The following is a 412375-nucleotide window of genomic DNA, read 5'->3' on the forward strand; positions in this document are numbered from 1 at the left end:
TGGAAGTTGTCTTCTTGTCAATGTGTGTATATTTATCATTTTGAACATGATATATTTGCTATAGATATAGGTCAGCAAAGAAAAGAATAAAGTGACATTATCAAAATATTTTCTGAGTATTATTTATTTTTCAGGAGATATGGGACACCATGGAATAACTTTTCTTAATGTTTGACATATACAAGTGTAATGTTCAGTCCATATCAGGAAATGTCTTGTTCATATAACACATATTTCCCAGAAGGCATTATAAAAAGCTTTTCTAGCATAATTATCATAATTGAATAAAAAGAATAAGGATCAGGTTTCACATACATAGTCTTCTGGTTAAAAGCGGAAGCTGGAATGTGTTTTTTTGGAGTGCATGGAATTATTTCCCAAGGAGGATACTCCACAGCAGAAAGTACCAGAAAAAAGACATGAAAAAACCCCACACTGGGAAACTCAAATTCTTTCACATAAAAGAATTTCTTTCATGTACTTTTTGCTTAACTGGGTGACTACTAAAATTCTTTTTAATCACTGTTCAATTGAGATAATTATTGGAAAAGGTACTTAACCTAAACCAACCTAACTAATGTTACTGCAAAGAGACCAAAGTACAAGACTGAGAAAAATGGAACATATCTGCTTCTGCTGGACTGTTATATTTTAATCTTTTTTGGTTTATTTAGTTGAAATTGAATCTGAATCACAACATGATTCTCTATGTAAAGAACTTCTCTATACTTCAAGGGGAGACACAGCTGCATCAAAAGCTCAGGCACCACTATCAGCATGCTGTGCAAAATGCCAGCTGAACCCTGGGCTTCACGATGCACTGATTCACCAGATGTCATCGTATTGGAGGTTAGGTATCATCACAGGGCAGGGTCAAGAAAATCGGAGCTACCATTGGCTGTTACACATGCCAAAACTAAACAACTCACAACAGTGCAAGAACAAAAAGGTTATAAAATAAAAACACCCTACATAAGCAAAACTGTTTGAAGTTGATTCCTGGCATGAAAAACAGTATCCTCAGAGGGTATAATGCCTTCCTTTCCTGTCAGACATCTGTGATGAGGTTACAAGTCAGTCAGAATAGGGAGGTAGGTTTGCCTTGATCTTCTCTCTCAGTGACTTCCCCAAAGAAAACTAAGAAATTTAGACTTTTAAATGTAAAAAGCAACTAAAGAATTGGGGGGGGGGGGGGGGGCAACGACGACAGGGACATGGACAACCCAAGAAATGCCAAAACACAACTTTTCCCCAGCCATTGTACATTTTCAGTCCTGTCTTGGCTCCCAGGCTTAGAATCAGCAATTATCTTAGTTGCAGCAACCTCCACTCAGTTGTCTTTCGTCACTAAGAAATTTTATGACCTCCAAGATGTGGCTGTCTACTCCCTGCTCCTCTCAGGAGTCCTCTCTGGTCTTCTCTGCCTGACACTGCTGTTGAAGAGTCTTGAGAATTTTCTCTTCCCTGAAAAGACAATTCTTCCTACCCTCTATGTGATCCAATTAGTTTAAAAGGAATACAATAGGATTGTCAATAAGAGTGAACAGTCCAATACTGTTCACCCAACAGCTTCAGTGTTTCTTCTCTTGGCATATGGGCCAAGCTTTGCAATACTTCTTCCAGGGCCAAATCCTCTGCTTCTGCATTATGAAGCATGGAAAACAAGAAGAGAGAGAGATTTGCTGGATCACAGCAACATCTGCCACATCTGCTCTGACTGCAGAGACATGGTTTGCAAACACCTGCCCAGACCAGAAGCCAGAAGGACAAATATACCAAGTTCTATGTGCAGTTTCTGTGGTTTAAGACACATACCTTTTCCACAGTTACACTACTGGCTATATTTTGGCTCCATTGTGCTTTCCAGGAACTGCTGTTATGTATGTGCTAGACTGCATTAAACTGCAAGGTTGGGGTTTTAATAATTTCTTCATGTTCCTTTTTGTTATAGAAACCTTTAGAAGTTAATGAATTAATTTGCAATTAACTTTGACCAAAGTCCTCAACTGTTATTTAGGTGTTGAAATATCTCAGTAATGAAAGCAAAGCAAAAGGTAACATAGCTCTGTTAAGTATCTTACTTTTAAGCACATCTTTCTCTACTACAGCTGTGTCCACATATGTCTGACTGTGTTTTGGCATAAGCTAATCTCCGTGTTCCCACACAGCTCAGTGCTCTTTTAGAACAGCTGCATGGCATCTAGGGTGGGGAAACTGCATGATGCAAAGTATTCCAGTGAACAGTATGCACTCTGCAATTATTTTGCCCACTGTACAATGTCTAATTAGATTCTAGGACTTAAAAAGGGGTAAAGGAAACAATTCTCTCACTTGAATCTTCCAGTATCCCATAAATCATCTGCTTCAACAATGCAGTCCAGTTTTTAGATAGCAGTAAAGCAACATGTGGAAGATGCTATTGGATGTTAGAATCTTGTCATTCATTACCATCAGCAGTTTTATAGGTCTTAGGAACCATGAGTCCAGCTGACTGCATATGAGTTGGGAGACTTTAAAAGGGAGATAGCAGAGGAAGATAAGACCAGGCAAAATCCACATAACTTTTTTTCAGAGCAGCATTGTTCAGTGGAACACCACATCTGGTTTCAGCTTGGACACAATAGTAATGGACACCTGGCATGACCTGCAGGGAGTGCTGTGATGACAAAGTCATTTTTCTATGAACCAATGCAAATTCACTCTGAGCAACAGAAGCTGAAGACAAACATCAACAGTTTCCTTAGCAGGGTGAAGAAAGTGGCCATTACAATTTGGAAGTTCACTATCCCAGCCTCCACTAATTGACAGCTAGCCAGTCTAGTGTACTAGAACAACCTTCAAGCAATTGTCCTGGAGGCAGACAATACTTAGTGATATTAAGCTGTATTAGAAGTGCTATTCAGACTGTCCGCTTCAAGTACAGAGTAAAGGAGTTCAGAACTGCTTCTCTTCTTTTTTTCAGAGACTTACCTCTCCCTGTGAACTGTGTCGGGAACTCAGTCTCTGAACTTTGATTATCTGAATTACATTTAAACAAGATATCTGATGTATCTATCACCTAATCTTTCCTTGCACCAAGTCACAAATACTCCAGGGTGTCTCTGGTTGTTTTAAGGACCATTTGACAGCTGTGGAAACTTCCTGAATAGTAAGCATAATGAATAGTTCCTAAATAGTAAGTGTAATGAATAATGACAAAACTCCTTAATGGCAATGGAAGAGCGTTTTGCTCCCACATCCACAGTGTTCAGTAAGGATGGTGGAGGTACTTTTGGCATTCCAAGAGGCTTAGCATACTCCGTGTTTTCTTAGGTGACAGATAAGAAAGAGAAGTTTATCCAAAACCTAAATAAACTAGCTGAAAATTGATCTGTGGATTCAAAAGGGAATGTGGGTGTCCCACTAGAAAAAGCCAGTATCTGATTCTTGAAGCATAGGTTCCACTTTGCATAAACTCTTTATGAGCAAGTGAAAAAGCTTCTAAAACAACTAGGCAAGAAAGAAGCTTTACAGACATACCAGTCATATGAAAATGATGCATCTAAAAATCTCCCAAACTGATGAGAATTTGTTCTCACACCTTAAATGCTGGCTGTAAGAAGACCAAAAGCATTCTGCAAAGAAGGAAATTAACTGCATTTGTGTAAACATTTATTAGTCATTGCTCTTTGGGGCTGTGTGTGTGGATGAGCTCAATCTCAGATTCCACACAACAGGACGGACTTAAAACACATGAAACTAAAGCAGTCAAAGAAGCTGAGCACACATATGTACTTAGTACCTGACAGTAGCATACCCAAGTAACTCTGTTCACAAACAACACATTGAGAAAGCCTTAGGAGACTCTTCCTGTTCCAAAGGAGGCATTTCACAGCAGGATCAGCTAACCATCCGGGAGAGGGAAAAAAAAAAAAGGATGGCTGGCATTATATCTCCTCCTATACTGTGGAGAATACTTAAATAGTGTCTCAAGGTTCACAAGCAGAGTTCCTGCATTCCATGTCAGTTCAAATTACCATCCCTAAATGTGAATACTCTCCTGAAAGCTCTCTGCCTTTTCCAGGAGCCCTTCTTCTATCCTTTCTCCTACTTTCTGACACTAAGAGATAGCTGCAACTAATCAGAGAAAGTATATAATGTATATGGTCTACATAAAATATATGGAAAAGCGTAGCACCTTAGTAAGGAATGATTCTTGCAAGTTAGTCACTTAATCTAGCTCCTAAATAATAAGCATATTTAAAATACTTCCCATGACTCATTCTTAAAGTGCATTCCAAAGCTTTTAGACATTTCAGAAACCTCATTGGGAAGTTTAGACATTAAGTAGCAAAATGTGGAAGTCTCCAGAGCTGCAGAGCCTGAAGTATCAGGTTTTTCCCTAACAAATAAAAGTATGTTGTAGGAATGGCCCTAAGGTAAGCAAAATGATGATACTTTGCCTTTTTAGTCAAGTTCTGAGTGTCAAGTTTGAATGAAGTTAGTGAGCTTATTAGTCTTATTATTATTATCATTGTTGACTTTCTCTAAAAAATAGCAGAATAGTAAAGGCGTGGTCAACTTTAAGCTGATTCCTCCCAAATCAAGATAATCCTAACACTTGAGAATAAAAAAATCTGTGCATAGAACACCAAAGACACTAGAATGAGCAAGTCTGAACATGTTCCAAGAAATGCTTTGGCTTCAATACACGGAAACACCAGCACCAGTGTTTAGGGATAAAAGGATAGATCTCTCTACTATAAATCTGATCCCTTTTTATTTCTAGCAAAAAAAGTCTTACAAAACCAAGAAAAGTAGTTTTCCTTTCAATCTTCCAACACAGAAATAGAAAATCGGAGCAGATAAACTTCTATCATCAAATCCTTCTCAGAGAAAGCCTTTGGACTACTATCAAGTTCTTACCTAGACCACAGTAGCAGGACAGAAAATGTATGTACCTGTTTTATCTTCCTTTTCTTTGCTTAAATGGGTTTTGATTAGTTATCATAAGGAGTAAGTGCTAGCTCTCATTTCCTGGGGAAAAGTATGCCCTTTGTCCCATGTGGGCAGAGACTAACTGCTGCAATCTAGCTATTCATTTCTGCAAGTGACATCATTCTAAAAGGATTGGTTCTCCCAATACAGAATGCCACAAGTGACTGATAGCTTGGGGCAATAGTCTACTCATCTCATAGCCAGATACACCTCTGATCAAAGGCTTATTTTGTATGAAAAAGAAAATAGAGGATTCTGAAAATGAGTAATTTTCCCTCTAATTTCCTTGTATATGCATTGGCATTTTTAAAGCTTCTTTGCTGTGGTTTCATGACTACTATTTGCCTGCATCATTGTCTTGTATTTACTACCAAGTGAAAACAGTTTACTTCATAAACCATGAAAGCCTCTTGATATCCCTTTCAGTGTAGCATTAATAATGTAATCTGATGTCCTGATCATTATCCTAGATAGTTTATCAACAGCACATTAACCACTTAGTCTAGTACTTTCTGCACAGTGTTGCTATCTTATATACCATCAGTTCCTGTCCGTTTCATATCTATTTTGACTGAGAAACACAAGCACCACCATCTTGCCACTAACCGGTGGCTGTTAACTGTGGTCTCATCTTGGAGACATGTGGATATGATTTTTGAGACATCATAGATAGTTCTTCCGATACAGCATCTGAAAATGCAATTTTGTACACAGGTAGGCTGTAATTCTTCTATAGACTCACATTCAGAGTTCTTACTGCAACATCTTATTTTCTGACCTTGCAAAATCCATTGTTCACAGAATCACAGAATAGGTTAGGCTGGAAGGGACCTCTGGAGGCTGTCTTGTCCACCCCCCACCTCTGCTCAAGCAGGACCACTTACCTCACTTGTATTCATCAAGAAGTGTATGAATAACAAACAAGAAAACCCCACCCTTTGCAATAACTCACCAGTTTTTGAACCAGTCTGACAAAGAAGGGAGATAGGCAGCTGGCAGCACATATTCTGGATTTTGTCACTGCATGTTACAGCAGCAGTTTATTGTCTCCCTGCCTACCATACTCCATCATAAATCAACAAACCTCCAACTGCCTAGACCATGACTTCAGCATCCTTCATATTCTTCTTACTTGAATAGGTCCTTATGTTTTCTTCCAGCTTGTTCCTCATAGTTTTCATCCCAGTAATGTAGTTACTTTACTGTTATCCTCAAATTCATCTATACCATTCTTCTTTGCTGTAGCAAGCCCAGAAGATTTGACAAAAACAGATCATCCAGACTATAGCTTTGGCTTAAACTTCAGGTTTGAATACCCCACGATTCACCACTTTGTTTCAGCATTTCATGTCTTGAATGTACCTTACTTGCACAGGATATCTCAGGAAGAACCTAAATTTATTTTATTTGATTATAAGCTGACCATTAGCAGAGCTTGACCAGCCTGACCACTATGCACGCAACTTGTGTTTGACAGAAAGGTTTGTGAATATTTGCTTATGTTCAAAGGTGATTCAAGCACTTGAAACTACAGCTCCTTTAAAATAGATATTAGAGCAGGTTCAAAGCTTAATAACTAAAACTCTGTGCTTAAGAGAAATCTCACTTACCATAATTTAGAGTTTTCACAGTATCAACCATTTTTAAGATATTCATATCACTGCACTCAGAAAACTACTTGATGAATTTTCTGAAGTTTCATGCTAGATGATACCAGAAGTTCTAATAAAACCTCCAGATAAATACCCACAATAAAAAAGTAATATATAATTGTTCTTCTTAAAAAAATAAAACCAGAACAAAGGAAATTGGTTTTCTGGAGCCAACTGTGACATCTGAAAAAATGAGCAGTCCAAATGACCTTGTCTAGTGGTTAGAAAACCCCAGAAATCTTTGTTCTTTCTGGACACCCTGACAGTCAATAAATAACATGAACCTACTGCAGTTTCTCCCTCAGTAGGAACATTAATAGAATCTGTGCTCTGCATCTAGATATCCACTTTTAGTGAAATTTGTAAAAAAAATTATTGATTTGAAACCCTTAAACCTCTGTCAGATTGGTTTGGAACTGATCTGGAGAGGGTTCGATTTGGTAGTAGAGAATGACAGCGGGTAGAAGGATATTTTTTTTTAGCTTGGTTGTTTATGGAAATTAAAAAAATATCAAAAGATAACTCTAAGGGATATGAGAAAACTGAAATCATTAAGAGTTATGCTAATATTGTTTATGTTTGATTCAAGACACAGAACTGCAACCCATAGCTGTCCTTCATACAGAATGATGAGTAAAAAAAATAAAATTGGCCAAAGTAAGTGGAAAGTGACCAGCATGTTCAGATTTTAATGGTAGTTGAGAGACAGAGAAGTAATTTTGCAAACCATGGACATGTAAAGCATGGGGCCTGAGGTTGGGAGATTTTATTGCTGTTGAGGTTTACTTTAAATGTTGTGACACCCACCATAGATACTTCTTCCAAAGAGACTGGGTGCCTGACAACAGGTGTACTGCATACAGCTTGTTTCTGAGGACTACAATGCAAAACCTTAAGATTCCTGAAAAATTACAACTGTCAAACTGAGAACAACATTACTAAAGAATCATCAAAAAACAGAGCTATTAACCTGTCTAATCTACCTGCCACTGCTTTTAAAACCATGCAAAATTCAGTCTCTGCTGCAGTTTTAGAATCACAAAATTTGATTCACTGTATCAACACAGCAATGTGCTTCTGGCTCCAGGAATTTCTCTCTACAGAAACGTGAATTATTACCACTTATTTAATCTACCACACAGAGGATGCATGCATCACTGTATCCCTTTCTTGTTGGTCAACTAGGCCAATATCTCCCTCTGAAATTGTTGCATCATTTGTGAGAGTAGAAACGACTGGCATACCTAAGTAACTTTCTACCTGACTCCTTCTGTCTACTGCTGATGATGCAGTCAAACAACTAATTTAAATTTGTAGAAATTGTATTTAGCTTTTCAATTAATTCCTTTTCCATAAGGATCAAAGGTACTGCAGTTAATCATGATAACTCCCACAGCATGGAAAGAACTAATGAAAAAATACTGCTTTGTGATCTTTAATGCAAAAGAAGGAGAGCGTTGTTGTCCATTTCTATTGTTTCTGTTACCTCACTAGCAACATTGGTGGTCCTATTAATATAGACATTAATTTCTTCTCAAGCCTTAAGCACTTTGATTAAATTTTATTAAGTTTCATCAGTGATTTCAGTCAGTTCTGACTGAACTAAGACTACTATTCTCATACAGTATCAAACTCTATACTGGCTGTATAAACATCTATTTACACATAATATACGCATTGTGTATAAATCCTCAGGGATATTTTTAATTAAACTTTGCTCTTTCAGAAACAACTTGTTATCCCTGCTCACATCAACCAGCCATGTAACCTCATCCTAGTGAAATAAAACGCAACGTCACATGAATTTCTTCATGCTTTTTACATAAATAAAAATTGATCTTCAAAAGGGATAATATTGTAGAGACTATTAAGGTATAAAAAGACCAATTTGCTCTTTCCAGAAAACAATCTCCTTTTCTGCTGCTTGACACTTAGACACTAGCTGTTAGCTTCACCTTTTAAATTGACCTTTTTGAAGGACTGCAAGATACTTCCTAATGATTAAAGCATTAGGAGGCTAAGTCCACAGCTTAGGAACTGGAACACAATAAAGTTTAATCAAAAAGCTGCTGAAAGACCACTAATTTTAAATATTTCTGCTTGCTATCAAATCAGAGATCTTCAGACCTAGTTTAAAGGCATGTTCATCACAAACGATGTTATCTGAAGTTGTAGATGCTTAACACTCCCAAAAGTGTTGTTTGTTTATAAGTTTTAATTTACATACAATAGGCTTAAAACCTTATATGAGAACTAAAAATAGAACTCTAGTGCATTCTCTTTTAATTATTTAACTGCCCAGGTGGGGGAGGCAGGGTTGGTAAGGGAAAATAGCAGTCATTTAAAGTTATAAACATGTCTTGTTGAGGCTGGGCAGCAACTGAGTTTCTTAAATAGATTCCCATGATGCAGTCTTGTTGAAAGAACCAGGTATCAGAAATATCATAGATATCATGGATGGACACGTGAATTTTTATTTATGCATGAAAAGATCACAGCTGCTGAGCATTAATACCACAGATGGGTATTTTCATGACATCACTCTTCTCACAAAGAAGGGTCAAGATGGTCAGTGTTTATGTAACTGCACAGAAAGAAACAGATGATTGGTTTTGCATGTTGCCAGAGCACCACAAGCATCTACAGTGAATAGTTATAATCACATAAATAGCTGTCCCCTATATCATGTCCTCATTTGTGTAATGCCATTAAAGACAATACTGATCAGCACCAGCAAGAATCTGGTCTTAGAGGCAGAGTCAAACTCTACCACTTCACGTTTTAACACAAGTGAATAACCTATCTTGGAAACTGCATACAAAAACTGTGTCTTTTTAAAATCTGAGTGATTATGTTTGAAATGGCTGACTTGAGTTCAAGGCAAGCAGGCAGATAAACAACATGTAACCAGAGCAGCTAGACTAATTTTCATACTTCCCCACTTATCAAGACCACTCTTGATTATCTTTGAAAGGTCATGGCAACTGGGGGAGGTTCCTGAGGACTGGCAGAAAGCAACCATCACTGCTATTTCCAAGAAAGGCAAGCAGCAGGATGTGAGGAGCTATAGGCTGGCCAGACTCACCTCAGTGCCCAGAAAGGTGATGGAACAAGTAATCCTGGAAACAACTTCAAAATATGCTAGGGACAAGGTGGCAATTTACACTAGTCAGCATGGATTTATGAAAGGTAAATTGTGCTTGAGCAAACTGATAGCCTTCTACAACGTGATGAGTAATTTCATGAATGAGGGGAGAGCAGTGGATGTTTCTCACCTTAACTTTAGGAAGGCTTTTGTCACTGTCTACCATAACATTTTCACAGACAAACTGGTAAAATACAGACTAGATAAGTGGACAGTGACATGGACTGAAAACTGGCTGAACTGCCAGACTTGCACGGTTGTAACTGGCAACACGAAGTCCAGCAGGAGGCCAGTCACAAGTGGTGCACCCCAGGGATCAGTACTGGGGCCAGTACTGTTTAACCTCTTCATTCATGTCTTGGACAATGGGACAGAGTGCATCCTCAGCAAATTTGCACATGATACAAAAGTAGGAGGAGTGGCTGATACACTAGGAAGGTTGTGCTGCCATTCAGAGGGCCCTTGACAGGCTGAACAAATAGGCCAATAGGAATCTCATGAAGTTCAACAAAGGAAAGTACGAAGTCCTGCACATTTGGAGATATAACCCCATGCACCAGTACAAGCTGGTGGCTGACTAGCTAGAGACCAGCTTTGTAGAAAAGGACCTGTGAATCCTGGTGGCCAACAAGCCTGCGAAGTGCTCTGTTGCAGCAAAGAAGGCCCATGGCATCCTGGGCTGCAGTAGGAAGAGCATTGCCACAAGGTTGAGGGAGGTGATCCTTTCCCTCTACTCAGCCCTTGGTGAAACCACATCTGGAGTGCTGCATCCAGTTCTGGGCTCCCCAGTACAAGAGAGAGATGGGCATACTGGAGTCAGTCCAGCACAGCGTTGTGAAGATGTAAGGGACTTGGAGGATCGGACACCTGAGACTGCTTAGCCTGGAGAGCAGGGGGGCGTGTCTTATCAATGTGTATAAATACCTGATAGGAGACAGTAAAGAAGGCAGAGCTAGACTCTTCTCAGCAGGGCCCAGTGACATGACAAGAGGCAATGGGCACAAATTGAAATCCAGGAAATTACACTTAAACATGACAGAACCTTTTTTACTGTAAGGGTGGTTGATGACTGGAATGGGTTACCTACAGAGGTTGTGGAGTCTCCATCCTTGGAGATAATCAAAACCCAACTGGAGAAGGCCCTGAGCAACCTACTCTAATTGGAGCAGGGCTGTTGGATGAGATGTGTTTCTTCCGACCCCAATAATTCTTCTTTACAAGGACAAAGTTGGAAGAAAGGAAAATTTTTTTATCTCTAGGTACAGGTACTTACCATTTCTGGTCATAGTAGAGAACCACTAAAATTGTGTGTATATCTGTCAACTCTGCATCCTTTATGTATCTTAAATGATAAGGTCTGCTTTGGATATTGCTTTAGTAACAGAGAGCTGCACAGATCATTACTTGGCTCAGGAAGTTAAACTCCTGAGTAGAAAACAAGAGAACTCATAGAAAAGGAAAAATAGGAAGACCAATGACCAAATTTCTCTCCCAAATAGCATCAATGCATGACCATGGTTCCCACTCAGCTGAAATAAAAGGTCACAGAGGGAAAGATGTGTCTAAATTTTACCAGAAAGGATAGGCCTCAACCAGAACACCTGATCCCTAAAAACAAGGATCCAAATGTGCCCCTTTTTATGGAAAACAATCTATTCCAGATCTGCAAAGGCACAAAAGTGAAGCTCTGAAGCTTCATATCCTGGGGGTGTCTCTAACCACTTTATTCTTCTTCTGCACATAGCAGCTGCTTTCCAGAAACCATTAAAACCTCATATGTCATTTCACCTTCTCTCCAATACATATCACTCAAAGGAAGCAAATTCTTCATTATTTCTCTCCCAACATTACAGAAGCATGGAACAAAAATAAAACAGATTCCCACTACCCATGTGCAATGGCCATCTAACTGTTTCCTTCATTAATTTCTCCATACCCCATCTGTGGCAGAGGATAGAAGGGGTATTATATCCGCCCCCCCCCCCCCCCCAGAAGTCATGGCATAATGTAAAACAAACAGAATTAAATAAAAAGACAAAACAACCTTCACCCTCAATATTAGTTGTGGCTGCTTCTGGTACCATTCATTGACTGCAGCCAAATGAGTTCACCATGCATCATGTTATGCAGCTGCTTGAATCTAAGCAAAAGAATTTACTGCCAGGACAGTTTCTCTGAAATTCTCTGAGACTTTTCTCAACTCCAGTCATCACAGCCTGGATCTATTAACTTGCAAGAGATTCTTTAAAACTGAGCTCTTCTCCTCATGCTTAAGAAGGGGGAGGCTGTGTAGGATAAGAACAATAGGACTCTCATTTATGTGATTTAATTAAACTCACTGTATGTTCCTTATTAGAAGATGTGTGGGGAGTGGTTTTTTCCCCTATTTAAAATGTTATTAGTGGGACTCTAATAAGTGTTTCATTATTGTTAAGTGCAATCAGAGAAATTGTTTTCTACCAGTTAAATGCTGCTAAATAAATAGTTAAAAGCAGTGGTGGCTATAATGCTTTGCAGCTGGTGGATATCTCCTCAAAAACTTCAGATGTGTGTGCCTGTCTGCACACATACAAAACAACGGAAATCTGAGGAAACACCTTAAAAGCCAGAATGGTATAGGTTATTCATTATCAGGATAATACTAATGACACAAGAATACTAGCTATTTATGTAGTGGAAAACAGGAGAAATGGCCATTACCTTGCATCTTTCTCTTGCATGTCCCCTTTCACACATAGCCTGAATTGCTGCATGATAGCTTGCCTATAGCCCATGAAAGCCCCACTGAAGTCTTCTGTGCTGATACACAAACACAGGAGGACTCTGTAAAGCAAGAACATATTTGTTCATCATCAGTTTAAAATGGAAGGCTGAAACACAGGACTATACAATAAATTACCACCACTTGTCTCACGAAAAAAATTCAGGACAGCTGGGAATATGTAACCTTCTCCCATGTGTCACTTCTCACACTTAGCCTTGTGCAGCTCCACAGCTTTGGGAACAGATAGATAGGAAAATACTGAATGAGGGCTACTACACAGGTACAGCATACTGCCTTTTCCTGTGTGTCAAGGTGCTGGGCTTTGTGCAGCACAAGAGGGAAATGAGTCTCAGTAACGTTTTACCGAGGGTTATAAACCCCTGGTGTGAATGTATCCCACCCACTATTCCCAGGACAAGGGCTGCCCCTGGTTAGAAGGACCTTAATTGCAGAGGTGAACATGTAGGATGACAAAACCTAGTGTATGCTACAAAAAGGGAAAGTTACAACTTCTAAGTACACAGCAGAGGGAAGAGGTAGAGAGATCTTCTTAAAGTACCCCATAGCTAGCTAAATATTTGTGATGGGCTGTACATGCTATAGTGAAACCAACAGATTTAGGGCACTTCCATTGCTAATCAAGCATCACTGTGCTGACACAGACATTTTAAAAAGAACTCAACTTGGAGTTGAGTCTTGTTGCTGTCTTAAGGCCCACAGAAAGCCCTTAAGGCAGACAGCAGTCACAGCATAAACAGGAAGTGGACTTTGCTCTTGACACATGCCCATCCCATTCCACCAGCAGAACATCTGTGAGGCATTTCAGACATGAATGTTACATTGTTCTACACCTACAATGAGAGGTGAGGAAAACAAGAGCATAGATTCCCCGTTTCAGCTTTGCCTTTTTTCCCTTTCCAAAATCCCTTTTGTTTTATTACCCATGTATGCTTTGGCTGGCAACCCCAAAGCACATTTGTTTCCCACTAATACTTGTGATTTTTTTTTCTCCTTGTTTCCCTCATAGTTTGGTGTGGTTTCTTGCATAAGCACAGCATTCCAAGCACTGAGTTATATTTAACACTCCTCCCATTTCATTGTTTGTATGTCGAGTCTAACAATGCAAAACCACATTAAATGCAGACATATTTGCTATTTAAAGGTATTTTCAGTCATGACTTACACTATGGAGTCACATGACTGTCTCCTCAATAATATAAGAATGTGTAACCCTTGCCAGGCAGAGTGATACTTTGATAGTCCTCAACTTATCTGACTTACTGAAAATAAGTGATCTCACGGTATCCAAAATGCTCTCAGATCCCCTTTTCTTCATCTGCAAATAAAGTGGGGCCCTTTCTGCCACTCCGTGCTTTCATGAACTAAACTTAATTGTCTGGAAATGAGCAGTCTTAAAGATTACTCTCGGCTGATATAACCTCATGTTCTGCATTCACTTAACAAGTAAAGTTACTCCTCCATGGTTACCCTGCCAGGTACACAGTCAGAACTCCCAGTTTGACCCATATTTCTCCCTGCTTATTTTTAGTAAACAAGTTAAGTGGTAACCATTAGGCAGAAGTGCCACCATCAGAACTGAGGCATAGGGCAGCAGGAGAGACAGATACATGTGAGGTATCTGTGCACTATCTCTCAGCCCATGATGTACTCTTGGCAGGTACAGGGAATATCAGATTCCCAGTATGACAAGCCTGTTGCCATGATGTTCCAAGAATATATATGGCCATGATTTTCTTGGTCTGTTGAGAAAAGTCTTGGTTCCTTGAAACATGGAGCAAGACACTGAAACAAAGAGCTTCCCCTGCAGTAGTTTTCTACAGAAATTTTAAGACTGAGGTAAAGGTAAGAATCTGCTCAGAGCCTCCTGAAGAACCAGGAAAGGAAATACAGAGAAAACCAAAAGGGGGGTGAGGTGGACAAATCCCCTTGCATAGTTATCAGAAGACAGAAGTATGGGATACTCAGAAATTGTGGAGATGACATGCCATCATGTCATCTTTTCCTGGAGACAGGAAAGCCAGCTGAGGCTCTAGGTCTGTGAAAGACTGGGCATCAGTGCTCTCACCTACCAGTTTCAGCACACAAGCTGGCACTTATAATTTACTGATGCAGGAGCTGTCACAGAGAAGTGATGTGCTCAGCATTGAGCAACTGAGCAATCAAAAAACAGAATTCATGATGTAACATCTCTTTCTTTGATTCTCACTCTAGATCTTTGTATTGATCTTGACTGAGAAACTGTTGCACATTTAGGAGTTAGCAATCCACAGAACAGTTAACCTGAGTAGGTGTAGGCCTGTGTTGTGCTGCACAAATTCCTTGGCTGCAGGATAAACCCAGCTAATTGTAACAGAGGAGCCTGCAGGCACCTCCCTCCCGACAGCAGCAATTACACTACCTTGGTGGCCTTGCCTTATCTGAAAGCATGGCAAGAAGTTCTCATGATAACATCCTTTAGGAATAGAGTTGTTTTCTTGCAAAGAAATTACATATTAGCTCAAAGGACCAAAAGGGAGAGATTCTCTCCATAGACAGGGTCAGATCTGCTCTGTGCAGCATACCAGGGGAAAATCCATCTGGGCACCATTTGATGCTGCACAAAAGCGGAGTGGCCAGTATCTGAAGGGATGTACAATTTACTTGCTATCTATATTAATTTTCTTATTCTGTCTCATTAAAGCAGTTATTAAGACATTTGTTGTTGGGCCTTTCTTACTGAGATCCAGAAAGAAACCTGCACTGCCTCTCACTTCTCTCTCTCACCTCAACCCCTCCTCAACTTCCCAGCCCCAGGCAGAACAGACTTGGAGGCCTTTAGGCCCAACCAACAGGTGACTACTAGAACTTCCAGCTACAAAAGGGTGATATTCACTACCCTAAATACCTTTTCAGAAATGGAATATGCTCCTTAATCCCTAATTTGCAATTCCCACAAGACTTCCATGCCATTTCCTGGGTTTTGATGTAACAGCTAAGACTGGAAGAAAACTGGAGCCAGAATAGAGCACAAATGCATGGGGTTAGATGAGAACCAATGTGCAGGCAGCAACAGGGACAACAGGAAAATGGGCCATCAGTAGAAGAGGGATGGCTGCATAGCTATCAACAAAATGTTGTATCACTTGAAGAGAAAAATCTGTTTCAGGAAGTGAGAAAGGTATTACAGTAGAAACAGTGCTAATTATGCTGCAGTACTGAAGAATTCCTATCAGTACACAGAATTTCCTTTCTGGACAGTTAGTTTTCAGGAGCACAGAGAATGAATACATGCCATAAATTCAATCAATACAGTTTAAGAATTTAAGAATCTATCTGAACTCCCTAATGTATGACACAGTCTGTTCATAATGCTGTTGAGCCCCTGTGTATTTTTAATTGGGCTTCATTTGAACAGTGGTACTAGAAAGATCAGTGTTTAAGTGCAATGGATAATGTCATGAAGTTAGGAATAATCTAAAAACTACATTACAGTAAGTTGCTCATAGTGCATCAGCTTATTCTCAGTAGGACTACAGAACCACTAAACTGGATCAGATCAATAGCCTGCTCCAGTACTGCCCTCCAGCTATGACCAGTACCAGACGTTTGAGAGGAAGGAGTAATAAACTCCGCAGGACACAATATTGGAAGACCATCCCCCAAAATAAGTTTCTTCCTAGCTCTATACCATTATTTACAGCCCAGCTTATACTCTTGACTCATTACTATTGTTATATATACCATTAGTCTACAGTGGCTGGAGATGCAACACAAAGCACACCCGTAACAGCTGCCTCAGTGGTAAAGTTCCTTGGGTTAATAGCAGGACAACAGAAGGTTGACATCAACGAGTGCTGCTGCCAGCTTCAGCCCAGCTCTTCTGCAAGCCAGTACCCCGAGCACAACTCATTTAGCACTTCCCACTTTACAGCGAGAATCGTTCACCAGAGGCCAAACCACACAGTCTAAAACACTATGATGCTAAGCATTGTTTGTCAGTGTGATACCTGAACCTCACTTCCAAGATGTTTCTTCTTTCAGTGTTCCATGACCAAGGATTTCTCCATAGGAGCCTTCTCCATGCCGTCAGAAAACCAGGAAAATTCAACGTGAATTTTTTGTAGACATGACTTTGCTTTCATGTTTCCATTTCTTTCTTGTAACAGAGTAAAAAGAAGTCCTGGCTGTAATCCTATAAGACCTAGGTTGCTGACCTACACATGCTTTTTCTAGTCACACTTCTAGCTCAGCTGAGCTCTTCCAGCAGGTGGGTCTGTTAAACTAGTTGCCTTCCTCCAAATACAGAGCAACTATGTTGGCTGAGTTCACCAGCTGTCACGAATCGTTCCTTTTCTGGGGTGGATTCCCAGATTCCTGTAAAGCTGTTGCTCTCAACACAGTTTTGTAACAGCATTAGCCAATGTATAATAGCTACCAGTTTCCAGTTATATGCACAAAATGTCTGCATATTGCAAATGTTAATAAGTGGAACAGGTTCGGTAGGATAGAAAAAGGGAAAGGGGATGGGATAGAAAATGACTGATTTTTTCTTTCATAATTTTAAACAGAGGCATATCCAAGGCAGAGTAATTATTGTCTGCTTATCACACAATCTGTGCTACAAAAATGTGTGCACTGATAAAATATAATTTATTCTAATCCTATTCAAAATCACACCATGCTATGAACAATTAAGATTTGGATAAAACATGATCTAAATAGCCTACATTCAAAATACCAAATAGAACAGGAATAACATTGCAAAAGCAAAATGACTCCATTGTATGAACACAATATTTGCATGTTTTCAAGTGAAGGATTTACTGTGGCTGGAGTAAAGACAATATTCAGACTGGAGAGCAATATAACTGTATTCTGTTTCTAGATCTGCTGCTGATTTCTAGCATGTCTTTGGGTAAGTCACTTAAAGAACAGAGCCTTTCAGCTAAAATAACAGCCCCTCTCCCCTTTCTTCCTACCCTGCTTCCTACTTATCTGGAGCTATGTTCATGTTTGGAGCACTCTGAATCTTCCACTGCCTGGCATCCCTAAAACTCAAGAGATCTGAAAAACTGATAACACATTTTGATGAAAAAGTAAGAATCAGAATTACACCTCATTTCCGTAATACAGATTTAAAACAACTATCAAACTTCTCTCTTTCAAGAAGTCATGACATGCCTTTATGTGCCCAATAGGATGGAATGAACAATGAGAATAATGGGTTTTGGTAAGCTGTGTTGCAAGGAGAAATGCACACTAGTTAACACTGCAAGCACAGTCTTAGGAAATAGTGTTCAAAAATAGTCTTTAGGTATAAAAATACTTTAAAGTTCCGGAGTTGTAAAGCTATATGAAACTCTGCTGTAATGCACCTTGTCCAGTCTCTGTATAAAAACACAGGGAAAGCTCCTTCATTTATAGTCTTCCTCCAGCCACCCCTCCCCCCCTTTACTTTCCACTTGATGGAAAGAGGACAGAAAGGACACTCACAACAATAGGTAAATTTCTGTATCTACAGGCCACTGCCACTGCCATCAGCATCCCTTCAGCTCTGCATGCAGTGCAGTTTTGAGTCCCATGAGCAATTCTTGCATCTTTAGCTCAGATATATGTTCACTTATGTCAAACTGAGGACCAGCTACTCACTGTTTATATGCAGAGGTAACTGTCTTAACAATCATAATACCTTCCCACCCAAAAAACATCTGTCAAAACAAATATGAAAATTCAACGGGTGATTTTTTCAATATCTTTTCTCTTTCATCATGTTTATTATTAAATGTGAGGTGTCATTAAGTGCCAGCTTTAGCTTTATGATACATGACAGTCCTGTATGAAGCTACTTTTGGTATCTAAGAAATAATATATTGGTGGTTGGTGCTACCTAAAGACAAAGCGGTTGAAATTTATCAGCACGTCATTTAGTCTATTACAAAAAAAGGACCTAGTTCAAATGGTTTGATGGCTTCCAGGTACTCTAAAATCTGTGGTGTTCATTTGCCATACAATGCTTTTAGATCTGAATGCTGCATACAGCACATAAGAAGCAGCATAGTTATGCCATTGCAAAAAGAGCTTGGGGTGAGGTTGTACACACTTGTGTCAAGCTGTCTGATGGACTAGGATGCTTTCCACCATCCCCTGAGAAGTTCCTAAGTGCTTGCTTCCATAGACCTAGCCAACCTATGCAGCCTTCATCCAGTGCCAATGCATTTTGCACCCCTGGGGACCCACAGCATTATACATTCCTCTGTTTCCTCAGGTGGAGAGACTGAAAAAGCACAGGAAAACGAGTGGTTAGACCTTTCAACTTTTCCAGCCTGCACAAGAACCAAGAACATAAGACCTACTCTTGCTCTTACTGAGCACTGTAAAGGAGAACAGCATCTCAACAATTATACTATATTTCTCTGTCCATCATGCTGAAACTCATTTTCTCTGTCACCTTGAGGATCAGAGAGTGATAAACATGCACAGGTTTTGCGTGTCCTGCAAATTCAAACTAGAAAGGATACAAAATGTCTTCATTTGGAGTGGCTTTACAACTAGCATTGGTCGCACTGAAAGACTTTTGGTCAATGACTCGATGTCCGGGTGGAGACCAGTGAAAAGTGGTGTCCCTCAGAGGTCCGTATTGGGATCAGTATTATTTAACATCTTCATCAGAGACATGGACAGTGGGATTGAGTGCAGCCTCAGCAAGTTTGCCAATGACACCAAGCTGTGTGGTGTGGGCAACACGCTGGAACAAGGGACCTTGACAGGCTTGAGAGGTGGGCCTGTGCAAACCTCATGAAGTTCAACAAAGCCAAGTGCAAGGTCCTGCACATGGTTCAGGGCAATCCCAAGCACAAATACAGGCTGGGCAATGAGTGGGTTGAGAGCAGCCCTGCGGAGAGGGACTTGGGTGTACTGGTGGATGAAAAAGTGAATCTGAGCCGGCAATGCGCACTCGCGGCCCAGAAAGCCAATCGCATCCTGGGTCACACCAAAAGAAGCGTGGCCAGCAGGTCGAGGGAGGTGATTCTGCCCCTCTGCTCTGCTCTGGCGAGACCCCACCTGCAGTACTGTGTTCAGCTCTGGGGTCTCCAACGTAAGAAGGACATGGACCTGTTGGAGAGAGTCCAGGAGAGCCACAAAGATGATCAGAGGGCTGGAACACCTCTTCTATGAGGACAGGCTGAGACAGTTGGGGTTGTTGAGCCCAGAGAAGAGAAGGCTCTGGGGAGATCTTATAGCAGCCTTCCAGTACCTAAAGGGGGCCTACAGGAAAGATGGGGAGGGACTCCGCATCAGGAAGTGTACTGATAGGATGAGGGGTAACAGTTGTGAACTTAAAGAAGATAGATTTAGATTAGATGTAAGAAAGAAATCCTTCACTGTGAGGATGGTGAGGCACTGGAACATGTTGCCCAGAGAGGCTGTGGATGCCCCATCCCTGGAAGTGTTCAAGGCCAGGCTGGATGGGGCTTTGAGCAACCTGGACTAGTGGAAGGTGCACCTGCCTATGGCAGGGGGGTTGGAACTAGATGATCTTTAAGGTCCCTTCCAGCCCAAACCATTCTATGATTCTCTGTTTGCATACAAGCTGAAAAGACTGATCTTTCTGCAACATTTCCTATATTTCCAGCTAAGAAATCTGTCCTAATGTATCCAAGAAGATTTTTTTTTCCTGAGCATCACACAATGGGCCAGATATTCAGGAATGAAAATGGATATGTCACTGATTTAAATCAGTCATAGATCTTGCCCACTGAGCATGAAAAAAGGTGTGGCTAATCTGTTCCTTCCCAGACTGTGGGCCACAGAAAAACATAACCAAAGAAGAAAAAATATGTTGTCTGTAAAGCCAGGAAATGCCAATTGCTAATGGGAAGGAGAGAGACTTTTTTTTTCATTTTGGTGCAAGTATAAGGCAAAATGCTGTTCTAAACCCAAGTATTTTGGCTCAGTTGACATCACTTGTAACTGGAACATAAATGTGAACAGTAAAATGAGAGTTAATAGATTTCTTCTTTGCTATTGAAACCACCAGACTACATTTTGAGTACACAGCTGAAATTAACAGAAACAGGGCACAATAAAGTAACCTGAGGTGGCAGCTTTCCTGCCAACTACCTGTTTGCCGGAACTTCCTGAGGTAGCAAGCCCAAGAGAGATGCAAGTACACAAAAAAAACAAATTTTGTTTCTAAATCAACATATACAGAACAATTTGTACTGCTATAGGTATCCCTGATGGGAAAAGAGGGAAATAAACTTAAAAAAACCCCAAACCAATCAGATCGTGCTCTAATAATTAATTTCAGACCTAGTCAACAATGGTTTCTAGAGATTTTAATATGAACATATTCTCACTTGGTTTATATTAGACATTCTGCTCAAAATCTATTCTTAGAGACCCTCAAATACTATGGTAATATGGCATCATAAGTACAGAAAAAAATAGATTGGCAGATGTGATTTTAATTACTGAGTAACTTCAGAACTCCATTAGCACAGACTATTGCTCACAGGCAGCAGCACAACACAGGGGCTTCTCAAGAAAGTCTCTACCTTAACATGACAGCAATAAGTAAATGAATATTAGAAAGGCCTTTTACATTTTTTCTACAGATGTTTATAAGCTGGTCTCTAAGAGTCTGGCCAGCCTAAAAACCTAGGGATCATCATCTCAGCAGCCTGCGAACTACTTCTCTAAAAGAGAAGACTGAGAAGCTAAAGTGCTTTGCTCTGACAAGTACAGCAAGGAAGTATTCTTATTCCAGTCACATAAAGAAGTTTGGACCAGAAAAAAATGAGGTTGGATAAGTCAGAGACACTCCCTAACGGATGGAGGAATTTCCTTCTCTATGGACTGTGGAATACCAGTTTAGTCATCTAGTAATTGCAATAAATACAGATTTGGAACATCTGATTTTTTATTTTCTTTTTTTTTTTTTTCAATTAGCTTGATCCACTAAACAGGTTGCTCACTGGTTCTGTATGCTCAGCTGCAGAACCTCCTCCCTTTCAACTCAGGCTTAATGGCTCATAAGGTACCTGAGTGCTTCCAGTAAGTCCCAGAGAGCTAATACTAGCTTTATGGGAGCACGGCCTGTCCAAGAGAAAACATTATGTTCTTCAAAGCCAAAAACTCCACCTAACTTCTTTCTGTGAATGGTCTCTCTCCTTAGTTCAGAAGTTTCAGTTCTTTCAGGCGTTCTATCTCCACTCCTCTTTCTATCACACAGATGTACACATATGTCCCATTTCTTTTAATGTGGGAAAGGAACAGCTCCTGAGCAAAAGAGTCAAGCTACCAAGATCATATACATATTTTTAAATAAAATTAATGCAAACTTGATTCCAAAATATTTTTCTCCCAGTTCGCTTCCCTCCTTCAGATTAAACAGGCCACCTCAGAGCAAACGTCTTATGTCGCTACCTAGAAACATCAGTTCTGGACTGGATTTTTTCAGATCCTTGCAGTTCAGTTATAAACAAATTCTGAATCCTTATACCAAAGTATATGTTTATCTGTCCACTGTGGACTACAGTTACCATACCTGTATTACTTTGGCCTTTCATCTGCTAGGCCTGAGCAGAGTACCACTGCTAGTGTTGGGCAGCATCCTGCATTTCCGTTTTCCCATAACTTTTTCTCCAGAGCAGCCTTAAGATGGATTCCTTCTGCTAACATGACACCTATATCTGTAATTTTCTAGTGAGGCTGAAAGCAAGTGAACGTGTGCAAGAATTAGATGCTCTTCAAGTTATTGTCTGACCTCAATATCTGACTGAATTATCTCAAAGAAAATGAGTCAGTCTAGGTATGGCTAGGCTTCACCACTTCCTAACTACAATAAATATGTAGCATCAGTAGTAGCTGTATCCTCTGACTACCTGGGCCTGTGAGAGCTGACTGCCTGCAGACTTGCATAAAGTGCCAGTGCTAATAAGCTTCCTGGATCTGCAATGAGGTGTCTGAGGCTGCTTTGGACGGGCAATACTAAAGGCACATGGTATGTCTTTTGGCGAGCCTTTTGGACAGTCTGAAGCAAGAGTAACTTAAAAATTATCTGTGGAATAGCAGAGTCTCTGAGAAAGGTAGCTCTCCTCTCTTTCAGGAGGGAGGTTTGCTCTAGTGTAGCAGAGGCTGTGGAACAGTATCTGAGGGGCTGCCTAGGAGCAAGCGAAACAAGGGAGGGCTGGCACATACAATGGGTTTTCCCAATGTTGTGAGAAAATAGCACCAGTGGAGTGGAAAGCTGGGAAACGTTGCTGGGTTGTCTCAGAGATCAGTTATTTTCTGCCCTCTCACGGAAGGCTGGTTTACCTGGGCACGGACAGGCTTTTTTCAGTCACCTGCCTGCATATGGGCTGTTACATTGTAGATGAATTGTCCAAGAAAGGAAAGAAAGCAGTCTTGGAAAAAAAGTATAGTTCCCATTATATCCACTGCACAAGACATTGACACTTCTGTTCTAATGCACGTGTGTCTGTCTTCAGGCAGAACACAGCGCTGGGTTTTGTACAGGAAATGTTAATCTATTTAAAGGATGATGTTGATTTATTTGTCTTTCATTGTGGATCCACAGACACATTTAGGAAATGTCATGATTCAGGCTGCTTGTCTCCTGGAAAATAGATGTGTAGATTGGGTTCTCTGGTGTCTTTGCTTTGCATTCCCTCTTCATGTGTCTTTTAACAGGAACTACTTCTTCTTGTTAAGTAGTTCTTGACAGAACTACTGTCACCAGCTGCTTCCTCTGCAGTGACAGCAAACCCACATCTGCACTCTGTCCCTGTGGGGCTACTCATCCTGTCTCCATGATTCTGTCTGGGAGGAAAGAGGGGCACGTGTCCTTTGCCTTCCTGGCTGACGTCAGAACAAAGAATTCTGAGATGAAGGAAGTGCAGATAAAACTCATCCACAGCATCTAATACTCACTCCTAATGCTGAACAAATCCTGCCACTGCACTGTTCTTTCAAAGTAACAGTAAACAGATAAATGCTTATACTTGGAAATATAGCTGTAAGATGAGTAAGGGGGGCATAGAGGCAGGTGTAATATCTGCAACTGAGTTCTAATCATATCAGATCAAAATTTGTATCACACTGAATTGACAAAATTTCATTTATTTAAATTTAGATCCCAAGTTGATCTTTACCATTGTAATATTTTCCCTCACATACACAGCAGTGGCTAAACCTATGAATAAGTGCCATTAGTCTCTAGGATCTTATAGACTGCTATTCACTGTGGCCTAGAACAATTCTTTGGAGAGGTATATAGCTAAATTACCTGGATTTTGATTGTTTAAATTCTGAACTTGAAATCAGAGGACAAGTTTTGAAGTAATTCTCATGCAATTAAATAAAAAAGACAAAAAAGAGAGAAAGTTCACGACAGTGATACACTGCCAAATCAAATTTTGTACTCTAGTGTGTTTGAGTGTGCAATACAAGATTTATTCTCCTGTGTATATAAATCTGTTTCACACATTCAGATAAATGCAGCTGTATTTATTCCAGAGAGCAGAGTTCCAGATGTATACATGCAGAACTCCAGATATACATATGAGCACCTTATTACATTACAATTTTCCATTACATTTTTCTAACACTTAGAATTTTATGCCACAGAGCCTTCTGGAATATGCCCCAGTACATGCAGCACTTGCCCAAACAATACAATCTGAAATCTTAAGGGCCACCCAAGTTTGAACGGCTGTGATACCACCTCCATGTTTTGCCTGGAATGAGAGGAGGCTTTCAAGGCTGTAAGCATTTAAGCTACAGGTTCAGCACTTGAATCATACCATTCTTTCAGCAGTATGATATAACTGTGAAGTCTTAGACCTTACAATAACTTCAAACTGTACTAAAAAAATAGCAACTACAGAAGAAATTAATATTTTTTCAAACAGGCAATGTCTGCTTGGAGGCATAATAATGATGGTAAGCCAAAAAAGCTGCCAGTGATACAGAAAGGCACTGGACTGAATATACCTGCTGATTTTTAAACAAAAAAAAATTAATTTATTCTGTAATTCCAATCACAGTAGGATAGATTTCACAGCCCCCCAGCATTAAGTAGCAGCTCTTGTTAATAAAAATGCAAAAGCCATTGAAAGCATAAAGAAATAAACTTGAAAACATAAATCACACCATTCACTTCATAACCTGCTTTTCAGACACCATCAGCATTACTGTACTCTCTGAGACATAGCATTAATAACCACAATACAAACTGCAAATACAGAACTGCTTAATAAAACTGGGAAAAAAAAGGTATGCTGTGTTCTATAAAGTGTAGACAAGAACCCTACATGATTTAGATTACAGTTCTAGAGATTATTTCACATATTTATTTGCTTAGCAGGTTATTTTCCCAATATGAAAAATGCAAAGGCAATATACTTAGTGTCATGGAACACACCCTGAAAATGAAAGCCAAAAAATGAGTGTAAAATAAACAGAATACAAGGAAGTTATATATACAAAAGAGCTTATTTGTATCAGGAAAAGATTATTTTCTACCAAACAGTACAGAAATGCAGCAGAAAAAAACAGTGGAAATAACATTACCAAAGACAAAATTTTAAGATCCATTTAGACATTTGTTTTTTTAGTCTACCACCTTATTGTGAAGATGTCAAACAACTAGAAAGATAGTAGAGACATTTACTTTTCTGAAACCATTGGTGAAACCTTTGTGCAAATCACGCTGACACACTGTAAATAAGTATTTTTCCAAGAATAAAAATATATGTTCTTTTCACAATTCTTTTCTGATTCAGTTCATAATTTAGAAAGCCTGTTCTCTGTAAAGGATCACATGCTATATTGTAATTGATTTTTAAACTACATCAATTTGTCAAGTCAAAAGACACTTATCTTTATTGACAAATAAGTCAGAGACAACCTGGAAATCCTTAAAACATCATTGTTAAGTGATCTGATCACAAAAAGAAGGATTTTACTTTCTATAAATGTCTTCATAATATTTCAACACTTTCATAGTGCAGACAATCTAGAAGAACAGTATCAAGAACCTTCCACAGCATTTCACTTCTAGCCTGAAAAATTCTATATAAGGAATGTACACAAAGGGTACTTTTTAGGAGGTTACTGGCACCTGAAAGTGGCCCCTGAGGTACAGATGCAGTGTTGCTACCATGAGAGCTTATAGTTAACAGTTTAAAAATGAGGTGTGGAGGGAGAGAGTCCAGCATTGAATCTTTTCCGGTGCATACACTGAGGCACTGTACTGCATATGTATCCAGCAGAACCCTCATTCAGCTTGTAAAGTCTGATCCCATACCAGGCATACTTCATGGAAACAGTTTAAAAATAATTTTTCCCAGTGAATAGCAGGTGGGACTACTCTACAAAATCTTTTTTGGCGTGGGGCACAAACCTGCTGAAATACTTCACCCAAAAGAATGATAAAAGAAGTATTGCTTAAAACTTTGGTCATAGTCTGGCTGGTGTCTGGGCTGAGCCTGATAACTCTTATGTTTTATGAAGGAATCTGCCTTACTCTGTCTGTTTACATTGCATAATGTGACAACCAGCTGACACAGCCATTTTCTATTCTAGGTGGTCTCACAAATTCAAGAATTTTTTCATCCAGAGACAGACTGAAGGGAATCCACTGTATACATTGAGTTGTAATGTGATTTGTGAGTACCTAATAAACAAAAATACCTTATGTTTGTTGCAACTGAAACGCTAGATCCTTAATTAGCAGATGACTGGATTGCTGACAGAGTTCAAAGGGTCAGTGATAATGAAACCAGGCATAAGCAACCTGCACACCCTGGTGGAGTCACTGAAGGAGAGTGAGAGGGAATTTGGCAATTAGATTGCTTTAGAAAGCACAATGCAAACAAACAAAAAAGATTACTGGCAGGTCAGCAGTGAGGGTATTTGAAATAGTCTAGATTTACACTAACCCATTTAAGCCCACTTCTCCTGCACGTTGACTCAAAATAATACTGACCTCATCATATTTACCCTGGCAGGACTGTTAGGTCTCCAACTAAGGTATACTCAAACCCTGATTTAGCATTTCTACAAAATGAATGAAAAGTAGATAAATGCTCAAACCAGGAATTCTGTTAGTTAAACATCCTCTATATTAGCACACAGAATAAGACAAGGGAATTAGCAAGTGTGATAAATACCAAAATACCTTTTCTAATGCCCTTCTGGGACATGACACAATATTAGATTTTGATCCTAAGTCCAGGGTCTTTGTTGCTCGAGTGGGAGGAAAATGGCAACATTATTCTCTGCATTTAAATTAATCCTTCAGGAAAAAGTAAAATAAAATAATGACATGTCCTACAGGAAATATAAATACTAAATGTAAAGTAAATTAGTGTCAGGTGCTACACTACAACTTACAATGTAATGGCACAGGGTGCTCCTTTCTATGGATTTCTCCTGTAATCTATTGGCAAAGAGAAGCTCTTCCAAAGGCTGACTTAAATCATCCACATTGGGCTTCTCCTCTTAACCAACCTCTGGAGGTGACTCTAGAGTGGGGTCACTCTTGTGAGAATAGGAAACTTGTGAACTTTCTCTGCTTCCTATTTATAAACAGCATTTCCTATTCCCCCTTGAGTTTAGTTTTTGACCACTACTCACTGCCTGCTTCACAAACGGCCTAATCTGTGCCCCAAAGTCCATACAGAGTACATTTTAATGACCTATTCAGAGAGAACTGAAAAGGATCATTTTCATGAATATGACAATGAATGTTAATACACCAACAATTATGAAGAAAGTTTGCTGCTTGCCATCCCTACTGTCCCCTTCCACAAAGGATAACTGATCCTTTGAACTCAGCCAGCTATCTGTGCACAAAGCAATTAGTGGAAGCACAGAAGCCAGATAACATCAATGACTTTGTAAGAGTGTGCTAACTCTTTAAGTATTTTTAAATAACTAACATATCCACAGTGTCCTGCTCAGTGCCTGCAATGTCTGTTTAAATCTAGGCAAAAACTATGCCAGCAAAAAATACAAATTCAGACACAAAATATCCATGTCACCTAACTCAGCAGATCTTGTACTTTCCAGTTCAGGGGAGAAGCCAAACACTCCTTGACCCTGTGACAGTCTCAGAGGTCATAATAATTCACAACAGGCACAGGACAAGTGGAGGGTCCTGTGGTGTAAGGTATTACCATGTTAGGAGTAAAGGTAAATGTACGTTACCATGGCAAAGCTAATACAAGAGGGATCCAAATTCCAGTGTTACATCTAATTTACACAATAATGAACTGAATATCTCAATGCCCTTCTGTGCTAAATTTTGGTCTCTCAATCATTTCTTCTCTTGAAAGAGAAGTTACTCTCCACCAAGATATATGAAAAGCTGAGAAGGTTTCCAAACAAGAAAATGTATTCAGAAATAGATACATAAAACCAGTGTGGATATCTTCTCTAAAAGACAAATAAACTAGTATTTGCTCTATGTGATTAAATAATTCTTTACTTCTCAGAAGAGGTTATGCTTTGCAATAAGGATGCATCAATATACCTTACCAGGACTATATGTACCATATACATACGGTAGACTGTGCTGCTGCCATTAGCTATGTATTCCTTATCATAGGACCACAGAATGGTTGAGGTTGGACGGGACCTGTGGAGGTCATCTGCTCCAATCTCCCTGCTCAAGCAGGGCCACCCACACAGCTGGTGACCCAGGGCCATGTCCAGATGGCTTTTGAATGTCTCCAAGGAGGAAGATTCCACAGCCTCCCTGGGCAACCTATGCCAGTGTTTGGTCACCCTCACAGTGTAAAACTGTTTCCTGATGTTCAGAGGGAACCTCCTGTGTTTCACGTTGTGCCCATTGCCTCCTGTCCTGTCAAATGAATGCTTTGCTATGCTATGAATGCCTTGTTATGCTATGAATGCTTTGTTTTTATTGCCAAAATATAGCACGCATTTTATGTCCTATTTAATTTGTATGACAAAAATAGATATTCTAATATAGTTGTATGTACCCTAAATCTTGGCAGAGTCATCAGACTGTTATTATCGCAAGGAGCAAACTATGACTTCACCATATGACATCTAAAATTTAGTTGAGTTGATTGATCATCAAGGTTTTGCTTGGTCCCCAAGCCTGTACAACCCTATATCACAATGGCATTTAATTACTACTAATTAATGAATTGTACTTTTAAGGAAAATATCTTTAGTCAAGCAGTTAGCAAGATCATGCCTCCTTCTTCTCTAATTTTAAGGCAAAATGGTTTATAAGCTTATACTGTAAGTTATGTCTTCTTCCACATAAAGCTGCATACAAATTGGTATTTACTGTGAATTAGGTAATGCAGTAGGCCCTTGCATTTATTTTTCTTTGTTGTTTTCAGCAAATCTTTAGAGCATTTATGGCAGACAGCACTTTTAAGTCAACTTTTTATTTGAAGTATAAGTTGGCTGGCATCCAGGCTGCAGACTACCATGGAAAAGGCAAAGAAAAAAAATACAACCGGGAAAGGGCAAAGTCAGAGGGTTCTAGTCGCTTCTAGCTGAACAGATCCACTCCCATTAATCTCTACAGGCCCTTGGTGCCAACAGGACCACACTGAAGGGAGATGAGATGCCTGAGATTAGAGGGGGGGCTACCTGCTTTCTAAGAAGGGAGGGGCCGGGGTGTGCAAGTGCCCTGGCACTGGAGTGCTGAGACAAACACTGATGATTTGCCAAGTGCTAAGCTTTCCCAGTTGCTAAACTGATTTAAACAAGTTTGCTTCCTGTTAATGCTTATTCACAATGCTACTTAAGGGGAACTTGGACTTTTATAATGTCATGCTTGGCTAGAGCCATCTTCTTATAGCCTGACTGCCATTAACCTCAGCATTTCTCCAGCACTTTCAGTCATGCAATCCCCATTGCAATTAATGGCAGATGGGCTAAGTCCCATACAAATGTGAGGAAAAAGAGAGGAAGACATATCTCTGTTTAAATGTTCAAGAACCTCAAGGAAGGGTGGGAGTAGAAGGGAAAATAGCTTAATGCTACAAAAACATAAAAAATGAAGACCTGGTGGTGAACATCAAGAACTGTGCACAGTGACTTTGATAGGTGCAACAGGCAAGGGTACAGAAAGAAGAAAATACTGAAGATACCTCCCTTTTCATGACTTGTTTAAGAAAAGAAGCAATGTAATACCAAGGAAACACAGTAGTGCATCTATTAAGCAGACACAAAGCAACAATGAGAAGGTATGATTAAAAAGTGTGGTTGAACAGGGACAAACTAAACGAAGAGTCAGTCTCCTCCCTTCAGATGAGAAAAGTAGGTTAGCTAAAACTCTCGCAGTACTGTAGGAGGCTTATGAGCTGATGGAAGAATTGACATGAAAATGTTGAGAATATTCCCAGTAAATTACCTTAATGATTAATTGCAATTTGCATTCTTTGAAGTCTTATTTAAAAATACTTGAAATTAAAGAAACTTAAAGGTTTCTTTTAAAAACCTATAAAGTTTCTTTATACATTGTGAATACAATCATATAGGAAGATGGGGGCTCCCTACATACACACAATCAATGAAACAATTAATGTCCTGTCTATTCACCTAATGAAAGAGAACAGTTAAGGGAACTTAAAAGTCTGGGCTTAAACTTTCAGTATACCTATCATTTCTTATATTTTTTGCTTACTCTTGACATTTCCCAAAACTTGGATAATGGAAACGCTCCCCTTCGTATGCACTTGTTTTTACTTTCTGGTTGTCCTTGCTGCCCAGGAAAGCTCTCAGCACTGCAATGCTTACTTAGCAAAACTCTTTGTATTGGAATTCTTCTATCAAGGAATGTAAGTACTTCTGTCAGTCTTATGATTTCACCATAGGTTTTTTTATTCAATTTTGTGGGTTTTTTAAAAACAAAATCTAAATTTAAACCTAATGTGGAATCAACAAAAATCTTTCAAATCTATCTCTATCTCTCTGAAATGTACCTGTGCAGATGCACAAAATCAATTTTTTAAAATCAGATTCCTTGTTCATTTTATGTTACAATGCAATAAAGATAAAATATGGATAACTGGAAAACTTCTAAATTACACATTGGCATTGGAAAATAAGATAATGAAAGTGCTCATTAAAATGAACGGAAGGTAAAGCATACATACATTAAAATGTCCAGTACAACAAACTAAATGTTAAAGACAATGATATTGAAATTAAGCAGTAATGCTGACACATAATTTGACATATCATAACCAAACATACAAGACTACAGCTTGCAATATCTTAATTAAAAAAGAGATTAAGCAAAAATATTTTGCAGGGTTTTGAAGGGGTCCTTGTTTGGGGGGGGGGGTTGTCGAGTGAATTCTATTGACTGTTTAAGAATGAAATATCATATACAAATGAATACTGGACTATAAAGAACAGGAACCCATCATTCCAAAGCTGTCTTAGGATATATTTCAGTATCCCATTTTGGGATATTCGTTACTATTTTGTAACAAGAGAAGTTGTATATTGAACAAGAAGTCAGAAGGTGGAGCATTTGGAAATGCAGAATTACAGTTTCCAGCAAGATATGTTTTTCAGAATTCTCTGGTATCAAGTATAAAGAATACAATTACACTGGGAAATTCAGGTAACAGTCTCCTCCATTTTTATCAAAATAAAGAGAAAACACTGGGAAAGCTGTAAAGAAAATTAACAGCTTTTCTTTTTTTTCTTAAAACCTATCATCCACCTTCCCTGTGGCACATAACCACTAGTATATAGACATCCTGCCTTGATTAATGGTATGTTCACTATGGGAACTCATTATTAAACATTGATTGCACATGGCTGCCTGAGAGAGATCTCTTAACCCTTATTAACAATGCAAAGTATGTTAGACATTATAATATGGTGAATCTTTTTACTTCAGTAGCAGCATAGCACTTTTCTGAAAAAAAAATCAGGAAATAAGCAAGAAGTTTGTAATCCTCATGCAATTTTACACAGGGGCAGTAAAGGTTAGAAATGCTATTAAAAGGGCAGTAGCCTGATATGGCCCCATACTCCATGCTTCTCAGTTAAATAGCAAAGGAAACATTTATAGATCTGATGATAGACATGTGCAAAACAACTGTCCTGGGTCTTGCTGGGATGGAGTTCATTTTCTTCATAGCAGCACATATGGTGCCGTGGTTTGGCTTTTGTGATCAAACCAGTGTTGATAACACAACAGTGTTTTGCCTATTTCTGAACAGCGTCAAGGCCTTCTCTGTTTCTCACACCGCCCCACCAGCAAGTAGTCTGGGGATGCCCAAGAAGCTGCGGGGGGAGAGGGACACAGGCAGGACAGCTGACCCCAACTGTTGACATCATGCTCAGCAATAAAGTTGAGAGGAGTGTGATTTAGGTAGGTTAGCCATCTTTTGTTCAGGAACAGGCTGAGAAACAGTCTACACGTGGGAGTTGGTGGGTGATTGCCTTTGTATCTCTTGTTTTGTTTTCTTTCTCTCTCCTTTCACTTCTCCTTTACTTACTGAACAATTTTTATCTTGACCCATTGGTTTTCTTGCATTTACTCTTCCTTTTCTCTTCCTGCATCCCACTGCAGGGGTGGGGAGAGTGAGCGAGTGGTTTTGTGGTGCTTCGCTGCCTATCCGGATTAACCCACAACAGTGGTATAGTTTTGTAATGGAGAAGAGTCCTTTTAAAAAGTCATTTTGTAACATGAGTCAATCTGGTTTGCTGCCAGGATGACTTTACCTTTGAAAGAGTTTATACCAAAAAGTGCCCATGTACCATGTCTCAGATGACAAGACCTGGCTGACTGCCTATTCACATCTGTTCCCCATATGCACCCCTGGAAAGTAATGAAAATCCTATAACCACAGCCTCAATGTTGGGTGGGTTTGTTGTTTTTTTTTCCGCAGCAAACAACAAGCTTTTTCATGAACGGAGCAATGACTTTAGATGAAACGTGAGGCCTGTAGAATGGGAACAAGGATAACAATTGACAGATGACCTCATATAAAGATTTGTAAACTTCAGTACAGTAGATGGAGGCAGAGGGAACAGATGAAAGGAAAAGAACACATAAACAAGTATTAAGACAGTCTGCATTTTGGCTTTCACCTTCAGTTGGATATTTAGTTTCAGAGGGACTAGAAAGCATAAACAGAAGCGTCCAGATATAATGAGTTCTTAGTTATGAAAGAAGATTCAGGAAAAAAAAGTAGAAAGTAATCATAACCATTCCCACCTCTAGGATACCAGACTTTCTTGTGAGGACAGGGTAAAAAAATAAGGATGGAATTTGGACCCAAGTTAGACCTGTTCAGAATTACTTTTTTTAATACATGCTGAGCATCTACATCTTCCATTTACATTCTTTCCAAAAGGACTGATTTTTGCAAGTGATGAGTACTTCCAACTTCAGTTTAAATCTGTTACTTATTCATGCATTTAGATGCTTAATTTTAGACATGTATGGTTAGAAAATACCAGCCTTGGACCATAGGATAAATAGCATCAGGATTTCTCAGTTCTGCTTTGTATATTCAATGGAAACACCAGAATGCTTTTTGGTTTTTAAGCCTCTGACTTTTAAAAAGCACTCTTTTCTGCCCTGAGGTATACTGAAGACAAGGGTGCTTTTCTGCAGTACATTCTTCATCTTCTCCATTTTTGCCTCTCCCATTCATCACTCCACATGGAGACACACTCTGCTCCCAGCTCCTACCCTGTTCTCTGGAGAACTGAGGTGTGATGATTCATGATCCTGCACTGCTATAGAGCAGCAATAGCTACTAGTATTTTAATTACAGAGCTGAGGACCATCACAAACCTTTCACCCCCACACAAGGTATGCTTTTTATAAACATGTGCCTTCTTTAGCAAAGCAACTCATACATCTCAGGACAAACAGAAGTTCTAACAAAACAAACAAGCCTAGAGACAAGAATGAGAGAAATAACAACAAGAGTTGCCCAGACCTTTTGTTATACCCAGCCTAGTTGATTAATAGCAGTATCACACACAAAATTGGGCTTGCAAAGACGCATAGCTTTACCAGAAGATCTAGAGACTTCCTACTGAGCAAACCCCCCAAAACTTTCACAGTCCTGAAGACAACAGTAAAGTAACTCATTGGATTTAAGATCAATTCTGTCCTTAAACAAAAGTTCAGTCGTACAACCTTTTACTAGCACAGTGGAAAACTATGTCTATTAAAAAAAAAGAAAAGAAAAAAAAGGAAAAAAAGCAGCAACAAAGCACTACCTGATGTCCCAAGAGCACCACAGCTGTGATAAATAAGTTCATCGTTTGCTCTTTACGATCATATAAAATTTTATTGAGCAGTTGATGTTCTCCTTATTTTCATGTAAGTATTTATACAGAGATAGAGATACAAATACATAGATGACTTGTGATAAAGTACTCAGTTATGAATAGTGTTTATTCTAACTTACTTATTCTAAATCCAGGATTAAGCAAGGTACTTCAGTGGTGTTCTGCTTTTTAACCTATAAAATAAACTATTCTTCTCTTTGTTGCAAAGCTAATTTATTAACTTGTTTTATCAGGAATTATTGGACAACAATCTCTAAGTCATCTTGGTATGTTCTATCAGTGGTCCAGCTCCCAGAAACAGCTAAGAAAATGCTTGAATTTTCCATCATGTGTCTTTAATAAAAAGTGATTCATTTGAAGAATGAGGTATAATTGTCTCGATACATCAAGTGTTTGCCTCTGACATAGACATATTTGCATTCTGAGTGATAACTTCCATTCTCTCTAGTTTTCAATTCTGAATTTCTGTAATAGTCAATATCACACCTATTACTTTAAAGCACACATTTTGCTATTTGAGATTTCGGGAATAGTTTCTAAGTAAAGCCCCATGTCTAAGTCCCAACAGTTGCACACTATAGAAAAAACAGGCACAGCCATAAAACAAGGTGTGCATTGTGGATTGTACTGATGCATTACCTATGACCATGGCTCATCTGGCTGCTAGGTTAACAGGTCACTGGCATGGAGCCACCAACTTTCAGAGAACAGCCTCTCTCATGGTATTTTGATATTTCCCCTTCTGGATTTGTCCCAACAGGGAAGTCCTGGAGCATATGAAAACTGGGAGTGGAGCTGGGAAGCTAACCAAACAATTTCAAACCTCAAATATTTAGGTTAGATGCGTATGTGGTCTTAACCAGCTCAGCCATCTGTAAATATTACAGCATCAGGAATGATGATTTAAAATTACAGGAAAGATACAACAGTGCCAGCCACTGTTGAGTGCATTCCACATTTCTCGCAATTGCTTCTGCACCAATGAGCACACTATGTGAATATTTTGGGCATAGTTATAGTAATAACATTTTGCCTCTTCCTAGTTCTTTTTAAGCTTATCATTGTAGACTACTTCGACATGCTGTCCGTTTGCTGTCCTTGTTCCTGAGCTGCTGGAGGAACAAGCTAAATGGGATCTGCTAAACAGTCAGATACCAATGTTGGCAAAAAAACCCACCCTATATTTCAGCAGAGAACATGGCACTATCCCATGTACCAGTACGGTTCAGGTCTCGCTCCAGACAAAAGTAAACATAGTTCTGTGCAAGATCCCAGTTTTGGATGTACAAGATCCATCAATATATAAAAAGAGTATTCATACCTGTATGGGAAGGGGAAATCTTGCAGTGTTTTAAAGGGCCTTTATCATTGTAAAGCATATTTACTGTAGAGCTTTTACTGCCAAAACTATATACTTTAGTTTCAGGGGTTTTTTTAGTCATGACGGTGAACAAAACAATGCCAAAAACCCCAAGGGTCTGTTAGCTCAAATGGAGCAAACTGATTGTTTCTTTCTCACTGAAGCTGACAAAACTGTTGGTTCATTAATATCAGTGGTACCCAGCGGTCCCCCCTATCAGTGAGACCACAAAAGATGACTGAGGTCAGTCCTTCCAGACTGCTCAGGTTGTCAGGACAGCTCAGCAACACAATTTTTCTGTCACATTACTTACAGGTCACAATGACGGCATCTTCATTCACCAGTTTGTTGTCCTTTTTTGTAGTGGGCACAGGTGCCCCGGCGCAGGCAGCGGGGGCTGCAGGGCAGTCTCTGTGAGGAGAGGCCGGGGCTGCCCCACACCAGACACAGCTGGTTCCAGCTGGCTCCAGCCGGTTCCAGCTGGTTCCAGCCGGTTCCAGCTGGTTCCAAAGGACCCACTGCAGGACACAGCTGAGCCCCTCAGCCAAGATGGTGGCCTCTGGAAAACATATATAAAGAAAGGGCAAAACACTGCCTGGAAGTGATGAATAAGGGAAAAAAGTGTGAGAAACAGCCCTGCAGACAGCAAGGGTGGAGGAGGAGGCGGGAGAGGAGGTGCTCCTGGCACTTGAGCAGAGAATCCCCTGCAGCCTGGGAGGGACAGTCAGAGCCCACCCCTTCATTTACTGCACTCTCCCTACAGTTCTTTGAAATGCTGAGTGGATATTTTACACACCACACCTTGTACATGCAGATCTAATTGCACAATTATAAAACAAGAAAGCAAGAAAAGAGCTGAAAAAGCCTTGAGTGTCAGCTGTGGGTGAAAGCTCTGGGCTAGGGAGAGTGACCCTGTGGAAGGACACCCGCTGCAGAGCACAGCTACATGGCTGCCACTGCCAGTGTGCCTGCACAGCCCAACTGTAGGCCCTGGGGCCCAAAAGGGTTTAAAGATACAATTCCTTTCACTGTATTTTACCATGGACATTTTAAACTGCATTAAGAGGCATATACAAATGTTTTGAATCATTACGCTATCAGACTTTCGATTTGCCGGGCCACTGAGGGGAAACCTGAAAGCATTCAATAATGCCTCGATATTTAAGTGCATAATGGTAATGTAGACAAAACAAATGTTTGTTTTATCAATACAATATAAAGTGTGACCATGAGTTGTGCAAAGCAAATCATAAATCACAAAGCTCAAGCTATCTCATCAGCTCAGCAGCATGCTATGTAAGATTCATTAATGTATTTGGTCTAATATCTGATACACTGCAAAAATAATGTAAAATCCTTCACTGTTCAATGTTGAAAAATCTGAAATGGGGAGTGATAGCAAAGCATGGTTTTTCACAGCAAGACTGCCAAATGCTACAGAAATGAACATCCTGCACAAGCCTGTTTGGGGGGCTGTAACTCGGCACGCAATTTGGAGATGGGGTTTAGGCTTGTTTTACCTTCTTCAGTCTCAACAGCTTGAACATTTACTACTCATATTAGTTATTTTACAGTTAGGCCTGTAGGGTAAGTTTGGAAGACAATGATTTTAGAAAAGACAACTCTGAAGAAACATTCGAATGAAGTTAGAAGAAAATACCGTAACTATGAATAATGAACACACACTACATCACAAGCTTTCAGCCTAGGAGCATGTATCATTTAATTTTTTAGCCAACATTGGTAAAAACAGAAAAAGAGACTGTATTCAGTTAAGATGACACTTTCTGTCCAAGGCAATGACAGATGTCAAATAAATACTTAGTGGGAATGAGACTGACATCCACCAAAGACACATATGGCTCCCATACAGTGAAAGGGCTACTGACTTGTAAATGTTTAACAGTTTTAAAAAATCCTCCTCCTGCAAACTGCTCTGTTTCCATTAAAATTAAAGAATGCTTTGACCAGACAGCCTCTCATAGCACTGCAGTTAGTCCTAGAACTTAAAGGACAGCTCCTCAAGTTAAAGGACAACAGTGATTGGTATAAAGGAGGTGTAAAGGTAAATGAGGGGAAAAGGATTTTTGTCTCTTGATTCTTCATGCACTTGAAAGTGCAGATTTACTAGAGTGTCTTTGCTTACGAGGGTAGATTGATTGCAGCAACTATTTTACCAAGAAAATTGGGGTCATGAGGTATTTGCAGAAAGATTTAAAAGCTTCCAAGTTCTTTTTTGAAACCTTTTCTTTAAACTATTGTATTTCCACTGTTCACTCTAGGAACTGCCAGAATTTCCTTTGAGCATTTTCAGCATTCCCAAGCAAAATTTTCATGTCAAGTGAAATCTTAAAACTGGAGAAAATATTTTATTTATTTATTTTCTCCAAGAAGATCTGAAATAAAATCTTATTCAGACATCCAAACCAGAAAGCATTAACAAAAATTAATTTCACCTTGTAACTGAAAACTTTCCCCTCCACAATAAGTCTATTACCTATACAGTTGTAGACATAAGGCTTAAGAACTGCAAGATGGGTAATTAATGGGGACAAGAGAAGAGCAAAGATATCTAACGTGTCAGCCATGGTGTAAAAGCATTGCGGCTTCAAGGCAACAGTTTTGATACAGCTCTATGGGTGATTTGCCTTCGTGGAAGTTGTTGAGAGTACAGGAATATGAATGATAGGTTGCAGAATTTAACCTTCTGTAAATAATAACAAAAACCTTCAGATATTTATCACAGCTATTCGATCTGTGAACCACCCAATCTTGCTGTTATTTCCTATTAATTTCATATTCTACTTCTTGAATACTACTTCTTGAGTAGTACTACTCAATACTTCAATAATTCATACTTGAATACTACTTCTCGCCACAAAAATTAATGATACTAGAAATTCCTATGACAGTAGGAGTTTGAGTATCTTGGAAAGGAAACATAGAGACAGGATAATTAGCTATGAAAATATACTTTAAATATTGTCTCTCTACAGTAACCCTTATGACTCCAAATAATCCAATAATCTCTTCTCTATTTATTTTAATGGAATTTGTTGTGCCTTCCACAATCAGGAGTGAGTGAACATGCTCCATTCTTCCTGCACTGTTTATTCTGCATTAAATATCTTATTCATGCAGCATGTCTTATCTGAAAGGGTACCCTGCTGTACAGCATTAACTTCCTTATTGTAGAAAATTAGCTGTCTCTAGAATGGAATATATTTTGTGTTGTGTTTCCTGTCTTAATTCCTGTTTTTACACACATTTTCTGCCTAAAATACATACAGGTGAAACTGAGGGACTGGTGAGGAAAGAGAAGGTAATTCTTCCCAACTTTGATTCTAAAAAAAGATTTTGCTTACAGCAAATATCTATAATGCAACCATCCACTTTTATGTGTGTCATTTGATCCAACAGGAAATAATGTGTGAGTCTACAAAACAGAATTGTATATCAGCAATACTACATAGTTTTTAGATGGTAACCAAGAATAATGCCTACACATACTGTGCAGGAATGATGAGGGAGTTTGGTCAATCCCAGCCGAAACTGTAGCAGAAACAACCATTATCATTGTTGTCCAAAACACTAGCAGGTTTTAAGGAAATTTTTAGATGGATGAGGTTTGGTCTTATTCCAAAAAGAAAATTGCTTTTAAAGTTGGAAACAAAGGATTTACTTAAACAAAGATTGCATAAAACTATTTGCATATGTACATCACTAAATTTTCCCAGCACAGGAATAAGCATAATCTCTTTGGTCCTGCTGAATACCTGTCCATCACTGGAGAAACTAGGAAGGCAAAGAGCTGAGAAGAAATAGGAGATATACTCTGAAAAATTTTCCCATGTGCTAAGAGGAAAATATTAACCACTGAGTTTTTTATTAACAAACAAAACCCTTTAAACTGTCCTAACACTTTTATGTGGATGTTGATGTATCTTTGCTATAGGGATTATATTCATTTTACTGCTTCATATAAAACATTATTAAGGCTAAAATGTATTCATGATGGATGTCATCTTTCTTTTAGGAAACAATGGGATGAAGTAGACAACAGTAGATGCTATTGTGTTTCAGAGGGATGGTTCCTTCATAAAGCAGAAGTGTGAGCAGTGGAATAGAGTTAATTCTCTATGTCTTAAAAGGTTGGCTAAGAAAAACCAAAAAACTTCACAGATGCCTGACTATGCCTCTGCTAAACCACAAGAATTTGACAGTAGAAAGTACACATCTGAGCAAAAAACATTTAAAGCTTTATGGCAGGTAAGCTACCGTCAGAGTTTCACAATTCTTTTGGGACTCTGCTTTGAAAACAAAACTCATAATGTCAGTACTGAAAAGCAGTTTTAAAACTTATTTGAAAACACTGTAAGTGAAAGAGCTCTTTGTTTTGTTTTCATATGTAACAGTGGGATTTTTCAAGTATCTGTTTATGACTTTTACGGTCAACACTGTCTGAGCATGGCTGAAAACAGAAGTAAACACAAAATAATCAATGCACAGTATTCTTTGCTTTACTCCCTTCTTTTATTTCTACCTATCTCTTTGGGAAAACTGGACATATTTCACACTCTAGAGGATAAGATAAATAGAGATTTGTCCTATACAGAAAACTAAGCATCCTCTGAGAATACAGTTTCTTCCTGGCTAGCCCCGCAACATTTTTATGCTTTCATATCATTAAAAAATCTATTTGAAACTTCTGATTTAATACTAGAAAAGCACAAGCCACTTCAGAATATACAAAGTGAGTTATCACAGCCAAGTTCTTTTACCATGGCCATATTCTCAGTCACTGGTATTATATGCGAGTTATAACAAACTACAATTTTACTAGATATAAGATACTCTTATTTCAGAGATCCTACCTACTATGGTCTTCCGGCAGTAAAGCTTAGCCTTGTTATAACATGATTAACTGACGTAAAAAAAAACACCAGAAAACAGAGTTAAGTTGTTGAATAGCACTTTGCAATTAGCATGTTGTGATGTTTGTGTGTCAGATTACAGAACTTAAATATACTTTTAACATAACCCTGTTTGTTATGAAATGCCATAGGTGTTCTCTCCCACTTAATTTATGCAAGCAAAGCTCCATGCTCTGAGTCTGCCTAGCTGGACATCACAAATGAAGTATTATCATCTCACAGTTTCAATTCCATCCCATACAGAGATTTTTAGTTCAGGCTGCCATTTTTCCACAGTCCCAGTAGCCACCAAGTATTTTTCTGAACCTGTTAAAACACAGAAGAGGTAGGTACACAATTGCAAGAGGTGTCTGTACCCTCACACAAAAGAAAATGATGAGTGTGCTGTGAGAAGATTTTGATATAGTGATGATTTATCTTCCATAAAACTTTGTTTCCCTTTAGGACATGACGGATAAATGCCCCCTACTTACAGATGCTCACCTTTTGTGGCATTTATTTATCAGAACATACAGTTTGCCTTCCCAGCAGCAGGAGAGGCAGCCCTTTTGCTGGAAACCTCTGCCAAAGGATGAACGTATGTTGAGTGTTGCCAGCCCTTGAGATCTCTTCTGGAATGTGATCCAAGTTTGGTTAGATCTGGAGCCAGCTTTGCAAAAGCCTCTTAGAAAATCTACCCCCACAACTGCCTGCCATGCTCACTCATATCTGAGATAGGTAGACCAAAAAGCCGGGGCCACCAGAAGAATTCATCAGAGCTCCCCCACCTTCACATTTGAGCATCCCCACACTTCTTCAGTAAATGAAGCACAGAAAGACACGAGCAGTTATAGGCAGCTTCCCTCCCTCCTTTGCCTCTCCTTTTAGGGATTAGATAGGTGTTGAGTTCTTCCTTTAACATCCAGCCTGCCTCCAAAGTAGGAGCTTCTGGCTAGGTTTATCACAGCCTAGAATAAGAGGCAGGATCCCACAGGGCTGCTTCATTCCTCTAAAGCCTTGCAGAGCATATTCCAAAAATACAATAAATTGGACTGCGGTATGATCTGAGAGCTCACATATCAGGTCAGGGCTGGCTAACCGGAAGGTTGACAGGTAAAATGTAAATCGAGGAAACTACGTTTATTAAGGCAACTAGGAGACAATCCTAAGACACATATAGGGCACAGTTTGCCAGAGACATTAAAAAAAAGACAGAAACAATGAGGAGGGGGACATCCACTGCAAGACTCCCTCTTGTTATGCTCTAACATATGTTCTTGGATTTATCAGCCCAAGATGTGGTCCCCCTTTGGAGAACTGAGTCCCTTCTAGCAGCCACCAATGCCTTGCAAGATGTCCCAGGCTGACAGAGGGCACACCTGGAAAATGAGGCTTTTCATTTTCAATATGTCGGAACAAATACAGCAACCCCAGTAGGCAACAGGGCAATCCCAGCAATAAAATACAGCTCTGTGCTCAGACATATCATGTTTGAGAGACAGAAATCACTGAAAAGACAACAGAGTACAGTATAATCTTTCTTTTAAAATATCTGGGCCAGCCTCAGAGCTTCTAGGATCTGTTTTATGGTTTTGAGACTTCAGATTGCTGAAGCATACGCTGTTGAGTGATTCATTGTTGTACTATTCACTGCACATCAAGGGAAGCTGTTGCATAAATGCTTGTGTAACTCATTCTAGAGGACAAAAGAAGTCCCAAAACATCTATTGTAGGAGGCAGATACACATCCATAAAATGTTCCAAAAAAGCTATGAAAGAAGTGTAGAGTTAGAACTCTTCAAATATGTGTAGGTCTAAATACATGAAATATTTTCAACTAAATAAGTAACTTTTATGTTTCCATTTAAGAATTTTTTTCTTTAAAAAAGTTCTTAGTTCTACAGACTAAAAAAAAAATTCATTTTCTTCATAGGAGTATTTAACTGAACATGAAAATATGAGTCTTAACAAACACAATGATCAATTTGGAATCTTATTAGTAAATATCTTGCTTATTTGCAACATACCTTGTTAATGCCAAGGGACTAAGTGGGACTTAATAGGTGTTAAAAATAGGTGTGAAAAATAAAATTAAGTTACTAAATAAACATTGAGAGAGGCCTTATACATTAAATACAGGGAAGTATTGGTTTTGTTTCTGCATCTCATTTGAGAGGGAAGGAGTTGTTTTTATTCAATTCTCAATCTCCACAGACTTTTCTTTTGACACAGTGTCCTGGTAGACCAGGGTAGGTACCCCAATAAGGGTACTAAGTTATCTGTTTGAAATTGCTTTACACGCAATCTTGCCCTTTTCCTGTCTCTTTTCTATTGGTTACACAGAACTTCCCACAAAAACAGCTTATGGTGTTTACTTGCTTTTATTTTACACAAAGACAATCTACAGTTTCTTTTGGACTGTTGAAAGGAGGCAAGCCAGCCTACATACTGGTGTCAGCCCTAAACCAGTCTGAATGCAGATTTAAAACTGCCAATCTGACAGGAGACACAATAGCACTTCATGATTTCTCTGATGGCAAAACCAGCTCAAGATCTATGCAGTTTGCTGCACTTCCAGTTTTGCTGATTCAGCTGTCCGCAAAGTAGACTCTAATCAGATCAATGAGCCCAATAAAAAGCAAGACTAGGAAAAGTCTGTACCTGTGTAGTTTAAAGTAAGTGAAGCATTCAGAAAAAAAACTTGGATGCAAAGTGAGGACCTCAGCTTGAAAATCCAGTTCTTAAGGCATTATGTAATGATCTCTAGTCCTGAAATTCATTGATCAGTCAAGGACAGTGTCAGATGTGTCGGATATGTCATTTCATAAAAGAAATGCAGGCAGACAGCAGAGACAACATAAACTTATTAAAGCAATATCCACATAGAATGAAGTAGTGCAAGATAGAAAAGGCCATCTGACAAACAATTAAACAAGATAAACATATAAACAATATTTTACATTATTTGAATTAGGGTAAGCTACACTATTAAAAACAGAAAACATAGCTGTTTAATATTAGTAAAGGAGAAATGGATAGAAAAAGAAAATCTGCTAGTGGAGAGGTAGAAGATCAGTGAAATAACCAAGCCAGGGACTCTACATCCGAGAGCTTCACAGTAAATTAACTAAATTTATCTTCATGACACCTTTATAAAGTAACATTCTCATTTCACAGATGAACAACCAAATCACAGAGGAAACATGTGGTGGAGCCAACTACCAAACTTGCATCTCACAGTCCTTCCAAGCTAAATTGGAAAATATGTTTTGAATGTATTTTAAAAAGTAAATAATAAGAAAGGGGGGGGGGGGGGGGGGGGGGGAGGCAGGGCAGAGGAAAGAGATACAATACAGAGTGTTACTGACCAGAGATGTGATTTTCACTGACCTTCCGTGATATTTCAAACTTAACTCATTGACATTTTGAATAGTAGCTACAGTATCCTTATCTACTCTGAAGAGGGAGTTTAGTGCATATCTATAGCAAGTATCTAGAAGTGGTCCCTTTCGTTGAGAAAGCAGGCTATGCAGATTGATTCATTTGTGTTAAAGTCAGACCTAACTTCTCTCTGTTCTCTTCACAACTACTCCAAAACCCAGAAAGGGACTTGTACAATAGACCAGTTTCATAACAGCTCCTTTAAACTTTTGAGCAGTGGAAGTATGCTTACTACTATGAACAAGTAGTGCAGCGTAACAGAAGCAGATCTGTAAGGTGAAACAGCTGGTACTGAGTACCCAATACTTACTCTATACATATTTCAGGGATTTTTACATCAGACTAGCTCTGAACAACTAAACAATTATTAATAGCTGAAACACATTCTAATCACTCCTGAAACATACCTTCTAGTTTAGCTCCATTCAAAAGCAATCCAGCTGGTTGCTTTGAGATCACTCCACAGTGCAAACAATAACATAGTAAAGGGGCCAGTCTTGCTCTTTGCCTCAAAAGCACACTTGTCCTACAAAAGCCCCAAGCAGACCTCCTTTCTGTCTCACAAATTCGTCACTGTGTCATACACAAAACCTTGAGTTCCTGATCTTCTTGTACAATTTGATGACTGGCTGAACAACACAAGCACACGACTAACAGCAGGGAACTTGGGAGTTCTGATCTCTGAGGTATCATTTACCCTCACCGTCCATGGGATGGATTGAAATGAGGACATGTTTACCTACAGCATACATGATTATGCAGATTGGCTTGAATACACCATCAGACTTGGGCTTGCTTTGCATGCAAATTATCCCTTACGGAAAGAAGAGACTTGCTGGCAAGATTAAAAAAAAAAACAAAAAAAAACAAAAAAACACTTGCCTGGAATCAGGATGCTGTGGGAACAAAAAATCCCGATCTCAGAACAGACACCTCTGTGACCTTCCTCAGCTATGAAACATATTCAGTCTATTCCAATCACAGCCACAAATCATTATTATCTGGGTCGAGGGGCTGCTGCAAAGACTGCTTTGGTCCACAGTTTGAAGGTAAAATTGGCTAAGTATTCACTAAAGCTTCCAGGAATGCAGTGAGTTACCTTAGCAATTTCCTTCTCACTGTGATGCAGACAATATCCCATGCAATGCCTCTAAGGAGAAATCGCAGCTGTCATTTCAAAGTTAACATCTTAGACTATTAAATCTCTAATTTGGTTTATTGTTTTAAAGACTTACCTTCTAGTCATTTAGACAGGCCTTGCAGAGCACTGGGAGCCATTCCAAATTAGAAATGAAATTAGAATCTAAGTCTGTAAGAGAAATCTCAGTGCATTTCCCGATCAGCAGACTTACTCTGTTCCAGTTCTGCTCCCATAGTCCAAAAGATCCAGGAAGGGAAAGGATATGAGAATACTCTGTGATACTTACTGTATCTCTGTATTCAAAAACGGCTGACTTCCAATAAGTTGTAGATTCAACAATAAATGCTCTTGACCAAAAATAGTTTGGTGTTCAATTACCAAGCACGTTTTCCTATATTGAGGATTCAGTTTTGCTGAATGCCCTGAACAAGAAGATGAACAGAAAAGTGACACAGTTTCCTGGTGACTAATACAAACTTATTCAGGATAGTCAAAAACTGACTGCGAGGAGTTGCAGAGGCTCTCATTGTACTGAGTGGCTAGGAGATAAAAAGGCAGGTGGAATTCAGTGTTAAGTGCAAAGTATTGCACATGAGAAAAGTATTTCTAAATAGATAAAGATGATGGGTTCTAAATTAGTACTATGACTCAGGAATAGAAATTTTGGAGTAAACTGAAAACTGCATCTCCCTGCTCAGCAGTGGTCAAGAACAGATTAGAAAAGGAAACAGAAAACCTCTTTATGCCACTAAGAAAACAAGTGTACCTACTTCTTGAATACCAGTCACAATTGCTCTAAGGAAGCACATCACGGATAATAGAAATAGAGAGGAAGTTTGGTGAGGAATGATGTGAATAGGACAGCTTTCATACAAAATGAGATGAGGACTCTTCAGCTTTGAAAAAAGTTGATTAAGGATTATATGAAACATTTCTGTAAAATTTCTGCTGTCCCAGAAAATGCTTCCAGCCCCTGATAGGTGGGCAATGCTGAATCCTTAAAATTCTTCAAAGCTTGTTAAGCATGACTGGATAGCATGATTATGAGGCACAATTATTATAGGAAAGCCATTTCACTAAACTGACATTAAGAGATGTTGCAATGTAATATGGGCTGATATAAAATATGACAGGGTGAACAGACTTGCAAGTTCTTCTTCCCAGTGCATATTTACACAAGTATATAAACTGTCTCAGACCTCTTTAGGTGCTTCCAAATTTTGTTTCCTGTAACTCAGTTGTCTTGATTGGCATCTCCTGTTACACCATCAGCTGCACAGAGAGCTAGTTTTTTCACCCTAACACCTACCACTGTCCTTATCATTTCCAAGTTAATGAAATTCTACCTGCTGGGGTTCCATATTTTAGCAAAGTAACAAGCATATTCACAAAGGTTAGTATGGATTCAAATGTTAAATAATGTACAGTTTTAAAGGATGTTAAAGAAAGTTCTTTTGAAGGAGAACTGGACATTAAATTTGCTAAAAATGAGATGACTGAAAGCCTAATGTTAAAATAAAAGTAACAAATTTTTGTATGATTCAGGAGTTGTTTACAATATTGGTGCATATTTTATACATGCAGACATTCACTATAATTACCTTCATCTATTTTGATTAACATGGCCTTTATTTCTTCCTAACAAAGAGTATTTATATTTAAGTTTTCAAACTATTCAGAATAAGAAACGGGCTTTTGTCACAAAGTAAAGAATCACAGGCTCAAGAGGAAACTGGATGTTATTGAATGTTGTCAGAGTAACACATCTTGTTTCTGGGGCTCTACATGAGTAGAAGAAATCAATTTCAGCCATGCTGTTGAAAGGACTGGGGCAACATGTTGAGCAACTCAGTTTTTCCCACAGACAGTAGCCATTTCAGAGGCAGACATCATAAAGAATATGTTAATAAAACACTACTTTTTATTTTGTATTACATTGAAGAACATTAAATTTGAAGACCAAAAGCATAAGCTTGAGAGTTTATGGTGGAACATGGAACTGGTTGGAATAGTTCTTGGCCAAACACTTAACTGACGGTTCCTAGGTATAATACAGAATAAGGCAAGGCGTTTCATTGTCTGGTAACCTTCAGATGTAAGTGGAAAAGAAAATCTCACTGAAGAACATTCAAAAGCATAAGATTTGTTTTGGGACAGGATTGACAATTTGATGCGGACAATGTACAAAGAGAAAGCACTACAGTGAAAGTTTGTTTCTAGCCTGTTGCATGAGGGACCGTTAGATACATTGATCAAGGCTAGCCCTGACAGCTCCTCTGGGAGGAGCAGGGTGTGATAGGAGAAGGCATAGCTGCACATCAGCCACTGTTTCTCACAGAGGATGAGGTTCTGTCAGTCAGCATGCGGCTTTCTATCCAAAATCACACTGAAAGTTGGAAAATTAGAATTTGAAGCTCAGACCTGAGTTCACTTCTGGTTTTGAGGTTGTAGTTGTCTTGCTGTTACATACCATATCAAGGGGTGAATGAGGAACTCGGGCATCCTGGGCACTCTGCTGGCATGCTGAATTATATTTGCACTTTGCAAATATGAAATAATACTTATGTTCCCAGAATGCATCAAACATTGGACAACAAATTATTACTTTATGTTTATTATTATCATGTTTCTTTTCCCTTCCATACAAAATCCATACCCAAGCAATTCTTTTCAAGGATTATGTTCTTAATGCCAGAAGCAAGGCTGTTGTTACACAGTATCTGGAAAACTCTTGTATTGATAAAATAATCTACAAAAAGCTTGTGAGCAGAACTGAGTTAACAGATAAAGGTAAGTACTCTGGTGACAGGCATGGAGCAGAATGTAAGTTAATATGCTTTCCAGAATTGGAACCTGGTGACAAAATGCAATTTGAATAAGGTTTTTGTTTGATTTTCTGATTTTAAGAGACAGCAAGCTCACCATGGCTGGGTCAAAATGTGGTAGTGAAAAGGTTATTAGAAAACTTATTATTTCTAGTATTCACAGGACATAGTAATTTAAACGTAAAAAACTTTGGTGCCTGTGTGGGTTTTTTTTAAAGACCCAGATTATTACATATGGAACATGCAGGCACCATGTAATATTTCTGTTTCTTTATAACATATAAACTGTTTCATGACTTTTTCCATAAAAGTAGTTCACTTTTTTAATGACTCTGTTAAAAATATTTTTTTTTTAAAAAACAGTGGTGTAATGAGGATTGCCTGTATAGTTCGCAATAGAACAGAATCAGAAGCCCCAGGTTCAGTGGTTCAAAAAGTGACAGAACTGTGATTCAATGGGATGTTAAAGACATAAAGAAATCAAATCTAATGCTTAGAAATTAACCATAAAATATTAACGAATTCAGGGTTAAAATTGTCATGACAGGTAACTCTGCATTAAAAAAAAATTGGATTTAACTGGCTTTAGTTTGAAAGTAATCCAGCAGAACAGAATCTTAACAGGTTGCATACAATTTTTATAATAATTCATATAACATTGCCTTCCCTGATATATTTGAGATAGGATTTCATACAGCTAATTGTCTTAGGCAATTGGACAAACTGAATGATATACTGAGTGTACCTGAACCAAGTACAGAGCTGGGCATGACCTATATCCTGAAGTATGTTGACATTTTACGCATGGCAAAACAAAGCACTGTGCTGCACCCAATTCTGGCCTGTGGGAAACTGAGACCACTAAAAACACATGATGAGCATGCAGTAATCCACCCTGGGAATCTGTGCTGATATTCCACAAAGAAGGTTCCAGAGCCTCTATAAATGCAATATGTCTTGAATACAGTTGGACATGTTTAAATTTGCAAATGAGAGCTAGCAAGGCAGTAGGGAAACTACCTCTTAAAACTCATTTCTGTAAGGAAGACATACAACCTACCCGCACCTGCAAGGTCTTCCTCAATTCAGTAACTGACAGTTCAGGATATATGATGCCCCTGACAAATTTCATCCTTTGCATAAAGACAAAAATGCTACAAGGGGTCGTGTTGTCTCCTGGAAGGTTCCTTTTTGCACTCAGGACATTTAAGATCATAGAGGTAGCACAGCTGCTTTTAGGCAATAGTTCAGTCACCCAGCAGGCTGGGGGAGAGAAGAGCAACAGCAAAAGCAAGGAAACTCAGGGGATGAGATAAGGACAGTTTAATAAGTCAAGGAGGGATAAAGGGGGGGAAAAATGATGCAAACGCAGCCACTCACCACCTCCCACAAGTAGACCAATGCTCACCCAGTCTCAAAGCAATGGCTACCTCCCCCAGAGCCTCCTTCCCTGAGTTGTTATTGCTGAGCGTGATGTTATAAGGCATGGAGTAGCCCTTCAGTCAGTCGGGGTCAGCTGTCCCAGCTGTGTCCCTTCCCAACTTCTTTCCCACCCCCAGCCTACTCCCTAGAGGAGCAGAGTGGGAAAAAGAGAAGGCCTTGATGCTGTGTAATGCTGAGCAATAGCCAAAATACTGGTGTGTTATCAACACTGCTTTGATCACAAATCCAAACCACAGCGCCACATGTGCTGCTATGAAGAAAATGAACTCCATCCCAGTCAGACCCAGAACAAGTACCTTTCTAGCTGTTAACCTCACCCACTTCTGGAAATCCATTCTCTTCTACCTGAGAAAGTTAACTGTTGCTTTTATGGGTCAGTGCCTTGGTCCCACATTTCTTGCCACAAGCATTGAGATATATCACAAATGTGGACACTTCAGGTTTTGATACTGATGAGAGCACTTGCTCTCCACATTTTTTCTGGCAAGTTTAAAGTAGAAAGTTTTTATTTTTATTATAAGAAAGTGATGAAAGTTTGCAAGTGCTTTGTTTCAAAGCATACTCACAGGTATAATGGGAAAACCACTAGTATCTCATTCTTCACTTGTCCTGACCCTCTCCCCCAGTGGGCATAATGGGTTTTCAAAATGAAGATGTAATGTACTGTACATATCATTACAAGATCAGCATATATTAAAGCTGTGCCAGCAACATGCTATTGGAAGTTACTACTGCTCCTTCACAGCAGTGATTCATAATCACGGGAAATGTTCTCTGTGGATATCACTGAAATGCTTTTTGGATAACTCTTGAGTTGTTGCTGTTTTCTTAATTTGGATTGATTGTCATCCTTTTGGGTTCATACACATTTATACAGTGTGAGAGCAATTGCGCCACAGCTTGGCCGTTCCAATAAAGTTACCACACTTTTTTGCAACATGAATAGTGTAATATTTCATGGGGCTCATCTAAAAAGGGTATTGCTCAGGAATACCTATTACTTTCAAAGCTCACAGTCTATCTGTCTCCAGCTTACGTTGCAATAAGATGAGCCTTTGGTTCTGATGCAGGGAGGTATGTTTGATAGTACTGCTGTCCTCCTGGAGGCAACTTTAAGGAGCTCATACTTTGGTAGACACTTACAGGTAAACTAAAGTTAGCCTGTTAAAGTCTTACAGAGAGTTCTGGCTGTAAATGTTGTAATCAATACAGATTCCCTTTACTACAACTACAGATCCCCAGAAGGGGGCCGAGTCTATCCCACAGGTAAAGGTCACTGCTCTAGTCAAATTTTCTTCCTTGCTCTCAAAGAAGCAAAGCCAGTTTAGATTTAGTCCACTGAGCCATTCTAAAAAATCCACGCCAAGAGATCATAATGGTGAAGGAGAAGATATGTTTCTCCTGCAGTCAGTTGCATGGTCTCACAATATGTCCTCCAGTTTGTGACTGGCTTTCCCTCACTCCTGTCTCTATTTTTTTCTTCTCTATATGATTCTGCATATCTCTTATCAGCATGCCTGACATCTAACTTTAACTGCAGAATAGCTACCTCATCTTCAAATAAATGAGAGGGAGTGCTAAGCAGGTTAGAAAACATGAGAGAATGATAACAATATGGAGATAATGTTGTCATGTAAGGCGTGAATTCAGAATTGTACTGTCAACAGTGTAAAAGTAAATGCTTCTACATAATGAATTATGCTTGATTATACAAACATGATCCAAAACATTTGAGAACAAATAATTTTTATACCATGGAAACAGAGTGAACAAGACTATTTAGTAAACCTGAATAATAACCCACCCACCCCTGCAAAAAGTAGAGTTGATCTTTTTGCTTCCCAATAACACAACATTTTGGATGAATATGAAATGTTGCTAGAGTATAACTTTAGAAACATCAAGATTTGGATAAAAAAATTATATACCCTAAGTCTAACAACGTAAGCTGAATGGAATAATTTTAATTGTCTTATGGAACTTCAGTAATCAGATGTGTAATTTAAGCAAGATTAACAATCTGTTTCATATAGAAACCATTAAGGTCTTATTTTGCAAAGATTTACATCTGCAAATTCAAGTAGAGATTTAACTGTACTTGACTCCCAGACCCCTTCTTCAGCTCTGTCTTTCCTGACCAAATGAAAAACCTCATGTGATGGCTGTTCAGACATCTGCAATGATCACTTTCTTAGCTTTAACTATTTCAGCTCTCCCTTTGCTTCTCTCCACTGACACACTCCTTTTCTGCTGCTTCGGCTGTCGGTGATTTTACTAGACAGATTTACAGCCTGTTCCTTCTTCATCTCTCATTCAGTACCAAAAGTAGATACATGTCCATGGAGCTGATTTTCAGAGCTTTCACCTTCATGTTAGGGAAACACCCTATAACCATTCACTAATTGCCTTTCAGGTCTCTCCCTAAAGGTGTTCCTCCCAAAAGCTGTCTCTCCCCACAATTCTGCCAAAACTTTGTAAAGGGGCAGACAACATGTGTGTTGCTACCACTGCCGTTTGGAGTGATTAGTAGTACCTCACGACTGGCTTATTGTGAGGTCCCTCTTTCCACCTTCCCATTTTTCTAAACATCAGGTGACTCTTCTCTTAGTCTAAGCTCATAAATATTTCAGGCCAGGCTTCTATTTTTGTTCTATATTGCACAGTACATACATGAAGAACATCTTCCTGCCCTATATGTGGCCTGGTCTTCTGTGTTCACTGATGGTGTGAATAAGTCTAAGCTTGCCCTGTATATTCTGAAGATCTAGCAAACTTGTGTGCTGATTTCCTTGTGTAACAAGGGTAGAAGGCACATGGGGTTTTTGAGTGTCAGATGAAATCAGCGTCAAAGGGAAGAAAGCTGGGAATGGAGCTGACAGAACAGCATGGACTTATGTTCCTTCTTGAAGCAATGGGTGTCAAGAGAGAAATCGAGACGGTATTCATGACAGGATGCAGGGGATACTTGATACTCCTAGATTTCTCCCAGAAGATGCCGAAACAAGAGGTGAGAAACAAGTTCCTGGGAAACAGAGACAGATCCAAAGGATGACATGCCTTGGCAGAATATGAGCACTCTAAGTTTTAACATGCAGAGAAACTTGGTGCTTTAAAAAATATCCAGCAGTGTTTGTGTCATTCAGAAATTAAGATCATGGTCCGCCTGAAAAAGCATTGGTTAGGTTATTACCTGAGGAGAAACTGAGTCTAAATATCTGTAGAGCAACAGGTGATAACCCAATTTATATACAATCACAGGCCTATGAGCCTGACATTCCATATGGTCGAACAGCTCACACTTCAACAGGGTGCCCGATGCTTGTCCTAGCTTGAGGAAACATTATGTGGATTTCCCTTGCTCTGGAGTACACTACACTACCATTCAGCTTCATGGGATGATTACACCAACTAACTAGATATACTGCCTGCAACTGTCTTATCACCAATGCCCTACTAAACTGCAGCCGACTCAGCACAGAACCTTCTTCTGTGTTAGCTTTGGAGTGTAAAGAAACTTGTAACAAGTTAATCCCATGCCTTAGTGCTTATCTATCCTTGAAAGTTATTGGCATTTAAAGAAAGGCTTGAGACTAAAGTATGTTTATTCCAGCCAATGTTGTCAAGCCCCCAAAAGCTACAGGCTCAAAAATTTAGCCTATAGCATACAGAACAGGAGGAACAGAAAATCAGAAAGAACACCCAAGCTGGCCTTGCCTGTAAAACTGTCTCAGCTTTTTGCATATGTGGACATAACAATCACAGTTCAAGTCACAGCATTTAAACAAGATACAAGATATGCATCCTATGGACAACAAAAACACCTAAAATATTTTCCATTTCAGAGCAAACAAATGATGCTCAGGTATTGTTTTATTTTTCCTGTTACTTCAAATGCAGGAGAAAAATATCTTTTATAAGTTCAAGAAAACTGCTTGAGTAAGGGCTATTCCTTTTGTAATGTGAATCACATGTAGGATAACCAGCTATAGGTATAGTGCCTATGACAGAAACTGCTTTCTGGAGAAAGGTGCACCCTTTTAAAGTTTACTGGCATTAGAAGGTTTGCTCTGTGTGTTGCATTGTTTTTTCTCTTGGTTTTGTTTTTTTAAAAACTTCTGGTAATTGCTTTAAAAGAACAAAGCTCTTTGTTTAAGGCAGCTCAGGGAGATCATAATTGCTATAAGGTACAAGACTGTTTCCAAGTATTTCTGAATTGCTTCTCTTCTGCATTAAATATTTAATGTCTAATGTTTGGCCAAACTGTAGAAATTCCCTCTGGAACATGGGTGATGACTTCAGGAAGAGAATGAAGACCTGTCAATTCAATTTTCAAAATGACTCTCTTTAGAAAACCACAGCTATTAAAGAGTGGGGGTTTTTAATGAAAAATAATAATAATAATTCCAGGAGTACATGAACATGTGCTCAGTGAAAAATATCAAGCAGTTAATTCCATGCCTTTGAATATTATAGAATCACAGACCATGAATCTAAGAAAGTGATAATCATGCTTCCCTCCATAAAGATCTTTTTTTTTTTTTTTTTTTTTTTTTTTTTAAAAAGGATTGTTGTTAATGTAACCTGGCTGGTCATATCTTCCCCTCCCCGTCATGCACCCAGCTCCTCCTGGATTTTATCAGACAGACTTCTTACTCTTATCTCCAGCTAGAGCCAAGAGTGATGTTATCTGGTGGTATCCGGCAGCAAGGCTATAACCCAACAGCCCAGGAGGGAAGTGTGTCAAGGCTTCTATTGACTAGTAAAATCCTGCTGCATCAGCTAAATAGCACCTGCCCCTTCCTCAGATATTCTCCCTCCAGATGTCCTGTTTTCACCTAAGAGATCAACGTGTCCCAGGAGAGCTGACTACTACTTTTTCATTGTATTAAAACCTGACAGCATGCTGGGAATAAACCATTTCAAAGCCTAATGAAAACAAGCATGTGCTTCCTCCTAGCCAACGGTACACTCTGATGTGGATGCAGCTGATCATAGAACATGTGCTAAACATTACAAAAGTATTGTACAAAATTGTACAATGTACATTGTGCAAAATACGAAAAACATTACATCATTTTGAAACTCTCAAAATTGCTACTATTTCTCGGGCTATTTTGGCTTCTGCCGTGACATACAGACACCATTGTGCTACCCACCCATGATCGCTAACTTATCTTTGCTAGACAGCTAAATATACTAGGGACTGATGACAGCATGCAAAGAGCTATCACACCACCTTACTGCAACTGTTCAGGAAAGCCTCAGACAGGGCATATAGCCCAGTATATTGAAATGACTACTAAAAGGCTAGGAGAGGAAGAGATTAAAAGGAAAGTCAGCAGAAGAAGAATAGAGCTTATGCCAGTTAGGATTGTATTAAAATTTCAATATTTAATAGTAATATGAATTCAGATATGTTGCCTTTTACCTGGCTTTAAAGCTAAATACATTTACAATATCATACATATTATTTTTTATAGCATTAAGTTTATATAAAGAAATGGGCAGGAGGTTTAGTACTGCTGGTTTAGTGTTACTTGAAAACATTTAACTAATAAATATCTTGCCTTTTTGTGATCATTATTGTGTGTCCTTTAATACCTTATTGACATAGCCTTCATATTTAGTTTTAGAGTCCCTTTTCCACATCACTTTTCCTAATACAGCAGCTGCTCACAATAAAGAAGGTTGGTTAGTTGATGTATGAAGGTTCAGTCGTTTCCGAACTAGCTAAAAGGCAGTTTTCAACCTTTTTCCTCCCTCCCCTTTCTTTTGCATATTCAATCCAAGTTACCCAAGAGCAAGCTACATATTCAATGTGCTATTAAGAAGAAAACTGACCACAGGTGAGGATTAGCACACTCTGGAAATGCATCGCTTACTTCAGGGGAGAAAGGTTCTCCCTAGAGAACCCACTCTCTGGGGCTGTCCCCAGACCCCAGGGTTGTGGGGGTTCTGCAATCAAGAAAAGAGCAAGCTGGGGATCCTAAATTAGAACCCAAGTTCAGTTCTTAAACTGAATTCTGGGGATGCAGTAAATTTTAGCCTTTCTGAAATTTGATTTCCTCACACTGAAGCATGCTACATACAACTGCCAAGCCACAGGCTAGACCCAAAACAAATATTTTAAAAATGGTGAATGAAATAAGTAGTTTCTAAATTTAGATTTTAAAGTCCCCAATGTTGGCACATTCCTTACTTCTACTGGCAATGAATTTTAAAAGCAAGTGACTGTTCCATAAACTAAGTAACAGCTAATAGTCCAGTGTCTACTGATCTCTGATAGATATGCATGCAGGTGTGAGTATGTGCACACATGAAAAAAAAAAAAAAAAGGATGAGGAACAAACCAGTGAGTCTTCTGTATCTGCTGAGATGATCTACTGACGTACAACCAAACCCTTGGGACCTGCATAAGTAGTCAAATATTATCATGATTTTGGAATCAATGTCACACAGTCAGGAGCAAGATTTGAAGTAGGTTAGAGTTTAGCAACACATTAAAGGAACCCCTCTGACATCCAGAGTGAGCTGACACACTTGCGTCTAACACACTTCCTTAATACTTGGTTTAAATAGCAGCTAAGGGTCCTAAATGTTTCTGAGAACAAAGTATCTCAGATAGGTCACCCAAAAATTGTGTCACATGAAACTATTGAACACTGCTGGAAACTTGGCCTGGCTGCTGGAAACCAACGTTCTTAATAGTATGCAAGCTAAAATAAATACTGAGAAACTAAAATGTAAAATTATTATAAAACAAGCCCACCTAAAAGTTCGAGCACAAAGTAAAAACATCTTTAAACAACCTAATTAAAATATAGTAAAAACTATTTTAAAATAAAATCTTAAAATCAGAGGACTGAGCCAGCAACAGCGGGAAAGTAGAAGCCAAACCACAATCTTGCTAGAAGACACCCTAGTATATAATGCCACACACTTTTTCCATCCTTGAACATAAGAAATTTGGACTGCACTTCTCCAATTTTGGTACCTAGGTATTGAACATGATTGTTTTACCACATTGCTTAAGCTCTCTGCCAACAAGCCACATAGCATGAGAATGCTTGAATGAAATTCAAAACAATTAGGTACAAAGTGTATTATATATGACACAAATGTCATGTTAACTTCTTAAAGCAAAAAATAATCTTCATTATTTACACATGCCTTTCATTAGCAGCCAAGAAACTAACTCTGGAAGCTAAACATGATTTCTTTATGTAGTGTTATCACCTACATAAAGGTTTTCCAGCAGGAATGGAACAATAGACTCCCTTTTGAACTGAGACATTATAGAACTAGAAGATCTACATAAATAGGTTTTTCGTCTAATCTTGAATGGTGGAGCACTCAGTTGTGCCCTTATAATCACAACACCAAGACTGCTACGAATGAGGATTACTCATCTGTCTGATCCAAATCTTATCCAGAGAGGAGCCTAGGAGGTAAAGTCTTTGTTTCTAATAAAATAATAGAACCTGGTACTGACAAAAAGATGTGCAATAACTTTGAAGTTCCTCTTGGCTTTTTTTTTTAAATATGAACAGAAATGATCACTGTTAGCACATAGGACATTATTGGAAAGCAAATCCTTTGTCCAATTTACAAAGTTTTATAACCGTGAACTGAAACTATTAATAAACTTATCCTTCCTGCTCTTTAGACTTCTACCACAACTGCTATTCAGATTTATTCATGACTTCCTTTTATTAGAGACATGCCAAATCTGCTATATTGTCCACCTGGAAAAATGCCCACTGTTCACAGCCACTGAAGTAGTCAGATATTAATCTTAATTATTTGCAGCCATCCAAAGTGTTTCCACTCTTATGAAAGTTTTAGAACAATGTATTATCTTTAATTTAATTTATTTGAAAACACTTTCTTATGAAACTGATTTCTCAAACTTGAAGGTTTTGTCTCATTTGTACAAATGACTTCTTTTCAGATCTCATTTTGCATAAAAGCTTGTGGTTCCAAAACAGTCTGGTGTCTCAGAACACAGAATTCCTCTTAGGGGAATCAGAGATACTTTTCCTATGTAAGCATTGTTTTTAATTAACTGCTGGGTCATGGCACAAGTAAAACAAAACAGAAGAAAAATAATCAAGCAAAAATGAGCAATGATACTTCACAGCATTAAAAAATGAATCAAAAATATTAGTGAGTAGTATGCCCAGAAAAAACAGGTCAAATTATTTTCAATTTGGGTTCCAAATGTTCATATGCGGACATCTAAATTACTCTAATATAATGTATAAGTAGGTCCTGCATTGATCTACACAAAGTGTCAAAAGGGATTGAAGACAAAAGAAGAAAACCCAAGCATCCCTACTGTAAATTAGACAAGCTTTGATTAAATACACTTCATAGTATTGTCTTTCTTGTCAATGCCAGTATTTTTCAGATGCCTAACCAAATGAATGTTCAGGGTGAAGCTTGCAGAGCTGATGGCATGGATAGGATGAGTTAGAACCAACCTCTTAGGATTCCCACTTTCATAATGGCAAAGACACACCCTCGGGGGTTATTAAAACAAAAGGAATAGTACTATACACAGACTACCACCGTTGTGATTTCCCTTCTACAGAGGTGCCGTTCAGTCCCAAACCATAGTTAATAGTAACTAGCAAAATGAAGTTTATATGCAGTAATGCTCTATTGAGGGATCAGAGCATTACCAAGCAGAATCTGTGGAAAAACCCACACATGCAGATGTACCATCATGCAGTATGCAGTCCCAAATGATTAGCTGGCAGGTCAAAATGGGCCTTGAAGAGTCAGGGTTCTTGGGGTGGGCAGGCAGGCAGAAGGAGACCCAGGGTCCTAGCAGCAGGCAGAGAGAGTAGGCAGCCCACCCCACCAAGCAGCTCTAGACAGTCTAAGCAGAATCATTTCCCACACCTCCCACCCACATTTGATGTTTCGTCCCTTCATAAAATGTTTAAGCTTCTAGGCACTTCCATCCCCTCATCTATGTGCGGCCTGATGCTTAAAGGTATTGCTTTCCCAGGCTGTATCAGGTGCCTTGTCCTATTGCTCAGTTATGTTTTCTTTCTTCAACTGCTGCTTTGCTTCTTTGTTATCTACTAGCTCTTAAAGATATTCTTCAGTGTCCAGTACTTGACTACCAGTGAGTTGCTTATATTCTTGAGACCCGTTTCCATCCTCAGGTCATATTTTCAAGACCTTTACTACTATCCCACATTTAAACATCACATCATAATGAGAGACACTAAGTCTCAAGCTCTGGCTCACAGAACAAGTCCCTAGAAGGAGTTGATAATGAATGCAACAGTCAGGATGGGGGCTTTGCACAATTAATATTAAGCTGGTAGTCTGTTACTAGCAGTGACAATATTGTTTTTACTGGACAACTGGGCAACATGTGTAGTCTCTTGAAACCCAGCTCAGTGTTACTCATGCGCTTTTCAGTTTTGGTTCAGGGTTCACGTTTGAACTGTGCTATGCTTTCCCTACTGGCAGTGTAGAGAAAATGCTTCCAGCCTCTTAGCATCCTAGGATACGCTTCGTTTCTTTGCAGGCTTTTATATGGGGAAACTTCTAAAAACTTAGCTGATCTTTCCAGTTCTGCAATAAAGCATCATACCCATTTCCACCCCACTGTTGCTACTTGAAAGCTTCCACAGTGCTCAACATCTTGGCCTTGTAGCCTTTAAATTAATGCTGAGAACAGTCTCCTGGTGCCTGAACTTCAGGCTGAGTGGTTTCCAGGAACCCCACCAGTATGATGCTGTTGCCCCGATTCTGCCTTTCGTCCCACTGTTGCCCATCCTGTATGTGTCTTAGAAGAGTTTTCATTGCTCTGATGAGTTTTGGCTGCTTTTTTGGAAAAAGCAAGGGTCCATAAAATTGAATATAAACTTTGGAATTAAAGGAAGGCTTTTTTTTGTTCACCACACACATAGGTTTTTTTATTTCAAAGCAGCAAAGAAGAATCCTATAATTCATTGTAGTTCACAAGCTTTAAGCAAGCTTTAATTTTGGAAGTTTTAATTTCAGCTGAGGGAGGACCTGCCCGGGAAGAGAAAAGTCTGGTTACTTCCCTCACTTCAGCAAGAGGGATGCGAAAGTTTACAAAAGATCCATCCATGACAGCACTAGCTCTATCATGAGTTTTTCCTCAGAAGTTTGAGTGTATTCCTACGCAACTCCAATACATAAATATTAAGCAGGAATTTCATAACTGAATATAAATGTCCATTTTGAAATTCATTTGCATTGAAGATTTCTCCCACTCAAGTATCATAGAACATTACATAAAATGGTATACAATAGTTCAAGCCTATGGGAAATGGTCTCTCTATACTGTTGTAGAAAGCAAATAGTTTGCTTTGAGTTCCAGGATGGATATGTGTGGTGGGGGAGGAGGTATTAGATTATTGCTGGAATCATTTCTAGGTCATAGTGAAATAAAAAGAGCTGCAGCAGCAGCCAGCAACAGTAACCAGGAATCTACAGTATGTTGTATGGGGATTTGCTTATATTTGACATTTATCCAGAATATAGAAATTCTCCCTGCCAGGTTCCCAAGCCTGGGCCAATAATCCCTTATACACTCACAAGAAAAACAAAGACTTCTCTCGATGTGTAGCCAAAATACTTTGGCACTGTGCTGCATCAGATGAGTTTTTTTGGTAGCAACACCAGGATACTTCAGCCTGACAAGGTCATCTTTAAGTTCTCTCACCTGTAGAAGGGAGTCAGGGGAGACTTTCAACAACTGTTTTGAAAATTATTAAATTTTTTTCCAGATGGAAAGCTAGACAGAGACAGGAAAGCAGTAAGATATCAAGCCACTTTTATGACTATGTTGCATTACTATCAAAGGTTTGAACTAAGGAGCAGAGATTGGATAAGATATAGAAGAACATGGATATTGTTGTTTTACATTTATATCCACTACTTTTAAACAGGCCCCAGCAAACTAAAGCTAATTCAAAAAGGGACTGGGAATTAGAAGCTATTCACCAAATTGTCATTAAAAAACCACACAGTATATTCTCATTACCTCCATTGCCCCCCAAAATGGCATCAAAGAGCAAGAAGTCATCACAGTACAATATTAGCTCTTAGAACAACTGGGTCATAAATGAAAAAAATTAGTTTGTGCCCTACTTCAGATAAAAATTTCATCCATGTACTCTGAACAAAAGTACTTCACAGTTTGGGACAGAAGAGGTAGAGCGTAGTATGCTGCTGATGCTGAGGTATTACAGAGGATGGAATATTGACAGACAGCACCTAACTGACTGACGAAAACAATGTTAAAGCCAGTTTGATTTCACCCTCGCTCCACCAGCATATTTGCACAAGTCAAATATACGTTGACAGGACCAGAACTTTCACCTGCATCATCCTGTCACCTCTGGCTACCCATTCACTATTGAATTACACCAAAATTTGCAAAGTGTCCCAGTCCAAACAACAAAGAGAAGAGAAGAGAAGGGAAGGGAAGGGAAGGGAAGGGAAGGGAAGGGAAGGGAAGGGAAGGGAAGGGAAGGGAAGAGAAGAGAAGAGAAGAGAAGAGAAGAGAAGAGAAGAGAAGAGAAGAGAAGAGAAGAGAAGAGAAGAGAAGAGAAGAGAAGAGAAGAGAAGAGAAGAGAAGAGAAGAGAAGAGAAGAGAAGAGAAGAGAAGAGAAGAGAAGAGAAGAGAAGAGAAGAAGAAAAGAAAAGAAAAAAGAAAACAGGAAAGAAAAAAGAAAATAAGAAAAAAGAAGAGAAGAGAAGAGAAGAGAAGAGAAGAGAAGAGAAGAAAAGAAAAGAAAAGAAAAGAAAAGAAAAGAAAAAAGAAAAGAAAAGAGAAAAGAAAAGAAAAGAAAAGAAAAGAAAAGAAAAGAAAAGAAAAGAAAAGAAAAGAAAAGAAAAGAAAAGGAAAAGAAAAGAAAAGAAAAGAAAAGAGAAAAGAAAAGAGAAAAGAAAAGAAAAGAGAAAAGAAAAGAAAAGAAAAGAAAAGAAAAGAAAAGAAAAGAAAAGAAAAGAAAAGAAAAGAAAAGAAAAGAAAAGAAAAGAAAAGAAAAGTAAATAGGAAAAAGAAAAGAAAAAAAAAGAAAAGAAAAGAGCAGCAATGTATTTCACCATGGAATATCATACAAATACAGCCACTGGTGGTGTTAGCATGAGAGCTGAGGAAAAAGAAATTCTGACACACCACACATGGTCCTGGGTCCTGTACTCACATCTAGGGAGAAGATTTTGAAGCTCTTATTTGGACTGCCCTAATTCTAGCTAGTGAAAATGAGGGAAGTGTTGCAGCAGTTTGGGATACCTCTTTCTTTGCATGAGCACACTGTAGAGCATTTTCTTTTCTGTTCCATAATACCACTTTGACTTCTTTCAATCTGTGTTTCACAAACGCGGCCCCTAAGGGCCCATGAAAAAGTTCAAAGGGGGTCACAGACTGCCGTGGGGTGAGAACAGACTGTATTAATTGTCTGCAATGGGGAAACTGAGTTGCTACCAGCAATTAAAGGAGGCTAATAGTTCTTCGGCTGATGTAAACACTTGTAGCCAGTAATTACAGCTATTGCGTATTCCCCAGACCTGAAGAAATTGAACTGCTGCCATTTTGTCTGAGAAGTGGTAACTGACAGCTTAATTGACTTTTTTAAATGGAGAATGGGAATTCAAGCTGCATGCTAACAGTAAAGTTACTAATTGTAAATCAACATTTTTTTAAATTGCAGAGAAGTTTTAAAAAAGAAACATGTGCAGTGTGGATTTAAGTCCAGGGATTTCATAGTCAAGAGACTGGCAGCAAGACTCAAGGAAAAGAACTTATTTTCAAACATTTGAGAGACACTGCTCTGCCATATAACCTACCACACAAAAAAAGAATTACCAGGGCAGGGAAGTGAGTGAAGGATAAAAATTTTTGAAAATATCAAGCAGATATAGGTGAGATACATTAAAGGAATGGAGGAAGGAGGAAAAAATTATTACCTTTCATTTCTATTTCCTTCCCTCCTCAATTCTCTTTGCTAGCTATGCATAAATATTTGTGAATATATCTAAAAATCCAACAAACAAATACCAATTATTTTGTCGTTCCCCATTACCTAGGCAATTCAGTAATTCTTCCTTACACAAACCCCTGCCAGTCCAGCTTCACAAGCAGCTTTCCTCTGTGTGGCACTGGTTGCTGTTCTTGTGCCATGAGTTTCAGCTTAGTCCTCACTTTCTCTGCTCCTTGTTTCTTTGCTATTGTTGGCTGAGGGGATGGGATGAGAGGAGGCATTAGCAGAGGAGCATGAGGATGCTGGGCACAGACAGCTCTGGGGGTTTCTTGAATCCCTAGAAAGAAGGTGAAGTAAGCTGAAAAAACAGTTGAGGAAGGTTGAGCTCCTCAAGCCCTTTAAGAGTTCAGCTCTGTTCTTGTGCAGAAGGGACATGTCAACACTCCACAAAGGGGATGCAGAAAGAAAACAGCTAAAGAGAACTTAGGAAGGCATTCATTGCTCCTGGTTTCTACTTTCCAAACATGCCCATCTACATCTTTGCTCTCCATAAAAGCCCAAAAGCTTTCCTCTGGATAGGCAGTCCCACTCCCAGAGGCAGGAACACTCAGTGCTGAGAAGGTGAAGGAAACAAGAAGTATAAGAGCAAGCAGGATTTTGCATTGCTATTCACAGAAAAGGACATTCTGTCTTTGCCTCTCACCTGTTCTTGTGTTCATGCAGGATTTGTCCTTAGACTTCCTCTAACCCATTCATTCCAATTATACAGAAAATTAGAGTGGAAGCTGATGGACACCTGCCTTGATCATAGAATCATAGAATGGGTTGGGCTGGAAGGGACCTTTAAAGATCATCTAGTTCCAACCCCCCTGCCATGGGCAGGGGCACCTTCCACTAGACCAGGTTGCTCAGAGCCCTGTACAACCTGGCCTTGAACACGACCAGGGAGGGGGCATCCACAGCCTCTCTGGGCAACCTGATCACCACCCTCATCATAAAAAAAATTCTTCCTTATGTCCAATCTAAATCTACCCTCTTTCGGTTTAAAATTGTTGCCCCTTGCCCTGTCACTACAGGCTCTGGTAAAGAGTCTTTGTCTTTATTATAAGCCCCCATTATATTTTGAAAGGCTGCAATAAGGTCTCCCCCTTCTCTTCTCCAGACTCAACAACCCCAACTCTCTCAGCCTGTCCTCATAGAAGAGGTGTTCCAGCCCTCTGATCATCTTTGTGGCCCTCTTCCGGACTCCCTTGAGCAGGTCCATGTCCTTCTTATGTTGGGGGCCCCAGAGTTGAACACAGTACTGCAGGTGGGGGTCTCACCAGAGCACAGGGGCAGAATAGCCTCCCTCAACCTGCTGGCCACGCTTCTTTTGATGCAGCCCAGGATACGGTTGGCTTTCTGGGCTGCAAGCACACATTGCCGGGTCATGTCCAGCTTTCGATCCACCAGTACCCCCAAGTCCTTCTCTGCAAGGCTGCTCTCAATCCACTTATTGCCCAGCCTGCATTTGTGCTTGGGATTGCCCCAACCCAGGTGCAGGACCTTGCACTTGGCCTTGTTGAACTTCATGAAGTTCACATGGGCCCACCTCTCAAGCCTATCAAGGTCCCTCTGGATGGCATCCATTCCCTCCAACGTGTTGACCACACCACACAGCTTGGTGTCATTGGCAAAGTTGCTGAGGGTGCACTCGATCCCACTGTCCGTGTCCCCGACAAAGATGTTAAACAGTGCCGGTCCCAATACTGACCCCTGAGGAACACCACTCGTCCATGTCATTAATGAAGATATTAATAGTATTGTTCCCTGTAACAATGAAGTGATGAAGGGATCTTGCTTAAAGGGAAAAGTCTCCAGCTCCTTCAGGACAATAAAATATGAAATTCTAATGAACATGTCCCTTCTCTGACAAGCCTTTTCCTGCCAGAGCCCAGAGACCCTGCAGCAGGATATTAAGGAACAGAAAATTCCACTTCAGGTGACCCCTAGAGGTTTTTTCAATAATACATATAACATCTAATAAAACTAACAAGAAAATATACCTTATATTAATTCCCCCTTCAGTGAACATATTTCTTTCTTTCCTATTTCTGCCTAGAAAAGCCATGTAATAGGGAATTTCTTGAAATAATAGATCAGGTTTGGTCAGACAGCACAGCACTAATACAGCTGCAATATTAGCCATGGAGCTATTTTTAGGAGCCAGTTTCCTTCGCTTTAGCTTCTAATATCACGCATGTGAAATCTGAAAATCATGTTCTGCTGACTGTGCCATTGGAACAGCTAAGCTCATTTTGTTGTCCAAAGACCCCTGGTTTCATAGGAGCTGTACTAATTAATGCTGTTAATCACTATGAAGCCTTGAGTTCAGGTACTATTAGGCATCTGATGAAGCTGGAAGTTAAGTTGCACAACAGGAACAAAAAAGGTGATAGATAAAAATGTGTTAGAGATGTAGCTGGGTATTTTCCAATTCTTTAATACACAATATACAGTCAAGGTAGTAGTAGTCATTCTGACATCATGAAAGGTTACTAAATTGCATGCTATCTACTCTAGGAAGAAACCTGATTTTCTGTCATGATCTAACCAGAGGTCTTTGATTACCATGGCATGTTTTCTTAGTCTAAGAAATATACTTAGTTGGGACAACACAGTATAGCCAAAGACTCAGAGCTGCCTTCCATATATCATGCAGAACTCGGCAACCATCCTGGGAATGGAGGAAATCCCACAAGTTAAAAGCATAATCAGAAAAGTACCTTGATATTAACAGTTAATTAAGAAGCAAATTATTAGTGGATATGTGGGATTGGTAACCAGCCTTATGTTTTAAGCTTTCCTTCCTCTGCTACATTTGAAGTTTACTATATAAACTGTTTCCTGGCTTGTTTTGATAGCAATAAAGTGCCTTGTAAAGTGCAAGATCATCAATAGACCATCATTTCCATACCTCTAATGATAATACTATGTGAGCTAAAAATGCCAACATGATCTAGTCAAGGTATGCAATATAATAGATCAGAAAAGGTGATAACAGTAACAAAATACTGAACACATTTCCCATCTTATTGAATACTGTAATGGTAGCTCCATCTTGCTCTGCAGTATTAGAGATCGAGTGCTCTGATCTATTCCACTTTGTTGTGGCAAGAAGGCAATATGGCTGGTGAACAGAGTGACTTTCAAGACAAGTTATTTTTATCACTAGCATTTATGTTCATTTAAACAAGTTTTGGCATGATGAATCTTTATTCCTTAATGGCAGCTGTGCCTAATGGAATCACTGAGACAGTAAATTTTATGGCTTCAAAATTAGACCATGTAATTCTGGGACTGGTATTGGAATGTGCATTATTTCCTAGGTAATCTGATAACACACATAAAAATAACAGGAGAAAATTAAAAAGGTTAAAAATATAGGATGACTGGAAGTCCAAACTTACATCTTGTACAAGAAACTTCAACTCACAGTGACTTCAGCAATGCAATACTTGGAACAACAGCTGCAAAATGAGTTTCACATAGTACCTGAAATCTGGGAGTCCAAAAATCGATTAAATATCCATTGAAAGTTTCTTGTCACCAACAAAGAGTAACCTCACACAATGATGTTTAAATTTTCCTTTAAATATTTATGAAGTTCCATTGTGAGAGCAGAACATTATGTGCAGCACTTTTGTGAACGATGGTTGAACAGGGACCTGATGTGAGAAACCCAGTGGAGGCCCCTAGCCAGGCAATTGTCAATGTTCATCAGTAGTCTCCTCAGCCCTGACAGGCCCTTCAAGGGCTGTATCACCCAAGCACTCAGGGTCTCATGAAGCTTTTGTACTCCATATATTCAAACTATATACTTTTTTCTGATGTATTGTACTACCATTTTTGAATAATCAATCTGAATTTCATGGCGTGAAAGCCAATGACATTCACCAGAAAATGGTGATGTTCCTTGCAAAGCTATGCAAGATTGTTAAAATTTCTATATTAAAACCATTTGCAAAAGGATGTTTTGTTGCTGAAGACTTTTCCTTTGTGCATACAGAAGAATAAAAGACTTAGAAACACTCTTCTTCATTTCTAATATCCATGTCTATTTTTTCCCATTACTGTAACACTTGTTCTTTCTTTCCTTCTCCCAGCTTCAGTTCCTAGCAATGGAATGACAGTAAGTCTTGCTATGCAAAGGACTGTGAAGAAATTCTGACCTATCTGTTTCCCACTCCAGCTGTGATGCCATCCTGTATGTAACCTCTTGAATTTGCAGAGGATTTGGCAGAATTAGAAACTACCATTAAAATTGCAAGGTGGACCAGACAAATAGGTGTATTGCCCTATGGCACCACAGGCCCTCCTATGTCTTCTTCCTACAAAACTTCAGTTCCCACCCATTCAGCTCTTTCTGCAGGTGAGAATTTAGTGACAATGGGTCAGATTTCCAAATGCATCTAGACACCTAAAAACTGCCTAAGCAGCATAGTACTAGGACCCATTGGAACAAAGCAGCTAAGCTGGAGCCTAGTTATGTACCAAAATCTGAATATCCCCCAATTGTGTTCCAGATGTCCATGACATCATTTAGGGACATTTTAAAACGTTTTTTCACACTCCATCCCTTGAAGGACATTGTGCCACTTCTAAAAGCTACTGGCTGAGTAGCCAGTACCTACCAGGCTAAAATGTGTCACCCACTGAAATACTCTGCTTCAAACCAGTTAGGTTTGGTTCCATTTAGTACCATTACACGGAAAAGGTCACTACCACTCCTTCCTAAGTTCTACTTTCTAATGTTTGTTAGCCTACCTGGTAGAATATTAAAGGCTCTATATTCTTAGAAGTAACATGTAAGACTTCTCATTAGCTGGTATTGGAGAATCTTACATGAGCAAGAAGTCAGTGGAAAACCAAAAAGAATAAATGTGCATATGTCCTGGTTTCAGCTGGGATAGAGTTAATTTTCTTTCTAGTAGCTGGTATAGTGTTATGTTTTGGGTTCAGTATGAGAAGAATGTTGATAACACACTGATGTTTTTGTTGTTGCTAAGTTATGTTTATCCTAAGTCAAGGATTTTTCAGCTTCTCATGCCCAGCCAGCAAGAAGGCTGGAGGGGCACAAGAAGTTGGGAGGGGACACAGCCAGGGCAGCTGACCCAAAGAGGCCAAAGGGGTATTATATACGAAGTGCCGTCATGCCCAGTATAGAAACTGGGGGGAGTTGGCCTGGGAGGGATCACTGCTCAGGAACTAACTGGGCATCAGTCAGCGAGTGGTGAGCAATTGCATTGTGCATCACTTGTTTTGTGTATTCCAATCCTTCTATTATTACTGTCATTTTATTATTGTTATTATTATCATTATTATTTTCTTTCTTTCTGTCCTACTAAACTGTGTTTATCTCAACCCACAAATTTTCCTCTTTTTTGCCCAATTCTCTCCCCCATTCCACTGAGGGGGGGAAATGAGTGAGCAGCTGTGTGGTGCTTAGTTGCTGGCTGGGGTTAAACCACGACAGTATAGAAACCAAGAACTAAGACAATGAGAAGAGTGAAATACAGCTAAGGCTACTGCTGCAGCTAGAACTCTCTAGGTAAGTACCAGAGAAATGCAAAATGTTCCAAAACCAATCATCTCATTTATTTGCAGAGCAAGCAGAGTTCTTCTGAACAAAACAACAAAAGTGGGCCTTTTTAACATGGCACTACCATAGCTGTTTACTAATGTGCTGCTAAGTGAAAAAGAAAAGCCGGTTACATTAATGTGCCAAAAAGTATCAGGAATATTGCACAGTTAGAAAGAGTGAAACTTCTGAGCCATCCCGATTTTATATGGGCATCCAGCAATAAGATACTTTTGAGATGATTATAGCAGATCTGTGACTGCTGAGTGTGACATGCAGTTTTGGAGGAACTATACAATCTGTCATTCAAGACAGGATTTTAATGGAGATCAGAAAACCCTTCCTGAAGAAATTCACATCTGAGAAACATGACTAAAACTTGCCAGACTTTAGAACATAACTAGATCAGTCTGAAGTACTTTTGAGGCAAAATAAAACAATTTCTTATGTACCTAGGACAAAAAAGCACAGATGCCCAGCAATATGTGGGAGCAGATAAAACTGAAAGTTCCACTGACTATTCTGGAAACAAAACCTAGGAGGAACCAGCAGTGGCCAATTTTACACTCATGAAGGTATAAGCAGTGTCCTGACTTGGGACACAGCTATTATAGTTTAAGAGTGCAAAATCATTCTGCAAAAACCTGCAGAAAAGCAACAGGTTGTACTTAAAAGGGGGAAAAAAACATACGCATTCTATACAATGAAAATTACTATACAGCACTTTGCACAGAGATGATCAAACACAAGATTTTGTTATTCACAAGCACTACACAGTGACAGCTACATCCGGTGACTGGAATATTAGCTTAAACAAAAATAACCCAGAATTTGGTCACTTAATGCATTATCTATGTGACACTTGAAGATAAAATAGCAAGTCTGAAGAAATATCTAGTAGAACTAGATCTAGGTAAAACTCAAAGCATATGTATTGGGTTTGCGTGGCAAGGTTTTGGTAGCAGGGGGCTACAGGGGTGGCTTCTGTGAGAAGCTGCTGGAAACTTCTCCTATGACCGACAGAGCCAATGCCAGCTGGCTCCAAGATGGACCTGTCACTGGCCAAGGCCAAGCCCATCAGCGACGGTGGTAGTGCCTCTGGGATAACGTATTTAAGAAGGGGAAAAAGAAAACAGTGCAACAGCAACTGCAGCCAGAGAGAGGAGTGAGAACATGTAAGAGAAACAGGCCTGCAGACCCCAAGGTGAGAGAAGGAGGAGGGGGAGGAGGTGCTCTAGGTGCCAGAGCAGAGATTCCCCTGCAGCCCCTGGGGAAGACCATGGTGAGGCAGGCTGTCCCCCTGCAGCCCAGGGAGGTCCACGGTGGAGCAGGTGGATGGCCAAAGGAGGCTGTGACCCCATGGGAAGCCCGTGCTGGAGCAGGGTCCTCGGTGGCCCTGTGGAGAGAGGAGCCCACTCTGGAGCAGGTTTTCTGGCAGGACTTGTGACCCTGCGGGGGACCCGCGCTGGAGCAGTCTGTGCCTGAAGGACTGCAGCCTGGGGAAGGGACCCACACTGGAGCAGTTCGTGAAGAAGTGCAGCCCATGGGAAGGACTCACGTTGGAGAAGTTCATGGAGGACTGTCGCCCACGGGAGGGACCCCATGCTGGAGCAGGGGAAGAGTGAGGAGTCCTGCCCCTGAGGAGGAAGGAGCAGCAGAGACAACGTCTGATGAACTGACTCCAACCCCCATTCCCCATCTCCCTCCAGGGGAGGAGGTGGAGAAAATCAGGAGTAAAGTTAAGCCTGGGAATGAGGGAGGGGTGGGTGGAAGGTGTTTTAAGATTTTGTTTTATTTCTCATTACCCTACTCTGATTTGATTGGCAATAAATTAAATTAATTTTGCCCAAATTGAGTCTGTTTTGCCCATGACAGTAACTGCTGAGTGATCTCTCCCTGTCCTTATCTCAATCCATGAGCCTTTCATTGTATTTTCTCTCCCCTGTCCAGCTGAGGGGGGGAGTGATAGAGTGGCTTTGGTGAGCACCTGGTCTCCAGCCAGCGTCAGCCCACCACAGCATATAGCAAAGAAATTTTTCCTCCTCACAAATTGAATGTAAAGAAAAAAAATCCCCCAAAAGATAAGGTATGTAGTTGTCGTGGTTTAACCCCAGCCAGCAACTAAGCACCACGCAGCCACTCACTCACTCCCCCCCCACACGCAGTGGGATGGGGGAGAAAATTGGGAAAAGAAGTAAAACTCGTGGGTTGAGATAAGAACCGTTTAATAGAACAGAAAAGAAGAAACTAATAATGATAATGATAACACTAATAAAATGACAACAGTAGTAATAAAAGGATTGGAATGTACAAATGATGCGCAGGGCAATCGCTCACCACCCGCCGACCAACACCCAGCCAGTCCCCAAGCAGTGATTCCCCACCCCCATTTCCCAGTTCCTATACTAGATGGGACGTCCCATGGTATGGAATACCCCTTCAGCCACTTTGGGTGGGGTGCCCTGGCTGTGTCCTGTGCCAACTTCTTGTGCCCCTCCAGCTTTCTCGCTGGCTGGGCATGAGAAGCTGAAAAATCCTTGACTTTAGACTAAACACTACTGAGCAACAACTGAAAACATCAGTGTTATCAACATTCTTCTCAAAGTGAACTCAAAACATAGCACTGTACCAGCTACTAGGAAGACAATTGACTCTATCCCAGCTGAAACCAGGACAGTAGTTGTTTCACAAAATATCTTTTCGGCTGCTGAAAATGGCAGACATTCAGTGTGAGATTAATCTGCTCAAAAGTAGGCATTTCAAAAGACAGGTAATTCTAGACATACTGCCTTGTCTTAAAGTAGATATTTTAAATGGTTACATCAATTAAGACAGTTTCTTCCATTTCATCTTGGAAATCTAGAGGACAGTCTCAGAACTAGGCATGTACAGCATAATGATAGCAGAACTGGATCCCACCTTAAAGGTCACTGAGTGTATTTTGTAGAAGGGCAGATACCTACACAAGTAGAACAAAGATCAGAGCAAGATATTGTACACAGAGATATGAACAAAAAAGCAGAAAATGACAAATAGAAAAATTTATGTTACCTATCTATGTCAGATCTTTGGTCCAACCATGGCATAAATTCCATGTCTATATGCTGGGAAAATTATAAACAGGTTCTGTATTATTCTTAATAACTAGCAACAGAATCATTAGAGAACACAATTGTTTAATATGGAACCTCAGGTTGGTGCTAAGCTGTTGAATGGACAGTTAAACAGCTAAGAAATCAGGATCTGTGTTTGTCACTGCATCATTTTTTTCTGAAATGTTTAGTATAAGTCTTAGAATGAGACTGTTTGATTATATGGTCACTGGTGATGAAAACAGCAGTATCGAAAATTTTCCCCCAATCCCTTTTTATAAGAAATGATAGAAAAGAACATACATTTTAAGAAGTAATCACTTTAGCTAAAGTTTTTGCATATAAACTACATGTATACCAATGCAGATTGGCACCCAAAACTGATAATTTCTTATGTTCTTGTTCCTTGCTCCTTAAATTAAAGAAAGGCAGTTTAGTACCCAGAATGGGAGGCACAGAAACCTCTCGCACAAAGAATAAAAAAGACACCTGTCTTTTTTCTTTGCCTAAAACATCAGAAAAAAAGCAGGCCACAGATGAGCCAGTGGATTAGACAGCAGGAGAGAGAAAAGACCAAGAAGAACAGAGAGTAAACCCTGAAAGGATCCAAATGATAAAGGAGACCGACTGAGAAATATTCAATATTGCAGTTTTCAAAAAGAAAATGTAAAGCAACAGCAATTAGCCTTTTGAAAGTGGAAATCTTAGACCCACTGAACACAAGCTCAGACTAGTGCATGCATTTAAATACAGAGGACTTTCCCCTCTTGTAGAAACTCTTTTGTCTGATGCTCGCTCAATATGTTAATATAATAAAGGTCTGTAAAAGCTCTAAGCTCAAATCTAGATTTTTCACTAGTCACTGCCTGAGAACACTCTGTTTATAGCAGAGACGCAGGAGAAATTAAGCATGTCTCATGACTGTCTTTTGAACCCCCTTTAACAGCAGAACACAGTTCAATCAACATTTTTTCACCCTGCAACATCTTTTGAAACTCTCCAAGAATTACATACATCTTTACAAAAAGCAAATTGAACAGGTTTGTATCAGATTCTGTTTTATGCTCCCAGGGAAGACAGCAGCTAAGGATAAAGGGTAGTAACAAGCTAAAATATTCCCTCCTACTAAAGCCCCTAAGTTAAAACAGCTCCCTGCATCTCCCCATAAGCTGTAAGTTGGCCCAGACTGATAGCATGTAACGTAAAGCTCAAGATCTGCCTAGGGCTGCAACATCACAAATGAGTAAGAGCACTGCGTAATTCCATAACCAAGGCCTGAGGGGATGAAACTGTGGCCATAACTCAGATGGCAAGGGCCTTACAAGTGTATTGGATACACATCTGGGGTAGGACTGAGAGCCCTACTTCAGTCATGCTGATCTCAGACTGACAGCCAAACTACCAATGGAAATGGTGGACAAATACATCAAGATTGACGATGACAAGGCTGCAGCACAGAGGTATGCCCAAAGATTTTCCACAAAGAGATGGTAGTTGAATTTGTGGTCACAGATGGGACTAGATTTTGTGTCAGGGAAAGAACCAAGGACAGAACTTTGCACCATCCCCTGCAAAGCAGATAATGGGGATCCACAAAACCAGCATGGGAATCCTTTTGTTCACACATACGTTAGTACAAAACTGGTGATTGTTTCTCTCTACTTGTTTTCATTTATCTTTGATTCATATCTTGCAACAGCAATTTTCTGTTCAGCAAGCGAACGCTTTTCTGAGACATGCTGCTTTCTGACCTCACTCTGTGTGTACTCTGTTTCCTTCCTCTTCATCTGCCTAAATTTACTCACTGAGAACAAAGACATCATTGTACTAGACCAGTGGTCCATCTGTTCTAGAAAGCTGTTTCGAGTTGTACTTAGCACCAGATGTTTCCTAAGGAAGCATCCTCACGGTCAAAATACTGAACATCCTCAGTGAATGTTCAAATCTACTAAATGCAAGGAATACCACCAAGTGTATGTATAATATAGGTCTTTTTTGCATGCTTTGTTACTCCTTAAAGGTAGGACAATAGTAATTCACAGTAAGTTGTAAAACATTCTCTCATACTGAACTTTTCTGTGAAAATTTTGAAAGATTTAAGAAGATGGTGGAGGTTTTCACTACACACAAAAATACCCCTTTGTATTTCTTGCTGTGTAAAGCAAGATATGTGTAGTGATTTGTCTAATGCTGAGAACCTACAACAAATTGATGAGTGCTCTAAGTTCTTATAAACCTCAATGGAGACAGGAGTCTTTTGAGAACAATTCCTAAATTCATAGAATCATAAATCAAATAATTGTTTAGGTTGGAAAAGACCTTTAAGATTGAGTCGAACCATCACCCATGCCCACTAAACCATGTCCTGAAGTGCCTTGCCTACACACTTTTTTAATACCTCCAGGGATGGTGACTCAACCCCTTCCCTGGGCAGCCTGTTCCGATACCTGACAACCCTTTCAGTAAAGAAATTTTTCCTAATATCCAACCTAAATCTCCCTTACCTCAACTTGAGGCCATTTCCTCTCATTTCCTTGAGGCCATCTGACAGAAGAGACCAGCGCCCACCTTGCTACAGCCCCCTTTCAGGTAGTTGTAAAGAGCGATAAGGTCTCCCCTCAGCCTCCTCTTCTCCAGACTAAACTGCCCGAGCTCCGTCAGCTGCTCCTCATCAGACTCACCAGCTTGGTTGCCCTTCCCTGGACACGCTCCAGCACCTCAATGTCTTTCCTGTAGTGAGGGGTCCAAAACTGAACACAGCACTCGAGGTGCGGCCTCACCAGTGCCGATACAGGGGAACAGTCACCTCCCTGGTCCTGCTGGCCACACGATTTCTGATACAGGCCAGGATGCTGTTGGCCTGCTTGGTCTCCTGGGCACACCGCTGGCTCATATTCAGCTGCCTGCCAACCAGCACCCCCAGGTCTTTTTCTGCCAGGCAGCTTTCCAGCTGAAGCTTTCCAGAACCCAAATTATTTGCCTTGCACCTCTGAAACTGCCACTGCTTTCATCAACAGTTTTGTCATAACTTACTGCATGTTGCCATTTCATTGTGCAAAATCACATAAAATGGTGACTGTCATCCATAGCCATTTAAATACTGGGTGAAGTCATGCCCATACAGATCAGACTGCAAGGTAAAGATTTTAGGGGTTTTTTTAACATAGGAAATCAGAAAGTAAAACTTCTTCATGATGCATTTCTTCATTTTCTATTTGCTTGTTTCTGAATTCTATTTTCACTTGTTTAATCAGCCTGTTTCTGCCTTTTGAGACTCCCAAAAGCTTATTCCCTCAATCATAACACATACACAAACTGTCTCCTGAGCTGTATCTATGTGCCAAATAACTGTTGAGGAGCTAGTATAAAGTCCTTGTTTCATTCAAAGCAGGTTTTAAATTTTAGCAAATGGTCTGAATTACATGGAAAATGTATCTGAGTTTACTTCCTTTTCCAAAAGAATAATTTTTTTGTGTAAAGTATTTTTACTTTCCAGAAAGTCTGAGAAATTACAAAGCTAGTAAATTAAGTCCAAAGAAGCAGAGATAGAGCACATGCTAATTTTAAAACAGGAGGCAGGTCTTTCTTGATAGTTTTATCAAGCTGTCATCTCAGAGTGGCCACCTCTGAGAAGCTGTCAACTTCACTGATATAAATGAAGTTGGAATAAGGGAAGATTGCCAAGCACAGGCTGCTCCAAAGGACCATAAGCAACTGTAGCCACCACCAGTTCAAGGGGCAATGGAGCGTTCTGGGCATGCCGCAGTGCTCTTCAAAACTCTGCAGCCCTGTAGAAAATTATAGTACTGTTGAATATGTTGGTGGTACACTGACTATAAAAAGCAACCAAAGTGTGGGCCACTTCGAGTAGTTTTAACTGTTCTGTATGTATATTTATTTCTACACTGAATTCACGTTTTTCAATTCTTTAATAATTCTTATGGTTTTCCTTAGTTACCAATGGCCACCTTTGAACTTGAATATCAAAGCCGGAGACAGAATGCCAGTTATGCTAAGGTAAAAGCCAAATATAAGCCAAAAAGCTTCCCAATTGCTACATTATTCACCTGCCTATGCATCTAAAGATGACATTAATCCTTTCTCCACTGCAGTGCTCCAGGAGCTGATTACTCACCACAAGCTCCAATGTTTTGGCCACAGTCTTACTACCACTTCTATCTTCCTTCCATTTCTGTCTGTACATAAGACAGAATTCCTTGTTTCCCGATGCCTGACTTCTCTAAATTCAGTGATCCAAATCACTTGGATCATTTTCTCTTCCACTCTCAGCCTTTCTGTTATTTTTTTCAAGTCCGCCAGTAAGAAATCACATGCCTGGTTGCCAGAGTATTTTCTCCCAGTATACAAATCCCCATCGGGATGAGGATGCTACAGAATTAAAAAATAATCCACCAGGATTCCTGGTATGTATAACAGGAATGTGTCCATTCATGCACGTTTTGAAGCGTTAACAGAAAACTGTTGTGGTTTAACCTGGCAGGCAGCTAAATACCACACAACCGTTCGCCCACTCCCCCACAGTGGGATGGAGGAGAATCAGAAAAAAGGAAAAACTCGTGGGTTGAGATAAAGACAGTTTGATAGGGTGGAAAAGGAAAGGAAAATAATAATAATGATATAAGAATACACAAAACAAGCCAGAGCACATTTGCTTACCAGCAGCTGACCGATGCCCAGCCTGTCCCTGAGCAGCAGATGCCACCCCCCCCCCCGGCCGCCTCCCCCCAGTTGTTTGTTCAGCATGACGTCACATGTCTGGAATATACCCTGGGTCAGCTGGGGTCAGCTGTCCCAGCTGTGTCCCCTCCCAGCTTCTTGTGCCCCTCCAACTGACTTACTGGCAGGGCAGCATGAGAAGCTGAAAAGTCCTTGACTTAGTGTAGGCACCGCTCAGCAACAACTAAAACACCAGTGTGCTATCAACATTATTCTCGTCCTAAATCCAAAACACAGCACTGTACCAGCTACTAGGAAGAAAACCAACTCTATCCCAGCCAAAACCAGGACACTGATTTATAAACACACTTATAATGTATCTTCTTTTTCACAAAGTGACAGCTGTTTTTACGTTTCCACTGTTTCAACAGCTTTAAAAAAGCATTATTGGAAATTGAGGCTATAAATGATAGGGGTGGAGAGTGGTAGAGACCTAACAAAAATAAAACAAAAGCACTGAGTCACCTGAAGGAAGGAAGCAAAAAAGCCAGAAGATTTTAAGAAGAACAGAAGCATATCTTAAAACAATTGGAGAAATTACCTCAAAGTAACAGACAAGCTGAGTTACAAGGAGGAAGAACATGTTACAAGGAGGAAGAACATGTGTTAGGAAGTTACATCCTCAGATAAATGGAAATGAAGGATATAACTACCACATTTCTACAGATGTTAAAAATCCTACATACAAACGGGTGGTTTGTTGCTAGTGTACACAAATAGCCAGGATACACAAAAGGATTGAATATTGATCCAACTACATGTTACAAGTCTAATCACAGGTTTGCTATGCATCTGCATAGGTGCTTAGCTTTTCCAAATGTATCCCAATATAGCCTTATCCTTCTGTTGATAGTGTAACGACAAGATGAAGCAGTAAAATACATGCATGTTCAATACCTTTGTGTGCATATACACAGCCACACACTCATCCAAGACTGGACTACATGAGGGGTCTGGCTGACTTCAACTAAATAAAACCTCTGTGGTGAATATAATTATTTCTTTAGAGAATTCTGAATAAGCACTCATTATGTCATAAAATTCTTTTTGTCTTTTAATGGGCAGTAAAATTATGCCATATACCTAAAATGTGTTTGTAAAGGGAACTGTATCATCATCGTCTTTATTTCCACACATAAGATGGCGTATTTTTTGTGGTTATACGTGTAGTCTTACCCCAGACTTCTTCAACCAGTAAATATTTTCCAGATGTCTAATATTATGAGTAATTTAATGGAAAGCATATAGTGAGGTCCACATTTGTCAATATGGAGAATCTCATCACTTTGCAAGCCCTGAGGGTTTTTTACAGTATCACAAAGGGTCTATTAATCAAAGTCATCCAAGCAAAGTATCATATAAAAAATTAACAGCTAGTGCTGGTAGATATGCACTAAAAGTGATGCAAATGCAATTTTTGTGTCAAAAGATGCCTGAAATTTTTAAAACTACATTTACAGTTATTTATAAACCCTCCAAATTCTGAAAAACCGATTACTCAGCCATTTACCCACAGGCCTTGGCTTTAGGTAATATTTTGTTTTGTGGGACCTTCTTAGCCCCCCAAAAAGAAAAACTGATAATACTACATTCACATGAAAATGCCCATAGAAGGTACATAATGGCATTATGATGATCAGGATGGAATTTTGCCAGAAAATAGTTGTAATGGTTCTATTTTTGTGGCTAGTCAAGTGACCTTGATCAAGTCTTTAATGGATTCAATATTTGTTTAATGTAGAAACTTCAACTTTGAAATGAACTGTTCAGTTTGTTCAAAAGGAAATACTACCAGTTTCTGAATCTGCATTATACAGTTTCTTCATTTTTCCAACTTTTTCTTGCAGCGACACAGAAAATCCTTCCTTTTGTGTACTTACTGAGCAAACTAAGCAGCAGCATTTCTCATCAGATAAGATGTCAGCTGCAAGTAGGACAGCTTTAGCCATCTTCAGACGCTTCCCAAAGCTCTAGCAATTATTAACTTCTCTTTTTGTTTTCTTAAGAAATGCTTTAATCACTCCACTATAACTAAAATCAGAGCACATAAATACTTGGTTTTCTGCCTGGATTAAAATTTGTCCCTCCCAAGCATGCCACGTTAAGTATTTCCACTTACTATGGGTTTTAGATTCACAGACTAACAATATTTCATTAGAGCTAAATTTCCTACTTACTGATTTATCAGTACTTCAGAGGACTTTCGTATCCATTTTGGTTTTACTCTTCACTCATCATCATGTTTTATGAGTTACACTTCAAATGAAATTCTTATAGAAAATAATTTACATAATCAGATTCCAGTATTGAATTGCTAAATTCCAGAAACTTTCACAAAAAATTGTCCTGAGGTGTTTAAGAATGGATAGAGAAAAACCCTTTCCACAGACCAGGTATGAACCTACTTCTCTGTGAAATCTGTATAAATGTGTAAGTACATACCATGTATTAAAAACTAGGCAGGAATATTGGCTCTGCTTTTGGGGAGAAGAGGGTTTGAAAGTGTGGCACTTGAGAGCTATTGCCTAGCTTAGATATTGTTCCTTAGGTAATGGTTTATCCCTACCTATCCCTGGGACTTCCAGCTTGACCTATTCCTGCCTTTATCAACTCTAAAACCAGCAGAAACAAGCTTTGAAATTTGCCTCATAAAAAAAATCAGAACTGAAAGATGGCATGAGTAAGCAAAGTGCTTATAAAGTAGAAAAACTATCCTTAATTTAAAAAAGAAAAACACCCCACACAAACACCCCCCCCCCCCCAAAAAAAAATACCCAACCCAAAACCAAAACCACCCAACCAAGTACTTAAAAAGATGAGGAGTGTAGAAAATTTATTTCTGTGTTAGTTTTCTGTAGCATCAGAAAAGCAGATCTGAATTACCCACTGTGTCGTATGTACTGCCGTAGCCCCTAAAGGCGGCTGCCGTGAAGAGCAAGCAGCTGAAGAAGAGCACACAGTATGTTTAAATAATGCATCTCAGCTTGGATGCCACTTCTAACTACTGCTGTGAAATAATCAAGAAACTGAGAAACAACTGGGAAATAACTGAGAGGATGTTGAACTCTTGAGTAGGAAACATTTTTCCCATCAGTGTTACCCTTTGCTGTTTGGCCCTAGGATAGCTCTCCTTTACTACTGCAGGTCAAAATTTACTACCTAGACATGTTTGCACACCTGCTAGGTACTTCCTCCAGTATGAGAAAGTCCTAGAAAGGGATTCAGTTCAAGCCATTTTTCCTATTCCCAGTGCCTCACTAAGCTTCAGAGGTTTTCCCGCTGCCTTCTTATAATGGGCTGGGTTACAAAATCCAGAAATAAACCTTATCCCCTGAGGACCCATTCACCCATACAGGAACAGCCTGCCACTGGTGCTGACCGACTTTGCCTCATCAACAACGGGGGAACAAGCTGAGGCTTTGACCCTCTAATTTGATTCATCTCCTTGGACCTCAGTCATCTCTCTCCTCAATACTACAAATACAGACAAAGTCTGTCTCTGCTAATGTCATTCACAAAACCAAATGCTCCTGGCGGTGGGGTGGCCGCGCAGGGCACGCAGTCCCACCCTCTTGTGCTCAGCAGGGACCCCTTGTCTGGCCATCCCGCTCCCCCGAGCAACCCACTCCCCCAGGTGATGCCCTGCCCAGCTCCTCGGCTGTCCGGGTCTTTGGACCCCAGCCCAGCTAACAGGGGTCTGGGAGAAGCAATGAAGGTGTCTGCTGATGAGCTCAAGCAACTTTGAAATAGCTGCTGCTGGTTACGTCTGCTAAGAGACAAGGTGTTTCCATAAAATGATGGAGGCGCATCTTCTTGAAAGATTTAATCTGAGCCAGTAATCTTTCTCACTCGCTATGAAAATCCAGTTTCATAATCGCAAACACAGGCAAACAACATTTCAGTGAAAAGCTCAACTGTTACTGAATAGATTTGTCTGATCCTCGTCCTTATCTTTAAGTGTCATACACTGACTGGCTAGACAGAAAAACAACAAATTTTAAGGAAATGGATCAATAAATGAAATTTAATATATGCCTTTCTAATACATCTCTATTTCAAACCACTTTTATTTAAAGTGTGCTTTTATTTTAAAGTCAAAAGGGAACAAAATATCGGACGTCTAATGCGGAAATAATAACATCTGATTTCAAAGATAGGGAAAAAGAATATTTCAAAAACAGTTTCTAACATTGTTATTTGTGTTTTAATAAATAATATATTTTTAGATGTTGCCATTAATCTATTTTACCATAAGGATTTTATTTTAATTTTATTGCTTCCAGTTAACTTAGTATACTGTCAGTCATTTCAATTCATAGATAAAATGAAAATTAACTTCTAATGAAAAGCTAAGTGGTACAATTATGTTGCTTCAGTTAGGGTTTATGTTTTATCAGTTAGGGTAGTTTTAATCATTCAGTTGTCATAACTAGGGATTCAACTTTAAAAAAAAAAGCCACAGAGAAAGTAGGAGAAAGACACAGGGATAATGTCTCCGAAAATTCTCCCTACTCCAAGTGAAACATTTCTGTTATGGATCATAAACTACAGTAGTAAGGCCTATATAAAAAGATGCCCTCAAGAATTTCCTGCACAATTTCTGAGACAAATCTTAAACCAGCTGGAAAAAAAAATAATAATCAGTGGGTCAAAAGCACCCGCCTCATCTTTTTGTTTAACAGAGATGTCTGAGTTCTTCTTGGGGTGTTGGTACATTGCTGTAACCCAGAGACAAATTCGGTAGAAGTAGAGTCTTTCTGTAAATGGCAGCTCACATAGATTGCCAATCACTTTTAATTGGATTTATAAGTAAATATTTTACATCCAAGAACATCCCAAGTATTGCACGATAAAAATCACTGCGTGTGATTCAGAAATAGCTTTCCTTTAAAAGAAAAGATTTAGAAGTAAAGCTCAGTTGCTTTTATATATACTCATTGCTACATATATACATATATACACACACCTATATACATATATATAGTGCATTTATATGTAAATAGAATGCCATTTTGGAAACTTGAAGTAAGAGGAAAACAGAAAATGGAAAGAAAAAGCAAAAATGTTCTGGGCCCACAATTTAATCTTTTAATTAAAGTTGTATGAATAACTAATTTATTCAGTGTGATGGAGAAACTGAAAGGTCACTTCAGATTAACCTCAAAGTTTAGTGAAATGAAGACTCTTGTCCTCCAAGACTTGTTCTCATTTTGGGAGAAAAAAATAAGATTTCTTTCCTCGGTTTACCTGAATTTGGGGTTAGAGAAAAGCTTGTTTAAATTTAATTTCGAAGTTCATCATCCCAAAGAGAAGACAAAATCCCAAAAGCCAGTCAGAGAGCAATGCCATCTGACAGTTTTGGCTGGTCGGTTGCCTCCCAGGGCCCATCCTTCTCACTTAACACAGAGCAGCTCTTGAGCTGCACTAAATCCATGGACAGGAGGAAATTCACCTGCCATCTGTTCCCCAGATCAGATAGTGGGATGGTTGCAAAACATCAGTTTAGTCTCTTCTGCTTAGGTTTGTACTGTGTGACCTCTTCAGACAGAGAATCATAGAGTTCCCCCAACACATAAATAAGATTTCCTGTTGTGGTGGTGCAGACCCCCCGGGCCACACTGTGTTCTTGTTTTTGCTACAAGTGCAGTGAGTTCGGACAATGTGGTACCTTCTTGTCCTGGTTATGGTGCAGTGAGTTAGGACAATTAGACACTCCCTAACCGTACCTGAAACTCCTGCTGCCTGGATCGTGGCCTGCCCTGGAAGGTGCCAGAATTACCTGACAAGAATTTTGGCAGAATGGAAATATACTAACCAAAGTCAATCATCTTGTGATCCTATAAATAGCGATCGTAAATGAGACCCTTTGAGCTCTCTGGGATCGCAGCAGGCTGTGACCCAGTATCTCCCCTTGAGTTGGGACGCTTCTCAGGGTAGATTTCACAAGGATTTAAGAGTAGATTTCATGAGGATTTCCAAGATCATCCACTGATAGATGCTGATGAGGAAGAAGGGGTCAAAGATCATCTGCTGACAGATGCTGACAAAGGAGAATAGTGAGTAACTCACTACAGTTAGGTTTCACAGTTTCAAAGATCATTTGGTCCTAAAAATTTACTACAATTGGCAAAGAGAGAAAAATCTTGATCATAGGTTAATCTCTGTATCTGTGTGTGTGTTTGTGTGTGTGCGATTTGACTTAGGAAACTCTGTAGTGTTGATTATAGCAGATTTTATTAAATCACTCTGATAACTGGCTGATGATTAAGTATTGTTAAAAATCATATGACCTAATCCTGTGATTTACTGTAATAGGGATAATAAACCTTAACTTGCTGCTACCTCAAAGTGGTGTAGGATCTATAACCACTCATTCCCTGACAAATTGGCCTAGTAATTCAATGGGAAGTTTTCCTTGCCCTTTGTATTCTTACCATTAGACATAAACTGTTGACCAAGTCTGGGACTAAGATTGGATCTAGCCGCACCTAAGTTCCACCAGGAGTTTAGAAAGCAAGGTGGTCCATTCTGAACCTCATGACTCAATGGAAGGGTCTCCCTTACCCAGTCTCTGTGTAAATCGTTCTAAATTGATTCTAACTATATTTTCCTTTGTATGTTTCTTCCATATAGTAATAGAGTGAACGTTGCCATCAAACTTTGTTAAGTTGCACTTTTACAAATTCACATTAAAAATCACTTTTGCTAATACCTTTAACAGTGATTCTTTAAGTGATCTAAATCGCTCATTCACAACAAATTGGCATAGCTGGCAAGATCCTAAATCCGGATTCGCGACACAGGGAATTCTCTGGTCAACAAATGCAAGAATAAGAACGTATTTTGGTTAAAGCTTCCACTTCAGAATGCACATTGATTCACACTCAGTCTGATCTCTTGTTACAATAACTGTATGCAGGTAAGAGTTTAATATTTTTATCAGCTGAAAAGTAGTTATATAGATGTTGCTATTAAAGCAGACAGTTGCACTGGTGGATATACATGTCACCATGGACTTTCCTGTGGGACCACAGAGCCAGTTTTAAGTACAAAATTTCTAGGCAAACCTCCATGAAGTGTCTGATTCCACCAGAAGCCTTGAAAAATTACGTCAAGGTCATTACATGTCCTTATATTTCCTTTATTGTGAACAGGTGCCTCTTTCAGCTTGCCTTTGATGCAAAAGAGTCAGAAAAAAGTTTGGTTTTTTGCAATATATTGCATTAGCACCAGTCTTGCCAACAAGATGTCGATAGTCCAGAGACTGCTACTGAACCAACAGAGTTATAAAGAGGTAATACTAATGCACCCCTCTCTGTGTCATCAAAGCATTTGTGTTTATGATCTAAATCACTTAAATAATTACAGCGGAATCAGAATATCTACTATACTGTAGAACAGAAAAGTATTAATCTTTTGGGAAATCCTATTTTCCACTACTCCAAATCTGGGAATCTGTTGTGTTTTTCAAAGTTCTGTAGAAAATTCAGGCTTTGTATTTTTACTTTCTATTCTACTTAGCAGTATTCCCAAGCTCAATGTGAAAAAAAAAAAAGGATATTTATCCAATATTTGCATATTTTATTAAAGAGTAACCATCTCTACTGATGCTTGAAAAAATATTTCTCAGCCCCAGTTTTCAAAAGCAAAGGAAATCAGACAGACACCTGATAAAAAATTTTGTGTATATAAATCTGTAGTAATTTAAAAATCAAAACTAACCACTATATTTAAAAAGTATTGAAAAGGTTAACCATTAAATTGTATTATGCCAGTAGGCAACTCTGCCAACAACCAAATTTTAATTTTTTCTAGATACAAATGCAAATATTTTTTAAGTCCCCATCCATAGTCACCTGCATTTTCTAGTGAAAATGAAAATTATCATGAAAAATAAGCAATAGGTGTCAAAAGCAGATAATAATGACTGTTTCATTTTAAATTGTAGACATTTGAGAAGTACTTGGTTGTAGCAGATGTCAAACCACATCAAGCATTAAAGAACAGACTTGGGGAACAACATCTCTGTAACACTGAAAATTAGTTTTAACTTTTGTCACAGTTATGGAGATCAGCAGTTTCCAAACTGCAGAGGGCAGGGGTACTACACTAACACTCATAATTTCTAGCACACCTTTGCAGTAGCCACACTTAATTGACCAACCATCTTGTTAACTGTACTTCTCAATATGATTCTCTGGGTCATAAAACTGTCCAAAAGCACTATCAAGGCAAATGAAGCATCCTCATATGCCCTTTAGTTCCAGAGGGTGCCTGTTTCCTCTGTGACCTCCTGACTCTTGGTTTGAGAACACACCAAGACCTGCAGCATTGGCCACTGTCCAAAGCTGTGAGAGTTCATATGGATAAGGGCTATAGACTAGAGCTAAGACTATCAAAGCCAATGACTTCTTATTCTCCTGAAGCCCTCAGGAAATACAAACAGAAGATGCAAAACATCTGCACTCAGAAATAGGAGTCCAGTTAATGCATTGCACAGTGGCTGCTGCAAGAGACAGTCGACCTAAACAGATGTTTGGCCTCAGTTTGGTCTTGAACACAGAGAAATTAAATCCATCGCAAGGACAGAAGAAACAGTTCAACCTGGACAAAAGCATCAATAGGGTGGCAATATGCCTATCTGCTGCTAGAATGAGGTTATGAATATTGAAGTGATAATGCAGAATGTCAAAGGTAGTAGAAGACAGAAGGAAAGTTTTCAAATATCTGTGTGATTTAATATGCAGTGCAGAAAATTCCAGCTCTTTTAATTTCTTTTATGGAGATGTAAACATTTCTGCAGCTCTCATTTTGTTTATTTTTCTGAATAAGACCATCTCTCTGTAGTGTTGAGTAAATAGGAGCTCTATTACAAAACATAATGCTGGGTCAGCAGTTTCTTGGCTCTATCAAAGTAGAAGATCAGTGACAAAAAGGCATGATGGGGAAAGAAGTTTTCAAAAGAAGACAAATGCTCGGATCATGTTACAGAGCTGTCCTGGAGCACACAAAATGGTCTCTTTTAGGCTAAAACTAAGCAGGAAGATGCATTCAGAAACACAGAAAATGCACTCCAGCTGCTAAGTGAAGGGCAGACTGCAGGACATAGTCTTAGTTTAGTTAAGCTGTATCTTTTCCACGCTTTGTTTGCTGCTCTTTCTGACCCTCAGCATTATCTCTCTTAAGCAGGGCACATCTCTGAGCTCAGAGACCTTCTAAGTTTCAAAGCCCTTTGAACGTGGATATCTGAACATGTTCCTGACCAATTTTGGTTAAAATGCATCAGGGCTTTGGCTTTTGATTATTGATAGGTGAGCAACAACCACTAAGAACAAATACTCAGGGACACACAATGTTTACTGAAGTAATTCAGGTGTCTTCCACATGCATTCAGAGTTCAAAGAGTTGTCAGTAATTGCAGCAAGACTGGAAGTAAGAGGGTGACCCTGAGAAAGGCAAAGTTTGGACGTAGTTTCTCAGAAAGAAGCCAGGTGCTGGGTTTATTTGGCCATTTGCAGATAAAGTGGGTTGTCATGTTCTTATCCCATCCAAATACAATCATTATAGTAGATTTTAAATAACATAATGGTTTATTTGGACACAGAAGCGTATGAATTACAAAGTTGCTATTCTTGAAAGTGCCCTTTATCGTCCCATCTCAGTCCTGTATATGAAACAGTAGTGGTCTGTTTCTAAGTTGGCTTCAAATCACTAGTGTGTTTCTCATTTATAAAATATTTTTTACAGCCTAATTGGGAACAGTTTAATTCTCAGATTCTCAAATCCTTACTACACCAGTTAAGAGTCCAATTGACTGTAACGATTCAGAAGGAGGTTCTTTTGGAGCCTTTACAATATGTCATTTAAATTGGTGTTCAGGGACTTTAAAAAAATGATTTATATTATATTTAACTAGAATATTATTCACATGACAAGAGTCCCATACACATTATGACATAATGTATTGTGGACACTTAGAAGAAGCAGTCATAGTTTATGGCCTCAAGGCCAATGAACATTTTACCCCAGAAAATGGTCCACAGCCTAGTGCATAAGTCCAGTATCATATCACCAGAGGAACTCAGAGATCTGAGATGCTCATTACTTGTTCAGTCATCTAATTGTCCCTTATGCATTTATCAGTGTTCATGAGTTTCCCACCTAATCTTGTTATAATTATTAAATCATACTAATTCATCACTTCCCTTTGAAGACTGGACAAACTAACTGACTTCTACATAGGACATATCTTCAGGATTTCATTCTAATTCCCTGTTAAAGCCAGGAAACCTGTTTTTCTATTAGTTCTAAATAAAAATATTAAAGAATTGTGGAGCTTTTACTATAAATGTAATTACTACACATTTTTCAGCTGTGGCTCTCCAGCAACACAGCATGAGTTATAAATGGAAGAAAAATATAAAAGGGTTTGTCTGGGATTTTAAAAAAATTATTTCTGAAATGATTCTTTCATTATCCCCTGCATTTTGGCACTTGGATGATTCTTACAAGATGTGCTACAGATAGAACTTTTGTCGCATGGGTGAACTTCCCAGTAGGAGAGGCAGAACTTGTTCTACAGAAATAATCAATACAGATAGCCTTTCTCTTGAAGGTCTTTTAGTACAGAAACAAAAATGGTGCCTGTAGAGTTCAGGTATTTGAACTGAATGAATCAAGACGCCGAGAGGGACCAGTGGCAGGATTTGGTGTGGTTCTGCTGCTCCAAGATGGCAGGACTGGACTTTTGGGTTTCATTCCCACCATTATTAATCAACTGGAAGGTTACAGTGAAAAACACCTTCATCTTTCATTCCTCTGATTCTCCACATCCACCATCTGTGTTGTATCATTAGATATTTAATTCTGTGGAGCAGGTACTGTTAATACGTGTTTGTGGCTCCAGATCTTTAAAGAGGCTTCCAGCAGAACTTATAATACAAATCATAAAGAATAAAATCAGAACATTCTGCTGCAAAATCATCTTGGCATTGCTAGTCCTATAAACAAAAGCTTTCTTTATATAACACACCAAAAATGCACATCTTGAGTACCTATCAGAAATACAATGGAGATCTTATATATTTTTGCTGTTGTGCAAATTTCAACCCAGTCCTCCTCCCCCACATGTTGATAGCAAGTCAGTCATTTACTAACTTCTCTGACAGCAGATCTAGGTCCTACATTTCTTTTATAGACAAAATACTAACAACACAACATGCTGCATGTGATCAGTACAGTCACATAAGGGATTCCTTGTTCCCATTTTTCTTGTATCAGCTTAAAAATAATAGATAGTTTTAAAAATGTCTGAAATGCAAAGAAACATAATTTTGTAGTCCTTAGTCATAGTTCAAACATGCAAGCATATAAATAAGGTTAGATTTCCTTTCTGTTTCAGCTGCAGGTAAAGTATGTTTACATGGCTCTGAGACACTCAGTGTGCTAGTCTTTTCTAAAGAAAACAAGGACATGAATGGGCAGGGATATATAGAAGCCAAGGAACTTTATGAACTGTTCTGTGCCAGTCTTTCTAACCTGGCAAGTTCCCTTTATTACAGGTCAATGACCCAGCAAAACCTAAAACACCTGATGCGTTCTTGGAAAATTTTGTTCATGTAGTATTTTCTGTTTCTTCTGTCCTACACCCCAAAATAAGAAAAGAGGAGTCAAGCGGGTGATGTGACATCCACTTTGCATTTAGTATAAGGGCTCTAGGAGACACGGCATCAGTGCAGCAAGAACAGTCATTCCAGTCTTAGTGTTGTAGTAGTTGTAGTTCTTAGTATTGTAGGCAGTCAGTCAAGACATGAGGCCCTGGCAATGTCCCTGATCATCACCTACTGCAGCTCAGCAACCTTCAGTTCACAGCAGTCACACCCAAAGGTGAGATCTACATTCTTCTGTGGGTTGCATTACATTAAAGATGTGGCAGCTGTGTTTATTTGCTGTTCTTACAGAAGGCACATTACTACACTTACTGCTAAATGTTACATTAAAGACTAGAACCAGAAAGTTAATGCAAAGCACACCCTGATCTCCTTCTGCTCCAGCAGGTGCTGTTGGTGGAGCATGCAACAGATATGCAGATCGATCCAATAAAAACTGATGAGTTGTACCAAAGCAGCACAATCTGATTTCTGTAGGCAAAGCCTTTTCAGAAAGCCCAAAGGGGCTACCACGCACAGCAAAGGAAACATTTGAGAAACAAAGTAACATTGTTTAATCCATTCTTTCAGAACAGACAACCTTGAAATGAGAGTAGTATATTTTACAACAGAAAGGGCAGAATTCAGAGTATACATGTAGGTTAAATGCTAAAACTAACCTCCTACTTCATGAAAGGTAGCTTTTTCTCACAAGTTTGTGACTACCTTCTGTATGGACAATTACCTTAAAGTGTATCATATTGATCTGCAATATACTTTGCAAATGTCAATATATACCTATTCTTGCTGCCTACAGCACATGAGGAAGTAAAATGAAAACGAGTCTGGGCTTAATGACATGTAACCATCTTGGATGAATAATGTATATATGGTCAATCCCCAATACTCAGGAGACCATCAGCCTAACTTTAATGTTTGAGATAAGCAACTATATGTTTTAGATTTATCACTTGAGTCCTAATGCACTTGCCAAAGGACATTAATATTTAAATATCAAAAAATATACTATCAGCAGAAAAATAGGCAGATTTACAGTTAGCAAGGTTCTCTTTAGTTAGTGTTAACACATACCTGTGATTCTAGAGAGTTTAGGAAAACTACTAGTCTTTTCACGTGATTCCATGGTATGGAAGATATTTAACTTCCTATCTTTAGCCAAGAAATGTATGCCGAAGACAGTTGTGAGGTAGCTGTGATACAACTGAGGGTCCTCTGTAATCTCCCCACTGAAGTCTGGTATATGTATATAAGAACTGTTTTAGAAAAGACAAGAATATGACTTCTTTTGAAGTCATGAGACCTCAAAACACAGAAAAAGGGAATAATCCAAATCAAGCAATAACTAGATGTGAGGCTGTTATAACACATCTGTTATCAAATAAGCAATGATTTTTATCATTCTTCTTGAATCATCCTGGGAATAGTTAAAACCATAACATAGCTCCTACAGATTGGATTTGTCTCAATCTTTGTCTTTATTTGCTGACTAGTTAATGTCGTACTAGCTGATATATTTGGGAAGTGAATTCCCATGTTATTGCTAGAACAGGTACAGAATGAGCAACACCACAGTATTTGTCTCCAGGTTCCCTGGCAGGCATTGATTCAGCTTTGTTTAGGAGACACAGCCACCGTTGATGAAAATATTCAAATTGCAAACCTATTTTACATTTGGCCATACATTAAGATTCTGGGTAGAGACACTGGTTTCTTCTGCTCCATTACTCTCCAAAGACAGTAGAGAGAAGGATTTCACATTTATAATATGAGTGCAAATAGCTATAAGTTATTTCTTCAGATTAGAGCTGCATGGTAGAATAATGTGCTCCACTATGTCATAAAGTACAAAAAGGTGGGATATTTTGGTTTAGTTTCCCAATGTGTTGAGTTTAATTAATAAATAATATACTTTCTGATAGCTGACTGTTCCATTCATTAGAAGCTTAGTGTAAAGAAATACTGAGCAAGAACAAACAACTTTGATCATCTTTGTCTGCTGGCTCTAACAAATCAAGGTCTCAGAAAGTTTATAGATGGATTCTGTTCTCATGAGCTCAGTAAAAAAATAAGTTTAACACTAAAAGATGGCAAACTCACTTGCCCCACTATTTTCCCAAAGGTGCTGTGAAAGGACCCATGAGAAACAAACCTCATAGCAGATGTTGTTGTTTAATAGCAGCAGGGAGAGCGTGACTCCAGGCAATTGGCTAATCCCCCTTGAAATTTCTCAGAGATCGTTAAGGTGCATGTTTATCTAAATAATGCCTGTGAAACTATACAGTAGTAAAATACTATTCAAATTATATTAAAAATGTATATACATGAAATATGAATAATATATAGTTTTATGGAGCACAGCGTATTTTTTACAGCTGTCTTTGTCCAAAAGAGAAAGATTGAAGTCATCCTTCAGAGGTCTTCCCAAAGCACTGAACCAGACCTGTAGCATAACAGGGAAGTATTTAATTTCTCCATGGACATGAGTAGGTTATTACTGCATAGGACCTGGTACTTCATGGCATTTGCATCCACTTAGAAATCATTTGTGAACCATAGTTTACAACAGAACATTAAACTCCCTGCTGGAAGAAGCCCCATCAGTGATTGCTTTTGCCTTAGATACAGGGTCTGAAGAGAATAAGCATGGGCCCAGGAAGTCTTCTTATATAAAAATGCCATTTAATTTATATTTTAATGCCTTGAATTTGTTTGGAGGGAAAAAAGAAAAATAATATTTTTGTTCAAATCTTTATGTATTTTATATCAAATTATGGGAAAAAATAATCTTAACTGAAAAAAACTACCAGGAAATCTCTGATTTGGTGAGTCCATTAGAGATCTTGGTTATGGAAGAGGAGGTCATTTACTTAACAATAAAAACATTTTCACTGCTTTAAAAGTTTTTATTTATATTCCGTGATTAAACTTTTAAGTTGATTTTTTAAATTTCATTTTAGCATTCTACTCTGTTTTGGTTTGTATTGTGCATTTGAACAAGGTATACAGATATGTGTAAACATTCATAACTGGTTTTCGTGCTTTCACACAGAACACCTGATAAAAGCCTTTAGTTGCAGATTGTTAAACTACTAAATGACTAATAAGGGATAAACTACACATGTATGTGACCAAATCCACTCAGTCAAAAGAGGAAAAAACAACAAATCATGATGTCAAAGAGGAAAGATACTTAAGTTTGCATGAGACAAGGATTTTTTTCACAAGGAAAAAACATAAGATACTTGTTTTACAGTTTAGAAAGAGATCAATTTATGCAAAATAATGCAAAGATATTGTTTATTAATCAGACTATGTATTACAATGCAGTGATGTTAAGATTTTAGCATTCACAAAGATTCCAGGACATTCACCAAGTTATAAGTGATCTCTGTCACTTACCTTTTCAAGGGAAAATCTTTCATTTTACAGGCCATAACTTATTCTCAGGCAGCCCTTTTTAAAAATTGTCTACTTTATAAAGACTCTAAATCAGTTCTCCAGGATGTAACAAGAACATCTTCACTACTGAGCACTTCCACTAAAATGGCTGAAGCCTCCTTTCAAGTTGTTGATATATTGAAGTGCAAGGCTATATAAATTTATTCCATAATAATTTTGCACTGTAAGAGTATTTAAAGCAATCTAAAATTTATTGGGGGAACTGCTTATCCGTGAATGTTTAACTTACACCATATTTCTGGGAAGAGATTTATATCCACAGCAAGAAAGATGAGGCAATAATTTATTTTACAGCCATACAAGTTTAAAGACTTTTAAAGATGCATTCTAAGACCAAAACATTTAGTTATAGGAAAGAAGAGCCACCTGGAAGCAAATTTTTGGTGGAACTAGAGAGTTATTTTGTAAAATAAGCTGAATAAAGGACAACTGAAAATCTGTATAAAATACTGTTCTACAAAAGCATAAAAATATCCATTTAGTAACAAAATTGAAGAATCAATGAAAATTGAACTTGAAAGGGAACATGAAGGTTATCCCGTGAGTTCATAGAATCATAGAATGGTTTGGGTTGGAAAGGACCTTAAAGATCACCTAGTTCCAACCTTCCTGCCATGGGCAGGGACACCTTCCGCTAGACCAGGTTGCTCAAAGCCCCATCCAACCTGGCCTTGAAAGCTTCCAGGGATGGGGCATCCACAACCTCTCTGGGCAACCTCTCCCAGTGCCTCACCACCCTCACAGTGAAGAACTTCCTTACATCTAATTTAAATCCACCCTCTTTCAGTTTGAAGCCATCACCCCTTGTCCTATCACTACATGCCCTTGTAAAAAGTCCCTCCCCATCTTTCCTGTAGGCCCCCTTTAGGTACTGGAAGGCTGCTACAAGGTCTCCCCAGAGCCTTCTCTTCTCCAGGCTCAACAACCCCAACTCTCTCAGCCTGTCCTCATAGAAGAGGTGTTCCAGCCCTCTGATCATCTTTGTAGCCCTCCTCTGAACCGGCTCCAACAGGTCCATGTCTTCCCTGTGCTGAGGACCCCAGAGCTGAACACAGTACTGCAGGTGGGGTCCTGCCAGAGCAGAGCAAAGGGGTGGAATCACCTCCCTCAACCTGCTGGCCATGCTTCTTTTGGTGTGACCCAGGATACGGTTGGCTTTCTGGGCTGTGAGCGCACATTGCTGGCTCGGATTCAGTTTTTCATCCACCAGTACCCCCAAGTCCTTCTCTGCAGGGCTGCTCTCAACCCACTCATATCACCCAGCCTGCATTTGTGCTTGGGATTGCCCCGACCCAGGTGCAGGACCTTGCACTTGGCCTTGTTGAACTTCATGAAGTTCACATGGGCCCACCTCTCCAGCCTGTCAAGGTCCCTCTGGATGGCATCCCTTCTCTCCAGTGTGTTGCCCACACCACACAGCTTGGTGTCATTGGCAAACTTGCTGAGGGTGCACTCGATCCCACTGTCCGTGTCCCCGACAAAGATGTTAAACAGTGCCGGTCCCAATACTGACCCCTGAGAAACACCACTCGTCACTGGTCTCCACTCGGACATCGAGTCGTTGACTGCAAGTCTTTGAGTGTGACCATCCAGCCCATTCCTTATACACCGAGTGGTCCATCCATCAAATCCATATCTCTCCAATTTAGAGACAAGGGTGTTGCGCATAACAGTATCAAATGCTTTGCAGAAGTCCAGGTAGGTGATGTCAGTCACTCTTCCCTTATCCATTTGTCCCTTATCCAGTTGCTCTGCCCAAGATAAGATCACACAGCCTTTGCAATCTATTCCAACACGCAACTGTCCATAAAAGGGTTTATGTGAGTTTAATTTAAAATCCCCTTGAAGCAGTCTAAAGACATTATTTGTTCTCCACACAGATATAAATAACAATATCTTTCTTTCCACTTTACAGATACTTTTTATGTACTGGGAGACTTTTATCGCATCTTGTCTTGGTCTTTTCTAAACTGTACAAACCTAAAGCCTTTAAACTTTCCTCTTAGATTTAAGACTGTTTCAGGACTGTTGATCTTTCCTGTTGGTATTCTCTTTCCAGCAACGACATATCTACTCTGCAGAGTAGTAACCAAAATTGCATTTGTCCTAGGGCTGGATTTGCCACCACAGAGCACATCAGAAAGACTATTATTTCATATATTTATTATACAGGGCTTCTGTTTCTGTTAAGATTTTGCTGTTTTCAAAACAGTATGGTACTGCTGACTCTGATTCAGAGAATAAATCACCAAAACTTTCAGAACTTTTACTAAAAAAGTGTTCCATAAACAGTGTTTTCATCATGAATTGAAGATTCATATTTAGCTCATGATGCATTTATAGTAGCAAGATGACCTATCAACACTGAATCAATGAATATTGAGATCATCTCATATTGTAATCCTCCCTGATTAAGTGATGGAAAGAAAAATGTGTGCATTGTCTGAACACTTGTGCATTTCTAGCACTTTTGGATCTCTTATGCTCTCAGTATTTAGCTCAATCTGTCCATGTTATTTCTCAAACTAGAAAATAGCAGCAATACAAGAGATAAGCAAAGTTATGATATTGCACCAAGAAGCTACCACCTTCACTCTCAGAATCTTAAAAGCATTGTTAAACAGAGATAATTTCTAATCATCAATGAAATTCGATGTAGGGGGGGTTTAAATATTTTTTATAAAATGTTGATATTTTCCTGTTAAAAACTTGCTTGTTTAGACTACATACTTTTAGATAAGAGATGAAAAACGGTACAATCAAATCTGAGCGTAGCATTCTTCAAATTCAATTCCCTATTGAAAGGCTTTTCCTTGTATAGGTTTTAGAAACCAATAGAAATTTCAGATCTTTTAAGTCTTTCACTTCCAACCTTTTGTAAACTGTTTGGGTTCTCTCCATAAAATAAAGTTCCCTTACCTTGTATTCCTGTAGCCCTAATTCCTGCACCCCTAAGTTATGCAGAGATAAGGTCATCCAGCATTAACTTTTGGGAAAATATTTTTTAATTAAATTGACCACACAGTGCTTGAGTTTATTTCATGTATAATTTCTACTGCAAGATCCCCATAGAGAGTTATAGGAAAAAATTGTTACTGATGTAGCCATTATTTAGAATCACAGAATCATTTAGGTAGGAAAAGACCTTTAAGATCATCAAGTGCAAGCATAAACCTAACACTGCCAAGTCCACCACTAAACCACGTCCCTAAGCACCACATCTACATGTCTTTTAAACATCTCCAGGGATGGTGACTCAACCCTTTCCCTGGGCAGCCTGTTCCAATGCTTGATAACCCTTTCAGTGAAGAAATTTTTCCTAATATCCAATCTAAACCTCCCCTGCCACAACTTGAGGCCATTTCCTCTCATCCTATCACTTGTTACTCAGGAGAAGAGACCAACTCCCACCTCACTACAACCTCCTTTCAGGTAGCTGTAGAGAGCGATAAGGTCTCCTCCCCTCAGCCTCCTTTTCTCCAGGCTAAACAACCCCAGTTCCCTCAGCTGCTCCTCATAAGACTTGCTCTCTAGACCCTTCACCAGCTTCGTGGCTCTTGTTTGGACGTGCTCCGGCACATCAATATCTTTCTTGTAGTGAGGGGCCCAAAACTGAACACAGCATTCAAGGTGCAGCCTCACCAGTGCCGATTACAGGTGGACGATCACTGCCCTAGTCCTGCTGGCCACACGATTTCTGATACAAGCCATTTATTGCTCACACTCTATGTTTATCTTTCCTTTATTCTAACTTGTTGTAAATAACAGAACAAACATTGTTAACCACTGTTATTGGATTTACTTATCTTCAGTGTAGAGCCCATGCCCATATACTAAGAACCTTATCTGGATAAAATACTAGGACTTATGCCCCTAAATAGGCTTTAAGGCAAACATTTCAAGCATTTAGAAATTTTGGAGGTGAAATGGATCTCACCACTATGGAACAAACCCTTTACTCCATGTAAATCTCACTAGCAGAAGAGATAATAACTTTCTTCATTGGTCAAAGCCTGGAAGAGGGAGGAAAGGAAATTAGCCAGGTTTATCGATGCCTAAAGAAAGCTAACTTTTCACTCATACTTAATGTTATTTTTAGACTTAAAAGGATAGAAAACTCTTGTCATACAGTCCAGATCTCAATACTGTAGTTAAACAAGCATAGTTATACAGGCAACGAACTTTTAAATAAGTTAGCTATGTTCCTAACTTGTGAAGTCTCCTGGGTGTTCTTTTTCAAGAGTCAGGAACGTAATGGATGTGTTAATGATGCTCTCATGTAGCTTGGCTGTATTTCCCTTTATTAAAGTTATATCATCTAATTGAGGCACAGTTCACCCTAAATCCCAAGCCCAAAGCTCTACAATCAGTTAAAAAATATATTCAGAATTAATGGGATCCAAATTACATAGTTTCTCAAAGCCAATACACATGTAAAATGAACCCTCTCATTGCTGCAGGGATAAGTCAAGCTTAAAATTACATTAGAAAGAAAATGCATTTTTGCCCTGTATTGATCAACTATTTTGTGAAATATGCCCTCTCTTCTGAAGAGGGAACAAAACCTGCTGTTTCTGTGCAAAACATGAGTGACTTCACCTAGGACAGTACAAGATCGGGGCCAATGAGGGAAAGACTATATGAACCTTCAAGTCCAGTACGGCACCATCTGAGTAGTTTCCAACTCACAGAAGAGCAAACTGCAAAGGAAGGACCTGAAATGAGACACAATAATTTGAGGACTTAATCCTGTTCAAATTCAAATCAATGGAAAAATGCCTTAAATTTCCTTTTTTATTTCCTACTATAAGTTTGTGCTACTTATGTCTTATGAAACCCTCTTTTGTGTTTAAGTTGGCCAGTAACCAGACTTTCATTCTGGAGACCCTCTGACTGGAGACTGTTCCCGTTTGAGATCCAGATCACCTCTGCCTCATTTTAAACAGAACCAGAGGCCTGTCTGTCTTCTCATGTGTGTTTTAAGCAGTTACCATTGACTTAGAACTTTCTGGTCTTTGTTTCCTTAAAGTGCATAAGAGATGTGCGGTCTATATAAATTTTGCAGGGGTGAGGGTGGAAGAAGCAAAGAAAAATTTTAACGTGGAAACAAGTATATGTATATATGTATGTAACATTATTGGGGAAAAATAATCTTACCTGAAACAAAGGTATTCAATAAAAAAAAGAAATTTTAAAAAATCTACAAAACAATTCGAGTGGGGTCAAGAATTTAGTAAATTAGACATGAATTTGTAATGAAATAAGGTAACAAAACCAGTTCGGTCTGCTCGGTATAGAGGCTTCTTGTGATCTATGCATTTACTGTTTGTCCTCTCCCGCTCTCCCTCTGACTCTGGTAAATCATTTTCAGACTTAAATGGCTCTTAACTAGAAAAACACCAGAAATTTGGGCAGAACTATAGAAATTTTGAAAAGGTGATGGAAGGATAGAGTTGTTTAACATATGAAAACAAAACCAAGTAGAAAAATTAATGTAGTATGACTAAAAATGAACAGGGGAAAGAAAAAAAAATGCAATTGGGTTACCTAATTGAAATTACTAAGATGTAAAAAGACTGTCTTCAAGGAAAGTAATTTCTTCTGTGAGGTATAAGTAAGAATAATTAGAAATCAGGATGGAGGAAAAACAGGAGCAATGCTCTTGACAAGAAGCTGTCCAAAGGTGTGAAACAGACTCCCAAAGGCAACACTGGCATCCTATCCACTGAGCTTCTAAATTTGTCCTGAACAAAGCAATTGAAATGAAGAGCACAACCTTGCAGCATCAGTAACTACTGAGGAGAGGGCTGAGACATCAACTTCTTATCCTGTCTCAGTAGTCCCAGCATAGATAGACTGTCTGCAGACTAGGAAAGCCATACCGAGGGTAGCAGAAGGTGGCGTGCATGGAAGAGAAGAGATTCAGGATGTAGATCTAACACTTTCCTTGCCTGATATTCTAGAACTGTGAGACTGAAGCACCCCTTACTAGACGAAGGACTGTGGGTAGACTGTCCCTTCCATTCTGGGACATGCACATTGTTCTTATTGGTCTAGATAGAAATTTAAATTAGCATGAAACATCTATTTCAGTAAGATTTTGAAAACACTGTGCTAAGGAGTGTATCAACAGTTAAACAGCACCCTCAGCTAACACTTTCAGCAGCATAACATCATTTGTTTAACATTGTTTAATTAGAATGAAAAGAAAAGATTCTATATTTGTATTTTTATCAGGTACATACTTCTTGGAAGTTTTAAAGTAAGCCCTTATGGCTACGGCTAATGGACTTTTAAATAACTTTCAATGCTACAATGAAGCCAAGCATCCTTCCTAAAAAATACATATATTATTTTTGAAATTACTAACAGTGAACTGACTTTTCAAATAAAAATCTAATAGTCAGTATGAAATAATAGCAGCGAAAACAGTGTTAGCTAAAATTCATCACAGCAGCTCAGCAAGGCTCCAATGTTGACTAAGAAAAGTCAGTACACAATCAATTACATCCTGACTAGTAAGTCAAGTTACAGTGAACTTGTTTTTACATTTTTTTTCATAGTTAGTTGCCCTCCATTCAAAAAAAAAAAAAAAAGTGATCAGATCATAGGTGATACAGTACTCCAGAACAGAATTAATAAGTAATGGCGCTACAAGCAAATTTCATCTAAATTACATAAAGTATCAAAGTGAGTTAGGTAGAGCTACTTCATTCATCTGTTTGTATCTCCATATGCTTACAAGTTAATGGAGGAGTTATGTGCACTATATCCTTTGGTTTAGTGTATCTTCCAAATAGCTTTAATTGTGACGGCACCAGTCCTTGAAAGCAATTTGAAAATTTATTCCATTCCAATCTACTTTATTTCATTATATTTTAAGTACATATGTAATTTTCATGAATGGTCTTATCGCATGCATTAGGTTAAATAAAGACTACCACATTAATGATTAGGTCAAGCATTATTACTGGCAGGTATTTTTATCTTTTTCTAATTGGTTTTAACTGATGAATGACAAGTCTACTCGAAGAGCTTTTATATTTTATTGCTATGATTTTTATCCAACTCTGCTGTCTTTCCAAGTGTCATTGACTATTAACAATCGTCTCTACACAGAAAACTGTAAAGGGCAGCTAGTGATTCACTTTAAAATATTTTCTTTTCCTTTACCAAGAAGAGATGTAATCATCCAAATAATTGTATTTATATTGCCTCTAAATCTGCTATTTATGAAATAATTTTATGCTAGGGGACTTTCATTGCAATTTCATCCATTTTAAAAGAGGCAAAAGCTGAATTAATTCATAGATCTGGCTTTAGTTCAGTAGTAAAAGAAGCCAAGAGAGTCCAGTTACAGAGTACTCATCCAACTCATTGGAGAAAGTGACTGAAGGTGGAAAGAAAAAAGTCTAGCTCTTTCCGACATTTGATGCAATTTCATTTTTGAGAAATGGAAGCAAAAGCCAGGCTGCAGTGATACATATTTTTATACTGTATAAATATAATTGTCCTGCAATAAAATTCTGTGAAGAATAATTTGGCTTGTTCGTAAATATGACACCATGTCATAAAGCTGCATTTAACAGTCTCATGCCACTTTACACCACACCAGGTGCTTTCACTGATAGTAAAAAGGATATTTTTACATATTAGATAATGGCGCAGCCTCCGAGATGGATGAAGAACGGCTTAAACTAGATAGTAAATCCAAACAATCATACTTGTTATAACAACAACAACAAAATCCCTCCAGATATTCATAGTATGAACCTGTCTCAGAGAGCATTCTGACAAAATAATTGAAAGAAATTGGAATACAAACACACTAACAGAAGAGTTTCATTTCACACAAATGGGGGTTTAAGGAGCTGATTCATTGACCCTGTACAACTGGCAGCTTCACAAGTAATCTTTTGCTTCTCTCCCTTAATTTCACGTTTTTTGCGGGTTAGTTACCTTATGATAATGTTACAAGATACTATCTTCCTAAGAACCATGAAGGTCTCAAGAAGGAATTAAAATATTCAAGTAAATGTACTGTCTCTACTGAGAAAAAAGAAAAGATGGTTTCATTTCAACTGCGGGCTTGCTAGTGGGATAGAATACCTATGCAGAAGAGAAATGCAATAAAAATATGGAAAAAAGGAAAATAAAGTGAACTATAACTGTAAAACTAGTGTGATAACTGTACTTGATAAGGCAGACAAAATTTGGTTCTACATGGACAGCTAACAATAGAAAAGGTAAGAGTTATTAGCACTTGGGATGTGTTTGAAACTAAAGGGGAAAGAGCAATGAACTGTGCTGAAAGCAAAACCTATTAAAACGGGAGGACATTACAAATGGCCTTCTTGAGCTGGCTATTTCATATTTGCAGTAATCATTCTGGCCCACAAATATGAAATAGCTAGTTAAATTCACTCATAAGACAGTTAAGATTCAGTGCAAACATAAGGCAGGACTGCAAAATGATAGAAAAATATAGGTTTGAGAAATCAAGTTACAGAAAACCAACAAAATTCAGTAAATAATGACAACAATTTCTGTTATGAAAAAAGATCCAATCACCTGGAAAAAACAGAGTAAAGGAAGATCCACTGGATCCACTCAGTATCCAACCTCTAAGTAGCTGTCTGAATACAGAAAGGCTCATTAGGGAGCTCGCTAGGTCGTACCAGAACACAACTACAAAAAGAGTCTAGTTCATTTAGTCCAGAAAAATGAAGGCTGACAGTAAACACAGAAAGACAAAGGTGGTGGGAAGGATGTTAAATACAAGAGAGAAGGTATTATGATAAAAAACAATTTTGTCCAAGAGAAAGTGGATAATAAACCATCCATGAAAATATTTAACATAAAGACTAGTAGGTTCTTTTCATCAAAATAATTACTGTTTTAGAAATATTCTGGTAGGAGAAATGAGAAAAAGCAAAAACCAAAATGTTACCACCAAAACTTACGTCTAAATTATAGCTTTTCAGTCCCTGCCCTAATAATGTTCACATGTTTACTAGGGAAGGTCAGTGCTAGCATATTAATTCCTATAATCCTATTGCAATTCCTAGGAGATTTCATTGCACCTAATTTTAAACCTCTGTACTATACACGTTTCCTTCTCAGCTAGTTGTCTAGTTTCATCATCAAAGAAGAGAAATATGAAATTCTAGAACAAGATTTATCTGATCAGTTTCAGTGTTTTTGTAAGATGGTTTTCCCCCTCAAAACTATTGTTCCTTTCTTTTGTCTGCAAAGAGTCCATGCAAGTAGATCAGATGTTGCCTAGAGCATAGAAATGTATGTTTGATACATAGCCGGCACTGCAAGGATCTAAGGACTGAAATGGGAGGACTTTCTGCCTGTCTCACCATTCTCAGGACACCACGCCAAAATTCAGGGAAGCTAAACAGAGACAAAAGTACTTCCTTGTACAGAGTCCGGTTCCCTCTTTATCAGTGTATCTGCTTTTACGGCTGGAAAAGAGCACGTTGTTGACATTTTACCGATTAAGATAATATTGAACTTGGAAGTACATTGCACCACTTCTATGACGGGGTGTCATAGAAGGCTGTGAACAAGTGACTGAAGGCTGGTTTCCACAAATCTCACAAACTGGCTTTTCTTGCCGCATTTCCAGATGTGCTGTCTTTGTCACTAGAGCAAAGACTTTATCACGACTTTTATAGCAAACTTCATCACTAACTTTAAGAAAACTTGAAACCAAACATTTCCATACCAGAAACTGCTCAACTGATTTAATTTAGTAGAACTCAGGACAAACACAACATAACGTGCTCAACATGCAAGGCACTGTCGGGAAGTAGTACTTGTTCACTACTTAAGTGAGAAAAATATTATTTTAAATGTACACAGTCTCTTCAGTTTGATAGTTCTTATTTCTTGGGATGATTCTAGGGGCTAGAATCCCCATATGGAAAATTCATTTGACCCTAAAGATTTTCCTAGGTAACATGATCTCCCAAGTGTATGTGTGAAGATTCCAAAAGCACATTTGCAAATGTTAGCCTAAAAAGTCAAAGTAAAAGAAATTAAAGCAATGTGGTTAAAGCTTCCTCTTCAACTAGTTTGAGACAACCTCAGTAGACTGCAAAAGATTCCATGGGTAATGTTAAAGCAATCATGGTTAAAGCAAACCCAGAAACTATTTAGTTTGACAATATTTCCTAACCAACTTAATGGTTTTGTGTCTAGTGGATATTGGCTTTTGACATGCAGGCAGAGCACTTGCATTTGCTGAGCCAGTTTGTCATCCTCCTATATCACGCTGGCAAATTTTAATTGGCACTGCACGCTTCCACACTGCCAAGTCCCACTTCTCTGGTGGCAGCAATGGACTTAAGGATAATAAGCTCAAAAAGGCTTGAAAGAAGACCAGTGACCAGGATGTGTTTGAAACTATTTCAACACAGTGCTACAAAACACTGTCCCACTGGGTATAGAGAGAGGAGAAAAAATGCTCACACAAAAGAGCTGCATTAAGTTATGCATTAAGCATCCATAATGCACGTGCGCTCCAAGAATCCAACTAAGTCAATTTGCTAAAACAAAGGGTTAGCAAGCTGCCTCAGGAACAACCTGGTATTTTTTTAGTGCACATACATGCTTTTTGTGGACATAACTATCTTTCATTGCATCTTTGTACTACACTAGAGAGCCTTGATCTGGTCAATGACTCTTGGTACAACTGCAATATAAATGCCAAATAAATCATCACAATCTGTACATTTTACGTCTGACATATCAGTGGCAAAGAAAGAGGAAGTCACGTTCAAAATCTGCCTGTGGGACACCCTTTTGAGTCTCTGCATAAAAGACCATCACCGTACAGATTCACACATCCCTTGGTAGTAAACAAAGGGCCTCCTTTGGTACTTTTCAAATTGTGAGTTAATCTGAAGCTTATTTCAAGACAGCTGCGCCTGAGGAAGGAAGTGCAGAAACAGATAAAGAGTGCTAGTGGAAGAAATACATACTAAAATGGAATTTGAAGGAAAGGACCTTCTTCCTTCTCTCAGCTGCTGGGAAGGAGCTTTGTTTAGAACTAAGTGCACGCGAACCGTAATGGCTTTGCAGAGATTCAGAGCTCCCAAAAAGGCAAGCAAAGCTATGATGGAGGTACAAATCCATCAGAAACAAAAATAAGATCTTCCGCATATCCTCTCTGCCTGTTTCATATTACAACTTTCAAGGTTATTTTACATCCTCATTAATGCATACACACACATAAATGCAATGTTTCAATGGTTTGCTAAGTAGACTTGTGTTCTACTCCATGTCACATCCTACACCTGTGACAGTTATAGCACAGCTCCTTCCAAAAGCACAACACATAACATGACAAGGAAGTTCATGTTTTTTTTTCTTTTCTTATTCCAAAACAAATAACTAGGGTGGATATCTTTTCATCAGTATATTATACCTTAGGTTTTGCTAATTGCAAAACATTTTGAGCACGAAACAGAAAGTACTAAGAGATCCATGATGATTCTCAGCACAGTCTCTGCAGGGGATTTTCTTGGATTATTTTCTTGGATAGAACCTCGTAAATTTTATTGAGGAGGTTCTTAATGTTTTCTGCATTTGTCAAGGACTTCCTTACATGTCATAGCCTAATCGGATCAGTAGGTAAGCCCAGTAACTCCTACCTGTTACCGTACATTCTGGCATGCCTGGGGTTATATTGCACCGACTCCGTAAATGCAATTTGTTCAGGAAACCTCAGAGTTACAACATAAGTGCACCCCGCGCACTCTCTTGGAAGCACTGGACTTACTGTACTCATGCCGCCTGAGCATGAACACTAAGTCTAACATGTCGCTGGAGGATCAGATTTACTACACATCTGCAGGCCACCTGTGCTGTGCATGTACAATGAGCTAAAAAGAAATAATGTAAAGCTTATTTCTTAGCCCTTTAACCCATGGTTGTGATACTGTTGCCCACAAAGTCTTGCTTGGCAAATGTTGTTTTCAACAGGCTGGGAAAGGGGGGGGAAGCTTTGGCTGATATTACACCTTCTCCTGAGTGGAGCATAATGTATGGACAGAGGGCAAAAAAGAAATAAGGACTCATTAATGTTCCTCAAATGGAGGGTCTTTGCTTTTCACAAAAACTCACAATCTTGGAGTATGTTACACAGGTGAAGTTACAGAGTGAGAAAAATAAAAGGCTTAAAAGATTTTGAAGACAAGTTCATAAGCATAGGATACCTATGCTTAGGAATTAAGTTGCAAACAACAGTTACATCCCTAGCACCTATCCAGTTTCAAATGAGAGCAGAAATGCCAGGTGTTACCCACCTTGTCCTGTGTGACTCCTGCCCACAGCTCACGGGGACTGGTACGCCTCAGGCTGCTTCTCAGAGATTGCAGTGAGGAGACTAGCCCATCCTCCTCCATCCATCAGGGAGGACTGCTGCCTCCAAAATTGGGGCTGCAGTGGTCCAAAACATGCCTTGGCTAACCCAGCTGTAAACCCAATACACATTCACCCACCTAAATATGCCATCTCACATACCTGCTAGTGTACTTTCTTCCCTATCAACTCTATCCCTATTTCTTTTTGCCACAGCATGACAGCTACCAAGAATTATATGACTAGTTTTATGCACTACTGATTGGGAAGACTGTACTGACCATCAGCTGAAGCCTCAAATCAGTTGCCATTTATACACTGGCACATAATAAAAGAACAGTCCCTGGCAGGAAGGCATAGCAGACCTGAATATCAGTTTGAAACCTTCCTGCTAAAGGGAATGCCTGTATTTAAATATGCTAATTAATGGCCTAAATTTAGAAAATATTTTTATTACTGTCCCCTGTTTCTGAAAAATCATGCCAATTACTTACACTTCACATTTAAATGCATTTCTTAAAATTCTTCTTAATTGAATATCCTTCTCCTTTTTGTTCTTTGTTAAGCATTAATGCCATGATGCAATTTTGTCCCATGCATGTTTTCGGGAAAAAAAAATATTTTTTTTTAAGTAAAATTTCAGCTCTGCTATTTTACTAATTACTTTTGGTTGAGGAAGCCAATCCTTTTAGAAGAGAGCATGTATGTATTGCCAAAACGTAGTTCAGGAGTTCATTAGCAGATATGTACAGGTGTGGACCATACAATGGCTAAAATTACATTTTTAAAGGGCAACATAAAGTGATTTTTTTATTAGACTTTCTGAGGCTCACCCAGCTTCTAAAAGTTCAAGTTTAAGGGACTGAGGAAGTGGTCTAGTCATTTTTGGGGGAAGATTACAAAAACAACTATGACTAAATTCCCAGAAGCTGTAACATGTAAAAAGCTAGACTAGACAATGCCTTCTGAGTTCACTGCAACTGTTTATTTATTTGAAAGTCAAACCACCACTGCACCAACAAGCAAATGCTGTACATTTCTCAATGCTTAAGAGAATGACAACTGGAAATAGAAAACAGGGTTAAATGCATTACTTCCCAAGAGGCTTCCACGGCGCAGTAAGAAAAATCTTCAAAGTGTGGGCAAAAATCCTAGCTCTTGTGAAAGCTGCATTATAACTTCCCAGACTACATCTATACTGTACTTGCTCTGGTAGCTGCCAGGAGGGACCTAAAAAGCAGCACTCTCAAAGCCCTGCTTCCAAGTTCGTATTTGCCCTGTAGCCAGCCTGGTTCAATCTGCTTGCAGGGTGTCTGTTTTCCCTTCCTGAAGACAACACTACAGTCCTTCAAGAAACAGTGCTGGATCACTTGTCTACCTGACGTCAGTCTTCTAGCATTGTCAGACACCAGCACAAAGCCACACAAGAAAACAGCTCACCAGGCATGGAAAGCCAGAGCCCATCCAGACTGCAAGTAATCCAGCCTGAGCAAAGTGCAGATGGGCTGGAGGCTTTTCCCCTAAGCGAACTAGCCAGCTTGCTAAGAGATACCCCAACAGATAAGCAGTACAGATAGTCTGCAGGTTAGTTTGTTATAAGCCTTGTCCTCAGCCTAAATACACTATCAAAAGACACTGCAGACTTAACCTTACTCTATTACACACATCTTTTTTAAAGGTTATCTCCATTCAAAGAACATGTGGGTGCAATTTGCAAATTGTTTTAAAACTAGAAAACCGTGAGAGACTTATGGTATAGGTGGTATTTTGTTTCCAGAAATTACTATAACTTATTTCAGGCATATCCTGAGACATAACAGTGGTCATGTTAAAATAAAATTGTTTTAGCTCCAAGAGACGAAGACGTATTTTTTGTATGAAAAGTGCAAGACATTTTGACAATGCTGTTGAAAATAATAAAAAGAGGTCGAGTCCTGAAGCCTCTGCTCAAACAAAGTTTCCACTGGATTCCTTTATGTGTTGTGGTACAGTGATTTTATAACATATATATTGACTTATTCCTAGTTTTCTTGAATATTATATATTTGAATACATTTTTAATGTTAATTGCATTTTCTAGTTTTGATTTTGACCAATTCCATATCGCCCATAAACTATAATGTAGGAATTTCTGATATGACATATTTGAGAAACATAAGGAAAACTAGTATTAAACACCATTTCATCAAAAGCATTTCAATAATGGCATAAAAGAGAGCTGAGACTGGTCATTTACCCATCACTGAAATGTGAATGGAACTCAGCTAGAACAGATTTCTTACCATCATTTTTACAAGGCTGTTTTAGCAACCACAATTTAATAAAACAAAACAGAAAAATATTTTCCAATTCAAACTACCTGGAACATGTTCTGCAGAAGGCAGAGTATAATTATTCAAAAATGTATTATTTGGCCAGTTTACAGAGTTAGCACCCAGTGCCATGAAGAGAGCCATGGAATTGTTCATCAGAAGTTGAGACCTTGGTTTGAATAGATCTTCTGACACCCAGCACGTCCCACGGCACCATGCTGCTCAGTGCAGAGCTGTGGCGGGCTTAAAGGGAAGAGAGCCGCCCGCCGCGTGAGTCACCCTCCCAGCCCTCCCAAAAAGCTGAGGTGGCAGCCCTTTCTTCAAGGGAAAGGAGCAGGCAGCAACCTCAAGGACTGAAAACTAAAGGAGATCATAGTTTTCTAGGGAAGAGGACCACCATGCCTCATGGGGATTTGTCTTCGCCTTGGTATATTCTGGGTTCTTTTTACAGTAATAACATAAAACAGAAGCTTCAAAACATACCAGGCTAACGTTCAGGTTTTCTGCTCACAGAAAACAACAAAAATCACAGATGGTTCATTCCCTGTCCTCATAATATTATACCACATGAGGATCTCAACAGGATATGACATTGAGAGAACATCCAGATCCCACTGTCAACATTGCAGCTTAACAATAAAAAAATCAGTCAGATAAGCTCAGTTTTCCATTTCCTGTGATTCTGCTTATTCCTTTCTTTTTTCTTGCTTCCCTACCAGCCCTTCCTAACGCTGACCCCTCTGAGATCCCTCATTCCAGACCTCCTTTCTTCTGCAGGTGAAGTGACGACCTCCTTCACCCTCTCTACATACCACTGGGGGTTTCTCTTGGAATTAGTTCCCTTTGGATTCCTCACACACATGCATGGTCTCACTGAATTTTTGTATCATCTCCTCTTTCAAGAGAATCGTGTTCTAGCAGCTTTTATGTTAGGCTAGTGCCAAGAGCTAGAGGAAGGCATGACTACTTTTCCCTCCTCTTCCTTTTCTTTGCTCTGTGTGAGTCACTGGCACAGAGCAGGCAGCTGCAAAACTGTCTGAGGGACTATCGATGTTTTCAAATAATTTAATAAATAGGGCTTATTCAATCAATGAAACTTTCAGAAAAACAAAGAATTTTATTTTAAAATAGTATTGAATGTTCCCAATGACACAATGACTATCCATCTCTCTCTTTTCAGAAAGTATATATGAATATGTCAAATTAATCCAGAAATTAGATAACTGAATAAATCTTTTTCATTACATGTGGAGGATATCACACTTTTATTGCAGAAAATAATTCCATTAACTACTCATCTATGGAAGTCATTATTTTCACAGCAGTGAATTTTTTACATATTATTCAGAATATTGTCAGACCAAAAATTCTGATAGCTGAAGTACAAGGGCATACTTCCATTTTTAAAACTATAATTACATCATAAAACGTATTACTACTCACTAATAAAGCTGTGTTTTAATGATGTGCACCTCTTCAGCATAGCATCCTTAATTTAACACACATTAAGTAATAAGAAAAGGGAAAAATATGTCTATTAATCTCAGCAGGTTTTGGCTAGCCCTGCCTCATTTTGTAATTTTTGTAGTGCAAAACAAGTGTTACAAACACTATTTTTTTCTCTACTATTTCTTTATTATTATTATTATTAACATATGATTATGTTCTATTTATTTTTACATTTTTGTTTTCTATCAGCTTGGTAGCATTATGTTGATTTGAGTCCATCCAAATAATGGAAACAACATGTTTCTTGAGAACCGGCATGGCAGGTTTTGAATATAGTCAAATATAGGGGTTTTATGTTAAATGGTCATAGTGAGTTGGTCCAAATGTCTGCTATACAAGCATAACAGTGTGGAAAAAAAGGAAAACATAAAGAGTTTGTTTGTTTGTTTCTTAGCAGAAACACTAGCAATTCAGGGAGGAAAGGTTTATATCACATTGAGTCCTGGACTGAAATTGAAATGGAAACTATAAATTATAATGCATAAAGTGTAAACCAACAGCTGCTATAAAGCTCAAAAATCTCTTCCTAGACTATTTCATATTTCTAATATGATTGTGAAGTTTACAAAAGCTATGACATTTGTATTGAAAATAAGAACTTTCCCTGGGTTGGAATCAGGATCAAAAATTTGCTATGTACCATCTGGTAGTCTCACAACTTCAGTTAGGTAAATTGATGAAAAGTCACCCCTTCTGTGAAGAAGCTCTATGAAACAGCAATTCTTTGCTCTCTACGAATTCAGTGTTGTTTCTAGCATTATGTCACTTTGACTGACAGGCAAGAGAAAAATGCTCTTTCTAAGGCCAACATTGCCCCCTTCTGCTATAAAGGGGCCAAGACATGTAATTTTCCAATTCAGAAGTTTTAGGGGGTTTGGCTTATCAACACGGTAAGGTGAACAACCACCCTTTTACCTTACTGTGTTGCTAACAAATACTTGGAGTAGTTATTTTTTAGTATTAGTTCCCCATTCTTTGAATTTCCCACTCAAAAATTTCAAAGCAAAATTTCCTTCTCATAAACATTTATTCCCTTTCCAGATCGAAGTTACTCTCTGTCTTCAGAGACCAATTGTACAGAAAATGGTTTCCCTCCCTACATTTTTCAATATATCCCTAAGGTCCACTAGCAAATGACCTATGTAACGATATTGGGGATCCACAAAGGTGTTATTTGAATGTAAAAAGAAAAATACTTACGAAGCTTTTTGAGATTTCATGGTAGCAACAGAAAGGGCCAGCTATTTTGGAAGTAATATTTTAATATTGGATAATGATAACTAAAGCTATGCTGCCATTTACAAGAGAAATCTTGATTTCTTGCCCCTTTTAGTGTACCACATTAAAAAATTACACTGGGCTTAAAGTCCCCAATATCAAGTGTCATTCCACAACAAAATTGTCTATAAATATTTTAAAATGATCAAAAAAAAAAAGTTGCTGGAGTCTGAACAACAACAACAACAATAGCTATTTAATGTCAATCTCCCTGAACACTTTTTTCCACTTTTTTCCTATAGATGCCAGAAAACATGTCTGCGAATTTCCTAAGAAAGGGACCCTATCTCTTTTAACACTGGGAGTAAAAAAGAAAAAACCTAAGGTTTGTCTAGATTAACTAGACTGCTGAGGCAAGTTACAAGAGAGCAAATTCAATGAACCAAAGAAAGTCATTGGCTTTCTTCTAAGAAGAATTTGAAGTAGTCATCAATTGATTGTTGTTGGGTTATTTTTAATAAAACTCAATCATCCTACTTGTGTGGATTTTAATTTAGCTAGCAACAGTAGGTTTCTCCAGTTCTGATCTCGATTGTTTTAAACCTTCTGTATCTCTGATAATTTCAGTTGGTGTAGTTACTGATATATGTTCATCAGTATTAAGTAGGAAAAGTAGGATCAAAATGTTTTGCACCTGGAGTATCAGCCCAAACCCAGATACAGAATTAGATGCCATTTTGTATTTATAATACATGGGAGAAATGTGAATGTTTATAGCATGTCTAAAAACTGGGGCATTCTCACATGCATTCGAATTATAATGTAAAGTTGATTTGTGGTCACTTTCATAATTAAAAAATCTAGTAATTCACCTAGAGTCCAATAGCAAATAGTTTTCCTAAATCCACAAAGGGAAAGGGTTGAATGTGCTTTTACTGTAAATGTACTGATATCTTCTTTCCTCTTCCTTGTCTATATTTGGGCACCCTCAAAGGCATGTAACATTCACAGCATATTAATATTGACAATTTGGATGGATAAGTTTCTCCAGTGAATAAGTACACAATGACTATTATTTGGAAGTACAGTTTAATCCTGTTGCCTGAGTCATATCACTAGGCACAATACATCTAAATAATTACTTCTCCCCACTTGTTCTTTAATAGCAACAGCTCCCAGTCCACTCTTCAAATATTCCTCCTGCTTAGTTTCCCACTCTTTTGCTGCTTACATCCTCCCTCATATTGTTGAAGTCTTTAAAGACAGATGGTGGAACTGGAGGTCAAAATCTACTTTAAAATCACATGGGCATTACCAAGAAAATCTCAGAGCCTTGTAACTAGCACATGCAGAAGACTGTCATCACAAAACTGATGTTGGATTTATGTGAGCATGAAATGAAACTCAAGCTAAACTGGCTAATCCATAAACAAAAAAACCAAGCTAATCACCTAATTTCAAATGTGGATTCTAAATCTGGCACGTGTATCTATCCAGTAGATTGTGTAGTCAGCCAGGCTGAACATTTCTTTGCTGGGTGTCACTCACATTGCTTGCTTCAGCAAAATTGCTATTTTTTAACATACCTTATCAGAGAGTGACAGAACGGCAATATACTGAAGATGAACACAGTCTACCTGAACACAGCGTAAAGCACTGAGTTAACAAAGCACAAGGTTTTGTAAGCTCTATTCTTAGACCTGGGAGTAGGTCAGAGATCAGTTATGTTACTTGTAAATAACCATATTGCTGAAGCTACAAAGCACCAAGTAAAATAAGACATTTTCAAACAGAAACAGATCAAAATGCTGCGCATGATATAATCAATGAGTTGTAAAGAATAAATGCATGTGACAAATGGAAATCGATTCTTTCAATCAACTAAGAAGCAACTGTGGCAATGACGTGTGCACTTCACCCTGTTCTTTCATTGAAGTAACAGTGATCAGATGCTATTACAGATATAGATGCTATTATACGGTATATTATGTTATGACACAATCCCTGGGTTTTGTCCTCTGACAACACTAAGTGGTGCACCATATAACCTCAAGAACTGAGGTGGACAGACCTGCACCAGTAAGTTGACAATTCAAAAAAGATGAGATAATTGATGCTGGAAGGAAGCTAGGACAGAGTAGATGTCCTGAACAGTACTGCATCACCTCTATGGCTGCTGGAGCGGAGTACAAGGTCCAAGCCTCACAGCCAACCACATGGGGTGTCCAAACAACACCTCCTGAAATAATTTTTTTTCTCTCTGACACAAAACTCCCATTCTGGGTGGGATAGGGAGAGGAGGGAGCAAGACTAAAACAAGCCCCAGCAGAATTCCAGCAGCTCTTTTCCATGTAGGATCACACCCCCCACTTTGGAGCCCTGCTGCTGCTCCAGGAAGACTGCAGGATGCCTGCTGCTCTGTCAGTGGTAAGACAGGCAAAGCTAAACAGGGAGTAATTTTATTTTATTTCCCCTCTAAAATAAAAATAAACACTTTTTCTGGTACCAGCTTTCAGCAACCCATCAGCGTGTACAAGGTTTGAAAACCTGCAGCTATCCTACTCTGCTCCCTTTTGCAGTGTCTGTTAGCATGCCTTATCCTTGCATATCTGTTTGAATCTGAGGAAATCAAATCCTGGATTACTGCTTGTTTCTCGCATACCATAACAAGAAGAAACAAAATGTGGCATCAAGCTGGATTAAATATTTGATTTTTTTATAATATTCAAACTAGTATTATTTCCATTAATAAATATTAATATATTAAATTTCAGTACTAATGATAACTATAATTAATAATTATATTGCATCATATTGTATATTATAATGTATAATGATATTATTAATAAGTTTAGTGAAATCAATATTAATATTACTTCTTGATTAAAGTAATAGGGGGGGTATGTTTTACATTTTTTTAAGTTACATATTTCAAAACTGTTCATTCTTTAATGTCATTGTAGATGTTTTGGTACTGTATCCTGACAAAGTCTAAATAGCCGAGCTAAGTTTGCCGCATACTACCAAAAAACGGCAAAAGAGAGCACTATTCATCTTTTTGTTTTTCTGTGTGCTAAACGTATGATAGGAATAATTGAGATCTGGGCCAAAAACCTTCATAGTGTCCATAGGTGCCATACACAAACATTTTTACCACAAACACACTGTATACAAAATGACATTTGTTCTTAATAGGTTTTCCACTGTTAGTTGAAATTGTCCCCAGATGCCTTGCATAAATTACAAGCTATAATTATTTTCCCTGAAGCTGATCAAAAACAGCCGAGAGAACGTAGAGCATGTTTCCTATGTCTCATTCAAGTACAGAAATGGCCGAAAGCAATCCCACTGGTGTTACAGCTCCACTCCAAAGCAGAGGCTTCTAATCCCTCCAGTAGCAGTTGGCACCCCGGCAGCTGTTGCCTGTGACTTGGTACACTCACACCCATGGCATGGTTGCACAACGAACACCCCAGAGAAAAGATTCAGTCCTGAGCAGTGATCAGAGGCCAAGAAGCCACATTGCTGACACAGGAACAGGGAGATAAGTGTTATAGCTCCCTATGGCAGCCTTGTCCCCCACAACAAAAAATCTTAGCTGCAAGGAGAACAGAAGAAGACACTGTCTTGTGTCCTCTACTTTGGTAGCTGTTGATGGTGGATTTTCATTTATCAGAGGTTCCATCCACAAAATTACATAGTGTTTAAGGACATACGGATGATGGGGGTTTTTTTAACAAGGTTCTCTCACATCTCATGAGCTCTCTCTGTACTTGGCATGTTTAGGTGTGCTCCCCCTTCTTCTGTCTCCCCGAGATTCCTCCAGAAGTATCGAGTGTTCCTTTATGTCACCAATGCCAACTGTCCCACAGGGCTTAAGTAGAGACACCACTTTCCTCGTGGCAGCATTTGAATACAAAGTAAATGGCACAGTTTACAAAGGTTTACAAAAAGAGAGCTTGACAGAAATGACAAGTAACAATGGCACATCCACCTATCATCACTGTCAGCTTTCTCTTTTCTTGCAAGTTCAGCTAATAGTGGCTGGTTCTGCCTGGCCATTGAACCCTGCTTCTCACGTACCTTAAACATCATGAGCCAGCCTTCACGAAAGCAAAGCCAGCACCAAATGCCCCTTCTTTATTTCATGGTCCAGATCAACTTTTCATCAGTTATGCAGGTTCAGCTCCCTCCTTATTACTACATTTAACCCAAACCATCGATTCAGCTCCTACTCTGGAGATGCTAAAGTTCACTTGGCCTTGTTTTAAGAGTGACATTTACTGAACAGGGGTTACTATTATTTTTGTGCTTGGCTAAACTCAATACAAATCATTAAGTTCTCAAGTGGCATGGTTGTTTTAGTCATGAACTTGAGAAATATTCACACTTTGTTGTGAAATTCCTCCACAGACTGTTTGCTGCATTTCATATAAACATGCACGAAAGGATACAGTACGACAATACTACTTTACACAGACATATGAATAGGATTAACATATATTGGACTTCTGACAATAAGCAGTCACTTCAGAGTGACAGTGGATTCTGGATGAACTGACCTCTTCCCCCTTCTTTTAAGGATATTGTGATAGATCCAAAGAAACTGTTTTGCCTTTATTTACATCATGATGGTGTTTCAGAAACATCCTGTGCAGAATCTCCCATTATCCCACGAATTACCTTGTAAATGCACTTGTCAAGAAGAGGTGCTTGACAAGAAATTAAGCAACCCATTAATTCATCTAAATAGCCTAAACTCTAACTAGCACAATTAAAAAGTGCAATATGGCATTATACTTATATGGTGTACATAGGCATATTTCTGGAAGAGGCTGCGCATTTATGTTGTGCAGCTCGCTACATAAGATATGTGATCAAAATGAGAGAAAAGTGTGAACATGAAGGGACATTCTGTAGATGTTTTGGAAAATATCTCACAGATGGCACTTTCACTCTGCAATGTAAATTTTTATGCATCAAAATAAGAGAGAAAGACAAGGATAGCATGGTAGTTTTGAAGAAAAGGGATTCGTTGCCTCAGACAGAGGATAATCTCTAATTAAGAATATGGTCTGTCTAGGGATTTCAACTAGGAACACAGCACCCTCCTAAAGAAATCACTTTCCTTGCCATTCACAGCTTGCACTGGCTGGCATTGCGCTGGACTTAGTCACCACCGTGCTGTAGAAAAATGCACATGTATAGTCCTACCTCCTTCATTTTACGAAGGCTTTTCTCTAAGTTGATATTATTTAGTAGAAGAAACCACTACTAACAGTACAGAAAGTGGTTTCTGCCAGTTAGAATGATGCAATTTTAGAGATTTTTTAATTTATTTATCCCCCTCCCCCGAAAAATAAAATCATACATGAAACAGTGTGATGGAAGATTCTGACTTTAACAATTAGGATTCAAATTACATCCAACAAGCTTTACAATAGCCTGGTACAAATTACTTTAAAAAACCAGGAACTTTTAAAGTACTGATTTTGAGTGCTCTCCTAATTCCCACTATGGAAACATATCCAACACACGTATGATAGCACTGCAAGTTTATGGTGAGCGAAGTAACTTTAGTGTTGAGAATTACACAGCCAACACTCGTTTTATGGCTTTCAAAGCCTTCACATCTATTCCAGCCTCCCAAACCACTGTACCCACACAACCCTCCAGGACACTTTTGCTTTCTATACACTATTTTCTTTCCTCTTCCTTTCACCCTGTATTTTGGAGTAGTCATCTGGAGCCAAAGACTCTGACAGTCTCCCTCTTCATTCAATATCTGAAATCCAATTGAGCAGCACTTTTTGACAATTAGCTTCTCTGTACTGATAACTTGCATGTATCTCAGCTTCTTTGAAGGTACAGTCCTTTGCAGGACAAAGTAAAGGGGTAATTCAGTGAAGCCTGGAGGAACTATATTAGATAAGAAGTGGAAAAAGAATAGGCCTGTCTTTCATAAAAGAGCAGGAAAAAGCAGAGTTTTCCCATGCTACTGAGTCTCTCTTACAGATCTGGAACTTCTTATCTCTTATAGAAATAGTATCAGCTGCTCTCTTCCCACAAGCATCACCAGACTCACAAAACAATGGGGAAAGGAGGCAAAAGAGCTCTGACTACCTCCTCTGGAGGCTATAGCCAGCTGTTTTTCCCAGAAGGCAGGAGAGATAGTGAATTAGAGCACTTTTCCCACATCAGCACTCCTAAAACTCTTGATGCCTGTAGCTTCCAGTTCCAAAAGAGATCGACATAATTGTTGACTACAGGGATCAGTGAGTGCACAGTGTGTCCAGCTACAAAAAGTCTACCAGAAATATGAGACCCTGTTCCGAGATCTCCTCTGGCCCCTGCATGGTGGCACTACAGGCACTATGAATAGTTATAAACTTGTTTGAACTTCAGATCTCACCCTCATGCCCAAGCATAGCCATGAGGAAATGTCAAACAAGCCTGGCCAAAGCATGCTATCTGTTCAAGCAGTTGGGCAGCTTCATAAAGAGTTCCCTGAGGCAGCAGTGGTAGAGAAGCCCTAGGACCCACCTCTGCCTACAGAATCCAGGCAGTGGATGGTGGTTGCTTTGCTCCCTAATTGTGTTTTTAACAACAGCCTGATTTTACCTTGCTACTGTTCTTCCTAAAGAAAAAAAACAAAGTTGGTAGTAATGAAAACTTTCTTTTTTCAACCAATATTAATTAATAATAAAGAAAATAAATGAGTCATGCACACAGAGGGAATACATTCCACTTGAAGCGATATATGCAATTCCTTCACTAACATCACAGGAAGCTATTAAGCATTATCAGGGAAAACTAATCATAGCCTAACAAACCTCCCAGAGTTTGTAGCACCTCTTTTTTTTTGTTGGTTTTTTGTTTTGTTTTGTTTTGCTTTTCTGGCTCTAGTGTTCACAATTAAAAATGTCTAAGACACCTTCCAATGTTGGCTTTGCCACTCTCCGCTATTAAAGAAGAGAAAAGGTCTGTGATAGCCCAGTATGGCTGCTAGAGCCACTATGCAAGAAATAAAACAGTGACTCCTTCCCATACAAGGCAAGTAGCATGCTTTTCACCCACTTTTTCTTCTCTGTACACCCTGGTTTCAGAGTCTTGCTAGCCTGATGACCTGCATAATCTAAGACAAGAGAACAGCACTGAAACCTATGCACTCTATATTAAGAACCAAAACATGTCCCTTTAAGTGAAAAATGACTGAATTCTATGTTCGCATTTAAATAACACTAAAGCCTCCACTCAGGCCATTTAGGCATGATAAAGGTATAATTTTTTGCAATGTACTATACTACCCAACCTAACTAATGCTCAGTTAAATCTGTCTCAAGTTGCTCCTGAAGTTACCCATAACAGCCACTGGAGGGAAACTAATATACAGACAGAAAGCAGAAGTCTGTTGCTATACAGTCAGGAAGCTCTGTTTGTCACTGCACTGCTTTTTAATAAACCTTAAGTGAAATCAGATAGAAATTAGTGACACTGCCAGTTAAAGCAGAGTGAAACCGAGGTATAAAAGCCATCTCTAAGTGTAGAAGTATGTATGGGTTTTTAATTATATATTGAACATACTTCTTATCCATTGGGATTTAAATGCTCCTCTGAAGCTGCTTATGTGTAATTGTTTTTTCTGTCATTTCCTTTCTCTTTTCTAAATATAAAGTCCCTTTGTACATTCTTAAGAATAATGTTCTGTGCATATCTTCACAGTGTCTCTGCTACTAGCACATAAAAAAATAATTATCTAATAGCTACATAAGTTTGTGTTAATGAACTTTAGTCATAAGCAGGCATCTGTTCAAGAGAAACTGTGGTATTCAGGGAATCTACAGTACTTTTGTGTTGCAGAAGTATTTAATAATAGGCATGAAGATTCAATAAAAATCTTTAATAAAAAACTACCAACCCTTTCCATATCTCCATTGTATCACGTGGGTAGAACCTCTTTAAAGTAAGAACTTGAAAGACTAAAGGCTTCATTCTAGCTTGCTGTAAAGCAGCTACCAACAACTGTCACTTACAGTTGTAGAAATCTAATGCTAATGTCACCTGAAACTAAGCAATGCAGGGGAATGTATGCTGTCTGAAGGAACAACCAGGCATGTGCAAAGGATTAACAAGACAATATGACTAGTTACAGCCTATTTTTAGTAGTACTTTGACTTAAAACATATTTGTATTCTTCAAAGCTGCCTGGTATTTCTATTTAAAGAAACAAATGAAGGCTGCAAAGGAGTAAAAAGCATAAGATGAGGAAAGCAGATGATCCTCTCTGTTTACATTCTGTGAGGAGGGGAAAGCTTGTGTTGGTCTAGATTTTGGGTTTCTCATAAAGCTGCTTGAAAGGGACAGTCTCTCCTCAGCAATGAGAAATGCAGAAGAGGCCATGCTTCTTGAGGTATTCAAACTTCTCTGCTATGCCAATACTGAGAGGTGTGGGAAAGCTGCCGAAAATTCAGGTTCCTAATTTACTTCCTTGATAATGAATCAGGAAATGAAAAAGAATAAGACAAGGGAAAAAATGAATAGGAAAGCTTCTTGCATGTTAATGCACAGGCCAATTAAATTAAATTAGTACTGGGAATCTAGAAAACACAGGACTACGAAATTATTATAACAGGTATAAAAATCACTCTGGCGTTTCCATCGTTGAGTGGATTTCTCAGTAAAAAGAAATAATAATTAATTTTGCTATCCATGAAAATCCAAGGACATTTATCTCATCTTCTGTTAAAACTACTTCAGTATTTTTATCCTAAGACAAACATCATTTTAACATATGTTGTTCTTCAGTTAATATTCCTTCCTGCTCTTTCTCCTTGATCTCTACAATAAGCATTGAATAATTATTTCCTATTTTCATTGGTTTCCCTACTGTAAGCTATTTCAGTCCTGTTAAGTGGTTAGTCTTGGAAGGAACTGTCAACCTTGACTTAGACTAATCTAATTTTCAGACTGAATATTCTGATTTTAACAATTCTGTCAGTTTTCACTGAAAAAAAAATGCGTTGCAGAAAAGAATTATTTTATGAACCAAATTTTATTTTCCACTCCTTCTTATAGTGTTGTCCCTTCTTTTTCTTAGCCTCCGAAATGCATATTTGAACTATGATACCCAGAGTTCCCTTCCAAACAAGACTTTTCTATGATTCTATTATCCAATACATTGTTAGGTCGATTCTCAGTTGAAATGGAAAGACTAATTTGTTTAGTATTAAAATGAAAGTTAGGTTTGTATAATAATCTCCATTTATACATCAGCTTATCTCAGTTTTCTGTTCTTTTGCATTACTTTAGTTTTTGCATTAAAGCATTAATCTAAAATATCTTCTAAAATAAAAGATTTTTTTCCAATTATTCAGAAGGTTCCAGAAGTCCCTATAGCTAGCTGAGGAAGGTACAGCTCTGCTGGCTGTTCACATCAAGAGCAGAGTCCCCAAAACAAGCAGCTTAGTCTGGAGAAGTTGTTTGTGTGAAGTTGAAGCCTGCGTCATGATGAATATTTATATGAGAATTAATTGAGGTTGCACAGATAAAACACGCTTCCCTGACTTAAAAGAAATGTGGTATGCAATAGATGATACATACATTATTCACCCATAAAATAGGATCAGGCTTTTAATAGAAGTGTTCCTGAAGCCACATCCTTCCTCTCTGCCTGGATCAGGTCTGTAACAAGTACCACTATTCCTCGTCATAGAACAAAGCTGTGATGGCTTTCTGCTCTGTGTTTCAGATTATGGAAGTTACAGCTTGTAAAGTGTTACAATTTGGTCAGATTTGATCAGATTTTCCCAGAGCAAAAAATATAATCATAACACAAAAAATAGTACAAAACTCTGATTCAAAAATGGCTCAACAGACTTTTTAAAGAAATCTTTACAAAGATATTTAGAAGAGATCACTGGGGAGCCTCGTAAGTTTATTATTCAAATTCCTTTAGAGGTAGCGACAAACTAAAGGCTACAGAGAAATCAACAGTTATGCCTCTGACAAATGTGCATTATATTATCTGATAACACTGCTAAGCATACAAAAACTCCCATTTGCTTTGTTTTGCTTTGCTTCTACCCTTCCCTGTTTTATACAGTACCACAGAAAATTACCTTATCCCATAATTTGCATTTTAAATCTAACTGTTTTCTTACTTCATTTGCTCAGAACCTAGTTTTCGACCAAGCTGACCTACTTTATCTTATTTTGGTACTTGCAGTAAATTCCCTTAAGCTTGTCTACTCCAACATTGCTTAAAATGTCTGCTATATACTTCTCTTAAAGCAAAAAGATCTATCACAACTGATGCAAGAATGATAAACTAGTAGTCCTTCTCAAAGTCAACAAGATGTTTTTACATTGCAACAGTATGTTTTTCATTAAACACTTTCTGAAAAAGGCTGAGGTATTTTGGAAGTTAAAACAAACAAAAACATTCTGGTCGAAACAGACTTCAGGTGAAATTTAGCCCAAATCCCATTTTGTACAGTTTTCAGCAAAGAAAAATAGAGTCTAATAATGGGATGTACAAGGCATCTTTAATACAGGTGGCACTAATAGCCCCACTTTTAATAAACCTAAATCCTTTATTCTTTTATCATCGTTAACAAACTAAAATCCTGCTTTAAGAGCTGCCAAATTGTTTACAGTATTTATAGAAAAAGGCTCTCCAAAAAGAAGTGTTAAATTGTTTTACTGCTATCATGCTCAGATATGACAAGGTGCAAAAAAAATACCATGGTGATGAGTGAGAGATGATTTGATAAAATTAGATTTGGATAACTGCTCTACAACTATTACATTTGTAGCTGAATTCCCACTGTAAGCCTTATTTTGGTCCCACTTTAAGAATCTTCAAGGAACCAGTAAAAGTGGCATATAAAATTTGTGGTGAAGGTAGTTCTGTGAAAACAGAGGCATTATATTTGTGTCTCTCTGTGTTATAGAAACTAGAAGGGTTCACTGCAGTCCAAAATAGTTTGCCTATCTGTTTTTTATTTACTGATCTATCAGTGAAACAAAACAGAAGCTTTAAAGAATGAGCTGAAAACAATTTATGGGATTCATGTAGCTGAGATTTCAACAGATCTAGCAAGCATTAGGTGACTGCATTGATTTAGCAGTTAAAATTGGCTCCCCAAATTACTAGTATTTAAAACACTAGTATCAAGGTAAATTGTGAAGCTAATTTTTCCTTCTGGAGATGATGTTGGGAAGGACAGACTATAGGATGGATAAGTTATAAATTCTGGTGTGTCCTGTAAAGAGCTTGGACAGGAAAGGCAACCAGTGCATTCAAACACAATACAAAAATTACCATATTCATACCTTTGCATAGCTTTTCAGGTCACAAGGAAAGAAACTAGGCTGCAGGTTTAGGGTATCTCTCAAAGAGAAGACCAAGGGAAAAGATACAGTTTTCTTCTGGTCTTCTGTCTTTGGACTTCCTGAGATATGCAGGAGTTCAGGATACTCATCTAATCTCTGTACATTTCACATAGAGAAAATCTGTTGGTGTAGCTGTGCTTACTGGTAGGCTTTCTATCAGGCATAGAGATTCAGCCTTTAGAGACAAAAGCATCTATCAAAAAACAGTATTTTCCTTTTCCCATATATCAGCAATGATACAGTAGAGCAGTACAGGCACACTATGTATATACAGGGTAGTGCTTACTATAAACCTTAAGAACAAAAATAATAGTAGTCATCCCACAAGAAGCAAGTAGGTTTTTGACAAGTGCCTATCAAAGAAGATAAGGGATGTTCATCATCTGATGGAGCTGGGTACATCCTAGACCCTTTAACCATGATGAAAATTAACCTTAACAGGAGTTTTGCAAATATCTAGTGTTTGTCACAGGACAAGTGTCTCTGCTTTTTTTTTTCTTCTATCGAATAGCTTTCCTCTTTAATAAACCCCACAACCTTGCAACATTAATCATCACTGAGGTCCTGAAAAATCTTGAGGAAAAAATACCAAAAAATCATTTAGAAATAATATCCCAGTGCAGGCTCTGAATTTATAGTTTCGGAATTCATACCACCATTCTGACCAAGATATAGAAAAACAATACAATGAAACTGTAGTCAGAATATGGATAAACTCATTCACTGACACGGGGACTAATCAGAGCAACAAGACAACAAACAAATGTCCAGCCCCAGGAAGGCTTCTCCTTGCCTTTAAGATTCTTGCCTTATCAAACTTCTCACAGATCCATTTAACTGGAGTCTCTTTAATTCCCACACAGTCACATTTTCAGGGCAACTGCAGTTACTACATTTGTTTAAGTTTTGTCACAAACACTTATCTCTTGGTTAAAACTTGGAACACTGTATAAATCTCAAAAAGCTACATAGTATAGGAAACTATTGTTAAATTAAAATTATTATAAAACCAGCAAAATAATACAAATTATTTTCATATGAGTGTTCAAGAAATGCATAAATTTCTCCCTCTTTTAAGAAAGGGTAAAGATGCTTCTTCATAGGAATAATATTTATAGATGTACTCACTAGAATCATATTATTCCTTGAAGTAAGTAGAGCCATCTTGTGGACATATCTAGCTGCTGCATATGACTGGAAACCACCTCTAATTACTTCTTAGGTGGAGGTAGACATTGAAAACAAGAAACAAAAACCAGTTTAAAGTGTTTTACTTCAAGTTCAGATCTAACTACATACACATATATATACATATGTATTCACTAACTGTCCCCGCAGTTCAAAAAAGATGCAGACAGACTGGAGAGGGTCCAAAGGAGGGCCACAAGGATGATGATGAACAGGCTGGAGAACCTGCCCCGTAAGGAGATTGAGAAGTTAGGTCTCTTCTCCCTGGAGAAGGCTCAGGAGAGACCTTTTCTTCTCCCTGAAGAAGAGAAGGCTCAAGAGGGACCTCATCACAGTATTCCTGTACTTAAAGGGCAGCTACAAAGAGGACGGAGGAGAGCCACAAGGAGCTACATGGAGAAGACAAGGGGCCACGAGTGCAAGTTGCACCAGGAAAGGTTTCATCTTGATATAAGCAAGACATTTTTACAGTGAGAGCAATCATTCACTAGAACAAGCTCCCCGGGAACGTGGTAGAGCTCTCATCGCTGGAGGTTTTCAAGAGGCAATTGGACAAGCTGCTACATAATCTCATCTAGGCTGCCTTTCCTGTGAAAGGTTTGACCAGATGATCTTTCAAGGGATCCCCTTCAGGGTCCCCTCCCCATAGAACAGTCCTGGGTTGTTCTATGATTCTAATTTCAGTTAACATAATGAGAATCACAGGTAGGTAGTACTACTGAAAAACTAAGCCAGTCATTATGCTCTGATTTGGATGACAAACCTTAGAAAATGTTGAACGTTATTCCATGAAAGATTCTCCAAAGTATATTCAGATCAGAAAACTGCATCATACTGTCTTTCTCACTTTAAATTCTTTAAAATCCCAGTCCACAGTAATCTGGAAGTAGCGATGATCACTATTCCTCTGGGGAAAGAAAGAAGACAGGCCATTTATTGCTCTTTATTAGAAGTCATAAGAAAAAAAAGCAAGAATACTTCTCCCTCAAGACCCAATTTTCTCTTGTATGTCACTGAAGGATCTTTCAATGGACCAAGCATACTTTGTTTGACATTTTATAAGGTAGAGTATTTATATCAGTGTTCAGCTGAGTGGCCTGTTTTTCAGGAATGTTACCTATCCATAGCTGTTATTACATTGGCTGCTATTTCAAAATTATTTATAAAGCATGTCATTTTACCGTGTATATTCTGCCAGGTCTCCTCTGTGACCCTGAATATATCACTCACCTTCCCTATTACTCACTGAGCATACACTGTGCATGGCCAGGAGCACTTCGTTAGGAGAAATTTTACCCAATCTGAACTAATTTGGCCAGATTACGGCACTTCTTTTACTATTCGGAAGGCAGCTCACAATTCTGCAAATGCTGTTGTATGCATTGAGCTCTAAGAGTGACCTTCACAAAACCAAGTATGCGCATTGACATTTTGGCCCCAAATATTAGCTCTCTAACTTTCACCATTACTTTGCTATTTTTTTCTTGTTTTTATTGTATCGCTTGATCAGTAGCAAATTCTCCTATGTGATCCAGTTACACTGAAAAGTGTACGGCCACTAATCCCAGGATCCAGGCTATTCAGTCCAGGTTGAACATTTAGATTCTACTTATCCAAATTCCTGCTCTGTTTTCAGCTGAAAGCTGAAATCTTTCACTCACAACCTAAGAGATGGTATATCCTTATGGTCCATAAAAACTTCCACTAAAGACACAGAAGCGCTGCAATAGTGGTGAAACATCCTCTGCTGTGATGTTACCGCTTGTATGTTTTTCAAGACGATTGCAATCAGGAGACTATATGATCATGTATTAAAACATACAAAAGAAGCAACAGCTATTGGGTGCTCTTCTCGGAGCTAAGGCATCTGTCCAAATAGTTGGTAAGCATTTTGAAGGGTATAAGAGAACAACATCTACAGTGTGCTGGATCCTGCTAATATTTTCACTGGCAAAATTTCCTTTGTGTGGTGCAATCACGGACAGCTGATGCTTTCAGTTAAAAGGCGCCTATTTATTTTATGCTAGTGTAGGGTGGTGGCTTTTTTTTTTCCAATGAAAGTTAACGCACAACTCACAGCTTGGTAAGTACATATTTTAGAGGACGTTCACTAAATTGTTTGACACTAATAGATCTGTCACAAAAACAATTCCGTTTCCCATATCCAGGAACTAAAAAATGTGGCCAATTTTCTCTAATTCGTTCATTCATGAAGAAGTATAGGAATTGTACTTCCCTCCATTTCTTCATACAACAGTACAATACAAATAGCGGCATCTATCAATATAATCTTGGTCACTGGAAAAAATTAGGAGACAAAACCAATGACCTAATACAACAGTGTTATTACAGAATCCAAAGAGACACTGTGTGAATAAAGAGGTTCACGAACGGAGTCGACGTTACCCGAAGTAAGAGACTCTAAATTATGCTAAGGTGTACGTCACTCATAATAGTGAACATGCAACCTTTGTTTTAAGATTTAGAGACACACTGTTTCATCCAGTAGCCACGTGGCCCTGAAAAAAGACTTTCAGTTTTATGAAACATTATAGCAGAATAACTGCTGAGACTACAAAGAACGTGGAGGTGGACAAAGCAGAAGGAGAGCCCACTGGAGACGCATTCGGCGTAACCTGAATTTGTCTGGCACTTCTCGTGAGGAGGGCTGCCACTGCCTTCGCGCCGGCTGACTTCAAGCACCAGCCTTCCCTCCACGGCCCACAGCGGCACGCTGCTGGAGTACTACTATCGCCAACGCCGACTGAGCGAGCGAACCCGAACGTCGCCTATTATTTTTCTCCTACCGTCGCACCCAAAGCCTTCCTCCCACGGCACCGTTAGTCAGCGCGTAGGCGAGAAGCCGCCTGTGTGTACAGGGGCTGAAAAACCGCGTTGTAGCTGTGAAGGCTGGCTGGGGGCTGCCTCGGCCTCTCCCCGGGCCGCTGTCACCCTCAGGGGTCCCTCTCTGCGAGGGGCCTCGGCTCCTCCCCGAGGGTGCCGGGGACTGAGGTTGCCCCTCAGGGGCTTAGGCCTGGGCCCGGTGGCCCTTCCCTGAGGGAGGAAGCAGGGAGGGCGGGTGCAGTAAGCAGCGAGGGGGCGAGAGTCCGCGCTGAGGGGGCTCCAGGCTGGGAGCCCCTCGCCCCCTCAGCGGGGGAAGACGGCCATGGGGCGGGGTGGCGTGAGGGGACGGCGGCGCCGGTTGAGGGCGGGGGGGGGGAAGGAGGGGAGCGGTGGGCTGCGAACGTGTGTGCGCCTGTGTGGCGGCGCGGGCGGCGTGCCCCCGCCCTTCCCCCGTCGGCGGCCAGCGCTGCGCGGTGGGCTGGCGCTGGGGTATTTACGGTAAGGTGGACCCGGCGGTGGCGGCTGGGTGTCAGGTGATCGGCGCTGAGGAGCCGTTGCCGCCGCCCGGGGAGGAAAATGCAAGATGGCCCAGCGGGGCCGTGAGGGGCTCCGCGGCGCCCCCTCCCCGGCGCGTAGGGCCGGCGGAAAGCGTTGAGGCCAACCCCGCCGCGCCAGAGCCCGTCCCCGGCGGGGGCACCGAGCCATGGGGCTCTGCTACAGCCTGCGCCCGCGGCTCTTCGGCGACGCCGGCGGCTCCATCTCCAGCGCCGGCGCCGCCTCGGAGCCCGAAGCGCCGGCGGAGCCTCACGCCGCCCCGCAGCCGCAGCCCCTCGGCGCCCCGCTTCGGCCCGGCGGTAAGCCCGGCGGGGAGGCGGACGGGCCGCCGCTGCTGCTGCAGAACGGCGGCGGTAACGGGGCGGCCCCCGAGCGGCCGCCTCTGCCCAAGGCCGGCGGCCCCGGCGGCCCCGGCGGCGGGGGGAAGGCGGCGGCGCGGCAGCAGGCGCTGCACCAGCCGCCGGCGCTGCAGAGACCCTGGGAGAAGCTGCGCCTGGAGGAGAGGGAGGCGGAGAAGGAGGCGAGGAAAGTCAGCAAGAGCATCGACCGGGCGCTCAAGGAGCAGAAGCGGGAGTACAAGCAGACGCACCGCCTGCTGCTGCTGGGTACGCGCGCGTGTGTGTGTGTGTGCGTGGAGCAGTGTGCGTGTGCCTGTGCGGGGCGTGTGCCGGGGCGGGCAGGTGCCCCGCGGGGCTCCCCGGCAGCGCCCCCTCCCCGGCTTCCCCCGTTTTCCGTGGGCGCCCTCCATCGCTCCTTTGTCTCCCCGCTGCCGCCCCCCCCCCCCGCCTCCATCCCCGGGCTCTCCCCCCAGCCAGGTTTACACCTCCCCCCCCCGTCCCCCTTCCTCCTCCCCTCGGCCCTCCTCCCCCCTTCTGGCCCTGGCAGTGGCTTTGCAATGGATAACACGAGGGGTGCTTGTCCTGCGAGGGCGAGCGGCTCCACCCAGGCCGCCGGGCGGGAGCGATGCGGTGGGGCAGCCCCGGGGTCTTCCGGGGAAGGGGAGCCCTGCCCCGGGCGGGGGGGCCGCCTCGGCCAGAAGTTGGTTGTCTTAGCGCCCGAGCAACTCGGAAGCATTAAAAAAAAAACCAACAACAAAAAAAAAAGAACCCCACGGTAGCAAGGAGGAAAAATGGCCATGCATGAGATGTGTAGAGCCTGGGGATGGTCCTCCTCCACCTTGTGTAACCAGGGATGGTCTGCCGAGGAGTGGTAGTGGGGGCTTGTAGCTCCTACAGGAGAGGAGTGCTGATGAGCAATAGGGTCCTTATTTAAAGAAGCAGCGAGCGGTGTAAGGGGAAATGAGCGGCCGTAGGTATGTACGTATAGTCCTTGCAGACATCGCCTCTACTAGAAGATGTGTTCTTCAGCTGTTGGCCCTCAAATTTTTTTAGGGATGACTTGTCAGCTTTTGTCCCCTCTGCTCTGAGGTGCTACCTGTGGTCTGCTATTGCCACTGCTCTTTCTAAGCATTAGTTAATAGTCCTCTCCAGAGGATTTGTACCAGCTGATACATTTACAGTATGAAAACCACAGGGGTATCTAATACAAGCATCTCATTTCCTGCAGGAAACAGAACAGTCATACTGCAGGGCTTTTTTTTTTATGGTCTGGGCAGAGGGCTTGTTTGGCCTCTTAGCTGTGGTCATAAATCTCTGTTTTCTGTTAGCGTGGCAATACCGATTTGCTTTTGCATTAGCTTGCTTTGCGTGTTTTCATAAAGTTGCGTGGTACGGAGTTCTGGTGCTTATCTGTGTGTCTTCCAGATTTTGGGTAGCCTTACGTCTGTCTTTATAAAGCTGTGTTTCCATGTTACTGGATTCCTTCATTCCTGTTGGTGGGTGAGGGGAGGGCAAAATATGAAATACAGCAGTGTACAAAAGGTATAAACAATGTTTGTGAGAACTGTAGTGCTCCAATTCTAAAAAACAAATCATGGGCTTTATTATTTCCCATAAAATACCAGCCTGTAGGATACCAGTACAGCCAGTAGAAGGAAAGAGAAAGAAGATGTAATTCCTACTCCATGGAATTAATAATACTCTTTGTAAAATGTTTCCTCTGATACCAGTATTTAACTCTAAAATTTTAAATATTCCATTAAAAAAGTGTATTTTAAAAAGGTTTTTCTTCCTGTAACATCTGAAGGTATGTTGTGACCAATATGGCTACCAGAAGGCAAAGATACTGGTTGGTGACCTTCCTCTAGAGAGGAATGTAATTGCTTGAACAAAAGGATCCTAACAAATAGGTACTGCATGTAGTCTATAACATGGGCGGTTGTCATAGTAAACCAGAGCAGTAAGCACCTGCTCAGAAACAATGCAATTTGAAAAATAAACCAGCTTTGACCCTTGGCACCCTGAAAGACACTCAACACTCCCAAGACTCTCTGTGTTGAATTTTGTATTAAATCTGTGTCATAGTCAGAAAATACTCTGTTGCTCTCTGTATCGCAGGGAGGAAATGCTGGATTATTGTTTCAGCCCTGGCTGATCAGGGCCCGACATAAATGTTTGATTTGGGTGTAGGGAGAGCTGCAGGTACTTTGTGTTGCTGTTTGCAAAGAAGTAGAAATTCTGCTCTAGTTAAGAGGAAAATATTTAGAATGGGGAAGGGTTTATTTGTCAGAGAAAGAGTAAAGCAAAATTGCATTGCACAAGGTAATCGTTTTCAGTCTTGCACAGAGGAAAAGACTTGGGATGCATGCAGAGGTCTTTTAGATCAAAGAATATTATCGGCTTGATATTTTACAGCGCTTCTTGTGGTAAATAACTTGATCCCTGTCCCTAAGGTCTTCCTGGGAGAGTGAACCTAAAAAGCGTACCTTTGCTGGAGAGAGGAGGAATATTTTTGTAGATCAACATGGAGGAAATCCATAGCAGCGGAGAAATGGTGAATGCAGTGACAGCAGAGCACTGTCACAGAATAAACAAAGTTGAGCAACAGCATTAGTGTGGGCTTTGTTTCTTTCTGGTTTTTTTAAATACAAGTTTGTAAATAATAGCTTTGATTTGGTTTGTCCCTGTATGTCTTGTACGTGAACTGGGGCAAGCTTAGAGGATATTATTGAAATTTTGGAGGAAAACACTGTATATTTTAAGGAGCTACAACTAGATATGAAAAGGATATACAGATAAGTGCACTAGTATAAGAACATTAATAATCTCTAGAGTCTCTAAATAAGTAGTATATTAGAAGAGAAGCTTCTATAAATGCTTGAAAATGACCTTTCCCTAAAAGCACACTAATTCTCCTTTTATTATGTCAAATGAAAACAATAAGCTTTGTGATGAGCTATGCATATAAGTTACCAAAATATTATGAAGTCTCAAAGGCTTTTTTAGCATACGTTCATAAATAGCTCTTTAAGAACATGTTCTTACCTGTCACAGCTTCCCCCCAATTAATGTCTCATGCTGCACATGATGTTTTGATGCTCCCCTCTAACCTACATTTAGAAACACTTAACATGTTTTGTCATAACCAGTAGTTGTGAAAAGGGGGGGGGGTGTGGTAAGTCCTTGAGAACAGCTCTGTGTGTGCCTCCCACAAATAGGTGTATCTGTATCAGGTGGCTGTAACTGTGATGCGGGGGCTTTCCTGGTGCACTGGAGTGACAGCAAACACGGTTTGAGTTGGTTGTTTTTCTTCTGCAAGAAGATGAACCCACACAAAATGGAAATTTGGTTTCTACCGCAATTGGCTGTTTCTTGTTTAATGTCCACTTTAAAAGAAGAGAAAGGACTGGAAACCTTGAATTGATTAATGTGCACTGTATTATTGGCGGAGTTTTATTTCCTTTTATTTTTATAAGTGAAAATGTTAATCTGTGCAGAATTCTTAGGATGCTTTTGCTAACCTTGAGATGACAATTTTTTTTAAGCATCCATATTTATTGCACAGATTTACAGGGTTTGGTCAGAGTCTTGTAGCTTTGGTTTCTGTCTTGTTTTCTGTTTGGTCTTTTTTTTTTCCAGAGAACTGCAGATACTCTCTTCTACAAGATTGTTTAGTTGCTGATTTCCTAGAAGCTGTACAAGCATTACAAATCACTTTGTAGAAGCAATTTAAATTCTCATTTCCAGTCTTGTATTTTAAACTATTTTGGGAGTAAGTGGGGTGAAGGGGGATTGGCTCTAAACAAAGTGCTAACCATTGTGGTATAATTGAGGCTCATGTAACGTTGAAGTAAGCCATAAATAGAATTTTTAAATTTTTTTTTCCTAGTTAGCTGTTGTCTTCTAGTCTCCTCTGGCTCCTGTTCTTTCCATTTCCCCTGACTGCTGGTTGCTGTCTTAACTTTGGATGACTTTCTTAAGCAGAACTCATTCTTTTGCACTTCCCTGCTAAACTGAAACTGAAAGTGCTGGGAGTAAAAGTTTTTCTGTTCAACAGAAACTGAAAGTAATGATATAGGGATTGAGGGAGGGAAAATGGAGACAGTAGTTTTCTTCCTTTAAAAGATCCTGTAGCTGCTTACATGATATTTAAGTATTGACTTGGTAGTGAAATTTAGACATATTTGATGATGTTTATACACAAAAGTGTATAAAACATATAAAGAAACACAGTTCCACTGAATTAATGGAAATCAAACACAAAAATGCCTTGTCAACCTTGGGGAGTTCCTAAGCTGTAGATCCCTGAAAGCTCAGAGGTGTATAACAAACATAATGCTTTACTACAGTTTTTTTATTTTCTTAACTATGCGCCTGTTGACTGTTGTCAGAATTACACTGTGTTGCAAAAAGGATTTCTGCTCTGACAGTGGCTTTCAGACTAAAATTGCAGTCTGTTATTTATGTATGCTGCATCAGCAGACCCTTAAGTTTATAATCCCCAAACCAATTTTAAGTATTAAAATTAAACTTAATAAATCTTATTTTAAAAGTAACTAACTTTTATATAGTGCCAACTCATGCTTATTGATCAATACCTGAATTTAGTTTAGCTTGATGTTCTGATACTTTGCCTGTGCCTGCATAAGGCTGTGTGCTTTGGGTGTTTTTCCTCTTACCACCAGAGATGATGCCCTCCCTGGTCCGTAACTGAGCTGGGCACCGCTGCTTGCGTTCCAGGGTGTTGCATCTTCTTGTTGCATCCTGTATATGCCTATCTCGTCTTTACAAGAAAACTTGTTGGTTTGTGTTGGTAGATTTAGGATCCCTATAGCCAGGTAGTACGAGCATGTAGATAATGGATATAAAATTGATAGGAACAGATATTTTTAGGACTTTGAGATAATGGGCTGCAAATACCGACCAATGTAATAAAGTAAATGGGTTTTATAATCCCTAATCCTTTGGATCATTCGCATATCTTTCCAAATGCTCTTCTGGTTTCGTTGTAACTTATGCCATCGCATTGAAGTGTATATACATGCCTTGCAGATGAGGAAACCAGTAGGCAGAAGTCATCAGGACATGTTGGAATTAGTTCTCTGGGCATTTTTTAAGTGTACTGAAAGTGATCCCTGATTTACAACACTTAGCTTTTCTTTATTCTGTAGATTACTGACTAATTGCATTTGGCCCATGTTTAGCTGTTCTAACTGATTTCAGTTCGTTGATTAATTTTTGCTTATTTTTTAATCACTTTTAAGGAAAAAAAATACACCTTTTTTGTTCTATTCTATGTTATGTGTAGTAATGTGTCATGGTTTAACCCCAGCCAGCAACTAAGCACCACACAGCCTCTCACTCACCTTCCTCACAGTGGGATGGGGGAGAGAATTGGAAGAGTAAAAGTGAGAAAACTTGTGGGCTGACGTAAAGACAGTTTAATTGGTAAAGCAAAAGCCATGTGCACAAGCAAAGCAAAGCAAGGAATCTATTCTCCATTTCCCATGGGCAGGCAGGTGTTCAGCCATCTCCAGGAAAGCAGGGCTCCATCACGCCTAACGGGGACTTGGGAAGACAAATGCCATCACTCTGAATGTCCCCCCCCCCCTTCCTTCTTCTTCCCCCAGCTTTATACGCTGAGCATGACATCGTATGGTCTGGAATATCCCTTGGGTCAGTCGGGGTCAGCTGTCCTGTTTGTCCCCTCCCAACTCCTTGTGCCCCCCCAGCCTCCTCATGGGTAGGGTGGGTTAGAAGCAGAACAGCCCTTGGCTCTGTGCAAGCACTGCTCAGCAGTAACTAACACATCCCTGTGTTATCAACGCTGTTTCCAGCACAAATCCAAAACATAGCCCCATTCTAGCTACTGGGAAGAAAATTATCCCAGCCAAAACCAGCACACAGTGCTGGGAGGCTCTAACTGCTGAGCAAGGGTGGCTTCTGCAGCTGTTACTTAGGCAATATGAACTTTCAGTTATTAGGCAAGTTTTGCATATTGGTGTGTATTCCACAAATGCTTATCGTAGCATAGTGTCTTAATTAAGCAAGCTATGCTAATATCTTCTTTGTCTTTTTAAGCTCCCATTACCATTGTAACTTCTTGACTGCAGAAATTTTAAAGAGTATATAAAACTTTGGGATTTGTACACTTGTTTTCTCTTTCCCCATACCTTCCCCCGCTGCGCCCCCAGTTTAGAAGAAATACAGTTTGATGCTTTGTTGCCGTGTTCATCCCTTTCCACTGCCCAATCCCGCACCCCATATTTCCTTCCTTGCCAGGGAAGTATTCCTTCCTTTGGCATTCCTTAACTGAATCTTATGAGATTTTTTTCACTCTCTAAGAACCAAGAACACTGTATAAATGATACTTACATTGTGTGGGGGTTTTTTTTTCCATTTTAGCATCTTTTACACAGTGAAACTATACAAGTTTGGGGAAATATTTACTGCTTTTAGGAGTGGTTTTTTTCCCTAGAGTCATGGCTTCCTTCAACTTACTTTTCAAGTCAGGTACCATTTGAGCTTAGAAAGTTGAATTAATTTTTTAAAAAATCTTTCTACTTTTTAATCCAACAGCCTCGTTGAGCTGTGGGGGAAACCTGGCCTTCCCTCTGCTTACTAAATTTAACCTATTTGATACCCTATTCTAGGAACAGTCTGCTTTCACTGAATGATATGGAAATGATTCTTCTCCATGGACTTCTGAACAATAGTAGAGAAACAAAGTGGTGCAAGTAAGATAACAGAGCTGTTCCTTACCCTCCAATAGAAAGGATAGAAATTTCTGAGTTACCATTTTTACATTGGGGAAGTCTTGACCATACCTTTCGGCGTTTTCTTAAATTCTGTGTGGTTTGTATCTTTTGTAATGTCCAGTAAGAAGCTCTTTGTAGAGTAGATGCTTGATGGGTTGAACAAATTAGTAAAATGAAGCACAGAGCAGATGTTATTCAGCCTGTTGACTGGTGCCATGGTCCAAAAGAAATCTAAAGCTGTCTTTCACTGAAGATGCAGATCTATTTTTAGAGATGGAAAATGTATGTCAGTAGTTATTACTTACTATGTTCTTAATAAAAGCAGCCTTTTGTAGATAGTTAAAATCGTCCAATTATGGTTTAAGATTTACAGCCTTGTGTGGTTGCTCAACCCTGTGAGCTATTTGTTGTGCTGCAGTCATCAACACATCTTTCACTTTATGGGCAGAAGCTTGTCCTACTGTGCCATTACTTAAAACTGTCTGACAGAACTAGTTTATTTTTTAAAAATTTTGTATGTTTTCTTTTGACTGATAATATCATAAATCAATAAGGCTGGGTGGTTTGGTTTTTTGCTTTTTAAATACCCAGGAGTGCAGGGTCTGGAAGAAATGCAGCTTGCTACCTGGCCTATGCACATCATATTTATGCCTTTTCCAAGAGTGAATGAGCATTAAGTATACTGACTAGCAATGTTTCATGTTATCCCTGCAGCACTGTATAACTATATGTGAAACTCCTGTGTCTCATGATTTGTCTGCACATGAATATTGAATAAAAGTTTAAGGACTTAAAGCCTCACTGGATAAGCTGTATGAAGAAGGAAGGACATACTGTTTGGGACTAGAATAGATAAAAAGTATTTAAGAAAATATTTAATTTTTCTTTGTCTGCTTTCACATGCAAAGGATCAAAAAATCCAAGAAGAAAACCTGCCAATTAATGACTGTAACATAAGGCATAACATCAGGCACCTGTAGTGGAAGATCTTAACTGATAAGATCTCTTTGAAGTCAAACTTGAATTTCTTCCTCAAAATCTGGTATCTTACTTTTGTTTGGTTTTAAACTTAAGTTTGAAGAATTATAAATTCCACTTAGATTTAAAGTAATGTTAGGTTTCAAGAATAATAAATTATTCTTTCCCAAAATACCATTACTGTAGTAAGTCAGATCAAGGTTGTATTTTAAATTCTATACTGTGAATTCTTAGCTAAAATAAAGTTAAAGATAACATCATGTGCAAACAACATGCATTTTGGAGCTTATAAAGCTGTTCAAAAGTATAAACACCCCCCCACCCCCCCAAGTATTTAAACAAAAAGAATTGAAAAGTCTTTCACTTTCTCTATGATGGGCAATACAATTTTGACAGTTTCTTTTAAGAAGACTTCATTCCTATAAAGGGCAAAAAGGAAGCTCTTCTCAGCACTTAATTCCAGCAAATTATCTAGTTGTTCTTCAGAAGCTGCAGAAAAGGAGAATATCCCTTGTGTGATTTGGGTTAGTGCATGCATGGGAGATAAATAGCAGACTGAAAACATCTCTAATAAAATCCTGACAATAAATTGAGTCCTCAGTCTCTGTGGGTATTGTTTCCCCACTCCCAATCCCTCTGTTTTATTATTTGAAAATAGATACTTTTTGATACATGTAATATCCACTGTATTTAACTTGTCATATGTGGATCAAAATGGATAGAAAGAGTTTTATGTTTCCATCATGAAGAATGAAGGCTATGCTAAACTGCCCAAAATGTGGATGATCATGGGTCCTTATTCTTCTGTGCAAGTGAGATTTATCTTAAGCAATTTAATCTTTTATTGAAAACTGTCACAAACATTGCTGGAGACATTACCAACTCTGTTATGGTACAATTCTCTTAATTATGGAGAATTAGTCATTCTGGATCTTGAAGCAAACGCAGAATGCACTGCATGGTGTTAGGCAGTGCCTTCCTAATAATCATCTTTATTTTCTCGAAAGCCTCATGTGGAGGACTAAGCTACAACAGAAGCAAGTTGCTTTTTTCTTCAGTGAGAGGACTTTTTCATATTTCACATGCTTGAATTAATTTCATGTTGACTGAAGAGTAGTTTTCTATTCCAGATTACACTTTTTCAGATAGAGATAGACACACGTCTGTCCATGCACACATGCCACCAGTGAAGTTCTTGTAAAACACGGTAGATAGCCATGAGGAGTCTAGGTGAGTTAAACGAGCCTTAAGGATTATGTGGTTGGATTATATGCTGGTGTATCTCATAGGGTTAAAGCTTTGTAAGAACAGGGCAAGTCTAATGGATTTCATAACAAGTTTGTTTTTATTTTCATCCTTTGACTCACTAGATGTTTGAATTACAAAATAGACTTATGGTGTTATCTTCTGCTTGTTCTGAGCTTGCTGCACTTGTCTAATTCACTCTCTATGAGAGAGATGAACAAGATACTAAGTGCTTCTAACATGTGCCAGCCTTTGCAAAGACATACTTCTTTTTTTTATGTTCTTACACAAACTAAAAACCTAAGATCCAGAAGAATATAATAATTTGTATAAAGGACATATGCAGAAGTAACCAGTTCATAATCTGTAAAGGTATAGTTAAAGAGGTTTTGGGGGTTTTAAATGAAAAAAAAAAAAAAGTCTTTTTTCTTTTCTAAATGGCAAGATGCTGTGAAAGGTATTCATGTCTCAGAATGTGTCTGTTTTCTCCCAATCATTTAATCATCTAATACTAAAAACTGAACAAAGAAAAAAATCCTCCATGTGTACAAGTTAACTTTTTCTGCTACAGCTGTGCTTAAGAACCTTGTAGTACACTACAAGTATACTGTGGTTATATGTCAAGCTCTGCAACCTAGTCATGCATAAACAAGCAGGAAAACTGCATTAAGGATTGGCTATAACTTAAGGTGACTTTCAGATCCTTCTATTCATTGGGTCTACTGACTTGTGAGCATGGCTTAATGCAGAACAGTAGCAGTTCAAACTGTTTTGCGTTTATCCCTTGAAAATATTTCCGTGAAGGAAAACAGATGGGATCTACAGGACGATAATTCTGGTTCAGATGGAGTAGTTGATGTTACTTTGATTTAACATTTTGAAAGAAAAACAGAAATCTGAAATTCTTTATAGTATTTTCTCACAGTATTTGGTGGGGGAGGCGGAGCACAAAAAACAACCAACCAACAAACCACCCTTCTTTCATGTGACTTTCTGCGGCTTTGGTTTGTTGAACAGAATTGAATTTCAAGTTCATATTGATTTGGGTTGTGCCTGTAGATGAAATAGCACTGGGAGGGGAACACAACCTTTTGGCAGTTGGAGAAAGACTGGATAACAAACAGCATCTAAATACCTGGCATGCATTGTTCCTTTTAGTAAATACAATTTTCTTCTTACTTTTAAGAACATTTTGAACAGCCTTACACTTTCTGTGATTCTTCAGTGCTCTAAAGCATTTAATTTCTCTTAATGGAAGACTGATACAGAAGCAGTAGAGTTGCGCTTGATTTAGTGCTTCCTGATGTGTTGGTTTCCGATCAGAAGCTGTAGCAATCCCTCTGATGCTTCCATGAGCTTCCAGCAATTCCATTTCTCCTCCCTCAGGTTTTCTTATTCTGCTTGATGTGACATCGGGATTCGTGAGCTTGTTTGTTCAATAGTGTCTTTCCAACCTGATAATTATTGAAATCGTACAGTTGGTATGGTGTTGGGTTTTGTTGGTTTTTTTGTTTTGTTTTTAAATGGGAAAACTACAATAATATTTAAGGAGGCAACATATTCACTCCTAGGGCCTTCTACCTCTTAACTATATATAAAGCTGAGGATGTTGACTCAGCATAGGGGGAAAAAAAGAACAAAAATGCCTACAGTGGTGTTTGGCTTGTGATATGCAGAACTCTTCTCTGTCAGTGGATTCTGGCTTCAGGTATATGTCAGCTATGTCTTTGAACTACCAGAGTTGGAAGGAAAACTGTTTCATGGAAAAGCTGAAAAGGAGAGAATAGTTTCTTGATACTTGAAGTTGCTCATAATTTAATGTAGAATGGATCACCTGAAAAGTAATCTACTCCAGAGACCATTTGGCAATACTCCTTGTCTAGTTAAAAGGGATTCACAGATAAGTGATCTATCTGCTGGAGACTGAATAATACTTTCTAACATGTCAGGTAAAGTTAAAGCAGTGCAGTGAAAGGTTAAACAGCCATTCAGAGGACTGTGTTACAGAAGGGTTTGGGGTGGGCACGGGTGGGACAGGACTGTCTTTCATGCTGCTTCGTGCTATGCCCAGTACCATTGCTAGTGCTTCTGCTCCAGCAGTTTCAGAAGGAAATAGAGACTCGGATGCTCTGAACGAGAACAAGCAGATGTTTCACACTCTGTCTGCCTCCCTATACAATGCTTAAGAAACAGGTATGTGTTAATACCTGGTTCTGCTCTTTGGGAAGACTATTCACCTTAATGCCACAGTTTCTTGGGGGTTTTGTGCATTGCTTGTGCGAGCAATGGCACAGCCTGCCAAGGTTCTTCAGTACCTGGTATTCTAGTACAAGTAGATTGGGTGCAGGGCAAAACAAATACATAACCTTCTCAAGCCTAAGCAGCATAACATCAGTACATCCTACTATGTTGACTGCCACTGAAATGTAAAAGTTCTCTTCTTCTGGTTTGATTTCCCCCACCCCTCTCCCCCCCTTTGACTTCCTGTTTAAAGTGAACCCAAAGCCTCCCTGTAATACCTCACTTTGTGTTTCTTTAGAGGTCAAATAAACTTATTTCAAAGTAAGAATTTCTGACAGTTTGTTTTTTGTTGGGTTCCCCCCCTCCCCCCCCCCCCCCCCCCCCCCCGTGCATTCTGTATCCTGATACCCTTGGTAAAAGAGTAATTAGAAGCTTACTTGAACTGGCTGTTTACATGATGTGCAAAGAAATGCTGAATTAATCTCTCTTAATCCTATGTCAGAAAAAACAATTTGAAGATACTACTGAGTACCAAATAAATAAATACACAGCATCTTTTGAGTTCAATCCTTTATCCCCTAATGCAGTTCTCTCTGAAGTTAGACTGGTAAGACTTTAGTATTGGTACCTGCTTCATCAGTGTGAGGTAAGAAACCAGACAGTGGAGCAGATTTAAGGCATTTATGAATAAGTAGACTGAAAGTCCAGAAGTAACCAGTAAGATTTTTCCATGCAACTATCTATATAACCAAGAAATCATTTTACTTCCTAGTTAGTCTCTGTGCTCAAAATTATTAAGTTGCTTGAATTTTAACATGAATATTACTAATGTAATCTTCATATAGTGTTCAAGCAGTGGTATTTGGGACCTTAGTTCTGAATAGGACACGCTCTGACCCACCCACCAACTTCAGCTTCTACTTGGCTGGAATTCACACTACGCTTGCTTTCTCCAGCTTGTTTGTAGCTGTAACTCGTGTAGTTATTCCATTCCTTGAAAGAAAACAGGCTGGAAAATATTCCTTAAAAGCTAACTGTTCTCTTCACCTATTGCTCTTGTCTGAACTGTTTTTTTTCAACATCTCAGAAGTGGGCAATGCCTGCTTCTAATGGTGTTTTCGTTTGTATTTATTTTCTGGAGGAAGCATTGTTTTTCCTTTTTTACTTGGTTCATCAGGCAATTCAGAACTACTATATATCCAAGTCTTTCTGAAACTTGCCTATAAAAATCTTTGTACTCTGCTTCTGCTTCTAGAGATACGACCTTGCAGTGGCCCGTTGAAGAGTGTTATTTGATTGTACTATGCTTATTGGAGAGTTGCTCTTCTCCAACATTACTGCTTGTCCACATTTCAGTCTTTTGTTAAGCTAGCATTATTCACAGTGGTATCTTTAATCAGTGACTAAAAATTTACTGGTCCCATGAGGACCTTACTAGCAACACTGCAACTAGTTGATGATTCACGCTTATTTCTTGAAATCCATCTCTTAGCTGATTCCTGATCCACTTAAAATGTGTTGTATTGATCATTTGCAGAATAACATCAGGCATACATGTGCTGCTTATTTATAATATCAAATGTCTTATATTGACATAAGCCTTTAACTTAATCAATGGTGTTTGTCATCAATATCCCTCAAATATTTATGTTCAATTAAGCAAATAACTTATTACTGATTCATGGACCTTAGGTGGTAGATACCAGTCCTGTGCTCGATGGAATGTGATTTTTCTCAGACTGTGTGTAACCTAAATAACAGGATCTCATACCTGAAAAGCTTTATTTTCTGAGGCCCTGAGGTTATTCTGTAGAGTAACAGTAAATGTGATTGACATTCTTTACACCATTATCTGTGGTGATTTGCAGGACATGCATGCTTGGATCCTTCCTGGATTGAGTTCTCCTGTAAATATTGAGAAAAGAACTGTTTAGATCACCTTGTGAAGAAAGAGGGCAAGAATCTCTGTTTAAAGAATTACTTGTGTTGACACACACAGCGTTATTTGCTGTTACTCTTTTAAGTAAAAAACATAACCTGACATTTCTGGGTAAATGTTTTCATTAAATAATGAGGTAGGTTATCCACGTCTTGGTCTAGCATGGTCTAGAAGAGCATGGTGCTAGTATGATTTCTAGCAAAACAAATAATTTTATTAACTTGAGGAGCTGTTTTGGAAACAGCAGTGTTTTGCTTGGTCCATTGCATCGCTAAAGTGTAGTCTGTTTTTAGGGTGGTTCAAACTGTCCACTTCCCTCTCCTTTTCTTAAAAAAGAGACAAGCTGCTTATTTAAATTCATACTTTCAACAAGCTGAAAATGCTTTGTCAAGGTGAAATATTAAGCCAATTGGATATTTACTGCTACTACAGACCAGAGCAGGAGAAAAAAATAATCTCATGATGTTGTTTTTTGTTTCCTTCTTTGTTACTGGCTGTAGTCCAAAAGTGTCTTCTGTGCTATGTTAGATCTTGCAGGCAGTTGCTTGGACCTTTTATGAACGCTGTCTTTCAAATCAGCTGACTCCGGTTACTTTTTGCCGTCTTTGTTTATGGCTGGGAAGTTACTGATCATTCAGGTTTTGAAATCATCCTTACCATAAAAGAGTCCAGCTCAAAATGTAAAGCTCTTAAATCCAAGCACTTAGTAAATTAACAGTTTTATTTCATGTCAGCTTTTTGGTGGCTTTTTTTGGTAGTAGTTAGGAAAAATAACATCTGTTCTAAAAACTGCTTATTGTTGGAATTTTGCGTATGTTACATGTTAGAAATCTACTCTTGTTCTAGCCATTTACTAACATTAAGGTAGAGTTTTTACCTTCATAAAGCTCCTCTTTGTTAATAGGTGTTTCAGTGAAGAATTAAGTCTCTGTGGATACAATGGGGTATTCTCATTCTTTAACTCATCCTAAATGCACACTAGCAATTATCTAAATTTATGAAATACTTGACTGAGTCCATCATCCTGTCACCACAGACAGTCTTTTTTTTTTCTTTTTTTTTTTTTTTTTTATTATCAGGTGTATGCATTTCTTTCAGAGCATCAGATGGCTTGAAAAGCTTTCTTGACCCCCATCCATAGTTGACAATGTATTTAACATTTCAAAGGATAGCGCTTCCTCTGTGGGTGTTCTGATAAAATGCTCTAGCTGGAGCCAGGTCTTCTGGCATTTTAACTAACTCTCCACACAGGGACCCTTCCTGTGGAGGAAACATGCATTTTCTTTAAAAAGAACTTCCAAAATAGATTGCAAGCATAAACTGTGAAGGAGGAGAAATAACTTTAAGTATAGGAGCAGTTGTGTTACTGATTCTGCTGTAGTATGTAAAGATCTGAAGTTGTAAGTCAGTGTAACGTGCAAGTGTGTAAAATGCATATTTATATTGAAGGCATAGCAAGTCTTGCTGTGGCGGCAAGAATCCCAGATGTGAACCTAACTCTGCAGTGCCATCAGTCTGGAACTTACTGCTTGAGTTGGAAGAGGGGAGCTGAGACCCAGAGGCATGGCAGAAAATTATTTTCATGAAATTCATCTTTGAATGTCTCATTTTTCAGCTTGAATATGGTACATGTCATCAGAAATGCTTCAAAAGTACTGAGCAGTTTTGTCTTCTACCAACTGCAGCTGGAGTCAAATGGTCAGCACTGAGGACGACTTATACACAAAAGTGTTGTTTTGCATACTCTGAATATATCAATTCCTTCAAGACCAATAATCTTTATTTTTGGGTTTTTTTAGTGTTATTTTTGTCACATTGTACCTGGTTCAGTCATTGGGTATGTATTGAAGTGATGGTGATAATTCATTTGCTTACAATATGATTATTTTTTTAAGGGAGTCTTTATTCTGAGACTTAAAACTGAAAATGCCATTTCTTTCATGTACCCCATGCAATGCAGTATGCAACCCCTGACTTAACAGCAGGATGCTGAAAAAATGTAGATTTCAGAATAGCAGACTTCTTAAAATGTTGAGAGAAACACTTATTTGCTTGGTTTTTTAATTTTCCCTTCTGATCCTAGATGCCCATTGGTTTTTATCATAGAAAACTTCAGGCTGAGATGTTAAAACCTAATAAAATGAGCTGAATGGTATCATATAATGAAAATCATTAGGAAGACTCAGCTACAGCAATCAGTAGGCTTTGAGACTAACTATAGTTAAACAGTCAAATACACATGCAAAGGTTAGGCATTTCCAGCATGAAGGGTATCGGTTCAAAGTTTCGTATGTATGCTTTATATGAACGTGCATTATGTTGTCTTTGATTACATGACTGTGCTTCCTTTCTACATTCCTCATAGGTCCCTACCTACCTTGCAGTATATACAGTATAGAATAAATATTAGCAACTGAATAAGACATGTTGACTGCATTTCATCTTCATTTTTTTAATGTGGAATAATTCTTGCACTGTATGCAGAAGTCTTTAGTGTCTCGTGGATTTTTCTGAGGAGCGAACCATAGATATATTTCTTGTTGTACAGATGGAAAATCTAAATAGAAGTGGAACATGCTCAAACGTACATGTCATCTGAATTTTAATTATTAGTTTAGATGTCTACACCCTGGTCTACTTCTAAAATTACTTTAGAGAGCTGGTGCAAAAAGCTACTACCTTTGGTGTCCAAGTTACTATGTTTATGTTTACTAGGATTTCTGAAAACTGCTTCTCAAATTAAATACTTTTGAGAGTGGCGAAACTTAACGATAATGCTGCAGCTGTATGGCCTCCTCTTCTGGCCATGCATCCAAGATGTGAAAACTCAGCTGGGAAGAAACTGAACCTTCTGGTACCGTTTTTATGTCCCAATGCCAGTTTAATGATCTGGGCCTCTCGGATGCTGGTCAGACAAGTTCCCTGTCATGGCAGCATGAGAAAGTCTTCCAAGTCTTAACAGTATACTGTTCCTGGCTTTCCTGTCTGTGATGTCCTATTTCTAGTCCAGGGAAGAATGATGACTTGGAGCAACTGTTGATACCCTTTCGCCTGCCTCACTTCAGATAAGCATGAGATGTAATACACTAGAGGATGTTTTGGCAGCAGCATGCCATGTTGGGAAAACCGCCCCATGTTGTAAAGCTTGTCAGACTGCATTGCTACTGAAGATTTTTATAATGGAAAAGTCTCCTCTGACCATCTCTGGGAGCAAGAGGATAAGCAAAGAGTAATGGGAGTATCTTACTGCACCAAGCAAAGGTCTCTGAGTCTAGACAGATTGACAGTCGTATTGCTGTGAGGGAAAACTTTGTCCCTGCCCCTTGCTGCTCATGCATGACAAGGGTGCCTGGGAAAAAATGAAGAAACAGCTTGTTCTTGCAGTCAATAACCTGATTTACTCCAAGCTGAAGCAGAGTAGTAGTTAATGAACTGGGTGTTACCAGGATTTTCTTGTAAGGTCAAGCTCCTTCATAATACTTACTGCTTTGGTTTGCCACCTCTGGTGATAAAGCTGTTTATATAGTGGTACAATTTTTAGTATAAAGCTTCTGTATAGTTATTAGGTCTGCCATTTTTCCTTAGAAAATGAGCATGACTATAAAAATTACACTTCACAAATATTTCCATGAGCTGTATTTATTGAACATGTCATCAGTGGGCTTGATAACAATGGAGTAGGAAATCCTGCGTTCCTTAACTGGAACAAACTGGGATCCAAATCCCATTCAAAACATTATGTGTTTTTATCCTATTTTAGATCCCACATCTATTCTGTTGCTCAGGGCTTGTCTTGTATCTGTGGTACTATGCCTGAACTAATAAATCCTGTGGGATCTTATCTAAGCTGAGGTCAGTGTTGGATAAACCATGTCAATAATTCAGAAATAACTGAGTTGCAGGGCTGATTTCTGACTATTGTAACTTCTGGGTATTGCTGGCTGCTCTAAAAAGGCCACAGGAATTATGAAGAAAGTTCAGTGACTTGTCCACAAATGTGGAATAAGTTTAGGCAGAATTTGAATGACTGTCTGAGTGGATGTGTAGTCAAAAGAAGCTGTGACTTGACTGCAACTAGAGTGGAAGACCTGTGTCAGTATACCTAAGGTGCCAAATGACTTCTGTGGTAGCACTCAAAGCTTTATACAGTGTTCCCAGTTACCTGCTAGTTCAGGGGTAAAGAACAGTGCCACTGGATACGAAGGCACTTGTGCATGACCTGCTGTGAAGCAAACCTCTCTGCAGCAAAGAAAAAAGCTACAGTTCATCTTCCTTAAAGAAAACTGTAACAGCCTGTTTGCTGTGCCAGATGTCTTTCTTTACACCAGTTTCAACCAGTTTACAAGTACCACTGCTGTTGGCCGTATCACCTTGATTTATTCTTTACTCACCATTTGCTTTGCACTGAATGAAGGAGGATTATGTAGCTAAGCTGCCATGGCTTTTCCCACAGCATAGTTAAAACTGTTAATGCTATCTTTGCAATTTTGTGAATTGGAAGTAAACTTGAAGAGAAAACTTTACTTTTGTGTTAATTTTATTTTAAAGCCAGCTTGGAGATTTATTTTTTTTTAACATGGAGAGGGAATGGTGGTTAATTTCAAGATCAGCTGATGAAAGATTATCTTCTGGTGAAACTTCTGTACAAAACAGATGCTGGTCTGGCATTTTCATAATGGTAACCATTCTTTCTAGTTCTGCTGCAGTAAATTCTCAGCTTCCTGAAGGTTCCTTAGTAAAGAGTTGCAACCTTCATGTGGCTTAGTGGATGTTCTGTATCAGTTTCTACATCTTGCCTATGAATGAGAATATCCCAAAGTCGGCTTTTTTTTCTGGTTGTTTATTTTTCAGGCCCATGTATTTTCAGTCACCTTCTGCTAGATGTAAGATAACTCTTCTGCAAGACATTCTACCCACTCACGGTACGGAGTAAATAGTTTCTTTTGGAAGGCTAAGTGGTCTCGAAGAGCACTTTGGTGGAGTGAGGTGCACTGTACTGGCACTCATGCATCACACCACATCTGTAATGTGGTAAGATGCACCAGATAGAACATTGTGGTTTGCCGTCAGAAAGGTAGATGCAATATTCATAGATCCAGAGATATGAAGGTGTAATTCTAGGACCTTACGTTTGATGGTGTCTGTGCAGTCTTCACACATGGATTGTTAGCTCTGTTAAATGTTTCTTGAGCTATTCTGTGACATCATCCAGGGAAGATTGCTCTCTTGCATCAAGAACTCAACTCACAGATAAACCTGTTGCCACTAAAACAGTTAATTGGGAAGACCACTGTGAACAGTCTCAGTGGAGATGTATTCTACAGCTTTGGTTGTGTTCAGGCTTTGTAGTTCACCAGTGATAACTGGTCAACTGTAGATGTGGAAACAGCAGCTCTGAAGGTATTTGTCAGATTGTTACAGCTTGCCATTTACTTTTCTTCTGTTTCGCACCCCCATCTCCAGGTTAGACTGTGTTTGGGATGCAGGCGCAAACTCAAGTCTCCTTTGCCAGGCAGTGATTATCCTTTGTGATTGGTTTCCAGACAACTCAGCAATGTATTCTGCTCCAGGGCCTTGAATTTTTAGTGGAAGAACTGAGCAGAGCTTTGTGTCCACTCTTCTGACGGGCTGAGTTCAGTACCTTTTTAAGAAGCAGTAGAATTGTTCATCTTACAATTATTTCCTCTGTCCAACTTCTTCCCATCCCAGAAATCTCTCTTGCCACTTACGAGTAGAAAGAGCAGCCAATTAGCAGAAAGACAAGTTACTTGGTATGTGTAGATCAGCTAGACATTTTCTGCCTCTAAATATTCTTCTGTTCACCCTTCCCTCTATTTGTGATCTCTCTTAGTCATTGTTTCTCCTTATCTGCACATTTGCTTTGCAGTGTTACTGGATTTACTCTTCTGTATATATACCCATATGCTGAGCTTGAGGAAAGCTCAAATACAAGTGTTCCCATAGGCTCCTGCTTTGTTTTTGAGCAATATAATGTGCACATTTACAGTACTGGTATGCATATTAACTGCAGACATCAGTCATTTGAAACTCATTAGTAATGAGTAAATAATAAACTCACAGGTCTCTAGTGAGATGGGGATGTTCTTAACTTCATTAAATCTCCCCAAAGAGTTTTCTTTAAACATGATTTCAGCTTGTATTTTGAGACAGAACCAACTCAAACTAAACAAGTGATGTTGTTTTAAGAGAAGTAAAGCTTGGAAACCTTTCTGTTTTCTGATGCAAAAGGGATAGTGTATTACACCTGATACTTGGATTAGGAGGATTTGAATACAAATATTTAAGGGGATGTGATGTTTCACTAAAGACTTTGGGAAAGGAGTCATCTGCCTTGGTATTTTTATGACTGAGCAAATATTGTCGTGGCAAGGTTTTGGCTTCTCAGGGGACGACACATCCTTGACTGTTATAGTTTTGTGTATGTTGATTTACCAAGACTATAAATGATGTTCTTATGCAGGCTTAGACTACTACCAAAAACTGTTTAAGGCTGGTTTTTTCTAGGGTAGGAAAAACTATAGCTGAATAATTCAAGAAAAGTCTATCCAACCCAATAATCCATTAAATTGCCACTGTGTTGTTCTTATGATTTAAAAAAGTAAAATGTGATTGTCCTGTTACATTTTGAGAACTAACTACTTGAGACTTTTTCTTTTTGTAAATTTGTAAATAGATTTGTTTATCAAAACAGCAAACATGACATTTTAATGGTATGGTGTTAATGAAGTGGTGCTAATGTTGCCAGTGATACTGGACTCATTACCAAAATTTGCATAGACGTGTGAGTTATATGGACCACTAAGATGATTAGGAAGGGACCTTCATGTTCAATAAAACTTGGTTGCATAGTGTGTAAATAAGGCAGGAGGAGTGAGAATTGTGTAGAATCTCAGCTGTAGACCCTCAGCTTGGGACTTCTTAGCCAGTTTGGAGAGTTTTCCTGCTCGGCTAGTCACTGACTTCTCCCTACTTTCACTCTTTCAAGGCTTTGGAGGAGACTAGGAGCTGTAGTCTCCAATGAGGTAACAAACCCAGAAGTGCAACTGACCAGAGAAAGGTTTGCAATTGAGTGGTGTTCTTCACCGTGGGTTGTTCTTGATGAATTCATGTATTCATTGCATTATATCTTTAATCCTCATGGTGGCAGCAAAGACTAAGAGAAAAGAAGCTAATCTAGTGCAGATGACCTGTATTTTAATTAAAGTTAAAAAGAACATGCTTATATTTATATTTTTAGGTTTTGTTTGCAGTGGGGCAGCTCACAAACAGAAGGTCAACTTGAGCTGCAAAACTTTGTCATCTGTGACTTCAGTTTGTATGAACTGGTGAGAGCCATTTAGTTGGGAGAAATATTTCCTTTTTTCCTCCCTACCCCCGACCAGCAGGTAAAGGTAGCATTAGTGAAGATCCTCAACTGTTGAGAATACTTACATCGCAAGGTTAGAGTTTCAGTTGTCCAAAAGGTTGTCCAGAAACTATTTCAGTTGTTGAATTGGGAGGGGCTTTTGTTAACCACAGCACAGGTACCAGGATTCCATTGTTCTAGGCACTGCACTACCATAGTGTTTAGGAAAGACAACAATTTGCATATAAAGTCAGGGTCTGATGAATGCTGGTTGGAAGGAGAGAGATAGTATCAGCCTGAATGATTGATAGTGGCATAACTGTTGTCACATTTATAGTGTTGGGCCTGGAATCCAGTGAAACCTATCAACACAAGACAAAGAAAGAAATACTGAATGTTAGTAATAAGGTACTGATAACCCAATAACTGAAAAGAAGTCACTAATGTATTAAAAAGTTGGCTGCAGATTTAATACTGTGCTAATTAAGGAAGGGAGATAGTACTGCTTTTAAGTGTCTGAAACAGCCTTTTCTGAAGTAGCGTCACTTAGCTTGATCATAGGCACTCAAATTTCTTACCTGAGGCTCATTTGTTCATATGTGAATGAACAGTTATTTCAGGGTAGTAGCATTGGTTTGTAAACCAGCACAGGAATGGGTTCACTTGATATCATCTCCCTGATCTCAAAATCAGTTTCTTGTGATCTTTTTCCCCTGTCTGAAGTTGTCAGTTGTTTGTTCTGTCTTCTGTGTTTCATTGGCATACTGTGAAGATCTCATCACATATCGGACTATTAAAACTGAAGCCAATACTGTTGAAGTTCATAAAATACCAAGAAGGAAATAAGATATGAAAGTAAACAGCAGATCATATGGAAAACAGGTAAATACAGTCTGTGCACAGTTTTTGCAGGACTGCTTCTGCTATCTGAGCTTAATTTGTTTAAAACTAATTCAGGTATCCCTCATTCGGGTAAGGATGAACATACAGTCTGCCTCTGCACTGTATTCCAGTTAGAAGACTCAAGAGGTAGAAAATGAGTAAGAAATGTTTATATGAGGCTATTTCCTGTATCTCGGAAGTGGTCTAAAGGGCCAACTTAATGGCTCTACCTTCCTGAGCTGCTTAGGATACAATGCATTTAAAAAGTAATAAAAATCGAAGGGATAAACCATTGTGCCTCTAGACATCTGCTCGTTGGACTTTGAGTTTTTATTTTAGTTGTTTGAAGTCTTTTTTTCAAATAAATTTGAGAGCTCAAGCTAGAAAACTCTGCAGAACTAGTTATAGGACCATGATAAATTGTTACTGTATGAGAATCAAGAGGAGGATTTTTCACTTTTCATTCTGTAAAGGGCATTAAAATAATATTAGGAAGAAAGAACTGTATGTTCTCCATACTCATATTGGTCTTATAAGGAGCATGCATCAAGCCCAACTCAGCTAAAACAAGGAATGTTCTTTCTAATATGAGATGACTTGTGTATGAGCTTAAGCTGATGCATCCTGAAGAGGAAAGGCTGATGTGTGCAGCTTTTCATTGCAGTCATGCAAGTTTAAGATCTAAACCAGCAATTCTCCAGAAAATCACAGCGTTAAATCTTAAAACTACAGTATTGTTCAACAACTGGCAGATCTCCTTTCCTTTTTCATAATACTTATTTTGCCTTCTTGCCAACATCTCATACAAGGAAATTTTGAAGCTTGATAAGCCTTGTTTTATGCTGTTGAATGTGGTAGACTTATGAACTTCCATTCCCCAAATCACTACTTGTGTTGTAAGTGTTAATGATGGGATTGCCATTTCATGTAAATATGAATATAGTACAGCCTACTGACCTTCACTGCTGAAAAAGCACTACTTGATGCGGTGTGGTTACGGAACAGAGTACAAATAAAAGTCCTCTTTCCTTCTTGGTGACTGAGATGGATATTCTTTTCCTTTGTTGGTCCTGTTAATCACACAGTAAAGTGAGCTTGCGGGAAGAGAACTTACACTAGACCAATCAGTATAGTTGGAAATGGGCAAACTATTGTGTACATAAGGTTTTGTTTATTTTGTGGTCAGAACATCACTTTCCTTCTACAACCCAATGTGTTGCAAAAGCTGAACCACCTTTTAAAGAATGCTAGAGCGTGACTGTCGTTTTCTGTATAATCAGGAAAGGGGCAATTGTTTGATTATTTGGGATTTTTGTTTTCTACGTGCATGGCGTTTGTTTTGCTGAGTGTTTTGAAAAGGTAGGATTGTCCTACCTGCAGGGCAACCTGAATTTGCATTCAAGAACAGATCTGGTAATAGAAAATGGCTGACATGCAGTGTCCTAGACTGAAAATTCAGAGGGAAAATGGGCAAGATGTAGGAATTCAGAAAACTAATTAGTTCCTGAATTTTGGGAGAATTGACTTCTCTGTGAAGCACCTTGGCATATACACTGTGATGTGTTACTTGTGAAGAAGAGGCTACTGCTTTGTAGTTGGGGGGGAAGGGGATGGTGTACACTTGTGAGTATTGTGGATTCGCTAAAACTAGGCCAGCACCCTCTGCATTTATCAAATAGTGGGTTTTCTAATGCATGATTGGTGTTGCATGCAAAATTGAAAGGTGCAGAAGATAAGATGTAATTGCTGCAGTTACTTATAGGTACATGTGTCTATATAGTCTTTGGAAACTGTATCATTTCTGCAGAGAATTAATGGGCCATTGCATTTCAGTCTTTTAAATGAAGTGACATCTGTTGACTAGCTTACATCAAAATGTGACTTTATTGTCCTTTGATACCTTTATTTTAAGGCTGTGCAACATATGTAGCTGCTAATTGTTGGATGACACTAATTCACAGTATTTGTAACATGGATCGTGTAAGAAATAATCCCAAATTCAGTAGGTATATACTACAGAAAGAGTAATAGCTTAAGAATCAGGCTGCTTGCTTCATCTGTTACGTATTTTGCATTTAAAACTGTGGTTTTCAAACCGCAATGTTTCAGTGGTATTGGCAGCATTCAAAGACTAATATTGCTTATGGGTGGAGTCAAAAAGATTTCTGTACAAAATGTTGGCAACTGAGACTGGCAAGATTTACTTTCCAGACTTAGTAAGCAAATCCATATTAATTGGCATATGATACTATGTCTTCCATCACTTAGAGTATGTTACCACAGAGTTATTCCACGCTTTTGTTACTGTACGATAGTGTGAATATGGACCCTTTTTACTTTATGGAGTCTAGCTGTGTCCAAAAGTAAGTCTTTGAAGATGTTATCCTTTCCTATACCATGTTGCACGGGGAAGGAATCTGTTGAACTTCCTTCTGCTGTTCAGCTATTGAGAGTTTTGTGGAATAAAGATCTAAACTGCATCCTCATGCAACATGTCCTTCACTAAGTAGAAAATGCTTATGTATAGCCCTTTGACAGCATTTATAGTCTACCTAAAGATTCCTATCATTTCCTTAGGCTATTCCTTTGGAGACGATGAGTTTATGAGTAAGTAAACAAAGGCTTTGGGTCTATTTTGAAATCTTTTTATAAACACATAGTCTTTTGTGTCTTTAAGATTCTTTGAAGTGTAACTCAGGACCTTAGTACAATACAGGAAAATATTTTTATTAGCTGGGAGTGGTCTCAATTCAGAATTGGAGTCAGGTTTTTTTCCTCTGTGATACTGATAAATTCTGTTTTTATATGTGTAAGTATATTGGGTAGAGTAAATGAATTTCTGTTTTAAAATGTAACTAAATCATTAAAAGGCCATCTATTTGCATCATTTATGAACGACAAAAAAATACAGAGTAATATTAAGAAATCTGTTTTAGGTTATCTTTGTCACAGTCACTGAGCTCATGTCCTTTCCCCTTCCTTTTTGTTAATCATTCCCTCATGAGCTCCAGCCATCCATTTGGTTCCAGGAGGGATTGGCCATTTCTCCGTGAGTTTATATGCTGGATCTATAACTGCAACTCTTTCAACGTGTCTGTCTTGCATCCAGATTTTTGCGACTATGTTCCTTGTAGAAGGAAAAGGATTACTAACCCCTGACTGAAGAGTCTTTCTAAGGCACAGCACTGTGTGTTAAAAAGAAAAAAAAATCTTGGAGAATGTTTTTTTAAAAACTGTTGTCATACCTACAAGTCAGCTTGTCTCTTTTCTGGATTGGAGAAGTCACAACAGCTTCCCTTTACAGCCCTCTTCCATGTTAGTCTGTTGGGCTTTCCTTACAATCAACACGCATCATCCTGATTTCTTTTTTATTTTATTTCCGTTTTCCTGCAGAGTAGCTTCTCAGCTGCAGACTGTGCTTTCTAATTTTTTTTGGAACAGTGCCTTTCACAAATCCACGTCGCACTTTGCTGGAGGTAGAGCAGGGTTTTGCTGAACTCTGCAGCTTCCTTGGCACTCCTTCACCTGTGTTTGAATATTTGTCTTTAGTAAGCCATTTTGGTGGTCTTGTGAACAGACTGCAGCATTAGAGCATAAGCTGTAAGCTAGATCAGTAGAATCAGCTACACCGGATGATTTCAGTAATCCATCTACATTTACAGAAGCTTTACCTTTTAGGGGATTATATGCACTGTTCCTAAAAATGTTGTGTTTTGGTGTTTTTCAGTTATGACAGTACTACAGCAGTCAGTCTGGCTGTATTTGTCATTAATGTTGAGTCATGTATTTTAATAATAGCTGTTTAGAATTTCCTAGAATTTTGCACTTCCTAAAGAAAGCGCAAGGTAGGTGAATTAACTTTTAATTTGATTATGTGGCTGTAGACCTTGGATAAATTTGTTAGATAAACTGTATGTATTACGAGGGTGCTGTATTTTTATTATGTAATCATGAAGTTGCTACTAATGCTTGTTATAAAAAAGTCTTTTTAAAGAGCTGATGTCTGTAGAATGTACATTCAAATAAATACACGAAAAGCACTGGAGGTGGGGTTTGGCAAAATGTGAAACTTGATGAAGAAGTGGTACCACTTTAATTTTTCTAGGTAAATCTTTCACAAAATGCCTCCTTTTTTTCTTTTTTTGACATCCACACTCTCTTCCCCTCTCCCCAATATTATAACACATGCATTTCAACTTTTTTTGGATCCTTATAGTTTGTGAACACTTGCACAATTCACACTTCCCACACTTGTCAATCTTCAGTAAAAACGCCTTCATAAGGTAGATATTATACAATTTAAAACATAAAATCCCCTTTACAATTATTTGTTACAGCTGTCTTCAGCTTCATTAGGGTAGCAGTGGTGAAATATTTCCCACTTGCTGATTTCTCGTCACGGGGCTGTAGCAGAAACAAAATCCGTAAGACCAGATTTAGCATGGATGGCTGGGACCGGGGGAGGTGGGGAAGAGGAATATATCCAAGGAGCACCTGGGGTTGTAGGAGATGGCAGTGTTTCTCTGGTTGGTTGATGGGGTGCTTCTTTTTTTGCTCCTGGAATGACCTAGAATTCACAGTAAATAAAATAATGGTAGAGGAGACGGTGAACTGAGAGCAACATAGGTAATATTAAAACCAGAAACAAGCCAATCTTGCCTTATTCCCAGGGTTTTGCTAAGTATGTGCTTTGTTCCTATTTCTTCACATAATGAGAAGGATGTGAACCGTATCCGGAAAAGTCTCTTCTGCCTAAAAATGATTTTTTAAAAAATTCTGGTTGGCAACCCTTGAATTCACTGTAGTTGAAAGAAAACATCTTCACTGCTGTTGGTAAAGTGAGCTCTTTTTCTGCTACAGCCTGGGCCTTTTCTGTGCTTGCTAGAAATGTGACACTCATTCTAATGACGTGACTAAGTGAACTAAAGTGAACTTTAATCAACTAGTTGGATGAAATCCTGCCTACTTAGGACCTTTGGGAGAATAATATGTGCTGCAGTGTGCTTGTGAACATGCAAAAAGATGTGGTTTATAATGCTTTTCTCCATACAAATCTGTCAGTGAATGCAGGTGGTGTTACCCAACTTCCTTCTCCTGTCATATGCAGCTGAGCAGGGTACGTTTTTGGTAACAAGGGTAGCGTTTTAACCAGCACTGTAGGAATTCAGACTGTAGATCAGTTTTCCCTTCCAGACTTAATGACAGTTAAATGCACTTTCCTTAAATCTTAGCAGTGTCTTGTCATAACTGCAGGGTGTTGTGCTTTTTTGTGTGTATATACTGCCTTCTTTCAAATATACTCCCATACCATCTTACCTCCCTTTCTCCACTAATAGAGCCTACCTCAGCTATATAAAAAGGGACTTCCAGAAACAGGTTTCATTTGTATCTCTAGGATCTGGCATCCACTGCTGCAAGAGAACTGGCATGATGATTCTTAGTGAGCTTAAAGGCAGTCTTGCAGCTGAAGCAGAAGTAGGTCTGTTATAAGAATAGCTTAAATATTACTAGAAGGCCCTGAAATCGTTTTATGTTCTGGAGCGCCCAGCACCAGTGATGCAAAACTGAAGGCTTAAGGATTGCAACAGCCTTGGCAGGAATAGTATGTATGGGTAGGTATTAAGAGGATTTATAGAAGGTCATGGGAGACCTGAGGCAGCTGATCAAACAGCATTGAATGAGGACTGCTGAGAACCCTCCCATGAAACCAGTGCCTTAGCTTTCTTAGCTGCTCTACCTTCTACCCCAAGTTCCCTGAGAGAGTTCAAGATAGGCTGTTAGCAGCAAAGCTGTTCCCATGCTTTGGTAATTAATAACTCTTGATTGTATGTAAGTGCCGGGGGGGGCAGGGGGGGAGGCAGCAGAAATAACCAACCAAAACTGGCAGTAAGTCATCTGTATCAGGATTTCATAAATGCTTTCTGTGAGGCACCTCACTGTCAGGAGGGCTGGGCAGCAAAACTGCCTCTGAGAAAGGCACTGGCTTGGAGACCATCTATTGCCTGGGCTAAGTCATGTACCAGCTAGAAAACTAGCTTATGCTGCACTACATGACATATACCATTGTTTGGGAATACTGGTCTGTAATTAAGCTTTAATGTTTTACTGAAACAAAGACTTTCTGGCCAATTGAGAATATTTCAGTTCTGCCACAAATTAGTATTGTAACTTTTAATGAATGGCTGTGCATTTGCAGAATATGTGAAATTGGGGTGGTGTCCTTCCATGAACTACATGAGAAAGATATTATTGGCACTGTTACTGAATTAAAGTTTTGAAAATAAGTCTAGGAGCCGTGTCTAGTTAGCAGCATGATGGGAAATTTTCTGCTTATGAGGGACACTTCTCGCGTACTAATCTTCTACCATATTTTCAAAAAGTGGCTGAAAATCTCATATGGAAATAGAATGGAAATTAATATTATGAAAGCAGGGATTTGCTTTTTTGGGAAATTTTGTGTGTTTGCAAGGCCCTGTGTAAATATGTCATGTCAAGTGCTATGGTTTTGTGAGTTTTTAAATGTATGGTATTGGTTGTGGCTAGCATGCCTTTTCAATAGGAAAGAAAATTATCTTTGGTATACATTTCTACTGTGACAGGTCCATCTTCTTAGTCTTACAGAATGTCACTTAAAAAAGCAATAATTTATATACAGAATGAATGATTTCAAACTTTACGGTCATATTTTGCAAGGGAGAAGTTGCTAATAGTCCTCCAAGTTAATAGCTGGGGTTAATGTGTATTTTTTAATGGGACAGATTTATTTTCATCAGAGCCAAAGTTCGTTCTTGCTTAGACTGTGAATTCCATAAGGGAATAGTAAGGAGTTAAGAAGGAAACATGATGAAATGTTGGTCTTTGCATCCAAAAGGGGATTTAAGTCATGAACTCCTGAACTTGTGATCCTCAATTACTTATCCTGGGTGCGGGAAATCTGTTCTACTTTAATGTTTTTATTAATGTGACTTGGAATGAACTCAAGCATTCTTTTCTCTAAAAACGTGTCTAAAGAAAATAACTCTGGATTAAAAAATACTAGATCTTTTAATTTTTAATCAGCTTTTTTTTACATAGACAGTTTCTAACAAAAAAAAGTTCTTAGAGAGGATTGGCTGTTGTTTTACAGGGTACAATGAACCTTGACAATGGTACATTTGAGAGTTGATGGCCAAGTATAATAGAATGTTACCTAATATATAATGTATTTAAGCCACCTTTTATACCTTGCTTCTCTTTAGAGTGCCTTGAAGGCTCGGTGCAAGGATTAGCCAGTGGTTGCATTAACTCATCTTCTGCAGTTACAGCAAACCATCCAAACACACCACCAATTTTTAACACTTTTCCTACAAAAAGTAGGGTTTTTCTTTACTTTATTTCTAATGTATTTTCTCTTTTACCAAAAAAACATAGAAAAATCAGGCTCATGTTTTATGTTCCTAGATGTCTTTCTGCTAACCATTTTTGAAGACCAGGGCTGTTTTCATATACTGTGCCATATTTGTTTGAAACATGGGAAATTTCTGTGAAGAGGTGAAGTATAGGAAAAGCAGGGCAGATACATTCATGCAGCTGCAAATTAGTCCCCACTTTAGAGAACTCATTTTTAGGTCTCAGGGTTCAGTGCTTCTTTAGTAAAATGTGAACTCACATGAGGATGGAAGAAGGCAAATGGAAATGAATGCTAGAGCAATATACTTCAGTATCATTGAAAGTTAATTCCTGACCTAGCAAAGCACCAATTTTTAAAATCTTGTTTTTCAAGTGATAAATCAAGCTGTTGTAAAAGCCAAATATATTTTTGGTGTGCTGTAGCTCAAGGTCTGCTTTAAGTTAAGGTTACTTAACTTGTCATTCTGAATGCTTGTGTAATGTTTTGGAATTCATGAAGCATCACATGTGCTTGCTTTACAGAGCTGTGGAAGCCTCTGTAGAAAATGAGCTAAGAGAGAAGGGGAAATGAAATTGTCAGGTCCTGGGATCTGACCTAATGTGAACCGATGGGTAGTCCCACACTATCGATTAGGTTGCAGTTAGGGTTTGCAAAGCAGACTGTTGGATTTATTCTGTGGACTGGGAATCTCCAGTTTTTGTGTCTAGGATATCAAAGAACTCATGGGTTTGGATTCTTTGTTTCATAATATTAATGCAGTAGATTTTCATGTATTTTAGCAAATGTCACTGGTCTGAAAGCTATTTTTGTCAAATGTTGGAAATGTGTTTTAACAATTCCCAAAGATTGCTTTAGAAGAAGTTTATATAGGCTGTCATAACTCACATGTCAGTTAACAACTTAACATCCTTGAAATCTTTCTTTAATAATTTTTGCATGAAGAACTTAACTTTCGGAACAGACATAAGTGAAATTGTTCTCATCTGAAAAGTCAAGTGAACATAAGCATGAGAAACGCTTCCTGAGAGGCAGCTCATGTTTACCAGAAGAATGTCAGTATGCTGCTGTGAATACTCAGGGCAGTGCTAAGCTCTTCCTAACTCATCACATTTGTAAACTGAAGTTAATGAAGTTTCTCACTTTTTCTAAAGCAGAAGCAAAGTGTTAGGTCATTCATAACTGTTAATGTTGTAAGCACAGAACGAGTGCTCACTTAAAACAGGTAAAAACTGTTCTTTGTTTTCCTTGTTGGTCTCTGTAAGGGCACTTGTTTTATTTATTGGGATAAGCAGCCTGTGGCCTGCAGGCCTGCTGGTGAATCCACTCTTGGCTGCCCTTTGAATAGGAAGCTCCTTACAAGCTCTCTAAATTGCTCCAATTTTGGCAGTCTATTCCTCAGGCACTGTCTTTTGTGGGGGATCGTTGGCATGAGCCAGGGCTGATTTAGGACAAGCTCTTCTCTGACTTTACACACGGTTTGCACAGATTTCACAGGTGAAAGGTGATGAACGTATGTGGTAATCCTAGTTACACGGTAAGGAAAGGTGTTATGTGACCTTCCTGACTGGAAGGCTGGGATACCATGCTACAAATCTTTTAAACGATGCTTTGAAGGCTGGATTGTGGTTCTGAGGCCTCTTGAGGCACTCACCACCATGTATGTGGATTTCACAAGTACCAATATACTAATGTGAATGACACCTAATTGAGAGGAGATTTTAGTAACATAGGCACCTGGAAACTGAGTCTCGCAGCCTTTAGGAAAAAAAACAAAACAAATCTATTCTGTAATTATCAACTGTTTGTTGTTTATGTGGGGTTTGGTGGGGAGGGGGGGGGTTGGGGGGGGGCGGGGGGGGGGGGGGAGTGCATCTGTCTAGTTTAGGGCACCTAAGGCTTTTGTCTATGCTTTCTGGTAAGTGCTTTGAATTTTATGTTACACTTTATGTATAGAGCATCATACCCCTATATTAATGGTATGGGTGCTAAGTTCAGCATCTGGAAAACAAAACAAAAAAAAAAAGGTGAGATGAATGCGTGATCTAAACTACTTGCCTAAATTCACAGTGAAGTCCTATGAAATTAGAAGAGATAATGTTTTTTTATGTTTTGTTTGTTTTTAAGAAATTTTCAATGCTTTAACAACTTTTGCTGTTCATGAATTCATTCACTATAGCTTTGCAGGAGAGGAGTCATGAGTCCTAGAAACAAGTATCCCTTACGATATAACACTTACTCATTCCCTGAGGAAGTCAGCTTTGTGCTTAGTGTGAGGAGGGAATCCTGCTGGGAAAACCAGTGCATTGTCATTTAGTTGGAGGTTGCATCATAAAACAGATTCATGAGGGATGATGGCACAGAGGGAATTAAAGTCGCACAGGTATCCTTAGTTCAGAAGAGTGCTTAGCTTCTGCATCGTACTAGTTTTTGTGTGTGGCTTGCTGGATGTTCTCTTGTTGATGATGTTCCTATGTTTGTTTTTAAAATAAGGTTATGAGACTTGCTAGATTATTTTACATCAGCTTGACATGAGCCATCAGAAAGGTTCTGGATCTATCGTGCATCCTATGCACACTTGAGCATCTAAACTGATGTTAGAAGTGCCATGTTGTCCTCCCTGTAGATCAGCTCTTGGAGGTGTGGAGAAGATACTTTGCATTAGCTGGAATGCCAAGTTGCAGCAATCTGGATGTCTGCTGAGGTAGATGACAATGAGCATAGGCATTTCCACATGATTCCTCCATTGCCACATCTTCCTCTGCTCCTTTCCCAGTTTAACCATGTTTCAGTCTTATTTCTCTCCCATCCTGATCTTAAGTGTAGTCATGTCAGTGTAACCAAAATGCATTCTGTTTCCAGTCCTCTATTACAGTATCTGTGGATGCCACAAATTAATTCATTTTCTCAGGACCTCTCTTGAGATGATGTTCTATGATTATCAAGATACACCTCAGCTTCGGGTCTGTAGTTTGTCAGATTCATTTCCACTCACTTTTTCCTTAGTGCCAGTCTCCTTCCAGAAATAGTTTGTCTTTTTCTTTGACCAAGTTCTCAGGTGGCAGACATCACACCTAGCCAATCTGTCCTCCACAGTTACCATTTCTAGGTTCCCTCTACCCTCTTCAACTAGTCTGAAGTCCCAGTAACTTCTCTTCTAGCCGCCCCTGCTCCTGTTCTGCATTTTGACAATGCCACTTCTAACTCCACAATGCTTGAACCTTGCACAGGAGACACTGGGACAATACCTCTGTTCTAGATTTTCCTGGTCCCAAATCAAAGGCACCTGAAGTTTTGGGAATAAAGGATTTCTTGTGGGTTGAAGCATTCCAGCTAGGGAAAGCAAACATGTACCAAGCAGGTGCAACATTCTCCTTGACTCTGCTTCAAAAAGAAAAGGCCTGCAAAACTGACTAATTTGGGCAATTTTCACCTGGTGAAAGGGGAAATGGCAGATAGGTCCCATTACCTTAAAGTTTACATTGCCCTGCAGCCTTCCAAATCTTGACTCAAAGCATATGGATGCTCAGACTTGGTTATGTGATGTTTGTGAGCTTTTTGTTTTTAAGAAGATGTCATCAGAATGTATTAAACCAAGCAAAGTAATATATTTTCTTTGTTCACAGAAATGACCTGTCTTGGCTAAATTTTCCAAAAAGGTCAGGCTGACATGATTCCCAGCATGGAGAATTTCTGCACAGCAGCTGACGTTTGGCAAAGTCACAAGCAGTTGAAAGCAGGGCCTTATAATAGAAATTGTCAGAAAATCTTATTAATAGGCAAACTTGGAAGCACTGCTGCAGAACCATCTAGAGACCTTTTTTCTTTGAGGTGCCTGGGTGTTTTCTTTTCTGCCCCAAAGGCTGGATATTACTCTACATCAATATGATTCCACAACACAAAGCTATTCTGTATGAGAAGAAAGTTATAAGGTATAAGAAACTGCTGCAATACAGCTACTGTACCTTTGCCTCTAAATATGAAACTAATCATAGAATCATAGAATGGTTTGTGTTGGAAGGGACCTTAAAGATCACCTAGTTCCAACCCCCCTGCCATGGGCAGGGACACCTTCCGCTAGACCAGGTTGCTCAAAGCCCCATCCAGCCTGGCCTTGAACACTTCCAGGGATGGGGCATCCACAGCCTCTCTAGGCAACCTGTCCCAGCACCTCACCACCCTCACAGTGAAGAACTTCTTCCTTATATCTCATCTAAATCTATTCTCTTTCAGTTTAAAGCCATCACCACTTGTCCTATCACTACATGCCCTTGTAAAAAGTCCCTCCCCATCTTTCCTGTAGGCCCCCTTTAGGTACTGGAAGGCTGCTACAAGGTCTCCCCAGAGCCTTCTCTTCTCCAGGCTCAACAACCCCAACTCTCTCAGCCTGTCCTCATAGAAGAGGTGTTCCAGCCCTCTGATCATCTTTGTAGCCCTCCTCTGAACCGGCTCCAACAGGTCCATGTCTTCCCTGTGCTGAGGACCCCAGAGCTGAACACAGTACTGCAGGTGGGGTCCTGCCAGAGCAGAGCAAAGGGGTGGAATCATTTCCCTCAACCTGCTGGCCACGCTTCTTTTGGTGTGACCCAGGATACGGTTGGCTTTCTGGGCTGTGAGCGCACATTGCCGGCTCAGATTCAGTTTTTCATCCACCAGTACCCCCAAGTCCTTCTCCACAGGGCTGCTCTCAACCCACTCATATCACCCAGCCTGCATTTGTGCTTGGGATTGCCCCGACCCAGGTGCAGGACCTTGCACTTGGCCTTGTTGAACTTCATGAAGTTCACATGGGCCCACCTCTCAAGCCTGTCAAGGTCCCTCTGGATGGCATCCCTTCTCTCCAGTGTGTTGCCCACACCACACAGCTTGGTGTCATTGGCAAACTTGCTGAGGGTGCACTCGATCCTGCTGTCCGTGACCCTGACAAAGATGTTAAACAGCGCCGGTCCTAATACTGACCCCTGAGGAACACCACTCGTCACTGGTCTCCACTTGGACATCGAGCTGTTGACTGCAAGTCTTTGAGTGTGACCATCCAGCCCATTCCTTATCCACCGAGTGGTCCATCCATCACATCCCTGTCTCCAATTTAGAGACAGGGGTGTTGCGCGTAACAGTATCAAATGCTTTGCAGAAGTCCAGGTAGGTGATGTCAGTTGCTCATGTCTATCTGTCAGATGTCTTATCTGTCCCTCAGAATTCAAGGCTGCAAATAAATTAATCCGAAGTTTGCACTATTAACAATTCGAAAAAAGGATTTTGGATTTACTATAGATTCAGTGTCAATTAATGCACTGGTAGAGAAAGCTGCAATGTAAGTAAGGAATATCCATTCTCTCCTCTGGAGTGCACACTGCCATCTTACAGTTGACTATAAAAGGAAGAGTCTTGTGGAAATGCTGCCAGCCACTTTCTTGTTGTGGAAGTCTTCAGTTTTGTAAACATATGCTTCCTCCTATGAACTAACATTTCTGTAGTCAGTTAAAAGGTAATTATTTAAACCTCTCTTTACCATCGTCTTTGATTTTGGGCAAGTATACCGCTCTTCTTTAGTTTATCACGCTGTTGTATCTTGTATTTAAGTCATGAGATGTACCTAGTGTTGATTTATTTATTTATTTTTAATGAAGGCTCAGTAGAATTATTTAAGTTTTTTAATCATACAGAAACACATGAATGGAACAATAAGTACTTTTCTATAAAAGGTGGCTAGTCACTGGTAACGGTCATTGAATTACATAGTTAATGTTGCTTATGCAGCAATATGGGATGTTCAATGCATTTGTCCATTTATTTTTTTAAAAAAGCCTCAGCATTGGTAAGGTTTTGTTGATAGACTAAGGACTGTAGAAAAATTTTAGAAGCTACTTTTAAATGTCTGCTATTAGGCAGTCCACTGACATTTTCACATTGTTTTTTATAGTTTGGTGATGGATGTGTCTCATGCAGTACTGTTAGGAAGTCTGGATTAAAAAGGAGAGACTGTATTTGGGTTGAGTTGTCAGCTGTAACTTCTCAATGATGCTGACAGCCTGCATATCCTCCTTAGTCTAGGGACAGCAGTCTGAGCTGTTTTAAGCCAGGAGAGTCAATGGATAACCAAATACACAACTTCCTGTCTGCAGGAAAATTTGGTCTTGGAAAATTTCAGGTGTTTGTCATTATTTAAAATAATAATCTTCATGATAAACTTAAACCTGAGCTTACATCCATCAAAACAAAAGAAAGATCAGGTTTGTTGTTGGAGCAATGCAGATTAGGCTTATGATGATGGGCTCACTTGGTTAACTGTTGAAAAACTCCATTTTGTTGACATGTTCTATATACTATTATGAAATTCAGAGTATGCTATGCAGACACATTTGCTGCGGTTGGACTTATGGTAGAATAAGGTGTACCTTACAATTATAAAAACATGGGGTTAGAGAAGACCTTTCAGATAGATGTTTCCCTGATAGAGAGGTATATTTAAGCTCTACCTGACAGACATGTATCCAACTTGTTCTTGAAAATTCTCCAGTGTTAAAGATTTTGTGATCTCCTGAATTAACCTGTTGCACTGCTTATTTTGTTCTTGTAATTAAGCCTTTTCCTGGTATCGAGGTGAACTCTCTCTTGCTACAAAGTAAGCTGAGTATTTCCTGTTCTCTCTGACTGAACTGATCAGTATCTTCTTTGCAATAGTCTCCTGTATCTTAAAAAGTATTTCCTATTTCTCTTAGGTTAATCTCTTCTATGTTAAACTTCTTTCAGTCTTTCTTCACGGGTAAGGTTTTTATATGTCCTACAGTTTTCAGACACCGTACTTCAGTATTGATTTGAGAAAAATCCCATCAGTTCTTGTTAGTAATTCCCGTGAAGGGTATTAAAGGAATCTGGCCTCTACCTAATACTTCAATTTTCTCCTTTCTGTTGAAAATCTATATTGAACAATCAAGATTAAAACATTGTAGTAACAGGTGGGGTAGTGACCAATGAATAACACAACCACTTCAGTAGCTCATCCAAATGCTATGTAAACAGTGGTTTGACCTCTTGACATTGTGGCTCTTAATTTTTTACTTCTGTGTTAGAGAAGTTGTAAGTGGGCTGGTCACAAGTAAATGCAGGATAGAAACTGAAAGCTTCTTATCCACCTGGACAGTGTTGATTGGAATGGCCTTCTAGTTCACAGTGAGCTTGAATTACTTTATCAAGCTTGCACAAAATGCGTTATGATGGATTAGGAAATTTCTAGGAGGAGAAAAAAAACCCCTATCTGTTATATAGATCCTTATCTGTGTTGACATATCCAGTGAGTTTTGAAAGGCAGCAAGACTGTTCATTTGTTTACTTTATATTCTTTATGTTTATCTGATATTAATTCAGTTTCAGTACTCCTGACTGTGAAGGGGATCATGGGGAACTTCTTTTTTCCTTTTTTTTTTAATTACACTTAGTGCATAACTGGAGTTTAGGCATGTAATTTTGTCTTTTGAGGAAGTATTCATGACTATGCAGAGGACTTGGTTAGAGACAAAATGTAAATGTCCAATGTGCTGCTGTTTGTGGTTTATTGCCTTACTCTAGGTACCCAGCTGGTGTGTGCTGCTTGCAAGTTCATTAACGCATTTCCTGCCATTGCAGGAACCTCTGCCACTGGCAATGCCCTTGATCTTGCCGTTCTTCCTGGAACAATTCAGAGTTAGGACTTTTGCTCTTTTCTGACATGCTAACGTAGATCAGCGTGTCATGTTTATGGCCTGCGGAGCAGAGCAAGCACCACTAGTGTACTCTGGACTCTACTGAACTAGCTGTCTGTTGAATGATTGTCTGTGATTGCATGAGCTGGTAGCTTTGTACATGTCTTGCAGCCCTCTGCTTCTTCAGACAGTGTCAGATTCTTTCTAACCCTCCATCTTGAATTGTCCCTGCAAGTGGTTTTATCTGGATTTTTGTTTCCTTTTGAGGCTGTACTCCCCCCCCCCCCCCCCCCCCCCCAGGAGGCACTGCTTTCATCACCAACTATATGTCCATGTCTTGAAAATTTACTTATTCAGAACATTTTTGATATACCACTAGATCATGCCAGCCCAAAGGAAAAAAAAACAAAACCCCAAAAAAACCTACCTAATAAGAATCTGAAACTTTCAGTGTTGTTTTAATGTTCTAACTGAAATGGAAATAGTCCACAACATTTAAGCATAACAAGATGTAAATTGTTTTCTTTAACTGAGCAGTGACTTCCTTTATGGATGGACTTGTTTCACAAAACAACACTCAGAAGCCTGTCCATAGCTTCTGCTTGAAACTTCTTAAGAACTCAGAATTGTTCCCTCCTTCTTCATATTCCTTGAAAACTGTTTTTTCTCCAACTGGTGATGCAGGGCACTGAAGTGTCATTCAGATGACTGAAGTCCAGAGTCTGCTTTAGATACCAACTTGGACTATAAAAACGTAGTATGGCCCTTCTATAGTAGGGCCAGATCTTGAGATTCTGAGTATCAGAAATGTTCAGGTATATGTGTTGTAGCTTCAGGCATTTTATGCAGAAGACTATGCATACTTGACTTCTGACCTTATGTCTTCAGCCATGTATTAATAGACTTTATTTCTGTAGAGCACTTCTAGAAAGTGTGTTCTAAATTACTGTAGAAGGTCTTTTGAATTTCCAAAAAGCCCAGAAGTTATTAAACTGTAGGTCCACATATATGTAGTGCTCTAACCTTACACAGTGAAACAGTAAATGGGTGTTCTTACTGCAAATGGATCAGTGCTGCCCTTGCATAATGCTAATACATTGCCCAGAAGTATAACCTTATTTAAATTTTTGTGTTTTTTGTCTTTCCTGCTATGTCACCCACTTTCAAAATGAATACTGATTCTAAGTTAAAAAAATAACATTAGTATTTGGATTCCCAAATGTAACATGGACTGTACCTTCTAGTAAGGTTTTATGTATGAATTTATACAAGATACTGTAGCACTCCAGTTTTAGACTGAAATCAATTAAAAAGTAGTCAAATCCAGAATAGGCTGTTCTTTCAAATTTATTTCAGTTCAGACTGTTTACAGTGTTAATGTCTGTCTTGAAGGGGCTAGCAGACTTTGAAAGGCTTCTGCCCTTGCTTGCTGTAATTAATTTGGAAGATCACATGGCTTTAGGAGAGATATTTTTTTGTTGTTTTAATTTGGGGAAAAACACTAAACATGTTTTTGCCTATTTTTAAAAGAAACTATAATTATGTCAAAAATACCACAATGAGGAAATATTGAGTATGTGTAATAGGTTTTTAATGTATTCAGCATATGGTAAGAAGGGAGCCTGAAAAGATTTATACAAGGACATGCTAAATTAGTACAGAAACATGCTAGACTCCTTAAAATGGATAACACTAAAAGGCCTTTCTAGTTATTTTTCCAAACCACAATGAATAACTTGGTGAAAAATATATTCTGCTTGAACCAAACTCTGAAGTGAAATAAGTATGCCAGAACTCTAGAGAATGAGTTCCTCGGCAAGTGTATTAAGTATAGACTTCTTATTCATCATGTAACTTACCTGTTCTTATAAACCTGTAAAATTAAAATCCATTGAATTAAAGAAATCAGAAGTATCGAGGCATATATGGCAAAATATGCAACTATAACGTTTGGATTATTAGAAAACAGCTCTTTGTCTGCCTTTCTGTGGAAAAAAAAAAGTTACTTTTCAGTGGAACAGCATTATTGTGATGCAGAATTAAAATTGGGAGTCAGTTTTAAGTATTTCAGAGTTTTCATTTTTAAATAGAGGATTATCTTAATGCCAAATATTTAAAATCTAAGAAATTACTAATCAAAACTAGAAATTAAAGAAATCAAACTACGATAAAGTAAGAAATCTTAGTTCTAGTTTCTAAGATACTTTGCATTTGGGAGGTTAAATGAGTTTAAACTCTTTTAAGATGCATTATTAAGAGGTAGGGCAGTCTCCATAACTATTTTGCTACAGCATGACTATCTAACAGACTTGAGGAGTTCTTTTAGTATCCAAAGCAGACTTAATTTTCAAAATGTACTCATGTCAAGTTGTGCAGGTATTTGATGTTAAAAAAAGGATAGTAAACTGTCTAGAAGAACTTTACTATTAAATACAGTTAAATTTCTACTGAAGACTACCTGTGGCAGATGGCTGAACCAGTACTTCACCAAGACGAGAAAAAGAAATTAGTAAAACATTGCATAGATGTCCATCTCGAGAAAACTACAGTAAATGTATTAAATTAACAGAACTAGTTTTACATAATAAGCAATAAAATAATAAGTTAAAGGTATTCACAGTGCCTGATTTTAGGCTTTTTAAATATAACTGTCTCCACCATAAAACAGTCTCTAAGAAGCAGCCAAAGTAGATGCCTCAAAGCAGTAAATGTTTCAGCAGTACAAGTTTAATATTCCGGTGTCCCTCTTTCCCTCTCTGCATTGCCCCAGGAGTAACTTCACCCTTTCCTGCCAAGAGAAGGAACACAGGGAGAATCGCCCTGTAGGCTGGGTGCCAGAACAGTCCTGCCAGCTGGTCTGAAGTTAGGACCTTTCGACTGTGTATATAATTTGATTTCCTGTTACTGTATTCAGTAGATGTGTGGTCATTTTTCTTATAGCATGTTCCCTAACCTGTTTTAAACAATGTGTTGTCTGTGTTACAACACAAGCAAAATCACCCTCAATACTGTTGGCTCCAAAAAGAAAGTGCTGTTAAAGAAATTCTGCTCTCTGTTATGCCCTTGCATTAAACATATTGATGTTGGGGGTTTTTTCCTCATCTGTGTTTTCCCATTGTAGATCTTTTGAACAGGTGGCTTCAGTTTTATGAAATGTGCGGCAGTACCTTCCATTAAATTCTGTGAACTCCTAATTGTGCGTTTATATTTTGTAAAGTGCTTACTGTACTACCTCTACCTGTATGAGGCATCATGTTTCCTTTTCCAAGGAAGTTTTGCTTGCATCTGAGGCTTAAGATGACTTTTTGCATTACTAGCATTGGCATGCATGGGTTTTTTTCTAGATTTCACTTGGTGTATCTTTATGAATCTGTTGTTTGTGTTAGTGCCTAGAAGTTTCAAATAAGAATTGGAACTGTGTTGTAACTTGCATTATAAGAGTGTGCCTAACAAAAAAAAATGATGGCTGTACCTGGTTTTATATTGCATCTCAAACAAAGGTGAAACCATATCACAAAGCATGTGGCTGCTGTAGCAAAATCCTTTAAATGTTTGCCCCCTCCTTTTTTTCTTTTTTTTTTTTTGTGTGTGTGTGTGGTAGGAGACGTTGTTTGTTCACTTCAGAGAGGGTTGAAATCTGTATAGGCTGGCCAGCAGAAAAGCAGTGTTAGGATTTTAAGTTTAAACTGTACCTTTATGTTTTCTAAACTTACTTTATTAAAAATGTTTTGGTATAGTATGGAATGGATTTACATGTCTTCCTTAGAGGTTTACTAAATATGGCTTACAATAAGGCACTTTATGTAACTCTCCTCTAAAATAAAAATCATGTTTATGAACGAGAAAAGTATCCCATCTTCAAACATGCAGTAACTTTTTCAAATAGCTAAGAATAGATTTTGGCAGCTGCTGATCCTCTGAGGGGGTCTAAATCTCTTCAGGGATAATGTGAAGCCCTGTTCGCTGTAGCCGACATTTCATCTGTCCTCTGCGTGTGTTCTGGGGCTGGACGGTCAGGCAGGAATTGCTTTCTCTGCGATTGAAGGCTTTGCTGTATAATTATGTTCACGTGCCTGGTATTGTCGTCTTTCTCTGACTCTTCCCTATGTAGAAATTATGCCTTTGGGCTAAAGGATGGATGAGGAATTTCCAGACGGAGTTTGCTTAGCTGCTGCTGTCAGCAGCAACAACTATGTGTTTGTGACTGACTTTGACAATATTTTCAGGCGTAAAGCGGGCTCTAAGTTTCCCTTAAGGATTTCCAAACTTTTGGAGGCTTGTTCAAGCTCTTGTACAGTACCTCTAATCAGGCTGCCATAAAGTGAAAAATCCCAGGCATTTCTGTGCATGTGTGTAAATCAGCTGTGCGGTACAGCTGCAGTAAGACTGGCAGAGGAGGAAAAGCCATGTGTGTTTATTTCTGTCCAGGAAATCCCAGACAAAGATGGTAGCCCAGCATACTCATGCAACCTCTCTCTTCCAAAGTAGAAACCGATCCTCCTTAGGATCCCATTCATCTCCCTGATCCGGGGTGCCCATTTCAGCATCCTAAGCCCCATGCTTTCCCACCTCTGACTTCTCCAGCTTTGGACTCTAGCCTGTGCTCTGCCGCATATGCCCCTCTATCCTCGCGCTCTCTCCCTCCCAACTGCAGATCCTGCTCTTTCCGAAGCCGAACACAATCCTGTGCTCCTCTTTCCCTTTCCTGCTCCCACCTAACGCACGCGTGCCCGCTCTGCTCTCTTTCTTCCCTGCTCCTATCTACCGATGTGCAGGCAAGGTCCCCGCTCACCTGTGGTGCAGCCCCTGCCCTATAGCACTGCCTGTACCCCACGGCGTCCCGCGTCCCCCCCACTACCCAGCCAGAAACATGGATCCCAGGAGGGCTGGTCCGGCCTGGCTGGGTGACTGCGGGCACCCCTGGACATGGGGCAGCTTCTTGGAGCAGGAAGTTTTGGCTGGGTGAATAATGGTCCTTGCCTCGCTGCTCCTGTAAAAGGCCAAGCCCGGGAGGCATAGCATCGGCTCGGTGCCCGAGGTGCTGACGCGGGACGGGTAGTGCAGCACCGGGTGCCTCCAAAGAGCCCTCTCGGGCACTGGGTTGATGAGATCACAAAATCACTTGTGGTAAACTGGAGTATTTGGCACTAGATGGAAAAGGACTACATTAAGCTGATGTTATTTCACCTGCTGAATTGTATAAATTGTGGTGAACTATGTTTGTTTCTCTTTTTCTTTGTAGAAAGTGAGGAAAGAACAGTGTGTTTGCTGTATGCGCAACGTTACCTTTTTTTATTCTTGACAGTTTTGTTTCCCTGTCTCTTACAACAAATATTTGGCAAATGTGTATCACAAGACATCACTGTGTGACCGTGTCTTGCTCACCGGGTAGTTCAGCATGAAGTGATCCATGTGCTACAAGGAAACACTTTAAAAAAAAAAATAAAATTAAAAAAAAAAATTGAAAATGGATATTTGAAATATACCGTGAAAGCAGGTTCCAGGCATTTACTTGGAATGAGATGAATTTTGGTGAGTGGGAAACCCTTAGCAAGTTGGTTGGTTGAGGCCTGGGTTTGAAGATTGCCTCATCTGCTCTAACTCTGAGGAGAAGCAAACTTTCTTTCTTCATCTTTAAAGAAAGCCAAAAAAGATAAAAGCGCTCAAATGCTTTCTGCCAATACAATAAAATTAAATTAAGCAAAATGTGGAATAATATTTTTACATGGTAAAATTGTTCTCAGTGCGCTCTGCAGTCTGTCGCTTTCTCTGAGGAGTGCTGAGTAGTGGTTTTTGCCTTTCCTTCCACCACTGCTCGATATTTTTTTTCCCCATCCCCCAAATAACATTCATGCCTCTTTAAATTTTCCAGTCCATTAGCTTCAAATGACGAGACGAGAGTGAATGAATTATCTGAAGAAAATCTTAGGATGGAGAAACACACTTTGATTGAAATCTTTTGAAAAATACTCTGTCCTCAGAGTGAAAATCCATGATAAGTTTTGTATGAAAGCTGTAATATCAGAGACATTTTTAATGTCATTTCTTAAATGAGAAATACATTTTTTCACTAAAGAAAATTATTCTCAAAAGCATTCTAAAGCTCCAAGGGCCCCGGATCAAGTATTTGCTCATTCAAGTCTGAAAACAGCCCTAAAATAGAGTTCAAATTCCATATTTAAATTTTAAAATACTAAATTGGGTAACTTCTTTTTATAGAAGATACGAACCTCCACACTACCTACAGCTTAAGTTAAACCTTGCCCTTTTTATTGCAGTGAGAGCTGCCCTTACCTAACCATGGTCTAACCATGTTAATATATTATGCCAAATCTAAAAATATTGAAAAGAGAAGGTAGTTTGGCATGCCTTATGCTTTACGTGGCTTGTTATATTTATTACCTATATATATAGTTTCTAAATTAGTAGAAAAATGTGGAAAGCAAAGCTTAGGCAGACCCAAATTCCTTGGAGATGGGATTCCAAGGAGAAAAAGATAATCTTCAAATCTCTGTCCATAAAAATATATCTCACTTCTGCACATTTAATGAATATTTAGTTTACCCACATGTCTACTCTCTTGAGTTTCATGAGACTCTTTGAGCCTGGATTTTCCATGTTGGCACATAAGCTAGCAAAACTGATGTTCTTGTATGTTTAGGCTTGGTTTCTCCTTGCCTGGGAAGTGGAGGAGTTATTATTAGCTATTACTACTAAAATGAAATGTGATTTCAGGTTATATCAGATGTATGAATGTCTTCCTGCTGCATTGCATAAGGGACCAAAACATAGGCAGGACTCAGAACCTGCTGCTGCGGAGGTTGCCAGATGTTTGTCGTTTGCCAAATTTTAAACAATTACAAAATTTCTACCATATCTTCAGAGCACAGCTTCCTTCCCTGCCCCCTTGGCCAGCTTTCCCTCCCTCCCTCCTCCCCTTCCCTTGGCTTTGCTTGTAGCTGTGAGTGCTCACTGTTCTTGCAGATCAGGCACCAGTTTCTGCTGACTATGTACATTTATTTATGTTAAGGCATTTTGCAATATTAGGTCTACAAATGGAAGCCAGTGAAGGGTGTTTTTTTTAAAGAATTTAACTAAAGTTGCTGAGAGGGAGAGAGAGGAAGAAACAATTTGGACCTTGAATATGAGTGAAGTGGATGTGTAACAATTTAATACGAAGTTCATAGTTCTTGATAATGGGTTGACATACAACATTTCAAATCTCGGTAATTTAAGTGTTCTTATGAGACATGAGTCAAGTTCAGCTGTGCTTTTTTCAGAAATTTGTAAAACAATTTCAGATCACTGGTTCTGGTGATATACAACGGAAAAGAAGTAGAAATCAAAAGAAATAAGTCACACTGTGTGTAAGGTGCATAACCTTACTTGAGGTTTTACAGGCATTTACATTTTTTCATGAATGAAATGTTTTAGGGTTTAGTTAGAGTTAATATCTAGGGAAGAGGTTTCTATTATGTAGTGTTACAGAGCCAGAAGGTGGTTGTATAGTACAAGAATTAATGATTGTTAATTTTGTATCACAGTATTTTAGTAATAGAGCAAATGTTTAGATGCTATTTCTAAATTCAAACCCAACCAAACAGGTATTCAACCAGCCTCTTTATCTAAGCATCACTGTTTCTCAAATCAGACATCCATCAGATGGCAAACTTACAATGGGATCTAGAGACGAGGGTAGACTCCAGTTCTCCAAAACAATGTATTCAAATATTTGAAATAAGAGAAGCTGTTTTGTCTGTCCACAGTCCTCCTCTTGTCCACCTGTTTGCTTGTATTATTTGACCAGGAACTTGCTTTGCAGCCTTTTCCTTGCTGCTTGTATGGATGTACTTCCACAGATCTTCTATGGAGATGAAGCAGGACTTGGAGAAAAGTCTGTAACTTTGCCCTGAATCATGCTGAAAGCAGCTGGCTTGCTCACTGAAAGGAGTTAGATGACCTACGGAAAAGTTGATACACCAGTCTTCAGTTTGGTTTTAGATCTTCCTGTCTACACAAAGGACCAAAATAAGATTGTTCTGGCATCTTTTTTGGTTTTATAATCCATATTTGTTACTGCTTTGTTTAGCAGAGTCTGTAGTTATTATTTGAGTATAGTTCTCTTAATTTAATAATCATCTATGATGACCAAAGACTGTTTTGTCTTGGACAGCAAATTAAAACATTTCCTCAGAAAAATGGAAAAGTATGCACAAATTGCAAATTACTGTACTATATCAAACTTTCTAGGTGCTTTCTAGGTGTGCAGTTGTTTGTCAGTTATGTTGTTCTGGTTTTGTCAGCCATGAATTGTAGCGATTTTCAGAAGCTTAGCTTTTGTTAAGACCTGAAAGCACCTTGTGGGAAGTACTGGTATCTCATTCCACTTTGCATTAGCTGGTTTAGACTATTTTCTTCCTATTCAGGCACCTTTGACCGTCAAATAAATTGGATGGTTTCAGTATATTGCCCTCCCATTAAACCTTTGCATTTCTCCTAAGGTATTATATACTCTCCACTAAGATTTTTTTTTTATTATTTTTTTTTATTGTGAGCTCTTCATTTAGAGGTTATATGTACCTTCTTTGGAAGATACCGCTATGCCTTCTAGCATCTATTTTGAAACAAGCTTTGAAGAACGTATGAGGAATACCCCAGTGAGTTTTAGCTATATTGTTTCATAATAAAGATCTCCCAAGAGTTAGCTTGGAAACAAAAGTAGGCATTATCAACACTACCTAAAAAATAACTAGCTGACAACTTGCACTGTTACCAAAATCCTGAGATTTCAATGTAGGAACTCGTTTGGTTTCTAAGAGTTAGGCTTGCTTGCAGCTGATGCTGTATCAGTGTCTTCTCTGTGACCAAGTACTGTACCTCAAGATCTCCTGACGAGCTCTTTCCTAGAGCCCGACTCTTCTTGACTGTGGGCTTGGGCAACAGAAAACCCTCTTCTCAAAGACACCTGAAATACTCTTGATATACTGAGATGGCAGTGGAAGCCAACCCTCAGTGTGGTGAATCTTCCTTGATCTTCTTAACAACTATTTTGCAGCAACTATCAATTGCGATGCAGTTTATCTCTTACTTCAAGAACATCAGTGTATTCACTGAGAGCAGTGCTTCCTTAGGCAAAGGAAACTCTAAAAATAAACAAACAAACAAAAACTATTTTCAGTTTTCCTCTCAAATGTTGGCTTTTGGCAGTTACGATACAAAAGCAGAAAACCAGAACAGGTAAAGGCAAGGTATTTGGGGATCTTATATAGGTATATTTTTCTGAAGCTATATTAAAATGCTGTACTAATTACACACATTATTTGGGTTTTTTATGAGTGTTTATATGTTTTCCTTTCCTCCTGGAAGCTAACCAAAAAGCTTCAGGAGTTAAGGATTTATAAAAAGTCCTTTCCAATTCACTTTCAATAGTTATGTTTGCTCGAGTGTAACTTTTTTAAAAAATGAAAGTTTACACCTTATTGAGCAAACATTCAAAGAAATGTTAGACTAAATAAATTAGTAATATTTAAGTATTATTCTATTTCTATTAAGTTGGTGGTTTTCACACTTTTAGTGTTGTGAAATTAGTAAGTGTGTAGTTCCTTAGTGACTACCTAAACAATACTTTTCTGTGTATTGCTTTTAATGTAAATTTTTCATTCTTCAACATTCCTAATGCACATTTGGAGCCTGGCCACTGCAGATTCAGGCTTTTGTGTTAGATCCTGTCATTTAAAGTGAGTAGACACTGGTCATGGTACAGACGTGCACGGGACTCGGTTTTAGCTCACAGACCACTGAGTTACTCAGTGATTGTGGCTTTAGAAGTGCAGTGCTGTGTGTATATGCCAGAGTACCAATAGCTGTGCAGAGATGATGATAAATTCTTAATTTAACAGTTCCTCTAATTTTGGTGTATATAAAGGTTAAAATAACATGACATTAGGATTATTATTAATCCAGAGGCTGTAAACGTGGTCTCTTAGTAACCTGCCGGTAGTAGGGAAGAAGCTCGGAGTAGAGCCACTTCAAAAATACGCTGGTTGCCTGAGTTGAACTCCTGTTGACATTTAAATAGGGTGTCATGTTCCACAACAGATGAGGAACAATGCTTGGCAAGAAGACCATTTCAAGAAGTGTACAGGAAAATGGGTCTACTTTCTCTTTTCCCAGTGGTGGAAGAGCTATTTTGGTGCTGGAAACTGTTCCTGTGTGAAGCGTATGGGAAAGAAATAACAAAAGTATGCTGAACCTGTAGAAGGAAAAAAAATTGTTTCACAGAGGAGGGTAGTGCAGAACAACCTTAGGACCATACTTCTACCTGGGGAAACTAGAACCTGACTGTATGGCAAGAAGCAGCTTTGGAGAACACTGGTAGCCAAAATATTAAAAAGACTGGACTTTAGGAAAGAACTCACTTGGAGGAAGTAGGAACATTAAAAGTACTAGCTGAACTGATTGTTGCTTCTGCAGGAGTGCTGGTGGTATTCCACGGCCGAGTCATGGCGATAGTAGAAATAGCAGGGGTTAATCGTTAACTGGTTTGCCATTTGTCTGATTTTAATACACTGCTGCCAGACCAATGAAGTATATTATGAATAACATAACAAAGCAAATATTACAAATATCTTTACTGCTAGCCCAGGTATATATATATATATAGCTATTCTATTACCTGCATGTGGGACACAATACTTTATAATTAGCCTATCACTTTAATAACTTGAGATGCAAGCTGCTTCTTTGCTTAGATTACCTTTGATACTCAGTCAATAGACTGATAATTTAAAACTTAATTTTCAAAACATACCATTTTCTCCTTGTTTTCTAAGTAGATGAGTAGTAAGAGTAAAATCTTGGGCATGTTGTGGTCAGTAGAAGCTTTTCTTTGGCTTGAGGTATAGATCATATTTACCTAAGTATGAGATAAATCTAAGCAAGCTAAGGGAATGATTGACTGGAGAGTCCATTTTCTAACTTTTCTTGGCAGAAATACTTAGTCTCCTTGCTCTTCCAAACTCTTCCTGCAGTGTAAGAGAGCAGGATCATTAGAGTCAGAAAATGCTTCCTGAGAGTTATGAGAGACAAGAGTAAGAATTCAATCTTCAAAGATTTAAACATTTTTCACTGGCAAAAAGTATCACATAGTAGCTCATTCCTTTATGTTTTAAACTTACACAACTTCATGCCAAGGAGGGCAGGAAACTGATGTTCAGATGATTAGTTCATACTGTGGTAGGGCACCTGTTGTAAGAACAACAGTGTGTACTGGGTAAGCCGATTTCTTTCTGGAGGGATCAGTTTGAACTTGTCACAGAAATAGGAGTATTCTAGCTGCCTGAGTTCTGCTGAATAATCATACTGGGCTATTTTTAACAAGACTTAATAAATTTTGCCAGGAGCAGGTAGATGATAAATCAGTGGGGCATCCAAGTGCAGGGCTGTAGGTAAGGCAATGCATGCACTCTCAAAATTGCTGGGTTGTGAGAACATGCCTTCTAGTTGGCATGTGGTAAGAGGGACCTTTTTCATTCTGATGCTTTTAAAAGGTGTCTGATTTGAGGTTATTTCCAGTATCAATGAGGGGGGGGGTTCTGTACAACTCCAGTTTTAAGCCATGTTTTCTGCACATCCTCTGTACATATTGAGTGTTACTTAAAGTGTTGATGAGCATATTGATTTAATTTTCAATTCTTAACCTTCTTTTTTTTTTTAAGCAGTTTCTAACCTCTAAAGAAAAACTCCTTTTGAAAATGTATTTTTCATATTTTCTCAGCCCAGATTAAGGGGGTAATACTAGGATAAAAAGGAGGAGATTATGCAAAACAACTTCAGCAACTTGAAATCCCTGTGTTGTGAGGGTTTGCTTGCTTTGTTTTGAAAGCCAGTCCAATCAAATTAAAAGCAGACAAAACTAAATTTGGTTCAAAGTTGGCTCACCTCAGATTTCAGCAGGAGCTGTGAAAGCCAAGTTTAAATTGGGACAGGAAGGGAGGGAATGTGGTCAATAGCCTTAAAGTTGAGCATTTTAAATAGGAAATCTGTTTATGTCTCCAATAGCACTTGCTGTTCTGATTTGTTTAGAAAAGCTAAAACAATTCAGAACAGTGGAGTTGCTTGAGGCTTTTCTGGCTTGGTTTGAGCTAAACTGTGTCAGAAATTTAAGCTCATCTCCAAGCTTTGATTCATCCAGTTAAGTGGTGTAAGTGATTCTGATCTTGACTTAAGGCACCATCTTGCCATTACTTTTTTCACATTTTCCTTGTTTTCCAGTATTGAGCAAAGCATTAATATTTCCTAGTCTGAAGAATACATTGTATAACTTATTCCATATACTTTTCTAAGAGAAGTTCTGATTTTATCATAAATATTAAAATACTGTTTCAAGGCAATGTTAATGAGTATAATATAGGATCACAAAAAGTAAGTCACAAGAGGGTTTTTGGAGGGAAATATATTGATATTGCTCACTGCTGAAATGTGGCAGGGTTAGTATGGCTTGGTTTTGATAGGAGAAATAGAAGAATAAGTGCTCGCTCAGACAGATGAAAACTAAGGAGAATATAATTGCTAGGTGAAGATTTTTGTCTAGGATGAACACCCTCTCCCTCCCAAAATCTACATGGAATTTTCTATAGGCAGGGTCTTTGCATTATTTATTATATTTCTTTTCATTCTTTAGCCTAACCTGCTTCTCCTTCCCTCATTCTTATTTCTCTTCTCCCCCTGCCCCCACTCCAAAATGCCAAGGTTTTCAACAGGACAGTTCTACCAGCAGTCTCCTGAAGCATTGAATTACTAGTGACTTAAAGCATCATCTTTGCTGATTCACTAATGCTCCTAGCTGGATAGTTCAACAATCTATATAATACCTTGTATTTATATATGTACAATTTATATATTTTATGCAATACATTGTATTTATGTAATTAATGCAAATAGTGGGGACAGGAATTCTATTCAAATTACTGCATTAGAAATTCAGGGGCTGCTGATGTGGAAAAAAATAACCACATCCTTTTCTCAAATAGCAAAATTCTAAATCTGCAACAAACAAATTTGGCAGAAAGAATACATGTACATGCAATTGGAATTGATATGGTCCTTAGCTTAGTTCATACCATTCATACATATACTACATGTGATGCTCACAATCCAAATCAGATACTGCATCTTTGGGGTCAGTTTGCAAATTACTGGTTAGAATGTTTTGGATACCTTTAACATAATTGCAGACAAATCTCAAGACTCAGCACCTCTTTCAAATCTGGTAGCTGTAATGAGAAGACGTGCTATGCGTTAAGAGGCATAGCCCAGAATTTGCAGTCCAGGTGTGGCACATTGAGAGGATTTGTGATGATAGTTCATGGTCTTCCAGAGTGGTGAGTTTTATAAAATTCAGTGAGAAACATGTGAGACACATACACATACTATCTTTGCTCTGACCGTAGTAAGTGCTAGCAGCAGGCTGGACATCTTTGTGGGAATGCTGCAACTGCCCCCCAGCTCTACTGAGTGGTGCAGGGAGCAACTGGAGCAAGTTGGCAGAGCTGGAACTGTAATGTGAGGAAGATCATGCGTACGTTATGAAAAAGATGTGATTTCATAAATCTCTGTCAGCAGTAAAGGGGAGGTGATTGTGGTTTGTAGGCTTAATGAGATGTTGGTGAAAAGTGTATTGTTAGTGGTATAAGAGTGAAGAAACTGTGAAATTTGGCAGGTATTTCATTCTACAGGGAAGAACCCAGTACGTATTCGACAGCGGTTAGATTTGTATTCCCCAAGTACCAGGACTCTAGCGCCAGGATTGTCTTTAGGTTTGCCTGAGATCATGAACACGTTCATCAGGGAAGAGGTTAACACTACATAAAGGGTCATGGCTTTTCTAAAGAATAGCCAAATCCCTTATACTCCCTCTCCCCACCACAGCCACAAGCCCTGTTCCCTTTCCTGGTTTTACTGGTAACAAAGAATATGACACTCACATTTGGGAAGCAGGGAGATTGTCTTAAAGAAACTTAAAAGGAAACTTAAAGGAAAGGGTTACTCCGATCCTGCATTCAAGGGAATGGAATGTGGAGCTGACAGGCATGCCTCCCACTAATTTCCCCTCTTCTGTCAAATACCTATATTATTTTCTTTGTCATCTGGATTCTCTGCATCTGGATCAGGATCTTCTCCTTTCTTCCCTCCACCTGCGCTAAACTTTACTGCTGCTGAGCATCGCCCTTTTATTCCCATCATTTTTCACTGTAGCTTCAATCCCCTTTTCTTATTAGTTCTTTCTTTCATTCTTTAATTTTCTCAGCCCTGCAAGCATCTATTCATATATGTGGTTTGTTTTCTTTTCAAAAGTAGTTTGATTCTTTAGAATTTTGTTATACTCAGCTAACATTTCTTCAAAATTAAAAAAAGTCTACAAATTCCAATTGTAGCATTTTTCTTACCATTCTTCAAATTTCTGCCAGTCATGTTATGCAAACTGATACTGATTGAGCATAGTTCATATTCAGTGCTTAGTCTGTCTCTTCCATCCGCTCTGCTTAAGTAAAAACTGATAAGCTAGAAATTCATTTGGATGTATGTTTTTTGCAGACGCACTGTCTCATGAGTTTAAAGCAAATGCCTGGGCTAACATTTGGACTCCAAATCTTGTTTTCTTTTCAGTTTTTTGACTGTACAGTGAGTGCTGCTCTCTAAATACAGAGGAAAGTGTTGTTGAGACAGAACATTTTTGCGGTCTGAGCCATGGTTTGGTCTGTCACCTTCATATTGCAGGAAAAGAATAGCAACATTTAGAAGAGTTAATTTTTTGGGGGGGGGGGGGGGGGGGGGAGAAAAAGCTGTATCTCAGAATTACAAACACATTTAATTACAGATGCTCAAGTTAGGAACATTAATGTTACCGGCTTCCTCTCCCTCTCACCACTCTGGTACCCAATAAATGTGCCAAACTTCGGGGCAATCCAAAAAAGCCCATGTATTTTGTTTTGTTTTCTGATCTATTGGAAAAGTACCCTTTTACATAGAAGAGTGTTATGTGTTTACATATCACAGTAGAAATTTGAATTTGTGGAGATACTGAGGCAGTTTTTCATTTGGGGGGGTTGGCAGCTGCTAAGTGTGTTTAAAAAACAAACCAAACCAAACAAACAAACAAAAAAAAAAAACAACCAAAAAAACCAATTCTTAGTTCTAACCAACAGCAATGTCCAAAGTTTGTCTTTCTGTAATAGAGTTAGTGATTATTTCATTCTTTCTGGTCAAGCAATTCACCTGTAAAACTTAAGAGTTCATAAAAATCTGTCATAAACGCAGACAGACCCCAGAATGGCTTGCTTGGGTGAGCTAGTGTGCTCACCTGGAAGAGGTAAGGACTAATCTTGGCAGCACAGTTTCTGCAAAGAGAAATAGTCTCACTCATCTTCTAGAATTATTTGAGTGTGTGTGGAGAGTAGTGGAGCAAAGACAATCAGCAGGCAATTTCTTCTCGTTTAAAAGGTCTTTCGCAAGTTTTATTGGGGGGGGGGGGGTCAACTAAAGAGCTGAAATGGTCACAGGGAGGGTGGCAGAGTATTCTCATGATATTAATGTTTTGTCTGTTTCTCTGTTTTAACAGTGGATTTGGGAGAAAGTTTTATGTCTTTATGTATCTGTCAGTAGGCAAAGGAGATATTTTGGCTACTCAAATCAAGAAAAGGCTGAGGAACTTGGAAAGGGACCAAGCTAGGGAAATGAGCTGGAAGATTTCTGCATTTGTCATCAGAGAGAGCCCATAATTTTGGCACAGTTACAGAAAATAGGGATTTCTGTTTTGCTTTTGAGACATGTAGTGTTATACTTGCATTTAAAAAAAAAAGTACCCAATTTTTATTTTTTTTTTAATTTCCAGTTCAAATACCTGTGATCACATCTTAATCTATCCTCACAGGAACTCCATTTGTTTTTTACAGATGTTTGTAGGTTTTCTTTGGGCAGATCTCAGACTTGTTTGTCTATGCTGATCTTCATTTGAACAATTTTAACTTTGATATGTGTGTCAAATATTATTTCAGCTACTCTCTCACAATAGTCTTCACACTGCTGCTTGTCGCTGTTCAGCATCTCACTTGTTGCACTTCTTCCCCCATTAATGCAGTTCTGAGGTCTGGCCAGGTGTGTATTCCTTCAGTCTCTGTTCCTCTTGATGTGTTGCATTAAACCTACCTCCATCTTGCTGTTACCTTTGTTATCTACTTCTCTACCAAAACTTTTTTGGAATTAAAATTCTGCTTTATATACTTAAATAGTTTTATTACCATTTGCCTTCATACCTGTGCTCTTGAGTAACATGCAAGCTAGAGCTGAAACAAAGAATCAGTAAATAAATTAGAGATGCCTCTTAAAATGTCAGTAGTTTAAAATTCAATACATACGCATCCATAGATTTAGAGAAGAAATTTGGCGCCTTCTTTTAATGTCAGTACTAGAGATTCTCGATATGGTATTTGTAGAGACTGTTTTGGAAGAGGGGATTAAAGGACTGTTGAAATTAAATATTAATGAAATCAGGAGGTATCTAGGAAAAGTTCTGCCACCTCCAACTGCAATGGTTGTCAGGTATTCTTAAGAGATTAAGAAGAGATCTGGTTGCTGATGAATGAATTTTTTTAAAAATTATGAAAGCTTCATTGATTGTGATATTGGTTGTCTCCTTATAACCTAATTTACTTTTCTCCTTTTCTAATTCAGATCTTAGTGAGAATTGCATAATTTACTAAGTACTGCAAATATAGATTAAAAATAAACTTGTAGGTGGGCTAGTTACGTGTTAAAAAAGAGAGAGCAAAGAGATGCACTTCTATCTGCTTATTAATGAGTCCATGTTTATATTAGCTTGTCTTGCTCATGTCTGCATAAGCTTCTACATATGCTGCCTTCAGTCAGCTCTGGCCCATCAGTTCTTTCCCCTTCTGCCATCTCATGCTTTTTAACGCCCTGTTGTTTGGGAGGAAGTCACCTGGAGCAGTGGATCCCAACATTGCTTAAGAAAATTACCATGTTTGTTCATTGGGAGCATTGGGGCTTCTTTAGTGACAGAAAAACTACTCAAAGAATAAAAGAGGAGCTGACTAAAATAAAAATAAATAAATGAAGCATAGAGTGGTTTGTGTTGGAAGGGACCTTAAAGATCACCTAGTTCCAACCCCCCTGCCATGGGCAGGGACACCTTCCACAAGACCAGGTTGCTCCAAGCCCCATCCAACCTGGCCTTGAACACTTCCAGGGATGGGGCATCCACAGCCTCTCTAGGCAACCTGTCCCAGCACCTCACCACCCTCACAGTGAAGAACTTCTTCCTTATATCTCATCTAAATCTATTCTCTTTCAGTTTAAAGCCATCACCACTTGTCCTATCACTACATGCCCTTGTAAAAAGTCCCTCCCCATCTTTCCTGTAGGCCCCCTTTAGGTACTGGAAGGCTGCTACAAGGTCTCCCCAGAGCCTTCTCTTCTCCAGGCTCAACAACCCCAACTCTCTCAGCCTGTCCTCATAGAAGAGGTGTTCCAGCCCTCTGATCATCTTTGTAGCCCTCCTCTGAACCGGCTCCAACAGGTCCATGTCTTCCCTGTGCTGAGGACCCCAGAGCTGAACACAGTACTGCAGGTGGGGTCCTGCCAGAGCAGAGCAAAGGGGTGGAATCATTTCCCTCAACCTGCTGGCCACGCTTCTTTTGGTGTGACCCAGGATACGGTTGGCTTTCTGGGCTGTGAGCGCACATTGCCGGCTCAGATTCAGTTTTTCATCCACCAGTACCCCCAAGTCCTTCTCCACAGGGCTGCTCTCAACCCACTCATATCACCCAGCCTGCATTTGTGCTTGGGATTGCCCCGACCCAGGTGCAGGACCTTGCACTTGGCCTTGTTGAACTTCATGAAGTTCACATGGGCCCGCCTCTCAAGCCTGTCAAGGTCCCTCTGGATGGCATCCCTTCTCTCCAGTGTGTTGCCCACACCACACAGCTTGGTGTCATTGGCAAACTTGCTGAGGGTGCACTCGATCCTGCTGTCCGTGACCCTGACAAAGATGTTAAACAGTGCCGGTCCCAATACCGACCCCTGAGGAACACCACTCGTCACTGGTCTCCACTTGGACATCGAGCTGTTGACTGCAAGTCTTTGAGTGTGACCATCCAGCCCATTCCTTATCCACTGAGTGGTCCATCCATCAAATCCATGTCTCTCCAATTTAGAGACAAGGATGTCACATGAGACAGTGCCAGGTGCTTTGCAGGAGTTCAGGTAGATGACTTCTGTTGCTCTTCCCTTATCCACCAATGCTGTAACCAGGTCATAGAATGCCACCGAATGTCAGGCACGTTTTGCCCTTAGTCTTCCTTTTTTCCCCTTTTTAAAAGGGGTTATGTTTCCTCGTTTCCAGTCAGTGGGAACTTCCCCGGACTGCCACGACTTCTCAAATATGATGGATAGTAGCTACCTCTAATCCCCCCAATTTGCCAAATCACTGGCATCATTGGAGGCTGAGGTGATACTGGAGATAAAGGATGAACCCTGAGATGCACATCATGTTGGTAGGAATGTTTTGATGACAATTACACTGGGCAGGAAATGGATCCATGAGAGGTGGATGGGTTGATGGTGTCAGAAGACTTCTGTGGAAAGCAGAAAACTGGAAATGGAGAAGCAGCAGCGGGGAGGGGTGGGAAGTACCCTGCTTAAGATCTATGTATGTGGCTGCAGTGGTGACACAGTAAGGATAATGGGGACACTTACCAGTTCTGTGGTGCTATAATGAATGTACGGTTAGGTAGTGAACTACTGTTTTCCACAAGTTCAAACATACTGAGATTCAGTGGGTGAGGTCTGTATTCATGGAAGTCATTGTCTTAAGGTTAAATACCTTGGCTTATTCACGCCAGAACTTCAGCTGCCATCATTGTTTTATCTAGATGACCATACTAAACTAGAACTAACTAAATATTCAGCATCAAGTGCTCCAAAGTCTTGTGTTTTCTGAAGTGGGCTGTTGAGTTCTTCCTCACAGTGTTGTCTCCTGCTTGCACTGTGAAAGCCTTTTTGGTTGAAAATAGTTTGAATGTGTAAATATAACTCCAAGATGATCAATTACTATCCCCACACTGCACAGTGTTGCATTCTTCAACCTTACAGCATATTTGGCATCCACCTTGCACTAAATGTGGTGGCTAAATCCCCAAACCAACTGATTGTTTATTATTTTTCCCTTTCATGTGGGCAGAGAGCTTAGGGAGCAACTGCTGTGGAAACCAGTCTGGTGGTTTTTTGGGTTTTTTTTGTTTGGGGTGGTTGGGGTTTTTTTTGGCATTTGAGAGCCCACAGTGGACAGCACTAATTGCTTATTGGCACCTTACAGCAACGATTTCCTGCTCTCCAGTTCTTTACACGGTGTTCAGCTTTACTATTATAACTGAAGAAGTTGTTTTTAAACAGGGGAAAATTAAACAAGAAAACAAAAACACTGTGTGCAACTTGAGATCCCAAATTTTTTAACATGATCTACAGCTTGAAGCCCTTTTCACGTGTTCAGCAGAGGCCAGGCTGCTGTGAATGGTTATGCTCATCTTCCAGCTGGAGCAAGCCACGTGTTCTCAAGTGCCTGTGGAAGAGTCTTGTGCATTATAATCCCTCCCCATCAAATGACCAGGTACGTGTCTTCTGTGGCCAAAATGCAGACTGTTGCATCTCACACTGGATATGCTTTTGGTCCTGTAAAGGAAACATATGTAACAGCTTGCTGTCCTGTAAGCAAAGCGTGCCAAACATATGGCAGGGAAATGTTTTTGGACCCATAATGCACGTGGCAGTGGAGTTGCAGTGGAGGAAGAAGGGAGATATCTGCATGGAGGGGGCGACTGGAACAGACCCTCCCTGGTCTGCTCCTTACTCCCATGTAGGGGAATAGAGGGGAGGGCTTCAAGGCTGATGCCTTCTGGTGTCTTGAACCTGACTTTTAGAGGAGACACCCCTTTTCTGTGCTTTGCCTATGATTCAGCAACCATACTTTTATTAATGAGTATGGCTTCACCGAATCTTTAAAGACAGATTTAGAGGGCCCTGATGTTACCCTAGTCTGAAGGCCCCTGTTACTTTTTTATCAGAAGTAGTGCTTTGAAAGATTGATTGATATGTTCTGTTTTACAGATCTGTAGCATAATCGTTGATGCCATTTTGGCAGCAGCTTATTGTGCACTTAGTTGGGGGGTTTTGTCGTCATCTTGCTGCTGTTCTGGGGCTTGAAACTGTAAAGAATGACACAGCTAGTGATCTGCAATAAAATTCAGGTCTTTCTTTCCTTCTTTAGAAAAATGAATTATAAATGTCCTTGTTGCCAAGCACTTGATAACTATATAAGTGGGAGAACCGCTCGGTGATATACCTTAATAGCAGAATTAATGATGTTTGAACTTAAGTCTGTTTGTTGAGACTTCATTAGCTTTTCAGATGAGAAAGTGAGTGGGGGAAAATGCACTCCAAACACACAAGTTGTGCACTGGAGCACACTGGGAGACAAGCAGCCGGTTAAGTCCCCTGTAGCACTGCCTTCTCACTATTAAACTGCTGTTGTTTCTTCCATGAGTTACATATATCCTGGGTTCCTTTCACCTTTCAGTTTTTGTCTGGGCTGGATATTTCTGTTGTTCTAAAGTCTACATGTGTGTGTTTACGTGCCCAAAAAGTGTTTGTGTGTGTGCGTATTTATGTACGGCATTTTTTTTTCAGATTTCTGTAATGTGCTTTCATGACTGAAGATCAAACACGTGAGCTCTTTTTACAGTGATGAGTCCTTAGACAATGCTTTTTAGGGTTTGGTTTTTGTTTTGATTTTGATTTCAAACTGTCTTCTTCCTAAACACTGAAATGTGACTGACTTGGAAGCATGCTAACCATTTCACTGTGTTGATGAAGGGTAGTCCCTATATTAAATTTCTTAATCGCCTGCAGCAAACTTTTTCAGTTTTTTAGGACAAGAGGATCTTATTATAATCATAAGGGTGGAATCCAATATTGGATTTTATTTGCAGAAGAGCCCCCTTTTAATGAGAGTAAATTCCTAGTGCTAAGAGCCAAAAATCATGTTTTACTGTTTATTTTTTACTATTTGGCATGTCCTCAGACAATTTGTTTGTTGTGCTGGATCATCACGGGGTCTGTTAGATCATCTAATTGAAAAAAAGGGAGTTTGTTGTCCTGGAACATCTCCAGAAGTTGTTTGTTCCACAGCCAAGTCCCTCCTATGCTCTAACTCTGAGGTAATCTTTGTAAGTCACGTTTATTATGTTTAGTTTATTTCCCTATTACACACTTGGAATCTAAAAATTTTTAATTAATATGTGGCATAATTAATATATGGCATAAAGTGTATTTTAAAAGTAAAACAAATATATTTCTAAGGTTAGTTGCCTGGCCTTCAGCCTTAGGTTGAAGGTTACTCATTCTGTACTCCAACAGAAATGCACTGGTTATCATTGCTTACGATGATTACATCTACTTCTAAGATATAGATAAGGTACTGAATGATAGGGAAAGTTTTTTAAATGGATATGTATTTCTGTTTGTGAAAAAAAAATAAAATTAAAAGTGCATGCTTTTCTTTTCATGTTTTCACATCTGATTTTTCAGGAACAGTAGGTATCTGACAACATGCTCTGTCTAAGTAACATCAGGCTTGCACGGTATACTTTTGTTTCTGTTCAGAACGTCACAAGTTCTTTCTGCAGCAGCTTTAATTTTCAAGGTTTTTTTGAAAAGTATATTTGAGGGTAGGGTGTGTCTGTTTTTCTTTTATTCAAGATCATTCAAAAACGTAATCTGCCTCTTAAAAGGTGCACTGAGAAATGGAGTTGCTGTTTAGGATTTTATATACTGATCTATGAACATAATTTTTTCAATAATCAGAAGTCTTACTGCCTCCTTTGACTGAGAGAGATTGTTATGCCCCATAAATCAGGAAGGAGAGTTTCAATGGGCTAGTTCCTATCTTTAGGTAATTACATATTCAGTGCAATCTTCTGAAACATGTATCATCTGTGTCAAAAAGGAAACCAGACTGCTGCTGACAGCTCTTATCTCATGACTGTGAAAATTGGGAGGGAGTGGGGGTTTAAAGTTTATATTGTTCTTGTATGAGAACTCATAACCATCGTAAAACTGTGTGAAATCACCTATATGATTTCCTGCAAAACTGATGCTGCTGGCATTGATTGTCGCAGTGAATGGCAGGTATTGAAGAGGCCGCAAGTAAGAAAGTAGGAAGAGGAGAGGTTTCTTCAAAAAAAAAAAAAAAAAAAGTTTATCAAAGAAGGCATCTTTAAGAATTAGAGAATGTTATGTTCTGTAAAATTATAGGTTAGACTTGGAAAGCAAGTAAAGGAGATCAGAGCACAGAAAGAAAAGGGAGGTGGTATTGTTTAATGCACTTAATTCCTATTTTGAAGATAGCCATCTAGATAAAGATGTCAGTGGTATTATGGAGGAATTGTAGATCAGGATGTATTCAGTTTGCTCCAGCTGCTTGACCTTGCCTAGCTGTTGACTGAAATTAAACAAGCCATGTTGTGATCAGCACTTTTGCTGGGCTGCTGCAGAAAGTTATATGAATGCCCATTGGTGTCTCTAAAGGTTTTGTGGGCTGAACTCTGTTTGCTGCAGATTTTTCAAGCTCAAAGCAAAACTGTTTTGTGTGCTCAGCTCTGACATGTCTCTCAGAACACGTGGATGCTCATGCTGGAATAATTCACACTTGGGCTGTCCGGCCCATCAGGAGCTCAGGATTAAAACTGGAGCGCAGCTGCTGTTCCAGCAAGCAGCCCAATGAGGGAACAGACTCTCTGTGCAGGTCATCTAATCACTGGGCTGTCATTTTAAAGTGTAGCCAGTCTTGCTAAACTTATGCTGACTTTGAGTAGCTTGAACCTAGTTTTTCTGGCATTTTTATGTAGAAAATAGAGATTCTTCTTTTTGTGCCTCCCTCTTTCCCCCTAAAAGGGAGTATCAAAGAGTGAGGTCCATCTTGCACACTGAAACCGCATGACAAAACCTGTGGTAATTGCAGGTGGATTCCAATAACTTAAACATATTAACAGTTTATGTGAACTTAACATCTTAATTTGGTGTTTGAAAGTGGTTCCTTGCATGTTATCATAGGTCTGGGCATTCTTCAAAGGTCTATCTTTTGAGGATGTATATGTCTGCTCTGTAAGTGGGTCGGTATGCAGACAACACTTTTAATACAAGAAGTTGTGGAAGTTGGGATCAACAGTGAAGAAGATCTCAAAAAGTAGCTGGGCAAAATCACAAAAATGCAAAACAAAATGGGGGTAGACCTGCAGAATGGTAGCTTGGCTCTTGGCATAAGAAAATCTATTTGGTTATAGAGAAGGCAGAGTACACATGTCCAAGTGGAAAGTATGCCATGCATAAACAGTCAGTTAAGAAACCTGTGCTAGTAAAAGAGATAACTGTGTTGAGGGATTACTCTTTGAGAATTAAGATTTTGTTTCCATGTGAATGTGAATTTATGTGGAAGCAGTATAACAGAGAAACATGTAGAACAAGTCTCTGGCTTGAGTTGGTGCCGGAGATGAGAAGAGACATTGTGGACTATGAATTAATCAACAAATATTGCCGGTGAAGTATCTGAACAAGATTGTGGGGTTCAATAGGATTCTCCCAGAGATTACAAATTTGGCTTCCCTCGTACTGGATCACTGTGAAAACTAAAGGCCTTGTGGCGTTTGCAAATTCGTCTTGTTGAACAATTTTAGCGTATGACTTCTAGATTTCAAACATGATGCCACCTATAAAAAGTCGCTTAAAACTGACTAGAATCTAGGTTTTGGTTCTTATAAAGTTCTGTGAAACTCTTGAATATATTTTAGAAAGAATACTGCAAAAAGGTTTATCTGAAAATGTCCTGCTGTAGATGTGAAGTACCCACAGACATATGAAAGTCCCATCAATTGACTGGTCTTTCCTGATTTGTTCTGAGCAGCTCATTACTGTATTTTTAATGGCCCCATCCTTATTTTAAAGTGAAACCTGACTAAAAATACTTAGCAGTTACTGAGCAAATAGAATGATCATCTACAAATATTTTAGTCGTTTATTTTTCAACGTTTCAGATACTCAGGTTAGTGCCTTTCAGGCACTTTGATAATGTCCATTGTAACTTAACTGCAGCACGCTACAATGATCTTTCTATAGTTTCAAGCTGATGTTTATCTACAATAGTTTAGCTTGGGCATATGCATTATCTTGTTCACTTTATAAAAACATGTACAGATTTTGAATATTCTGTCTTGTATTTTGATGAAAGATTTGGTCATTTAGAGGAAAAATGTCTGAACTATGAACAAGCAAACTTTATAGGCCTTGGTCTTAAGGCAGTTTCTGGTATATTCATCAGACTTCACAAAAGCTCAGCCAGTGAAGGTAAATACTCAATCAGCATTTGAGCAGTGGCGAGTCCGTGATAAAGTTGATGGACTGGTTATCACTGTTACTTTAAATGAATTCTCTTGGACATTGCTAGGCTCCCAGAAGAGCTGGTAACCAGTAGCAGGTTGCTGCCATCATCAAAACATTTTTTTTGATCTACATCCCATCCCTGAGTTGCCCTCATAAAAAGAAGTGCTGCGACTTTGGGCTGGATGAGTCGTCCTGCTGCACCACCCATGCCCAGGGCAGTAACAACAGGGCTAATTGCCAACTTACCCTTACAGGTCAGTCCAAAGAACTGTGTTTAGTTTAGTTTTCTGGTGAAGTAAAACTTTTAAAGGCTGAGTTTTCATCTGATCTTTTAATTTCTTAATTTAAAACTTGCGAGGGGATTACTTCTGAACTTGCATGCAATATATGACACCGATGTGGTGGAGAAACATTAACTCACACATGGGGCAGGTGCACAGACAGAGCAAAGGTTTGATTTTAGTGGGGTTTTCTTTTGGCAGAGAGAGGAGGTGAAGGGGTTGACAGGAAGAAAGATTTATCATAAAAGTATAGGCAACAGAGCCGTAAAAGGTAAATCATACCAAAAGACAGAAAATTCTTGTGTGTATGTGTGTCAGTAGCAAACCAACAATGTACCTATTTACCTTAGATTTTTACTTCTGTAGATTTTTACTTATGTCTTCTACATGGAGAAGGGGGAAGTTGTTATCTGCTGCTTGCTTTTCATTTTTATTTTAAGGGAAATTCAGGCTTGCCTGAGTGTGTTGACAGGTAAATGCTAATTTTCATATGTATTGGCATCGGTGCACATAAGGTATTTTATTCAAATTGTACTAACTTGTAGTTGTGGTAGAATCTAGGAGGGGAGGAATTATGTCACTCTAAAATGTCAAGATGCCAACTTTTGAAAAAAATAATGTATTGTCACAATTCCTCTCATGAGTAGATACAGGGTAGTTTACAGCTGAAGCATTTTTCTTCCAGAGGCTCCTTACACCTTTGTGAAGCATCACTGAAGTTGGGGTTGTTGCATGAGATTTGAGGCTGAGTTGCTTGCCCATACAGAATTTCTCATTGCCTGAGGTCATTGAATGGCTTATTGACCAAGTTGAACAGCACCATATTGAAAGAACTATTCCTTTTTAAGTGAAGAAAAGCATTAAAATGTATTAACGTTAACTTCTTTTCTTGTGAAAAAAGTGGACTCATTAATACCACTGAAAATGATTGATCATGAGCAGAGGTGCTAAACTGTGTGCAAAAGCTCTTTCACTTCCTAGTGACCAGCAAGTCAAATTTGCTAGTCACCAGCTCTGCGCCTTTACTTTCCAAGCTATTAACACATCAGTGAGAATACACTAATTTTGGCATGGTGCCATGCAGTGCAGTTGCTCAGCTGTATTTCCTGCTTGTAACCTTTATTTCCATTTCACAGTGATTTCTGATCACTGATTATTAGATCTCTAGACAAACTCACCTTGAATCCATTTATAGTCTGTGAAGAGAAATAGGCATTTCAAGGGAGGAATTGATTAGATAATAATATAATAATCTATATCGTTCCTAGATTTTAAACATCTGCGTTAGAATGAGATACATTGCACCCCACATTTGATTTATTATATTAGCTTGACATCTGGTAAGAAGCTCAGCTGTACAAATCGGCATTTAGCCAGATGCATTGCGTTACAAGATTCGGTTCTTTTCACTGCAGTTGGTTAAAATTGTCATTGATGATAGTTTTGCATAAGTGTATAGGGCTTTAACCCTTAGTGGAGGTAACATTGTGTCTTTACTAGCAGGATTATAGCAGATTTTTTGTGTGGCCCGTATTAGAGGTTTCTCTTCCTATCATTGATGTGGTATTAACCCCTGAAACGTTCGAGTGAGCAGATTCCAAGCATAAACTTAGAATATGTAATAATAATATTTAAATCTGGTGTCAGGATTTTCATGTGTCAAGTAAAAAAGTAAAATTAAATTAAAAAAATGTGATAGTGTATATTTGGAATAGAGCAAGCTGTAAAAAAGAAAAAAAATTACATTATTTTGGTATTACATGTAGGTGATATAGCATGGATTTGCTTAGCTTATAAATAATCCAAATACTTCCAGAGTATTGGTCAGTGTAAAGAACGACTTAAGTTGTCATCATGATTTTGATAACAATAGAACAGTCATCCGCTAAGATTTAGTTCTTAGAATCTGATAGTATAATTCAAAAACAAACAAAAAAATAAAGTCCCTTACTTAATAGGTATGCAGCATCTGTTTTTTTATGTCTGTCAATATTTTGAGTTTTTGAAGTGCAGCCTATCTGTTCAGTATAGTCCAAAAAGGCACAGAAAAGAAGGATTACTACACATTCAAGAAGTTCATGGCAACAACATGCCGTAAATGTAAACTCCAACAGTCTGTAGTGTAAATTGTATACTAACACTAATTCATTTTTCCATAGGCAATTGAAATTAATAACAGTCCATACAAAGGGAAACACAGAATTTGGCAGTATTGGAAGTATTTTGCCACAGCATCAGGTTTTTGTGTTAACTCTTTGGCTGTGTGCTCTGTACAGTTTACAGAAGACAGCCATCGACTCATGCTATAAATCACATAGAATTCTGGAGGCAACATACAGAAAGTAACCAAGTCAAACTTGAAAATTTAGGCACTTGACTGAGTGACAGACATCTTTTTCTCCTTTCTACTTACCTCGTTGCAGGGCATACAGAGAAATAATCTGACTGTTCAGAGAGCTGTAAATAGCAGAGAAGGTGACTTGGGCTGGGGAAGCGGTATGGTAAAGGCATGAAGGCAGCCTGAGGAGATTCACAGATTAGCGGGGAGGCTATTGTTTGCTGACACAATAGAAGGAACAGGCTCCGAAAGGTGTGTGGATGCCTGCCATCTTCTGCCTCCCTTTCCTCTGCAGGACGTCCACACTCGCCGTGATGAGGTGGAAATGCGAGGAAAGGGACCTCGCCATCCCCGGGTCCCCTCTCTCCCCATGGGCCATTGTGTTGCTCTCTGAGCCAGACCCATCTGGGTGTTGCTGTTGTTTTCTGCTGTCATGCTCTTACAGAGCCAGGCTCTTCTGGTGGCTCAAAACTCTGATTTCTCCTGTCTCATTTACACATGGCTCATTGCATCTCAAGACAGAAATATTAAATTTGGTGAAGCGGTTCGGACTGTATTACATGAAATACTTTTCTCTCTCTAGTCATGGGAAAGCTCTCTTGTACTTCTCTGTGAAGCAACAGTATGACTTTGATTTCTGCCAGGCAAAACCCATGGCCCTGACCTGTGGTTCTGGAGAAACCATTGTCCTCCATGGCCCTTGCAGTGTGCTTGCTGTGGTAGGAAGCTGCAGCCCTTGTGGCCCAGGGTGACAAGGCAGGCCACAGCGTGCTACGTGCCTCGCCTGGTCATCATAGGCAACCACGGGAATCCCTGGTCTGATAAATCCCACTCCTCCTACTCTCCTTCTCTGATACCAGCTCCTCTTTCTTTTACCATCTTCACCCCTCTTCTCTGTACTTCTGCTGGCTTGTGATCATTACTCTTGAATGGAGGTGACAAATGTTGATCATGTTTTCCATGAATTCCTATGAGTATAATGTTAATACTTTTTTCTCTCTATGAAGAATACCTTATTTGAGATGTTGTTCTAGACCTCCTTTTTAAGGGGGGGGGGGGGGGGGGAGTCCTTTTGTTTTGCTTTGTTTTGTTTTCGTGGTCGCTCTTGACAGCTCATGGTCATTCTGAGGGGAAATATATCCAGAAATTAAGCTTTCAAAGGGTAGGACTCTATGATGGTATATACATGCAGAGGAGCTGTATCTGAGATGTACAAGCAACTCAAGTTTGGGCATTTGCTATCTTTTTCATCATTTGTTTTTGTAGCCTCAGTAAAACTATGTAAAAATGAATGACATAGAATAACCTTCTGTCATGTATTGTGTGCCTTTTACAGATTAAATTCTTGAATCTTTCTGAACGTTCAGTTGTCCATTCCCAAACATACTATAAATTGTTGTATGGACCACAAGCATTTGAATGGTACAGAGAAGTTTTAACCTAGCTTAATGTAAGTCATTTACATGTTCAGACAGAGCATCCTTGTGTGTGTTCTTCCAAGCTCTCTTCTTTGTATACGGTGTTACGCTGGTTTGTATTTCTGGTAGATGTTTCGCAGGGCTAACCTATTAATAGTTGGTTTTCCCTACATGAACAGGCAGCACCCTAAGCTGTCTAAAGGTTAAGAACAGAGTTGTCAATGAAATTTTATAGCGGTTATTTTTATTTAAATCAAGTGTTCTCAATTAGTGTCCATGTAAAAGAACTATGTCAAAGAATACAATAGTCAAAATGTATCTAATGATCCTTTAGTGGCAGATTATGATCATATCTTTATTAGGGGTAGTAATTGTGGTGACAGTGTTGCTGGCAGGTTAAGCCATTTCTTACGACAGTAGCTTTTGTGCTGTTGCATCAGGATCAGAAATGCAGTTCCTGAAGATTTGCATATTATGAAGAATAGGCTGCAAAGACATGGAAGCACAATCTTGTCATTGTGTTTAGTGATGTGGGTGGCAGATTGCTATATCTGATTCTGAGCAGGAAGAGCTTGCATATGGGTAGCTTTAAAGGCCTTTAAATGTTTTAGGATTGGTAAACAAATTGGTTGGCTAGGTGAGTGTCATGGTAAGTTGTTAAATACTCCAAGCAGCTATAAGCTTTTTAAAAGCCTCTCAATGTTTTAAAATGTATAGTGCAGTGTCTGAACAGCTGCGTTTAGCTGAGGTGGCTGGGTTAGACCACTTTTGCATTTGTACTATAGCTAACCTCAGACACTACTGTGATAGCTCCGCACAGCATTGCACTACATCATTTGGACATTAGCTAAGGTTTGAAATTTCAAGGAGGTTGCAAGGCATTAAGCTAGAATGGTTCTTAAAAAAAACCGAAAACCAAAACCAAACCAAATGTTTCTATAATCATGCAGATTGGTATGGAAACATGACACCATTGTTGATCTAGCTGAAACTTTAAACCCAGATAAAATGTTGCCTTATTTTAGGAAGTTTTCTCACATTATGCATTTTTATTTTAAAAACAAAACTTTTTCTTTCCCAAAGTATGTGAGAAAATACAGATTCCTTACTAACACATTATTTTTAAGTGACTTGTTCCAAAATGTCTGCAAGTTCTCTGGACTTTTCAACCTTTCCCCGTTCTCCTTCATGCACACACCAATGTTTTTATCACCTTTCATCCCAAGTGAAATGATCCTGTGAGATTTCATCCATACTCTTGATCCTTAGGATAAATTAAACAAATATTTGCTCCAAAGAATCTAACCCATGTTATACAAACAGCCCAGTGGGTGCTGGAAAAAAACTTTTGCTTTTTAGTAAAAATAGGATCAGTATAATCATATGGGTTTGAATTTCATTAACCCATGCTATAAAGGTTCCATTGGAATAGCATTGTAATTTTGAGATGAGCAGGGAATAGAATAAGCGAATAAGAGAATAGAAGAAAAAGAGGATAGGATAAGCAGACTTACTTCCCAGGAAATGGTCACACTATGTTTACAACTGTTTTTCCCCTCTCCCACATAGGTATGCAGATGGAATAGTCATCTATACAAGTAATGTATCTGCTTAGTCCTATCTCCTGTTTTATCTGTCCAGAGAAATAAATAAATGCATGTCCAGACTCATGCAGTCAAGTAAAATCTGTATTTCTGTAATAAATATTATTGGTATAGATCAGGGTGCAAGTTAGAGGCTACACACATCTTGGCAACATTATTTCCTGAAGCAAATTTGTACTGATGACTCTTGTGTATAGTTATACATTGGGATCCTTAAACAGGGTTAGGAAACTGACTTACTTGCTATGAATTTAGCGGTGCTTCTGGGTATTGGAATTGCATTAATATGTACTCACTGACTGCAGTTATAGAATTCCTTGATTCACGTTAGGGTAGTTGTATGCAAGGATCATGTGTATTTGTAAAAAAATTCTGTTGAGGGACACCACTGACCATTACTGCAGGCACTCAGAAGAATTAGAGCATAATTTTGAGTTAGAATGCCAATAAATTAACTGTGTCGACACTTCCTTTGTTTGAAAATCAGCCATTTGCTGGGATAGCTAAAAATTAATTTCTCAAGCAGAGGAGTTAAACAACAGTGAAACAACTAAAGAGTATCTCAACACTTATGTCAAGACAGAGAGGTGATACAAGCGTAAGTAACTCACGGAGCAGGTGTGTTTGTGGTGAATGTAGAGACAATCTAGCTTAGCAGAATGTTCTTTAATGAATAGGGGTAGAAGCAGGCATGCTGTGACTGCAAGTGTTTTGCTGAGGTGTGTGCCTCCAAGTTAAAGGTGAGGTTAAGGCATATCTCATACATTTGGTGTCTCAAGTTTTTTTTTTCCCCAGTTTTTCACTCCTGTCCAATAGGGAGATCCTGATAGTCAACCTGAGCATTTACTATTAAATGCAAAATTGTGACATACAAAACCCTTTATAAACTGCAGATAAATGATTTGGCTTTGCTGTTACAGCTGTGCAAGGTGTTGGTCAGCATGTTGTGGAGACTCCAGGACATGTCTCCTATATAGAGTTTTTCCCCCCCTATTTTTTCAAGTAGCAACTCCATCTCTAATTCTAGTTGACTTCTTTATTTACTAATGAATTCACTTCTAAATTAGGGTGATATTAGCATGTTTTGCCTGGCTTTATTTAAATCTGTTTAATCTCGAGGACTCTGCTAAACAACTGATTAGAACTAATTTTCAGTTCCCTTAAAATGTGAATGTATTACTTTGTTTATTCAGTTTAAGGTGGGGGGGGGGGGGGGAGGTCCCTGGAGTGCCCAGCCAAGTGAAACTCCCCATAAATTGGGATACTGTCAGAAAAGTGCCTCCTCTTTTGCTAACAGTACAACAAATCCCATATCAGAGTCTCGCAAATTCATCAAATGAGAGGTTATCCTTTGGCTTATTGCAAAAGCATCCATGTCGCTTTCTTTAACGGTGTTGTTTGATTGTAATATGTAAGAATATTTAAACCACTCAAGGTTACTTAATCTTTTAAATGTTATTAGGACCTTGCTGGATTTGTGTTGGTTTCAATCAGCAACTTCTGCCTCTGGTGCTGACAGATGGACATGTGTGCAGTGCTGCCATGCAAGTCTCTTTTCACAGAAAGGGATTTCTAGTCAGGAAAGACAAGTATAATAAACATGTGAATTATCTTACCAATAAGGATCTAAATGGAAACCCCGAGCTGATGGGGATGGCCAGAGCAGAAATCCCCCTTTCCCACTGCTTCCTTGTGGGACATGGATGAAGAATAACTACCCTGAATGAAAGAGGATTGTCCTTTTTCTTTAACACAATCATACTGCAAATCTGCTTTTCACCTGATGATTCTCTGCTCAGGCTTCCCAGGAGCATCTGGCTCATTGGAGCTAATTCTCCCCTTCACAAGTGCTTTCTCAGGGCAAAAGGCTATCGTTGTCACTTCTGTGGGCTGCTGCCTGCAGTTTTTTCTCTGGACAACTTTTCTCTTCAAACCCTATTACCTTTAGTCCATAGTCTTCTACCACATCACTTCACCTGCTTTCTCCCTTGCGCTGTTTCCCTGTGCCTCATGGAGACAGGGCGGGTTGTGGTTTGGGGGAGAGGAGCAGGTGAGGGTAAGTTGGTTTGTCAGGTGAGTTACATGGTGACAGCTGCCAAGTAAAGGAGTATGGCATGGGAATGGGGTCAGCAAAGTGGGTCAGGGAGCCGGGGAACTACTCAGAGCATTGCCGTGCCCCTCAGCGTTGCCTGATGCTCTCCTGCATCAGTGAGTTTGTCCTTAATCCACAGACATGAAGCCGATCGGGCTCAGGTCTGCAGTTGCTGTGGAAATGCATACCTCACCTTCTCTGGCATCTCTCCCATCCCACTTCTTAAAACAGAAGAGCTCCTCTCGGAATTCTTTTCATGACTTTTTTGAGGTCGTGGGTTTAAACAAAAGGGTAAAGGTTAGATTTTTTTTTATCATTACATTCACTTCTCTGCAAAGCATGTGCTGTGTATTTTCTAGACCCTTAGTCAGTATTTTTAATACAGTCAAAGTTGTAATTTTTTTTTTGTTCCTGGTTCATGTATCTTATAAAAATCCACAGGTAGTGTTCCAGGGAGTGTGTACTTTTGTGTTAATATTTGACATCTGCAGGGAGAAACTTACCAAGAATTTATTACCAGAGAGAAAGAATTATTTTTGTTGAATATCTATGCAAGAACCGATTTATTTTTCTCTTTTCAGACCATGGTTTGACGATGAGGTGGAATAAAAAACACAGGTACTAGCGAGTTGCATATCCTGATGTGCAGCGATGGGCTACGTGAAAAAGAGAGGTCAGTGGGGAGAAGCAGGTCAGGTCACCACGGTGTTACCCACCTAGTGCAGTGCCCATACATGAGGACGGTGACAGCAGAGAGTTCAGAGACCCCTGTGAAAGCTGAGGCAGGAAGAGCAGCATGCAGGAAGAACCTCTTTTCTAGTTGCTTAGCCCCCCCGCCCCCAAGCTTTTGTTTACATCCATCTTTCTATTTGCTCTTTTTTTGAGAGAGAAACAGAACCAAAGCCACAATAGAGGCTGTGTAAAGGGAAGTTGGTCTGCAAAGGATCTGCAGGGTTTCTGTAGAGAAACTTCTTCCACCTCTACGTTACGTTTGCAAGAAAAAGCTCTCCATCAGTTGTGCTCTGGGCTAGAGGGGCAAGGAGTAACCTGGTCTCTTGACCCCTGCATCTGTAGGAGCTCCCCATTAATTCTCACTGTCCCTCTTAAGCCCAAACAGAATGGTCATGAGAAGCAAGACTGTGACTTCGGGGCAGGGGTGGCCACCCAGTATGGCTGTTTCCTTGAACTTAGCTTTCAGCTGGGTTGTCAATTCTCTTCCATTCAAGAATGCAAACATGGCCTCACCCAAGTAATTTGTGTTCCCCAACATTCAGCTTGAGGCTCACAAACAGTGCAACCTGAGGTGGGAACTGAAAAAGGAAAGCAGAAAATAAAGATGTCTCCATTTACTTCCAGGAGGGCTTATGGTGTACTGCCTGATTTCACAGTGGGACAACACCAAGTTTAAGCACGAAGCAGAAGATGATGAATCTTATTTTTGCACACACATACCAAGTCAGTGTCTGTTTATATATATGTGCATATATAAATATATGTATGTATGTATACATAAATTGCCTGATCTGATGGGGCAGAAGCAATGTGAAATACCTCATTTTCAGGAGGACCAGGAACTTGAGGAAGATGCCAAGTTGGTTGCCTGGGAAGAACAGGAAGAATATCCCTTCCCTTGCCCAGGATTTTGGTTTTATTCACATGTATGATCTGTACTAGAAGCTGGTTTGGTAAAACAGCATTGCTGAAACCTTTTATAGAGGTATCTGGATTATGCTCACAGTTTAGGTTTATCTGTGTGCACAGGAGACACATATTCATGTGACAGCTGTGATTTCTCTCTGGAAGAAAAAATAATTGTTGTGTCCAAAGGAGGTGAAAGCTTTTCTTGTGTTGATATGCTTCTAGGACTTTATAGTTTCGAATGTGTTGGGATAGGTGCTGTATTTGGGAAAAGCAAAGGGAGGGTTGGGAATATAATTACAGCCAAAAGTTCTTTCTGGGCACAGGTTGCTTGCGCGTGTCATTCTTGAACTGTGTGATCTTTTCTCAGGAGGAAGAGACCCGAAAGGGTCATGGGGTTTTTCAAGGGGGAGAGAGGAAATGAGGAACACTTTCCCTCTTTTGGAGAAAGGTAAAAGCAGGATATACCAGGATCCTGTCAAATCCTATTTATTGGCACTGAGCCTTTTCAAAGCTGGGAACAAATCTGCACCAAAAATCCCAACGTTAGTACATGCAGGAAGAAAACTGCTGAGTAGAGGAGGGGAAGAAACAAGGCAGATTTAGCTCGTAGGACTGACTGACACTAGCCAGATTTGGGACCTAGGTCCCAAACTGAGGTATTTACACAGGAAATAAATATGGCTACACAAATCTTGTGCATCATAAGTTACAGCTTCTGACACTGAAGAACTATGAAAATCCATACCCAGTTAGTGATTTCTAGCCAAGCCTGTTCCGTTTTGAGCCCTCATAGGGCTGCTGCAGAGAGCAAATGTGACTGCTCCTCACAAAAGCCGTTCACCACGTATCCTGTGCCTGACAGCCTCCAAAACCAGCAGTCACCCTGAATTGTGCTTCCAAACCTACCTCTATCTCAGGCGGGTTTTGCCCCTCCAGACAGGAAAATGTCAATAGGAAAAAAGCAAAAAAAAATATGGTTCAGTAATGCTTGAAAATGCATATTTCAGCCTGGCAGATCCTGTCAATTTTTATCTGTAGTGTATCTGCTGCCCACCCCCCCCCTCCCCCCACCCCTGCCTATGTAAGAAGGAAAACAGCTTCCAGAGTCTAGATCAAGCAGTACGATAAAAACATGTATCTAGCACTTGAATTCAGTAGTCTCCTGAAAACCCCATGTATCCAACCACAGGAGGAGCAGTACCCTTTCTTTTCTGGATCCTGCCCTTTTCACCTTCCCATGCTGTGCACTCAAAGTAGACAGTACCAGTTCTTCTTCTTCAATCCAGCACTTCCCACCTGAGTGAGAGAGCAATTGAAAAAAAACTAAATCCTTCTGCCTGTAAAATCTAGTTTCTTTTTGTTATGTGCATCTCAAGACTTTTTAGGTAAAAATTATACTTTGTTTGACTGAAGTTGATGGCCATCTCTTTGATTTTAGTCAGGATCAGGATTTCGCACACGTACGTAGCTATCAAAATACTAATTTTTCAATAATCCGTCTTTGAAAGTCTGGGGGAATAATAATATTTGGAGATAAAGGCTGAAAATATTTTGGGACTTCACAGGTGTCGTGTCCATCCTTCTTTTAGTGCTCTTGTGCCTCGGAATCTGGGATCATATTTGAGTAGCGCGGGTGGTTTCTGCGCAATGGAAGTTTAGCAAGAGCCAGATGCTGTGTACTGCAGCTTTTGCGCCAAGATGCCGGCGTGCAAGGCGAGAGATTTGGAGCAAGAAGGAATACTTAACACTGTTGTCTAGCTTGATGTTTCATTCCAGGACCTAAAATGGACGTGAATGAGTGAACAAAGATACGGTTTCTTGTCAAGGTTTGTGGTGGTGGGATTAGGACGTTTGTTACTGTCTTCCGATTAAACATTATTGTGGGCTGTTGGGACAGCCTCATTTTCTCGTTCAGTTGGTGTAGTGGGGAATATTCCCAAGAAAAAAAACCCGCCCGTGTGCTGCCGTGACAACTTGTGGAAAGGGACGCTTTGTTTACTAGTAGGTCAACGCACGGTGTTCGTGCGTACGTCTGCATTTCACACAGGTTTGTACGTACGTACGTACGGGACGGTGGGCAGCGTGCCCTCACGGCTGGCTCGGCTGCTTTCCCGCCCGGCTGGCAGGGGCACGCTCCCTGCTCTTTCTCCCGGAGGTCAGTCAGCATGGCAGCCATCACATCACCTGTGGCAGCCTGGCGTTTCCGACCCGGGAGCGCCAAACCTTGCTCTGGTAGCAGCCAGCCTCTTCCAGTACCGCCGAGGAATGCGGGGAAAGATCGGGAACACCGCGCCCCCGCCCCCCCCCCCCCCTCCATACACACACCCCCGTCCCCCCCCACACACACACCCCTTGCCCCGCAATCCCCTTGCCCCGCCGCAGGCCGGGGGGGGGGGGGGCGGTGGCCGGGCCCGGAGGCCGCAGGTCCCGCTGAGGCGATGCCAGATCCAGGTTTTCGCGGCAGCAGCCCTGCCGGGGCGCGAAGGCCGAGGCCGCCGTGCGGGGCGGCGGCGGCGGCGGCGGGGGGGGGGGGGACGGCGGCGGCGGCGGGAGGCGCGGGCCCCGCGGAGCCGCCTGGCCGCGGCCCCGCAGGATCCAGGTAGATCGGTCCGGCTTTTACCTTTCTCCTTCGGCTTCCCTGCGCCTGGGGCTGGCGGCCGGGCTGTTTCCCGGTCTCGCAGAGAGAGGCAGTGCTGAGTTCGGAAGACAAAAATAGAACCTTTACAGAGAAATATAGGGATTGTGTGCGCGGTGGGGAGGGAGAGAGGCGAGCGGCACCCGGCTGGTTTCCAGGAGGAGCCCTTCTCTCCCTCTCGTTGCATGTTCGGCATTTCTGCGGGGATTCCTGCCCCCCTCCCCGCCGGGGCAGGGTTACCTCTGCCGCCCGCTCTCCGCATCTCCTCGGGGGAGCAAGCCAGCCTGCTCCGCTGCGAGCAGAAGGCGGCTAGAGACCATTTTCTGTGAGCAAGCCGGGGGGGAAGAAGAGGAGAGAAGCCGTCGCAGGGACGCACCGATATAAAGACTTGTCTTCTGCCTTCCCCCCCCCCCCCGCCCCCCTCCTCCTCCTCCTCCTCCCCCTTGTAAATACTAAATCTGTAAAGGCAGCGTTTTGACATCCATCCTAAGCAGCGGCTATGGGGTGTTTGGGCAACAGCAAAACGGAGGATCAGCGTATCGATGAGAAAGCGCAGCGAGAAGCCAACAAAAAAATAGAGAAGCAGTTGCAGAAAGAGAGGCTGGCATATAAAGCGACACACCGCTTGCTCCTGCTGGGTAAGGAGGAAGGGGGCAGATGGCGGGGGGGAGGGAGCCGGAGTGGGGGGGTGCCGGGGAGCGGAGGGGGCATCTGCCCCATCCCGGCCGGGCGGCCGCGGAGAGGGCAGAGAGAAGAGAAGAGAAGAAGAAGAGAAGGCAAGGCGGTGTGCGCCGTAGGCAGGAGGCAGGCAGGCTGTTGGACGGAGCAGTAACGCCGGGCGCCCGCGGGTCGAGCTCGGCGCCCCCGGCCGCGGGGATGCACCGCGTAGAGAAACGCTGCCGGAGGTGGGAGATGCTGTCGTGTCCCAAAAAAAAGCACCCCGAACCCCCAGCCTGAACCGTGTGTCACAATGTTCTCCCTCTCCTTCTTTCTCTTTTAGGGGCTGGTGAGTCAGGAAAAAGCACTATTGTGAAACAAATGCGAATCCTACATGTCAATGGATTTAATTCAGAGTAAGAATTACTGACGCTTCGTGACTTATTTTTTCCTGAAACGCTGGAAACAGGTTAACGCAGAGCAGGCTAGGCGATTTCTCCTCTCGTCCCCTGTGTGTTGGTGGCTTGACACTGCGTTTGGGGGGAGGGAGGGGAGGAAGGGGAGCGAGAATAAGGAAATTACTGCTATTGTATATTTGCATTTTCTCCTTCTGGCCCCCGTACTGTATTTTACACTGTTGCTACTGCAGCGCTTGACAGGCCCCTGTGTAGCAACAACATGGCGACTACTTTTTACATAAAAGCGAATAACCAAATATCGCATCTGTCTGTAATACAAAAATACATGTCAAAGTCATATTCAGGATGACAATGCCTGCTGTTTTTCCGGTATTGGGGTTAGTGTAAAACTGAAACTAATTTTGCACGTTTGTAAGAAATGATTCTGTTTTCTGAGGCTACATCATTTTCTCTCTGAAAAGCTCTCTCAGAAATTATTAATCTGTAGCATTAATTTTAGATATCTGTTGGCCTTCAACTACGTGTCGTTAATTTAGAGGATGTTTACAGCATGCTGTAGAAATGAAAGAATGACTGCCAGTTCCATCAGGGCAGGCTTTGCAGATGTGGCTATGATTGCCTGATTTAAAAAAAAATACCAGGGATGAATGTGCATTGCTCTTCATACCATGCAAGAAAAGAGCTAAGGGGAAAAATACATTTCTTTTGCTGTTCTTTTCAGTTAGTATGTTGTAATGATTGAAGAGCAGATAAACAAGCGATCGGTGAAAAAAAAAAAAAAGTAAATGCAACTGACTGCTTTGGAAGAAAAAATCAAAGCGTTAATATTTCTGTTTTAATGCAGAGAAAAGAAACAGAAAATACTGGATATTCGGAAAAATGTTAAAGATGCGATTGTGGTAAGAACACGTTTTATACTGTTCTTAAATGCTTGGGTGTACTGGAAATTATAAGGATTGTGCTCTCCAAGATTGTGCTGAGAGAAATCCCATTTTGCTGATCAGATTGGATTATCTTCTATTGATCCTGTATCCTGGATTTATCCAGATTAATGTGTTTGTTTTTGTTTTATCTAATTCTAGACTATAGTTTCAGCTATGAGCACTTTAATACCCCCAGTTCCATTGGCCAACCCAGAAAACCAATTTCGAATGGACTACATCAAGAGTATAGCTCCTCTTTCTGACTTTGACTATACACAGGTAAGAATAGAAACCACTGATTTGTTCTGCTTCAAGGGGGAACGTGTTGCTTCACTGTGATTTGCTGAAACATTGGGTTTTTTACTTTTTGGAAGAAGGTGATGGGAAGAGCTTATGTCAGCATTACCACTGCGTTAACTTTTCTTACAAGATTGTGGTGGTTGCACCTGTCTTAGGGGTGCAAGGTTTTGTTGTTACTGAATTATTTGCTGTTGGTTGTAAGTGCTGTTTCTGCATTTAGTTCTGTTCAGAATTTCTGATGTAATTATATGTATTGACACATCAAACGAGACTTTGTAGAAAGCTGGTTTCCTACGTGGAATTAGATGCAGGATGTCAGTCTGAGGAGTTACAGTCTACCTACGGAAAAGGATATGAAAGGAAGTAAAAGGGTGGAATGGCCCCAATGGTGTTTTCCATACATACTGCATTTCAGAGTCGCGTAAATGGTGGTCAAGTATGGTAGTTTGCTTCCTTACGTATTTATTGTAGTTGGCACGAGCAGTGGCTTACTTGTATGTAAATGTTGCCGTCTTTTGGTATAGAATCAGTAGAAAATGAAGGATTTCTGTGTCAGGGCTACTCTTGTAGACAAATGAGAGATATCTTTCAGATTGGCTTGGGTAGGCATCTTGTGTTTGAATATTTTTATCTTTTTATGTTATTATTTATAGGAACACGCACAGAATGTTTTATATTTTATGCATGACATGAAAGCAAATGCATAGACATTCTGAATATTATAAGGAATTTTATTTTTGCAGTAGCACAATTTTTAATTTGCCTTAAAATGATATTGAGAGCAATTTGTTATGGATACAGTAAGGACTAAAAAAATGTTCATTCATTGGCTAAATGATTGTGAGTTGTGCTATCAATATTACTAAAGAAGCCAATTACAATAGACTGTCTTTAGGTTATTATAGCTTCAGGGTGGGAGGGGGAGAAGGGGAAGAGTCCTTTCTTTATTATATGACTCATATTCTCTGGTGTGTGGTTTTGCATCTGGTTAACCTACCACTTTGAAGGTTCAAGATAAAGAAAAAGTATCAGACATCTTGTACAGTTAGAATTTAACACATAATGCAGATGTTAAGAAAACGACTGCAAGGTACACCCACATCTATTGCATAATTGCTCAGTTGGTAGATGTAAGTTAGTAAAAATGAAAAACTTTCTAGAAATGGAATGCGAGTTTGAAATATTTGGCTTATGGAGGTATTGCACTTCTGAGGCATTTGTGGCTCATTTTATGTGGAGTGGGTTTTGCTTGAGTTTTGGGTACATGTTTGGGTAAAATAAATGGTGGCACGTATCCTTTGCAATTCTCTCTAGTACATCTGGTCTTTTGAGTTTCTGAGATGAAAGAAAACTAAAGTGGACTTTTCATAGGGCTGGAGATGTTTTTTATTTTCATTTTATTGTTTACAAAATTTCTCCTTTTTCACAGAAGCTAACTATATCTGATCAGATTTGATGCACTTTGATATTTTATAGAGGGGAAAACTTACTCTTCTTGGAGGGGAAAAGAATAGGACCCAGTGGACTGTGAAACAAGTAATAATTCATTTGAAATCTCGATTCAAGGTCTATTTTGGTTTAAAATAATAAAAAAAAAACCTCTGGTTTTTAATTAAGTAGGATTTCTGAAAAAAAATCACATTTTTTTATTTAGTGTCAAATAATACTCCTAATCTTAAAAAAAAAAAAGAGTTGTTTTAACCTTAAAAAAAAGAAAAAAAATCTAGTAGTGCTGGTTTAGAAGCAAATATATTTTATGTGTCACTTTCATCTTTTCCCTCTTGTTTTCTTTGCTCAATTCATAGGTTTAATATTTGTAAAATACATAGTCCAGCTAGAAGGATTGGGGTTTTGGTTTTTTTTTAATTTATTTATTTTTGTTGGTTTAGTATGTTATTTCTCTCCAGGAAGATGTGTGAGCAAGACAGATTGGGGGGGAGGGGGAGTGCTGTTGTGCTTCAGGGCTTGATTCTACTCCAGTTTAAGTCAATGATAACTTAAAGTGAAATTATGTTTCCAGCTTAAATAACTTTTGACCCATTTAGTATTTTTGGATATGGACAAATATAAAAATAAATACTTGGATTGTAATCAGTTTTGCATCCTTTGCTAAGCATTACTGATTCTCTAATGAATAGCTGGTGTATGGAATAAGGCCTTCTGAGCCAGAGAAACCAATGCAGTATTTGGTAGTAGATGTTCAGGACTTGTGGTTCTATAATCCATACTTAAAAACAGTTGTAAAGGAAAAAATGCAGACTTAGGCAGCTCTTAGGTGTTGCCTCTGGGGTAAATTCTGGCACATTATAAAATGTGACAAAGGTTACCCTTCTTCCTTTGAATGAGGGAAGAGACAATTTTAGGGTTTGTAACAATATGGATGGTAGTGAGCTGTGAAAGTTATAGCCCTTGGTGTTGCAATATGAATTTACAGATGTGTTAGTTTTTGGATTATGTTAGCCATGTAATCTGTGTCATAAAAATTGATGTATTTTAGTTGAAGATGCATTTCAAATACATTGCATGTAAAATGTGGGAAAACGACTGCACTGTAGCATGTCTTTAAAGAAAGATCCCTGATGAAATGCAAAAACTTCACTGATGGCACAACATGACCAATACTCATGAGGCACTAATTTAAATATAACTGTGACATTGGGTGTGCTTGGATATGCATTCTTAAATTGCATACAAATTAACTAATATGCATTTAATTGTGAAAATTGTCCTTTAAAATAGGTGGATTTGAAAATACGGATTTTTTTTGTTGTTGTGGGTGGAATCATACTCTTAATTGCAATTTACGACTGAAATTCTAACAATTTGAGTAAGGGTGGGATTCACATTTAGACTCAGAGATGTATTTGGGGGTTTTGTTTGGCTGTTTTTTTAATTACATAGTTCTGTACAAAATGTAAGCAGAACATCTTACTTAGTAGTGATAGAAATTTTATTTTCTCTTTACAGTCTTTTAACATTCCTTTAAGAGTCTGTGGAGTGCCCCCCCAATAGTTTTACTTACTTTTAAAAAAATATTCTTTAATTTGGTTCAGTTATGATACTCTGATTATTTATCGAGTTGATATAAAACAAAATCAAAGGTTTCCTGATTTCTTTTATAATTTTTATGTTGTCTTCCATTACTTTTATTAAAAGACTGTACCATTTTTACAAAAAATTTCCTGAGTGACTGGTGCAGTCTAATTCTATAAATCATAAGGGTTAAGGCTAGAGTGTTTACAAAGTTAATAAATATGAATAAGGCAAGTGTCCACTGTAGTTTCTTGCTTGAAAATGTGAAAGGAATCAAGATAAATTTTCATCTGATGACTAGTTTAGGCATTATCTTAGCTCCATATTCCAGGGTGGAATCAGCAGAAGGGCTTTAAAACTGAAATGGAAGCACACATGCTGTATCAGAAAGGATTTTTTTTTTTAATTATTTTTGGCAAAGTGTTGATTGATATTTGCTGAAGTTAACAGGAATTGACCTGCGCCATTTTTAATCCATTATTGATGGGGATTTATTTTGTCCTTTGTGAATCAGAGTGAGCATATTAAGGGCATATTATGCTGTTAGCTGTGGAAAAACATGGTGCATTATGTAAGCATGTGTTTACTCAAGTTCAGTTGTCTTTATTTAAGTATTTGAATTTTGTGGACACTGTGAAGCTGCTTGGTACGTAATTCCTTTACCCTTTGTTTTCCCAAAAAATGTAGTCAAATTAAGCTGCTTTTCATAATATGTTTTGGATCAAGCTCATCTGATCAGTTATCTGTAGGTATGCAGCAGGTAGTCAGTTAGCTACCACCAAACTATATAGTCAAGTGTTTGGCTGTACGAACCAGTTACTAGTGAATGTGAATCATTTATAGAGAACGTGTAAACATTTCACCCAGGTTTGGGGGAGCAGGGAGAGTTTTAAAAAGATTCATTTCTTTTTGCTAAGAATGTTTTAGAGAGGTGAAGTATTTTGTTGAACCTTCATGAAACAGTGAATTGTGCAAATGTAGTCCCTTGTGTTGATTTTAGAATGTGAGTTTTAAATATAAGTTTTAAAGCTATTCTATCAATCGGGCAAGCTCTTTAATTTAGCTCTTAAAAGTGAAATGTTAGTGTGGCCACTGACAGGGAAACTACTTTAGATTAATCTGGTCTGTGGTTTGCTCTACATTTTCAGATATTGCAGTTTGAGTTCAATTTGATGACTTTGATTTTCCTCCACATTTTCTTCTTAAAAATCAGGACTTTGTATCCATAATGTAAAGACATGAGAAAGAAAGAAAGGTACTTTTGGTCAGAATTTGAAGTTACATAGACTTGCGTTAGGCATTTCAAATTTTTACTAGACCTGGTATTCAAATTTGAACTTGTGTTGACGGGTGGTGATTGCTCATTTTCACAGCGTGTGTCTCAATGTTTGAAGTAACTGGAAATCTTGCTCAGGTGAAGTGTATTGTTGGGCTGTAGACAATCTTTATCCTGAATAAATACTTAAATAAAATATTAAAAACATTATAAATATGGTTTATATATGGTTAAACTTGCTTGGGTTGTGCAGTTAATGCTATGACTTTAATATCCTATTTAACCAGAAATCATTTAAGTTTCCCTGTAATACGTATTTGATGTAGCCCAAAGGAGTTACAAAATAGCATCATCTTACATTTTTTGATTTTCAAATAACTTGCAATATTTCCATGTTTCTCAGGAGTGTGAAAATATACAGTGTTTTACATGAAAATATCATAAAATGAAAGAGAGACTACGGTAAATATTGCCACTCAAATAGCTTCATTTGATTTTTCTTTCTATCTAGATTTTTACTTCTGGGCTTTGTTTACCGTTTTGGGTAGAATGAACAGCCGCAAGTTTTTATAATTACCTGTCATAGTGATATTTAACATTACTGCAGTGTCAAGCCAACACAAAGTTTAAAAATCAATTAGACTTTTAAAAATTCAGTCATTTGTGTTTTTCATGGGCAAAGATGCACACTGGTAGTTCTTCATTTGTTCTTATTTTCAGGAATGTGGAAAGGATCTTGAAGGCCAGATAATGATTAAATTGTATAGGTCCAACAACATTATTACTACCCTGAACTAGTGACACTTGAAAAACTGATGAAGGCGGCTGTCAGAGAAGGACAGCTGAAAATGCTGTGTATGCTAATACAGTTGTTGGCAACTCTTTAGTCTTCACTCAAAGGTTAAAACTGTCAAGAGGACTGGTATTGAAAAGTAGTGGATATTGGGGAGAAGTAGCAATTAGGTAACAGGTGACATTTCTTTGTTGTGATAGCACTTGTTTTTATGCTGTACGCTAACTGTTAACTAACAGCAGATAATGAAGTTGAGCTCTTTTCATGTTAAGAGCAGATTCTGCTGATGCCCAGCGATACCTTTCCTTCCATATGAAATACCTGTTTGCATACAGATGTAGCGTAAGCGTGTCTGGTTTTCATTAAATCATCAAGCTGAGTCACTATAATGTTCCGATTAATCAATGTTGAAGTAGAAAATTACAAACATTTAATATGTGAGATCAAGAATATATTTCAGTGTTATGTATTATTTTGTTCTTATTCTCTGTGAGCATTAAGTTTGCTGTTGACGGGTTGGTCAATCCAGTAGTGCTTTCAGAAATAACTAGTTGTTATGTTAACTAACTCCGTAGTTTCAAAAATATAAAACTAGAGCTGGGATCATACTACGAACAAGTATAGGGCAATTTGGGGGGAAAAAAAAGAAAAAGAAAAAAAACCCAAAACCCAAACCAACAAAGTTCTCAAATTGATAATATATACTGGAACTGTAAAAGTATAAAATTCCACCATGATTTTCTTTAATTCCTTTATTTTAATTCTTTAATAAATACTCTGATTTTACTGAAAAGACAACTTGGGCTTAAAATTGGAGTGGTTTGTGTAAAGTACAGCTCTTCCGTGAGGCTCAGGGTTTCTTGCTTAAAATACGCAGTTTGTATTTGGGGGGTGCTTGCTTTAGGGTGAAGGAATTCCTTATGTTCAAGCATAAAAATGAAGTAAGGTTTTTGCTTTAGTAAAACGCTACTCCATTTAATAGAAGCGTAACAACTTATTTCTTCCTCCCCTTGTTCCAAAGTCGCTGAACCACAACTGTTAACAATTTATACCAATGATAAGTAAATGATTAAATCTGTCCCAGGAAAGGAGCTTGGGGATCTACTTACACCCCCAACAATTAACAGTAGAAATACTGAGATTGGGAGCCATAGGAAGTCATGTGCATAATCACAAATGATCTACAGTTAACAAATATAAGATGTATTCAGAAAAAAAATGAAAAGAAACAGGTATTAAATTCTGTGTTTGTTTCTAGGTCTTCCTATCTCAATATTTTTAAGAACCAATTCAAATTTGAAGTATACATAAAAAGTTCACCTTTCCCACATGTATTTACCTTTTTTAGAATATATTTTTGCATAGCTTACAATGTAAAATAATGAATTTCAGTCTGAAAAGGCAATTATTTGAGAAAGTCTTATGAACAGTGCTGTTTATGAATCAAGTGCAGTGTTGCATTCAATATTACATCATCATAGTAACACCAAATTAAATGTTTGCTATCTTATATTGTGAATCTCATTTCTCAGATAGTGGGGTGGTGTTCACACTTTATCCAGTCTGCCTTATTTATTATCACACAACACAGAGACTTTCACTGTGCAACTGGAAAGATATTACCATTTATTATGACTGCTAACTAAAATTACTTCCGTAGTCTCTAAAATTGTTGATGTTTACTGATATTACGTCAAGTTTTGTACCTATGAATACAGATTAGTTGGAGTTTTTTTGAAAGTCAAGCCAGCATCTAGTCAAATACTGTAAATTATTAATAATAAATGTCATTTTCTGTCTTTTTTTGCTAAAATTTTAGCTGAAAACTTCATGTACTTCTAACACACTTTACAAGGATAAAAATATTTTTACATCTAAATTTGGTATTTGATTCAATGGCAACAGGAAGAGTAATAACTTGAATTATCATCTTAAGTAGGAGTGACTGGTTTTCCTCATGGAACCAAAAATGTATTAGGGGATCATTTATGAGCTTTAGAATATTTTTGTTCATCAGGTATTTTTCAGCATATAACCTAATTTTAAATTAAAGAAAGGCAGAAGTGATAGGTTAAAGCCTGTACTATTGTTATCTTTGTACTGGCCACAGGTCTGTGAAGCACGCTGATCTGTTTTAAACTGTGGTTGCTTTGCGGGGGGGTGTGCTGTTTTGTATTCCTTCGCAGTTCATGGCTGCTGTGAGTGTATCTTCCAAAAGTGATTCTGCGATGTGCAGGTGGCAGCAATCCTTCTCCATCCCAGGTGGTAAGATTTGGAAAAACAGCTGAAGGAATAGCACTGGTCACTAGGTTGGTGCCTGACCAAAGCGTAGTGGCTTGGCCAGAATAACAAACTGGTCCTGATTCCCAGTCTTCCTTCAAGGAAGAAACAGGAAAGAAATTTTTGCAATTTTTAGCACTTAGGTTGAGTTGCATTGAAATGTCTACAAGATCCAAATACGAGTTAGTATGTAGTTTTTTAAGACTTAACATGCACTTAAAAACGTTTGCAAGAACTTTGCTTGTTTATTCCCTCTTATAAACCAAACTGAATTATAATGAGAATAAATACAAATATATGCAAAGGGCAATTGCACTCTTAATGAAGACACACTGTCCAATTAGTCCAAGGCTGATGACACTTCAGACTTTTAAAGCGGCAGTTTTGTCATCATTTATAAACTACATTAAAACAGATTTTCCATCACAGCTAGAGAAAAGGTAAACATAGCAGAGTATGTTTCACAATTGTCCTCATTATCAATTAATTCTTTTAATCTCTGAAGCCAAAGATAGCAGGTTGATGTACTGCTTTTGCCATTTTTGAGTGTTCTGTAAAAGTAATGTGTTTACTAGTTGGGGAGAATCTTTTTTTTACTTCAGTGGCCATGATAAATCATCATATGTGTTCATATTGTCACTGAAGCCAGTGGAGACCTATGGAACATAGGATATCACCTACTCAAATAATAGTAGTGTCATTATTTAGAGTTTCAAAGAAGTAAGCATTCATCTGCACAACAGCAAAGAGCTGCATCCCCTTTCTTCAGCACATGATGAGATTTTAGCTTCAGTTTCTGATATGGTGTTGAGCATTGCCAGCTTAGACCTTTGCTTATTGTTTTTCCATCACCTCCATAGCTTCATCCATTGCTTGTACTTAATTGTCAACAGTGGATTATCTTTTTTAATGTCAATATAGTCTGCATCAACAGATGGGATATTTCGTTTGCAGAAGGTAGCAACCTGAGCTGAGGAATAGAGAACAAGCTGAACAGTGTGAACAGAAGACTGTATGTATACCTTGCATATAATGAAGTACGTTGAAAACCAAAAAGTATTATGAACAATTTTTTTCCCATGAGTATCTAGAAGCTCTTCACGATAAATGTAAATAGGACTCTAAAGCAGGTGAAAGGCAAGAACAATGCACGTTTGCAGTTAACTGCTAAAAGTTTCTGTAAAATGTTTATGGTTTTGTTCTGCCAGCTGTTTAATATAATTTGCTATTCTGTAGTTAAAGACATTCAATTCAAGTGTTGTAGTCAAGTTCTAGGACCTTCTCTTTAAAAGGAGTCTGGAGGAGACTAATTTGTACAACGTGGTTTTAAGTTTATATTGTCTTTTACTTTAGAAACTCTTGCAATAATTTCTTGGAACAGAGCTACCTCTGGTTGTAAGCATGCCAGCTGTCACTTGAGGCATGCAGATTACGGTTTCTTGCTTTAAATCAGTAGATTAATTTTGGTTGGTTTAAAGTGCACTCTTGTAATTAATCTACTAGTATTTGTTTTAAAAGCCTGTGCTGGATGTTTTGAAAGGATATTTATCCTTAGGCAAGAAGAATATTGGAATTTTTCTCTGTTATGTCGACGTTAGAGATGAACTTTGCCTTTTAGATCTTTTAAAAGTAAACGTTTTCTGACACTTCTGCCAGTTCATTCCATCTGAGTTTTCTTATTGCTGTCAGTAGAACTTAAACATATTTTAATGCAAATAATTATCCCACTGTTTTGAACTGTGAAATTGTTTAGCAAGATAAAATAGGCTAAAGATATGCAAGCCCTCTTATCTCTGTTAATTTGGTGAATGCTTTTTGATCACGTCCACCCTCACTTCCATAGGATGTTAAGTGACAGAACTGTGCAGATCATTCTTTTCTTAACATACACCCACATACTTTCTTTCATAGGAGCTAAATAATATCAAATTTAAGAACTGTCAGGTAGGAAAACAAGAAAAGGCGAAGAACGGTTAAGTAAAATAGGGGAAAGTGTATCCTCACTTCTCTCTGTACAGATAACTAACTACCCCTTGCCTTGCAGACCTGCAGCTGACCACGAATAGCAGCAGGACCTGGTTGTCGGTCAGCTCCAGAGTGCCTTTGGTGCAGGCTATGTGCCTTGAGGAGTTCCCAACCCCAGGCAAAAAGAAAAGGTGGAGGAGAAATGTAAATTAAAAAAACCTATGCAACAAATATATGGTCACTTCTATTTTGTCATTGGATAGAGGAAGAGGTCAGGTATCTCCAGTTGCTGCTGAAACCATGTCATTAATTATTAGATTCCCAGCAGGTATCACAGAAGAATGAGGCTTCATGGCAGGATCTGTAGCCTTAAATGTTTGCATGAGAATATTCTTTCTGGCAGGCAAGTGTCCTGTAACTTGAACTTTAGCTTCTCCTTTCTTCTCAGGATGTCAGTGTTGCCTGTTCCTTTTGGGAAGAGCAGACTTGCTTATTTAGGATAACATACTTTTAATTGAACAGTAGATCTTTTATTTGTCCACCCCTAGAATTACCATTTTGAATTGTTGTTATCTGCTGAATTTCTGTTGTGATTTGAACAACAGCAAACTAAACATGCTAACTGACTAACAGCAGTGTGGGTATATTATGAACCAAAAGAATAATTAGTCAGGGAATACATAAGTCAGGAATCATAATGGTATGGATTAAAAATCACATCAGTAGAGGAAGATGGCTCTTGATGTTTCTGAGAGCCAGCCATTCAAACTGCAGAGGATTTTCACTGTATTTTGAAGAAGTAGGGATTAAATTTGGTCCTTGGGCTTCAGTTCTATAGACCAGGTTTTGATTCTTCTCACTGATGAATGAAAGCCTGGCAAGAAGTATAGTGTTCCTTAAATACAGAAGTCATCCTAAACAACTATATTCCCTAGGGTCTAGTCTTGCAAAGGCTTAAACATGTGGATATATGTGGACCTAAATGCACTGCTAATGCACTGTTACCACAGCATTCATGCAGCTGAGCTTCCGGTTATGCAGTGATATATTAATATCAAAATCACAAATACTTTCAGTTGAAAAACAAAACAAGCAAATCATTTCTCCCTGTTAAATTTATATTTTGGAGGTCGTTGAGCACTTTTATGGATTTTCTTGGGGGTGGGAAAAGTTGTGTAGGTTAGAGATTGGCACAGAATTTGAAATAAGCAAAATCTTCTTCAGATAAGTGACAGTTCTCTGGATGCTATTAAGCTGTGAACAGTAGGTCTTTTCAATAATCACTGTGATTCATTTTCATATTGTGGGGTTTTTTTAATAATAATATCTTTAAAAGGCTTGCTGAACAGTAGGCTGCACCAGCATAACTTTCTGTGCAGAAGGTTTCATGCACAGAGTCTTAGGTAATTTACCTTAAATTGATTTGCACAGCTCAATAAAACCACAAGAAAACTGTACCAGCTCAGATCACGGGGTTCATTTAGCACCAGATCTCATCTCTGACCATGGCTGGTAGTGAAACTGGAAAAATAGTTTAAGAATGGGGCCAGCACATAGTAATGTTTCCCACATTGATTGTCCTAGTCTCCACAGATTTATGGCTTAGGTATTTTTTGACTGGGAGTGGTTTTTCTGTATTTAATAACTTCAGTGGATTTTTTCTTCCAGGAATTCCCAACCCCCCCCCCCCCCCCGCCCGCTTCAACCTGTGTGAACTTTCAGTTATGGCAGTGAGTTCTGGAGTTTAAGTATGTATTGTATGAGGAAGTACCACTTAATTGATTTCCCTCCCCCTGTCCCCCCAGGTCTGCTACCCGCTGGTCTTCCCTAGTTTGTCTATTAGAAACATTTTATCTTTTCCACATTGCCTTTCTTATTGCATCATATCCCTCCAAATATTTATCTTTTTGCTTAAAGAATCTATTTAGCTGGTTCTCTCACAGGGCTGTTTCCATGTCTTTGTTCATTCTTGTTGCCCTTCTATGTATCCTCTAGTTTTACTAGACCCTGTCTGCAATGAGACACAAGAACTGCACACAGTATTCAAGGTGTAGGTACATTGCAGATTTATACAGTAGCGTTCTGTTCTCTTTCATTCTCTAGTCTTTTTCTAATAATTCCTAACATTGTTTGCTTTTTTTTGGATACTGAGTTCATATCTTTATAGAGTTATAGTAGATTATTTTCTAATTCCAAGAGAACTTGAACGCAGTTGCTGTTAAGAGGAATATGTGTGAATGTCTCTGTACATCTCTAATGTTGATTAGCAGAGCCCAATGGGTACTATTAGTGATAGTTACCCTTATTTTTCTCTGGTATTTTCAGATCTGTCATATATTTTGACTAGTTTGTTCAAAAAATCCATTGCATTCAATTTTTTATTCTTTCATGTGTAATGACTGTCTTCTCATTTGCTATGCTGCCATGTATCCCTTATGAAAAATCATTTTTTAATTTATCTACCATGACTAGTATTTTCTTCTGTGCAGAAGGCGAACACACGTTATTTTTGTTCTTAAAATGGAAAAGAAATTGGTCTTCAGCCTGATTTTGGAGAGGCAATGTTTATGGTACCACGAAGGACATTTGTGCTTTCAAATCTGCTCATAGTTCCTTAATCATTCGTTACGGTTTGCCCAATTTAGCAGAAAAGACGACCATTGTTTGGAGAGAAATAAAATGTTTAAAAATACCAAAATGCCACTTTTTTTTTTCCTCGCAGTTCCTAATGTTGTGTGTCACTAAGAGAAAATGTTTTGAACTTTTTGATCTCCCTTGGGGAAACGCTGCAAGTAGCTGAATTTTGTTATTTTTATGTCAATTTAGGTCTTACATGATTCAGCACTTGTGGTTTGTGGGAAAAGGAGTTGTAGATTATGATTAAAGGAGCAAAAATAGTAAGGAGTGGCTACTAGAGAAGGCATCTCTTTACTGTTAAAATATTTTTTCAATTGGCTTTTCGTCATTTTTAAAGCTCTACCTCTGTTCCTCATATTTTCTCTATCAGTTGTGACTAGTACACTTCAAAGAGAATAGTTCAATTCTGTTTCACTTTTCAGCTTTTTTTAACAGTACAAAGAATTAAGAACAAGTTGCTATAGGGTCTTGATAATACTAAATCTGTACATTCAAGTCTGTCAGACATGGTTGTCTCCAACAGGCCAACCAGTCATCCCCTTCTGGCAGCCTCTCAGGAATAAACAGAAAGTCTTTAGGGAAGGGAATGGAAGAGGATACAGGATGCAAAAAACCTGCTTGTAGTGCAGTAAAAATTCTTTGGTGTAGTAATGGACGACAAACGAGTTAGCTTATTCTGGGATGCATTAACAAGGCTGTTGTACAAAAAGACATGAAGTAATTATGCCATTCTGTTTGGCACTGGTGAGTCCCTAGCTGGGGTATCGTGTCTAGTTTGGGGAACTGCACTTAAAAAGAGTACACAAATGGAGTCCAGAGGAGACCATCAAGAGTAAAAGGAGGCAAAGAAAACTGGGTATGTTTACTCTTGAAAAGAGAACACTCCAAGTTGAAGGGGAAAGGGAGCTGAATATAATTTTTAGTAATTAAAATGCTGTAATTGCATATTCTTGTGTCTGTCTTTTCAGAGGGAGGAAATTAACCTGAGGAGAGGAGAAAATTCCTCTCTTCTGTGTTGTATGGTATTCCACATGTTTGGGATACTCTACAAGAGTGAGTTTAAGGACCACAGTCTCGCAGATATGCTGAGATATGACTGCCCAGTTTCAGGTATTTAAGGCTGTATTTTCAGTGACATGAATCACCTCATGCTCAAGTTAAAAACTTCTGAAAATCTGGAAAACTTTGGAAGATAGGAGGTTCTGTCAGTTGGACTTTGTTGAAAGCCCCTGGGACTTCTTTTCCAAAGCTAAACCTTCTGTAATCATGTCTTGAATTAATCTAGAGACTTCATTAGTTATCTACGTGACTTGTCACGGCCTTGTTGTGTAAACGGATGTGATAATTTCTCCCAAATATTGCACGTTCTTCCAGGGTAATATTCAGACAGAGTAGCAGGCTTTAATACAGAGTATGCAAAACTATCTTGTATTGATTGTTTTAAATCTAAATCCTGGCAAGATGCAGACGATTCTGTTCATCTGGTGGAGAATTATCCACATCTCCTAATTGGATGGGGCCTAACATTTTCTTTCCTAAAAGCAGAAAAAAATGTCTGGGGGAAGTAATGCTGTCAGGAGTATTATCTCTAAAGGTTCAACAGAGCAAAGAGCCTGCATTCAGGTACTTTCAATTAAAAGCAGCAAGCAGGAGTTTTTGTTTTCATAATTGTGTACACTGACGTACATATATGCATTTAAGTATAATACTTTTCCTATTTCTGTACAAGGTTCTCATCTATTCAAGAGCTCAGACATCTGGTGGCTAACAGTGGGGTGGAAAATCCAGTTCATAGGCTGTTAGCTGTAGGCCTTCAAGCACATGGAAGTGAAAAGAGGTTTTGGAGAAAGAAACAAGTTTATCTTAAGTTTGTGGCATTAGAGGGAAAGTTCTCTTGGTGAAGGGTGGCAGGTGAGTAGCTTTGAAGTGTTGGTGACGGCTCCCAGCTATTGCAGCAAGGAAGTACGCGTGTGAGTCCTGTGGCAAGTGCCATCACTTGGCAGTCTGCAGGCTTTTTGGAGATGTGTGTTGTGCATTCGTTTTCATAAGAGGGGCTTGAGAGGAGAGTTCTGGCGAAGCTGGTGATTTTGCTAGTGAGAGTTTAAAGAACTACGGACACAGATCACAGGAAATCAGGTTTCGTTAGTTCTCTTGCTCATGACAGCAAATTCTGTAGAAAGGAGAAGCAACTCCCATTTCATTTTCCCATTAGGTGTAGTCCCTGCTTTCCTGATGGAGTGGATTTAAGGGGAAATAACGCTGAAGGGCATCTTGCAACATTGTTGACTTAAAGCATGATCACATTGAAAGGCACATCTTTCTTTTTTTTAGTTCTGTAATCCTTAGGAGCGGTGCCCTTATGATATTAAAAGTACAGCCAAATGTCATGCTAATACCATTCCTGATCCATGCTTACATGATAGGTAAGATAGCAACATACCTAAATTTGAGAGTTTTGAATCCTGGGGAAATACAGAGATTAAAAGTATGCAGTAAAAGTTGTCTTTTCATTTCCCTTTTCCCTTTCCGAAATGCAAGCAACAACAAAAAAATCCTTGCAAATAGTATAATTAGGTGGTTATTTTTTTGTAGGAACATACTGCTTTGCGTGCTTCCAGACACCAAGAGGGAAATTTAAAACAAAATGTTTGTTAATCAGTTTATGAAGGGCTGCTCTATGGAATTTGAGGATGTAATCAGGAGAAAATCCTGACTCGTAACAGTCAGCTTGACTGCTAGGGGAATTCCAGGCATTTGCTTCTAGCAAGAGAGCTCCTTTGCTCTGAGCACTCTTTGTTTGCTGTACTTATGGACTAGCAGAGTTGGATCAGTGCATACTGTTTCAGGGCAAGTTTTTCCAGTGTTGTTAAGGGTGGGTTCTTGTTGGGACCTGATGAGTGGGTTTCAAAACTGGAGGGCATTTTACTGGCTGACTGACATTCTAATTCATTTACTTTTTTTGAGATACTTATGCACATATGAAAGCTTTTTCTTCTCCCTACATCAATTATTTTTCTTCCCCAGTTTTATATTTTAAGCAAGTCATCAGTCTTTGAATCATATTGCTGCTCTGAAAATGCATGCTAAGGAGTGCTTACTGTGTAGTTTCATGTGCATTTGTTCCAGCGGTGCTGCCAGGCTAAGCCATCATCCTGCTTTTCCTCCAGCCTTCCCCTGTCAACTACCCACTCCGCTTTCCCATTGTTGTGCCTGCACTGTGCCCTCAGCTGTGTCCTGGTAAAGCTGTTTGTTTGGCCTGACCAAATGAAGTGGAGGGAGAGGTCACTTTTAGTGCATATCATTTCCATGGTTTTAACTGAGGGCGGGTGATAGAAAATGGGGAAGAAGGTGGAGATGGGAACAAGGGGTAGGATGTAATGGGAAGGTGATGGCTATCTAAACAAGCCATCTTACTTCCTCCACCTCTGTATCTACAGTCACAGATTATGGTGAGACCAAAAGCCACTGGAAATCTGTGTGTTAGAAGAAACTTGGTGCATTGTGGTGGTTTTGCTTCTTCTGATGTGAAGTCTGACATTTCTTTCAGAGGTTAGGTGGTGTAAGAACAGGTCTGTCTTGCTCACCCTTGCCTTTCTGGGTAAGTAAACACAGCTATGTTCACTGCAGTTATTTCCAAACTTAACTTTGTGGACTGGAACTTTAATGTTTAGTTTGATGCGTTTCAAAAGCAATCGTCTCACATGAACTCCACTATACAAAAGACTTCATAGCTGTTTGAGTCTCATGTGACAAGAACTCTTCTCTCTTGTCTTTGTTGCATAACTGCAAGCCACTTCTGCTCTATTACTGTATTATCTTTGCTGAAAACATGATACATAGATATGCAAAAATCCCGTGAGTGGTCATTTGCCCACAAAAGACATTGTGGGTGAGGATGCCTATGGGTATATATGTTTATATTCTGTTTACATGTTCCCATGGTATTAGGTGAGCCAGCATAATAGTGTTCATGTGGAGGTAAAGTAAGAATGGAGCATTGTTCCAGTGCATGCCATGTCAGCAACATTATGTAGAATTGAAGCTATTTTATAAAGTTTGCATGACCTTCAGGGGAGATGGGATGAGTTCACAAAACAGAAGACAACTGAGTGCTCCTGAGTATGTAGAAACCCTGTTTGGCTCAATTTCTTGAGAAGAAGTCTTTGAAGACTGTTTGGAGAGAAGTGTTGTTATATATGCTTGTCCTGTCCTTGCTCATCTCTTGTTGGGCATCCACTGTTGGAAAAAGAATAGTGGGATAGAAAGACCTCTGGGGTTAACCCTGCAGAAGCCTTCTTAATTTAAGGTTTAAGAAATCATTTCCAGAAGGGATTACTTTCCAACATATCCCAATCAGCACTATGCTGATTGGTTTTTAAATAGATTAACTAAAAAGAAAAAAAAAGAATCATAGCTGTTGTTCAGGTGAAAGTTTTGCCTTATGTGCCAGTAAGATTCCCATTAGCCATTTTTTAAGTTTTCCAGACACACCATCACAAGTGTGAGAGAGCACATTGCCCTTTGTGCCAGAATGCATGATGGGTTTCTTTCTGTAAGCTAGGAGAGGCTTCTACAAAAAGAGAATCATCAACTCATTTCTACCAGCCTGTCCTTGTGTAAGCTATTATCTGATAATGTGAGAGAGTCTATGGCTGGCTGGAGGGGAACTTGCTCTCAGTAGGACTTTCAAAAAGAGTAAGGCCATTTTACACATACTCAGCAATGAAACTCCTGAAGTTTCACAAGCTGTGAGGTGCTATTGGAGAGGCACACTTGTGTCTAATGTATACATTTAAAAAGTCTGAGGGTCAGTTCAAAATTTAGTTAAGCTAAATTGTGTTGTTCAGGAGATGAATAAAGAGCAAATATTATGTGCTCTAATGTTTTGTCTTCATAAAGTCCAGTGAAGCTTTTCAGTTTGAACTTTTCAACTCCTGCTAAAAATGTTAAAATACAACCTCTAGTATCTGTGCCTGTATTAGCTCAAGCACTAAATGATCTCATATCTCTTCTCATGGATGAAAAAATGAGAGGAAAAAGTAAAACCTCCTTCACGTTTCAAACTGGATTTATGTAACCTGAAAAAATGGAAAGAGGATATATCCATCTTTACAAAAATACAGACACCATCTTAGCTGAATATTTGAATAATGAGTCCTGTATGGAGGCAAGCTGAATGCTTCTCTGCATCTGGAGTATTCATAATTTGTTAAATTGTATTACTGCTATTCTTTACCTTAGTTTCCATGTTCACTTCTCTACAATCTGAATGCTCTGTTACCACAAGGAAGACATCCCAGTGATGTTTCCTGAGCATGTAAAGAGACACGGGAAAAGGAAGTTCACCTTTTTTTTTTTTTTTTTTTTTATGTGAAGTAAAATATTGGCATGAACATGTCTGTCACCAGGTTTGTTAAAACAAAAAATTCAAGCATCTTTAGACTAGAATAAAATTACCCTCCATCTGTGTTTAAACACAAATTATCTGAAATATAAATACACAAAAATGTGTCAAAATTGGTACAATGATATATCAATAGGAGCCAATATTGGCATTCTTCAAAATAAGTACCTAAAAAAGAAGAATTCACATTTAACTCAAAATTAAAGGTTTAATTGAAGCAGGTTTTGTTATGATTTTTATTTTTTAAGATCAGAATAAATTTCCAAGAAGGTTTGCAAAGTGGTAGATAGAAAAGGTGATTTAAAGCCAGCCAACTTAGAATTAACTTCTGCAGCCAACTAGAACTGAAAATTAACAGTAAGAGAGGCAGAGAAATAACTAGTTTGTTTTCCCATATACGTGAATGGGTGTCAAAAATATGTCAAGAACAAACAGAATAAAACTTAAGAACTGAATCATTAGGAACAATTTTAAATTTTCTTAAAATGTAGACATTTTTACAGATAAAGTTTTGGTGCATTGGAGAGCTTCTCTACCTTAAACTTGTGACTCTTCACTTTACAAGCAGAGAATGTTCAAGGGATGTAACACAACTCTTTTGCACCAATTGCAAAAAACCAGAGTACTTGTTTGGGGTTTAATGGATTTATTCTGATTTACCAAGACCTTTCTACCTTGTTTGCATCTGTAAAGTGCTGACTCTAAAAATAGTATTTGACCAGTAGAGCAAAAGTATAGTAACACCTCAGTATTAAACCAGTTTTTGAGAATGCTGTTTATTATAGCACTCGTCGTATTTACAGGGTCATTTATCATCTGGAAGAAGTGGCAAAAATTTCAGTATCGATACCTGTTTAACCACAGGTATTATGTAGGAAATTTTTTTCATAGATACACATAATCAGCACTGCATACTAGAATAATTCATCAGGATATGTCCTTCTTTATTAGCGCTTTCCACAGTGTCAGTGAGACATCCCTTCTCTGCTTTCCCAGCTCTCCATGGCCATGCTAGATCCTCTCTCCGCCTGCCCAGGGACATCTGCTGTGGGATGGTTGAGGCAAAGGAAGGGGGACGCTGAAGAAGGCACCCTGATATCTCCCTGGGTTTCCTCTTCTTTCCTTCCTGTCCTTGGTTTGTGCTTTCCTTCCCTGGGGGGACCTGGGCAGGAGACTCCCCCAAAGGTGTCTTCTCAGCAGAAGGACTCTCGGTTGGGTATGGCTTGGCTGTTTCTGCTTCATGCCACCTGGGGAGACATCACGAGAGGTCGAGTTATATTTTTACCTGGCACAAGCTCTGTGATGTGAAAATTGAACTTTTGCCCTGTACGTATGTGATGCTGTCCTGTTGAATTGTTTTCTGTCTAAAGTACATATTTCTCAGTGTGGAACATTTTTAGCTAATCAAAAAACACTGAATAAATACACTTGGATAAAAGGAAGCATGTTGGTAATACAAACTGTATGTCAGATGTACAAAGTAAGAACAAATAACTACTGATGCTTACAAAAATCCTTTTATACAGGTTACGTGAAAGCAAATCTCTTGGAGAACACGTTCACTAAAAAATAGGAGATTGTGATTAATTCTTTAAACCATTTAAATATAGCTTTAAAATCATATCTCCAGTCTGGGCTGCTAAGATTTTAGTGTCTTCCTCTAAGGTTGAGATTTAATTAAAGGTCAGTGTCACACACGTTTCCACAACACATAGTAAAACCCTGGAATGAAATGAGCCTCACTTGAACATTTGATTAGACAAGATAATGTATTTCCCCCTGGAGTAGTTTGTTATTCAAAACAAGCTCTTTAGGGAAGGAAGTTCACATCAGTTGGTAACTGTTCCTCTGGATACCAAAGAACTTTGTACAGTGTGCGCTACAGTAAATTGCACTGCAGGTCATTTAGGAGCTGGAAGTATGGCCCGTGTCTATGTAAAAGTATCAAAATGTATTTATTTCAAAAAAAAAAAAAAAAAAAAAAAAAAAAGAGCCTAATAGCAGACAAACAGGAGGCAGTGATACTAGAAAAAAATAACACCCAATTTTACATAGCCAGTAGCCAGTTATGCTTTCAGCTAGTCAAGAAATAACACTCTTGTAGTAGATGAATTTTATAAATGCAGTTTTACACTTTGTGTGTCCAAAAGAAAACAGTAAAATAAGTTTGCTATGAACTCATGCCCTTAAATGTAACATGGAACTGAATAACTTCTGGCTTTAACTTTCCTGTAAATGCAGTTGTAGACTTCAAAATTATTAGGTATTCTGTTCTGTAGATTAGATAGCGCTTTTTTTCTGTCATTTCCCTATTTTGACCCTTGTGGTCTTCACTTGCCAAGTATCTTGAAAATTTTAGTGATTGGTAGCAAGTGGTGGTAACACTAAGTTCATTAGGCTCAAATAAATTTTAACTTTTGACTATTTCTGATTATCTGTATGAATTGACTTTGGAGGGTAAACTGGAAATGAATGTTGTATTCTGGACTCTTGAAATGAACACCTAAAACAAAGACTTGTTTTCATGGGATGGGAGCATTCCCTCAAGTTAATAAATGTTTGCTGCCATGAAAGCACTTTTAAAACATTTTTCAGTATAGCAGTAAGTCTAGTATATCTCTGGTGGGTACTTCAGTTTAGAAATTCAATTTAAATCTAATTTTGACTTCATCTTGGACTGCCACGTTGTTTATGTCTTTGAGTACAGAAGTCTCTGTTAAATAGCCTGCCCAAAGAGCTATTGTGTTCCGAGGCCGCTGAAGCTGCTAACAAAGCTGTGGTTTGTATCTTCAAATTGTTATATGGAATTATTATGGTGATGGTCATCATAAAAGTTTCTTGCTTTTGGGGGAAGGTTTCTGCAAGTTTTACATAGTATATATTATATAATATTATTATAATCTAGAATATTAAAGAGTTACTCAGTATTGCTATATATGTATATTATACAAATGAGCTAACATAAATTTATTTTGCCACCCTTGGTATATAGTACCAGCATCCAAGCTACAGTTTGAGTCAGTAAATAATCCCCAATTGGAAAAAGAGGCATATTTTGGCAGTCAGCGCTGATACCTTGTGCAATTCCAGCAAGCAGCCTAATCTTGTTTCCTCCATTCCTTCTCCTGTTTTTCTTCTTAGCTAAAGCAGAATGGGGAATATGCCTGGCATAATGCACTTTCAGATCTTCGCCAGGAGCTCCAAGTGTTATTCTCAGTCCTGTAAATTACAATTTGTTCCATAAGTAACGGAACTAATAACTTCTGGTTGCCTATGGATGTATTGTAGATGCCCAGCCTACTTCTCCAGTGACGATAAATAGCCCTTTTTTCCTTCAGGCCTCCTATTGCTTGATTTTCCTCAGAGTAGTCCTGGTCCCCTTCCAGCTGGGCAACAGGCATGTATAGAAGTGGATCTAGTGTCATCTTTTTTGTTAATGTACCTCTTTGCTCTTTTCAACAACTTGTAAGATGTTTGTATTGACTAGTTATGCTTTCATTTCAGTCCTTTCATTTTTTTGTACGGACTTTTCTGCCAGCCTGCTTCAGTCAAGCATAACACACCTTGATTTCTGTCCTTCTGATTGTGCACAGTGTGCAATACTGATTTTCAGAAGTATATGCAAATTCAAATTTTGCATGGCTAGTGTGTGGAGGAATAGTTTATAGAAATAGTTTGTAACTATTTTTTAGCCCAGGAAGATAATATCCCAAAGCATACTGTGAAAGATACTTTATATCCTGTACTTTATGCAAAGATCCTGTCTTAAAACTGCAGTGTCTTCAACATAAAGAGTATGATTTGCTGGAGAACAGCATATGGTTTGGGGCTGGTGTGTAGCATGACCAGTGCCAGTGAGATTTAGAGTGACTGTCTCTATTCTAAGGACTCATCAATGGTAAAACCACCTTTAGAATACAGTCAATAAAGAAAATAACAACTTTTAAAATAGAAAAATTATACCATTTTTAACTAGTTTTACAAATTTATGAATTACTTTGTTTTAGTTGGGTGTCCCTTTTAAACGTATATTAAAAACTGAAAGGATGTAGAACATGTAGCAACTTCCACTACATTTCCAGGTTTATGATTTTAACTACATATCATTAAGTCCACAGTAAGGTAGTTGTTGACACATACATCCACATAAAATATTCAGTTGACGTGTGTGCTGCTAGTTAGAAGTGTTCGGTGTCCCTTTTTCTTGTGATTCATAAAATGAATGTAACAAGGAAAGAGGATAGCTGTTGTGGAAAGTTGTTACTACAAAATAAGAAAAACATGAGATCTAATGCTGTGTTAAAACAAAAATAACCTTCAGTAGCTGTTCTAAATTAGGCAGAGCTTAATGGCTAAACAGACATGCTTCAAGTTATTATTTGAAAAATTATTCAGCTGAGGTGCAATTCATCCATTCACGTCTTTTAGTTGGAAGGCTGGCTCTTCTGAAGCTGGTGACAAAACTGCCAGTGACTTTAGTGGCACCAAGAGCCAATCAATATACTCCAACGTACCAGAGCTCCATTTTCATCCAAGAAAAGATACACTGTCATAGATCTGTTCCATATAGTATGAATTGATCGTTGTCCCGCGCTGTCCAAAATGATTGTGGGTGGTACAGAATACAGGGCTGCATACCTGTCATTTTCATGCTATGCTATTAAAAGTAGGGGAAAGTTGTTGCTGGAGGGGAATTTATAGAAAGAGAGTTCCTGACAGTAGGAGCGCTTTAAAACTTCCATCCTGCATGGAACTGATGGTTTGATATTTTTAGTATATTGAACAGTCTTTAAACACTTGTTTTGGTGCCTGGATACTACATTAGTACCTTTTTTTTTTTCCTTTTTTCATCTTGTAGTATTAGATCACTCTCTTGTATGTGAAAGTAAATACAAATATACGTGTAATATGATATTGCTGAGGTTCAGTGAATTACAACAGAGCTCTGCTTTTCCTTACTGCAGATAAGACATGAGCAGTGTAGTGCTTTTCAGATTACTGAACGCTTAATGAATTTCAAGATGAGATTATTCAGTTCATAGCTAGATATTTTGAAGGTATGCCTTCTTCAAACCTGACAGCTCTTCATTAAAAGCTGCAGGTATAATTTCAATTTTCATACATAGTCTTAAGTTTCATATGGGCAAACCTTAGTCTAAAAATGTTCAATGTAGATACAAAAGTGAAAAGATTTATTAAAAATGTGAGAAAATCTGAAGATAACAGCTAAGAGTCTTTGTTTATTCAATACTGTTACTAACTTAACCAAAATCCCATTAATATTTGCAGTAGTTTAGTTTTTCAAGGTGGACGCTGAAATTTCAACTGAACTAAGAGATGGGAAATGGAAAAGTATGCTTTTTATATGTCTGGGCCTTTATACTGTATCAACAGTAAGTGATAATGATTTGTAGTATTATTTTTTTATGGTACAGAATTATTTCACAAAATGTGGAGATGGATTTACACATCCAGCCAGTCAACAAAAATCCATGGCACTAGACTTAGTTTAGCAGAGTTGAAAATAGATAGGTTGAAAGACTGTCATCTTCCTTAATATCTTACTGTAATGTATAAAAAAATACATTAGGATAAACGGACTTTAAAATGTGAGTTTTAAAAGTCCTTCGGAAAAAGGATATAAGCAAGCAGGTGGCTTAAAAAAAATTTACCTGTCCCTGCTAGCCTCTTAATGATGTTCCTTCTAGCTCATAGTCTTTTTTTCAGTCCACTGAGTGAATAAGGGACTTTCCCCCTTCCTGTTCCCCTGTCAGCAGGGTTGGTTTAACTGTAAAGCTGCCTAAATAGTTTGTAAGTCTATCTTGCCACACTTTATTAACCTATGCATAAGATTGCAGGGGTTCAAAATATCATAAAATACATAGTGTCATGCAGGCTCAGGCAGTAGTATGGTGGCAAGTACAAGAAAACAGATTCCATTTTATAAATTTGTATAGTTCTCATCTAGAAATGTGTTCCGAACAGTATTCCTTATTTTTATTTTGGAAGTCTAGTGCTGACTTTCCAGGATTCAGTTTAGCTGCTACGGCCTCTGACTATTTTTATTCCACTTCCTAAGAAAAGTGGATATTAACAGAAGCGTTTTTCCAATCCACACATTGTCTGGAAAATCTTACATACTACATAAAAGTTAATCTACTTACCTGAAGACCCAACTTCTTCCTGAAATATCTTGGATCTCTTCCAGCATCAGCAAAGAAAGGTCGTAGTTCGGAACTATCATATACAGGAGCATTGTTGAAAAAATAACTTGGTTTTTAAATTTAAACTTCATTGTTACGTGTTTATTTATTGACCCATGTATCTGTGAAGAGAAGTGCATTTCTTCCTTCCTCTCTCTCTTCCTCTCCCTCCCCACCAAGGGAGGTCCCGTCCTCCTGCTACCTTTCTTCCTCTTGCTTGCTCCCCCATTAAAAATAGAGCTTCTCCATTATCATTTTCCTGAACAGCCCAGCTCTGGTGCGCTCGGTCACAAGTTTCACTTTCCACTTTTGCCAGCATCCCTACAGATTTCTTTGTCCTATATAGCACTTCCCCAATGAGACACCAGATGACTTAAGGAGATTAGACAAGGGTGACCAGTTCTTTGAGAAGAAAGTGGGAGGCGTCTGGGCTCCCTTTGTGTGGGAATCCTCCTGGTAGGCAGAAGCTCTCTCCTTGCACTCTGTTACCACCTATGGGAGAATCCAACAAAACTCCTTCAATAGGAATAGCAGGTTTTTGCCTGCAGCAGCAGTTTTCTTTTTGACTTGAACTAGGATCCAGATTAGTGGTAGTTTTTAGTCATCTGGAGATTTTCTCAAAGAGCTACTGTTCGTCAGTGGGATTTTTTTTTCTTATTCCCCCTTAGGGGTGATTTTGCATTACCTCCATGGCAAATTGTCTATGGAGTTTGGAGAAAAGAAAGCAAATATAGCAATATATCAAGACAGCCCACCTACAAGGACTGCTATCAATCAGAAAGTCTGTGGTCTTCTGAACAGAGTAGATTGGTGGGTGAAGAGAATCAACATGCCTTGTGAGTATTGATCTGGTTACTCAATTGCCCCTATCCCCTACAGATGATGAGTTTTAAAGGTTCAGCAAGAGGGTACCAAGTTCAGAACTTGGGAGTATTTTAGATTATCCTTTTGTCAGCTCAGTTATGGTAGTGAGCATTAGGCTGGCTGTGTGGAAGGTCCTGTAAGGCATATAGATCTTCCTTTCTCCTGACTGATGTGCATTTTCTTCTAAAGGAAAAAAAAAAAGACCTCTTTATTTTAGAAATGTCACAGTTAAGAAAACTGTCCAGCTTGTTTCAAAATTCTTTGGAAAACTTTTGTCTTAACCACAAATTATGTACTACCACTGTTGAGACTGGTATAATTTTATTTTTTTTTAATAGAGATAGAAAACTCAGGTTCAAAATAATATTCCAACAGTTAACTCTGAGGTGATTACTGATATCCTAAAATAGTCATAAATTATGATTCTTATTGAAGTATCTCAGAATTTCCTAGAGATGATGGTAGGGTTTTTTTCTAATTTGTATATAGGGAAACTGAGCCACCAGAGGTCACAGAGAATAGTTGGCAGAGCCAGAAATAGACCTCAGGCTTTTCTACTTTCAGCTCAATGTTCTTGTCACTGGATACCACCAGATGGTCTCCAGATTATTCAGTAAATAAGCCTCTGCATCCTCCATAAATATTCCACCAAAGCCAACTGGCTGTGTCTCACGCTTGCTAGTTCCCAGTCTGTGAGAATGGCTGACTTGGCAGGTAACGCTGTAGCTGGCCCCATTGAGCAATCCTCTGTTCTGCAGGTTCACTGGTTTTACCAGGCAGAACAATCTCTTCTGTACCCCTGTTTTTTAGCAATTCTCTGCATCATAAGGAACTTTTTTTTTTTTTTTTCTTAGCGTAAAACTTTTCTGTGTATGCTTGAGGCAAACAATCCGATTTAAAGAAAAAACCCAAAACCTCTTCTGATAACTGCCTGCCTGCAGATCTCTGAAAAGTGCCTAAAGAAATATTTCACCTGCTTTTAAAATCTGGTTAATTGTTACTGTCTGTGTGCCTTGAAATTCAGAGGGTAGAAATACATATATATATATATATATTTATACATGTACTTCTGTCTGTCTGTTTGTGTAGCATAAATACCAGATGGGAGAGGAGGTTCATGACTACAAACTGTTTTCTAGTCTCTCTTAATTCAGTTCTTCACTTCCTAGTTCATAGGCCTTTTGCTTCTCTCTGTTCTGGTGAGGGTTTTCATGGCTCTCCAGTTCTTCAGGATTTTCCCTATACTGTAATATGTGTCTCATATAGAAGTGTCCAAACTAACCCTTATGTATCTGGTATTCTCCTGTTGGGGAGTTCAGTAGCATAAATGTAAATGCTGCCCAGTGGCAGCTTTCCTCAATTCACAGTGCTACCATAGTTGTGCTGCCAGTATTTTGCAAAAACTCAGCTGCTTCCAAACTAGATAGTTAACTACAGGAGCTGAATTCACTGCAGGAGCTGCAGGGTGAATGAACCAGCTGACTGGAATGGACGTTTGACTGGTATTCTCTGAAACTGGGGGAAGCAGTGAACCCACTGGCTGGAGGCAGGACTGCCATTCACAAGGACCTCTGTGTGTTCTGCAGGGCTGGGCTGCCAGAAACCTCAAAGAGTTCAACAAAGAGAAGCGCTATGTCCAGCACCTGGGTCAGAACAGCCTTGAGCATCAGTACGGACAGGGGACCAGCTGGCCAAGTACCAGCTCCATCAGAAATTATCTTGGAGGTCTGGTGGAGATGTTAAACATGGGTCAGCAGTGTCTTGTGCACACCGAGTTGCATTAGGAAGAATGTCAGCCGGTCAGAAGAGATTGCTCCCCTCTACACAGCACTCATGAGGCCAGATCTAGGGCATGTATCCTGTTCCGCACCCATCCAGAAATGTCAGAAAACCGCAGCGAGTCCAGTGGAAGAACCACTGACAAGGTTAGGGGGTGAAGCACACGGCATGTGAGGAGAGGCTGAGGAAAATAATCTTGTTTAGCCTGGAAAAGAGAAGGCTACGACAGGATTTAATAATAGTCAGCCCTCACCTAAAGGAGGAGGGGAGTTGCAGAAACAGAGCCAGACCCCTCTCAGAGGTGCACAATGATGAGGCAAGAGGTAACAGGCACAACCTGCAACAAAGGAAGGTCATATTAGACATTAAGGAAAAAAATTCACAGTGGCCACACATAAGCAGGTTGCCTGGAAAGGCTGTGGCATCCCCGTCCATGGAGACTTTCAAAACTCAGCTGGACAAGGCCTTGAGCATCCAGCTGTAAATGCAACATGAGCCCTGCTTTGAGCAGGACGTTGCACTAGGTGATGCAGAGACGCCTTCCAACTTAAATTTCTCTGTGATTCTATGCCTGTACCTTGTTCGTGCCGGAGACCTATCTCCTTGCAGGGTGACAGAATTTGGTGCACCTGTAACCAGTGGGATTGGTCAACATCTTTCTTGCAGAGAAAATACAGCTATATATAATGCATATAAAAGCACCAAGAATTCTAAAGCAATAAGCAGCCTGCATATATTTTTTGTTTTCACCTAAACTTACAGTTTTCTACAGCTTGAACAACTCATAGATGAAGTTTGTACGCTTGGTTTATAAATTTTCTTGAACTTGGTGACAGAGAAAGAACACCTTGTGAAACAACATGCAAGCTATACAGATTGAATCATCAGCAAAAAGCATGTAGATCAGCAGCTGATGAACTGTTGTAACTCAGCTGCGTGGATCCCAGTTGTCCAAGAGGCAAGTAAACCTGTGAGGAAGTGGCTGGGGTGGTGATGGTATAAGATGATAACAGAAAGCCAACATGTTAATTTGTGTCAGAGTTGCTCCTCTGTTTCAGGTAGCCTAGTTGAAACTGTTTTCCATTGCAAGCACGTTTCTTGTATCGTCCCCACTATTGTGTAGTTGTTGGGCACCATCCTTCAGAACCTGAAGACAACTCATCGAGAAGCAAGATGCACAGTTTTACAGAGCCAGAATGACAGGGAAATCACATGCCACAGAAATTACAGGTCCCTCTTCAAGGTACAGTGCATTTAAAGAGGTAGCATGTAAAGGTAAGAGAGAGAATCAAGCATCGAACAGTCTGCTTTAACAATTTCTTTATTGGCAGGGTCTTCCCTGTGACCTGTCGCTTTTGCTGCAGCTTTTCCAGGAATTCTCGGTTTTCTCTGTTGGCCAGGGTTGTCCACGGCTACTGGTTTTGTCTTTCTATGGTAGAGAAAAGGAGCCAGGCAACTCTCCACAGGCTTTAACTGAAAATTGGAAAATAGGACAATTTGTCTGTCAGCTTCAAAGTTCATTTGGTTTAAAAATAAGTCATGAGATGGAGGTCAGCTGCCTTTTCATACAAATCAGTGTTATGGTTTAAACTTAATAATTTTGGTACTGTGGAAATTGTTGCTCATTTATTGCAGTATGTTCTCAAGTTTCTCTGCCTGACCTCTAGATGCTCCAAAAAGTATATGAAAGCTGAAAGGTAGAAGAGAAGGAAGAGAGATGTTTATTGTAGACTCTACTAGGATTTTCAGATTTTACCAGTGTTGGTTGTGCAGTTTTAAAGTTTCAATGTTAAAAATCCTCAGTAAATGAGTCCACTTAACATGTGAGGACAGCAAGGAATTTTATGAAGCCAAATCAACTGATTCTTGCAGTATATCTCTTTGTAGGTACAGACACATATCACTGTGCTTTATGATTATTTTATGTATTAAACCCACAGGAAGCATAAGTAGGGATTTCCTATCTCTACTATCCAAACTGATTTTGGAGTCTGCCAGGATTGTTGACATTGGAAAACATAGGCTCAAGGGAAATAGGGATAATGTGTTCTTGGAATGCTGTCAAGGTTGCTAGCCTTAAAAGTAGACATTTTAATGAATGATACACAAACCCACCTGACAAATCATGTTGTCCCCCTGCTCTTTTAGTTGCTTTCTAGGGGCAGAATTGAAGTGTGATTTCAGAGTTACTTTGAACTTTTGGAGAAGAGGTTTATTCTACATGAGAGGAGGAAAAATGCAACCCTCTTCCACTTGGAAGAATGTGGCAGAGGAAAGTGTTTGCACAGGCTTATGTCACGCTCAGCTGTACACTAAAACAGCTGCTTGCTCTAATTTAAGGTCAAGAGCATTGATGGTGTCCACTGCAAACACTGGACCTATTGTGTTAGCAGTGCAGATAACCAATAGTTGGCATCTAGGCTACTGCTCTCTTTTTCTTTCTTTTTTGCTTTTTTCCCCTTTTTCCCTTTTTTTTTTTTTTTTTTTTTTTTTTTGCAGGTCCTCTCCATGATCCTAGTTGCAGAGCCTTTTGAAAGCAGTTCCCATTTTCATGCTTTTAAACACATATGCACATGCACACTGTATTTGCCTTACTTTTCACTGTTGCCAACATTTTTGAACCTGAGGCTGTAAAAAAAGACAAGCCCCTAACCTCATTGGTTTCTTCCTACAACATCTAATGGATAAAAAAAATTTAAGGATTCTAAATTGTAACCTTCACCTTCCAAGTATGCTTTGCTTTAAGCACAGATTTTTGGTTTTAGTGATTCACCAGTTAAAGTTAGTGTGAGGTTTTATTTCTAGAGAAAAATTAGGAGCCTAGTTTCATGTTTTCTTCAGCTACTGAAATCCTTTTAATACTGAAATCATTTTAAGGGGTCAAGAGCTATGCCCCTTTTTGTGTCTTGTTCTGTTTGGCAGCTGAAGCCTCTGCAAAATACGCAGGCTGGCTTGAAGGGGAATCCTTCTTTGGAAATGCTGAGTTCACAGAACTGTTGAGCAGGGGGGCACGAAGCTCCAAGTGTTGTTTGTGAAAGAGGTTTTATCAGCAAGGTCTCCTGAACCTGCTTCTTCACATAGATCTGTCACGTTCATAAATGGGCATTTGATTCCTTTTTCCTTAAGGTAATAGAGGTAATACAAAGTTCTGCACATGGTATCTTCTTCATTATTGATCTCCAAAAGGCTGTCTATCTGAAAGGATCCTTGCACACTGCTGCATGTGAAAACAAAAATCTGAGGGATTCCACTGACCAGACTTCAACTAATGAGAATACTCCATCCAAACCTATTAAGTCATCATGAGAAACTGGATTCTCAACAGACTGAAAAACAAAACTGATTTCCACATCTTTCTATCCCTTTTAAAAAAACCAATATTTTTAAAAACCCTCTTAGAAGTACTTACCTTTCTCTGTGGGAAGGCAGCAGTGGCATGCTACCAAAAGTCATCCCAACTTAGGGGACAAGATAGCCTAAAAATCAAGTCCTGCTTCCCTCATCCCTTTGAAGGACCTCCCCTGCTTTATTGGTTAGTGTAAAGAAAACCAGCTGGAGTCAGGGTGGATCTCCAGGGTTTTCCAGCCAAGGTGATCCCAGGTTCTCATTCTGACACCAAAATCATGTTTTTATTTCTGGAGAAACTCAGGTGAAAAGGGAAACCATTTTTTTCACTCCTGCACATGTAGAAAAAGTAATAAGAAAAACAGATAAATATATAAATATACTAGTACGCTAGTTTTCAGTTCTCCCAAACTGTGCAGCTCTAGTTGATATATGTGACTGTTCAGAGATAGGGGTGAACAACTGTAATTCAAACCATTATGTAGAGAAGTCTACAGACAGGAAGATATTTTTATTAACAGTATTGGTCATAAGCATATTAAATCTTTAAGCCACTGTAGTGTATTGTATGTCATCTTCAAGGGAAAAAAAAAAAAAGAGAAAATGTATGTAGAACAGAGCAAAAGAAACTTAGCTGATGCTCTCATTTTTGCACAGTGGGCTTGTTGCACAAGATGCCCTCAAAGTGTTTGGGGTTTTCTGATTCCTCTAAGTTTTTTAGAGGATGAGTGGTGGTTCTGAGTTTTTTTTCTGTTGGGCATCACTTTTTGCCTGAGATTCTGTACTTTGCAGAAGCTAAGATAGGTGGAAGAAGTTCCAGTTGATGGAGATGATTTCTGCAGCAAATGCAAACAAAATCTTTAGAAAAGATGAAGACCATAAGGTTAATAGATACTTAAGAATATATTAACAGTTCATAAGAAGGGCTAAAGTTATCTATATTTCTACATCTTGTTCTCAAAGGTATTGGAAGTAACAAAAGCAGTAACACTAAAAACAGTCTTTCTAGTGTCACTCAAAGGGGCACAGCCTTCAGTTCGATACATAACTGTGAACAGTCTAGTAACTACAAACTGTCCCCTTTGGAAGCCCCTGAGTCATTTCTCATAGAGAAGGAAAACTCAGAGGATATATGGAGTGGATACTATTGTCCCATTTAAATTCTCTCTTTCTCCCAATCTTACCTCCTCCAGCCCTGTCATACATAGCTTGTTACAATCAAATGTTCATTTTCTTATGGAAGCATTTTCTCCTGGAGACATAAAAGAAGAGCTCGGTGAATTTGAGAAAAGGTGTGGGGTTTTTTTCTTTGCCAAGGTTTTTTATCTCAAAAAAAGAAAACAGAAACAAAGGACTTAGAATAGAAATAAAGGAACTCTCACCTGGAAGGTCGTCACATGTTTCTCCTGAGTTGGCGTGCAAAAAAATGTTTTTCAGAGGCTATTTATTTTAATTCAAGATCTGTGTAACAGTTTATTTAAAGAGGTGAAAATGTGGATCAAAGACCCCAAACTGAGAAGAAGATAATGATTAAGATGATCGTGATTTAGATTTAAAGAAGTTATTTTTTTAAATTGTCAAGATGTTGAGCGGAATCAAACAAGGCTGTAGAGGGAGGAAAAAACAACCTAGGTAGTACTTAGTCTAGCTGCTACTGGTTTTGCAAGAAATTAAGCTATTTCTAAAAAGCTGTAAGAAATTACTGAAAATATCTAAAGAAAAACAGTCATACGTAAGGAGGAGGGGTTCAGCAATACTTTGCCAGACAGGGCTGCAGCAGCTATCAAGAGGGTGTCTGCAGAACTGCTCCAGTCAGAGTGAACCTCGGTGCACCAGTTAAGTGTGATACCTGCCTGAAGTTAAATGGTTGGAAAGCAAACTCTATGAGTTTATCTCAGTGTGTTCAGGATGCCTCCTACTACAGGGAGTAATCTGAACTGGATGGAAGAGGGAATACAACAAATTTTTTTATTGCTCTAGGAGAGGAGGTTCCTATTCCAAAATCAAAAGGGTTGGACAATGGGACTGTCTAGAGACATTATCCAGTGGAAAGATAGGTGCCCATGAGGGTGGAAAATCAGTTCCCAGATGCTTTTTGAAGGCTTAGGAAAACTGTCAGCAGAATCTAAAATATAAAGTTCTCATAAAAATTTCCCATTGCTGTCAGGTCATATGTGTACCTCATGAGACTCTGTTGCTTAGACAAAACTTAACTAGTGATCACCTACAACTGAATATGATGGAGAAAATTTTAAAAATCTAAGACCATTATTATTTTAGCAATTGTGAAGAAGAAAAGGAACTTCTTGCCTGTGCCCAGATCATAAGGAAATATATAAGGATCAGAGACAGCACTTAGGGAAAACTTAGAAAGTTTCTGTTTGTTTACTTTTGCATGATTGTACTTCATTTTATCTTTACAGGACCTTAGTGTTTAAAGTCCAGAAACAGTAGTTGGACTATCAGTATGAACTGTTGGGAAAAGAAACTCCACCTCTAATCTATGCATTTTTTAAAAATTATATCCTTCCACATAGGAAATAAGTGCAAGTTGAAATGTAATGATGATCATTTAAAGAAAGGTATTGACTGAAGTAGTTTATTATGTTTATTCTTATGATAAACTTCCATTTATTATGAGGGATAAACATAGATGTATTTTTTAACTCTTATAGACACTATGAAAAATGAAGATGTATAATGATGTAAAGATGAATGAGGTAAAAAGAATGGCAGCTACACGTACAGTATATTTGTACATAATAGCACAATAAAAACAGGATTATCCTGTGAAGTTTGCCCTTATTTCCGTGAGGTGATTTCCAAGTATAAAAAAACCCGGAGATGTTTCCAGCTTTAAATCTCAGAACTCGGGAATGGAGCAGGTCAGGCAGGAGCCAGTGGATCAGAATGGGTCCGATGGCATCCATGGAAAGCGCAGAGCAGATTCCTGCAGAGACCGAAACCTGCAAAACTCTCAGGGTTCCTCCAAACAAAGGAGGCCAACTGGTTCTTTAAGGGAAAGGCCCTTCCAGTTTGAACCATTTGCTGTTACTCGCTGGTGCTGGCATCCGGACAGAGTATCCCTCCCTCGTACATTCCTTTCTCACTAGATATATAATTATTCCTTTACGTGTTGTCACAGTTTTAAACTCCTGACTCAGATTTCTTAAATACCATCTAAGACAACTGTGTATTCCCTTCTCAGAAACGAGGGTCAAGGATAGCCTGGAAGGAGACATAGTTGCTCTCCGTTCTCACCTCTTTTTCCCCATGGCTGTCTGCTCTGTGCTCAGGCAGACAGATTCTCGTCAAGAGCAGGTTTTCTAAAGGCTTCTTATGATACAGATTCCTGTTAATAAAATGTTACATCTTTTGGACTTCAGTGGCACTTTGCATCTGTCCCGCTACAGCGATGGAGTCAGAGGGTGACTTCCTTTGCTCCAGGATGACACAGCTGGTCCCCAGCTGCATTGGTAAGAGTCGCTTCATTCATGCCTACTGCTGCAACACTTTCAGGCTTTGTGAGACTGGAGAGCAAGCTGTTACTGAGTCAAACCTTTTTACCTCATCTCTGCCATAGCATAATCTGGACTGTTGCGGGCAACCCCAATATAGTCATATGTGATGGCAGTGGTTGGGGAGGAGCGTCCCCCATTCAGCTGTGCAAGCAGATGGTGCTGCGGTTGGAAACGGCGCACTCAGCAAGAGATGTAATCAATAATCTGCATCTTGCGGACCAGCCACGCAGGAATGCCACAGTATCCTCGTACATAGTCATAAGATATGCATATCAATAATAGGCACAGTATTCATGTAAATGTGTTGTCTGATAGAGACCTCTGCACACATGGAAGGTGCGAGTTCTCTCACTTTTTACTCAGGCTGGGGAGACAGTTGATCTGGTTCTTTGGAATTCCTGACAGAATAGGGGCAAAGTCTTTTATGTGCCTTTTATTGCTTTTCTTTTCATCCATCAGAGAGCAAGGGAAAGAAAATAGTTCAAAGAAATAGTAATTATATAAACACAACCAAAACAAAAATTTCCTGACATACTTCAGTTATCCTAGGGAATTGACCAAATTTAATTGCTGTGCGATCTGATTTTTGTTTCTTTATTAAATTGTTCCATCCTAGCGCCCTTTTGTTTCCTGATTTTTCTGGCAGATGTATTTGTATTTTGGGCTCAAGCTTGAACTGTAGAGTCTGAAATTGTGTACCTGTGGCATGTCACAGACTTACAGAGTGATTGAGGTTGGAAGGGACCTCTGGATGTCATCTGCTCCAACCCCACTGACGCAAACAGGGCCACCTACAGCCACTTGCCCAGGACTGTGTCCACATGGGGTTTTTTAATATCTCCAAGGATGGAGACTCCACAACCTCCCTGGGCAACCTGTGCCAGTGCTCGGTCACCCTCACAGTGAAAAAGTGTTTCCCGATACTCGGAGGGAACCTCCTGTGTTTCAGGTTGTGCCCATTGCCTCTGGTCCTGTCACTGGGCACCACTGGAAAGAGCCTGGCTCCATCTTTACAACTCTCCCTTTGGGTATTTGTACATATTGATAAGACCCCCTTGAGCCTTCTCTTCTCCAGGCTGTGCAGTCCCAGTTCTCCCAGACTTTCCTCATAGGAGAGGTACTCCAGTCCCTTCATCATCTTTGTGGCCCTTTGTTGGACTCTCTCCAGTACAACCATGTCTCTCTCGTACTGGGGAGCCCAGACCTGGACCCAGTGCTCAACTGGCCTCGCCACAGCTCAGCAGAGGGGAAGGATCACCTCCCTTGACCTGCTGGCAACCCTCCTCCTAATGCAGCCCAGGACATAAGGCTTCTTTGCTGCAAGGGCATATTGCTGGCTTGTGTCATTGCTCGTATTCATTTAGAAACCTGTTGCTTTTTTATCTAAGCTTGCTTCAGAGTAAAATAATCTGTCTAAAGTTGGGGTTTGGACTATTGGAAGATGAAGTTTTGTGTGCTTTTCAAGATTATTATTCTGTCTTTGGGGCGCTGTTTCAAAGTTCTTCGCTTATGTATGTACAGTTCTTTTGATCACTAAAATGGCATGTGAAGTCCTTTTCAAGATCTGAAACTTAACATTGCATACCATTGCTTAAAAGCCAGTTAATAGCTGTTCCCTACATAGAAAAAGGAACTATTTACTTCCCTCTTTCAAGTGATGTTTTCTCTACTTATAGTCTGTTCCTGTACAGGAAAGAGAAACTGGGCTTGGTGGTTTTTTTCACAAAGGTTTTCTTGAATTAGTGTATTTTAATTAAGAATTCATCGGAAATCTGTAAGAAGAGTTTTGATGATTTTGAAAGACAGTTGTCTAGTTGTTCTGTATTGATGCTAACATTTTGGAAACAGGCATCTGCTTCCTTGTGGTTATTTTTTATTTTCATTGATGTATGCTCTTTTTTTAAAGCTAGGATTATGAGTGAGATGGAACAAATAGTATCTAAATAGATTAATTATGACAGAAGCTGTAATGACATTAGAAATTTTAGGTTTATTTTGAAAGGCACAATCACATGGAAAAGCACAGCAAGGATAAAACTCCATCAGTTTTTTGAATTTATATTTTTCCCCTATTTTCTATATGTCCTTATTATTAAAAAATCACTGACTGTGGGCCCACATATCTGTGACACGTGCATGATAAAATGGGTGCAGCTGCGGCAAAAGATAGTCTACTTAAGTATTCAAACAGGAATTGGGCAAGACTGAGTTGGAGTCATGAATACTAGGAGTATGCAATCACCTCACTGTTGAGCAGAGGCTTTGGTAATGTTTCTCATTAGGAGGTCTGTGAGTGTTTGCGGGGGCCCATCTCATGGACACGGGTCTGATTCTGCTCCTTCCAAAATTAAGAGTTCACCACTGGCATTCGTAGCGTGAGGCAAATGGCATCTCTGTACTCAGAATTTGTCTAGAAGGTGGCCAGCCTGTTTTATCATCCATAACTTCAAAAGCACAACATTGTGCTTGATTTGGGAGAGGTGCTTTGTTGATTTTTCCTTCAAGTAAAGGTAGACTTCTTTAGAAATTGTTACAAATTAAGTTTCAAGTGTTACATAGTTCTTCATTTTAGTTTCCATTTCTCCTGGACAGGACCATTTCTCTTAGGCTTTGAAAGCAAAGAGCTGAGAATTCCAGTTATTTGCATACACCTGAAATAGATTATTTCAGTTGGTTTATGGTGTCAAATAAAAGTCAGTCACCAGCATTCATTTTGATTGTGGAAAAGTTTGCTTCAGTGGTTTGCATGGGCACAGTAATTTTTACTGATCATTTAATGTTCCATCAACAATTTAAATCTTACTTCCCCACTCCCCCCCCCCTTTTTTTTTTATAATGCTGTTCCAGTTTCCTTAAGTAGAGGAAAACTTTGTATTCTTTCTTATTAAAATGGAAACTCTTTTCATTCTCTTTGTTTTCATTCTATTTGTTGCAATATTAATGGCAGATCCTAAGTACAGGTATGGTGTAATCAACTATGAAACTATTTCAGAAGCTAAGCCTCAGGAGAATTATGCTGTGACAGTTTGCAAAAGAAAAGATTAAGATTGAGCATAAGTTTTTGCAAGCTTAACTTCCCTGGGAGGTGGGATACTTGAGAAAATCATGTTGCTTGTTTAGAATATCCCTTCTCCCCAGAAATCTATGTTGCACTGTGGCTGAAGTGTTCTGTATGATTATTTGAAAATCAGGTGATGTATTCATGTTGATTAAGGAAATCTGTGTTAGGGATCTAAAGAAAACATTGTAGGATTAGCAGTTATAATAATTACTGTCTTCATCTGTTGACTACAGCTAGATCAGTGAGAGCAATACCATACATTTACTTTTTTTTTCTACTGCATCTATCAGAACAGGTGAGGAATTGGATGGGAAGCAGTTTTTAGAAACACTCTTGAGCTTTTCTGAAATAAATCAAGTCCTGTATTTGTGTGTGTGTATGCGTGTGTGTGAAAAGCTACTAGGTACTTGTCTAAATGACTTTTCGTTGTTTTCTTAATACAACATTGCAAGCTGGTATCTTCTGTGTGGATACTGAGAGTTTCTTTTAGACTTAGATGTCACTTAAACTTAGGTGTCACGCTTCTGCCTTGCAGGCAATGCATGCTCCAGGAATATTTCATAAAAAGCGGTATGTACCGCTGCAGTTGAAGAAGGAGACTTGAAACCTGAATATGATTTTACTGCAGTGGGCTATTTTAGTAGTCAGGAAACCTTCATAAGACAATGTGGCTCTGTGTACTTACATTTGCTTTCAAAAATTTGACCGTTGAAGAAACATGGTGCTGTCTCAAGAGGGCAGTTGTACAGGAGAGTAGAAGACAGTCTTTTCCATGTGCCATGATACAGTATTATAATTTTTTTCTATTAACTGAATATAATAAGAAATATTTGTTTTTGGAGGGTTTTTTTCATAAAAACGTGGTGGACAGATTTTATTTTTGTAATTGTGTATTCCATGTTTGTGAATAGTCTGATCTAATATGTAATCAAAAAATAGTTTTTAAAAATTATGTAATGTCAAATACTTTGGAGATACAAGCTACATTTAACTTAGCTACTATAACCTGATTTAACTTAGTTAACAAGGATTACTGCTGCTGAAGGAATTGGTTTTCTATGGTAACATCAGAATGCATGTATAATAATCAATTACGAGTTACCAGGGATTGTGCTTACCCGTGTCCATCTTAGCAAGAGCATGGTGATAAAAAGTAATACAGTACTGACTTGCTGTGTTGCTCACTTAAAGCACCCACCAAGTTCCAGGTAATTGTTATGTATTCAGTGTAGATGGGACTGTAGTGTAATATTTTATCTGTGTGCCAGTCATCGCTAATTTTGAAGTGGTGTTTGGAAATGACCACATTTTTTTCTGCTTGAATTTGTCCTGGCACAAGTGGTAGGTTTCATGAGCTGCAAGTGTAGAGCGGTTATTTTTTTTCATGTTTGGAGGTGTCCATTCTTGCCCACGAGCTACAGTGGCAGTGCGTTGCCCCTTTTGCCTAGGCAAACAGGAGCTTTTGCCTGGATCTTCAAAGCAGCAGAAGGATGAATGCCTTAATACGGTCTCAGGGTGTCTTCTGCCAGGTTATGAAGGGCATTCTGAAGTCCACAAACATTTACATTCAGGTTTTAATCTCAAATATTTACACAGGCCTTTGAGAATGATCAGAAAATACTGCTGACCATATCCAGAATAAACATTTTACAATGTGAAGTAAGAAAACTGTAAGTGGTTCTTTTGTGGATCTTGCTTTACAACAACAGCAACAAGCAGTATATATATTTTTAGTGAAGCATTCTAGTAATTTAATTCCCTTAAAGTTTATCCTTATTTAAATGGTACAGCATGAAAGAGAATAACTTGGTCATTCTAAATATACCTTGATTGTTTACCACAGTGGGGTATCTTCTTCTGTGAGATTATATTTTGCAGCCATTTCCGTAAGAGGAAATGACCGATTTCATATTTAACTTGTAATACTCCCCATTTCTATAGTGGCACCAATATATTAGCATTATAAGAATACGTGTTCTTGAAATGAGTTTATTTGAATCAATAAATTTTTAAAGTTCTTAATAACGTGCTGTTTTAAATCCTAAATGCATTTGGAGGGGAGAGGGGCATATTCTAGCACTCAAGAAATACACAGCTAACTGTTCAGTCAGAACTACAAAAATGATAAATATGATCTCAGTGGTTATTACAAATACAGCTGCTCATTAATTTTTCAGTGCAGCAGCCTTTCATCTGGAAATGCTGACTCATTGAAACCAAAAGTTTCTAAGAATCCAAGAAAACTTGGAAAAGCGTTTCCTGGCAAAACTGGCTAAATGCACAGCCAGGGAGAGCTTCCAAGGCAGACGGTCAGAGCAATCATCTCGGAAATTTGGATTTTTGTTCTGCCTGGTTCTCAGTCAGGGGGTGAAGTGGGATCTCTTTTTTCCCCAGAGGACTGGCAGGATCACCAACTCACTGGTTTTGCAGGAATTTTCTCTCTCTGTTTGGGGTAGTAAGTATAGGCTTAACTCTGATGTATGTTGAGGTAAAACACACATACTGTTTTTTTAAGCACATGTATCTTAAAAAAACTTCCCTGCTGGAAAAGTGAACAAACACAGCAGCAGTTCGTGGTGGTGTGTCATTTTACTGTCCAAACAGAAAACGAAGTCGTTCTATAGGGAAAAAGCATCTAAATCCATTAAAAACAGTCTCAGTTTGCTTGAGCTGATGTTGCTAAAATGCTTATCCCCTCAGCACAAAGAGCAATAACCAGGAAATAACAAGGTCGGGTATTAGGCTCTTCATCCCTTTCACTTGCTAGAAAGCACTTTCACCCTCAGCTTGTTTCTTCCCATAATCAGAGCCGACATGCCAGGGCCTTCGGTTTGGAAAGGGTGGGGTCTTGGCTCCTGTGCTGCATGGCTGGCTGTTGATGAGTTGTGCTGATTTGTAATCATTTACATGCTGCATGCTTCTATATGTGATTCCATAGTCACAAGTATTACAGTATTGAGTGTCATAACATCTTGTAAAGGGCAGGGGTAAAAATGACTTTTCCTGGACTTGGTTCTTACATTAAAGAATTAAAATAGCAAAAGAAATCTATGCAGTGGTGTAGAACAATTATCATATATTTCTCAGGATGAGGATACGAGTGTTGGATATAGGGTATGCTAGGATAGGATAATATGAAAAAATATAAGAGCATTCCTGTTTCTGAATCTTAAGAAAAACATAGCCGTAAGGAAAACTACTGCATAAATAAGGTCTCACGTAAGTCTTGTATGAGAAACTGAATAAAAATAAAGAGGTTATGTTCCATGTAAAGAATAGTTTTAAAATTCCTTGACCGTAGAAATGTTAATTCTTATAAATGGAGTATCTCTTACGAATTTTGTTGAAATAAATAGATTCCTAAAATAGGGATTCATGTCTTTATTTGACATTTGTCCCAACTCTTCATCAATCCCTTTGGGCAAAGCCAGAATCAAGTTTTGAAAATCAAGCTTCTGTTTATCTCTGCAGTTTAATCATTTGCAAATTATCATTCTTACTGATAGCATTCATAATAATCTACTTGTGTAAGCATGTGTACATTCCACTGAATGCATTTTGCCAGTTATGTGTGTGGTTCATTTGGGATGATTAGGAATTGCAGAAATAAGTCCTGGGTTGAGTATTCTGTGAAAGTTTTACAAAATCTTTGCCTTGTCTTTATGCAAGCATGTATATAGAAATCAAGATACCGCTTACATTCTTCTCATGCAGTGGTGTTGCTAAATTGAGAAAAATGTGGGGTTTAGCTGCAGCTGAACTTTGATTTATTTTGTATTAAAGTGCTGACATTTGAAGTGGCAGGTGAAAAGGAGGAAAATAATTTGATGGTAAATAATTATGGGATATTTTTTAATTAGTATTTTAAACATGGAATTAAATTTGGCAGTAGCAACAAAACATAGTGTGTTTTGGCTTTTAGCATTAGCAACACAGACTATTGTGTAAAGTCATTCTTTGTTATTTTTAGTGCTAAAAAATCAAGGATAATTTTCTACTTTGCCTAATGATGATACAAGTTGGAAAGCAAATACAAAACTATTCCAAAACCAATGAAGGAAAACTTTAAGCAACTCTCACCAAAAGTTACATGCTGCCTATCAGCTAGGTCTTTTTTTTTCTTTTGCAATGCATTCTTATCTTGCCTTATTTTTGAAGACATACAGTATGCATTGGTTAAGAAGAGAAATGTTAACCTTCAGCTGAAAAAATGCGTGAATCCTGATAATAGCCATTCAAGTGTATTGCTAGACTTTAATAGCTATATATTCTATATAATAGAAATCTGTGCAACGGGTTGTCAATAGATTTTTATTTGTTTTCTTGCTTTATTGATTAATTGGAAAGAAGGATTACCCTAAATTGTTTCAGTGAAATTGGAAATTACAGTAGGGAGTGTCCTTTTAGACAAAGTCTGAACATACCTTAAAGCCCAATCAGTAAAATGGAGACACATTATAATATGCGAGCTAAGGTGAAGTTAAGCTTACTCTAGAAACCCACAGCGCAGGGAGAACAGAACACTATGGGTACCCAATGTTTGGATTTGTGGGTTTTTTTACAGAGAGCACTGATGAGAGTGAAAAGCAGAAATGCATGTAGACCTTTCACTCCCTCTCAACTAGAGTGCTTTCATTAACAGCACTTTTTTCTGCCTTTCGTCCATAGACAAACAACAAAACCAGGTAACGCTCATGCTAAATCTCTAAGATCCAACACTTCATGTTATCAGCCATGCTAATTCCATAGGACCAATGGCACCTATGAGCTCTTGTACCTTAGTTACTGTAAGGGTGATGCTTAGGTTAAGTGCTGAGGCTGATTCACAGAGCAGCAGATTCAGTTCCATGATGAATGTTGGAAATCATGCAATGCTTAATTTTTTCATTTTATTCTCTCTACTTTAGCTATTGCAAATCTGCTCCTTTCCTTATCAGCAAGGAAACAGTTGTGCCATCCTCTACCAGGTTAATTGGATGTTCATAAAATTGCGAAGGAAGAGGAAAACAGGTTTTCAGTGACTGCGTTCACCCTAGCGTATTCTGAGAAGTTTTCGCTTGCCTCTTGCTGTTCCCTTCTGTTCTTCTTGATACTTTGATTGTTAAAATCTGAAGAGAAACTATTATAACCAAACTTGCACATTTGTTCCTCCCCATTTAAATAGATAATCAGAACATGTTCCTTAAATTATTTGTTCTTTATTACTTTGTGAAATGTACATCAAAATGCATTGCCTTGGGCTTTGATATTGGGCTTTCATTGTCTTACAGTCATTTCAGCCTATTTATAAGCCGAATTTTATACCAGGTTTTCTTACTTGATTATTTGTCACAGTGCTCTTTAAACTGTCTGCTACAGATTTTGAGTTGCATACACTGATGGCTCAAGTGAAATACTTTCCACATTAAAGCTTTTTGTTGATTGAGAGGTCTTAAGACCTTAAAGATTAAGAAAGAAAGAAATCTTAAAGATTTCAGAAATTGAATTAAGAAAGATTTTTGAATGCCAGAAAAAATAATTTAAAATCACTCTTTTATGTAATACTTTGTTGCAAAATACTGTAGAAGTCACAAGGCAGCATCAGGCAGGGCATTTTTATAATTGCTAGAGGGTCAGCTGTGATGGTTGTAAATTCTTATCAAGTGAATAAATTAATTATTAAAGCTGACCTTTTTTTCTTCAAGTTTTAAAAGTTCCTCTTAAGAATGCTGTTAGGAATATTTTTTTTTTCTTCTATTCAGATTATTTGGAATGCTTTATTTCTCTCGAGACTCTCTCCCCCTTCTCCCTCTCCTCCCAGCTGTATAGTGGAATAGATAAGCAATTTAAAAAAAAAAAAAAAAAAACAAAAACCAAAATTCCCAACTGTATCTCATCTTAGAGGAAGCTGCTTTTTAACAGTAAATCAAGTAAAATCATGTTGAAAACTGTGTCTTGCTTGAGAGCTAGCATGTTAAGGAGAAGGGAGTTCCCCACCTGAGAAGACCTCCAGTGATTTTCTACAGCTTGACTGGAAGGTCAGAGTCTTTTGCTCAAGAATATTCCCACATCTGCACCTGAATCCCCGCTACCATTGTGTATCGCAGCCTTCCCACGCAGAGCTGCAGGACTTCTTGCCCAGGGCTGCGGCCCTGTGGCAAAGCCTGCCTGGCTCTCCACACCCTACGGTAGCACCACTGATTGGGCTATTATGGATTTACTTGTGCTCTCTGCACGGAGAACATGTTGGTCAGTTCCTTGTCTCTCCCCGGTCCATCTGCCCTTGGGCATCAGGCAGATTGTATCGGCATCCCTACTCCTGAGATGAGCCCAGTAGGAACCTGCTTGCTAGCTGGTACAAAAGATCTGTTAAATAACTACTCGTAGGCTACATCTCACCCATATCATAAGACCTTTAGTGATATGAGAGAAATGAAATGTTCTGGAGGTTGTAATATGCCACTGATTTAAAACTCCAGTACTGCTTAATTGTGGAATCTAAACCTAAACGCATTCCTGAAGAGTGTTTCAAAAATTTCTCCTTGTCTAAAGGGGGGGGAATGTTGCATCTGATATAAATTGGAGTACAGTCATGTTCTCCAGGCAATTTCTCAAAGAGGACACATATAGATCTAAGAAGATTTTGCCCCAAAACCTGTACTTTAACTAAAAAAAGGAAAAAAGTAAAAAAAAAGAAAAACAGACCTGGACAAAACCAGTCATTGTAGTGAGCACATTCCCATCTCAGGTTCTTTTCTCTTCTGGAGGATTTGCTGAGCCAAAGTCAGATGCTTGTAAGGTTCTTGCTTCTCCTTCTGCTCTCCTCGTTCGTGGCTTCTCCTCCAGAAAAAAAGGAACCTTTCCCCCACGGTGCCTGCCTCACTTGCTGTTTCTCATTGTCATGCATGCTACCCTTTTCCTCAAGTAGCCAGGGAGAAGCTTCTCTTTACAGCTTCTACCCCTTTTGTCAGGCAGAATCCCCAGTTAAGCAGTCTTCCACTCCCTGGGATGTTATGGTCAGAAAAACTGATTTGTCCTTGGCAGTAGCTATTTATTTTTGTCCTAGTACTCTGCAGTCAAAGTGTTCTGATTCTCTGTCATTAGCCTGTTGCCCATAGTTTCTGTGGTTTTGGGAATCTGGCTCAAATATATTAAGTTTAATATTAAAAATATTTCATAAGCAGAACTTGTTTTCCCAAATCATCTCCAAAACCCATTACTGCTACATTTGAAACTCGCTTAGGTAGTTTGTTAGGGTTATTGCGTGGAAATTTGCAAGCAAACTCACATTCACTGTGTATTCTATATTTTTTCATAATTTATATGGCTATAATTGCTTTTTAGAATTTGTATGTTAGTCATCTTGGGATAAAATCAAATATTGAGGCCTAGTAATTCAATTCAATGAAGTAACTCTGGTTTGGTGATATTCTAAGGATATTTTTAGGGTTTTTTATTCAGAATTAATTTTTCTTATTTCTTTTGGCCTCTCAAGTATGTTACTAATTTTTCTATTCCTTGACATGTATCTCTGTCTTCCAAATATCCTTGCATCTGCTTGAGGATCCTCTTGTACTCATCTGGAGACAGCATAGCTGTGGTGGGACATCATGTCAGTGTGAAAGTCTCTCCATATTGAAAAGCCAAAGCTTTTTTGTTTTGGTTGGGTGGGTTTGGGGAGGATTTTTGTATTGGTTTTGGGCAGTTGGTTTTAGAAACATACGCATTTTGCAAGCAGGGTTCAGGAGTTAGTTTGGCAGTGACAAGGGACATGGCAGAAATATTGTTAGTTCATATTTGTACTGTTCTTGAGTTGCAATAAATAACAAAAAATCCAGCAGTATACTTAACCTACTCATGTTGAATACACTAACAGGGACTTGTATAATTTCTGTCCAAAGAGTTATCCAGTTGTTCAGTCCAAATCACCTCCATGAACAGGTATTTGCCGTAGTGTACTATACTTCTGGCAACATAAATAACAGACTGTAATAAGCAAATTATGTTAAATACTGAAATAGATGTGGTGTTATGAAAAAAAATTTCTAAAAAAATCCTAACAATGGTATGGCAAATTCATACAGTGTATAGTCCAAACTCTTCAGAAAATGAAAAAGTAAGATGGAACACTGGAGCCGATTCCCGTAATAGAATATTTAATAATTTTCAGCTAACTGATAGAATAGTTAATAAATTTGATAGCAATACACTGGATTTCCCTCTTTTTATGATTTCTGCAGTGATCCAGGTAACACTAAGACTGCTTATTTTTTAAAATAATTGATAAAAAAAAAGCCTCAAAGACAGAGAAAATAAAACTCTTGGAAGAAAAGGCAAAAGCATACTCTATCTCTTTCAGCAAAGAATTAAGTTACATGCCAGCAAAGTTTCACTGGGAGTCCATTATATGCTTGCCCTGGCTCTCTGAGTGATTTAAGCAAGATGTATAATCCCAGATAAATTTTAACCATCCAAAAAGTCAGGGTTATGATTTAGTATAGAGCTATGACATGCTTCAGTTGCAACTGAAGTACTCTATGACCTGTGCCCACGAGTCATTTTGGAAGTGCACATGGCTTTTTCTTACTGTTTGTACATAGTAAAAGCTATGGAAAACAGTTGTTTTCCATGGGATATCAGTGTAGAATTTATTACTTAAATAACTTACTAAAAATAGACTTCTTTTTTTTCATACATCCTAAGAGGTCCAAGTTGTTTTGTAAAGCCAAAGAGAATGGGAACAGTTGTCCCATTATTTAGCGCCGTATTTGGTTTATCTCTATTAAAGGCTTCGACTCTAAATCAAGTAAAATGTAGTCTGTTCATATGCATCAAGTTGTGTTTTGCTTGGGCACTGTCCGTGCCCAGACCAAGCTTGGGCACCCCGTCCCTGTGGTGTCCCCATCTCCCTTCTCTTTCCCACGCTGGCCCCAGCTGGGCTCCCACCCCAAGACGGGGGCAGATGGCCAGGGTGTCTGTGTGAACCACTGTCCTTCCTGGGGCACTGGCCCTTGGACGGGGTTGGGGGGGGGCAACCATTTTAGGGGAGCTGCTCCATGTGGGCACTCACCCCATGGGGTGGGCACGTGCCTCCAGGGAAAGCCAGGGGAGACCTTTCTGTCATCTCTGGCTTCGACATCCCAACAGTTTGGCAGGACGGCGTGGGAGCCCCGGGTCAGACGAGAGGTGCCCGGTTTGTTTTACAAGCCATTAGGGGAAAGTCAGTGCATCCACAAATAAAGTGCATACTTTTCTCCTAAGACTTTTAGGATGTTGGTGCTGATGCTAAATACTCTGGCTGTGGAAGAGCAGATTGGATGTTGATACGCAAATAGGTGTCTTAATCATACATGTGCTCATTTTAAAAATATGTTTTATTTCTGTTTGTTTTTTTATTAAGGTCTGGTGAGTAGCAAAGTAAGAAAGATGAGGGAAATATTTTCAGATTTCAATGCTTTGTTTTATCTGTTTACTTAATGTTTTAACAAGAGGACTCGAAGATGGATGTGAATCCTTGTATGTTTCATGACATGTAATCTAATGATACAGTCCTACAGCAGCTGTTTTCTGTGAGGTACGTTAGATAATCTGTAGGTTTTCTAACTTAGTTCCTGGAAATTTTATCTTTCATTTTGCTAAGAATATTATGAGCAGATATCGTTACAGTCGCTACATGGGAATACAGTGTGATATAGCACTAAATTACCTTTGGGAGTTGCTAATGTGGCTATAAATCTGCAAAGAGAAAATTTCCAAGCCAAAGGTTTGACTCTGCATTTTAGAATGTACCAGATTTATGCTGCACTAGAGGAGAGTAATTTTATATATACAGAATGATGTTTTAATTGTTCTTAAAGTTTCCATTGGAATTTCTTGATTTAAGTTGGTGATCAAACACATGAAGTTCAGTAACATTTAAAAATCGGTAACTGTGGATTGTGTTTGCAGAGAGATATATTTTGAGGACTAAAATTTAACAAGGACCAATTGTTTTTATATATGCATATATAAAAACAATGTATAAATATAAAATAAAAATTGCAAGATGTAGGATTGATGAGGGAGCTTGATAGATAATCACCATTTCACCAAGAAGTTTAACAACCATTTTGTTCTAGTCACGGGGAGCATAATATCTGAAAATCTGGTACCAATCTAATTTCTTAAGGGATTGTCTCCATTTAGATCTCTTAAGTTAAATTCATATGTACTTGCCAGTGTATCTGTGTTGATGGATCAAGGTAGCGTAGCTATGTATTGTGACCAAAGGAGTTTTTCCACCATCGTAATCCTGTTTGAATGATGCAATTAAGCTATCAGAAGCTCACTCCTATCAAGTATTTGCATTCACACTAGGTTTTTGCTCTTACACTGCTGCTAGTTCACAGGTGTGAATTTCTCACACACCAATCAGATGTAATTATTCTAGCAAGAATTAGTGATATACAACTCATCTTTGCCTCCAAGAAAAAGAAACTGTTTACAGCTTTGCTATAAAAATACATAAAAACTCTTTATTTTTCTGGCTGTTACCTAACAAAGATATCTATTTTATATCAAAGATTACATTTATTTAATGCTGTTCCATCACACCTTTGTAGTCCTTTTTCTCAGTAAAAAGGATGAAATTTTTCTGTTGCAATTCTGTAGTCTACAGTCTTTAGGAACTTAAGGCAATTTTCCTTTTGGAAATGTTTAGTTCACTCAACTTACCTGAAATAAGTTGACAGGAGCCACTTAACATTTTTGATGAACTGTATTAAGTCGGTTCAGTTAGCTGTCTGATCTTTGGCATCTATTTTAGAAAGAGCCTTTAAAATGTACATGTTTGAAACATGGCAAATAAAAAAATATATATTCTGGCTGCCTGTTGCTTTACCAAAAAAATGAGGTGCCTCTTGAATCCTGCTAGCCAGTTTACTTCAGTAGGAGCAGATATGTTTGTTTATCTTGTCGCTTGCTTCTAAAGGGAAAACTGCTTTTCAGTATTCTCTTGTTAATACGTATCTTTTAGTTTACCAGCTCATACCATTAGAAGTATATTTAGTTATGAACCAGACAGTAATTGTGCATTAAGGGACTATCAGTGTTGACTTGTAATTTACAAGTGTATAATAAACAGATATGATCATAGATCAATTACTGACAATAGGCAACTATATTTATGCTATTTTAAGGTTTCCTTGCACACCTACATTTTATCTTTATGTGTGTTGGATTCTGTAGCTATTGTCGATCAACGGGGGCAGCATGATTGCCCTCTTGTTTCTACTACAAAGGTAGAAATAAGGTATTGATAGATGCCCACGGCAATCACCATCAACGGAAGTTTAAGACTGTTCTTGTGCTAAAATGCTGTTCGAAGAAGCCAGCATTTTCACCAAGCATTTAATAATTATTCAGGGAAGACCGGCAATCTGCTCCGGCTGTGTTGAGAGGACAGTTCTGCCATCCTGCTCACCAAGAGCAAATAATGGTACTTGGCCAGTGCCTGTTTTCAATATGTTGGTCTGCGGGGCTCGACAGAGTGCAGAACTGTCCTGAAAATAAGTGGCAGTAGCTGTCTTTCCTTGAGAAGAAACTGGGGAGGAATCGGGCAGGTCCCCCAGCTTCCTTCTGGTAGCTATATTAGCTTTGACACAGCAGTAGCATTTAGGACCCAGCCTATCCCGAAACTAAGTCAGTGCTTGAAAAGCCTTGCCTCATCAGTTATGTCTGAAGTTGCTGATGGTTATTGGAGCCCTGCGTAAGAGTTACAGTTTATGTACTAAATAATAAAAGAATCAGAAGGTTCGAATTAATGTCAGGGTCCCATTGCAGCGGGCGCTTGCAAATGCAAAATGCAAATGATGCAAAAGCAAAATGTCCTCTAATCTTGCTGAAATTTGCTGCAGGTATGCAGCCTACATCTGCTCAGTGCAGAGCCATTTTGTGTGGGAAACCATCCATCGCTGAAGGACAGAGCTAAATACTAGGCTGCCTGGGTAAACATTAAGAAACTAGAAGTTGTACAAATACAGTGCATTGAAGATCCAATTAGTTAAAATACTTGGCTATTCTTTATCAGATTTCAAGATGGTTTCTAAAAAGTCAGTGAGTGCGTTAGAGAATTGACATATTTTTATAATGATTTCTGAATGGCAGAAATCAGTTTATGTAGGGTATGTGGGTGTCCTTTAGTTTTGAATAGAAAAGTCACAAAGTGATGTGGATCATTATTCTCATGTGAAGTTCACTCTTGCTCTTTATCCACATTTTATTATGGTTTCTTGTAAAGAAACCTGTGTGAAAAAATAGCACTCTAACAAAAGGATAATAGGCAAAAGGCTTTGTTATTTAGTTCCTGTTTTAAGTGCAGCATAAATACAAAGTGTGATCCTGTAGAAAGCAAATCCTGAAAGCATAGGATTTAAGTGAATTTCTGCATCTTACAAACTGAATCTGTCATGAGGTTATCTGTATAAATAGCTTAAAAATGTATGTCAAATGTTTGTTTAATTAAATTATATTGCATTAAAAATAAAACTCGATCTATAAAAAGTAGGTAAGAAAGCAACAGCTTGAAAATGGAAACAAGTGTGTATGAGGAAAGCATTTATGTTTAACCAAAGGTGTCGTACACTCGGCGTGACTGATCAAAGAACTGGTTGGAGTCTTAAGTTCTCCAAGGCAATACCTTTTTCTTCTTTTTCTGGAAGTAAAACAGCTTTTCCTTTTTATACTTAAAGATTTATTGTTTGCTTTAAATGCAGATATTCCTCAGATACATTGAACCATTTCACAGTGTTACAAGGTTTGGCCTTGCTACAACTGATAAAGAATTCAACTTCTGGTATTTACATACTTTTTCTGGTTTAACCACAGAAAAAGTCTTTGATGGAAACAATGAAGAAGGCTCTTTCCCTCAAAGCTATGGATCAATAAACAATGGATCAGTGGGCACATAGAAGAGGAAGAGAAGTTTGGGATGTATTTGTTTGTTTAATTAAAAGTAACTACTGGTGATTTTATGACCTTCAGTTCTCAAAAGTTTATGGTTGCTTAAAGGTTGTACTCGGCAATGCACCTGCTCCTAGTATCCTTCGAGGAGATACCTAAAGAGTCGGGACTAGCCTGTACACATTCGTAGCCCAGCCATATCTTCTCTCTGTCATTCACAGGAAGCAAGAGCTCTGAAAAAACTGGCTGTGGAATGGAGTTTCCTTAGAAATTTCAAGTGATTGCTGCTGGAAGAAGTTATTTCTCTGTTTCATTTTAGAGTCAGTTGGTTGGTTTTTGTAACAGAAGGCAACAAAAGTCCTTTTCTGAATTGTCTTTGCATTGTTTCAAGCCCTTGCTCACAATTTGAATGTATCTATCTGAGGTTGTTTTCTCCAGATCCAACTGAATTAAGTTAGTTCACATTTTTCTTCTGCCAGGTATAACATCCAGTAGCTAGTTTTTGTTGATGTACAAGCAGCCATCTTGCACGGAGGTTACTGGTGGCCTGTGGTGGCTTGGACAAGCTCTATGGCATGAGTAGTATCTGATGGAAGCTGGGAGAGAAGGTGCGGGGGGGGACCTTGGAGACTTGCATGGTGGTCTCACTTCAGTTGCTGCAGGTGGGGGGGGGGGGGGGAGTCCAATATCAATGACTTCAAACTCACTAGTTCTGTGTTTTACTTCAGTAGGCAATACTTCAGTTGGTGGCAGTTGGATTTTGATTAACCCAAAGAAATGTATTTCCTACCATTTCTGAGATGAGCATGAATAATTTCTTTCTGTTTAAGGAGCTCTGGCAATATTTGCCTTTTAAACAGAGGGAATTACCTGGTTTTATTTCACTCAATTCAATTGTTTTCTCTCATGTCCCTGATTCAACATCATGTATTGAGATTCATTAACAGTTCTTTGGCAGTCACAAGACACTAATCATCTGTTTACAATATTGATCTGCAGCTTTCATGTTAGATTACATTTGAAGTGAGAAATAATCCTGCAGAAAATAGTAAATAAAACACTGAGAAGAAAGGGAAGAAGCTAGCTTAGGCTATATAAAGTAGTTTTTCAGGTACCCTGGAAATGTCTGCATCCCAGTAACCTGGACCCCCTTAACAACTTCCAGCTCTGAAATTCCAGCAGAATTTTCAATCCACAAGTTTTTCATTGTCTCTGGTCACCTATATTCATAAAGTTACAAATTTCTATTCCTACAGATACAGATTTCTGTTGATTTCTAGGCAGTTTCTTAGTTGCAAGAGTATTTATGGGGTAATGAAAAATACTTAGGTTCTGATTCCTCAGCATTCATTTGGTACTGTATAAACATTCTTTCCATATTATACATCATAGGGTGTTGTTATCTCAGTTCTTCAAAGTTATGTGCTTTGCAGAATGGAAATTAAGAACTAAATGCTAAGAATTAATATCTTACTTTTCTGAAGTCACTAGCTAAATCTCTTCTGAGTTAGTCTGAAAAGGTTGATTTCTGGGGCTCATCAGCGATAGATTTGTGGGGTCTGGCACTAGGAGAATGTTTAAAATTATATAAAACATGGCCAAGATTTACTTAAGAATCTGCGTTACTTCTCAGAACTTTATTAAGACACCTTAGTCTTACTGAATAATAAGATACAGTAGTACTGCATCTATAACAGTTGTGAGCACATGCCTTCAAACGATGGGCTTGCTTTAAAGTATATTACTTTCAGATAGTCAAAATTATTAGTTGCCGCAGTTGTATCCAGTCTTTTACCAGAACAGCTGTTAAAGGCAACAGATGTCAGATAGAAAAGACAAAAAGTTTTTCTTTTGGAATCCTTATTCAAATACTTATATCTACATTTGTGGTTGTTAATTTCCAAATATTTGTTTGCTGAAACTCAATTTAGTTTAGTCAGAGAGGTATAATAAAGACTTGTATTTCCTTTTCCTATTATTATATACATTTCAGAATGAATAAGTTACTGTGTTGAAGCTAGTCTGGTTTTTGCACATGGATGACGACAGGCAAAAGTGTCAAAGGAGAGAGAGAGAGTTGAAGAATTCAGATAAAGCTTGTGCAGAGGAGTAGGGGCCTAAATAGATCTGGCAGCAGTGGGCTGACTTTTCCATTACTTTCCAATTTAATTATGAGAGTTGCTTAAGTTGTGGATGCTGCTGGTTAGTCACATGATGTTGCCAGCATTTATTTCCGACTCAAATCTATAAAAGGAAATAAGAGTTCTCGGTTCTTGCAAACCACTTGTCTGGTAGGAAATCGCTTACAAATAATAAAGTCCGTACTAAAGCATGAAATAGTTCCTTGATGTATGACCTTCAAAACTGGTTGAAGAAAAACAGTTGAAGCCAGGAGTAGTAGAAACCTTTCGTACTGAAGAATTACAAGCTGCAGGCTTGTGTTTTTTCAAGCTCGTCTTCATAATGAGACCGTATTTACAGAAGCAGCAGGGGTTCCCAATGGGCTGGGGCAGCAGCGCTGTGCGGGGACAGGGGAGAGCCATGTCCCTTGGCTTTTTGCTCCACTGGCCTCATTTGGCTGGGGGTATCCCCCGCCGTCAGAGTAATGAAAACCCAGGCAGGCTTGTAAGGTGGGCTGAGAGCACTGCAGGTGCAACGTGCATAGGGGGTCAAGCTCTCATTGTCAAGAGGTGACAAAGTGCACATTTAGCTTTCTGTCTTCAAATCAGCAGGCAAGAATTGACTGCGTGATTTGCACTGCTCAGTGAAATAATAACCCACCGGAGGATCTCAAATTTTTTTGTACTGATTTGTGCCAAAATGTATTGTGGCATGGAAAAGACAACTGCCTTACTATGCAGCTAATAAAAAAGGTGATCTGATACAGTGCTACTCAAGACTTAAAACCGTAGGGGATTCAGATCCAACTTCCAACTCTGCCATGTTACAGCATGTAAGTTATTATTACAGGCTTGTGTTTTGGAAAAAAAAAAATCTTGATAATATTTCCTGCCATGAAATGCCTGAAGTTTACCAACGTATAATACATGTCTTACAGCAGTACTTCTCACTTCCATAACAGTCCCTTCATCCGGGATTGCAGAGTGGTTTGTGCACATTTACTGACTGGGTGTTATATTGACTTACAAGAAAATGAAGTACGATGTTCATTGCAGTTCGTTATATAGAGGCCCAGGAGTTAAATGACTGCAGAAGCAGTAACAAAATTTCTGTGGGTTGATTTGCTGCGCTCTACTCTAAATGGACTCCACTCTGTCTAGTCTTGCATAATTACGTAAAGATTCAAATTCTGACATACAGAATCTGTACACTTTTGCAGTGCTGTTATTGATTTTTAATAAGCAAACAAACAGCAAGCAAACATTTCCCAGTACAGATGACACCCAGATTATGTGTTTTCCAGTAATTTTTCTAGTTTGAAAACTCAGTGCTCTACAAAGGCAACTGTATAATCAGCATCTCTATCACACGGATAAACCACCTGCTACCAAATTTTGGAAAGTCATGACATATTTCTGATTCTTCTATTTGGTCAGTACCATGAAGTTTTGTATGTTGTTCAGCACTTGCAGATTTGTCTCATGGTTTGTCATCATCTTGTCCACAAAAATTTCTCCTTGAGGGAATTATAACAATACTTACCACCTTATTGTCACGAGTACTGCAGAAATGCAGAGGGCAGCGATGTTGCAGGATTGTGTAACACACCTGTAATTACTTTCACAAATAATTTGAGAGGTGTTTTTTCTAAATGGAGATCTTTATCTGCATTCAGGGAGAAGTCCTAACATAGACAAAACCAAAATACCTTCAAGGAAAAGAATGTGCATGAGCTTTGCGTCCTCGGCACAACGCATTTTTTAGGCACTACGTACACTAAGTAATTTGCTTAAATTATTTCTCCTACTTTCTTTAGTAGAGAGCTTGATGGCTCCCTCAAAATAGCAGGTAGGCAGCAGCGTTCAAGGATTTGTGATCGCAGACTGAAAGTTGAAATACACAATTAAAATGGAAACTAGAAGATTGAGTCAGAGGTTTTTGTTTTTCATTGTCTAGCTCAGAAAAAAAAAGCCACTATTTAGTAAGTAGTGAAGAAAAAGCACGGAACTGCTCTTTGACTTATGATGCATTTTTATCTTCAAAGCCTATCTTATCCACAGTGCTGGCCCCAAAATATTGTGGAAGCACAAAATCATGTTTTTATTTTTGTTTTTGCTAGTATGATCTAAAGAACCTTCAGACCTTTTTTTAGTGTTTGACAGATATGAGTTTGAAAAATGTATTAATGTATTTCTTAGGCTTTGTAGATGATTTCTGTGGTCCACAAAAGTGAATTTGTTGATTTCTGTTAAGTAAGATGGTAGATGGTACATGTTTCTAGCAGGCAGAAATAGAATTGCTAAGGCAATCAGGCTGATACCTTAACTGTACACACTTCTTGGAAATGTAGCGTGGAGTAAGGGTTTAAAAGTCAAGTCACAAAAACAGTTCAAGAAAAGGATGTAGAATGTACTGTGCTGGTTGCACTTCTGATTTTTGAACGTTGTCAACGAGCTCCCCAATTCATATGTTTTGCCTCGATGCAGTGGTGTGTGGTAGCTATGTGAAAATGGTGCTTTTATACCTTTATAAATGCTGTTTGTTTCCCCAGCTTCTTCCCTTACACTTCCAAGTTGGGTAAGATTCTCCTAGGAGTTAATAAACTAATTTTGGGTTTTTTTGGAACATAAGATGCCCCAACACAAGTGTGTTCTGTGAAGGTAGTATTTACCATCCTCCCGTGTTTGGTTGTAATGAACTGAGGTTACACTTAGTGCAGACTGATAGTGCTTCAAGGCTGTTGCCTGCAGCCTAAAAAAGTCAAAACAAGTTCAATGAACATGGAGAGAAGGTAGATCTGGATATGTTATTCTGTAACTCTTCTGGATAGATCCAAAGTTAGGTTTCAGAGGAGGGTTAGAGGCCAAACTGCTGCTTTGCCTATCAGAATGAGTCACTAGCTAGCAAAGTAATTGCATTGATTATTGCACACCCACAAATTACAACAGAAAATACCTTGCAGGGGGTGGAGGTTGTACTTTTCCTAAAGGTTTCTGTATAATTAATCTACTGTAAGTGCTGGTGCTTTAGAAATTTCTGAACCCTACTGTGAAGCACGGTCCTTGTGTGCCAGTTGACCACTCCTACATGGTTTCAGTGTTTCTCATGCTATTGCTTGGGTGCTGATGAAGGTTTTGACGCCACTGCTGTTGGAAAAATTCAAGTCATGTATTCTGCTTTTGTTTTTAAATTGTAACTCTGTTTGCCTGTCTTTGTTGCCAGCATTAGGAGTTTGAGCAGCTGCATTTCATATACCTACAGCAAAACAGCTCCCTTATTAGGCAGAATATTTCATAAAGGACAAAGAAGTGGAGCTGGCTGAGCCATAGGGGACACTTTCGTCTCATAAACAAGAGGCTGATTATCAAGAGACTGTACTTGTTTGTGGAAGAGGTAACTGAGCAGGCTTCCTTCTCTCTTGGGTCTCTTACCTGGTACTTTACCCCATAATTTCTTCATTAAGTCCATTTAAAAATTTTTGTTCCTACAGCTTATAGTTGCACTCAGTAGATGTTCGGGGCTGAAGAGTATTTTTAATAAAAAATGAGTTGCTACACTTCACATAAGCAAACCAGTAATAAGTGGAGGCATGGGGGCAAGTTGTTGCTCTCTGTTCTGGGTTTCTTGTAACACTTTTATTATATGTTATTTATAGTATCAGTATACACTCTTAAAACAAAAAGCAGATGATTTATTCTTTGCTGCATACTAAAAACCTTACCTGTGGGATTATATTATGTTGAGCTGCTGTGTATATCTTACACAAGGATAAGCATAGGCGATTTGAAGGCTTTGGAAGATTCAGAAACTATTATGTATAGCAGTACCACCCTATTTGGAGATTCAAAGATGCTTATATAGGGTAAGCATGATGGTAGACTATGTACTGGGGTTGTGTCAGTAGCCTCCACAGGGAAAAGTGTTTTTCTTCCAATGACCAGATTTGCAGCTGTCTAATGATCATATTGGTTATTATGTTTAGAAACACAGAGATTTTTCTCTGTTGGCTTTTTTTCCCTTCATTCTTAGCAGTTATGCTGTAGAGAAAGTTAAATTTAAAGCAGAACCCAGTCACAGCAGCAATATTGGGAAAGTTTGTCTCTGATTCCAAATGCACAAGTCTTGAATTAATGAGAAAATTATTATCAAGAACAGAACCTAATGGTTGCAGGAGTGGAACTCTTAAGTTTAAATTGCCCTAATCATAATCTGAGTATCCGAGAACTGTTTGCAGCGAGTAGAGACTGCAGAGGCTCGCAAGAGAGTCCTGGAGCCGCAAAAGTAGCTTTTGCTTTATCCTGTTAAATTCCAGCTTTTACTTAGCTGACATACAAACTTTTTAAAATCGCCATTCTTCTGTTACTTTACAATGGCTTGTGCTACAAAACCCAAGAGAATACCGACACGCTAATGGGGTTTGTGGCATCGGTTGCAGCCAGCAGGGCAGCAGCCCCTGCCCGGCACACCCAGCGGCCGTGAAGCTTTCTGGATCGTGATGGGGGAGCGCGGCTGAGCTTCTCTTTGTGGGGACGCTGTCCCTCTGGTCATCCCCTGGGCACTGCACGGAAGAGGGCTTCCTCACAGCTCTGCGGGAAGTAGAGAAAGCGCTAGGTTAGAGTCCTTCCTCCCAGTCAACGTTTCCCAGCCCACGTCGCTGCCCATCCTCCCCCGTAGCAAGGCAGCATCCTGCTGCTTGCTGTTGCTGCCACGCTCAGCGGCTCGGGCTGCAGGCTGATGGGTCTGGTTCGGTTTTGACCTTGGATGTGGTACACGGAAAAGGATGCTTAAAAGGATGTTGTTTGGATTGCGGAGTCAAATGTGTCACACTTGGAAAACCCCGAAGGTAGTTTACCTATGCAGCCTTAATTGGACTCCACTGGGTGTCATCCTCGTAGTATCACAGTGTTAGCCATCAGTTGTCACTCTCTTATTCCACAGAACTTTTCCGTAGTTGAATGGATGGGAGACTGGGACTGCCTATATATACCCCCTGCCCAGTGCATTGGGAAGTAGAAGGCAGGTAAACCCTGCTCGGGAGAGAGGCGCGTACTTCCCTTCCCGTATGAATTCTCTGAATCGTCTCACGCTGCAGTTGTTGGGAGCTCGGGAGGTGTAAGGGTGGGAATTTTTAATGCATTGTGTAATTTACTTTTTGTTTGGTTAAGTACGTGAAAGAGGAAGTAGTAAATGAAATTCAGAATAGAAGTGATTACTTCCATTTCACATCCAAAGTGGCAGAACTATGAAAATGCGTAACATTTACCACTTCTTTAAATGGTTGTCAGGCTAATCAGACAGGTTTAATCTGTGGTGTAGATGAGAAATTGTCTTACAGTCCTGAAGCTTAGGAGAATAAGAGCATGAATTTTGGCTGGAGGGAGATCAGTCTTATTTCACATTGATCTAAGCAGCTGTTTCCAGGTTTACAATGTGTTAAAAGAAGAAATATGTGGAATAGAAAATACAGTGGAGTCTTCCACATCCCAGTTTCTGGGAGACTGAAAGGTGACATCAGGATAGCTATTAAATGTATGCTCCATCTGGAAGGAAGACAGAAAGGAATCTTAACAGAATAAAAATTGTGTTCCTGACCTAACGTGAACTTTTGTGGTTTGTAAAGCAATTAGATGAAAAGTTTTGTTTCCAAAATACATATGGATTTGTTTGTGAAGACATGTCACTGTTTAATCATCACTAATATTTATTCCCTGGTTAGGCAGCTGAAAAGCGAAACAAGTCCATTTTTTAGCTACTTGAAAATTTTTTGTAAGAGTTATAAGGAGAGGAAGTTTCTAAGGTAACCTACCAATAAATAAGTTTATTTCCAAAATAAGGAAAATTAAATTTCAGGAACATGCTGTAACTTATAGTAGGACAAAGCTGAAAAACAGTGCTTTGAGACTTAGCTGTAGTGCATCTGTATTTGTTATCTGTATTGTTTTCTTGGAATGTTCTTTATAGAAATATATTCCCTCATGTTTTTTTCAAACTCAAAATGTTACCTTGGAACAGGTGAGTTAAAATATTTCTACCAGACCTTTTTAAAATGTAGTAAAAATACGATACTGTTTCCATCAGTAATATCAGCTCAGGGTGTTTCTATCTTTATGTACATCTTCACTTATTTTGTTCTGGAAAAGAAAAGGAATCGTAACCTCCTAATGCCACTTCATGATTTTAAGATGATGTGTGAATATTTATGTGTAGCAAAAATTGCCTGCTAGTGAAAAGGAATCTCAGGAATGTGGGGCTGATTATTATTTTTTTTTATTGTCTCAGGAAGAGTGGAAAATTTCCAGACAATTTTATGTTAGTAAATATTTGAGATGTTGTGTGTCACATCTTCATTTTGATCGCATCAAAATTTTGGTTTTGTATGGTCTAATGATCATTATAAATTCTTAGGTAACTGGTGTAAATTAATATGTGTAAAGTAAAAAGTACCTGTAATTCACAAGACCTGTAACTCCTGAGACCTGAGGCATCACCATTTACTTCTCTAATGCTCTAATTAAAGTACTACATCAAAAAATATATTAATGGTTTTATTTTATATGTTAATAGGTGCAAATATTGGTATGCCTCTGTACCTAAGGAATAGTTTGGATGAAACAGCTCTGTTTTGTTTGGTGTTCACAGACATGTCATGATGAAGGTGTTTTTTCTGCTTTCAAGCATAGTACATTATTCCTCGTTCTCTTCAGTATACTAAATATTTTTAGTAGATTTCAGTGACTTTGATCCGATAGAGGTCAGCTGCATGTGCTTGCAAACCAAGTGCATCAGATGCCCCTAGTGATTTTCCATGTCCGTGTTTTCTCCTGTCTCGGTTCAGGTCTCTTAAAGGACCCAGCTCCTGACTTTAAAGAACTGAATAGCCACTTTCCAGAAGTCAGACCCTTAAGAAAACCTTAGTTTGGCCATCTCAGAACATAAGCTGCTAATGTCAGAACTTACTCTTAAAACCTTAGTTGTGTTGTACTGACCTAAGGTAATGTTTTGTAGTTTCCTGCCCCCCAGAAACATTAACTGAAAAGTTTTAGCCTATCTTCCTTTATCAGCTGGAGAAAATCTGAGTTCTCTGTCCTTTGAACTAGAATTGTAGGATGGTTTGGGTTGGAAGGGACCTTTAAAGGTCATCTAGTCCAACGCCCCTGCAATGAGCAGGGACATCTTCCACTAGACCAGGTTGCTCAGAGCCCCGTCTAACCTGACCTGGAATGTTTCCTGGGCTGGGACATCAACCACCTCTCTGGGCAACCTGGCTCTTCCCCGCGACAGGCGTTGCCAAACGTGGCCACCGCTCCAAGGATGCTGCTGCCCCGAGAGCAGGTGCTGCAGGGTGGGCTTAGCCCAAAGCCTGCACCTTCCTTAGCTCACCAGTGCCTGCTTGCCAGCGAGGTGGCCATGACATGGCCGTGGCGGGAGGAAGAGGTGATGAGGGTTGGGGTCTATAGGAATGAGGCTTGGGGGTTGGGGAGTGGTTGCTGGAAGGCCAGTCAAGCAAAGCAGGCTTGGTTGCAGAGGTTGAAGCTAACATGGTGACTGCTATCTGGATGTTGTCCTGCGATGGAGAGTAGGTTGGGATCCAGACGCGTTTGGTGTGTGTGAGCAGGATCCTCCTGCGTGCTTGACTGTGTGCAGTGGGAGCCTTCAGCAGTTGAGGAGAAAGAATACTGAAGAACTTGGAGCAGACAAGAAAGGGGTTAAAACCAAGTGTGAAAAGTTGGATCATGGTACTTGGTGTCTTAAAATGAAGAAGGATTTTTCTGGAAGGCTTTAGTCACCTGGGGAAGAAGGATTGGGTAGCTGTGTGGGAGGCAAATTGCAGGCAAGTGTACTCCTCTGCAGTAGATCGGTACATTTTAATGAAGTAAGTATATTTGCTCTGTTTTATAGGATTTGCTTTGGACTAGAAGTCTGGAAGTCATTTTAAATAGACTGCTTTGAGATGTAATGGTCAGGTGGAAATATTTGAAGCATATAATATGGAAACCCTGTATTTACAACATATTTGTAGGGTCTCAGAAGCTGAGCTGAAAAGATTGCCTCTTTTGCAGAAGAAATTTTTAAGAGTAAATAAAGCTTATATAGAGGATTTCAAAACAGAAGTGAAGTTAGAAACTTGTGTAGCTGTGCAGTTTTATTTATTTACTTATTTATTTACATCTGCAGCTGTCTCTCAATCCATCCCCCACACACACACAGGAAAGGATGCTTTCATGCTGACATCCTTCTCCTCTTCCCGTCCCCTTCCCGTCGGCTGTGTGGGGCTGAAAGGGGCCATTTTTTAAATGTACGTTCCCCTCAGAGATGGATTTCTGGGCAGGTGGGAATTCCTGCCTGCTGACGGGGAGGAGGGGAGGGTGGGCATGGCGTGCTTGGCCCCTGTGCCTGCATCAGCAAGCACCTGCGGGAGGGAGGTCTGGGGTCCTATACTGCTGGACATGCACCTGTTGAAGGGAGTGGGAGAGCTGGGTCCTTTTGCCTCTGGACCCTGACACTTATCCTGAGCTCACTCTTCCATTGAGATGGCAGTGCCTTTCTTTGGACAAAGATGCCAGCAAGTGAGATGCATTCAGTTGATGCCCTAAATATCGATCAAGCATAAGCTTCAAGTTTGAGGAATGTTCCATGTTTTCTGGTATTTACCACTTTGACTTCTCCGTTTCTTTCTTTTTCTTGTAGTTGTGGTCGCTGTTATGTGTGTCCACTTTCTCCTACTTACTTAGTTTGATGTCTTGTCCTTTCTTGAGCTTGTTTTTGCTTTCCTTCTGCTGTAGGAACAGAGAGTTTATAATAGCCGTAGCATAACTTCAAACGGTGGATCTGCAGTGTTTTAAGCAATCATTACACAAGTCGTTAAAATAACAAAGACAAAATAAACATGTCCTCATGGAGGTGAAGAAATAAATTCCAAGGGCAGTATAAGCATCTGCCAATCTCTAGTGTTGCTTCCTCTCTTCTTCCCAGACTTTCTGCTAAGGTTTTTCAGGCCTGCTTTAACATCTCCTTTTCTCTAAAGTTTTGAAAACTTCTTAAAGAATGGGTTCTTCTCTCTCTCTCCATTGTGCACAATATAGTTGAAAGAAAAAAGCATTTCTGGGATTATTCAGGACCCCTGTCACCATGTTCAAAGCCTAACTAAATAATTTTCAGTACTAGTTTGTTCTGAAAATCTTGTCTTGTGTTTTTCCTCTCCCTGAAAACATCACCAGCAGGTCACAGGCAGTCACCGAGCAGCGGAATGTCACCTTTTGGGGCACCTCACAGGGGTGGCATGCAAGGTTGGGAAGCCCATACAGAGTAAAAGTGAACTCACTCTGCTGCCAAGAACTTTCACTACGAACTTTGTCTTTTGAGAGAAATTTTTCATCCTGAAAAAGCAGGGGGGTGGGGGGGGGAACACAGGCAAACAATTTCAGAAAGTTTCAGAAGTCAGATATTTGCACAACATTTTGACAGGATCATGAAGTGAGTAGTGGTATTGCACCCATTTTACGCAGAGCCAAACTGAACTGTGGAAAAGCAATTTGTTAGGTTTTGCAAATTTATGACTGACCAAAGGACTGATGATTTAGCAGCAGTGTTGAGGTGTTAAGAGATTACAAACAACTTCTGCGTTTAAGTTGACCTACTACTTTAACAGTTTGGTTTGAGAGAGGAAAGGCTCAGTCATATAATAAAGGAAATATTAATTTGTTTAACCATTCTTCATTTGATTTTAGAAAGCTGTAGCTGGAAAAAATTACCGTTTGGCTTAACAGTGATGATATAAAATGAAATGGACTCCCAGCTTTAAAACAAACTGGAGCATGTGAGGCTCTAAAGAAGGGGCTGGAGGAGCCGGCAGGCAGGGTCAGACCTACGGCTCTATATGTGCGCGTTTTATACAACAGAGCTATGGCTTCACTGTCACCAAGGATGGCTTTGATTCCCCTTTCAAATAATTCTGAAATAAGCTTGCCAGCAGATAGTTGTGGATTGGGTTGCCTGGGATAGCTGCTAGAAAAAGCACATTGTGCCAGGCAGCTGCTTGGAGGAAGTGGTGTTGAGCAAAAACTCTGAAGGTCTTGCAATCATTATTATATTGCATGAGAAAATACCAAGCAACTGAAGTTGTGTTTTTCAGGAAAAATTACACAATGTTTTTAAAGTTACAGACCAGATCTTTCTCTGGGAAGCTAATGTTCATAAGCTGAGCAACTTTTTGCATCACCTTTATAACTTTTCCATGATAGAAGCATAAATTCAGTTAAAAATTAAGTGAACATGCTTCTAGGTAGCATTTGTACTTACAGTGAATTTTATATATATGGATTGGCATGAATTTTGAACACAGTCTTCATTACATACCATGTACTGGAAACTGTCAGCAGCCATATATTCAGTATATTTTCCTGCAATTTTGCTAATAAATGTTTATTGCTTTTCTTCTTTACAGGTGTAATCTATCATTCTGCAAAAGTATAAAGCATGAAGGTTGGGGGGAAGGAGCAACATATAGACTGGGGATTGAAAATATTGAGAAATGTTCTTTTATTTGTTGTGTTTCCAAATTTCAGGAATTTTTTGAACATGCAAAAAAGCTCTGGGATGATGAAGGCGTAAAGGCATGCTTCGAAAGGTCAAACGAATATCAACTGATTGACTGTGCGCAGTAGTAAGTATTTCTTTCCATGAAATTAATAGCCAAGAATGTAATCATCTATAACAAGTTAGAAAATGTATTTATATTAGCAAGATCTGGGAGTTTTGCAATGCAGCGATTATCATTTTAATTCTCCATATAGGCTGAGCACATATAGCAGAAGTAATTGATTGTTTTATCATAGTTTGACATTACTATACAGCTAAATATTCTGCCTCAAAATATTTAACAGCTAATGAAGATGAGTATGAAAAAATCAAATGAACTAATTTTAAGTATCTTTATTCAATCCGAAGAAGATTTACATAAAATCATTTCAATTGAAACTATTAAGTTTAAAAAAATGTAGAGCCGATCTAAGGAAAATGCTTGGTTTTAAATTCTGAGACCCAGACAACACTGAAGTTGCTCTGTGTTTTCATATTCCATTAAAGCTTCTGAGATTTTTACCTAACCAGATGCATACCTGCATTACTAAAATTTTTTTTGTGGGGTGGGAGGGGAGAATGATAAGCAGTATTTCATTAAAGGTAGTAGTACATTTGGTATTCTTTCTTTCATATACATCAAGTGAAGCGGTACGTGTGTGTAATGGTCACAATCCTCAAATAGGTTCATCTGATTGGAAATGTTCTGAAAAGAGATGTGTAGTAGATTGTGAAGGTGCAAATCATAAATACACAGTACATTGATGAAAACAGATTAATCCAGAAATAGTCTGTTAACATGCCAGGGCTACAAAATTCAGCTGACCTCGGTAATAACCCAGGTCTGAATTAGACTTTGACCAAAAATACCCATTTCATGTGAACTGCTGTTGCAAAAATGTATACTCTTACAGTTGCTATGTGATTTAGGGTTTTCAGAGTACATGCTCTAGTGTGTTATGATTTGTCTAATTGGCAGTATGGTCAGCAGCAATGCCACAACTCTGTTGTAGCACTTGGTGCTTTGTTTTTCTGTCCTCTCTGCTCTCGGTGCCGAGGCTGAAGCAAAGGAAACAGGCCATGTCACTAAAGGATTTGTCGTGCTTCTGCCACAGTGGGGAATTTCAATGCTTTGGGTCCTAGATTCTTCTCCCTCTTTCCAGAGTATTTTTGGGAAAGAGGAGGATCCAGTAATGATTCATCAGCATGTGGAAGCAAGGGAAAATTACATATGTGTAGGAAGGAACTCATTTGACCTCAGTGGTCTGAATTTACCAAAACTTGGGCATTTGCTCACAGTCCAGAGTGGCTAGAAATGAAAGCAGTGGTTGTACACAAAAAAAACCAACTAGAAAGTTGTACTAAATTGTGATCAGTGGGTTTCCCCTCTGCCCTCGCCCACCACCACCACCATAATACAGATCTGAGCTATGCTTGCTGAGAAGTCCAAACTGCCTGTTTATGGTATCTATTAATAGACTCAAATAAGACATCAGACCAAGAAAATAGAATAATGGCATGTATTTAAAATATATGAATGTAAAACTTATTTTACTGATCAGTAAAGGGCATTGTATCTCCCAGTCCTGCTTTGGAAGATGGTGTTGAAAGGACCAGGCAAAAAAGGAAGACACTGAATTATAGTATTAATGGTACTGTGCTTTCCCTTAAAAAAATGATGCCTGTCTACAGGCTTTGACAAGGAGAACAATGTTAGTCTTGTGTTATGGCCAAACAAAAACACAAATGGGGAAAAAAATGGATCCAAAATGAAGTCCACTGTCCTGAAACATAAAACTAAATCCTACTACCTTTTTTCCTAAAAGCATAAAGGAAGATTATTGGGTTTTTTTCTGTGTATCTTCCCTCCATATCTTTTAGCTGGCTTGCTTTTTCTTTATTCTGAGATTATATATTATAGTAGCAAATACAACGCTTGCGTAATTCTTCACCTTCAAGACACTTTATGAAATAATATTTGATACTTAAATATCCCTTGAGTGTATCTGTGCTTTCCATTTCATGATGTACCTGAAAATGTAACAGCTAAGTGACTTATCCACATTTACAAGCCTTCAGTCTTAGAGCAGAGACTTGAAACTTGGGAACAGCCATGTCATTGATCTGATCAAACAGCCTTTTTCTCACAGGTATTGATGATTTAAAATGGTGAAGTGTAATCTTAGCAGAAAGAAGATGTTAAAAATACACCCAACTTTTTTCTGCCCCTCCATCATTCCTTGAAAATTAAAATGGTACTAATAGAGTCAATTGAAAAGAGACTTTAATGTTGCTGTGTCTTTGCTGCACGTGTGTATTTATATAATGCATAACAACAGTAGTCGGTTTACCCAGAAGAACATTTCTGTGCTAGCACTGGATGGACCTTACTCAGAGTGGTGGGGTCATGTCCGCCTTGTATCAGACAGAGCGTGTGAGGCTAGGTTAGAAATACAGTTCTGATATGCACATTATGGTTTTGTATGTGCACTTAGAAAATACTAACTGTGAGGGTGCTGTCTTTCTGGTTCAGCAGGAGCAGATGGCATTTCTCTCAAAACTTGTCCATGGTCATCTTTAATTGGTAAAGGACAAAAGGGAAGGAGTGTAATGCTGATACACATGCTTACTGTGGGATTTCAAAACATCTGCAGTGTTTTCATTACACTGGCTTTGGGAGAAAGCATCCCACGCCATCAGCTAATTCCTAATCTTTTACTTGATAGTGAACAAAGAACATTATCACTAGGTCACCACTAATTTCTCTGCTTAAAAAAAAAACAAAACAAAGCAAAATCAAAAAAATCCCATGCGTTAAAAATATCACAGGACTACAAATTGGGTGGGTGACTTAAAATACAGAAAATCATTATTAGCAAATTATAAAGTCAAGAGCCCAACTTGCTGACTGTTAAGTGAGTTACAAATACAGTGTGTTTTGGAATAGTTGAATTTGGCTACAGTACAGAGCTTCTGTATTTTTAAAACTTAACCTAATTTTCTTTATTACTGTGGGAGAAATATTTGGCTGGAAACAGAGGTAGTAAAAAGACACAAAGGCAAATGTTTTATTTACATTAAGCTTGAAAGTTGCTTTTCCTTGATCTTTAATGCCCTTTTAAATTACTAGGGTACTGTTCCTTCATGAAAATGAGGATAAGGCACAGCCTGTCAGACCATTTTAATACTCTTACATGACTCTCCCATGGAGAGAGTATCTGCACTTCTCTAAGTGAAGGTTCCAGTGTTGAATTCTGTCCATTGCATTCACACAGAATAACAGCGTGTGCATGCATGGGTGGCCCTAGCTGGAAGGATTGTACTTTGGCTCACTGAGTTTCTCGGTGTAGGAAGTAAACCAAGGATTTAAGAGAACTCTGCCCTCAGCCAGTACGTTATCCCAGTTTGTCTATCAATCTTCTTTCCCTGATAAAATAGACCACTTCTGATATGCTTCAGTGTGAAGGCCTAAATTGGTCTCTATGCAAACACTTGGTCTAATAAAACTTGATTATGCAAATTCTCAGGAAAGCAAACAAAAGGGATGTGAGCTTGGCCAAAGAAAATTTATTTTATATTTGAGCTAATATATGTGGAAAAGACACACCTCAAGTTCTTTTTCTTTGCAGTTATTCTATCTTGGAGAACAGTTTCAGCCAACGTCTGAGGCATCCATCCTGGTATTAGGTGGAGTAATTAAAAAAAAAAAAAAAAGTTCTTCATATTGTTGTCCACAGATTCAACTCCTGGTGTGAGAAAACAGATAAACTTTTTCTTCTCAACAGCAGCACTTCTTGCAGCCAAGCATATTTATAACTTTCCTTTTTCCTGATTACTCACATGGACATATTTAGTCATCCCTAAATTCCCTCGTACAGTCTGAGGTCAGAAAAATCTACCTTGGCATTATCTGCTTCTTTTGTCTGGTGTGGCACTTCAGTCCACTGTGGTGGTATGTACACAGGCTACAAGCATGACTGTAAGTAAATATGAGCATTAGTGCAATTTGTATACTTTCACTTAGTGTGGCTTCAGGATTTGTTACTTAATACTGCTTCTTCTAGGGATTTTCCTAGAAGATTGGCTGCATCGTACTCCAAATTGGATTCTGCTAAAGCTCTCACAGAGGTGGGTCTCTGCATCAGCAGCAGTGGTAGCTAAGTCCTTCCTGCAGTGCCCTCCCAACACCAGTTCTCAGTGAACCCAAGCCACCTGCGGCAGTGCCGTTGTTCCCAGTATTAACCTTTTCAATGCCAAGATCTTTTCTATTCGTAATTCTGTCTCCTTTGAAAGTGCCGTAGTAATAACTCCTGGTGTCTCGATGGTATCGAGCAGGTTTTTTATTCTGATAATGTATGAAGCTTCAGCTTTCCCAGCTTTGGTAGCCGAATAGCAGAATTGGGATTTTTTTTTTTCCTCTGTTATTACAGAATAGGAAGGAGGTGCTTTCTATCATCTCAGCATTTTTGTGTGGTTTAGAATTTCCACCATATATAGGATTAAATCTAGGGATTATGCCCTGCTTTGTGTCTTGGTCATGGGCTCTCCATCAGCATATACCGTTCAGCTCTGTCTAATTTAAGAACATTGGAACATGAAGAAAAGTAATCTCTTGGGTGCCCTTGAGATCTGAGTTGAAGTTTTGCTGAAAAGTTCAACAAACCACTTAATGTTTTGCATAAAACTGTCCCTGATAATTGGCTGTATCAATCAGTGACTGACTGTTGCAGCCCATCAAACATTTTTTATATATCGCGTATCATATGTCTTTGTCAAAGGAGACGCATGGAATTGGTGCCTTCAGTTGGATTTGTATGCTCTTGGCCCTGTCCCAGGTTTCTTCATAGTAACTGCTGTGTAGGGGTAATTCAGATAGTAAAGGTCACTGAAAGTTCACCCAAAAAACAGAGGCTCTCCGAAGTTGGATGCCTGGAGGCCCATAGCACCCCTGTTCTCTATTGCTGAAGGAAACAAGAACAGTTTCTTCATCATTTATGTTCTCCAGGAAGATGACCAGCGAGAGGCCAAAAGAATCTGACCTGGTGTGCTTGCATATAGCCTGACAAAACTGCAACAGAAAATACAAACGCAGTTACTGTTGAATAAGAGACTTTTCTGGTTATGCAGATGTATTATCTGTGAAATCATTAGTCCAGCAATCTATATTTAAACTGACAAGTAAGAAAGATCTGTATTCAGAGTATCTGCACCACTTAGGGGAAAAAATGTTAAGGAACTGTAAGTCTTCCATTTTGTCCCTGGAGAGCAGTGTGGTATGTGTATGCTGTGACATCACTGGAGACAAAATCCCAAATTATTTCCTACAAATCCGCTGGCTTTGTCAAACCACCTGGGAGTGCTACAGTGTATGACACGTTGCCATCTCTGTGTTTGGAAAGATTTTGATGTCCTGTTGCTCTGAAACATGCCGCCTGCATGCTAACAATCCCAGTGCCAGACTTGGTTCTTGTTAGGACCGTTACGCCCGCATAGAGAAAACAGAAATGGAAGACAATCGAGTGGCTTTGTGCAGACATCCATCTAGGAGCACGGCATGTCCAGCCTCGGGTTTGCAAGGTCCTCTTTGTGCTTTTCCCTGTTGGCTGCCTGCTTTGAAGACACCTTGGTGTTTCTTTGTGTCTGCCTGAGAAAGTAAGGCAGCTCACTGAAAGCAGGCCAATGAAATACGGCTGCTGAAATCATGTTTTTATTGTGGAATCAAGGGGAGCAGAGGGAGAGTGGGAAGGAGTAGGGAGGAGGAGAGAAGTTGTCTTGCATGCTGATCAGAGAATCATGGTCTAAACGTTTTTGAAGTCCTTTACACATGGCGGTAACGTTTATTTTCAAATGTAACGTAGTATGACTGTGGCTTTGGATTCATATTTGAAACATGCTTTTTATTGGCAGACTAGAGCCAGAAGGTGTGAAAGAGCTCAGAACACCCTTTCATCTTCACTTTTTGTCTTTAATAAAAATTCTTTCATCATAACGGATGATGAAGTAAATGTGGATGTATGTATGATAAATTAAGGTAAACATACTCATTATAAACTAGAGAATATTACTTTTAAAAGCAGTGATTCTTTTTAAACTTGGTAACTGCTTATTAAATATAGGGCAAATACTTAGAAAAGTGAGGAAGACTATTAATTATAAACGTTTCATTCCTAATGTAACTATAAAGTTTTTATATTGATGTGGGAAAACCATAATAATATCATTTTCTTCCATTTAAAATTCTGTTCTGGTTCATATATAAACAACTTACTGTGATGAAGTTTCTTCGCTTTTCCTTTTAAGATCTCTCATGCAGTATCACTTTCAAACCTTACAAATTCATTACATAAGTTAAAAGCAAGTTTTGTTTGGTTAATTCACAAACAGGTTTTCTCCACTTACCTGATTTAAAGTATAAACCTTGACCAACCAGTAAATTGTTATTTAATGATAGAAAAAAAGAGAGGGGTTGTAACTACAGAGTAATTACTTTAGCCTTACTGATGAGTCTTCTAAACGGAGGTGGTTGCCAGATAGGACAAAAGTCATTTTGCAGTGTGTAATGCTTAAATTTTTCAGTTTACTAACTAGTAGACCACACTTTTGAGAGGCAGAATTGTGGTTTCTTAAAATATGCACTGGGAATTCTCTGAAATAACCATTTCATCTGTTGCTGTGATTTTGTTGTTCTCCTCTCTGTCCTCACAAAAAAATCATTAGACTTAATCAATTCTGTCTTCATTTTGGTAATCAAAATGTGACCATGATGTTACAGTACTAGTAGTTAAAAGTACAAAAACATGGAAGAAGCAGCAGCTGTAGAAACCCAAAATGCCTTTGTATTTTCAGTTTGGAGGAAGTAGCAGTATGAAAGTACCATTTACAAATAGCCAGTATGGCATACGGGCATGTACCCGCATGTTTTAGCCACTTCAGTTCACAAATTCTTTCCATACCTAGCAAAGACAATTATAGTTCTCAATTAAAAAATAAGGGAGAAAATAGTTTATAAACGCAGCACCCTCTCTGTCTTTTAAAGTCATTATTATGACAAATATTTTTTCCTATCAAGTAGTTACCATTGGAGAAGCCTTTAAGCAGCCCTAGATGGGCTGCTCAAACATAAAATTAAACCATGCATTTTTCCACACACTCCTGTGTGCATGACGGTCTGTTTTCTGCAGTTTTAGAACAAGCAAAAAGGTTGAAAACTTAAGGCAGAAGAACATAAAATATTTCTGAACCTCAATTTAAGGTAGTAATAAAGTCTAAAGACCGAGCAAAGTCTAAAGACCAACCAAAGTTATTAACAAATGCATGAAGGTACACTTCGACTCTCTTTAAAATGTTTTATTGAACATTTCTAGTTTCCTTTGAAAAATATAACAAAGCTGACTTTATTCTGTTGAGGAAAGAGTTCTTTCCTCCCTAGTCAACAATATTTTTTTCAGTTTTTCCTGAATGCCTGATGAGTGGTTTTCTTAAATTTTTTCCTGACTGTTTGCATACATGGTGTAATAGTAGGTGCAGGACATGTTAGTGTAACACAGCAACTCAGCCCCATTTAGAAATCTGATCCATTAAGCGAATTAGAGAATTGCAAATAGGTCCATCAGTTGAGCTTGCCTGCATTTAGTTTTCTGTGTTAGTATCCTATATTTAATTTGGAGATATATTTTTCCATGTCCCTTCTGCAGAAGTAAACTGCGGACTTTCAGAGGCTTTTGCAATTGTATTTGCAATACACTAATAGGCTTTTAGAGCCTGAGCAAAAGCCTGCTAAAGAATCAAGACTCTTGGCATCACCCTCAGTATATACGCTCTTAAAGTGTTAATATCCTTTAAACCAAAGAAAGAGCATTCTGTTGTGTTTATTGTTAAAGAAGAAAGGCTGTGTTTATTTTACATCACAGCAGTAAGGACAGAAGTGAATAGGTACTGCTACGGGGCTGAGTCAGTGAACTGGCACAGTGGGCCAGTGTGACCAGTGAAAATGGCCAGAATCTGGGATATTGAGTAGAGTGAAGGGAGGGCTTCTTTGTAGGACTGGACTTCATTGAAGGACTGGACTTCATTGAGGGACATTTTGTTTGAATTTTGTGTATTACAAATGATATGAGGTCTTTTTAAAATATATGAATTGAAAATAACAAAATTAATAAGCAGACTTTGAAAGTTGCCTTGAAAGTTGATACCTATCTAGAGTACAGATAACAGAATCTTAAAACCTGTGTATTCCCTACTATCAAGTCAAAGAAAGAGTAGAATTAAGGGTCACTTATAGTAACCATGCTGATACAGCTTAACTCCAGAAGTCCTGATTGTGAATCATTGCTCAGCGTCAGCATCTCAAAACGTCTTCAGATGAAATAAAACTGCAGATGTTGGTTATCTAGAATCTGCACACAGGATTTATGAGTAGATTTTATAAGGAAGTTGTAGGTCATTCTGTCAGTTCTGGTGTTATTTATATGCTGTTCTTGGTTTAGGACTCTTCCAGTGTATGCGTGGGAGAAAGAGTAAACTATGACCAAAGCCAGCTTCGTTATATTGCAGGGAACGTTAAGAGTCACTTATATTTACTCCACTTCTCCAGCTTATGTCGATTGATACAGAATTTAATTCAGTCTGTTCATTTACAATTCATTGCTGAGTGTGTGCATGTTCTCGGTGGAAGAGATTAGTTGGTCAAAGAGTACGTTAGCCTATTAATAAGTTTATTATGTAACACAAATGTATTTTAAATTTTTTCTGTGGGATTTTTTTTTTACTATGCTCTAGAGAAAATGATGTTCCATATTCTGTTACCTTAAACCTAACCTACTGTGAAACACTTGTTTACATAATAAATTTAATATAATACAACTGTATAAAAACTAAGTTGGATGCTTAAAAAAGAAATAAGAGCACTGAAAATTTAATGGCAGATTATATGGGATGCTGTCAAATTATTTACGCTTGGGGTTCGGCTTTCCTTAAATGCCACATGCGTTTTTTCACTTAGAGATGGTCAGCTTTTCTTTTTTCAGGTAGACAGCTTCACACCACAAGATAAAGAAAGGCCAAGAGTCATATTTCTTCCTTAAGGAACTACTCACTGGCCAGACTCTGCATACACAGGCTCCTCTGCGCTAATACATGTACACAGCCTTGTTTATGTTAGGATCTACAAGAAGCCAGGGTTTGGGTGGCAGTGTTTTTCTAAATTAATGCTGCACCAACAGATTTGAAAAAAGAAAGGTGGTGGAATGCAGAAGTTAAGAAATAAGAAAATAAAATACGGTTTATACTGTGTTGGAAAAATGTAAAGGCTAATCACCTCTGCTTGAAAAAGAAATTTTACACCTCAGACTAAACCAAAATAGAGTTGTGGTATTTGTCAGTTTAGTTGTAATCCCAATTTTAAGGTAAGTCAGACTGGGAGTCTAAGCAGTTTAAGGGTGTCTCTTTACTTCTTGTCATTAAGTTAAAGCTAATTTTGTTCATTTTAATACAAGACAACAATGATGCTGCCAGAATTTTTAAAAAGTTTATTTGACTTTAGAGAAACTGTTTCAGTTGTGTCTACTGTAAAAGTATTCTTTCTGATTTAATTAAAATGTTTGTTATAAGGGTGGGGTTTTACACAAAGTTTAAATTGAGCCTAAATTAAGCGGTGGAAAAGAAAATATGCATAAAACGTATCAGCAGACTTCCTGTTTAATGGGCACACCAAGTAATAGTCTTCCAGAATAAAATTTGTGAATGTTCATTTGTTCTAGAATTCATTCAAAAATTGTTTTTTCCTCATTTTACTACTGCCCTGACAATTCCTCTATTTGTAATCAAAAAAGAAAGATGACCTTAAGCAGTTTTCATACTTCACTGTTAATGCAGGCAAAGGTGAATCTTGAAAGCAGTTGTATGCATTTTCTGAGAATAGTTTTCAGTTTTAGTTTCCTTTCATGAATATTGCAGGGGAGTTTGGGGGTGTTATTTTGGTTTTCAGATACTTTAGCACAGAAGTGAATTGGACCGAATATCAAAATAACATTTAAGTACATTGTTCTGACTGAAGCCTGCCGATACATTTCTGTACTCCCTGCCTTTGCCTTCTTGCCATTTTTTGTCTTTGTAAGAGAAGGCTTCCCTACCTTTCTTCTGGTCTGGAAGAATGTATTTGGGGTTGGGAAGATTTGCATTCTGGACATTAACGTCCTGTAAGTCCGATGCTACAGAGTTTGGGTAATTATTGTTTATTAAATTTCTTTACAACCACATTGTGAAGAAGTTTAATGATCAGCATGGGTGTAATTTCTTGGCCTCCACTTACTTACTGGCACAACTATGTCAGACCTGTAGTTGCCAACACTGCTATAGCAATGGTTAAAAAATATTTTGTTAAAGAGCAGTAGAGTGTTAAAGAGCACTATTGCCACTAGGGTTTATTCTGTTTGGGAAATGTAGATGTAAGCTCTGCTGGTAAAGGAACTTCTTTATCCAGTATGACTTTTATATTCATTCCGTTGGTTGGCCTATTACCTAACATTGTCAGGATCTTAGAAACTTTTTTTTCCTGCAAGTTTGTCATAAACTAGATTTTTCCCACAAACATACTGGCTTCTGCTTTGAAAAGCTTTTCTCTAAAGAGACAGATGCCAGCGAACAAACATTTTGCTACGTTCTACAGAATTGGCAGGACCAGGTATGAAGTAATCCCAGTAAACTATAGTTCATTACATCAGCATTGTTAATATTGTTTTTTAAAAAAAAAAAAGAAAGAAAAGAAAATAGAGGTCAAATGTAGTCACTAGTTTTCCCCCAGTTTCATTTTCTGTTAAGAACTACATGGAAGTCTTTCAGAGGGGGAGGAGGGGTGTTGGGTTTTTTTCTTGCTTTAACTTGTGTTATGCACTGGTTACTCACCTTTTTTGCCCACTTGTGTAGGCAGCTGATGTCTGTAGGGTCTCACATCAATGTGAGAGGTTCTTCAGAGGAGGCTGTGGTGCAGAGGGAGTGCAGAGTGCCCATAGCATCCTGTCAGTGCCAGCCAACCCAGGCAAAAGTTTAGGTTTTTGACCTGATAGTACTTCAAAAGTAACGATCAACAAATCACATTATGTAATAATGGCAAGGGTAAGACCTCTATTAAAGCTCATTCATAGAAATTGGTTAACTTGTTTATGAATACACGAGTCGGTACCTCTGGCAGGGAGCTCTTCTTTGTATACAATATGTTGAAAGAATGATTACATGATGATTAAAACTGATTTTGGGAATGCTTTTACATAAGTTATAAACAAGTTATACTTATTTAGAGGATGAAAACTAAAAAGAGAAGATTGTAGATGGGCGAAGATGGTAAATTTGGTTTTAAAAATAAAGCAAAAATAATAAAGCACTAAGTATTTTTAGGCAGGAATGCAGAGTCTTGAAGCATTGGACCAACAGATAACCTTGCTAGTAGTCTCTTATGTCTGTTTAATGAAGGCAGATGTTAAATGTATGAGATTGTGCAATGTCGGGGGGGGTAACTTGTGTCCTGATGGAAATGAGCAGAATGGATATGAGGGAAAAAACCCCACCACCACGTAAGATCCTGAAAACAACCAAAGAGAAACTTTGCTAGGGAAATCTTGTATTTCCACACCGTATGAAGAGCACAGCGTGAAGAGCACATTCACAGCTGTTTCGTTGTCTTTTTTCTTCCATGATAGGGCCCCAGGTTGGGCTTTGCGTGCCTTCCCTGGAGCTGCTCACATTTTTAAACTCAAGACCTTTCTCAAAGCCTCTCTCCTCTGTGTGAAATGGAATACAGTTGCAGGTATCCTTTCAGATCTGTGACTCGCCCATCTGCATACCTTGTCTGGTGCTCTGAGCTAGGAGTGACTTACCGGTTGCAATTTTCAGCATTGAAAATTCCGTATTTTTCCATATATGCAGTTGTGTGAGCAACAGTCTGTGTGTTACACATGTGCAGGTAATACAGAATATTTCTCTCCAGAATCATGTCTTCCAGATCTGCTACTGACTTGAGAAGGTAAGGGGGCTCTCAAAATAAGCTGCTCTCCTTCCTCTCCCCTGCCTAGCTGCTGCACTAAATGGGACTGTGCCTCTTAGTCCCTCATCTTGTCTTCCAGTCCACTGTGTCACTTCCCCTATACCATTCCCTGCCCGAGGCACTGTTTAGTCTCCGACTCAGAAATATTTTGTGGATTATTTGGGGGTGATGGCTTTCAGAGGAGTATGGTGAGATGTGGTATAGAGCCAAATCTGTAGCTTCGTACTGTAGTGAGATAATGTCGGAGACATTCTACAGGCTTTGAAACAAAGTATGATGGTCCAGGATTGTGCATATTCCTAGAACATCACAAGCAGCAGTGTTTCTCCATTTTAAAAACAAAAATCCTTCCAGGTCGCTGCACGACTCTGTTTTTGTGCAAGATTGAATTAGAGGTAAATTGGCTCTGGTTTCTTAGAACGACTGTGCTCATGTTGCATTGCATTCTCTTCGCAAAGCTCAAGGCTGATTTTTGTTCTGGTGGTGTAAATTGTCTGATTATGGTAAGATAAAACAGTATGGAAGCGGTTTTTTCACTAATCTTACTTGATTGTTGGTTTTAGAGCATGCCTGTTCCTAAGCTCATCTGGTGAAATTATACAGGTTTGGGGAACCTGTGTAATAATTTGGGCTATTCTATTTGTAATATTCTTTTCTGTTTGAAGAATGGGACTAAACTGAAAGCATTCCTTCTCTTCCCGCCCCCCACCCCCCACCCCGCCATCTCTCTCTCTTTCAGAAATCATGATATGTTGCTTTCTATTTTCCTTGTTAGTAGTTTGAGATACAGTTAGATGCCTCTCTAAGGATCAGTCTGAAACTGCAATACAATGCACAGTGATGTGAATGGCCTATCGTCAGCACTGGTTAAAGAAGCTGTGACAAATCAGCAGTGGAGATGGAGGGGGGGAATCAGTTTACAGCTAGGAAAACTGCAATGAGAGTTGTATTGGCAAACCAGTGTTCTTCTGGTGTGTTTTCTTATTGCCCAAATGTCAGTGTTTCTCAATAGCTTGCTCATAGGAATAGGAGTCAAGGGAATTCTCGATGTCCAAATCACGGAACATGTGCTATTGTTTGAATTCTCTTCAATTTATGAGCTGCTAGCAGCAGGCTGTAATCATGTATCATGCTAGTTTTTGGTATCTGTTACATATTATTTCAGTTTCTTACGACTTTTGTCTTCCTCATTTACACAGGGGAAGCAACAGGCCAAACTAGATGAGGAAAAAGAGCTTTGAGATGGAGCTTTACTCGAGAATGCATTACCTGGTTTGGCCTTGGGGTACTTTATCCATGTATTTCAGTTTCCCTATCTGAAAAAAAAAAAAGGGGGGGGTAGTGCCTTCCTTAAGACCTTGTAAAAGCTGTTACTGTGTTTGATATTAAAGGTTATTGTGGAGGAGTCACAGGCTTTTTCAGTACAATGCAGTCATAGGTATTGGTTTGTCTTTCTGATTGCTGTGAAATAATTGTTAGTGCCGCTCTTTGCCAAAGACATCTTTATTCTGTCTAGAAAGGATCAGTACAGCTTCATTACTTCCTGGAAAGTATTTGGTGCAGTACAGATACAGGTCTGGTTCTTCTCAATTCTCTTTGTGCAGCTCATCAAATGAACTCTGCTCCGTTTTGCTACAGCTGTCGGTGAGACCAAATTATAAGTTTGTAAGGACTGGGATATGAATCCTAATAATCAGATTTAGCGAAAGTAAAATGAATGAGGCCAAAATCTTTTAGTTCCACTTTATAATTTAAATATTTTTTATTTTGTTTAATATTGCAGATGTTTTCAAGTTTTTAGAAAAATATTTACATTAGAATGAAGGGCACAAGTTAAGCAGCATAACTAGCTCTACCTAATCTGTGATGCACAGGTGTTGCAAGATCCCCTAAACAGGAGGGGGGAAATTAGAAAATGATTGAGGAACATTTTTCCCTAACCAGCTCAACTCTTTGTCCACACTGGGAAAACAGATCACGTTTGAAAACAGTTAGCCAACAGTTTTGTCTTTAATGTGCGTAAGGACCACTGTGTAAACTGTGACCAATTCAGATGTCATTAAGTAACATTTCCCCTATCTATATTAACAGTAAAACTGTGTTCAGTAGTCAATGTGTTTTTACTGTGTGCCAAGCGTAGACAAAATCTGTTGTTCATTGTGAAATACGTACACCAAAGAGCTTTTAAACGTAGTTAAGTCTATGACTAATGTTAATGCTTATAGGACTGTTGGGGACAATGTAGATATTTATGTAGATCTTTTCCAGTAATGACTTGGAGGGTTGTTCACTTTAGACTATGTAAAACAAACATCATACAGCCAGCCAAAGTTAGGAGCCTTGGCTCCTCTTAATAGAAAGAGCATCTTCCATGGGGGATGCTTGAGAGGAGCTAAGCTAGATGGTAAGAAAGCACCCAGGTGTGTTTAACTCACCGAAGAACACTGTCTTCAAAAGGTTACCCAGTAGCTAGTTCTGGCTGCGTTTCAGAAGCATCAATGAAGGCAGCAGACCAGTATAACCACCGTATCTCTTGGAAGAGTTCATGCAGGGGCTGTTTGCCGGGGATTTCAGTGATCCAGCAGCCTAGGGAGAAAGTGACCATTCAGGGCTCTGAATCGTTAGATGCAATAATCTGTCCCTAAAATGGGTAACACTATCTAATCCATGGTTATTGCATTTAGAATAGATACAGGAAGGCATCTCTTCTTTTAATAGGTACAGTGCAGGTAGGCAGTGTTTGAATGGAGTGTCCTTTTGTAGGACTGACTGCCAAGATTATATATGCTGTTTGGTTTCCTGCTGATTAAATTATATTATCATTTCATCTGCCATCTGTCTTTTAGGCATGCCAAGCAATAGACCCAGATGGACTGTGCCTTACAGAAAGGCTTGGCCTTTTCTCTCAAGATTTTATTGGAAGAGGAGCTTGAGAAGAGTCACACCTTTAATCAAGATGGCTGCATTGATATGAGGGCTCTTCCTAAGAGGGTTTTCCAGAAAGGCTCATTCTGGTGCAGGCAAGGCCATGGAGAAACATACTTGGTAATCTCCCCCACTCACAAGCTGTGATGGGGATGACTTCTTGTATTCTTAGTGGTGGAGCAGCTCCCTTCCACCCTCTCTGCACACAGCCAGTGCAGCCACTCTTTCTGCATCGGGCTGTTTGCCCTATCTACTGCAGACGGTGCAGCAAAATCACCTTGCAGTTAGAGAATAAGAGAGGACTTTTCTGAAAGAAAAGGGACTTCTCATAAGAATAGAAAAGCCTATCATTAAAGCAGAAATTATTTTCTTTGTTTTGTAGTTCAGAAGTATCCTTTCTTTAAGCTGGCTCAGTCGTCTTTACTTTTTTCTATTAGGTCCGTTGCTTGAGCTGACCTTTTAAAAATCTCTTTTGAGTGGCTTTGATTTTTACAGTGGAATACGTTATGGTGTAAGAACGCAAACAGCATAGGGGTTCACTGCCATATAACACTTCATTGTCTTAAAATAAGTATTTTCTTCCAGTTGCTTTGGTTGGTAGTTGAAAACTGCTAGAAAAAGATCTATATACTTTATTTGTGGTATGATAGAACTGGGAAGGAAAGCAATAAATAAAGATAACAATTCGTAATGTAAACTTGTTTTCCATGGGTGAGTCTTATACTGTTTTCTTTGTCATGCAGTGAGTAGCCCCAGCGTAAATCATGTCTGTATTTAAGGTTTGTGTTTGAGCAGTTTCCAGAGTTGTCACCAGATTTTCAACCATGCTTGCTATTTTTACTGTGGATTTTCCAGCTGATACTAGGAGGCACTGCCCATGTACTAGCTGTGCATGTGTGGCAGCTGGTCCTCCTAAACTAACATATTTCTGGAAATTCAAAGGTAACTCTACTAGAATAAGTTCTGAGGGCTAAAAGGCATAGCACAACTGTTAATGTATTTGAATGACACAGTAGCTCTTTACAGGAGATACCAATTGCATGTGATACAGAGTTGCACCAGTGTAATTCACAAATAAGCCATGTATTATTTTTAATCTCACAGCATGGTACAGTACACCATGCATGCTGCATTGACTTGCTTTTATTTTACTGCTTTACAACATGTGAACTTGGGAGGGGACTTCAGATGTCCCTGCACCTTGCACAGAAATTAAAGTCCTCAGGCTCACCTGGCACATCTGCTGGTGCAGCCAGTCTCTTGGCCACATTTTGAGGTGACAGTCGTAGCTGCTGCCAGACCTTTTAGTTCTGAGGAGTGGTCCCTGGTCCTCTGGCAGAACTGGACCCTGCCACTCAATCCCAAAGTTACAGTTAAGAAATAAAATTCTCTCTGTTGAGGAAACTTCAGATTACTTCAGAAACTCCTTCCTCACCTGTCCTGGTGCACGTGATTAGATGACCCGTGGCAGTCCTTTAAAACTGCACGCATAGATTTGGTCTCTGTTTCTCCCTATACTTGAGCTTGAGATAAACCAAGGCGGAGAACTGCGGTCAATAAAGCCTCCCTCTGGCTCCAAAGGAGGGAGGTGGTTCAATATGTCTGTATCCCTTTGCTTCATCAACCCCAACTCTGCAGCAGATGACCAGGTGGCCACAGGGCATGTTTTGTAGCTGCAAGATAAATCTCATGGCAGGCAATTTCCTTACGTCAGTTAGGGACACGTGCATAACAATGTAGATTTTTTCCCTAATAAAAAAAAAAAAATTCTTGACAGCTTGTCTTCATGAGAAACACTGCTTCATGTGGCAGCTGGGAGAACGTGCTTTCCTCTTTTTAGTGTAGGGCAGCCAAAAATTGTTTGTGGTTCTAAAAAAGTTGTAATATTTGAGAAAGTACGAATCCAGTCATAGTGAATATAAAAGAACAGGATTATCTTTTTCTTCTGGACTTTGTAAGAAATATGTAACTTTTGGATGATGCCTCCTGTCTGGCCTAAGATGGTGATGGGTGAGAAGTAACAGCCACCCCTCTAGGGAGTTATGAAAAATACTGGCATGTGCTGTTAAACCACTTAGAAATATTATAAGGCAAGACAATGAAGAGGATTAGAGAAATGTGGAAGTTTGTAGAACTGGTGGCAGTGGCTGACCGCTTATATCCACCAGCGGATCTTGTTCACAGGGGAAGTTGGAGGAAAACTAGCTATTACTATGACTTTGTTTGCTCTAAAGGAAGAGGGCCCGACAGAAGGGAGCTTCAGATAGCAGTAGTGGGCATTTTGATGTATATTTTTAGTACAACTAAGATAACGTTTCTAGAAGTGTAGCTTGTGTTTAAACTCTCATTTGGGGTTCTCAGTTTGTTTCATTTTGTTTGGAGGTTTTTTTATCAGTACTTCCCATGCATTCTTTCTTTCCTTTCCCTGGCTTTTCTAGCTGCTGTTCTGGAGCAGTGTGCTTTTGTTTTAAGGTATTTGTAAACTTTTTTAAAAGCAGGATTTTAATTGACTAGAAACATACTATGTTCGATAATCGCTTATCAGCGTGAAGCTGGGTCAGTTCACTTTCATGCTTTTATTTTCATGGCCTTTATTTTCATGGCCTCACGCTTTTATTTTCATTCTGCAATAAGACAACAGATGCAGTTACCACTGCTTTAAATGTTTCTCATCTCACCAGTAAAGGTATACATTAGAGGTTGTGTCTGAGGTTTTTCCTGGGATCTTTCATGACATTGCACATGTGTTTTGTGCAGTGGGATGTTCAGGTAATGCGTCTGGCAGCTTCCATCCTAATTATTGTCTGGAATTAACTTTGCAAAGCTGAGAAGTATCATTTAGTTTCTAGTACGTTTTTAAAGGTGCATGTAAAAGATGTGACCTGTCCTGTGTAGCTGTGGGTAGGTAGGAAAATGGTTTTGAAATGCTTCCTATATTGCCAGCCGTTTTAGTCTTCAGAAGCATGGGAGGAAAAAAGAAATAAAAAATATGATCTGGCCATATTAAAAATGTTGACATGTTTATCCTGCACATGGTGTTAAAAACTGAGGTGTCCTAAAAGAACCAAGAATGCCTTTAGAGGTTGGTATTTATGGCCATTTTCTTTCCCTTTATCACAGTCACAGCGTACTAGCTGGGAATCTAAGTAAGTAGTCAGCTGAATATACACATGGCTGTGTTATCTCATTTCTAGCTGCCTGCTTTGTTTATCAAGCACTTATGTAACATTCCGAATTATATTAAGGCAGGGCCAAGCTTTGTATTCACATGCTGTTACCTTAGCGCTGATAGGAGATGAACAGAGCAGGGTGTGAGATCTTGAAAGGGATGGCTGCCTCTGCTCTCTCTCCTCTCCTACGCTTAAGACCTTAGATCTACATCTCATCTCTCTTTTGCTTTCTAGCAATTATGGTGCAAGGCTGCAGGACTTTATGGTTCACTCTTCTATCAGCAGCGTGGACGCCCAGATCTGAGGCTGCGAAGGCAATGAGTGCCAGACTGTAAACACTAATTTGAATGCTATCAAACTGATTTGGGGTTGGAGATAGACCAGGGATTTTCAATACATGTTTATAATTAAGAATGTAAACAGAATTTCATGTTTATATGACCCAGATACAAAAAGAGGCTTTTAAAGCTCTGGTTTGAACTCCTTGAAAATAAGAGAATTGAACAGTTAGGGTAGAAAGGAAAAAGACACTTCTGCGAGCATTGAATCATACAGTTTTCTCACTCTCTCCCCCTCCATCATACACAGTTGCATACAAAAACTCTGCTGCAGAGCTGCTATTTTTCATTCTTCTCTTAGACTATACCCTTTTTCTGAATGTGTGTGCATGCAGTGGGTTTTGTTTGCCCTTTTGTTTTCCCCATGCCGGGATGTAAAAAACAGGGTTTGCCTAAAAGATGTATTGAAGCCAGTAATTGTTTGTTCAATTAAAGACCTTTTAATGGTAACACAACACAGTATTTTTTGTGTAAATAGGTTGATATAGACTCACTGTGACCATTACTTAGTCATGTAACTCACAAGCAGCTAACTGTAGCCAGCCTGAACTGGTTTTGGGATTTTCTTGGAGTTTTTTGCTCAATAAATCATAACCTCTCTTGAGACTTACGAAAATTCCTTTTTAGCTGTGGTAGTTGCTAAGTAATGTCCCTACTTGGATAACAGTTCAGATACCAATCCTTAAATTGATAGCTTGCAAACAGACTGCTAAATTTATGCACCGGAGCCTTTCTGGACAGAGCCAGCCAGTTTATTTGCTGGTTTTTTACAAGATTAAAGCCTTGAAATCTCTCTCTGCTTAAACTGCTGATTGACATCTGAGGTTTCCTTAACTTGAGTTCATATCTGAAATAAAATCTAAATCCAAATTTCTTTATTGTCTTCATTACTCACCCTAAAAACTTTCAAAGGAAAATAGGCCTTCCTTTTCAGTTTTGGAATTTTTATTCACTGCTTCAGTGTTCCTGTCTTTGCAGATTTAAGCCATTAAGCAAATAGTGCATTATTACAGGTACTAGACTTATGCCATCCCTGTTTCTATTTCAATTTTTGCTTGAAACTAGCTCCAGCTCAGCCGGTGACACTCCTAGACTTGGTGCTACAAATGAGTATCTGAAAAGTTCCACTTTAGGAAATTAAAACCCCTTTTGTAGAAAGAAAAATAACCACTTACTTGAACTTACTTTGGTGTTTGAATTTTAGCATAAACTTTGATTTTTTCAGAGACGGATATATGTCAGATTTGTGTTGAGGTATGCATGCAAAATATTGTTTCACACAGAGGCAGGTTTTGTGGCAAAGTTTGTAAAATCAGCATTTCTTGGAGGACGTACGTACACGATGACTTTTATGGCACAATGAAGTTTATACAGAACATCTGAAAGCTGTTACAGCAAACAGGAGGTTTGTAATTTTACTGTAATTTGTAAACTAATTAAGAAAATCCTTATGGCACTTCCCCTAAACAAGTGTGGGCACTAGTAGTCCCTTATAAATTTCTATTCTAAATTCTAGGCATTTTTACACAGCATACTCCAACTGTTCTACGTTTTCAGTTAAGTTAGCATTAAACCACCTTAAAAATAAATGAAACCTATTAAGCATTATCTTCTTTCCCCCTAGCCACCACTAACTGCAGGCTTACATTTTAAATTTTCAGTGATACATTTCAAGAGGCCAAGTGAGATTAACAGCACAAGCTGCAAAATCGTATGTCGCTCACCCACTAACAGGGGCCTTCTTTTCTGTGAGTTTCCATAAATTAGACGTGGAGCCAAAGCAAGCGGAAGCTATTTTTAGTGCAGCAGCAGCAGCACTGCAGAACAGAAGAGGAGCATCACGTGTGTCAGGCTGAATCGAAGGGAGTATCCCAGCAATGTGCTGTAAACAAAACAAGGGTGCTGTCAAAAAACAAGCTTCAGGTACCTAAAAAACCCAAATCAAAGCCTCACGCGAGGACCAAATGCACCGACTTACCAACTCTGTTTCTTAGGAGGTTTTCGTATTTTGCAAACATGGGAGCATAATAATAATTCTGTGTTTCCTCGTGTCCCATTGTCTCACTTGATGCAGTCCTTACCGTTAGGCATTTTATTAAGAAATTATTATTTAATTGTCTGTATCTTCTATCAAGAGTAATTGTTGTCTGAAGATACATAAGCATAGCAAAAGGGGATGCATTTTTCTGCAGAGGCACTGTGTAGGGGATGTCCTTGCTGTAAAAGCACTGCTTTACAGCATGTGAGATGTTGTTTTTCAGCAAGCAATATGAATTAATACTTTACTTTGACATATTCAACTGTGACATTTTCCATTCATAATTAGCACTTTTTATTATTTTGTGGATTTTTTGCATGAAATGTATCTGTCCTCAGAAATCGTACATTAACCTGGGTAAATACCGACTGAACCTTTCAAAGATTAACTTTTACTTACGTTTGCTTTGGTTTCCATGTGTCTGCATGCTTTTGAAGGGACAAATATATTTTAACTCAGTAATTTCAAGACTGTCTATTACTTAAAGTCACTTCCCAAGCCTTTGGCATGAAAGCTTATAGTCAGTCAGTAGCATGAGTTTATTGATACTCAAGCAGCTGAGATACAACCTGCATGAAGGTTAAAAAAGGTGGAAAATTTTCATTTCTATAGATAGTTTAAAAAAACAAAAGGGCTGCTTCCCTTCTTCCTGAAAATCACCTGTTAAGGTAATGCATCCTCTCTTGGTCCTGCAGATGCATGTATTGTAATGAACTATAAGGTATGAATTTGTTGGAGATTCTCTTTCAGGAGCCTGGGGAATGGGAGACTGTTTGCTGCTCTTAGAGTAAATGCAAATAGCTGTGAAAAAGTGACTTGGGGAAAAGGATGTCAGCCTGAGAAAGCTGAATAATATGATTTCCCTACAACAGCAGCCTATGCAGAAAAGGGTTACGTGAGATCAATACACAATAGGCAGATAAAGACAAGTGCACACAGCAGTGCCGGTTGTGTCAGCACTGGCACAAAGGGGCCCTTGGGTGCAACGAGTCCCTCTTGTCACCTCCCTGCCACTCCTGACCGGGTTTTTCCCCAGGGCTGGTGGAAGAGTCGCTCAAACTGGTCCCTGGGTTGGGAAGGAATGATGATATGGATGAGCTCTTTAGGCATATCGGACATGGCACAAGTCTGGTATAGGTGTGGGGAAGGAAGGACTCTGTGATTCTTTCTGAAATTGTAAGTTTAATAGACTGATGTCAAAGAGGAGCTGTAACCTCATCTGACCCACTGGCTATACATTTTTGTTTAGCCATTATGTTTCAGGCAAGTTGCAGCCGGGAAAAAAAAATCTAAAAAACAGAATGTAATGTCGGGAGTAGGAAAAGCTAAGAAAAAAGGAGTAGAAACAGTAAATTGTGAAAGATTGTTGCATGCACATCTCAACTCATTCAGTAATGCTAAAGACATGGACTCTGAGCTGAGTGTTTGTAAACAATTCAGACATTAGCCTTTTTTTTTTTTTTTTTTTTTTTTTTTAAGGAAAGTATTTTGATTTTTTTGTGCCAGAATCCCTTTCTAAGTATGTTCAACATTCTCTGACAAAAAGACAGCAAAAATACTTGATACAATTTATAGAAATTATCAATTGACATAGAAAGGAAAAAACAGCAGCTCTTCTGTTGATAATAAATAAATGTTTTCAAATGCCTGTAGCCAAATCAAGGGAGCATCCAGCTGAACACAGAATCCATAGTTGCTGCTTGAGTTGAGAATCCAAGTGTCCTGTGCTGCCTTACTGTAAGATAAGACAAGAAGATATGGCTATCAATATCTCTGAATAAACAGCTGAATGTCGGCTACTTGCTTCTTGTTACGCCGTTCCCTTGCACAGATACACTGCCTCCTTATTGCAGTACCCATCTCTTTCCCTTTAAAATGCAAACTGCAACACATTCTTGTGTCTGGTTTTGCTAGAATGGCTCCTGTCATTGTAACATCAAAAAACAAATAAGCTGAAAACATTCTGATTTGAAATAAGTGTAAATCACAGGAAAGGAGTTTGTCTTCAGCTAGAATTTTTGTGGTGTTTTTAGGCCTCAGAAAAACAGAATTTGGAGAGCAAGAGCTAATTGTGATTTTCCCGATGCTAACGACGGTCTGTTTTCTGTAACAACTTGCTGTTTATTCTCAGCCAATCTGCCACACTGAAGCAGAAGTTAGTAATCACCTACGTGTTTGTGGCCAAACTAAGTAGCCTTTGCAGCGCTGACACTGCTTACGGAGGCCTGGGGAGTTGCGTGTATTGCAACCACTGCATTTCCTGCGCCAGCCCTGGGAGGAAACCAAAGCAGGCAGCGAGAGCTGGGGGATCTCCCGCTCTCTGGATGCCATGTCGGCCTTTCAGACACACACCTCAGTGTTATCAGGAATAAGCAAAATAAACAAAACGGCATGCCTGCGAGGCATTGTGAAGCCAAGCTGTACGTCACATCCAGCTCACAAATTACATCTTCTACAGCTCAGCTCACCGCTAAGGCATCTGTAAAACAGTTTTTACTGAATGAAGCGTAGAGCAGAGATGGCACGCTTCGGAAATAATTGCATTGAGCTCTCAGTGATGCAAAAAAATTGCAAGTTAAAAAGAATAATAGTTGCTGGGAATCTGCTATCTACAGGGAAACTTGCAACAGATGCTTCTTTACTGGGATATTATGAAGTCTAGTCTTTCAGCAGGTCAGCTATGAAATGTATGTAAATAAAAAAAAAAGTCTTAAAAGCTATCGTATTAACATATGGCAATATAATTGAAAAGGAGTAAGATTTCTTGAAAATTATGCTGGGTTAAGATATGACTGCTTAAATTAAATTTGGCTTATAGGACTGTTTTAATTATGTAGTAAATTAAATACAAGTAGATCAAAGCTTGCATTATTATATATAGTTGCAAAACCTTTTCAAGGACATAGTATTTATAATCAGCTTGTAATAGCTGTAATTTTCTTGTTCCACAATCTCTTGTAAAGAGACTGCTATACATGAGTCTTAACTTTTCTCTGATGCATGCACTGCAGAAGTTTTTTCTGGATTTCTCTTTTTTGCCAGTTCTTTTTCAGGCTCTTTGAACCTTTTGACGCAGACTACAGGTGCGATTGCAGCCCGTCTGGACACACCCAGCTTGCCATTAACCTAACCAGTCTGGGTACCTGTGCAGAAAGAAGCAGCTTGCATACAGCCAGGTTTCTAAAATACTGGGCTCAGGCACTGAAACCTTGACATAGCAGATATACTGCTATCAGTCATTGAGCTGGCTAATTTAAATTTCAGTAGATGTCTGCTGTAATTCTTTGTATGCCTGTGGATCTCCATGAAGATAATCTCAGTTATAATTTTCTCTTATCCATAGTTAGTACCTATCCTGTGGGTGTCTTGTCTTTTTTTTCTGTAATGTGAGTTTCATAAGTTCTAGTTCAGCATTTCCTCGTCCTTATCCCAACCATCCTTTCGTTGATATTTATCTCTTTCTTCAGTTCTAGCTACTTGATAAATCTTGCAGTACTATTCTCAACTCTCATAATTTGGAAGAATGATACTGGATTTTAGTAGTATCTTATGATTCTTAGCACATTGGGAAGACCCCTTTTACTTATTATGCAAATGTGATGTATTTGGGAGCCTCCACATACCTTGCTGAACTTTAAAGGTAAATTGCGAAGTGTGCTTGATTCATTCTACAGAAGAAGGTGAGGTTGCTGCATTGATTTCACGGGGAGTAGAATCAGCTCATAGTTGTGTATTTACTTAATTCCTCCAGCGTCTGAAACGTGGGTAGACACCTGTTTCAGAAGCTAGATGCAGGACAGAAAGAAGTCTTCCCCTATGGGATGAAATACTGAATAAAGATTGTCGCAAATACCCAACAGGAAGCAGAAAGATCCTTATTTTGTGTATTGTATATTGAGTAAAGCATACAGGTGTTTTTCTGTTGTCGTGGATTGTCTTTTATTTGTTTGTTTCTCCTTTGCATTTTCTCAGAAATACGTAGTTATTTCAGTAGCTTTAAGTAATATCAGCTGGTTTGCTTTTAATTGCTATGTTCATCGTTATATACCATGTATAGGAAGAATTGCATACTGCACATGCAACATGCAGAAATGGAGCTGAGGAGGTGATATTATCCGGATTGTCATCAGCATCAGTACAAACTACAGCTCTTCTGTACCCTCAATTTCTAAGCAAAGCCCTTGCTGTCAGCAAAATGTCATGCAACCCACTGCGTTGTCATACTTGTGTCATACAGCAAAACTGCTCTTGCTGACACAAGGGCTTCCTCACTGGGGTTAGGTTTGCCCCCTGGTTTTAACCTTTAAATGACAGATGATTAAAATTAGAATTTGTGCCAGGCAGCTGCCCATCTCTGATGGATATAACAACTTAATGAAAAATATACAAATTTTGTGTTACCTACAGTGGTGTTTAGATTGTCTGAGTGGTGCCTTGGCACTGATGAGCACTACTACATGGTATTGATTGGCATTGCCAATTCATCGCCTTCCTCTCAGAAGTGCTTTTTATGCTCACTTGCGACTTGTTGCTAAGATGAAATTCAGTCCTCTTTGCACAAATTCAGTAAATGGGATCTTATGTCAAAAAGCAAGACAGGAAGGGAAAAATCCCCAGCATTCTCACCTCAGTGTGCATCTTGCAGGTAGTGCTTCCCTCAGCCACTACTTTGCAGGAGGTTTTTTTGGATCCTTGGATCCAACTTGGTATCCTGCTCAGCGGTCTCAGCTTAAGGTTTCTGAAGAGGATCTTGCCCCAGCACTTCTAATAAATGGCATTCTGAAATACGTGCCTCTCAGTTGGTTTTTCCAAGATGATAAAAAGTTGTTGAGTTATAGAATTAAAACTCTGTAAGCAAGCAGAGGAATCCTGGCAATTAATAGAGAAAGAGTGATATGATCAAGCAACTTTTCAAACTGCTGGAATAGTCTTTTCTTTGGATAATCAGTGTGGGTTGCAAGCTGGAAGTAGTGTATTTGGAGTCTAAGAAGGTATATAGCAACATCAGGAAGATAGTACTGGGTCTAGCAGTCACGGCTGGGGGCCTTTTTTGAAAGGATTGTGAGAGAAGGCATGAACTTAGAACAATAGCGTTTTAGAATGAGGCTGTGTATTGTAACTTTGAACTATTTATAACGTGCAGAGAGATAGTGCAGGTACTTGTGTTTAGTGTAATTATGCTTATGCAATCAGCTTTTTTAGGAAGATATCCATTTGACTAGTTTATTTTTGGAAATGTACTCCAGGGTGCTAAAATGTGTATCTATATATCTGTCTTTATATGATTTTCAGCTTTGGTTCTGAATCTGTTTTCTGTATCTGTCAGGAGATATCCTTCTACCTATAAATGATACAAGGCTGATTAATGACTAGTGGCAGACAAATCTACAAATGTCAAGCTTTTGGCATCATAAATGAAAATGCCGTGTTTTATAAAGGGGGGAGGGGGAGAGATTAATTTCCTGTTTGATTTCTACAAGAAAAAAACCACAGTCTAACCAGATGGAATTTCTTTGTGCTACAAATAAGAAACCTTTCCTTCTTTCATGGCTTCAATTTTGATATATTTCTATCTAAATTGCTCCTTCCGCAGTTTTCCCCGTACTGCTAGGTTCAGAGATGTTCCCTCAGCTGCACAGTAGATGGTGTAAATAACAGAACGAAGCTCTTCAACACTGATACAGATGTGTGTGTATATATATAACTCTAAACATGCTGGGTGGCCTGCCAGGGCAGTCCTGATCATTTGTGTGTATATTCTGGGGGACGTTAGAATAAAATACATCTTGCCATCTTAAAGATGGCTTGGTGCTAATATAGGTAAATGATTTTATTAACAATTATAGAGAAAGAGTAATTGATTTATGCACTGCCTAAAAATGGTTGGTTGTGGGTTTATGTGAAATGCATTTTGTTTCCTTCAAAATGGCCCATCTGTATTTGTGTCACGTCATAATTAATTTTCTCAGTTGAGTGTAGTTTTACAGCATTATTTTTATTTATTAATATTAATCCATTGGTTTCTCATTTTATCTTGCTTTCTATTCCTTACCTTAACAATTGTAGGTCATGTTTTATTTTATAACATTGGTCGTTTTAGCAGAAATTATGACGCCATGATGCACTGGCTTCTTTGCAAAAATTTACTTCCAATCCCTTGTCGTATTGAATTGTATTTTCAGTGTTAATGCATGGGCATGTCCTTGACATTTGGTGTCTATATGGTATCTGTACTAAATTTTAATTGTAGCCAGCTTATTACCAGATTTCTGGTGATAATCAGTATAGTTGCATTTGAAGCAGTAAAGCCTAGTTTCTGAATACAGAAAAGTCTAGTTGGGTCACCAGCGCTGTTCTGTGTTCTACTTCCAGGCACCTCTCTCTTCTAGAAGTCACATTTAAAGATAAAGACCATAGTCGTTCAAATTCTCAATACAAAGAAATTTTATCTTAAAACACTTTTTAAGAGAATACAGGGTGGGATAGGGGTGTAAAGGAGTGAGTTCCTATAGCTTAGTTCACTTTTCTAGTTCTTTTATTCTCCTGCTGTAATTAAGCAGGACATGGGTGTTGCATGATGTTGTATTCCTTGCCAGAACGGAAGACATTTTAAGGTGAACTGCTGAAGAAAATCAGTTAATGGTGGAAAACAAATTCTGCATGCATAATTGACAATACCTCGTAGCACTTACGTGGCTGTTCTCCTCAGAGGACAGGTTGGCATTAGTGATGGTAAATTATGACCTGGGCATAGTACTAGTTTTCCTAGTCGTTTCAACAAATCAATGTGCCAGTCTTGCTTTATAAAGCAGCATGTGGCTGGCCTGGGGCCCCAGCGGCTCACAGGCCAGCCCCTGGGTTGGTGTGGCCGATGGCATTGCCCATGGCAGTTCCTGGACAGGTAGCAGGCAGCACTTCCCAGAAAGTGAGCTAGGTTGTGGCTTTGTTCCAATGCCCTTGTAGGATCATCCACACTGTATTGAGGAGAAGTATTTTAAACATAACGTGCCAGGCTAGGAGGTAAAGCTGGAGCCTGGCTTGTTCCTGGTGGCTTGGTGGCGGTTGCAGAGGAGCCTGTCAGTGCTGGTGTCCTGCTGTGTGCTGATGGTTCCCGTAGGTCAGGTGTTGGCAAAACCGCTGTTAGGTAAAGTGTTATTACATTTATTATATCCTCTGTTAAGCATGCTACTTGGAAGATACGAGAGAGGGCTAATGATGCATATCTAAAGCGGCTGGATTTTAGAAAAATCTCTTTACAGGTTACTCTTAATAGCAAGATAATTACACTTGTGGAGAGTGACACAGGTGTGATCATTTCCCAGAATAAAAGGCCACCTCTGTACCTGCAACATGCCATGCGATGTTGCGTGTTGTTGGACCATAGTTCTGACTGCGATGTTTGGAGTTGGTCTGCAACAAGCAAAACGTGGGGTCTCCATTTGCTTTAAGGGAAAGACCTTCATTCAGGCTCCAGGAGTCCAAAATTTTGCACACATTACTGATCCTTTAAGCGTATGAGCAGTCCCACTGAATTCCAAAGTCTTGCTGCATTCAGTAGGATTACTTATATCCTTAGAACTATGTTTGTGTGTGAGTCTCGGTAGAATCAAAGCTTTTCTTGCACTGAATTTCGTAGTCCCTCTGTGTATCTAAAATATTTAATCATTCTGACAAAAGAAAAAAATGATGCAGGAAAGTACAAAGCTGCCCTTGTCTATAGGGCAGAATATCTTGCCATTCATTCATGTTTATTTTATCTACGTTTGTTCTGCAGTTACTAAAATTCTCTCTTACCTGTAGCTTCTATGAGAAAATGACTCGCCTTGAAAATGGTGTCAGTTTTGAAGAACAGGTCAGCAGTTTTTCAATGCACTTTTAGTATGCTTCAGATTAATTCTAGTCATCGTTTCTTTCCTACTGGCGTGGGCTGTCAATCTACGTAGCATCTGTGTCTTGTCTGGAGAGGCAGAGGTGGCCCAGGACACCCACAAAGTGTTGTGGTAGAGCCCATCGTACGGTTTCTCGCTGCTGAGATGGGAAGAAACACAAGCAAAAGGCATAAAAACCAGTGGGAAATGTCCCCGCTTCCTCAATTCTGTGATTTGGCTTTTGTCCACATCATGTTTTGACACCAAATCTGCTCGGAAGTGCATTGCAGTGCTTGAGCTGAATTTAGGTCAGGGCAGCTCCAGATGCGACACATAACCAGTAAGTGACGATGTCTGTCTTAAAGACCTGTGGTTGTTTATTACTTACACTTTTGATTTGTATTCCATTTGTTGTAGGGTTTTCAAGGGTTTGTGCTGAAGGTATTAGAAATACTTAATAAAATTCTGAAATTTAAAAACCACAGTCAAAATCGGTTCCTTTAAGTGTGAGTATTAATTTTTGCTTTTTGAATATGAGTAGCACTAAGACCTTCTCAAGAGAGCATCTTGTAAAAAAAGTAAAGTATCAGCACCTGCCAAATTACGGAATAGCTTTTGCTTTCAAAACACCATCACAGTTATGATGTAAAATGTATTTTTTGGATTTACTTAAAAATTCTGTGAATGCGCCCCTCCACAAAGCAAAGTAATTATTTTTCTGAAGGAAGCGTGGCCTTTGGGTGCTTTCAAGTCTAATGCATGATACCCTGTTGCAAGACAGACATTTGTTAAGGGCAAGAGATCAGTGTTTACAGTGCTGGTGTTAGGACTGGATTATTAGTAATCTAATTAAGAAGGTTACTAACAATTTGAAGGGATTATAAGATTAGCAATTATCTGTGTGTTTATTTGATTAAAATAAACGCCTGCGGATTTGGCTGCCATACCTGGGCTCTGGTATTTGGCATAAGAAATCCCATTTAATTGGAAGTAGAAAACCAAACAACAACAGAACTTTGTGGTTTGATTCTGTTTCTGTGATGACTTTAATAAAATGTCTAGTCCTTAATTAATCTTTGCTCTGTTTGCACTGAACTGCAATGCACCTTAGTATTGAAAGCCATTTTGGAGAAAGGTTTTTTAGGCTTTTTTTGTAGGGGAGGGAAGAGCATTTTTTAAAATACTACACCATTAATTTAAAAATTAATTTCTGAGGTACTGGACAGAGACAGTAATTCCATAGAATATTCCTTTCCACAGGACTGGGGTTTTGTCTGTAACTTTGCAGTTTAGGTCTGGTATCGCTTAGTGAATCTTCCGAGATTTATTGTTTGAAAAACATCCAACTCTGTATGATTGAGAGTGTCATCTCATTGCAGAGCCAAGATCCCAGAGGCTAAAGTGAAAGGTCCTCATCCTTCTTCACATCCTACTTTAGATCCCCCAGCTCTGCCTCCTGAGGGCATTCACTCACCTAAGGAATAGTATGAAGAACTTATGTATTAGAATTTGGTTTAATATGGATTTTCCTGGGGAAAAAGGTCAGATCCTTAGAAGCCATCACAAAGGTGGTTCTTGCCCTCAGGACGGGTGCCAGGGCACACTCCTTCTCAGAGCATTTCCCAGCATCTGAGCCACAACGTCACACAGGCACAGAGTTTGATGGGAAAAAAATAATCTGGTAAGGAATTTGTTGTTCTAGGAGCCCACAGGTTTGCAGTGGGGGGAAAAAAAGGCAAAAGGATAAAAATGCATCTACTTTTCTCCCTGAAAATACAAAACTCGTACCTGCTCTCACAGCCTGACCGCAGGATGACCTGCCAATATATCACTGGCTATATGTCATTACGTAAACACATGAGTGATGGTTCTGTATTTAGAGAACAAAGGATTCCTGGTTTTCATTTCCACAGGTTACATGCAAGTTGGGAATGCTATTTATAATCTTCTCTCTAAAAGAAAAAAAAAAAGAGAGCAAAGACAACATTTTGAGATCTGAACTGACAAGTGGCTTTGGCTTTCTGACATTTATGCCTTATTTGTATATTTCTTCTCGGCCTTCTCCAGCTGCTATTGCATAAATCTTCCACGTTTTTTCCACTAACTGTATGGGTGGAGAAGACAAATTGGGAAGTTCAACTTCCTCCTTGGTGCCTGTTTTTAGGAGCTTTAGAAGTTGTCCAGGATTTAAAATTGGCCTCAGTGGATTTTTTAATTATTTTTTTTAAATAAAGTAAGCTTTTATCAAGCCACTGCCCTTCCTTGCAGATGTGTACATGGTACAAAGCAACAGCTCCTACAAAGTGGCAGGGTGACTTTTCAGCTGTGAAGGCCGAGGTTGTTCTCGCAGTTAGCACCACGGTACCCTCAGGGGTGGTGATGTTGGCCGCGATCCTGCAAGGAGCTGCACCTGCCAGGCTTCCAGGTGGCTCCAGGCAGGGATCCTCAGGCTGGCTCGGGCACTGCTGCTGCTGTATTGCAGCACCGGCACAGCGTGCCCGCTGCTGCTCAGCCCCTCCTTCCCTAGCTCTGGGGCCGTGGGTGGTGTGCTGGCACTGGCAGCCAGCCTCTCGGCACAGAGCCCACACAGGGTGCAGCGAGGATTGCCTGCGGTGCCAAATTGTCTGTTATCCACAAACCAAGACCCCTTTGCTCCAGCTTTTCGTAAACTGGACCCCCGAAATGACAGCTGCCTGTTGGGTACAAGGTAGAGAGAATAAAAACAGAAGCGTAATGTAATCTTTAAAGTAACTTGAAGCAGGACATAATCAGGTCGTTGCATAATTATTTTCCTCATTCCTCAAACCCAACTCATTGTATTGTTGTTTTAATAGTACAAATGCACTGAACACTGAAAAAAATCAAGGAAGATTGACAGGCATGGAGAGAAAGGTACAGAGAGTGCACAGTTCAGAATGCTTTTCACAAAATGCCGTATTAATAGTAAACATTAGTGTTGGCATGACTTACTGTCAAATGTACAGGTGGCAGGGTTGTAGGTCCAGTTTTGAACACTAAGTTTTATAACCCTCGTTTTGTTTAAATAGCTTGTAACTATTAAATGGAATTAGGTCAATTATTAGCAAGTTGGACATGGTCACCGTATCCTTCTTCCTTCCATTTTTGTAGTGGCAATTCAGCTCCTTGCTTCAGCTCCATGCCTTCCTCCAGCTACCTGAGGTAATCACTCAGCCGAGCCATAGGTGTTACGACCAATTGCTTGAATATATTCAGCAGTTAAATATATCCTGTTCTAAAATGGGTGAGATAATGGTGATTTAATGAAAACATGTCAGCAGCAGCATTTGTAAAGATACAGGAATTTTCTTAGGAATCTAGTGGTTATGTCTAGCATTTGTATCTGCACTGCTAGACCTCTGCTTGATGTTGTTCTTATTTCCACCTGGTAATTTCTAAGACAGCTAATCATATACAGATATTTATCTGATACTTTTTTCATGTGCAGCTCCAAAGTGTGTTGTGTGTGGGAATAAGAAGGATAACCTGTCTGCTCTAGATTACAAGTAGGGAAACCCTAATAAATTCTGGTGCATAGCATGAACAATTTTGGGAAGAGCAGGCTTTGAGTCCTTCCCATTGAAGGTGAAAGGTTGCCACGTCTCTTCACTCTGCTAAAGGGAAGGCAACAGGCCTACCTCTGAACAATGGGTGAAGTGGTTCTCTTGTGTTTTGGGGGGTAAAATGCTCTGGAACCACTGGAAGGATGTAAGTCCTCATCATCCATCCTTCCATCCTTTAACTCCTGAGCCATTAATTTTTGCCCTGTTGTGTTAAGTTTTCTTGTCTTAAACATTGACAAAGTAGTATCCTATTCCAGTAACTGAGAATATGCTGGTGAACCACACAGCAGCCCTGCACATTGAAGGGCTGCTCATGAAGTTAATGTCCAGCATGACATTTACCTTTTGTGAGGCATGTCCTTCACACTAGGTAAAGGTATGAGAGTGCAGTGTTAGAGCTGGGACAAGGATTAAGGAGTGCAGAAGGAAAATGATCTGCCACTGCACCTCATAAACTGCAATAAGGAAAATGTAATTTTACCAGGTGTTCTGGAAGGTCTGCATTAGACCACTGTTCCCACTGTGTAGGAAGCTAGTCGCCTTCCTGACTTTTCCATAGAGCAAATTTTTCAGTTTTCTTAGTTTGCACTGGTGACGTACTTCACGTCTTACATGCAACCCTAGAAAGCTTCTTCTTTGGTAGGACATGTGTTAAGATCCCTCATATTCCTCAGATGGTAGATATCTCTAGGAACTCCAGATCCTGTCTATGTCTTGGACCCACTAAGACATCCTCATGAGAGCTGGTCCTGTGATCCAAATGTTAAGCCTTGGAACTAGTGCCAGCCCTGTTTAAGCCCAGCACTTACCAGGACTCCAGCCATGTCAATTCTCTGGGTGATGTCAACACCTGACAAACACGTGGTAGGTGAAAGCAAACAGATACGCTCTCATTTTGCTCAGGATTTTAACACACTATTCCTTTCATTTACACATCACAAAAAATGCATAGATCTGAACACAGTAATAAACACGCATATGTGTTTTTCCTGGCCAGGAGAGTTCGCCACCCTGAAGAGTTCACTTTTCTTCGTCTGGGTTTTCTGGGGGCTACTAGCATCCTCTTTTTTAAATCATCTGGTTTGACTTTTAGACATGAAATCTCTTGGCAGCAAGTTCTCTTGCACTAAGCTTGGACTGGTGCCACAGGTAAACACAAACTTCTCGTGACTTCCTTTTAAGTCTGTGTTTTGTTACCTTTGCTTCTCCTGTTTGGGGATTTTCTGCTTTCTCTTTTATCAACCTATTGAGAACTCCAGTCAAACTGGTTTTTCCTTTCTGGCAATCACTGTATAAGACTTATTATTCCAAACCACTTCCAAGAGACTAAGTGATCATTAATTTCCAACAACCAGTGCTCTTTCTAACCTGGATTTGGCATTCTTCAGGGCTTGCAGCTCATGGTGGATTTAGTGTACACTAAGGATATCCACAGTGCAACAACTTTTGGAAACAAAACCATCAACCAGAATGTGTAAGTTACACTGAAATAGTGTTTCCATATCACAGCAAGATAAACTTGCAAGTAACAGAGAAAGCTGCGTTTGCGATGTCCAGTGAAAATACATTTTGTTAACTTTTGACATCCCCTGGCAACCTTGTGGTATATAGCTGGTGCTTGTAAACCTCATGCATTTTACAGCTCCAAACTTTATCAAGGTTTTTTCTCACAGTTCAGCTTTCCTGAACATGAAAGTCCAAGTTCTTTTTGAAGAATTCACCTGAAGAGGTGGAGGTGAGATTGTCTTATGTGCTTTAGTTAGTGGGACATAAAACCAAGATTTTGATCTACCATTCTGTCTAAAGGCACATTCTTCAGGTCCTGATGAGACAGTTGCATTGTGCCCATGTAGCTCATCTGTTGTTTCAGGTATTCCCTGCTTCCCTTCCAGCACCAGTCCGTGTAGTTGCTGGAAGATGTTAAACAGTTGTTTCCTTCAGACAGTAGATAAAGAGATGGTAATCTGCCATACATCAGCTCACAAAGCAGTCAGGATCCAGATCTCTCTGGATAATGCAATATGAGCTTTCTGTTTTCGTGTTATTATTTCAAAATTGCACTTAAAATTGCAGAATGTGCTCCGTGTAGGCTTGACATTGCAGAACTCAAATCTGTGTCTATATAAACGCTCCATGGGTGTATCAATATGCATATAAAGATTATTGGCCTAGGACTGGCCTCTCATGAGGAAGAAGAAAGTTCAGTGAAGTCAGTGGATTCAAGCTGGTGTGAATGTGGTCAGAAGAAGGGTTTGCATGTGCTGGTCGAAGCCTCAAATTTTATCAGTGCTTCATTCTTAGTCCATGTTTTGGAGCAGCTCAGCCACTTGCACCCCCAGGAATAAAACATCTAATCACATGCAGTAGAAGAATATTGTCCCCTTTTATATAAATAAATAAATAACCTTTCCTCTTCTTTCTGTCTTTGCCCATCTTCTTCCCTTTTCTCTGAGATCCCACATAGCAGAAGTTGGCAGATGATGAGTCTCGTTTCTGCTGGAGCCTGTTAACCTTTCCGTGTGAATGACAGTTTTCCAGATTTAAGTCTTAGTCAGTGTTTATATTAAGAAGAGGGTTAATGATGGTCCCCATAGGCCTCTCGCTCGGAAAGCAAAAACATCTGCTAAGCCAAAAAGTGGTTAGTTTGCTAAATTTAGAAGGAAGAAATGCATTTCCCAAAATTCACACTGCTTCTTAACAAATTTAGGGAACCAGTGGGGGCAAGAAGTTATGGAAGTCATACTGTTTGTTCATTTTTTAGTTTAGTTCATGTATTTTCAATTAAAAAAATAAAATGAGATTGCTATTATTAAGCAGAAAGGGGGTAGTACTCATATATCTGAAATGTTTAATGCAGTTGAACTTCTTGTGCATTTGTTTAGGTTAATAGCTGGACATGTGCCAAAGCCTGTGAAGCTTAGAGATGTTCTGCAGTACATACTGAGAAAATACAACTTGGCAGTGGAGAAAGTGAGGTTAAAATGGATGTCTGCTAGGAAGCACATAGACTAGGAAAACTCTTCTACGGATTTTAGCCATTTTTCTTCATCCTCGCCAAAAGCGCTTCTGACTGCTGCTAGCTGTCTGGCTCCTGGCGGGAAAGGGTAACCTCGTGAATGGCGATGAGCCCTCGGTTGCAACCATCATCATCTGTCACCGCTTTTAATGTCTCAGCCAAGGTCATTATCTGTGAACAGGGTTTAAACTAGAGTTTTCCTGCTACATGGGATTACGGGGGAGCATAGTTTGCTGGTACCAGTAAAGCGTCTCATGGTAGCTTTGCTCTTGATGACTTCATGGTGGCTGGGGCAGCAAAAGGAGATGGGTTATACGCTTCCCTGTAGAGCTGCTTGTGCCACCAGCGGGCGGTATGGACACTGGGTCAACAAAGTGCCATCCATCGCTTGCGTGTCTAGGAGAGATCGCCATCGGTGGCCTGAGACCCTTCCCAGTCTTGTTGCCTCTCTGCCTCTGAAGGAAGCTCAGAGCGGCCAGTGCAGCCATGGGGAAAAGCTGAACAGCCCGGGCTGCCACGTCCTGGCTGCCACGTCCTGGCTGCGTTTCGGTCTTCCGGGGTCCAAATGCCCAAATTAAACCACAAATCCTCAGACTTTACTGGCCTGCTAACAAGCCAGTGGGTTTCAGGCATGACTGTACTTCGCTCTTCCTCAGCCTCCCGTTTAACCTTTTCATCTCCTGACAGAACAGTTTCCTTGCTGGCAAGCCATGAGTTGCTGGTGGGTGAAGGTGCGTTTCTGTGGATAAATCCCAACGTTATTTGGTAATCTCCAAGCAGCCCTTTTGCCGACCCCAGGCGAGGCGACGTGAGGTCTGCTGGGAGGTCGGCAGGCCTTGGGAAAATACGGTATTGACAATTGAAAAAAGGATAAACAAGGTAAATCAGCAGCTTCCCCTCTGTCCCTGCTGTCCTCACCCCTCTTCCAAGCGTGTCTCAGCTACACGAGTGGCTGAAGAGGCGGTTATAGCGGGTTGACATTGGTATTGAAATAGATGCTTTTTGACTACCAGGAGCAAAAGAGAAGTCCGGGGGAGCCAGCACTCTTAGCAGGTGCCAAAAATGGTTGATGATGAATACCAATACATAGATTTCTAACCCTCCAGAAATAAACACGCAATTTTGGTAGCATCTTCAGTGTTTGCACTGGGTATTTTCTTCCGTAACAGCTTCTGGAGCAATTGGTCATTCAAAACCATAGGTGAGATCCAAAAAGGGGTTCGGTCCCTCTCTTCCTTCTGCCACCTCGTGCCCTCACTGCTGTGCTTACTCTTGCTCCTCATGGGAAGCGACTGCAGGGTGATGCGGAGGGAGAGAGGGGAAAAACTCCACTACCACATGGAAGCTGTAGTTAAAATTTAGTGAGTGTTTAAATTTGACAGGAAAATCCTTAGCCATTAAATTTTACCAATGTCTTCTGAGAGATTTTGGCCAATATTTTCAGCAAATTACTTGGGAAAATTAATCCTTTCGGGGTTAGAATGTTTTGGGGGGCTGTTTTCATTATGTCTTTCTCAGTTACCAGGAAATATATTAGAATAATGTGAGGTTGCTTGAAGCCCAACTGTGGAACCGAAGGTATTCTTGAAACCAGAAATCCATAGCTTCCTATTTCCAGTATTGCAGGAAGAATTAACAGGATTGTAATCCCTTACTTGATAAAAACAAAAGATGTTTCATGGAAAGAAAGAAGAAAAAAAAAAAAAAAAAAGTTCAAATCTTGATGTTGTCCCTGATAACTGCAACAGGAAAAAAAAAAAAGGGTGTTTTTTCAATTTCAGCTCCCTAGAGACCTGGGTAGGTGTTCTTGTGGTGAAATGTCTGCCTCACCCGTGACTTACTGCAATCCAAAGAGGGTAGAATTCAAAGTCCTGGTCCTGGATGGTTTCATATAGTAGATTATGGTGCTTCTGCTGGGTTTTGAGCCTGGCTGAGGAGTTTACGAAGCTCTTAATGGTCCATCAGAAATGTAAAGGTTTGCTGACACTGAGAACTTACTTGGGGATAAATTTGAGATTCTTCACTCTAAGAACTTGAAGCTACAGCCTTAAAGATTTGCCACATTACCTTTTTCTTTTAAAGAGATGAGCATTTTGAGGTGGGTTTGATTTCTTGTTTTCCACAGAAACTTTTGGATACAAGGCCTTTGAAATGTTGGGGTGAGAGCATAAAAAATGGTGGAAGTAGACAAAGATTTATTAAAATGTGTAGTTTGTTGTATTGATCTGCAGTTCAGCACTTCATCTTCCCAATTCTTAGGATGTCAAAACACACTTACAAATACAGCATGGGTTTTGTGTCTATCATATTATTCTCAAGACATGATTTTTCTTTTAATTGTGATTTCATTTGTGGGGTCAGAGTGTCTATGCAGAGCCGCATAGTGATTTACCCAGTGAGAAAAGAATTTTCATTTACGATTACCTCTTTATTTGTGCATTTATGAATCGTTTTTTCAGAATTCTTGTATAGCTGCTACTGCTGCTCAAATTGCCATGGTTTTTAAAGAGAATAATGCTTATTGATAGTTCCCACATGCACTGGCAGGCACATCTAAAACCTGTACTTTTGTGTTCACAGCTTGCATAATATAAAATTTAGAGTTTGCTTGTCAAACTAAGTGTCAGCTGAGTTTCCTAGGAAACTCACTGAAGATATTTATAAAACTACAGATCAGCTTAATAATAGATATAATAATGTCAGTAGCTCGTGATTGGATTTTTTAACTTATCAGTCCATTTTTCTTTGCTTTAATTTGTTGGCAAACCAAACCACTGCATTTCCCAACAGAGCAGTGAAGACCTTCCTTCCAATATCTTGCCTAATTTATTTAAAAAAAAAAAAAAAAAAAAAAGTACTTTGTGCTGCTGTTCCATGTAAGGAAATGTAAAACACCCTACTGTAAAATTGTGCGAACCTAAATGTCATACTAATTATCAGACTAAATCCTTTAATAAATAAAAACACAATTGTGAAGTAGAAATATAAATGTTATATGTTATAGTTTTATTCACGGTTGAGTTGAATGCATGAGTTTAAAGTGCATTGCACATGCATGCATAGCAGTCACTGCAGAATTAACATAAATCCTGAGTATGGGTTTCTATAGAAGCTGCATAAATAGAAGACCTGTCAGTACTGTATAAAGGCATTATTCTGTGACAATAATTTTATCCCTGAGCTGAAAAAACCAGGATGTAAAAGGAGATAATAAGTAATACTGGTGTCCATTTTTACTCATTTTTCTGCTATTGTGTTTTCCTTCACACTGATTCTTTGAGTGGAGACATGAACGTTGCCATGGTTGGAAGGTATCTTCATACTTTAGGCACTTTAAATTGAAATTTTAGTCATGTAAATTTAAAATTTTCTGATGTGTGTGTATATATATGTATAAAAGAATGTATATTATGCCAGAACATAATTATTAGAGGCATTTAGGATTAGTAGAAATGAACATTCTTTAAAAAGCAATTTAGAAAAGTGATTCCAGTTTTCCCATTTTAATACGGTAATGAGAATGAAGTTAGCATATTTAGTAATGAGTTGTCAGCAATACTGACTCCTTATCTCATCTGGAATCCATTACTTATACCTACTACGTACATTTGCCTGTCAGAGCTATTTTTTGATACTGTGCTAATTAGCCAAGTACGGAGCTTGTATGAAGGATATTTAAGAACTGATTTTCTTTTGAAAAAGTAAGAATATAGCTTTTTGTGTTTCCGTGTCTAGAAATCTCAGTGCACATTTAACGTAGTTGCAAAAGAAATCTTAGGAAGCCTGTCCATCACACACTGAAAAGGTTAATTCTCTGTAAAGCTACAAAATTTAGCCAAATCCTAATAGTAGTTGCATGTTGATTTATTGGATGCTAGTGATACCATTGCAGCTTGATACAGCAGGGTGGCAGGTAAAACCTTGCAAATCATTGCATTTATTTTAATATAGATGGCATGTGGCCAGCAACCTTATAAGCATAAAATGTTACGGCTGCTACGTCAAGTGATATTTTTTAAGCGCGTGATACTTGTCAGAGCTCACTCTCTCTTACCTGCAGCGTTGCAGTTTAGGGCATTTAAAACGGATCCTTTTACCAGGAGGAGGCTGACAATTTTTACATGAAAGACAACTTGGGCTGCTGCATAGGACGTCTAATTAGGAGACTTAACTCATTCCTGACCCTGCCATGGATTATTTGTAGTGTAACTCTGCATTAATCCTCTGTTCTTTACCATAATTTGCCTGTTTGGAAAATGCAAATGCTAAGAACCAATAACCTTCTTGAAGTGCTTGTTGTATGGGTGAGAAAGATGTGAATTGGTACTAAATACCACATTTAATAATTTTGGATAAATTCTGCCGACATGACCTTGGTACTAGGGAGACAAGCTGTATCGTCCCTGATTTATACATCAACTCCAGAAGGAACGCTTCTGCAAGAAAAACACCAACTCGTGCTGCCTTGTGAGGTTTGTGATGGAGTCGCACAAATACTCACTTCTGTCCACACTCTTAACCAGAGGCCTTTCTGTGTCAGCCCTAGCTGAGGATCATTTTCTCCCCTGACTTCTGTTGCATTTATTGATCCTGAGCTGTGCAAGCGATGGTGCTGCCCGCAGCAGTTTGCTAGCTCTCCCTCAGGCTCCTGCCCGTTTTCTGCAGGCTTGTTTAACCTGTCGGCATTACCACCTTACTGCGCTCAGAGACCTGGGTTTACCCCTCTGCTCACCTTTTACCCTGATGAAAAGTAGCTGTTTCTGGGCCCGTGGGATCACACTGTTAGGAAACTGTGAAGATGACTTTGAAACGGACCTGGAAATAGAGGAGTGCTGCCTGAACAGCCATGTCAAGGAAAGTTACTCTGTGTTTAAGAAGAGATTCAGCTTGGAGGCATTTTCGGTTTAAGATTTTTTTGCCTTCTTTTTTCATCTTGTGCGCTGCAAGCATGAGCTGATAGTTGTGTTAAAGATAGGTGCACCAGTTAAAAATACATTGCTCTGCTCCAGTGCCGGTATTAACTGTGGGGGTAACTGAAGTTAAACTTCGCATAATCAATATTCTCAAGGTGCTGAAAATTATCTGACCAAAACATTCGGTCTGAATACAGTCACACTCATGGTGACTGTAGCTGACTACAAAGATGTACTTCTTTATCTTTATGTAAGTTTATGGTGGATTTTGGCGGGGGAGGAGGTTTGCTAAAAAGGTGATTTTTCTTTAGAGTTTGTTCAGGACAGTTTTGTTATCAGGCACCCCTCATGTTGTGTTAAACTGATTTTTATTTTTTTTTAATAAACTTGTTTAGCCATCACACCTTGATCATCCACAAAGAAAAGCTGGGTATTCTAGCTGTAGATAGTGCATTTTGTTTCCCTTTTATAACAATGGAGGTTCAAAAAGAAAAATAGTATAAGTAAATCTATACGCAGTGTATTTTCTTTTCCTTTCAGTTCATATCCGTGGGAAAGTGCTATAAGAATTACAAACAGGCTTTTAGGGGGGTATTTTTTCAACTGGTCAGTGTGTGTGACCCCTGTGTTAACAGTGAGTCACACTGTAAGTCAAGAGTTCACTGTTTTTTTGTCTTTCCCACTGCAATTAAGTAGATTCTACATGCACACCCAAGTAAAACTGGAAAAAACTTGCTAGTTGGTAAAGAAATTTTGATAATATTGGGGCAGGATGAGTCAGCTGGTGGGACATTCACTGCCAAATACCAAATAACAATGCAGAAATTCAGGAAAGCTTCTAAGACATATGGGCAGTCCAGGGAAAATGAGGCAGCCAGGCTCACATGAAATCTAAGAAATGGGTGAACGTGAGAAAGGAGAACATGCCTGTTTTATCTATACATATAAAATCACATTTTTATGTCCTTAATACTGCCATTCTAACATGTTCTAGGAAAGAATTAAAGCTTGAAAAGTTTTAAGTAATTGGAGAATGTGGCTCCCCCCCTTTTTTTTCTGGTTCCCTTGTCTCTTGTCCTTCCCTGCAGTTATAAGTTTCTGTTTTCACCGTATGTGGCTCACTGAGTTACGGTGACATAGATTCAAACAGGTTAACCTCTGCTTCGTGTTTTGCTTTCCACTTCTTATGCTTTAGTTGCAGTGTTCGACGGCAGCATGGCAGTCCAAAGCTATTTGTATGTATTAACAGGTATTTCTGCTAACATTACTGAGGCCATCATTAACATAACATTATGCTAGATTAGCATTATGCTAAATAAAGGCAACCCTTAACCCCCTTTTCTTTTTTAAACCTCAACATCTTTTTTATGTCTAAACAACTACGTAATGTTATATGACACATGGTTAGTCTTGGTATTTTTTTAGTGGACTTCACCAAATTGTAATATTTAACTGCATTTGGACCGCTTGTGGGTACCGCATAACGGTAAGTGTAGAAGCGCTGTAATAAAACAAAGTCTGGGTAAAAAGTTGTTTGGCTCAGGAAATGTAAGCTCAATTAATGTACGTAAATCATCGCACTCATACCTTTACCACTGGACTTGTGTTTTGCTTTGCAGTGGGAGCCTAAACCAGAAAAGGTAGTGACAAGTGTTACACTAGACAGTATTTTACATATCTAAGCGCATTTTTATTTTTCTTCTAGCTTTTTAGAAAGAATTGACAGTGTCAGCATGGATGACTACACACCCACAGATCAGGTTAGTATAACTTAACAGGGTAGGGTCTGAACCAAGATGCCGATTTGTATGAATTCTTTATGTAATTTATTTTAGTCCCAACAGCAGCTGAAATAGGGCATACCACATAGTAAAAATACCATCTAGCAGCTTAAGTAATGGATGTTAAAGAAGAGGCTTTTTTGGTGGTGCAAGCTTATTTTTTAGTGTTATGATATGTAGGTCGGTGATTCCTGTAACATGTCTGTTATTTCTTCTTGCTTTCCATGTCCTGCAAACAAAGCAAAGGGAACAGAAAACATAAACGTAAAAGCCTGTGGTTTCCCTCACCAGCCTTGACTACACAGAAGCAGTGTTTTATTGCAATGGTGAAGGTGATGGAAACCCAGAGGGAGGCTTCCCATGTCCATCAGATGAGTCCTTCCGAGGCAGAAGCCTGCAGTGGATACACTGTCCAAGCTCAGGGGAGACCACCAGTGGCAGCAGCAGACTTCTCTGCAGGCGTGCAGACACCTTCTTTCCAGCCTGTGCCCATCTCCTATGGGCAGGATGGTTTCTGTTTAAGCCTTATTTGCAGGACAGCATACTTTTTTCCCAGATGTCATGATCCGTCTTGATAGAGTGCTCTAATGACGAATGCACCCAGGAAGGTTAAGCCTTAAGTGGCACAACCTTGAAGCAAGAAAGGGCTTCACCGTGGTGCACAGCTTCGGCTGCCTTCCCTGAGCTCAGGCTCTGTGGTTTCCTAGGGCACAGATGTCTCTTCGGCAAACTTGTCCTGAGGTTGTTACTTTTCAGTGCTGGTATCCCGCTGTCATCTAGTAGTCTCAGCCCATGACTGTGGGCCACATCATAAACTGCAAATACAGGTGGCAGAAGAGAATCCCTGCACTGGATAGTTCAGTCTAACCACGCAAGGTGTAGAACGGGTGGATGCCCTTAAAAAAATACAATTGCTAAATCGCATTGTGCAATCAGGGACTGAAATTCAGAGGAATGAAGTGACTTGCCAGAGATCACACAAGGAACTATGCAGAGCAGAGCCTGTTCCTTCAGACCTAGTTCAGGTCTATAACCGCAAGCCTGTCCAATTACTCTGACTGTATCCTGAAATAGAAGGCGGTAAAAAGTAGCATGCGTTGTATTATAAGGTGAAACTTGTATAGTCGACCCGGTATAGGATCAATTATTAAAGCCCTCAAGACATTTTCAGACCAAAGCAGTAGCACTGGGATTTACTCCATCTAGACTTCATGGTCTGATTTTAGCATCGATACCACTCAGCTGGAGAGAGAAGTCAATGAAGCAAAGCCTCATTTTTGTGTTCATTATTTATGTTACTGTTGGCCTGTTTGTTCCTGGGAGGCCTTTCTCTACCTGGAGCAACCATTCATCGTCTGGAAATTTTTCCTGATAATTCCTTTGGGAAGAAATGCCCCATGTCTCCAAAGGATCAGAAGAGGCCTTTGGTATTTGTCAGGCAGAAAACTTTTGCTCTAAAGGAGGGATTCTCTTTTGCTTTTGGGTTTTCATCCTGTTATGCTCTATCAGTTGTCCTGCCAAATTCACTGGTAAAAATCACTACTTTCCTTTTTTTCCCTTACTTCCTTTAATTTTTTTTGCACCATCTCAAAATAGTGACCGAGTCCAATAACAAACGAATGTCAACAAGTGACAGAAAAAGACAGTAACATCTAACTAAATTAAAGAAGTGGCCTTCAGCTGAGTTCGTGCGGCTGTCAAAGCAGCTGAGGTTTGCCAGCTACCAGAGTACTTGAAGCAGTAGATGGTAGGGTAGGGAAAAAAGGCAAGCTGTGTTGGACTCCGTGCCACTGGCTGCCTCCTTCCCCCGCTGCTTTCACAGCCACTGCGTGGCAAGGAAAGCTAAGCTAGACCGAGTGGCCTTTCCCTTGCCCCAGGAAGGGAGAGCTTCCTGGGCAGGCAGCCGTGCCGTGCCGTGCCGTGCCGTGCCGTCCCGTGCCGAGAGGCGGCTGCTCAAAGGGGTTCATCCCCGTCAGGCGGCCAGCAGCTTTCTCCAGCCTCTGGTTCTGTTCTGCACCCACCGTCTGAGCAGCAGTGCTGGATAGTCAAGGTTAAAAATGCTGCTGGTGATGACGGGGGCACACGGTGAGCTAGCTGCCTGAGGTATGCATCACAAATTGCTTTTGCCTACTTCCTTTGAGAATCTAGGAAATTATTATTTTTTTAATTATTAAAAGAATGTTATTTACGTTGTAAAGTATTGCTAGTTTGAAAAATAAGAAAGAAATGCCAGATTTGCGTACAACCTAAATTCTGTTCCACTGTGCTCTGTAATAGAGCTTTAATTACTCAGTCACAAGCTATTATTTCGATAGGATTCCTGTCTCATTCAGTACAAAAGAGGGCAGAATTAAGGTTGCCTGGGCAACTGTAAATCTGGAGTTTTCTAACATTTGAATACTTGACTTTACAACATGAGTAACATTTTTCTTAGTTTTATGTAACTTCAGAATTCATTATCCACGTCACATACAAAATTGTATGACCATCAATAACAGGTTTCAGTGGGCAATAAGGAGAATGTATAAAGTGTCTGCTGTTTTTTGAGTGTGCACAAACCAAATGCAGAGATGGTGTTTGTGTAGATCTGCTGTGTCAGTATGGACAAATGCAGGTTTACCAACGAGTCTGATCGAACTTTAATTAAATGGAACGTTTCAGACTTTTTGTGGAAAATAATATTCCATGCTTTTAAAAACAGAATGAGGTTAGAAAAAAACCTTATTAATCAGCTTCTCTGTTCTCATTTCCAGGACCTATTAAGATGCAGAGTGTTGACATCAGGGATTTTTGAAACAAGATTTCAAGTAGATAAAGTAAATTTCCAGTAAGTCTATTAGTAATAATTTATGAATATCATACTAATTTTTAAAAACTTAGTTCAGATATCTGTGCTCATGTATGCTTGGTATAGTAGGCTTAGGATGGGAGCTGGTTTGGGGTTTTTTTGGTTGGTTTCATTTTTTAGCTCTCTTTCCATGGGTCCTGGTAAAATTGCCTCACACTTTGCAAAAAGAGCTGATATTAGTTATGTGTAGTAGTGATGCTCTATTGTGGGTTTGTCTGTGGCTGTTTTTATGAACTGGTTCATTGATGTAGCACTGTAAACTCATAAAATACTGTTGGAGATAAGATCTCACAGAAGTCGGTGGGAATCCTGCCATGAGTCAGACTTTGTACAGTGGGACAAGGAGAGTTAAATGTCTCCCTCCTTCCAGAGGGCTGCAAGCTCTGTATTTGTCAAAGTTTTACGCTCTGTTTCTGTAAAACACCCGCTGTCGGGCTGCCTCCGCTCAGTGGTTCTTGTCCAGAAAGGTGGCAGCGCTGACGGGCAGAGCTGCCCCCACGTCCTGCTCCTCCTCACAGAGACGCGCTCTCCCCACCACCCTTCAAAATATGCCAAAACCTGCCACATGCGCTTCTGTGGGCTGGAAAGGCCAACACTTGCCCTGGAAAAGAGTATATTTCTCATTCTGTGGGTTCAGTAGCCTTCTCCTGGCAGAGCAGGACAGGCGGAGCTGTGCAGCTCTCTGACATGCAGCGCAGCATCAGCAGAGCTCTTGACATGCAGCGTGGCATCCGCAGATCTCTCTCCCCTTCAGGCAGTATTTTACTGCCGCTGTCCTTGGGGCTGTCAGATTTTTAAACTGAACCCTCATGCTGCATGTTTCGTATGACTTTCCTAGTGCACATGAGTGATATAACATCCTATGGCTTTTTAACAGCATGTTTGATGTAGGTGGCCAGAGAGATGAGAGAAGAAAATGGATCCAATGCTTTAATGGTAAGTAAAAATATTCCACATTTTTATTTTGAACTTACTCTCTGAGGTGTGAGCAGCTTAGTGTTCATATTCACACAGAGTGTGTCACTAATACAGGAGTCCAGTGTTATAGGTAATTTCTTTGGGTATTTTTGGCAGTTTGGGGAGTAATGGCAGCGTTACCCAAAGGAGTACATGCTGGGATAACAGAGATGGTTTTTTCTCTCTCCTTCCTTTCTTTTGTGTGCTCTACCCAGATGTCACGGCTATCATCTTCGTTGTGGCTTGCAGCAGCTACAACATGGTAATAAGGGAGGACAATAACACAAACAGACTACGGGAATCCCTGGACCTTTTCAAAAGTATCTGGAATAATAGGTAAAACATACCTTATTTCCCACCCACCCTCCCCAATTTAGCTACAGTTCAACTCCTTACAAAATAGGACCCCCCTTACTATATGCTCAGATTGCTTATTCAGAAGATGTCGAGGTAGGCCCCGGTCACAGGGTGACCCCACTTTTCATACAGCTCCTCGGCGGGGGCCGGGGCGCAGAGAGGGTGCACACGGCGTTTCGCCACTGCCACCAAAGCGATGCGGAGCGTGGGGACAGCTTGAAAAGGGCAAGCTCCCAGTGCTGGCTGCCACAAGGGAAGCGGGGGAGACCCCTTCTGGGTGTCACTGTGCTGCTTGGCCGAGACCGAGAGCATCCTCCAAATTACATTTCGTCTCCTCCTGAAATGCAGCAGGAGCAGCAGCTAGCTGTTGGCGTGGCATTCAATTCACCGGCTGGCGCTGCACTCAATACCTGTGTGGGCAGCTGCTCTCGTAAGACTCGTCTCTGAGGGCACACAGTTTCTCTGCCTTGTGGGATGATATTTCATGATATAGATCTAATCTAATTGTAATGGCCATTAAATTGCCATTCTGCCACAGTGCATGTAAATTATAGATACGTAACCAAATAGCAATCTGAATAGGTTCCTGATGGAGAATAAGTAAAAACAATACACAAAATAAGGTAATGAAGTTTTCAGCACATACCTATGAGGATGCTCTGCACTGAGAAGTGATTGAAGGTAGAGTGAGGGAAAACGTTAAGCTTAAGTCCCAAAGGCACATCGTCACAGTGACGGCTAGGTATTAACTGGGGAAGAAGAGAGATTATTTTCTTTTGATTCATCAGGTGTCATACAGGGCACCCTAAAAGACAGGATATCTCTGTGGATGAACGATAGTTAAGACAGAGCAGTCTGGGGGAAGGCAGCTTTCCAGCCTTTTTCTTTTGCTTCAGCAAATCCAAACAAAGTAGACAGTAATACCTGTTCCTGGACTGCGGTGCTCTTAGGAAATGTCATCATTTTCCCAACTCGATATCAAAAGGATAATTTAGAAAACAGTATTTGAAGACTGCTCCCTTCAGCAATGTCTGCTGCAGTTTTTGTAAATGTATTTACGGATCCTATAAATATACCCACCAGCACAGGTGCAACCCAATTGAAACAGTAATTTAGGTCATCTTTTTTTTTCTGTTGAAGCATGTTCCACATTACTTTGCTCTCTGTCCATGCAGGGATAGCCAGTAAATTTTCTATTGAAGTGATCTGTTTTCCTTGATTAACGTGTCAGAGATAACACAAACACTCGGTTTGTTTTTGGCAGGTGGTTACGGACCATTTCTATCATTTTGTTCTTGAATAAACAGGACATGCTGGCTGAAAAAGTCTTGGCAGGGAAATCAAAAATCGAAGATTACTTCCCTGAATATGCGCATTATACCGTACCTGAGGATGGTAAGGTTTTTCACCACGCAGGGGTTGGACCTGGTGGCATAGCCCAGCCCATAGTTCCTCTGTCTGTTTCTCTCGCACACCCAAATCCACAAGCACACACTGCTCCTTAAGGCGAGCTGTTGGTCAGGTAAGGAGCGTGCCGGCAGCACGTAGCTCGGAGGTGCCCCAGCACGGGCAGGGTCTGAAGGGGCTCTGGCTGCTGGCGGGGGTGCGGGGGGACGGCAGGGGGCTGGCTCCAGAGCACCTGCCTTCCCCTTCTTTGGAGCAACCCAAGTCCCAGGAAAGCAAAGCTGCCAGGCACGTGCCTCCCTGCCAGACGCTTCTGCCTGGGCCTCCCGTAGTGCTGAACTTTGTTAGGGATTTGTTAGACTTATTTCGTGGCCATGCTGCATCCTCCGACGCTGTAAACTTCAGCCTTTGCAAATACTGATGGGAAGCCCAGCAGACCAGCAAGGGAACTTGAATGGAGGAAAACCACATCAATAAATACAGAGAGAGCTGTGACAATGGAGCTATTAGCATGGGTTCGGTTTCTTATCGTTTCAAGAAGTACAATGATTCATGCACCGCAATAGCATATTGCATTAGTAAACTCTAGTCTTATGCCAGTTTATACCAGGCAGAGGGCTTCCCAAATATCTGGCACCTGTGTCTAGCAAGAGTGGTAAAACTTGCCCTTTCTGACCACTAGCCTCTGCCTTACCCGAGTGATGCCCCTGGCGTAGTGCTTGCAGCCACCCGTTGGAAAAGGCTTTCCTTCTCCACTGACCATCAACAACAGCCTAGGTTATAGAAGTAAAGATGGTAATAAGCTATTTTCAGCTTTCAGTCAGGTCTGGAATTTCAGAACTGTGATACTGAGTTTCAAGTGGAGAGGATAAATAAACTGTCCTAAAATCCAAGTTAACCTGGCACCAGTTTTATCATGCTAAGGAGTTTCAGAAAAAATTTTCTGTCACCATCACGCAGATTATGTATACAGAGTTTGGGTAAATTTTCAACATTTTTTTTTATAGTAAGCCAGTTGTCAGAATAAAGTAGCTTTTGGTGTTTCTCATCGGGATTTCACAGCGGATACCCAGAGTGATCCAGAATATTCACACATGAAGCAGCTCTCTATTTTTAACCCGTAGTTGTTCATTTATTCTTTGATTTCAGCTGACATTATTTAAGGACAGCAGCACTGAACTCTAAGATGCTGCTGATGGTGCTGCTGCTCTGTGTGTACCCCCAGCGCTATAGATAAGAGTAAAAAGTAGGTTTCCATGGTCTGATAAATTCTGTCCTTTACCATATTATAATCATCTGATTTGGTATCTTAGATGAGGAGAAATCACACTGAAGGGAAATGAATAGGTTATCTCTTCATTGTTTTTTACACTTACAGTAAATATAGTTGTTAAATGGCCTAGATATAGATGACTTCTTCTGCCAACAAACAGTACTGACCGATAAGTCTCCCACTTCAACAAGAATTTAACCTAAGGCCCCTTGATGGGCAGTATATCTAAGTATTCTGCTGACTTGGGGCCTGGAAATAAAATACATGTATTAAAAGATTTTTTGACGCTATCATTTTTTTCAAGTGTAATCTTGTACTAACCATTTTTCAGCCCAAATTCTTGCTTGCAGAAGCTTTATTCAGGACATGCTGTTCTGCTGCAGAAACTGAACAGCTCAGCTGCTTTTTCTAGTTACATTTTCTGATAAAAGTTAAACCCTAACTCCCCGCTTGTTTTGTATCTATACGAACAAACTTGTGGATGTGAGTAAACCTCTTTATGATACAACCAATGACATTGATGCAATGATTTCAGCAATTTTCAGGTTCCTAAAACATGTTAAATGCGTAGTCAGGTTTTACAATACCTTTCCATTTTAGAATTACCTATCAGGAATTTCCTGTGGCTATTTCACATTTTAATTTCTGTATTGAAGGACTAGTTCTTCCTTATTAAATATTTTATTATGAAAAGTAGATTATAGTTTGCATTTCATGTTTCTGATGTCATGTATTTTTAATTGAACAGCAACACCAGACGCAGGAGAAGACCCCAAAGTCACAAGAGCCAAGTTCTTCATCCGGGATGAGTTTTTAGTGAGTAATTTTGATCTTATGCGTGATTCTATCATAGGAAATACTGGCAGATGGTGTAGTTTATTTAGGGAAAACTGATGGGTTTTTTGCGGAAAGCTAGAAGGAGAGGAGAACGTCTGGCAATTCCCTGATTCTTTTCAGCTGGCCATCTTGCAGAACCGTCCCCAGTGCTTGCACATTTTTATGCCCATTCTATATCAAGTCACCTGCCCTGCAAAGTGTCACACAGCAAGTAAGTGCTAGTGCTGAAAACGGCCACGTGCCTGCCTGCTTGCTTCCAGGTTTGGTGAGGGTGCCAGCAGCCCTCCCTCTCTGCACAAGGGGGGGCAACGCCGAGCACTTTTTGCCTTGCCAGTTAGTGAGGTTTTCTGTGGTTGTCTTTACCTGTAAGATGCTACTGGCTGTTGCCTTGAACGTTTATTTTGTGTATCCGGTCCGTGTTTAAGCAAATAGGCTTTTTGGTTGGTTTTTTTAATTTTCATCCTGCATTCCTCCAAGGGCTTTGGCAGTGCTGAGCTGGCAAGAGGGAATGAACAAAAAAAGCAGATTTTATCTTTAAATAAGATTTCTGTTTTGCCAACGAGGAGGTTTGCCTCAGTCTAGGACTGGTGTCATGGCCCTACTGAGCAATCATAAGAAAGTTTCCTTGCCTGGTCACAATTACTCTTGCAATTAAGGTTTCCTCCAGAGCTGGAGCTGAAGAGGTGTCGTCTACATTTCGCAGATAGAAGCAGTTATCAGGCACACAATCACAGCCCAGCACTGCTATCAGAAACGGAGGGCTTAATCTGGTATCGCCTACGGCTTCACTCCTATCGAGTCATGCCCACAATGCAAAGCAGTAACAGAGACCAGAACCAAGGCTCATCTGTCTTGCCCTACTGGTAGAAACTCTGTGGGGCTGTTAGAGAGAACAAATTTAGTTATTAGAATTAAGAATTTTAAAGTCATTACGCATTTACAAGTATTGTTAGGATTTGCAGCTGTTGATGCAACAAGAAAGAAACAATTAACTGTGTTCACACCTTGGGGTTTTCCGTTCACCGCCTTAACCTTCCGGATTCCGAGGAAAAATGTCAGAATGTGCTGTTTTAACATAAGAGTTACGGGGAAAAAAAACCACTTGAAGCCAGATCTCTCTTGTGGTAACGCTGAAATGGTGTGAAGCAGGTGATGGTATCAAGTTTGGAAGGAGGCTCTAAGAGAACCCAATTATGGGGAAACTAGGGTGAAACTCCCCACCCTTATCTATTTTCACTATTTAAAAAAAACACACCAAGGGTGAGGCCCTTGCCTGCCATGGCTCACGGGCGTTACAGAAAGAGGCCACCTATGAAGCGGGTAGGGAGGGGAAGGGGCACAGGCATTGCAACCACATTAAAAAAACACAGTGTGGCTGCAGGAGCCCTCAGCAGCCGCGGGTGCTGGGTGCAGGAGAAGCCTTTGGGCCGGGGCCACCACCCGGCATCTGCCAGGCAGTCCCTGGGGCTCGGGCGTGGGGCCGAAACAGGGCTGAAACGGCTTTCCCCGCTTTCCCTGCAACCGCCGCAGCCCTGTCAGAGAGCATCTCCTCCGTAAGCGATGTTCGTGTGTCTCCTGCCTGGGTTTGTGGTTGGGTTTCTCAGGGTAAAGAAACAGAGGGATGCGGTCATTTGAACAGTTGCTTTAAATTCTTGGGCTGTTCGAAATGCAGGACTTTCAAGTAAGGTGTTTCTGCTCCCACAAATGGTCTGAAGAGCCCGCATGTGCCCCGAGTAATGGAGGCTGTGCACGGGCCCAGCGGGGAGGGCGAGGTGGGCAAAGGCTGAGTCAAAACACCGACTTTCAGGCTTGTGGAGTAGGCAAAAAAGGCTGTTTCAGAAAGAGGGGGACAAAGGGGGTGGGGGAAATAAGCTTGGCATCCAGACTGGGGAGGGGTCGGATGTCCTTAGCCAGGTGCAAGGAAGAAAAGGTGTCTATTTTCTGCCTACAGCCTTCTTGGCTCTGCTTTACACATTTCTTTCCAAGTCTCTTTATTTATGACCTTTTCCTTGTCCCGCTCTGTTAAATTTTCAGACATGATTCAGAGAAACCTGTTTTTATTCATTTAAAGCTTTATTGTGATTTTTATCATGGTAGCGGGTCTGCATAAGGTGTGGATATGTGTGAAAATCACCACCATGGGGCTGCACCCTTTAAAACTCTACCTGGCTGTGGGCACTGGTGGTGGCAAATTTAAAGCATGTAATTCAAAGATTTTTTAGAAGGAGGTTAAATGTAAACACATTTCCAGCAACTGTTGCTACGTGGTGGTATATGAGTATTAGGAAGGCAAAATACATGGGCTCCTGATTTCAGAATTGATGCAGGGGCCTGTAGCCTCTGGAGGCATTGGTGGCCAGCCTGGCTGCTCGGCACCACTGGTTTTTAATGGGGGGAGTGGTGGGCGAGGGCTGACGGGACATATCTTATAGGAAGTTCTCCTTCCTTTGGTTCAGGCACGTCCTTTCTCCTCCCAAGCTCTACACAGAGGCAGCATGCTCCTGCGCTTCTTGTTTAGGCTACTCCCCAGCCCCATGTTGGTGTTTTGTACACAGGGCTCTCCAGCTGCTGATGTTTCATTTTAATACATCCCCAGTGTATAGGTAACCCCTGTTAAAACAGTGGCATGGCTTCTCTGGTTCACGCTGATTTTTAAAAAATCTGAATCTGGAGCTGCTGTTCAAACACACAGGCCAGGCTCCCTCAAATCGTGCATTTGGCTCCTCGCTGAAAACTGTCGTCCTGACCCCTGCAGTACAGGGACACCAGTATTAAATGCTCACACACTTGTGTTACAGGAAAGTAAATGTTCTTATGTTGCTGTCCCAGGGGATATTGTTTTTCCCCTCTGAACGGGTGCTAAGTAATACACTACTATTCAAAATGAGTTTTGAGTAGGGGTGAAAATACTGCATTTATCTTAAAATGAGCTACAGAGCTGTCGGGACCAAAAAAAAACACCCTAACATTTTGGAAATACATCCTTTGACATGCCTTCTATGTAACCAGGTGTCACCAGAACATTGTGGGCAGCGTACTACCATAGACATTAGTGGAATCAGTGCATGAAAAAGACAAGCAAACACTTGGTGAAAGAACAGTTATCTTACCAGAACACAAGGAAAAGATTGAACGTTGGGTCGGTGGGGTGGGGTGCTCCCTACTGTCCCGCATCTGAGTGGCACCGAAAGCGTTTGTACGTTGTCCCTCACTGATGGCATGTAACGTTTAGTCTCAGAAAGCGTGTGTCAGAGGAGTCTGATCCCCGTCTCGCATCCTTACGGTATGTAACCGCTGTCTGCAGACCGTACAGAGACATTAATGTGCTTGTTGGAGCGTACTGAGATGGTGCTGCTTGGAGGAAGTGCGCTGGAAGGGATGAGAGCAAGGTCGCAAGTGCAGCTGGAGGCTGCACGTACAGATTTGGGTCTTGGCGCAGAGCAAAAGAGCCACGGACCCCGGCAACAGGCCAAGGCTGAATGCTTCCGAGGCTTGCGAGTTAAGAATGAAAAAGTGCAGCAGTAGTTGTGAGGCAGACTGGACCGTCTTTCAGGGCACAATATGGTTTTTTAAGTCTGATTTGGAAAAAAACAAAAATTTAGTAACTGGTCTCTCCATGCTGCAGCTGAGTGGTGGCATACCACTGTCATACAGAACAGATCTGCGGGGGGGGGGAAATGTAAAGCAGCTATTGTATCAAACATAGAAACACTTGCATTTTTTTACTGTTTTAAAATGTCCATGCACACCACTGTCCTTTTGGCCCTTGGGTTCCTAAGGGTCTGATTTCCCCCAGACTTTGCAAGACAGCAAAGATCTCCTCAAACCCTTCTGGAAGATTTTGCAGGTAGACAAATACAATCTACATTTTAATTGAATTTCAGCATTTCACCACCATTGCAGTAATTTGTAAAATTTTTTCTTGTTTTGTTATTGTTTAGTGTATTTCATGCTTCAAATATGGTCTTAACAACTTACCCATCAATTGAATACGTTTTTGAATTAATATTTATCACGAGGGTAAGCCTTGAACTAGGTATTGAGTGTGGCTTAGTAAGAAGAAAATAGTTTTTAGTGTATGTATGGAATACCCCGTTTAATTAGTGTTGTAATTTGTAATGTTGCCTACGTTACTTGCAATTTCTTGTTAATCTACTTATGTAAATTGTGGCTTCTAAATGTCTATAGTTTTGCCTATCTGTAGCTGCGGGTATTTAAAAGGTCAATCCTACATGTAAAATAAATCACTGTATTAAAAATACATAGTGTAGCAAGAGAGAGAGACAAAACGTTTCTTCTTGTTTAGCCAGTATAATTTGTAATAAAATTCAGACTAGATATTTTTATAAAAACTGTTATCCCAGGAACTGACCTTCTGCTTTCGTGACATTCCATTCCATATATATTCTTCAAGATAATGATCTAGAATGGATTTATATTTATCAGTCCTATAGTAATACAGAACAAAATTAAGATATTTTTTTATATATATTTTTTAAGATCCTGGGGAATTTTAACAAGAGAAGAGTATGAAGTGACACTGGAGGTCAGGTTAGCAACCTAAAAAGTTGCACAGTAGCCTTCTGAAAATTTAATTCTGTGTGGTCTGATGTTTACTGGATTTGTGCATGTTTTATTATTCTATGGGAACCCGGCCGCTCTGCATGATAATGCCACCATGTTCTGGTCTCAATAACGATACCAAGTCTTCAGCCAGCTTAATAGGTGCTGTAAGTAAAGGTAGCTTCAGGGGCCTTCAGCTTCAAGAAGCAGAAGTAGTAGGATGTTGTTCTGCGCCACTCCTGGCTTCACAGCTGGGAGGTTTTCTGTTTGTGTTGCTGATTTAAGCCAGGAGTTCAAAAATTTGCCACATGATGGCACCAAAAAAAAGAAGAGAAAATCACTCCTGGGACAGCTGCATGGCAGACTGCCGTGCTGTCAGCAGCACAGGTTAGCTGCAGTGAGGTGCAAATGACAATAGCTTGTGCAGATGATGGTAGCACCAGCGGCTCTTACGAAGTACTACTGTACTGACCCCGTAAGAGTACCCATCACTTTTTTTAATCTTCATTTCAAATTTGTGGTTCATATTGGACCAGACCGCAGACCCTCCTTCTTTGTATTTATTTGTTTATTTTAATGACCTACATACAGAATTTCCCAGGTCTCGTGGTACTCCGTAAGCGTGTAGACCGCCGATATGTGAAACTTCTTGTGGCACGGCGCCTGAGCCTTTCCCCCCCCCCCCCCTCACTTTTTCCACAGAGGATAAGTACAGCGAGTGGAGACGGCAGGCATTATTGCTACCCACACTTTACATGTGCAGTGGACACAGAAAATATCCGCAGAGTGTTCAACGACTGTCGAGACATCATTCAAAGGATGCATCTCCGCCAGTACGAACTCTTGTGAGGGGGATCACCGTGGAACCTGTGGTTTTAAATTCTTTGCTCCTTACTCTTTCTCTTGATACTACCCCACACAGGGTGGAAGAATATACTATAGAAATGTCAGTCTCTTCACTTTGTTTACTTTAATTATTTAACCTTAAAGCTGATTTGAAGCAAGTTTGGGTTGTTTTTCCTTCATGCTTTTTGGGACTTTTGTGCTTTATTTTGACATGCCACTTCTTCGTCATTCCACTAAGCCCTTCGGCTACCTCTGTTCCCTTAGGTTTTGTTTTTTTAACTGAACGTGACCTGCTAAATTTTTTCCAGCAGGTTAACGTCAGTTCAAACTGGTATGTCAGCTGGATGACACTAAAGTCACACCTATCCCTCTGTGTGGGTTTCCTTTTTAACATGACATTGAAGAGTACTTGATGGGTGAAAAAAAGATTAATGCACTTTGTATCAGGTTATTAAATACTGTTGAGGAAGTAGACACACAATGTAGCAGCACCACAATATTTATTACTCTGTCACAGTTTTTAGCATTTCTGAGTTGCAGGTCAACTGATAAAGTGACCTCCTCTTTTAAGCCGTTACTGGCACAGGAAGTAGAGTAGATAATGAGAGGAACAGTGAAGACAAAGCAATTTTTCTGGGGTTTTGGAGCTAAGTGTCTCTGCACACCTCAGGCATTTGAATTACAGCTACTTTTCAGCCTGTTGCATCTAGGCAGAAAATTATACCACCCTCACTTACGTTATTTGTGCTGTCCACAAATGATCCTTTTAGTTCAGATCATTCTTGGACAACAGTCCTCTCCCTATATATATTTTTTTGTTTTACTGCTGGTTTATTATATTGTACAGACTGTAAAATGTAATATTATTTTGTACAACTTTATTGAAGAAAAATACTTGTAGAAGATCTTTGTGCCTTGATTATGGCTGTACCTGTAAAATGAGCTAAGATGTAAGTATGTTTTTGATTGCGCTGTACAGCTTGATGTCAACCTTACCTGCAGCAGTGACTGGAGGTAAGAACTTTATCTGTAGAGTTTAGGGTTTTTTTTCTGGTTTATATAAAATGCTCTTTAGTATAAAAATTATAAATTATGCAAATTAACCACTTACCTTTCCAAGTAAGGTATTACAGTCACCGGATGTTGCAGCAAACATGCCTTTCTCTTTTGAAGTCTCAGCTTTAAAACATTGGAATTCATTCAAGTGTCCAAATTGCAACCTGGTGTTGTTTTAATGGGAAACAAGGATTTTCTTTTTTTCTTTTCCTTTATATTTAGGAAATATGTTTGGTAATTCTTTGGTCATTCATAGAACTTCACAATTGCACAGACCGATTGTGAATGTGTAAAGCACCATTCTATAGAGCTCTTCAATCTTTGTACCAACAGCGGCTTTCATTGTGCAAGTAAATAGCGAGAAAGAAGAAAAACAAAAAAAAAAAGGTGTATAAACCCTTGTGTCTGGCCTAAGAGAATTACAAGATGACATTTTTATTTCTCTTTTAATAAAGAGACACATTAGAAAATTGTTTTATTTTAAATATTGTAGAATCAAAATGTGTGAATATTTCTCAAACTTGAATAATTTATGCAAATGACATTCTCAAAACAAGTTGTGGTACAGTACAATATATAAAAAGCAAGAATTGCTGTAGCAATAAGGCATGTCCTTTTTAGTAACTATAACACTGCTTTATATTTTATACATAGGTGTTTTATGTCTGTGACTATATACTTTTCCTGTGTCCAAGATAACCTGTACAAATGTCTAAAATTACAGTTGCAATAACAGAAACCTAGAGAAGTGTTAGACTACATTACTTTATAGAGTGTTTTACCACACTTTGGACCATTCCCCCCCCCCCTCCTTGCATTTTAAATTTAGGGAGAGATTAAGAACTAATATGTTCCCCCCATTGGTGTATAAATCAGCAGGTTTGATTAACTTTTTACTATAAGCATTGTTATTAGTTACAAACCCAAATCAGTCATCTTTTTAAATTCAGACTACACAGAAGTCGAGAACTTGTTTCTATTTGATGATAAACAATCCCATTTTAAATACTGTAATACGACCCTTTCTTCTTTTTCCCAAAAACATGTATGCTTTGATATCTGTATGTTCAGTTACTCATCAGATATCACCCAGAAAGTGAAAGGCTGGGTGGAATAAACTAATAATAAACAAAATTCCCAAATGCAAAGATTCTTGTCACTTCCCACGCCAAAGAAAGTAATAGAGTGAATAACAAAAGATAGTCTTTTCTTTAAAACGACCCCCCAGCCCAGGAGTTCAGGTTAGAGCTCCCAGCCTCTGCAGGAGTGTCAGCAGGGAAACTGGTCCTGGTGTGAAAGAGTCCCTCTGGCCTTTCTTGGGCCGGTGGGGAGAAGCAGCAGGTTTGTCGCATCTTCCCTCACACACAGCACCCTGAGACGCTGAGCTCGGGTTTTGCATTGGCCCGGCTCTGCAGTGTGCTTGCAGCACGGCTGGCAGCCTCCACCTCCCCATGGAGGAGCTACTGCAGTTCAAAATGTGACTCTACAATAAAGGTAACAGAACTTGGCAGCCCTGCAGGAATCTGAAATAAGGCGCATTCCTATCCCTGTCTGTCCGTAGACTGAGGGCCAAGGCATAGGATAATGTTACTGCAGCTGTATTTGACCTTCCTTCTTGCAGAAGATCGGCAACTGGAGGGCCCCTCACCACACAGATCTCTGGGATGCAATAGGGCCCTCTTTTTTTTAAGCTCATCATAGCACATCTTTTTAAAAACAGCAGCTTGAGGTGTCACCCTAAATTTTTTTTAAGCAGGTCTCAAGAGCGTATCAGCAAACTGGATCCACGAGCTTCTTCCCGTTGTGTGGTAGATGATAACTGCAAATTGTAGTCCGCTAACAATTTCATGTGTCAGGAAGATTTCTTGTCCCAAACCACAGTCCCTTACATAGGACATCCTAAAAAGGCTACAGAAATCCACATCTAGTTTCTGCCTGACCCTAACAAACAGAAGTATGACATTAAGAAGGGCCATGCAGCAATAAAACAGAGAAACGTTTCCAGTTTGCAGGACTGAGCCTCCACCAGGGTAAGACACTAGTGCAGATAAGTAACGAGGCTATAGGATTTACATAATGTACAGTTACACTTTTAATATACATATTTGATACAAAAATTATAGCAGGAAAAGGACTCATTTGATTGTAGAATACAGTATTTTTGTACAGCATGAAACGTTCATTTCAGTTAATTATTTATCCTGTAGTAGTCATATCAGCTGTATAGGACTTCTATGGTATGTGTAAATGCAACCTGCCTTCAGACTAGCAATCAAATTAGGTCATTTGCTGGCATGAATATAGTCTGATGTTTGACTGTTCTCAGCTTTGGTATTTCAGTGACTGAATGCAGATGTCTGGCTCTTCATACTGCTTTATGCTTACTGATTAAACGCTGAGCAAAATAAAATGGTGGAGTGAGAAGCTGACAATGAGCTAGTATCAGGATTACAAGCAGAGCACCTGCTGCACAGTATATAGTAAAGACTCTGCTCTCATAGGGAAGGAAGCATTTTTGGAGGGAGAAGTCAGTTGGTGTTATGCTGCCCTGGAAAAGAAATGAATACTGTCACTTTGCTGTTACAGTGGGTTCCAAATCGGGAGTAAACACCACAACTGTCAGATCTCCCCTTTCTAAATTCTGTGTTGGGTGGCAAGGGTTGGGGCCAGTTTCCTAGTACCAGTGCCTTCTCCAGGGGGCTGAAGAGTCCGTACCTTGCGGTGCTGGGCGCTAACTGGAATATTCACCAGGCCAACATTAGCCCAGAGGCCAATCTTCCCTATATTCCATCCAGCGTAAATAGAGAGCTGGGCTCCTCATCCAAGCTGCCTTCAAGAGAAACCTAACTTTAGCTGCTGTAAATCCACCTGGAAGGAACCTTCCCAGGCTAAAGTTAGGTTTTGTGAATGTGCCCCTTCCTCCCCCCGCCCAGGCCCTCCTCCTACCCAGTACGTGCTGCAAAAAACATGTTGGCTAATCCAAATTCTGAACATGAACTTCAACAACAAAGAACTTCATTGGGTTTTGGCTTGACTTTGCAGTTCAAATTAAAGTTTACAACAGACCGAGGCTGAGTTAAAACAGTAGTGAAGATGATGCAACTTTCATTAGCCAACCTCTTGTTTTGCAGTGAAGATGCACTGTCTGGCATGTGCAAAGAGCATGTGTAGTTTGAAGGCAGCTACTCTCAGGAATACAGAATAAACAGAACTACTTTCAACAAGAAATACTAACAGTTGCATAAAATGAATTGAAAAGTTTGGGGTTATCTGTGTATTAAGCAGCCTAAACTCAACAGCAGTAAAAATATATGAAAGATTTCCTCCCCCAAGTCACAGACTACTCTGTAAACAGATTGTAGGTTTTGCTTCTTACTCCAAGTTTCCAGGAGTTCTGTTTTATTTTTTGAACTGTGGAACTAATTGATTTACCTCTAAGGCTATACTGAGCACTGGAACTGCCTGTGAGAGCATAACCAACACACTGTACAAAATGTGAATTGGAAATGAGGAAGCAGGCTATTGGCATGTGACAAAACGTTTTCACTGTGTGAAGCGGTTAATGCACAAGTGTGAAACACCACAATCACTGTGCAAGGGTTTGAGGTGGATACGGTCTTGTTTTCATAGTTGGTAAATCAACCAAGCCAAACTAGTCTTTCTACTGTTCAGTGCACAATACTGATTATTTTTACAAGTCAATAGTTTACAATGCACCCTCTTTATAAGAAAACGTTGATGCTTGTACCCAGATACTAATTAGATCTTTAACAGCATTGCTTTGTACCACACAGAACATGGTGGCTCCCACAGATGTACTTTATAAAGTGGATGCAGTGTACTGAGTGGGTTGGGTGGGTAGGCAATTTTTTTTTATTTTTTGTTTTTACAGGTAGAATCAGTTTTAAAATATAGCTGACTGCCATGTTGATTTATTTATGAAAGTTATCTGACAAAAATAAAAAAAATTAAAACTTACCATGATGAAACTAGGGTTGTTTCTATTCCTCCAACTGAATGACGGGACGCTGATTTCTGGAATTTTCCCCGCATGCAGCACTTCACAAGCACTATGTGTATGCCCACTGAGAATCAAACGGGGATGAAACCACCATAACAGCTAGAACACAAAACGGTAAAGCGCAAAAGTTAAGTCATAACTAAAAAGCAATTGAGCTTAAAACCCTTTTTTTTTCCTCCTAACAGAACGAAGTTATAGCAATTCTAATATTCGTACAAAGTGTTTCATGTAAACCTGTTTTGCAGTAAGATGTGCTGATATTGTAATATTAATCATACCCATTTGGCCCTCATCCCAAATACTGGCCGGGGTGGGTTTTTTTGGCCATACAGATCAGAAAAACAAACGCAATAGCATGCTGTTGACATCACAGAGAACCTTGATTTTAGTAAAGCAATGTAATTTTCTTCTCTAAGGGAGAATCTTGCACTGCCAGTCTTGAGTGAAGACATTTATGCAGAAGGAAACAAATACTGACCATTAGATTTTTAGGGAATACTTTGACTTTACATTTTCTCGTCAGTACTAATTCAGAAGAAGCTGTGCTTTCGAAGCATTGGAAAAGATGCTTTCTACTAGGTTTGTCAATAATCTACAGAGTATATAAAGCACAAAATGCTCAACTGGAGGTAACGGCACTGCAGCAAGCTTAAGAGCAGTGGGACTTACAGCCTGTACCTGGGACACCCAGCAGAATCAAGGCCACGATCCTGATGATCCTCAGGGAAACAGCTCTAATAAGCAGCCTCTCAAAGGCCTTGTTAAAGTGGGAGTAGCTGTGGTCTGTTTGTGTCAGCTAACACCCTTTCCAAAATTTCTTAATCTAGATAGATCTACACCCATATCCCCCTCCCACCCACCCACTGATACTCTAGTTCCTAATATATCAAACCTTTTGTGATGCTTCCTGAGACAGTACATCATACTTCTCTTTGAATAGGATGTTCTTCTGCCCTGGAGGAGCAGAATCTTCTCCACTGCATTCAGCATCACTTTTCCGATAGAGAGGGTAATGCTGGGATAAATTCAAAACAAGAATCGGTTGTTAACAATCCAGCCTTTCTGGAACAGTAAATAAATACACTAGAAACGTCAACATGTTGCCTCACCCCATCTCCAACACACCTGTAAAAGGATGGGTTCTGAAGCTGGAAGCTTTTCCACATCACTGCACCTTTCGTTGGAATGATTTGGTTTCTGTGAATAAAATCAGTCCATACATCTTGTCAGCACCATAGGGGTGGGGAAGGGAAGTAAACAATAGCCAGGTTTTCAGGGGTTTGGGGTGGGGGTGTTTACAAAAAGCAGTATCAGCTCAGAGTACAGTGTTTAAATACTGTCCACTGTATAAACTTTTAAGAGCCTCCACTGTGGATGGAAGGGGAAATGCTTTAATTCCCCTTGCTGTATATGCTGTAAATATGGTTGCACTCTTTCTGAATGCAGAAAGCAACAGCAGAATCTCACTGCACAAACAAGGCAAAAAAGATTGCGGGCAGCCTGAGAGAGACAGCAGAGTGGCAATTTCTCTACTGGGAGCTGCTTTCCTGATTGACTGCCAACCCAGTCAATCATGCTGCCTACTGTGCAGGCTACTACTCAGCCTATGAAAAAGGGAAGAGGAATGAAATGCAAGAAGCAACTGGATTTGATGAAAAAATACTACAATTAAAACTTTACTAGGCTCTCAAGACAGGACTCCAGTAGAATCAGAAAACTTTAAGAATAGGCTAGCTTGAAGGATATAAAACAGAACAATATGCATAAATATAAATGCAGGGATTACGTAGTATCTTAAGTCAGTCAAAGGGAGGGTTACAGAACTGCCATTCCTCAGAACACAGGAAATGACACCCTCTGTTTGTTGGCAGCACTGACAAGGAAGTTAATACCATTAATGCAAAGCAACACAGTTAATAGTTAAGTAAAAATGGTAAAAAAAATGGCAAATGAGACAAAAGAAAGATTTGCTAACAACAAGTTACAATATGAATTGGAAGCAGCTTTTTTTCAGGAGAGTCTTAGTTATAGCCTGACTATTGCTGCAGTATCAGTATTCCTGTTGCAGCAGCTGAGTTCCTGGCTATGACCAGATCTTTAATAAACTCTTACCTGCTGGGAGCAGTTCAGTTTGTGAGAAAGCGCCACAAGCTTTGCCTCTGAGGTACGGCAGACAGCACAGCCATCACCTTCCATGGCTACGCTGTTTACTAGGACAAAGCTGGAAAATACCAGGGAGTGGGCAAAGAGAAGGGAAGTGGGGAGGACAGGAAAGCATTTGCTATTCATGTACGCATACAACGCAAGTGTTCCAGAGCTTGACAAGACAGCAGAACATAACAGCTTCCAAAATCACATGCTATAAATTCTCTTTGGAGTATCCATACTGTAGCCTTTTCCTTACCTCGTAGGCTGCTTTATAAGCAGTTGTTAATTAGGCTGCCCAATATACTGTATGCTGTGCTTCATATTTACACTTAAAGATTTTTTATATTATAATGAATACTGAAGTGGTGGTATTCTAGTGGAACGTCGGAAGCCCACTGAGCTGAATTCTGAGGGAAAGGAGAACTTGCTTCTCTCCCCACACACATTTTAGACCTCAGAGATGTAATTTTAGACATTTGATTTCCTCAGACCTACTGAAAAGCAAAACAGCACCGCATTTGGCTGGCTACCCTGAAGAAACTTAGTTTCATACTTTGCGGTCTCATACAGAAAACAGGATTTTATTTGTAAAAGAAAAAGATTTCCCTGTAGATTTCAAATCAACTTTGAACTTCGGCCACAAGATTTGTACCTGTTTAGTCACTCATTCAGGACTTGAGATACATTCCCAGTTCAATTCAGCATGTTTTACAGACATAAATAAGCTGAATCCCTCCACTTAAGAGACACTGGTCAAAACTCACCAAAATTTAATTCTCTTTTAGCAAATTAAGCTGCTTTTATACCACAGATTTGTTGTACAATAGTTTATCTATGAACATTTCATTAATAATGCAGCTTATTTCAATTAATGAGCATGATACTGAACATACAATCTGCAACCATATGCAAGAATTCTGCTGTGCTGTTTTAGCAGAGGGGACATGCAGATATTCCTGAATAACTTATCTTTTAAAATGGCTGAAATACGTATCTAGAGGACCTCACATCTGCATGATAAACAATAGCATTATACTGAGCATTCATGAAGCTTATAGATCTTCCTAAAAAAGGAAGAATTTCTAGACCTGTTCAGAATATTTTTAATGTTTGCTTAAGAGAACCAGTGTAAACCTGTAGGTTTTGAATTTACATGAGTGATTGTAACCTGGTGGCATAGATGGCACAAATGCAGAGCAGCAACAGGTCTTCCCTTCATATATCTGAGGTTTAAAGACAAATGCCTTCCACAAACCCACTATCGCTTTCCCTCATTGGGTTCCTGCATGGTATCTAAAAGTAATGAAAAGGCCACACTGCAGAAAACTGCAGACAACTGCAGCCACAGACACGCAACTATGAGAACAAGGTCCGTAACAAGGTCTGCTCTAAGCCAAAACTAGCTTGTGCGTTATTACCCCACCCTGTGGAAAAACTGTGGACAAGCAACTGCTATGTTCCCAAATTCCTCAAACATGAGTTAAGTTCTGCAGACTAAAGAAGTTATTAAAATTAATGAAACTCTTAACTTGTAAGCACAGAGGGGGTTTGTTTGTGTTTCTTTACTGAATCCAATTCTTGTTACGTTTACAGCCATGGGTCATTACCAGCTGCAAGGAAGTAAAAAAGGCAAACCAGAGAATTTGATTCTGACTCCACAGTACTTTTCCATTTAAAAGGAAATATTGTTACAATTTACCTAGCTCAAAGTACAGCTTCCCCTCTACATCAAACTACAGGTTTGTACAAAGTGTTTTGTGTTTAACATATAAGCTAGATACAAAGTTAAAAAAAAAAGGGGGGCGGGGAGGGGGGTAGTTCCAAGTCAAGCATTCCCATACTATTTCATTACAAAGTCCACTCCCAGTTCTCAGTTTTCATCGCTCTGGTCTGCTAGCTCAGTAATCACTATTCTAAACATGGAAAAAAATTAAATATACTCACTTTATTCCTTTCCGTGTTATCAGCTTTCCTGAAGTAAAGTTGAAAACCTTTTCAAATCGATTTACCTTGTAAGTGGTCATTCTGTGTCACAGAGCAAAAATACAACTGAGGTAAGAAACAGGCATTGTAAATCATCCGACCCAGTTGCTTTACAGTTGTAGACCATTCATGCAGCTTGCTGCTCCATTATCTAGATCATGTATTCATTCAGCAAACTCACAGGGATGCTCTGACACCCATTGTGTACTCTGTCCCAGTCCCATCAGTGTAAGCACAGCCATCCTATAGAGGTACAGCAGAGCCAGGCCACGCACTTACACTCTTCTATGCTGAGATAACAGGAAAGAGAATATGCTCAGACTAAACACTTCTCAGACAAGGAGGCCCAACACAAGGAAAAGCAGCTTCGAGGTTTCTCTGCCAATGCAGAAAGACCAGCTCTGAACAAATTCACATATGCTCAGAGAAGCGTAAAAGTAGCCTGAAACCTGTTCTAGAATTTATTCCTAGAGTGCACTGTGCACAGATGGATACCTTTTAAGGTCTTTCTCTAAATTACAATCCCTTCTAATTTGGTTATGATCAAAAGCTTTCTGTGTAACCACACAAGAGGTCGCTCAGACGCAAAACCAGTTACTGTATGCATGCTGACGTTTCGTTCTTGGCACTTGTGTACCCCTTTCACTGACAAGACTTACTCATAATGAAATCCAATGTCATGATTCCCCACAATAACCACTAGCTCAGTAGAAACTGGATACTTAAACATTTTCCGAAATCTCCTGACATCATCTGCCCACGCCTGCATGAAAAAACAAATGGAGGAATTAATGCTGTTCAACAGTAACAAAGAGGTCCTCTAGTATTGTATTGGGTTTGCATGGCAAGGTTTTGGTAGCAGGGGGGTACAGGGGTGGCTTCTGTGAGAAGCTGCTAGAAGCTTCCCCCATGTCCAACAGAGCCAATGCCAGCCGGCTCCAAGACAGACCCACCGCTGGCCAAGGCTGAGCCCATCAGCGACAGTGGTAGCACCTCTGAGAGAACAGATTTACGAAGTGGAAAAAGTTGCTGCGCAACACCAGCCACAGAGAGGAGAACATGTGAGAGAACCAGCCCTGCAGACCCCCAGGTCAGTGCAGAAGGAGGGGGAGGAGATGCTCCAGGCGCCGGAGCAGAGATTCCCCTGCAGCCCCTGGGGAAGCCCATGGTGAGGCAGGCTGTCCCCCTGCAGCCCAGGGAGCTCCATGGTGGAGCAGATCTCCACCTGCAGCCTGGGGGGCCGGAGGGTTCCCGAAGGAGGCTGTGACCCCATGGGAAGCCCGTGCTGGAGCAGGCTCCTGGCAGGACCTGTGGCCCCGTGGAGAGAGGAGCCCATGCCAGAGCAGGTTTTCTGGCAGGACTTGTGACCCTGGGGGGGACCCACGCTGGAGCAGTCCATGCCTGAAGGACTGCAGCCCATGGAAGGGACCTACGCAGGAGCAGTTCATGAAGAACTGCAGCCCACGGGAAGGACTCGCGTTGGAGAAGTTCATGGAGAACTGTCCCCCCTGGGAGGGACCCCATGCTGGACCAGGGGACGAGTGAGGAGTCCTGCCCCTGAGGAGGAAGGAGCAGCAGAGACACCGTCTGATGAACTGACCCCAACCCCCATTCCACATCCCCCTGCGCTGCTGGCAAGGAGGAGGTAGAGAAAATCAGGAGTGAAATTGAGCCTGAGAATAAAGGGGGGGGGGGAGCATTTTCAAGATTTGGTTTTATTTCTTATTATCCTACTCTGATTTGACTGGTAATTAATTAAGTTAATTTCCCCAAGTTGAGTCTGTTTTGCTCATGACAGTAATTGCTGAGTGATCTCCCTGTCCTTAACTCAACCACAAGTCTTTTGATGTATTTTCTCTCCTCTGTCCAGCTGAGAAGGGCAGTGATAGAGTGGCTTTGGTGGGCACCTGGCCTCCAGCCAGGGTCAACCCACAAGTATATAATACAGAAGCGTACACTGAGATGTTTACATTTTCTAAGTTTTATATGAGGGGCAAAAGTGTCAAGATACTATCAAATATGAAGGAGAATCACAAAATTTCAACTCATATCTCAAACACTAGAAACTTCTACCAGTAGGACAACTGTAGTAATATTAAACAAAACATTGCATACCTAGTCTGCTTTCTTCTGTCACCCATTTCCTTCAAGAAATCCTCATTTTTTGAAATAAGAGAGCTGTTGATGTCATACCTGAGGTAAGCTCCATTTTCCTTCATCAAAGACATCTCCCAGAATAAAAACAATATCTGGTTGCAGTAACCATAACGCAGTTTGGAAAGATCTCTCCATTTGCCATTCCCTGAAGGGAAAATACAGACCCAGTCACCACTGCCCAACTTCTGGATCCTCACCTCTGAATACACAAAAACAGCCTGGCAGGAATGAGAAGATGGCTCCTACACACTGAAAATGCCAATATGAAATTCAACTTAAATAGTTAGAAATAAGGTTTCAGTACAGTAGGTGCATCTTACCTGGTGGGTAATTCCACCACAATACAACCAGGACCAAGTCATGCAAGAAGTAACACTAACTTGGATATTTTTCATTACAATTCCAATAAACAGCCATTAATCAGAACAGTGAATTATTTTACTGTGCTAGTATTATTTTACTATGCTACTGTTTCTGCAGCGAAAGTTTATAATGTTCATATCACAATAGAATTAGTACTGTCTTTTCAGAATTCTGCTTTTTCTTCTTTTGGACTAACAGAAACATAGTTTTGTAGACGTAAGATTAGATTATCTTTGTTTTTAAATGTGATTTTGCCTTCAATTCTTCTACTACAGAGACAAATTTCTACCAGCTTCCTTATCTCTGCAATTAAAGGTATTAACTATTGGGACATCAAACTTATCTGGCTCATTTTTAAGGCATTTTATAAAATAGTTACATACTGGAAAAGACTATCTGACCCACTGAAAATAATCAGGCATCTACACCCACATACTACCTGAACATTCAAGACTGCACCACCTCAGTAAGTCCCATTCATTAACCTTTCAACACTGGTTTATTATCCAGCACAGATCCAAATAGGCAAGTCAAAGGCAGCATCCATGCTTCTTACAAGTACCACAACATTGGTTTTCAACATCTGTCCCATTAGCTACAATTAAAAACTCTAAAACCAGGACAGAGATTATTTAAAAAAATTAATTATTACCTTCTTAGCTTATCCAGCCAATGTCCTTTGATTTCACCAAGTAGGTGAGTATCAGCTAAAATTATGGCCTTTAGGACTGAAGCTGAAGCCTCTTCTTTACTCATGCGAGCTCCACCTTTCACTTCTGGCCATCGACATTGAAAAATTACCACATAATAAATTAAAAATTCACAAAATATTAACACTGAGCTGACAAAGCACACAAGTTTCAGCAGAAAACAGAGCCTCTTCTTCAAAGGAAGATTATTCACAGTGGTCGAGCTAGAACTCAGCATTGCAGTACCAGCATAAGACTCTCTCCCAGTGGCTCAGTTCTCCTCTCTCAGGTGAAAACCGTAGGGGCTAGTTCAAAGGATCACATGGGGCTTCGTATCAGTAAAAAAACCCTGTGGGGAAAATAATACAAAACAGAATAGTCATTAAGCCAGCATGCTCTGTGAAAAGCTACCACGTAAGGCCTACAGTGTTAGCTGCTTGTCATCCTGAAAGATTTGGAAATACGTAATTGACCTAAAAAGCAAAGTTGCTTTTCTCCTTCAAGTACGCAGATGACCATTCTGCTGAGCACAGAACTGCACTCTCTCCTACCAGGACCAAGGCAACCAGTTTAAAGCCAGCCAGGATCTTAGTGCATAATGAGTTTTTTTTAAAAACTATACAGTGAAAACACTATGAGTAGGGGTCAAAGGTAGATAAAGACAGAGCTTAGCTTGAACAGCAGAAAAACAAAAAACAAACAAAAAAACACACATTAGGATCCATATCATCCTGGCCACTGCAATGCTATGTGCAACCACTTTCTGGCAGAAGTCACATAACATAACTATGCCAAATCAATGCAATTACTACCTTTAATACGGCTCATTGTAATAATCTCTAAGAACAACACACAACTTACTATCCCAGAACAAGTTCGCTAGAGCTTTCCATGAAGACAGGCACAAATACATGACTAGTTAACTAACACTGCTTCATTTCTAACAAGGGGAAATCAAGAAACATCTAAGCCTCAGAAACAGAAACTACACTAGAGCTGAGGAGAAATGTGGGAAAATGAAGCTAAGCTTACTGTATTTACCGATTTCTTCCACCGTGGATAGTTTGTAACCCAAACGGGGAATGTACCCCTTTTGAAACTACAATATTATTTTATGCCATTTTAAAGGCTTATCCAAAACAAATGTCTTCACTCTGATAAGCCACAATTTTAACAGGGCTCATTGATTGCTTCACTTGTTTACAGGCATTTAACAGAAATGCATTATTCCTGGTACAAGGAAGAAATACCCACACTTTCACAGTTCTGTTTGTCCTACAGTCTTTGGCAGAAACACTTTCCAGTGTAAGTGCACACAAGAAACAAGTATCCCACCTGCGAGGACAGAGATACTAGCCCTTACTTTCAAGTAAGATCACTCAGATTCCACATGCAACCTCTCAGGGTTTCAGTCTGAAGAGTACTGCATGTCTGAAACACCCACTTTTTAAAGGTAAACAGTGTAGCATGGTCACAGTGAAAGGGGCTCCAGGAGACTATGAAGAGCTATAAAGATGTTACTTCACATGCTCATGAACAAACTTCTAGAGAAATCCACAATCTTGTCCCCCACCTAAGAATGGGATTGCAATTTTTCTTTCCACAATAGAAAAATTCTAACATAGGAATGATATCCAGGACGTTAGCAATTACTGAACACAGTACTCAGCGATTAGCAACCAGTGTTCATTTGAATTAACTAAATCTGATTAGAACCGTGAATACTCAGTACCTCAAGTATTTAGACCTTAAACATTAGGAACACTAGGACAAAATTACAGAACCACACAAAATTAGCAGATCTTTTCTAAAATCTGGTCTCAGTTACAAGCAGAACAAAACTTAAATTGCTTTACTGCCCTATGCCCTAGCCCATTTGATTGATGTTTCATGTAAATCAAAAACTGACATGCTATTCCAACCAAAATCTCTACTTGGTAACAGCCGCTTATTTTCAAACACGAGCTTCCCATATCACCACTACAAAGTACTTATTCAAAACAAAGAACCATTAGTCTGCATCATGTAACATTTCTAATATGCATTATTTAACATCAGTATGACTAATACTTAATTGCATCCAATTCAGTTCTATCTAAACTTAATTTAGCAGGAGAAAGCCGCTGGCCAGATGTCACAATTTCACAATACAGAGGAACTACACACAAAGGCTGATTAACTTGTTTAATATTAATCTCATCTGCACTTTAACTAGCAATAAAAATCAACAAGATTTTGTTTGTACATCTCACAACAAGGCAAGATTAAAGCAGAAATGTCTTTTCAACAGACACAGAAACAAGGACAAAAAACAGGTAAATTCTTAACTAAGCACATACATTCATATGGCCTTATGCTGCACAAACTGCACCTACCCCGAAATTTGGAAGCAGACTTCGGTAGTCCTAAATAGTCTCCTCTTCCAACAAAAAAAAGTACTAATTTGAACAGAAAATGCCAATAAGTTGTTTTAACTTGCATTAGGCATGACAAAAAAAAAAAACAACTAAAAATCAAAAAACTCTAGGTCTCTTCTTGTTCACAACCTACACAAAGCTTAAAACAAATAAAACCTGACATTTTGCTATTGATATCTATGCATTCTCTAGAAGCTTTTCATTACATTATTTTTCACACATCAAATTTCTTTGGAAGCTATCCAAACAACTACAGAGCTGGAGCAAAAAGCCAATGTTACAGACCACTGGGAAAAAAAATAAATAAAAAAAAATCAGATCTTCAGAAGTAAAAGGATCCTATCAAACGCAAAAAAAAAAAAAAACACCAAAGCCTGCAATTAGTAGAAGAGAAAAATATCTTCAAGGCAAAACTTCCATTTTCCAAAGTCACAAGCAGCAACTGACACAGTCAAAACCACAAAGCCAGTCATTTCTACACACATTCCCTGTCCTAGCACTTCTGCTGCTAGCTGGTACTATTTTGGGAGTTGTGCCACAGATGTGAAAGATGCCAGAGGTCTCCCATCTGCACCCTACATTTCCAGCCTTCCTGATGGTGAAAGAAAAAAGAAAAGAGGAAAGGAAAAAAAAAAAAAGAAAGAAAGAAAAAAACAAATAGCAGAAAGTCAGTGATGCAGAATGAGCTGAAAGACAACTCCTACTACCGGCTGACAGAAATCCCTGCCTCCCTCACTCTGCCACCTGCCAGCTGAACTGTTTGCTCAGGACTGTGGCTGCACATCCCTGCACCCCAAAGTACAAGCAGTTTAACTAGAAACCAGACCCACGCAGTAGTAATCCCAACCTCACACAGGGGTACCCAAGGACCGGAGACCCACATCCTCTCACACGTGATGGCAAGGTCAAAAATAACGCTGTCAGACTGCACACACACTGGAAGATGGAGCTGTGGTCCAGCGTGTCACTGTACACTACATCGCTACTGCTCCTCCTTGCACGGCTGATTAAGATTAGACTAGAATCTGGTTTCTTACTAGAGCTTGAGGACCTCAGTTATGAGAAAAGACTGAAAGACTTCTCACTGTTTCTTGTTCTAAATATATGGGAGTGGCCTGATGCAAAACTGATTTCTACAAGTTTTAAAAGCTCATCATAAAGGCAAGATCAATATTTTCACCATATTCATTATTTTCAACGGTTTGGGCAGAGAACATACTCTATAATGGAAAACCCTGATCTTCAGTAGCTGGCAAGCAGCAAAATTCTGCCAGTCACAACAATTTTGTATTTGGTCAATGTATACACTCTTTAGGCAGGGGAAAAATAACCTTGAACTCTTCCTCATCTACACGTTTTAAGAACCATTCTGCACAACATTTAAAAACCCGCCTGTGGATGAGGACAATTACTGATTCATTTAATGTCACCAAAGTAAACATGCTAGTAGAACTTTATACCACAACTGGGGCGGGGGGGGGGGGGGAAATGCTCAAGTGACTAGTGCTCAAACAAAGAAGTTTGATGTGTTCCTTCTCCAGCATTCATGTTTATTTTGCTTACTAACGAATATTAGATACATTTTTGCACTTAAAATACTTCATCATACATCCTATTCTTCCTATTTTCATCCATCAAGTCTACTGGCAACATAGACTTGCATCACTCCTCTTTCCCTTTTCCTTCTCTGTTCACAACATTATCCAGCTTTAATTTACAAGTGAGCCAAGAACAAAACAAGGGAAACCTGACACAATGGTCTATAGCCAGACCAGGAAACAAGTAGCTCTGGAGCTTTACCCTCTCTTACTTAGTGAATATGTAACTCTGAACACCTCATACGCTTTTGTGGACAATTAATTTATTAATTTACAACTACATAAAACTGTCCTAACAAAGTGGAATACAAGAGTCCTAATCCTACTCCTAGTCCTATCCCTAAAGAGTGTGCAAGTGTTTTTAAGCTAAAGAAGCTGTATTACCTTATAAGCAAGCTTAGTATTTCTAACCTCATGATAAAAGTTTTCACTCCATTCTCCCATCACAATGTCACAAAGGTACAGATTTACAACTTTCAGACAAATATAGTTCTATAATGTAACTATAGTTCTATAATGTAACTATGCTAAACTTTTGTGAAATGTAGTTACAAACAAGTTGAGGTTAAATCTCATGAGGTTTCGCTTCCGCAAGGTACACTTGCAACTGGGAGTTGTCTCTTGCCAAGCTCCCTCTCTCTGAAGCAACGTGACATTTCTACATTGTGAACTGTGACACTCTGCGCTCCAGTTTCTTTTCAGCACTTCAAATACCAGAGCTCTTCAAATCAAATAAGAGCTTCTGATGAATTCTTGTTTTGATACTGCAAGAGACAACTCTGACACATCTTTCTGAACATACTCTTTTCAATTCTAAACTCTAAATCCTTTCTTAATCCACAAATTTTAACATTATTATCATTAAAGAAAAACTCCAAGCAGGGATTTAGCATTTTTCTTTTAAGAAATCCCTTTGTAACAATTTAATGATAGAATTAATTTCTGTCTGCACTGGCACATCCTTAGGACTGAAATTCATAAAGGCTGCCAGATCTACACACCTACATTGATTTTATATAGTTTACAGAAAAGGATAATTGGGAAATTCTTCAAATTAAAATACAAAGATTTTATCATATTCCCATAAACACCCACAACCACTCCTGCAATGAACATATTTTACAAGTGTGAAAGAGAGAGGGTTTGAAACTTAGTTGAAGTTATACAGACCACAGTTTATTTAAAAACCATATAAACAAAAATCAAAGGCACAAAATACAAAAACATTGCAGAGCAGCTTGTCATACTGAGATCATATTATTGAATTCATAATATTATCAAAATGTGGTACTACATAAGCCATGGTAGGTTTAAATGTTGCAGTAAGTATAAAAAATATGTGGAACATCTACTTGCCATTAAATTAATCAGTAGTTACAAATGTGCTGTAAAAGGAAGTCCATACATTACACTTATTTGTTTCAAGCACTTTTCATACTGATTATTCAGTTTCACAGATTCCTGTACAGCATGCTTTAGATCTTCTATCTCTTCAAAAAAATCCTAGAAAAACCCAAAAATATTCACCTTAAAGTTTCTTTCAAAGACATTCTCAATAAGAGCTAGTCAGCATTTCAGTTGTTTCCAAGTTCAAAGACACCTTCTATATTTTTATTAATTATATTAATAATTATATATTTGTGGTTTTATTAATATATGACTGCATTATGCAAACACAGCTACAGCGAGATACAGCAATTAACTATAACCTTATGTAATAATTTAAAACTCTGCCCTGAACCCACAAAGCAAGCAGAATTCAAGTTACGCCAGAGTCTGAAATACAGGCTAATAATAGGAAAGATTAATTAAGAGAAGGAAAAAATGTTCACTTATCAGAAAGCTAAAAAATGACAGTCCAAAATGACAAGGGAATAACGTCAAACTCATCTGTGCAAAAAATATAGCTATACATGCTGAAGTCAGTCAGTAGCATTAACTTTGAAGACATGAAAGTTGCAAGATTATAAAAAAGGGACAACAAGCAAGGAGAGAGATGAAGAGAGTAAACTAAGGAGGATGAAGTTAGCATTTGAAGACAACAATACTAAAGAGTTTAAGGTGGGAAAATGGATACCATATTTACACCTAGAAAGATATTTTATATTTTTAGACCTTAACTGCTTTGTAAATTGCTACTATTCATTTAGAAGTCTTAGTACAACTACATTTTGTTAATGAATGTCCTATTTCAGAATAGGATCTATTATTTATGACTACACTATATTAAAAAGTTTGATTTTCATATTCAAAAGGACAAGATTGATAATGTATTAAACTTGACAGAGCCTAAAATGGATAACACTATCCAACAGGTTCAACTGGCTCAGATAAAAGCAATGTACAACAAAGAAGGGAATGAAAAAGAGCAATATGTAAGGCTACACAGAATGTAAAGAGACAGTCCAATAGGAAAGCCATAAAAAACAAGTCCTGTTGAACTTATTTAATGTCAGCCTATGTGGTTTCACTCTCTCATATTGATCCTTTCATAATTATACTATCCCAGAATGGACAACTTAACAAGCAGTTCTAGCTATACCTAATTCAATTAGGAGATAAATTCAGCTTCACAGAAATAAACTGTAAAAAATATAACTGTAAAAATATCGATGGCCTGTAGCTTAAATGGAACTATGTTTTGTTCAGGTCCTGCAACTCAAGTCTATTGAGCCATCTGGATCCTTTGCAAGTGAAGTCAGAAGTTATGGGGAAATACAAGGACAGGAAGCAGAGTGTAATCACCCAGGCCTTAATTTTTACCAACCTTGGAAAGTCCTATCTACCAGAATAACACTGTATCTACTTATATCCATCTTTACTTGACATATTCTCCTGCCCTATTCTTCTGATTTTTATTTTTTTTTAAATAACAGCTACATACATCTTAAATAACATACAGTGATTTAAAACTACTTAAAAAAGGGTCACTGATAAAAAGCCATAACCTCAGATTTACATATTTCTGTTCTGAAAGATAAGAGTTTCAGCCATGCGTTGTCCCTAACTCCCTCCCAAGCACAGGGATCCAGAAATCACCCTGGCTCAACACTCTACAAGTTTCACATCTAATGAACTATCACCATGTTTTACTGTTACACCTGTAATGAAAGCCACCATAACATTATTTAGCTTGTGAGAAAGGATTGCATGATGAGGAAAGAGATTCTCAAAAAAAAAAAAAATCCAACACAAGACTTGAAGAATAAGCAAAAAACAATTTAAACAAGTTTGTTACTGAACATAAAATCCTAGGTCAGTACAATAAACAAAGTCCTCTATAGCTAAGTAACATCTCTTCATCTTCTCACATATTTCAAGAATTACCAAATTTTCACTTTCTACACATATCAATCCATCATGAAAACATCAAAGCCCTCCCCTCTGCCATCCCTCAGCATAGAGTTCTGTCAGTGGCATCACTTTGATATGTTTAAATTCAAGAGAAAATAGCTTTCCTCTCACTGACATCATGAAGCAATAGAAGCGATCATTCAAAAAAATATTTTTATTATCTCTGCAAATGTCTGTTGGAAGGAATTAAGACTGTTATCAGCAGTCACAATTTTAACTTTGTAATGAACGGAGGCAAATAATCTCTCATGAAAGAAACCAAATTGCCCAAACATTTAAAAAAAAAAAATCTACAAGAAAATCCACAGCTGTTTAAAAAAAAAGAAAAGAAAAAATAATTAAGATTGCATTATTCCTCTTCCTTAGCCAAGCAGTACTGTAGGACATTAATGTCTCAAGGAGTCATTCATTTCCATTTCTTTCTCAGAATGCTGTAAATTGATTTTTTATTAATTTTGCTTGACAACAGCATACGTTCAGTCTAAAGGTAAATTTCAGTTGAGGCAGAAAAGTTAGTTTTTCAAAAATCACTTATTCTTAAACTTGTCCTAAAATAAATTACCTTGTCTAATCCAGCTAATTCATTTTTTAGTGCTCTCCTTTCTGTAGACAACTTTTCGTTTTCTTTCTTCAGCTTTTTAATCTCCTTCAACAATAGCTCTATATTCAAATAAAAAAAATACAGACTTCAACCATTATAGTCAACCTCCCCCTCATATGAATCATCTTACAGCTGAAGAGCTGCCTACCTTTTGTGATATTAGAAAATTATGGTTCAGCTTTTTAAAGTACCTTTTTCATAAAGTGATTTATTCTTAAGAATTGGCCCAGCACACTCCCAGGTACTGTGAAAGATTACAGGATCTGTCAATTGGATAATCTGAATCTGCCAGATACTTTGAATGTGGGATTATTTTACTTTAAAATCCAGAAAACATGCATCACAAGCCTTGATTATCCTTTTCTAACTTACGAGAGGGTCACATTAGCCCTGGCTGACAGCACATTTCCTGCAAATTATGCCTAGATTATATGATCTCTTCAATTTCTTTTTTTATGCTTTGAAGCGGAGCAGGACTGCACCTTAACTTGTGAATTTACTTATGCGAGGAAGAACATGCTCAAACAAGTATTGTCTGGGTTTGTCCCACATTTTAAGGCTAAAAACAGGTCCTTTTGTGTAATGGAGCAGCAAACAACATTATCACTAAGAGATCTACATAGATATATCTTGCTAGAATGAATAGTACTAAATACAGCCATGCACTCCCACCCACGATTACACCAACATACCAATTCCAGAAAAAGAGAAAAGCAGCAAACAAATATTTTTATCACAAACAAATGCAGGGATGGATCCATGGACAGGACATTGATTACGAGATGCCATTTTTACATAATAGGTTTTCAAAAATGAAAAACATTTTAGACACTGCTGGTTGAAGTAGAAGAAATAACCTGGAGTGTGCCACTGGATCAGAAATGAAACACATCCTCTCTGATGGGCATACTGGAAGGAACATCATCAGAATTAACTGCACCATTACCTAAGTATTTACTGCAACAGGATTCCTTCTTTTTAGAAACGTCCCTGCGAGATGTTACTTCTCCCTCTGGGGTTTGACTTCTTTTTCCAGAAACAGCACTAGTTTTCCAAGAAACCTTTTTACATTCCAGTTGCTCAATTCTTTGCCTCTGCTCTCGAAGATTATGCTCTAGCTCATGAATTTTAATCTGTCAAGAAACTAAACATATTTTAAAATGCATAGAACAAACACAGCTCATCTGAATACAATTTGAAACATATCCTGAATGCAAACCTAGAGTTTTTAATTGTCGACTTAAAACTACATTCACCCAAAGGGTCTGAAAGGAGAAAAAATATAGCAAGTGAAGTTTTGCATACATCAAAAGAGTTTTAAAAAAAAAATCTGCTAGTGAGCACATGCTCGTGAGACAGTTATTAATTAATTAGACAGAAATTAATAAAGACTGGTCAGCTGTAATGCTTGATCAATGCCTAAAGAGGCAATACCTACTTGAAGCTTCTTGAACGACTCCTGGCCACACAACCCTACCTTTGCTCCAGTTATGACGCTAGTCTCTTTGCACAGCAAGCCAACACATCTTGCTACCTGACAGAAGACTATTTGCCTTTGTTTGATTACCTTACTGCTGGATTTCTGAAATAAATCAGCTCATGACACATACAGAAAAATACCAGGGCTGGTGCAAGAGAGGTCAGAAGATGCATGTACAGCTTACAGGGGTAAGCAGGTGAGTAAAGGAAAAAGTAAAGGAAGAGGAAACAGCTTTCAGCTGCAGACATACCAGTGACAGAGTTCACTTTCAAAGGGAACTACAGACTACCTTCCATTATCTCAAAGGCATGGGAAACAAAAATGAGTACAAAAAGAAAAACATGGTCTCATTTTACAAACCTAAGAATTACTTTTCAGTCTCCCCAAGAGCTTACATTTGGCTATTTGATACCTTCTCCTACAAATTCTACTTACAGTAAGATTTTTAATTGCTTCGCTTTGCTCCTGGTTTGTTTTGATTTCTTTAAGGTAACATTTCTGTAGCTCGCTATACATCTGAAGTAGTCTAAAACAGAAGAAATGCATACATTGCAATAAAATATGAACGCCAACAAAATGTGCATCCTTTATGATAAAAGTATTACAGACGCCCCACAGAGATCAGTTGGGCTGCAGCTGTACTGTAGAGACTTGTAACAGAAACATTTAAGATGGGCGTGAATGAAGCATGACTGGCAACACAGAAAGAGAAAGCACTGGAAAAAACAGCAAAGCGAGTTAAAAGAATGGTCAGTATTGATGGCAAAGAATCCCTTTCACTCAGCCAGACCGAGGACCCTGTTGTTTTTGCCTAGCCCACATGGCCACACTCTGATTAAACCTCAGTACAAATAACCTGATGATGGAAGACCTACCTATACACTAGCAACAGGAGAGTGGCCGTGACTTTGCAGCGTGTTACGTATATCATTCCTCTCCCCACTAGCACAACAGGAATAGCAAAAGACCACTCCTAAAGGATATAAAAAAAAGTTTGTCCAGAAACTAGTTTCTTGCCACCAACCAAGAACCCATGAGGACTCACGAGGCAGCATCCCCAGCTCTCTGTGTTGCACAAAACATCTCATTTCTCCTGCATATGTGGGTGTGACGATATGAGTGAACGAAAGCTATGAGAAAATTAGTGTGGGTGGGTAAAATCCATGTAAAATAAACAGATTTGGGATATTATCTTTCCCTTTGATATTATCTTGCATCAAGTTGTGCTACACTAATTTCCTACCATATTTCATAGCATTCAGTCTACATATATCAGGCCCATAATGTAACTGATGAACATGAACAGACATTTTTCCTATTTTATTAGGAATTTGAATAAGACCTGGCATAAGTCACAACTGTGCACCACAAGCAAGGTAAGCGATACTATAGTACAGAACAGCTTTGCAAAATAACATACAAATAGATGCTAGGGAAAAAGCTAAGTCAGATTATCTATGTGGAACCTAATACAAAGCAGGTCCAGCACTAGATTCAGAGTAACTCAAACTTCTTCCACGTAAGCATCTAATTAGGTACTCAATTCAAGCCCAAAGCTAGACGCCAGCCTTCCTATGTAGTTTGCAAAGAGAGTCTGGTACACTGTAAAGGTATTTTTTAAAAAAGGAAGAAAAAGGAAAAACAGGCCTTCTACAGCCACCTAAAGGAAACACTAAAAACAGGGTGCTTGACTCAAAAGCAGTAGGGACTGCCTCTACCTTCATGAGATCCACAGCCCATTTCCGTAAGTGGACAAAAAGTAGCCTTTGAAAGAATGGAGCAGCCTATTTATTTTAAAATAGTCATAGAGGGATGGACGAACATTTTATGTAGCACGCCTAGTCTTTAAATGATTCAATATATATTTTGTTTCAAAGGATATCGCGTATCTTCTGCATCAAAAAAGCAGTTACAAGAGTTTATTTCTAGCATTAACTGGCAAATTACGTTAAGTAGTAATTAGCCTGAAAAGTAGAATCGCTTGTCTGGCTTATTTCAAAAACAGTACCAGCCTATAGGTTTTACATACACGTAAAACTGAGCTATAAAAAATGTGCTAAGGCGGCTCCCACAAAATAGAAAGTGAAATAACATAATTCTAGGTTAAAAGTCTCTAGAAAAAGATCACATGTGCACACACACACGAAGGAGCTTCCCTGGCTCACTCAATTTTTCTCAATGAAAGATTTAAGAAAGAAATCCATGTTGTTCTTTGTTTAGTGCTATTTTCAAGTTTAATCTAAGATCAAGTATTTCCTTTAAAAATGTAAATAAAAGGATTTTCCATTGTTTCAAAGGCTGAAAGGCGCTTCCATAACAGTTAACAAAAATTAACCATGAACAACATATTATGCCCTATAGAGAAGAATATTTAATTCTGTGGAAAAGCAATTTCCAAGAACTCACCTGACACTGTCACCCTCTAGAATAAGATCCTTGCTGTATCCACCCTTATGCCATAAATGGGTTTCTGTTTGAACTTGAACACTTAAGTGAAACAAACACAACAGCTTAATAAAACTACATTTTACAATTTTAATTGGATCAAGCAAAGCACCTGAAAAGGCTAAGTTACTTTTCAGTTTGAATTTACAGTAAGTTTCCATGCAGGATCATAAACACACCAAAATTTAAACTTGAAAATTTTTGCAAACAGGTACTTAAATCCTGGCAGGACACTCTCCAAAACACTAACACTGTAATTTATCAGGTCCTAAGGCCCCAGTTTCTGGATCTTTTAAACAGCATTGATGCAATTTAACTACCTTACTACTGTTTAAAACTCTTTGCAGTTAGACCGAGATAAGCAAAGGTATCGCTTATTGATATTAAAACTCTTTCTTTTACTACAACAATGAATGTTGTACAAGATGCTCCAGCCACCTTTTGTTCCTTTACATGCCTCCAGCATTCTCCATCCCCACCATCCTGTTCACAGACCCTCCCTCAAAATACGAGGAACAGATAAGCCCTAATTCATCTGAAGAATACCAAGGCAGGGGAGTCCTGGAATTTTGCACTTCTTTGGATACAAAAAAAACATTTGACAGTTCTTACTCTCTGCTTGTGACATGGCCATGCATTAACTGCTGCAGATGCAGCTTGTCTTGGATCTGACCCAGCTGCTTTTCTAGCTCCTTATTTTTTATGTGTAGCTTTTTCAACTTCTTCACTAACTGTTCATTTTCATCACTGAGCTGAAAAGGAAGAGAATTTTGAAAAAGTCAAGCAACATTTTCAGATCAAGTGTTCATTAAGCTGATAACATTTCAGATTAAAATTCTCTCCCAAACATTTTACTACATTTATGTTGAAGTATATAAACATATGAAGGAAAGTAGCAGGAAAAATAATTGGCTTCAAACCTTATGAAGAATTTCCTAAAACACAGCTTCTTTAACATATCTATTAAAGGCTTCTAATGCAACTTCATAATCTGCTAGTAAATGATAAGGCAAACCGGTTTTCTATTAAAAACAAAAAAACAAACAAACACCCCGCCAAAAACAAACAAACAAACAAACCCAAAGGGACAAAACATGCAAGTTTTTACTTCTAAACACCAGCCCTGCAACTCAGGTCGTATTTATTTTTGTTTTAACCCCACCGAAGCTGAAAGACTAAACTACAGCCGCATTAGCGGGATTTCTTGCCAGCACATTCGCTGACCCTCGCCCAGCAGCACGCAGTCACTCATCTCCGGCCCGAACGCCGCTAACCACGGTGCCCTTAACCTACAGGCTATTAAGTGAAACCGACGCTATCGACCGATCCGCGGTCAACAGAAGAAAGAGCAGCGACACGAAACCGCAAGCTGCGGTACGGGTGAGCTCTGCCCCGGAAGGCGAAGGCAAACCCGGCCAGGCCGAGAGGCGCCGTGGCCGACCGATGCCGGGCGCTCTTCCCCGGGCCGGGCCGGGCCGGGCCGAGAGGGCCTTCCGCGGGGCGCCCGAGAGCCGGGGCGTGCCCCGGAGAGACGGGAGGCCGCCCCGCTGGCCGGCACCGCCGAGGGCGCTACTCACTTGGAGGCACTTGTGGAGGGAGGGCAGGGCCATGGCGCCCGGGAACCCGGCCTCGGCCTAGGCCTCTTTCCGAGGCGCCCGCCGCCCCGGGGAGACCGCGCCGTGGAAGGCCCCCGCCCGGCTGCCCACACCGCTGCCTGCCACCGCCGCGCGCCTCACGGCTCTCAGGCGGGCGCCTCGGCTACCAAAGCCCATCCGGATAGGCCCGAGCAGCGCGCGTCATAGGCGAGCGACCGCGCCCGCCCAAGGGCCCTGGCTCCCCGCCCTCCTCCCCCCCACCCGCGCCGGTTGGCCGGGGGAGGGCCGGGAGCGGAGCGCCGGCCGCTCCCTCCCACCGCCGCCGGGGCTCCGCGGGGAGGCGGCGGTGGCGGCAACGGCCCCCGCGCCGCCCAGGTGTGTCTCCCGCCGCTCGGGAGGGGCCCGGCGCGGCGGCCGCCCTGAGCTCGTACCGGCCTCGAGAGGGAGCTCTCCCCGCACCGGCCGGCGAGTGCGGGACGCCGGGCCCAGCTGTGGGCGCTCCGGGATCCCCTCGACCGTGGGCGTGAACCTCGGCCTCCGGAGCCTGCACGCACAGGGGCACCCAGTCTCAGCTCGTCTCTTTCAAACCGCCACTGGTTTTATTCGCCGTTTCATTTTCCGCGACTCACGGAGATCGACCGCGCCGGATCGCGAACACCGCCAGTGACCGATCCGCACGGGCTCCGCCGAGCGTCGACACCCACCAAGTTCCTCACCCTGCGGAGGCACGATCCTCTGCGTCTCCCGCTCCCTTCGCGACAGGGGCCACGGTACCGGCTCTGCAACACCCTCCGAGGCAGGAGACGACGGCACGGCACGCCCGGCGTTGCGGCTACCCCCCCGCGGGGTTCTCTGTATCCTCAGTGCTTGTGCCACTGGGTATTGCTGCTTGTTTGCTGGGCTTTTGTCTTTGTTTTCTGTTATTTCGCACGTATTTTTGGCCGGCCAGGCTGGAGGGCGTACGGGCAGGACAAATGCGTTCCACCCTTGTGAGGGACTGCAGACAAGATACCAACAGAAGGCACTCGCCAGCCCCGAGAAGACCACCCATGGCAGCAAGACTGACCCAAAGTGGCGATTATTGCCTGCTGGTCTCAGTAGCCTTTGCTATTGGCAGTTCAAAAGCTTTCCTGGTTCTCTCTCATTCTCTAAGTCTCAAATCTAAGTCCTCTTTTGTTCCCTGCATCTCCTGTCTTTGTATAAAATACAGCCTCTCCTGTTACTTACAGCCCATTGCACTTTGCCGTCTTATTTTTGGTGTAAAACGTTGCCAGATGCCACCTGCCCCTACATTTTGACTGCGTAGCCCACCTGATTGCAGAGCCTGGCCGTTTTTGCAAGGAACCGTTTGTGCCTGGGAAGAGAGAGGGCAGATGACAGCAGCTCACTACTGTCAGCAGACCTACTGCGTGTCTACAACTTAGATAAGTTGTACCTACATGGTACAAGACACTCGGGTCCCATCAGGCTGCAAGTGGGAACTGTAAATGTAATCAGATTGACGGAGGTGGGGCACACCTCTAACTCCAGGGCACAACCCCAGCATCTCTCCTTCTCCTCCTCCGCCATCAACCTGGATCAACCAGTCGCCCGTCTGCCCAACTCCTTGCACTTCACACAGAGGTCACAGTGCAAGGTAAAAGCCACTGTGCTTAACTGAATATATGCGAGATCCAAGCTGTGAGGCTGTTAAGAGCCCGAGAGCGCCTGGGAGGGAACGACGTGCCCGTGCTGTTAACTGCTGCCAGAAATCCTCTCTGTCTGGGAAGATTTCTGCATTGGTTCTATACCAGTAAGAAAAATAAAATTAGGAAGTATACTAGCAGCCAGCAATGCAATGGTGCTGCAGAAAAACAGAAATCCAGTTTTCAGATGGAGTAGCAGTATCCTGAGATGTAATTACTCAGTTCTATTCTGTTTTATCCAGCACAAACAACATCTCAGGTGAGGTCCTGAGGAGTCTAGAAAACAGAAATAAAAATTACATGAGGAAGAAAATACAGCATATCAGGAGGGGTTGAAATAAATGTGTTTGTTTAGTCCAGAAAACTGAGACTGCCTTTATCTTTAACTGTCTTTATCTTTGGTTATTGTAAAGGATGGTAATAATTGTTTCCAGTGTCCTCTAGAGGATGAGCAGAAATAAGTATTTCAGTTGGATGACAGGGAAAATTTTCTTAAAGAAACATACACATACTTCTCCCTCACTAGATGTTTTAACAAACGGATCAGAGAATGATCAGGCATGACTTTGGATACAGGTATATCTAATATGCACAGCATACTGGCATACAGCAAGTGGACAAAAAGATCACTTTAAAGCCCCTTTTAGGCCAACATTTCAATGATTCTGTGTTACTAATTTAGAAGAGAACATGCTCTGATATAATAGTAATTCTGATATTTTGCAAAACTTTGTACGACAACTACTTCAGAAATAATTTTTCAAGTGACAAAGGGAAGCTGTAGTGTAAGACAGTGTGGTGGAGAAAGATCAGCACCGTGGAATCCAGCCATACCCTGTATACCAGCATCTCACTGGGGACAGTATGAGTAGGGTGTCAATTTTTTCCTCAGTATTGGGAACGTCAGGAGTAGTCATAGTTGCTTAACACCATACAAGGCAAGGCCACTTGAATATCAAGGATAGTATTTTGTAAAGAATGTGCAAGGCTCGCTAGGACTTACATTCCTGTGGTACCCATGTGTTTGGTTTTGCTTTGTTTTTTCAAAATACTGTGGGTGGAGCAGGAAAACAAGAGGAGGAAGCACAGATGGATTAATTCAGGGCTTCTGCAGAAACTAGAGCAGGCACGCAAAGGGCAGCACTGGGCAGCACTCAGAGAACAACCTAGACAGGTCAGAAGTAGCAGAGAAAAAAAGCCCATAATATGTCTTGGGTCATTCTCAGATGTGAAATCTGCAAACCCTGTTTCCCTAGCTCTTCCACAAACACAACTAGTTCTGGGCACACGGCCACTCTCCTGCTTGCCCAGGAGTTGACGACGATGCAGCAGCTACGCACAGTTTTTAAGACCCAAATATTTTCAGAACTCAAAAATTGTTACCAGTAGAATATCTTCTCTATTCTACAGGCTGGAAAACAACACACCGACAAGTTGGGAAATGAGCCAATAGACCTAAAAGGGAAACGAGAATTCCCGATTTCTGACCTACAAACTGAGCCACGCAGCCTCCCTCTGTCCTGCTTTTCCATGGCTGGCACAGGAATTGAAGATAGATGGAGGAAGCAGACAACAGCCAGGTTTCTCAACTATGGAACTAGACCTGCAAGGAGTCTGTGTAAGATTCAGATTTTATCACGCAAGTGCTGATCCAAATGACACCAAAAAAAACCCTGCTTGGATCTTCAAACTCTTGGAAAAAGCTACAGCTGAAGCTCTTGTAGATTTTATCATGCACATTACAATCAAACATTGTCAAAGATGGTCATTGTTTTTGAATGGCTCCACTTCAGAATGAGCATCCATTTTTCCAGATCTGTAAAAACGGCCCAAGGCTGGGTAGCACCAGACAGCAAATCTTGAAGCATCCAAAAATCAAAAGATTTTGTTAGCCTGCATGTATACACAAACCACAGTTTATACAAACAATAAGACAATTTTGTGTACTTGATTAGGAAACATGTTCATCTTCCAGAGATACTAACAATAAATGGTTTTTTAAAAAACTTCTCTGTGGCAGTAAATGTATGAAATGCCACTAAGATACTTACTTTGCACTGTAAACAATTACAGCAGAAACGTTTCCCTACATTATTACTCAGTTGGTTTATTGAACACATTCTTTTTTCCTTGCATTTTTGCTTCTAACTCAGCTTGCTATGAACAGAGACACATTTTATGCTGGCACACATGAATGAAAATGTCATCGATTCCAGTGGTGCTGGGCCTGCTACTTACTGCCAAACTGCAGGAATGTGACCCATAGCACTTTTTTCCAGCTACATGTGCACCAAAATCATTAATTTGTCAGAAAATATATGAGCAGGGGATTATTTGATGCAACCTTACAACAACTCTAAGCATAGCCTTTTTTCCACACAGATTAAAGGGCAGTATGTGTCCTTTCGACCCTCAGAGAATTACTATCCTCAGGAGATTTTCCAGGAATTAAAATTCTCCTGTGAAAATCTACATATCTTTGCAAAAACACATAAAAATTTCACCTGCCTCAAATTAGTCTGTATTTTATTCCATCCACCAGCTCTGTCAGCAACGACTCCCAAGTCCCTTTCAGGGCAGAAGATGGCAAAGCTCATGCAGTCTTTCTGCCCGTTACGTTCCTTGGCACAATCAGTGCTGCCAATCTCACAGACAAATGCCAGTTCAAAAATCATGAAACAATCTCAAACAAAATGGCCAACGCAGGGAAAAAGGCCCTTTCTCCATCTTGTTTTGAGCTTGGATCAGGAAGTAACAATCCCATTTGTGTTCAGGAGCCTTCCCTGAAACAGGGAGAAGCACTCCAGCTTTCCTGAGCCTTGGCACAACCACAGAGGACAGCTAAATGCTAAAGTTCAGAATTCAGTTCAAAACATAAACATCTCCTGCATATCAAGACGGAAAGCACCAAGACCTGATTGGATTTAAGATGACTGCAGAATTAGAAACAAGAAATCTTTTCTCATAATATATGAGGAAATCAATTTAATCTTAAAGCTGACAAAACCAAACAGAGGTAATATTTCTTAAACCAAGTTAGGCTACAGGGATTCCTGCCACAGCACACTGACGGAAGTTCTGTATCACCTTCAGTGACAGAAACATCAGGTTATAGTACTAGTTTGGTTTTGGGGGGCAGGCATATTATTTTTAGCATTTTCAGTGGATAATGTTCAAAAAACAATACTGCCATGCCTGTGGCAGAAACAGTCTGCCCCTCATCCCTTCACAGCTAGGGAAAAAGACCTTTACTACACATTATTCTACACCCACAGGCACAGTCTAGGAAAAAGACTAATAGCTTGGGACTGTATTACCTTGCCCACAGAACTCCCTCCAGAGAAGAAAAACATCTCTTAATGGAGAATCAAAGGCACTTGCACCCCAGGAAAGCTCTCACAGCCGTACCTCCTGGAAGGCAAAATTTCCCGGGATGACAGAGCCAGTCTGAAAACTCCAGAAAACACTGAAGGATGCCATTTTACCAGTAGAGCTGTCTGTCAGACCTTGAAGCCAAGAATCTCAAGTTCCACATTAACCAACCCCCAGGGTGGATCTGAAGGGGGACTCCGCCACTACACATCTGAGACTACCTTTTGGTTGGTTTGTGGCAGGAGGGAAAATGCAGAGGGTGTCCAAGCCGCAATCCCTGGGCCTTCCGGACGTAGAGAAGACAGGTGGTCAGAATATGACTCCGCATGACAGAAAGGGAACACGAGAAACATCCAATACACCATTCAGAATGGTGCATTAATCAACCGTTATGTCCTTAATGAGTCATTAGCAAGCATTATGAAAAGCGGTGCCAGTGTTTGGAATTCCTGTTTGTCTCTGATGAAGCAGAAGTGGGATCAGCACAGCTCTTCTAGGGAGTCCAGCAAGAGGAGAGAGCATCTCCTTCCTCACGATTGACCTTCCCTTCTTGTACACCCAAGAGGCAAACCAAAAATCTGGGCCAAACATCCTCTTTTATCAGCTATAAAATCTCTCACTACAACATTACAATTGCACTAAACTACTACAACGTTGTAGTAGTTTGCACAAAAAAAAAAGCTTGTCATCTAGGTTACCTCTTAAAGGCAGCCTCAAACTTCATTCTTCGTGAGATACTGGTAAAAGCTCCAGGGAAAAGGGCTAGAGACAGTAAACAACAATTTTATATGACTAATCCTATGCTGGGTAAAAAGACCATCTGCATGGATTCCCTCTAAAGTGCTTTAATAACAGCACTGCAAGCCTCTGGCTGTCATGCTGAGGAAATGCTCTTTTGCACTCAGGCTAATAATTCCAAAAGATTACTTCCTTTTTCTCCCCCCCACCCCACCCTTTTTATTAAAGCTGTTAGCCACTTGCTCTCCCGTTTAATTCCCTATTAAGAGATCATCCATCAAACCCGTGAAGTGACAAGGATCCGCACTGAAAGACATCTGCGGATTCCACACTGATGGCCAGCTAGCTACAGAAAGGTCACCCTCCCTCTGCAAAAACTACAACCGATTTTATTGCATCACTGCAGTGTGTACTGTCAGAGAACGGCAAACTGTCGGCTGAGGTGTAATTAAACCAATTTCAGCTGCAGCAGCTTCCTCTCCGAGTGACCCTGCTTTTGGCACCGCGGACTGCAATGGGGATCTCCAGGTAACACGCAGAGCAGCCGCGCCGATGAACGCTGCACAGCGGTTTAAGACAGGAAGGGGACTGCCACCTTCAGCTGAGCGAAACCTAAGTCAATAAGGTCTTCACACCCTGGGAGAGAAGGAGATCTACAACTACAGTCTGTTTTCTGCTCAGAGGTCAGAGGGAGCAGGTTCTCCCCTCTGCTGAGAGTTTGTTGTCTCAGGGAAGGAAGTCCAACCCCTACATAAATCTGGTCGGGGCTCAGAAGGATTCAGACAGATGAAGCACTTGAGAAACACCAGTATTTCAGGCTCATCCAGGACGAGCCTATTCCAAGTGGACGAGATTAAACACGTGGCGTGTGTGTAGGTTACAAAAGGCATGCGAGAGGAACTGGCTAGCATTTGGGGTTATGAAAGATCAGAGGTTACGAAAGACCTTGGCAGCTATGAAAGATGAGCTGAGATCTGATCCAGCAAGGCACAGAGCAGCCTCGACCTGCTCGGTGGTGAATGGATGTTCAAAATCGCCCAGCAGCTCACAGGAGGAAGCTCACACTGCCTGGCAGGTCTAGGTTAAGGAAGGCTTGAAAAAACTTCAGAACAGTAATAAGAAAAGTTGTCACAGATTAGGAGAATGATGAAGAGAAATATTGCCATCTGCTTATAGACCTTACAGGCAGCTGTATTTTTTTGCAAAGTATTTTGAAGGGTCTTAAAATACTAGCTGCAGCCACTGATTTTCTAAGAAGTACTCTTTCCTGGCCTTTTAGTGCTATTTTAAATCTTCTACCTGCATGAGCCACATAGCTGGAACAAATCTGTAAAAACCGAGGGTTCATTCCATTGGTATTTTAGCCTCTCAAGTTCAGCCTTTGGCAATCCTTTTACTAATATTCTACCACCAGAACAAAGAGGAGGCTGGGGAAATTTTACTGTGCCAGATGGAGTTGCTTCTTTCCCAAATGCCACTCAGACGTCACTTAGAAAGAGGACATACTCCTGCTTAGAAAAATATTGAGGAGAGCACTTCCCCCTCTTTGCAACAGTAATTCCCTGTGATGATGATTTTCTACAGTTACCTTCAGTGAGAATATTTCTGCATCCTCCCTACACTACCATTCACACTGCCCTGTTTTTAAAACACGAGTTAAACAGACCTTTCAAGTGCCCCTGTGGGCTGCCTAATCACAACAAACCTCCAGGCATTGCAGCAGACCTGAGACACAAGGGAGGAAACCATCTGTTCTACATCAGAATAATATTTAGCCGGTTTCAGCAAAAGGTATAGACTGTTTTACTGTTGGCCAATTCAGTAACTAGAACTTCCTCTTTCAAGGAAAAACACAGAAAACACTTTTATCATGGTCTGAGATGCTTCCTAGAATGCAAAGCCATGGTTAGCTGTAGATTTCCTTATTTACTGAAGTTAAAGCTGTTTTTACTACATCTCACCAGTACACACATCCCACCAGTAAATCTGTTTACCTGTCTGCCCCAGCACAGAAACTCTGTAAGGGAAGGTGCTGAAGCCACCTCAAGCCACGGTGAGCACGGCATCATTAAAAAGCACAAATTCTAAAACCTGGAGGAAACTGAGATTAAGGAAAAATCCAGAGCAATTCTGTTCCATACTATTCCAAATTATACTACATGTTTATAAGGTTATTGCACTTAATGAAACTAACCTTACACGAGGACAAAACAGATATGAAGTCATAGGAAATGAGTGACTTAGAAGCAGAATAATTAGTCAGCAGAAGGATTGACAAATGTTTGGTGAGGATTTCTTCCAACCAAAATTTCATAATTTCATACTTTATACAAACTTTAAAACTTCTGGTATTAGTTTCACCTTCTCAGGGGTTGTTACTGTTTTTTCTGACTCAAAATGGGGACTAGAAAACATTTTGCTAAGTAGACCGACGGCCTTGCTGTCTTTGTGCTATCCACTGCCACAGCACAGCTTAGAAATTTAAAGAATGAAGTTGAATTCTTGCACTACAATCCGTGAAGTTTTGCCACTTATCTTAGAAGGAAAAGGTCCAAACCTTTTATTTAAAAAAGTGTCCATCGTTTTTGTGAACTACCTATGGCAGGAGTGTTATGTCCCCCTCATCCCAAAGTCACCTGTGTCCTACAAGATAAACAACTAAATAAAAGAAAACAGATCTAGACTTAGGGTCTGATAGCTTAGACAGAATACCCAAGCCAATTAAACTTTGCCTAGTCCATAGAAAATCAACAATTAATTTTGTGTTCACATCAGAGATAGTCAGTGGTGGTGTTATGAAATTTTCGTAATGCAAATATGGTCACCACTAAAGCATCTCTATCCTGTTCCTCGAAGGTCACTGAAAATGAAACCTTTGACCACAAAGCAGGTGCTGAAAGACAGTAACAAATTTCAGAGACCTGGTGTGTTTAATGCCTTTTTCAAAAACCTACACTGACGGACTCAATCCCGGGCTCTCTTTTGTCCCGTTCAATGCCAAGCATGCATCAGAACAGGCTATTTGGAAAAGCCTCCCTTTGGCAGATCAAGTGTACACTCCCAACACCCACTCGCTGTTGTAAGTACTACAGACTGGTTGCTCTACTGTGTCAGTATGTATTCATCGTAGGCCACCGTTCTTCTACAAGGTAGACCTAGAATCAGAATCGCTTGGCTGTCTGCCACCGGTGCCCTGCTCTGCTGCCTCAAATACACGGTAATTTGGCTTACGTGGTTTCTGGAACAGTAGGTTCTTAATTCTCTGCTTCTCACCCTTGACAAATCCAAAATGGCTTACAAAGCCAAGTGAGAAACCTAAGGGGCAATGTGTTTGTTACCATCCACTTGAATTCCCAAGCGCTAGCATGCTGCCGAAATTAAAAATCTGCTCAACTGCCTCCTTCTCCTCGGACCTGCCGCTCCCGCCGCCGCTTTTCCCACACGTTTTCCCTTCGTTCCCGAGGTGGCCGACGCTAGCCGTCAGCTTTTCCGCCCAAAGGCCCGGTAACGCCGACGCCCGGCCTCCCGTTCCCCGGGATCGCTCTCCGCCTGCGAGGCACAGGCAGGCCCCGGGCTTCCCGGCCCCGGCCGGCAGGCCGCTCCCGCGGGCAGCGCTCGGCAGAGGAGGGCGGCGGGTCCCCGGAGGAGCACGGCAGATCGTGGTCTCGGAGGGAGCAACAAGGCCCCGGCCCCAGGCTGGGGGGGGGGGGGGGGGGGGCCGGCGGTAACGGCCGCGGCGCCATGTCAGGCGGGCGGGCCGGGCGGGCCATGACCGCCGCGATGGCGATGATGGCGGCGGCCTGCCCGCCACATCCTGCCCTCCGCGGCGCCGCGCGGCCTCGCCGCTCCTCTCCGTGGCACCCCCCGCCTCTCCCGGCCCTTCTCCGCCCGCCGGGGCTCACCTAAAGTCAGCGCCCGGCAGCAGCCGGCCGCCGCGCTGCAGCCCGCCTTCCCCATTGACGACGGCGGCCGCCGGGCCGCCCCCTTCCTCCCTCCCTCCCTCCCTCTCTCCGCCCCGCTCCCCTCCCCACACCCCGGCGAGGCGGTGCCGGGGCGCGGAGTGACAGCGGCGGCCGCGGAGCACCGAGCGGGCGGGCGGGAGGCGGTCTGCGCGCCGGTCGCCCTCCTCCGCGGCCGCTCCTCAGCGGGGAGCCGGGCCACCCCCCCCCCCCCCCCCGCCTCCCCACACACACACACACACACCCCCCCACACAGCTCCCCAGCCCCGGAGCCGCCGCCGCCGCCGCTATGAAGCCGTGCGAGGAGGAGGAGGAGGAAGGAGGGGGGGCGGCGGCGGCGGGCGGCGGCGACAGCAGCGGCGGGGACCCTTGGAAGGAGTGCGCGGAGGTGGCGGTGCAGCTGGCCCTCCGCGCCGGGCAGGTGAGAGCCCCGGCGGCGGCGGGGGGGCGGTTTGAGGAAGGGCCGTGTGGGCGCTTGGCTGGTGCGGAGGGCTGGGGAGGAGGAGGAGGAGGAGGAGGAGGAGGAGGAGGAGGAGGAGGAGGAGGAGGAGGAGGAAGGCGGCAGGCTCAGCACCCGCTCAGCCGGGCCGGGGGGGCCGCTTCCCTCTGCAGCGGGAGGGATGCCGGCGGCGGGGGCCGCTCCCCCCCCACCCCGGGGCTGCAACCAGCGTAGGGACCAGGAGGCGCTTCAGGTGAAAAGCAGGTTTATTTTGTTATTTTGTGACTGGGAGTATTTTTATTTGATTTCAAATAAAAAAAAGGCGGAAAGATTTGTCAGCGTGAAGGTGCTTTAGTAACTTTTTCAAGTGTACAGGGAGCGTTTATTCTGGCGCTGTACTGTTTTGGAGCATGCTGTGTTGCTAAGGTTGAATTTATGTACAACTGAGGCTTATGCCGTGGCGCATTTATCCAGAATATTGTGTATTTACACGTTACAGTACCAGCATTTGTTTCTGAGCAGCCTGTGCAGAGAAAAATAGTCGTGTCAGGGAGGTTTTGTCTTCTTGCTATATATACCACTGTCTTCAGAGTGACTGAAGTTCATTTGCGAGGGATATAAATCAGCAGTGGCTCTGCACAGATCTACAGTAGCTTATTTAAGACCCGTGTTTCGACACAGTAGAAGGTTAGTCATCTTGGGAGACATACTGGCCCCACTGTCTGCAGCAGCAAAACTTCCACCGACTCTAACAGAGCCAAGAAGTGGGATCAGCAGATTGTTCAGATGAGAAATGGGGTAAAGCGCAAACCTCAGCAACATGTATTTCTCTTGTGCTTCCATTCTGCTCTATTCTGAAACACGCTTTGTACCTGTACACTATGATTTAAGGAGCCCCCTTTTCTCTCTTGAGTCCAGGACCTGTAACTTTTCCTTTGTATGTGTTATTGAAACTGTTTTCTCCGTAGTAGAAGACACAAACAAAGATGAACAGAATGCCAGAGGAGAGGAGGCTTGTTTTAGTAATACAGGGAATAAATGGATAATCCAAATCGGGATGACAGGTCATGCTCTCACAGACTCTCCAAACAGGAGTTTTTCCAGCATACTCATTCTGCCAGCCATTTCACAAGAGAGACTCTCATGACTTGCTCAAGCCTCCACACCTTACTTCTCAGAATATCAATTTGTGAAGACAACCGTAACCATCTCCAGCCATTTTAATTGCTCAGAAAGTCACAGCTGAGCACCTTTTCCTGTAAGAAATAAACATTTCAGAAGATTAATCCTTGCATCTTTTTTCACAGTTTGCCATCGCTACCTTGCAACTGGCAGGAAATGGCTGATTCCTTGGCAGGCCAAATTTAAAGCAGTCAAGGATGTTGTTTAAGTAACCCTTTGGAACTGGGTAGGATTTTTATTAACTTTGTGATTAAGGAATCTTTTTAGTTACAAAAACCATCAGAGAACCTGGTGGAAGAAAAGGTGCAAGTAGGGCTGTGTCTTTTATTTAAGTGTCAATCCACTTCCAGCTATTCCCTAAAGGAGCTAGAGATAAGGACACAAAATGCAATCTAACATAGGTTTGATAGGACTCGTTTTTTGTTGAAAATTGACTGATAAAATTTAGTTTTATTTTGGTCACTAAAAATAGTCAATTCTACTGGTCAAGTTCATCTTTTTCTTCTGCCTCTCTTCCCATCCCTCAGACCCCTCCACCTTTGCCTCCATCCCCAGAAATCTGTTTGCACTCTCTGTCTCCCCAGATCCAAGTCATGTTTCCATCCCTGCGTGAAATTTTGCCACTGCAGCCTTTCATTTAAGGCCCTTAATTTCTCAGGACCACAGCAGGTTAGGAAGGCTTGGAATTGTTAGAAAGTGTCTACAAGAGTCTTGGCACAGAGGCCAACCTGAAGAAAGGCATGCAAGTCAAGATTTTGCATTTCTAGGAAAAGTTAACCAGTAATACAGTTTCCTGGTCTCCTCTGTGGCTTACACAACTGGTTTATATTGCATCATGTTTCATGAGTATAAGTAAAATATATCTTCTTTCCAACAAAGGCATCTATGCTGTGGCATAGTTTCTAACTTAAAAGTCTGATAAAGAAATTTTTGCTTGAATATGCGTCAAAAGTGGTGTTACTGGAGTAACTTCTATTCCCAGGTTAAAATCATTGCCTCTCTTGCCTATCCTGTTACTTAGTTCCATTACTTTTACGAAATATCACAGGCTCTCATTTAATATATATGGCTATTTCATGAGAATGGCCATGGTTTTGTAATTTCTGTAATTGACCTGCATTAAAATTATGTCTAATTCGCTCTGTAAGGCCACATATAACTGCACTTTTTCAAACCTTTCTTCTGCTTTTTCTGTGAGTAAATTTGCTTGCTGTGTTCATGAGAACACGCCCATTTGCTTAATATGACTTTTTGCTAAGAAAAGCAGGCACAACTAGTCTCTACATCTTTGATGCTGTTGAGAGCACCGAGTACTATTTGCACAGTTCTCTGCAATTTCCGTTGGAGAAACTTCACCAAAATGAGTAGATGTGCATCTAGGTGAAAAGAAGACTAAAATACTGAGGCTAGAAGCTAACGAGTTGAAGTCCACACAAACTACTTTTTTACTTTTTTTTTTCTCCTCCCCCCCCCCCGAAAATAATTTTATGAGGCATAAGAGACCTAGCAGAATCCCACTTAAAAAAGGGCAAAATTTCCACTGATATTTTAAAAAGCCAAGATTTTTTTTCCCCCATGTTTGCTCCCAGGGGATATTGTTAGGCTATTTTCTATTAAACATGGACAGATTTTTTAGCAAACCAGATTGGTGTTCCCTAAATTATTTGTGGGTAGTTATGCTTTTTACCTAGATGTTTGATTTTATCAGTGAGCAAATATTTCAGAACAATATTGCAAGCAAGTAATCCATCTTGGAGCTCCGAGAAGCGTGTGGTGAGTGCAAGCAGCATGGCAAAATGGAATATCTAACATGAGCACCTCACCGTTGGTGGGTCTCCTGGCAGGTGGTGGGGGAGAAGGCACCTTGGCCCTCTGTCCTCTCCTCTGTTTTCCTTTGTATGACTTAATTTCACAAAGACATTGGGAAAGGAAGAGTCCAGGGCCGTGGCTTCGCTGAGCCCTGGTGGCTCCATTTCCCCTGCTCCATGGCAGATGAAGAAGGGAGCAGGGACAACCTGGGTCTTGCTCTGTGCTGTTGACTTCACACGTGTACTGGCGTAAATGCCCCTCACTTTGCATAACCCCCCCAAATGCTTCCAAGCAGGGTATTAGGATAAGATCTAGCCAATTCCTTTAGTAGAGGAGGGGCAGCATGGGCTAAAAGTGTTAAGTGACTCTGCTCTAAATAACCATGCTCCCAAAAATCAGCTGCTTAGAATTTGCTGTAAAATCTCCATGATCTAATGTTTTACAGTTCACAAAACAGGAACGTAAGTCCAGATACCTTCCGTACCAAGGCAACAGTCAGCAATGTCCACTACTTGTCAGAATAATCAGCACACCCTTTAAACGTAGTATTTTGTACTACGAAAACCAAGAGCTGAGACTGAAATTTAGGAGTTGCTGGTTCCCTTTCCCATGCGTAGTACAGCAGAACTGTTTTCTTTGGTCATCACACATTTCTCAACGGTTTTAAAATACTTTGATCAATGGAAATTTAGTTAAACAATTGAAATATACAAGTTTTAGAAGGGACTTGAAATATTGGTCTTGTTGGTGCTGGTTTTAGTAAATAGAGTTCTGTAGGTGGTGCTTAATTTTTGCTTTGTTTTGGTTTTCCTAATTTCAAATAGTGTATTGTTTTCACTGGTCAAAAAATAAGTCTGCTCCTTTTGCATTTTGCCCCCTTATTTTTCTTTTTAATGAAGGAGTGGAAAAAAACCCCAAATAAAATGGGAAAATTGGGGGAAAAGCTTTTATTAACTGTTTTCCCATATGTGCATTTGCACTTGATGTGGTTTAGTTCTGAGTTTATAACAGTAAAACCTTTGAAAATGAGATAAAGACTTTTCCAGAAGAGAATCCAGGGTTAGATCACTGGTTTCATATCTAGGGAAAAGTCTAAATTTTTAGGTTTTATTAAATATATAGCAATTCTTTGGTAACTAGTGGGTGGTCGGCACTTGAAGTTCCAAAAACCCATATCCACAAGAAAAAATAAACTTTGTATGTCGTTGTTGGCAAAAAAATAAACCAATGGGGTTTGCCTTTTTAAAGTAAAAGAGCAGTGGGGTATTGGCCCTGTAAATTAAGAAAAAAGAAAAAGATGTTTGCATGAAAAATTCCTAAGCCTTGAGGCTCTTTCTTATCTTACGTGTATCTTTTGTAATTTCTTAAACTGTGATGACTGCCATCATCCTTTTATTCCATTAGTTGCATCCCATTCATCAATCCTTTTCTGAACTGTCAAGAGAGTTTCTTGCAGATTGATTCAAAATGCCATGTTCCCAAAGGCTACTCATTAGCTCAGAAGGATTTTTAGTCAGAAGAATTAGAACAGGCTCTGGCAGAATTAGGCCTACAGTTGTTTTCCAGTAAATGTGTTATTTTAGTGTGCACAGGATAAATGGCCAACAAATCTGATTTGTGAACTTCTGTTTCAGGTTATTAGGAAAGCTCTAACAGAGGAAAAACAAGTGTCCACAAAGACATCTGCAGCAGATCTTGTGACAGAAACTGATCATTTTGTGGAAAATTTAATTATTTCTGTTCTGAAAGAGAAGTTTCCCTCCCACAGGTGAGTGTCTATACAAAGAAACTATCAATGACCTTTTTTCCTTTAAGAGCTGTATAGCTGACTGGCATTTAAGGGGAATCTTAAAAGTATATATATCTCTCTTACCTATTAACCTATTGCTTTTGGACACTTTCAGAGGACTTCTTTGTTTAAAAACTACCACTTCCCTCTACTTAGTACTTTATATTTTCTAATAGTTATGTTTCTTAATATATGTATTTAAGAATGTTTCCCCTGTAGGGACATCATGTATAAAGGTTTCATATGGATCACCATGATTTTCAGAATACTGATCTGTTCTCTATTTTATAAGAATTATGCTAAGGATATCTATTAAAATATAGCTGAAATTAATGATAGCAAAGGTCCCATCCTGCAGACCTTCCCTTCACTTTCTTTTGCCATCATACATAAGCGTTTACCAGATCAGGACAAGTATCTCATTTAGTCACATTTACCTTGTGTTGTATAGAATCCTAAAATCAGTAAGAAGCAGGGTTGTTTATCATATTCATCATTTGATGCATATACATAAACAGGTTATAACTTTTACTATATGAGATGACAACCCAAGGTTTTTAAAATAGATCAGATTGTTGACTCCTCTTGAATTATTATGGTCAATTTGAAAATAACAACTCCTAGCACATGCACAGATTAGAGAGAAGTTTGGTATTAGTTGGCCAGTTTTGTTCAATGCAGAGACTCTGCAATCGATTTCCACGTTTAACTTCAGTCTACACGGATAAAATTCATCTTGCTGCAGAGCCTGTGTATCCCTTCAATACTGTATTACTTCCTCCTAACTGTGTGCATCTCTGATGGGGATGAGCCTTGCGCTCTAGTGCTGCGCAGATATCAACAAAAATGAAAATCTGGAGGCTCAGCTACTAATCTGATTGTCGGCAGTGCTGCTGGGAAAAAAAAACACCATAAGAAGGAGCAGAAAGAACATTATATACTAAATATGGCTTTCTAAATACGTGTTATATGTGATCACATATTGAAGCAGTACTGTACAGCATAATGTGTGGTTCTTGGCTGTGATTCTCAAGAGAGTGCCAGGCTTTACAAGCCTATTATTTGTGTAATATTCCTTCTACTATTGCTGGCTGTGCTCTTTTCTCATCTCCACTCTTAAGTTGTTGGGTTTTTTTTCCTTGAACAGTCTGGCAGAGAACATAAAACATACGCATTTCACATAAAATGAGAATCATCAGAAGCACTCGAGTTACTTAGAATGGGAACAAAAGTTGTAAGGTCAACATAGACCTAGGAGTGCAAAAATCCCTGACTTTATTAACTCTGTAAAGTTAACTTCTGACTTTATAAGCAAATGAAGGAGTTGCTGTTTCTTCAAGACAATTATTTTTTGCTGATGCTGGTTGTTGGTTTTGGTTGAAGCTTATTCAGACAGTGAAAGCATTTAGATTAAACACTAGATTAAAACTAGATTTATCTAGACTAGATTTAAAACACTTGCAATGAGGAGTTTGGGGTAGCAATCGAGGTTTAAATTACAGTGCAATGAAAACATTAAAAGATCATTTAAATTGTGTTTAGTCTTTCCCCTAACCTGGCTGTTCAAAGCATCACTGAAGATTTATGTTCTTTCTTTTTCTCTTAAATCATCTTGATTCTTATGTTCTCTGAATCAAAAAATGTACCTTAGGAGTTAAAAAATTAAAAGGGATCTCGTTAGAATCTGTGCCATTTGCAACTGTGGCAGTGATGAGTCTTCAGATATTGGAAATGTACTCAGAAGTAAAGAGAAATATTAGGAAAACCTATTAAAAATGTAATTTGGCCCATGTTTCTTTCCTCTTCTCTCTGCTTGGCAAGTGCTATGTATCATCCTCATTTGTGCTCATCCAAGTTTTCATCTTTGACCGCTCTTTGGTACTGTGACATGCTCCAAGTGAGTCTTTTCAAAAGGATGTTTTTTCTGATAGATCTTTGAGTTGTGGATAGGCACAGCCAGAATATCAGGGGCTGCTGGTTGAAAAAGACTATTGTACCATTTGTCTGTGTTATTGTTACACAAGTTGTCATCTTTGGTGTTAATTGTGGCCTTAATCCTGTAGACCTTAAAACCAGGACACAGCCATTACGGAGAGTGACATCCGACTCTAGCTTCCCGGCTTTCTGCCCTCGGACCCCCCGGAGGGGATGGGTGAGGGGCAGCGCTGGTTTGAACCTCCTGCGCCCGACCAGTCGCTGCTCCTGCTGCAGTTTATGCTATGCTATGGTTTCCTTGCTGTTCCAGCATTGAATTTCAGAGCAGCACCGTGGTACGAACAGATGTACGCTAAGGCTTGGCTGAAATTACTGGACTCATTTTCCGTGGGAGAGAACTTTAATCCAGATTTGAAGAGAGGTCGACAGAGCTGGCAGGCTGGCATATTAAATTAACTACTGTAATGACACGGCTACCCTTCCCACTTCTCAAGCTGTTCCTAAAATTTGGTCTCCGGTACTTCAGGCCGAATGTTTTGCTTAGTTTGCATGTTTTTACAGCACAGGGAGCCATAGAGCAACACATCTGATGTTGCCTGTGAGGGACTCTCACAGTTCCCGGTATCGCATAACAGCAAGGGGCTTATTTTAACCTATTAGCCCAAATTTCATAAAATGGACACCTAATTTGCCCTACATCCATTTTGGAAGAGTTGTTTTTGGCCATCAAGACTTTATGAATGGCACTGCTGTGCTCTGGCTTCATGTTAGCATTTCTGTCTGGGGGGGGCTGTAGCGTCGCACCCCCGCTGTAAAGAAAAGGTGAGGGACGTGCTTACGATGCTTGAGGGCAAAACACCTTACACAGAAATACTCTTGTCTTTAAAGAGGTTCCCATTTCAGCTTTCTTTGACTGGCAAGACAATGGCTACAGCTCGGGCCCTGGCTGGGGGAGCTGGCAGAGGGTTGAAGCAGGGGCATAATCCATGGAGAAGGTGGACAATCTGAGGTGGGACATGAGGTGCTCCATCTGCAAGAAGATGAGCTTCCTCTGCAGCCAGCAGCACAGCCAAAGCGTATGATTGGGTTTAGGTGCTAATTACAAAATTTGTAAAAGCAAAAGTCAAATGATTCAGTACCAACAGGACAAAAAATGGAATATTTAGAGCAAGGAGTCTGCAAAGTGTTACGTTTGACAGAATTCCAAACACTTGTTAAAGTCTTTCTTGTTTCTCAGTTGCACACTAACACTTGGTCCTTCAGGTGTTATCTTTAATGGAGGTGAAAATAGGAACAAACACTTCCTACTTCCCTCTTCATACCAACTGGGGGCCCACAATGTCATCAGAACAGTCCCTTTCTACTGAGAGAAAGGCAAAGCAGCGTTTGGAAAATTCAGGAAGACTCCTCCTGTGCTGTCTGCAGAACATTTTAAGCTCGTGGTTGCAAGTGTTATGTGGCATCATGCAGCGCGTGTTGAGGACACAAAAGAAAATAGCTGTTACTCTAGTCCTAGGGAAGCAACTGTTTCTGCAAAAGACACTTTCTCTTTATTTGATCCAATTTTTTTCCCTCTGTGTCTTCAAGAGAAGCTTTTTCATCTTCAGGCATTTGCAGGAGCTCTGAATACCACTACTTCGAATGTGAAACCAAAAGCCAGATTCAGTATTAGCAGTCTGATTCTACATTTTCTGTACATACCAGACTTTATTCAAATTTGTGAGAGTAGCACCTGCACAACACTTATAGAAACAGACCCCGAGCAGTTTATGGGAGAGCAGGGATAATTAAGGTCAGCAGGAAATGTGCCAGAACTGGATGTTCATTTCCCAGGGAAAAGGGGGGGGGGGGGGGGGAGCATATCTACTAAAAGAAATTGGGACAGAACAACAGAACAGAAGATGAGCTCAGATTTCAATGTGTGCCTTGTGCATCCAAACAACAAGCAGAAAAAATAATTTGTTGATTTTCTCTGGGTCATGGGAAAAAGAAAGTTCAGCTTTCTAAACCTTTTAATTTCCAGACTACTGTAAAAAATTCAAGTAGGAGTGAGACTGTGGATTTTCTAAGAGTGCATTATTTCCTGCTGACTGAATTTGACTGCAAAAGAGAAGCAGCTACAGTTTGCAGTTTCTGTTACTTACTGCAAGAGACAGGCCTAACGCATAAAATTACATTCTGGATTAAAAAAAAAACAACTTCTTCTAGAGTTCCAGGGATGCCAGTTCAGATCCATTTCTGCATTCATTTTCATGACTTTCCTAATGGTATACTGGGAAAGTGAACATAAATGGAGTTCTTTTTTACCATGTAAAATAGTATGCTATAAATTTGAGAACTCTCCTTCAAAGTTTCTATGAAAGTTCCCCGTTCCCAAATGAAAAAAGCAGTATGTGTGTTTATAGATACATATACATTTATACAATTTTTTTTATATATGTATAAAAAAAATTAAGTATCTCTTCAAAAACTGGAAGATGGAGTTTGACTTTTCCAAATCACATATCTAAGCCAGTTTTCTGGGACACTTGTTTTACTCCACACCAAATGCAGGTTTATTGCAGAAGAATCCACTGCTGCTGGTTCAAAGTGTGTCCTCACCGACAGTCCGACCTGGATTATTGACCCTGTTGATGGAACGTGCAACTTTGTGCACAGGTAAGTAGACAGTGAACTGAGAAATACATTAAAAAAGCAAAATGTAGCTTCTCACAAATCCTCCCTTGCACTTAAAGGTGTTTTACTGTGGTAGATTCGTTCCCTTGACTCCTAAGTAGGAGTCATCCCTTTATCTTTTTATACCTCACATAGTGTATCTGAGGGAGTGTGTGTTTATGCTGGAGAGAGCTCTGTACTGTTACCTAAGGTAAGCTAAAGTTTCTGCTGATTGCTTAATGACCCAAAGCTCTTGACTCACAGCTCGTTTATATATAACCGCACAATAACGTGCAGAGACTTGAGCTGAACTGGAGGAACAAGGCTGTGCTATGATGACACTTGGCTTAACGCCTTATGTGGTTGTTACACATTCCTTTTAGTAGTGGTGTTTTCTCCCTTTCAAATACAAACGCTTCATTTTCCCTGGGAAGTAGAACTATTGCATATATGTAGAGTAGAACTGAAAACTAAGTTATACATAGATAATGGTTTTAAGTTTCTATAATACCTCTCGGCAAAAAGAAATCCAGGGATCATTACTGCAAAAATGCAAAAGTTTAATTTATCGGTTGAGTGCTAGGAGTTGTAAACTGATGACTGTTCATAATACTTCTACTTAAAAACCTTAAATATGTTCTGCCTTGCAGTTAGTGGCTTAGTATAACTGCATTTATCATTTAAAACAAAAAAAAAGAAAGCATTTCCTTGAATTTTGATGCAATTACACAGAACTCAAGGGGAAATGGGGGTTGTCGTGTGCTGGTATTTCATGCAATTAAGTGAAATTTTGTCTTTCTAGCAGTATTTTCTGGACCTTTACTTTACAGCCCTTTTTAAAACATGTTTTTAAGAGATGAATTTATTTCATTGTTTAAAATGCAATAGTTATACTTTAGTCGAAAGGACCAAATTAAATACATGATCATCACTTTGACAAAGGAGAGAGCAGGGGAACTGGTTTCTCCTTATGTTGATGTCAGCAGCAAGGTATATCCATGCTACTTAATTGCTGTCTCAGATGCTTGAACTTAAACAAAATGTGCTCTTAAAAGTGATGACTTGTTATAACAACACTAATGATTTTATACTGGATAATTCAATTACACTAAAGCAAAAAGATCACTAAAATATACAACACACTTAGTATAAAAATCCTGATAACTTCATGTGTTTATTCCTTGCCTTCTCCAATATTAAATTACATTTTTAAAGGAACCGACAAAGTTAAAGAGGCTGACAAAGGAGAACTAGTACAATGTCAAGAGCATTTTGACACAAGTAAAATCACAGAGCTCCATGTCGGGTTTTGTTGCCTAAGGGAGTTGCATAAGGAGTAAGACGAGAGATTTTTCATCAATAATTCTTCATTTCTTATTTTTCACAGATTTCCAACAGTGGCAGTGAGCATTGGATTTGCTGTTAACAAAGAGGTATGAAGTATGTTCTCTAAGATGGGTACCTGACAGCTGGTTAGAAGCCTCAAAACCATGTGGGAACTTTAAATAAAATATAATTTTTAAAAAAATCAGCCACTGCTCAGGTTTTTCCATGCTTTTTAAATGCATTTGATCATACTCTACTAGTCTAAAATAGTAGTCCTGCAAAACTTACTTACGCAAACTGGCAATTACAAGACAATTCTTACAAATTATTATAAATATTACAGGATTTAGGAGGGGGAGGAAAGGGAGTACTGGTGTGAGCAAGGCTTTGTAAGACAAAACCATCATGAGTTAAATATACTGCTGCCTATTCATAATTTAAACATTATCTCCGAGTGTTCTTATGTTATTATTATTGCTTCTTTCCTGCTAGCAGTATCTGTGAAAGCTAACTGCTACTATGAGGCAATTCAGAACTGATTTCTATGAAGAGTGCAAAATTATAGGCCTAGTCCATTTAATCTCCTTTTATGGTTTTTCTAATGTAGTAAAATAACTGTATTTCCCACATAAGAGCATGATTACGGGCTGGGGGGAAGTACCTAGCCTTCATATGTCCCAGTTTGAGTTTCCCAGCTATACTCATTCATGCTAGTGCCTTTCCTCCAGATGTTGCCAGTTTACCGTTTGATATATACAGAAGAAATAGCTATTCAAATTGCCAAGGAGTGTGCCTCTTTCAGCCTAATTCCACGATCTTAAATATATGTATAGCTGTAAGCGAAGCCAGCAAGAATTCTGTGCAATAACAACATAGTTTTCAGGCTCTTACTGATTTAAACAGAATAATGTTGTGTACTTCTCTAGTTAGACTTTTTAAACATGGAAACTGCAGAGGAGCATTTCCATGCTTTTCTGAAGTTTATTCATTCCCAAAGGTCATTTTGAATATTACATATTACTACCAGACAGATTTCTCCAATATTTATGTTTCTTAGAACACCATTGTGATTTTGATGCTGCATATTTTGGGTTATGTAAACTAAACAAAGCTGAAACAAAAATAAAGAATGATGTTAAATCTCCCTCAGTAAACAAATGGGAAAAGCAGAAAAAAGTAGTAAGCTGAAAAGGAGCCAAAGTACACACAGGGGAACTGGCCTGAATGTAAGCCTTGAACAGTACTGAAGAAATTCCTGCAGATGTCTTCAGGGAAGAGTCTATTAATAGTGTGTTCCTCAAAAGAAACCTTGGTTTAGATGGGACCTCCGGGTAGGGAGTAAGGACAGTCTATTCCCTTTGAATTGTTTCTGATGAACACCGATGATTATTCACATTGAACGGAGGAGGGCAGCAGGGAAAGATTTGGAGTCTAGAACATCTGAGATGTTTTCTTGACCTTGTTACCAACTTCTTCTGTGACCTTGGGCAAGTTGCTTAATTTTTGTGCATCTGTCCACCCCTAAATAAAATATTGCTAATAGTACTTATCTAGGGGTGATTTTTAGGAGCTGACCACTGAAGTTTGTAAAGTGCTTTAAAATCTTTTGGTGAAACCTATTAAAGTAATGGAAATGTTAAATACCTTGGGTTTAAATCAAGGGTCAAATTCTGACCCTTATCTCATTGGTAAACAGATACTCCCACAAAAATTCCAGTGTCGCTCATTCTCAAGCTTTCATTGAGGGTCACAACATTTGGTATTTCTCTTCAAACTCCTTCTCTTTGGGTCATGTGACTTCATGAGATTCTCACTTTTATGTGTAAACAAAAGGATTTTGCAGAGAAATGTTTGAACCAGTGACCGGAGTGTACTACTTTGAAAAGGCGGGCAAATTACATGCATCGTGAAAGGTGAAGTGCATATAAAAGCACCCACTGTTAATGCAATGTGCCATGACTTCTGAGTTTGGATGCCTGACTGATCATATATCTATGTATTTGGGGCTGCAAATCTTCAGGGTCCACCTGAAGTCAATGGGACTACTTCTAGGTGTAACTGCTCACCGGTGAAAGTAAAGCATTCAGAATCTGGCCTTAGAGGACTTGCATACTTTCAATAAAAACATACAGTTGAATTTGAAATCGACTTAGCGTGATCACGAACAGATTGCATTAACTTCTCCTTTATAAACTGAATTTTATATGACCTATATCTCAGTATCAAAGTAATAGTAAAATTATTCCAGTTTATTAGCATCAATATAATTTTTGACTACGTGTACCAGTTAAATTATTGCTGATCTTTCTGCCATTAGTAGTTGTTTATATTTATGATGAGTAATTTGAGTTGCATTCATTTCTTTCCTTTTCAAAATCTTAAAGCTTGAATTTGGTGTAATTTACCACTGCACTGAAGAACGATTATACACTGGTAGAAGAGGTCAAGGGGCATTTTGTAATGACAAAAGGCTTCAGGTATCAAAAGAGACAGGTTGGTCTAGATTTTGTTAGAACTCTAAAAGGAATATGTTAATTTTGTTTCAGAGTTGTTGCAAATCGTCATTAGGATAATGAACATCATTATCCTGATGGACAGTATTTCACCTGCATGATAATTTTGTTGTTCTGTGTTTGTTTTTTTCTGAAAAATCACAACTTTCCTCATTTTCTTTTTAAAATATACATCTATGTGAACTATTTAAATAATCCTAAATTATTTTGCTTCATAACCATTGTTTTAAAATAAGGAAGAGTGAGTGGATTCACCAGTTTCATTCCAGCTGGCATAACTTTTCATGAGGAAGATGCAATGAGAATGGTGAATCAAATTCAGAGTACAATGGCGGCCGTTATTCACTTACTTTCCAATAAACTTGTACATCATGAAGTGTATTATGTCTGTAGGCATACATGCTAACAGTAAACTAAAGGATGCATGCTTCACCAGGGGTTCTTTAACAGCTTGCTTTTGTGTATGAGGTATGTTTCAACATACATATAGATAGCAACACCTAGTCAACACTTTAATGGAATTCTTTTATTGGTAAACCAAGTCATAGATCTGTCTGTTTACCTAATGATAACAGATAACAATAATCAGATGTGTCTACAGAAGTTTTCTTTTAATCAATGAAAATGCAGAGGGGAACATAACACTCAGTTGAAGACAGAAGCAGACATGTGCCAAAAACGTACATCACTGTACACAGGAGATGGTAAAAATTTCACCCCAAAAAGAGATTTATGAACTTGAAACACAGTAAATTCAAGCAATTTAATGTACAGATTTGTTGTAGTGCCCGAAGCAGACTGCATCAAAACTTCCCTGAAATTTGGGCAAGTTTGGCTATTCACCTAAATTAATAGTGAGCCAGAGTCTCCCTATTGGGAGAGGTGGATCAATTTGTAAAGTTGATAACCCCTAAGATTTTGAATCCTTGATTGTACATCACATTTTTGTCAGTGCTCAAATATCCCATATTTCACAAAAGCCCATGCTGTCAGAGACTATTGGGAAGAACTAGGGATGCACACAGTTGGGCTGGTGAGCCACTCCTGAACTGGCCTCGCTCACTTATGCAGTCAGAGAGTTCTGTTTTCTAGTTGAGCAAGGAAGTTTTGGCACGTGCCACTTTTGTCCTCCTTTCTCTGGACATCTAGTCTACGTGGGTGTCTAGAACAGAGCAAGGGAATTGGACCTTCTGCCCTTCCAAATGCTCTGAAATTCTCCTTTGTTTTGAGAGACATCATTTGGTGGTGGGCAATTTCACCAGTGAAGATGGATCTTCTTTAGTCTCGCTTCTAATGATGTTTTATGTGTATAAAATCACAGTTGTTCTTTTCCTGTAAGGACTGAGGCTTCAGTAAAATAAACCAACCCTGGAACAGTGTGTTTCCCCATACCTACTGCTGGAACTCAAGCAGCCTTCACCGATACACGTTGTGTTGGAGACCTAGGCTGTCATGTTACTTCATGCCTTTTGTTTTCAGGAAGTGTGACTGTTGTATAACATCGATCTGCGCTACACATTAATTGTTCAGATTTCATCATTTGAAATCACAGTCCAGGCAAATACTGTTCTTTGTCAATGCCAAATTTTGTAGAGGTCTGGTATGGGAGTTCAAGCAGTCAGGATAAACATAAATGAAGGATCCATCTTCCCTTTGATCTTGCTTGAGTGATATTTCTTCTCATGCTTAGAATCAGGTTGGGCCTTCTATGTGCTAATACTGTAAGTGTATTGGTCAACAGAATTGGTCTTTTCCTCATAAATCTATCCACGTCACTGTTAAATGTCTTCTACCAAGCCTCCTTATTTTTCTGGCCTCTATCAGAGTGAGGAGTACTCAGTAAGTTTTTTCCTGTACCTTGAATTCCTGAAACCCCATCAATTCTTGTGATCAGCCAGCTCCTTTTCCTAAGCAGAGACCTCCCTCTTCCTTGCCTTAGTCTCCTCATCCAATTTCTACCTGTAGCCTTGATGAAAATTGAAGAGATCCATTTATGCATTAGAAATATATTTAATCACTCAAAAGAACAACTGTCTTAGTCATGACCCAGCTATGACTGGTGTGGTGTGAATGCTTGGTGCATTTCAGCAACGAGGCATGCATTAAATGTTCTGTAATTATAAATTGGGTCTGTTATGCAAAAAGGTCTAAGGCAGATTGCTTTCACCATCCAGAGTTTTCAGTGGTGGCTAAACAATGAATACCCTGCAGCGTGCCTGGATTGGTGTTTCTATATTTTAATGCAGTAATTTAAAAAGCAATTATTAAATCTATGTTCCTACAGTTATGCTTTGTGATATCCTGTAACTTTTGATCTAATTACATACCTGTTACTCACCAACCATTTACCACGTTGCTTGAATCCATAATGTTCCTCTGCAATACTAAATTCATTGGTAGCCTCTTAATTAAATGATGTCTCACTCAGCCTAATTTACTTTTAAAACCTCATTGCTAATTCTGCTAAGAATTTTCAACTTGTGCCATTAGCTGTAATAACCAGGTAGACATTCCCTAGCTGAATGAATGCCTAGCCTTAACCCAGGGTAGAAGGTGACACCTGGCACTTGGGCACAGCCTATTTAGTAAGTAATCAACAGCTAAAGCTTGAGTTTTGTCATGCCTCTAACACCTCAAAGTTCAGCTGGCGCAGCAGAAGCAGGGACACTTGGCATTTGATCAACCATCTCCACCTACATTGGCATACGCTTGTTAAATACTAGCAATATTCAGATCTCATGTGAGGACTACGTCAACACCCTGTAAGTCACTGTGAGTCTTTCTTTTGACTGTACACAAGGCTGATACCCTTATCTGCTGTAGGTCAGAATTGCCCTTGCTGAACACAGTACAAAAATAACATTCGTATATTATTCTTAATTAAGATACTGCTTTAGTTTGTGATAAGAAAGGGTTTTATTCAGTCATAAGGTGTCTTCAGTCTTTGAAATGTCACAATGAAGGGGAGCTGTTACTGGATGACTGGTGGTTTAGGTAGAAACTTTTCTTTTCTCTTACTGTATTTCCAAATGTTTATCATTTCTTAACAAATTACATTAAAGTTCCCTATTCAAGAAAACCTGTTTTCAAATATGATTAGATTAGCATCATTAATAGTTGCTAGGTCACTGGATTCTTTTTAGTTGACTGCTAATGTTAGTGAATTTGCCAAAAGCTGACCAGTCAATGAAATACAACAATGTATGGAAAGAGAAGGAATGTAAGAGGGCCTTCTTGGTTTTAATCTTCCTGTTCTTTTTTTTTTAAAAGTGTGTTTAAATCAGACCATTTGATATGAGAAATCTAGTCTTGCTTGAATTTTTATACAAAGTTGTCACTTATCCCATGAAAGAGTTTGGGGTAAAAAAAGGGACATGAAAATTGTTTTTCTGTGAAAAGTCCATTAGTGTTTAATTTAAAAACAAATTTCCAGAATCTACCTGGAAGCTGTTGAATTAATGGAAACAACTACCTACATTGCAGATATCTCGAAGGCCTTAATTTTAACAGAAATTGGTCCAAAACGTGACCCTGCAACTTTGAAATTGTTCCTTGGTAACATCGAGAGATTGCTCAAGGCACAAGCACATGGGTAAGATATTTTACAATATATGTCTCACATTTGTGACCAAAAATAATTTTTAAAAAAAAAGTACGTTGCACGTTTTGCGATCTCGACACATAGGTTGAAATCAAAGGCATTTTCTGCTTTACATTACCGTGTCCCCTTCTCATGGGGTTTAGGGTCCGTGTCATTGGGAGCTCGACCCTGGCTCTGTGCCATTTGGCATCCGGCGCTGCAGATGCCTATTACCAGTTTGGGTTACACTGCTGGGACTTGGCAGCGGCAACTGTCATTATTAGAGAGGCAGGTGGCACTGTAATAGACACTTCAGGTGAGTAAAATATCCTTGTTTTCATTGACCTTTTGGGGACTGAGTGGCTATTTTGGGGCAGCTTCTGTTACCTCAGTACAGTCCTTCTCCTGTGGCTCTATCTCATTTCTGGCAACATTCTGTAGAAACGTCTGTACTCCCCGCTAGGCTCTGGCTGGTTATTCATAACACACTGATGTAATTCCAGCCTGGGGTTTCATCACATCAAAGGTCTTCTGAGTCAAACTGCATTTCCGTGGCTTTAAGTAATTCCTTTAAAGCATCAGATTTACAGTAAAGAACCAGCCCAGGAGATTGGTAGACATGCTCAGACTCCAAACCGATTTCGGCAGAGACAGCCTCCTGAGAAAGGAGGAGTCTCAGATACATGTCTGACCATACATGACTAGGAACTACTCAGAGGGACTAAAGGACAGCACAGTCTCTAGATTATTATTTTATTCATTTAGATGGTGCACATCTCACAGTAATGGTTTACTGGTGACCAATATGCAGATACTGTGGAAAGATATGGTGGATTAACAAGAAGGGTACGCTAATTGAACTAATTTCTGTTCCATCCCTTCCTGTTGCTAAAAAAAGGGAATATTGCATTTGTTGTTGGATGCTGAATGAATCTAGACATTTCGCTGCTTCTGTTGCATACTTTGGCACTGTATCTAGAATTTTCCGAAATAGTTTTTTGCCGGAGATTTCCAGATAGGAGTTGCTGAATTAGGTTGTCATTCCCACCCCAAAAAGAGCTACATATGAAGTTGTTTCAGTGTTTCTGAACCTATCTAATTACTGCATGGTTTATATTTAAGAATACATTGCCTTTTTACATCACGTAAGACAGTTCTCATTAATCCTCTTGTCCTCAGGGGGACCTCTGGACCTTATGTCCTGCCGAGTGATTGCTGCGGGCACCAGAGAGATGGCTATGTTCATAGCTCAGGAAATACAAACTATTTACTACAGACGGGATGATGAAAATTAAATACTTACAATATGGAGTCTGCCCTCCTGAACTACGTAACTTTTGCAAGATGGGTGGCTTAAAGGGTACGTGATTTCAGCAGGATGCTTTCTGTGGAGATTTTCTGTGTCAAATATTTTTTATAAATTTATTACAATGTGGGAAGGCACAGGGAGATTTTTAAACCTCTAAGAATCGTGTTTGCTTTTTAATATGTATCTCTTTCAGCAGTATCTTTTTTATAAGATAGCATATTTTACTTGTAGTAAAGTAGTCTCAAAATTAAGTTGTAATTTCATATCTGTGGGGCTGATATTTAGTCTTTTGTAACATGCGGCTAAAAATGGAACTTTATTTTTACAGATGCAGATCTCAGGTAAATGAGCTTTAGGACTGTAGTCAGGACAAGTAGTTAAGATGTGTGCCTATAATACCCTTGTTCTATGATGCTTAAGAATGCAATAAAAATGACATTATTGTTTCCTAACTACATAATAGCGATATATCCATATATATGTATATGTACATATATGTATGTCTGTGTGTATGTGTGTATTATATATACACTTACACATGTATATCCATGTATATACACACATACGTGTGTGTGTGTATATATATATATATATGGGTATCCTGGATGTTTACAGCAGTTTAGAGAATGCATAGAAGAAAGCTAATATTGGAAGTTGTTTTCAGGTAAAGAGTATAGGTTACTTACGTGATTTTGGTGGGGGCTATCCACATGGTGAATAACAGAGCTGATCATGGAAAATGTTTAATGATTTTACAAACTGTCCAGCTAGTTCTTGTTTCCCTTCATCCCTCTGCATGGGGATAAATCATACTGTCCTACAGGCCTCTCTAAGATAATCAAACCTGCAAACACCTTCTACCATAGAGTAATTATAGTTAAAACCAGGAATATTGAACTCCACTGAGTTATTCACAGTATTATCTATGACACGCAGCAGGAGGCCAGCAGAATAGAGCACAGTGTTGGATTTCAGAGAAACTCTGAGCAGAACAGCAAGATTTGGCCCCTTACAGGCAAGTTATTAAAAATATGCACATAAGATATGCTTGCAAAAAGTTGTAAATCACATGCCCTTCTCACACAAAGTTGTAATTGCACTTTTTGATCAGAGAAACCTGTAAAATCAGTTACATACATTTCCTAAATACACAGCTGTTCTCTATCCTTGTTCTCTGTCTTTGTATCTAGCATTGGTTTTACTTCCACCAAGGTGTTAATTTCTATTTAGATTATTATTTAAATCATGAGCACAGGGAAAATACAAGTTTGTCCAGAAAAGTAGTTGAGATTAAATCACTTCTATTTTTTTCTTAAAAAATTGAATTAAAAGATGTGTCTTTTTTGCAAGAGTGCAAATTAAAGAAATGAGCCAAAAAAGTAAGTTGGTTAAAAATTTTTATCTTTCTTTAATACACTGCATGTGTAGACTTTGTAAACATGTTCAGATATCTGCTTAGAACATACAAACTAAATAATATTTTTTAAAAATAACCTTACATGTGTTTTTTGCAATGAAAAATGTTTTTCACTGAATATAATGTAGAATCTGTGTGATTTCTTGATGCTTTTTTCACAAGAAATACAAAGTAATGACTCTGTGAAGAATGACTAAATCCAACTAAGCATTTAAGAACTGATGGTTCTTAACAGAAAAGCAATGCTGTCTGTCACAGTGATCAACGTTTTGTCACTGCTCCCTTTTAGCCCGCGGTCCCCCCCATCTCTTTGTACCCCCCTGTTCGGAAACAGAGATTGTAAGCCCTTTGGGGCAGGGACTATAGTGCATTGGCTCTGGGTTTGCACAGTGCTAATAGGATGTGATTCTGGTCCACGACTAGGCACTGAGGTGCTATAATAATACAAATAATAAATACTAACAGGCTCATTTGTCTCTTATTTGCCCTCCCCCCAATTTCTGAGCATAGCGGAGATCTGAATGACAGATGCGGAGCCTGGTGGCACCGCTCTGATCCCAGGGTGCTTAGCCTTGGCAGCCGTGGGAGCAGCCGGGGCTTTACTCGGACTTCTGCCATGGCTGTAAGCCCCGTAAGGAAGCTTAGGCTGGCAGGGGATCAATTGTGGTGGAAGCTCAGCCCCACTTCATCCGCTCCCCCTCCTAACCCCGTCCCCCACAACGCGCTGGGAGAGGACCATGTGTGAGAAGCTGCTGCGTGGCTCAGCCTGCTTGTACAAAGAAAGTGTCTGACCCAGTTAGGACTGGTGTGCGCTGGTGTCCCAGAGCTCAGCAAAGCAGGGAAATCTATGCATCGACTTTGGTGGCACACAGCAGCGATTTGCGAAGCTGGGAGCCAAGCATGGTGGGAAGGGAGAGGTGCAGAAACCCATTCACAAGTTCTCATTTGTGCCTGGGGTGCAGTTTTGTTTTTTATTTGGGCTGTAGTTCAAGTGTGTTAAACAGGCAGGGTGTGTGCAGGGCAGCAATCCTGTCTTGCCCACCTCCTCTGCCGCTCGTGTGCCAGTACAAACATTTCTGAACCCTTCCAGTGGACCAGATGAGTGAAGTGATCTGCCTGTAAAGTACCCCAGTAAACAAAAAAGGGATTATTTTACAGACAGATCATTTTCCCAAGCCAATTCAGCCCCTGGCCACCAAGAGCTGCTGACTTCAGGCACCAAAGGGGCTAGCGAGGGGGCAGGCAGGATGGCTCCATTCACAGATGGTGCCATATTATGCCAGTTCAAAATTTTTGTCAAAGCACAGCCTTAAAACTATTTAACTACACATATGGACTGAAATAAACTGTACTGGAGTTTGTCCTCCCTTCGTTTTCTCTTGCTAGCCAGATGAAACTTTGTTCAGCATGCGTGTCCGGCAGCTCTCCGTGTCAGTGCGAGCATTCATAACACAGTGCAGCACATCAGCCAGAAACTTAAATCCCCCAAAATGCTTAAACATGTGGGCTCTTTTCCCTACCAGCTGTTGTAAAATGCTGCAAATGTTTTCCACTACATATGTTAGGGAGTACGTAAGTGCATCTGTAATTAGGCATCCAAGACAGATGAAGATTTTCTCCATGAACACCGGCACAAAGATGCCTGTGCTCTGAAAAGTGAGTGCTTCCGCTGCAAGCAAACACTGCTCAGCTTCCTGGAGCTTTCCCAGTTTGTGTCCTCACAGGCTATCCCTCACAGGCTTGCTGGTGGAGAACATTTTATACCTCCAGGCTTGCTGGCCTGGTCTCCAGTGCTGCTTGCTGGTAGAATAAAGAGCGTAAATAGCTGTAAACTCCAGGAAAACGGTTGGTGGCTGATTCTTTTGCAGCGTGTCTGGTTGAGCTTATCAGATTTTACAGAGCAGGTATTGGCATGTTTCATATGTGCTGAAGGACTAGTATTTTCCCTTTGATTACACTAGCTAATCACACAGTATTAAAGAAATTTGCATGTATTGGTGCACTTACCTAGGGGCCCACAGGCAGTATTCTCCATATTTCATCTAGAATTAGGTTCCTTTTGGCAATGGCTTCAATTAAAGCAGTAAAAATACCACTTACCACCAGCCATTCTGCTATCAGTCTTACAGCTATGCTGTTCCCTCAGCAAGGTTGGATCTGTTCCATGTGTGCACAGGAGATACGCAAGGGGATCTTTGAATAATGAAATAAGACTTGAGCCACTCTATCAAATTAACATAGACCACATTTTTTTTCCTGGTAACTTCCTAGAGCTACCAAGACTGTTTAAATTGCCTTTTTTCCTTTATGCCAGTAGGGAAACTATACCCAAAAATGTGCTCTCTCTCAGCACTGTATCGCCAAGACTGAAAATGTAGAGAAGTCAGAATTATGGTTCCTACAGCAATTTCCATTTTACAGTGTGTTATAGTTAAGTCTTTTATAAAACGTATCCCCAACACTAAGGAATGCGACAAATCATTCACCAGCAGCGGAAAGAAGAATTTCTATTTTCTGTTAATCAATGCACCAGACATGACAACAGCACTATAGGATACTACATTTTATATGCATGCTGTGTTCGAGTAGCAAAAGAACTATTTTTATTCAAAAGAGGAATAACTGTTGACACTAACTCTGGATTTCTGTGGGGTTTGTTCCTGAAGTTTTAATTTTAAAATGGATTACAATAGTGGGTTTGTACTTTTGTACTTTACAGCCCATTATATTTATACAGTGAATTTTAGAGTAAAATGGAGGTCAAAGTGTGCCCTTTCTCATCACAGAATGGGAAGGTATGCGTATCACAACACAAAGAAGCAGAATTCTCTGTCTCAGAGTACTAAATGTTACTATTTTCATGTGCTATTTCCCTTGTACACCGCTATGAAATCCGTGCATACAAAGAGTGTATTGCAGTGCAGCCTAGCTAAAAGACAGACAGACCCACCTCATACAGATGGTATGAGAATTAATTAATGTTCAGAAGGCTCTTTAAGTGCAGTTGCTTTTATACAATTACTGAAATGCATTCAATCATGCTAAATACTTCAGTGCATACCCTAATATACAGCATTTATACATTCATTCTCTGCAACCTTTTATGCACACTACCACTGTGCGCTCTGTTAATATCACAACCTAATACACTATGCTTTCTTCAGTTAGCTACTGACTGTCAGTTTTACTAAAAGCTGTTAGTCTTTTGGTGAATACTCAGGATTTTTATAATACAGCCATTAAAACTATTGCTTCCCAATTCACGGAAGCAAACGGATTCAGAACTGAGGTATGAGTCTTCTTGCCAACACTTACTGGGATGAACTGGATAAATCAGTGGAATTATACCTGCTTGCAGGGAAAAAAAATAGCCAAAACCATGTTCCCCAGGCAGAACTTTCTATCTGATCACAGGGAGGGAAAGTCTCCTCCGGCTCAGCAATGCCTGGTTTGCAGCGTGGAATGTTAATTGTCTCCAAAAGGAGCGTTTTCCTCCTCCTGGGAGGAAAAACTAGCAGTTACAGTCAAAATCACTGCTAATGGATATGTGCCAGTACTATTTGGAAAAAATATTATTCATATACTTCAATGCAGTCTTATTTTTCAGTATTAACTGAAAGGTCAATAATATTTTATTTCTATAAACTTTTTTCATCTATATATAAAATAGATGAAAATTGAGACCAGAATAGGGTTTTTATTTACAAATTACTCATGCAAAGGCTCACAAAAATTATCTTAAAATTTCTGAGTGTCTGTATCTCCAGCCACCTGTCACAATCAAATTCAAAGTATTACTCAGTGGAAAGAAGAGCATTTATTCAGATGTGTTTGCTAAGGTAAAAAGGCTCACAGACACATTCTTCACACAGAAAGATTATGTCAGGCAGCAAAGAGGTCAGTAGGGAAGAGATAAACTTCATCACATTAAGCTGGAATCCTCCTTAAGTGTGAAAGGCCTGTGTCTTTTAACAGTGCTTTTCTTTTAGCCATGAATATGCAATGGTGGTATTTGAATTTAAGGCTATTTGAGAAGGCAGAACCATATATGAAAGCACACTGTTGCTGTATCAGTGATGCAGCAGTCCTTCAAAATACTATGACATTGATGGTCACTTATAAGATGGTGAATTGGATATATTCATGGTGGGAATACTGGTTTATTCTAGTTCGAAATGAATTCAAGCATTATTAGCCAGGCTGTCAGACAACATGGAACTAAAATTGGAATTCCATCACTTTTGTTTGTCCATTGCAATAAGCGACACATTGTTCTCCTGAGAAACACAGATATTCTTTCTTGCCAAACGTTGTTTAATGTTGGTCTTGTTGAGTAGTACCACCAGACGATGCCGGTGAGCCCAGCTTAAGAAAACAGAGGCCAAAACCTCTAGTGGCACAAGGGGACACAACTTTGGGGATGTTGTGAAGCTCAGGGCACAGCATGACCATCACTGTAACTCAGCAAAACTATCAATTGTCTTTGTACTGAAATAACAGCAATCTTCTGTGATACAAATACTTACATCCATCAGGTGACACGTAGTCAGGCTTTCTGGAGACACTGGGTGATTCTAAAGTATTATTTCAGATGCTCAGCATGCCTTAGGGTCATGTTTAGCATTTCAGACAACAAATATTTTAATGACTCTTTTACTGTAATATATAGTCATTATTATACATACATGTAGAAACTGAGAAATTTAATGCTGGTTCTCTCCTGGTTTGCACCTGGTGTCATCATTTACTATTTGTAAAAGGGGGTGAGGTGCTATATTAATAGAATATTAGTATTTTGGCATTCACTTTACAAATGTAGAAATAAATATACAACGTACAAGGGCTCACCATTCTTTAATACTGTGTTTCCAAAGTTTAGGAGAAAATCACTTATATTTTACTGGACATTTTTCTTCAGATGCACTGTATCCCTGCACTATTTCATCTAGGCATAAAACAGCAGTGGGAGGAGGAATTGGTCTTACACGTGTAACCTGACTTCAAAAGAGATTAAGGCCCCCTATTTACACCAGCATAGCCCCCACTAACTTGCTAGTCTGAAGTAAATCTGAACCTAAATTTACACCTGGAAACAAACAACACAACATGAAATTAGTTATAATTCATATAGACCTTCTAATAATGCATAGACCTTTCTTATCCATAGCTTTGTCTAAGACATCCTTCTTCTGTAATTATTATATTGGCAGCTAAGGATAATTACCTTTAGATGTTTTATAAAGTCAAGGCAAAGATGGATTATATATCTGAGAACCTACTTTGGATCAAGAAACCAAAGGCCTTACTAATTCCTCATGTGAGCATGTGCAATTTCAATTAATGCTCTCCACCCAGTGGTATCAGTTGAATTTAAGCTCATCTCCGTCATACAGAGACTTCATCATGAAAGCATATTTTGAACATGCAGAAATGTCCGTGTTACATTCTTGTGTTCTCTTTTACAATGTTACTCTTTGTCTTTTGGAAAGTAGCATTGATTTCGTACTGTTTGACATACAGGTATAGTTTTAAGGAGTTTCTTATTATTTTGTAATGAGTGCTAGAAATCAGTGGTCACAGAAATCAATAGACCAGTGTGCAAATTAGAAAAACTCTTAAGTATGGTAAAGCTGTCATTTTTAGGGACAAATATATAATAATAATAATAATAATAGAAGAAGAACGAAAGTCTGTATTGTTCTATCTGTAGATAACTTTCACATTGTTTGCATCTCTTGGTTAAGCAAGTTCTGTGAGCACATGAGCTTTAATTAAGCTACTTGTTCTCCAATGCTTGAAGAAGAGACCGAGAAGTAGTAAATCCACTCAGGAGGCAGTATAGTCAAACTTCACATGCGAAAGGATGCTCAGATGAAATAAATACAAAGTGATTCATAGTAGCCATAGAAGAGTAGAATTTCATTAAAACCTGTAAATTCTGTATAGTTCCTTTCTTCTTCTCCCTACTGACAGAAGCACAAATCCCAGATTTTCATCGTTATGGCTCCTTTGAGTTCCATTTCCTGATTACTCCTTCTGCAAATCAGAGAGTTTATCCTAATAGCCAGCCTCAGAAATTCACTGTCAGGGCCCTAAGTGCACTCACCTCCCCCTGAAGTTTATCTGGCCACATCCAAGACAAGCTGATAAGATCTATTTTGAAGAAAGACCTGCAAAAAGCATCAGCGAGGCTTCTTCCCATGGGACCTGCTTTAAAGCTGAAGCTCTCCCTTTTGAACCAGGCACATATAAGTCCATGGGACCTGATGGGCTGCACCTACAAGTGCAGTGGGGACTGGCTAATGTTGTTGTGAAGCCACTTTTGATTGTCTTTGAAATGTTGTGGTGATCTGGGGAGGTTCCTCAGCATTAGAAGGTGGCAAATGTCACTCTTATCATCAAGGAAAGCAAGAAGGAGGACCCCAGGAATGTCAAGCCAGTCAGCCTCATGTCAGTCCCTGGGAAGGTGATGGAGCAAATAATCCTGGAAACCATTTCAAAACACATTAAGGACAAGAAGTGACTGGGAATAGTAAGCATGGATTTATGTATTAACTGACCTAATAGCCTCCTATGGTGTGGTGACTGGCTTAGTGGATGAGGGGAGAACAGTTGGTGTTTATCTTGACTTCAGTCAGGCTTTCAACACAGTCTCTTGTAACATTCTCACAGACGAGCTGATAAGGTACAGGCTAGAGAAGAGGACAATGAAGTGGGTTGGAAATTGGCTGAACAACTGGGCCCAGAGGATTGTGATCAGTGGCACAAAGTCCAGCAGACAGCAGTCACTAGTGGAGTATCCCAGGGGTTGATACTGGGTCCAATACTGTTTAACTTCTTTAATAATGACCAACGTGATGGGACAGAGTGCACCCTCAGCAAGTCTGCAGATGATACAAAACTAGGAGGAGGGGTTGATACGCCAGTTAGTTGTCCTGCCATTCAGAGGGACCTCACAGGCTGGAGAAATGGACAGACAGGAACTTTATGAAGTTCAATGAAGGGAAATGCTAAGTCCTACCTCCAGGGAGGAACAACACCATGCAGCAGTACTATACACTCCAGGAGCTGACTGGATGGAAAACAGCTTCGCAAAAAAGACCTGGGGGTCTTAGTGAACAAGTTGACCATGAGCCAACAACGTGCCCTTGCAGCAAAGAAGCCTTACAGTGTCCTGGGCTGCATTGGGAGGAGTGTTGCCAGCAGCTTGAAGGAGGTGATCCTTCCCCTCTGCTCAGCCCTGGTGAGGCCACAGCTGGAGTGCTGGGTCCAGGTCTGGGCTCCCCAGTACAAGGGAGAGAGAGAGGCATACTGGAGCAAGTCCAGCAAAGGGCCACTAAGATGATTAAGGGCTTGGAGTGTCTGACATAGGAGGAGAGGCTAAGAGAGCTGGGTTTATTTAGCCTTGAGCAGAGAAGTCTCAGGAGGATCTTATCAAAGTACATAAATACCTGGTGGGAGGGAGTAAAGAAGATGGAGTCAGACTCTTCTCAGTGGTGTCCAGCAATGGAACAAGAAGCAATGGGCACAAACTGAACTAAAAGAATTTTGTTTAAGCATAAGAAAAAGTTTGTTTGCTTTTTATTTGAAGGGTGACTGAGCATTGGCACAGGTTGCCCTGAGAGGCTATGGAGTCTCCATCCTTGGAGATACTCAAAACCCCACTGGACACAGCCCTGAGCAACCTGCTCTAGTTGATTCTGCTTCAAGCAGGTGGGTTGGACCAGGCAATCCTCAGAGGTGCCTTCCAACCTCAGCAATTCTGCAATTCCGTGATCCCTCCTCAGTGGCTGTTACATGACCCTTTGGCAACAGCTTTTCCAAGACACAATCAAAAAAGAAAATAAGCACTATCAGCGTACAGATGTTAGAGGTAAACAACTGGGACGCCTGGAGGTCTCAACTGATCTTCACCATTTTAAAGCTTAAAAAGAGCAAACTGAACAACGTGTGCTAGGTAGCACCAGTCTGAAACCAGAAGACTGGAAAACTCTTCTTTCGGTGTGACAATAATGTGATGAGCAGTAGCTCTCTGCCATTGCAAGGCTGTATTGAAAAGCAAGGTACACAGGGAACTTCAGGAACCTGATTTACTTCTTTGCTTCCTTAAAGTCTCACTTTAGTTTTACCTTAGGTAAACCAGTACCTTGAATGAAGTAGAATACTAAAACCAAACAAAAATCCCCCCATCCCCAAATAAACTGAAAATAAAGCTCTAATTACAGAGAAATAATTCACTGCCAAGCAGAATGTTGCAGAACAGGATTGGTATGACTAGAAGATATGTCAGAACTGAATTTCAGAGAAGGATGTAATTTCTTTCTGAATCTCATGAAAAAGATCAAAACATCTGCAGCATAAGTGCTGTAAGTACATTTAATTCAACCTGTATGCTGTTCTATGGAAATGGCCAGGAATATTTAGCTGTGGCTAACATATTGTTCCTTTTTTGCCCCCTCCTTAAACACTGTACTCTCTTCACAACCCAGTCATCCAGTACAAGCCAGTTTTCTCTCTCAAAACCTAACTCAAATTCACTATTCTCATATGCTCATAAAGGCTCTTAAATATACATTTGCACTGGATATTCTCACCTTCTTACAAAAGACAACTGCTTCCCACCATTAAAATAACAAGATAACTGAAATACTGGGAAAGCACATTCCTCTCATTTATCCAGTATGTGCTATATTATTTATCTAATTAAATTGTAATTTCCTTTGCACAAGACACATGTGCAGAGCAGCACACAAATTTGGTTTCCAAGGAAAGACTGAAAAATGCCAAACTGAGAAACAGCAGTCATGTGCACAGCTCAGGGTGCAGGGGATCCCTGAGTTGCCCTTTACCTTTAATAGCTGCAAAGCTTCCTGGGCTAGACCATGAACATTGTTTTGATAGCTGCACAAATTCTAAAAAAGGATATATTGTTATATATTCATGAAGGCGTTGCTGCAGCTGGATTAGCTTCAGACTCCATCTGATCTGCAGCCCTGCCAGAGAGCCACTGCAGCAACCCTCAGCCTGATACTAGGAAGCACTGGGGAGCCAATCCTACTTCCATTGAAAGAAAGGGAAACGTTCCCATTTCCTGCAGTAAAATAGGTAAGTACTTCTACTAACACTGTTGTCACTCAGTGACACCATACTTCAAGAATGTCCTCTGTGTAAGTAGTAGGGGTTTTTAAAAGTAAACAAAAAACCAAACCCTCAAACAGAAATAAAATGCTTGATGCATTACCTGAAAACCTGGTTGCATATCTAGCAGAGCTGACTTGGCTACTCTTAAAATGACTCGATGTTTTCTCTAGCAACGTAATGTCATCATTGCCACAGTTCCCTTCAAGTAAGAGATTTTCATTTTCTTATCTTTCCCCCTGACAAATATCTTTCCTACTGATAAATCATAGGCCTTTATTATCTTCCTGTTGGCTTAAAAAAATAAAATACAATGTTTGAAACGGTTCCAATTCTGTGCGTACATCAAGACTAGAGCTCCATCTTAACACAGAGCCACCTGCTGACAGCCAAGTATATTCATTCTAAATCCTTAAAATTAGAACTGGTTGGTGTTTAGATCACATATTGATAGTTAGAAAATAATAGGCAGAAAATATGTAAGTCAATTTTAACCAAGAGAAACCTTTTATTCCTACCCATGTTGAATTTGGGCTGCTGTCTCTGTTTCCTAGAAAACAACAGTTCTTGGCAATTTTTTCTGGCTCTTTACCTGTACCAAAGGGCTTTGAGGGGGAGAAGTTAAAAAGCAGATAATTAAAAACAAACATAACTATGCAGCAATCCTGTTGTATCTTTAAACATCTGTAAACCAGCACAGATACTACATGTGATATGTGAGAGCGATTCCTTTTGGCAGTTACCAACACTTCTGGATTTTCATTTCAGAAGTGGGCAAATTTCCATTCACCCTGATTCTCTTCAATAGTTAAATGAGCTGCCAAAGCCAGAGGGAAAAGAGCATGATATGACACAGCACATCTCTGACCAGTGTTCGAATCAAGAACATCTGATGGTGCAGCTCGCTCTGGAAGACACGTTCAGTCTGGAAGTTTTAAACTGGCTTGTTTTCAGACTGATTATTCAGTCCGCTCTGCCTTGTGCACCCGGGGTCATTTCAGATGCTATCACCTGTGCACACCTGAGAGGCTATGACAAAACACCTGTATTCAATCCCATTTTAAGCCAAACAACTAGTGCTGATGTATTAGGTGGCAACTATATGTGATGGCTTAAGGCCATGAAAAAGCAGAATATTTTCTGCAAATCCTGACAACAGTGTTTACTTAAGTCTGCCTAGAGTTGTATGAAGAAGTGAGGGGAGTGTATACAGGAGATCTTAGGTATTTTTCATTTCCTTCTCAGGGTTGTACGGAAGCAGTCTAACAATATCTGATGTGGTTATTGATCTCGCAACATTCCAGGTCTTGTTTTCCTGAAATGTCGTCGGTGTGATAAGTAGCTGGCTGCTGCCTGGGGCTGCCCCTGGCTGTCTTGCCATCCTGCACCACCTTGCAGCTCAGGGCTTGTGGATCTGTAACTTGCCCTAGCTTGACTCCTGCCCATACACAAAACCCCCCCTTCCTAGAGGCTGACTGCCGGCCTGGCTTGCCCATAGAGGGCAGTCCTACCTTGGGATGGGTGTCTGTGCCCACACACTCAGACCCACGCGTGCCTGTGCTGCCTGCTGGATGCACACTGGCCATACTGGAGTTCCCCCATCTGTCCCAGTCAGCCGGCCAGGGCAAGCGACAGACTCACTCTGCACCTCTGGCATTGCCGATGTGCTGCAATACAGGAGCACAAGAGCACTGCTTCGAAACCTCACCTTACGGTTCTCCTTGAGTTCCATGAGAGGAATGAACTTCTGTGCATACATCTCTTTGGTTAATGCTTGTGTAGCCTCTGTCAAGCAACACATAGGCACTGCATACTTAATGTTTTTGAGCTTTTAAGAGTATGTGTGTTGAGAGGGAAAGTCTAAACACATAATCTAAGACAGAAAAGATTCATCCTACAGGATCATGGGTCTACATGTACCCACTGTAAGAAGCAAAATGGACATTTGACACTGATAAGGAGGAGCCAGCACTACAGAAAGGAATGTGCTGTGCAGAAAAGCCAATTAGGTATGAATATAGTTAATACACGGAAACAAGGTAAGGTGCTTCAGTTCAATCTGTGGAAATAACATGAAATACGACTGATCTCTACAAGGTTGTCCCAAGGACAGCAACAAGTTTTAGTCCAAAATGACAGATTGGCCTAATAAAGTGTGTCTCAAAGTGGAAGTAAGTAGGCAGCATCTGGCAGATCTCAGCAGAGGTGGCCAAAGCCTTCACAAGACACCTGCAGCCAAGAGCCTTTGAGAATCCACTCTGAGCAGATCCAAGCTCCCAGGTCTGCACTCAGCCCAAAGACAGATTGCTCATCAACCTCTTCCAGGGGATGCAGCTTAGAAGGCAGCCAGAGCACGCATTTCAGCTGGATCCCTCATCCCTACGCTTTCTCTAAAAATTAAACTTAATTGGCATAAATCTCATGGAGTTAAAACAGGCTGACCTTTTTCCCTTGGATATACTTGTGGATGGCAGTATATTTTGCATACAGAAGTACAGCTTGTTCTCTCCCCCAGTAGTCCCCAAGACTGACTACATCAGCATTGCTCTCTTCTTTCTTTAAAAACAACGAAAAAAACCCAAAACCAAAACATTAAAAAATGTTGAGTAGGCCAAAGTTTAGCCAAGAAAGTTGTTGAGACAGAGGCCTTGGCTGAGTGCCCATCAAAATCAATAGGAGTCTTTCCATTTAATTAATGGGCTTTGACTGAGCCCTAAGTGAAGGGAGCAGGGGAGGGAAATCTGTGCTGATTACCCACGAACAAAGAAGTGTTTGAAATAATCTGCTGCCATCTGTCTTTGTTTTGCTAACCCACTCAGCTGGGCCTGAAAGGAAAATCCATCAGATGAATGGAGAATTAATTATCGCCAGAACCATCCGTTTGCATTTCTCACCTTCCACAAGAACTACCCCCATTGACCATGTGGGAGATTTCCTTGCATAATTACAACAAACCACCATGAAATTAAGAGGCTACAGCTGTTACATAGGTATGTATATACATAATGCAAGTTATAAAAATAAGTAGATTTCTTCAGCCTGGAAGAGCTGCTATAAGATTTCTGATTTATTCAGAGGGGCCAGTAACATTACCTGGGTTTGGGGTAGGAAGGAGTTTAAGCCTCTTTTAATAAAAGATCAGTAACATTTCATGTGATTGCTCAATGCTCTCGAACTATATGGACATGGAGCTGATTATAGGAATCTAATGCCGTTGCATGCAGCATTGTACGTGTATATGTCTACCTGAAGGAGAAAAAGGATTGACACCATGGAGATGAGAAAAGCTAGAGGACCAGATTATTGGATCTGTTCTAACAGGAGGACAAATCCTCTTTGTAGAGTAACCACCTATAAGCAAGAGCACAGAAGCTTAGCAGCAATCTGATAAATCAGTATTCAGTCAGTGCTGCAGAAGGAAGGAGAAGACACAGCTGACCCCTTGTTTAGGGGATGTGAAGTGTATTTCTATGGGAAGGAGCAGCATGTGTAACACAGTCTGTGAGTCTAGGGACTCCAAGCCAGTGGGACACATAGCTACGCTAAAGCACTTCAGCCATTTGCTCTCACTGCAAATACATAATTTTTTATCAGGTTCCTAACCTAGTGAAATAACTGGAAATATAACTTCTATGGCAACTCCTCACCAGGCAATGATACCACACAGAAAAGCAATGGCTCTTCCTTCCATTTTCTCCAGACATGGTTACTTCAACCACATATTTACGTTAATCCCTCTACCAGTCGATCAAGAGTGTTTTTTTTCCGTTAGAGAGCACTATCCTTCACCTAAGGTGAAAGAGTCTCCTAAGCGAATTTTTCCTGAGACCATCACAATTCATGATCCACCTAAGATGACCTGTAAGAAATAGGTCTTCAGATTCCAAGGAATTACTTCGGGTTTAGTCACACAAAAAATGGGCACATGTACAATTGAGGCCCACAGAATGTTTTGGGGTACCTTCCCAAAGCACCCAGAAGATTTTACTGACTCTGACTCCAGAGAAATCACTTCCTAATTTCAGATTTGCAGAAGACCCAAGCAGTAGTTATAATTTTCTCAGCATACTACATTTTACAGACAAAATGAGTTTTGGTATAACTTTACAGGAGTTCAGTGGCATTTCAGAAGAGATTAAGTGGTATGACATGCATGTGTAAAGGTGACAAAATGACAATTTAACCTTGGTGACTCATGTAGAAGCATGTGATCTCTGCTGCATGAACACAGCTGTAACTGTGTTTTTTGGACCTCGTGGAAGCCAGCAGAATGACTGACATCCAGAGTCAAGCCTTGCTTTTTGGCTCCAAAGTTACTCTGCAAGAAGGCGTCACAGGAACAGTCATTCTCTGTCACTCATCATGGGAATGTGGGTGACTATGACAGTGGATATTCCAGTTCTGGGTGTGTTTAAGAGCTCTCTTATCAGGTCTGCAGTGGTAGTAATATGCCCCTATTATCTGTCAGGAAGAGAACAGCTCAAATGTCACTGTGAGATAAGGCTGGCAGCCCCGTATCCTCCTCAGCATGTTCCACTCGCTTCATTTCAGAAGCTAAGCAAGACTGGGCCAGGTGCTACTTGGACGGTGGACCACCAGGAAAACATGGCCAGTTGGAGCAAAGTTATCATCAACGCTCACCTGCTCTAGCCTCACCATAAGTGAACGGGTATAGTAACTTCATGCTCTGAAGTGTCATGACCCACATGAATTGGGTTTGTCAGGCATATTACCCAATAGTCAGAGTCAAAACCAGCAAAGCCAAAGCTGAGGGGCAGACAAGCCAGGGGACAGCTACATGGTCTGGGGCCAGTGGGAGAGGCACAAACAGAAGTCTGAGGTCGTGAGGTGGGAGAGAACAAGGACTTTGGAGCCAAGGTGACTGGAGGCAGGAAGCTGCAGCTGAGCTGTGGTAGAAAGCAAGGGGTGAATAGTGAGGCTCAGTCTTTCAGTTCTTGGAACTATTGACCTTACAGCATAAACCCATTCCCCTCCTTCTGCAGCCTGACCTACCTAAAGGCAGGCCTGATGGAAACCAGTGGGTGTTGGAATGCAGCGCAGACCAACCCAATGGCTAACAACTACTCCTATTCCTAAGGGATTATAAAAGACAGCTACACACATGTGAAAATAGTGTAAATAAATAGTGTAAAAAAAGACCTGTTAGGGTCTGAAGGCTGACTGGATTTTTTGCAGGGATGGGTACAGAGGCAGGCCAGCTCTGGTCAGAAGGCATTTAGCTCCCAAGTCAGGCTTGGACTCCAAACTAGCTCTGACAGTCACTTGATTTTGAGAGTTCCTGGAGCTTACAAAGAGCCTTTTTATCCGGAGAGTGAAAGTACCTGAGCGGAATCTAAAAACACTAAGTCATAGCAGTATTTTTCTCAGTCTTTTTCAGTCTATGGTCCCTAAAAATTTCCTAGTGGAGCTTGCTTGGAAATTTCACGTGCACATAGATTACTGTGCAGCATCTATGAATCTAGTTCCTGTTTGTGCATCCCTTAAAAATGACTGATCAAGCTCAGAGGTCAACACATCACAGGCTGAAACACATTGATTCAAATGCAGTGGGACCCTCAGGAAGGTCACCCATTAAGCTGTCTGACTACTATTGCCTTAGTCTTTATGTTTTGGACAAAACCAAAATACAATAATTGTTATTTTTAATTAAACTTTGAAAGCCTGTCATATAAGACGTAAACTAGAGACACTCCCTTTTCAAGAAGTTTTTAAAAATCTACTTTTTTAATTAATTAGTGGAACTACAAAGAAGCATGACCTCACAGTTCAGTCTGGGGGTCAGTAGTTCTGGAGCGTTGCCTGGAGTCTGAAGCTCTTCAAGATCTGCTATAAAAATCATAACATCATTGTGCAGCTAGGGGACAGTTCCACACTTGATAGCCTCTCATTTTGTGGAGAAAAGCCTCATAAAATAAAATTCAGATGCTTATATTGCTGCTGTCACAATGTAGCTCTCAGTAAGTCAGCTTCCAGCTAAATGCTACCCACAAATATCTGCAATTCATTCACCCTTACAGTATTGCAAAGGGGGTAAATGAGGGCAAAGCCCGACCTTCTGATTTTAGTATCCTGTCTAACTATAAAACATTTAAATTTACATTTGTGTTCAGAGAATTTCACACCACTGTAATACTCTTGGCAGGGTATTATTTCCTATGTATACAGCATGTGCCCATCCATCAACGCTGTCTTGATCCTATTGTTAAAATCACTGAAAACCAAAAAGAACAAAATAAAACAAAATATCCACCCACGAAATCTCATAATAAAGAACATTCTTCTGGCCCAGATGGTTCACTGCAGCAAAAGGTTAGTCTTTTGTTCAAACAGGGCTTTCAACATCGCAATCTCTGCTAGCCACAGAACCATTTCTAGCCAATTACAGAGAATTTTAATTAGTACCAAAAAATGTTCCCAGCTTCCTCTGCATAGCCTTGCGGAGCAGTGAGATCATCTTTAGGAAGAGCCTCATCCCCTCCTGTACAGCTAGTAAAAACACTCGGTGGCTCCTGCAAAGCTGTTAGGAATTATAAAACAGGGTTTCATTAACAAAGACTCTGAAAAAGATAGAAAACAATAAAAAGCAACCTCATGAGATCATTTACTCCACAGTCTTATCTCAAAATAATCAGCTGTATCCACAACCTTCTGTGACAGATGCTTGCCTAATTTGCTCTTAAAAACTTTCAGTGATGGTGCAGTAGTGGTTAACACAAATATTAAGAATGAATGACCAAATCTTTAACATGAACAGCCTGACAGAAATAAAGCAGAACCAGAGGCAGTGGAGATACAAATCTGCTGAATAGTAAAAGCAGTTTAGAAACAAATATGGTTATTTTGAGGATATGGTGATGAATAGAAAGTTGGGTGTCTATGGAAGGGATAAGAAATAATTAAATTTACTTAGAGGTGGTCACAAGAGTGGTTCTAACAGAAATCAGGATCAGACTTAGCCAAAAACAGGAAAGGGCAGAAAGGCTGAATAGAAGGTTAGCTTTTGCAAATCTAAGCCAACCCTTGTGATCTGTTACCTTCGTTGCTAACACTGCTGTAAGTATATCTGTTCACTTTTTGCACTCCCTTCTTAGGTCAAGGGAGGCAAGGTACAGAAACATTTTATTCTACATTAATCTCACTCATGTAATTTGTTGGAGCTTTGAGAAATAGAAGGAATGTCCAAACTGATCGTTGGTGTCCTGATTTGTCCTTTGTATCATTTGAACACTGGCTCAAACAATGTCTGTGTCTAATTGACTTCACATGTTCAGCAGGCAACTGATCCCAGCACCTAACAGTCACCTTGGAGTTGAAATGTTTCTTAATGGACAATTTAATTCTCCTTTCCTACAGGTTAAGCCTCTATAGGCATAAAGAAAATTTGATTCCATTCCTCTTCACAGAGTTCTCTAAAATCATTGAAGCCTGTGATTCACATCTCCACCCAATCTCCTTATTTCCCAAACTACAGAGCCCATACACCATTTTTTCCAGATCTCTGATCATTCCCACTTTCCTCTGGGTTTGTCCCAATTTGTCAACTTTTTTCTTTAAGGGTGATTAGGAAAACCTGCACGCTCACCAATGTGAAGTTGCATGCAAAACTACTTCAAGTGCCTTCTCCTCCCTGTTAAACTTACCATGTGCAGACTTTTTTTCATAGCAGTGTGACCCCTGTGAGGAGTCACTTAAGCAAACTTGAAGAACTTGAACTGCAGTGAACAAGTAGCATGTATGGAGTCAGTGACTACACCTCAGCAAAGGGACAGTAAAACAGTAATTTAGGCAGAGGGATTAACACAGCTGCTTATTTAACTCCACCTCTAGTGTTCACTCCCTTCAACATCAGCCATGTACTTTGTCCCCTGCATGATTAATGTTTTCAGTGATGACAGAAGCAAAACACTGCAAAGTATTCTGGCCTCCTCACCTCAACCTATGGTTCATTTTCCCTCCCTGTAAAAGAGTGGGACGATTCTGCCTCTTACAGCTAGTGTCCTTATACTGAAACTTATCTTGTCACATCCATTTTAATAATCTCATTTTTTGCCTTGGCCTGCCAGATTTGGCTCATGCTACTTTTTATACTCTTCCTCAGTAGGTTCTGCACATGTTTTATTTGTACGTTGTCTTGCTGGTGTTCAAAGACATTTCTTTGCTGAGATGCCCAGCCCCTAGTCAGTGATTTTACCTGTCTGATGGCTTTACTGCTGCTTGCTCAGAAAAAAGGAAGTATTCGTGCAGCTTGTGAAATGGCAGGTAATACCCTCTTCTCCTTACAGGTCAGGACACACTTCAGAGGGACATCTTTTTCTTGTTACTCTTAAGTCAACAGCTGTGTTTGTATTAGTTATGACAACTACCATGCAAATTGAAGCACTAGTGCTGCTGGAGGAGCATGTCGTTGCAAAACACGCTGTCCCTGCCTTAGAGCTGTCGCAGGCCTTGCACCTGGTATGTCACCTCGGGGGGCTGCTTGGCAGTGACTGCACTGGTTGGATGTCTCTGCAGAGAGCTGTGGGAGGAGGCACTTGACTGGAGGAAAGCTAAGCTTCTGCAAGGCCAAAATTTCCACCTCCTCCAGACATTTGTGACCCAGCCCATTTGGAAAAATCCTTGAAGTTACTGCAATTTCCATATGGGTTCTAAGGGGCACTGTCCCTTCTATTCCACAGGCAGAGGTAGGAAGAGACAGACCATCTGACAAAACATCATCTTCTTCTCCCCTGTTTTCTCCCTCCACAGCAGGAAAAGCCGCCATATATACCCAAGTTTTCTGACAGTAGAGAAATGCTTGGTAAGAATTCCTTACAAATGTGCCACTTTGCATAAATAACTTCAGATGTGGCCCACAATCAACCACAAGATACAAATCCAGGGGAAAACAGGCTCTTCGGAGTCCAGTGCTCAGAGAACTATTTACTCTTCCTCATTTCCTGCACTCTGTGACACATTGTCAGGGACAAATTGCAGAACTGTAACAAAGCAAAATGTCGTAGAAAACAGGGAAAGAAAGGGTTAACATAGGAGAGCGGTCCCCACACACCTGCAAGCCCTAAGCAGCCTGAGGAGGAAGAGATGAAAGTCTAGACTCAGCTTCCTAGCAGGAAGTTTGTTGGTCTAAGCTTTGCTCTGAGGGAAGGAGCTATTTACTCCACCAGGCTGTGAAGGAGCTGCCATCCAAGAACACAATTTGCCCTGGACTAAAGTGTTGGTTGGTTGTTTTTTAATAGCCGATAAGGGCCCTAAAGCTGAGGACTGAAGACATCTAGCAGGTGTCAGCCTGCCTGCTAGAGGAGCCCGGAGGGTAAAGAAATATTGTGAGTGGCTCTTCCTGCCCTAAACGGGCTGGTGCAGGAAAAAATGCTCCAGGCAACCAGGTAACTACTTGTTCCTGACCCTGGGGGAAACCTGAGTGCTGGTGGCAAGGGCCTCCAGAGTTTTTTTCCCCCTGCTCAGCAGTGACAGTGTTTCCTGGTGCAGGTGAGGCTGAGGAGCCAGGTTCTGAGGCTCCTGGCTCTGTTTTCCCTGTGCAATAGTGGTTGGACAGCTCTGAGAAACAGAACCTGGTTTCAGAGCCAAAAAATACTGTATTTGTGCCCATAGGTGTGCATAAAGGAAAAACTGCCTTTGTACCTGCTCAGTAAACAGAAGTTGCTGGTCCCCTGCCTGTAGGAATAACACTAAATACCTCCACTGAAGCTACAGTGTACATTAATCCAAGCAGTAAGCTTATTCACAGGCTCTAAAATCAGAAGCTGAGACACTTAATCTGTTGATTTGCTCTAATGCTGAGAGGCTTCAAATGAGATTGGCTTCCACTGTTGCTATATTGGCTTGTAACTAGCTAATAGGTAGTATGTCACTCCGATACGCGCTGAACAAAACCCTTCTCGCTCCTCTCCAGGGCAAATCGTAGGGGAAAAGCCCCCCCCGCCCCCCTTTCCCCGGACCCCACCCGGGCACGGCCGCGGGGGGGGGAGCGGCGGGGACGGCCCACCGCGGGGAGGAGCAGCACCGCCCGCCCCGCTTAAATCTCGCTGCCGCGGCGGCCCCGCGGCGGCCCGGCCATGGAGGCGGCGTGGGACTGCCTGGGCTCGCTGGTGCGGTGAGTGCGGGGACCCTCTCCCCAGCGATCCCGGCAGCGGTTCGGGGGGCGGCGGGCCGGGGCTGCCGGGGGATGCGCGGGAAGAGCCGAGTCTGAACGACTCTGTCTTCAGGAGCAAAGGGCTCTTTCCAAGGAGCGGGGGGAGGCGAGAGGGAATCTGGTGGGCGCAAGGTGGGAGAAGCAAGCCGGCACACTCCCCCAGCCTTTCAGGCCGCAGACGAGGCTCTTCTGAGGGGAGCGCAAGCAGGAGCTTTGCGGTTCGGGCTCCTTTCTGAGGTACAACGGCTGGGACGCCTTCGCCCCTCGGCAGTGGTGAAGCTGCCGTCTTGCTCGCGAAGGGCTTGTGCGTCAGGCGCGGAGCCCCGCTGTAGTGGGCAGCCGCTTGCCCTCGGTGACTGCATGGCGGCTCCTGGCCTCTGTTCCCGCTTCAGGTGTGCTGACCGCATCCATAAAGGTACAGTTCTGCAGGCCACTCAAATGCATCCACTTCTAGCTGCGGTTCTGATACCTCTACAGTTCGTGTTTTAGCGGGGAAACCAGGTCTGCAATCTGGTTGAACCCTCAGTCTCCTTACTAATTTCTGACTTTTTTTTTTTTTTTTGCTTCACTGTTACTGCTGTTGTCATTTGCCTGTGAACTCTAACCTAAAAATTAAACTGTGCCATATTCTGAAGCCGCTCGTGTTGTGCAACATTGATTTTTCTGAGTGAGCCTGAAGACCATTGCACCACATTCTTAGACAAGCATAGGAGGCATATTGCAAACAAAGATAAAGAGTGAAATATGTGTACAGGGCTCAAGGCAGGCTTTTGATCCCCAGATTCTACTCAAAAAAAATTAATTCATCTGTCCCACCAGCCTTGATACTACACTGAATGCTTGGGGCAGTATCTACGAGTCCCTCTCTAGCAGGTTGTAGTTATACAAAACTAGACAGGATGCTAGAGTTTGAAGATACTTGCTCTTTCAATTACATTTGTGTTTTCCACTGACACAGGATCCCTCTCTCCTTTAGAGAAGAGCTAGGACTCGATCCTTTCAACTTTAAAAAGTAATAAAACAATAGTGGAGTTGTCTGCATCTAACATGTCACTCAGCTTTCTAATAAAGCTGACTAGTATGTTCCTTTCCTCTCCACTGCTTGTTTCCTGACTTAGCTTGATCAGCTTTTAATAGGAAATTATTTTTGGTAACCCCAATCTAGTAGAGAAATTCCCTGCATCAGGCATCAGTTTATCTGGTTTCTGAGGACAGCTGCAGCAAAACTAGAGCTTTCTAGGAGCCCTGTTTAGAGGCTAGCCTGTTTGAGTCTGTGGCCTTTGTGTGTCGGGCAAAACAAAGAAAAGCCAAGCTTTCAGCAACAGACCCAGAAATGGAAAGGTTTACGCTCTGTCTGGCTTTTTTTAATCACGCTGGCTTTTGTTTCCTAGTACTTTTTGTTAACTGAAACCTCAGCCTGCACTGGAGCCCAGACTCACCGTGCTTCATAAGCAGACTTCGTTTAAAGATTATATTGGCTAGTTTTATTGAAATGTAGGTGGAAGAAATAGCATCAATGTTAAATAACTCCCTAAGACTTGGACTCCTGTTAAGTGACTGGTGGTGGAGCTAAGGAAAGTCCTGGTTTATTAATCTGGGGTTTTTTCCTCTAACTTTTTACATCTGATAGAACTAGGCAGCAGTGTGAAGTGATTGATCTTAAATCCTGAAGAAACTTCTGCTCAGAGCTGCAAAATATGGCTTGCGTAGTTGGCTGTGCTAATGCCTGAGGTGAACCCTGTTAGCTCAAGTCCTGCCCACGAGCTGTGCCTCTTAACACTCTTCCTTCTGTATCAGGATCTATGTTTTGGCTTTTTTCCTTACACTTTGCCTTCTGTAAATGACAACTTGGCTCAAGTAATGGGAAAGAAAACTGTTCAACAGGACTGGTATTTTCTGTCATTGCAAAAAAAAAAAAAACCAACAAAAAACCAAACAAAATAATCTTGGCAGTAGTGTCATATATACCACTCAAGTAACTATTCTACATGCTAGTTTTCAAATGCATGAGAGGGAACAGGATGTAACTAGCTCTGAAAGGGTTGTCCCTTGAATCCTGAGTGTTGTGCTTTCTGACATCAGGGTGCCCTGTGGAGTCACCAGCCCCGAGGTAGATAAGCAGGCTTCATATCTGAGGAAAAGACTCAGTGATTCACAATGAGAGCTGCCCGTGGACCAGCGGGGTGATTGGGGGCATATTAACGTAGTCAGGAGATTAACAAACACGCCCTGTCCCAGCACGCTTCCCTTTGGCGGAGTTTCAATGCCTTTGTCCATGCTACTCTGTGTCACCTTGTCCTCCTCCCTGGTCTTGACCCTTCTCCAGGAGGAAAGTGCTTATTAGCTCTTTAGTTTGAAACAGTGCCTGTCTCCTGAAAACCATACTGACAGCTCATCCTCACCAGCTTTGTTACAGGAAGCAGAGATTTCCACCAGCTGTGTGTGCATATGCAAACTGTTGAAAGCCAGGGACCTAGTGTTTAGACAGCACTACCAAGAAGGTGTTAGCTTGAGATAGACTAAAACTGTTGAACATCTCCCTCCTTTAAAAAAAATAAAAGCTCCAATAATGCTGAGGTGTTTTTGAGGAAGGTAAACTTTGGTGTACAGAGGAAAGGCAATAGCCCAAAGCCCTGTAGAAGAGCAGTTCAGAATGAGAGCAGGAAATAAATTAATTGCTGAAACTCTGTCTGGCCAGTCACAACAATGACTTTCTGTACATCCCAAAAATATGCTTAAAGACCAGATAAGAGATTTGGAAAAGGCAGTTATTCTTCTGGGTCACTGTGGGCTTGCACAAAAAGTGTGACTGGGACATTGTTAGTTGAGTAATTTTTGTCATTTCATCCTTGTTCTAGGAATTCCTATATTCACTCTCTGGCTGCAGAAAGAGACTGCCAGTTCACTCCCTGTCCCTCTGCAAAAGTGTTTGAGAACAGATTTTCCTACATAAAGCTGACCTTTTACACTTATGTGGTGCAACTCAGTATTATGGCGCAAAAGGCATACAGGGGTTAAAGTCCAGGAATGCGGGAGACAAAATATTGTCTCCCGTCAAAAGACTTGGTAGAGATCAGTCCTTTCCAGGTATGATGCAGAGGGTGATTTCTGGCAAGCTGGCTATTGAATTAACCAATGTAATTTGGCAGCAAAAAGCTGCCACTAGTTGTAGATGGGAGCAGGTCTGTACCTTGGTACGGGAGTAGGCAGTTACCAGTGTTATGCGCTTGGTTTACCTAAGGGAACCTAAATAGTCACTGTTAAAACATGTGATTGCCCAGGAAAGTATAAAACCTCTTTCTAAAAGCATTTGAATTCTTCCAGCCTCTCTGGCAGCCTGCTCTGGCACTATGCATTTATGTACTTCGATCTTAATTTTCATTTCATTTGACTTCTTTTGATATATTAGGGGACAAACAAGTCTTATTTTGTGATTTTTCAAAACTAGATTATAGTTTAAGTTTTATAAAAGTTAAGTTAAGTTAACTTAACTTTTAAGCCTTTAAGTTTAAGCCTTAACTTTCTACAGCCTTAGGTTTTATAGGCTGTAGATATTACTTACAAGATAAATGCCTTGGCTGTTTGGAAGTCAAGCATAACTATATCGAAAAGCTCCATTTGCGTTCTGATGCTAGGTATTTTGAATATGGATACCATGTTCAGTCTTCCTAAAGCACACTCATATCTTAAATAATTAGTTGAAAGTAGTCTTGTGTGTTACTTCATTGAGTGTTTATCTTGCAGGTAAAGAGAATAGTCGAAGTGGCTGAATGCAGTAAGAGTTGCTGCCTTTCTAATTCAGTGTTAAAACCAGTCAGCCTCACTGTAATCATGACCTTGACATCAGCTGAGCTAGAGGTGGCCCACATATACTTGAAATGTTTTTAATTTTAGAAGTGTTTTCAAATGTCACTGGCAAGGGAAAGTTCAGAGACAACGTGTCTGTAGGGCTATGTAGTATTTAGTTTTGAAAGCAAGCTCCACGAGTCTAACGTGACCTGTGAATTACTCGTATAATGTACTTATGTCACTGAACTCAACAGTCCTCTTCCTTCTCACAGTACTTGACATGACTATTTTTATAACACTGCTGAATTTTTATTTGTCTTAGATCTTTGGTATCCATGGGAGCATCTGTGGGAGCAGTAACAAAACAGACCCTGTTCCCTCCTCTCATGCCTGCAGGGCGACCTTTCCGTGTGTCAAATGCCTCCCGAAGCAGCCGGAAAGGAATTGTGGCAAGCAGTCTGCAAGAGCTCATCAGCAAGGTATAGAAAACATTCCCACTCTGGCTGAAACTTATAATGAAGTACAATATCCCACAAAGGCAACCCATAGAGTCTTGTTCTTCTAAAAATCATTACTGGGGAAGTTCAGGAGAATATGTCAGATAAGCAAGTCTTAATATGAAATGATAGGCCCTCTTTTGAATGCTAAAGTCTACTGGGTTTTTTTGCAGACTTTAGATGCCTTCCTTATATCTGCTGGAATAGTTACTCTGGTTTTGGAGGAAGATGGCACAGTTGTGGACACAGAAGAGTTCTTCAAGTCCCTGGATGATAATACACACTTCATGGTTCTAGAAAAAGGACAGAAATGGACACAAGTAAGTGTTAACTGCCTCTCACACTTGAATAGAAGTGGATGGAAGAATGTCTGTGGCTCCTAAAATTGTTGGAAAGAGGGGAGAAGAGGAAGAAAACTTCCCCTAAAGAAAGCAAGGTATCAACTCCTTGTTTAGCCTTACTGGGTGACAAATCAAGTTCGTTTTCGGGGTTTTTTTGTCCCTTGCTTGGACATAGAACTGTTGGCAAAGATCTACCAGGGATTGAAATGAAACATTACAAATGAAAAGAATCATAGGGGAAATCCCCTGCTTTTGAAGAGCCTCAGGCTTTGTTCTTGAGCCTTTTTGTAACATAAAGAAAATGAGGACATTGCATGAAGTTAAAAATACAATGTCTTTAAAGGTTAGCTTTGGGAGGGGGGGATTTCAAAATTAAGCAATATAAAACAAATTTTGCCTTGTGAATGCAGTAATGGTTTAGTGAAGGTTAGAAAAATGCCCGTGTTTAGTCTTGTGAACAGCTAAAAGTTGTCATCAAAACCTAATGTTAGTCTACATGCTTCAAGACATTTTAAGAACTATTAAGATCGGCTAGCTTTAGCCTTCTAATCATATCAACTCGGTGTCCAGTTTGTGGTTTTGTGGGGGAATAGTCATCTGTTTGTTAATAAGATGGAGTCAAACTCCTAATTGTCTTTCCATGAAATGGTTGTTGCTAGAAAGCTCGCATCAAATTTTCTTCTACCAGGTGCAGAGCTAGCTGAGGAGCTGTAAGCAGGCCTATCATTTTTCTGTTTGTACACGGATGGCTCAGTCGTGTGGCCCCGTTTTCTCAGGCTTCTGTTGCAGTGTGGGCAGTTTGCACATTTTTCCCCAAGATACTTCACTGGCTTATCAACATGTTGCACCTGGGCCATGAGCTCCAAGAGCAGAAAAGAAGTTGCAGCCAGGGTATGACTCCACGTTGCTCCTTTCCCCTCTGCCCTGTGTCCTGACTGGCATGGCAGCAGAACAAATTTGAATGCTGTCCCTCTTTAGGATGTGCTGAATGGCAGCAGGAGGACTGCTGCAGCTTTGCAAATCATCTGGAGTGTAGCACAAGCTCTGTTGTGCTTTATCCAAATATTCTGGGTACTAAGGGGTGGCGGGGGGGGCAGAATATGCTACCAAGCATACCAGATACTTGTACATGTCCAAAACTGTTGTTGATAGGGGGCCCTGTTGCTGGAGCTTGGAGGCTGTCGAAGTAAAACAGGCAGAAAGTTGCTGGCTAATGACATACTACAGCGTTTAACTTGGTCTGACTTATCACGACACTGTCTGAGTGCTGGGGTGACAAAAGTACAAAAAAGTCCAGCCTCACAAAACTTTAGTGCTTCATTTAGCATGCAAAAAACAGCTTGGCAGCTGCTAAGTTATTAACCTTGTTAATAACTCAGCAGAATGTGCTGAGCAGAGTATCCCATGTATCCACTAGATGTCTCTGTAAATACGGGTCGTGATTTCCTTTATTTTTTTGTGAAGCAAGAGATCCTGAAAGCATCATGGTCAGCCCTGAAGCAGACAAGGGCTGCTTTCAAAAAAGGAGGCCATATTCGAGGTGGAAGATGACTTTCCGTGCGCCGCCTCCTCTTAAAAACTCAGTCTTAAACCCTAGGCCTCATCAGTAGTGGTTTCCTCCCCATGTTACTTTTTTAGTAGGAAGAGAAAGAGAGGTATTATGAGCCAAGATTTGAAAGGAGGACCTGACTTTTCACAGATGTCACCTTTGCAGCTATCTCTAAGAGTGCTCATCAGTATTGTGTTCCTTCCTAAATGGAAGGACCTGATGTCATCCTGGTTATTTGGTGGCCTGTTTCAGTGTAGACTAACTGTGCTGCCTCAGCTAGCAGCTGGAACATACCAGGATAATTAAATGGCAGCAACCCTGTCCAGTGGCATTACAAGTTGCTTCAGTATGCTCTGGAGAAGAAGCTGTATTACAGGGAAGAAATATTCAGGAGGTGCTATGTCACTCTAGAACTTCTGTGTCTGTTTGGAATAGCTTCAGGAGCCTGGTCAGGACTCAAACAAAATTACATAAGATGCAGACTTGTTTTTCCTCTGTGCTAATGCTTTTAATTCTAGTTTAGAATTGATGGAGAACTAGCCCCAAGACTGGAATAAGCAAGCTGCTTCTAAAGAGCTGCACTGTTAACGGTTGTCTTGCTGTAGCTTCCTAGCTCATGGTACAAACTGTTTCTTTTTAAATTAGACAAGGAATGGAGTTGCTGCTGTGAGACAAAAGAAGAAAATGGGAGTAGCCAACATCACATTTGATCTATACAAGCTGAACCCTAAGGATTTTATTGGCTGCTTAAACATCAAGGCGACCTTCTATGAGATCTACTCTGTCTCATATGACATCAAATGTATGGGAGCAAAAAGCGTATTACGGTAAGTGTGTTTCCACTACTGATGAGGTGTATGCTTTAATGTAAAATCTGTGTTTGCTTATTGGTTCTGTGAAGCAGGTGTGTTTATAAACTTAGTATTTTTATTAATTCTTACATACTGGCCAATATGCTGAATCTTCCTTTGTAAGGTAGATAGCTGACCTGTAAAAACTTACTATAGCTTTTTATGCTGGAATCTTAAATTTCCCCCAAGGCAAAAATCTTATCAGCTTGTATTTACTGCAAGGGTGTAGGTACAGTCTTTTTGCTTTACTGAGAGAATTTCCCCAGATTTCTTTGACTTGTTTGAAGAATGCAGGAGGCTGAGGAAGAAGCATCGGACTCTTTGAAGGGGGGACTTCAAGGGCATGAAATGAGAGGAATCTGAGATCCAATGGCAGAGGTCTGAAAGCCTGCTCAGACTTTGCAATACCTGGCTGCCAAATTCACCACCTGAGCTACATGGAGGCAAAGGAAAATGGAAGAGATGTGACACTGTCTGCTGTCTTAATGTGAATTTGTCATCTGTACTAAGACTCTGTGATGTCACTGGTTTTTAGCCAACTGGTCTCTAAGCAAATGAATGGAGCCTATCAAGGACTGCTGTCTCTGGCAGGACTAATCTGTGGTGGGTTGTGAGTTTGGCAGAACTGGCTGTTGGGAAATGCTGTCTTATGCAGGGACAAAATAATACCTGTCCTGTCCACTGCTTTCAGTGGTGTGTTGAAAGTCTGTGCCTTGTCAAAACCAGCTGTGTCCTGCCCTGGTTGAAGAAAACTTCTGATTTCAGACACCTTCATAGAGGTGCCATACTTTGACAGTTATTTAAGCTGCACCCCTGAATTTCTCTACCTGACCTTTCAAATTGTGGCTGAGACACAACAGTGTAGTCTTGCTGCATGTTATTACTTGAGGACCAGATCTGCTCTGTACAGAACAAACAGATGCATATGCCTTAAGAGAGGTTTTTGCTTGCCTTGAGGGACATGTAGTCTTTCCTTTGAAGTATCCCTTGTCTCCTGATGCAGGTATTAAGCATTGTAATGCTAATCTTATTCCCTGTCTTTCAGTCTGACTGACCTGTCCCACTCTACTTAGGTGGTCCCTTGCTTAATCTTTCAGGCTATAGCTGATGTGACTGTAGATGAGACTCATCTCTCTGGTGATGCTGCAGTGATTATCCAGCTATATGCTGTGCCCACCTGTAGCACTGGCTTAATTAGGATTTCTTCAAAGCAAAGGTTTACCCTTGAACAGCTGCACTCCTCCAGTTCCTATGTTTGTCAAGTCTTGAGCCAGAAGAAACTCTGATTTCTGGCTATCTGCTATGAAGATGAGTATCTTGCGCTGCTGGAGAGTTTGAAGTGACAGTCCTGCCTCCCTGCCAACACAGGGCAGCTGGTGAGAAAGAAGAGGTGCTGGCAAACAGCTGAAGTAGCTGTGGAGTTCTTCTGGAAGCACTGTTATGTTACAGAGTTGAGCTGTAAGGGAAGTGTCAGGGTGAGAAAATAGTCTGCTAGCAAAGAACAGGGGTGACAGAAGAGAGAACCTTGGGTACTCTTGAACACAACAGTGAGATGGCCTGTCTCAACTTGCTGTTGAAATTGTAGACAGATGATGTTAGGTTCTTGGTGTAGTCCCTCTGCTAATGATTTCCAAATTGCTAATTCTGATGCCCTCTCCCTGAGCCCAGCTGCAGAGTGTGAAGGGAAAAGACTTTAAAATCTGCAGTTGTTCATTGGTGGGAGGAGCTCAAAGCCTGCCAGATCCGATTAGTGCATTTCCCCTAATGGTTTCTCCCTGTAATATCCAACTGAAGGATCAAATGTCTAGTTCAACAAATAACTTGCTCCATGGCTTAAGTGACAACTGCTATGTGTGCAAGTGACACACTGCAGCTGCTCAAAACCTTGGTACCAGGTGCAGCTTTCTTTACAACTGTACTATCTGGTGGAGGGAAGGACATACTGAAATGGCATATGTGTGGGAAGCATGAATAAGGATACAGTGTTTTTTTTAAAGGCTTCCCAGGCTCTAAGTACAGGGTATTCTACTCTTTTGAAGCATTGGATTTTGACTGCAAACCTTCTTTCATCACAGTGGAAAAAAATGTATTTGTAGGAAGAAGACTTTGCCTTCTCTACTAGAGCTCAAAGAAGTGAGTAGCAGCAGAGGGTTCACAGCTGCATGTTTGCTCAGACAGGAATTCAGAAAATCTTCCCTCTTTTTTGCAGAAGAGGAAGCCTGGTCTGGTTTCTGCATCTTCAGAAACAGATCCTTATCCAGTATTGGGATGGTTCCAGTTCTTGTGTACCACTTCCCCATTCCCTCAGCTTTGTAGTTGTGGGGGCCTAGTTAACTTTCGGGAGATGAGGCTTGAATATAGCTCTTAGTACTGATGTCTCTGTTGTTTTGTGGAGAATGGAAGGAAGGCACAACTATAACTAAGTCGACTAAATGACCATTCAAATATGATGATCTCTATTCCTCTGCAATCCTGTGATCTACAGTTTATATTGTAGACCTCTGATGCTTACCTGATCTTAGTTTATGGATCTGTACTGATTCTCACACAGGATTATATATTTGAATGCTGATACTTACTAAATCTTTAAAAAATAGAATAGTTGTGAACTGAGAATTCTTAAGGCTTGCCGCTTAGACAACATTGATTTGCTTGGCTTCACTTGTTTTGCTGTTGGGCATCCACTGTGATGTGATTGCTCAGCTTCAGATCTAATCAAGTTTGATCTGTAGCTTGGAGATACATGCAGTGTTGTATTAGTGAATGGCCTAAAGGTGGGACATGATGTGGATTCATACTGCAGGAATGCTGCTGGGCTCCCAGGCAAAGTTGTATTCAGTGGTGCTCTGGTAGTTTGAGTGATGGCTTTGCAGAAGGCCTGTAAATGCCTAACAGAATGACAGCCTGCTTTTTTAAATGTGTTTTCTGGTTCTGCCAACACATCAATAGTTTTCTGTTAATCGATGGCCACAGAAGTATTTTTTCTAAAGAAGGTAGAAAAATGGCAGGCTTCTCAGAAGTAATGAGAGAGTTCTTAAATATATCTACTTAACTCATCCTAAAAGTGTTGTGGTTGGGGAGAAGGGGGTAATATCCTGTTGGTGATTTTTTTTTTCTTTTTTTTAAACAAATGGCTTTTCTTCTAGGAAGGTGCTTCAGCTAATGTCCCATGCAGCACAAATAACTGGACAGTTCCTTCTCTATACTGGAACATATATGTTGCAGTTGATGGGTGAATATGACGAAGATGGCACGTGTACAAGATCAAGGCGGGAGTAGTGAGCACAGCTGCACTTCTGATATCGGATCCTTTTGTTTAAAGACATTCTCTTGCCCAGTGTTGACTGTAATGATGTTATAGTAGGGGGATGTCCACTGATGTGAACTAACATTTTTCCCATTTGGGAATGCTTGTAGGCCTTAGTCATAAAATCTTTGGTGTTCACAGGTTCTTAACACAGCAAAAGGATGGGTGCCTAATGTCTAAGAATTCAGCAAAAGAAGACAGGGCAGGTTTTTGCCCTGGCAACTCAAATGGAGAATAAGTGTACTTGGAAACTTGCATGCTTTGTAACCAGTGGAATATTTCTTGCACTGATCAAAACATTGTTTGGTTGGGGTTTTTCATGGCTGTCTACTTGCCTTCTGAACAGACTGGGCTGTAAGACGGGAGCAGGAGGGGCTGTGTTTTTTTGGTTTTAATCCTTAACAGTGCTGGTATTAGTGTCCCACTGGCATTGAGGTACAAAAGGGTGAAGTGTACTTATTTACTCCTGCTAACAATGGAGCTACACAATACAAGTGAATCCTGGTTCAGTGACTGACTACTCTCATGAAGTCTAATTGGAGAAAGTGCAACTACTAAGCAGAAGCTTAAAATTTAGCCTTACTCCCCGTAAAACAAGTAAAAACATTTCATTATAACTCTATATTTTTCTGCAAATCTATGGAAAGTTCAGGTTAGTATAGCTCATACCAGTTGAAGAACTCAATATATTTCTTTAATGGGTCTGATGTCTAGTTCTGCCTGAAGTATTGAATAATTTGCTATAGTTTCCTGAATATGGCTTATAACAACCTGCTGAAGCTTCCTTCAAGGGTTAAACCATCACTTCTGTAGTTTTTACTGTTCAGTTACAAGATGACACTACATCCCAAACTGTACTTGAGGTACATGTAAGAGATACTGGATTTTGATGCCCCTGTGTTCACGGGAGAGCATCAGGACACAATCTAGTCTTGTGTAACATACATACGCTCTAAACTGAATGTTTGCAGTTTTATAGTCTCCCAAGACAAGCTGTATTAAAGGGCAAAGTTTTTAATCCTTAGGTAGAATTGTCCATAAAGTTTTCTACAGTTCAGTGAACTGCTAGTATGACCAGCTGCCAGCAAGCTTTTCCTCAACAGTGTAGAAAACTGGAAAATGAGCAGTTAGGCATCTTGTGTCAAAATACAAACTCCCATTGCTGAAGGGAAAAAGCCCAGCTTTGACTTTTCATAGGTGTGGCTTTTGAGGTTTTCATTTGCTTGCTCATTAAGAATTTTAGTAAGTTATATTCTTGCTTAAGACTGAAAGCTATTAAGGAGACAGCAGATACAGTTAAAGGTGTCTGACCTGATGGCAGGTGCCACCTAGGAAAAGAAGCTCTGGTGACAGAATGAACAAGTGGGGCAGGGGAAGAAAGCAGTGGGAGCGAAAGGAAAAAGACCCATGTGGACCTCACAGTGCTTGCCATGCCTCTGCTGAGACAAGAATCCATTAACTATGTGCCTCAACTGCACTGATCTGTTGGAGGAAAACCTAATCTGCTAAAAGAGGAGCAGGTGGACTGAAAAATGAAGCATCATGGTTGGTGGGATCTATTTTGGTCTGTCAGCTGGGTCTGTTCACTTCAAATGTCACTAATATATGGGAATATTGCTCTTTTTCGTCTGCAATTTTCACCTTCATATGCTTATTTTTGCCTTCCCTTTATGGATGTGACTTAGCTGGAGCTGCATCTTTCAAATCACTGCTGTGATGAAAAGCAACCTAAATCCAAGTGTTAAAGGGATTGATGGATGCAAGCTTGGTAGGTCTCCACCTGTCTCTTCAGTAATGGTATTACAAATAAGTAGACAGCTAAGAAAAACTTCGGGTTTTTGCTGATTTCTGTTGTTTCCCATCTACTTATGAGTGTTTGCTAGAGGAGGCAAGAGGGCACACTGCTCCAGACAAGGGGAGGACTTGTTCTTTCATAATTTCTTACAGGGAAGAGTGCTTGTAGCTTGCAGCACTTGTCAGGTTTCCTTCAGAAGAAAACACTGAACTATTCTGTGTGTAATGAGAAAGAGGTTATATTAAAAGGGAGGCTTTATACTTCATCTGTATTGTTCTTGACACCTCCCCCCATGATTGTTGCCATGGTAACTGTTGGCCAAAGTCTTTCTACCCCTATCAAACAATTGCATTTAACTGGTGCAGTGCAAGGACTTTGTCATTAAGTCTTTCAGCTTTCAAAGACCATATATTGTATAAAACCAAGCACACCTCTTGAAAGCAAACTCTATGTAATGGTCCTAAGAATATTTATGTTGCTAACAGTGGAAGCACCAACATTAAAAAAAAAAAAAACAAAACAACTTGCACAGTTCAATATTGCTTTGTGTGAGTTGCTTCTTCAACATCTGCAATCCAAAAGCTTTTGCAATTCTGAACTGTGCAGATCTCAAATTCCAGTCTTCTATAGCCAGAGGCAATTGTTACAGAACTAACATTCCATAGTTCCCAACGGCACTCAGAATCTAACGTGATCTAAAATGCTAACTCTGTATGAATTTGCAATGTTTTTAAGCAGCTGCTTCTTTGACAGCTTAACACTTAAAACTTGAACTGCTGAAGGTCATGTGAGCTGCAGTCTCCATCTCAGAGCATCTCCCTCTAATTCAAAACGCAAACAGATGAACAAAGTAACTCAGCTTTGATATTTTCTCAGAATGGGAGAAGTGTCTTGGAAGTTGTAAGTGTCTGAAATTGTTTCATTGCTTCTGAATCTGGATTTTGTCACAGGCGCAGTATTTGGGGGGTGATATTTGCTACTGTACCAACTTCCTTCCAGAGATAAAGTTTTGGCTTTGGGTCAAACTGGACGAGTTTGTCATTCTCCAGTTTGGGGTTGGTTTTTTGTTGTTGTGTTGGTGTTTGGTTTTTTTTTTTTACAGACTGCTTAGGAGGCGTAGCTTTTACTTCAGCTGTATCTGGTACACAGCAAAGAACTTCAGCATTATCTACCTTTCAGAAAATGTTATACAAGTGGTGTACAATATCTAGCAAGAGACAGAAAAACAAAAACTAAAAGCACAGGCTCTTAACTGCAGGTAGGTAGAGAAGAAGCTAGCTTTTCTACTTGACATTTTTAGCTTTAATTTTTTTTCCCATAAATTCAGTTAATCTGCTCATGTTACTGTTGCGGTCAAGGCTGGTAGCAGTGACATGTTGAAGGTATGAAACGTGTTTACTGCCTCCTTGCTTGCACTGGCCCTTTTTGCCTGTTGCTTTGCATCACTTACTAACAATGCACCAAGTCATGCTCTAGTTACCAAAAAAGGAATTTTCACTGAAGTACTCAATCTTGTTGACTCAGGCACTGTTCATGTTCTGCAGGCAAAACAAAGTGGCTGTCTTCATGACTAGAATGAAGTATTTAGTAGCTTTTTTTGTGTGTAATTTATCATTACTTCATTTCCTTCCTTTCATAAACACATGAAGTTGTGCTTTCTTGCACCTTCCTATTCTTTCAGGAGAAATAAGGGTAACAAGCTCTTCTGTCCAGGGGGAGAGGAAAAGGCAGTGTCTAAATTCCTTAGACCATTTGGAATATGCTCTGGGAAACATCCTGAATCCCTTCCCTACAGAGAAGGGAAGGGTAAAGAAAGGAAAATAGGACTTTGAGCTGGAAGTTTTTTCAGTACAGTGAGTAGAGAGGTAGGTGTTCACAATTTAGGAAATGTTGGTAATTCTGAATATTAACGGTGAAGATAACTGCAGATGATCATTGGTAACTGACTAGAATTATAACTCTAAATCATTTCAGCATGCTTCTTCCTGAGATAGCACTTGAACTACAGGCACAAGCTTCTTTAATTAAAACAAAAAAAAGGTTAAAACCAAAGTACAAAGTGTATTTTTTACTTGATGCTTCAAGTTTTACTGGAGGAATTAATGTGATTAACATACCACTTCAGTTATGTATTAATAAGTATCCTTGTGGGGTTTAGAGTTTATTACTGCTTTTTCTAACTTACCTTGTCATATATGTAGCGAAGATATTTATAAACATGAGGATTGCTATTTTGCTAAGGGAAAAGATAGAATTTTACCACTTCACAAATTTTAAACTCAGTAGTTGAACTTGCTATGAAAATTGAGATGGGTGAGAATTATGTACCAGTGATGACAATATTTTCTGATGTGTGGTGCCAATTTTAAGGAACACTGTCCATGAGTAAATAAAATCAAAAGGTGGCTTTGGATGTTGTCTCTATTAATTTCCAGAATAACTTATTCCTGAAATAATCATTAATGTATCTATGGTCTGGCACAGACAGTTTCCAACTGCTGGACTGCTGCAGTGAAGTAACTGGATACTATTATGTGGCTCTGAACTATTAACTCTTTACTGCTGACTCACTTTCTGGCCTCAGAGAAACCATGCAAACTGTGTTTCCTTTCATACAAAAAGAATGCCTTCCTCCATCTTTTACCAAAGCTGCAAAAGACTGCAAACAACTGAGTACAGGAGCTAGAAGGCTTCAGCAATCTCTGGTTTTCACTAAATACTGTAAGGATCAAGGACCTCTTTTTATAATGCCTCGCAGAAACTCCCTGCAATCATTTACCTACAGGTACAGTAGTACACATTTGATTGTAGGGAAATACGAATTTATTTCAGTGAAATATTAGATTTGTCTAGTTCAGGATTAACTTAGTCTTCAGGAGGAATGGCATGCAAGTGTGATCAATCTAGCACACTTCTATCTAATAAGTACATCCTATACTCAGTTTAAGGGACAGTTTTGCAAAGCTTGACTATTGAGCAGTTCCCCTCTTGTGGGAGAACCAAGGTCTGATTTCTTGCTGTGGAAAAGCACAAAATAGCACTATATGGGGTTTAGTGGCAAGGTGTTGGCAGCGGGGGGTGAAGGGGTGCTGTGGGGATGGCCTCTGTGAAAAGACACCAGGGACTGCCTCTGCATTGTACAGAGCTGCTTCCAGCTGGCTCCAAAATGAACCCACCATTGCCCAAAGCTGAGCCCTTCAGCCAAGTTGGTGGTACCTCTGTGGAAACATATTCAAGAAAGGGTAAAAAAATACTGTGCAGCAGCTGTGAGAGAAGAGTAAGAAAAATGTGAGAGAAACAGCCCTGCAGACACCAAGGTCAGAAAAGAAGGAGGGGGAGGAGGTACTACAGGTGATGGAGCAGAGCTTCCCCTGCAGCCCATGGAGGACCCTATGCCACAGCAGGGGAAGCTGTAGCCTGTGGAGAGCCCATGCATGAGCAAGCTCCTGGCAAGAGAGGAGCCCACGCTGGAGCAGATTTTCTGGTAGGACCTGTGGCCTGTGGGGGACCTACGCTGGAGCAGTTTGTGCCTGAAGGACTGCAGCCTGTGGAGAGGACCCACACTGAAGCAGTTCCTGAAGGACTGTATCCTGTGTGAAGGGTCCACACTGGAGCAGAAGAAAAGTGTGAGAAGGAAGCAGCAGCAGAGAGGAACTGTTGTGGGTTGACGATGACCCCCATTCCCCTGCACCCCTTGGGGCTAGGGAGAGGAGGTAGAAGAGTTGGGAATGAAGGAGTGAAGTTGAGCTTGGGAAGAAAGGGAGAGTGGGGGGGAAGGTGTTTTTAGTTTTCTCTTTGTTTCTCACCATACTACTCTATTTTTTAACTGACAAATTAAATTAATCTTCCCTGAGTCAAGCTTGTTTTGCTGGTGTCAGTAATTGGTGAGTGATCTCCCTGTCTTTATCTTGACCCATGAGCTTTTTCATCATATTTTCTCCCCATGTCCTGTGGAGGAGACAGAGTGAGAGATTGGCTTGGTGGGCACCTGGCAGCCAGCCAAGGTTAACCCACCACAAGCACAAAACACTAATAGTAAAAACAAGCAAAAAACCAAGCTTTCTGTGCTATATGTGACCAGTAAAATTGGAAACAAATCTTTTGGAATGTTTTCTGAATGGCTTTTTACAGCTGTGCTTGGCAGAGACAAAATCCAGTCATATACAGGACAGGGTTAATATTTTCAGTTGTCACAATGCAAACTACTTACTAACCTCAATCTCAAGCATGTTTTTTCTAAGGTCACCATCAGTCTGAATCACTCATAGTAGGCCCCACTCCTAATGTATTCTTGGTTAGGAACATTTATTAATAAATATTAATTATCACTTGAAAGAGAACATTGAAATAGTACTGTTAGTTGTTTTATAAAATAGCTAATGAAATGCAACACTAGAAATACCATATGTCTTAATAGACTCCAGAATCAGGATAATGCAGCCTATGCAGTTCCAACATAAAAAGTTGATTGTTCATCAGTTTTCTAAAAAGTCTGCTTTAGTGATTAGCATACATTATGTATAGATTAGGTGTGGGGTTTTTTTAAGTAATGTAACTGTTGTCACAGGTTGGTTGTGATTCTACTGCGCGTTAAAAAAAAGAAGCTTAGATCCTCAGACAACTATATTTAAGAAAACAGTAGCTTAATGATGTGGGTAGTCAGTCTATTATAGACCCAGAGGAATCTTAGACATCTAAGAAGTCTTTTAAAGTCTTGAAGTTAGGTATAATTATTTCTGACACATTTTGTAATTACACTGTGAAGTCCATAATCCTTTATGTTAAAAGCACTTCTAATTACAAAGCATATTCCCTTGCATAGGTATGTGACTTGGTTTGCTGCTGCTTTTTATGAAGTAGTGTTTTCAAATGCTCTTCCCCCATCTCAAAAGTCAGGAAAGAATAAGCAAGAAAGCAATAAATAATCTTATTTAAGTATAAGGACTACTGAATTATTATTTAGCTAGACAAACCGAAGTCTACAGTACTCTCTATTTTATTCCTGAAAAGCTAAAGTGCAAATGGCATAATTTCAGTGATTCCTGTACCAAATGTCCTTAGTTTAGGTGCTCTCCCAGCTGCAGATTTCCTGCTTTCTTGCCCACTTTGGGAAGTTGCCTAGAAAAACTGCCTAGAACAGTTGCAGAACATTGTTCTAATCTGCACTCGACTCCCTGAGTGATCATGCTTTCCAAATAAAAGTCACTATCTTCCAGAATAACCGATGTGTTTTCAGAGACAATTGATTATTCAACAATAAAACCATTTTATCTGAAATCAGAAAATACTAAAGAGTTGCTGCAAATAGCTAGCTATTTCAGTCTCCCAGAAAAGCCATTTCAGCTTTGGATGGGATGATCAAGCTGGTTTTCCTCATCATTATAAGCATTTTCTGCAAACCACTTTAAGATCAAAATTTCATCGATATAAGAGAAGTACAGGTCACCTCTGTGACCACTGAATTCAGTAAACAATTCTCTCAATTCCTCCTAGTCTTATCTGGCCCTGACATGGTACTGTCCTTAGTTTTCACAAGAGTTGTGATCAGTGAAAACAAAGCAGGTTTTGTCACTAGCAGCCTCAGCAAGGACTAAAGGCAGTAGCAATCTAATGGGTAAAAGTCACTTCTGTTTCCATGACTTCTACCTCTCCAAAGGGTTGGGTTGTTTTGGTTTTTTTGTTTGGTTTTGGCATTTGTTTGGGTTTTGGTTTTCTTTCTCCAGAAAATTCCAACTGCTATATTGTGTTTTTCACTTGGAAGCTCCCACCACTTTTTGTACTGCTCTTGTTTTCTTTCATCTAAACCTTTCTCTATGTCTGATGCCATTACCCAGAAGTCACCAGCTTCAAGCACTCAGTTCCTTCTGCTATTTTTCTATACCTTGCTCTGGTGACCCCTTGATACATGCGACCTGTTATGCTGTTCCTCTCTTGGGGCCTTCCATCACCTTTTCCAGATTCCCTTTGGCCACATTCAAACTAAAAATACTTAATGACTGAGGAAGGGGCGGGACAGGTGTTTAAGATAATATAAATTTTTGAAAAAGATATTTATATCTGCCTTGCTCTATCTATTTTATATAGAACTAGTCAGCCTCCTTGTTTATGTGGCATTTTTACCATAGCTGTCTTCCATACTAACCAAGCTCCTATCCTGAGATAAAAAGCTTTTGACTACTTAGAGCTGTGCCCTATTCCTGACAGATCATACAGGTCTCATGAAATATAAAGTCCCTATTCAGTACAGAGATGGGACACCACAATGAAATAGTTTTACACAACAGGGATGTATCTCTCTGCAAATCTTCCCTGCACAGGCAACAACTGCATCTCCACACACTTCCCGCAAAGCAATGGCATTCAATTTTGCAGTCAATGTATATTGTAACCCCATATCCTTCTGCATTCTGGTACACTGTTTAACAAATGGACCGTGAAACGGATTATTCACTGTGGGCGGGCAGTGGGTTGAGTCCTGGCCATGGGCCAAACTGACCTCTTACATTCTTAGCATTCATAAGCCTTTAAATCATTAATATGGTAATGCTGCTAATAGGCTGCAGTCCAAGGCAATAGGCGTACGCCCTCAGTCTCACTGCTGCAGAGTGGTTTTCTAAAAGAAAAATGATCGGTTGTTTGTGTGTAAGTGTTGTCTTCCCCTCCTAATTTCCTAATCGGTAGCTCTCCGAGCACCCTGCTCAGAGGGGGATGCTTCAGCTGCTTTTGTGCATTCAGTCCCAGACCACATTCCTTCAGCGGCTGTACCCACCCACCCTTGACAGTGCTGCAGACTGCGCTGTTAAAAATAAGCCAGGCTTTGTCCAGTCATATCTTCTACTGTGCTGTTTGTCCTGGGGCTGATGGACTTGTGAGGAATGGTGCTCTTCTTCTTACAAATGTAATGTGAGAGAATCATTTGTGAAGCAGGCTGGAAGTGGTATGCTGGTTTAGTTTGAACATTGTGTGACATGAGTAGGATCTATGCTTGATAAGGGAAGGGTGGCAGCCAGGAGCCACTCACCACCCTAGAAAAAGGGTAAGGAAGAAAACTGAGTCACCTGTGAAACCCAAGACCTGACCGGAGCAATTTATAATTGATTTTAGCTGCAAAACTACTCTTACAAAATAAGTGTTTCACACAGTGAGATGAATCACTTTTACTTGGAAAGCTATGCATTTCATCTCAAACACGTGCTTTGCTGAGTAAGTGTTAAATAACTGACAGTCTAGACAGGACTCCAACCCTTTGTCTTAGAGGTCTATTGCTTTTTCTTTTTTCTCAGAGAGTAAAACCATGTAAAGTTAGTTTGTGTAATACAACCTACACCTATCCTTTTCCCCCTTCCCCTCCCATGCTGCAGTACAGATCACTGTTGCAATGTGTTTTACTCAAGAGTGTTAAGGAGACGGAGCTGGATGGGATAAGATGCAGGTGCTCTTCTGCTTTAGCGACAAAAGACAAGAAACCAAGTCTCAATCAGATCCATTGGTTGTGCTTGGACCTGATCAGCTTAATTCTAAATGATCAGGGGAAAAAAGTAATGAACTGGTGAATCTTTTTGATTGTATACAAATCTTCAGGGTAGTCAAAACTGCTATCGGACTGAGTTTCAGAGGTATTTCATGATACTGATTTGAATAAAACAATACCTGATGAAATTTAATATCCATAACTGCATAACACAGGGAAAAACAACGCTGTGTCTGCAGTGAGAGGATCTAGTTTAGGTGTCATCAGTCTCAAAAGGCATCTTGGAGGTAGTGTGGATAGTTCAATGCAAAAAAAGCTCAGCAGCAATCAATAGGGCAAACACAATGTTAAGACTTACTAGAAAATAAAGACCAGAGCAGGAATCATTCTATACCACTGCATAAATCAATGGCCATGATTTGAATACTGTCACTCTCATTTCACAGAGGCTGCAGCAGAGCTAGTACATATAGAGAAGGGTGATAAACAAGGACTACACAGGAGTGCAATGTCCTCCTCAAACACAGAGAGATTAATTAAGCTAATACTTTCAGCTCAGAAAATGTTGCACAGATATGGAAAGAAAGAACAAAAAAATTCTAAAACCTTCACCTTACACACAGCTACAATGGCCATTAGGAACTGTTAGTCACTGTCTCTCAAAAAAGAAGAATTATGGGCCACCAAATTAAGGCATCAGCTTTACAACAGAAAAAAGTACTTCTTCAGAGAATGGAATTCAGTTGTGCGTGCCAGGCAATGCCATAGGAGACTTTGGAAGCTGGAAGTGTAACTGGGTTAAAAAAGCAATTACATAACTTAATGGATGTTTCAAAAGGACTTTCAAATATGATGGTCCAGATCTGTTCTTCGGTTCAACAAAGCCTTAACCACTGATTGCCAGGACGTACAAGGGCATTTTGGGGTAAGGATTACTACATTCTTTCCCTGGCACCCATCACTGGCTACTGTCAGAGATGTAATTCTAGATTAGATGGATCTTCCAACTAATCAAGACCAGATGCTGTCAGTGTACTCATCTGGTCAGAACACGCATTTTCTCCTGACAGTCTTTAGCATGACTTCTGGTTAATAGACCATTTTGTCCCCATTCTGATGTCTCCCACACTCAAAAAACCAGGACTTTACAGATAAGCTCTGCATTGTATTGGCATCTATTCAGAGCTGACTAAACTCCCAAAGCAAGTCAGCAATATCTCAGATTCATCGTCCTCTTACAGTTGTACCACTCACTGCACGATACAGATAATGGAGAGTACACATTCCAGCTAAAATTTGGTTTCACTCTGTTTTTCAAACAGCTCAGTTCCCCAAAATCTCTGATGTGCAGAGAGGCTGGAGAGTTGAATGTAGATAAATTCCTGCCTTAACTTTGTATTCCCATATTCTTGGTTGTAGCTGTAAGAAAACACTAACCTGGATAACTTTACTGCCTCTGTTGAACACACAGTGCAGCCCATCCTCTGGCTATATTTGTTTATGTAGCTAAGTGACCTTCTAGAATGGAAGTTAAAAACATAGCCACACCAAACACATTCTGCCTGACAAAACAGGCAGGTACATGCCTCCCTCTTCTCCAGCTGCTACAGCTGTTGCATAAAAATCAGTATGCCCAACTCTGCAAAATGTCCTGGATGAGTTATTGTTAGCATTGAGGCTAAGCACAGGGAGAAACAAAGGGCTGAAAGAAAATACTCATTTCCAAAGGACAGAAAATGTGTTACAAGTGAAA

At 39.8% G+C, this 412375-nt stretch overlaps 5 protein-coding genes across 21 annotated transcripts; 3 read left to right on the plus strand and 2 right to left on the minus strand.

The window, feature by feature from the left end:
• The first annotated feature begins 123891 nt into the window (after window positions 1–123891).
• Window positions 123892–317549, plus strand: GNAL (G protein subunit alpha L). Of its 7 annotated transcripts, none has more exons than XM_049830327.1 (13): window positions 123896–124545; window positions 198273–198345; window positions 199193–199247; window positions 199431–199550; window positions 215103–215153; window positions 261337–261434; window positions 302941–302995; window positions 305770–305843; window positions 306742–306800; window positions 307037–307157; window positions 308443–308573; window positions 310604–310671; window positions 315958–317549. In XM_049830327.1, exons 1-13 carry the CDS (start codon window positions 124089–124091, stop codon window positions 316102–316104), a joined length of 1509 nt encoding a protein of 502 aa, XP_049686284.1. In that variant the 5' UTR covers window positions 123896–124088; the 3' UTR covers window positions 316105–317549. The 7 variants fall into 7 exon arrangements, with proteins under 7 accessions (XP_049686285.1, XP_049686284.1, XP_049686287.1 ...); XM_049830330.1 differs by lacking the exon at window positions 123896–124545 and adding an exon at window positions 197685–197910; XM_049830332.1 differs by lacking the exon at window positions 123896–124545 and adding an exon at window positions 197963–198177.
• MPPE1 (metallophosphoesterase 1) lies at window positions 317236–351791 on the minus strand. Of its 10 annotated transcripts, none has more exons than XM_049830342.1 (11): window positions 341707–341947; window positions 341026–341165; window positions 328482–328867; window positions 327503–327611; window positions 325969–326072; window positions 325271–325351; window positions 323291–323399; window positions 322304–322375; window positions 322071–322193; window positions 321137–321277; window positions 317658–319705 (listed from the first exon to the last, which is right to left on the minus strand). In XM_049830342.1, the coding sequence occupies exons 3-11, from the start codon at window positions 328754–328756 to the stop codon at window positions 319523–319525; spliced, it is 1197 nt and encodes a 398-aa protein (XP_049686299.1). In that variant the 5' UTR covers window positions 328757–328867; window positions 341026–341165; window positions 341707–341947; the 3' UTR covers window positions 317658–319522. The 10 variants fall into 10 exon arrangements, with proteins under 10 accessions (XP_049686303.1, XP_049686301.1, XP_049686299.1 ...); XM_049830337.1 differs by having other exon boundaries at window positions 340375–341165; window positions 341334–341947; XM_049830346.1 differs by lacking the exon at window positions 317658–319705 and adding an exon at window positions 317236–317321 and having other exon boundaries at window positions 340375–341952.
• Window positions 333908–340376, minus strand: LOC126051281 (centrosomal protein of 290 kDa-like). Its single transcript, XM_049830351.1, has 5 exons — window positions 338844–340376; window positions 338404–338494; window positions 337435–337621; window positions 336450–336547; window positions 333908–334036 (listed from the first exon to the last, which is right to left on the minus strand). The coding sequence occupies exons 1-5, from the start codon at window positions 338897–338899 to the stop codon at window positions 333908–333910; spliced, it is 561 nt and encodes a 186-aa protein (XP_049686308.1). The 5' UTR covers window positions 338900–340376.
• A 60-nt stretch (window positions 351792–351851) lies between the features above and the next one.
• On the plus strand, window positions 351852–372178 carry IMPA2 (inositol monophosphatase 2). Its single transcript, XM_049830347.1, has 8 exons — window positions 351852–352183; window positions 356827–356960; window positions 361470–361574; window positions 362959–363004; window positions 365282–365390; window positions 368894–369002; window positions 369155–369306; window positions 370170–372178. The coding sequence occupies exons 1-8, from the start codon at window positions 352052–352054 to the stop codon at window positions 370283–370285; spliced, it is 903 nt and encodes a 300-aa protein (XP_049686304.1). The 5' UTR covers window positions 351852–352051; the 3' UTR covers window positions 370286–372178.
• Window positions 372179–390817: 18639 nt separating this feature from the next.
• On the plus strand, window positions 390818–405561 carry CIDEA (cell death inducing DFFA like effector a). 2 transcript variants are annotated; one of them, XM_049830348.1, is made up of 5 exons: window positions 390818–390983; window positions 395134–395290; window positions 395482–395628; window positions 397844–398025; window positions 401196–405561. In XM_049830348.1, the coding sequence occupies exons 1-5, from the start codon at window positions 390946–390948 to the stop codon at window positions 401326–401328; spliced, it is 657 nt and encodes a 218-aa protein (XP_049686305.1). In that variant the 5' UTR covers window positions 390818–390945; the 3' UTR covers window positions 401329–405561. The 2 variants fall into 2 exon arrangements, with proteins under 2 accessions (XP_049686305.1, XP_049686306.1); XM_049830349.1 differs by having other exon boundaries at window positions 401200–401317.
• Window positions 405562–412375: the final 6814 nt, after the last annotated feature.

This window comes from Accipiter gentilis, chromosome 27 (assembly GCF_929443795.1).
Source record: "Accipiter gentilis chromosome 27, bAccGen1.1, whole genome shotgun sequence".
NCBI classification, from domain to species: Eukaryota; Metazoa; Chordata; class Aves; order Accipitriformes; family Accipitridae; genus Astur; species Astur gentilis.

What these genes read in the sequence shown, in the direction of transcription:
- GNAL (XM_049830327.1), top strand. Translation starts at nt 124,089, where the DNA reads ATGGGGCTCTGCTACAGCCTGCGCCCGCGGCTCTTCGGCGACGCCGGC. An exon ending in ATGGATCCAATGCTTTAATG is followed by an intron (nt 306,801 to 307,036) that starts GTAAGTAAAAAT and finishes TGCTCTACCCAG; the next exon opens with ATGTCACGGCTATCATCTTC. An exon ending in AAAAGTATCTGGAATAATAG is followed by an intron (nt 307,158 to 308,442) that starts GTAAAACATACC and finishes TGTTTTTGGCAG; the next exon opens with GTGGTTACGGACCATTTCTA.
- MPPE1 (XM_049830341.1), bottom strand. Translation starts at nt 328,756, where the DNA reads ATGCTGAGTTCTAGCTCGACCACTGTGAATAATCTTCCTTTGAAGAAG. An exon ending in TGGCTGGATAAGCTAAGAAG is followed by an intron (nt 327,612 to 328,481) that starts GTAATAATTAAT and finishes TTTTCCCTTCAG; the next exon opens with GGAATGGCAAATGGAGAGAT. An exon ending in ATAACACGGAAAGGAATAAA is followed by an intron (nt 323,400 to 325,270) that starts GTGAGTATATTT and finishes GGTATTTTCCAG; the next exon opens with CTTTGTCCTAGTAAACAGCG.
- LOC126051281 (XM_049830351.1), bottom strand. Translation starts at nt 338,899, where the DNA reads ATGATATACGTAACACGCTGCAAAGTCACGGCCACTCTCCTGTTGCTA. An exon ending in AAGCAATTAAAAATCTTACT is followed by an intron (nt 337,622 to 338,403) that starts GTAAGTAGAATT and finishes GTTTCTTGACAG; the next exon opens with ATTAAAATTCATGAGCTAGA. An exon ending in CTGTTGCAGTAAATACTTAG is followed by an intron (nt 336,548 to 337,434) that starts GTAATGGTGCAG and finishes ATTTGAATATAG; the next exon opens with AGCTATTGTTGAAGGAGATT.
- IMPA2 (XM_049830347.1), top strand. Translation starts at nt 352,052, where the DNA reads ATGAAGCCGTGCGAGGAGGAGGAGGAGGAAGGAGGGGGGGCGGCGGCG. An exon ending in ACGTGCAACTTTGTGCACAG is followed by an intron (nt 361,575 to 362,958) that starts GTAAGTAGACAG and finishes TATTTTTCACAG; the next exon opens with ATTTCCAACAGTGGCAGTGA. An exon ending in TCAGGTATCAAAAGAGACAG is followed by an intron (nt 365,391 to 368,893) that starts GTTGGTCTAGAT and finishes CCTACATTGCAG; the next exon opens with ATATCTCGAAGGCCTTAATT.
- CIDEA (XM_049830348.1), top strand. Translation starts at nt 390,946, where the DNA reads ATGGAGGCGGCGTGGGACTGCCTGGGCTCGCTGGTGCG. An exon ending in TGCAAGAGCTCATCAGCAAG is followed by an intron (nt 395,291 to 395,481) that starts GTATAGAAAACA and finishes GTTTTTTTGCAG; the next exon opens with ACTTTAGATGCCTTCCTTAT. An exon ending in GGAGCAAAAAGCGTATTACG is followed by an intron (nt 398,026 to 401,195) that starts GTAAGTGTGTTT and finishes CTTTTCTTCTAG; the next exon opens with GAAGGTGCTTCAGCTAATGT.